The sequence below is a fragment of the Lithobates pipiens genome, unplaced genomic scaffold, assembly GCF_037356315.1.
Source record: "Lithobates pipiens isolate NorthernLeopardFrog02 unplaced genomic scaffold, aLitPip1_a1.2 Scaffold_23, whole genome shotgun sequence".
NCBI classification, from domain to species: Eukaryota; Metazoa; Chordata; class Amphibia; order Anura; family Ranidae; genus Lithobates; species Lithobates pipiens.
Genome location: NW_027507785.1, coordinates 277,748,808 through 278,325,523, shown reverse-complemented (window position 1 = coordinate 278,325,523; position 576,716 = coordinate 277,748,808). Strand labels below are relative to the sequence as shown.

The 576,716-nt window shown below is 43.4% G+C and overlaps 1 protein-coding gene and 1 pseudogene across 1 annotated transcript; both read right to left on the bottom strand.

The window, feature by feature from the left end:
• Positions 1 to 208,820: 208,820 nt before the first annotated feature.
• LOC143927144 (heterogeneous nuclear ribonucleoprotein U-like protein 2) lies at positions 208,821 to 368,178 on the bottom strand (annotated as a pseudogene).
• Positions 359,730 to 558,134, bottom strand: SHISAL2A (shisa like 2A). Its single transcript, XM_077453304.1, has 4 exons — positions 557,774 to 558,134; positions 514,393 to 514,532; positions 371,854 to 372,055; positions 359,730 to 359,850 (listed from the first exon to the last, which is right to left on the bottom strand). The coding sequence occupies exons 1-3, from the start codon at positions 557,953 to 557,955 to the stop codon at positions 371,871 to 371,873; spliced, it is 507 nt and encodes a 168-aa protein (XP_077309430.1). The 5' UTR covers positions 557,956 to 558,134; the 3' UTR covers positions 359,730 to 359,850; positions 371,854 to 371,870.
• Positions 558,135 to 576,716: the final 18,582 nt, after the last annotated feature.

Sequence of the window (576,716 nt, the reverse complement as noted above, 5' to 3'; positions counted from 1 at the left end):
TTTGCATCTCCCATAAAGGGTTTGCCCAGGCCAAGGCTCTCTTGGAAAGCAAAGATATCACAAAACCTACTTTGCTTCCGTCCGTGGGAAACGCCTGGGGCAGCATCTCAAAGTATATCTCAACCTGGTTGAGAAACCCTCTGCATTGAACTGGATTGCCCCCAAATTGCTGGGAAAGTGGAGTGAAACCAGACATACCTCTTATAGAGGTAACACTCGAGGCGGGTGCCTGCACAGAGACTGGGGCAACAGCAGGGTTGGCCTGCAACACAGGTTCTACCAGAGAAGCCACAGTGGGAGATTCCAGGTGAGCCATGCGACTCAGGAGCATCTGTAACACCATGGCAAACTGATCCATGCAGTGATCCTGGTCATCCAGTCTGGAAAAAATATTACTAACAAGTGGATTAACTGCATCTTCTGAATTTATGACATTCGCCTATTGTCAGAAACAATGAATCAGACTGAGACAGAAGTACAGTTAAATCACACATGTTTAATAATAATAAAAAAAAGTAACCAGAGTAAACATAGTCAAAACATAGCCAGAGTTCAACCAGAATGGATGATCAGACAAGCCAAAATGTCAGGAAGCCAGAGATCAGTGTAGTAGAACAGCAAGCAGGATCTGGAGCCAGAAGGAATGTCAGCCAAGCAAGTCTTTAACAGGAACACCAGAGAGCATCTCTAGAGATGTGACCAAGGAGAAGGCAGAGAAGATCTGGACTGGATGGCTTAAGTAACCAGGACTGACGAGCAGGATATCATCAACAGGTGAGTCACTGTGGAGAGATAGGGGCTGGCAATCAGCCGACAGCTGAGCAGCCAGCTCAGAGAAGGAAGGGCTGATCCCTGCCATGACATATCTCCACAGCATGATGCTGCCACTACCATGCTTCACTGTAGAGATGGTATTGGCCAGGTTATAAGCGGAGTCCTTCAGGTGTCTTTTGGCAAGCTCCAGGCGGGCTATCCTGTGCCTTTTACTGAGAAGTGGCTTCTGTCTTGCCAGTCTACCATACAGGCCTGATTGGTGGAGTACTGCAGAGATGGTTGTTCTTCTGGAAGCTTCTCCTCTCTCTACAGAGAAACGCTGGAGCTCTGTCAGAGTGACCATCTTGTTCTTGGTCACCTCCCTGACTAAGGCCCTTCTCCCCCAATTGCTCAGTTTGGCTGGGCGGCCCGCTCTAGGAAGAGTCCTGGTGCTTCCAAACTTCTTCCATTTGATAGAAGAAGCATGATAGAAGCCACTGTGCTCATTGGGACCTTCAATGCTGCAGAAAGTTTTCTGTACCCCTTCAAAGATCTGTGCCTCAATACAATCCTGTCTCTGAGGTCTACAGACAATTCCATAGACTTCATGGCTTGGTTTGTGCTCTGACATGCACTGTTAACTATGGGACCTTATATAGACAGGTGTGTGCGCCTTTCCAAATCATGTCCAATCGACTGAATTTACCACAGGTGCACTCCATTCAAGTTGTATAAACATCTCAAGGATGATCAGTGGAAACAGGATGCACCTGAGCTCAATTTTGAGTTGTGAATACATATGTATATGTGATGTGATGTTTTGGTTTTTTATTTTTAATAGATTTGCAAAGATTTCAAACAAACGTCTTTAACGCTGTCATTATGGAGTACTGTTTGTAGAATTTTGAGGGAAATAATGAATTTAATCCATTTTGGAATAAGGCTGTAACATAAAAAAATTTGGAAAAAGTGAAGCGCTGTGAATACTTTCTGGACGCACTGTAATATATTGTCAAGAAACAAACAAACAAGAAAAATGTCAGAATAAGCTATTTATAGAATACATGATATTTACTTACTATGCCATTTTCCTTTAAATTATGATTTTAACTAAATTTAAAAATAACACCTTATGCTGGACAAGATAAAGATATTAACCCATGCAAAGAAAATGTAACTCTCTCATACACCCTCAAGATTTTGTGTAAAACCAGCTCGTCCAAAAAAAGGAAAAAGAAACTGAATGTTCTAGACTTCTAGACAAAAAAGTATATTTATCAGTATACATAAAAAAAAGAACAGACAAAACATCTATACAAAAGGTGGAAAAAGAAAGGTCTCCATCATGGAGCCATAATATTATTTTTTCATTCAGTAACGTGGGTCCTGACCTCTGGATTGAAGAGAAAATAGAGCTATGGGCTTCATGTATTGAAAAACGTCCTGTTTTATCATTTTCCTGTGACAGCAAGATCACAAATGGCATATAATTCCACCTCCCAATCTGTCATTGATGATATCACAAACTTCAAATGTTGAGAAATTGCAGATCTTTTGTGCATGTGAAAAGAATTCCTGCTTCAATATGTTAGATGTTATATTTAATGAGCCTTGGATTACTGTTTCTTCTATACTGAAATGTACCTATTAAGAGTACAGTATATTGTAAGGTTCCTTTTTCAAGGTCTGATAGTGGGATGATTGCTTTGTTGAAAGCATATACAACTGCATGTGCATATAGAGAATATTATTGAATGTATCTCAATCAAATCTTGAGTGTATTGCAGTGGCGGCTGGTGCCCAAAATTCTTTGGGGGGCGCAAACAAACCGATAAATTCTGAAAAATACAGAAACAAAACCCATCAATTGTAATCATTTTGGGTAGCCCATTTAAGCGAAAAATTTCCTGAGCAAAAATGGAAGCCAGTTCCTTAGGAATGGGCAACTTCTTAAGTGGAATACAATGAGATATTTTTGAGAACCGGTCACCCACCATAAGGATATCTGTGTTCCCTGGGAGTTGGGTAACTCCACAATGAAATCCATAGACAGGTGTGTCCAGGGCCTCTCTCTATTGGGTATGGGTTCTAGGAGACCCACTGGAAGGTGTTGTGGAGTCTTACTCTGAGCACACATGGAACAGGCAGCTACGAAGGCTGTTACATCAGCACGTAGACTAGGCCACCAGAATTGTTGGGAAATGGTCCAAAAGTGTTGATTCTTCCCAGAGTGGCCAGCAGCCTTGGGAGAATGGTAAGTCTGGAGCATGGCAGTACAGAGACTCTCTGGGACAAAGCAGCGGTCACAAGGTTTCTCAGGAAGAGTATGGACCTGAGCAGAAAGAATTTTGTCACCCAAAGGAGAAGTGCGACTGGTGTGAACCATAGCCAGAATGCGATCAAGAGGAATCACAGGAACCGGAACCGACTCCATCTTGGATGTGGAGGCAAACTACCGGCTTGACGTTTGCCAAAGACATTGCTAAAATCACAGTACTCCTCCAGCAGGGAGGAGAGGGAAAAAGTGCACAGGACCTTGTCTACCTTCTGGAAGCATGTCTGACTGCATTGTGGCGACCAGGAGAGAACCTCAGCATGGATCCAATCAAAAGAGGGGTTGTGCCTCTGTAACCAAGGATAACCAATAACCAGTGGAAACTTAGGTGAGGAAATAACTTGGAATTGGATTATCTCATGGTGAAGAGCCCCTACGGCCATGGACAACGGGACAGTATCATGAGTCAAGTGCCTCAATGGCAAGTGGAGTGTCACGCAGCGGAATCAAGTGTTTTCGATACAAAGGCAGCATCAATGAACAGGCCTGCAGCCCCAGAGTAGATTAGAGCCTGTATCACGACGGACTACTCAGCCCAAGAAAGGGTAAACGAAACCAGGGGCTTATCCTTCAGGATAACTGGGAACAAAACAAAGCCACCTAAGGTTGGTCCGTGACAGGACCTCAAGGTTCAGGTGTTCCTAGACGGGTAGGACAAGACTTCAAAAAGTGACCTGCCTGGCAACAATAAAGGTGCAATCTCTCCCTCCTCCTAAGGGTTCTCTCATCTGCAGGGAGACGCGTGAAGCCCAAGTGCATGGGTTCATCCTCACTGACCGACTCGGAGGAGGCAAGGATGGGACTGCAAAGCTCGGAGACAAATGTACAGGAGGCTTCTGCAAGCGCTCCTTAACCACTTACTTACTGGGCACTTAAACCCCCCTCCTGCCCAGACCAATTTTCAGCTTTCAGCGCTGATGCACTTTGAATGACAATTGCGCGGTCATACAACACCGTACCCAAATGAAATTTTTATCATTTTTTTCCCACAAATAGAGCTTTCTTTTGGTGGTATTTAATTCCAGCTGGGAGTTTTATTTTTTGCTAAACAAACAAAAAAATATGCAAAAAAAAAAAATCAAGTTTTAATAGTTTGTTATAAAATTTAGCAATCAGGTAATTTTTCTTCTTCATTAAAATGCGCTGATGAGGCGGCGCTGGTGGGCACTGATAGGCTGCACTGTTGGACACTGATAGGCACAGTTAAGGTGGCACTAATAGGCACAGATAAGGTGGCACCAATGGGCACAGATAAGGCAGTACTGATGGGCACAGATGAGGCGGCACTGATGGGCAAAGATGGGCACAGATAAGATGGCACAGATGGGTGGCACGGATGGGTGGCACGGATGGGTGGCATAGATGAGTGGCACGGATGGGTGGCATGGATGGGGACTGATGGGCACTGATAGGTGGCACTGATAGGTGGCACTGATAGGTGGCACTGCTGGGCACTGATGGGCGGCACTGCTGGGCACTGATAGGCGGCACTGCTGGGCACTGATGGGCACTGGTAGATGACACTGATGGGCACGGATATGTGGCACTGAGATGCAGCACTGTTTTTGCGGCAGATTGTGGGCACTGATAGGTGGCACTGTGGGCACTGATAGATGGCACTAATAGGTGGCACTGTGGGCACTAATGGGTGGCACTGTGGGCACTAATGGGTGGCACTGATGTGTTTCACTTTTTCCCCTACTTAGGTGGCACTGGCAGGGGGCAGGTGGGCACTGATGATGTGGCCGGTGATCGGCTTTTTTTTTTCTCCTCGCGCTGTCAGCGCGAGGAGGAAAAATGGCCGATTACCGGCTCTGTTGCGATCACATGATCAGCTGTCATTGGCTGACAGCTGATCACGTGGTAAGGGGTCGGGATCGACCCCTTGCTCCGATCTATGATCAGGCGAGTCTCATAGACTCGCTGATCACAGAGCACGCCGCACTCGCCCCTCAGGGGGCGCGCAGGCCGCTCGTGCCCTGGACGACGTCAATAGACGTAGTCCCGGCAAAGCAGGTCCGCGCTGTAGCCGTCATTCGGCTATAGCGCGGATCTCTAGAGGTTAAAAGAGAGTCTTTCTCTGAGTCTGGAGTCAATGAGGATGGCAAACTTGATCAACTTCTCCAGCTCAGTGGGTATATCTCGGGCTGCTATCTCATCCTTGATGGTATCTGAGAGACCATGAGAAAAAGCAGCAACGAGGGCCTCATTGTTCCACACAATCTCTACTGCCAGAGTCCGGAATTCAACGGCGTAATCGGCAACGGTTCTCGTACTCTGTTTGATGGACATGAGGCACTTGCCAGCAGAAGCAGAGCATGCGGGAACATCAAATACCTTTTTGCAAAGTAGCCACAAACTCAAAACTACATCTGCATCTCCCATAGAGGGTTTGCCCAGGCCAAGGCTCTCTCAGAAAGCAAAGATATCACAAAACCTAGTTTGCTTCTATCCGTGGGAAACACCTGGGGCAGCATCTCAAAGGTTATCTCAATCCAGGAGTGAAAACAACTGAAAACCTCAAGTTGTTACACCTGAGGGGTAAATCAATTCAACAAACTGTGCATGTGTATACATGTGCAACACTAGCCAACACAAATAAGATACAACTATGTATCTCCAGTGTTCGCATCAAGGAGAAAAAAACATTTATTTGTTTCTTCATTTGTTCATTATATTATTTATGTTTATTTTGTTTTGCACCCTGTTTGAGCTTTAGTTTATCACTCATGCTTTGTAATTTTTTATTTTTATTTTAATACACACTGGTTTTTCTCCTTGATGCGAACACTGGAGATACATAGTTGTATCTTATTTGTGTTGGCTAGTGTTGCACATGTATACACATGCACAATTTGTTGAAGTAATTTACCCCTCAGGTGTAACAACTTGAGGTTTTCAGTTTTTTTCACTCCTGGATTGGTACATATACATATCTTTTGGGGTTCACACCAATCTTTGTCTATATAGGTTAGCGCAATTCCTTTTTTTCTTATCTTGATTTTGTGTATTTTTGGTGTACATTAGAGTTGCAGCTTCTGATAAATTCTGTATTTTGGGTACTCTGTAGCACAGTTTGTTCCCCCTCTTTTTCCAAAGTATATCTCAAACTGGTTGAGAAACCCTCTGCATTGGACTGGATCACCCCAAATCGCTGGGAAAGCAGAGTGGAACCAGACATACCTCTGATAGAGGTAGTACTCGAGGCAGGTGCTTGCACTGAGACTGGAGCAGCAGGAGGGATGGCCTGCAACACAGGTGATCCAGCTCATCCAATCTGGAAAAAATATTACCAATAAGTGGATTGACTGCATCTTCTGAATTCATGACCTTTGCCTACTGTCAGAAACCAGAGGTACAGTTAAACCACACTTGTTTAATAATAATAAAAACGGTAAACAGAAGAAACGTACTCAAAACAGCAGCCAAAGTTCAGGAACTGGAACAGATAGTCAGACAAGCCAAAACATCAGGGAGCCAGAGAACAGCGTAGTAGAACAACAAGCAGGATCTGGAGCCAGAAGGAATGTCAGCCAAGCAAGTCTTTAACAGGAACACAGGAGAGCGTCTCTAGAGATGTAACCAGGGCCAAGGCCGAGATCATCTGGACTGGACAGCTTTAGTAGGCAGGCCTGACGAGCAGGATATAATCAACAGGCTGAGCCCAGCCCTGACAACACCATACTGACACTGCATGCAGACACCAATTTCCCTTTTTAGTGTCACGGGATGCTTGTTTGGAGCTGTCATCTCTAGTAGTTTGCCCATTTAAATCTCTAGAGGATTACTGCTCCATGCAAGCTTGTTTAACCACATCCCGACCGACGCACGCCGATGTACGTCAGCAGAAGGGCACGGGCAGGCAAATGGGCGTACAGGTACGTCCCTTTAAATTTGCCGTCATGCCATTGCACTTCCGGCGGCAAACGCGCTCACCGGCCGGGAACTCGATCACCGTGGGCATACCCACGATCATCTCACGGGGAGGTAGAATGGGGAGATGCTAATGTAAACACACATCTCCCTGTTCTGCCTATTGACAGCGTCACTGATCTCTGCTCCCTGTGATTGGGAGCAGAGATCAGTGATGTGTCACATGTAGCCACACCCCCCACAGTTAAAAACACGCCCCAGGACACACTTAACCCTTACTCTGCCCCCTAGTGGTTAACCCCTTCACTGCCAGTGTCATTTACACAGGAATCAGTGCATTTGTATAGCACTGATTGCTGTATAAATGACAATGGTCCCAAAAATGTGTCAAAAATGTCCAACGTGTCTGCCATAATGTCGCAGTCACAATAAAAATCACAGATTGCCGCCATTACTAGTAAAAAAAATTATTAATAAAAATGCCATAAAACTATCCCCTATTTTGTAAACACTATAACTTTTGTGCAAACCAATAAATCAATAAGTGCTTATTGAGATTTTTTTACCAGAAATATGTAAAAGAATATGTATCAGCCTAAACTGAGGAAAAAAATGTTTTTATATATTTTTGGGGGATATTTATTATAGCAAAAAGTAAAAAATATATTTTTTTTCAAAATTGGTACTCTTTTTTTGTTTATAGCGCAAAAAATAAAAACTGCAGGGGCGATCAAATACCCCCAAAAGAAAGCTCTTTGTGGGAAAAAAAGGACGTCAATTTTGTTTGGGAGCCACGTCGCACGACTGCGCAATTGTCAGTTAAATCGTTGCAGTGCCGAATCGCAAAAAGTGCTCTGGTCAGGAAGGGGGTAAAATCTTCCGGGGCTGAAGCGGTTAAAGATGATGAATTATGGTGTTACATGTTCAATTAATGTTTACAGGAAAATATTAAGATACAAAAGTTAATTCAAGTTTATGACACAGGCGTTCCTGAAAAGAAAGTTGTTGGTAGAAAAGGGAAAACAGAAAATCAGATATGTTTCTCTGAGAGGTTAGATGGTTTGCAGAGTTCAATTCAAATAAAAGATATTCAGTTGTCTGAATTACAGAATAAAGTAGAGTAATGCTCTTTATACACGGTCAGACATTCCGACGACAAAACCCATTGGATTTTTTCCGACGGGTTTTGGCCTAAACTTGTCTTGCATACACACGGTCGCACAAAGTTGTCGGAAAATCCGATCGTTCGTAACAAGGTGACGCACTACACGTACGATGGGACTATAAAGAGGCCAGTAGCCAATAGCTTTTGTCTCCTAATTTATTCTGAGCATACGTGGCACTTTGTCCATCAGAATTGTTTACACACGATCGGAATTGAAACAATCAGATTTTGTTGTCGGAAAATTTTAAAGCCAGCTCTAAAACTTTGTGTGTCAGAAATTCCGACGGAAAAGGTCCGATGGAGCACACACACGATCAAATTTCCGACATGATCCGATTGCACATTTTCCATCGGAAAGTCCGACCATGTGTACAGGGCATTATAGTGTAGACTCTAAACAGAAGTCTTTTGTACAAGATGTGCAGTCTATCGAGATTGATGACCAATAACGGAAAGGTTTGTTTAAACCAAAATTATATTTTGTACAAGATAAGCAGTCTATAGGAAAATATGACCATGATGAAGATGCATTAAGCACAAGTCTAGAATATGGGGATCAGAGAGTTTCCACATGTAAGGCCACACCCAGAGATGGTGAGATACACGTCACAGGCGGAACTAATGTTTCAGAGCAGACAGGAAAAGTAGAAAATACAGAGAACATTTCTGAGCAATTTATTCTTTCTTCTCCAAACAATAGGTTGATTGATTTTCCTTATGCCTCAGAAGTCAAACAGATCAGTACATTGATTGTTAATGACAGTTCAATCAATATGACAAAATGATGAAAATTAAATAGATGGATTACTTCCATCACAATCAGAATTTAGGAAAAAATGTACGAGTCCTGTCCAACATTAAATTATGTGATTGCACTTTTAATAGATGAAGGTGGAAGGCCATGGTTACATGGTTTATTAAATGATAAGAATACTAAATAGTTAATAGATTTAGGATCTGAACTCAGTTTAGCTAAACACAAATTACCTATGAATATTGATTCTCCAAAATATCATTTCATTGGTTTCAGTGGAAAAGAAAATACAGTTGCAACTAAAGTTTCTTATGTGACTTTTGAGAGTCCAGGACTTTTGAAAACAAATATAGACATCTGGTGTTGCCAAAATACAGAGAATATTTTAGGCATGGATGTGATTAGTAAATTAGATTGGATTATTGATTTAAGTAATTCTACTATATGGAAAGACTCATCTAGGCCCAAATCTATGTTAATAGATTTTTCAATGTACAGTAATGTTGGAAGTATTTATACAGCAGTAGCTGACATGTCTTCACTTTTTAATTGGCTACATACAGGAACTATCTGTATGTGGCCAATACGAGATTGGTCCAATCTCGTATTGGAACAATCGATAAGAGCACATAAGTCTTTGGAGTAAAACCAAAATGAATACAGGTTTGTTTAAAGATATTGAAATAGAAATTGAGGAAATAGATCCTAAACCCCAAATTCAAAATAAATTGCCACAAGAATCAATATGTCCAGTTTCTCACATTGTACAATCATTTTTACAACAAGGAATATTAAAGAAAGCACAATCAGTGGTAAATAATTGTATTTGGCCTATCAAGAATGCTGATGATTCGTATTCTTTATCAGTTGATTTAAGATCACTGAATAAATGCATTACAAATAAAAACCTATTGTTCCTAATTTAAATTTAATGTCACACATAGATGCCAAGGCCAAAGTAATTTCAGTACTGGAAATCTCCAATTGTAATTTTTCAATATAATTAACAAAAAGCTGTCATTATAAACTTGCCTTCGGCTTTAATAAAGAAACATATGCATTCACTAGAATAATTCCAGAACTGGAAATTAGTGACGGCTTAGTGCATGAGTGTTTGGAGAAAGTATTATTACAAATATTCTTTTTCAATATTTTTATTGAATTTTCAAAGGTTTAACAAACATAAGGCATATCAAATATACAGTAGTTACATACAGTTCTGGAGCTAGATTTGCTTTGTTACCAATATCATAGTTATAGTTGTATATTTAACTTCAATAATAATGCTGATTGGGCAATGCATTCAAAGTAAAGTATAGTATTAGACGATTTTATATTTTTCAGTCCATAGTTTCCAGTGGTTGTCAAAGGTTTTACATGTTGAAGAATTGATAACCAGTAGGCATTTGAAGGTTTGGTTTCTGTTGACCAGAGTAATCTCCTCAGATGTGTTGATGGCTGAGTTGCTTTTCCAATTACATAGATAAGAGAATTGCAGGTTTCTAATAATGATGACCACTCAACCTTTGGGTGGAAAATTCTGTATCCCAATGTTAAGGATTGCTAGTGCAGGATTTGGTGGTGTCAAAGTCCCTGTGGTCGATGAGATTAGCCTAAAAGTTTTGTTACAGAGACTGGTTATACTCGGGCATTCCAATAATGTGTGTAGTAGGTTGCCTATTTGTCTGCACTTTCTCCAACACAGGGGGGATGCGTCTGGGAAGAAAGTGACCAGTCTATAAGGTGTATAGTTCTGTTGGTGATTTTGGGTGTCATTTCCCAGTGATTTATACAGTGTGAGGTCTTATGTATTGCCTTGAAGGCATGGGTCCACTGTTCATCAGATAATGTAGTATTCAGCTCTTTTTCCCACTTCCTAATGGCAGATGTCTTACTAAAAGTGCATTTATTTTGAAAGTAAAAATATTCTAGACCAAAATGTATTTTCCAGCATGTGGACAAAATTTTACTGTCTACACAAAATATAGCGGAACGTGTCAGTCTTTTGACGGAGTTATTTTCTCTGTTACAAACAGCAGGGTTGAAATTGAACACAGAGTCAGTACAGTTAATGAAAGATAAAATTAAATTTCTTCATATGCAAATTAGTAATGGACACAGACAGTTATCACAGGAAAAAGTTAGAAACATTTCTGCTATTCCAATTCCAACATCTTACAAGGCATTATACCAATTTTTGAGTGAAATAAATTGTTGCAGAGTTTTTACAGGAATAGGATGATAAAGTTAAGCCATTATTTGATTTCTTGAAACAAAATTATGTTGTGTTTGATCAATCAAACCCAGACAGCTGCCTTTGAAATGTTAAAAAAAGACTTGCAAAAAGCACCTTCATTGAATACAAATGAAATTGGAATATCAACACCTGTTTTATTGTCTACTGATGTATCTGAGAATTCCATCTCAGTAATTTTGTCTCAAGTAAAATATTTTTCTCCAGAGGTTTGACAAATATGACAATATTGACCATTTTTTAAAACTTTGCAATTTAAACCCATACAGGTAAATTTGGTAACAGAACATTCTCAGTTAAATGTATTCAGAAAGCCTGTATATGGTATTGTTAAAAAAAGTGCCGAGAGAGGCTTTGAGCCAGTGTTTGTTAATGCTACTAAGCATTGTTCAACAGGTCTTCCTATGTACTACCCAAAGAATGGTTATGCTATTCAGCAAAGATTCTACAGAAAATGCTGAATTGAAAAATGTCAGAAGTACAGTACAGCACACATTACTCTGAAATCTTATAGAGGAGAAGTGAATAGATACAGTTTGCTTCAGTCTTCTGGGATTGATTTGAAACCTTTCTTTGTGAAAACAAGGTTTTCAATCATGACAAAAAAGGAGTCATGCATCCTGTTATTGTTTAAATACACAGAATAATAAATTAAGGAGTATAGCTCAGTTTAAGAAAAATAGAGAAAAGTAAGGTAATTAGAAATGTTATTATTAAAATATGTTTTTCCTGTCATGATAAAATATTAGGATTATGATATATGAAATGTATTTTTTAATTTAAAAAAAATGCTGCTGCGTTATTTTACAGGATCTAACTTATAAGTCATGAAAAGAAGATACATTTAATATTTCTAGAACTTCCAGATGAAAACAAGCCCTTGAAGCTTAAGAATATAGTTTTGGGAGAAGATGACATAAGAGATTCATTCGTCATAATTATTGTTGTCTTTCTGTGTTCAATAAAGTTTTCCAACTTTACAGGAGTACAGGAGGAAGAAAAAAAAGAAGAATCTCAATATCTCTAATGAGAGATAAACGTCTAAAAACAATTGATTTTTGATTTTTGACAACTAATGATATAATTTTATCCATCAGATATATTGCAGTGTTTATCTAAACTTTTTATGTGAATGTGATATGTTTATCAAATGAGATATTTGTTACACATCAATTTTTGATAGTGTACTTGTAGTGTACTTTCAGAGTTGAAAGGGTTAAACATCCTTACAGTAGAGTCATTCAAGTTAGAGGGAACATCTGGTGTTAATTAAGATAGAGTACATTTTTATAAAGGTACATCAACAAGATAGGATTAACTTTCCATTGTAATATGTATTTCGTTTTAAAATCATCTCACATATATGAATTAATTGAAGTTAAGAACATATTTAATTTTGACAAAGATTATTTGAAAGGTTGTATGGTTTATAGATTTATTCTAAACACAATTTGGAAGGAAAATCTGAAACATAAATTTCTGAAGTGATATCTATATTTCAAAGTATTGTACAACGATGCATTTATGGATTATGAAATGAAATCGATTGATTTATTTGGTAAAAGAAAAAGAAAAGAAAAGAGTGAAAATATTTTTATGGTATATGAAATTCATTTTTCCTTATATAGATTCAAATTTGAAAATATATTCAAGTCAATTATCTTAAGATCTAGGAGTATGTGTCGATATGAATGTCATGCATTTGAGGTAAAAATGGATTTAAATAAGAGATCTAAAATGATAAGATTATTAATCAATCATTTTGAGAGAGAAATGTTAGAATATCAGAATTTATGAATGGATTGGGTCTCTGAGAATAATGGACTTGGATACATTATTATACTTTATTTATCTTCTATGTATAGAAAAAGTGAAGTTTTATATATAGATGTATATATTTATGTAAGTATGCATTTTGTTTGAAGGTTCAAAAGCTTTTCTATAAAGCTCAAGCAAGCATGTGGCAACAATTAGTCTCACCTTCCCCCCTTGCAAATGGAGGAGATAAGGTTACATCCTTTTTCAAAGACACAAAATTTCAGTATGTTAGCTAAGAATATAAGTCCTTTATATTACAATATTTCTTGATTAGGATAGTAACATGAACATTGCGTATTCAATGAAATAATTTGTATATATACTGATATTTAGTATTTGATTTCTATGTCAGAAAGGAAACTTATATTGTATATGTTTAAAATGGTTTTATACATAGCACTCTTAGCCCACACCTTGGGAATGTGGTAACTTTTTAGAAAGGTGGGAGGGAAAACTGCTCATTGAAATCCCGCGAAGTTCTGTGGAACTAGAGGACAAAAACAAACTTTTAAGCCAGCCTTTATGAGAAAAGGTCAGGGCTTATTTTAGGAGTAGAAAGCTAGTAAAAAATACAGACAGGCTGTGTTTGGGGGGCAGACATTCACTCCAGCAGACAGGAGACACACATACAGCATGAGAACTGTTGTTACATCTACACACACATATTTAATCTTCATTTTAAGAATAATCTATTTTTTATATTCTACAATTGATATTGTTCTTGTAACATTTTGCTATTTTATTATTAAATCAATTTTGGAGTTTTTACACGAGAACTGAATGGATTTTCTTGGAACTTTATTTATCAATATACATTATTGAAATATAGTTATTAACCACTTCAGCCCCAGAAGAATTTACCCCATTCCTGACCAGAGCACTTTTTGCAATTCGGCACTGCGTCGCTTTAACTGACAATTGCGTGGTCGTGCGACGTTGCAACCAAACAAAATTGACGTCCTTTTTTTCCCCACAAATAGAGCTTTCTTTTGGTGGTATTTGATCAACCCTGTGGTTTTAATTTTTGCGCTATAAACAAAAAAAGGCGTCAATTTTGAAAAAAATTCATTTTTTTAAACTTTTTGCTATAATAAATATCCCCCAAAAGTATATAGCAAAAAAATGTTTTCCTCAATTTAGGCCAATCCTTATTCTTCTACATATTTTTGGTAAAAAAAAAATGCAATAAGCGGTTATTGATTGGTTTGCGCAAAAGTTATAGCGTTTACAAAATAGGGGATAGTTTTATGGCATTTTTATTAATATTTTTTTTTTAAATGGCGGAGATCAGTGATTTTTATTGTGACTGCGACATTATGGCAGACACATCAGACAATTTTGCCACATATTTGGGACCATTGTCATTTATACAGCAATACAAATGCACTGATTCCTGTGTAAATGACACTGGCAGTGAAGAGGTTAACCACTAGGTGGCAGTGTAGGGGTAAAGTGTGTCCTAGGGGCGTGTTTTTAACTGTGGGGGGTGCTGGCTGTGTGTGACATGTCACTGATCTCTGCTCCGGAGCAGAGATCAGTGACATTGTCACTAGGCAGAATGGGGAGATGCTTGTTTACATTAGCATCTCCCCGTTCTTCCTCCCCGTGATCTGCGACCTGACTCATGGACCTGACTCATGGAGCTTGCCGCTGGTGCCCGCTGGCCTCCTCTTAAAGGGCAATGTACAGGTTCGTGGTTCTGCCTGCACGAGCCCTTCTGCCAATGTATATCGGCGTGAGGCGGTCGGCAAGCGGTTAATACAGTAATAACTCGAATTACAACAGTTATGCAATGGGGTGGTCTACTGAAGGGGCCCCTCAGATGATCCTTAAGATAAGTGGCAGCTATTCTTGCCGAGAATGCATAGAGAGACTGCGCTGACAGCTTAACATGACAAGAATGGCCACATGGCCCCCTGAGAAGACATTCAAACTGGTGCGAGACTGGTTCTATTGGCCCTGTATGCGGGCTAAAGTTGGGGGATACTGTCATACGGCGTATACAGAGGAAGACTCTGCCCCACAGAGCTGCCCCAAGGGGCCACCTTCAAAGTCAAGGACCACTGGAATTAGTGTGTATTGACTTTATGTGTCTGGAGCCTGACTCAAATGAAAAGGGAAATGTTCTGGTGGTGACCGACCACTTCACCCAAGCATTCCCAACTAAATACCTACAAGCATCTACAGTGGCCACAATTCTAGTAGAGAAGTTCTTTGCCCACTATGGCCTACCTCAGCTTATTCACTCTGACCAGGGCAGAGACGTTAAGAGTAGACTTTTTAAAAGACTGTTAGACCCTCAAAGAGGACCCCAGCCAGTACGCTTTAGTCACACTCTCCTGGATATTCTTGGGACTCTTACGGCTGAAAAGAAACAGCATTGGAGCAGGCACATTGCAGTTATTGTATATGCCTATAATATCACGGAAAACTATGGCGCTATATTCACCATATATGCTGATGTTCGGTAGGGAAGCTTGACTGTCAGTGGACTTAGCATTTGGCACCTCTTTAGATCATACCTCGATGGTGTCACACAGAGGATATGTGGACCGCCTTAGGAACAATCTGAAGACAGCATATGAGAAAGCCCAGGCTGCATCAGACACCCGGGGCCAGTGAAACAAGCGAGGCTTTGATCTAAAGATGAGAGTACATGATTTGCAGCCTGGCGACAGAGTGTTACTGGGAAACACAAAATTAGACATATCTGAAAGAACATTATTCAGGTGACTAATAACACCTCACATGTTTTTTTCCAACCTCATAGCACACATCTTCTGAAACAAAGTTAGGTTAACCACTTCAATACTGGGCACTTTCACTCCCTTCCTTCCCTGACCAATTTGTCACACTTTGAATGACAATTGCGCGGTCATGTAACACTGTACACAGATTAAATTTTTATATATTTTTTTCACACAAATAGAACTTTTTTTGGTGGTATTTAATCACTGCTTTTTTTTACGCTATATATGCAAAAAGAACGATAATTTTCCAAAAAAAATATGTTCCTGTTTCTAAAATTTGTTTCTCTTGATAAATTTTGACTAAAAATGATGCTACTACATTTTTTTGGTAAAAATAACCCAAATCAGTGTTCAGTGTTTATTTGGTGTTAGCAGTGATGAGGACAGACAGATTTTTTATTGGAACACTGAAATGTGTATAGGGACAGGTGATCTATAACAACTCAAACAACAACCGTAACGACAACTGTAACAACTCTCTGTGTAAAAACATCCTCACACAGAGAGCTGTCACAAATCTGCAGATACCCCCCCCCCCCCCCCGCTTCCTCTCACTGTGCTCAGTGGGGAGACCTGTCACAGAGACACGCGTCTCTGTTTACATTGTGACGGCTGTGATTGGTGATTGGACACAGCCGTCAGGTGATCGGGAGGGCCTATCACAGCGCCCATATCCCGATCTCTGCTCAGCTGGATCCTGTGATCAGAGGGATCACAGGATCGAGGCACAGCCTGCCTTGTGGCCAGGCTGCGAGCACCAGTTCTGAGGGACGTTCTTGAATGTCCACTCAGAATGAGGAAAGGACCACTTGGCGGTTTATATGCAGTGGCCGGGTGGGAAGTAGTTAAAGTTCAATGTTTGTTTATTACTATTATTGAAGTTGTTTACAGAAACCCCTTTATAAAAGTATCTTTTTCGTGATTGAGAGTGTGAAGTTGATATTTTGTTTTATATATTTGGCACTCTCAATTTCTTTAAAAATAAATTTGGCACACTCTGCCCAAAAGGTTGCTTACCCTTGTTGTAGTATTTATGTTAAGGTGTGGCTAGAGATCAATTTCCAAAAAAATCTATATACATAAAGGTACCAACATCCCATTTCATTTAAAGAATAATAGAGTACTGGATAGGGGATTTTAAAGGTACATATTTCAAATATACACTACAACGTATTATTATAAAAATACAAAAAATGTATGTTATACCTGTCACGTACCTGGTATAGGAGCCTAGAATGCAGGGAGCGGCCTCTCATAAGCCTCCGGCTCGAGAACCCCTGCGAGTTGGAACAGGGATTCAGGAGTTCAGAGGGCACAAGTGCCAAGCTGGTGCAGGACTGGTCCAGACCTTAGGAGTGGTGGAACCACAGGAGCGTTGGATAGTAGACACACAGGCAGTCAGGCTGGACAGCAGGTGGCAAACAGCAGACGGCAGCAGGCACAGGCAGTCAGGCTGGAACAGCTGGTGACAGGCAGCAGATGGCAGCAGGCACAGGCAGTCAGGCTGGAGCAACTGGGGACAGACAGGAGACGGCAGCAGGTACAGGCAGTCAGGCTGGGACAGCTGGTGACAGACAGCAGATGGCAGCAGGCACAGGCAGTCAGGCTGGAACAGCAGGTGGCAATAGGCAAGGTCAAAGTACAAGCCGGGTCGGTAACGGGCGGGCAGCAACGGTACACAGAAAGAAGCAGAAGCGTGGTCAGGCAGGCCGAGGGTCGGTGGCAGGCAGCAAGCAAACGTCGTCAGGAACAGGCCGGGTAACAGGAGTCAAAGACAATCAGGTAGCAGATAGCAGAATAACCGGACACGCTGTAGACTGGACAGCAAAGAGGCACAGTAACAGGTTCCTTAAGTAGCCCTTTGGGCGCCAAGAACGGTCGCACGGCGTGTCTGCGCGCGCCCGCGTGTAACCGTGCGCCCGTACGTGACCCTGCGCACCCGCGTGCGCCCGTTCGTACCATCGCGCACCCGCGTGCGCCCGTTCGTACCATCGCGCAACCGCGTGCGCCCGTTCGCACCATCGCGCACCTGCGTGCGCCCGTTCGCACCATCGTGCACCCGCGTGCGCCCGTTCGTACCAACACGCACCCATGGATACTGATTAGTCCTTAACGTGGGCATTCCGCGGGCAGGCCTCCCCTATGCCACTGGATTCCGGGGACGACCATGACATTGCTGCCCCCCCAAGGGGCAGCCTCCGGATGCCCAATTGTGCCATCTTACCCGGATGAGACCTCTCAAAGGCAAGTATCAATCTCCTGGCATGGACATTGGACTCAGGCTCCCAGGAATTTTCCTCAGGCCCGTACCCCTTCCATTTCACCAAAAATTGGATTTGGTTGCGTCTTCGCCTGCAGTCCAAGATGGATTCAACCTCGTATTCGACTTCACCGTCGGCAATCACGGGTTCAGGGGGACCGACCCTCCAATTGACAAAGGGATCTGGAACAGCTGGTTTGAGTAAGGCCTCGTGAAAGACCGGATGAATCCGAAACGATTCTGGCAACTTCAGTTCATATGCCACATCATTCACCTTCCTTACAACTGGAAAGGGACCCACAAATCCTGGACCCAACTTCTTGGATGGGCAGGCCAGTTTCAAGTTCAGAGTGGATAACCAAACCTGATCCCCGACCTTGAGATCAAGTTCCCCCCTTCTTTTCCTGTCGAACACCTCCTTGTTATAGTTCTGAGTTTTTTGTCATGGTCTCCTGCAGAAGCCTATTGTTGGACCTGAAAAAGTCGAGGTTTTCCTGAACCGCTGGTACCGGACATTCTGGAAGATTGTTGGACAGGAACAGAGGATGGAAACCGTAGTTTGCGGAAAAACAGGGATTGTTTCGTGGCAGAGTGAACAGAGTTGTTATACGCAAACTCGGCAAGGGGTAGCAGAGGAGCCCAATCATTCTGGGAGAACGAAGAAAAACAGCACAAATACTGTTCCAAAGTCTGATTTGTTCTCTCAGTTTGGCCATTGGTTTGAGGGTGATAGGCAGAGGAGAAGCAGAGGTCAATCTTCAGGGCCCCACAAAGTGCCCTCCAGAACTTGGAAGTGAATTGCACTCCCCGATCCGACGTGATATTCGCGGGAGTGCAATGAAGTCTCACTATTTCTTTAATGAACATCTTGACCGTCTCCGCAGCGGAGGGAGTGCCCTTCATTGATAAAAAGTGGGCCATTTTGGATAACCTATCCACCACCACAAAAATCGTGGAACAATCTCCTGAAGGTGGCAGCTCGACAATGAAGTCCATGGAAATCATCCGCCAGGGTCTCTCCGGGACGGGTAATGGCTTTAACAGACCTCAAGCCCTGGACTTGCTGCCCTTGTTCTGGATGCAGGTAACACATGCCTCCACATACTTCTTACAGTCCATCTTCAATTGTGGCCACCAGAACGTACGTTGAAGTAACTCGGAGGTCTTATGAACACCAAAATGGCCAGCCAGCAAGTGGTCGTGACAAGAGCTGAGAACCGGAACTCACACTTCCTGAGGAACGTAAATCTTGTCCTTGTACCAAAGGAGCTCATCCTTGGCCAGAAGAGTGATATCAGGTGGAAAAACAGCACTAGCGGAGGCTTGCTTGATCTGGGACAGCAAATCCCCTTGAAGCAGGAGGAAATTTCCCGAGGGCAGGATGGTGTCCGGGTGCGAAGGAGCTTCAGGTTCGCTGTACATACGAGACAAATCGTCAGGCTTGGTATTCTTTGACCCAGGGCGGTAGGTAATATGAAAAGAGAATCTGGAGAAAAAGAGTGCCCATCTGGCCTGTCGTGGTCTCAGTCTTTTGGCAGACTTCAGGTACTACAGATTCTTGTGGTCCGTGTAAATGTGGATCGGGTGGGCTGCTCCTTCCAGCAGATAGTGCCATTCCTCGAGAGCCGCCTTGATTGCCAATAGTTCCCGATCTCCAACATCATAATTACTCTCTGCCTCAGATAATTTGCGAGAAAAGAACGCGACTGGGTGCAGAAGAGATTTTGGTCCTTGTCTCTGAGAGAGTGCTGCCCCAACCGCTATCTCGGAGGCATCGACCTCCAGAATGTATGGCAGGCTTTAGGATTGAAGCCGAAATGAACAAGTCTTTTAAGGTAGTAAAGGCCGTCTGAGCTTCGGAAGTCCACTGGAACTTCAGGCCCTGCTTGGTCAGTCCTGTGATGGGAGAAATGATGGTGGAAAATCCCTTTATGAACTTCCTGTAGAAGTTTGTGAAGCCTACAAACCGTTGGATCCCCTTTTTGTCAGTAGGAGCAGGCCAATCCCGGATGGCAGAAACCTTCTGAGGGTCCATTTCAATACCTTCTACCGAAATGATCAGGCCAAGGAACTGAATACTTCGTTGCTCAAAGATGCATTTTTCCGGCTTGGCATATAAACCGTGAAGATGGAGTCGTGATAAAACATTTCTGACGTGTTCCCGATGTTCAGCCAGGGAGGAGGAAAAGATCAGGATATCATCTAAATAGATAATAACAAATAGGTCAAGATAGTCTTTAAAAATATCATTCACGAAGTGTTGAAATGTGGCAGGGGCATTGCACAGACCAAAAGGCATGACCAAATATTCTAAATGTCCGAAGCAAGTGCGGAAGGCAGTCTTCCACTCGTCTCCACTACGAATGCGAACGAGATTGTAGGCGCCCCGAAGATCCAACTTAGAGAATACTGCTGCTGACCCCAGTCTTTGAAACAATTCGGGCACTAAAGGCAAAGGGTAATGGTTCTTGATGGTGATCTTGTTTAGTGCCCGGTAATCAACACAAGGACGTAAGGAATGGTCCTTCTTCTCTACGAAGAAGATTCCCGCACCCGCCGGGGAGGTAGAGGGACGGATAAATCCCTTCCTTAAGTTGTCATCCAGGTAAGTCTTCAAGGCCTCTAATTCTGTTTCCGACAATGGAAAAATTCTCCCAAAAGGAATCTCTGCCCCAGGAAGCAGTTCTATCGGGCAGTCGTATGGCCTGTGAGGAGGTAGAGTCTCAGCGCCCTTTTTACTAAAAACGTCCAGAAAGCTGTGGCAGACTTGGGGAAGGCTTGACGAGTTTCAGCATCTACTTCCAGGCAGAGCAAGGAAGAAGAGGCTTCATTGATTCCCGATAAACAATATTGGAGACAGTAGGGTGAGAGGAATTCCATCTTCCCTGAAATCCAATCGATTTGGGGATTATGAGCTCTCAACCAGGGCATGCCTAATATGATGGGAAATAGAGGAGACTTGATGATGTCCAAACACAGTAACTCCCGGTGAGTCCCGGCAATGGTGGCAAGCAAAGGTAAAGTCTCCTGAGTTACTGGACCAGATTTGAGGGTTGTGCCATCGGCCAGATACACAGAAAGTCCCTTTGCCCTAGACCGAAGGGGAATGTTATATCTCGAGGCAAAGGACAGGTCCATGAAGCCACTACAAGCCCCCGAATCAATGATTGCGCTGGTTCGAATATTCCCTCCTGGGAGCTGCAAAAGAATAGGTACAGCCAGATGAGTAACACTGTTCAGTAAGTCAGGGGTAAGGGCAGGAGAAATGGAAAAGCACTTACGAAGCTTCGCAGGGCAAGTGCGCACAAAGTGTCCCGGTTCTCCACAATACAGGCAAAAGTTTCCTGCCTGACGGCGTTGGCGTTCCTCAGGTGTCAGAGAAGGTCGAAGTAAACCCAGCTGCATAGGTTCAGGAGGATCCAGGGTTGCCGTGGCGGAGTTAGAAGAAGCAGGATGAGGGGAATTAGATACCCGAGGTAACATCCACACTGGACGAGAGGTTGCAGAGGAACGTTTCCAAACGACGCTCTCTTAGGCGTCTGTCTATCTGGATCGACAGATCCACGAGGGCTTCCAAAGTCTTAGGAGTGCCCACTCGGGCCAGCTCGTCTTTCAAGGACTCCGAAAGACCCATACGGAATTGATAACGAAGAGCCGCATTATTCCAGTTTGTGTCCGCACTCCAACGTCTAAATTGCGACACATAGTCTTCCACGGGTCTGCGGCCTTGCTGCAGCATGTGCAAAGCTGCCTCCACGTGGCAGTTAGCTGAGGATCTCCATACAGCCGGGACATGGCCTGAAAGAAGGCGTTCAGGGTATCCAGAGAAGGATCCTTCTTTTCCAGAAGACGATGAGCCCAGGTCTGGGGTTCACCTGCCAGCAGAGAAATGACGAAAAGGTCATTGGTTGTAAGGCAAAGAAAAGTTCATAGGAATTGCAGAATGCCCTGAACCTCCCCCGGTTGCCAGAGAATCTTTCAGGTGTGGGAACCCTGGGTTCTGGCAGCAACATCACCACCGAAGGTGCAACAGAAGTCCCGGAAGCAGCTGGCGTGGATACAGACAGGGCCTGGACACGTTCCTCCAACTGGCTGTAGCCTTCCTGTAGATTCTTCACCGCCTGAGTGAGTCCAGCAAGGTGGCGGCAGAGCTCGTCCATAGGAGAGGCTCCTTGCGTGGGCTCGGACATGGCTGTCCAGTACTGTCACGTACCTGGTATAGGAGCCTAGAATGCAGGGAGCGGCCTCTTATAAGCCTCCGGCTTGAGAACCCCTGCGAGTGGGAACAGGGATTCAGGAGTTCAGAGGGCACAAGTGCCAAGCTGGTGCAGGACTGGTCCGGACCTTAGGAGTGGTGGAACCACAGGAGCGTTGGATAGTAGACACACAGGCGGTCAGGCTGGAAGGCAGGTGGCAAACAGCAGACGGCAGCAAGCACAGGCAGTCAGGCTGGAACAGCTGGTGACAGACAGCAGACGGCAGCAGGCACAGGCAGTCAGGCTGGAGCAGCTGGTGATCGACAGCAGATGGCAGCAGGTACAGGCAGTCAGGCTGGGACAGCTGGTGACAGACAGCAGACGGCAGCAGGCACAGGCAGTCAGGCTGGAACAGCAGGTGGCAATAGGCAAGGTCAAAGTACAAGCCGGGTCGGTAACGGGCGGGCAGCAACGGTACACAGGAAGAAGCAGAAGCGTGGTCAGGCAGGCCGAGGGTCGGTGGCAGGCAGCAAGCAAACATCGTCAGGAACAGGCCGGGTAACAGGAGTCAAAGATCAAAGACAATCAGGTAGCAGATAGCAGAATAACCGGACATGCTGTAGACTGGACAGCAAGGAGGCACGGTAGCAGGTTCCTTAAGTAGCCCTTTGGGCGCCAAGAACGGTCGCACGGCGTGTCTGCGTGCACCCGCGTGTAACCGTGCGCCCGTTCGTGACCCCGCGCACCCGTGTGCGCCCGTTCGTACCATCGCGCACCCGCGTGCGCCAGTTCGCACCATCGCACACCCACGTGCGCCCGTTCGTACCAACGCGCACCCATGGATACTAATTAGTCCTTAACGTGGGGATTCCGCGGGCAGGCCTCCCATATGCCACTGGATTCCGGGGACGACCATGACAATACCTTATATATTACTATCCAATATTCGCTGTGATAAAATTGAGATCAAGTCATCCCTCCCTACGGGTTTTAGTTTAGTTTTGTCAGATGACATTTTTGGTTGATTCCCTGTATGCTCTCACCCCTGGACCTATGTTGAGGTATGGAGTGTTTCAATATTTTTTGTTTATGGGGGGGGGGGGGGGTATGGAGGTTTTGGTGGGGGGTGGGGGGTTTTTTGGATGGGGGTGGGAGATTACATCCGACATGGATGTTCCCGATGGGGTTTCATGTGGCCATCTTGGACTGATCTAATGCTGTCTATGTTTATGTGTTCTTTATTAATTTTTTTTTTTTTTTTATATACACCTAAGGTTGAGAATATATATCAGCATTTATCTAAAAATCACTTTTTTACAACTTCGTCCATTTTCCTGATGAAGCCGCTTTTGGCGAAACATGTAGAAGTTTTTGGACGCAGTATTTTAAGTGTGAGATTACAGTATTGACGGTTTCGCTAATAGGGATTTTGTGTATATACCTATGACTCTGAATATATACCTGTATCCACTTTTTTATTTGTGTGTTGTGTATAAATAAAAAGATTTTTTGTATTTTTATAATAATACATTGTGTATATTTGAAATATGTACCTTTAAAATCCCCTATCCAGTACTCTGTTATTCTTTGTTGTAGTGTATAGTTTAATATTACTTGTTTTTGGATACATTGTGATTAACTGGATATATTAACTGTGTAATCTAGAATCCAAGCCCACTTTCAGGTTTCATGCTCTACCTCCATAGACCCCCTCCTTCATCCTTGAGGTCCCCTAGTGGTATTTTATGCATTTTTTTTACTTACCGTATATACTTGAGTATAAGCCGAGATTTTCAGCCTCTTTTTTGAGGCTGAAAGTGCCCCCCTCGGCTTATACTCGAGTCATCGCTGTCTGCCTGCTCGATCAGCGTGTCGAGCAGACAGACAGCGGCCATTCTAGGATTCAAACGCCGCGCCTCCGCCTCCGCCTGTGATAGGCGGAACACTGAATTTCCCAGCAGCCTGTGTTCCGCCTATCACGGACATCGTCTCATCCTCGTACTACGGACGAGGATGAGACGATGTCCGTGATAGGCGGAACACAGGCTGCTGGGAAATTCAGTGTTCCACCTATCACAGGCGAAGGCGGAGGCGGAGGCGCGGCTTTTGAATCCTAGAATGGCCGCCGAGGCGCCGACGAAGAGCGGCGATCCTGGCAAGGCACGGGACGGAGGCAAGGCAAGGCACGGCACGGGACGGGACGGGACGGAGGCAAGGCACGACACGGGACGGAGGCAAGGCACGGCACGGGACGGAGGCAAGGAGGCAAGGCACGGGACGGAGGCAAGGAGGCAAGGCACGGGACGGAGGCTCGGGACACAGGTAGGCTGGACACACACACACACACACACACACACACACACACACACACACACACACACACACACACACACACACACATGGACACACACACACACACACACACAGGGATGGATGGATGGATGGAGACACACACACACAGGGATGGATGGATGGAGACACACACACACAGGGATGGATGGATGGATGGAGACACACACACACAGGGATGGATGGATGGATGGACACACACACACACAGGGATGGATGGATGGATGGACACACACACACACAGGGATGGATGGATGGATGGACACACACACACACAGGGATGGATGGACGGACACACAGGGATGGACGGACACACAGGGATGGACGGACACACAGGGATGGACGGACACACACACAGGGATGGATAGGCATGTCTCACCCTCGGCTTATACACAAGTCAATAAGTTTGCCAGTTTTTTTGGGGGTAAATTGGGGGCCTCGGCTTATATTCGGGTCGGCCTATACTCGAGTATATACGGTAACTTTTTCTGATGTCTTTTATCTCGTTCCGAGTTCAATGGGTCCTCTTCCTCTAAAGCCCCATAAACACTATCAGTTTTTCTGCTGAGTTTTACCTTCAGGTTTACCAAAACCATGTAGTGCAGGGGCCTGCCTGATTACATACAAATTGAAACTCCTAAGGTTTGACCTCATATTATATGGTTTTGGTAAATCTGAAGGAAAAACTCAGTAGAAGAACTGATAGTGTGTATGGGGCTTGAGTCTTCTCTTGGTGGTGGTAGGTTCTGGATAATGCCGACATCAGTACCGCTCTCTGTGTTAATTAATTGTTCTTGCCCTCCAGGTTCCATTAATACGATAGTCCAATTTCCTGCAAAGGATGCGGCTATCATCTTCTTTGTCCCTCTAATAAAACTCCAACCCACATATTTGCACTCTTTGTCAATTAATGTTTGATGTGATGCTGACCTTTTTTTTTAAATATAGTATTTACTGTGGATATTTTATGACAACGTACATGGTAGTAACTGAAGAATAATTACAGGAACTTCCAAAGCGAGTTCAATAGCATTTCAAGAAGACATTTCAATCAAGTAATGACATGAAAAGCTGTACAATCATATCCTCTTGTTGTTGAAGAAAACAACAAGTACAATGATGGGTGAAATTAGATTATTGATAATTATATTTCTGCACTGCTTGGAACTTCTCCCTAACTTGGCCATAGAATGTGGCATGCCGCACCACCTAGCTAAGGAACTATTTATTTTCTTACAAAGAAAATATACTAACAAACAATCATAGAGATGTGGAAAAACCTCTGTTTGAGATAATGAACACTTTTAATGATGATTGTTAATGCTTTGCAGCCCAATCATCACAAGCGACATTTGATTAGGGCTTAATGCTTGCACATCATGGACCATGTATACAGACCTAACTAAAGTGGACCTTCTACAAAATACACACTGTAAGCCCTTGTACACACAGTCAGACATTCCGACAACATAATCTGTCGTATTTTTTCTGACGGATTTTGTCTGAAAGTGGTGTTGCATACACACGGTCGGACAAAGTTGACAGAAAATCCGATCGTTCGGAACGTGATGACGTTCATGCCTTGTGACGGGACTACGTTGCGGCTAGTAGCCAATAGCTTTGGTGTCGTAATTTGATCTGAGCATGCATGGCACTTTGTCCAATCGGAATTCTCTACAAACGATCGGACAAAGTCTGATCGGATCATGTTGTCAGAAAATTTTATAGCCCAGCTCTCAAACTTTGTCGATCAGATATTCCAATGGAAACAGTCCGATGGAGCCCACACAAGGTCGGATTATCCGACAACACGGTCCGATCAGACATTTTCTGTCGGAATATCCGACCGTGTGTACAAGGGCTAAGACTGGTGGTGGTTTATACATAGAAACAATTCCTGAAGGAGTTAGACCTCTGGATATTTCTTGTTGATATTCATGGAATTTTTTGATAAATCACCATATAAAACTGATTTCATGGTGTTCTACTCTGGAGGAACGAGGTGCCATGCTATTGTATGCCCCTTTGCTCTAGTTATATAGTTTGTTCTACTCAGTGACCAGCTCTGGATCAACACGAAACCATGAACATGTGTGTGCCTTCAGCATTCAGCTATTTAATAATGCATGTTGCATGATTTATGCTGCCTGGATACCATGAAAGCTCTCAGCATCCATCATCTTCTTTAGTTCAGCCTCAGGGGGCTAAGCACTCTTTTCCTGTATATCCGTAGGAAGAGTTTTTAAAGGCTGGGGAGCCCCACTGAGCATACATATTGACAGACTGAAATACAATTGATGAACAGCTCTCCATGTGTCATAATCCAACTGTCTTACTTTGCATTTTCATAAAATAACATCAACAATGCTATAAATCCATGCAATTATTGTTCCTATTTGTTTTCACAGTTTATTATTGCTACAAAGGGAAGAGATATAAGAGATAGAAGTAACGAACAATATATAACTACCAACATTATATGTCTGACAGCTGAGTTTGTTTTAAAGACAGCGTAATCAACAAAATATGTATATATTTTTTTTTAAAAGAAATCCCCAAATAACTATCTCTATTTAAAATGGCAATGTGATGCATTTTGTGGATCGATTTCAACACTGCTTAGGTTTCTCATCTGCGCAGTTAGAGTGCTAATTCCTAGACACTGACAGTTGCCTACAGTCCCAACAGTGAGATAATGGGTAGCCAAAAGATGCTACAAAACGAGAATGGAAGAACTGTATACCCAACAACAGGACAGATATGATTTACAGCAAAATGTCCCCTTTGGATTCTCTGCATGCATACTAATAACTTCAAAACACTAGCATGAGCCTATACACTAAAGCACAGGCATATACTCTGGTAGAACCAGACATTCTTGATGAGCATTTACGTAGTTGACTTGGGGCTGTCTCTCCCTTCTCATGACCTTCTCCTCCATACAATACTTATAGCCTTCCTTATTTTTTCCCCATGTACCTCCTTATTCTGCTCTCCCTTTTCCTTCTTCCCTGGGTTTCTAAATCACTGGAGTGGCACTCCAGTGAAGATACGCTTATTTCCACTAAAATTGGTAACATAATGCACCACCTTTGCCTCTTGTGACACTCATTGTGTTTATTAAATGCCCCCTCTGTCACACCACCCCCTCTGTGTAGAATGTATAGATTCATGCATAGGAATCTATCCATGGCCGTTGTAGCCACCCCCTATTCAGGCGCCTGGTCCCTTTTCATATGCCGGGCACCTGAATTACAGCAGTGGGGGTGTTTTTGAAGCACCTGATTGGAGCCATAGACTCCAATAGGCTTCAAAAAAGGTGGACTCGGAGCACAGTGCATTGCGTTTGGAGCCTACCCAGGTGTGTTAGAAAACAGAATGAATATTCGCTTTTCTAACACTGACCTGCCTCTTAACCAATCAAGAGGTGTGGGTCTAATACCCGCCATTACCCACTGTCTGATCCTCCACCAAGATGGGTTAAGTCCTGGGCAGTCAGCGAACGGGCAGGCAGGGGGGGTCACAGTGGCTGCATTTGATAGGCACAGTGACTGCATTTGATGGGCACAGTGGCTGCACTTGGCGGACACAGTGTCGGCATTTGACGGGAACAGTGGCTGCATTTGATGGGCACAGTGCCTGCATTTGATAGGGCACAGTGACTGCATTTGACGGGCACAGTGGCTGCATTTGGTGGGGTACAGTGGCTGCATTTGATGGGCACATTGTCTGCATTTGATGGGCATAGTGGTGGCATTTGACAGGTACAGTGGCTGCATTTGAGGGGCACAGTGGGTGCATTTGATAGGCAGTGGCGGCATTTGACAGGCACAGTGGTGTCATTTGACAGGCACAGTGGCTGCAATTGATGGGCACAGTGGCAGCATTTGATGGGCACAGTGGCGGAATTTGACTGGCACAGTGGTGGAATTTGAATGGCACAGTAGCTGCATTTGATGGGCACAGTGGTGTCATTTGACAGGCACAGTGGCTGCAATTGATGGGCACAGTGGCAGCATTTGATGGGCACAGTGGCGGAATTTGACTGGCACAGTGGCGGAATTTGAATGGCACAGTAGCTGCATTTGATGGGCACAATCGCTGCATTTGATGGGGCACAATCGCTGCATTTGATGGGGCACAGTCGCTGTATTTGATGGGCACAGTGTCTGTAATTGATGGGCACAGTGGCTGCAGGTGAGCTAGGTTGCAGGCTGTAAAACACGTGTTACTAAAACATACTAACATTGCTATGTGGAGCCTATTGCTGATCTGATGCTTATTTGTGATAGTACCCCCCCCCCTCTTTTTTTTCTGCACCCTAATCCTTTCTTTAATAAAAACAGATTGAGTAAAAAAAAATGTTATTGTAACAGACTGACTGTATTTCTTTACGATTTCAAACAATGTCCCTTTCTCTAATAGTACTTTTTATGCTGCTCGACTTCCTGTGTCATATATATGGACACATTTTTAATTTAAATTCTGCTTCTCCCATCATGCAACCTGTACTTTCCTTACTCTTCTCCTGTACTCTCTCTTCTGACTGATGTCAGCTCTGCTCCGTGTATTTGTGAAAGGCGGGGACACATACACATGTGAGTTTGCCCAGTGCTGGACAGCTTCTAAATTGCTCTGTGCATTGAGAAGCAATTTTTGTGATTCACAATCTTTTTTTTGACACTTCATGCGCCTTATGTTTAGTTAGAAGTATATGTTAGAAATGGTAACACTGTATATGATTTATTATTTTATAATCCAAACACAAACAGATGAACTTGAACTGCCGTAAATTCTTTTTTTCTTGAATTTGAAAGGCATTGTGCTTGTGCTTATAATATGATCCATGAATAAATTAAGATCAATTAGAAAAAAATAAGGATTTGGCGTTAGGGCTGGTTCACACTGCAGGCGAGGCGAGGCGACTCCGACTTGCCTCGCCGCGACCTGCAGCGGCCTCGGCGGCGACTTGCAAATGACTTCTGTATAGAAGTCAATGCAAGTCGCCCCGAGGTCGCCCGAAAGTAGTACAGGAACCTTTTTTCTGAGTCGGAGCGACTCGAGTCGCTCCTCTCAGAACGGTTCCATTGTACAGAACGGGGGCGACTTGCGGGAGCGAGGCGAGGCGAGTCGTGTCGCCTCGCATCGCCCGCTGTGTGAACCGGCCCTAAGTGTGGCTGTTTGTGTTTGCACTTTGTATGCAGAAAGGGGGGGGGGGGGAATTGGACAATATTTGGTCTCATTTCCTGCAACCAACCAGCGGTGAGCCAGAAGATCCCCCAAAGGGGTTGTAAAGGTTAATTTTTTATTTTCTAAATAGGTTCCTTTAAGCTGATGCATTGTTGGTTCACTTACCTTTTCCTCGATTTACCTTCTAATTGTTTTTTTTCTTTGTTTTCTTTGTCTGAATTTCTCACTTCCTGTTCCTCCTCAGTAAGCTGTTCAGTAAGCTGTTCTGGCAAACAGGAAGTGAGAAATTCAGACAAAGAAAAAAAACATTTAGAAGGGAAATCGAAGGAAAAGGTACGTGAACAAACAATGCACTAGCTAAAAGGAACCTATTTAGAAAATAAAAAACAAAGCTTTACATCCCCTTTAAGCCCCATACACACTATCAGATTTTCTGTTGATTTTTGTCTGCAGATTTACCAAAATCATGTAGTGCAAGGGCCTGCCTGATTGCATACAAGTTTAAACTCCTAAGGTTTGATCTCGTATTATATGGTTTTGGTAAATCTGAAGGAAAAAATCAGCAGAAAATCTAATAGTGTATATGGGGATTTAGAGTAGTATTATACATAACTATGCTTATAAGTTTTATACTTTGTAGGCGTATTGAATTTTTTTCATATCGCAGCCACCTATGTAGCACTAGCATAAGCAGCACAAAAGTTATCATTTATAAATTGCACATTACCTTAACAGCCAATTCAAGGAAAGTGGGTAACATTGTTAGCCATATTAAGTTATTTTTTTTTCTCAACTTTGCTTTTGGAAAGCAGATCTTCACTGTACCCCCACCCCCCAGTTTTTTTCACCCTTGCTTACTGGGATGTGGGTTCAGCACATTTCAATTACTCTTGGGTGGGACCTACGGCAGTGATGTCACCATGCATGTTTGATCCAATTGGTTAGTCGGAAATGTGTTGGTAGGAGCCCTTAGAAAAATGATAGGACATCATACAACTTTACAAAGCTGGTTTTATCTGCTACTTTCTTTATTTTATTAAAGTATATTGACAAAATACTACACTATGAAGGTCCTTCTTTTATTTGATTCCTGAGTGTGTCTGGAGAAATTTAGAATTGGCTTAGTCTGTGGAGTTGGAAAGGTCAGAGGGAGACTATAATCGCCTATGTTTTGTTTGACCATCTGTAATACAGTGGTCAATTCCTTCTGGTAAGAAGCTGCAATACTCTTTTTGGATGAGGATCACTGCACATTATTTCAGCCAATTCATACCGACTTTTTACTTTGGTGTTTTTTTTATTACTTAATGTGACAGAGACTTTAATTCCTTTTTTTTTTGTTTTATTCATGTTTTGTATCAGTTGATTTCTTAATGCAACACATCTTTTTGGTTTACAGTTTTTCACCTATATTTTTCAGTTTTATTAATTCACATTTGTTGCCATTTATTGTGTTTTCAGCGCTGCACTCTTTTTTATGCATTTATATTTGAGTTATTGTGTCTAGACTCTCAGTGCTAACAAAGGAGAATGACGGCGTGAGGACCTGAGTAATAGTAAAATAAATGACTAAAAAATACAAAGGGGGGATAATAATGAGGAAGTCTGTCTAATAGTTCCAATAAAAGTTCCAATTTACACTGGCGGCTGCAACCTTAGAAGTAGAAGCAAAACTCTGGAAGCCAAAGATAAAAAAAAAAAACAGGTGTGCAGGCTCATTGCAGTATTGTAGTATCTATTTAATAAAAATAAAAACAAGCCAGATGGCTACTCACAAGAGAGAAGTAAATACAGGCACATAATGCAGGGTCCACTGATGCATGTTTATATATATATATATATATATATATATATATATATATTTGTGGCAGCACGCAGGTAAAATCACCTGGTTGTATTCAGGATGGGAAATATGTGTGTCCTAGATTCAGGCTTTATGCAGACTTTTACAATTAGAGGGGAAGAGTTAATGAGCCCAGCTGTAGTAAGTGGGCTCATTAAGACCTCTACAAAAAACCCCAGCATGCATAGGGAGATGCTCCATCCTGGAACCAGTTTTGTGTGTATAGACTGGGGAGTCTGAGATCTGTTCTGTGCGGTGAGTTAACGCCTGTGTGGCAAACCCCTACAATAGAGACAGGGACTGGGGCAGCACAAGGCTGCACCCAGTTGTTAGACAGGGAGTCTACGTGTGTAGTTAGAGGTCAAGCTGACCAGGATTTATTTTCTTGTTTTATTTTGTTTGGCTGTTATATGTATCACTGCATGTAGCCTAAATAAACTGGATCTTTTGTTTTTTGCACCTACACCGCTGTCTGCTGTGCCTGACTTTGTGTTGTGAACCCATCCAGGGGGTCACACACACCCGCTACCGAGCGAACCCCCTCACAGTTGGTGGAGAATTTTGGCAGTTTTTTTTTTTTTTTGTTAAGGCCAGCATGGAGGAGATACTGAGACAGCTGGCTCTAGCAAATGCAAACCAGCAGCAAACAAATGCAGCTTTACAAAAGAGCCTTGCAGCTCAACAACAAGCCCAGCAGCAGGCAAATGCAAATCAGCAGCAGACAAATGCAACTTTGCAGCAGAGTTTGGAAGCCCAGCAGCAGGCAAATGGAAATCAGCAGCAGACAAATGCAACTTTGCAGCAGAGTTTGGAAGCTCAGCAACAAGCCCAGCAGCGATCTGAAGCCCGCTTCATAGACCTGTTGCAGAAGCAAGAGCAGAATTTTCAACAGCAAATAGAGACATTGATACAGCAACGTCCGCAGACCAATGAAGCAAGTGGGTACAATAATACCGCAACCTTTGGTGTGAGCCATTTACTGACAAAAATGACTGGAGAGGATGATCCGGAGGTGTTTTTGACCACATTTGAAAGGACTGCTGAAAGGGAAAAGTGGCCTAAGGAGCAATGGGCTGGACTGGTGGCCCCTCTGTTAACTGGGGAATCGCAGAAAGCTTATTATGACCTAGAGCCTGACCAAGCAAAAGACTATGTGGTGCTAAAAGCAGAAATATTGGCACGGCTGGGTGTCACCCTGGCAGTCCGGGCTCAGCGTGTGCATAACTGGACTTTTCAGCTTGGAAAACCTCCCAGGTCTCAAATGTATGATCTCATTCACCTGAGCAGGAAGTGGCTGCAGCCAGAGATTTTGACCGCACCAAACATTGTGGAACGTGTGGTTATGGATCGTTTCCTGAGAGCTCTTCCTACTGCCATCCAAAAATGGGTAAGCCATGGAGACCCAGAAAATGCAGATAAACTTGTGGATCTGGTTGAGAGGTACTTGGCTACAGAGAACTTGACCACCTCTTCCAGGGACTCACGGACTTTCCCCCCTAAGACCAGATCATCCCCAGTGGCGGGTAAGATGACTCCAAGGGGTGAGGGTGGAGAGAGTGAGAGGGTGGGAGTTCTACCTAAGCAGCCCAGGAAGCCCATGCTGCAAGAGGCAGCGAAAAAAATTATTTGCTACCGCTGCCGGCAAGAGGGACATATTGCAGCCAATTGCCCAGTTGTGGATGAACCTATGCAATGTGACTTTATAAGGGAGAGACGTCAGTCGCTGTTTGCGACAGTTGCATGCACTGCCATTCGGGGACCTGAGAAACATTTATGTAAAATGTGTATTAATGGTAGACATGTTGATGTGTTGCTAGATTCAGGTAGCCTGGTAACATTGATAAAAGCTGAATTAGTTACTACAGAGGTCTCTGGGATGAACAGGGTGGCTGTTATTTGTGTGCATGGGGACACCCGAGAGTATCCTGTAACTTCAGTGTTTTTTGAGACCCCCAAAGGTAACCTCTCTCATCAGGTGGGGTTAGTGTCTCAGTTACCACATGATGCTATTGTGGGAAGGGATTTTCCAAAATTCTGGGAACTCTGGGATTGTCCTGAGGCCCCCATTGGTGCCCCTATAAACCAGGAAGATGACCAGAATTCCTCTGGGAGTGGTGAGGACTCTCCTGAATTTCCCTTGTCGGTATTGGCGGGGGAAACTCGAGAAACTGGGGAGGAGCCAACATCCTCAGATGAAAACATGCCGTCTGTGGAGTTTTCGGATCTTGAGGTTCACAGGGAAAATTTTGCCACAGAACAGTTAAAAGACCCCACCCTAATAAAAGCACGGGAAAATGTGGTGAAAATAGATGGCGTGTTAGTGAACCCAGATAAGACTTGCCCTTATCCTTACTTCCTTATGGAAAGGGACCTGCTATATCGAGTGGCTCAAAGGGCAGAAGAAACCATTGAGCAACTTGTAGTGCCCAAACCTTACAGGAAGTTGGTGTTAGAATTGGCTCATGGACACATTCTGGGAGGTCATCTGGGGACAGAGAAAACCAGAGAGAGGGTATTGCAGAGATTCTATTGGCCTGGGGTCATGAAGGAAATAGAAAAGTATTGTTCCTCCTGCCCTGTGTGTCAGAAGTCGGCACCTATGCCACATTTCCGTAACCCACTGGTACCTCTTCCTATCATTGAGGTCCCCTTTGAGAGGATCGCAATGGATTTGGTAGGTCCGATAATGAAGTCTGCTAGGGGGCATCAGTACATTTTGGTTATATTGGACTATGCCACCCGTTATCCGGAAGCAATTCCTCTCTGAAATACCTTGGCCAAAACCATAGCCAAAGAGCTATCCCTTGTTTTTAGCCGCGTGGGTATTTGTAAGGAACTGCTTACGGACCAAGGTACACCCTTTATGTCCCGGGTTATGAAAGAATTATGCAAGTTGTACAAAGTGAAGCAATTGCGTACATCTGTGTATCACCCCCAAACAGATGGGTTGGTTGAAAGATTCAACAAAACCCTAAAACAAATGTTAAAGAAGGTGGTGGATAGAGATGGAAAGAATTGGGATTGTTTAATACCCTATCTGATGTTTGCCATTAGGGAGGTACCCCAATCCTCTACGGGTTTCTCACCCTTCGAGTTGCTCTATGGGAGACACCCAAGAGGGCTGCTGGATATCGCCAAGGAAACTTGGGAAAATGAGAGTTCTCCTCACAGGAGTGTGATTGAGCATGTCGCCCTGATGCAAGATAGAATTGCACAGGTAATGCCAATTGTAAAGGAACATTTAACCCAAGCGCAGTTAGCACAGCAGAGAGTGTACAACCGTGGGGCCAAGACACGTACTTTTTCCCCGGGGGATAGGGTCTTGGTGCTAGTCCCTACGGTTGAAAGCAAATTTCTGGCCAAATGGCAAGGTCCATATGAAGTAATTGAAAAAATTAGTGAGGTGAACTACAGGGTTAGACAGCCAGGAAGGCGAAAGCCGGAGCAGATCTATCACGTCAATCTGCTGAAAGCCTGGAGGGATAGGGAATCCCTAGTCGCAGAGACTTTGTCACAAGTACAGCCTGATTGCTTAGTTCCTGAGGTTGGAATAGCAGACACCTTATCGAAACCCCAACAACAGGAGGTTAAAGAGTTTGTACTTCGTAACAAAGAGATTTTCTCTGAGCTTCCGGGACAAACATCTGGCGTAGAGCATGACATTATCACCCCGCCAGGAGAAAGGGTAAAACTAAAACCTTATAGAATACCAGAGGTCCGACGGGAGGCAATACGTGGGGAGGTTCAAAGGATGCTGGAATTGGGTGTGATAGAGGAGTCCCAGAGTGACTGGTCCAGTCCTATTGTACTAGTGCCCAAATCTGATGGGAGCTGGCGGTTTTGTAACGATTTTAGACAATTAAATAAAGTTACAAAATTTGACACCTACCCCATGCCACGTATAGATGAGTTGGTTGACCGGCTGGGAACAGCCCGATATATGACAACTCTTGATCTCACAAAAGGGTATTGGCAAATTCCCCTGGCCGAGTCGGCCAAGGAGAAAACTGCGTTTGTAACCCCAGATGGGGCATTCCAATATAAGAGAATGCCGTTTGGGTTACAGAATGCACCGGCAACATTCCAGCGGAAAATGGATAAGATTCTGAGGTCCCATCATAAATATGCTGCAGCTTACCTGGATGATGTGATTATCCATAGCACAGACTGGGTCTCACATTTGCCAAAAGTACAAGCAGTCCTAGACTCTATCCGGGAAGCTGGGTTTACAGCCAATCCAAAGAAGTGTACCATTGGACAGGAGGAGGCCAAATATCTTGGGTACACTATTGGGAGGGGGGTGATAAAACCCCAAGTCAATAAAGTCGAGGCCATACAGAGTTGGCCACGTCCCAACAGCAAGAAACAGGTACGAGCCTTTCTGGGAATCGCTGGCTATTATCGACGATTCATTCCCCATTTTGCTTCTCAGGCTGTGCCCATCACCAACCTGACAAAAGGGAAAGAGTCGGTTATGGTTAAATGGTCCCCAGAGGCTGAAGAAGCATTTCAGTCCTTAAAAACAGCCTTATGTAGCCAGCCAGTGTTGTACTCACCAGACTTTTCTAAGGACTTCGTGGTACAAACTGATGCATCAGACGTTGGGTTAGGAGCAGTGTTATCCCAGGTCTGGAATGGGGAAGAGCACCCAGTCATTTACCTCAGCAGGAAGTTAAAGTCCCATGAGGTAAATTACTCCACGATTGAGAAGGAATGTTTAGCAGTGAAGTGGGCTCTAGATTCCCTTCGGTACTATCTGCTAGGTAGGCACTTTGACCTGGTGACTGATCACGCTCCTTTAAAGTGGATGGCTCAAAACAAGGAGACCAATAGAAGGGTAAATAGGTGGTTCCTGGCCCTACAGGAATTTAACTTTACAGTTAAGCATCGCCCTGGTGTTAAAATGGGGAATGTGGATGCTTTGTCTCGGATACATGCGTGTCTGGCTGCTTGTGTTACAACCCCAAGGTTGAAACAAGAGGGGGGGTATGTGGCAGCACGCAGGTAAAATCACCTGGTTGTATTCAGGATGGGAAATATGTGTGTCCTAGATTCAGGCTTTATGCAGACTTTTACAATTAGAGGGGAAGAGTTAATGAGCCCAGCTGTAGTAAGTGGGCTCATTAAGACCTCTACAAAAAACCCCAGCATGCATAGGGAGATGCTCCATCCTGGAACCAGTTTTGTGTGTATAGACTGGGGAGTCTGAGATCTGTTCTGTGCGGTGAGTTAACGCCTGTGTGGCAAACCCCTACAATAGAGACAGGGACTGGGGCAGCACAAGGCTGCACCCAGTTGTTAGACAGGGAGTCTACGTGTGTAGTTAGAGGTCAAGCTGACCAGGATTTATTTTCTTGTTTTATTTTGTTTGGCTGTTATATGTATCACTGCATGTAGCCTAAATTAACCGGATCTTTTGTTTTTTGCACCTACACCGCTGTCTGCTGTGCCTGACTTTGTGTTGTGAACCCATCCAGGGGGTCACACACACCCGCTACCGAGCGAACCCCCTCACAATGTATATATATATATATATATATATATATATATATATATATATATATATATATATATATATATATATATATATATATGTGTATATATATATATATATATATATATATATATATATATATTCATCCATTTATATATATTTATTATAGAAATTAGATTATTTTTTAATAATTTAATATATCCCCCAAAATATTCTGATAATAATTTGTTATACCAACCATCTTAATTTTCACTTTCCATGTTATATTGGGTATAATGGTTTTTTATCCATATTTTTAATTACTATTTGTATATATAGATGCATATCCTTAGTATATCTTTCATAGTTTTCTTTATCTGTCTTATATCTGTACGATAATCCCTGGTTTATCCATCAGTATGAACCCATGCCTATGCCTGTTTGCAGCTTTATGACAGCTAGGGACGCTTTTCTGTCCCCTCCCCTTTAGCCTATTTATACATGATCTCCCGATCAGTCAGCTGGACCTGAAGAAACCGCAGATGCGGTAAAAATGCATCATCCTATTGGTTGCCCTAATTATGTCGCTTCCGGTCCTCATTGTTTGCGTCCTAGGCTGGAGCGCACTTCCGGTTTCTGGTTACCAATCGTTGCACAGTATGCCTGTAAGCCGTACCTCCCGGCCTCCCGGATATCATCAGAGGCTACACCGCTACTCCATTCTCAATCGTCTAATGCCCTGTACACACGATCGGACATTCCGACCCCAAAACTCGTCTGATTTTTTCTGACGGATTTTGTCTGAAACTGGTGTTGCATACACACGGTCGGACAAAGTTGGCGGAAAATCCGATCGTTCGGAATGTGGTGACGTTTGTTGCGTACAAGGGGACTACGTAGCGGCTTGTAGCCAATAGCTTTGGTCTCGTAATTTGATCAGAGCATGCGTGGCACTTTGTCCATCGGAATTCTCTACAAACAATCTGGAAAAAGTCCAATCGGATTTTTTTGACCGAAAATTTTAGATCCTGCTCTCAAATTTTTTCCGTCAGAATTTCCGACTGAAAAAGTCCGATAGAGCCCACACACGACAATATAATCCAATCGGACCTTTTCTGTCGAAATTTCTGACCGTGTGTACAGGGCATTACTGTCCACAACACCTGGACCCTGTCATCTTTACACCATAAGGACAGCACCTTGGACCGCCGAACAACTTTGCCCCTTGGACCCTGCATTATGTGCCTGTATTCACTTCTCTCTTGTGAGTAGTCATTTGGCTTAATTGTATTTGTATTAAATAGATACTACAATACTGCATTGAGTCTGGCGCACCTGTTTTTTTTTTTTTTTTTTTATCTTAGACTCTCAGTGCTGGTTGTTTTATAAGATTAGTTTGTTTAAGTGTAATGTTTCTTTTTTCTTTTACATTTCAGATACTGATCCACCCAGTGGATCCAGTGCTGTCCCACTGATATCCTCTGGTCTTCCGTCAGCACTTGGTCCTGTGCCACCATGTTGTTTGTGATGTCATCAAGAGGTCTGCCAACTTTTCTGGGTTCGGCAGGCTGGCATCCTGATGACGCGTCACTAGACCCGCCCACCCATAGCTTACTATTATTGCACCATGTCCCTTGTGCTGCTTGCTTCATTAACTTTCTCCTCTGGCATTGCTCCCCCACCCGTGCTGTCATAACCTTCCATTGCAGCAGGGTTAATAGAAATGAGGGAGTTATCATTTTGCTCTTATCAAGAGTGCTCGATTATACCCTCCTTTTTGTCCCAGCTCCTCCATTCATAGAAGCTGTACTACGGGGTCATTGAATGGAGGTGAGTGAATAATTTAAAGGTCTGCCCCCTCCATTCATAGATCACGTTTCAATGTAATACCAGCTTCAATGAACAGAGTGGCTTAGTGGAAAGGGTGGGCATAGATAGGCACTCTTAAAGTGGTTGTAAACTCTGTTACACCACTTGTACCTACAGGTAGGCCTAAAATAAGGCTTACCTGTAGGTACTGTAAATATGTCCTAAACTTGCACAGTCTAGGACAGTAGTCATCAACCCTGTCCTCAGGGCCCACTAACAGGCCAGGTTTTATGTATTACCTTGGGGAGACGCAGACTAGAATACTGCAATCACTGAGCAGCAAATTATATCACCTGTGATGTATTTCAGTTATCTTGCAAACCTGGCCTGTTAGTGGGCCCTGAGGACAGGGTTGATGACCACTGGTCTAGGAGATATTCACTATATGCCCTGCTGCCGACGTCATTGGCACATGCTCACTGACAGTGATTTCATTTTGGCTCCAGACAATCACAGCGCAGGAGCCTGCAAACTCTGGAAGTTACTCCGGTGAAAGATGTTAGCCATGGAAGCAGAGTGTGGGCGGCGCTGCAGGGCATCGTTCTAAGGTAAGTATTTCATAATGAGCTAGTATGTGACGCATACTAGCTCATTATGCCTTTGTTTTGCAGGGTTTTTCTTTCGGTTTTTTGTTTTTCTGGAGGTTTACAGCCTCTTTAATGAGTGTAAGTGACAGCTCCCTCAGTTCTATTAACCCCCGCCGCACCAGAAGATTATGGAGGAGGAGATGGTAGGGGGTAATTGATGAAGGAGGATTTCAAAGATCTAGGAGCCAGAAGCAGAAGGGACACTATATCAAGTCATGTCCCTTGTACTGACTTTCGTATTTTCTAGTTTGACTACAATTAGGCTTTAATTTAGTGATGCTGATGCAGAATAAAAGCTGAATTTGAGATAAACATGTAGATGTTATACATGTAAGGAAGCTGCTGGTCCATCCAATTCTGAGATTTACACAGAGCACACCCCTGCCTGGTAGGTCAGGAAACATTAAATTCAGATACTCAAACTGTTTGCAGTACATTAAATGACATACGTATGGATACAGAACTGTAATAATTTGCATCTTTTTCATCTCCCTACTATTCAGATTCAAGACCACAACATTTCAGCTTGTCTTTAGAGAATGACAACCTTTTGTTTTGTGTTTGGCTCAGATGTGTTCTTTGCATGGATATATGATCAGAACGTTCAAAAAAGATCTTTCTATTTTATAAGGGTACCCTAATAGGCAAAACCATTTAATTTTACATGTTAATTAGAAGCTATCATCAACAAAATGTGACTTTCCCTAACTAAAAATGTATTAGCTATCAAATGAAAAAGGAACATCTTAATTAGATTTATTAATATATGTGTTAAGCTTTGTGTCTTGCAAATCAAAGAATTGCCGTCTTTTTCAATATAGAGAATATTTTGTTGGTAGTGAGGGGTCCTTGTCGTCTAAAAGGGCAGTACTGATATTTACAAGCAAAATGCCATTTCTATATATTCTGATAGCTTTCAGCATACTCACTACTTTGTGATGTCTGTGAATGCCTTACAATGAAAATAAATTCTATACAAGGACTGTAGTATTTTTATTGAAGCTATCCCTTGGCATAGCAAAATACCAATTACTTTTCCACAGTCTGAATTTTATTTCTAAAGAGGAAGGAGAAAAAAAAGAGAAGCACCAGGCCAGTCCTAGTGCAGCATTATTGTATCATAAAATAGCAATTTCCAGTAAAATAATTCATTTTTTATTGGAAATTTGCTATTTTATAATAAAATAATGCTGCACTAGGACTGGCCTGGCGCCTCTCTCTTTTTTCTCCTCTCTCTTTATTTTGCAGGTCCACAGTCCGTGCTGGAAGCAGCCTTGTCATAATTTGCAACAGTTACACCAGAAACTCATTCTAAAGGGCTCATCCCCCCTGAACATTTTTCCAATAATGACTTTGTAACTCTCAGAACTTTTGTTCATACTCCCATATATACACATTTATATTTCCTGATGGCTCCATGTCAGCACAGCTAGGTATAGGCTCCGACCCCCATGCCTCCAGGACTTAACTCATATAAATTTGAGCCCACCTACAGCCTCGGCTTTCTTCTTTTTCCTCCTATGTGCAGGACCTAGGTGTGCTCCTCTACCTGTCGGGTCTAAAGTGTTGGCCGTCCGTTCATGCGTGTGGATTAGACTGGACGCAGTCCCTGGTGTCTCGGCTAAACGACCCATAATCCAGGGAGCCCCGCTGCTGGTCCTCGGGTGGCTTTTATCAGGGCTAACAGCCTTGTCTGGGGTCCGCTGGGTCCATGTAAAGTGGGCAGCGGTGTTGGCAGAGTCTCCCCTATGCACGCGCACTCGCACTGTGCTGGTGTTTTTGAAAACTGATATTTTATTGATTTTCCAATTTTCAAGAAAGATACAGGGAAATGAAAAGACACAATAAGTGATAAGAGGTTGTCACATGCAAAGTTACTCATCGTGGTGTGCAGTTCTTAACAAACTATCCGCCTATACATCCATTCAATTGCATAGACACGTAGTCCCGCCCATAGAGGTCAGTGGGTTATGTAACAGGAACGTGGAAAAAACAAAACAAAAAACTTAAACGTTACATAACCACCTAGGCCAGTGATGGCGAACCTTGGCACTCCAGATGTTTTGGAACTACGTTTCCCATGATGCTCATGCACTCTGCAGTGTAGTGGAGCTTCATGGGAGATATAGTTCCAAAACATCTGGGGTGCCAAGGTTCGCCATCACTGACCTAGGCATATTTAAGGCGGGATTCAGGACCTGAGTAATACCGCTGATCCAAACATTAATTAATTATGTGACCTAGATTAACATGGCAGGGGGGATGGGGGGAGGTGGAAAAAGTAGGTCAAGACATGAGGACTAGCATAGACAGACATAAGACAAACGGAAGATTAAGTAATAGATAGAGAGGGAGAGAATAAGAAAAAGAAGGACACCCCCCCCCCCCCGACCCCGATCCCCCCCAACCCCCAGAAGGGATAACCCTGGATCAGCTGAGTTTGGGGGCCTCCATCCTATCCCAAAGTGCTCATATCTTGTTATGTTTGTCGAGAGTATTGTTTAGGGAGGCTGTAATATATTCCATCCGTTTGACATCCTTAATTCTGGTCTGTGCTGGTGTTTATGGTCAGATGAGGGAGGATGGGTGAGCTAAATTTGAAAAATGCTTTGCATCCAAATTAATGCTGCATTGCTGGGTATTGCTGTGTTTTGCTCCTTACAGCCACTATGCATAACCTGAGCTCCTCCACAGGGAGTACTCTGCATAACAGGTACACAAAGTAACACTTTTTCTGTTCACACATGGCAATAACCTGTTGGTGGCTTCTCATGTTCGCTTTACTGTTGTGCCATTATGCCAACCCCCTCAAAAGACCAGCATTTCCCGAGAAGTTAAAGGAGTCCCCTATAGATGACTACTGGGCCAGCCATGGCCTGTTGAGGTATGGGATATCCTTTTATATCTATCTTTTTTCTATGTGCTCTCCAGTTCTTTATCAAAAAAAAAGGAGAGAAGCAGGTTTATGAGGTCTACAATTCCTTTGGTTTGTGTACATTGCAGAATATTAGTGTAATTCTGTTGAAAATTCCTATCTTTTTGTTGCTGTTCTGAACAATTTTTTTTATTATGTTCTGATTCCTGGCAGGGCAAGGTTTAGCTCATTAACCACCTGGTGAATCAGGGCTGTAGATGGAGGCTTCAGTCTCCCTCTAGCAGTGGTTAACCCCTAAGAAATTGTTACTAAGCAAACAATGTTACTGCATTTAATTATTTTTATGGGCTGGTTTGTTAATTGGCACGCAAAACCCTGTGGAAAGGTTATCTATTGGTAATTACCAGTCTCAGAACAAACAGCCCTCTTCAGGCTCTTCAATAAATAAGACGTGGATGAACATTACTGTGTGAATCTTGCTTTGATTAAGCAACCAGAGATGAGGATGATGATATCTAACAGGTTGTCTTATTTATTAAAGTGGCCAATACACTCAAAGGAGTTATTCCCACTTACCCTGTGAAGTGGTTACATTCTTTGGCAAGGAGCAGTCTCATGGCTTTGCCAAGCAAACATCCCTCTTCAGACTTTTAGAAGAATACACAGATGGGCATGACAGCATGTATCCCACTGGCTTAAGCAGCCAAGGATAAGGATGACACCTAATAGGACAGGGGTGTCCAAACTTTTTTCAAAGTGGGCCGGATTTGATGAAGTGAACATGCGTGAGGGCCGGCCATTTTGCCTGACATTCTTTGAACCATTGAAAATTCGGTCTAAGTTTGTCCATCCGAGCATTAATACACGGCCCAACATGAATTCTCTTGCCTTTGTCGCACTCGTTCCCAACACACAAACGAATGCTCTGCACTTTAGGGGGCACCGTTAATTCTTAATGGTACCCCACACATTGGAAAATGTAGGGTGCTTTTGGTGCAGTGCAATAAAAAAAAAAAAAAAAAAAAAAAGCTCGGGAACTTCTTTCCCTGCATTTTTGTGAGTAGGGAAGTCCATTGAAATTAATGAGCTGCCCTACACACAGTACGCAGCCACACAGATGTTGCATTTACGGGCTTAAAACAGGTGGTGAGGAGGCAACATAATGCCTCTTTACCGCCATTCAAATGCCTCTGCAAAGAGATCTGTGCATGGATTGCTTTTCAGAGGAGCAGGAGTCCTGGCTAATATCACACACAAGCCCTACAAAAGCAGTTTTGATGGTATAAGAATGGGGGGAGGGGGGTCCGGATTAAAAGTAACATACACACAGACACAAGCACACAAATGCAGGCACACATACAGACAAATGCACGCCGCACACACATACAGACACATGCATACACATACATACATACAGACATACATACAGACACATGTGCACACACACACACACACACACACACACACACACACACACACACACACATACAGACATACATACAGACACATGCATACACATACACATACTTACAGACACATACAGAAATACATACAGACACACATGCACACACATACAGACATACAAACACATGTGCACACACACATACATACAGACATAAATGCACACACATACAGACATACATACAGACACATGTGCACACACACAGACAGACATACATACAGACACATGTGCACACACAGACACATGTGCATACAGACACATGTGCACACACACATACATACAGACATAAATGCACACACATACATACAGACATACATACAGACACATGTGCACACACACATACAGACATACATACAGACACATGTGCGCACACACACACAGACACATGTGCACACACAGACACATGTGCATACAGACACATGTGCACACACACACACACACACACACAGACACATGTGCGCACACACACACACAGACACATGTGCGCACACACACATACAGACACATGTGCACACACACACACATACAGACACATGTGCATACATACAGACACATGTGCACACACACATACAGACACATGTGCACACACACACATACAGACACATGTGCACACACACACAGACACATGTGCACACACACACATACAGACACATGTGCACACACACAGACACATGTGCACACACACAGACACATGTGCACACACACACATACAGACACATGTGCACACACATACAGACACATGTGCACATACACACACACATACAGACATACATGCACACAAATACAGACACATGCATACACATACATACATACATACACACACATGAATAAAGGCCTTTTTAACACTAATCTAGCTTGTAGTACAGTACCTTTGCAGCTTCCTCATTCAGCCGGGTACTGCACTGTAGGGGGAAGCAGAGAGCACAGCACAATCCTCTGCACTTTACTTTCACTTTTGAAGCTCACGGAGCTTCTCACAGTGCCAGGGATCGGCTGATCTGACAGCCCTGATCCCGCAGCACAATAAATTGACAAAGACCAGGCGGGCCGTTTAAAACCGGTCCGCGGGCCAATTGCGACTTTGGACATGCCTGTAATAGGATATCACATTCAATAAACACATTGTCAATACACTCTAAAGGAGTGGTTTCTGCTCACCCTTTGAAAGGGTTATCTGCTCTGGCAATGAGAAGCTGCCTAGCCATACCAGGCGAAACCGCCCATTTTCCAAATTTACAAATGGGCATGACTGCATAAATTCTGCTTTGTTCAAGCAACCAAGGATAAAGATGACGACATCTAAGCCCTTGTACACACGGTCGGAGATTCCGTCAGAATGTGTCCGATCGGAGCGTTTTGTCGGATATTCCGACTGTGTGTGGTATGCATCAGACTGTTTCCGTCGGAATATCTGTCGGACCAAATTTTCCAACTTGCCGGAAATATTTTCCGACAAACTGCTCCTATCGGACATACTCCGATCATGTGTAGCCTACTCCGACGGACAAGGTGCCACACATGCTCACATTCAAATTCCTAGACCAAAGCTATTGGCTACTAGCCTGAATGCAGTCCCGTCGTAAAGAAATAACGTCATCACGTTATGTACAATCGGATTTTCCGACAACTTAGTCCGACCGTGTGTATGCAAAAGTTTCTGACAAAATCCATCAGACAAAATCCGTCGGACAAAATCCAACGGATTTGGTTGTCAGAATGTCCGACCGTTTACAAGGGCTAACAGGTTGTCACATTCATTAAGCCTATGGTCTATGTTTTCACTCACCCTGTGAAAGAGTTACCGAGCTGTCTCCAAGCCTTCCCAGGCAAAAAATTCTGCTTCAGATTCTTCCAAAGAGAAGACAGATGAACATGACTGCAAGAATGTTACCTTGTTCAAGCAACCTAGGATAAAGATGACGAAAACACCTAACCGTTTGTCACATTCATTAAGTAAGTGGTCAATACACTCTAAAGGAGTCTTTTCCACTCACTCTGTGAAGGGGTCATATATGGTGCCAATGAATAGTCTCCGAACCTCCTCAGGCAAATTAACCATTATCAGCTTCTTCCCAAGTAGAGGAGAATAAACATGTGATTCCTACTTTGTTCAGGCAGACTTGTGGGATTGGCCATATACATTATTATTAATATTATTATTATTATATACAATTTATATAGTGCCAACAGTTTACGCAGCACTTTACAATGTATAGGGAGATAAAGAATGATGTGGTCCAAGGCACAAAAAAGTAGTTGGCCTCCATCCCAAATTTTAGACAAACAAAAGAGAAAGTGGTCAGCGGGACTTTAAATGAGGCCAATCACTGTATAAAGTAAACATGTAGGATATAAAACAGTGTTGCTTTGATGGGTTCCAAGAAAAAAAAGGGGGAATTTGAGTGAGAGATGTATACCAAAAGCAGTCTTGGCAAAGAACATTTTATTATACCATGTGAAATAATGTATAACATATTGAATACCACAAAATGCATTTACAGAATTGCATACACGCAGGGTATGCTGAAAACTGCATATAAATATTGACACCATGGTAATAGGCATAACATAAAGTAAAAACAAGTCCTGAACAACATGAGCGACTAGAAGGGCTGAATGATGTTAAAAAGTCTGGAGTAAAATAAAATAAGAGACATAAAATCATCTGTATGGACATCATGCATTTATGTAAGCCCGACACGTTTCGTTGGGGTATACCAACTATTCAGGGGCAAATGCAATGGTGATCTATAAAGAAACATAACCATATGGTATAATATTGTAACTGAGTAATGGGAATAAATAATGTGTAAGGGACAGGATGGACATCCCTATAGGTACTCACATCTGCTGCATAGATGTGAACAGAGGATCAGAGCCGTTTAACAGGTCTGGCATGGGAGCTGAGTTAGAGACATGTGGACAAGCAGGGAGCACTGTAGATTCACCAGGGTAAATGTGCTATTGTGGGTGATGGTGAGCCAAAACTTCTGTGAATTGAGATCAGTAATATATATTGAATGCATAGTATTTTATTGGTGGAGTGTGAAAAGCCCATACACCAGATCAGATGAAGGGAAGAACTAAGCATAGATGAAAAAACAGATATTCAAAAACCACCAAATGGGAAAGAGAAAAAAAAGTAAAGAAAGATGTAGAAAAGGAGAAGAAAATTATATCCTGAGTGAAATATTGAAGGAACTAAAGAGAAAGAAGAACAAAGTGCTGAAAGTATAGGTGAAACCTATGGTGATTTACCTTGTTGGTTCATAAGGAAATGGGGAACCAAGATCAACAGGTGAATGTTTGCATATGAGGTGTTGCCAGAAAGACAAACACCAAGTGAGGCGAATTTAAATGCTCCCAGCTGATACAGTGTGTCCCGCCCAGAGTCACATGGACGGCACTATTCCCTCCCTCCACTAATTCCCTGTTTATTATTTTCTTTGTTCCTATTTAGTGGTGGAATCGCATGGGTGCATGCGAATATGTCGTTACAGTGGCTCTAGGGTCCTCTTGCAGTCCGAGCGGAGCCAAGAGCATCTGAGTGTACTCGGCTCGGTTCACAGTCACGCCCAGTCCCTGTGTTATGTCCATCATAGGGCAGGGCTGGGCGTGACTGTGAGCGGAGCCAAGCCGAGTACACTCAGCTATGTATCTCAGCGGGGCCCGTGGGGCCCCCTATTGGGTGGGGCCCATGGGCTTGAGCCCAGTCAAGCCCAATGGTAAGTCCGGCCCTGGCTATAGGCACACATTTCGGCTACCTCTGCCTTCACAGGCATACAGTGGGCACCCAACACCTAATTATACTGTTTTTCAACATACAATTTGGTTGAAACCTTGAATTGTTTCCAAAATGGGATCTCCCATTGCTGTTGGACATTATTGCATCAGATGCCTGTGGTACCTCTTACTGAAAACTGCTTTACCAGTGGCAATAACATCAGCCAGAAGAGAGTCAGCATTGATGGCCTTGGGGTTTAAAGAACCCATACTCGCGTACTTCCCAGACAGGGTGGTGCTCATGCCAGTGCTCAAATTTTGTGCCTGAACTGACCTTCAAAGTCCATATCACACAAGAGCTTGTCTTCCTATGTTCCTTTTGTGGAGTACTCAAGAAATTAGCCCATTGGATATGGGCCAAGCTTTAAAATGTTTAATCAAGGCAACTTCTGCCATCAGGAAGTTGGAGCATCTGTTTTTCATTCCAGGTGGAACACATAATGATTTTACTTACGGCTTCCAGCAAGATTATTGCCTCTTGGTTGGTAAAGCTCATCTCCTTGGCATACAAGTTGTAAGGGTTGACCGTGCCTGAAGAATCACAGCACCCTTCACTAGAAGGGTCTCAACCTTGAGAGTGGCAGCAGGCCGAGTGCCTGAAACTTTCTGCAATCAGAACTGAGGAGTGTGTAGCATTATCCCTCCCCTGTTTTGGTTAGTTAGTCCCTAGCTGTGCTGAAATGGAGCTGTCAGCAAAACGGAAAATTGAATTCAAATACTTAATATGTAATGTAATTTTACTTTCCTGATGAGCTCCATGGCAGCACAGATCCTACCCAGCTTGGTAGGACTAGTTACAGAATGCCGAGGCTGTAGGTGGGCTCAAATTGATACGAGTTAGGCCCCTTTCACACGGGGCGGATCAGTAATGATCCGCCCCGTGATGATCCGCTTGCTCAGCGGGGATCACTCCGTTGTCTCGGCTGAGCCGGCGGCGGACAGGGCGGTCTTGGCACACTGTGCAGGGACCGCCCTGTCAGCTCTCCGCTCTCCTCTATGGGGGATCGGATGAGCACGGACCGTCTGTCCGTGTTCATCCAATCCGCTCTGCAGACGGATAGAAAAATAGGATTTTTCTCCATCTGCAGAATCGGACCATAGCGGAGGCGGACAATAGCGGGTGTCTGCGGATGTTCATCCAGAGACACCCGCTATCCCATAGGGATGCATGTATGTCCGTATTTCATCCGCAAACGGATGGATGAAATATGGACATACTTTCCGCATGTGTGAAAGGGGCCATAAGTCCTGGAGGCATGGGGGCGGGGCTAATACCCAACTGTGCTGCCATGGAGCCCGTCAGGAAAGGAAAATTATGGTAAGTGTTTGAATTAAATTTTCAGTTTTTTCTGATGTTGCTTTCCTATCACTAACCAGGCCTCCGAGTGTGTGTAGTATTCACCACTCTTTTTAACTAATAGGGTCTCTAGCGCTGAGTTTCATACCAGTTTTTATGTGTGTGTTTTTTATTTTTTATTAAATTAATTTGTGACATTTCCCAGGCCACTCTTAATTACCATAACATTTTGATATTAGTCTTAAGTTTTTACTATTTTATGATAAAGATTAGATGAGCAATGTAAAGCAGTGGTGGTGAACTGTTTTAATTTATGGGGCCTCATATGCTACCCCTGACTTCACTAAAGGGCCACTCATAATATTTAGTAAATGTACTTTTCTGCCTCCACTATCATTCTTCGTGACTTCAACATTCCTGTCAATGTTAACAGCCCAACTACAGCTCAACTTCTCAACTCCCCCTTTCCTCTCTCTGATCACAACCTCATAAGTTTCACTGTATCCTTGCCTCCAACCACCCATCCTTCCAAGTAGCAAACAATTACTTGTAGGAATCTTCGCCACTTTAACCCTTCTCTTCTCTATTCTGCTACTGACCACCTATATGACATAATTTCTCCCCTGTCCTGTCCTGACCTGGCCACCTCTGGGTACAACAGTTCACTCTTATCATCACTAGATGCACTTGCTTGTCTAACCGCACGTAGAATCAATCCCCAACCATTACAACCCTGGCAAACTGACAACACTAGAAATCTCACAAGACATTGCCGTGTTCTTGAACGACTGTGGTGTAAAACCAAATGCCTGCAGGACTTCAACCTATATAAATCTGCCCTTCTAAAATACAATTCCTGCCTCCATGCTACCAAACAAGCCTACTTTGTCTCTCTTATTAATACCTTGTCGTCCAGTCCCCATCGGCTCTTCTTAACCTTTAACTCTCTGCTTTGTCCCCCATCCCCTCTACCCACTAACTCACTCACTGTCCAAGAGATTGGCAATCACTTCAAAGACAAGATTGATGCAATTCGTGAGGACACCTCCACTGTGCGTACATCTTCCCCACCCAACAAACCTTGCCTAACAGAAGATTCAACACTCTCCTCTTTTGAATTGGTTACTGCTGAAGAGGTTACAAAACTTTTCTCAGAATCCCACCTAACCAATTGTCCCTTGGATCCTGTTCCCTCACAGCTACTATGGTCACCCTCTTCTTCTATCCTATGCTCCCTTACTCACATCTTCAATCCCCCCCTCTCTAGTGGCACCTTCCCCTCCCCTCTAAAACATGCGCAGATCACTCCCATACTTAAAAAGCCCTCACTGGACCCCACCAACCTGAACACTTTAAGACCCATCTCATTGTTCCCATTCACCTCTAAACTTCTAGAATGCTTAGTCTACAATTGTCTTAGCTCCTACATCTGTGAAAATAACCCCCTTGACCCCTAAATACAGTCTAGCTTTCGCTCGCAGCACTCCAAGGAAACTGCCTTACTAAAACTCACTAATGATTTACTAACTGCTAAAACCAACAGCAAGTACTCCATACTCCTACTACTTGACCTCTGCAGCCTTTGATACTGTTGACCACCTGCTCAATAAACTCCATTCCCTTGGCCTTCAAGATTCTGCTCTATCCTGGTTTTCTGCTTACCTATCACAGTGCTCTTTCAGTATTACCTACAACTCTGTCTCCTCCTCTCCATTGCCCCTTTCTGTGGGGGTCCCCCAACGCTCTGTGATGGGACCCCTTCTCTTATCTATCTACACCTCCTCCCGCCACTTGATAATCGCCCATGGCTTCCAATACCATGTATATGCCAATGTCCCCCAAATCTATCTGTCTACTTCTCACCTCACTCCTTCAGTCTCCTCTCACATTACTAACTTACTAACTGACATATTAGCATGGATGTCGCACCACTTCCTTAACTAGTTGCCGCCCACCCACCCACCGTCAAATGATGGTGGGGCAGTGCAGTTCTCGTTTTGGAGAAGCCATCGTATGACAGCATCCCAGAATGCCCGCTCTCGCTAGGACACGGCATGAGCCTGATCTCTGTAAACAGCCCCATATGCATCTCTTTAATCATGTGACCATCTGTGTCCAATCACAGCCAGTCACATGTAAACAGGAAGATGCCAGTAATCAGCGCTCCTCGCTCCACACTGACAGAGTGTGTGGCAAGGACAGCCGATCAGCGGCATCTCCAGGCAGGGGGACATCTACATGAGTAATCAGGGCACTCATCAGTGCGCTGATTACAATTTAGTGCCAACAGTGTCACCAATCAGTGCCCACCGTTGCCCACCAGTGCCAGCAATCAGTGCCCGCCAGTGGCTGCAATCAGTGCCCAACACTGCCCACAAGTGCCACCAATCAGTGCCCATTAGCGATGCCAGTCAGTGCTATCTATCAGTGCCGCCCATCAATGCCTATTAGTGTCACCCCTCAGTGCCACCCATCCATGCCCATCAGTACTGCCTATCAGTGCCCACCGTTGCTGTCTATTAGTGCCCACCAGTGCCACCTATCAGTGCTCATCAGTGCCACCTATCAGTACCCATAAGTGCAGCATATTAGTGCCTCCTCATCAGTGCCACCTAATCTGTGCCCATAAGTGCCGCCTCATCAGTGTCCATAAGTGCCACCTCATCAATGCCCACCAGTTCAGCCTATCAGTGCCCATCAGTGCCGCCTCATCAGTGCACAACAGGCACAACAGTGAAGGAGAAAAATTACTTCCTTACAAAATTTACTGACAGAAACTAAGTAAAAAATATATTTTTTCAAAATATTTGGTCTTTTTTTTTAAGTAAAAAAAAAACCCTGCATTGATTAAATACCACCAAAAGAAAGCTTTATTTGTGTCAAGAAAATGATAAAAAATTCTCTTCCATCCTCAGGAGCTCGCTACCTCAACCTGTCCGGGTATCACCGACTCTTGCTACCTTCAGGAGATCCCTGAAAACTGGAGGCGTGGCTGTGAGTGACAGAGCACTGGGTACACAGGTGATCGCTGCTCTATGTAATTCAGCGGCGCACGCTGCTCTTCCCTCCGAGACATCGGAGATTGGTGTATAACACGCACCCATGATTTTCTCCTGATTTTAAGGGGGAAAAAAGTGTGTGTTATATGCCGATAAATACGGTAATTGTCTCATGCATACTTGCATGTCATTAGTATATCATAGAGTGAAGTAAAGAAAATGTGAAAAGAAATACACTATTGCTTATACTACAAAAATATTCTAAAATGGCCTGGACAGATTTGTCTCACAGGTTGTGGATCAGCAGGATAATGACCATAGGTGTGTGCAGCCTATTGCATTAGGATGTGCACCCCAAAGCTCAAACACACATGCCTTTCTCTGCAGCCTCAGCTGCACTGGACAGTGAATACATCAGAAGTGCTCGGTGCTGATCGGTTTCCTGTTCATTCACAAACATAGTTTACTATGCTTCAGTTATGACTGAACATGGTGATTGTGTTCACTGTGTTCATTTAGAAAACGAAGGGGCTGGTAAATTACATATTGATTAGCCCCTTCCTCCACTCTTCATCTAGAAACATCCCCTGCAGCAGCCAGGGAAGAGGGAAGGGGGGAAGCCAGATGCACTGTGGTGGGGGAATCGGCACTGCACAGAGTGATTAGGGTATGCCCTGGCACACACCTTGTGCACACCTATGATAATGACCCAACATGCCCAGCTAAAAGTACCCGAGAATGGCTCAGAACAAAACATATTCTAAAGTGGCTTTCTATGAGCCCTGATCTGAATCCTGCCAAACAACTATTAAAACTGAAACATGCAGTATGGAGAAGACACCCTCAAATCTGAGACAGCCATAGCAGTTTCCCTAAGAAGAGTGGGCCAACTACCCGTTGGTAGGTGCAGAAGTCTCATTGAGAGCTAAACAATTTGCTTTAATGCAGTGATTGGCTCTAGAGGGTAAGCAACAAAATATTAGATTAAGGGACCCACAATTTGTGTACATGCCATTTTCATTTGCTTTATTATTTAAAATATTCTGTTGCATCAAAACTCAAAGGCAAAGTCTTATTTTGTTTCTATTGAATGTACAATTACGAATGCCAATTACGTAAGTCAATGTCAAGTTATTTCAGAGTTTGAAATAAATGAACTGAACCATTTAAATAGCAGAATGTTCTTCCTGCCTTTCAACGTTTAACCTTTCACAAAATGTACCATTTGAAATCTTGTATAAGAACTATTTTCTCTAGAGAGCTCCAAAGGCTTTTTGGGGTTTTTGTTCTTTTTAAATAGCCGGAAAGCTGCAATTTAAATCAATTTATATTTACAAATTATATTAGGAGTTGATATTTTCTAGTTTTAAAAAACATTTTAACAAAAAGAAAAGGCCTTTAGGCTAATGCATATTGCTTGTAATGTATCCCCAGCACAGCAAAATACATGTACAAGAGGTCCTCAATACTATAGTAAACAATAAAGTATTACTCTGTTTCTTCTTTCTAAGCCAAAATGTTAGCCAAAGAGCCTTCATGTCAGCATTTCCAAAGCATTTGACAAGCTTTAAAGAGGAACTGCAGTCTGAAAAAAAAAAAAAATAAATCTTTGCCTTTCTGAAGTTTCCCTCCAACCATACTATTTTATATATACTGTAATCCTGTAATTGCCAAATATGCTGCAGAAGTCTCCCTTCACTGTCTGGCTGAAACCATTTTAACTGTGGGCATCTGAAGCTGCTGCCTGTTCACTTCCTCGATTTACACAGACACACAGAGAGACACCTCTGCAGCTCTCATTGGCCCTCATATGACTCACCCCTTCCCTTCCTGGCAAACTCTCACGAGAGTGAGAGAGAGAGAGTTGATGCCATACACCAAGGCTTTTTACCAGACAAGAAACAGGAAGTGGGCTGTATAAGGGATTAACTGGCAGAAAGAAAATATTTTTCTATCCAAACTTAAAACAACAAGGGCAGAAGATTTAATAGATAGAAAGCTGAAAAATGTCTGAAGTTCCACTTTAGGCATCGTTCCTAAAGTTTTTTTTTTAATTAAAATAATAATCATCTCATATTCACCTGGGTCAGTGGCCCTGAACCTTCTCTTCTGGGGTCCACCACCTGAGATGTCAGCTCCTCCTCTTCTGTGTCTGCCCCAGCAAGCTGCTTACTATGGATTTAGATTTGCGGGCTCACTCCCAAACCGGGCTCTGTGTGCCCATAGACACACACAGTGCGGCTCGACCCCCTCCCCTGCTCTGTTCTCACAGGATTTGACAGACAGCAGCAGAGACTAGTGGCTCCCACTGCTCCACGATCCTCTTGCGAAAAGAGTAAGTACAGCAGACAGGCACAGCGCTGGACCAATAAAGGACTCGGGTAAGTCTTTAGGATGGTGGGGGGACACAGCAAGTGGCAAAACATTTGTTCCCCTGCAGGGAATGCAATAGGATAAAAAAAAATTCATACAGATATTACTATGTACCTAAATGATATAATTAAAAGTTTAAAGACACCTTGTAGCACTATGATTCCAGTAGCTCTCCATAGTAGCTGGGATATGACCATATACTGTAAATTTGTTATCTTCCAGAAGGTTGTTAAAGAGGAAATTCACTTTCCCATTTTTTTTTCCAAAATCCCTTTACCTAGTAAGCTGGATTGTCCTTAAACCACATACTCACCTGAGCAGCTACTGAAGTGTTGACTTGCTGTGATCTGCTGCCCAGGTGCTACAGCCCGAATTCTTCAGTGCCATCTTTTTTTTTGGTGCCATGGTAGCTGACTGCCTCCTCCTGGTTCAGGCAGCTGGACCCTGATAATGTGTACCAGTTCTGCCCACCTGCCGCTGTGTGTCCATGCTCCTGCAGCCTCCTGGCATATGTGACATGGTATCCCAGGAGGCTGAGGGAGCAGGGTCACACCATTCAAACAAATAAACAACACAACAAAACAAAATAAACCAAAAAAGTTAAATAGATAAATGAGGTATAACTATGGCCTATGGGTCACCCACTCAGGGCCACCTCAATCCTACAGTGTCAGCAGCAGGTAGATGTGTTGAACTATTCGATATCATATGTCGATGTCTCAGACATTAAAATCGAAAAAAAAATGTAAAAAAATATAGATAAAGCAAAAAATAAAAATATAAAATTACCAATATAAAATAGAGATGAAATCAAAACATAAAATAAGACTAAGCAGCTGTTTAGATAAATATAAATATAGTATTACAGTACTATCACCAGAGCTAAAGTCCACCTTACATCAGATAAATACTAAAACAGCGCTAAAAATAAAATAAAAATAGAAATAAAAAATTGATGGTAATGAAACCATAGGGCAATGGCAAACACCAATGCCAACAGTCTTTATGTAGCAGATGGATATGTGGACAGTTCAGATAATTCACAGACACTTTTCTCTTAGCCCTTGTACACACGGTCGGAGATTCCGTCGGAATGTGTCCGATCAGAGCGGTTTGTCGGATATTCCGACTGTGTGTGGTATGCATCGGACTGTTTCAGTCGGAATATCCATCGGACCAAATTTTCCAACTTGCTGGAAATATTTTCTGACAAACTGCTCCGATCGGACATACTCCGATCTTGTGTAGAGAATTCCGATAGGACAAAGTGCCACGCATGCTCAGATCAAATTCCTACATAAAAACTATTGGCTACTAGCCTGAACGTAGTCCCATCGTAACGAAATTATGTCATCACGTTCTGAAAGATCGGATTTTCCGACAACTTTGTCCAACCATGTGTATGCAACAGTTTAGCACAAGATCCGTCGGACAAAATCCAACGGATTTGGTTGTCGGAATCTCTGACCGTGTGTACAAGTTCTTAGCGTGCACCTTCCACCAGAGTAAGAATGCAATTATCCACCTCATGAAGCACACACCCCTCTGGGGTACAAACTCACCAGACACCACTAGAAAGAGAGCCTTGTATCAGTATACAAACACCGCTCTGTGCTGACACCCCACTTATCCAGAAGGTCCACTGGTATAGGTACTCCGATTGTATCATAAAACACAAGGATAGATGTACATAGTGTGATCCTGTTTATTATAATGCAAAATACCCATACAGCGGAAACTCCCCTTAATCCTAGCTGCTTACATCAACAAGCATAAAGAAATAAAATAGAGGGCGCTATCACCATCTCCAGCCGTCTGCTGGAAGTGTGTTGTTCCTTGCAGCGCGGTGGAGTGCACAACGTCACTTGCGGTTTTTCGTGCTGGTCAGGCCCTGACCGGTTTCGTCATTCGACTTCAACAGAGGGCATATTTCTTTATGCTCGTTGATTGCATTATAAATGTAAGCAGTTAGGATTAAGGGGGGTTTCTGCTGTATGGGTATTTTGCATTATAATAAACAGGATTACACTATGTACATCTATCCTTGTGTTTTATGATACAATCGGAATAAAACCATGAAGCTGCCATCTTTAGGCCCCTATCACACCTGAGCGTTTTGTAGCTTGAAGCCTGAAGCTACAAAAATGCTGGGGGGGGAATCTATTATTCTCAATGGAGATGGTTCACATCTCCACTCCAAGTCGCCTGAAGCCCAACGCCTGAAGCTCAAACAAGTTCTGGACCTTTTTTTATCGCTTGAATCAGGCAGATTTGGGCGTTTTTTTTTCTTTTTACATTGGTGACCTTTTGCCCTGCACAAAATCGTGGCAAAACGCATTAAAAAACACCATAAAATCCCAGTAAAATCGCACGATTTTCTGCCTGAAAAAGCTATGCTCAGGTGTGAATGGGGCCTAAAAGTGAAAACTGATATGTATAAAAAAAAATATAAATGGAAAAATATAAAAAGAAAAATATAAGGTGCTAACATTCATATAAGTTGAAGTGGATGTAAATCCAAAAATATTTTTTTAATTAAAACTTAGATCTGTTACAGCAGAGGATGTGGTTTCATCTGTGCCCAGTCTTGCCATGAAGAGTTAATCCAGCTCTGAGCAATCCTCGTATCTTTCTTCAGTAAGATAAAAACAGACATATGGAGAAATAGGTGTCTGTTTGTTCCCCCTCACTGTGAGTGACAGGTGATTTCCTTATCTCATGCACCAGTGTGAGAGAGACATTCTGTGTACTTCAAATCCCCCTTCCTTTCTTCTCCAGCTCTCCCAGGATTGGCTGCTCCACACCTCAGCATGATTGAGCATGCTGAAGTCATGCGGTGACCTTCCTGGGTTTTGACTGGATATTCAGTGTAAGAAATATCAATGCCTGGCCAAGGGGAGTGTAGAGGTGGGCGGGGAGTCTACTGGCATCACCAAGCCCTGGACAACAGACCTGCCAACAGAATCTGGAGGGCTATTGCAGGGCTCCAAACAGCTAAAGGGAAGATATTTGACAGGTAAGGATACATGCAGGAGGCATGTATATCCTTATAGATCAGCACTATGGGAGTAATTTAGAAATTATGAGAGTGGGTTTAAATCCACTTTAACCACTTGCTTACTGGGCACTTAAACCCCCCTCAGTCCCAGACCAATTTTCAGCTTTCAGCGCTGATGCACTTTGAATGACAATTGCGCGGGCATACAACACTGTACCCAAATGAAATTTTTATCATTTTTTTCCCACAAATAGAGCTTTCTTTTGGTGGTATTTAGTTACAGCTCGGAGTTTTATTTTTTGCTAAACAAACAAAAAAAGATGCAAAAAAATAAAAATAAATAAATCATGTTTTAATAGTTTGTTATAAAATTTTGCAAACGGGTCATTTTTCTCCTTCATTGAAGTGCGCTGATTAGGCGGCACTGATGGCTGCATTGGTGGGCACTGATGGGCTGCATTGGTGGGCACTGATGGGCTGCATTGGTGGGCACTGATGGGCTGCACTGGTGGGCACTGATAGGCATAGTTAAGGCGGCACTAATAGGCACAGATAAGGCGGCACCGATGGGCACAGATAAGGCGGCACTGATGGGCAAAGATGGGCACAGATAAGATGGCATGGATGGGTGGCACGGATAAGTGGCACGGATGGGTGGCACGGATGGGCACTGATAGGTACCACTGATAGATGGGACTGATGGGCACTGATAGGTGGCACTGATAGGTGGCTCTGATAGGTGGCACTGCTGGGCACTGATGGGTGGCACTGCTGGGCACTGATGGGCGGCACTGCTGGGCACTGATGGGCGGCACTGGGTCGCAGCACCTTTGAGGCAGATTGTGGGCACTGTGGGTGGCACTGTTGGTGGCACTGCTGGATGGCACTGTGGGTGGCATTGTGGGTGGCACTGTAGGTGGCACTGTGGGCACTGATGGGGGGCACTGATGGGGGGCACTTACTTTTATTCAGGATGGCACGGCGGTGGGCAGGTGGGCACTGGCAGGGGGCAGGTGGTCAGCTGTATTGCTGGCCGTGATCGGGACTGATGTCCCGATCACGGCCGCCGGTGATCGGCTTTTTTTTTCTCTCCTCGCGCTGTCAGCGCGAGGAGGAATAATAGCCGATTACCGGATCCGTTCTATCACATGATCAGCTGTCATTGGCTGACAGCTGATCACGTGATAAGGGGTCGGGATCGACCCCTTGCACGGATCGGTGATCAGGCGAGTCTCACGGACTCGCCGATCACAGAGCGCGCCGCGCGCGCCCCTCAGGGGGCGCGCAGGCCGCTCGTATCCGGGACGACGTCAATAGACGTAGTCCCGGAAATGTAGGTCCGCGCTGATGCCGTCATTTGGCAATAGCGCGGATCTGTAGTGGTTAAACCATATGTCAAACAAAGTGAAACTTAAGCCTCGTACACACGATCAGATTTTCCGCAGACAAAACCACAGACTTTTGTCTGAAGGCATGTGCTTGGATTTTGTCTTGCATACAAAGAGTAAGGAATTGTCAGCCAACAAACACAAACATAGTGACGTACTACGTGGTTTTTCAGATCTTTAGCGCAACGCTTTGGGCTCCTTCTGCTAGTTTTGTGTTAGTAGAAGTTTGGTGAATGTTGATTTGCGATTTTCATTTAGCGCTTTTCAGTTTGCGCTTTTTATTGCGTGCTTTTCAGTTAGTTTCTGAATGGTGGTTTGTCAACCAGACATGTTGCGTAATCAGAAGAGATAACATGTTATTTATTATTAGCCTTGGAGTTATAGTTTTGACCCAAGTCCAGTCCAGGAACAGGAGGAAGAGAAGTTATTGGACCAAAAATTGGTTGCTTTATTAATTGTGACCAATTATGTCATCTGCCTTTGCTGTGGGAGCTCCAGGAGAATAATCCAGATGATTTTCTGCATTATCTCTGGATGAAGGACCCCTGCTTTCACCAACTCTTGGCATTGTTGATCCCCTATATTAAGAAGCAGGACACATGCATGAGGCTTTTATTTTATTTTTTGCAGATAGCATGTCTAATTTTATTTTAATGCACAATAAAAAAAGGGGAGAATAATACTTGTGTTTTACTTCAAATTACAGTTTTGGAGTAGGCAGTTACATTTAAAAAAATACAATGTATAATTGACAAAGGGACACCAACATATTGTATCTTTGATCTTAAAAACTACGGGATAATGGTGTTGTGGTAACTTGCCCAAAAAAAAGCATAATAATATTATTCTTGATATCACTAGAAAAAAAAAGACTTTGAAAATTAGTTTGCAATAACTCCATCAGTATCACCAGCAAAGCAGCTTCATTATTATCCCATTAAAGAAGAAGAGAATGTGTGCTGCATTTCGAGATTTCATAATTTGCCATGTCACGAATGTTAATCCTCCATTACAAATGCTAGTTTACAAGACTGACCGCTTCTGTCTTGTCCTTGCCTCCGAGCATGCGTGTTTGTACTTTGGACTTTTGTCTGACAGACTTGTGTACACACGCTCGGAAAATCCGACAACAAACATTTGTCCGCGGAAAATTGAAAAACCTGCCATCCAACATTTGTCCGCGAAAAATCAGTCTGATGGAGTGTACAAACGGTTGGATTTTCCCACCAACAGCCTGTCACCACACAATTCCCATTGGAAAATTTGATCATGTGTACGAGGCTTTAGACTTCATGTACACTGCTGCTGGTAAACGGATGTTTAGGATAGGGATGAGCTTCGTGTTCGAGTCGAACGTACGTTCGACTCGAACATTGGCTGTTCGGCTGTTCGGCTAATTCCGAACGTTTGGGCCGTTCGCGTCAAAATTCGAGTGGCGCGCGTGGACCACAATGCACTGCGGTGGCGCAGTGCATTGCTGGCTCATGATTGGCCAAGCATGCACTGTGACCCCGCATGCTTGGCCAATCGTAGCGCCAGCAGCGAGGAGAGCCATGATTGGCCACAGGCATCCTGCCTGTGGCCAATCATAGCTCAGGCTGTGTAGTGCACGCCCCACACTATATAAGGCCGCCTTTGAGGCGGCCTTGTGTAGTGTGTTAGCATCTGAAGCAGTGGGTGTTCTGTGTACCTTCAACACAGTACACACCGATCGTTTTTGGCTGATTTCCTATCTTGCTGCTGTGTAGTGGTTGTTGTCTGTGCCCTGACCGCAGTATACACCACTATATTCACCTCACCTATATAGCTAGTGATCTAGCTTTAACCACTTAACAACTGCCCATTGCCGATTAACGGCTTCAGGGCAGTTGTTTAACTCTGAGAGGCCGTTAATTAACGGCCTCCCAGAATTCTGCTCTCGCGCACCCCCCTGGGGCGCGCACTCGAGAGCATCCGTGACCCATCACGGATCACGGTAAACGGCCGCTCATAGCGGCCGTTTACCACGTGATCGCTCAGTCAAATGACGGAGTGATCACTTGTAAACAAACCGGCGTCATGTTATGACGCCGGTTCCTCCCTCCCCTCTCTGTACCGATCGGTACAGCGGAGGGGAAAGAGATCGGTGTCAGCAGCGATGTGGGCTGCATCTGCAGTGCCCACATCGCTGCTCACCGAATTTAACCCCTCAATTCCCTGCCAATACTCTGCAATACCAGTGCATACTCTGCAGTACCCTGCCATTACTCTGCAGTACCCCGCCATTACTCTGCAGTACCCCGCCATTACTCTGCAGTACCCCGCCATTACTCTGCAGTGCAGTACCCTGCCATTACTCTGCAGTACCCTGCCATTACTCTGCAGTACCCCCCATTACTCTGCAGTACCCTGCCATTACTCTGCAGTACCCCCCATTACTCTGCAGTACCCCCCAATACTCTGCAGTACCCCCCAATACTCTGCAGTACCCTGCCATTACTCTGCAGTACCCCCCATTACTCTGCAGTAACCCCCATTACTCTGCAGTACCCTGCCATTACTCTGGAGTACCCCCCAATACTCTGCAGTACCCTGCTATTACTCTGTAGTACCCCGCCAATACCCCGCCAATACTCTGCAATACCCTGCCATAAATTGCCATACCCAGCCATACTCGGAGATACCCAGCCATACTCGGTGATACCCTGAAATACCCAGCCATAGACGCCCCCCACCCCTCACCGCCCTCCGGTGCTTCTACCAACTCGCCAGTACGATCAAAGCCAGAATCTTTTTTTTATTTTTTATTTCAGGCTTCCCAGCCTAGAGGTGAGATGTGGGGTCATATTGACCCCCAGATTTCACTGTAAAGAGGACCGGTCACCCCATATTCCTATTACAAGGGATGTTTACATTCCTTGTAATAGGAATAAAAGTGATCAAAAATATATTTTTGGGGAAAAAAATGTCAAACTAAAATAAATAAAGTAAAATGAACAATAAAAAAAAAAAATTTTTTAAAGCGCCCATGTCCCCATGCGCTCGCATGCAGAAGCGAACGCATGCGTAAGCCCCGCCCACATATGAAAACGGTGTTCAAACCACACATGTGAGGTATCGCCGAGAACGTTAGAGCGAGAGCAATAATTCTAGTCCTAGACCTCCTCTGCAACTCAAAACATGTAACCAGTAAAAAAAAATTTAAAGTGTCGCCTATGGGGATTTTTTAAGTAGCGACGTTTGGCGCCATTCCACGGGCATGTGCAATTTTGAAGAGTGACATGTTTGATATCTATTTACTCAGCATAACTTCATCTTTCACTTTATGCAAACATTGGGCTAACTTTACTTTTTTTTTTTTTTTGTTTTTTAAGCACAAAACTGTTTTTTCCCCCAAAAAAACGCGTTTGAAAAATTGCTGTGCAAATACCGTGTGAGATAAAAATTTGCAACGACCACCATTGTATTCTCCAGGGTCTTTGCTAAAAAAAAAAATATATATAATGTTTTGGGGTTCTCTGTAATTTTCTAGCAAATAAATGATGATTTTTACATGTAGGAGAGAAATGTCAGAATTGGCCTGGGTACTCCAGAACGCCTGATGGCGCTCCCTGCATGTTGGGCCTCTGTATGTGGCCACGCTGTGTAAAAGTCTCACACATGTGGTATCGCCGTACTCGGGAGTAATAGCAGAATGTGTTTTGGGGTGTAATTTGTGGTATGCATATGCTGTGTGTGTGAAATAACCTGATAATATGACAATTTTGTGGAAAAAAAAAAAAGGAAATAGGCCGTCAGTACTTCAGGTGTGATCAATTTTAAGATATTGGCACCATAGCTTGTGGACTCTATAACTTTCACAAAGACCAAATAATATCCACCAATTTGTACTTATTTTTACCAAAGATATGTAGTAGTATGAATTTTGGCCAAAATTTATGAAGAAAAAATTACTAATCTGCTAAATTTTATAACAGAAACGAAGAAAAATTCATTTTTTCGCAGAATTTTCGGTCTTTTTTCTTTTATAGCACAAAAAATAAAAAACTGAGAGGTGATTAAATACCACCAAAAGAAAGCTCTATTTGTGTGAAAAAAAGGACAAACATTTCCTATAGGTCCAGTGTTGCATGACTGAGTAATTGTCATTCAAAATGTGAGGGCACCGAAAGCTGAAAATTGGTCTGGTTATTAAGGGTGTTTAAGTGCCCAGTGCTCTGTACCCAGTACATACCGCTATAATATAGGGCAGGCCACTACTTTCAAACATCCAACTTACAAACATCTCCTACTTGCAAACGCAAGGAGACAGCAGCAAGTGAGATGAAAAAAGATGGACGACAAAACTAATTATACAGGGGTGATAACCCTTCCCTATGTTTTCCAAAAAGCTTAAAAATAGTTTTTTTGACTGGAGCTACACTTTAAAAATGTACCGGTTGAAAATTCCAAACAGATTCAACTTAACACAACAAACCTACACAGTCCCTGTCTTGTTTGCACCGCCTGTATACTGCTGTTCTGAGTATATAGGGCCTGGGGGCCACACGCATTTCCTTTTTTTAATATGGGTACGGGGTTCCCCTTAATATGCGTACAAGACCCAAATAGGCTGGTAATGGGCAGGGAGGGCTACCCATGCCATTTTTCTCAATGATTTTCAACCATATTGCAGGAACCAGATATAACATTAAAACCGCAAGCAGTTTTAAATGGTGTTATTTCCGTTTTGTCATTTTGTGCAGGGACTGTTCTAAACACGGGAAACACGTGGCACTTCACAGGCATACTACAGACACCCCCCAGGCACCATATTTAAAGGAATATTTCACCTTTTTTTTCACTTTAATCGTCATTAAAATCAGTGATCCCACCAAAACGGCAGTTTTTAAAACTTTTTTTTGCAGTGACCCATGTCCCCTGAGGCAGGAGGCAGGTCCCCAAACCCTTTTTAGGACACTATCTTGCATATTAGCCGTTAAAATTAGCACTTTCCATTTCGAACGTTCGAGTCCCATAGACTTCAATGGGGTTCAAACGTTCGTAACGAACGCGGGGGTATGTATGTAATGCATTAATGGTAAAAATAATCATACTGCCAGGGAGGTTAAGCCTTAATATCCTTTTTGTGTAAAATAATAATTAAAAAGTCCATTAACATACGATGAAAAACGCCATCATGTGTTTAAATCCTTAGTGTGCTCTTATGAAATCTTTCAACTGTGCTACCACAAATCCCCAGACTCTACGTAAAATGCACACTCACCATCAATCCAGCGACATTTATATTACTAAAAGTCTATAAGCGCAGTGGGTTAACTCCTCCAAATCGATTCTACCATACCTCTTCATATGTTCATATGTTACTTGCTGCATTTAGATTTGAATAAAGTGAGTAAAAACGTATTACACTGATAATGTCTTTAATGGTTTTTATATACAGTATAGCTGCATCTATTAATATTTATACAGAGTGGGAATATTTCTACAGAGTGATAATCTATATAATTTTGTATCTATAAAGATTCCAACTGAAGCTATTGATGGGAAAGATAATAAATTGAATTCAGTATTTAATTAGAGTCATAATTACCGAATCTGACCAAAAAATTTGTTTTGTACTGTTTTTTCATAAAGCAGATTTTGGAGACCAAATATCCTTATTTAGTGCGTAATATATTATGGTTTAGTTAATCACATTGGCAAATGTATTTGATATATATATGCCATTCTGGAGCTCTTGTAAATCTTGCTGTTTTATAATGTTTGTAGAGGTCCAGGAAACACAGTCTGCTTTTTAATGTCTTTCTCATTGAGACTGAGGGAAAACAGATTGCTACAACAATGTATTTAGAACATTTCCAATCAAACTGGCAACATTTACAGTGAGCTGGATATTGCAGCGACAGCTCACCATTCTTGCTAAGTAGATAGGGAAGCTTTTCCAGAATGAACTGCAGGCTCCATTTATCACTCCACCACAGCACAGGCTAACACCGGACTGAATGTCGAGATGCATTCCCATTAATTTTTTGACCACCAAAGTCTGCCCTGCGCTTACTTGCTCTGTGTCACCATTCATCCATGGCTCCATTCATCCATGGCGGTGAGCAGACCATGTCATTCAAAGCCTATCTAGCTGCTGGACAGGTGTAGAGTGGTAAGCTGCTCACTGTGTCCGTCTTAGGGGTCCCGTTGTAGAGAGAATTAAAGAATATTAGCTCCGACACTTAGTCCTTTTTCTGGATGTTTATTTAACAAAAACACACACTTTGCAATAGAGGGGTAGAGGATAATGGGAATTCAAGTAACTTTGTAGTTTTTGCGGGGTTAAGGGTATTTCCTTGATCCAGAGGACAAACAATTTCCACAAGCCGGATCTAGCAATCACCGCATAGGCCTCTCTCACTGACCTAGCAGGCAGTGAGATGCTCGAACAAAGTCTCTGCCACAGACTTGATAAGTTTAGCGGTCTTGTTATGCAATCCTCTGCCACAGGAAGGCAAATAATAAGATTCTGGTTGCAAAATTAAAGAGTTTCTGTCAGAAACCGTGAATCAGACTGAGACAGAAGTGCAATTAAATCACACTTGTTTATTAATAAAAATAAAAAGGTAAATAGAGAAAGCGTAGTCAAAGCATAGCCAGAGTCCAGTAACCGGATCGAGTAGTCAGCCAGTCCAGAGTTCAATAACCAGATCGGGTAATCAGCCAGTCCAGAAGTCAGGGATCCAAGTGGAGCAACAGCACGCAGGATAAGGAGCCAGAAGGGATGTCAGCAATCCAGTATTTAAACAGAATCGCAGGAGATGGTTTCTTGTGATGTGACCAAGGCGAAGGCAGATATAAAGTGAGCTGGACAGCTTTAAGTAAGCAGGTCAGATGAGCTGGATAAGGAACAGCTGGTAACTGTGGAGAGAGATGAGAGCTGGCAATTAGCCGACAGCTGAGCAGCCAGCCCAGAGAAGGAAGGGCTAAGCCAGCCCTGACAGTTTCCCCACAGTACCTGATTCTTTCAGCCGACCCGGCGATACTGTGTTATAGGCAACCAGGATGCATCCTTCAACTGAGTCAGCAGGCTTCTCCATGAGTCACCAGCCTTATTGCTCGGTCCTCCTCAGAAAAGTCCTCCCCTGGATCCTCCAGTTACTTGGCTTCTCCATGCAGGCAAGACAGCACAGGATCATCCCTGGATCAGTAGGCCCCAGAACCTCTGGGCTTACTCTTCATTTGCAAAGCCTCAGGCCAGCCGGCCCGAGACATTGATCAAAGCAGCACACACCCCAGGCCAGGAGGGCCACGAGGTCGGGAAAAACAAACCCCAGAAAATGGCGTCGGTACCTTAATTACCCTTATCCAAAATGCACATCGGGTAGACCACTCCCACACGGCTGTTTCTGAGCAAAGAGGTACCCAATACATTTAGCTTGTTGCATCTCCAACACTTACTGGTGGTGACAACGACACCCACGTTCAAGTGGAAATGAGCACAACCCAGCCAAACTGGTACAGAAGCCAGAATTTTTTCATAATTAGTCTGAGCCAAACTGCAGCTTCAGACAAACTTAAATTCACAAAAATAATAGCACCGGTATTAAAAATACCAGCACTACATACTGTATATATATATATATATATATATATATACTGTATATATGAAAATAAGATTTCAGTATTGCTATTCTTTACTGACTCTACCTCCCTATCAGACCTCTGTACTATGTTGCTGTGTTGTCTGCAGATCCCCCAATTTTCTAGGTTTATTTGTGGCTTTGTATCATGTGACAGTCTGATGAAGACTCAGTCTCCTCAGAAGCCACTGCCTGCTGCATCTCTAGCCTGATGGTGGGTAGGATGGAATACATCCTACTTAGCATTCAGTTCCACCCAGTCACACCTACAGGAAGAGTCCAAACCTCCCAAGCCCCGTCTCACAGATCCCAGCATTATTCAAAATCACTTAGGAACCCCCTTTATACATAGCCTGTTCTGAAAGCTAGCTATACTGCTGCTGGGCAGGATTGAATGGATCATAATTAGAATTGTCCAGTTAAATGCCATGCATAGTGCAAACACTATATATATTACAAAGCATGCCTTTAACTACTTTCTGCCTGCCCACCATAAACTGACAGAGGGTTGGTGCGGCTCTTGTTCTGGAACGCAGTCATATGATGGCTTCCCAGAACACGCAGTGGCACGCAGTACAGCGATTGTGGCCATGCCGTGTTGCTAGAACAAAGCGTGACCCCGATCTCTGTAAAGAGCCACGTCCGCAGCTCTTTAACCATGTGATCGGCTGTGTCAAATCACAGCCGATCACATGTAAAAGCGGAGATGCCGGTAATCGGTCCTCCTTGCTGACAGAGTGTGTGCCGAGGAGAGCCGATCAGCGGCATCTTCTCTCAGGGAACAACAAAACATGATCATCAGTGCCCTGATTACAATATAGTGGCACCATGCCATGAATCAGTGCCAGCAATTAGTATCCACCATTGCCCACCAGTGCCAGCAATCAGTGCCCACTAGTGCCAGCAATCAGTGTCAACCAACATCCACAAGTGCCACCAATCAGTGCCCATTAGTGATGCCAGTCAGTGCTGGCTATCAGTGCTGCCCATCAATGCCCATCACTGCTGTCCAATGCCCATCAGTGCCACCTATCTGTGCCACCTATTAGTGCCCACCAGTGCCACCTATCAGTGTCCACCAGTGCCACCTATGAGTGCCCATAAGTGCGGCATATTAGAGCCTCCTCATCATTGCCACCTAATCAGTGTCCATAAGTGCCGCCTCATCAGTGCCCATAAGTGCCACCTCATCAATGCCCACCAGTTCAGCCTATCAGTGCCCATCATTGCCATCTCATCAGTGAAGGAGAAAACAGAAACTAAGATGTCAATAATAAAAAAACAGCAGTGATTAAATACCACCAAAATAAAGCACTATTTGTGTGAAGAAAACACGAAAAAAAGCTGAATTTGGGTAGAGTGTACCCTGACCACGCAATTGTCATTCAAAGTGCAACAGCGCTGAAAGCTGAAAAATGGCCTGGGCAGGAAGGGGGTGTAAGTGCCCTGTAGGCAAGTGGTTAATAAAGGCATTTTTCTGTATCTCTGTTAAAAAGAATGAGATCAGAGCAGAAAAAAAAAACACAATCGTGTGATCAGTCTTATACCTGTGTGTCCTTCATAACTAGAAAAGCACATTTCTGGTTAACCAAATGGTTTGTAAGGTTACACTGCCTGCTGTACAGCATTCTGATCACTGCAGAGAGGAATGGAGTGTGATTGGTGAGATCAGAAATCCAATACTCTTCTTTCACCACCCACATGGAAGCCTAGAAACAGCCACAGTAACCCTAGGACCCGTCACATCAACTCCCAGAACTGCTACATGTGACTCCCATAGCCTGCCCTGAAACTACATGGCTCAAAGGATCATGGGACATGTAGTATCAGAACTGGAAAAGGAAGAAAACGGGAAGTCGGAGAACTTTAAATTTCAGCCAGGAGAAGGAGTGACATCACAGTCACAGAAAGCCGCTTTATAAAGCTAAAGTAGCTAAGTTACACACAATCTGAACAAGTTTATTTAATAAAAATAAAGCACACATATGAAATTGCAGAATCCAGTATGCTTGTACCTTACTCTTCAATGTACACAACTAAAAAGTATCAGGTAGCTTGATCATTTTATAACTAGTCATTATCAACTAATCATTATATTACATTAACCAAATATATATAGATACAAACCAGTATCAGGTAGCTTGATCATTTTATAACTAATCGGTAATCTCAACAAAGTAATTGGGATCTGACAAACTACTGCAACAGAATAAAACATTAACCAAATATATATAGATACTAAAAAGTATCAGGTAGCTTGAACATTTTATAACTAACAAGTGAGGGATCATAGGAGAGAGGCTAAGCCCAATTCTCACAGCAAATTTCCCCAGCAAAGGAACCACATAAAAGCCACATAAAAGCCTGTTGCTATCAGAACAGAGCTCTCAGTTGCATATTAGTTGGACACCATGTGATGGGAACACTACAGATTGAGGTCCCTGTTTTAATCAATGGGAGCACCAACATTGGAACATATATAGAAATATGTAGCTTACTTGAATGTGAAGCTATTGTATATCTGTGTTTTTAAAAATTCAAAATAATTTTAAGCGCCTCCTGCCCGCTGTATATATAATTGATGGCAGGTGTGATCCCCTCCTGTTCTGGGCCAACGTCATATGATGCCACCCAGTCTCACCAGGATGGGAGCATGCAGCATGGCGATCGCGGTCTCTCTGTGTCCCTGGGACACGGCGCAACCCTGATCTCGGTAAATAGCCAATGATGCGGTTCTTTACCCATGTGATCGGCTGTGTCATAGCTAATCACATGTGAAAACGGTAATCGGATCTCCTCACTTCACACCGATTGACTGTGAGGAGAGCACAGACGATCATCGGCATTTAATAGCAGGGGAAACCTATACAGATAATCAGTGCCCTGACTATCAGTGCAGCACCAACAATTCCTAGAAGTGATGCTTTTCTGTGCCCATCAGTGACACCAATCTGTGCCCATCAGCGATGCCAATTTGTGCCCATCAGTGATGCCAGTCAGTGCTGCCTTTCAGTTCCCATCAGTGTCTGCTCCTCAGTGACGCCTAACAGTGCTCATGACTGTCACCCATTAGTGCCCATTAGTGCTGCCAGTTAGTGCTGCCCATCAGTGCCCATCAGCGCCGCCTATCCCATCCAACTATCATTACACTATGCCATAAGTGCCACTTATCAGTGCTCATCAGTGCTGCATATTAGTGCCTCATCATCAGTGACCTTCAGTGCCGCCTCATAAATGCCCATCAGTGCAGCTTATCAGTGCCCATCAGCACAGCCTCATCATGGCACATCAGTGAAGGAGAAAAATTACTTATTTACCAAATTTTCTTCAAACTTTTTTTTTTTTTAGCAAAAAAAACAAAACAAAACACAGCAGTGATTAAATACCACCAAAAGAAACCTATATTGAAACCTATATTTGTGGGAAAAAGTAAAAAACTAATTTGGTACAATGTTGCATGACCACGCAATTGTCATAAGAGAACCAATACAAATAGACATAAAAAATGGAGGAGTCAATATTTATAACCTATTACTGGTGGGTCACCAACCCACAAAGACAAAACAGCAACAAAAAGAAGAAGAGCGTTTTAGGGTGGCCCACCAGTATTAGAAATATAGTAATTAACCAAACATTAATATATACACACTATATATCCTTAGCAAAATGACATATAGGGTTTTATTACAAAAATTAAAAACATAAATTTACCTGAACTTTGGGTATATGAAAACCCACCCATAGTCGTTAAGGATGATTTCTTGTATTTTTAGTCATATAGAACCATGTGGTTTGGCTCACGTCCCTCCTATTGTTGGTCCCTCTCTAAACCTCCCTGCAGCCTGGGAAGATGTGATTACCTCTCTGCACATATTTGGTTGTTTTTGAAAGTGATATTTTATTTGACTTTTGTTTTTATGGTGTTTTTTTCCCCTCTCCCTTTTTTTCTCTTTCCTTTTCTTTTTCCTTTTGAGAATGGATTTATCTGGACATTGCAAATGTATACTTATGCATGTATATTTAGTCTTTATTTTGGATATTTGTCATGTATATGAGTATAATGTCTTGAAGAAGCGGCAATAACTGTGAAACGTGTCACTGACTGTAGACATTTGGCAGCAATTCCTATGTAATGTTTGATTTTATGTACCTTTGTATTTAATCTTTGTAATAAAACTCTATGGGGAGATTTACTAAAATAGGTGCACACAGAATGTGGCACAACTGTGCATAGTAAGCAATTAGCTTACAGGTTTTAAAGTCTTTTTAATGCGTAATTGAACAAGCTCAATTTAGATGCTAATTGGGTACTATGAACAGTTGAACCAGATTCTATGTGCACAATTTTTTAAGATATATATTAGTGATCGGTTAATTACTTCTAACAATGGTGGGCCATCCTAGAACACCCCTTTTTTATTATTTTTGTTGCTAAATAAGAGAATGGGAACCTTCGCTAAGTGGAAGAGTGGGATTTATAGTAAAGTTGGTATTGCCTTCCCCCTGAACAGAGGGGATTCTCTTCCTGGATAATTAATCGGTAATCTCAACAAAGTAATTGGGATCTGACAAACTACTGCAACAGAATAAAACATTAACCAAATATATATAGATACAAACCAGTATGAAAATAATATAAGCTTTATTTATAAAAAAAAAATAATAATACATATATCTAATGTACAAACATATATTATCAGCAGATGGCCCAACAAGAGTCCTGGTGGAATTGTGCACCTATACCAGAGTATATATAGTTATTAAAGCAGTATTAAACCCAAAAATGCAATATATTGCACCTTACCAATCATTAGATGTGGTGGCTGCATTTGCTTTCTTTTTTTTAGGCTTTACTCTGTGTTTTTACCTGGTGATCCAGCCAGTAACACATCTGTGGGCATCTTTGGACAGCAGCAGTGCTAGTCTAGGTGGAGTGGAGTGTTATGCCGCATACACACGACCAGACTTTTTGACGGACAATCCGACGGACTTTGCAGCTGAGGTCCGCGGGACTTTCAAAAGAATGGACTTGGCCACACATGATCGCTCCAAAAGTCAGACGGATTTGAAAGTGATGACGTAGAATAAGGAAGTTCATAGCCAGTAGCCAATAGCTGCCCTAGAGTCGGTTTTAGTCTATCGGACTAGCACACAGACGAATGAATTGTGCGCTAAAAGCCGAGTCCGGTGGACAAATTTGAAGCCAGTTTTATTTCTAGGTCCACTGGACATTTGGGAATAAAAAGTCCGCTGGAGCCCACACACGATTGAATTGTCCTATGGACTGTGGTCCGCTAGAAAGTCCGATCATGTGTACGCGGCATTAGATGTACTAGTAGATGCACTAACTGTCATGGTTATGCAGTAATGTGTGTCTGTCAGCTCACCTTTCCTCCTGTGTTCACCTTTAGAGGCCAGCCACCCTCACCTGACTGTTTACATAATCTTCCCTTAGCATAGCTCCACCCCGGCCTCTAATTAGGAACACTATATTAACCTGGGCATTGCAAGCCAACCTTGCTGATCAACCCTCGTGTGTTTGGCTTCCTGTTTCCCATGTGCACTTTGTTTGTCTCTGTTACCGGCCTTGGCATGTTCTTGACTCTTCCTGACTGCTCGTGACCCTGACCTTTTGGCGTGTCCCTGTTTGCCTCTGATCCTGAACCTTTGGCGTGTACTCTGTTGTCCTTTTCTGATAGTCACCACGACATTTGGCTTATCCCTTTACTATCCTTGTTGTTCCAGTCTGCTGCCTCCTTCCTCTTCTCCTGTAGTCTGCCGTGAGCTGTGAGACCCTGGAGGCCACAACCTGGAGCCAGACTGCAGCGCAGTCCATCCTCACCACTAGAGGCTCTGGCTCCCAGTGGAATCTGTGTTAGTGATCCAGTAGACCTGCTTCCTGAACCTCCCAGGGTTCAATCCATAGCAGTCAGTCCTAGGGCCCACTACCTTAGTGGTGCACTCCCAACTCCCATGGAGTGCATCTGTCACCTGGTCTCAGGTGACCTGACACTAACAAATTGAAGACAAACTCCAGCCAACACTTTATAAGCTTTTACAGAAACATTTTTTTTCCTTTTGTAAACCTCCAGATAAATGTTGCAGCAAAGTTCATTTTCAAAGGTCCCTAAAGATGATGGAGATGCTGCATCTCTCTTTGTGTCAGAGACCTGGAGACAAGATCATCAGTGGTGAGAAGAGAAACACTCAGGAAGCTATGGACAAGTGCAGTTAAACTATTAGAACATAGGAATACTTACCTAACAGTCTCTGCTTCTGGCCAGGGTGAAATACAACTACAACAACAACAGCTCCTATGTGTATAAGGTCACGAGGCTCGTGGAAACTCCCATTTATATAACATCACAGTCCTCCAATTGGGGTTTATTGTCCAACTAGCAGGGGCAAGTACCTGTCTGTAACCAACTAACTCTGTGGTAATTAATAAGAAAAAGCTATTTACAAATACAGGGGCTCCCTGTTTGTCACCATACGTCACATCCTTCTCTAAAGCAAACCTTTTTTTACTGAATGGGCAGAGCACAATTTCACCTGAAGTAGTTTCCTTTGCTTGCTGCTGTGGCTGAGTACTGGAGAAACGATTGTTCTGTGAAATAAATGAAATAATGTAAAATATTGTACGATATTTCAAAGTCTTAAGTATATGTTGAAATCGATTAATCTTGTGCGACGAATTTCCTTAATTAGATCTGAGTCAGCGTAATTCAAAAATGTGTATTTATTTGTACACATTTAAAATAGAAAAGGATGCTTATAAAAATAGTACAATAATAATCATTTGTATAAAGTTATTGCATGTGTGGAATAACCCTTTGTCTGCTGTGTATAAGAGATGTATTTGCTTGCCTGCTTGGTCTTTCAAGAGCACATCTGCCTCGTTGTGTGAGCAGGAAACAACAGGAAGTCTCCCTATCTAACTTTTGTTTATATAAAACAGACTTCTAATTTCGCGCCAAAAAGACAGATCCTCCTTCACAAGGGTATGGGCTAAGGAGAACACAGCTCCACATTCTAATGACAGGATGTAAGGGGGAAGGGAGAATTTAAGTCTCTATGCAAACTTTCATTTACACTTAAGAAAAGCTTATATAAAATATACAATATTCCTCAAAATCCTGACAGGTTTTAAATATTTACTTCTTCAATTATCGCAAGTCATAACATAGAAATTATTGTCTCAAAGTTCTCTTTCATACAGTATGGAAATATTATATTCTGAATAAAGTATAATAAAGCCAATTAAAATTTAGATATTAAGAATATAACATTCCCCTCTGAAATATGAATACTAATCATATTTTTCAGATTAAAAATTCATTCATCACCATTCATGTCACATTCAAACAAACTTTGATTCAATAACTCCAAATGTTTTGTCATGCACAATTGAATTCATACCTTCAAAACCCATTTTCCTCTTCAATTTATTTTGTAACAAGTCATCTCCTTTCTTAATATCTCTTCTAATTCGATAATATAATTTTTTTCATTCTAAACATTAAACATAACTGGAATATAAGAAATAACATGATAATAATAAAAATAATTACAATAGGATGTGATAAAATATTTCCTGCTGCTGAAGTTATCGAAGTTTTTCCCCACATGGATACACTATTACTAAATCTTTTCCACCAATTACTTCCTGAAAATTCTGACCATTGATGCGATATTTCTTGCAAATTACCTTGTTCATGTTTAAACAATACTTCTGCATACTGCAATTCCTTAGCCAAAGCTATTAATAAACCTTGATCCTTTTGAATTATATTTGCCCATTTTTCCCATGGAAATTCATCTATTTGGGAAATATTATACTGTGTAGGTAGAACGCTAATATTTTTCATGAACATATTTGTTAAATTTGTTCTCAACCCATTAATACTTATTGCAACAATATCTCCTTCTATACAATACAACCCTTGATTTAGGTTTTCTGTATTTGTACAAGAAGAGAAAAAAGTTTTAACCCTTTCTGTATCTGACATAATCTGAAAACAAACCTTCTTTTTATCTACACGAGTAATTAATTCAGAATTAATTTTATTTTCAATTCTTGCTGAACATAATGTATGATTATGATAACAAGAATGAAATATGCTTTTATCTTGATTAGGTAAACATATAATTTTAGACTGGAATTGTAAACATGATGACAAATCTAATTGTTCTAATTCAGAATTTTCATTGTTAAATACAAAATCTGTATACTGTAATTTATAGTATAATAATTGTGTATTACTGACAGGTAATCCCAAAACAGTGATTGGAACCAAAATTTGTTTTTTTTCCGGCTATTGGAATCATAGAAGAACTATAACATATGTCCTGCTTGCATCCTATCCATTTATTTACCCATAAATCTGTATGATTTATCGCATATAAATATTCTTTGGGTAAATACTGTAAAATGCCAAGAGGAGTTATTCCACTCTGAAATGCTTGCACAATTATTTTAAAATTAATGGAATATTCCGTTTGAATCTCTAAGCATGCTCTGGCTATATGAGAATGTTGTTCACTTCTCATCAAATCAAGAGTAATATTTTGAAGATGTAAAATAGATGGACCCATTATATTAGCAGTTTTAATTACCATATTTTCTAAAATCTGATTTAAATGTCTTTGTATTTTAATACCGTTACTTCCCACTAAACCAGCGGTTTCTAGATCAGACTTTAAAGTATTAATATCCATACTATTTGTTATACTCCCGATTGTGCCAATCCCTCCTAAAATACCTTCAACAATACCACGCTTATTTCTGTTATGATTTCTATTATTAATTCCAAACCATCTCTCAATACCCAATTCCATATTAACCAGATGTCCTTGACATTGTGGAAACCTTGTAGAAATTTTCCATTCTGAAACATTAAAGTTCCACAAAATAATGACAAATTTTCCTTCTCTCAAAAGAGTTCTGGATTGGAAATGGTTAATCTGAAAAGGGCTTGCAGAGAAACTTTTCTTATTGACACATGGAGTTTTCCTTGGAGACATAACAATAACACTTGCCTTTGCACATTTCACCGGATAATTTTCTATTGATATGCAACATTCATAAATGCCAGTATCATTCAAAGATACTCTCATTTGTTGATAAACAAATGTATCATTGATCCAATTCACACTACCAAAAATTCCTTTATGAATTATGACAGTAGAACTATAAAGAAAACTACCCAAAAACTCATCATTCCTTTTCCAAGTCAACAATGAATTTTGAGGTAAAGATATTTTTGTATCACATATCAAATGCAAATTATCTTTATCTTCCATAATTTTCAAAGATTGTGGGAAAATATTAATTTCTGGAACAATCTTATCAACTATAAAGATATCAATTTTGACCCTTATTTCAGTAAATTTTCTTGTAACTTTAAAATCCCATGTTCTTACAACATCTCCTTTTTCATCTCCAATGACGTCTAAATATTTTGGATTTAATATCTTTACAAAACTTTGAAAAAGATAATAAAATTGATCAAAGGAATAAAGTATTTTCCCAGATCTTGTCATAATATTAGTAACATCTCCAGACCACATTGTTGACTCATTACCCTTTAAAAATATAGACCAGAAACTCCTCAACAATATGTTACACTCAAAAGTTCCGGTTTTGTTATTTAGTCTATAAGATCCCTGCATTTTAACAAACTTTGTTTTAGATTCTATTTTAACTTTGATGTCAATATCATTGCTGTGAATGAAATACAATTGTAAACAACAAAGATATCCATCTCCAATACATAAAATCCATACAAATCTTCTGCTGTATTAATATCAACATCTCTAAAATTATGATTTTTATCATATGCACTAATATCAATAACTCTATCATTTTTGTCCTTTGTAATGATATCAATGTTCTTATTTTTCAGTTCATCTGCATTGATATCAATGTCTACATCTCTCTTATTTCTGAATAACATAAGATCTTTGTTGTGTAATTCTTCATTCCTGTTAGTCTTTGCATAACTTGAGCAGTTCTTGATATATCTTATCACAAATAAAATTGTCATTAGGAAAAAGATGAATCCTGTGATGAGGATACATTTTCTCTCTTTTACACTTTTCATTTGTTGTGCTGACATCTTTTTTCTTTTGGAATACACACTTTCTTCAGGTTCGATTTTTATTTTTAATTCCTGAAAAAATAAAAGCAGCATCATTATCTTGGAATATAAAATTTGTTATACCCACATTTTTCTTTCTACATACTTGTTTCACTGAACTGAGAAAGTATTTGTACCCCTTGAACATCCCAAAATGTCCATGGACTTTCCCAATTACTTTTCCATGTTTCAACTCCTGAAACTCTGTGACGTGCATTTCTGGGTGTGACCTCACATGTAACAATTCTTTAATCATCTTTTATCTTTTCTGTCTTAGACTTGTGTCAACAATATCTAATTTTATCTTAAATAAACCTTTCTGTTCCTGGTCTACTTAATAGACCGCTTATCTTATACAAAAGATAATTTTTGGTTTAACAACAAAATAACAAAATGTTACAAAAAACAATATCAATTGTAAAATATCAAAAAATAGATTATTCTTACAATGAAGATTAAATCCGATATGTGCGTGGATTTAATAACAATCCTTCATGATATATATAAATATATGTCTTATGTGTACTGGAATGAAACTTTCACTGGAATGTGTGTACTCCATTATTGTCTGTGTCCACTCCTAAAACAAAAAACCAGCCCCCACCTTATTTTACTTTTAAAGGTTCATCTGAGCATGACAGTTCTACAAAATGAGTATTTTCCCTCCCACCTTTCTAAAACAATGGGTGTCTCATTCTAAATTCCTAAGGATTGCTATGAATAACCCTTTGTATAAAACCATTTTAAACATACACAAACCTTTTTACCTTATCAATATATATATACAAATTATTTCTTAATCTCTTAATCAAGAAACATTGTAATATAAAAACTTATATTTTTAACTAGAACAAAGACACTTTTTATCATGAATTAACTTCCTTTCTCAAACTTAGAAATATGAGGAGGAACCATTTTGTATACCTTCTTCAACCAATTATGACTCCACGAGGCAACACAAACTCCATTTTACTTTCTCAACTGAAAATTTATAGAGAAACCATTTTGTATCTCTTCTTATACAATACAAACGCCATTTTACTTTCTCTTTTAAACTCAAAAGGAGAATACTTTGTAGCATCAGAAATTGTGCTTCTTACATCCATTAAAAATAACTGGAACAACATCAACCCAAATATTTCCTTTGTCCAACAACATTTATCAATCCTAGATTTAATTATCCGATACATTCTCACAATAATACCTACAAACTGTGAATGTTATCATACATGAAATCTCTGATATATCCCAAACTAGGAAAACATGATTATTCAACATCTAAACAATAGTTAAAGCATCATCATTAGTGAATCCCACCTGTAGGTGCTGTGAACTATAAATACACAATAATCCTTTTTCGTTATGACACAAACTTATGGTCTAATGACCCAAATAATAACTTTGTGGCAACCTATGAGAACAAAAAAAAGCGTTGTGACCTTTTTTTTCCTCTGAAATTAAAGGAATATGTGTGTCCACTTTCTTCACAACATTAATTGATACCATTTCAGGTTGAACTACTAACTCTCCATGCAAAAGCTGCTTCCTTTGCCAATAAATCTGCTGTTCTGTTACCTACAGATAACTCACTATCATCTTTTTTATGTGCTGGAATTTTTACAATAGCATATGCAAGAGGATTACTCTCTGCAAGGTCAAAAACTACTTCTAATGTCTCTTTCTGCACAAGAGTCTTATTGGATGAATCCCCAAAACCTCTACGTTTCCAAATAGGTAACGTACAACATATGAACTATCACTATAAATCACTAGTGAACCTTTCTTCTCTTCCTTGTCAATACTCAATGCAGTTTTCATCAACAAATACAAGCTCATCACTTTTCTCTGTCTCTCTTTGTTGTCTATTCATTCAATTGCTAATTATGTACCATGCTGAAAATGGTCTTCAATTACTGAAAACAAAACTATTCTTACTCTTCTTTTCAAATGAACTAAACCTTTCAATGTTCAGCTTGAACAAAACAAAAATAAAAACTTAATACTCATGACAATGAAACATTGATAAAAAATAATAATCCAATGAATTATCCTTGAAAATATTAAAAATTATATCAAAGTCCTCAATAATATTCCAAACGTCAAAACCAAATCTTTTAAACTCAGATCAATCCTTATTCATAGCCATTAAACATCAACCATAAAATTCTTACCATATCTGCAGTTAATTTAAGGACTGCTGACTGTTTTCAGAGTGTTATATGCTACATAATTAAACCTTTCCTGTCTTAATGGACTATTTTCAGTTTGCAATCTTTGTCTTTGGGTCTTAGAAGAAAAATGAATTTGCTTATTATGACCTCTATACCTCAGATTACTGTGCCAACGTACAGAATAAACTTCTTGACGCCTGGGCAAAATTTTCGGATAATACAACCTATTTTGTGTATTATTATTATTCAACTTTTTATAAACTCTCCTCTGAGCATATGGCGATGAAAATCTACATTTCTGCTTACTATCAGTATTATTTAAGTCAACTGACTTCCCACTCTCATTGTCTGAGGAAATATTAACATTTGACTCATTACAGGATATGACGTTCACGTCTGCCTTTGTCACATGTTCACCATCCTCCATTTTTGAGCACTGAGCATGTGCAGGAATCTCAGCTTGCAATAATTGGGTCTTAAGCAAATTTAAAACATTTCCATGCACACAGCTTTCCAAAAAACCTATTTGATTTTCATTTTCTTTCAGAGATTGCAATAATGCATCAATTTTATGTTCCAATTCAATTTTTTCAGTCAATAATTGTTCAGTATATTTCTTCTCCTGCTTTGCTGCAATTTCTATTGCATTCTCTAAATGTTCAATATACGTGCAAAAAGTTTCACAACTTGAACATCTAGGTTCAAAAAATACATTTTCAGTTACACTTTGACTTTGTTTTCCTGGCATATCAAACACCATAGTATTATAACTTTTAACAAGTTTCATTATATTACGTACTTTTTTCTTTGTTTTAACTAATGAGAATCTATCCTTCTCAATGTCAGCATTTGCCTGAAAGCATTGATCATACATTAATTTCCATAAAACAGCATCAGAGACCTGTTTCGATAAACCTTTAAATTCTAATGTACTTTCATCAGCTAAAACATCTACAAATTCCATATTACTTTTCTACTCACCAAATAAAAACTCGTCAGTTTTTTCCCTGGAAATTCTCCGGTCTTTCACAATCAATCGATCGATTTTCCTTCTAGGTTCTTTTTCAATCTTTGCGAAGTTTAATCTCTGTTCATCTCTTCCCCTCTGATCAAAGGATGGAAGTTGAAAAAAAAACTTCCGACTTATGATTGACTGGCTGCAGTTCGCCAATGAAATAAATGAAATAATGTAAAATATTGTACGATATTTCAAAGTCTTAAGTATATGTTGAAATCGATTAATCTTGTGCGACGAATTTCCTTAATTAGATCTGAGTCAGCGTAATTCAAAAATGTGTATTTATTTGTACACATTTAAAATAGAAAAGGATGCTTACAAAAATAGTACAATAATAATCATTTGTATAAAGTTATTGCATGTGTGGAATAACCCTTTGTCTGCTGTGTATAAGAGATGTATTTGCTTGCCTGCTTGGTCTTTCAAGAGCACATCTGCCTCGTTGTGTGAGCAGGAAACAACAGGAAGTCTCCCTATCTAACTTTTGTTTATATAAAACAGACTTCTAATTTCGCGCCAAAAAGACAGATCCTCCTTCACAAGGGTATGGGCTAAGGAGAACATAGCTCCACATTCTAATGGCAGGATGTAAGGTGGAAGGGAGAATTTAAGTCTCTATGCAAACTTTCATTTACACTTAAGAAAAGCTTATATAAAATATACAATATTCCTCAAAATCCTGACAGGTTTTAAATATTTACTTCTTCAATTATCGCAAGTCATAACATAGAAATTATTGTCTCAAAGTTCTCTTTCATACAGTATGGAAATATTATATTCTGAATAAAGTATAATAAAGCCAATTAAAATTTAGATATTAAGAATATAACATTCTGCATTTGTAGTGTATTGTTCCTAATGTGTTCATCTATGTCTAAACCATGCTAGTTATAAACTGAACTGTTTGATATTTTCTTATTCTTTTTTGTACTCTACCTTTTTAAAACTGAAATCCAGTCAAAAGGGAATAGCTCTTCAACTACTTGCCAACCGACTCACGTCGATATATGTCGGCAGAAGGGCACGTACAGGTAGATTAACGTACCTGTATGTTGCCCTTTAAGAAGCTGTTTGCGGGTGCGCCACGACCTCTGTGAGTGTGATCGCGAGTCCTGCAGACTCGATGTCCTTGGGGATACCCGCGATCGTCTCACTGAGGGGAAGAATGGGGAAATACTAATGTAAACAAGCATTTCCCCATTCTGCCTAGTGATAGGACACTGATCACAGCTCCCTGTAATTGAGAGTGGTGATCAGTGTCATGTCACACGTATCCCCTCACCCCCACAGTTATAATCACTCCCTAGGACACACTTAACCCCTACAACACCACCTAGTGGTTAGCCCCTTCACTGCCAGTCACATTTACACAGTAATCAATGCATTTTTAATTGCACTGATCGCTGTAAAAATGTGAATGGTCCCAAAATCGTGCCAAAGTGTCCAATCTTATTGCGATTTTTTTTTTTACCAAAAATATGTTGAACACGTATCGGCTTAAACTGAGAAAATAAAGTTTTTTATATATTTTTGGGGGATATATATTATAGCAAAAATTTAATATAATAATAATGCGTTTTTTTTCAAAATTGTCTCTATTTTTTTGTTTATAGCGCAAAAAATAAAAACCACAGAGGTGATCAAATTCCACCAAAAGAAAGCTCTAATTGTAGGGAAAAAGGACGGCAATTTTGTTTGGGAGCCACGTCGCGCAATTGTCAGTTAAAGCGGCGCAGTGCCGAATAGCGAAAAGTGCTCTGGTCTTTGGGCAGCCAAGTGGTCCAGGGATTAAGTGGTTAAAAGATAAAATAACAAAACTAGAAAAGCACCTTTTTTTCTGCCACCAGATGTCTTTAGTCTGATAGCCGGCATCATTCATACCTCTTCCTCTGAATCCAGGTCACCCTGACCTCCTCTTCCCTTCTACCAATCCTGTGACTGAACAGTGAACAGAGAAACAGCACAGTAGTGAGCTTGTCCCTCTGTCACTCTGCTTTCTCCACCTATCAGCATGCTTTTTGTCAACACTGATTGGCTCCTTGTACTCTCAGACTCCAGCTCTGCTGTAAAGGGACACTAAGGCTGCGTACACACGGGCGGACTGTTCGCCCAACCTTGTTCGTCAAACAATCCGACAAACAGTCCGCTCAAAATTAGCATGAACGGACTTGACCACACACGATGAACGAACAGTCCGCTGAAAGCGTGCGCGATGACGTACGTCACGTACGACGGGACTAGAAATAGGAAGTCCAAGACACAGCAAAGCACCCTTTGGGCTCCTTCTGCTGACTTTGCGTTAGTAGAAGTTTGGTTAGAGACGATTCGCGCTTTTCAGACTTCAGCTTAATTTGTCCGTTCACTGCGGCGCAGTCTACCTGTGAGGTTTGTATCTGTCTTTCGGTACGCGTGGATCAGTTGTACCTGTTATTAGGCGCTTCTGGTCCGCTCGTTTCTGGGTTTCAGGTCGTTCTTCATAGGTCTGGCTGTTCTTCAGTGCGTTCAGTTGAGCTTGTCTGTCCAGCCGACCGTTTCAAAGCCATGGAGTGTGGACGTACTCGGGAACGAGTTCGTGCTATATTGGGGCTTGGTGTTGGGGTTAATACTTTGACCCGAGCCCAGTCTGTGAACAGGGTGAGGAGGAGTTCATGGACAAAGAATTGGTTGCGCCAGCGTGACCAATTCTCGCATATGCCTTTACTCCGTGAGATCCGTGAGAATAATCCTGATGATTTCAGGAATTATCTCAGGATGACGGACCCCGTTTTTCACCGTCTGCTGGCTTTGCTGACCCCTTATATCAGCAGGCAGGATACCTGCATGCGGCAAGCCATCACTCCGGAGCAGAGGCTCGTCGCCACGTTGTGCTACTTGGCGACAGGGAGAAGCCTTCAGGACCTCAAGTTCTCGACAGGCATCTCCCCCCAGGCTCTGGGGATCATTATTCCAGAGACCTGTTCTGCCATTATTCGGGTCCTGCAGAAGGAATATATGAAGGTAAGTTTGTTCTTTTAATATTGCATTATATGCATTATATGCATTGTATGTTTGTATTCATTTCATCATGACTTTTAATATCCATGACAGGAATATGATGTGAATGTCCCCTTTATATGAATGCATGCATTTTTTTTTTTTATGTTTTTTTTTTTATTTATTTATTTTTTGTGTCATTTTTTTGAGCTTTTTACCTTTTTGTGTCCCACGTGCATATTTGCTTTCATTAACGTCCTCAGCATTCAATCCTGGGCCCCATATACACCCACAGCCGAGACTGTTTTTCTCTATAATTCATATTGTCAGCTCCATTGTACTATTTTACTTGCCCCCCACCCTTTGTATACTCTTTGTATACACCCTGTGTGTGTAGATAGATAGATAGATAGATATCGATATATAGATAGATATAGATATATAGATATAGATATAGATATATAGATATAGATATAGATATATAGATATATAGATATATAGATATAGATATAGATATATAGATATAGATATATAGATATATAGATATATAGATATAGATATGGATTGTCAACTCATTAATTATTCCCCCCACTCAAATTGTTTGCAGGTGTTGGATACTCATTAATTAGTCCCCCCACCCCACTCAAATTGCTTTCAGGTGTTGGATACTTATTAATTAGTCCCCCCACCCCACTCAAATTGCTTGCAGGTGTTGGATACTTATTAATTAGTCCCCCCACCCCACTCAAATTGCTTGCAGTTGTTGGATACTTATTAATTAGTCCCCCCACCCCACTCAAATTGCTTGCAGGTGTTGGATACTCATTAATTAGTCCCCCCACCCCACTTACCCACCTAATTTATGTCCCCTGGTCCATCAGAGGGCTGATTAATCTGTGAATTGGTCCGCCTACTTTTTTTTTTTTTTTTTTTTGGCAGAAAACAAATTTGCAATATTTCTGTTTAACTGTTGTTCCAAAATGTTTTTGAGTTTTATTTGTTATGAATTGTTTTTATTTAATGACAATTTTTTTTCCTGTGTTTGACTCCCCAGTGTCCTTCCACGCCACAGGAATGGCAGACTGTGGCTTCCCAGTTCGCTGCCCGTTGGGACTTCCCCAACTGCGGAGGGGCGATCGACGGGAAACATGTGAGGATTGTGCCCCCACCCCATTCGGGGTCCTACTATTGGAATTATAAGGGGTTCCATAGTGTGGTGCTAATGGCGGTGGTGTCGGCACAATGTGACTTTCTTTATGTGGATGTGGGGAAGAATGGCCGGATGTCTGACGGAGGAGTCTTTAGGCAGACCGAGTTCTGCCACCGTCTTATCACTGGTGGCCTGGACTTGCCACCAGATGCCGAGAATGTGGAGGGGCTACCGTTTGTTTTTCTGGCTGATGAAGCGTTCGGTCTGAGTGAACATCTTATGAGACCCTTCCCCCAAAGGACCCTCACCCCGGAGAGGAGGGTTTTTAATTACCGGCTGGCCAGAGCAAGAAGGGTTGTGGAGAGTGCCTTTGGCATTATGGCCAGCCGGTTCCGTCTGTTACTGACAGCCATCAACCTTGCAGAATATAAACTGAACTATCTGATTCTGTGCTGCTGCATTCTGCACAATTTTCTACGGAAATTTTCAGGTAACCAGTACCTGCAGCCTATTGGGCCTGAGGCCGGAATAATATTTCCAGAACTGACAGGGCTGGATCATGCCCTTCCTGGCTTAGCCCCCCAAACAGCACGTGAGGTGCGTGACCGCTATGTCAGCTATTTTAATGGTAGGGGGGCTATTCCAATGCCAGCTAAGCAATAAAAATGTATTTTTCTTGAAATATGTCTTGTCTGTTCAAATTTTTAAGTTTGGTTCTTGTTTGCTTTTCACGTTGCTTGTCTCCTACATATTGTCCTAATTCAGGGATCTGCAATTGGCCAACCTCCAGCTGGTGCAAAACTACAAGTCAATCATGCCTCTGGGTCTCATGCTTGTGGCTGTCAGTCTTGCTATGCTTCATGGGACTTGTAGTTCTGCAACAGCTGGATTTCCACTAATTGCATATTCCTGTCCTAGTGCATTTGTATAGCAAAGTGGTTTTTGACAATAGGAAATAAGGCCCTTTGTGACAGAAAACACAAAATGACTTCCCAAACTGGTATTGAGTATTGAAAGAAGTAGACACACACACACACACACATCTTTTTTTTTGATTTTTTAATAGTGCACATTCCAACCAGTGCCTCTTTTTTAGATATTTTTCTTTTTGTGTTTTTTTTCTTTTTTTTTCTTTTTTCTTTTTTTCTTTTTTTGTAAACATAGAAATATATAGATATATGTAAAATACAATTATCACAATTTTTTTTAATAAAAACATATTTTTAACTATTTACATAAAACAAGGGGTAAAGCCAAATTTTGAAGATGCACACCAAAAATTGGTAATGTCAAGATGTGCTATGTACCATCATGAGTGATCAATGGACGTGTTTGGTGTGTGCAATCCCTTCCTCTCACATACTAGAATGAGGAAGGGTTTGCAAACACCAAATGCGTCCATTGCGATCCTCTAATGGCACATAGCACATGTTGACACACCGTGTGCATCTTCAAAATTTGGCCTCTAAAAACTATGTTTTTAAAACATTAAAAACGTTTTTCCAAGGGAATGAAGAACATGATCGATTGGGTTTTAGGGAAAAGGGGCTTAGATTCTCCCTAAAACATCGATCATGTTCTTCATTCCCTGCCTCATAGTAATCAGTTCTCTTTGTATGTTGAGAATCTGGTTCTCCATACGGTCAATCTGCCCATTCCAGGCCATGATGTCACCAATTAGCCTCTGGGCACTGTCCGTGGAAAATGGCTCCGCGGCTTCTCCTACCACAACCAGATCATCACCTAAAAACATGTGTAGATAAAAAATTGGTTAAAATATACAGCCATTAATTGTTTACCTTAAGCTGGGTTGTCAGACACTCACTTTGTGGGGTGTGTAACTCCACCTGCTCTTCCTCCTCCACATCTAGCCCTGGGCTCGGCTCATCCAGTGGAGCTACGGAGCTTGGTCCAGCGGAGGATACAGAGCTTGGCTGTTCCCTCTCGGACACTGGGCTGGGCAGCTCCAATACCGACGCAGGGCTGGGGCTAAGTGCCCAATCAGGCTGACGAGGTCGGGGGGTCCTGGGCTGCTCCGCCTCTTGTCTGAGTCTTTGTTCCCCTATGAGAATGAAAAAAATAAAAAATAAAAATAAATAAAAAGATACTTTTAAGCATAGTGATATTCGAGTTCAGAAATTTGAATATGAAACATTGGTTTGAAGTGGTGTACAATTATTAGCTGGTTATTACAAGATCCTAGTTTAATACATCCTTAAAATGACTTTTTTTTAGTTAGGCTGTGTTCAGACTGCTGCGATGTGTGAACGCTGCAAATCTACTGTGGTTTCACGCATCGCATGTGCAGTTCGCACTGCCCTATGTGACCTGCTGGGAGTATCAGTGTAAAGTTTTATTGACACCTCCAAATTAGTTCTCATTTCACAGTGCAATCTTTAAACTCGGACAGGAATCGGACCACATGGTGTGAACACCCATGTGATCCGATTCGGCTGTGGACTAAAAAAAGGGCCATGTACAAGTTTGGGCCAGATGTGATACGAATTCAGCCATACTATATGTATGGCTGAAATTGCATCACACAGAGATCACATGTGATTTGCACTGCAGTGCGGTGCAAATCACATTTGATCTCGTACATTGCAGCAATGTGAACCTAGCCTTTAACCAAACTGTGATACTTTATATCTTTTGTCCAAGTTTCACAGACGGACACACTCGAATCATCCCCTGGAGTACCTGTGTGTGATTATGTCAAAAAATGTTCTATGATGTCCCAAACTACACTTAAATGTTTCCCAGTCCAGATGTTGAACCAGCATTTTATCTATCTATCTATCTATCTATCTATCTATCTATCTATCTATCTCATTTTTTTTATTGAGTCTATATTGCACTGAATAAATTTATGAAACTTTATTAAAAATTTCTATCCTAGAAACTGAGCGTGACAATTCAGTTTATCATGAACAATACAAAACAATTAATAACTAATTAAAATCTAATCCAACACCAGATAAATTTACACCATATACAAATGCATGCTATTTACGCCCACATATACGAACAACCATATGCGCTCATTACATGAACTATTAACTACACGAACGATCAAATCCGCCAGATTTACATACAATACCTACACGAACGATTATGAACAAATCCGCCAGATTTACATACAATACCTACACGAACGATTACGAGCAATTCCGCCAGATTTACATACAATACCTACACGAACGATTACGAGCAATTCCGCCAGATTTACATACAATACCTACACGAACGATTACGAACAAATCCGTCAGATTTACATATAATACGTGGAGTTTACTCACTTTTTTTCAGGGCCTTTTTGATGCGATGATATTGCTCCGGCTCCCTGGACTTGATGTCGGACCATCGTTTCCGGAGCTGGTCCTTGCCTCTTCGTACCCCAAATTTGTTGTACAAAGTTGTGATGACCTCATCCAAGATGCCGCTTTTCCGGACATTGGGTTTGGGGTACGGGCCATTTTCCCCATCATAGTCCTCCCTTCTTAATATAGCCACCATCTCCACCATCTCTTCAAAGGCCATATTGGTGGCCTTATATCTCATCCTTGCTCCGGAAGCATGGGGTCCATGGCTTTCCTCCGCGCTGCTCACGCTGCTCATTGAAATTGCGTCCGCCATTTTCTCCTATCATTCACCCACAGCGGAACGAGGGTAAAAGGGGTGGGGAAATACGGTCACAAGGAACGTCAGGGGCGGGCGACGCAGGCGGAGCCTGAACGCATGCGCTGTATATAAAGCGTTACCGCGAGGCCGTACGCTTGTCCGAACGGAAGCAGCGAGTGCTACACGCGACGGTAAGATAGTTATCGTTTTTATTTTCGTTTAATTTAAAGCCTGCGTTAGGAATGTGTATATTGAAATTTAATCTTATTGATGTTTAATTGATTTTTATGTGGGTTGGTGGTTGAGTGGGGTTGGTGTTTTGTGTGGTAGTGTGGGGGTGGAGGTGGGTGTATAGGGGGGGGGGGGGTAGTGTGTGTGTGTGTGTGTGTGTGGGGGGGGGGGGTAGTGTTTGTGTGTGTGGGAGGGGTAGTGTGTGTGTGTGTGTGTGGCAGTAGTGTGTGTAGTGTGTGTGTGTGTGTGTGTGTGTGTGTGTGTGTGTGTGTGGCAGTAGTGTGTGTAGTGTGTGTGTGTGTGTGTGTGTGTGTGTGGGGGGGTAGTGTGTGTGTGTGGGGGGGTAGTGTTTGTGTGTGTGGGAGGGGTAGTGTGTGTGTGTGTGTGTGTGTGTGTGTGTGTGTGTGTATGGGGCAGTAGTGTGTGTAGTGTGTGTGTGTGTGTGTGTGTGTGGGGGGGGGTAGTGTGTGTGTGTGTGGGGGGGGGTAGTGTGTGTGTGTGTGTGTGTGGGGAGGGCGGGGGTAGTGTTTGTGTGTGTGGGAGGGGTAGTGTGTGTGTGTGGGGTAGTGTGTGTGTGGGGGGGTAGCGTGTGTGGTAGTGTGTGTCTCGCCTACATTGTCACAATATAGTGTGCATTTGGTCTGACTTTTTTTTTTTGGTATTTTTTTTTGTTTTGTTTTTTGTTTTGTTTTTTCAGAAAATGCAAAGGTATACCCCAGACCCCTTTAAGGAGGAGGCCTTCCTCTCAACATTTCTGGATTTAATTGAGTCGCACAGTAGTCTTTGGGATTCAAAACACCCCCAATATTCAAGCCGTGCTGCCCGGAAGAAGACACTGGAGACAGTTTTGACATTTGTGAAAACCCGACTCCCCCAGGCAGACACTGACTTTGTGAACGCCAAAATTAAGAACCTACGTAGCGTGTATAGGCGGGAGCGCAGAAAGATCCTAAGTCCCAAACATCAGGATCAGCAGCAGGTCAGGTCTATGTACCTAAGCTGTGGTATTATGACAGGCTGCGTTTTCTGGATGACACGTCAGAAGCCAGGCAGTCACTTTCGACTCTTCCGTCTACCCGTCCCTCCACCCTTCCCTCCGCCTCAGGTGAGCCATCCCTGGAAGATCCAGACCCTTCCTTGCTGGACGAAGTTGATGCGCCCAGCTGGAGCCAGGTATATTTTAGTTTCTAAAGTTTGGATTGCTCAAATATTAATGATGTAAAGTTCAATGTTTGAATTGCTTCCAAATCTAGGATTTCATCACAAATTAAATTAGATAGAAGGATACAGTAGTTTACACAAATGTGGCTCAAATCTTGGTGAACTGATGGAAAAACGATGGTGTCAAAATGATAGCCTTTTGTATTTCAAGACAAATGTATTTGCAAGTGAGAACTGTAAAATTGTTAGTGATTGATGATTTCAAAATATAGACATATTTTATTTATTGATTTCTTTGTTTTTTACACAGGATGAGCTCACCCAGGAGGAGGCCGGGACCAGTGGTATGGAGGAGGAGGCCGGGACCAGCCACACACAAGAGCTAGCTGGGCCCAGCAGGAGTCGGACTGAAAGCCAGGTCCCTCCCCTCCGCCTAGCCAGCAAAAGGCCCAGGAGGATGACCCGTACAGAGTAGGAGTCCTTGGCGCTTATACGCCAAGCCACACAAGTTCTGTCCAAACCCCCCAATCCGGAGGAGGCCTATGGCACTTATCTGGCTAGTAAGCTACTTGAAATGGACAAACCACAGCGCAACTTGTGTGAAGCAATATTTTTTGATGCCATCCAACGGGGTCTGAAGGGTGAGCTCACACCCACCACCAAGCTTTATAACGCAGACCCTACTGCTCCTCCTCCTCCTCCTCCTCCTCCTCCTACCACAAGTCCACCACCAGAGGCACAGCCTCCAGCGACGCGTGGAGGGAAGGCTAGACGGAAGAGTCACAAGTGACTGCCTGGCTTGAGTCTGCTCTGAAAGAAGACGCAGGCTGTTGTAGTACCACAGTCTGGGGACATAGATCTCATCTGCTGCTGTTCCTGGTCTTTGGGATTCTAGGACCTGGTTGTGCTCCCTATTTACATGCTACACAGGTTCGGAATTTTGGTGGCCACTCACTTGATGTGTGCCTGGGGGACAAAAGGCTTCACAAACGTCAAAATTGTGTCCAGTGTTGCCTCCCTCTTGATTTACTTTTGTTCTGAGGAAAAATAAAACTTTATTATTTCAAAAAAATATTGTATGTTTTTTTTTTTTTGGCTTAAAAAACAAAGTTTATTTGTGAGTAGGCAGATACATGTCAAAAGACTCTGGGTGTTATTTACAAAACACACGTTCATGTAAATATGCCAACTTCAAGTGCAATTTTTAAAGCACTGCAAGTGCACTTGGAAGTGCAGTCGCTGTAAATTTGAGGCTTAACATTTGAAATGAGGGGAAGCTCTGCTGATTTTGAACCTGCAATCATGTGTAAGCTAAAATGCTGGTTTGGGTATCTATCTATCTATCTATCTATCTATCTATCTATCTATCTATCTATCTATCTATCTCTACTTGCATAGTCCCGCTTGGCCAAAAAAAATGCAAGTCCATCTTGTTTCAACCCCCCCCCACAAAAAAAAAAAAAAAAAATGACAATAGTAGTTCCAAAAATATATAGTAATAGATAAATTCTATATATTTTTTTTAATAAATAATATATATATATATATATATATATATATATATATATATATATATATATATATATATATATATATATATATAATTTTTTTTATTTTTATTTTTTGGGGGGGGGGGGGGGGGGGTTTGAAAAAAAATTTGAATATATTTTTTCTATAATTGGAAGATTAATCATAGGATGAGGATGAATAAAAACATGTGGTATAACTCTGTGTGAATATAAGCAGCAAAGCTACTTCACTTTTCTTGCATTACGAAGAAGAAAAGAACGGGCTATATTAAAAAACCACAAAATTAGCAGCATGACGAATATGCTAGCTTCAATACTAACACTAGTTTTACAAGACCGAGCGCTTCCGCCCTGTCCGCCCTGTAAATCCTTTCTGGGCATGCGCGAAACTTAGTCTGTCGAACGAGCCTACACACGAGCGGACTGTCCGCTGAAACCAAGTTTCAGCGGACTGTCTTACGGGAATTCCGAAAAACTTTGTTCGTCAGACTGTCCGCTGAAACAGTCCGCTGAAGCCCACACACGAGCGGACTGTCCGCTGAAACACTGTTCAGCGGACAAAGTTGGGCGAACAGTCCGCCCGTGTGTACTCGGCCTAAGAGCCTGGATTCAGGTACTTACACTACTTCAATAAAAAAAAAAAACTCACACATTTAAACGGTTCCTGAACTCCCACCGCAGATATACTGCGGCAGGGGAGGCCACTCTATGCCAGATCACGTATCTAGTATGTGATTTAAAACTTCCGGATCTGGGGTGTGCACGCGTGCAGCCGGCGACCCACTCCCATTGTGATTACACACAGTGGGAGCCCAGCAGTGGGTATCGTGGACTTGATGTCAGCCGACACCTGCTGATTGTACTCCCAGAACACTGATCTGCCTATGTAAACAAGGCTGATTGCCGCTCTGTCAGTAGGGAAAGCATGGAACACTGATCTATGCCTTCCCATAGTAAATACACCTCCTACACAGTGAGAAAGCACAGGCTAGGCACACATTTAACCCTTTGATCACCCCTGATATTAACCCCTTCCCAGCCAGTGTCATTAGTACAGTGACAGTGCATATTTTTAGCGTCAAAAGTGTAATTTAGTGTTCGATTTGTCCGCTACAATATTGCAGTCCCACTATAAATCGCCGCCCTTACTAGTAACATTTTATAAAAATATCCCATAGTGTGTAGACGCTATAACTTTTGTGCAAACCAATCAACATACGCTTATTGGGATATTTATTTACCAAAAATATGTAGCAGAATACATATTGGCCTAAATTGAACAAATTCAATTTTTACTTTTTTTTTTTCATTTGATATATTTTATAGCAGAATGTAAAAAAAATATATATTTTTTTTGACAAACTTTTTGGTTTATAGTGCAAAAACTAGAAAACGCAGAGGTGATCAAATACCACCAAAAGAAAGCTCTATTCGTGGGGAAAAGGGACATAAACTGTATTTAGGTACAGAGTTGCATGATCGTGCAATTGTCAGTTAAAATAACACAGTGCCATATTGCAAAAAAAATGGCCTGGTCTGTAAGAGGGGTAAATCTTGCAGGAGGTCAAGTGGTTAATGGACCATTAATGATTACAAAGCTACATTCATTTGTGTTTTTGTATTTGTCTGGAATTCAGCTCAGACAAACTTTTTGAAAGTGTACAAACTGAACTCTGATTAAGTAGATAAACAGCATGACATTGTATAGTTGCATGCCATAAAGGGAGACCCTTTTCAGTACATGCACCAAATATTGTATACTTCAGTTAATTATATGAAAAATGGTATTGGCACCTTACGTAGAAGAATATTTGTAGTGTAGCAGGTTTCTATGATTGTACGCCACTTCTGTGATTGATAGGAGTTGAAATACGTCTTTCAGGGACATCATTAAACTTTTGTCAAGGGAATAGCTTTATCTTGTTTTTCTGCTGCTTGAAGCTGCCAACTATGACATGGCCTCGGAAATATATATTTAGTTTTTTTTTATAACTGACTGGGGGAGAGATCAGCAATTAATCTTAGCTCTCTCTGGTGTCAGATAGATGTCACTGCAATTGCATTGGGACCCTGCTCTGCACGAAATGGATAAGATATAACAACAATTGCAAAGCTGGGTGAATCTTTCAAAACTCAGTGCTTCAATAATGTAGGTACCTAGAGGAGATAGCATTCTAAGGCCACATCAGCCCCTGGGTTGCTCAGGAATAGAAGATTTAGATCTCTAGAAAAGACGAAATCATTTGTGGGATTCAGAAACACTTTACAGAAAGCATTTCAAAGGTTATAGAAAGCCTAAAAAGAATTCTGTCAATTGCACAGTGCTAATGAAATATATCTAAGTATACCTCCCAATTTTAGAACTTGCGAAAGACAGACATGCTGGTGTTGCCACCTGTCCAGGATTCACCTGAATAAGTCCAGGTTTTGGAGGTGGACTGAAACCCGGACACATTATGCAGACCAGGCTGTGGCTCCCCAAGTAACCAAGATAGTTACACACAAATCTGTTGCCATCCGGGAGCTGTAGGCGGCTGTCTGGGGGCAGGTTCGGTATCACTGGGGGGCAGGGCGATAATGTCAGAAAGAGCAATTTGTTTACACCCACTGTTCATTATGCCAACCCCATTACTACTCTCCTTGGGGAACCCAAAGATATCCCAAGCCGCTAAAGTGTTTAGGTTTGGCTTGAAGAAAAGGTGGCAACTGGGGTTGCACACATATTAGTATCGGTGCCGATACCGAGTATTTGCACAAGTATCGGTACTCATGCAAATGCACCGATACCTGAAACTGATACTTTCAGGCTCGGCTAAAGTAGAACTAAAGGCAACCCTTTTTCATTTTGGATATGGTTACATAGGTACATTACATAATTACATAGTTGTTAAAGTGGTTGTGACCTCCCCAACCTATTTTTACATATAGGTAAGCCTAGAATAAGGCTTACCTATATGTACTAAAAATATCTCCTAAACGTGCGCTGTTTAGGAGATATTTCATGCACACTGTGTCGATTATGTAATTGGTGCATGCGCAGTGAAGAAACAGCTTTTCAGCCATTTCTTCCCCCCGCGACTGACTGTCGGTAATGTGTCAAATACTGTCCCCCATCGGATAGCGTCTGCCCTGTACTTGCTTGCACAGTACAGAAGACAAGGAGACACTGAAGGTCTCTGAAGATGAACGGTGCCTGCGCGGTGAGTCCAGGTTCAAGCCTCACCATCCAAGTGGACATAGAGTTAGAATAAAAAATAGCTGAGCGAAGCAAGGCCATGCCCAAAACATGTCGAGCGAAGCAAGGCCATGCCCGAAGCATGGCGAGCGAAGCGAGGCCCTGCCCAAAGCGTGGCGAGCAAAGCGGGGCCCTGTTAATATGTGCTACAGTATGTCCACTTGGATGGTGGGGCTTGCACCTGGACTCAGTGTGCAGGCGCCGTTCTTCTTCGGAGACTATTGGAGTCTCCTTCTCCTCCGTACTGCGCAAGCGCTGCACCTGCGCAGTACGGGGCGGACACTATCCGATGGCCGGACAGTTTTTGGCAGAACACCGGCTCCCACACACATGCAGTCACAGAGTCACAGAGCCGGAGTCCGCGGCCCCAGAAAGGAAGAAGATGGAGTCTCCCCTGTTGACAGCTGAAGTGTTACAGAAGTCCGGTAATTGGAGCTGTCAAAAAAAAAGCAGCCAGCAATGTTTATTAACAACATTGCTCAGCTGCTGAAACACTAAAACAAAAAGAAACATTGTTTCTTTTTGAATCCTTCTGTTTCTTCATCTGCAGATCAAAGGCACGAACAAATGTTCCTCCAAAAAGAAAACAAAATTCTGCGAACCTCAATGTCTCCCTATGCCCAATATAAAACAATATCAAGCTGCACGCGTTGAACACATCTCATAAATTAATGGGGAAAAAACAATATGTCTTACGCTGCACTAAACCATGCTACACCATGTAAGTCTGTATCTTAGAGAATCACAAGAGAGATATACACCACCGCTCAAAAGCAGGTCCTGGGAACTCAGAGATAATTTTTCCAGGTGAAGGGAACCGGGTGCGAGCCACAGCATGCAGATAATGTGGATAATGACAGAACTGGTACCAGCTATGAATAAGCACTAGCCTTAGTGCGAAATGCATCAGCTGTTAGCATCTTTTCACTGTGATGTCATTTGCTGTGTCCTGAATATTATTTGAATAAAGCATCGTTTTAGCATTGGAGTGCGGCCATCCAGAGTTCTGTCATTATCCACATTAAGTCTGTATCTTAGTCTATTCACATAAACCCACAGACACATGTGAACATATATAAAAAAATATATAAAAATTATGTACACCCAATCGATAATAACACTATATACCAGCTGCAAATATTAAATAAAAAACATATAATAAATATAATAAAGTGTTCATGTGACTCAATGTGATTAACCACTTAAGGACCGCCGTATTGCCAATGTACGTCATTACAATGGCACCGGCAGGCACAAGCACGTACATGTACGTGCATGCCTTCCAGCGGGTGGGGGGACCGATCCCCCACCCGCTGGATACGGCGGTCCGTTTCGCTGCAGGAGCGATCCGGGATGAGGGGATGGCCGTTGGTTTCTGGAGGAAAGTGATGTCATTCTCCTCGGGGCGGTCTTTTAGACCGGACTACGAGGAGAAGACTAAAAGTAAGTGCACCAAACACTACACTAACACATAGGTACACAAACCCCCCCGATCCCCCCCGCCCCCCCCCCCCTAGTCACAGTGTCACTGATTGCAGTGATCATTTATTTACTGATCACTGCATTCAGTGTCAGTTGTAAAAGTAAAAACTGTCAGGGCAGTTAGTGTTCGGTCCAGGGTAGCCCCCTACCACCCCCCAATAAATGTTTAACCCCCTGATTGCCCCTAGAGTTAACCCTTTCACCCCCCTTTTGCAGTGTCACTAAGCGATCATTTTTCTGATCGCTGCATTAGTGTCGCTAGTGTCGCTAGGTAGCTAGTTTTTTTTTAGGTTCACCGCCAGGTTTTTATAGCGCTAGGTACCCCCATATACTACCCAATAATGGTTTTAACCCCCTGATTGCCCCTAGTTAACCCTTTCACCCCCTTTTGCCAGTGTCACTAAGAGATCATTTTTCTGATCGCTGCATTAGTGTCGCTAGTGTCGCTAGTGTCGCTAGGTAGCTAGTTTTTTTTTAGGTTCACCGCCAGGTTTTTATAGCGCTAGGTACCCACATATACTACCCAATAATGGTTTTAACCCCCTGATTGCCCCTAGTTAACCTTTTCACCAGCGATCACAGTATAAGTGTCACTGGTGACGCTGGTTAGCCAGTTAGTTATTTAGGTTCCCCGTCAGGTTTTTATATAGCGCCAGGGACCCCCATATACTACCTAATAAAAATTTGAACCCCCTGATTGCCCCTAGTTAACCCTTTCACCAGTGATCACCGTATAAGTGTTACGGGTGACTCTGGTTAGTTTGCTTTTTATAGCATCAGGGCACCCACCATTTATTACCCAATAAAGGTTTAACCCCCTGATCACCCGGCGGGTGATATCAATTAGGTTTTAGGGTCAGGATCTGTGTCGCCCCAGGCAGCGCTAGGTTAGTGCCAGTACCGCTAACACCCACGCGCAAACCATACACCTCCCGTAGTGGTATAGAATCTGAACAGATCAATATCTGATCTGATCAGATCTATACTAGCGTCCCCAGCAGTTTAGGGTTCCAAAAAAATGCTTTGTTAGTGGGATCAGCCCAGATACCTGCTGGCACCTGCATTTTGCCCCTCTGCCCAGCCCACCCAAGTGCAGTATCGATCGATCACTGTCACTTACAAAACACTAAACACATAACTGCAGCGATCGCAGAGTCAGGCCTGATCCCTGCGATCGCTAACAGTTTTTTTTGGTAGCATTTTATATTTAAATCCGGAAGGCAGTGCTTGGTTTTCGGGGTCCCGTACGTGGCTAGGCTCCCAAAAAGTCCCCCACATGTGGTATCCCCGTACTCGGGAGAAGCAGCAGAATTTATTTTGAACAATATATCATTTAGTGACAACTTTGTGCAAAAAAAAAATTTGTAAAATTCCTGCAACTTGTGGCAAAATATAAAATATTTTATGGACTCAACATGCCTCTCAGTAAATAGCTTGGGGTGTCTACTTTCCAAAATGGGGTCATTTGGGGGAGTTTTGTGCTATTTTGGCATTTTATGGCCTTCGAAACTGTGATAGGTAGTGAGGAGTGAAATCAAAAATTTGCACCCTTAGAAACCCTGAAGGCAGTGATTGGTTTTCGGGGTGCCGTACGCAGCTAGACTCCCAAAAAGTCCCACATATGTGGTATCCTCGTACTCAGGAGAAGCAGCAGAATATATTTTGGGGTGCAATTCCACATATAACTATGGCATGTGTGAGCAATATATCATTTAGTGACAACTTTTTGTAAACTTTTTTTTTTTTTTTGTCATTATTCAATCACTTGGGACAAAAAAAAAAAAATTCAATGGGCTCAACATGCCTCTCCACAACTTCCTTGGGGTGTCTACTTTCCAAAATGGGGTCATTTGGGGGGGTTTTGTGTTATTTTGACATTTTATGGCCTTCGAAACTGTGATAGGTAGTGAGGAGTGAAATCAAAAATTTGCACCCTTAGAAATCCTGAAGGCAGTGATTGGGTTTCGGGGTGCCATACGCGGCTAGACTCCCAAAAAGTCCCACATATGTGGTATCCCCGTACTCAGGAGAAGCAGCAGAATATATTTTGGGGTGCAATTCCACATATAACTATGGCATGTGTGAGCAATATATCATTTAGTGACAACTTTTTGTAAACTTTTTTTTTTTTTGTGTCATTATTCAATCACTTGGGACAAAAAAAAATATTCAATGGGCTCAACATGCCTCTCCACAACTTCCTTGGGGTGTCTACTTTCCAAAATGGGGTCATTTAGGGGGGGGGTTGTACTGCCCTGCCATTTTAGCACCTCAAGAAATGAGATAGGCAGTCGTAAATTAAAAGCTGTGTAAATTCCAGAAAATGTACTCTAGTTTGTAGACGCTATAACTTTTGCGCAAACCAATAAATATACGCTTATTGACATTTTTTTTACTAAAGACATGTGGCTGAATAAATTTTGCCCTAAATGTATGACTAAAATTGAGTTTATTCGATTTTTCTTATAACAAAAAGTAGAAAATATCATTTTTTCTCAAAATTTTCGGTCTTTTTCCATTTATATTGCAAAAAATAAAAATCGCAGAGGCAATCAAATACCATCAAAAGAAAGCTCTATTTGTGGGAAGAAAAGGACGCAAATTTCGTTTGGGTACAACATTGCATGACCGCGCAATTACCAGTTAAAGCAGTGCAGTGCGAAATTGTAAAAAGACCTCTGGTCCTTAGGCTGTTAATTGGTCCGGGGCTGAAGTGGTTAATATGCTAGTATTATCCAGTGGGGGTATATAAAAAACCTCTTTATACGTACTAGCCAAAAAAGTGCTTCTGTGACCAAATTTAATTCTGTGACACTCTTATTAAAAACGTGACAATTTCAATAGAAATGCGTGACAGTCATATTGCAAAACTGTGCCAAAAGTGTATGTGCACAAATCAGATACTGCATTGGGAATTTGGGATCCAGTAACCAGCATAGAACCCTGCCATGGTTCACACTCGTGTTCTGACTAAGTGTAACAGTTGAGTCACACTCTCTAAGGTGAGCATAATTACCTAATGCATGATTTGGAGCAGGGATGGATATAGGAGCATGTCATTAGGAGTGTCACTGGATATCACATATATGCACTTTAATATGGTTTTCAGCAGGATCTTCACAAACCATCTATAGGACTGTTTTCCAATAAGGACTGTGGTACAGAAACACGTTTGTGGAACCAATTTGCGCACATACACTTTTGGCACAGTTTTGCAATATAACCTTCACGCTTTTCTATTGAAATTGTCACGTTTTTAATAAGAGCGTCACAGAATTAAATTTGGTCACGGAAGCATCTTTTTGGCTAGTACACATAAAGAGGTTTTTTTATATACCCTCACTGGATAATACTATCTTTTGATCACATGGAGTCACATGAGCACTTTATTATATTTATCATATATTTTTTATTTAATATTTGGAGTTGGTTTATAGTGTTATTATCAATTGTGTGTACATCATTTTTATATGTTTTTTTATATATGTTTGCATGTGTCTGTGGGTTTATGTGAATCGACTAAGATACAGACATACATGGTGTAGCACAGTTTAGCGCAGCGTAAGACATATTGATTTTTCTTTTGCACAAATTTCTGAGACGTGTTCAACGCGTGCAGCTTAATAGTGTTGTATAGGAAAATACGATCGTGTGCGGACTTTTTCCGGCGGAAAAAATTTGAGAGCAGGACCTCAAATTTTCTGACAACAAAATCCGATCTCGTCACCCTACTGTACCATAAAGTCTAACCCTTCCCCTCTCTATCCAAAACTATAAATACATTTTTGTCTAGAGATCTGCAGCAGCCGGTCCATAAGGGGCACAGGGGCACCAGACGCATGGGTTTCTACAAGCTTTTTTTTTTTTGAAGCACATGATTAGAGCCTGAGGCTTTAACTGGCTTCAGAAAGGTTGGGCCACCCACTTGTGATATTAGCAAATCAACATTTGCTACTGTCTACCTGCTTTTCCTCCTGGCCAATCAGAGCAAGAAGCAGGTCTAAAAACTGGATTGGCAAGGAGGAGAAGTCAGGTGTACGTCAACTCCTTTAAGAGCCATAGCAAGCACGCCCGCTGCACGGCAGAGGACCCGATGTGTGTGGCCGGCTGCCGCGATTTCCACTGGCCACCAGCGATTGCGGGAATAAGAGCCAGAACAGGGATCTGTCAATGTAAACAGACATATCCCCATTCTGACGGGAGGAGAGAGAGATCTGCTCTTCCAGTCAGTCCCATCCCCCCACAGTTATAAACACCTCCCAGGGAACACATTTAACCCCTTGATCACCCCCTGGTGTTAACCCCTTCCCTGCCAGTGACATTTACACAGTAATCAGTGCATTTTTACAGCACTGATTGCTGTATAAATGTCAATGGCCCCAAAAAAGTGTCAAAAGTGTCTGATAAGTCTGCCGCAACGTCGCAGTCCTGCTAAAAATCGCAGATCACTGCCATTACTAGTAAAAAAAAAATGGCATAAATCTATACCATAATTTGTAAACACTATAACTTTTGTGAAAACGAATAAATATACGCTTATTCCGTTTTTTTTTTTTTTTATTATCAAAAATTTGTAGAAGAATACATGTTGATGAAGAAATATGTTTGTTTTAATTTTTTGAGGGGATATTCATTATAGCACAAAGTAAAAAATATTGTTTTTTTTTCAAAATTGTCAGTCTTTTTTGTTCATAGAGCAAAAAATTAAAACCGCAGAGGTGATCAATGACCACCAAAAGAAAGCTCTATTTGTGGGAAAAAAAGGAAATGAGTCTTGTTTGGGTACAGCGTCACACGACTACTCAATTGTCAGTTAAAGCAACACAGTGCCGTATCGCAAAAAATGGCCTGGCCATTGAGGGGAAAAATCGTCCGGTCTGTAAGTGGATAATGTAAATTGTACAGTCCGTTTTTTTTCTTGTTTTTTTTAAAGAGGGCTACATTTACAACAACTGCTGTTTATGTAGGCTGATTGTACATCTAAAGGAAACATAATATTGCCTAAAATTCTGTGAAAAACTCTACCACCTTCCTCCATTTACAATACGGTATATCATAAAACATATTGCAGCGTTGGTCTGTGGCCGGCAGATTGAATCCCCTAGGGCTGACTGTCCTTTTAAAAATAAGTTACCCAGATTTACCGGCGTTAAATAAAAAATATCACTTACTAAACAGGTACCTTTGGTGTTTTCTAGTTTCATAATTTTGATACATTTCAAAGACATCACTTTTCAAGCCCCGGCAGGCAAAGTAGTGAAATATTGCTACCGAATATTTCATTCATTTTATTCACCTGCAAGATTGTTTCTTATCAGTTTTCATTAGCTGTGGTCTAAGAAATTAAAAACTTTCCTTTGAGAGTCTTGGATTAAATGTCTGAATTTCAAACAAGTAATTATTCGCCTCTCGGTAATAATGCGATAGAGCTAGAAGGAAAGATAAAAATGACATATTGTTGTGCATTGTTGCAGAATCTTCTGGAGACCAAATTGAATTATATTGTCCCAAGAGAGAAGCTGATATAAAGAGATTCCACTACAAGCAAGGCATTCATTCTGAGCAAAAGATCAGCCATCTTGTACCAGACATTATAATGACACAACCATTACTTTTACACGCCATTGGTAAGGGATGACTGAGCTCTTCAATGATTCCCTTCATTTGCTGATATCGTAGATCTCATCCGTCAGTTGCTAAAGTTTTCAGAGCTTCAAGATATTTCTTTTTTTATATAGCATTTATTTGTTATTATATTTTGCAATGCTCCCATGATCATAAATCTCTCTAACTGCACATTTGCAAAAAGGCTATACAGTGTAACCTTGGATTACGAGCAGAATTCCATTCCAGGAGAATGCTTATAATCCACACCCATCGCATATCCCCATAGAAGTCAATGGAAGTGAAGATAATTCGTTCCTCATTGACTTCTATTATATGCAATACCACATGTGGCCAGAGGTGGGAGGGGCGCCAGAGAGCCTCCGAAATTCTCTGGAACAGCTCGGCTGAACTCGGAAAGCCTCGGAAACACTCGGGAACTGAGTATTTACAAGTATTTCCGAAGTCATTCCGAGTATTTCCGAAACGGCTCCAAACCGTTCCGAGTTTCCCCGGGGCCCCGCACCTCTGACCAAATGTGGTACTGCACCGCCCATTAGCTTGAATTCTGCTCATTTTGCGAGAAAACACTCACAAACCGAGTCAGAATTTTGCTTTTACTCGTAAACCAAGGTTCCACTGTATAAATAATGGTATTATATAACTTGACTGAAGTAAGTCTAAAATCTCATATATGTTTAACATGTTTATGTAATTTAAAGTTTTCAAAATATTTAAACCTTCAGCTTTCATTATCATCCAGTCTAGTTTAGGCATTTCCTCTTTGGTGACAACCATCTCAGTGCTCTCCTGCATTGTCACCCTGCCACATGGGCCCCTGGTTGAGGCATTGTGGAGGTTATGTCAACTTTCATCATAGGTGTGCGCAGCCTATTGCATTAGGTTGTGCCCCCCCAAAGATCAAACACACATGCCTTTCTCTGTAGCCTCAGCTGCACGGGACAGTGGATGAGTGGAAAGTGCTCTGTGCTGAGCAGCTTCCTGTTCATTCACAAACCGGAGCACAGCCAACACAATTTACTATGCTTCAGTTATGAATGAGCGAGTGTGTTCACTGTGTTCACTTAGAAAAGGAAGGGGCCTGTAAATGATGATTAGTCGCTTCAAACACTCTTGATCCTGAAACATCCCCTGCAGGAGCTGGGGAGAGGAGGGAAGCCAGCAGCAATGCAGTGGGGGGGGGGGGGGGGGCAAACATGGGGGAGGCCCAGGCAGTAGGGGGCACTGCACAGAGTGGTTAGGATGTGCCCAGGCACAGCTGGCACACTCCCTGTGCACGCCTATGGTCGTCGTTGTCAAGAAGCCATTTTATAGCAATGGTGTGCAGCGAGTGTGTTTAGACATATAGTAGTTAGAGAGACCATCAGCAATGAGATGGAAAAAAATGGGGAAAAGAGAAAACAGTGTTCTATAAAAAAAATAAAAAAAAATAAAAACATGGCAATTGTTTATGACACAAAATACTCTAGCAAAATATATCTATTTATTCCATTCATATAATCATTAAATGTTTTGTTAAAAATATATCTAATAGGAGCCCAAATCTTTCCTTATATTCTTTTCTTTAATCTCTTTCACAGGGAATGTTGTGAAATGGAGAGGCAGCACTGTGCGTAAATATCTGCCATGCATAGCGCTGTTAACCTAACAATGGGGTCATGCTGGCAGGAGCAGAGATAAGAGTATTGATCTCATTGGTATGATGATGGTTTCCATTGTCTGATCAGTAACATAAGGACAGGTTGTTGACTAAGCTGTGCTGCTTAACTCAGGGTGACCAGACATCCCTGGTTTACAGCGACAGCTCCTTGTTGAGGACACTGACCTGGGAGCCTGTCTGTCCACGGAACTGTCCCCAGATTGCAGGGGCGGCACCAGGTGCAGGCCAATCCTGGGCAGGTGCTGCAGCAGAGGGGGAGGGGGGGTGGTACGCCCCGGGTGCCACACTGGGGGGGGGGGGGTGTCGGGTCAGCGTCTCCCACGGTGCAGGCACTTTGGCAGTGGTACCCATTCATTTTAATGAGCAGGATAGGTGGAAGAGCAGTGTCTACACTGCTCCTCCACCACCCCAAAGATGCTGCTTGCAGGACATTTTTTAACGTCCTGCCAGTGCAGTGCCCCAGTGTGAAAGCACTCTGGTTTTCACACTAGGACTGCAGAGGAGGTGTTTTTCAGGCTTTACAGTCGCTATTTTTTAGCCCAAAAGCGCCTGAAAAACGCATCAGTGTGAAATTGGTCTAGTGCAGATGCACTAAGATTTAAAGCGTTTGTTACCCCAACACTTCATATTCCTGATATGTGCCTACTGTAACATGTACTTGTATGAGAAAGTATTCTGTTCACTTTGTATTGCTTCCTTTATATGAAATCCCCAGAGTCCCTCTGTTTTCCTATTAAAAACTGACCACACTATGCAGGAGAGCACACTGTGGTCAGCTCTCTAGCTACGCTGGGAACTCAGCGTGCTCTTCTCCAATGGTCAGACTAGTCCTGACATGCCCTTGCCAAACAGCCATTCACTGGGAAGCTCAGTGTACTGCTGCTTCTCCTCCCCCAGCTATTATGCAGCTGGGAACAGAGGGAACGTGATCACTTATAAAAATAAACGGGGAAAAAAATGTATAATTTTTTTTATATCTATACAAAAATGTTTTGCCTTTCATTTCTATTTTAAACTGAATGGGTTGTTTTTCAATGTAATCGTTTACAATCACTTTAAGTATTGAAGCATATATTTTTAAATAATTATTTAGACTTTTTAAAATCCTTATATTTCAGTGCTGCTGTTTATCTGCAGCCTCTTTGCAATGGCATCCTGTCTACATGGACAGTGGTTTTGCACAGAGCAGCTCCAATCCTCCTCTTCTCAGGTCCCCTGCTGCCATTTCTGGCCCCTCCCCCCTGCTGCATCACATGCTGCTTGCTCTGGGGGCACTCATGCATGCTCGTTCTTAAGCTGCCTCTGTGCTCAGCTTGGCCCCACCCCCCGCTCCCCCCTCACCTAAGTTGGGAGCCAATGGCTCCTGCTGTTGTGTCTCAGCCAAAGGGAGGCAGAGACCTAGGAGAGCTACTGCTCTTGTGCTCATCGCTGGATTGGGATCGGGCTCAGGTGAGTATAAGGGGGGGGGGGGGGGGGGCTGCAGGGGAAGCTGCACACTGAAGGTTTATTCTATGAATTCCCTGCATTCTATGCATGAAGGTAACAATCTTTCAGTCTTTAGAATCCCTTTAAAGCTTATGTACCATTTTAGTGATTGAGTTTACATATACTTTAAAGCAGAGGATCACCATGTCAGCCAGGGAAGCTAGCATTTTACAGAGGGCAGCATATTGTATTTTCCCTAATTACAGGTTTTATTTAAATAAGCCTACTGTACATAATAGGAGCAATATGAAAGACCCTTTCTGCATGTAAATAGCTTTTTTTTTTTGCCATTTGTGGGTGGTATGTGACTCAACTGGTATAAAATACACACATGCCAATCACGTCTACGTTCCTTTACGTAAAAAGCAAAAAGCTATCTGTGTGTGTGTCACTTATCATCACGTTTTATATTAATCCATGTGGAAGCTCTGGATGGGTCTGAGAGAGGGATTTCTTTATAATCTGCTTCCTGACAGCTCTGTAAGTATTCCAATTTCATCATATGGTTACAGATTGTCAAACATAAGCTTCGCCAAGCTCAGGCCGTACCAGTGACAACATAAATACATCAGAGCCAGAGACCTTCAGTGATTTATGGAGAGGACGGACTGCATCAGAGGTTCCAGGGCTTTATATGATCCAATGTTTAATTAACAGAGAATCCTGTTCATCAACTGTCAGGTATTTATCTGGATTCCATTTGTGGTGGACACGTGTTTGTTAAGGCCTGGTTTACACCTATGTATTTTCAGTGCTTTTTGCATTTTGCAGATTTGCACTACAGAACATGTTCCATAGGAAACCATGTTAAATGGACTGTAGTGCAAATCTGAAAAATGCAAAAGCAGTAAAAATGCATAGGTGTGAACCAGGCCTAATTCCCCTTGCTATTGATTTTTAGAGAAATCAAGCATAACATTGTAGTGCTACCCCCCCAGGAGCTGCTCGGTATGTTGGGTCCTCTGTTTTCTGGCACGACTCTTGAAGCTGCTTGTCCACATTAACACACCTGGTTATAGGTTACTCACACCTGTGTAACTGAAACGTTAATATTCAAGTGCTCTATTATAGTACATAAACAACTTAACAACTTGAGGATTATTAAAGCGGAGTTCCACCCAAAAGTGGAAAATTTAGCAATTTTTCCTAATTTGCTGTGTTTGCTGAGCTGTGATGTGATTTTCCAATAAAAGAAAGTGGTCTTCTGAAGAGTGCGGAGGTCCAGAGCTTGTTTTTCATTGCAGGGTAATGCTGAGGTGACTACTATGCTTAACCACTTCCCACCCGGCCAATGCACATATACGGCCGGGTGGGAGCCGTCTACTACTGATAGGACGTTCAGGAACGTCCATCAGGAGGAGCGGGATCGCGCGCGCGCGTGCCCGCGCAGCGGCGCGATCCCGATGCGCCCGTGTCACCCGGACACGGCGCATCACAGATCAGCAGGAGGGCTCTCTGATTGGCCCTCCTGATCACATGACGGCTGTGTCCAATCACGGCCGTCATGTGATGTAAACAAACAGCCGGTTGCTAGGCAATCGGCTCTCCTCTCCTCACACGGAAGTCATCGCTGAGGAGAGGAGAGCAGAACGCTGCAGCCGGCTGATGATCAGTGAGTATGAGCTGTTTTTTACAGCTTTTTACTCACTGATCATCAGTCTAGTGTCAACACACAACACACCACACAGTACAAACACAGTCCCCACATATGTCCCCAAAACACACATGTCCCCAAAACATACATGTCCTCAAATATTAAAAACACATGTCCCTAATAATAAAAACATGTCCCCCACATATGTCCCACTAAAATCACATGTCCCAATGATTATCTGCACACATATGTACGTGATCACCTGCACACATATGTACGTGATCACCTGCACACATATGTATGTACATGATCATTTGCGTACATATGTCCCTGATCACACAAACCAATTATTATACACTTAACGGAATTTTTTTTACCAAAAACATGTAGCAAAATACATTTTGGCTTAAATTTCTGACAAAATTTGATTTTATTGGATTTCTTTTCAAATAGAAAAAAGAAAATATTGTTTTTTTTCCAAATTTCCGCTTTTTTTGCGCTTATATCGCAAAAAAGAAAAAACGGAGTCGTGAATAAATAATACCAAAATAAAGCTCTATTTGTGCGAACAAAATGATAACAATTTCATTTGGGTACAGTGTAGCATGACCGCGCAATTGTCATTGAAAGCGCTAGAGCGATGAAAGCTGAAAATTGGGCTGGGAAGGAAGGGGGTGAAAGTGCCCTGTATTGTAGTGGTTAAAGAAAACCACTGATACAAGTTGTCCTATAAAGCATGCCCCCCATTAAAGGCCCCACCTGGTCCAATTCTTACATGTATAACAAAAAAAAAGACATAAAAATATGCCTTTAGATACACTTTAATCTCAGCAGGATATTAGTATCTAGACTGAAGAAGGCACTCATATTGAAATGCAGCTCTACCTTTGGTAGCGTACTCCCAGGCATGCAGCGGTGTGATCTGCGGCCACTGTGGCTAGATCAGTGGTCGTCAAGCCTGTCCTCGGGGCCCACTAACAGGCCAGGTTTGCAAGATAGCTGAAATATATCACAAATGATATAATTTGCTGCTCAGTGGTTGCAGTATTCTAGTCTGCATCTCCCCAAGGTAATACATAAAACCTGGCCTGTTAGTGGGCCCTGAGGACAGGGGTAGATGACACAGTGGAACTGAGCGATTGGTACTGGGATGATGCAGTGATCATCTCAGGTACCAAGGGATCGCTGTGACCAATCACAGCAATCACATGCTCACCAAGTAAATAATTGTTATGTATGGCAGTCATTAGTGATATTAGTTAATATTGTTATGCTGTGATTCCTCACAGTGATCACATGGTGTACAGGACCAATTACAAAAGCCCCTGCACCAAAAGATAACTGTGACCAGTCAGAGCATGACAATAGAAAACAAGTGTAAAACAAGAGTCATAAATGAAAGCCATCCATGACAGTTAAAATTAATGATTGCTGTTACAGTGATCATCACTGTAACAAGTAATCACAGTGTGAAAAAAAAAATCTGATCACCTTCCTAGAGTAGAACAGTGTCACTATGATGACACTGCACTACTTTGGTTTAAGAGTTGTGTAGCCCTAGACCAAAGGTTATAAAACAGATGAAAGCTTTATTAACAACTATATAAGGTGTAATATATTGAAAACATTTTTGAAGCTCTTCCTCCAGCAAAGCATCCTGGCTAACATAGAAGATCAAGATGTGTTGACAAGAAAGGAAGCTCAAGATAACAAATATACAGTAAGCAGGCAAGGGCTGAGGAAGTTCTAGGCGGTTTTACAAGCATTAACAGAAATCGAGTGCAGCAAAAACCGATAGCCCCCCGCCCGCAGACCCTCACAACCACCGGCCAGGGTTGTGAGGATGAGGCCCTTGTCCTCATCAACATGGGGACAAGGTGCTTTGAGGGGTCACAGACCCCCAAAGCATCCTCCCAATGTTGAGGGTATGTGGCCTGGTACGGTTCAGGAAGGAGGGGGACCGCTCTTTTCCTGCGGCCTGCCAGGTTGCGTGCTCGGATAAAGGGTCTGGTATGGATTTTTAGGGGGACCCCACGTAAAAAAAATTTTTAATTTGATGCGGGGCTCCCCTTAATATCCATAGCAGACCTGAAGGGTCTGCTATGGATATTTAGGGGGACCCCCACGTCAATTTTGTTTTAAATTTGACACGGGGTTCCCCTTAATATCCATGTCAGACCTGAAGGGCCTGGTAATTGAATTTAGGGGAACCCCCACGCTTTTTTTTTTTATCAATGAATGAATGAATTGTCGGCTAATACAGAGAACACTCATTGAGTGTTCTCTGTATTAAGGGGAGCCGACAATTTAGCCGCAAGTGATTTTAAAAGACTTTTTTTCCTGCACAAATGACACTTTGTGCAGGGACAGTTCTAAGCACCAGAAGCATGCGCCCCTTCACAGGCATACTATAGATACCCCCCAGCTACAAAATTTAAAGGAATATTACACTTTTATTGTTTCACTTTAATCATTATTAAAATCACTGCTCCTGAAAAAACGGCCATTTTTAAAACTTTTTTTTTGCATTGATCCATGTCCCCTGGGGCAGGACCCAGGTCCCCAAACACTTTTTAGGACAGTAACTTGCATATTACCCTTTAAAATTAGCACTTTAGATTGTGAACGTTCGAGTCCCATAGACTTTAATAGGGTTCTAAAGTTCACGCGAAGTTTAGGTCTGTTCGCAGGTTCTGGTGCGAACCGAACAGGGGGGTGTTGGGCTCATCCCTAACCACCACCACCGGGCATCATATAAGCTAAATTCTCCAAGTGCTGATGGATAATCGTGAAACAAAAAATGTAGCGCTAAGGAAACAAATGTACAAAAAATCTAAAAGTGATTTGTACGAACAAGTGTAAGCAACCTGTGTTGAACCACAGAGGAGTCTCACACAGATCTCTGTCGGTGGTTTTCCTGTAGCCTTAATCCTGGATCCCCAAGAGAGAATTGGTTGACTTTGCCTAAATAGTATATGAGGACTCTTGCACAGATCGATACATCATTAATTGTTTGAATTTTTTGCTACGTGACTATATTGATATCATGTTTTTTCACATATAAGCTGTATGTGCACTCTACTGGGGATTGCACATTATATATGCTGATGGATAATCGCCTGCCGCTGAATATGCTCTCCCTACTGGAACAACATATTGTTTGGTTTTGGCAATTTCAACAAATCTCTTGGAAGTGCTGCTTTCATTTACAAGCTAGAGAAATAAAACGTCAAATTGAAAGTAAAAGAGATGCCAGACAGAATAAAATTAGCACAATTCAGGGGATTACAAGATAACAGTTTTATCTGCTTTCAATCACTTTGAAAGTTGCAGTTAGAACTGCTCATGGGTTTGTAGGCAGACGCGGTCTATTTTCTCCAAAGCAGGTGGCGCTCGTCTGCAGAGGCAGTGCAGGTGGAGGTGGAAGCCAAGAGGAACCTAGTTCGGAGTTTATTTGAGACCCTGACTGGGGTCTGGTGCACATTTTGCATGTAGCTATAGAAGGGATAGGTTGCCCAGCTGGCAGGGACAGTGCTTACTGTCAGGGAGAGATTCCAGATGAGTTGGAAAAGTGCAGGAACACACCATTCTTCTTGGAAGCCAACCCACTTGGCTGTATTCTGCCCCTCGACACAGACACAGTCAGCACACCTGACACTTACTGCTGCTACTCATCATTGTATATTCTGTGAGTGTACCTGGTCAGGTTGTCTTTATGCCTGGCTTGTTGTGCATTACTGAACCTCGATTTCAATACAGTTCTGTCTTGTGCTAGTGGACTCTAAGTGTTACACCATGCTGTACCCACCCACAGGTTTTCCTCTCCTCTGCCTCTCTGTGTTAGTCTGGGATATGATAGAGGACACAGCCAACTTTTCCTCTCACTTCATGGGCTTTTCTTTTACATAAAGTAAAGGCTATATACCAATCAGCCATAAGATTATGACTATTGTTTCAATGACATCTGACAATCTGTGGGATGTATTAGGCAGCAATTAACCTTGTTGGCCATTAAGTTGATGTGCTAAAAACAGAAACATTGGAAATGGCAGTTTGTTGTATATGGGGGTGTGTAGCTGCAGACTGGTCAAGAAAGCCCATGCTGACCCATGTCCACAGCCAAAAGGTCCGCCGACGGACCGAAAAAGAAAAAAAAAAACCCCGCCACTGATCCGCCTCCATGGGAGGCTTCCGCCGTGTGACACTTCAGCATCTTTGACAGTTCTTAAATAACTGAGGGCGGGTGACCCCCGTCCCCACAGGAACTTCCCCATGGCCTCCCCCTGGTGTCAGAGGAGGGCAGGGCCACCCAGTTACATTTTCTTTTTCGGTCCATCAGCAGACTGATATAAGAAGATGAATGGACTTCATTGGACTTTGGGGGACATTTTTATTTTTTTATATTATAATAAAGGACTTGTCCCAAGCTGTGTCTTATTTTTTTTAAACATTTTGACACCTTTTTGTGAAACGTTAGGGGTACATTTGTACCCTGTTACCATTTCAAAGGGGGGGCGGGATCTGGGGGTCCCCTAGTTAAAGGGGGCTTCCAGATTCCAATAAGCCCACCACCCGCAGACCTCCACAACCACCAGGCAAGGGTTGTGGGGATTGGGGATGAGGCCCTTGTCCTCATCAACATGGGGACAAGGTGCTTTGGGGGGTTACACCAAAGCACCCTCCCCATGTTGAGGGCATGTGGCCTGGTACGGTTCAGGAGGGGGGCACTCTCTTGTCCCCCCTCTTTTCCTGCGGCCTGCCAGGTTGCATGCTCGGTTAAGGGTCTGGTATGGATTTTGGGGGGACCCCTACGCCATTAAAAAAAAAATTGGTGCAGGGTTCCCCTTAATTTCCATATTAGACCCAAAGGGCCTGGTATGGATTTTAGGGGGACCCCCACATGCAAATTTTTTTTTTTAATTTTGGTTCGGGGTTCACTTTAATATTCATACCAGACCCAAAGGGCCTGGTAATGGACTGGGATCCCATGCTCTTTTTTTCAATGAGTTTTATCCATATTGCCGAAGCCTCGACAATTCATTACAGCCGCAGTCAGTTTTAAATGACAATTTTTCCTTTAGAAATGTCATTTTGCTGTGGTATTGTTCTAAACACAGGAACAATGCACCAGTTTACAGGCATACTATAGACACACACCAGGCACGATATTTAAAGGAATATTTAATTTTTATTGTTTCACTTTAAGCATCCCACTACTCCAGCTGGACACATTGTTTCTGGGTGGACATCCTATTTCTGGATATACCATCACAGCCACACAGGGCAGCCTAACGCTGGTCTCCCTGCATGGCTCATCTTGCCCCCCACCACAGCTGGCTTTTTTCTCCACCAAAGACTACCACACGGCTCCCAGTTCATTACAATCTACTGCGAACTGTCATCCTGTCTCCCCATCAGCCGCTTGTGAGTTCTATTTGTTTTATACGGTATTTATTGCGGTGTTCCAGCCAGAATTTTTTTTTAAAAAGTCAGCAGCTACAAACACTGTAGTTACTGAATTTTAATAAGGGCACTTACCTGTCCAGCGAGACCACAATGTCGGCCCTCTGAGGCCGATCCGTCCATCGGATCAGGTGCCGGCGTCAAAATCTTAATGAAGGGAAACAGGCAGTGGAGCCTTGCGACTTCATTGCCCGTTTCCTACTGTGCATCGCTTTTTGAATGGCCCTGTTGTTTTTTTCTACACACACATGTCCCAGAAGGCAACAGGGCAGCTCACCGAAGAGGAAGAAGCTCCGCAGAATAGGAAGAGACAGATTAGGAAGACTGCCTAGCAACAAGGGTTTCTGGTAAGTAAAATTTTTAAATTTTTTTACAATTTTTTTTTCAACATTTTTTTGAGAATGTTAAGGTTATTGTCACGGTCTGGAGTCAGGCTCAGAGGCCAGTAGCTATAGCAGCAGAGCAGGTATTCACACAGGTCACCCTGGCTGATGACACGGGTTCACCTGAGGTGCGGGGTCTAAGCACTATCCGGTATTCACCAGAGCTCCTGAAGGTGGAGATGGACTTTGCTGCATGTTAATGACAGGTCGCGATCCTCAGGATAGCCCCACCAGGAGGTGAGCAAGCCGGGGTCTGGTAGCAGATATAGCAGGTAGGGATCAAGCAGAAACGTAGTTGAGAAACAAGCCAAAAGTCGGTAACAAATAGTTGCAGGTTGGAAATCAGCAGAAACGTAGTCCAGGAACAAGCCAAATGTCGGTAACGAATGGTAGCGAGAATACGGTCAGCAGCAGACGAGACAGGAGCAGGATATTGGCTGGTGAAGGCACAATATTCTGGCAACCAGGAAGTGCAGAGACGTGGCTTAAATCAGGAAGTTCATGGGAGGAGCAAAGGATTCAAGGGTCAAGGCAAACAAGATTCAAGACAATACAATTCAAGGAATTGTCCAAGGAGCTGTGCGGCATTCCAGGTGGATCAGCAAGCAGAGTCACTGCCAGACACACCAGAGGTCCCAGGTTCTAACAGTTATTTTTTATTTTAGGGTGGCCCTGTGCTTTAATAAATTGTGCTACATTATGCACTTTCTTCTCTTCCCTTCCTGATCCATGGAGACCCCACCTCACAACTCATAGGACTTAACCACTTAAGCCCGGACCAATTAGCAGCCAAAGGACCAGGCCCCTTTTTGCGATTCGCCTTGAAAATGTATTCATACCTCTTGAAATTTTCCTCATTTTGTCATGTTACAACCAAAAACTTAAATGTATTTTATTGGGATTTTATGTGATGGACCAACACAAAGTGGCACAAAATTGTGAAGTGGAAGGAAAATGATAAATGTTTTTCAAAAATGTTTACAAACAAACATCTTAAAAGTGTAGTGTGCATTTATATACAGCCTTCTTGAGACAATAATTTGTATAACCACCTTTTGCTGCAATTACGGCTGCAAGTCTTTTTGGGGATGTCTTTACCAGCTTTGACATTTGACATTTTTGCCCATTCTTCTTTGCAAAATAGCTCAAGCTCTGTCAGATTGGATGGAGAGTGTCCGTGACCAGCAATTTTTAAGTCTTGCCACAGATTCTAAATTGGATTTAAGTCTGGACTTTGACTGGGCCATTCTAATGCCGTGTACACACGACTGGACTTTTCGACAGCAAAGGTCCGACGGAACGAATCCGTTGGACAATTCGATCGTGTGTGGGCTTCCTCGGACCTTTGCTGTCTAAAAATTAGATGGACTTTAGAATTAGAACATGTTTCAAATCTTTTCGACGGACTCGAGTCCGGTCGAAAAATCTGTTTGTCTGTATGCTAGTCCGATGGACGAAAACTGATGCTAGGGCAGCTATTGGCTACTGGCTATGAACTTCCTTATTCTACGTCATCACGTTCGAGTCCGTCGGACTTTGGTATGATTGTGTGTGGCCAAGTCCGTTAGTTCGGAAAGTCAGTCCAAAGTCTGTCGAAAGTCCATGGGGAAGACCATTGGACCTAGTCTGCCGGAATGTCTGGTCGTGTGTACACGGCATTACACATGAATATGATATGATCTAAACCATTCCATTGTAGCTCTGGCTGTATGTTGTTGTCCTGCTGGAAGGTGAACCTCTGCCCCAGTCTTAAGTATTTAGCAGACTCTAACAGGTTTTCTTATAAGATTGTCCTGTATTTGGCTCCATTCAATCTGCCTATCAACTCTGACCAGCTTCCCTGTCCCTGTTGAAGAAAAGCATCCCCACAACATGGTGTGTTCAGGGTGATGTGCAGTGTTAGTTTTCTGCCACACATAGTGTTTTGCTTTTAGGCCAGTAAGTTACATTTTTGGTCTCATCTGACCAGAGCACCTTCTTCTACATGTTTGCTGTGTCCCCCACATAGCTTCTCGCAAACTGAAAACGGGACTTCCTATGGCTTTCTTTCCACAATGGCTTTCTTCTTGCCACTCTTCCATAAAGGCCAGATTTGTGGAGTGCATGACTGATAGCTGTCCTGTGGACAGATTGTCCCATCTAAGCTGTAGATCTCCATAGTTACCTTGGGCCTCTTGGCTGTTTCTCTGATTAGTGTTCTCCTTGCCTGGCCTGTAAGTTTAGGTGGACAGCCATGTCTTGATAGGTTTGCAGTTGTGCCATACTCTTTCCATTTTCAAATGGTGTATTGAACAGTGCTCCCTGTTTTAAACATCTCCCAACAACTTTACCCCTGACCTGTCTGGTGTGTTCCTTGGCCTTCATGATGCTGTTTATTTACTAAGGTTCTCTTACAAACCTCTGAGGACTTCCCAGAACAGCTGTATTTATACTGAGATTAAACTACACACACACAGGTGGAGTCTATTTACTAATTAGGTGACTTCTAAAGGCAATTGGTTCCACTCGATTTTGTTGGGGTATCAGAGTAAAGGGGGCTGAATACAAATGCACGCCACACTTTTCAGATATTTATTTGTAAAACATTTTGAAAGCCATTTATCATTTTCCTTTCACTTCACAATTATGTGCCACTTTGTGTTGGTCTATCACATAAAATCCCCAAAAAATAAATTTATGTTTTTGGTTGTAACATGAAACAATGTGGAAAATTACAAGGAATACGAAAACTTTTTCAAGGCCCTGTACCTCCAGAGGTCTAGAGAAGTATATGCCTTGATGAGTTGGGCTGCTTTGGTGGCAAAAGGGTCTGTTTTGGCAGAAACAATGGGACCTATGTATGTATATATAAATCTACCAGTGCATTATGAAATACACTGAGCAAAATTAGAAATGCAACACTTTTGTGTTTGCCCCTATTTATCATGAGCTGAACTTAAAGATCTACGACTTTTTCAATGTGCACAATCTCTGAAATATTGTTCACAAATCTGTCTAAATTTGTGCTAGTGAGCACTTCTCCTTTGCAAGATAATCCATCCACCTCACAGGTGTGGCATATCAAGATGCTGATTAGACAGCATGATTATTGCACAGGTGTGCCTTAGGCTGGCCACAATAAAAGGCCACTCTAAAATGTTGTCAGAAACCATGAATCAGACTGAGACAGAAGTACAGTTAAATCTCACTTGTTTAATAATAATAAATAAAAAGACAAACAGATTAAACATAGTCAAAACTTAGCCAGAGTTCAGGAATCGTAACGGATAGTCAGACAAGCCAATATGTCAGGAAGCCAGAGATGAGCGTAGTAGAAGAGCAAACAGGATCTGGAGCCAGAAGGAATGTCAGCCAAGCAAGTCTTTAACAGGAACACAGACAAGCGTCTCTAGAGAAGTGACGAAGGCAGAGAACATTTGGGCTGGACGGCTTAAGTAGGCAGGACTGATGAGCAGGATATACTAACCAGGTGAGTTACTGTGGAGAGAAAGGAACTGGCAATTAGCCGACAGCTGAGCGGCCAGCTCAGAGAAGGAAGGGCTGAGCCCAGTTCTAACAGTACCCCCTCTTTAATGACCCCTTTCCTTCGGAAGACCACCAGGCTTGAAGGGAAAAAGTCTATGGAAATCACAGAGGAGGACAGGGGCATGTACGTCCAAGGATGCACCAGGTACTGTATGCGCCCATGGAACCTATGAGAGTCAACAATGGACTATACTTCATACCCTTCATGGTTCTCAACCTGTGCAAGGTGAAGACAAGGCACTGAGGTGGTAAAGCTGTTTCAGACCAAAGGTTTTAATAAGGAGACATGAAATACATTTGAGATATATATATTAGAAGGAAGGTCTAATGCGTAACCCACCTGGTTAATCCTGTGAAGAATACGGAAGGGCCCAATAAACTGAGGTGCGAACTTCAGAGAGAGAAGAGGAAGTCAGAGGTTGCAAGATGACAGCCAGACCCTGTCCCCAACCTGGTAGCAAGATGCAGGCAGGCGCCTGTGGTCAGAATGGAGTCTGTACCTATCATTAGCATGTCGTAAAGCCTCCTGGACTTGTGCCCAAGTGGAACGAAGACCACGGAGATGCTCCTCTAACGCAGGAATACTCTGTGGAACAAATGAGTCAGGCAACATGGAAGGTTGGAAACAATAGTTTGCCAAAAATGGGGACAATCAGGAAACAGAATTCAAGGCACTATTGTGAGCAAACACCACCCATGGTAAGAGGTCTGACCAGTTTTTATGATTGTCAGAAAGAATGAGAACTGGCACAGTGGTCCCTTCGAGAAGATGCCTCCATTCTTTCACGGCTTAAATGATCGCAAACATCTCTCTGTCACCAGTCTCGTACTTGCACTCCGCAGGAAACAATTTCTTGGAAAAGTAGCCACAAGGATGCATAGCGCTCTCAGAGGTAGGACCTTGAGAAAGAAGGGCGTCAACTCCAGTCTCAGAAGCATCAACCTCAATGATAAAATGTGATGTAGGATCAGGATGTGCCAACACAGGAACAAAGGCAGCCTTGAGACTCTCAAAGGCCTTAAAGTGGTTGTAAACCCTTACAAACCACTTTGACCTACAGGTGAGCCTAGATTAAGGCTTACCTGTAGGTCCAAGAAATATCTGCTAAACCTAAATGGTTTAGGAGATATTTGGAAAAACACAGGCACTCAGGCACACTGTGTACAGTGAGGTGCACCTGACAGGCCAGAACCAGGCCTGGTTGGACATTTGGGTATCAGCTTCCTCGGAGCCAATCAGTGGGTGTGCCGGGCCCCACTGAGGAGTCTGGGGAGGAGTACATAAGATGCTGAGGTCACGTGTTACGGGTGGTTCGTTCGTGAGGCCCTAGCGGTCTGTTCCTGTTTCTGGACCGGGGTAGCCGGTCACGGGAGAGTTCATCGCTCCGCAACATGCTTTGGGTGACTAACCCCAATAGACCCGCCTGGTCTGGGGTAAGGATCCGTCTGTTCCAGAGTCTCGGAACCGGCTGGTCCGAGGCGCAGTAACTGAGGGAGGATTCAAGGTGTCCAGGCTTGGAGGGGCACCGCAGCTAGTGCAAGTGACTGGGGGAGGACTCTTCGGAGGAGGGCCAACCAGCTGGCATCCTGAGAAGTGCCTGGTTACTGAGTTGTGAAGGACATTGATGAATCCACGCTTTTTCCAGTACTGCCAAGGAGACAGAGAACGTTCCAAGTACTGAGGAAAAAGGTTCCTGTTCACTTTCAGTTACAACTTGTTCAAGGTCAGAGATTTCACAAGTTCTGAGGCAAAGTGCTGATTGCCATAATCTCTGGCTAGAGATTTGTTCAGCCTTAAAGTGCCCAGCTGCGAGTCGCTACTCTCTGGGTGGTACTAGAGACTTTGTTATATCTGCAGTTAAAGGTGCCTGAGTTTCTTCACCCTTGCCCTCTGTTGCCATACGAGACTGTGTTGTTGGATGTTGCCCCTGCAAATAAAAACCTTCCAAAAGGACTTTATTGGTGTCAGCATCCAAAGTTGTTGGGTATCAACCTTGGGAACCCCTAGACGTGGAAGAACAAGCCAAGCGGAGGTAACCAGTAAGCCCAAACAGTTAAGGCCGCCCTGCAAAGGGTTATGGCCGCTACATGTATATGGAAATCACCTATGAAAATACCAATTATGCCAAACCAATTTATAGTTAATTTAAAGTTAATGGAAACCAGGCTTACTTGAGAATGTAATTTCTCTTCTGTTATTTGCAGCTATGTCAGTCTTGGCTCCCATCCAGTGCATATCACGCTCTGCCTGTTAGTTGCTGATATTCACACTTTCCTAAACACAGTGTACATTCCACCTTTCAGGAAAACATAGATCATTTTCACGTTTTAAGTCCAATTATTTCTCCTTCCTCGGTTTAGGTTTTTTCCCCTCTTTTTCGGGTGTTTTTTCAGTTTGATTTTCAGTCTCTAAAATTGTTGTTTATTTATTAATTTTTTCCTCTTCAAAGCCATCCATTTCAATTACATAAGCCATCTGCTCTCTCTGTAGATTAGACTGAAGGAGCTGCAAGTCTGAAGGACCCAAAGGCGTACAAATAAACTTGTCCGATGCTGAGATTACTTATTATTTAGATTATTACATGTGGATGCTGTGAGAGGAGCATTTGCTATGAGAGTTGTCAGCAGTAGTTTTTTTGCATTATTGTTTCCTATTCTAGGCTTATTATTGCTGTATAATATTTGCAGGACTTGAGTAATATGACTTCTGCAAGCTAAATAAAAATAACAATTTACAGAGCAGTAATATTACATATAGGTGGACCAACCTGTAAGTGGAAAATCTTTGGGAGTCCAAAGTCTTTTTTGTCAAATTGGTTATAGCAAACAGATCAAAAGACATCCAAAGTGTTTCAGGGCCAGACAATCCCCCTTCATCAGTACTGGAGGAAAACGTTATAATAACACGCATAAAAATTGTGATAAAGCAGAAATGCTGCTAAAAATGTACACTCACCGCCACTTTATTAGGTACACCTTGCTAGTAGCCTAGCCTTCAGAACCGCCTTAATTCTTCATGGCATAGATTCAACAAGGTGTTGGAAACACCCCTCAGAGATTTTGGTCCATATTGACATGAAAGCATCACGCAGTTACTGCAGATTTGTCAGTTGCACATCCATGATGCGAATCTCCCGTTCCACCACATCTCAAAGGTGCTCTATTGGATTGAGATATGGTGACTGCGGAGACCATTGGAGTACAGAGAACTCATTGTTCAAGAAACCAGTGGTGAGATGGTTTGAGCTTTGTGACATGGAGCATAATGCTGCTGGAAGGAGCCATCAAAAGATGGGGACACTGTAGTCATAAAGGGATGGACATGGTCAGCAACAATACTGATGTTTAAACGATGCTCAATTGGTACTAAGGGGCCCAAAGTGTGCCAAGAAAATATTCCCCACACCATTACACCACCAGCCTGAACCATTGATACAAGGCAGGATGGATCCATTGTTTCATGTTTTTTTTTTTCTTAAATTGTATTTTTATTAGAATTTCAAAGCAAGTACAGTTTAATTATGTATTACAGTTTACATTGAACACAGATGTTTAGAAGGTATAACAAAAACTTTAAGATCTAGAGATTAAAATCCAATAATGCAGGGCACAGATGTGGACTGCATATTCTATCAGAAGAAATGACCATTCTTTCATGTTTACATCAAATTCTGACTCTATCATCTGAATGTTGCAGCTAAAATCAAGACCCATCAGACCAGACAACAATTTTCCAATCTTCTATTGTCCAATTTTGGTGAGTCTGTGCAAATTGTAGCCTAATTTTCCTGTTCTTAGCTGACAGGAGTGACACCTGGTTTGGTCTTCTGCTACTGTAGCCCATCTGCTTCAAGGTTCAATGTGTTGTGCGTTCAGAGATGGTATTCTGCATACTTATGATGTAACGAGTGGTTATTTGGATTACTGTTGCCTTTTTATCATCTCAAACCAGTGTGCCCCGTCTCCTCTGACATCTGACATCAACAAGCTATTTTCATCCACACAACTGCCACTCACTGGATATTTTCTCTTTCTTCCTCATTCTGATGCAGAAAGTCGTCTTCACCATGTATAGATGTCTAAATGCATTTAGTTGCTGCCATGTAATTGGCTGATTAGCAATTTGTGTTACCAAGCAATTGAACAGGTTAACCCAATTAAGTGGCTGGTAAGTGTATATATGTATAAAATAAAAATAAGCTAATTACATGCCATTAGCGGAAAAGTAGTTAGTTGGATAATTAATTAAAATCTATGTGCAGCACCCCTCTAATATTGTCTTTAGGAATCCAACAAAGACTGGGCTTATTGGTCAGCCTTTAGTGTATAAGTGCTGCTGTGGCTCACAATAAAAATGATTATGAAAAATATAACTGGATTGCTGTCCACCAGCATGTGTGTTATAAATTGGGCTTAAGCCCTGGTTCACATTGCATTGATTTGGCATGCGATTTGACATGACAAATCGCATACCAAACTGACGGCTATTGCCGGCAATGGCACTGTCCGAATCGGTGCGATACCGCACTGGTTCCCAAAAGTAGTTTGGACTGTCATGAATGGGTTACATTCATAAGAGCTGGGATTCCCAGTAATCTGTGCCTGGCTACAGCTAATCACATGGTACAGCATGCTGTCATCACAGTACTGAGCATGACTGTTATGAATGAAACCCATTCATAACCGTTGTGTTAGTACTGAGATCATGTGATTGCATAGCGATCAGATTACTGCGATCAGCAATCTGCTGTGTTCGGTGGAAACAGTGGTCCCAGAAGTATTGCACTGCCCAGAGGGCGCGCCAGTGCACATGTGTTAGGTGACATAAAGGTAAGTCGTCTGGCCTGCAACTGACACTTGTCTGCAGTAAAACTATTGTGGGTGGGTGGAGAGTGGTTAAATACTGTGTTAGCTAGACTTGACTGAAAAAAATTTAAAAATGGGAAATCCAGATGTTGGCAAAACATTGATTTATGTGAACAAAGCACAGGCAGGTGCTGAAGCTGCTGACTTTTAATAAAAGGGCACTAATGATCGGGAGCTGGAATTTCTGGTTTGGGTCACTTAAACTCTGTGATAAGCTGTGATTGGCTATCACAGTGAGCATTCATTTCCATACCTCCCAACATTTTGAGATGGAAATGAGGGACAACTACTAGCAAATGCGTGTAGGCATAGGACACGCCCCCTGCCACACCCCCTTAAAGGAGAATTAACCCCCCAAAAAAAGGTTAATTAAATCCACAAGTGTTTTTTTTTTTTATACCACTACTATTCCTTTATATTGGCTTTTAAAATGTACAAATGCAGCAATTTAGAAATTGGATGAAAGGTTTAGCACTGGGAAACACTTTTTGAAAGATAAAAAGTGCATTTTATATACAACTATTTAGATCAGACCAAAATGAGGGACAAATGAGGAGGAAAGAGGGACAGAGGGACATTGCTCCAAATCAGGGACAGTCCCTCGAAATCAGGGACAGTTGGGAGGTATGTATTTCCTTGGGGGATCCCGATGTACAACTTTCATTGTTTATGTGTCATGTTGGTAACAATTCATACTATGTATATTGATATTTGATATGCTTTCATGCATGTTATGCTGTTCCATTTATGCAATATTTGGTTTATTAATAAATATACAGATGCTTATATGTATGCGGATTTGCTTGGCTCCACCGCACACACCTCATTCAAAGTCCCAACCATCCCCCTTTTTTGCGAAGGGGTTAAAGTGGTTCTGCACCTAAAAAAAAAAATATTAAAAGCCAGCAGCTACGAATATTGCAGCTGCTGACTTTTAATAAAATCACACTTATCTGTCCCAGGGTCCAGCGATGTCGGCGGCAAATGACGAGCGATCGCTCGTCTCGCTGCTGCCCCTGCCGCCATCCTCTGTCAGGGAATCGGGAAGTGAAGCATTGCGGCTTCACTGCCCAGTTCCCTACTGCGCATGCGCAAGTTGCGCTGCGCGTCTCTTCTGGTCCCCCGCTGTGTCCTATGACCTGTGTGTTTCCCAGAACACAACGGGGGGGGGCGGGGCGTCTGCGGGGGTCTGTGGCGGTCTGCCCGGAAGTGGGTGCAGATACCTGGATTATCCAGGTAACTGCACCCCCCTCCCCCCTGAAAGGTGCAGATTGTGGCACCGGGGGGGGGGGGAGGGATCAGATTAGCGGAACTTCCCCTTTTAGGGTGAAGAACCGCTTTAAAGTGGTTCTAAAGGCTCAGGTGGTTCTATGCATAAAAAAGAAAAGGGGGGACCCCATTAAAGATTACCCAGGGAGAAAGCAGCTACTGAGGCAGCAAGGGGCAATAATACAGGCTGATACAAAATTACAAAACAGTTTATTCAGTTCAAAAGTTGAAAACATCTATACTCAGTATACTGAAAAATTTGATGACATCTTCAGGGGTATCGATTAATAGGTTCCCACACTACCGAAGTGGAGTGTGGTACGCAGACAATGGACATACAGACACATTATTATTATTATTATTATTATTATACAGGATTTATATAGCGCCGACAGTTTACGCAGCGCTTTACAACACATAAAAAAGATTACATACAAATAACAACAAGAAGTCCGGACGCCAAATCAGCATACACACAGGGATTGTCGGCAGGAAACCCCGCTTGCTGGGTTAGAAAAGATTAATTTTGATGGAAAATCGTATCTAGGCAATCTGTGTGTGTATGGCCCCCGGGATGGAAAGGAAATTCAATCATAGAAGTCGTGCTATACTCAATGAGAAAGGCGGCTGTTACTAGGATTCGAGTCAGGTGTAGAAAAAGCAGCTCAGCTCAGTGAAATTAGGACCCAAGTATTAGACAGACTGTGAATGTAAAGTGAATGTAAGCAGTGCCCATGCAATGCCCACTTTAGTCAGTCTCAAACAGCGGTGCTTTTGAAGGGGTGACAAGTCAAGAGCACAGCTAGAAGGTGCATTGAGTAAATGCAGCTGGATAAAGCAAAAACTGTGTCTGTCTTCATTTCAGGCTGCAAAGCAGCGACATTTTATTATTTTAAAGGGGGTGATTTTCTATTCCCCTGTAAGCTCTCTCTGTTTATATGCAATCTTCTCTCCTCCATAGCTTTGCAAAGTACACATTGAGGTTGATTTACTAAAACTGGAGAATGCAAAATCCGGTACAGCTCTACAGAGAAACCAATCAGCGTCCAGGTTTTTTTTTTGCCAAAGCTTAATTGAACAAGCTGAAGTTAGATGCTGATTGGCACAGCTGCACCAGTTTTTGCACTCTCCAGTTTTATTAAATCAACCCCAATGGCAATGGTACAGTATTTCACAGCTGCCAGAGACAGGGCATGGATTTGATGTCACACACTGTACAGTACAGAGCACATAGCTGAGTGTAATCTGAGACCCCAGTGGAGGGAAAGGACACAACACCCTCTACACACATTATCATAGGGAAACATACAAATCTGAGGCTGTCAATCAGCAACTTTGTGATTGTCTGGAAAGCTGTCAGAAGGGATTCATGCAGATAACAGAGGAAGGAGAGAACAGACAGTTCTAAGAGCTAAGTGCTTCAGACACTAAGTGCTATGGACAAAGGCAAGTATGCGCTATATGAAGATACGATTTGTTCATTTTTAATTTCACAGTTTTACAAGCAATTTAAAGTGAATTCGAGCAGTGTCTATGCGCTACTTTAAAGCAGCCTCAAACAGGGGTGCATGTGAAAGGGTGACAAGTCAGGAGGAGCACAACTAGAAGACGGGGACCACTTCAAGGAAATTTCTTTGTGTATGAACACTGTGTAAGCTAAAAAGTGCACAAAGAAAAAGACAGCAGAGCCTAATTAAGAGTAGGCAACCATCTTTAAAAATTGAAGATTTTTCCCAGTTACATTCTTCCCACAAAATGCGAAGAAATATACTGTAATGCCTCGTACACACAAAACCGTGGAAGGTTGTTGGCTCCAACTTGTCTTGCATAGACACGGTCACACAAATGTTGGCCGACAATTACAAACGTGGGAACGTGGTGACGTGCAAGACGTATGACGAGCCGAGAAAAAGAAATTTCAATAGCCAGCGTGGCTCCTTCTGCTTGATTCCGAGCATGCGTGAACTTTGCGTGAACTTTTGTGCGTCGGACACACGATCGGATATTCTGACAACAAAGTTTTGTTGGTGGAAAATTTGAGAACCTGCTAGCCAACATTTGTTGGTGGAAAGTCTACAACAAATGTTCCATAAAGCGTACACACGGTCGGAATTTTAGCCAACAAGCTCACATCCAACATTTGTTGTCGGAAAATCCGCTCGTGTGTACGGGGCATTACAGTTTATCACTCCCTTTGGACCAACAGTGAGGGCAGATGTTGTAATCTGTTTTCCGTAGCAGAATCAATGAACTTGCTGGGTTACAGGGTTCACACTTGGCATCATTTATTATTTTTCAGAGCATTAATCAGATGTACAGTCAATGGAAGTCTACGGCTAGATTGAAAGCTCTGTGCGCCTGGGACTGCTTTGTATCTTTGTGATGCATGTTTCCAATTACTATACAATTCCCTCGTGCTACATCGGCAATAACATGCCTTCAGATGGTTTGTTGATTGTTATTTGAGTCTAAGCTTTCCATTTCCGTCTCTGCATTGCCAATTCATTCTTCTGAGCGCTGCTTAAGCATCAGTTTGTCTGCTACAGTATATTCAGCTTGTGTGGATAGATTTACCAGCCTCAATTCATTAGGGATGATTAAATGTCACAATGCATACTTGCCAACTTCTGAATTCAATTTCTAGAGATGCTTTTCCACTGCCTAGGAGTACAGATTGCGAATATGTGTGTTTGCACCAGCTGTAGTATATCCAGAAGAACATGCAAAATAATATCAACTCATTAAAGCATGATGCATATGCTGTATTCATTACTATGATAGCTTTTATGAATCAAAGCAGAACTAAACACTTAATTATACAAAATAAAATACTAATGCGCACAACCCGTATGACTAAATAATAATAAATAAAAATACTAGAAAACTCACTAGTGCTAGTAACAAAATATATATGACTAAGGGGAAGCAGCCAGCATAAAAAGTGATCTCAACACCAAACTGAATAATATATACAAAAATATGCAGCGCTACCCCACTTCCTCAAAATTCAAAAATAAAACAATGACCCTGATGCAGAAAAAAAATGTGCAAATCAACAAACAATAAATTAACTATGAAGAGTGATAAATACAATAAAATTCAAAGTGCATAGTGAACAATTAAAAATATATAGATATAAAATCAGAGTGCAGTGTAGTCCTTACAGTCCACACAAATGATTAGTGCAATATAGTGTCCAAGTAGCAGCAATAATCATAAAAGTGCAAAAATGTGCAAATGGTGCAAAGACCATACAAGAAATCAGTGCAATGTAAGTCCAAAAAGCTGTGATCATATAATCAATCCATACGGTGAAAAAGAAAAGCTGCTCCAAACAAACTGCTCAAAAAAATGTGACAGTCCACCAATCCTTCAGTGCTTAAGCTTGTGCACCAACTATTTCCCCCAGCCTCTCACCTCCAATGGAGACCATTAATGGTCAATTCCAGCGTAATGTATGTATCCCACTGGCTGCTTTTTCCTCTCCTCGTAGTGTTAGCCCATCAATGTATAGGTCCACCAGACATAAACCGAGTAAATAGAGAACACAAGAAGGGGGGTTCCCATGTGTAGAATGTTTTTAAAACACTTTATTAAAAAATAGCCACACTTACAGTTAAGTTGAACAGCTAGCAAACGGTAAACACAGGAACTTCCGGTCTCGGCCACGGCCGGAAGTGACGATCGTGACACCTGGCTCCTCCCTGACGCGTTGCGTCACAGACACGTGACTTTTTTTGAAAAACAGTAAGTGTGGCTATTTTTTAATAAAGTATTGGTGCACGAGCTTAAGCACTGAAGGATTGGTGGACTGTCCCTTTTTTTTGAGCAGTTTGTTTGGAGCAGCTTTTCTTTTTCACCGTATGGATTGATTATATGATCACAGCTTTTTTGACTTATATTGCACTGATTTCTTGTATGGTCTTTGCACCATTTGCACATTTTTGCACTTTTATGATTATTGCTGCTATTTGGACACTATATTGCACTAATCATTTGTGTGGACTGTAAGGACTACACTGCACTCTGATTTTATATCTATATATTTTTAATTGTTCACTATGCACTTTGAATTTTATTGTATTTATCACTCTTCATAGTTAATTTATTGTTTGTTGATTTGCACATTTGTTTCTGCATCAGGGTCATTGTTTTATTTTTGAATTTTGAGGAAGTGGGGTAGCGCTGCATATTTTTGTATATATTAAACACTTAATTAACATTAACTATTATTAATCCTTATGGTGCTAGCCTTAGTAACTAGATAGAAGGAAGGTTGGAGTTGGCTCTCATGAAGAGGCGCTCCCTCAAAATGCATTAGCAAGTACATTAGAGGTCGGTCTTCAAATTCTTTAAATAAAGTACCAACAGATGAGTGTATTAGTTGGTCTACAAAATGTTCCTATATAAATATATTTTTATATAAATGTCTTAATGACGTTGGTTGTATGTTTGGGGCTGTTGTCCTGCCGTAGAATAAATTTGAGGCCAATCCCATGCCTCCTTGATGTTGTGGCATGATGGACAATTACCTGTCTGTATTTCTCATTTAACTCCATTTGCAGAAATGCAGCCCCAAACTTGCAAGGAACCTCCACCATGCTTCACTGTTGCCTGTAGACATTCATTATTGTCCCACTTTGGTGAACAAACTGCCTCCTGCTACAGCCAAATATTTAAAATGTTGACTCATCAGTCCAGAGCACTAGCTGATATTTTTCTGCACCGCAGTTCCTATGTTTTCGTGCATAGTTGAGTCGCTTAGCCTTGTTTCCACGTCAGAGATATGGCATTTTGGCCACAATTCTTCCATGAAGACCATTTCTAGCCAGCCTTTTTGAAATAGTAGATGGCTGCAGCTGGGTCCCACTGGTTTCTACTAGTTCTGTGCTAATGGCACTGCTGGACATTTACCAGTAGTGCCATCTTTACAAGATCTTTGCCATCTTTACGAGAGAGCACCCTCCCCTCCTTAACTGTACCAGACCACATGCCCATCAACATGGGGACAAGGTGCTTTGGGGGGCTACCCCAAAGCACCCTCCCCATGTTGAGGGCATGTGGTTTGGTTCAGTTCAGGAGGGGGGGTGCTTTCTCATCCCCCCTCTTTTCCTGCGGCCTACCGGGTTGTGTGCTCGGATAAGGGTCTGGTATGGATTTTCAGGGGGACCCCTATGCCATTTTATTTTTAAATTGGCGCAGGGTTCCCCTTACTATCCATACCAGATCTGAAGGGCCTGGTAATGGACTGTGGGGGATCCCATGCCATTTGGCCGGACTTTCCGTCAGAATAAACTCTGACGGTCCTTCCGACGGAATTCCGCTGAAACGGACTTACCTACACACGATCACACCAAGGTCGGTTCGTTTAGAACGCGATGACATATGACGGGACTAGAAAAGGAAGTTCAATAGCCAGTAGCCAATAGCTGCCCTTGCGTCGTTTTTGGTCTGTCGGAATAGTAATATAGACAAACGGTTTTCCCGATAGGAATTGATTCCGTCAGAAAGATTTAAAATATGTTCTTTTTCTAGGTCCATCAGAATTATTGGGAAAAAAAAGTCCAATGTAGCTCACACACGATCGGAATATCCGATGAAATGATTCCGTTGGACCTTTTCTGTCAGAAAGTCCGGTCATGTGTACGTGGCATTAATAACTTTTTTCCTTTAGAAATTTAATTTTGTGCAGGGATTGTTCTAAACACGAGAAAAATGCGCCACTTTACAAGCAGACACCCCCCAGGTACGAAGTTGGCAGTAGGACACCTGGAATGTGCACATGCTCTTTTACAGCGTACATTTTTTGACACACAATAAAACTACTGACAGGAACAATCAATCTTGTAATGTAACATTGGCAGAAGCATTCTTCGACAACAAGCTCCTTTTACCTGCTTACTACAACAATGATTTATTTTATTACACGTGTAGAGTGTTTTCAGTCTTGCCTTTACAAGCTGCTATTGGAGGACAATGCAACCGATCGCTACAAAATAGTTTCAATAGTGATATCTGAAGAGGACCTACCACTCGCTGAAAGGCATAATGTCTTTCCATTACTGTCACTCTTACATGTGGCTCCATAATTGCCATTCTCTCAATAAACCTCTGCTCAATTGTTTCACCTGGGACAATTGAGAGGAGTTTAGAAGGTTGTCACTATTTCTTCCAGGCTTCAGGTTACCATGGTGGCTCTATGCTAAAATTCAACAGGCCTCACTCTATTCCCGGGTGGCTATTTGTGTTGGCATAACAGCTACACAGAGCTTTTTCTTTGCTGTGGATACAAAGAAACAGGTCTACTTCTTACATAGCTGTTCATTGCTTTCAAGATCAATGAATCTCTTAGATCCTTCCTGAAGAACTCTTCTTGAAAAATTGTGCCCCAGAATATGTATACGGATGTAACAAAAAAAAAACTTACTCTTCCCCTTATGGTAATTCAGTTACCATTACTTGGGCAGAGTTACCGCAATTACATTTACTGCTCGGGAGGCCCGCGTGGCCGCGCTGCCTGGCCGTTCGTTCCGCCGCGGGGAGGGGGGCTTTCGCCCGTTAAGCTGAGAAGAGGCTGAGACTCAGAGAATGTCTGGACCGCCCCATCCTGCCCCACCTATCCAGATAGAGAGAATGTAGGGAGGCAGGGCGGACACTGAAAAATGAAGTCAGCTGACACCAATCAAATGAAGGGGAGGGTCTCACTCTCTCCCCATGAGGAAAGGCATCCCTGGAAGCATTCAAGTAAGTGACTGTCTGACGATTCTAACTGCAGTGCAATCAATCCATCCCAAGTCCTCCACCACCATTGCTTCTTACTGATCCCATCCCTACCCACCCACCCACCATCATTTCTACAACAGAGGTGATGGGGGGATACGGTAGGGATGAGATCAGTGGTGGTGGGGGATGGGATCAGTAAGAGGCAGAGGTGGTGGTGGGAGAGGATGGCACCACCACTGCTGCCACCCCTCCAAGTACCACCGCTGCCATCCCCCCCAGTACTGTAGACCACTGCCACCCCCCCAAGTACACCACCTCCACTGCCACCCCCCCAAGTACCACCGCTACCACCCCTCAAGTGCCGCCGCTGCCACCCCCTCAAGTACCACCGCTGCCACCCCTGTCACAGTTACTTTGCTGAGTAACTAATTACTTTTCCAATGTAGCAACCAAGTTATTAACGCAATTATCTTTTAGGAGAAGTAATTTGTAACTTAACTAATTACTTTTTTAAAGTAAGATGACCAACACTGGTTATGATACTGCACTGAAATTTTGAACATGATTATCTGCACTCCTCAAATCACCTCTGTGAACTACAGAACACCCCCCCCCCCCCCCACACCCACACACACACATACACACACACACACACACACACATGGAAATTAGGAGAGGGAGATGTATTTGTGGTCCTTACACACGTCCTGTCCTAGGGTGAGAATGCTGCCACTGCCCCGTAGGGACAATGGTTACAAGTACAAACCGAGGGGGTAAATCTAACCAATGGTGATATAGGCAGCACTAAAAACTTGACACAAACCCTTCCCCAGTCTATCCAGAACTGTAAAAAAAAGTTTTTCCTAGAGATTGAAAACTATCATTACATATATTTAATGTATCAGTTATCAAAATACAATATTTTTTCCACTTACTGGTTCCACAGCAGGTATTATTAAAACGATATCAGCAATATCAGATTTATCCAGCTGTGTATGTAATTTGGCAGGCAGGCAGGAACTGATGTTGGACTTGTTAAAATTACACAAACACTTATTTTCTTCTTTGTGATCTTATTGTAAAAGATTGATTGGTCTGCCTATTTACAGAGCCACCTATGTGTCTCACTCATAAGATACTGTAAAAAATCCCCACTATGGCTTACCATAACAAATGAGAGCATTTGAAAATGTAACAAGACTCAAGCCATCCAAAACTGGTAGTTTAGTTTTAGAGTAATGTAACGGTTTCTTATTATTACTGGAGATCTCCATCTTTGAGTTCTGGGTTTGCACATTTGCTGATGCTGTTACAAAGACTCCCGTGGGTTTTATGTTATTTATCGCTATTGAACATGAGAAACGGGAACACCTAGAAGTGGGAAAGAAAGAAGGGGGGGCAGAAACAGAGCCAGGAACTATAGCAGGGAGATTTGCCTGCTAAAGACTTATGTATGAAGCTAGCAGGCAACATAGTTTAGTTGACTCCTCTGAAACATCAGTTTTGGGTGAGCCAGTCTATCAAATAGAATGTACAATGGTTTCATACAAATGTTCTAGCTCTTTATTATAGTAATAAATAAAGTACAAAATGTTGTTTTTTTCATTATTATTATGCAATCTTCTAGCCAGCCAGCAGGTGGAGCTCTAGTCTCTTTTCAAATTATTAGCTAACCTATGTTTCCTCTCTGTTGAAAGAAGCACCATGTATACAAAACTAGGATAAGCTTTAAAGTAGTAGTAAAGGCTTTGTATACATACAGATAAGCCTATAATAAGGCTCACCTTTAGGTACAGTACATATCTTCTGAATGTGCACCATTAAGAAGATATTTACTTTAGCGGCGCCAGGCACACATGCACTGTGCTTGCAATGGATGGTGTGCCGTCCATAGGAAGAGCCGTGCTGTGGCCGTGACTCCTATGCACGTGCATAGGAGTAACATCCTTGTGGCTCTGCCAGTCAAATGGCAGATATCCCCAAACCTGGTAGGAAGACTGGGTAAAGATGGAAGCCCTGTCAGCGGTGATAGCGTTCTTCTGGGGGGCTTCGTTTGCAGGTAAGTCAGCTGGTGAAGTGGTCCTGGGATCTGAAATCCCTGCTATTCTCTCTGCAGGGCTTCCAAGATAGATCAGAGCGATGCTCTGTGCTGGTGCTGACCAATCAGAATTGCTCTGATCTGTCTTGGAAATGCTGCATAAAGAAAAGGGAGAGGTGCAAGGATTTCAAATTCTGCTGCACCATCTGTGTGGCCACTGACAATTGATCATCCATAGAGGTAATAATTACAACAGGAACTAGGATGTTGGGAAGGTATACAATGTTAGTTCCTCTTTTAATTTTTTTCTGAAAAGTTGAACTTCCATTGTAATCACTTTAGCCCCGGAGCATTTGGCTGGCCAAAGACCAGAGCACTTTTTGCGATTTGGCACTGCTTCGCTTTAACTGACAATTGCGCAGTCGTGCGATGTGGCTCCCAGACAAAATTGACGTCTTTTTTTCCCCACAAATAGAGCTTTCTTTTGGGGGTATTTGATCACCTCTACGGTTTTTATTTTTTGCGCTATAAACAAAAAAAGAGCAACAATTTAAAAAAAAAAAACATTATTTTTTACATTTTGCTATAATAGATATCCCCAAAAAATATATAAAAAAAAATGTTTTCCTCAGTTTAGGCCGATACGTATTCTTCTACATATTTTTGGTAAAAAAAAAATCACAATAAGCGTTTATTGATTGGTTTGCACAAAAGTTATAGTGTCTACAAAATAGGGGATAGTTTTATGGCATTTTTATAAATTTTTTTTTTTTTTACTAGTAATGGCGGCGATCAGCAATTTTTATTGTGACTGCAACATTATGGCGGACAGATTGGACACTTTTGACGCTATTTTGGGACCATTCACATTCATACAGCGATCAGTGTGTTACACAACACTGATCACCGCTCCCGATTACAGGGAGCGGTGATCTGTGACAGTGTCACTAGGCAGAATGGGGAAATGCTTGTTTACATTAGCATCTCCCCATTCTTCCTCTCCGTGAAACGATCGCGGGTGTCCCCGCGGACATTGAAACCGGGGGACCCGCGGTCAGACTCACAGGGGTTGCGATGGGTGCGCACGTCTGCTAGCCAAGCCTCGCAGGATCATGTACAGTAACGTGTTTTTGCGCAGCGGAGCCAACCTGCCGCAGTAAAACTGCAGCGCCTGGTCTGCAAGCGGTTAAAGTATATGCAAACCCCTTCGATTAACTTCTCTACTCGGATCCCTTTTTGTTTGTTACATAAACCATCAAAAGTGGTGTTTTGTTATCAATGTTCGATATAAGCACATCATTTCCTGTGTTTTCTTTATTGTAGCACCCTCTAGTGTTTTTTTTTGGTTTAGTGTAGGTAAATTTGTGCAGGCTTGTGTTTTTTCCTGAGTTTGGCAGAGACCTTACCCCTACATATAGAATGTACTGGAACCTTTTAGAAAATAGGAGGGGAAGTAAGGAGGAGCTGTCAGGAGTATTCTGAGGGCCCTGACCAATTCTCAACTTGGGTTGGCAGGGGGCTGGCCCCCACAAATACTCTAGGACAGCCCAGCTGGGGAGGAGAGTTCAAGTGGAAGCTGGAGATGGAGTGTTAGGCTCTTGTGGCCTTTGAGGGAGCTACCCAGTCTGGGGAGGGGGGGGGGGTGACCTTGGGCCTGGGCTCAAGTGCGGACAAGATCCTCTTTTAGACACACAGATATGTCTTGGCTAGGAGGCACGAGAGCAAGGAGAGGACAGCAGGAGAACACTGCCAGGCAAGTCTCCAGGAGGACAAAGAACAGCCAAGAGGGATGCTGAGTGACACACAGTCAGGAAGACTGGAAGGCACACCCGAGAGGACTGGGATGGAGCAGTCTGGGATTGGTGCAGAGCCAGTCAGGAGGACTGTGGTGGCACATGCAGTGTAAAGGGGCAACTGAAGCCAGGAGGGCTGGCAGGGCCTGAAGAAATGGTACTGGGAGCAGTAGCCACAGATAGGGCAGCTAGCAACAAATACTTCTATTATTTTTCTACACCATAGGGGCCTGTGGTCCCTGCCTGCAAAGGGCATTCTGCTAAGATCCAGCTGAGTCTGTGTTGGATCTAAGACCTGTGCTAGCTGGTTCCCGGAGTTATGCCACAATAAAAATTGTGCAGGAGTGTAGAGGAAGAGTAAGAGGAAAGTGTGTGTATATATTGGAGTGTATATAGTTTTAGTCCCTCACAAGCTCTGCTGTTTAAATGGGCATTGCATATCATCCCTTCCCTATCCAACTTCAATTCCCCTAATAAAAAAAACAAAAAACAAATAAAGCGGCAAGGACTGTTTTTTAAGTGAGTAAAAAATCGATGTGGCTGGTAGTGCAGGGTGGGAGATGACCGCATTCACCAGCTGCCCTTACAGGGGTGGAGCTATCAATTAGTATTGTTTCTAGTTCTCTCTCTGGACTATAGAATCCTCCCCCTCCTTGTTATATAGAAGGGGGAGGATGTTTTTCTGTGGCCCTAAAACAATCCCTGCCCTGAGATTACAATGCAGCTCTTCCATAGATACGTACAGTAAGCAAGTGTTGTCACCCTAGGACCAGAAGTGTGTAAAAAGCCTAAAATAAGAAAACAAATGCAACCACCACATCCAAGGAATAGTAGGCTGCAATGGGTTTAGATATAATACAAAGAAGAATTACAGCTGATTACACACAGCACAATATAAAGATAATTGTAGAATACACATGGACTAACTGGAAGTTTCATATTTGCCTCTGAATGAAAAAAAGATCAAACAAAACGACAAGAAACAAGGACCTTGATCAATAAAAAAACTCCTACACGTTTCATAAATTCATCATGAGACATTCGGAAAATAGACTATTGTAGTCTCAGACACAGACTCTCAATGACAGGCGGTTCCCTCGAATCCTTGAAAGAATTTTCTGATCCTGATAGATAATGGTGAAAAATACTTCTTGACAGTTGGAGATGTAGAAACAAAGTTTGTGAGATGAAATCTAATTAATACTACAAACATAAAAGAAATTATAACAATAAGTAACATTTCTTTGTATATACACAAGGTGCAGATTGGACAATACAAGTCTCTTGTTTGCTTTAACCTCCCTGGCGGTATGATTATTTCAGATTTTAGGTGCTGAAAGCGGTACAATTATTTTGCATGAAAATTTGGCATTTTATATTGTAGTCCTGTAATTCTTATGCCGCGTACACACGATCAAACAAGCGGGTGGAAAAGTCCGGCAAACTCAAGTCCGCCGGACAATCCCCCCGTGTGTAGCCTCCGGCATACTTTTTTGACCCGAAAGTACGGCGTACTTAGAATGTAGTTTTACACTCCAATCTTCCCGCCGGACTCGCATTTTGGCGGACAATCCGGCAGTGTGTATGCCAGTCCGCCGTACTTTTGAAATGAACAGACTTTTCCCGCCCGGAGAAAAGTCCGCTCATTTCGAGCGGGTCTCCAGGTAGGCAGGGCCCGCAAAGGATACGCCTGGTATGGACTTAAAGGGGAACCCCGGGGGGCATGTCCAAGATGGCGCTGGGAGCAGACGTGTGTTAACTGAGCTCCCGTCTCCGGCTGCTTATCCTGTCGTTACCCTGGTGTAGGAGACTCCCGACAGTGAGATCCATCAGAGGAGTGCCTGAGGGGGCTTTGGGCGATGCCCGGTGGCCGAAGAAACAGCCAGAAAAAGCCCGCTACGACTCCTGCCTCAGTCCGCTCGGCCCCGCGGCCTCCCGCACACGCGGTCAACCACATGGAGGCACAAACGGATCCCCCCTCGAACGGTGCTATCCATGCCGGCTCGGAGGCTTTTGATGCTCTGATGCTGGCTATCTCTACCTGTCAGGCTGCCCTCACTACAAAAATTGACCACGTACAGACCGAGACGGCCCTGATCAGGAGAGACATGGACAAGTTTCGCGACCGAGTGACGGAGGTTGAGCGCCGAGTATCCGGAACGGAAGATGTTCAGAGGACCCATAATGCCGACATCCAAGCCCTGAAGGTCAAGGTCCGACATCTGGAAGCGAGAGCCGAAGACGCCGAGAACCGAAACCGGCGCAACAATTTGCGGGTGATTGGTCTCCCTGAGGGAGCAGAGGGTCAGAACCCGGTGACGTTTATGGAGGGGCTCCTTCCAGCCTTGCTTCCCAAGGCCAAGTTTTCCCCGCACTTTTCCATCGAGTGGGCCCATAGGATGCCGGCGACCAGGGGCCCTCAGGGCCCCCCCCCCTGCACTCTCATCTTTAAATTGCTCCATTACCGCGACCGGGACACGGTGCTACAGGCGGCGCGGCTGCAGGGGGAACTCAAATTTGAGAATGCGAGGATCCTCATATTCCCGGATTACTCGGTCGAAACTCAACGACAGCGGAAATCCTTCGACCACGTCAGAAGCCTGCTGCGACAGCGGGGAGTGAAGTATAGTATGCTTTTCCCGGCCAGGTTGCGGGTTCAGGATGGCGAGAAGACAATCTTTTTTACATCGCCCCGGGAGGCCGCAGACTGGGCCGAAACTCTCCCGCGCTGAGCCTACCATGGTATGTGGTCCTAATTCCCCTCCTGTGTAACTTAGCCTAGCTGATTGTGTCTCCCCCCTCCTGCGGGAACACCCCCCTGCACCTCGCTCCTCACCGGTCGGATAGTGAACACCTTTCTGCAGCCCGGGGCTCTTCCGCGGTTGATATGTCATCATCTGTGAATCCTGGCGGCCCTACCGAACAGCTTTCCCCCCTTTACCTGGGATGTGACAGGACATGTTTGACTGGCGGAGGTTTGGACACGTTGTAACACTTGTACTCCTTTCAACCACTGCTGGGGTGTGGGGGGGGTTTGAGAGACAGGCAGGATGCGATGCTGCCCGCTTCGAGGGAGGCTCTACCTTGATCTGGGGGGGGGGGGTTTCCCGAGGACCTCCGAGGGCCATGGACGATGCCTCCTATTACTCCGTGGCTGGGGGGACCTGTTCTATTGAGGGGAATGGGACGTGGATCCTACTGTATGTTTTGTTTTTCTTTTTGTTTGGACTTTAAGTATGCACCCCCGGGGCTCCGGGAGATCTACACCTAATATCCTTGCTGGACTGCAGTTGAACTGTTTTTTCCACAGCACTTGTAGCAGGAGGCAAGGCTCCTCTTGCACACAGCCCTCATGGGTGGATATCTATCCACCATAGTTTTGGGAAGGGAAGCCCTCCTACCGAATTGGGGGATGGGCGGGGTGGGGGGGTTGGTGGGGTTATGTTGGTCTGCCGTTGCAGGCCCCCAGTTTTTGTTATTGTTATTATTTTCTTGTTTGGTGATTTGGTTATGCTTGACAGTATCGCTGCTGGGTCTCCTTGATCTGGCAACATGTATAGTTTGGCCCTTTGCATGCCCCTCCGGGTCTGGGTGTCTGGATGGGGGGGCGGGTGCCCCACCTTCCCATCTTATATTATTTCTTGCCCCTACTGATGTCTTCTCTTAGGGTCCTCTCCTGGAACACGAGAGGTTTAAATTCTCCTGTCAAACGCTCCCTGGTTTTTCAGTTTGTTAAATCTTACCACCCGCACATCTGCGTGTTCCAGGAGACTCACCTAGTGGGCAAGAAAACGTTCAGCCTTAAAAAACCTTGGGTGGGTCACCACTATCATGCGACCCACTCTACGTTTTCAAGAGGGGTTAGTATTTTGGTTGTGAAGTCCCTCCCGTTCAAGCTCCTCGATCTGGCCCTTGACCCGGGGGGGAGGTATATAGTGATGCATGCTTTGCTTCATAATCAACCTTGGGTGATTGCGGGCCTATATCTCCCACCTCCGGCCTCCCTACAGGTACTGAACCAGGTTAATGCCAAAATAGCGGAGTTCTCCACAGACCGGGTTTTGTTGCTGGGCGATTTTAACCTTGTCCCTGATGCGGGCCTGGATCGGCTTCTTCCTACTGGAGTGAGCCGACAGGGCCTGGCAGAATGGGCTGAGACCTATGGCCTAGTTGACGTCTGGAGATGGCGACATCCCCAGACCAGAGCTTACACATGTCACTCTGCCTCGCATAGAACGTTCTCCCGGATTGATCTGATTTATGCGGGTGCCCCTGTTCTTCCCAGAGTCCGTGACATCCTGATTCTTCTCCGAGGTATCTCGGACCATGCCCCACTTCTCATTGACCTGGACCTTTCCTTAGCCCCTTCGGACAGGTTATGGCGCCTGTCCAGGTATTGGGTCACGGACGAGGGGGGTCGAGCCGAGGTATAGGGATACGCTGGACACGTACTGGAGGTCTAATGCCGACTCGGCCTCTGCCTCCTCTGTATGGGATGTTTTTAAAGCATACTCGAGAGGCAAATATCAATCTATCATAGCGGGGGTCAGGAGAGAGCGTAGGGCAGAGCTTACGGAGTTGGAGGCAGAGGCAGCCAGGCGGGAGGCGCTCTATGTTCGATCCCCGGAACCACACCACTATGATAGACTGCAGTCGGTGTTGCGGGATGTACTCCTCCTGCGGACGAAACTGACGCAGAAAAGACTGCTCTATCAAACCCAAAGGCTGTTTGAGCAGGGGGAGCGGACTGGACGCCTTTTGGCCTGGCTTTCTAGGGAGCAGTCGGTGGGAGGAACTATCAGTCAGATTAGAGCGGCCGATGGTTCAATTTTGACCCTCCCAGTGGACATTAATCGGGAATTTGTTTCCTACTATCAGCAACTCTATAGCTCCCGCGCCGCCTATGACCTGGAGGAGTTGGAGACGTACCTCCAGGGGATTGACATCCAGACTCTCACCCCCACGTACACTAAGGCCTTAGACGCCCCTATATCGACTGAGGAGATAATTAGAGCACTGAAATCCATGCAGACAGGTAAAACGCCGGAGCCGGATGGCCTCCCGGTAGAATTCTATAAATTATATGCGGAACAACTAGCTCCGTGATTCCAGACCCTATTAGCTAGAGCCAGACTTGACGGTAATCTCCCAGATTCCATGCATGAGGCGGTGATTGTAGTCATCCACAAGCCTGGGAAGGACCCCACCCTATGCCCCTCCTACCGTCCCATTTCCCTCCTAAATGTGGACACTAAGATCCTTTCTAAAGTGTTGGCCATAAGAATCAACTCTGTTATTACGGCCTTAGTGCACAGACCAAACGGGGTTCATGCCGGGAAGGGGAACGGACATAAACATCCGGCGGCTGCACACGCATATTGCGATTGCATCGTCTGGGGAGTCGGGAGTGGTTGCCTCACTCGACGCCGAGAAGGCTTTCGACTCGGTCGAGTGGGGCTTCCTTTGGGAGGTCCTGACCAGGTTCGGATTCGGACCTGGGATCTGTGCCTGGCTTCGGATGCTCTATGAGCGGCCCAGGGCTCGTGTCCGGACCAATGGGGTCCTATCGGAGGCGTTCCGGCTGGGGAGGGGCACGCGACAGGGTTGCCCACTCTCCCCGGCTCTGTTCGCCCTAGCTCTGGAGCCTCTCGCCATCCTTCTCAGAGCGGACAGGTCGGTTAGGGGTATACGGGTGGGGGTGGTAGAAGAAAAGATTTCCATGTACGCCGACGACTCCCTACTGTATCTGGCAGATGCCGGGGATTCCCTGCGAGCAGCTCTGGAGATCTTTGACAGGTTTGGCAGATACTCGGGCATCCGCATAAACTGGAATAAGTCAGTTTTGTTTCCACTGGGCCGACCTCTCCCCCGGGAGGACACGGGCACTCCACTGGAGTGGGTGGACGAGTTTACCTATCTGGGCGTGCGGGTCGGGGCAGACTTGTCGGGATATCTAGCTAGGAATGTGTACCCGCTGCTTGCCCAGCTCCAGCAGAAATGCGCCACCTGGAGAGATCTCCCCCTCTCACCAGTGGGTAGGGGTAACCTTCTGAAAATGATCTACTTACCCAAATTTTTGTATTACTTTAGGCAGACCCCGACTCCCATTCTTAGATCCTTCTTTCGCAAACTGGATAGCGTGGTGGTAACCTTTATATGGGCGGGGAGGCCCCCTCGGGTGGCAAAGACGGTGCTTTATCTCCCGCTGTCGAGGGGTGGTCTGGCTCTCCCCAATTTTTTGGTATACTATTGGGCGGTGGTCTTGGTCATGGTGAGATGGTGGTTCTCGCAGCCCCGTCAAAACCCAGCGGTTACCCTTGAGGCTGCCCATCTCGTATCCTATGCGGCGCTGTCCAACCTCCCTTATAGGGGGGAAAGGGCCAGCCCTAAGGTGACTGGGCCTATGGCGACTGTGATCCGGGTATGGAAAGCCTCCAGGACGGCTGTCCTGAAACAGGGATGCGTCTCTCCTCACACTCCTCTCTGGGCTAACCCCTCTCTACCCCATCTGCTCACGGTCCCTGACCCGGCGGCTTGGGCTAGGAGGGGGATCCTGAAGCTCCGACAGGTAATGCCAGGAGGAAAGATAGCTACGTGCCCTCAGAGCCCAGTTCCCTTCCTGGCCTGTGCTAGAATCTGACCCAATTGAGAGCCTGCTGGTCTCGGCGGGTCTGGAGAAGCCTCTCTCCTCCCTGTATCTTCACCTGACGGTAACCCATGATGTCAAGACTTGCAGGTCCAGGCTTAAATGGCAGGGGGATATTCCCTCTTTGGGAGAGGAGGAATGGGAAGAGTGCCTGACCACCTATATCCCCTCTATGATTGCGGCCAGGGATCGCTTTATACAACTAAAATTTGTGCACAGGGCCTATTATACACCTCAGAGGATTGCGAACATTTACCCGGGACTTAGCCCCAACTGTACTAGGTGCGACTCGGTGGAGGGGACGTTTTTTCATATGGTCTGGACGTGCCTGCGGCTGCACCAGTTCTGGAGTGCGGTGGCGGACACTCTTGGAGAGGTGTGCAGGATGCCGATACCACTGGATCCCCTGACATTTTTGCTCAGTCGTTTAGATGACATAGAGGGAGACCGCTATGTCAAGCTGTGCCTGACATACGCGTTATTCTATGCGAGGAGGGAGATACTGCTCAGGTGGAAGCAGGCAGATCCGCCATCTGAAACGTTGTGGCGGAAAACGATCAATAATGTTCTGCCGCTATACCGTATGACATACGAAAGTAGAAATTGTCCGAAAAAATATGACAAGATCTGGTCAAATTGGATTGACGCATGCGGCTGACCCCTCTTGGACGGGGTGGGCCTCATGCGGATCTAATCCTCATATGGTGCCTGGTTTGTCCCCTGTTCAACCTATGCCAGAGGTGGACTTCACTCCCCCCCCCCGCTCCCCCCCCCTCATAGCAGTCATTAGGCTGTGGGGTTGGGTGTATGGCTCCCAGGTGCTGTGCCTTCTGTATCGGTAGGCTCCTATCAGCAATGATATCTGTGCGCCCCCCCCCCTTGGGTTGCTAGTGCTCATACCCTATCAGATGCGGTCAGGAGATCCTCCCGTCCCCCATGGGGGGTGGAGGGCTGTTAGGGATGGATGGTACTGTCTGTTGTTGTTAAAGAGTTGATGCCCTCTCGGGTACTCATGCTGTGATATCTATGTGCCTTACGATTTTATTACACATGACTGTCATGCTGCTATTGTCTTGCTTTGTTATCACCTTGTTAAAAACAATAAAAATCTTTCTGGTAAAAAAAAAAAAAAAGGGGAACCCCAACACCGAAAACAATCCGCGTGGGGGTCCCACAAAGTCCACAACAGACCCTTGTCCGAGCACGCTACCCGGCCGGCCAGGAAAGGAGGGGCGAGCGAGCGCCCCCCCTCTTGAGCCGTACCAGGCCGCGTGCCCTCAACATGGGGGGTGCCTTGGGGAAGGGGGGGCGCGTGGCCCCCCACCCCAAAGCACCTTGTCCCCATGTTGATGAGGACAAGGGCCTCTTCCCAACAATCCTGGCCGTTGGTTTTCGGGGTCTGCGGGCGGGGGGCTTATCGGAATCCGGGAGCCCCCTTTAATAAGGGGGCCCCCGGATACCGGCCCCCCACCCTATGTGAATGAGTATGGGGTACAATGTACCCCTACCCATTCACCTGTAAAATAAAGTACAAAAAAAAACACAACACACAAGATAAAATAATTTATTGCACAGCTCCGGGGGTCTTCCGTCTTCGGGGTCTTCTTGCCGGACTCCTCCGCTATCTTCTTGTAGCTCTTTTACTAGCGGAGGAGCCCGGCATTCTTCTTCGTCACCGCGGCCTCTTCTTCCGACTTCGGGGGTCTTGTCCCCCTCTTCGGTTCTTCTGCCGGGCCACCGCGCCTTCTTATAGCTCTTTTACAGGCGGTGGCCCGATCTTCTGTCGCCGCCGCCGCCGCCGCCTTCCGTTCTTCTTCTTCTTCTCCTGGAGATGCGGTGTCACATGGGTTGATGTCACATGGGTTGGTCACATGGGTTGATGTCACATGGCGACAGTCCCAGCATCCTCCAGGACTGTGACATCGTAAGGGGGCGGGGTCACCATGTGACACCAACCCATGTGACATCAACCCATGTGACACCGCCCCTTGTCCCTATATAAGTGGCAGCGCAGCGCGTCCCTGGCATTGCGGCCGGAGAGAACGTCGAGTCAACATCTCCAGGAGAAGAAGAAGAAGAAGAACGGAAGGCGGCGACAGAAGACCGGGCCACCGCCTGTAAAAGAGTTATAAGAAGGCGCGGTGGCCCGGCAGAAGAACCGAAGAGGGGGACAAGACCCCCGAAGTCGGAAGAAGAGGCCGCGGCGACGAAGAAGAATGCCGAGCTCCTCCGCTAGTAAAAGAGCTACAAGAAGATAGCGGAGGAGTCCGGCGAGAAGACCCCCGAAGACGGAAGACCCCCGGAGCTGTGCAATAAATTATTTTATCTTGTGTGTTGTGGTTTTTTTTGTACTTTATTTTACAGGTGAATGGGTAGGGGTACATTGTACCCCATACTCATTCACATAGGGTGGGGGGCCGGTATCCGGGGGCCCCCTTATTAAAGGGGGCTCCCGGATTCCGATAAGCCCCCCGCCCGCAAACCCTGACGACCAATGGCCAGGGTTGTCGGGAAGAGGCCCTTGTTCTCATCAACATGGGGACAAGGTGCTTTGGGGTGGGGGGGCCGCGCGGCCCCCCCCTTCCCCAAGGCACCCCCCATGTTGAGGGCACGTGGCCTGGTACGGCTCAGGAGGGGGGGGGCGCTTGCTCGCCCCTCCTTTCCTGACCGGCCAGGTAGTGTGCTTGGACAAGGGTCTGTTGTGGACTTTGGGGGGACCCCTACGCCAATTTTTTTTCGGCGTTGGGGTTCCCCTTTAAGTCCATACCAGGCGGCGGGGCCAGCGACGTATCCTTCGCGGGCCCGCCTACCTGGAGACGCGCTCGAAATGAGCGGACTTTCCTCCGCGTGTGTGGGCGAGTCCGTTCATTTCAAAAGTAGGGCGGATAGTACGGCGGACTTAGTACGCCGTATTAGTCCGCTGAAAAAGTGCCGTGTGTGGGCAAGTAGCCCGTTCGGAAAGTCCGACGGACAGTCTGGCGGGAAGTCCGCCAGACTAAGTACGTCGGACAGACGGCTACGTGTGCACGCGGCTTTAGGAATAACTCACTTAAATCTGTCCAAACCAGAGTTTAGCAGACATCCCGGGTATGATAAAGTTTGAAAAATGAAATCATAAATTATAATATAATAAATAACTATAAATAATTATACCAAATAATAATATATCAATAATAAAAATTATTCAATAATGTAATCAAATCAAAAACACTGAAATTTGCTCAGTTGCAGAATTGTCACTGTCATTACTTTTCAGTATTTGATGACGGATCTCCCCACAAATCGCTATCGCTCAATTCTGCGAGTGATTCCAATTTATTATCGCTGTTTTCTAGCTGGTCTAAAACCATTTTTGATGTAAAGGGACAGTTTTGGTTGCTATGGACAATCTCCAGTTTCCAGGCATAAAGAACAGTTTTAATATTATAAAACTGCATGCAGGGCAGAACACTAGGGACAAAGGCAGGGCCGTTTTTAGGGCAGGGCAAAAGGGGCAGCTGCCCTGGGCCCTGTCATTGTTGTGGGGCCCAAAGCAGCTGCTTCATACTTGCCAACTATCCTGGTTTAAATTCCCTTGCCCCTTGAGGCTTTAGTCCTTTGCTGTGTCCCGATATATCAGTGTGAAATGCTGCTAATAATGCTGCCAAGCTTTGCCCTATTTTTATGTACAGATGACTCCCCTGCAGACCCTATGTTTACATGTAAATTACTGGCATACATATGTAAATAGTGACTTCATTCATATGTAAATAGCGGCAGCATTTATATGTATATCATGCCCCCCTGAGGTCATATCCACAGTAATCTCTAGCAACCAATCATCAAGCAGAAATCATGTGCTGTAACCTCTAGCAACTAACCAGTGAGCTGTAACCTCTAGCAACCAGTCGGTGAGCGGTAATAATACACTGTAACCTCTGGCAACCAATTGCAATAGCTGCCTGATCTGATTCAGTCTAGCTGCTATTTATTATATGCTCAGAGCAGGTGGAGAGCAAAACTGCATGGGGGGGGGGGGGGCAAGAAGAGTTTTGCCCAGGGTTCAATCAACATTAACCACTTGCTTACTGGGCACTTAAACCCCCCTCAGTCCCAGACCAATTTTCAGCTTTCAGCGCTGATGCACTTTGAATGACAATTGCGCGGGCATACAACACTGTACCCAAATGACATTTTTATCATTTTTTTCCCACAAATAGAGCTTTCTTTTGGTGGTATTTAGTTACAGCTCGGAGTTTTATTTTTTGCTAAACAAACAAAAAAAGATGCAAAAAAAAAAAAAAAAAAAATCATGTTTTAATAGTTTGTTATAAAATTTTGCAAACGGGTCATTTTTCTCCTTCATTGAAGTGCGCTGATTAGGCGGCACTGATAGGCTGCATTGGTGGGCACTGATGGGCTGCATTGGTGGGCACTGATGGGCTGCATTGGTGGGCACTGATAGGCTGCACTGGTGGGCACTGATAGGCATAGTTAAGGCGGCACTAATAGGCACAGATAAGGCGGCACCGATGGGCACAGATAAGGCGGCACTGATGGGCAAAGATGGGCACAGATAAGATGGCACGGATGGGTGGCACGGATAAGTGGCACGGATGGGTGGCACGGATGGGCACTGATAGGTACCACAGATAGATGGGACTGATGGGCACTGATAGGTGGCACTGATAGGTGGCTCTGATAGGTGGCACTGCTGGGCACTGATGGGCGGCACTGCTGGGCACTGATGGGCGGCACTGCTGGGCACTGATGGGCGGCACTGGGGTGCAGCACCTTTGAGGCAGATTTTGGGTGGCACTGTGGGTGGCACTGCTGGGTGGCACTGTGGGTGGCACTGTGGGCACTGCTGGGTGGCACTGTGGGCACTGCTGGGTGGCACTGTGGGCACTATGGGCACTGCTGGGTGGCACTGACACGGGGGCACTTACTTTATTTCAGGATGGCACTGCGGGTGGCAGGTGGGCACTGGCAGGGGGCAGGTGTCCGTTTAAATTGCTGGCCGTGATCGGGACTGATGTCCCGAACACGGCCGCCGGCGATCGGCTTTTTTTTTTCTCCTCGCGCTGTCAGCGCGAGGAGGAATACTAGCCGATTACCGGCTCCGTTTTATCACATGATCAGCTGTCATTGGCTGACAGCTGATCACGTGATAAGGGGTCGGGATCGACCCCTTACACGGATCGGTGATCAGGCGAGTCTCACGGACTCGCCGATCACAGAGCGCGCCGCGCGCGCCCCTCAGGGGGCGCGCAGGCCGCTCGTAACCGGGACTACGTCAATAGACGTAGTCCCGAAAATGTGGGTCCGCGCTATTGCCGTCATTTTGCAATAGCGCGGTACCCAAGTGGTTAAAGACGGCCCTGGACAAGGGGGATGTGAAATAATTACATACAGCAATGTAATCTGTAAGATTACATTATACTGTATGTAATGTGTGTGTTTCACTTTTTGAATTTAGCACGGTTCGCCGTCCCCGTGCGTCGCACCACTCTCAGGGAACGGAGATCGGCTCTGTGATACATCGAGCGGAGGAGGAGCTGCTCATACAGCGGGGGGCATCGCTGGATCCACGGGAGAAGGTAAGTAAACCTCTCCCTGCATTCAGCGATGCGGTCCTGAGTCTCGCTCTGGGTTACCGCTTTTGGTACAAAATCTCCACCCCAAACCAGACTCGGGAATACCGCCAGGGGGGTTAATTATTGTGTTGAATAACAAAATATAAAATAACATAACAAGAGCCCATTTGTTGGCTGTATAATGTAACAATTGATTATTGTTGGCCCTTGTATTGCGATGATTGACCATTTGCTGCCTGATGCCGCGTACACACGACCAGACTTTCCAGCAGGCTAGGTCCGAAGGGATTAGTCCATCGGACAATACAATGGTGTGTGGGCTAGTCAGATCATTTTTTGAAAAATAAATCCGATGGACCTAGAAATAGAACATGCTTCAAATCTATCCTGATGACCTAAAATTGGGAAAACCGTTCGTCTGTGTGCTGGTCGGACGCACCAAATATGACACAAGGGAAGCTATTGGCTACTGGTTATTGAACTTCCTTGTTTACTCCCGTCTTATGTCATCACGTTCAAAACAAACAGACTTTTGAACTGACTTAGTACGTTCGTGTGTGGCCAAGTCCGTTTGTTCTGAAAGTTCATCGAGAAGACCATCGGACCTAGTCTGCCCGAAAGTCCGGTCGTGTGTAGGCGACATGTGTTTTGTAAAGAACATTCATATGAAAATTCACGGTATGTTCGATGACTTGACAAATGTAATTCAAAAGTTCTTCAAAATCGCATGTGCTTTTAACCACTTCAGCCCCGGAAAGTTTTACCCCCTTCATGACCAGGCCATTTTTTATGATAAGGCACTGCGTTGCTTTAACTGACAATTGTGTGATCGTGGGATACTGTACCCGAATAAAATTCATTTCCTTTTTTCCCACAAATTGAGCTTTCTTTTGGTGGCATTTGATCACCTCTGCAGTTTATATTTTTTGCGTTATAAACAAAAAAAGACTGACAATTTTGAAAAAGAAAACAATATTTTTTACTCTCTGCTATAAAACATATCCAATAACATTTAAAAAAAATAAAAATTTCTTCATCAATTTAGGCCAATTTGTATTCTACTACATTGTTTTGGTAAAAAAATCCTAATAAGTGTATATTGATTGGATTGTGCAAAAGTTATAGCATGTGCAAGCTATGGGATAAATGTATGGACTTTTTAAAATAGTTTTTACTAGTAATGGTGACAATCAGCGATGTTTAGTGGGACAGCGGCATTGTGGCAGACAAATCTGACAGTAAGGGGGTGATATACGAAAGACAAATCCACTTTGCACTACAAGTGCACTTGGAAGTGCAGTCGCTTTAAATCTGAGGGGTAGATCTAAAATGAGGGGAAGCTCTGCTGATTTTATCATCCAATCATGTGCAAGCTAAAATGCTGTTTTCTATTTTCCTTGCATGTCCCCTCGGATCTACAGCGACTGCATTTCCAATTCCAAGTGCACTTGCAGTGCAAAGTGGATTTGCCTTTTCGTAAATAACCCCCTAAGTGAAACTTTTTGAGAACCAGTGACACCAATACAGTGATCAGTGTTAAAAAAATGCACTGTCACTGTATAAATGACACTGGCAGGGAAGGGGTTAAAATCAGGGGCAATCAAAGGGTTGTGTGCTCCTAGGAAATGCTTTCTAACTGTGTGGTGGATGGACTGACTGGAGGACGAGAGAGATCTGTGTTCCTGATTAGCAGGAACACAAGATCTCTCTTTTCCTCTCAGACAGAAGGGCGGTCTACCTTATTTAAACAGGCCTCCTGTCAACAATCGTGGGTGGCCGACGGCCATCATGGTCCCCAGACCCGTTGATTGGCTCCTACTGTTTCCAATCGCAGCACATGTACGCACCCCATGAGCCAATCCAAGGAATCACATACAGTTATATGATTTTTCACTTAAGGGTCGCCCTGCCGCAGTATATGTACGTGGGGTGGTCCTTAAGTGGTTAAATGTTACTAAACCCAGGACTCTGCATTCACTATATCTGTTCTCCCACAGTACACAGAACATGGAAATGCAATTGTTTTAGTAAATATAAATGGCTAAACACCTTTTCTCATCAGCAGTATATAGTAGTCCTGTGACTTATATTAGTATACAGGCCATGCACTGGTTAAAGCTTGTAGGAGGATTTTTCATTCTCCTCTGACTGTCCTATGAGGCTGCATGACCCATAACTTTCTGTTTAGACAGTGCTGATTGGCCCTGTGCCATGACCAATGCATTTGGGATATCACCGACTCTCTGTACCCCTTTATCCCTTGGCTCTACCTTTACCTCTTCACACCCCTTTTACCCCTGTTACCTTTCCCTTTACCCCCCAATAAACAGGCCACACTGGAGTTTAGAGTATAAATGGCCATAGCAGCCTTTATTAATAACTCTTCAACCAAGAACTTCAATAACTTTATTAAATATTTATAAACAATATTTAGCAACGGCAATTTTAAACTCCCAGTCAGTTGGTCTTCGAAGGTACCTCGTTTCACCTTTAAACTTGACACTCTCCACCAGTACACTGCGGAACCACATTTTACCATACCAGGCCTCCGGTCGTTTATCAGCCCGGAGACAACCCCCTTTCTCGCAGTGCCACCAAATCCCGTATTCCAGCCTACCCTTCCGCTGGGATACACTAAAAGGGGGCACATACCACCTATGAGCCCCCCCACACTTCCATCATATCAGTTTCCTTGCCCCATCAAAGACCAAAAGACACCGCCATTACAGCTGCTATGACGACCCGCATCACCGATCCCTGAAAGAAAAAGCAAAACACAGACAACAAGAAAGACAACACACACATAAATACAATTATGCCCTACTAAACCAAAAAAGGCTGGATGGGTGGGCAACTCAGCATTCGCTCTGCCCCACGCTTGCCGGTTAACTCCTCCCCTTCCTTTTATAAGACTCCACCCCCTTCCATTCATTTTCCACTGCGCTCCTCCCCTTTCTCTCCCTACCTAATTAACCCACTACGTTCCTTCACCCTAGACTTCGTCATGCCCGGCCCTCCACCTAGCTTTCAGCTTGCTTTCCGTGCCTCCCTATCACATGCACCCTCCCAAGAAAAGAAATGCAGATAGATTGGGGACTGTGGAAGAAGGAGAGGATCAGAGAAGACAGGATTAAACAGCCTTTTTTTTTTACACAATGCAGAGGATTAACCCCTTAAGTTCCACGGTGAGTATAACAAGCATGCTTTGCTGCATATTCAGACTGATTTTACTGTTGTGGGTTTAGTAACACTTTAACATTTTTTAATGAATATAATTTCTCAAACACAAACTGCATTTCATTTTAAATGTGTTTAAAAATTTCCATTCTGCTCTTGCCACTACAGTTGAAATGAAACATTGATTTGCCCATTCTAACAGTTCGATAATCAAGAGAAAATTTGTAAAATAAAAATAAATAAATAAAATAATAATAAAACATTTAAAAATAAATTCTGTATGTTTCCTGCAAATTATAACAATTCCTATCACCCTGCCCCCAAGTTATCCCAATTAGGCCCCATCCACGCCTCAACATTTGGTAGCTTGAAGCTCAAAGCTCCATAACACTGGAGGAGAAAAAAATCTGCTACATCTCCACTACAAGTGGAGCTCAGAAACGTTCTGGAGATTTTTTTGTGGCTCGAATCAGGCAGATTGGTGCATTTTTTAAGTGTTTTTTGTTCCATAAAAATGCATAGAAACGCTTGAGTGTTTTAGTGCATTTTGTCATGCGTTTTTGAGTGTTTTTCTGCTCAAAAGCAGTAATTGATGAAAATAAAGAAATAAATAACCCTAACCCCAACCTTTATATTAACCTCTAATATTAACTTCTAACCCTAATCCTTAATCCTAACCCCTAGCCCTAGTATTAAACACTAACCCTGATTCTAACCCCTTACCCCTAACCTAACAAACAAACAAAATAAATAAATAAATAATAAATAAATTAACTCCTAAGTGGTTTGTCTCATCTATGTAAACTGATACATTCTTCTGGAGAGCTTGAGCTTTTGAAGATCAACTGGCTGAATCACCAGATAAAAAATAGAAGAAAGAAATTGTAAAAAAAAAGAAACCAATGCAGCCAACACATCTACAAATTGGTAAACTAATATAATAAATGTTTGTTTTTGAGTTTAATACTGCTTTCATCCATATATTTTCACTTGGGGATCCAGGCAGTAACATACTTCCAGTCTGAGGGTGCCCCCACTCTGGATAGAGAAGCAACAGAGACACCCGTGGACAGCAGCATTGTCAGTCTGGGAAGAGGGCAGTTTAGATTGACTTGATCAACAAATTAAAGCTGAACTCCAGCCAACACTTTTACAACATTGTTCTCATTTTAGATAAAGGTATTACATAAATGAATAAAAGCTGACCAATGTGAGCGACCCCTGTCAGTGGTAAATGGTCAAACATAACCTTCTAACTGGCACTTTTGCTGGACAGCTTGGGTTGTTAACGTAAGTTCAAATATAACAGACTTCCTAGCTGGATCACCAGGTGAATACAAAAAGGAAAAAGCCCTATAAAACAATGTAGCCATAACATCAAAGTATTATATTTTTACTTTTTGGTTTTGGATTTAGATACAGTTTAGGTAGATACCAAGTTTAAAGCGTTTGTTACTCCAACATTTCATATTCCTGATACGTGCCTGCTGTACCATGTATTTGTATGAATAATGATCCTGTTCTCTTTGTATTGTTTCCTTTGTGAAATCCCTGGCAAAGTAAAAATAAAAAACTAAACTAATGTGATTGCATAAGTGTGCACACCCTCTTATAACTGGGGATGTAGCTGTGTTCAGAATTAAACGATCACATTCAAATTAATGTTAAATAGGAGTCAGTACACACGTGCGATCAGTGCCTCTGATTAACCCTAAATAAAGTTCAGCTGTTTTAGTAGGTCTTTCCTGACATTTTCTTAGTCGCATCCTACAGCAAAAGCCATGGTCTGCAGAGACCTTCCAAGGCATCAGAGGGATTTCATTGTTAAAGGGTATAAGTCAGGAGAATTTAGAAAGGCATTAGATATACTATGGAACACAGTGAAGTCAGTCATCAAGTGGAGAAAATTTGGCACAACAGTGACATTACCAAGAACTGGACGTCCCTCCAAAATTGATGAAAAGACAAGAAGAAAACTGGCCAGGGAGGCCGCCAAGAGGCCTACAGCAACATTAAAGGAGCTGCAGGAATATCTGGAAAGTACTGGCTGTGTGGTACATGTGACAACAATCTCCCGTATTCTTCATATGTCTGGGCTATGGAGTAAAGATGGAAGCCTTTTCTTATGAAGAAAAACATCCAAGCCCAGTTAAATGTTGCAAAAAAACACATCTGAAGTCTCCTGAAAACAGGTGGGAAACTGTGTTATGCTCTGATAAAACCAACTTTTTGGCCATAATTACAAAATATATGTTTGGCGCAAAAACATTGCACATCACCAAAAGAACACCATATCCACTGTGAAGCATGGTGGTGGCAGCATCATGCTTTGAGGTTGTTTTTCTTCATCTGGAACAGGGGCCTTAGTTAAGGTAGAGGGAATTATGAACAGATCCCCATACCAGTCAATATTGGCCCAAAAGCTTCAGGCTTCTGTTAGAAAGCTGAACATGACGAGGAACTTCATCTTTCAGCATGACCATGACCCAAAACACACATCCAAATCAAAGGAATGGCTTCACCACAAGATTAAAGTTTTGGAATGGCCCAGCCAGAGCCCAGACCTGAATCGGATTGAAAATCTGTGGGGTGATCTGAAGAGGGCTGTGCACAGGAGATGCCCTCGCAATCAGACAGGTTTGGAGTGTTTTTGCAAAGAAGAGTGGGCAAATATTGCCAAGTCAAGATGTGCCATGCTGATAGACTCAGACCCAAAATAAGTGCTGTAATAAAATCAAAAGTTGCTTTAACACAGTATTTTTTATTTTTACTTCCTTCCACCTAAAAGATTTCAGTTTGTTGTTCAACTGAGTTGTACAGTTTATGGGTCACATTAAAGGTAGAAAAAGTTCTGGAATGATTTTGTCTCATTATTTTACATCAGAGAAATCTGACATTTTAACAAGGGTGTGCAGACTTTTTATATCCACTGTCTATATACAAAAATGTTTTGCATTTAATTTATATTTTAAACTGAATGAATTGTTTTACAAGGTGATGGTTTACAAACACTTGAAGTGCTGATCCTGACCCATGAACATAATGAATTTAGCTTGTCCTGCCATTACCTACTTGGTGTGTCCGGTGAATATAGCGTACCTGACCATGACTGCAGTACATGTTATTTTTCATACAAACGCCATGTCTTGAGTATGTAGAAAAAATGGCGTGGGGGATGGGTGATTAGCTATGTCACCTATGATCCTGCTTGTGTTCATACATATGTTAGGCTGGCGCAGGGAAGGAATAGAGATTTATCACATCGGAGCTCACACAGATCCTCTCTGTACAAACACAAAAACAAATGTAGCTAAAGATGAAGGACACATACATTAAATCAGGGGTCTCAAACTGGTGGCCCTGCAGCTGTTGCAGAACTACTAGTCCCATCATGCCTCTGCCTATGGCAGTGCATGCCTTGCAATGTCTCATGGGTAGTTCTGCAACAGCTGGAGGGCCACCAGTTTGAGACCCCTGCATAAAAGATTTAAGAAAGGCCATATGAGTAATCTGTATGCTTCAGATTCCACCATATATTTCCTTTTATGAATTGGAAAGAAATAAACAGCTCACCCTTATTGAAGCTGATTGTTGAAGTAGCTATAACACCAAAAAATCAAATAAACCATTTCTTAAAGCGGAGTTCCGGACAAAATATGACTTTTAAGATAAAAATACCCCTAGAATACTCATGCCTTGTGCAATGTAACAAAGGTATGCTGTAAACTATGCCCAGTTTTCTATTTGGGCAGCATCGTTTTCTTACTTTGTGAAGTTCCTGCACAGCGCGGTCAACTCCAGTGTGGGCATTTGAAGCCACGGTGTGCTTCTTCGTGGATTCCATGCATGCTGACTACCTAGCATGCACCTGTTGATCTTGTCTTCAATTTTGATCAGTTTGCCATGCCAAACTGACCAAGATTTCCCATAGACGCCAATGTTAAATGTTACGGAAGCAGTGCCATGCCAAGCTGACCAAGATTTTCCATAAACGCCAATATAAAATTTTACATTTTACGGAAGCAGTGCTATGCCAAGCTGACCAAGCTTTTGCAAAGACACCAAGGTTAAATGTTAAGAGAGCAGTGCCATGCCAAGCTGACCAAGATTTTCCATAGACGCCAATGTTAAATATTACGGGAGCAGTGCCATGCCAACTGACCAAGATTTTCCATAGACGCCAATGTTAAATGTTACTGGTGCCGTGTCATGCCAGGCTGACCAAGATTTTCCATAGATGCCACTGTTAGATGTTATGGGAGCAGTGCCATGCCAAGCTGACCAAGATCTTTGCGCTATAAACAAAAAAAGAGCGACCATTTTGAAAAAAGTAATATTTTTTACTTTTTGCTATAATAAATATCCCTAAAAAATATATAAAATACTAATTTCTTTCTCAGTTTAGGCCCATATGTATTCTTCTACATATTTTTGGTAAAAAAAAAAACGCAATAAGAGTATATTGATTGGTTTGCGCAAAAGATATACCGTCTACAAAATAGGGGATAGATTTATGGCATTTTTATTACAATTTTTTTTTACTAGTAATGGCAGCGATCTGCGATTTTTATCATGACTGCAACATTATGGCGGACACATCGGACACTTTTAATGCTATTTTGGAACCATTGTCATTTATACAGCAATCAGTGCTATAAAAATGCACTGATTACTGTGTAAATGACACTGGCAGGAAAGGGGTTAACCAGTTAACCATTAGGGGTTGAGGAAGGGGTTAAGTGTGTCATAGGGAGTGATTCTAACTGTGGGAGGGGGGGTGGGCTACCAGTGATATGACACTGATAACTGATCCTGATGACAGGGGGCAGTAGATCTCTGTCCTGTCACAAGGCACAACAGGGAAATGCCTTATTTACACAGGCATTTCCCTGTTCTGCAGCTCCGTGACACAATCGCGGGACACCGGGGGACATCAGGTCCGCAGGTCCCACGGGCATGGTCAGGAAGCTCGTGGCAAGGGCCTGCGTTTGCGTGCATGGCGGCCAATTGAAATTCAACGTACCTGTGTGTTGCTTTGCGCAGCCGTGCCATTCTGCCAACGTATAACTGCAGGAGGCGGTCGGCAAGCGGTTAATGAAACAGCACCTCCTTTTCCTTTATTTTCACCTGGTGATCTGGCCAGTAAACCTGTTTGTTTTTTTAACTTCCTTCAACAGACCTAGCTGTCCAGACAAAGTGGCAGTTACAGGGTTGAGATAAAGTATTTACCACTGACAGGGGTGCTTACACTGATCAGCAAAAAGAAAATAAACTGTTGCTGTAACTGCTTATAAAATGTTACTTGAAGTTTAGCTTTAATTAGTTAGTCCATCTAAATCTCCCGTCTAACACAACCCTCTCCCCAGATTGACATTGCTGTTTGTAAAAGGTGTCTCCATTGTTCCTCCATCCAGAGGCACCCTAAGAAAAGAAGAACATCCACAAGGTTACTGAAAGCCATATAGAATAAGTAAACATTTGACAAAAACTCAACCTGACAGTGTTGTGAACATAACAGAGTAATTCCATTAATTTATCGACTGTTTACCACAAAGGAACATCAGAAGGGTCAGGGCCAGGCCCGGCCTGGGACAAAAAATAGGTCCGGGCATTTTAGACCGAGCAGCCTGGGGGGGGGGGGGGGGGTTCACGGCAGCGGCGCTTCGTGCGGGCGGTTGATGATGGGATGTGGGGTTCCAGACCCCTTTACATTACACAGTGCCCTGCACCTATGGACCCCTTTACAAGCATCCTGAACCTCTGGGCCCGTTTACATTACACAGCACCCTGAACCTCCAGTTCTGGACCCCCTGCATGTTACACAGACCTCCCTACAGTGCAGATGCCCTCTCTACAGTGCGGACCCCCTCCCTACAATACAGAACCCCCTCTCACTACAGAACCCCCCTACATTACAGACCCTCCTACAATACAGACCCCCCTACAAATACAGAACCCACTTCATTACAGACCCCCCCTCCTACATTAGAGAACCCCCTACAATACAGACCCCCCTACACTACAGAACCCCCTACACTACAGAACCCCCCTACAATACAGAACCCCCCTACACTACAGAACCCCCCTACATTACAGACCCCCCTACACTACAGAATGCCCCTTACAATACAGACCCCCCCTACAATACAGACCCCCCCTACAATACAGAACTCCCCTACATTACAGACCCCCCTACATTACAGACCCCCCTACACAACAGAACCCCCCTCACATTACAGAACCCACCTACATTACAGAACCCCTACATTACAGAACCCCCCTACATTACAGACCCCCCTACACTACAGAACACCCCATACAATACAGACCCCCCTACAATACAGAACCCCCCTACATTACAGACCCCCCTACACTACAGAACTCCCCTACAATACAGAACCCCCTACATTACAGACCCCCTACACTACAGAACCCCTACAATACAGAACCCCCCTACATTACAGACCCCCCACACTACAGAACTCCCCCTACATTACAGACCCCCCCCCTACACTACAGAACCCCCTACAATACAGAACCCCCCTACAATACAGAACCCCCTACATTACAGACCCCCCTACACTACAGAACCCCCCTACATTACAGATCCCCCTACACTACAGAATGCCCCTTACAATACAGATCCCCCTACAATACAGACCCCCCCTACATTACAGACCCCCCTACATTACAGACCCCCCTACATTACAGAACCCCCCTCACATTACAGAACCCCCTACATTATAGAACCCCCTACATTACACAACCCCCCTACATTACAGACACCCCTACACTACAGAACTCCCCTACAAAACAGAACCCCCTACATTACAGACCCCCCCCCTACACTACTGAACCCCTACAATACAGAACCCCCCTACATTACAGAACCCCCCTACATTACAGACCCCCTACAATACAGAACTCCCCCTACATTACAGACCCCCCCTACACTACAGAACCCCCTACAATACAGACCGGATCCACTCATGGGGACTCACAGGAGGGGACCCATACTCTGGGATATGCTGCATTGCATTATATAACGATTTGGCCCATCTGCTCCGCCTCATCTTCAAATTCAACTTCCACTTCATCCTCAACCTCCACCTCAATTTCAACTTCCACCTCAACTTCCACTTTCATTTCTACTTCCATGTTCACCTCAACTTCAAGTTCAACTTCCACTTCTTCCACAACAGAACCCCCCTACAATACAGAACCCCTCTACATTACAGACCCCCCTACACTACAGAACCCCCTTAAATTACAGACCCCCTACAATACAGAACCCCCCTACATTACAGACCCCCTACATTACAGACCCCCCTACACTATAGAACCCCCTTACATTACAGACCCCCCTACACTACAGAACCCCCCTACACTACAGACCCCCCCTACACTACAGAACCCCCCTACATTACAGACCCCCCTACACTACAGAACCCCCTACACTACAGACCCCCCTACACTACAGAACCCCCCTACATTACAGACCCCCCTACACTACAGAACCCCCCTACATTACAGACCCCCCTACACTACAGAACCCCCCTACATTACAGACCCCCCTACACTACAGAACCCCCCCTACATTACAGAACCCCCCTACACTACAGAACCCCCCCCTACATTACAGACCCCCCCTCACATTACAGAACCCCCTACATTATAGAACCCCCTACATTACACAACCCCCCTACATTACAGACACCCCTACACTACAGAACTCCCCTACAAAACAGAACCCCCTACATTACAGACCCCCCCCCCTACACTACTGAACCCCTACAATACAGAACCCCCCTACATTACAGAACCCCCCTACATTACAGACCCCCTACAATACAGAACTCCCCCTACATTACAGACCCCCCCTACACTACAGAACCCCCTACAATACAGACCGGATCCACTCATGGGGACTCACAGGAGGGGACCCATACTCTGGGATATGCTGCATTGCATTATATAACGATTTGGCCCATCTGCTCCGCCTCATCTTCAAATTCAACTTCCACTTCATCCTCAACCTCCACCTCAATTTCAACTTCCACCTCAACTTCCACTTTCATTTCTACTTCCATGTTCACCTCAACTTCAAGTTCAACTTCCACTTCTTCCTCAACAGAACCCCCCTACAATACAGAACCCCTCTACATTACAGACCCCCCTACACTACAGAACCCCCTTAAATTACAGACCCCCTACAATACAGAACCCCCCTACATTACAGACCCCCTACATTACAGACCCCCCTACACTATAGAACCCCCTTACATTACAGACCCCCCTACACTACAGAACCCCCCTACACTACAGACCCCCCCTACACTACAGAACCCCCCTACATTACAGACCCCCCTACACTACAGAACCCCCTACACTACAGACCCCCCTACACTACAGAAGCCCCCTACATTACAGACCCCCCTACACTACAGAACCCCCCTACATTACAGACCCCCCTACACTACAGAACCCCCCTACATTACAGACCCCCCTACACTACAGAACCCCCCCTACATTACAGAACCCCCCTACACTACAGAACCCCCCCCTACATTACAGACCCCCCCTCACATTACAGAACCCCCTACATTATAGAACCCCCTACATTACACAACCCCCCTACATTACAGACACCCCTACACTACAGAACTCCCCTACAAAACAGAACCCCCTACATTACAGACCCCCCCCCTACACTACTGAACCCCTACAATACAGAACCCCCCTACATTACAGAACCCCCCTACATTACAGACCCCCTACAATACAGAACTCCCCCTACATTACAGACCCCCCCTACACTACAGAACCCCCTACAATACAGACCGGATCCACTCATGGGGACTCACAGGAGGGGACCCATACTCTGGGATATGCTGCATTGCATTATATAACGATTTGGCCCATCTGCTCCGCCTCATCTTCAAATTCAACTTCCACTTCATCCTCAACTTCCACCTCAATTTCAACTTCCACCTCAACTTCCACTTTCATTTCTACTTCCATGTTCACCTCAACTTCAAGTTCAACTTCCACTTCTTCCTCAACAGAACCCCCCTACAATACAGAACCCCTCTACATTACAGACCCCCCTACACTACAGAACCCCCTTAAATTACAGACCCCCTACAATACAGAACCCCCCTACATTACAGACCCCCTACATTACAGACCCCCCTACACTATAGAACCCCCTTACATTACAGACCCCCCTACACTACAGAACCCCCCTACACTACAGACCCCCCCTACACTACAGAACCCCCCTACATTACAGACCCCCCTACACTACAGAACCCCCTACACTACAGACCCCCCTACACTACAGAACCCCCCTACATTACAGACCCCCCTACACTACAGAACCCCCCTACATTACAGACCCCCCTACACTACAGAACCCCCCTACATTACAGACCCCCCTACACTACAGAACCCCCCCTACATTACAGAACCCCCCTACACTACAGAACCCCCCCTACATTACAGACCCCCCTACACTACAGAACCCCCCTACATTGCAGACCCCCCTGCACTACAGAACCCCCCTACATTACAGACCCCCCCTACACTACAGAACCCCCCTACATTACAGACCCCCCTACACTACAGAACCCCCCTACATTACAGAACCCCCCTACACTACAGACCCCCTACACTACAGAACCCCCCCTACATTACAGACCCCCCCTACACTACAGAACCCCCTACACTACAGAACCCCCCCTACATTACAGACCTCCCTACATTACAGAACCCCCCTACACTACAGAACCCCCCTACATTTCAGAACCCCCCTACATTTCAGAACCCCCTACACTACAGAACCCCCCCTACATTACAGACCACAATGTACCTGAGTCTCATGTCCTGAGATCAGCACAGGACTGCATGTCGAGTCCCCTCCCCCTGTGTAGACATAAAGGAGGAGGGGTAGGGGGAGGCGGCTTCACTCTGCTCGGCAGAGTGGGAGACAGCCGAACCGAGACTGATCAGAGCTGCTTCCACTGTGCTAGAGAGAAGGTGAATAGTTGCGGGTTCCGCCGCCCCCCCCCCCCCCCCCCCGTGCCTACGTGTGTCACTTGAGTGCGGCTCCGAGGCTAGAATGCACCCACCCCCACTGCAAACAGCAACTACAGCTCTCAAAGAGCCTGTCACTGGCGGCCCGCCCCCACTTATTACACCGCTGGCGGAACATCAGCGGCCGGCGTTAGAACCCGCGGCCGACTGCATGTCCCAGACATGCAGCCCAGTGGCCCCCGACCCACCGGGCAAATGCCTGGTCTGCCCTATAGCCAGTCCGGGCCTGGTCAGGACCGTCTTTAAGGCAGGGCAAAAGGGGCAGTGGTCCTGGACCCCATCATTGTTGTGGGGCCCAAAGCAGCTGCCTCATACTTGCCAACTATCCCAGTATAAATTCCCTTTTTCCTTGAAGTTTTTATGTCCCGATATCTCAGTGTGAAGTTCTGTTACTAATGCTTCCCAGCTCTGCCCTATTGCTGTGTACAGATCACTCACCTGTAGACCGCCTCTTTTACAACTTGAATGTAAAAGCGGCGGCATTAATATGTAAATAGCTGTGGACCGGCTACATTTATATGTAAATGGAGGTGGCATTCATATGCATATCATGCCCCCCTGGGGTCACATCCACCATTAATTCTCCTGAAAGCTGCCCACTAGGGAGGTAAAGGGGCATGCTTGAAAGCCCTGACTGCAACTGTGCTCATTAACCCTAACATCAGACTGTTCTGCAAAGGTAAGCAAATTGGAGGTGGAACCCTTTTTCAAAAAAACATGGTTCCACAATACCGTGAATTTTGGTGCATGTGAATCTCAGCAGGTTTGTGAGGGTGTCATTAACAATCAGTGGCACTGCTATGTATCTGCTAAAGGGCAGCATGTTTCTGTGGTGACAGGAAAGTAATTTTGCATGCATTCCCGACACACACAAATGTGAATGCAGGCTAAATGTCTCTGTAACATTGGTGGTCAGTGTGAATCTTCTCATTACATTTGGGCTTGGTGTACAATCCTTTCTTTCACACTAGTGGTCAGTGTGAATGTCCCCCTTAGCCCTTGTACACACGGTCGGACATTCCGATGGACAATGTCTGATAGGACCGTGTTGTCGGATAATCCGACAGTGTGTGGGCTCCATCGGACTGTTTCCGTCAGAGTATCCGACGGACCAAGTTTTCCAGCTGGGCTATAAAATTTTCCGACAACATGATCCGATCGGACTTTGTCCGATCATGTGTAGAGAATTCCGATCGGACAAAGTGCCACGCATGCTCAGATCAAATTTCTAGACCAAAGCTATTGGCTACTAGCCTGAACGTAGTCCCGTCCTAACGAAATAACGCCATCACGTTAAGTACGATCGGATTTTCTGACAACTTTGTCCGACTGTGTGTATGCAACAGTTTCGGACAAAATCCGTCGGACAAAATCCGACGGATTTGGTTGTTGGGATGTCCGACCGTGTGTACAAGGGCTTTGAAGTGGTGGTTACTGTGAATGCATCAGTGATCAGTGTAAATCCCCATTACATTGGTGGTCAGTGTAGAAACGCCTCTTTATATTGGTAAAAGAAAATCCAATCTTGCAATTGTGGTCAGTTGTAAATCCTCCCTTACTTTGGTGGCCCATGTAGAAACCCCTTTTAATTTGGTGGTAGTGTAGAAATCCCCCTTTATTGGTTGTTGATGTAAAATCCCCCATTACATTGGTTGTCAGTGAAAATTCTTCATTACATTGGTGATCAGTGTACATTTACTTTTACATTGGTGGTAAGTGCAGAACTGTACTTACACTAGTGGTCAGTGTAGAAATCCCCCTTTCTTAGTTGTAATCCCCTTTACCTTGGTGGTCAGTGTAGATGTGTCACCTTACATGGTGGTCATCATAAATTCTAGACATGTGCGATTCGTTTCGTACGAATCTCAAATTCGTACGAATTTCCCAAAATTCGTACGTTCGGGAGGATCCGAAATACGAATTGCCATGCGTCCGAATTCTGTACGCAATACGAACTTTTGTTTATGAATTTCGGATTTCGAATCAGTTGTGGTCATTATGCTTATGTCAGCACAGGGATGGTGGGAGCCCCTCATAATAAGCAGCCCCAGGAGGAGCAGGCGCAAACTGGACCAGCGGTGCATGGTGTATTGTCTTATTTTTCTCCCCATCATAGAATGCCCCGGAAGTGACGTTGCGGCCAGAAATTTAGCACTGCGCATGCGCAATGCATTCCAAAAACTTGCGCCATGCGTTCCAAATGATTTGCGACAATGCAGACCAGTGAAACCGTCAGATAATGTCAGAGAAGTGAGGGGAGGTAATTCCCTCCCTGAGCCACAGTTACCCGCTCTCTCTCCGCCGCTCTCTGCTCTGTCTAAAGTTAATGTCACGATTACCTCCCCTCACTCCCGTGACATTATCTGACGGTTTCACTGAACTACATTGTCGGAAATCCTCTGGAACGCATGGTGCAAGTATTTGGAACGCATCGCACATGCGCAGTGCAAAATTTCTGGCTCCAACGTCACTTCCGGAGCATTCTATGATGGGGAGCAAAATATGACACTACAATGGCAGACAACCAATCCACTTCTCTCTTTCTCATCTAATGAAACTTCGTATTTCAGATAGGAAATTCTTCAATGGAATTTCGTATTTCGGATAAAAACCAAACTTCCATCAGCATCGCACAGTCAGCATAGCACAGGGATGGTGGGAGCCCCTCATAATAAGCAGCCCCAGGAAGAAGTCAGCACAGCACAGGGATGGTGGGAGCCCCTCATAATGAGCACAGCAGAGGTACAGCCCCAGGAGGAAGTCAGCATAGCACAGGGATGGTGGGAGCCCCTCATAATAAGCATAATGACTGAGTCGTCGTTGATTCGACGACAACTGATCCGAAATCCGAAATTCGTAAACAAAAGTTCATATTCCGTACAGAATTCGGACGCACGGCAATTCGTATTTCGGATCCTCCTTTTGGGAAATTCGTACGAATTTGAGATTCGTATGAAATGAATCGCACATGTCTAGTATGCATAGCATACTAGCTCATTATGAATAACTTACCTGAGATGGAAGCCCCCGAAGCGACCCTCGTCCTCCTCCTCCGACGCCGCCATATATCCCAGAGTGACTTCCAGGTATTTCGGCTCCGGCGCTGTAACTAACTAACATTAGCAGCGGCATGCTCAGTGCGCCTGCGCGCCGCTGTCTACGACTTTGTTACAGTCTTCTGAATGTAAACACGGAAGTGACGCCACAGTGTCACTTCCGGTTTACTTGGCTGCCAATGGCGCCAGATTTAAAAAAATATACAGTATTCAGAATCGCCATTTTCAGCGATCTGACTACTTTGAAGTGCAAAGGTAGGACTGGAGGTCTTTTAGACACCCGACCCCTCCAGGTGACAGGTAAAGAGTACCTGTCACCATCTATTACTGTCACAAGGGATGTTTACAGCAATAAAAGTAATAATTTTTTTTTAAACACAATTTAATAATATAAAAAGAAATAAGATTTTTTTTTTTTTAAAGCGCCCCTGTCCCCGCGAGCTCACGCAACAAAGAAAACACATACGGAAGTCACGCCCGCATATGTAAACAGAGTTCAAATCACACATGTGAGGTATCGCTGCGATCGTCAGAGCGAGAGCAATAATTCTAGCACTAGACCACCTCTGTAACTCTAACCTCATAACCGTAAAAAAATTACCATAGTTTGTCGCCATTCCACGAGTCCGTGCAATTATAAAGCGTGACATGTTTGGTATCTATTTACTCAGCATAACATCATCTTTCACATTATACAACAAAAATTGGGCTAACTTTACTGTTTTTTTGTTTTTTTAATTCATGAAAGTGTCCCTTTTACCAAAAACTTGAGTTTAAAACACCACTGTACAAATACCATGTGACATAAAATATTGCAACAATTGCCATTTTATTCTCTAGATTCTCTGCTAAAAAAATAGATATAATGTATAGGGATTATCTATCAAAAAATACGGATTTTAATTTGTAAACACCAAATGTCAGAAATAGGATTAGGAATGAAAGTGTTGTACATATCCCCTGATTACTTGACCAAAGGGGCCCACCACATAAACCGGCCGCAACGGGGGGGGGGGGGGGGGGGGTGGCGGGGTTGGGCAGGAAGCTCTTTGTGACTCCTCTCTGGTGACTGGCATAAATTCCTGTCAGGGGGCCCCTTAAATAGACTCCAAACAAATCCTCTAGAACAGGGGTAGGGGACCTTTTTGGCTGAGAGAGCCATGAACACCACATATTTTAAAATGTAATTCCGTGAGAGCCATACAATATGTTTAAAACTAAATACAACTAATGTGTGCATTTTATGTAAGACCAACACTTTTAAAGTACACTAATGCCGCGCACACATGATCGAAATTCTGGCCAGAAAAAGACAGATGAGAGCTTTTCATCGGAAAATGCGACCCTGTGTATGCTCCATCGGAATTTAGCTGTCCGAATTTCCGCCAGCCAAAAATTGATAGCATAATAAGAATGGAAGAACCGCGCTATTCACCACCAGGAGTAGATAAACCCAAGCCTTAGCCGGATAGTTATAAATACTCTATATGTCTAGTATACCTGTATGTAAAACTTTATGTAGGCTGCTGCCCCCCGAAGAAAAGGAATCCCCTAATAGGGGTTCTTTTAAGAAAATAATATAATATAGCAACCGGGGAGAAATGGCGCTGCCTAAAACCAGGCTCTCATTCCATCTGGACTCATAAAGGGTAGATGTAGGTGAAAACCAGGGTTTTTATCCAAAGAACCCAATAGCCTCCCTAAACCTTATACTAATGGACCCAGGAATAAATGCAGAAAAAACAGCTGCACCCAGAAAATGTTATATCAAACAATATGTGTAATATGTCTCCAAAACAGCAGGAATACTGGTTTCAAGAACTGAAATTCTAATATCAGGGACTATTAGTCAAACAAATTAAATAATATGTCTCCAAATCAACGGAGATTCTGATATCAAAAACTGTTAATGCTAACTGTGATTCATCATAGAAACATAACAGTGCTGAAATAGGCCTACAGTGGGGAGTTTTTTGGCCTATTTCAGCACTGTTTTTTGGCCTATTTCAGCACTTTTATGTTTCTATGATGAATCACAGTTAGCATTAACAGTTTTTGATATCAGAATCTCCGTTGATTTGGAGACATATTATTTAATTTGTTTGACTAATAGTCCCTGATATTAGAATTTCAGTTCTTGAAACCAGTATTCCTGCTGTTTTGGAGACATATTACACATATTGTTTGATATAACATTTTCTGGGTGCAGCTGTTTTTTCTGCATTTATTCCTGGGTCCATTAGTATAAGGTTTAGGGAGGCTATTGGGTTCTTTGGATAAAAACCCTGGTTTTCACCTACATCTACCCTTTATGAGTCCAGATGGAATGAGAGCCTGGTTTTAGGCAGCGCCATTTCTCCCCGGTTGCTATATTATATTATAAAAATTGATAGCATGTTCTCAATTTTCCCGACGGAAAAACTTTCTATCGGTAATTCCTATCTATCTAAACTTTCTATCGGTAATTCCGATCGTGTGTATGCAATTCCGACATGCCAAAAATCATGTATGCTCAGATTCAACTACAAGACAGAAGCCATTGGCTACTGGCTATTGAACTTCCTTTTTCTAGTCCCGTCGTACGTGTTGTACGTCACCGCGTTATAAATGATCGGAATTTGGTGTGACCGTGTGTAGGCAAGAAAGCTTGAGCCGAATTCTGTCGGAATTCCGTCGGGAAAACCATCAGAGCTTTTTCCAAAGAGAATTCCGATCGTGTGTACGCGGCATTAGTCTCTGAATTAAACAATCTCCCCCACTGTAATATCCACATCTCCCCCACTGTAATGTCCACATCTCCCCCACGATTGTCTGCTTGCTTACCACTACACAAGCAGGCAGATCCACATACAGTTGAGGTGGGTGATGATGACGTCAGTGCACTGCTCCCCTAGGCTGACCGCCGGGTGTACCAAGATGGTCGCCACTCCGGAGCTAGCCTTTCCTATGAGTTCAATCCACGGATCGGCACACCACACGATCCACGGATTGAGAGGCGAGAGCCGGATGCAGCCATCCAAAGAGCCATATCTGTCTCGCGAGCCATAGGTTCCTGACCCCTGCTCTAGAAGGTTCTTAGGTCACCTGACCCTAACTAGCCAGTCAACCCCTTAACCTTCTGGAAGCTTCTCTATCATGTGACCTTATCCCACCTATTAGAATAAGCCCCATTTAAAACCCTGTTAATATTAATAACTCAGCCAATGCCGGAGCCCCATGAGGTAAGGGGGGCCTAAAAAGGCTATCCCCCTTTTACCTCCCATTCCAGAAGCTGCGCAGGTTTGGACAAGCCCAAAACAGGAAGTGTTTGACTGGCTGGATCACCTGGTGTAAATAAAAAAAAGCCCAAAGAGAAGACTAATGCAGCGACCCCATCTAAGTATTAGTAAGCCGAAATATATAAAAACCAGGGGCGTAACTATAGGGGGTGCAGCAGTCACGACCGCAACTGGGCCCTGTGCTGCAGGGGGCCCATGCAGCCCCCTCTACATATGGCCGGCAGCAGCATAGGCAGCTAGGGGTACCAGTGCACCATGCACACGGGTGGCTGGAGATGGAGGGTGACTAGCAGAGCTCCATGCTCGACTATCGCACGGGCTGCTCTTTAGTTGTGCATTCCCCACATGACCTGTGTCCTCGGCTGGCTCCTCAGAGTACCCCTCTCCTGCTCCATGCATTTCCGCTCAGTCCGATGTCTGTTCTCCCCAGCCAGAGTCGCCCCCCCCCCCTGAGTCCGGCCCACACTGCACTGCATACTTCTCCCAGGTAAACAAACTTTAAGCACACAGATGCAGTGCAGCCCTATGAGAGCCGAGTCCCCGGAGGACACTGCAGGCTTGTCTGCCAGCCCCCCTTCTCCCCGTCATACACAGATGATGAAAGGTCTTTCTGGGAGATATGCTGATCACCCGTCCAGCAAACTGGATGGAGCCCAGGCCAACATGGATGAGTGCGCGGCCTGCAGCTTGGTCATGGTGAGTGAGAGGACCCCATCCCCCACACACCATTACTGACCCCCTCCATCTCCCCCTGGGGACAGGAGCCCCTTCTCACGTGGGGACAGGGACCCCATCTCCCCTGGGGACAGGGACCCCTTCTCACCTGGGGGCAGTAACTTCATCTGCCCTGGAGAAAAGGACCTCATCTCTTCTGGGGATGGGGACCCCATCCTGCCTAGGGACAGTCCCCAAATGGGGCACCTAAAAATTAAAAAAAAAATAATAAAAAATAACTAATGATGCCAGTGGTGGAACTACAGGGCTCTCAAAGGTCATACCTGTGACCACGCCCTGGAGTTCCACCGCCGGACTTGGAGGGAAGGGCCCTAGATGGGGTTCAGGGGGGCCCTTCATGGTTTCTTGCATCGGGGGCCCTGAAGGTTCTAGTTACGCCACTGATAAAAACATTTGTTTTTAAGTTTAATATCGCTTTAAGGATTACTAGAAAAATTCACAAATTTACTTTATATATAAATGAACTAGAAATGTTCTTCTGATATATTGATGATTCAACAAAGCAATTGTTATTTGTATGAATTCTGCTTAGAAAAGCTGATTCTAATAAAACCCAATGGTGAATTTACTATAGCCATGTTAGAAAGGAAGGCGGCCATGACAAATGTAGCAGTTTATACAATAAAAATCAAGTATAAGAGAGGTGTCCTTCAGCCTGTGATGTGTTTGTGTAGGGAGTGAGAGGGGGAGTATAGAGAAGTTCAAGAAAGATAAAGCTCACTATTAAACTGTCATGCTATGTGCACGGCCTTTATTAGATTTGCAAGCTGTTGTAGGGCCTGCATACTTAGAATGACTTAGAACAATGAATACCTGTTCTGTTTCAGACACTTTAGATGCTATACATGCTACAAACCCACTGAAAATAGCAAGACATTTTCCAAGCCATCCATTAACTTTTAAAAAGTTAGAAGCCGATAATACTTTTTTTTTATTAGTTTACTTTAGATCTGACGTGGCTGCTGAAAACACCTGGAAGACTTTGTAAGATAGTTGCATCCCCCTTGTGGCTGCCCATTAGTGAGTGGTAAAATGTCAAGCTTGGACAAGGTCAAAAGATGGTTTTCAAGTCCAAAGAGACCTTAAAAGAGGCAACGGGTAGGGTCACCAATCTTTTTGGGGACAGCCTTTAAGCAAATTCCTACCTACCCTCAGGTTTTATGGTAAAGACAGGTGTTTAGACAAGTATATAATGTTAAAGCCCAACTCTATGAAACAAAAAAAATCAGCCCTTTCTGTGCTCATCCCCCCCCCCCCCCCCCAACTGCAAGGGTTAATTGCTCATTATGTCTAGGGGATTTTAGAACTTAACTTATATACCCCGCTCGGGCCAACTTTAGTCTGTGGATGGAGCCTTGCATGATCACGTACATTACAGGGATAATAAACTGATATTAATATGTTACTAAATCCTGCATTCACTATATCTGGTCTCCCACAGTACACAGAGCATGCAAATGCAATTATTTTAGTAAATATAAACTTCTAAATACCTTTGCTCATGAGTAGACTATATCAGTCTTATGCCTTCTATCAGCGTCTGGTTAAAGCTTGAAGGAGGAGTTTTCATTCTGCTCTGACTGCCCTATTAGGCTGCATGACCCCTGACTTTGTCTGGACAGTGCTGATTGGCCCTGTGCTGATCAAGCATGCAAAAACTCTCTAGCAATCCACACCAAACTGAGCATGTGTAGAGTTCCTCCAAGGCTCTTTTCTATTAGCGGATGGATTGGAGACAGTAAAAGAAGGGGTGGATCAGCGAAGACAGGATCAAACAGCCTTTTTACACAATGTAGAGCATTAAACCCTTAGGGCCGGTTCACACTGCAGGCGCGGCGAGGCGTCTCCGACTTGCCTCGCCGCGACCTGCGGCGAGCTCAGCGGCGACTTGCAGAGGACTTCTGTATAGAAGTCAATGCAAGTCGCCCCCGAAGTCGCCCAGAAGTAGTACAGGAACCTTTTTTCTGAGTCGGAGCGACTCGAGTCGCTCCTCTCAGAACGGTTCCATTGTACAGAACGGGGGCGACTTGCGGGAGCGAGGCGAGGCAAGTCGTGTCGCCTCGCATCGCCCGCTGTGTGAACCGGCCCTTAGGTCCCACAGTGAGTATAACAAGCATACTTTACTGCATATGAAGACTGATTTTAGTATTGTGAGTTTAGTAACACTTTAAAGGTTCCTTTTTAAAAATAAAATAATAAACATGTTAGGCCCCTTTCACATGGGGCTGTCCATTTTGACAACCTTTCTCTCTTTGGCACTGTCTGCAGGTAGCACATGCATTATGGCCCATTATGCCATTGGCGGCATGGGTGGCACTGTCTGCAGCACAATATGGCATTGGCGGCATTGGTGGCACTGTCTGCAGCACATTATGGCATTGGTGGCACAGGTGTGCTGTGCACTGTCTCTGGAGCACATTACGACAGCACCCCCTTTTTCTTACCGGCCGATTGTCCAGAGGAAAAAGTTCAACCGGCCCCTCCCAGATAAAACTGGCTCAGGGGCCTCATCGAGGTCATGAGCTGCCTCCACAGACTGATGTCTTTGTGATCCCACCGCAAAGATGGATGGATTGCCGTCACCGCCCCCATCATTGGGGCCCCCTAGACCCTCCCGCCGGTGGAACCCACGCCGCCAAACGGGCTGGCGGAAGCTGCATCCCCCTTCTCAAACCTGCTGACTAAATCCTTAAGTCCCGTCAAGAAACCCAGCAATCAGAATCCCCCACAAAAGCAGCACCGTGTGCCTCACCTGCCCTGGGAGAACCCCCCTGAGCGCCCCCCAGCACTGTAGTTACCCCATCACACATACCAGGCCCACACTCCCCACCCACCCCTACCATACCACCAGTTCATTAGTTCACCTTTCAACCTTTGACCCGGCATCTCTTCATCTCTGGAAGAAGGCGACCTTTCCCTGGATTCTGAGGGTCCAGCAACCATATGGCTCCACCTCTGCGCTCTGCACCCGCCCACGGATTTCTTTGCTGACTTCCCTGGACCTGGGGGGCTCGCATCAGCTCCATCCTCCCGCCTAGGTATCCCCATCTGCCGCTCCTGCGAAGCCTAGGAAGGTCGCTGGCTGAGGCAGTGGAAGACCTGGTGACCGCAACTGCAGCCATACCTCGCTGAGGCTCTGGACCCGCTGGCATCACGTCAGGGGCAGAGCCCACACTCTCCTTCTCAGCCATCGCACGGGCCGCACAACTGCCCAGGAGCTCCCATAACGGCCACCCATTGAGCTCTGTCCATGTGGGGGATTCCTCCCGGGACCCCCCACCGCACGCAAGGCCAAACACTTGGCAGGGGGCCCCGATTGGGACTGCAGGGGACTCCCAGCAGGCTCTGGGGGAAGTGCCAGATGAAAAGTGCTCCAGAGGCTGGGACCTCCAAGCTCGCACAGCCTCCGTCCCCCCAGTACCTGCGTCTGCAGCCGGCCTCGCCAGCATTGGCCCCAGAGTCTCCTGTAGCCAACCTGCTTCCGCCCAAAGCTGGGCCAGAATTTACTGCACCTCTGCCATGGCTCCTGCTCTCAGAACTTCCCCTCACACTTTGCTGACCTGGGGGAGGGGCCAACTCCTTTTACCAACTTCTGTGCCCTCCCACTCTACTTCTCCCACAATAACAATCCTTCTACTATACCTTTACCCTGTTTCCACTGTCATGCCTGCCCTCCGCTCATTTCTTTCTTTTTTCTTTTGCTACAGGCTTTTCTAGGCTTTTCTGCTTCATTATTACACCTCATGAACTCCAGCATCCTGTGATTATGTTTATGGAACTGAGCATGATACATTGAACTTTCATTTTCTTTTTGTATGTACAGTATATATGTATGTATGTATGTATGTATATATATGTATGTATATATATATATGTGTGTATATATGTGTGTGTGTGTGTGTGTGTGTGTGTGTGTGTGTGTGTGTGTGTGTGTGTGTGTGTAGCACTTTATACAACACTTTGATATATCTTTTGGTATGTTTCATACTTTTTCACTTTCAGGATTATTTTTTGAATGTATATGCATTTAGCCCATTATATAGTACCTCACATTGAGCACACACCCCTGGACATATATCTGGGGTACACATATACTTTGTAGAGCTGCATCTTTCCTGACCTTGAGCCCTAGCTGCCCTGAAATTGGGGGCCCCATGATGGCACTGAGAGTGATGAATACACAGGGGAGGTAGGCTGGAAGTGGTGCAACCCCACCCCATGCAGCTTGAATGCTATAGTGTAGGGGGTATCAGGGATATAGTGGGGTCAGGGACCACCAGAGCCAAATGCCAGGGACCACCAGAACCAAATGTCAGGGTTCAACACCAGAGCCAAATGCCAGGGACCATGAGAGCCGAATGTCAGGGACCACGAGAGCCGAATGTCAGGGACCACCACCAGAGCTAAATGTCAGGGACCACCAGAGCCGAATGTCAGGGACCACCAGAGCCAAATGTCAGGGACCACCAGAGCCAAATATCAGGGACCACCAGAGCTTGAATGCAATGGACCATCAGTGCCTGAATGCAATGGACTACCAGTGCCTGAATGCAATGGACTACCATTGCCTGAATGCCATGGATGACCAGTGCCTGAATGCAACGGATCACCAGTGCCTGAATGCCATGGATCACCAGTGCCTGAATGCCATGGATCACCAGTGCCTGAATGCCAGGAACCACCAGTGCCTGAATGCCAGGGACAACCAGTGCTTGAATGCCATGGACCACCAGGGACCACCAGTGCCTGAATGCCAGGGACCACTGTTGCCTTAATTCCAGGGACCACCGGTGCAGCATGTCTGTCCATATATATTCATGCGATTATTGCAATTTTGAAAACCATCTGAAAGTTTCTTGGACTTCTTTTTACTTTTATCACTCATTTAAACTATTATTGGATTATTATATTTGAACATGTGTCACTTCTTGAATACTAGTTGAAATCTCAATGCACATTCATTATTTGTCTGTTTAAAGAGGAAGTAAACCCTTCCAAACAACTTGGACCTATAGGTAAGCCTAGATTAAGGCTTACCTGTAGGTCCAAGCAATATCTCCTAAACCTATATGGTTTAGGAGATATTTGCCTGAAAATGGGCACCGCTGTCTACGGCGCATGCGCCGTAGACAGCGGCGCGCAGGCGCACTAAATGCGGCAAATCCAAGAATGGATTTGCCAAATTTGTCGACTCCCGTGCGCATGCGCGGGAGTGACGTCATCGCGGCTTCGCCGTATGACAGCGGCGGAGCTGCGAGGCGCGACTCCCGTGCGCATGCGCGGGAGTGACGTCATCGCGGTTGCGCCGCTGTGATTCGTCGGAGCTGCGAGACGCCACAAGCAACATGGATGCGGCGGACTACAGGGGACAGCGGCGGCTTCGCTGGCTCCTGTGTCAGGTAAGTGACACATAATGAGCTACTATGCGATGCATAGTAGTCCATTATGCTTTACCTTTGCAGGGAAAAAAAGAGGAAGTAAACCCATCAGGGTTTACTTCCTCTTTAATATATTGTTTTGTTTACCCACTGGGGACATCTAGTGTTTGCGTATGTTTTTTTGCACTGTGCACTTTAACCTCCATTAAAACCCAAATTAACATGTTGTTTAAATCAGCTAAATCCTGTATGTTCCAGGTGCATCATGACAAAAAGAGATGCAGTGCCATTTTGCAAAAAATTACCTGGTCATTAAGAGGGTAAATCCTCCCATGGTTAAGAATGCTTTCAGAAATAGATGTGTTAATAATTTATTTTTTATCAATTAAGTTGAGTTGCTTAGCCTTGTTTCCACATCAGAGGTATGGCTTTTTGGCTGCAATTCTTCTGATATTCAGCTCCCATCTAACAACTGTACATTTATTCCCCCCCCCCCCCACAGTTATTACCTTTGACCCTCCCTCTTAGATTGTAAGCTCTAATGAGCAGGGCTCTCTGATTCCTACTTTATCAACCACTTTAAGACTGCCCCACGCAGATATACTGCGGCAGTACGACCCTCTTGCATGATTTCGTTCACAGGGTCTGGGGCACGTGGGCACCGCCGGCGACCCACTCCTATTTGGATTGGACACAGTAGGAGCCAATCAGTGGGTCTAGTGGAAGTGATGTCTGCCAGGACCCGCTGACCGTTCTGAGCAAAGGCAGAACAGCGGTCTGCCTTTGTAAACAAGGCAGATTGCCATTCTGCCAGAGGAGAAAATAGAAAACTCTGTCTTCCCCCAGTCAAAGCACCCCCTCCCACATTTATAAAACACCCCCTAGAGACACAACCCTTTGATCTCCCCTGATGTTAACCCCTTCCCTGCCAGTGTCAATACAGTGACAGTGCATTTTTTTAGCACTGATCACTGTATTAGTGTCATTGGTCCCCAAAAAGTGTCAGTTAGTGCGATTTGCTCGCCGAAATGTCCTGCTAAAAATCGCTGATCGCCACCATTACTAGTAAAAAAAATAAATAATAATAATTCAATAAAAATACCCCATAGTTTGTAGACACTATAACTTTTGCACAGAATACATATTGGCCTAAATTGATGAAGAAATTTTCAGTTTTTTATTGAAGGTGTTTTATAGCAGAAATTAATTTTTATTTATTTTTTTCAAAATGGTCTTTTTTTGTTTATAGCGCAAAAAATTAAAACCACAGAGATGAGCAAACACCACCAAAAGAAAGCTCTATTTGTGGTAAAAAAAAAACATAAGTTTTCTTTGGGTACAGTGTTGTACGACCATGCAAATGTCAGTTAAAATAACACCATGTCGTATAGCAAAAAATGGCCTGGTCAGGTTAGGGGTTGAACCTTCCCGGGCTGAAGTGGATAAACTGTATTGTAATTGTACTTTCTGCCTTTATGTTGTAAAGCACCTCGTAAACTGTCGGTACCATGGGCGTAGCATAAGGGGTTGCAGGGGTCACAATCGCAACCCCGCCCCTAGCCCCAGGGGGACCCTGCAGCCTACCTGTCATATTATCATATCCTCCACAAAGTCCAGCTCCTATATGCCCTAGGGCCCCACAGCCATGCTCCAGTACTGGGCTTCTACTTTGCATTCCACAGTGAACACCACTCTGTTCTCATTGGCTGAGGAGAAGCTGTGAGCCATTGGAGAGGAGCACGGGGTGATAACAGCCCAGGATGGGGAAGTGTCTGTGCTGTGTGCTGGCAACGTGGAATGTAACCAAGCTCAGCGAGGCAAGAGAAGGAGAGTGCCTTTCTGTAGCCATGATGGAACCAATGTCACTGGTGAGGTAAGACACCGCTCAGTGTCTTCTAGTCACTAGCTGGGATTCTCAGTACACCCCACCCAGGGATGTTTGCTTACCCCACTTCCCTGACAACTGGGGAAAAGACACGCACCTCCAGAAAGTGACCTACCCCCAACACTTGCCAACACTGAATTTCTGAGAGAAACCTGAGGGGCTGCAGGCTCCAGATTTTGATAAGCTGCATCTGTTTTATCTGCTGCATTATGTTTCCTTGGCTGACCAAAACATCTACGGTTCTCAGCTTTGTCTGTTTCTTTGTGATTCTTCAAAAGAACTTGAACAGCACATCTTGAAACCCCAGTCTGCTTTGAAATCTTTGCTCGGAGAGACCTTGCAGATGCAATATAATATGCAGTATACCTTGTGTCTTGTTGCTGTGCTCAGTCTTACCATGCTGTATGACCTGCGACATGAAACTGTTTTTCGCAGCCTCAAATTAGTATCAGAATGTAGCTGTTCTTTACCCAGTTCTACGCCTCCTACACAGCTGTTTTTTTCAGTTAAAGACTAAGTTTCAATGAAACATTAAAAACAATTGTGCCTAGGATAAACAGTGAACTAACAAAAACTTTATGCAGAAGCTGTTTCAATAAATAGTGATAAAGGTGAAAACGGTGTCTTAGGAAAGGGTTTAATCCTACAAACAAAACAGTGCTAGCAAGGTAGTGAATGAATAAACTAAGGAATGGTAACAAATAATAGCTGCCCCTTTTGAGGTGATAAAATCACCAGTGGTATAAGTGAATAAAATGTTTAGGTGTTTATTTGTGTTCATGTGGGTGACAACAGATGAATGATCAATTAAACATTGCAGAGTAAATTACATGAGTAACAAAAAAAAACCATAAACATCATATAAAGTACATAGATCTATAAGTGGTTGAAAAAAAGAAAGCTTATAGTTCATATATGATATTAATCCCAACACCAAAACAAAATAGCTCTGAATTGAAACTTCAAGTTTTTCCACCACGAGTGCACAATGGGAAGATGGCAACTCACCAGAGGTGTTTGACCCCTTTTTACAGGATGGTCAAAATGCGCATTTGGAATACCAATTGATTCCACTGTCAGCATCACTCCACTCCAATGACCCCTCAATATTTGGCTATGGCAGGAAAACACCTCTGGTGAGTTGCCATCTTCCCATTGAGCACTCGTGGTGGAAGAACTTGAAGTTTCAATTCAGAGCCATTTTGTTTTGGTGTTGGGATTACTATCACATATAGACTATAAACTTGCTTTTTTCAACCATATATAAATCTATGTGCTTTTTATGTTTTTTTTTTTTTTTATGTTACCCATGTGATTTAATTTGCAATGTTTAATTGATCATTCATTTATTGTCACACATGAACACAAATAAGCGTCTAAATTTTATTTTAGTGCTAGCAAGGTGCCTAATAATATATAAAGGTAAATGGTGAAACAATGCTCTACAAAAAGGGAATTATCATTTAACAATCCAATAAAAAATGATATATACCATGGGTGTAAGATACGTATCCAGTGAAAAAAGCCAAACAAAAGGATGATATATAGCAAATTGCTCAGATATGAATGTGCTGTATATCCCACAGTGAAAGAAACAGCAAAGGTTAGTACTCCCAGCCAATACATAAACAGGTCAAATTCCTACTCACCAAATGGAGTTGACCCTCATTACCATGTAGCAAGAGAGGTAAAAAGCAGTTTGTGGTCTATAAGAATGTTTATACTGAAATATTAAAACAATATTATATTTATGGAATTGTGCAAAATCTGTGGTTTTAGGGAGATACACAAATACAACCAAGTAATTCAAGTTAGTTTATCCCTGCTATTTTGAAGACAAATGAGTTCAAAGAGGGGGTAAAAATATATATTAACTAAAATTTCAGTGTAAAATAATATTAGATATAATTGGTGATAATACAAAAAGATAATATGTACTTTCAAATATATGTTGTAAATACAGATAATAATATTTTACCACAAGCTCTTGTTACACAATGGGGGTTATTTACGAAAGCCAAATCCACTTTGCACTGCAAGTGCACTTGAAAGTGCACTGAAAGTCCACTTGGAAGTGCAGTCCCTCTAAATGTAAGGGGTAGAGCTGAAATGAGTGGAAGCTCTGCTGATTTTATCATCCAATCATGTGCAAGCTAAAATGCTGATTTTTATTTTCCTTGCATATTCCCCTTGGATCTACAGCGACTTTACATTCAAGTGCATCTGCAGTGCAAAGTAGATTTTCCTTTAGTAAATAACACCCAATGTCATATTTCAACACTTTGGGGGTTATTTACTAAAGGCAAATCCACTTTGCACTACAGGTGCACTTCAAATACATTTGAAAGTGCACTTGTAAGTGCAGTCGCTGTAGATTGCTGTAGATATTAGGGGAAGCTCTGAAATGAAGGGAAGCTCAGCTGATTTTGTCATCCAGTCATGTGCAAGCTAAAATGCTATTTTTTATTTTCCTTGCATTTCCCCCTCAGATCTACAGCGACTGCACTTCCAAGTGCACTTGTATTGCAAAGTGGATTTGCCTTTAGTAAATCAACCCCTTTATGTTTTAGTAAACTTAAACTTAGTAAATAGCTTTCCGTGGCTCTACGGATTTATGTAAACAGGCTAGGTGTTGACTTTTACACTTTTGATTCTTCTCAAAACAAACAGACCTTAAAGCTTAAACCTCTTTTACAGTATATGGACAATTTTGTTAACCATATACAAACTTGGTAATTTGGTGCAAAAAACTATAAAACGAATCAATCAGCGCTGAACACAACACATAAGTGAAAAATTAAACAATTAATTAAAAAATGCAGCTCGAATACTATAGGTCAAAATACCAAATCCCACATTACAAAGTAAAAGCAACAGTACAGCGCATAAATAAATAATCTAAGTGAAATGAAAAAGTGACACTCTATTAGTGCATCAAAATACAAAAGTCCATAAATTTAAAGAACAATAAATGGAGATGTCAGAAAAAGAGATCCGCTGGTGCAATGTGCCTTCAATCGACAAAAATAAGTGATGATGTGATTCCTTCACCAATAATCAAGATGGACTCTCACCTCAAAATATGGACCCCTGATTTAACAGACAGGTCAGAAAACGCATGTTCCCATCATGGGTAACTCACAGCATTCAGTAGATATAGCGGTAGTGCTCAAAGATTGAATCCTTTTCAGTATCCTCAATTTAATATGATTCCATAAAAAACATAAGAAAACAAAATCTAGTGCTCTCTGTTTCCACAAATGTATTTAAAACAGAAGTAAAAGAGATACACTCACATTCTGGTGCACTGATCTCCAGTGCTGAGTGCTGGGCATGAAAACAAATGTATCACAACGTCCATGCATGGATCAGTATAGCAGCCCGCGGGTGACGTCACGGCTTAGGTCACGTGGTCCGTACGCGTTGCGTCCCCGAAAGTAGGCGGGACTTCATCAGCGGCGACGGCGTGACGTCGAACGCCCGCTTTTAAGCTGGTATACTGATACTGAGCCAATGAAAAAGAAGATAGTGCGCAAGGCAATTTCACAGAGATAACACACATCGAGCGTGACTCCGGAAGCCAAATTAACACTTAGATAATTACCAGAGAGAGAGGAAGAGTTATAAAAACTATTGAAACTAATAACACAGAGGAGTGCATATGAATTGAGCCACATCAATGGCAACTAACATACGCACCAATCTGGTGCCCTCAAATGGGGCTTATTAGATAACAAAAAGAAAAATTTCTAATTACCTTTAAAAGAGCAGTGTTATAGCACAAATGCGGGGACACATAAATGTATCTCAAACCATCATTGCACCACTAAAAAAATATAAATAAAAAATAATAAATAAAACCACAATGCCGCCGACGCCATCAGCAAGCAATACTGATCCATGCATGGAGACAACAATTTAATACAAATAAGTTACATAATAAAAAGAAATGCCAAAATAAATGACAGAAAATGAGATATAGATAGAAGATATAATAAATATAAAAATAAAAATAAAAATAAAAATAAAAATAAAAATAAATAACACATACATAAGTGAAATTAGCAAAACTATCTATCCGAAATGAAGCAATTTAAATCAAAGTCAACGTTCAAGCCACTTGGGGCAAGAACCTTTGTTTCATGTATCCAATGCGACTCACGTCTGCTCAGTTGGCGTATGAAGTTGCCTCCACGCCAATGTTTCGTAACCTTCTCTATCCCCCAGAAACTCAAACTCTTGGGATTCTGAGCATGTACCAATTTAAAATGACGAGACACATTGTGTGTCCTCAGACCCTTCTTAATATTATTCACATGCTCACCAAGCCTCACATGAAGAGGCCTAGACGTCCTGCCAATATATTGGAGGCCACATCCACATTGTAACATATATACCACCCCTACCGTGGAGCAAGTGATCAGTTGATCAATCATGTACTCCCTGTTGTTACTAGTAGCAACGAAGGATTTCCTCTTTTTTATATTACATCTGGAGTGTTTGCAAGCAGTACACCTACCACAAGCATAAAAACCAGACAAAAAAGAAAAAAGCCTGCTTTCAGTTTGTACGGGAGGATCAATGACACTGGGGGCTATCTGATCACGTAACGAGGGAGCCTTTTTATATATAAAAGAGGGACGTGCGGGTAACAAAGGTCCTAATACCCGATCCTGTTTCAATATAAACCAGTTTTTGGCAACTAATTTTTCGAATTTCTTGTACTGGACATTATAGTCCAGAACCATTCTGAAGTTAGCACCTCCATCTGCTGGTTCTTTTATTTTATCTCCTAATAAAAGAGATCTATCTAACTGTTGGACTCGAGCTACTTCATGATCTAGACTAGATCTATCATAGCCTTTTTCCTGAAATTTAGAGGATAGAATTTGAGCCTGAAGGGCAAAATCGTCCACTTTGGAACAATTACGTCTCAATCTTACATACTGTCCTCTGGGGATGTTGCACAGCCAAGACTTAGGGTGGCAGCTCCCCAGAGGAATGTATGAATTACGATCGGTAGGTTTAAAATAATTCTTCAAAGACAACCCATCAACATCTTTAACGATCTCCAAATCAAGGAATACCATACGTTCCTGACTAATGTTCCAAGAGAGCTGGATGTTCTTATCATTCGTGTTCATGGTCCCAATGAAATTATCCAGACTAACTCGGTCACCGTCCCATATCATAATCAGGTCGTCAATAAATCTTTTGTAGCAGATTAATTCATGGGGGCGATTGCGAAAGACAACGTCCTCCTCCCAGTGGGCCATAAACAAATTGGCCACACTGGGAGCGAACTTAGCCCCCATGGCGACACCCCTGATCTGTAAATAGAACTGATGATTAAACCAAAAATAATTTCTGGTCAAACAAAACTTTAAACATTTAAGGAGGAATTTTTTATGGCACTCAGAAAGATCAGAAAATGTGGACATAGCCCACTGGACTGAAGCCTGCGCGTCATTGTGCCCAATAATAGTATATAAGGAGCCAACATCAGCAGTCACCAGGAAACAGGAAGCTGAACATTCTAATGATTCAAGGATTTGTATGATATGTTTGGTGTCTTTAAGAAATGCCTTTGTTTTCAACACTAAAGGCTGCAAAAAGGTATCGATATATTGGCCCACTCTAGATGAAATAGAATCAATGCCATTAACTATAGGCCTGCCGGGAGGATTAACACAATCCTTATGTATCTTCGGCAGGCTATATATAATGGGGGTTCTACAGAACAGCGGATCAAGATAGAGTCCCTCTTTTTTATTTAAAACATTCTTATTTTTCCCTTCCTCTATTAGCCAGTGTAATTCATCCTTGTATTGTAACATAGGATCTTTGTTTAGCACTTGATAAGTATCTATGTCACTCACAAGTCGATTCATTTCGGACATATAATAATTTTTATTTAGGATGACCAACCCACCACCCTTGTCGGCGGGGCGTATAATGATGTCATCCCTATTTTTTAAAGACTCCACACCCAGTTTGATATACTGGGGATCTTTCACTTTACGTATTTTTAATGTATCTAAATCCTTTGTTACGACATTTTTAAAAACCTCCAGGAACTTGTTATCAGTATTGAGAGGGTTAAACGTAGATTTGTTACGGAGATTAGAATGTTGAGTTTCAAAAGTTCTAACCTGTTTAGTCGGATTAGACAAAAAATACTTTTTCATATTCAGATTCCTAATGAACTTCTGAATATTAACATAAGTATGAAATTTATTAAAATTTCGAACGGGAGCAAATTTTAAACCCCTATCTAAAACCTTCAGTTCATTATCACTTAATGTGCATCCACTAAGGTTATAGACACCAGCTCCTACTGGGGTTTTTGTTTTTTGAATTCTCCTACCCCCTCTCCTTCCTCTCTCTCTTTTCTTTTTCGAACCTGACTGCCTGACCGGGGGGTTTTTTCTTGGAAAAAGGTCTGGAACTGATGGATTTTTTGCTGAAACGAAAGCAAAGGAAAATGACTATTTTAGAAACTCAGATTAATGATATCAGGAGCTCTATTGAACCATTTAAAGATACTCCTGACTTCACCAGACTCTCTGTTGAATTGAGGGATAAGGTCACTAAATGGGATGTTGAGGTCCAAAATAAGAAAAAGAAAAAGTTCTTGAGGGATTCTGATGATTTTAATGGGGGGAATGTGTTTAAATGGCAGAAGATGAATCAGTCTGAGGGAGATAGTCCTAATAATGTTCCTATTGAGGTTGATGTGATAACCTCCTTACCCCCTCCAGGCTCCCAAGCCATTCCCGCACCACAATACCTTCAAACTGGATCAATTGGTAATGGAAGTAACTCCCCTAGAGGAGGTACGTATGGGAGGGGTGCCCGTAATAATCGCGGGAAAAATAGGGGGAGAGGTAACAGCAATTTTAATAGGAATTGGGGTCCTAGGGATGGCCCTGGGAATGATTCCCAATACTATTATAGCTATCACTCCCCAAATAGACAGGGAGGTTACCAGCATGAACACATTGCCCATCAGGGGGCTTCGCATGGGGGTCCTGTGAGGTACCCTATACCTGTGTCCAACAGATTTGCGCCACTACAATATGGCTCATCAAATGAGGGAGGGGATTTTTTGGGTGCGCTGGGTGGACCAGGGGGGGGGCCCCTATGTGCAACCACCTATTCATCAACCCATCAACCCACCCCATGTACAACCACCTACCCATCAGGAGTGGTGGAAACAGCAACCCCACGTAACCCCCCGGTCAGGCAGTCAGGTTCGAAAAAGAAAAGAGAGAGAGGAAGGAGAGGGGGTAGGAGAATTCAAAAAACAAAAACCCCAGTAGGAGCTGGTATCTATAACCTTAGTGGAAGCACATTAAGTGATAATGAACTGAAGGTTTTAGATAGGGGTTTAAAATTTGCTCCCGTTCGAAATTTAAATAAATTTCATACTTATGTTAATATTCAGAAGTTCATTAGGAATCTGAATATGAAAAAGTATTTTTTGTCTAATCCGACTAAACAGGTTAGAACTTTTGAAACTCAACATTCTAATCTCCGTAACAAATCTACGTTTAACCCTCTCAATACTGATAACAAGTTCCTGGAGGTTTTTAAAAATGTCGTAACAAAGGATTTAGATACATTAAAAATACGTAAAGTGAAAGATCCCCAGTATATCAAACTGGGTGTGGAGTCTTTAAAAAAATAGGGATGACATCATTATACGCCCCGCCGACAAGGGTGGTGGGTTGGTCATCCTAAATAAAAATTATTATATGTCCGAAATGAATCGACTTGTGAGTGACATAGATACTTATCAAGTGCTAAACAAAGATCCTATGTTACAATACATGGATGAATTACACTGGCTAATAGAGGAAGGGAAAAATAAGAATGTTTTAAATAAAAAAGAGGGACTCTATCTTGATCCGCTGTTCTGTAGAACCCCCATTATATATAGCCTGCCGAAGATACATAAGGATTGTGTTAATCCTCCCGGCAGGCCTATAGTTAATGGCATTGATTCTATTTCATCTAGAGTGGGCCAATATATCGATACCTTTTTGCAACCTTTAGTGTTGAAAACAAAGGCATTTCTTAAAGACACCAAACATATCATACAAATCCTTGAATCATTAGAATGTTCAGCTTCCTGTTTCCTGGTGACTGCTGATGTTGGCTCCTTATATACTATTATTGGGCACAATGACGCGCAGGCTTCAGTCCAGTGGGCTATGTCCACATTTTCTGATCTTTCTGAGTGCCATAAAAAATTCCTCCTTAAATGTTTAAAGTTTTGTTTGACCAGAAATTATTTTTGGTTTAATCATCAGTTCTATTTACAGATCAGGGGTGTCGCCATGGGGGCTAAGTTCGCTCCCAGTGTGGCCAATTTGTTTATGGCCCACTGGGAGGAGGACGTTGTCTTTCGCAATCGCCCCCATGAATTAATCTGCTACAAAAGATTTATTGACGACCTGATTATGATATGGGACGGTGACCGAGTTAGTCTGGATAATTTCATTGGGACCATGAACACGAATGATAAGAACATCCAGCTCTCTTGGAACATTAGTCAGGAACGTATGGTATTCCTTGATTTGGAGATCGTTAAAGATGTTGATGGGTTGTCTTTGAAGAATTATTTTAAACCTACCGATCGTAATTCATACATTCCTCTGGGGAGCTGCCACCATAAGTCTTGGCTGTGCAACATCCCCAGAGGACAGTATGTAAGATTGAGACGTAATTGTTCCAAAGTGGACGATTTTGCCCTTCAGGCTCAAATTCTATCCTCTAAATTTCAGGAAAAAGGCTATGATAGATCTAGTCTAGATCATGAAGTAGCTCGAGTCCAACAGTTAGATAGATCTCTTTTATTAGGAGATAAAATAAAAGAACCAGCAGATGGAGGTGCTAACTTCAGAATGGTTCTGGACTATAATGTCCAGTACAAGAAATTCGAAAAATTAGTTGCCAAAAACTGGTTTATATTGAAACAGGATCGGGTATTAGGACCTTTGTTACCCGCACGTCCCTCTTTTATATATAAAAAGGCTCCCTCGTTACGTGATCAGATAGCCCCCAGTGTCATTGATCCTCCCGTACAAACTGAAAGCAGGCTTTTTTCTTTTTTGTCTGGTTTTTATGCTTGTGGTAGGTGTACTGCTTGCAAACACTCCAGATGTAATATAAAAAAGAGGAAATCCTTCGTTGCTACTAGTAACAACAGGGAGTACATGATTGATCAACTGATCACTTGCTCCACGGTAGGGGTGGTATATATGTTACAATGTGGATGTGGCCTCCAATATATTGGCAGGACGTCTAGGCCTCTTCATGTGAGGCTTGGTGAGCATGTGAATAATATTAAGAAGGGTCTGAGGACACACAATGTGTCTCGTCATTTTAAATTGGTACATGCTCAGAATCCCAAGAGTTTGAGTTTCTGGGGGATAGAGAAGGTTACGAAACATTGGCGTGGAGGCAACTTCATACGCCAACTGAGCAGACGTGAGTCGCATTGGATACATGAAACAAAGGTTCTTGCCCCAAGTGGCTTGAACGTTGACTTTGATTTAAATTGCTTCATTTCGGATAGATAGTTTTGCTAATTTCACTTATGTATGTGTTATTTATTTTTATTTTTATTTTTATTTTTATTTTTATATTTATTATATCTTCTATCTATATCTCATTTTCTGTCATTTATTTTGGCATTTCTTTTTATTATGTAACTTATTTGTATTAAATTGTTGTCTCCATGCATGGATCAGTATTGCTTGCTGATGGCGTCGGCGGCATTGTGGTTTTATTTATTATTTTTTATTTATATTTTTTTAGTGGTGCAATGATGGTTTGAGATACATTTATGTGTCCCCGCATTTGTGCTATAACACTGCTCTTTTAAAGGTAATTAGAAATTTTTCTTTTTGTTATCTAATAAGCCCCATTTGAGGGCACCAGGTTGGTGCGTATGTTAGTTGCCATTGATGTGGCTCAATTCATATGCACTCCTCTGTGTTATTAGTTTCAATAGTTTTTATAACTCTTCCTCTCTCTCTGGTAATTATCTAAGTGTTAATTTGGCTTCCGGAGTCACGCTCGATGTGTGTTATCTCTGTGAAATTGCCTTGCGCACTATCTTCTTTTTCATTGGCTCAGTATCAGTATACCAGCTTAAAAGCGGCCGTTCGACGTCACGCCGTCGCCGCTGATGAAGTCCCGCCTACTTTCGGGGACGCAACGCGTACGGACCACGTGACCTAAGCCGTGACGTCACCCGCGGGCTGCTATACTGATCCATGCATGGACGTTGTGATACATTTGTTTTCATGCCCAGCACTCAGCACTGGACATCAGTGCACCAGAATGTGAGTGTATCTCTTTTACTTCTGTTTTAAATAAATTTGTGGAAACAGAGAGCACTAGATTTTGTTTTCTTATGTTTTTTATGGAATCATATTAAATTGAGGATACTGAAAAGGATTCAATCTTTGAGCACTACCGCTATATCTACTGAATGCTGTGAGTTACCCATGATGGGAACATGCGTTTTCTGACCTGTCTGTTAAATCAGGGGTCCATATTTTGAGGTGAGAGTCCATCTTGATTATTGGTGAAGGAATCACATCATCACTTATTTTTGTCGATTGAAGGCACATTGCACCAGCGGATCTCTTTTTCTGACATCTCCATTTATTGTTCTTTAAATTTATGGACTTTTGTATTTTGATGCACTAATAGAGTGTCACTTTTTCATTTCACTTAGATTATTTATTTATGCGCTGTACTGTTGCTTTTACTAAACTTGGTAATTTACCCAAGATTCATTTTTTAAATTTAGAATGAATCTATGGATAGATGTAAATATGGATGTAGGTAAAAGTGGTTGTAAAGGGTTTACAACCACTTTAAGGCTCTTTTGTTTTGAGAAGTATCGAAAGTGTCCAAAGGACTTCTTTGATCCTTCTTCTTACATTCTTCCGTACTGAAGATCTCAACATCCTCTTGCCATTCAAGATTCTTTATGTCTCCAATATTATTTCAGTCCCCCCTTCCAGCTATGTATAACCAGTCTATATTGCTCTTAGAATGTGGGTGTGGAAATGTCTTTCACCTAAAAAACATATTATTTCCTCCCTAACCCTTATAGCGAAATTGTAGTTTCCTACAAATAGTTTCCAGTAGGGGCGATATAGAATTAGAAATTTATTTTAATTTGTCAGAAATGAATTTTCATGTAATCTTTAACTTTAGATTTAGCAGAAAACCATAAACAATTATACATTTAAACATTTAAAGCTGACATTTATATGTCAATTTCCTAGACATTGCGTCTACAACTCAAATATATCTATACTATACTATACTATACTATACTATGTATCGCATACCTTGAGGCTGGGTTCACACCGCTGCGGGTGGGAGACCCGGATGTGATTCGCACCGCACTGCAGTGCAAATCACATCCGATCTGTCTGTGCGATGCGAGTTCAGCCATACAGATAGTATGGCTGAATTCGCATCGCACCCGCCGCAAACTCGCACAGGACCCTTTTTTTGGTCCGCAGCAGAATCGGATCGCATGGGTGTTCACACCATGCGATCCGATTCCTGTCCGAGTTTGCAGATCGCACTGCGATATGCGGACTGGTCTGGGGGTGTCATTAAGATTTCATTGACACTCCCAGCAGTCCGCATAGGGCAGTGTGAACTGCCGGCGGGAGGCATGCGATGCGGGAAACGCTGCGGATTCGCGGCGTTCCCGCATCGCTATGGTGTGAACCTAGCCTAAACGTGAAGTCATGGCAACTGGAAAACTCCTAGTTATTCAAAATACAAGGATTTTATTTCAGTATAATTTCTATACTCTTATGCCCTGTACACACGGCCGGACATTCCGACCACAAAATTCATCGTTTTTTTCCCGGTGCATTTTGTCCAAAACTTGTGCTGCATAAACACGGTCAGACAAAGTTGTCAGAAAATCCGTTCATTCGGAATGAGGTGACGTTCATTGCGTAGGATGGGACTACGTAAAGGCTAGTAGCCAATACCTTTGGTCTTGTAATTTAATCTGGGCATGCTTGGCATTTTGTCCGTCGGAATTCTCTACAAACGATCGGAAAAAGAGTGGATTTTGTTGTCGGAAAATTTTAGATCCAGTACCATATATTTGGGATTATATGATTGTTTTTGCAGTATAATACAAAATGTTTCAAATGGTCGTATTTGAATAAGCCCCTTCTCTCATTCCGGGAAACAAAAATTAGGTCTGTGAGCTCATTTGAAATATGAGTCTAAACATCGGGCAGTCTTAGTCTAAACACTGCCCGTGGACCCTCTTCTTATCTTTACAGGCTGACAGAAAGAGAATTTACAATCTTAAAAAAATAATTTAAGAATAGTTTGAGGATAGGGTTGCCACCTTTTCTATAAGTCAAACCTGAACACTTTAGCAGCGCACAGCAATTTGTTTTTATACATATATTTTGCTATTAAATAACATTTCTAATCATATGAGGTTAATAACAAGGGTCCCCCTTTACATCAGAGTCCACAGAGTTCTCCTTTTACATCTGACCTCGCAGAGTTCCCTTTCACTGTAAGGGAGGACTCTGCAGACTCTGATGTAAGGGAGAACTCTGGGGAGTAAGGGATGCTCTGGGAACCATGATTTAAGGGGTAACACCGAGAACTCTGAAGTACAGGGAGGACTCTGATGTAAGGGGAAACACTGTGACCTCTGGTGTAAAGGGGAACTCTGATGTAAGGGGTGACCTGAGAACCCTGACACTCTCAGCTTAGACAACTGCATGCAGCAACCCTGCTGGGAAGCCATAGCCCAGTCTAAATAATGTGTCCGGGTGTCAGGCAGTCTGAAACACGGACACATGATTCCAAACCTGAACTGTCCGGGTGAATCCTGGACAGGTGGCAACCATATTTGAAGAAGTTTGAGATGTTGACTAGGCCTCCAAATTTTCCAGATCTCAATCCAATCAGGCATATGTGGGATGTGATGTAAAAATAAGTCCAATCCATAAAGAACCTACCTCGCAACTTACAGAATGTAAAGGATCTGCTACTGGCGGCTTGATGACAAATACCGCACCATACCTTCAGAAGTCTAGTGGAGTCCATGCCTCAACGGGTTATGGTGGGTGGTTATAATGTTATGGCTGAGAGGTATACAGTGCCTTGCGAAAGTATTCGGCCCCCTTGAACTTTTCAACCTTTTGCCACATTTCAGGCTTCAAACATAAAGATATACAATTTTAATTTTTTGTGAAGAATCACCAACAAGTGGGACACAATTGTGAAGTGGAACGAAATCTATTTGATAATTTAAACTTTTTTAGCAAATAAAAAACTGACAAGTGGTGCGTGCAAAATTATTCGCCCCCTTTACTTTCAGTGCAGCAAACTCACTCCAGAAGTTCAGCGAGGATCTCTGAATGATCCAATGTTGTCCTAAGGCTGGGTTCACACTGCAGCGGTTTATGAGAACGGATGTGATTTGCACCGCACTGCAGTGCAAATCACATCCGATCTCTGTGCGATGCGAGTTCAGCCATACAGATAGTATGGCTGAATTCGCATCGCACACGGCCCAAACTCGCACAGGACCCTTTTTTTGGTCCGCAGCAGAATCGGATCGCATGGGTGTTCACACCATGCGATCTGATTCCTGTCCGAGTTTGCAGATCGCACTGCGATATGCGAACTGATCTGGGGGTGTCATTAACGTTTCACTGACACTCCCAGCAGTTCGCATAGGGTATGCGATACGGGAACCCGCCGCGGATTCGCGGCGTTCCCGCATTGCTGCAATGTGCACCTAGCCTAAATGACTGATGGTGATAAATAGAATCCACCTGTGTGTAATCAAGTCTCTGTATAAATGCACCTGCTCTGTGATAGTCTCAGGGTTCTGTTGAAAGCGCAGAGAGCATCATGAAGACCAAGGAACACACCAGGCAGGTCCGTAATACTGTTGTGGAGAAGTTTAAAGCCGGATTTGGATACAAAAAGATTTCCCAAGCTTTAAACATCCCAAGGAGCACTGTGCAAGCGATCATTTTGAAATGGAAGGAGTATCAGACCACTGCAAATCTACCAAGACTTGGCCGTCCCTCTAAACTTTCAGCTCAGACAAGGAGAAGACTGATCAGAGATACAGCCAAGAGGCCCATGATCACTCTGGATGAACTGCAGAGAACTACAGCTGAGGTGGGAGAGTCTGTCCATAGGATAACAATCAGTCGTACACTGCACAAATCTGGCCTTTATGGAAGAGTGGCAAGAAGAAAGCCATTTCTCAAAGATATCCATAAAAAGTCTGGTCTAAAGTTTGCCACAAGCCACCTGGGAGACACACCAAACATGTGGAAGAAGGTGCTCTGGTCAGATGAAACCAAAATCAAACTTTTTGCCCACAATGCAAAACGATATGTTTGGCGTAAAAGCAACACAGCTCATCACCCTCAACACACCATCCCCACTGTCAAACATGGTGGTGGCAGCATTATGGTTTGGGCCTGCTTTTCTTCAGCAGGGACAGGGAAGATGGTTAAAATTGAGGGGAAGATGGATGCAGCCAAATACAGGACCATTCTGGATGAAAACCTGTTGGAGTCTACAAAAGACCTGAAACTGGGACGGAGATTTATCTTCCAACAAGACAATGATCCCAAACATACGGCAAAATCTACAAAGGAATGGTTCACAAATAAATGTATCCAGGTGTTAGAATGGCCAAGTTAAAGTCCAGACCTGAATCCAATCGAGAATCTGTGGAAAGAGCTGAAAACTGCTGTTCACAAACGCTCTCCATCCAACCTCACTGAGCTCGAGCTGTTTTGCAAGGAAGAATGGGCAAGAATTTCAGTCTCTCGATGTGCAAAACTGATAGAGACATACCCCAAGCGACTTGCAGCTGTAATCGCAGCAAAAGGTGGCTCTACAAAGTATTAACGCAAGGGGGCCGAATAATTTTGCACGCCCCACTTTTAATTTTTTTATTAGTTAACCACTTTCAGACCGGACCATTTTGCTGGTCAATGACCAGAGGTCTTTTTACAATTTGGCACTGCGCTGCTTTAACTGGTAATTGCGCGGTCATGCAATGTTGTACCCAAACAAAATTTGCGTCCTTTTCTTCCCACAAATAGAGCTTTCTTTTGATGGTATTTGATTGCCTCTGCGATCTTTATTTTTTGCGATATAAACGTAAAAAGACCGCAAATTTTGAAAAAAAATGATATTTTCTACTTTTTGTTATTAGAAAAATCCAATAAACTCAATTTTAGTCATACATTTAGGCCAAAATGTATTCAGCCACATGTCTTTGGTAAAAAAAAAAGTCAATAACTGTATATTTATTGGTTTGCGCAAAAGTTGTCACATCTACAAACTAAGGTACGTTTTCTGGAATTTACACAGTTTTTAGTTTACGACTGCCTATCTCATTTCTTGAGGTGCTAAAATGGCAGGGCAGTACAAAACCCCCCCAAATGACCCCATTTTGGAAAGTAGACCCCCTAAGGAAATTGATAAGTGGCATGTTGAGCCCATTGAATATTTTATTTTTTTGCCTCAAGCGATTGAATAATGACAAAAAAAAATTTTTTTTTTTTTTTTTTTACACAAAGTTGTCACTAAATGATATATTGCTCACACATGCTATGGGCATATGTGAAATGACACCCCAAAATAAATTCTGCTGCTTCTCCTGAGTACGGGGATACCACATATGTGGTACTTTTTGGGAGCCTAGCCGCGTACGGGGCCCCGAAAACCAAGCACCGCCTTCAGGCTTTCTAAGGGCGTAAATTTTTGATTTGACTTCTCACTACCTATTACAGTTTTGAAGGCCATAAAATGCCAAGATGGCACAAAACCCCCACAAATGACCCCATTTTAGAAAGTAGACACCCCAAGCTATTTGCTGAGAGGCATGTTGAGTCCATGGAATATTTTATATTTTGCCACAAGTTGCGGGAAAATTACAAACTTTTTTTTTTTTTTTTACACAAAGTTGTCACTAAATGATATATTGCTCACACATGCTATGGGCATATGTGAAATGACACCCCAAAATAAATTCTGCTGCTTCTCCTGAGTACGGGGATACCACATATGTGGGACTTTTTGGGAGCCTAGCCGCGTACGGAGCCCTGAAAACCAAGCACCACCATCAGGCTTTCTAAGGGCGTAAATTTTTGATTTCACTTCTCACTACCTATTACAGTTTTGAAGGCCATAAAATGCCAAGATGGCACAAAACCCCCACAAATGACCCCATTTTAGAAAGTAGACACCCCAAGCTATTTGCTGAGAGGCATGTTGAGTCCATGGAATATTTTATATTTTGCCACAAGTTGCGGGAAAATTACAAACTTTTTTATTTTATTTTATTTTTTCACAAAGTTGTCACTAAATGATATATTGCTCACGCATGCCATGGGCATATGTGAAATGACACCCCAAAATAAATTCTGCTGCTTCTCCTGAGTATGGGGATACCACATATGTGGGACTTTTTGGGAGCCTAGCCGCGTACGGGGCCCCGAAAACCAAGCACCGCCTTCAGGCTTTCTAAGGGCGTAAATTTTTGATTTCACTTCTCACTACCTATTACAGTTTTGAAGGCCATAAAATGCCAAGATGGCACAAAACCCCCACAAATGACCCCATTTTAGAAAGTAGACACCCCAAGCTATTTGCTGAGAGGCATGTTGAGTCCATGGAATATTTTATATTTTGCCATAAGTTGCGGGAAAATTACAAACTTTTTTTTTTTTTTACACAAAGTTGTCACTAAATGATATATTGCTCACACATGCTATGGGCATATGTGAAATGACACCCCAAAATAAATTCTGCTGCTTCTCCTGAGTACGGGGATACCACAAATGTGGGACTTTTGGGGAGCCTAGCCGCGTACGGGGCCCCGAAAACCAAGCACCGCCATCAGGCTTTCTAAGGGCGTAAATTTTTGATTTCACTTCTCACTACCTATTACAGTTTTGAAGGCCATAAAATGCCAAGATGGCACAAAACCCCCACAAATGACCCCATTTTAGAAAGTAGACACCCCAAGCTATTTGCTGAGAGGCATCTTGAGTCCATGGAATATTTTATATTTTGCCACAAGTTGCGGGAAAATTACAAACTTTTTTTTTTAATTTTATTTTTTCACAAAGTTGTCACTAAATGATATATTGCTCACGCATGCCATGGGCATATGTGAAATGACACCCCAAAATAAATTCTGCTGCTTCTCCTGAGTACGGGGATACCACATATGTGGGACTTTTTGGGAGCCTAGCTGCGTACGGGGCCCCGAAAACCAAGCACCGCCTTCAGGCTTTCTAAGGACGTTACAGTTTTGAAGGCCATAAAATGCCAAGATGGCACAAACCCCCCCCCCCCAAATGACCCCATTTTGGAAAGTAGACACCCCTAAATTTAGGGGTACACTAGTGAGACTAGGTAATAAATGGCGGGTGCCCTGAAACTATAAAAAAACAACTAACCAACCAGCATCACCTGTAACAGTTATATGGTGATCACTGGTGAAAGGGTTAACTAGGGGGCAATCAGGGGGCTTTATGCGGTAGTATATGGGGGTCCCTGGCGCTATAAAAAGCTGCGGCGAACCTAAATACCTACCTGCTTAACTAGCGTCACCTGTGACACTAATACAGCGATCAGAAAAACGATCGCTTATTAGGCTGGGTTCACACTGGAGCGATGCGGGAACGCCACGAATCCGCGGCGGGTTCCCGCATCGCATGCCTCCCGGCGGCAGTTCACACTGCCCTATGCGAACTGCTGGGAGTGTCAGTGAAATGTTAATGACACCCCCAGATCAGTTCGCATATCGCAGTGCGATCTGCAAACTTAGATCGCATGGTGTGAACACCCATGCGATCCGATTCTGCTGCGGACCAAAAAAGGGTCCCGTGCGAGTTTGCGGCGGGTGCGGCGCGAATTCAGCCATACTATCTGTATGGCTGAACTCGAATCGCACAGAGATCGGATGTGATTTGCACTGCAGTGCGGTGCGAATCACATCCGTTCTCATAAACCGCTGCAATGTGAACCCAGCCTTAGTGACACTGGCGACGGGGGGTGATCACGGGGTTAAACCTTTATTGGGGGGGTTAGGGGGGTACCTTAGAACTAAAGGGGGCTAACCCTAACTGCCCTAACAGTTGTTACAGTCACAAATGACATGGGTGATCAGGGGGTTAAACCTTTATTAGGTAATAAATGGTGGGTGCCCTGAAACTATAAAAAAATAACTAACCAACCAGCGTCACCTGTAACAGTTATATGGTGATCACTGGTGAAAGGGTTAACTAGAGGGCAATCAGGGGGCTTTATGCGGTAGTATATGGGGGTCCCTGGCGCTATAAAAAGCTGCGGCGAACCTAAATACCTACCTGCCTAACTAGCGTCACCTGTGACACTAATACAGCGATCAGAAAAATGATCGCTTATTAGGCTGGGTTCACACTGGAGTGATGCGGGAACGCCACGAATCCGCGGCGGGTTCCCGCATCGCATGCCTCCCGGCGGCAGTTCACACTGCCCTATGCGAACTGCTGGGAGTGTCAGTGAAATGTTAATGACACCCCCAGATCAGTTCGCATATCGCAGTGCGATCTGCAAACTCGGATCGCATGATGTGAACACCCATGCGATCCGATTCTGCTGCGGACCAAAAAAAGGGTCCCGTGCGAATTTGCGGCGGGTGCGGCGGGTGCGGCGAATGGCTGAACTCGAATCGCACAGAGATCGGATGTGATTTGCACTGCAGTGCGGTGCGAATCACATCCGTTCTCATAAACCGCTGCAATGTGAACCCAGCCTTAGTGACACTGGCGACGGGGGGTGATCACGGGGTTAAACCTTTATTGGGGGGGTTAGGGGGGTACATTAGAACTAAAGGGGGCTAACCCTAACTGCCCTAACAGTTATTACAGTCACAAATGACACCAATGCAAAAAAAAAAAATGCAATTGGTGTCACTGTAAACTGGGGGGGCAGGGGTAATTGGGGGGGTGATCGGGGGGTAAAGGGGGGGTGTGAGTGTGCCTGGCATGTTCTACTGTGAAGTGTCGTGTTGGTGCAACTCACCGATCCTCTCTCCTCGGTGCTGGAACGAAAAATACCGACACGGAGGAGAGATTACATCACTTCCTCTCCTGTGTTTACATTACAGGAGAGGAAGTGATGCAATGCTTCACTCCCATTCGTCAGGAGCGATCGCGAGGGGGTGGCCATGAATGAATGGCCACCCCCTCATCCCGGATCGCTCCTGCACGGATACCGATCGGGCCCCCCACCCGCGGGAAGGCAGGGACGTACATGTACGCCCATATGCCTGCCCGTGCCATTCTGTCGACGTACATCGTCGTGCGGCGGTCGGCAAGTGGTTAAAAAAGTTTCAAAAATACAACAGATTTTGTTCCACTTCACAATTGTGTCCCACTTGTTGGTGATTCTTCACAAAAAATAAAAATTTTATATCTTTATGTTTGAAGCCTGAAATGTGGCAAAAGGTTGAAAAGTTCAAGGGGGCCGAATACTTTCGCAAGGCACTGTATATACAGTAGGGATGAGCTTGGTGTTCGAGTCGAACATCGGCTGTTCGCACGTTTGGCGAATACTGAACGTTATGGGCTGTTTGCGCCAAATTCTTGTGGCGCTCATGGCCCACAATGCACTGCGCCATCGCAGTGCATTGCTGGCTCATGATTGGCCAAGCATGCACTGTGACCCCGCATGCTTGGCCAATCACAGCGCCGACAGCGAGGAGAGCCATGATTGGCCACAGGCATCCTGTACACGCCCCACACTATATAAGGCCGCCAGCGCAGCGACCTTGTGTAGTGTTCCGGCATCTGCAGGAGTTAGTGGGTGTTGTCTGTGTGCCTTCAGCGCAGTATACACCCGTATCTACATATATTGCTCTTCTCTAATTGAGCCATCAGCCATCTGCAGGAGTTAGTGGGTGTTGTCTGTGTGCCTTTAGTGCAGTATACACCCGTATCTACCCTTTATTGCTGTTGTCTAATTGGGCCATCAGCCATCTGCAGGAGTTAGTGTGTGTTATCTGTGTGCCTTCAGCGCAGTATACACCTGTATCTACCCTTTATTGCTGTTGTCTAATTGAGCCATCAGCCATCTGCAGGAGTTAGTGGGTGTTGTCTGCGTGCCTTCAGCGCAGTATACACCTGTATCTACTCTTTATTGCTGTTGTCTAATTGAGCCATCTGCCATCTGCAGGAGTTAGTTGGTGTTGTGTGCCTCCAGCGCAGTATACACCTGTAGCTACCTATATTGCTCTTCTCTAATTGAGCCATCTGCCATCTGCAGGAGTTAGTGGGTGTTGTATGTGTGCCTTCAGCGCGGTATACACCTGTATCTAACTATATTGCTCTTCTCTAATTGAGCCATCTGCAGGAGTTAGTGGGTGTTGTCTGTGTGCCTTCAGCGCAGTATACACCTGTAGATACCTATATTGCTCTTCTTTAATTGAGCCACCTGCCATCTGCAGGAGTTAGTGGGTGTTGTGTGCCTCCAGCACAGCACAATATACACCTGTATCTACCCTTTATTGCTGGTGTTCTATAATAAAGGCATCTGCAGGAGTTAGTTGGTGTTGTGTGCCTCCAGCACAGCACAGTATACACCGCCGGTATCTACCCTTTAATTGCTGGAATTCTATAATAAAGGCTTCTGCAGGAGTTAGTGGGTGTTGTGTGCCTCCAGCACAGCACAATGTACACCTGTATCTGCCCTTTATTGCTGGTGTTCTATAATAAAGGCATCTGCAGGAGTTAGTGGGTGTTTTGTGCCTCCAGCACAATATACACTACCCAATTGCTGGTTTTCCCATCTCCCTGCAGGCCATTACCATGTCTGGAAGGCCAACAAGGAGAGGCAGACAGGCATGAGCCAATAAAAGAGGGCAAGCAGGCTCTGTGTCTAGAGACAACAGTGCTGGTCATGGACGCGCTGCATCATCATCAGCACGTGGCCATGGGACACGCTTGTCCTTATTTTCAGCAGCTGGACGTGTTGAGCCGCATCATGCCGAAGACTTGGTAGAGTGGATGACCAAGCCCTCTTCATCCTCCTCATCCTCTCTCACCCAGGCTCAGGGTACTAGCAAAGCAGCTGCCAACGCATCAACTTGTCTCAATGTCATCATCAGTGACTCCTTCCCTAGACCCACCACGTCCTCCTGAGGATTCCCCCGAACTGTTTGAGCACAGTGCTGGGTACATGCTCCAGGAGGATGCCCAGTGTTTTGTAGGCTCTGATGATGATACTCAGCTAGAGGAAGGCAGTACCTCGAGCGCAGAGAGAGGGGATGCTCAAGAAGGACAGCAATTTAGCAGTCATGTTCCACAAGCTGCAGCATACTGCCAGATTTGCTCCAGTGATGAAGAGGTAGGGGATGATGAGGGCACTGACTCCACGTGGGTGCCTGGTAGGAGAGAGGAGGAGGAGAAGGAGGCACATCTCCAATGAGGCAGGATGCCCTCCGGGGCCAGCTTAGGGGCAGCGCACCGACTGAATCACACCGCAGAGCTTTGCCTGTGCAGGGCGCTGCCCCTGCGCGTTATTCTAAAAGTTCTTTGGTGTGGACCTTTTTTGAGACGAGTGCATCAGATCGCACCGCTGCTATTTGCAACATATGTCTCAAGCGTATCTCGCGGTGCCAAAACATCAGCTGCTTGGGCACCACATGCTTGACCAGACATATGTTGACCTGCCATGCAGCTCGTTGGCAAGCTTACCTCAAAGACCCACACCAAAGAACAAAGCGGACCTCTCCTTGCTCCTCATCAGCTGGGATCTCCAACCCCACTAGACCTTCAGTCCTCTATGAAACCTGCACTGAGAGGAATGAAGGTGTAGAATTAAGTGTGTCACAGCCAAGTGCTTGCGGGCACTCTGCTAGCAGTACACCCACGTCCAATTGTAGCAGGCAAATTTCCCTGCCCCAGCTGCTGGACCGTAGAAAGAAGTTCACTCCCAGCCATCCACATGCCCAGCAGTTGAATGCTAGCTTGGCTAAATTGCTAGCACTTCAACTGCTACCTTTTCAGTTGGTAGACTCGGCCCCTTTTCTGTGAGTTTGTGCAATGTGCGGTTCCTCAGTGGCAGGTCCCCAAATGCCACTTTTTCTCACGGAAGGCGATTCCGGCTCTCTACCGGCATGTTGAAGGCAATGTCCTTGCTTCGTTGGACAGGGCAGTCAGCAGTAAGGTGCATATTACCGCTGACTCATGGTCCAGCAGGCATGGACAGGGACGTTACCTGTCTTTCACGGCCCATTGGGTCACTCTTCTGGCAGCTGGGAAGGATGCAGGACAAGGTGCAGTAGTGTTGGAGGTTGTTCTGCCATCACGCCTCCAAAATGCTACTACTGGTTGTGACACACCTCTCTCCTCCACCCCTTTCCTCTACTTCTTCATCCATGGCCTCTTCCAGTGCTCTGTCCTCGGAGCCAGCGGTGCTCCATAGGCGTTCAAGGGACTACGCAAGTACGCAGGCAAAAACGATGCCATGCCATGCTTGCGCTGGTTTGTTTGGGGGACAGGAGCACACTGGGGCAGATATTTTGTCAGCTCTGCAGGGACAGGCCGAGAGGTGGTTGACGCCACGCCACCTTAAGCCAGGATTGGTGGTTTGTGACAATGGCACCAACCTCCTCTCTGCCCTCCGACAGGGACAACTGACCCATGTGCCCTGTGTGGCTCACGTCCTTAACCTGGTGGTGCAGCGGTTCTTGGGCAGGTACCCGGGCTTACAGGATGTCCTGAAGCAGGCAAGGTAAGTCTGTGTGCATTTCCACAGATCATTTAATGCCTGTGCTCGGCTGGCTGAGCTCCAAAAGGAGTTGAACCTGCCCAAGAACGGCTTTATATGTGACATGCCCACCAGGTGGAACTCAATGTTGGTCATGCTGCAGCGGCTGCACACGCAGCAGAGGGCCATCAATGAGTACCTGTGTGACTACGGCACCAGTACAGGGTCAGGGGAGCTAGTTTTTTTCTCACCGCGCCAGTGGGGCATGATCAGGGATGCATGCACTGTCCTGTCACCGTCTGAGGAGGCCAAAAGGATGGGGAGCAGTGACAGTGCATGCATCAGTGACATTGTACCTCTTGTCCACCTGTTGGAGCATACACTGCGTAGAATAATGGACAGGGCACTCGAGGCAGAACAGAGGCGGGAAGAGGAGGACTTCCTTGCCTCTTAAGGCCCCCTTTATCCAGACAGTGTTCCTGCTGTGCCACCCATCACACAGGAAGAGGATGAGGAGGAGGAAGAGGAGGAGGAGGATGATTGTGTCAGCATGGAGGTGGAGCCTGGCACTCAGCATCAGCAGCAGCAGCAGCAGCAGTCTTGTAGGGAGGATTTACAGTCCCAAGAAACCCGTGGACTTGTACGTGGCTGGGAGGCGGTAGCTGCAGATCATGTTGTCCTTAGTGACCCAGAGGATTCCGGACCGAATGCCTCAGCTAACCTACGGTGCATGGCCTCCCTGGTTCTGCAAAGTCTGCGGAAGGAGCCTCGTATTCTTCAGATCAAGGAGAGGGACCATTACTGGCTGGCCACTCTCCTTAATCCTCGGTACAAGGGTAAGGTTGCGGACCTTATCTTGCAATCACAGAGGGAGCAGAGGATGAGACATCTCCAGGAGGCCTGGCAGAAAGGTCTGTGCAACGCGTTCCCAGAGACTGGGAGGTTACAAACTCCTGGTCCTGAACAACGTGTTGCTGAGGCATCGGTCAGAAGGAGCGGTGGAGAAGGTGGCCGTCTGACCGATGCGTTCAGACAATATTTTAGTCCACAGCTCCAAGGTATGATCGGTTCCAGCAACCATCGCCAGCGTCTGATTTACATGGTGCAGGAATACCTAGGGGCAAGGTCAGACTTGGACACCTTTCCCACCGAAAATCATCTGGCTTACTGGGTCTTGAGGATGGATCACTGGCCAGAGCTTACACAGTATGCAATTGAGCTACTGGCCTGTCCTGCATCCAGCGTTCTTTCGGAACGCACCTTCAGTGCTGCTGGTGGCTTTGTAACCGATCACAGGGTCCTGTCCACCAACTTGATCGACTGATCTTCATAAAGATGAACCAGTCTTGGATCACCACCAGCTACCAAGCACCTGAAACTGATGTAACCGAATATTTTTTTTTTAAATATCACATCCCTTCAAGACTGCCTATGCTGATGCTGAGTGACTGTCCTGTTATGTTGACTGTCTATCCTCTTGCTCCTCCGCTGATATCTTGGAAGCACATTTTTGGTTCTGGGTGATGCCACCAGCCCAATTTTTCAGCCCCTGTTTAACAGGGGCGTGTAATTAAAATTTTTGATGCAATGCTTTGCAGCAGGGCTCATTCCTGCACTACAACTAGAGTATATGGGAGAGGTTGCAGTGTATAGGCCCAATTTTTCAGCCCCTTTTTAACAGGGCATATATTACAATTTTTGATGCAATGCTTTGCAGCAGGGCTCATTCCTGCACTCCAACTAGAGTATCTGGGAGAGGTTGCAGTGTTGTGGCACCAGCACCAGTGCCAGCAGCCCAATTTTTCAGCCCCTGTTTAACAGGAGCATTTAATTACAATTTTTGATGCAATGCTTTGCAGCAGGGCTCATTCCTAAGGCCCATTTTTTCAGCCCCTGTTTAACAGGGGCATGTAATTACAATTCTGGATATAATATTTCACAGCAGGGCCTGTTCCTGCGCCCACCGAGAGTAACTGTGAGGACTTACAGTGTTGTGGCACCAGCACCATTACCACCACCACAACCACCAAAGGCCCTATTTTTCTACCACTGTTCAGCAATGGCATGTAATTACAAACAGATTCTACTTAACACAACCAACCTGTCCCTGTCTTGTTTGCACCGCCTGTATACTCCTGTTCTGAGTATATAGGGCCTGGGGGCCCCATGCCTTTCCTTTTTTTAATATGGGTACAGGGTTCCCCTTAATATCCATACAATACCCAAAGGGGCTGGTAATGGGAAGGGGGGGGGCTACCTATGTCATTTTTCTCATTGATTTCCATCCATATTGCTGGAACCAGATATTACATTAAAACCGCAAGCAGTTTTAAATGACTTTTTTTAAATGACAGTTTAAATGACAGTTTTAAATTACTTTTTTTCCGTTAAATGTCATTTTGTGCAGGGACTGTTCTAAACACGGGAAACACGTGTCACTTCACAGGCGTACTATAGACACTCCTCAGGCATGATATTTAAAGGAATATTTCACCTTTTTTTCACTTTAATCATCCTTAAAATCAGTGCTCCCAAAAAAACTGTAGTTTTTAAAAACATTTTAGGCATTGACCCATGTCCCCTGGGGCAGGAGCCAGGTCCCCAAACCCTTTTTAGGACAATATCTTGCATATTAGCCATTAAAATTAGCACTTTTTTATTTTGAACATTCGAGTCTGATAGACTTCAATGGGGTTCTAAAGTTCACACGAATTTTAGGCCCGTTCGAAAGTTCTGGTGCAAACCGATCTGGGGGGTGTTTGGCTCATCCCTAATATACAGTATATACATATACTGTAGATGTAAAGGCAATAATAATAATTAACTCAGTTTGTCTTTCTCTGATCTCTATATATTCAGGTCTCTACAGTACAATTGACTATATTCTAAAATTAAGTAACCTTCACATATTCTAATATCTACAAATGCATATACAGTATACGGTAATAATAAATACTGAGAGATGTCTCATAAAAGAAAGTTATGACTATATAATGAACATGGAAGAATAAACTCTACTTTCCATAATACTCCCATAGGGGTACTACAGAAGGGTCCTTTTGGATTAGAGCACAATAGAAATAATCGAATAAATAACCATACTGAGATCAAGACCTTCATTTAGCCTGTGAGGAGTCCGACTATTAAGCACATATATCTGGCATGTCTTTTGCTTACATAACCTTTTGTGTTTAACTCCAAGATTCCTAGCTTCAGTTCCAGATATCCCAAATAGCTTCAATCCCAATGGGTTAGATCCATGATATTCAGAAAAATGTCTAGGAAATAAGTTGTTGGCAACTTTATTAAAAAATTGATTTTATTTATCTCCAGAAACACAAAAACAGAAAGGGAGAAACAAATACATCCCAAAACATCCTTCATCTTGGTCAAACCTTTCTTAATATTACGACCTATATTTACATAATAACTGTTTCAAACAGTTAAAAATAGATTTTATTGAGTTGACCAGATGGAGAAATCATTTCTCAAACATACTTTAAGGCCTCTTTCACACGGGGCGGATCAGTAATGATCCGCCCCGTGATGATCCGCTCGCTCAGCGGGGATCGCTCCGTTGTCCCCGCTGACCCGGCGGCGGACAGGGCGGTCTCCGCACACTGTGCAGGGACCGCCCTGTCAGATCTCCGCTTTCCTCTATGGGGATCGGATGAGCACGGACCGTCTGTCCGTGTTCATCCGATCCGCTCTGCAGACGGATAGAAAAATAGGATTTTCCTCCGTCTGCAGGATCGGACAGTAGCGGAGGCGGACGATATCGGGTGTCTGCGGATGCTCATCCGCAGACACCCGCTATCCCATAGGGATGAATGTATGCCCGTATTTCATCCGCAAATGGATGGATGAAATACGGACATACCATCCGCATGTGTGAAAGGGGCCTTAACCAGTGGCGGTTGGTGCTCAACATTTTTGGGGGGCACAAACAAACTAAAAAGAAAAACATCAATTGCCATCATATGCAGCCACTGTGCCCATCATATGCAGCCAACTGTGCCCATCATATGCAGCCAACTGTGCCCATCATATGCAACCAACTGCGCCCATCATATGCAACCAACTACGCCCATCATATGCAGCCAACTGCGTCCATAATATGCAGCCAACTGTGCCCATCACATGAAGCCAACTGTGCCCATCATGTGCAGCCAACTGTGCCCAACAATTGCAGCCTCTGTGCTCATAATATGCAGAAATTGTGCCCTGCAAATGCAGGCAACTCTGGTCCATGAATTTCAGCCTTTTTACCCCTAAAATGCAGCCACTGTGCATACCCCACCCGCCCTCTGTCTGCTCTGCACTTAACCAATAGTGGTGATGGGTCAGGCAGTGGGACAAGCGGCGAGCTGTGGGACGAGTAGCATGGCGATGGTGTGTGCATGTCTTCTTCCTGTTCTACACATCAGCCAATGGGATAGCCTTTAACTTCAGCCAATCAGGTGCCCGATATGACCTCCGGGCATCCTGATTGGCTGTAACGCAGTTCTGTGTTAGCAAAGCAAATATTAGTTTGCTTTGCTAACACACCACTGCACTCGCAGTGCACCTTTTTTTGAAGCCTATTACTATGGCTCTAATCAGGTGCTTTTAAAAAAAGCAGTGGGACTGCGTTAGGTGGCTATTCCAGTGCAGACCCACCACACCCCCACCGCAGGACACTGCAAAATGCCTTGTCCCTGGTGTATCTGGTTCACATCACTGCATTGCGGTGGTGTGGGGTTTGTGTGTGCTGAAAAAAAGTGAGCAGTACTTTATTTGCAGGGAAGCACGGGATAGAACTCTGATAGAAAACTTTGAGACTTTTCAATAAAGTTAATAGTGCATTGTGCTGGTATTGGCACATCAACACTGCGCTGGTCTGGCCACAACACACCACACACTGTGTTGTAATGCTGGTGTGAATGAACACTAAAACAGCTGCATTCCATTTCTGATGCCTCATTCACCTGTCCAATACACCTTTTTACAAACACACTGAGATGCTCTATTTGCATATTCTTTCAGCAGCAGCAAAAATCACTCTGCAGGTCTAGCATAAATAATATATTGTCTTCATTTATTATGATCAGATCTAAAAAAATATTAATAATTATTAATAATTTATGACTGAAAATGATGACATATTGTAGATTTTAGCCAGCATTTGGAGCTGTTGTAAAAAGCTTATGGCTTACACAATTCGATAGCGCACGCTTAAAAATACACATAAGTAAATAAGCCAGAGAAGTGAATTCACCCCTATTTAAATGGTTACTATGGAAGTTTCAATTGAACATATAGAAAATGAAGACAGGCAGCTTCTGCTATGTTCATGGTAGAAAAACAAGAAAACATAAAAACAATAGTACAAATGGTTGGTCCCTTGGGGAACGCATGTGAGGTGACGAAACGCGTTGAAGCAGAGCCTATGACGTCATCATGCAAACCCAGAAGTAGGAGAGTGGTGTCCTTGGGGAGCTGATGCTGAGCCAAAGCTCTTAAGGGGGCAACATAGATTTAATTTTTAAAGTGGATTTACTGTTCTGCACTAGGGATGAGCCTGATGTTCCAGTCGAAAGTAAGTTCCACTCAAACATCGGGTGTTCTCCAAATAGCGAACAATTTGGGGTGTTAGCGGTAAATTTGAAACACCCTTTAAAAGTCTATGGGAGAAATCAAAAGTGCTAATTTTAAAGGCTTATATGCATGGTATTGCCATAAAATCTGTTTGGGGACCTGGGTCCTGCCCCAGGGGACATGTATCAATGCAAAAAAAAGTTTTATTTTTTGGGAGCAGTGATTTTAATAATGCTTAAAGTGAAACAATAAAAGTAAAATATTCCTTTAAATTTTGTACCTGGGGGTGTCTATAGTATGCCTGTAAAGTGGCGCATGTTTCCCGTGTTTATAACAATCTGAGAGCGGCTATAATTAAATAAACCAAATAAAAAAATAAAAATGTCCCATGAAGTCTCTTGCTCCGCCGACGGACCGAAAAAGAAAAAAAAAACGCGACAGACCATGGGAGGCACCCGCCCTATTGACTATCCTCTCAGGTGGGTGACAGCTCTTTTATAACTGAGGGTGGGGCCACACGGCGGCGTCGCCAGGTGACCCCGCCCCCATCTGATGCATGGGGACATCCCTATGGCTTTTCCATAGCATCAGAGGGGGGCGGGGCCAGCCAGTTACGTAACTTACAAAGGGTCTGGTAATTGATTGTGGGGGAATCCCATGCGGTTTTTTCAATGACTTTTATGTGTATTGCTGGGACCAACAATTAATTATAGCCACAAGTACTTTTAAATTACTTTTTTCCCTTTAGAAATGTGATTTTGCTCTCAAACTGTTCTAAACACGGGACGCATGCGCCACTTTATAGGCATACTATAGACACCCCCCAGGTACGAAAGTTAAAGGACTGATTCACTTTAAACATTATTAAAATCACTGCTCCCGAAAAAACAGCAGTTTTTAAAACTTTTTTTTTTGCATTCATACATGTCCCCTGGGGCAGGACCCAGGTCTCCAAACACTTTTTATGACAATAACTTGCATATAAGGCTTTAAAATTAGCACTTTTGATTTTTCATGTTCGTGTCCCATAGACTTTAACGGTGTTCGCGTGTTCGAGCAAATTTTTTGCCTGTTCACATGTTCTGCTGCGAACCGAATCGAGTGGGTGTTCGGCTCATCCCTATTCTGCACTATTCAATGTGAGTAGGTTTTTTTTTTTTTTTTTTTTTAATAAAGTATGTTTTAATGAGATAGAAAGCACAGTGATGGTTTTATTTTCTTTGAGCTGAGGAGCATGTCACCTGGCAAAGGTGTAACTGAGTCTACTGTACTTGGCTGGAGGATCCTTAAAGAGAGAATTTTGGTGGTACGGTATATCCGGAGATATCCTATGGAGGTATTGTGAAGTCTCACAACTCCAGCACAACATACAGAGGGCAAAGTGGTGGAGCACATAACAGGAGCAGTGGATATCAAAAGCACACTCACATAATTTTCATTCAAACAACGAAAAACTGAAGACAGGCAGCTTCTGCTATGTTTTCATGTTAGAAAAACAGCAAACATAAAAACAATGGTACAAACGGTTGTTCCCTTGACAAAGAAATGTAATGTTGTGACAAAACACTGATCCTTAAAGAGAGAGGTCTGGAGGCATCCTATGGAGGTGTTGTAAAGCGCCCTAAAGGAGAAGGAGCATCTTGACCTATTGATGTGTATAAGTCCACATCTCCAGCACAGAGCACAGAGTGCAAGGCAGTGGAGCCCATCACTGGAGTAGTGGATAACAAAAACATAAACACATATTAAATAGTTTGTTTACTGTGATGGCAAGGGACTATAAATATTGTTTGGTGTTTGCACAATTATTATTTTGGGACTATACACAAATTATTATTATTATTATTATTAATAATTTCAGCATGTATTTACACATATATATTTATTTATATTTTGAGTTGATTTATACAAAATAGTGGTGTTTTTGTAAACAACATTTGGCTAAGGCCTCTTTCAGACGAACGATCCGTTCAGGTCCCCCTATCAGTTTTTTAGGCGGTCCTGAACGGATGCTCCATAGACCTCTATGGAACGTCAGATGTCAGTGGTGACATGTCCGCTGATATCCGACCTGCTCTGATCCAAAAAGTGTGACAGAGGAAAAACCTACTTTTCCATCCGTCTGCGGATCGGATCGGGGGGCGGCGGACTCTGCGATCCGTTGTCATCCGATCTCCCATAGGGGAGAGCGGCGCTCTGACAGGTCCGTCCCTGCACAGTGTGCAGAGACAGACCTGTCATCTTCCTGCTCAGCGAGGATCGACGGAGCGATCCCCGCTGAGCAAGAGGATGTTCACGGGGAGAATCATCACGGATCCATCCCATGTGAAAGAGGCCTTATGTTCAGATTGTGATTATAACAGCAAACTTAGGCCCCTTTCACACAAGTGGACGGATCAGGTCCGCCTGTCCGTTTTTGAGGCGGAACCGATCAAACCACCTGCTGTTTTCTATGGAGAGGAGGCTTTAAACAGGCATGTGTCCGTGTACCCCCACTTGCATCCAATCTCATTCAATCTGCCAAAAACAGAAAGAAGGGGAACTATTCCCCATCCATCTAGCACAAACAAAACTGCCAAAGCCATTTGCTTTTGTCACACAACTGGATGGGCTCAGGAAACAGTGCTCTGCCCTCCGAGCCCACCCTTTTTTTTAAACCAATTAGAGCCTCAGGCTCTAATCAAGTGCTTAAAAAAACCCCATTGAAATCCATGCGTCTCACGCTCTGCATAAAGATTAGGGTTCAGAGGCATGGATGGGTGGTGCACTAAACTGCAGTACTCACAGGTGCTGTCCCTTTTAAAGCTCAGCTCCATCATGTTGCCTCCACTGGTCTTAGCCCATACTTCTCTCAGTTGATACACAGCATTCCATAATCTTAAAGAGGAAGTAAACCCTGATGAGTTTACTTCCTCTTTCATTCCCTGCAAAGGCAAAGCATAATGGACTACTATGCATCGCATAGTAGTCCATTATGTGTCACTAACCTGACACAGGAGCCAGCGAAGTCACTGCTGTCCCCTCTAATCCATCTTCTTGGTGGGGTCTCGCAGCTCCGCTGCTGTCATTCGGCGAAGCCGCGATGACGTCACTCCCGCGCATGCACACGGGAGCCGACAAGCGCGGCAGCTCCGTCATTGAGAATGGCGCGCTCAGTGCGCCTGCGCGCCGCTGTCTACGGCGCATGCGCCGTAAACAGCGGTGCCTGTTTTTGGGCAAATGTCCTAAACCTATATTTCTTGGACCTACAGGTAAGCCTTAATCTAGGCTTACCTGTAGGTCAAAGTGGTTTGTAAGGCCGCGTACACACGGGCGGACTGTTCGCCCAACTTAGTCCGCTGAACAGTGTTTCAGCAGACAATCCGCTCGTGTGTGGGCTTCAGCGGACTGTTTCAGCGGACAGTCTGACGAACAAAGTCTTACGGAATTTCCGTAAGACAGTCCGTCCAAACTTGGTTTCAGCGGACAGTCCGCTCGTGTGTAGGTTAGTTCGACAGACTAAGTTTGGCGCATGCTCAGAAAGGATTTACACGGCGAAGGTTGCATTGCAGTGTATTGGACGTCGAATTTCTCGTCCCGTCGTACGTGCCGTTCACGTCATCGCGCACGCTTTCAGCGGACTGTCTGCTCATCGTGTGTGGTCAAGTCCGTTCATGCAAATTTTGAACGGACTGTTTGTCGGATTGTTTGACGAACTTAGTTGGGGCGAACAGTCCGCCCATGTGTACGCGGCCTAAGGGTTTACAACCACTTTAATTCTAATTAAAACAGAGTTTTAGGATAACTGAACACATCTAAACATACTAAATGTGCAAATTGCAGTTACAAAGTGCAAGTGCCTACAACAAATAGCCTTGCATTAACTTTGGGACAAATAAAGTGAAACTTGCATGGTGGATTTAAGTTACTACAAATTGCACAAAGTGATTGCACTTTGCTCAGCCTTATAAAATATTTATTGGAGATACTTTGGATCTTTGTATAAATTGCTAGATTTACGTGTTTCATTATTTGAATTGTTATTGTGGCTATTATACAGGATAATGGTGTTACATTTATGTTTTGTTTTGCCATATTGTCATTGCTTTCATCCACTGAGTCCAGCATCTCCATGGTAATGTAAAGTGTGTGATCCTTTATACTACGCGGGGGATAGAGCTGCCGTTGACTATATTCATCATACAGCACAGAACAATGAGGCCCATGGGGGATGTTTCATTCTGCAGCTGAACATGATTGGTCCAGAAAGATGAAGCCATAGAACCAGTAAACAAGCCAGCTGCTTTTGTAAAAGTATTAAATAATTGATATTTGCATAAATATGTAAATAAGAAACACTAAAGTCGAAGATAGATAAAATACATAAATTATAGTGTGAACATTTTCTTGCATATTTCCTATAATCAAGGTGTAGTTAGCTCTTTTCTGTTCTCCTTTCCTTCCTATGGGCTACAAAATGCATTCTCTGGGAATTCTTTTTCATGCATTAAATGTTTGTAAAACAAAGATTGTGTGTATGGAAAAAAGCAAATATAAAACATCAGTTTACAAACTTTAGCGAAAATATTTTTTCTTTAAAGAGGAAGTAAACCCTGATGGGTTTTACTTCCTCTTCATTTCCCTGCAAAGGAAAAGCATAATGGGCTACTATGCATCGCATAGTAGCCCATTATGTGTCACTTACCTGAAACCGAAGCCTGCTATGTCACTGCTGTCCACACTAGCAGCGAGCGACCATCTTCACCCCTCTTCCTTCCGAGGCCATGAACTCCGGCTCCGTGACTGGCCGAAGTCGCATGCGCGTGAGCCGCCAGTCACAGCATGACCCCCTTAGAAATGGCACAATCGCCATTTTTCTACAGTGCGCTGCACCGTAGACATTGGCACATGTGTTGTAGACATCGGTGCATGGCTCTATTGTAAATATCTCAGTGAAGAAACCATTGTAGGAAATATTTCCAGCACCTACAGGTAAGCCTTAATATAGGCTTACCTGTAGGTAAAAGTAGTTGTACAAGGTGTACAACCACTTTAAGGGTCATTTCACACAGGCTTGTCCATGTAGGGAGTCCGCTTTGCTGGATCAGTTGATTGCTGCTGAGCAGATGGATGACAGGTCCGTCTCTGCTCGCTGTGTAGAGACAGACTTGTCAGAGCCCCGCTGTCCACTATGGAGATCGGGTGAAAATGGACCGCCTGTCCGTTTTCATCTGATCTTATCCCATCCGTATAGATTTCACGGACAGGATTGGATCGGATCGGCAGATGCCAGCGCCAACAGTTTGCGCAGCGCTTTACAATATGAGGGCAGAAAGTACACTTACAATACAAATCAATATAGGAGTGATCAGAGGGCCCTGCTCGTTAGAGCTTATAGTCTAGGAGGGAGGGTCAAGTTGAAACAAAAGGTAATAACTATGGGGGATGGGCTGATGGAGAAAATGAAAATACAGTTAGGTGTGGGTGGGGTAGGCTTCTCTGAAGAGAAGGGTTTTAAGGGAATCGTCTAAAAGCTAATAAAGTAGGAGATAGGCGGACAGATTAGGGTAAGGCATTCCATAGGATTGGAGAGGCTTTGGAAAAGTCCTGGAGGCAAATATGGGAGGAGGTGATGAGGGAGCTAGAGAGCAGGAGGTCTTGAGAGGAACGAAGAGAAGGAGTTGGTTGGTATTTAGAGACTAAGCTAGTGATGTAGCTGGGGGCAGAGTTGTGGATTATTGAAATAGACTTCAATAAGTACAATATTGCATACAGTACAGCATACATTACAGAAACAACGATCTACAATATAGGATTAGATAGTAAAAACATAAATTTTACGTTCTCTAAGGGGTGATGGCGGAGAACCTGCTGAAACGGTGGGTTTTAAACTGGTTAAGAGAAGTTGTTGTGACTGCGGTAGAAACCTGAGGGTGAATTACCTGATCCTTGTCTGCATCTATTAGATCAAATATGGTGAGGTCTTTAGTATTACAGTCGGTACTGTGTAGAAATGTGGGATGTGAACCAAAAAGTAATTTTGAGGCGGCTGACCGCCACAGATCTGGTCGTAGACGTAGAAATGCCTAGTTTCATTATGGATGTAACCCAGAACTACATTACTGTCTGTGTAAAACTCAGCCTTTAGAATTTCTAGGTTTGTCTCTGTTGTAATTAGTTCAGCTAGCTCTGTAGCCAATACTGCAGCACAAAGTTCCAACCTGGGTATGGTGTGTTCAGGAAGTGGTGCAAGTTTTGCTTTCCCCATTACAAACCCTATGTGGCATTGTCCTTTAGTATCTATGGTTTTCAGGTAAGCTACAGAAGCAATTGCTTTAACAGAAGCATCCAAAAACACACAAAGTCTTTGCATCTGAACATCTGCAGATGGCAGAGGAGCATATGGGCGTGGAATTTTAAGGTTGGCTAGAGCTGTTAGTGAGTCCTTCCACTCTAGCCATAAGTTCTTCCTGTCGGTGGGGAGAGGGTGGTCCCAATCTAGTGACTTACAGGTTAAGTCTCTAAGTAGTGCCTTACCCTGGATGGTGACAGGTGCTGCAAAGCCTAAGAGATCATACAGCCTGTTTATGGTAGACAGGACACCTCTACGGGGTAAAGGGTTTTTCTTCTGTGTTTACCTGGAAAGTAAACATGTCAGATCTTATGTCCCAAAGCAAACCAAGGCTGCATTGCATAGGAAGTGAGTCTGTGCCAAGATCTAAGTCCTTTAACTTGTTAGAATGATCTTGGACAGGAAAGGCTTCTAAAACTTCTCTACTGTTGGAAGCAATCTTGTGGAATCTTAAAGAGGAGGGTCGGTTATACGAAAAAAAAAAAAAAGTCAGCAGCTGCAAACACTGCAGCTGCTGACTTAATCAACACACTCACCTGTCCAGGGCGCCCGCGATGTCGGCCGCCCGAGGCCGACCCGTCCCTCGGCTCTCGGGTCCCGGCGCCGCCATTCCTTGTAAGGGAAACAGGCAGTGGAGTCTTACGGCTTCACTGCCCGTTTCCTACTGCGCATGCGCGAGTCCCGCAGCTACTGCGCATGCGCGAGTCCCGCAGCGCTTTCTGAATGGGACGCGCTGTGTTCTGGAACACACAGTTCCCAGAACACAGCGCGACCCATTACCCAGAAGACGCCGCGACGAAGACAGAAGACAGAAGATCTCCGCGGAGGAGGAAGAGGAAGATTAGGAGAAAGTGCCTAGCAACAGGCATTTCTGGTAAGTAAAAAAAAAAAATTTTTTTTCATTTTTTGTTTTTTATATTTTTTTGTAATTTTTAATATTTTTTTGTTTTCAGGGTGGCCCTCCACTTTAAGTTGGAACAAGCAAGCATCGTCTGAGTTCTTTTGAGGAGACTGATTGCAGCTTCATTTGTGGGTAGTGATTTCAAGCAATCGTCTACATAGAAATCCTTGTCCACACACTGTCTGGCATCTGACCAATACTCTAAGGCCGCGTACACACGCGGGGACTGTTCGCCCAACTTTGTCCGTCAAACAGTTTCAGCAAACAGTCCGCTCAAAATTAGCATGGACGGACATGGCCACACACGACGAACGAACAGTTTGCTGAAACCGTGCGCGATGACGTGAACGGCACGTACGACGGGACGAAAAATACGACGTCCTATACACTGCATTATAACTTTCGGCGTGTAAATCCTTTCTGAGCATGCGCGGAACTTAGTTTGACGAACAAGCCTACACACGAGGGGACTGTTCGCTGAAACAAAGTTTCAGCGGACAGTTTTTCGGAATTTCCGAAAAACCTTGTTCAGCGGACTGTTCGCTGAAACTGTCCGCTGAAAGCCCACACACGGGCGGACTGTCCGCCGAAACACTGTTCAGCGGACAAAGTTGGGCGAACAGTCCCCGCGTGTGTACGCGGCCTAACTCTCCCACTCTAGCAGAGTGTCTGAGGCCATATATAGCAACTGCAGGGGAAGGACTGTTGCCAAATATGTGCACCCTAATGCAGTATTCTGTGATGTCTCCAGAAGGGTTGTTTTCCCTGAACCAGAGAAACCTCAGAAAGTTTTGGTGTTCTTCTTTAACAAGAAAGCAATAGAACATTTGCTGTATGTCTGCCATGAATGCAACTGAATCCTTGCGAAAGCGGAGAAGTACTCTTAATAGTCTGTTGTTCAGGTCAGGGCCAGAGAGAAGGACATCATTTACAGAGACACCCTCATGCTTGGCGCTGGAATTGAACACCACTCTAATCTGCCCTGGCTTCTTAGGGTGATAGACCCCAAATATGGGTACCAACATTCCTCTGAGTCTTTGAGGTTTGGGGCTATCTCAGCATGACCATTCTGGAATATTTTCTCCATGAAGGAAAGAAATGTTCTCCCCTCTCTGGTTTCCTTTTAAGATTGTGTCTTAGGGAAGTGAGGCATTCATATGCTAGTTCTCTGTTGTTAGGAAAACATTGTCTTTGTGGCCTAAAGGGAAGAGGTGCAACCCAGCTATTAGTCACCTCTTTCTCCATACTCTTTTGCATGACCTCTAGGAAGAGCTTATCCTCAATGGACATTGCTACCTGGTTGTCTTCCTTTGTTCTCCTGAACACTGTGCATCCTGAGTCGCTTTGGTCACTGTCATAGGTATTGCTGTCACAGAGGGGACTTAGGAAAGGAAGAGGTACAGAGTTGTTGTGTGGTAGTTCCTTTATGAGGATGTGATTTTGATAAGGTTGGAAAAGAGAAGGATGGGCATTTTTGAGGGTACTAGTGAGCAGGGTATTAGCGGATGTCGGTTTGTATGCACCACCCAGGCAAACATAACCTATAATGACCCACCTGAGATCCACTTTTTGGGCATATGGGGCATTTTGAGGACCATTGATCAGTTTTCTTATCTTTAGATGCACTGGGTTCAAACTTGCATAAGGTTGGCAGTTCATACCGGCTCGTTGCATACACCTTTGGAGTGAAGATTAGTGTATGATGTTTGTATGAAGGCTGGGTACCTTGTGGAGTAGAAGGTTTGGTTGGAACTGGAATGTCTGGAACTCTGTCAGATTTTTCTTGCTTGTAGCACTGGGGTCCACGGTTGTCTTGTTGCTGCTTTATTTGATGTGACTCGCTGACGTCATGTTTAATTTCTTGTTGTGGGATGCTGCTTGGGTCACAGTGCTGGTAGACATAATCTGACATGCATTGCAAAGAATTTTGTTGGTCCTCCTCTAGACCCGGTATGCTGCTGCCTACTCTTGGCTCATCAAGGGGCTGCTTCTAAAGCTTTTGCTTCTGTAATGGCGGCGGCAGTTTCTGGGTCCACTGCCAGCTTCTCCATGTTAGCTTCTAAGATAGCTTGTTGCAATTTCAGAGATGCTTCCTGCTGGGCTAGCACTTCCTCCAGGCGTATTCTTTCCTTCTCTCTCTCTTGTTCCTGTCTCAACCTTTCTGCTTCAAGGTGGGTCTTTTCTTTTTTCATCTGCAGCTCATGGTCTGCGAATGAGGCCCTGGCTCTTGCTGCTTCAACTTTTGAATGGGCGATAGCTGCAGTATTACAGATGACCTAGATGAGCTTATACGTGAATGTGTTTTGCAAGAAGATGTCCCACTGTGAGACATGGCTGCAGGGAAGAAGCTGTCTTGCTGTATAGAGACCGTTCTAGTGTCGATGCTGCTTGACAGAGCGCATCTCTGTGTAGAGTGGCTGCTTGCTTTGCCTGCCACAGGCCTGTTTCTTTAAGGCTTCTGACTGTATGGATACGGCATAGTCCTGGGCTTTACAGACTTCCGAAGTCAGCTTATCTTCCCTTCGGAGGTCAGCTTAAAAATGTCACTGTTCTGTCTCAAGGATATATAGCTAAATCTTCTTGTTCCATAAACTTCAGATACCATATTTCTTTGATCTCAGCTTTATTAGAACTTGCCAGATGAAACTACGAAATAACAGAAAGAGACCTCAATAAGTACAATATTGCACATGTTACAGCATACATTACAGAAACAACGATCTACAATATAGGATGAGATAGTAAAAACGTACATTTAAGTTCTCTAAGGGGTGATGGCAATAGATTGAGAAATACATGTATTGCTTCCTGAGTATCTTCTCAAAGAATGATGGCTGCTACACTTCCTGTGAAGATTCTACCCAGAATTCCCTGCTTACTAACAACTTCTTTAGCTACACATACAGTAAATCAAATAAACAGAACAACTGCAGCAATACCAAAAAAGAATGCTAGATGGAGCCTGCACACCACATATGATTGTTTTATATAAATTACACACCTTACAAGTAAATTTAACAACACAGGTACAGACACTCAGTATAGACATCTGGTGGACAGAACAACCTCACCTACTATGTAGCTTTCCCCTCCAGCCAGCAGGGAGTGAGCTCTAGTAGGAAAGTATATGGACTTCTATACAGAACGCTGAGAGTCGAGAGAGTTTAGGTCTAAGATAGCGCAGGAGAATGGACTCTTTGCACTGCAACTCCCAGGAGACTTTAAGGAGGAGAAGTGGTGCGTTGGCTTTAACCAAACTGCTCAGGAAACCTCTTTCTCTTGGTGTTGAGGGAACCAACGAGAGCCCATCTGATGCATACTGACCCAACTGCTAGAGGCCACAACAGCAGAGGCAGTGCAACACAAACTGCAGTGACTGCCTATGCACTGTTGCCACAGGGGGAGACCAGAGCATCCTCTCACCCTCTAATTCTCCCTGCCGAATCTCTGGAGATATCCTGTTGAGCGACTCAGGGGCCCTTCTACAGCAAGAGTCCACTGCCGCCCCACAGGGACTGGTGAGTGGTTCACTGCCCATTGTTCACAATGTTGGCAGGGACTGAGTTACGGGAGGCAGAACGTCAAGTGTACTGCACCTATGTTGCACCTACACTGCACGTATACTGCACCATTACTGCACCATTGCTGTACCTATTCTGCATGCTGGTTTATGAAGACTGTAGTTAATTGCACCAAATCTTCCTGAAGGACTGCAAAGATATTTGGCAGGACAAAAACAAAAAGCAATGCCCCTTCTGTAAACCACTCTGCAAGTCCCTTTTGTTCCCTTTGCCCCTTTCTTTCATTTCTACCAACAGTACACATCCAGTCGGTCTAGGCCTAGCATAGAGGACGCATTCTATCCAGTAGCTCCTACAATGGTAGCACGACACACAAGTGTAACACGTGTCTTGATGAGGAGAGTGTGATGAATCCATGCAACATAGTGTCCTATATACACATGTTTAGATTTAGGGCTATCCAGAAGTGTGCCGACAACCACACTGACTTAACAGGAAAGGCAGACAAGCTCAGAAGATGAATGTGAGGCAAAATTTAAGATACATTCAGTGGGTAGGGAAAATGTATTCATCAATGACAGCAGAGTACGTATAGAGTATAAATTCATCTGCATCCTAGGCTAGCTATATCTTAAAGTGGCACTAAACAATATCCTTGTGGGACAACAGACAGGAAGGAAGCTTACCAAAAAAATAATACACCTGACACAGAGTTTGGATAATAACTGGCCACTGACATTTATTGTTGGTTTAAAAAATAATATATTTTGAATAAATAAATAATTTTGCAAGAATTTACATACTCAAAAACAGCTTAGCCACTACAGCTCAAGCTGTACCATAAACAATTAAAAACTTTAAACTTCCCAAATAAACTCAACTTCACTTAAACACTTTCCAGGTCCAGTCATTAAAACTCAGGTCCACCTTCATAATATTCACACTGTGCCCCTTGACTTCAAGGTCACACCACCACACAATATTGGCATCGACAAAAAGAAAAAAATGTTGTTATTATTTTTGGGTGGGAGAACGGGGAGCACCCCAGCTGTCTTCTGAGGTAAATGAGCTCTCCTTCACGGAACCCCATATTTATAGGCAGGCTCATATGGCCTAAACCTAGTCTGCCAGGTGACCTTACCTCAAATCAACAAACCCTAGCCCGGCTCCCTGCATGCCCGTATAAACCATGGCAAGACTCACATGGCCTAACCCCTATAGGTCATGTGACCTCACCTCAGGTCACTAAACTTAAACAAAGCCCCGGTGCGCCTCAGGCAGACAAGGGGGAGCCTTGAAACGGCCTCCTGTCGTAATCCCATGAGGAAAAGGGGGTTCCTAGAATCCGCTTCCCCTTTCCTTTCATTCTTTCAAGAGAACCAATACACATACATCACTTAATGGTCCTGGAATCTATTTATCATGAAATTATTTCTTACTGTGTTTTCTGTGTAATGTCTTTGGTGAGCTCCCAAACATCTCTCACTTCCATTTGTTTGGAACGAGCCCTGCATGTTAGTTGCTGTCATGTGAGGTCTATGCACGCTGCAAATTCCATAGTCCTTACTCCTTAGTCCATCCTGGGAGTGAGCAGGAGATGGTGGTTATGTTCCTACATACAGTGGAACCATGGAGAACGAATGTAGCCCCCCTCTAACAGGAAGTCAGGTCACAGCAGCCACAAAAATGGCAGTAGAGGAGGCGCAGAAGCTACTTTTTTGAGTTAAGAATACACACTTGAAAATATTTTTTTTAAACCAGAGTTTATTGTCTCTTTAGGCTTTACTGGTCGTAAGAAGAAGGAAAATGTTCCCATGCCAACACAAGAAAAAGGTGAGATAATTACACACTAAAAATAGTGATACTTCAGCTCAAAGAATCACATCTCTGGCTGGTAAATTCCTAGAAATTCTTGGGATTGTAGTACTATTTTCATGTCTGAAAATGACAGAAAGCTATATAGTGGAATACAGTGCTTGTCAAATATTTGTAACAAGCTGAACTTAGAGCACTGGTATATTGGGCATATAGGGGACTCAGTAATAGAGCAGTATCTGGTATCCTGCTAAGATGACAATTTTAAAGCTGAGTTCAAGGAAAAGCGGTAAACAAACAGATGTTTGCCTGCCAACATAGGCATGTGCACAGGATATGGAGGGTGTGCCTGGGCACATCCTAATCACCTCGTGTGCACAAGGCTGATCCTAGGGTCACAGACGCCTGGATGCAGAAATATTTCTGGTGCCCCCACATGGGCGTGGTCATCTTACCAACTCTTCCCCTTTACAAATGTTTTGATGGCAACGACTCAAACACATAGATGCTCCCCTAAGAAGTCTTTGTTACCCTGGGATCCTCCCATGATCTTTTAACAATAAAGAAAATAAAGGAAGAGCGTACACTAATGAGACCTGGAGGGGAGTCTCTCAGATGCATACAGAGAGGGCTTCTGTTAGAGAGTCTGTTAGAAAGAACAATCGAAGAAGATCATAGTACATAGGAGATGGTCAGAGACTGCAGACATGATACAAGAGATGGTCAGAGACTGCATACACGATACAAGAGATGGTCAGAGACAGCAGACATAATACAGAAGATGGTCAGAGACAGCAGACATAATACAGAAGATGGTCAGAGACTGCAGACATGATACAGAAGATGGTCAGAGACTGCAGACATGATACAAGAGATGGTCAGAGACTGCAGACATGATACAAGAGATGGTCAGAGACTGCATACACAATACAAGAGATGGTTAGAGACAGCAGACATAATACAGAAGATGGTCAGAGACAGCAGACATAATACAGAAGATGGTCAGAAACTGCAGACATAATACAGAAGATGGTCAGAGACTGCAGACATGATACAAGAGATGGTCAGAGACTGCAGACATGATACAGAAGATGGTCAGAGACTGCAGACATGATACAAAAGATGGTCAGAGACTGCAGACATGGTACAGGCCATTAGTACAGACCCCCCAGGACAAACCACCCCCCTGCATTAGTACAGACCCCCCTCCATTAGTACAGACCCCCCCAGGACAAACCACCCCCTCCATTAGTACATACCTCCCTCCATTAGTACAGACCCCCCTGGACAAACCACCCCCTCCATTAGTACAGACCCCCCTCCATTAGTACAGAATACCCTGGACAAATCACCCCCTCCATTAGTACAGACCTCCCAGGACAAACCGCCCCCTCTCCATTAGCACAGACACCCCCAGAAAAAGCCACATCCCCCTTACATTAGTATAGACCCCCCTCCATTAGTACAGATCCCCCCAGGGCAACCCTCCCTCCATTAGTATAGATCCCCCTAGAACAACCCCCCAGGGCAAACCACCCATTAGTACAGACCCCCTAAGAAAAAAACCACCCCCTCCATTAGTACAGACCCCCCAGGAAAAGCCACGCCCCCTCTATTAGTACAGACCCCCCTCCATTAGTACAGACCCCCCCAGGGCAAACCCCCTCCATTAGTACAGACCCCCCAGGAAACACCACCCTTCCTCCATTAGTACTGACCCCCCAAGGACAAAACACCCCCCCTCCATTAGTACAGACCCCCCAGGGCAAACCACCCCTCTCCCTTATTACAGACCCCCCCAGAAAAAGCCACACCCCTTCGTTAGTATAGACCCCCCTCCATTTGTACAGACCCCCCAGGGGAACCCCCCTCCATTAGTACAGATCCCCCCAGGACAACCCCCCAGGACAAACCACCCCCCTCCATTAGTACAGACCCCCCAAGAACAAACCACCCCCTCCATTAGTACAGACCCCCCCAGGAAAAGCTACACCCACTCCATTAGTACAGACACCCTAGAACAAACCCCCCTCCATTAGTAAAACCCCCCCAGGAAAAGCCACACCCCCTCCACTAGTACAGACCCCCCAGGACAAACCCCCCTCCATTAGTACAGACCCCCAGGACAAACCCCCCTCCATTAGTACAGACCCCCCAGGACAAATCCCCTCCATCAGTACAGACCCCCCCAGGAAAAGCCACACCCCCTCCATTAGTACAAACTCTCCCTCCATTAGTACTGACCCCCCCCAGGACAAACCCCCCTCCATTAGTGCAAACCCCCCTCCATTAGTACAGACCCCCCCAGGACAAACCCCCCTCTATTACCACAGACCCCCCAGGACAAACCCCCCCATTAGTGCAGACTCCCCCAAGACAAACCCCCATTAGTACAGACCCCCCCCCCCAATGTCAGGGAAACCCTATGCACAGAGTTCAGGGGTGTGCTGTGTAAAGAGTGCAGGGTTGAGGAGTGCTCTACATGCAGGATTTAGGGGTGTGCTATGCATAGTGTGCAGAGTTTATGAGTGTACAAGCTTCAACTTTATTTCACAGGCTATCCATATCTTACTTCCATCCCTCTTCAGCTCTGACCTCTGTACCTCTTTCCCCCATCCCCCAACTCTGCACACATCTCCCTCCACAAACCTCATCCCTCCCTCCATCCCAAAAAGCTTCCTCTCTTATTACCTACCTGGCCTGGCTCTAGTACCTTCCAGCAGTGTAGGTGGCTTTGTCTCTCTCTCTCTCTCACTCTCTTACTTGCAGGGAGATCATTGGCCAGCAACTGTGTACCCGGGCACAGTTGGGGATCACAGTGTAGCTTACCATGTGATGCCCCATTCCATACTGCACCTGCATCTCCCTTTTCCCCGCTGTGAGTGCAAGGCAGGCAGGGAACTGTGAGAGCAGGAGAGAGGAAAGCTGTTCTTGTAAACACAGAAAGCTTCTTTGTTTACAAGTGGCAGTGGTGATTGGTCAGCAGAGGGCAAGAGTCAGAGGTTGTGGAACTCCATTTCGCCACACTTCAGCTTAAAGAAATTTGGGTGACAGGGCCACGTGACATGGCCTGGCGTGCGTTATGTTTAACATATGTGCTGTAAAGCATTGCACTCACAATTGGCAGATCATGGATGCAAAGCCATGATCCTGAAGACTCTCAGTTAGCCGTTTGCCCATACCTACCGTATGGGCAGAAAGTTGCTGAAGTACAGGAAGAATTAATGAACTATGAGAGAGCTCACCAGCACCCTCGCAGTTAATTGAGAACTGAATGCCAGGGTGGTCTGTCTCAAGGAGGAGGGACATACGATCTCAGCGTTTTTCTGTTTTCTGTAGAGTGGTGCACTGAAGAGCCTGTAACATGTGTGTACCCTGGAGAGGGGCTTTTGGTTAATACATTTTTAAACTGTATCACATTATCCAGTCTCAGGCTACTTTCACACTGAGGCACTTTACATGTGCTATAGCGCTAAAAATAGCACCTGTAAAGCGCCTCTCCTGTCACTCCAGTGTGAAAGTCCAAGTGCTTTCACACTGGAGTGGTGCACTGGCAGGACGTTAAAAAAAGTCCTGCAAGCAGCATCTTTGAGGCACTTTAGAAACGGTGTATACATCGCTCCCAAAGCACATGGAAATCAACGGGTAGCGCCGCTGAAGCACCAGCAAAGCTCCTCTGTAGTGGGTGCTTTTAACCCTTTTTCGGCCGCTAGCAGAGGTTAAAAGCGCCCCGCTAGCAGTCAAAAAGCTCAGCCAAAACTACTGTGAAGCACCGTGCTTTACCGCCGATGCCCAAGCACCTCAGTATGAAAGTGCTCTTATATATTTTATATGTATGCAGAGGCAGCACTACTGGACAGCTCAGAATACCACAACTTTACTGTCACAGAACCCAGGGATGGTTCATACGTGTGTATAGACCAAACTTAATTGTGAGGTCACACGATCTGAGGTGAGCGGATTCACATAGGGGGGAGCACCAGTGTGTTGACACGTGAACATGTGTGGATCACCATGACAAGATTTAATTATGTTTGAAAAGGACTTTATGATTTGAATATGTTGTTTTGATTCATGAGATTTAATATCAGTGTATTATGATATATGCACTTTATTTTACTGTCACTTTATCATTGTATTTTTTACAGATATTAGGTTAGCGCGACATTTATATATATATAATATAGATGTGATCAATGCCAGCAGCTGTTCATATAGTAGTTTAAGGTATCTAGTAGTAGTAGCTGGCAAGGTTTTAATTTAGGTTGATGGTACTTGTAGTTTACTCACTATCTGAAAACTGTGCATGACTGATGCAGCCATATGGGGGGAGCTCCGCATGGCCGCTCTGTTTTTGAATTGTGACAGTGGGTGTGGGGAGAAGATCTCTTGCACACTTTCACAATAAGGGATCAGAGGGTTCAGGCAGGTGCTATTTGGTAACATGTTACACCCTAAATATGGACGTAACATGTAACACGTTACTAAAGGTGAACTTAGCCTTTAGGAGTGGATATGATCACCCTGTATGGACATGTATATAAATGGCCCTTAGGCTCTGTTCACATTCAGCGTTTTGGGATCTCAGGCAGAATTACAGTGGATCTCAAATCACACTGTAATTAAAAAATGCATGTTTGGGTGCTATTCATTTTCAATGGGCAGCGCAGACGCACTGAGCAGGCCGCAGATCACTGCGATATGCCGCTTGTGTCGGCTCCCGTGCGCATGCGCGGGAGTGACATCATCGCGGCTCCGGCGAATCACAGTGCCGAAGCAGCGAGACCCAGAAGTCGTCTGGGATACATGGCAGTGGCGAAGATGAAGACGGAGGACCGCTTCGGGGGCTTCGTTCTCAGGTAACTTATTCATAATGAGCTAGTATGCTATGCATACTAGCTCATTATGCCTTTGCCTTGCAGGTTGCATTTTTTTTTATTGCATTTACTTCCTCTTTAATTACAAATTACAGGAACATCAAAAACATGCAATGCAATTATTTATTTGGAGTTTTACATGGGATGTGTCAGATTTGGTTTTTTATGTGAAACCAATACAAACAAAATAAATAAACATGAGAATGCCGAAGTATTAAACAATTTTCTGGGCAATATGGTGCATTATCTGACACAAATGCAGGGGTGCCAATATTTTTGGCCATCACAATATGTTAATCCAGAGAGGTATCTATTTACCTTTCAGTATCAGGAAAACATGTTTTTTTCCAGTAGCAATGCTTTGGATGATACTTTATAAGGGTTTGTGTGCCTTTGTCTGGATTAAATATGGGAATACAGTTGTGAGAAAACAAGTTTTTCCCCTTGGTTGAAATTGAAGGGCATCTATTTTGGTTGGTATTACACCAACATTATGGAACAGAGCTTGCTGTACCTGAACATTCCACAGGATTTTTTTTTAAATAAATCATATATTGACAAGCAGATTTTATTATTTTCTCCAGCAGGCTTAATGAACCAGCAGGAAATCATTGCTTCTGTTTGGGAAGAGGAAATGAATACTGCTGTGCCGTATAGGGAATATGTTGTAGCAGACACAATTTTGATGGTATAAGGTGTTCGGTGCTAGAATGATATAGCGGAGACAGTTAAGAAAATAAATTAACATTTAGGCTGAATTCGCACTGCCATGGTGTGTTACTGCATACATGTAAATACAATTTGCAGTATTTTGTGCAATAATGTGCAATGCGTTAAGGCAACCAATTCAAAGGTCTATACAAAAGATTTTTTTTTTTTAAACATTAAAGCGGGAGTAAACCCGCAGAAATGTATTTATTTTTTTCATACCTGCAAGAGAAAAGGCATAATGAGCTAGTATGCACTGCATACTAGCTCATTATGAAATACTTACCTGAGAACGAGGCCCCGACATCTCGCCTGATACACAGCGAGGGAGCTGACATGTTCCCTTGGCGTGTGTTCCGGATATTGCGGCAAGTGGCCAGAGCTGCGATATTGTCACATGCGCGTGGGAGATTTCTTTCCGGCAGGTTTAGGAGATTTTTTTTTACCTACAGATAAGCCTTATTATAGGCTTACCTGTAAGTAAAAGTGAAAAAGGAGTATACAACAGCTTTAAAACAATAGGTACAAGCAATCACTCTTTTACATCTTTTAAATGTGACCAAATCCTGCATTCCCCTTCACTGGAGGGAAAACAATTCCCCTCCTATCAGAGTCCAGCTTTCCAAAGTTAAAGAGATCAGCATTATGGAAGAGGTGATGGCTTCCTTGGATCACAGGGAGGACCAATTTTGTAAGACTTGGTTTTACTGGCAGGACTCTACTGGATCTCCAGAATACAGAGCTTTGATGGAGAACCTATGAAAGCCTAACTTTCTCTCCTTACCCTGCCCTCGACCCCTTTTCCCCACCCTCACCTACATTAAATGCCCCCCCCCCCCCCACTTTCCTCCTTTTTTTATTTGCCATGTCTTCCTGTCCTCTCTTTCAAGATTTTTTTTCAGTCTTCTTCTCTTTCTTCTATGCTCTGGGACTTTCTCTCATGGACCTCTTGTTGATGTCCTGAGGAGGCCCAATAGCTCCTTCTCCTCATGGCAGTGGCCTACAGGCAATAAGCGTGAAACCTAACTTCATTTTGGAGTATCTGTTAAGCTAGATGTTCCATTGTTAGCAATAAGTTGACACCGCTTTCAGCAGGGAGAACTGAGCGGGTACTCAGTTCTCAGCCTTATAGCCAGCGTGGGACAGATCCAGCGTTGGATCAATGCTGAAACCATTGGGTGAGACAAGTCCCCAAGCTGGTTAGAAGGATCAGTAACTCAATTTACTCATGCTCCACAATTTTATAGAAGACCCCTTGGCATGAGACTAGGGTTTTCCATTCTCCTGTCGCTAGTAGGCCCTCTTACTTTCCCCTAACATAAAATGTTGACATTATCTGAAAAAGTTTAACATTGTATTTAAATAGAAGGAATCCGAATAACTGATTTTTGATTTATAAATAGCCTTCTGTCTATATTTGGACAGTAAATCCAGCTTTGGCTGTAACTCTTGGGGTATACTGTTTTCTAATGTAAGGTAGGTTATGACATGACTGCAGTCTCTCCTTCATCCCAAAACAAGACTTAAACCTGATTGCCTTGCCTAAGGTTAAAAGTCCAACCTTCACCTTTATATGTTCTTTGCCAGCAGTGCTATTTTGCAACGTGATGATCCTCTGGCTTATTTCTTAGGCTGTCAGTTGCAAGGACAGCAAGTAAAAAGAGTTCCTGCTTTTCCATTAGGCCAGAATTATATTTATTATTTCCCGACACTGAGCAATATTGATGTTTAAATGGAATAAGCCTTTTTCTGCAATTTCATTTCATTACAATTTACTCAGTTCATGAGTTTTGACATTAGGTTTTTGTTCTATGCATTTTTCCATAAAACAACCAATTCAAAGTCTAATATTTTTGTTTTGCCTCTTTATCTTTCCATATTGTTCCTGCATCTACCAAATGAGTAAACAGAAATAAGTAATCTATATTATTATTTTGTATACTGTTATCAATCATTATTTTGGAGCATGCAAATCCTTGTTAAAATGTTTTTCTAAACAGGCTATTATCTTCCCATCTGCAGGAGAAGAATTTCTCGCTGACATTTTGTAGTTATCACCAGTTGTGATAATAAAGAAGGTAGAGCAGTGAATGACAAATGACAGGCTCTTAGTTGATGGGTTTTATTGCTGTGGGCATGCTAGTGTGCCAGATTAATCTATGGCACCTCCGGTCTCTGCTGATGCACCTGACATTCCCAGTGAGAAGACTGCCAAGGGGCACCCCATTCCTAGAATACAGGGCACACTAGACTGTCAGAATGATAAATGTGGAGGTGTTTTCACTGCGGAAACATGCTCTCAGTTCAGCGACTGGGTGTCTTTTTCCTAGGCATCAAAAGTATATTTAACTAGAGAGCAAGGATTTTGCTAGACATAGCCATTCTCTTTTAACCACTTCAGTGATGCTTTATACGATTGTGCTTAGAAGCATGAAATCTATAATAGATAACGTTGTCCGTTCAGCACCATGGACAGGGCTAACCACTTTACAGCTGACTGAGGCATATGAAGCTCTGATACAAAATATATGGGAATAAATACCAACTAACATAAACTATAAGCACAGTAAGTCCTTGCAGATATGTTAGGCTGTAAATGCAAGTAGTATATGTAGCAAGCAGATGCAAACCAAGGGATTTGTTAATGGTTTTTTGGTCAATTTTTTGTATACTAAAAAATGTATTTTAAATATACTGCAGCTTACTAGTCTTTAGATATGTTGGTTTTATTACTTTATTTTTTTGCAGGTTCCTTTTGGATTCTCTAGATTATTCAGCTCCAAGACCAAGTATTCTTTTTGCACTTTCTGAACAGATAAAACAATGGTATATTTAACACTTTAAAGTGGTTGTGAAGCTTTGATTTTTTTGTTTCTAAAATATAAAACATACTACCGTATTTATCGGCGTATAACACGCACCTTTTTCCCCTTAAAATCAGGGGAAAATCGTGGCTGCGTGTTATACGCCAATCCCCTTCTATCCCCGTCGATCTCCGCTGACTGTGAGCGGAGCAGAGCGATCGCAACCGTGATACACATAGCTGAGTTTACTTGGCTCTTCTCGGCTTCGCTCACAGTCACGCCCAGTCCCGCCATTGGACCTGTGTTATGTCCATCATAGGGTGGGACTGGGCGTGACTGTGAGCGGAGCCAAGAAGAGCCAAGTACACTCGGCTATGTGTATCTCGGCTCTGCCCGGTCCCTGTGATTTCGGCGGCATTCGCTCTGCTCCGGCGAGTCTCGGCAGCGCCAATTTTAAATTCATCCAAGCGATGGACACTGGGGGCAAGGCTGCACTGGGGCAAGGCTGCACTGACAAGGCTGCACAGGGGAAAGGCTGCACTGGCAAGTCTGTACTGGGGCAAGTTTGCACTGGGGCAAGGCTGCACTGGCAAGTCTGCACTGGGGCAAGTCTGCACTGGGGCAAGGCTGCACTGACAAGGATGCACTGACAAGGCTGCACTGGCAAGGCTGCAATGGACATTGATGGGCATTTAAATGTAAGTTTTTTTTCCTTAAACTTCCCTCTTAAAAGTTTTTTTCCTTAAAATTCCCTCCTAAACTTGGTGTTATACGCCGATAAATATGGTACTTACTTATCTGCTCTGTGTAGTTTTGCACACACCCCTAAAACGTCCTCTTCTGGGGTCCCCCATTGGCACTGTCTACTCCTCCTCCTCTGTGTCTGCCAATATAGCAAACTGCTTGCTGTGGGGGTAGACATGTGGCTTACTCCTGGGCTGGGCTGTGTGAATCCTTAGACCCATCTCACACCATTTGATTGATGACAGCATGGGGGAATGGTTCCCGCTGTGGCCTCCGAGTCCTATTTAGGAAAGGAACCAGCGCCGCTGCAGACGGAAACAGAGCTGGATGGAGATAGGACTCAAGTAAGTATTTAGAGGGATGCGGGCCAGTGACAGGTTTATAAGGGCAACATTTCCCATGCCCCCCTGCCAGAGGGGGCCTCGGACTTCATTTATGATTTTATTTAATAATTATAACATTTGTTTTAATATTTAAAAATAATAAAGTGTGTGGGTGTCAGGACATGTAGCAATTAAGCCTGACTTAAGAGGCAAAGAAAGGAATGAGGGCTTCTGGCCGATGTTTCATTTTAACGTCTCATATAATTTTACTAATTGAGATGTTTGTTTTAACATTATTGTGTTGTAGAATTGATTGCCTTGTTTAAGAGGGACAAGTGAGTGGGACAAGAGAAAAGTTCAAAAAAGATTGGAAAGTGCCAGGCAACAACCCTGTCCCCATCATGTGAGAGTGGAGTTAATGACCAGCATTGATTTATTGCAGTGAGAAACAAGAGAGAAGCCCATTCCCCCACTTAATCCTGATTGGTACTAGGGAATGAAAGGATGGGGAAGAGGGGAGAGAAAGGAGAGATGTCAGGGGGAGACAAAAGGTATCTGGCCAGGACACTGAGCAAGTTAAAGTGGTTGTAAACCCTTACAAACCACTTTGACCTACAGGTAAGCCTAGATTAGGGCTTACCTGTAGGTCCAAGAAATATCTCCTAAATGCGGTTTAGGAGATATTTGCCCGAAGACAGGCACCGCTGTCTATGGCGCATGCGCCGTAGACGGAGGCGCGCAGGCGCACTGAGCGCGGCATTTCCAACAACGGAGCTGCCGCGCGTGTCGGCTCCCGTGCGCATGCTCGGGCGTGACGTCATCGCGGCTCCACCGAATGACAGCTGAAAGACCCCACCGAAAAGATGGATGCGCCGGACTACAGGGGACAGCAGTGACATCGCTGGCTCCTGTGTCAGGTAAGTGACACATAATGGGCTACTATGTGATGCATAGTAGTCCATTATGCTTTGCCTTTGCAGGGAATGAAAGAGGAAGTAAACCCATCAGGGTTTACTTCCTCTTTAAAGCGGTTGTATACCCGCTGAATTTTTTATTTTTTTTGCTCACCTGCAAAGCAAAAGGCATAATGAGCTAGTATGCACCGCATACTAGCTCATTATGAAATACTTACCTTAGAACGAAGCCCCGGCATCTGTCCCGATCCACGCCGAGGGAGCTGACATGTTCCCTCTGCGTTTCTTCCAGGTATCGCGGCTCCGGCGCTGTGAGTGGCCGGGGTGGCGATATTGTCACTCCCGCGCATTCGCGGAGGAGATTTCCAGCCGGGAATCCCCTGTGTGTATGCACCGCTGCAGTCAGCGGCACATTGCGAGGGGAATATCTCCTAAACAATACAGGTTTAGGAGATATTATTTTACCTACAGGTAAGCCTTATTATAGGCTTTCCTGTAGGTAAAAGTCCCCAATTTTACTATACAAGCTGGGATAGCCAGCTAAAACTATATGGCAACAGAGAGAGAGCAGAGAGTGTTCTAAACACTTAATAATAAATATGTTTTGAATTGATGTTCTTCAACTTTTTTACCAAAACTGAACTGAACCTATACTGCCTCAAGAGAATGCACTGATTAGGGGATATGATCACCTATAATGAATATAAATGATCCATATAATGAATTAAGTACAAAGATAATCACCTTAAGGTTGGGTCGAAAACACAAGGACACGTGGTGCTGCTAAATAATAAAAGGGGCTTATTCTCTGCATACAGAGGGGGTTCTTTACTTCAAGAACTTTGAGAATGTAATGCGTCTTGCCCAAGAACTGGGCAATTCAGCTGGCCCGGTAGTGAAAGGCCAAATTTTGATTGGTGTGTGTGGCTGTCCTTGATTGAAAGAAGACTTCTGTAGAAGGGACATGTTGGAAAATGTTTGATTGGTGGCTACAGCCAATCAGAGGGAGCTGCAGTCAGAATGCAATGTCCCAGGATAGGGGATTTTTCCACCTCCTGGTGTGTGAATGGAGGAGTTTGGCTGAATGAAAACAAAAAAGACTAAAAGTGTATGGCCAGCTTTATTTAGTAGATTCAGAAAAGGGGTGCGTCTCTCTAAATGCAGAAAATACTAATATCTGAAATAAGGCTAATAAATGTTGAACCAGGTAGTATATAATTGCCTTCGGGAATTAGTATTTTTTTTTTTTTTTTTTGCTGCTAGAACAATTTTTTTTTTTAATTGAACTGGATGGACATATTTTTCTTTCAGGCAATACAAGTAACTTTGTAACAAGCTCCTAATCCATAGTGGCAAAGGTATAAATGTCTAGATCATTTGCCACACAAGGAATCTTTCTTCAATTAATGGAAGTTGCTATCACAGCTTTTCCAGAGAAATTAAAAGTGAGAAATGGAGATGTTGCATGACACGTGCAACGAGTGGATAATAAAAGAGCACCATGCGGCAAATTATCACTCTTTACAACATATAGAAGGAATGTACAATTATGTTACATTTACTATATACTGTAATAATTACATTCTGAAAATATTATGTGTTTATAAAGGGAGATTTCTAGGAAAACTGCATATTCTGAGTTTGATCAGGGCTCCTGGTTCTGGTGAAATCTGAAACTTGGGGTTATTTACTAAAGGTAACTCCACTTTGCACTGAAAGTGCACTTGGAGGTGCAGTCACTCTAAATCTAAGGGGTAGATCTGAAATGAGGGGAAGGTCTGCTGATTTTATCATCCAATCATGTGCAAGTTAAATGCTGTTTTTTATTTTCCTTGCATGTCCCCCTCGGATCTACAGCGACTTTACTTCCACTTTACTTCTACGTGCACTTACAGTACATAGTGGATTCTCCTTTAGTAAATAACCCCCTTGGTGTTGATTTACTAGACCTATTTCCCGAAAGTCTGACGGACTGTCCAAGGATTTTAGAAAAATCCTCAAGTCCATGGATCTTGGCTTTATCCTGTTACAGCTAACCCTTTCACGAAACGTGTATTCCTGCACCCAGCTTTACTTCAGCTTCTTTGTTGCTCCTTTGGTCAAGACGATCTGCTGCTCAATATGATGTTTTTGCATTGAGAGGCAATGAGGCAGGATGCAGTCTGTGGACAAGGAAGTAACCCTTCCTTGGCTGAAACCTGCAGCCTAGGGAGCAAGGAGTGGGTGCCTGCCTGTCATATGTTCCCTCTCACACAATCAATCTAAGGACAATGTGTTGTATCACGGTTACATGATCGTTTATATATATATATATATATATATATATATATATATATATATATATATATATATATATATTGTGACAGAGCGAGGCTCTGTCCCTATGAAATTAGAGGTAAAGGAGACACAGAGTTTGCATATCTGCGGACTTCAGGACTACAGAGTGTAGAGTTTAAATGGAGAAAACTGCTCTGTCAGTTTTCTCCAGGTTTTGCTAGCTCCAGATGGGATTCTGTAGTTTGGAGATCCCTGAGAGTTATGGGTGGGACGGGATCTCCAACCCTGTGTCCGGGTCTTGAGGCTAGCGAGCAGGGTGTGTGCCCAGCTGCACACAGCCCATATAACGAGGGGATTTGTGTAGGATGGTGGTGTGTGAGCAGCTTGCTGCTGCTGTTTGAAGCTGTGCATGTCCAAAGCTGTGTGTTGAAGGGCTTGAAGCTGTGTGCGTCCAAGGAGCTGTGTGCTGTGTGTCGAAAGGCTTGAAGCTGTGTGCGTCCAAGCAGTTTGTTGGACGGGGCAAGTACCTATAGCAGCACGACTGCTGAAGAGTAGCCAGGTGGGCTAGCATTTTTGTTTGGATGTTTCTGTATTTAATTTAAGCTTGGACCCCTGCGTGGGATTTCTAGATGGACTAATATTTTGTTTTTCTTATAATAAACGTGGGCTACCAGGCCCTTAACCATAAACGCCTGCCTGATATGGACTAAAAAATGCATCTACCAATTGAGCTAAACACCCCAATATCACAAGTGGTGCTCGAATGCGGGCATGTAGACGGTGGAGTCCGGGTCCTTGCTCCATGGTGAGTCGCATCAGGAACTACTGCTAGCTGTGTGTGGCAGCCAGGCGAACAGCATTGCGTATACGTTTATTTGATGGACTGTGTTGCATGCGGGTTGTGTACCTGTGAAGGAAGAATCAAACATCAGATTTTTTTTTTCTTTCTCTGCTGAGAACTGTTACAAGCTGCTGTGTGCATGTGATTGCAAGGATGAGGCAGTCAAAAAGCAAGAAGTTCATGTTTAATCAAGTTAAAGAGGACGTGAGCTCAGCATGGCCTGAGAAGATGTCTCCACCTTGTAGGGCCAGTCAAAAGGGGCCAGTGACGTGTGAGACAGCAAATGAATGGTTCAAGCGGAATCGCAAAGAGTGGGGTGCACTGCAAGGGGCTGAGATCTTGGCCTCTGACTATGTGCAACCCATGCTGCCTACAGAGGAGGTGGGAGACTTCCTTGTAAGATTTGAAAAAGTTGCTGTAAAGAGAAAATGGCCTAGGGACCGGTGGCCAAAACTGCTGCAAACCTTATTGCGGATAGAGTTCCGGTCGGTTTACCATTTGATGGATGGGGACCAGGATGACTACAGCAAGTTTAAAGAGGAAATCCTTCTTAGAGGAGAGTTCCATCGTATCACGGGCCGCCAGCAATGCTCCAGGATGGGAGAAGTGTCGCCGGAAGACCTAGGATTTGGAAATCCAGAGAAACGTAAAGTTTTCTGTCATGGCCGCTTAGGCAAAGGGGTCAGTCCAGAAAGGAGTGTACATCAGCTTGAATCCTGCATGAGGTATAGCCAACCAGCTTTGGAGCGCAAGTCTGCAGTTACCCCTATCAACAAGGATCTTGTGTTACCTACAGGGGGCGTCAGTGGGTCCAGAAAGGCTGCAGTTTTGCTCCATGGCCACATGGGGGAGTCAGCCTATGGAGACACCACACCAGTGAGACAACGCACTCAAGTGAAGGCTATGACATCAGCTGCAGGAACTGGTAAGACTGTTTCAGTTTATGATGCTGAACCCAGTGAAGTGGGAGTATGTCCAGTGGGGAGATCCGCAGTACAAATGGACATAGACTTTCTGCATTGTGCTACCCAGAGCAGTGGGGAGGCGCAGCGTAAAGCCCAACTAGATGCAGGGCTAAAGACTGAAAAGGACATGGGGACTCTGCATATGCCTGCTATGATCCAGCAGATGGCTGGGAAAATTGAGCTAGGGGTGACCAAAACAGTGCTGGTACCATGTTCCCTAGTGACAGCTGCTGCAGGGTTGCCCAGGGAAACTTCCAAGGAGCTTGCAGTGTTGGAGCAGAGAGTTTCCCAGGTCAGCTATGGAGCTGCCCAAATAGGCAAAAGTGCCCCTTTACAAAGAGCGGGTGCTGTGAAGAGTCGCTCAGAGGTTATGGTGGCTCATAAACAAACCACAAAAACGGCAGTTGTGTCTACATGTAATGAGAATGCTAATGATCGTACTAACAAAAGTGATACTATTGCTAAACGTGATGAGTGTAATGACATTGAAACATGTATTTCTTGTAATGTCATATCTGAGAGTGAGGTTGGTAATGTGTTCACTACCAGTGATGAGAGTAGGAGATCTCCCATGACAGGCAGAGGCACAGGATTGTCCATGGAAGTCTCATGGGGTCTCCATGTGTTGGAGTCAGAGGCTGTCCAGGATGGCTCTGGTGCTATGCTGGTGGAACAAGGGGGGACTAATTCACACAGTGAGAGCGTGTGGGCACAGCCCCACAACCCTACGTGTAGCCCAATGGGCAAGGGGTTAATTCAGCCTGCAAAAGCTGAGTGTACAAAGCTGGATGTGTCTGTAGTGCCACCAGAAAAAGGTGTTCAGAATGGTGTGCTGCACCAAGTTTTAGGTGACGAAGCATCACCCCAATGCAACATTGGTAAAAGTATGGTGTTGCAAAATGATCTGTATAGAAGTGACGAATGTGCAGTTGAAGCTAATGAATCCCAGGTTTCTGTGCGGCCTTCTACAGCAGGTGATGCAACTCTGTGGAACACCCATGGTGGAACCACAATGGACTGGGACAGCTGGGCCAAACAATTGCTAGCCATGCTGGGTAAGGCTAGTTTAAGTAACAAGGGTGTGGACACAACCGCTATGCCAGACAGGGGGATCGCAGAGCCGCCGGTGGTTGAGGGCGTCTTGGTCCCTGCAAAGGTTGCTGCCCTCCACTCTGAAGAAACAGTTCAGGGCACTGGCATCGCAGATGTGTTGTCCACAGCCCCACAGCTAAATGATATTGAGTATCAAAGTGATAGTGTGACTTGTAATGACCTGCAGAGGCTCACCAACACTGGTGCAGAAGGGATAAGTGTGAGACAGGTGTCTGACAGCTCTCCAGGGGAGAAACAAGCTGTGATGATGGGTACCTCCAAGGAGGATGAGGTCTCTTCAAATGTCTCACCCTCTCAACCTGCAGTCGCTGAGCCCCTCCATGTCTTGGACAGGGTAAAAGACCCTAGAAAGTTCTGGTGTTTAGACATGGGATGTTTAGAGATGACAGAAACCTTACTGGAAATGCTAGAGTTGGTAAAGATGAACTTGCTGTATACTTGGGTATCTCCACCGCAGTTGGACCAGGTGGTGCTGCGTAGCACCAATGGGTGGAGCCAGGTGGTACAGGCTGTGCTGGGAAACCTTGAACAACAGTGGAATTGGTGGGACCAATGGTTACCCATTTGGCACAGGATCTCCAGATTCTCTGTGAGCGTACTTCTAGTTATTGATTGGTATGGAAGGCACGCAAGAGAACTGCTTGAGATATCAGAGGTCTCTCCGTCTGATGCGGTGACTAGAAACATCTCTGCTAGTGTGGTCCGAGGTGCGGCGGAGCAGTTGTCAGTAGAGGGCGCAGATACTGCCTTACCCGCTAGGCCTCATGAGAAGGAACGGCCCAGAATGGACTCCGCAGTAGCAGAGATGCTTTCTGTCACTGGCCCCGAGGTACAAGTTAAGGTGCCCGGAGACAAAGTGGAAGAAAGTGTTAATATTGGTTGCCATAACAATGTAATGTGTACACCTGGAAAAAATGGTTTATGCTTAGGTCAGGGTAGTTTGTTAGAACAGGTACCCATGGAGTGTTGGACAACGGGTGAGGTGGAGCTGTGCTATGGTCCCGTCGGATGTAGTCCCTCCTCGGGTCTTCTTCTAACAAACACTGATTTGGAAAGCACTGATGATACGGAAAGCTGTGATCTGTTAAGAGTGCGTTCTGTAAACAATGATTTGGTTGCAATGGGTACCAAGAAAAACAGTTTTGAACCTGAAATACCGATGGTGAAGGGTAAAATGGGTATTTGTAAGTTGAAAGGAGGGCTCAAGGAAGGCAGAGTTCCCCCAAGAAAAGTGAATAAGCCCAGGGACCCCAAAAGTAGAGGAAGGCTGAGTATAGGACAATATAGGAACCTGTTAAGATCCAGGGGAGAATGTTCCTGGAAGCGCACCCGGAAAAAGGGTTGGGCCTACGTGGCTGACAGCCAGCACAGAGGTGTCCCAACCATCATGATGGGTGCTGGTGTTCCTCCCTCCGGATCCAAACAAAGGGGGGGGATATGTGACAGAGCGAGGCTCTGTCCCTATGAAATTAGAGGTAAAGGAGACACAGAGTTTGCATATCTGCGGACTGCAGGACTACAGAGTGTAGAGTTTAAATGGAGAAAACTGCTCTGTCAGTTTTCTCCAGGTTTTGCTAGCTCCAGATGGGATTCTGTAGTTTGGAGATCCCTGAGAGTTATGGGTGGGACGGGATCTCCAACCCTGTGTCCGGGTCTTGAGGCTAGCGAGCAGGGTGTGTGCCCAGCTGCACACAGCCCATATAACGAGGGGATTTGTGTAGGATGGTGGTGTGTGAGCAGCTTGCTGCTGCTGTTTGAAGCTGTGCATGTCCAAAGCTGTGTGTTGAAGGGCTTGAAGCTGTGTGCGTCCAAGGAGCTATGTGCTGTGTGTCGAAAGGCTTGAAGCTGTGTGCGTCCAAGCAGTTTGTTGGACGGGGCAAGTACCTATAGCAGCACGACTGCTGAAGAGTAGCCAGGTGGGCTAGCATTTTTGTTTGGATGTTTCTGTATTTAATTTAAGCTTGGACCCCTGCGTGGGATTTCTAGATGGACTAATATTTTGTTTTTCTTATAATAAACGTGGGCTACCAGGCCCTTAACCATAAACGCCTGCCTGATATGGACTAAAAAATGCATCTACCAATTGAGCTAAACACCCCAATATCACTATATATATATATATATATATATATATATATATATATATATATATATATATATATTATTATTATTATTTTTTCAAAATGTGCAAAGAGAGATCAGATAAACATTTGCAGGTAAAATCAAACAGATAATAACAGATTAAGATAACAAATGTAATAATTGAAAAAATTTAACAAGAAACTTAGCTATAGATGCCTTTTGCTAAGGAGTCCAACGCATTGTGCGGCTTGGCAAGTGATCAAACCAGACATGTGCTTCTAGCAGCCCCGGTGAGAGGCAAACTTATTCCAGTTTTGGCTGTAGTATATATTTATTATAATTGGTATTAATGACCATTCATAACCCTTGGAAAGGTAGAATTAACTTGAACTCGGGTTAATAAAGAATAGATTAATCGGCTGCCTGATCCAGTATATATTGTATGGTAAAAGATCTATTGGCTGCCAGATCTGGTATATAGAGGGAGAGTGGTGATTCATTGAGTGGGTACAAGGTATGGACTCACCAACCACCAATGTCAAAAAGTACCAGTGACCCTTCTCCCTCCACAGTTCATCTCCCTCACGCTTTCTTCCACAGAACATCAGTGCCCCCTCTCCTCCACAGAGTACCAGTGCCCCATCCCCCTGCTAAGCACCAGTGATCCCCCCTTCCTCCGTAGCACATCACAGTACATCACCCTGCCTCCTTCCTCTGCAGAACATCAATGCTCCCTCTCTTTCACAGAGTGCCCGTGCCTCCTCCCTTTGCCTTTGCAGAGCATCAGTGTCTCCCTCTCCTCCACAGTGTACAACCCCCCCCCCCCCTTGAAAAGCATCAGTCCCCCCTCTCCTCCACAGAATACCAGTGCTCCCCAATGCCTTTGAAGAACATCAGAGCCCCCTCTCCTCCAAAGAGTACCAATGCCTCTCCCTTCAAAAAGCCTCAGTGCACTTCTCTCCTTCACAGATAACCAGTGCCTCCCATCCCCTTCAAAGAGCTTCAGTCCCCCCCCCCTTTGAAGGACATCAGTGCTCCCCTTGCCTCCACAGAGTATCAGTGCCCCCCTTCAAAGAGCATCAGTGGCCCCCTCTGCTCCACTGAGTACCAGTGCTCCCCTCTCCCTTCAAATTGCATCAGTGCCCCTCCCTCCACAGAGTACCAGTCTCCACCTCTTTCCCTTCAAATAGCATCAGTGCCCCCTCTCCCTTTAAAGAATATCAGTGCTCCCTATCGCCCACAGACTACCAGTACTCCCATGTACCTTTGAGGAGCATCAGTGCTCAACTTACCCTCCATAAAGTACCAGTGCCCCTCTTTCCCCCCACAGAGTACTTGTAGACCTCTCCTTTCCACTACTGGGGCCTTTTTGTTTTCTTGTTTACCACCAATGCCAAGCATTTTCTTCCACTGATCACAGACTCCATCAATCACCAACGCCAAGTGTTTTCTCTTCACACTGACCACTGACACTGGCCTTTTTTTTCTCCGGCTGAACACCAATGCTGGATGTTTTTCATCCCCCTAACCACTAACACTGGACAGTGGGCATTTTTTTCCCACTGACCATTGATGCCAGACATTTTCTTCCCTCTAACCTTCAATGCTGGGCACTTCGTTCTCCTGCTGACCACTCATGGCAGACATTTTTTTCATCCCACTGACACTCACCATCTTTGCTTTTGCTTACTGGCAACATAAGGTGCATTATGACTGGTGACTATGTTTAGTGTTCTGGAGTATCCTGCAGCTCCCTTATCCCCATCCAGGTTAATCCTCAATAAACCATTAAAATGATAACCACTAGACAGAGGAGTGGAAATTGTTGTATACCTGGCTGCTACACTATAGAGAGGAAGGACTCAGGGACACAAGCCAGCAGCCCTTACGGTGTAGCTCTATAATTTTTTGCAGTGAGACGCTACATAAGCCATGTGTCCTTGTTCCAGGTTGTATTTCTTTCTCAATGTCTAATGTTGGGAGGTATGACATAAGAGCTACTGGCTGCTGTAATTATTAGCTGTCAAAAGTTATATTACAACACTTAGGAAAGACATCAACATGTCACAGTTTTAAAATACAGTATAAGTACATGAATTTGCAGAAGTAAGCAGCGAAAATCTCTATTTTTATTGTTGGCTAGAAACACATTCAGAAGGTTTCTCAATTTTGAGTTGAGTAAATTGGCCATCTCATTGTGCACCTGCCTAGTTAGTTATATGTTGAATAAGTGCCCGGTGTCTGAAATGTAACATATGAGTTTTTTTAGGTTACTGCAATTAAGTATTTTTTTAGAGCAATAAATTGAAAGCATTCAGTAAGCGAATAATGCAACCTAGTAAACACATTAAGGGCCCTTATACACTTGGGATTGGGAGGTGGTAAAAATGTGCCTGAGCCGTGTTCTTAATGCCATCCCTTTCTGCCGGCCAGGGTGTTCACATCCAGTGGCCACAGCAAAAATTATCCTCCTTGTCGCATTTAGCGGGCAGCAGTGGCGGCTTCCCTCCTCCTAGGTGTCCAATAGAAACGCCTGACCTTTCAGCCAATAAGAAAATGGTTATCAGACCCTCACCTCCTGATTGGCAGAGAAGCTATTCAGCGTTAGAAAAGTGAATATTTGTTTGCTTTTCTAACACACCTGGATGGGCTCCAAGTTCAATGCTTTGTACTCCGAGTCCCCCCTATTTTGAAGCCTATTAGAGCCTGTGTGTCAGGGAAATAGGCGTTACCTCGGAAGATACGATCGTGTTGACGCGCGTCAGCGCTCACGAAGACGCAATGTGATTCCCAGACGAACGCCTGACGTAGCTTCTGTTCAAGTGCGAGTACGCGGGGTAGGACGAACGCATAACGTTACACGTCGTAGGCGTACGAACGCGATGGCGCGCTCACGACGTAACCCAAGCGCCGTGCCTATTTAAACGTTCACCTGACAGTGCCGCATTGCTGGTTTATCGTCAGCTTCTCCTGAGTACCTGTGCCTGTTATCCCTGCTGTCTGATCTCCTGTTTACCGACCCGGCTTGTTTGACCTGCTTCTGCTACTCTCCTGGCTCCGACTTCTGGCTTGTCCCTGATACCCCTTGTCTGCTCCCGGCACCCGACCTCGGCTTGGCTTGGCTCCCGTTTCCTGGTCTCCAGCTCAGGATCCATTGCTCTCACCTCCGGATTGATCTCCCGTGTTTGACCTTCGGCTTGACCCTGACCCTGCCTTGGACTTCCTTGCACAGTTGCCTCCAGAGACTGTCTACTCAGCTTCCCACCTGCTGCTGCTACCCGGCAACCTGTGCTACTGTGAGCACTGCATCCCTGTGTCACCTTCAGGGTTGTACTGCACTCGGCCGCAAGGGGAGCCCTCTCAGCATCTCGGCCTCCTTACCTCGATATTGACAGTATAAACCAGCCATATGTCAGAGGCCGACAGAGGTAACTCCCCGATAGAGGCCATCCTACGGGAAGTCATGGCCTTTACCCCAGCGATTCAGGGACTCCAAGAGAAATATCTCCGGCTGGAGGAACGTCTGCAGCACCCTCCTGAGTCACCTATCCTCTCTGGCCAAGGTTCTACCACTATAATCTCAACCTCTCCAGAGCCACGAGTCCCTGCACCAGAGTATTTTCATGGGAACCGACGAAAATTTAGGTCCTTCAGGAACTCATGCTATTTGTACTTCTCCCTGCAGCCTCAGACTTTTTCTTCTGAAGTGACCAAGGTGGGTTTTACCATCTCACTACTAAGGGACGATCCCCAGACATGGGCTCACGGCCTACTGGAGCAACGCAGCTCCTTCATTAGTACTCTGGATCAGTTTTTTCAAGCCATGGCTCGCTTATATGATGATCCCTTTCGGACAGCTACAGCCGAAGCAACCTTGTACTCCCTTCGCCAGGGTGAGCGGCCTGCAGAGGACTATACAGTAGAGTTCCGTACTTGGTCTACAGATGCTGGCTGGAATGAGGCAGCTCTAAAATATCAATACCGGATGGGGTTGTCCGAAGCCCTCAAGGATGAGCTAGCCAGATTGGAGGTTCCCTCAACACTTGAGGAACTTATCCAACTTACCATTCAGCTTGATAGGCGCCTACGTGAACGCCAGTCTGAACGCACTTGGACTCTTAATCCTATCCAGGCTCCATCCCCGGTCTGCCCGGTGGCAACCTCTGTTCCGAATGGCCCGTTCCGCTCCCCCTTGACCATTGAGGAAAGGCTTCACCGCCGTCAGGCACACCTCTGCTTCTATTGTGGGGAGTCAGGACATCGTATTAACAACTGTCCCACAAGACCAAGTAAACCGACCCTCTGTGCTCCATTTCACCTCCAAGTAACGAAGCCCGCTTCAGCCCACATCACCCTTCCTGTCACACTGATGGTGGCAGGTCAGGAGGTCCACTTACAGGCAATACTTGACTCTGGGGCCTGCAGCTGCTTTTTGGATTTAACCTTGGCTGAAAGTCTTGCTCTCCCGCTTCTCTTAAAGAAACAAAGACTGACTGTCCGTCTGGCCGATGGCTCCCTACCTAGCTCTGGCCATGTCACCAGGGAAACAAGACCCATTCTAACGACCACAGGTTCAGGGCATCGGGAGTTTCTTAAATTTGACGTCCTGTGTTCTCCCATGTTTCCTGTCATCCTAGGAATCCCGTGGCTTCAGGCACACAACCCTCGGATTGATTGGTTCAAGAAAGAAATAACCTTCACTTCTGCCTACTGCCAACAATACTGCCTGGATCCCGAGTCAAGAAACTTGTCCAGCTGTTTGACCGTTCAACCCGTACCCAGTCCTGCTCCCAACATACCAGCAGCTTACCAGGAATTCAGAGATGTGTTCGACAAGAAAAAGGCGGACATCTTACCCCCGCATCGTCCCTATGACTGCCCCATCGAATTATTGCCAGGAGCTCCCATTCCCTTTGGCCGGATTTTCCCTCTTTCTGAGACTGAACTTGGGGCCTTGAGACAGTATATAGACGAGAATCTGGCAAAGGGATTCATCCGTCCTTCCTCATCCCCTGCTGGTGCAGGCATCTTTTTCGTAGAAAAAAAAGACAAGACTTTAAGACCATGTGTGGACTACAGGGAATTAAATAATATCACCCTCAAGAACCGCTACCCACTTCCGCTCATCCCAGAACTTTTCCAAAGGTTCCACACTTCCCGCGTTTTTACCAAACTTGATCTACGTGGAGCCTACAACCTTGTCCGTATTCGGGAGGGGGACGAGTGGAAGACGGCATTCAGAACAAGATTTGGGCATTTCGAATATTTAGTCATGCCCTTCGGATTGTGCAATGCCCCAGCAACTTTCCAGCACTTTATTAATGACATTTTCCGGGAGTACTTGGACCACTTCGTCGTCGCCTACTTGGACGACATTCTTATCTTCTCGACCACTCTGGAACTCCATAGAATACATGTTAAGAAAGTGCTAGGTATTCTCAGGACCCATGGACTATTCGTTAAAGCCGAGAAGTGTGACTTTGAAAAAGAATCCATTCAATTCCTGGGACTCATCATCACCACAGGTGGAATCGCCATGGACCCCCAGAAAGTGAAATACATCCTAGACTGGCCCGCTCCTTCTGACAAGAAGGGCGTTCAGAGGTTTATCGGGTTTGCAAACTTCTACCGAAGATTCATAAGGAACTTCTCCACCATCGTAGCACCCATCACGCAGACCACTCGTCAGCATACCAAGTTCCTCTGGTCCCCAGCAGCACAGTCCGCCTTTGACCAGCTCAAAACCCTCTTCACTACCGCACCTATCCTGCAGCATCCAGACCCTGCCTTACCCTACGTACTGGAGGTTGATGCCTCAGAGGTGGCCACAGGGGCAATTCTATCCCAGCGTCAAGGTCCCAAGGCATTATTGCACCCCGTAGCTTTCTTTTCACGGAAGATGAGCTCCCCAGAAAGAAACTACGATGTAGGTGACCGGGAGCTTCTGGCGATCAAGACCGCCCTTGAAGAGTGGAGGTACCTCTTGGAAGGTGCCGCTCACCCCATTCTGGTTTTCACTGATCATAAAAACTTAGAATATCTCCGCACGGCCAAACGTCTAAGACCCCGACAAGCCCGATGGGCCTTATTCTTCTCGAGGTTCAATTTCCATGTGACCTATCGTCCAGGATCAAAAAATGGCAAGGCAGATGCCTTGTCTCGGATGTTCCCAGATTCCTCAGAAAAAATTACACCCAGTACTATCCTGTCTCCTCAGAATTTCCTATTAATCCAACCGGATCTAAGAGCTTCGTTAGTACAGGCCTCTAGCCAGTGTACAGAAATAGAAGCTTCTTCCCTGAGAAGCCAAGAAGGGCTTCTATGGCATCAGAATAAAATTTTTGTTCCTCAGCAAGCCAGGTTACCCGTATTAAGGACCTTCCACGACCATCAGCTAGCCGGCCACTTCGGAGTTCGGAAGACGATTGACCTTGTGCAGCGGTCCTTATGGTGGCCTACCCTAAGATCTGACTGTAAAAAGTACGTTGACTCCTGTACAACCTGCCAACGAAACAAGGGGTCTAATGCTAGATCCTGGGGCCTGCTAAGGCCGCTACCAGTCCCAGAACAACCTTGGAAGGAAATCTCTTTGGACTTCATTGTGGAGTTGCCCCCTTCTGAAGAGTACACTACCATCTTGGTGGTGGTGGACTGTTTATCTAAGATGGCGCACTTTTTGCCGATGAAAGGGACCCCCTCCGCCTTGGATACCGCAAAAATCTTCATTAGGGAAATTGTCCGATTACATGGTGTACCCGACAGCATTGTATCAGATAGAGGGGTACAATTTACCTCCAGGTTCTGGAAGGAGCTCTGTAAGTTGTTGTCAATTAGAATATGCCTATCCTCGGCCTATCATCCACAGAGTAATGGACAAACGGAAAGGACCAATCAGACGCTTGAACAATATCTACGATGCTTCTGTTCCTTTTCCCAGGATGATTGGGTTTCCTTGCTTCCCTGTGCGGAATTCGCGTACAACAACTCAGTACACGCCTCTACCAACCAATCACCCTTTTGGGCAAATTACGGGTTCCACCCTTCATTCTTACCCAATACCATTCCTGAATCCACGGTCCCAGCAGTTCAGGACAGAGTAAACCTTATCCAAGCTAACTATCAGATGCTCCAGGATACTATGAAGAAGGCTCAGGAGGAATACAAGAAACATTATGATAAGAAGAAGAGAATTAACCCTGCCTTTAAGATAGGGGACAAAGTGTGGCTCTCTGCAGTGAATCTAAAATTGTCATGTCCATCTCGGAAGTTGGGACCCAAGTTCCTGGGCCCTTTTGAGATCAGACGTGAAATTAACCCTGTAGCATTTGAACTTGCTTTACCTAAATCTTTCAGAATTCATCCCGTTTTCCATGTCTCTCTTCTCAAACGTGTCATCTCCAGTCCTTTTTCAGGAAGAGAAGAAGTGCCCCCGCCTCCGGTTCAGGTTGGTGACGAAACCGAATTTGAAGTCGAATCTATCCTTGACTGTCGTCGGAGAGGTAGGACAATCCAATTTCTAATTAAATGGAAGGGGTATTCTGCTGAAGAGAATTCTTGGGAACCTGCAAGTTTTGTACATGCACCTAGGCTCATACACAGGTTTCGTAGTCTTCATCCCGAAAAATGGGCTCGTTTAGGCATCCGGAGGCTGCCCCTTGGGGGGGGGGCACTGTCAGGGAAATAGGCGTTACCTCGGAAGATACGATCGTGTTGACGCGCGTCAGCGCTCACGAAGACGCAATGTGATTCCCAGACGAACGCCTGACGTAGCTTCTGTTCAAGTGCGAGTACGCGGGGTAGGACGAACGCATAACGTTACACGTCGTAGGCGTACGAACGCGATGGCGCGCTCACGACGTAACCCAAGCGCCGTGCCTATTTAAACGTTCACCTGACAGTGCCGCATTGCTGGTTTATCGTCAGCTTCTCCTGAGTACCTGTGCCTGTTATCCCTGCTGTCTGATCTCCTGTTTACCGACCCGGCTTGTTTGACCTGCTTCTGCTACTCTCCTGGCTCCGACTTCTGGCTTGTCCCTGATACCCCTTGTCTGCTCCCGGCACCCGACCTCGGCTTGGCTTGGCTCCCGTTTCCTGGTCTCCAGCTCAGGATCCATTGCTCTCACCTCCGGATTGATCTCCCGTGTTTGACCTTCGGCTTGACCCTGACCCTGCCTTGGACTTCCTTGCACAGTTGCCTCCAGAGACTGTCTACTCAGCTTCCCACCTGCTGCTGCTACCCGGCAACCTGTGCTACTGTGGGCACTGCATCCCTGTGTCACCTTCAGGGTTGTACTGCACTCGGCCGCAAGGGGAGCCCTCTCAGCATCTCGGCCTCCTTACCTCGATATTGACACTGTGACTCTAATCAGGTGCTTCAAAAAACACCCCCGGAGTCCGGGCGCATGAATAGGGGGTGGCTGCGGCGGCCGTAGATAGATTCATGATTTGCGTGAATCTATCCATTAACCACATAGGGAGTGGCATGGATATAGGGGGCGTCACCTGTGCGCCCTTAATGGACCCCCGGTAGGCAGTGCAGCTGCCAGTAGTGGTTGCAACAATTATAAGGTTAAACAGGTGGCGAAGAGGTAACTTATCCTCTACTCGTCGCCTGTCAAATGCTTCTGAAAAGTGATAAACTGCAGATCACATTTGAGAGGAGTGGCAAGCTCTGCCGCTAGTTTAAACAAAGCCATCTGTGATAGAAATCAAGATGTTCACTAAACACGCCTTAACCCGCATCGCGTGTAATCCATAGATGAAAATTTCATAGAAAGTGAGGGAATGTAGAGGTATACTTCCTGAAGCTTTTGATGTAAAAAAACAAATATATGTATAAGGTATCCATTTTTGTTGTTTCCCCTGCCTTTAACTTTAACTGTAGCGTATGCAATTGTAGTCTGCGCCAGTTAATATTTGTGATCAGGCTAAAGTTCACACTTATGAATGGGGTAGTTGAACAGTAAAAAAATAGGTGGTTGAGCAATGTTTTTAACCCCCCCCCCCCCCCCCCCTTAACTGCAATGGAGATAAGGCCAAAGCCAGACAGGGTTGTATATTTGCTGCGGCCGCTATGAGAATAGAGTTGTGCCACACTGCTCCATTGCAGTGCAGTGGTGTGGGCCATTAGCAGATGAAACAGGCAGTGAGGAGTGTGAGGAGTTGACATATTGACTCTTCACCACCTGTCAAATGCCTACTGAAAATCAATTAACTGTGAATCGCTCTTTAGAGACAATGTATGTGTAAATGAGCCTGAGCAGAAAAGCTTGTCCCCTACCAACATGCTGCAGAGAAGTACTCTTGCTTGCTGTGTGAAAGCAGGGGTCTCTCTGCAGAAATCTGAACAACCCCCAGCTGAGTTAGACCTGTAAATGTGAAATCAGCAAATGTCATGCTTCCTGCTGACTGGAGAACTCAGCAGGGGCATGTTGGAATTTTGCAGAGAGACCACTGCTTCCACACAGAAAGCAAGGATCCTTCTGTGCAGCATTCTGGCAGGAGACAGGCTTTTCTACTCAGAATGTGGGTTCTTTCTAAAGAAAGAAACTGTAAAGACTCATACACACGATCGGATTTTCTGTCGGGAATTGTGTGTTGACAGACTGTTGGCCTAAAATCCGACCGTTTGTACGCTCCATCGGAAAATTGTTGTCGGATTTTCTGCAGACAAATGTTGGATGGCAGACTCATATATTTTCCACGGACAGCAGTCTGTTGTCAGATTTTCCAATCGTGTGTACACAAGTCCAACAGACAAAAGTCTAAAGTACAAACACGCATGCTCGCAATCAATGCTCACCAAACACAACATTAGTAGAAGGTGCCCAAATGGTGGCGCTAAAAAGCTGAAAAGCCACATAGTACGTCACTAAGTTTGTGTTTGTTGGCCGACAATTGTGTGCTGTTTGTATGCAGGACAGGTTCATGGCCAACACCCTTCAGACAAAAGTCTGATGTTTTGTTTGCGGAAAACCCGATCGTGCGTACGAGGCTCTAGACTTTACACGCCTTTAGGTTCAATGCACTTGAAATGTATTAATTAATGTACGCTGAAAGTTAATTTGGGCTTTAATAAAATCCCTCTTGGTCCATCTTTGGTGCTGATTCCAGCAAAGCAAACAGTATCTCCCACAGGGATGAATAATGTATGTAAAAGGAAAAGGAATTGCATTTCAACCACATCACATGAAAAACACAAAGATGTGAATGGAGCTTTTGTCTACTGTGGAGATCGCTTTATTTCAGTGGTCAGATTTCAGTTTTTCAAAAATTTTGAGTTATAGGCAGTAGAGAAAACTGATTGCGCTTTACAAAGGTGTTGTGGGTGCACAATACAACGGCCTTTAAAGTAGAACTTTGGCCATTATAATGATATTCAAGCATTTGCACATTCCTAAAATGCAGTAAATGAACTTTAACACAAGTCCTTAATGACCTCTGTAGCTGCGGGCACTGTGGGGCAATTGATCCTCAAAGTTTGCCGCCTAGAACATTTTCTTTTTCCTTTCAGGAGCTCCCCTCTCCCAGCAGTGACTTACCAATCCGACAAACTTGTAATTTGGAATGTAAACACAGAGCAGTTGCACAGGAAGAGTGGAGAGGGCTAGAGATGGGAAGGCCTGAAAAAATGGTAACATTTTAAAAAAAAGGTTTTTGTTCCTGTGTGTTTTTTTTTTAGCTTTCTCTTTTTTTTCCCCTGCAAAATCAAAAACATAAAGTGTGGAACATGTTTTTTTTTTACAATGATAAATAATATATCTATGACATGGTATTTAAACTATTTGACATGAAGACCTAAATGAACATATCTGAGACTTTATGTAAAGTCTTAAATTATCTCAACTGACAAGTCAAGCAAATTCTGGAATACAGTTCAAGTAGCACTGTACTTCTCAACGCAGTTCTCAAACAGGAGAAATATGCAGTTCTACCACTAGGGGGGCACTGCAGGGGAAAGGCTTCAGTTTAGTTTGCGTTTGGACTCTATCTTGTATCTCCTACAGTTAAGTGATTGTTGGGATACAGTAGATGATAGTTTCTGTCCTCGCAGGCCTTAATTGACAGGTAAGATGGTACATTTGTCTTACAAATGTGTCTAATTTTAGAACCCTTAAATGATTTGTATTAATGTTCTCCTCCATCACAGCATGAATGTTTATCTAGAGTCTGCTCAGTGAATTGGTTTCTCTTTTCCTTATCTCACTAAAATGAGAGTCCAACATCTAGAGTTTGGAAACTTCTTCTGAGAGCAAAGCTGCAATTTGCAAATATTGTGAGAAGAAAGACTCTTTTTTGAATGCTACAAGGATGACAAAACACTTTCTTGTGACATTAAAAAATACTTAATTGACTAAAATGATGAGAACCACAATGAAAGTGGGAGTAGCTGCCATTTACCTGGTGAAGACTGGAATGTCATGAAGGCCTCACTTGCACCTCTTGCCTAACACTCCTGAAGGTGGAGACAGAGTGTAAAGGCAAGGAGGGGGGAATGAGTGCCATGGCAGCTATCTGGTGATGTCCACTCTGTAGGCGGGTAGAGCTGGTAGTCGCAGTCCTCAGAACAGGCTACAGGAGCAGCTTGGCAACAGAGCGTGGGATGGAAGCAGAACCAGGAGACAAGCAGCAGTCAGTGACAACCAGTGAGGCAGCAGGTAAAGCAAGTCTAGGATTTAGTCCAAGATAGTTAACAGCTGGACAATGCGATACAGAGTCAGCAGGCAGATCAGATCCAGTAAACAAGCCAAGGTCAGAGTAGTGGTTAACATACTGAGAGCAGAGACGAAGTCCAAAGGCAAACCGGGTCAAACACCAGTAAGCATGTACAGCAGATCAGAGATGAAGACAATTCAGCAACTGTTCACAGTGATAGACCAGTTTAAATAGCCCACTGGGTGCCAACTGCTAATTGGTATGTGCTTGCGCACGAATATGTGTGCGATGAACGGGCACTGCATAAATGGCATTGGTCCTTTGCTCATTAATATTAGCATGTGTGCACTTGTACGAGCATGAGCATGAATCTGTACTGGCCTTTTGGTGCTAGAAATCTGGTTTACCTTACAGTAGCTTTTCCCTCCAGAGCTCTCATTCCTGAAACACTTTTTTGCTGTTTTTTGTTTCGTCACAAAGTATTTCTTTACCAGCAGCATCTTCAAGTTAGGAATTGTTACAAACCACGGCCTCCCAAAAATACACAATCCCTTTATTTATAGAGAAAATGACACCAGAATATCAGAAGAACATTTATCAACATTGAACAATTAATGCTTCTGGATCAGCATTGTAACTGAAAATGTATATTGACAGGAAGCTTTTAAATTATTATGGGGGAAAAGGGGGTGTCTACCCGTTCTCATGCGTAGATGAAATGTCCACCCTAACACTAAAATCTCTACATCCACAGACGTCCATGATCTAACACTAACCTATCTAACCCTGTGAAGAAGAAATCAGCATAATACCTTTTTTTTAAGCCGCTCTGATCCCACGCTGAGCTGTCTTCTGCGGCTTTGCTGTAGAGGCGGGTGCAGAGAACACAGCTGACAACGGAAGCATCATAATAACTCTATGTGTGATGTCACTACCCATTCATTTCACAGCCGTTGACGGCTGTGCCCTCTGCAGAGCTTCCACCATTGGAGACCAGACCAGATTGGCTTCAAAAATAATAGGTATACTGATTTTTTTCGGCGCTAGATAGGTTAGTGTTAGATCGTGGATGTCTGTAGACGTATAGATTTTAGTGTCAGGGTGGACTTATCCTTTAACATATACAGTCCTTGTCAGTGGCTGGTGGGGTTTTTTTTGGGGGGGGGGGGAGTGCAAACAACCACCCCTACCCACTCGGTCGGGTCACCCACAATATCTGAATTCCCATAGCCTGGACACAGTTTACTTTGAATATATACTTAGTTACATATACAGATAATAATATGCATAACAAATACATAGACAATACTGAAAAGATGACTGGGTTTCATCATCATCTAAACATTACAAGCAGTCATTGAATCCAACTGTGAGCCCTTCGACAGGCTGGTTTTTGCAGATATGCCCAGCTGGTAGAGATGATTTTTAAACGCATTACTTCTGAAGCTCATAAAAACAGAATCACCAACATTCAGATATTTACAGGGAGCTGGCAGCCTGTTCCTAATTCTCTATTCCGCAAACTAGACTATGCCTGTATAATGTGGTAATGTGGGATCTTTTTTGTTGCCTCTTCTTTTATATCCTTTTGAACTCCACTTGCAAAGGTAGAAAAAAAAAATCCTGGGAAAATAAAGCTAAGCCATGCGGGCGGTCTTGTGACAAGAATGATGAAAAAGCTTTTGCCTAGGCGTAGAAGACCATCTGAATTATAAATAGTTTTACAATACTGTATCCAATGCAACTGTATTAAAAATTATTTGGACAGTGTTCTAAATCTCCGAAATAGCTGTCTACAGGCTTATTCACATCTGCAGTGCTCCCTTGTATGATTTTTATCTATAGGTAAGCCCAGGGTTTTTTTTTCTCAAAGAATAGGTGCAGGAACTCCCCCGTTCTGAGTTCTACCTTGTCTCTGTGACCTACCCTCCACTGACACCGTCTCCCTACCCACCTCCCAGTACTGCCCCAAGTATCATTTTGTGGTGCTAAATAATTTGTATGGAATTTGTTCTTGTCTAATACTGGGAAAAGCAGTAAAATAAATCCCCTGGAGCCAGCAACAATAGCTCCCAATAGACCCAACCCCAGCAACAATAAATGACTCCCCCAGCACCAATGGACCCCACCCCAGCAACAATAGATCCTTTACACAACAAATGACTCCCCCAGCACCAATAGACCCCACCCCAGAAACAAAAGTTCCGATACATAACAATAGACCTTGCTCCCAGAAACACGCAGCAATGGACCACCAACAACAAAATACCACCCCAGACACAAAAGATTCATCCCAGCAACATTGGACCCCCAGCAGCAACAACGGATATCCCAGCAACCAGCATCACTAGACCCTCCAGCAGCCAGTAACAATAGATCTCTCCCTCAACAGTAAATCCCTGCCAACAACAGAAGACCCCCCAGCAATAATAGACTGCCCCCCCCCCACCAGAAACATTATACCCTCACACAAAAACAGATCCCCACCAGTGAAATAAATCTCTGGGCAGCCAGAATCAATAGACTCTACAGCACACCCCGGAACCCCTTGCTATTACATACATTTAGTGCTTGAGGTGCCGGAACTGCATTCCCCCATGTTCCCGCTGAAAAGAATACTTGAGTAAGCCTATAATAAGCCGTGCCTATAGGTACAGTAAATATCTCCTAAACGTGCACCATTTTGGAGATATCTACTGTAAATTTAGCCAATGATATCACCGGGACATGCGCTCTGAAGGTTCAGTTTAAAGTGGTTGTAAACCCTTACAAACCACTTTGACAGGTAAGCCTAGATTAAGGCTTACCTGTAGGTCCAAAAAATATCTCCTAAACCTATACGGTTTAAGAGATATTTACAAAAAGACAGCCACTGGCACACTGGGCAGGCCGCAGATCGCGGCGATATGCCGCTCGTGTCGGCTCCCGTGCGCATGCGCGGCAGTGACGTCATCGCGGCTTCGGCAAATCACAGCGCCGGAGCAGCAAGACCCAGAAGTCACTCCGGGATACATGGCAGCGGCGAACATGAAGACGAAGGACCGCTTCGGGGGCTTCGTTCTCAGGTACGTTATTCATAATGAGCTAGTAGGCTATGCATACTAGCTCATTATGCCTTTGCCTTGCAGGTTGCATTTTTTTTTTAAGTGCCTTTACTTCCTCTTTAAAGGCTCTTTTCCTGTACTGCTGTCTACCTTATCTCACCTATTTTTGTCTGAGGAGTGTGCCAATCCGCCTGTTGCTGATCGTTACTAAGGGTGTCCTGAAATTTGTGTCGGGGTGGGTGGTATAAATAGATTAGCGGAGAGTTGGTCTATTCACAACACAGCCCTGCACATTCCTTCCTTCCTCTGCCTATGTGGAGTGGGGATGTGTGCCTTTCCTCCAATCAGCTGTCACACAGTGTATGTCAAGACTTCACTTCCAGTACTGAACAGGAAGAAAAAATTCAAACACGATGTGCACTTTCTTAAGAATATATCAAGATGTAGACAGCAGATATACATGTAAAACATATGTAGGGAGATTTGTTTCATATGTTTGTATCACCTGAAACGTTTCATTACACTGGGTATATGTGAGGGTTTACAGGGGTTTTATGGCCATATTGGGTCAATGATGTCACGAGAATCTCCACCCCTTTGTGTGTCTGCAGCTGCAGAGAAGGAAATCCCCCACCTCTAGCTCAGGCCCAGCACTAACAGCTGCCTTCTGGGTATGGATGAGCCCAAGCTCACCATTAGTCACTAGAACAGTAGGGAAGGGAAATCATACAAGCTTCACCACAGTCACTTAGCTAAGTAAACATTGTCTAGTCTTTTATTAAACCAGCTCTTCAGTGTGATGAAATTGCCATTGTGACCCAGCCCCATGCTCCAGGGGGCCCATGCCCCCCCCCCGTACGCCTGGTCCTGCCGCCGGGGCTCCTATGTACTCCCCCCGTGCAGCGATGTCCGACTTTCCCTTCCCACATCCCGTTGGCTGCTGCAGGGATCTGTCAGGAAGATGGAAAGAGGAGAAAGAGCCAGTAAATGTGTAGTTTGAGCCGATGAGGATGGAGAGACCCGAGAGAGCTGCTGCTCTCCTTTACAACCACTTTAAATAATTGAAGCAAGTATTCACAAATTTTACCCCTTTAGTAAATCAGCCCATGTACAGCGTTTGTCTTTTGTGTAACCACAGCATTGGGGACAGCACTAACTATTTACAATTGTTAATTTTGACCCACCAGTGGAACCACCCAATTTAAAGTGGTTCTAAAGGTTCAATCACAGCTGTCAATCACAGCCAGTGAGCCAATGAGGAGAGAGGGGGTGGGTCCGAGCCAAAGCTCTGTGTGCGAATAGACGAGCAGAGCAGTGGCTTGGAAGTGAGCTTGCTTGGGTGCCCCCACAGCAAGCTGCTTGATGTGAGTGCACTCAGCTGGAGAGAGAGGTCAGGAGCACTGGTGGGAGGAGCTGAGAAGAGGAGGATCTGGGCTGCTCAAAACCCTTGCGCAGAGCAGGTTAATATGACATGTTTGTTATTAAAAAAACAAGCTTTTAATATCACTTTAACTTTAGCCAATTTTATTTTAGTTTTTATATATATATATATTGTTTTTTAGTTTTGAATAAAGTGGGGAAATGTTATTTTTGTATGTGACTCCACTGGGCAATACTCTCACACTTAAAGGATAAGTCCACCCTAAAAAAAAAAAAAAATGCATAGAAATAAAAATGTTCCACTTACCAGAAATGGCTGTTGCTAGGCAGATCATCCTAATCTGCTTCTTCCTATTCCACGGTGATCTTCTGTCTTCTCCTCCTCGTGTTGTCTTCTGGGGAATGTCCCACAACACAGCGCGCCCTATTCACAAAGTGACTGCGTGACTTGCGCATGTGCAGTAGGAAACGGGCAGTGAAGCCGCAAGGCTCCACTGCCTGTTTCCCTTACTTTGAATGGCGGCGCCAGGGCCCGAGGGACGGGTCGGCCTCGGGCGACCGACATCGCGGACACCCTAGAAAGGTAAGTGCTTATTAAAGTCAGCAGCTACAGTGTTTGTAGCTGTTGACTTTTAATTTTTTTTTCCGCTGCCCCACCCCTTTAATATCTCTGAGATCAACACATAAGATAAGATGAATTGGGATCAACAGGACATGAAAGTGGCTGTAAACCCTTACAAACCACTTTGACCTACAGGTAAGCCTAGATTAAGGCTTACCTGTAGGTCCAAGAAATATCTCCTAAACCTATACAGTTTAGGAGATATTTGCCCGAAGACAGGCACCGCTGTCTACAGCGCATGCGCCGTAAACAGCGGCGCGCAGGCGCACTGAGCGCGGCATTTCCAACAACGGAGCTGCCGCGCGTGTCAGCTCCCGTGCGCATGCGCGGGAGTGACGTCATCGCGGCGGAGCTGCGAGACCCCACCGAAAAGATGGATGCGCCGGACTACAGGGGACAGCGGTGACATCGCTGGCTCCTGTGTCAGGTAAGTGACACATAATGGACTACTATGCAATGCATAGTAGTCCATTATGCTTTGCCTTTGCAGGGAATGAAAGAGGAAGTAAACCCATCAGGGTTTACTTCCTCTTGAAGACAGCAATTGAAACCTGGCAGACCATTTCATTTTTTTCTGTAAGAAAAGAAGCTATTTGTTTAGCAAAAAAGCAGATCCATGTTATTGAAAGCAGCCATTTAAAGCTCATTAAACCCCACCAAAAACACCATAAATTCACCTTCTCCGTTGATTATCTGTAGATTTTCTATGGTTAGATGGAAAAAGTGGGAGATTCCTCCATTCACACAGTTTAGTGAACATGGAGAAATCTGTTGCACTTTTTCCATCTAACCATAGAAAATCTGCAGATAATCTATAGGTGTATGGCCAGCTTAATGCTTTTCCCAGAACTTTTTAGGGAAGAGAGAGTCCCGGAGCTAGCAGCCGTAGGGGGTGGGCGTAGGGACGGCATTACATGTGCTGGACTGCACAGTCGCCGTCTTTAGGGAAGATCAGGGCCGCTTTAAGGAGGCCAGGTGGGCGGAGCCAGGGGCGTAGCTCCGTGATTCAGGGCGTGCTGCGCTCAGTCACAGAGCAGAGGAGGAAGTGATCCCCACCCACCCTCCCTAGTTGTGGAGTGAGGGTCGTTTGTTGGGAGGTTTTCAGTGCTCCAAGGGGAGCCAGGCGGTTCTTTGGCAGTTTTAAAGTAATAATGGGAGGTACGGGTAGTAAACTGTTGTACCCATCCATGGATGGGGGTGGTTTATTGGTACTTCCAGGTTACGAGGGGTTAACCTGGAAGGGTTAAAAGGGGTAGGTCACTGCGACGATTTAGGTATAGCCTCCGAGACAGGGGTTTCCGTCTGGAGGTCAAGAGGTCAAAGTTCAAAAGTCGTTCGCAGTGACCAGTATGTTATTATGCTAGTACCCATGACCCGTTTAACCGCTTCCTGCCCGCCCTATAGCCGAATGCCGGCCTTCGGGCGGGCGGCTTCCCTCACCTGGCCGTCCCTGGACGGCCAGGTGTTTACTTCCGCAATGCGCGCCGCCGGGGGCGCGCATCGCGGAAGTTTTGCACTCGCCGTGTCTCCCGGAGACAGGCGAATACAGATCGCCGTGAACGGCCAATCAAAGCGGCCGTTCACAAAGCGATCTAAGCTGCCAATAGGAGATGATCTCAAATGTAAACATATGAGATCATCTCCCATTGCCGTGTCTCTCTCTCCTCACACAGAGACAGCGTGTGAGGAGAGAGAGGATCTGTGAGTGAAACATTGTATCCGTATTGAGTACCAGTGCAAATTGTCAGTCCCAGTGCCAATTGTCAGCCCCAGTGCCAATTGTCAGCCCCAGTGCCAGTGCCATTTGTCAACCCAGTGCCATTTGTCAGCCCAGTGCCATTTGTCAGCCCAGTGCCATCTGTCAGCCCAGTGCCATCTGTCAGCCCAGTGCCAGTGCCGCCAGTGCCACCTGCCAGCGCCACCTGTCAGCGACAGTGCCAGCGACAGTGCCATCCGTCAGCCCCAGTGCCGTCAGCGCCAGTGCCGTCAGCCCCAGTGCCGTCAGCCCCAGTGCCGTCAGCGCCAGTGCCGCCAGTGCCAGTGCCGCCAGTGCCACCTACCAGCGCCAGTGCCAGCGCCACCTGCCAGCGCCAGTGCCACCTGCCAGTGCCATCCGTCAGCCCCAGTGCCATCACCCCAGTGCCGTCACCCCAGTGCCGTCACCCCAGTGCCGTCACCCCAGCGCCACCTGCCAGTGCCAGCGCCACCTGCCAGTGCCAGTGCCAGTGCCACCTGCCAGTGCCACCTGCCAACGCCAGTGCCATCCTTCAGCCGAAGTGCCGTCAGCCCCAGTGCCGTCAGCCCCAGTGCCGTCAGCGCCAGTACCGTCAGCGCCAGTGCCGCCAGTGCCACCAGCGCCAGTGCCAGTGCCGCCAGTGCCACCTGCCAGCGCCATCTGCCAGCCGCACTGCCATCTGCCAGCCCCATTTGCCAGAGCAAATAGCCAGCACCATCTGCCAGTGCCATCTGTCAGCGACATCTGTCAGCGACATCTGCCAGCGACATCTGTCAGCGACATCTGTCAGCCCCATCTGCCTCCAGTGCCATCTGCCTCCAGTGCCATTTGTCAGTGCCACGTGTTGTCAGTGCCACCTGCCACGTCAGTGTCACCTGTAATCAGCGTCACCTGTCAGTGTCACCTGCCACATCAGCGTCACCTGTCAGTGTCACCTGCCACATCAGCGTCACCTGTCAGTGTCATCTGCCAAATCAGCGTCACCTGTCAGTGTCATCTGCCAAATCAGCGTCACCTGTCAGTGTCACCTGCCACATCAGCGTCACCTGTCAGTGTCACCTGCCAAATCAGCGTCACCTGTCAGTGTCACCTGCCACATCAGCGTCTCCTGTCAGTGTCATCTGCCAAATCAGCGTCACCTGTCAGTGCCATTTGTGGTCAATAAAAATGTCACAAAGATTGTATTCAGCTGAGGAGGCATATGATATCCTTGCAGCCGACGAGAGCAACGGGGAGGTTTCCGCTTCGGATTCCTCCTCCTATTCAGATTCTGAGTCTGACGTGGACTACGAGCCTGTCCTCAGCAGCGGTACCATGACAGCCTCAGAGGAGGAAGATGATAGTCCGCCCGTCAGACGAAGGCGCACTGGTGAGGAGGCGGTACCATCCACCAGCACCGCAGAGCCATCCACCGGCAACCCAGTGCCATCCACCAGCACCACAGTACCTCGGCAAAGGCCACGTACAAGTGGGGTGTCAACTCGGCCCCAAAGGGTTAGGTCCCATGCCAGCCTTCCCTATTCCCTCCAGAACCCCTTGTGGCTTCCTCCTAACTCAGGAGAAGCCAACGTTCCCCCTTTCACTGCCAACCCAGGAGTCCAGGTGGACACACAAAATTTTTCCCTGATGGACTTTTTCCACCTAATTTTTACAGAGGACATGCTTGAATCCATTGTTGTCCAGTCCAACCTATATGCCCAACAATTTATTGAAAGCAACCCAACGTCCTCTTATGCCCATCCCTACAAGTGGAGAGCCCTAACAGTGGAGGAGTTTAAAATTTTTTTGGGCCTCACATTTTGTATTGGACTAAACAATAAAAATGAAATACATGCATATTGGTCATCCCGCCCCATCTATCACATGCCCATCTTTTCCTCAATAATGTCCCGGAACAGATATCTAACGATAATGAGATTCCTACACTTTAATGACAATACCCAATGCCTTCCCCGGAATGACCCAAATTTTGATAAACTTTACAAAATTCGGCCGCTAATAAATTATTTTTCTCAGATGTTCCCCCAGTTGTTTACCCCAGACCAACACATATGTGTGGATGAGTCCCTGATCAAATTTTCTGGCAGGCTGGGCCTAAAGCAATTTATTCCCTCCAAAAGGGCCCGCTATGGGGTGAAAATGTATAAGTTGTGTGATCGAGCCACAGCGTATACATATTCCTTCATGGTATACGAAGGGAAGGACACCCAGCTACATCCCCCTAATTGCCCCGAATACATCGGATCGAGTGGAAAAGTTGTTTGGGAACTCATAAACCCACTCCTTGAGAAAGGCTACCATCTGTATGTGGACAATTTTTATACCAGTTTACCCCTGTTCCGCAACCTCCATAGAATGCAAACTCCAGCATGTGGCACCGTACGAACGAACCGGAAGGGCTTTCCTCAAAGCCTCGTCAACAAAAGGCTAAGAAAAGGCGAAGCGGCGAGCTTACGGAACGAGGAAATTTTGGCTGTGAAGTGGAGGGACAGAAGGGATGTCTACATGCTTTCTTCGATCCACAACAACACTTTTGTTGAGATCACCAGGAGGGATGGCCCAATACTAAAACCCACTTGTATCCATGAATACAACATGTTCATGGGGGGTGTCGACATGAACGACCAGATGCTCGAACCCTATCTTGCCACGAGAAGAACATACAAGTGGTATAAAAAAATTGCAATTTATTTCTTTAATTTGGCCATATACAACACGTATGTCATTTATCGTAAGTCCACAGAAAGACCCATACCCTTCCTTGGCTACCAGGAGGAAATCACCACTGCCCTTATTTACCCCAACGGCCCACCACAAAACATTCGATCCGATGTAATTAGCAGACTCTCTGAACGCCACTTTCCTGACAAAATCCCTCCCAAACCAACAGGCCGAAGATGTCAGAAAAAATGTCGGGTGTGCAGCAAACGAAGAGTGAGAAGAGACACCACTTATCACTGTGCCCAATGCCCTTCCCAACCAGGCCTCTGCATAGGTGACTGTTTCCGCCGTTACCATACTTTAGTGAATTATTAGTGAAGTATGGTAACCATAACCCTCACTTCCTGCCATTTACCTTCAAACCCCTTATGCCTCTGCTTGCTCTGTAACTGACCCTGGCTTGTTATTCGACCACGCTTCTGCCTACTGATTTTGTACATACCTCTGCCTGATCTGGAACTGACCCTGGCTTGTTATTCGACCACGCTTCTGCCTACTGATTCTGTTTACGCCTCTGCCTGATCTGGAACTGACCCTGGACTGTTATTCGACCACGCTTCTGCCTACTGATTCTGTACATACCTCTGCCTGATCTGGAACTGACCCTGGACTGTTTGACCATGCCTTTTGCCTGCCTCTTGGACTGATCTTGTACCCTCTGTGGACTAGTGGGATTCATAACAGGGGTCTCACATATGTGAGGGGCTCCAGAATAGTTTTTTTGGATGAAGAAGACAATTTCCCTTGTTTTCTCATTCCTAGATTAGGGTCTGGAGACTCGGAGGCTTCAAAGAGATTTGGGTGGGAGAAGCCTCTACCCCTATCCCCATTCTGTCCTGAAAAAGGCCCTACTTCTGCCTGCTGCCTGTAGGACCTATACCATCATGCCTCTGCCTGTCGCATGAACTGACCACAGCACATGGATGGACCATGTTCCTGCCTACTACCAGGACCAATATTTTGGCAATGCTGACGATCTCTGCCTGCACTGACCTTGGACTGTATATGGACAGTATCCCTGCCTGCTGCCAATAATGACTATGGACAGTATACCTGCCTGTTGCCTGGAAAATTGTGTTCACTTTTGTTGACCAAGTCCCTGCCTGCTGCCTGGACCAGTGCTATCATCCTGTGGACAACTGCGCTGCTAAAACCACAGGTAATCTTTTGTTTACTCTTTTCTCAGTAGAATGTATTTTGGGGTGTAATTCTTGGTATGTGCATGCTATGTGTCCCTGGAACACCTGATGGTGTTCCTTGCATGTTGGGCCTCTGTATGTGGCCAAGCTGTGTAAAAGTCTCACATATTTGGTATCGTTAAACTCAGGAGGAGTAGTAGAACGTATTTTGGGGTGTCATTTTTGCTATGTACATGCTATGTGTTGGAAATATCTTATAAATGGACAACTTTGTGTAAAAAAATGCGTTTTCATTTTTTTTCCAGATTTTCCCAAAACTTCTGGAAAAAAAATGAACCATTCAAACGACTCAATATGCCTCATAGATTATACGTTGGGGTGTTAGCTTTCCAAAATGGGGTCACTTTGTGGGCATTTCCATTGTCCTGGTGCTCCAGGGCCTTCAAAAATGTAATAGGTGGTTGAGAAATGAGATGTGTAATTTATGCCCCTAGAACGCCTAATGGTGCTATTTCAATATTGGGCCTCTGTATGTGGCCAGGCTGTGTAAAAGTCTCACACATTTGGTATCGTTATACTCAGGAGGAGTAGTAGAACGTATTTTGGGGTGTCATTTTTGCTATGTACATGCTATGTGTTGGAAATATCTTATAAATGGACAACTTTGCGTAAAAAAAATGCGTTTTCATTTTTTTTCCACATTTTCCCAAAACTTCTGGAAAAAAATTAACCATTCAAACGACTCAATATGCCTCATAGATTATACGTTGGGGTGTTAGCTTTCCAAAATGGGGTCACTTTGTGGGCATTTCCATTGTCCTGGTGCTCCAGGTCCTTCAAAACTGTAATAGGTGGTTGAGAAATGAAATGTGTAATTTATGCTCCTAGAACGCTTGATGGTGCTATTTCAATATTGGGCCTCTGTATGTGGCCAGGCTGTGTAAAAGTCTCACACATTTGGTATCGTTATACTCAGGAGGAGTAGTAGAATGTATTTTGGGGTGTCATTTTTGCTGTATACATGCTATGTGTTGGAAATATCTTATAAATGGACAACTTTGCGTAAAAAAAATGCGTTTTCATTTTTTTTCCACATTTTCCCAAAACTTCTGGAAAAAAATGAACCATTCAAACGACTCAATATGCCTCATAGATTATACGTTTGGGTGTTAGCTTTCCAAAATGGGGTCACTTTGTGGGCATTTCCATTGTCCTGGTGTTCCAGGTCCTTCAAAACTGTAATAGGTGGTTGAGAAATGAAATGTGTAATTTATGCTCCTAGAACGCCTGATGGTGCTATTTCAATATTGGGCCTCTGTATGTGGCCAGGCTGTGTAAAAGTCTCACACATTTGGTATCGTTATACTCAGGAGGAGTAGTAGAACGTATTTTGGGGTGTCATTTTTGCTATGTACATGCTATGTGTTGGAAATATCTTATAAATGGACAACTTTGCGTAAAAAAAATGCGTTTTCATTTTTTTTCCACATTTTCCCAAAACTTCTGGAAAAAAAATGAACCATTCAAACGACTCAATATGCCTCATAGATTATACGTTGGGGTGTTAGCTTTCCAAAATGGGGTCACTTTGTGGGCATTTCCATTGTCCTGTTGCTCCAGGTCCTTCAAAACTGTAATAGGTGGTTGAGAAATGAAATGTGTAATTTATGCTCCTAGAACGCTTGATGGTGCTATTTCAATATTGGGCCTCTGTATGTGGCCAGGCTGTGTAAAAGTCTCACACATTTGGTATCGTTATACTCAGGAGGAGTAGTAGAATGTATTTTGGGGTGTCATTTTTGCTGTGTACATGCTATGTGTTGGAAATATCTTATAAATGGACAACTTTGCGTAAAAAAAATGCGTTTTCATTTTTTTTCCACATTTTCCCAAAACTTCTGGAAAAAAATGAACCATTCAAACGACTCAATATGCCTCATAGATTATACGTTGGGGTGTTAGCTTTCCAAAATGGGGTCACTTTGTGGGCATTTCCATTGTCCTGGTGTTCCAGGTCCTTCAAAACTGTAATAGGTGGTTGAGAAATGAAATGTGTAATTTATGCTCCTAGAACGCCTGATGGTGCTATTTCAATATTGGGCCTCTGTATGTGGCCAGGCTGTGTAAAAGTCTCACACATTTGGTATCGTTATACTCAGGAGGAGTAGTAGAACGTATTTTGGGGTGTCATTTTTGCTATGTACATGCTATGTGTTGGAAATATCTTATAAATGGACAACTTTGCGTAAAAAAAATGCGTTTTCATTTTTTTTCCACATTTTCCCAAAACTTCTGGAAAAAAAATGAACCATTCAAACGACTCAATATTCCTCATTGATTATACGTTGGGGTGTTAGCTTTCCAAAATGGGGTCACTTTGTGGGCATTTCCATTGTCCTGGTGCTCCAGGGCCTTCAAAACTGTAATAGGTGGTTGAGAAATGAAATGTGTAATTTATGCTCCTAGAACGCCTGATGGTGCTATTTCAATATTGGGCCTCTGTATGTGGCCAGGCTGTGTAAAAGTCTCACACATTTGGTATCGTAATACTCAGAAGGAGTAGCAGAACGTATTTTGGGGTGTCATTTGTGGTATACACATGCCATGTGAGAGAAATAACCTATTACATTAAAAATTTTGTGAGAAAAAAAAAAAAAAAAAAAAATCTTCATTTTGCAAAGAATTGTGGGAAAAAGATGACAACATCAAAAACCTCACCATGCATCTTAGTAAATACCTTGGAATGTCTACTTTCAAAAAAGGGGTCATTTGGGGGGTATTTGTACTTTCCTGACTTGTTCGGGTCACAAGAAATGAGATAGGCCACCAGTACATCAGATGTGATCAATTTTGTGCGATTCGCACCACAGCTTGTAGACTCTCTAACTTTCACAAAGACCAAATAATATCCAATAATTTGGGTTATTTTTACCAAAGATATGTAGCAGTATAAATTGTGGCCAAAATTTATGAAAAAAAAATTATAATTTGCAAAATTTTATCACAGAAACAAAGAAATATGTGTTTTTTTTCAAAATTTTCGGTCTTTTTTCATTTATAGCGCAAAAAATAAAAACCCCAGAGGTGATCAAATACCACCAAAAGAAAGCTCTATTTGTGGGAAAAAAAGGACACAAAATTCATTTGGGTAGAGTGTTGCATGACTGAGTAATTGTCATTCAAAGTGTGAGAGCACCAAAAGCTGAAAATTGGTCTGGGCAGGAAGGGTGTTTAAGTGCCCAGTAAGCAAGTGGTTAAAGGCTGGGAAGGTTTACGGTTATTTTAAAGTTATTTATGTTATTTATGAAACAGATTTGTTAAATAAAATACGGCCGGATGGCCATTTAATCCATATGTAGTCCAGTCGTTTGTTTAAGGTGGGTTACGGGAAGTGGTTAAGGGTATTTGGAGGAGTAAAAGGTTTATAATACACTGGGCTTAGAGTCCTACAGATGTCATGAAAGCTCTCAATATCACACATTACTATTTACAAGTGTTTGGTCCCCTCTTCACTAGAAGAGGCAGGGGAGGTGTCTGCAATACATTCCTTAGGTCTGTTTCACAGCACAGCTCAGCAGCTGTACAATAAGTTGGAGTTCACTGGCTAGCTTTAAAGCAGAATCAAACTCAAAAGCATACATTTATTATATCGCAGCTTATCGTTTCTTAGATGTGATGGTTGCATTCATTTTCTTTTTTAGGTTTTCTTTCTTCTATTTCTGCTTGGTGATCCTGCCAGTATGTCTGTTGTTTTTCATCATACCAAGCTCTCTTGCAGACTATATCAGTTACAGGGATGATACAAATCATTTACCGATGAGAGGGGTAGTTACAATGATCAGTTTTTCTTCTTTCATAAAGATTTTATTACATATTTCAAAAAATATACAACATAGCGTAGCAATACAACAATGTGACAAATTGGGGAACAGGTTCCCTTTGAAGTGTACCAAGCAACAGTTTACATGTTTGGAGTATTGTAAATATCTGGAGGATACACCCGTTCCATACGTATCCTATTTGTATCCAAAATGAAAAAAAAAGGGGAGGGGTGAATTTGGTCAATGCTCTAAGGTGTATGGGCTCATCGGTATAGTATGGCTCTTCATAGGTTGGTTTATTACTGTTTTAGGATTTTATCGGAACCACCTGCTAAAGTATAGATATAGTAGCTCATCTTTACCCAATTGTCCTCCTCTGTGGCTAGGGACCTGGGCTCAAGGTCAGACACTACCGTCCGCTCCAGGCACCAAGTCCATCTTGTTACGGGGCTCAGATAATGTCAAGGGCAAGAGAAGAAGACAGAAGAGTAAGGAGAGAAAAAAAGCAGGGGAATAGAGAGGGAAGAAGGGGGGTGAGGGAGGAATGTGGAGAGGGGGTGGAATCCCACCTGCTACCCTCTCCGTCCACTATACACATGCCATGCTCACTGGGTCTCCCGGATCCCTGGAGGGGACCATCTACGATAAATTTGCTTTACATATTTTGTTTCAATAATTCCTGATATCACTAGGAAGTTTTGTACGTGATCCATGCCTCCCAGATCGCAGAGAAGCTCCAGATTTTATCTTGCGAAGTGAAGATCAGTTTCTCCATTGTTGCTATGCGATCAACGCGTAGGGCCCATTCTTTTAGTGAAGGCGGCCGCATGGACCTCCAATGTACCGTATACAGAGCCTGGCAGCATTGAAGCATTTCGTTTTTATTTCTTTATGTAAAATATTTATCCCAAAAGGAACAAAATTATTTGGTGTAGCTGGATATAAAGTGTGATCTACAGTTTGGCATCAATTTGTTAGTGTATATAAATCTGCTAGTGTCGGAAGAACAACAGCAAGTAATGTAAAGTTGCTTTGTGCTGTGAACTATATAAGTATTATAGCTATCTGTGCAGCAGGTGGCGCTGCAGTATTATAGTGTGTATCTATGATATGATGTAATGGGAGGTAGTACTGTTTTTCCTCTGTGTCTCTGTGTGTACTTGTTTGTGTTCACTGCCTGTTCCTGTCTCCATGCTGTAAGACTCAATCTAATATCCTCCATTAAAGTAAAGTATTCTCTGCATCCGAGCAGCCTCCAGCACATAATTACAATACTCAGCTAACAGCTAGTTCATCTGTCCAATCCAGAGTGTAGTAACTCTAATACAGGAGGAGTGTTACATCTAAGGATTGAATGGCAGCAATTTGTTAAATTATTGGTTTTGGGTTTAGTACCACTTTAAGATGTAAACAAATATTCATATCCAATAGTAAGCTGTTACTTGACAGAAGAAAAAATAAAATGTAGCAATAAATGATTAATTAACATCATTTGTGACGTGATTGTCAGTGCTTTTTTTTTTTTTTATATTCAAAGCATATGCATACCCAATCACCAAACTCTTATAAAATCTTTAACATTTTAGTGTAATTTTAAAAGTCAGTTTCAATCTTTTAAAATTTGCTGATTTCATTAAAATAATACCTGGTGAGACTTCCATTCCTGCTATGGATGGATAACGCTCTGCCTCTGCCTTCCAATTGCTCTCCTGCATTGTCAAACTGTCACTTCCAGACGTGACTATAATCTCCCTTGCCAACTCTCATGACATATTTTGCTCTTATGTTCCATCAGAAAGCCCTCCACGGCATGCAGCCATCGATGAAGATTATGCATGTGTAGCAGGGAGCTGACTACTTACCTGCAGTATCAGAAGTCACTCTGCAATTTTTTTTTTTTTTTTGAAATTCCTTTATTTTATTTTAAGAAAGATGCATTTAACTGTCATGACAGATGACATAGATATAATAAAAACAGACATAGGGAACAAAAAGGGTCAAATATTATGTGTAGCAAGTCAGTTTTCATTCCCCTGGCTATGTGCACTGTAGTAGGCATGGGGAAACAGAACTGTAAGGTGAAATTGTCAGTGTGCTATGCTGGGGAGCTTCTAACCAACTACCTGAGTGACCCAGTACATGTAGTGTTGCAATCAGAGCAGCTAAACAGTAGGACAAACACTCCCTGCTGTTCGGGAGGCAATCCTCTTGGGTACCAGCTGGGCCCAGCCATGGGACATAATGACATTGATGATTCAAAACCAGGATATTCACATTATCTGACTAAACCAGCCCATGACTGGGTAAGGAATAAGGAAGGGGGCACTAAACGAAAAGGTGGGGAGCAGGGGGGTAGGGGGTCAGGTCACTTTAGACAAGATAAGAGCGAAGTAGAGGGCATGGTGATAGGGTTGAAATAATGACTTATGCCCCGTACACACGAGCGGACTTTTCAACATCCAAACTCCGACGGACTGAGTCCGTCAGACTATTCGATCGTGTGTGGGCTGCAACGGACTTTTGATTCGCCAAAGTCTGACGGACTTTAGAAATGAAGCATGCTTCAAATTTTCCCGACGGAACTCCGCCGGACCCGGTCCCCTTCGAAAAATCCACTCGTGTGTATGCTACTCCGACGGACTAAAACCGACGCTAGGGCAGCTATTGGCTACTGGCTATGAACTTCCTTATTCGAATCCAGTCGTACGTCATCACGTTCGACTCCGTCGGAGTTTGGTGTGATGGTGTGTGTCCAAGTCCGTTCGGTCGAAAAGTCCGCCAGAACTCCGCCAGAACTCCGTCGGAACTCCGGCGGAACTCCTTTGGAGGTCTGTCGGACATAAGTCCTCTCGTGTGTACGGGGCATTAGAGTTCTACTTAAATTGTTTCTGCTTTTTCTTACCTGTATATGTATCAATCTGTATCTAGATGGAATTTGGAACTGCTGAATAATCATTACGTGTTTACTGATGAGAAACTCTTTGTACCTTAACCTCATTTGGTAATGCCGATAAAATTACTGCTGCCTATAAAAGGCCTTTGAAAGAAGGTCCTTGATTTGCTCCGGACTGTGACACAGATATATCTGACTCCGTGTCATCATTCTTATAGAAGCATTAATTTGACAAAGCAATATAAACCTAAGAGCAACTTATTTAAGAGTTGCACCTAACAATGGGAAAAGGGGGGAGGTGTGGTGGGAGGAAACAATAGGGGAAAAATGGTAAAGGTAGTGTGGTGTACAGGAGGAAAGGTTAAGGGGTAGAGGGGTAGAAGAGTAGAAGTGCATTTCCCCCCGACTAGGGTGCACAACGGGCCCGAAGGGTCATCCAGACTGCGCTACCTCCCAGAGGTATGCATCTGTGTATATCTAGTGTTGCCAAGGTCTCTAGGTCTCTTGAAAGGTCTCCTCCCTACCGTGCAGGGTGGCAGTGAGATCCTCCATGTTTCTTAGTTCATTCACTTTGGAAAACCACAGGGATTTCGTTGGCGGAGTCTCTGATCTCCAACAGAGGGGTGTGCATGCCTTGGCAGAATTTAGTAGCTGGACAAGCCCCGGGGTCCCCCTCTAGAGTAACATTATTTAGGTGCTTGATCGTGCGAGTCACCTACAGTCAGAAAGGACTGGGTTTGGGGCAATCCCAGAAGATGTGTAGCATCATTCCCTCCACAGTGCCACATCGCCAGTACAGACTGGGGACTTGCAGGAAAAAGCGGTACAAAGTAGTGGGCACTCTATACCATCGGGTCATAATCTTGTAATGGGTCTCTTGGACTCTGGTAGCTATGGAAGACTTCTGGGAAAAGTGGAGGATCTTCTCCCTCTGAGAATCAGTGAATCGGGCTCCTAGATCCATTTCCCACTAATGCCGTGTAAACACGAATGGAATTTCAGCCTGCAAAAGACCGATGAGAGTTTTCGTCGGAAAATGTGACCATGTGTATGCTCAATCGGTCTTTTTATGGCGGAATTCCAGCCAGCAAAAGATTGAGAGCATGTTTAAATTTTTCAGTCTGGAAAAGTTCCTATCTGAAAATGCGAATGTGGCAATTCTGACATGCAAAATTCCTACGCATGATCGGAAACAATTCGATGCATGCTCGGAAGCATTGAACTTCATTTTCTCAGTTCGTCATAGTGTTGTACGTCACTGCATTCTTGACAGTTGTAATTTCAGCAAACTTTTGCATGACCGTGCGTATGCAAGGCAAACTTGAGAGGAATCCCGTCGGAAAACCCGTCATATCTTTTTCCGGCGAGAAATACGATTGTGTGTATGTGGCATAAGAGAGGAACTCTGCAACATTGTTTTCCATCCTGTCAGCAGAGTGATTACCACCAGGGAGCAAAGAATAAAGGGAAGTGTAGTTCCAGGACTCAAGTTTCACATTCAGATTGAACTGTATGAAACTACAAGAGCCAGCATGCTCTGAAGAAGAGGAACTAAAGACTCCATCTTGCTTTGCTGAGGGATTGTCAGAAAACACAAGGCAAGGGAAGAGATTAGACCCAGGGGAGAGGTGCTGCTCCCATCACTGTGTGATTTCAGGCATCCCCAGCCAGTTGGGACATCCAGCCTGGGATCCCAGGTACATATCCAGACACACCAGCACCAACAGTGTGAAGCGTCCCAGTGTGAGGTGACCAGTTGGGTCCCTAGAAGAGCCTGCCTGTTCCAGGACATTCGTAGGGGCCTTGGCTGCAGAGTTGCTTATTTTAAGGAAACAAGGACACTGCACACAGACAGCATTAAATGGGCACTGTATACAGACATCATTGCTGTTAGTCATCTTGCTGACACTTGTAGTGCCACAGGGCTAAAGGATGAGGCCATCCTTTCACAGAGACATTGTACACAGACACCATTATTCTTTCACCTTGCTGAGGAAGATCTTGCATTCTTTACTTGATAATCCGGGCCAGTGTGTTGTTTGGCATTGCTTTTCAGGAGTTTAAGTGCACCAACAAGAGTGGCTAACTGAAGATACAAAGCCTCATCTTTCTTCAAAAGGACTGAAGCTACTAGTGCCATATGGACCCACACACACACATAGTGGGGGCTCTTTATATGCAGTGGGTATGCGGGACAGTTTATCTGGGAAGTTAAGCCATTAAATAGTGGATTGAATACAGTGTTTGTAGTTGGGCCTGTGGTGGTAGGAGACAGAAGACAGAGGTTCGACATAAAGAGGGTCAGTCTTTTGCTATCCTCCGGCCTGGACTCATAGAGCAAAATTTGAGTAGAGGTAACTAATCCAATATAAAGTGTCATATTGTCATTTATTTGCCATGTAAAGTAACACTAAAGCTATGTTAAAAAAACAAAAAAAAAACATGTCATACTTACCTTCACTGTGCAGTTTGTTTTTCACAGAGTGGCCCTGAATATCCTTTTCTGGGGTCCCTCAGTGGCTCTTAAAGCTCCTCCCTGCATTAGATAACCCCCTAGGAGAAGCGCCCTCCCAGGGGGTTACATTGTTGGGCGTGCTCCTGAGTCATTCATTCGGCGTCCATAGATGCCGAATGTATGACTCGGCGCGTCCCCGACAACCAGGTCATTGGATTGGATTGACAGCAGCGGGAGCCAATGGCCGCGCTCTTATCAATCCATCCAATCAGGACCCGAGACACCAGCTTTTGCTGGTGTGCTTGTCCCAGGGTCATGATAGAGGGGTTACAGGTAAGTAAAACGGGAGCTCGGGGTGGCTGCAGCTTTACAGGAGGTTTTTCCCCTCAATGCATAGAATCCATTGAGGTGAAAAACCTCAAAGATTTACAACCCCTTTAAGTGTGCCTCTGCTCTTGGGGACATTCTCAGGTTTCCCTGAAAGCAGCCTGAATATAGTATTGCGCTATATTGCTCTAAATTTCATTTATTGCTCCCCAGTTGATTACTTGAATATACACTGTTACTGTCTGTTATTTTTCCACAGAAACATTGCAGTAAAGACAATTTCTGTGTTTTATCATAACACGTGTTTCTCTTTGGTTATTGCACTTACACTATTGCCAGGTGTGCCAGAGGGGGCTTAGACTGTTAGACCCCTTTCACACTGTGCCGCCCATAGCATTGGCGGTAAAACACTGCTATTTTTAGCAGCGTTTTACCGTCGGATTTGCAGTGCATTTCGGCCGCGGCCCTCAGTGTGAAAGGGGTCTTACTGGGGTTGAGAGGCAGAGTAGCAGACTGAACAAAGTTAAGCGGCTCCTCCGGGGGTAGCGCTCCACATGTAGATAGGAAGTAGCTGAAAAGAGGCAGGAGATCAGAAACCCTGAGATGCAAAATATGATGAAAAAAATTGAGAAAATTGTTTTGTTTTGTTTTTACCGGAAAAGAACACGTCAATAAGTTAGAGATACTGTGCTTTTTCAACATAAATGGGGTTTACATCTACTTAAAGCGGATCTTCACCCTAAAATGAAAGTTAAAAATTTCTCAGCACACTTACCAGCCAGTCTGTAAAACAACCAAATTGTCCTGTCTACCAGTCTATGTTAAAAGCAGATGGTTTTGTTTGCACACATTTCCAAATATATGCGTAAGCCACAGTACCCACGCCAAAGGACCTCTGTATACTGCTATCCTAACTCTAAATTTCCAGAGGCTCCACTAAATGGGGAAACCTATACTGTACTACCATGCCTCCAAAGGAAATATTTAGTTAAATGTTTGGACTTTTGTCTGAAAAACTGTTATTTTTGGTATAATCTCAATTATTATCACCAAAAAAACTGGAGTTGCGATGGGTGCTAAATTTGAGCCAAGTGTAGCCAGTTTATTCATGGCTAAGTGGGAAGACGAGACGTTTTTCTCAGATACACCCACAGAGCTTGTTATTTTCAAAAGGTATATAGATGATATTTTTATACTATGGAAAGGAGAATAAACAAGATTGGTACAATTTCTGGAAAACCTGAACAAGAATGATAGGAACATCAGGCTGGCCTGGGATATAAGCAAAAACAATGTGACATTTCTGGATTTGTAAATATCACAAGAAGACAACACATTAAGTACCAAAACACATTTCAAAAATGTTGATAAGAATAGATATTTACCATTGGAGCGCTGCCATCATTAGAATTGGCTCTGTAATATCCCTAAAGGACAACTGATGTGTAGGGATGAGCTTCGAGTTAGACTCGAACATTGCCTGTTCGCCTGTTCAGCGAACAGTGAACAATTTGGGCTGTTCGCGGCAAATTCGAAAAGCCGGAACACCCTGTACAAGTCTAAAGGAGAAATCTAAAATGCTAATTTTAAAGGCTAATATGCAAGTTACTGTCCTAAAAAGTGTTTGGGGACCTGGGTCCTGCCCCAGGGGACATGGATCAATGCAAAAAAGTTTTAAAAACTGCAGTTTTTTTTATGATAATGATTAAAGTGAAACAATAAAAGTGTAATATTCCTTTAAATTTCGTACCTGGGGGGTGTCTATAGTATGACTGTGAAGGGGCGCATGTTTCCCGTGCTTAGAACTGTCCCTGCACAAAGTGTCATTTCGCAAGGAAAAAAAGTATTTTAAAATCACTTTCAATTGTCGGCTCCCGTAATACAGAGAACACTCAATGACTGTTCTCTGTATTACGGAGCACAATTCATTCATTGATAAAAAAAAAGCGTGGGGGTTCCTCTAAATTCAATTACCAGGCCCTTCAGGTCTGGTATGGATATTAAGGGGAACCCCGTATCAAATTTTAAAACAAATTGGATGTGGGGGTCCCCCTAAAAATCCATACCAGGCCCTTTATCCGAGCACGCAACCTGGCAGACCGCAGGAAAAGAGGGGGGACGAGAGAGCGGCCACATGCCCTCAACATTGGGAGTATGCTTTGGGAGTCTGTGACCCCTCAAAGCACCATGTCCCCATGTTGATGGGGACAAGGGCCTCATCCCCACAACCCTGGCCGGTGGTTGTGGGGGTCTGCGGGCGGGGGGCTTATCAGAATCTGGAAGCCCCCTTTAACAAGGGACCACCAGATCCCAGCCCCCTCCCTGAATGTACCCCTACCATTTCACAAAGAAAGTGTAAAAATGGTTAAATAAGACAAACACACTTTTGAAAAATTCCTTTACTAAAAAAAAAAAAAAAAAAAGATTCCAGCGCTGGTAATCCACTCTTGCTATCCAGCGATGGATGATCATCTCTCCGGGGTCCAGCGATGGCTGATCTGCTCCAGCGACAGGTAATTTTCAGTCCAGCGCTGTCCATACATGCATCCGTCTTCTTTCTCCACTGCGGAGACACTGCAGGGATCCCAGCACTGACGTTTCTTATATTAGGAGGGCCGGGGCCACCTGTCACCTGACCCCGCCCCCTCTGACGCTGGTGAGGGAAGCCATGGGATTCCCCAGTGACGTATGGGTGACCGCGCCCCCCTCTGATGTAATGCAGGACCCAGGTCCCCAAACACTTTTTAGGACAGTAACTTGCATATTAGCTTTTAAACCGAACAGGGGGGTGTTTGGCCCATCCTCACTGATGTGTCTACGAAAGACATTCCACTGCAATATGACTTATGTAGCAATTATACGCTATATTATTAAACTACATATATATATAGTATATATGTATATTACTGTGATCACTCAGTGGATGGTGGTGTGTAGATGTTGACGCGAGAGGAGAGGAACAACTGGTCAGACATCCGTCTCGGAGCCAGAATGGAACGCACTCAGAGTCGCATTGAAAATGACATCAGAACATGGAGATAATGTTTCAAAGCATCCACTTCCTCGTTAGATCTAAATGGCTCCTTCTTGTGACCCGACGAGGTGTCTCTGCCAAACGGTGCCTCCTGCCCTCCAAACTCTTTCAGCAGATCGGGAGCTAATACAAGCCCTTTACCCCAAGCATTGTACACAGACTAGATTTTGAAGTAAAAACCAAAGGGATAACTGTTTATTGAACAGAAATACAGTTTTTTTTTTATGCTTAAAAAATAGGGGTAGTCCTAGCATGAACAATGCAAACTTCAAACAGCAATTCAATTAACAGCTAACAGTGATTTACAGTAATTGAATTAACAGCTAACTAATTAACCAGTAAGCTAATTAACAGCTAGACACCTAGATAAGCCTTGATTAGTCAGGGAGTGCCCATCCTAGACAGTCCGGCACCAGTTCCAAAAGACCCAGGGCTGTCCAAATCTCATTAACCAGCTTTCTTTTCATATCCATCTTCTCACTGAGTTTGAAGTTGGCAGAGACCATCTTGGCTTCCTTGACTGTTAAATGTGGCAATAACATGGCATCTAGCATTATATAACAAGACATCTTCCTAAATGCTTATAGCTCCTTCAAATGCCAGGGCCCATAGGTAAGAGGCTACCCTGCAGTCCCCTCCAAAAGCCCCTGCCCAGTTAGGTCTGTCACACTTCTTCTTATTAGAATATGTGAAAAAAAAAAAAAAGATATAAGAATTTTGAATGGGGTTCCCCTTTAACTGCTTCCCAACCACCTCACGCAGATATACTGCGGCAGAAGGGCACGTACAGGCAGATTAATGTACCTGTACATTGCCCTTTAAGAAACGGCTTGCGGGCGTGCACCCGCCGGGAGCACCGCCACTGTGATTGCGGGTCCCGCGGACTTGATGTCCATGAGAATACCCACGATTGTCTCATGGTGAGGAAGAACGGGGAGATGCTAATGTAAACAAGCATCTCCCTGTTCTGCCTAATGACACTGTCACTGATCACAGCTCCCTGTATTCAGGAGTAGTGATCGGCGATGTGTCACACACAGCCCCCCCCACAGTTAGAATCACTCCATAGGACACACTTAACCTCTACAGCGCCACCTAGTGGTTAACCCATTCACTGCCAGTGACATTTACACAGTAATCAATGCATTTTTAATTGCACTGATCGCTGTATAAATGTGAATGGTCCCAAAATCGTGCAAAGGTGTCCGATGTGTCTGCCATTATGTCGCAGTCAAAATAAAAATCGCTGATCACCGCCATTACTAAATTTTTTGCAAACCAATCAATAAATGCTTATTACGATTTTTTTTACCAAAAATATGTAGAATACGTATCGGCCTAAACTGAGTAAAAAAACATTTTTTATATATTTTTTGGGGATATTTGTTATAGCAAAAAGTAAAAAATAATGCGTTTTCTTCAAAATTGACGCTTTTTTTGTTTAGCGCAAAAAATAAAAACCGCAGAGGTGATCAAATACCACCAAAAGAAAGCTCTATTTATGGGAAAAAAAGGATGTCAATTTTGTTTGGGAGCCACGTCACACGACCGTTCAATTGTCAGTTAAATCGACGCAGTGCCGAAACGCAAAAAGTGCTCTGGTCTTTGGCCAGCAAAATGGTCCGGGGCTGAAGTGATTCATAGATGAATTATTAAATATAGTATAAATTCTAAGTGCAGTCATTAAGCACACATGCAGTTTTTTTCATTAATGTGATGCTAAAGATTTACATCTCATTACCAGATATGATAAATTAGATAAATTCATCGGGTTTTTGCTTTGTTGGTTTCAGATCCCCACTTAGGAATAGAAATGGCAGTGGCGGCTTTAGGTCAGCCCTGCTAATTGGCACTTACGGCTATTTATAGATTGAATGGCAGAGAGGAGACAAAGTTCAGAGAAAATGCTTCAACAGGTTATTTTTTTTCCTCTTTTGACTGCGTAAATACTTTGATCGGCGATCACGGTGAGAATTGAGATGAAGAGGTGGTTTCATCTTTGAGTGACAGACTTAGAAGTGTAAGACTAGCACGATTTTCTATAATCCGTACAATGGTCTAGAACATTTCCACGGCACCAATTTTATAATTAGTGTGCCTAGAGGGGTGATCTACAGATAATGGGACCATGCAGAAACATTTTGATGGGGTCCCCTAGGCAAGCTCATTACTGTCACTGATCTTAACAAAAAGTATGTTTAAATCAAGGACAGGTAACAGAAGAGCTGTCAGCAAAATCAGTATATTATTGGACACCAGAGCTGTGGGCAGAAAGTGTCATCTGGAATTAAACATTTATCTTTCAGCTAACTAGTCTGTCCCCAATAACTTACCTGTATTTTATCAGAATTTCAGATCTCAGACCTGTGGTGGAGATTTTGAATTCCATATTTATATCAAGGAGCTCCAAGGAAACCATTGCAAGGACTCAAGCTGATCACAGAATGGTAAAGGGCCAATCACAGCAGCCCTTTACCACACAATTAGATTTCAGCTAATGACAGCTGATTAAGGAAGTAAACAGAAGCCAGTTATCCTTTTTTTCTCCTCACGCTGACAGCACAAGAAGAAAAGAAGAAAGCTGGTAACCGGCTTCTGTTACAGGAACATTGGTCCCACACAGTGCCCATCAGTGCTGCTAAATAGTGTTAACCAGTGCCACCTATTAGTGCCTACCAGTGCCACCGATTAGTGCCCACTAATATTGCTAATCAGTGCCCACCAAACACGCCAATCAGAGCCAACCGGTACTGCCAATCAGTGTCCACCAGTGCCACCTATCAGTGCCCATCAGTGCTGCCTATAAGTGCCCATCAGTGCAGCCTCATCAGTGCTCACCAATGACGCCTCAACTGTGCCCATCAGTGCAGCCACATCAGTGCCTCCTCATCAGTGCCCATCAGAGCAGCCTCATCAGTGCCTCCTCCTCAGTGCCCACCAGTGCCGCCTCATCAGTGCCCATCAGAGCAGCCACATCAGTGCTCATCAGTGCCACCTAACAGTGCCCATCAGTGCCACCCCATCACTGCCTATCAGTGCAGCCTCATCAGCGCACCTAAGTGAAGGAGAAAAATTGCCTGTTTGTAAAATTTTATAACAAAAATTTTCGGTCTTTTTTGTTTCTTTAGCAAAAAATAAAACAACCCAGTGATTAAATACTACCAAAAGAAAGCTCTATTTGTATGAATAAAATGATAAAAATTTTGTTTGGGTACAGTGTTGTATAACCACGCAATTGTCATGCAAAGTGTGACGGCTCTGAAAGCTGAAAATTGGTCTGGGCAGGAAAGGAGTATAAGTGGCCGGTAAGCACGTGGTTAAAAAAGAATTGTAGATGCAAGAACAATAACCATCTTTATGTTATATATTATGATATAAATGTTAATGCTCCTGTACACAATTACTCTATAACCCTTTTGCCAAAATTCCTACGTTTCTGGCTTTGTTTGCAGAACTACAGACTGCTGTCTTTACAGTCTAATGCCCCATACACATGATCAGACTTTTCTGGCGGACTTAGTCTGCTGGACAATTTGACTGTGTGTGGGCTCCGGTGGACTTTCTCTTCCCAAACGTCCGGCGGACTTTGAAAGAAGTTTTGACTCAAAATTGTCCGCCGGACTCAGCTTTCCGGTGGACAATACGCTCTTCCGTGTGCTAGTCCGCCGGACTTTCCAAATGAACGAACTAGCCCACACACGGACTAAAGTCCGTTCATTTTGAAAGTGACTTCAGGTACGACGGGACTAGCGGGATTGAAACCTCACGAACCCCGTTGCCTGGTATGGGTTTTAAGGGTAACCCCTATGCCGAAAATGGCAAAAAGTCAATACCAGACCCTTATCCAAGCACGCAGCCCGGCCGGTCAGGAGCGGCAAGCGCCCCCCTCCTGAGCTGTACCAGGCCACTTGCCCCCGACATGGGGGGGTGGGTGATTTGGGGAAGGGGGGCGCCCTGCTGGCCCCCCACCCCAAAGCACCTTGTCCCCTTGTTGATGAGGACAAGGGCCTCTTCCCGACAACCCTGGCCGTTGGTTGTCGGGGTCTGCGGGTGGGGGGCTTATCGGAATCTGGGAGCCCCCTTTAATAAGGGGGCCCCCAGATTCCGGCCCCCCACCCTATGTGAATGAGTATGGGGTACATACTCTTCCTGGGGGAAAAAAGTTTAAATAAAAAACACACAACACAGGTTTTTAAAGTAGTTTATTAGGCAGCTCCGGAGGTCTTCTTCCGACTTCGGGGGCTTCTCACCAGGCTCCTCCGCTATCTTCTGCTCTTTTGCCACTCTTTTGCTAGCAGAGGAGCCCAGCTTTCTCCTTTGGCGTCGTCGCCACCCAGGGCTTTTCTTCTGACTTCGGGGGTCTTTCCGGCCTCTTCTCCCTCTCTTTGGTTCTTCTGCCGGGCTCTTCCGCTATCTTCTTCCAGCTCTTTTACTAGTGTTGGCCCGGTCTTATCGTCCGCAGCTTTCTTCTTCTTCTTCCTTCTTCTTTCGTCTCTTTTTTCGATGTTGACACAATGCTCTCTCCAGCTGTAATTTACTCTGTGTGTGGGCAAGTCCGTTCATTTGGAAAGTCTGGTGGACCTCCACCAAAAGTCCAGTGGAAAAGTCAGTTCGTGTGTGGGGGCATTTGTGGGCAAGTGCGCTCGTTCGGAAAGTCCGGTGGACCTCCGCCGGAAAGTCCGGCGGATTGCCTGCTGGATAGTCTGATCATGTGTACGCGACATTAGGAAAACTGCATTAGGCATACAGTACAAGGTTCATTTCAGTGCTGGCCGGGATGACATCTACATTAGCATAACAACAAATTCTCCTTACTGTACAGCCTACACAGGAGATCTTTGACCAATGTCCGTTTCTGCTTAGAAACTTTACAAGGATTACAGGGTTAGTTTCGGCACCAACTTCCCCAACCCTTAATTATACAGTACTGAATTTGTATTACCTTCACATTCTAACAGATTTTCCATATTCATTTGTCTGAAAACCCCTCTAAGGGGGCTCCCTCCTTCCATCCAGCCCCATAGCAGCTGCATGGGCTGCTATGGCTATTGTTACACCCCTGAGTGTCCCCTTATGCATGAACCACACAAGTCAGCTCATAAAATACATCTAGGGAACAATATGGGATATACACTCACTGGTCTCTTTATTAGGTACACCTTGCTAGTACAGGGTTGGACCCCCTTTTGGCTTCAGAACTGCCTTCATTCTTCGTGGCATAGATTCAACAAGGTGTTGGAAACATTCCTCAGAGATTTTTCTCTATATTGACATGACATAGCATCACTCAGTTGCTGTAGATTTGTCAACTGCACATCCATAATTGGAATCTCCCATTCCACCACATCCAAAAGGTGCTCTATTGGATTGAGATCTGGTGACTGTGGAGACCATTGGAGTACAGAGACCTCATTGTCATGTTGAAGAAGCCAGTGGTGAGATGATTTGAGCTTTGTGACATGGTGAATTATCCTGCTGGAAGGAGCCATCAGAAGATGGGTACACTGTAATCATAAAGGGATGGACATCGTCAGCAACAATGCACAGGTAGGCCATGGCATTTAAACAATTCTTATTTGGTACCCCCACACCATTACACCACCACCGTCAGCCTGAACCATTGATACAAGGCAGGATGGAACCATGCTTTCATGATCTTTACACCAAATTCTGACCCTACCATCTGAATGTCCCAGCTGAACTCGAAACTCATCAGACCAGACAATGTTTTTCAAATCTTCTATTGTGTAATTTTGGTGTGAAAATTGTAGCCTCAGTTTCCTGTTCTTAGTTGGCAGGAGTGGCACCCGGTGTTGTCTTCTGCTGCTGTAGCCCATCTGCTTCAAGTTTCAATGTCTTGTGCATTCAGAGATGGAATTCTGCATACTTTGGTTCTAAATAGTGGTTATTTGAGTTACTGTTGCCTTTCTATCATCTTAAACCAGTCTGCCCCTTCTCCTCTGACCTCTGACATCAACAACGCATTTTCGACCACACAACTGCCACTCACTGGATATTTTCTCTTTTTCAGGCCATTCTCTGTAAACCCCAGTGATGATTATGCATAAAAATCCCAGTAGATCATCAGTTTTTGAAATACTCAGACCAGCTCGTCTGGTACCAACAACCACGCCACACTTAAAGTCACTTAAATCCCCTTTCCTACCCATTGTGATGCACAATTTAAACTTTAGCAAGTCATCTTCACCATGTCTAGAGGTCTAAATGCATTGAGCTGCTGTCATGTGATTGGCTGATTAGCAATGTGTGTTACCAAGGGTTGGAACTTCTATCAGCATTTTTTTTTCTCTTTCTTCCTGCCAATTTAGGGGAGGGGTTTATTGTTTACAGGTGTATAAAGGTAGTTATACAAACTCCTCCAGGAGCTTGCTCCCTGATGGTGGCTTGCATGTGGATTTTGTGAACACAAGTGGAGAGTTAATAACCAGGAGTTGAAAACAGGAGTTAAGACAGGAGTCTCTAACCTCTATCCTACCTCCATCCTCCCCTCCATTTTAAAGATCCCACTGCAAGGGGCGACCAGACAGCTCTCCGGAAACGTCAGGCTGACAGCAAGCCAGATTCACCGGAACCAGAGTGTTTAACGGGGACCACCGCAGCCAGGTAAGCTCGCACCCCCACTCCCCCCCCCCCCCCCAGTGATTGTTCCAGGGACTCCGTCCGACCGCCTACAGGGTCAGGAAGGAATTTTTGCCCCACTGGTGCGTTTGGCTGCTACTGTCAGGGGGTTTTTCGCCTTCCTCTGGAACAATCAGGAACAACCGTAGGTTAGCATACCCCTACCTCCGGCCTCCATTCCATTTTTCACGCTATCCTAGGACGACTATTCCAGATCACAGCCAGACTTTTTTCTGAGCGGTGACCTTCACCTTAAGTAAAGGTAGCCGGAACAGCCAGCAACCGAATACAACAACTCCTTCCGCATCCATATAGGCATCCCCTGATCGCGCTAATAGCCTCAAGCACGGCGGCAAGTCTGATACCTAGCCCCTCCTCAGGATCAATACCCTGATCAGGATCATCATCTTAGGCCCATAGTACCATTAACAGCATCCACAAACCATGTGCTACTTGAAATACTCAGCTGAAGTTCTGCACAGACTAAGGAACATCAACACCACATTGCCATCTTCCATACAAAAAATACTTCAAAGAGAACAACTATTAAAAACCGGACGACAAGCAGCTCCCAACCACAGGAAGACATCTACTCGACCACTACAATTAGATTGCGCCTTGATTAACGCCAGGTCTGCAGTCAAACATAGATTGGAAGTACACGACTTCATCATCGAGAACAATGTAGACTGCCTCTTCATCACCGAAAGCTGGTTAACCTCTGACTGCAACACCATCCTCGCCGAATTGGTGCCGGAAAACTACAGGATCCTAACCGAACACCGGATAGGGAAAGAAGGAGGAGGCCTAGCAGTGATCTTTAAAGGTCACCTGGATCTCACTAAACCATCATCTCAGAACCCAGTGCCTTTTATGGAAACCCTGATGCTACATCTTCAACCAAGACCCCATGACACCACTCATATTCTACTGTGCTACAGACCACCGGGACCAAAGTCCAATCTTCTTTCACCCCTCACGGAATCCTTTGCAATGCACACCCTAAAATTCAAAAATTTCCTGGCACTCAGAGATTTCAACCTTTGGACAAATGAGCCTAAAGACCTCATTGCGACTGCCTGCATCAATCAACTAGAAGAACTGGTTCTCCAGCAACTGATAAAGACTCCCACGCATGGGTCAGGACACAACCTGGACCTCATTTTCAAACACAACACGTCAACATACTCGACAACATAACTCTACCATGGACGGATCACCACGCCATCAAATTCAAAATAGCTACCAACATCACCAACGAAAAACAGAAACCTGTAACAATAATGCAATGGACCAGATCGCATAAAAAACTGTACTCCGAATCCTTCAAATCCACTCTGTCCAACAAGATAACTCCAATAACCTTAAACCACTCTACGGAGGAAACACTCAACTCCCTGAACAAGGCATTGCTGCAATCAGCAGACTCGGTAGCACCAAAACGCAGGGCTCTCATCAGGAAGAAAAACTCTGGATGGTTTAATAGCTCCCTCGCCGTACTAAAGCAAGAACGCAGAAGAGCGGAGAGAACATGGAGAAGAAATACCACAGAGGAAAAACACTTTAACTACAAAGGTCTCACAGAGAATTATCGGAAAGCAATCTTCAAAGCCAAAAAGGACCACTTCTCATATACAATCTCAACGGCCGCAAACCAACCACGGGAACTGTTTAAACTGGTTAATTAATCAATGAATCCGGTGTGCCTAGAACCCCCAGAAAGCGAATCCCAGGATTACTGTGACAAACTGTCGGATTTTTTCATCGATAAAGTCAAAACCATCAGGGAAACAATTTGTCAGAAGAAAACATCCAACCTCAGCCAGCAAATACATAAAGAGGATGTCTGCACCAACATACCACAACCGCAACCGCCGAAATTTTCACTATCCCCAATTACCGTAGACACCACAAAAAACATCATTAATAAACTGCGTGACAGTACCTCACCTATTGACATCATCCCCACAAAACTACTGAAAGAATGCTCCGACATCGTGGCTCCAACCATAACCCACCTCATAAACCGATCATTCCACGAAGGGATTGTTCCCAGCATCCTCAAACAAGGCATCGTCAAACCTCTACTCAAGAAACCAAACCTGGACCCTCAGGATCCAAACAACCGTAGGCCAATTACAAGCCTCAACACCATTTCTAAGATCATGGAGAAAGCTGTAGTACATCAGCTACAACTTCACCTGGATACTCACAAACTCCTGGACCCGCTGCAATCAGGCTTCCGCCCGGGTCATGGAACAGAAACAGCTCTCCTCAAGATTTGGGATGACGCCCTCGAAGCAGCAGATGACGGAGAGCCGTGTCTCCTCGTACTGCTAGACCTAAGTGCAGCATTTGATACAGTGGATCACAATACTCTACTCGTCCGCCTCACAGAAGTAGCCGGAGTCCAAGACATAGATCTCCAATGGTTCGCGTCCTTCCTAGGAAATCGGTCACAGACAGTGAAACTAGGAAAATTCCTCTCCGAAACTCGGGCAGTCACCTGCGGAGTCCCTCAAGGCTCTCCTTTATCACCCGTTCTCTTCAACATTTACATTCGCCCACTTCTCCAAATCATCAGATGCTCAGATCTCTGCTTCCACTCTTACGCTGACGACACGCAACTTTATTTCCGGATCAATGGAAAAAAAGATCACCAACAACAACTTGAAAACTGCCTCAAATCAATAGAGGACTGGATGACCACTAACTCCCTCCAGCTGAACGAATCAAAGACAGAGCTTCTTATCTTACACCCAAATCATAAGCCCGCAACCAAAACCTCCTGGTCTCCACCAACCATCTTTGGGCAGACTATCTCCCCAAAGACCAAAGCGAAGAGTCTCGGGGTTATTTTAGACGCACAAATGTCAATGGGTGCGCAAATAGGATGTGTAGTATAGTAGTGTAGTGTATGGATCTCACCATCTGCTACGCATGCTTCGCAGACTCATCCCTTTTATCCCAAAGAATGACAAAGCAGTGATAGTTGGAACAATCATTAATTCACGACTGGACTACGCAAACTCGCTTTACATAGGATTACCACAATATCAACTTGCGTGATTACAACTGATCCAAAACACGGCGGCAAGGCTGATAACAGGAAAAAAAACCTGGGAATCCATCTCTCCTTCGCTGAGGAGCTTACATTGGCTAACCGTAAAAAATCGGATCACGTTCAAGACGCTCTGCCTCACCCACAAATGCATGCATAGAGAAGCTCCGCAATACCTAATGGAGAAAATAAATCATTACACACCAAACCGCAGTCTTCGATCAGCCAACAAAAACCTCCTCCTCGTGCCCAAAGCCTGGTATAAATCCAAGGGGGATCGGAGATTCACTGTCCAAGGGCCTCGGCTATGGAATGCTCTACCAATCAACATCCGCCTGGAAGAAAATCACCTGGCTTTTAGGAAAAAACTCAAGACCTTCCTCTTTTAGCAGATGATCAAAGCTCGCCACAGCGCCTAGAGGCGATTCAGTTCGCATTGTGCGCTATACATTTCATTCATTCATTCATTCATCTGGTATTTATCTTTCTTTGTCCCCATTTAGGAGATTTGAAATTGCAAGCGCCCATAGACATACACTGTTTTACTACATTTTCAGCATTGGGAAGATTTTACATGTTCCTCCCTAAAAATGGGTGAAACATGTAACATGTTCCCAAAGGTGAACTTATCCATTAAAAGAGTTTCTAATTGTTCTCTACTCTTTCACAAACTGGAATTCTACTTTAAAAGAGACCCTGCCACCAAATACATTTTAATGTGTGATATTCCTGCAAAGAAGAAAGTAAATACCTCTCCTGCTGCCTGCGCTGCTGTGATAAGAAGAAATAGAAAGTCTCCTTAGAAACCAACACTTCTGGGAGTTTCAATTTTCCCTTTGTGTTCAATGGTTCCTTTCACCATCCTTATTTTGTTACAAAATCCTCTATTGATGTAACAGTCCAGGCTGCTGACACTCCTGGAAGTGTCAGATACCAATTATTTTGTGAATAGCCACAGCATTGATTTAAGGAGTACTAACACGACACGATAATATAGCTTAAAGCGGGAGTCCGCCGGGACTCCACGTTTTTTTTTTTTTTAAAAAGCCAGCAGCTACAAATACTGCAGCTGCTGACTTTTAAAATAGTGACACTTACCTGTCCAGCGCACCCGCGATGTCGGCACCCGAAGCCGATCTGTAGATCGTCTCTCGGGTGCTGCCGCCACCATCTTGGGTATGGGAATCAGGAAATGGAGCCTTTCGGCTTCATTTCCCGGTTCCCTACTGCGCATGCGCGAGCCGCGCTGCGCAATAAGGACGGTCCCCGCTGCCTCTGGGATCTGTGTGTTTTCCCAGCAGGCAGCGGGGCACTTGTGGAAAGGGGCGGGTAATCTACGCCCCTTTCCGCAGAGAGCTATCCCGGTACAGTACAGTACAGGTATCTGCACCCCCCTCCCCCCTCCCCCCTGAAAGGTGCCAATTGTGGCGCCGGGGGGGGGAGGGTTCCGATGAGCGGAAGGTCCACTTTAGCCTTACCGCACACTGATTGGCTGCTAGAGGTTACTGCACACTATTACTGCTCACCCATTGCTTGCTGGAGGTTACTGCACATCCTTGCCACACACTGGTTGCTGGAGGTTACTGCCCATCATTACTGCTCACTGACTGGTTGTTAGATAGATTATGCTACAAACACACATCAAACACACAACAATCCCCTTGCCAGAGTATAAGTGTTCTCTTGCGTTGCAACAGAATTTACCAGGTAGCAGAAAAGATAGGGTAAGGCTGCTTTCACACTGGGGCGGTATTCAGGCGTTACAGCGCTAAAAATAGCGCCTGTGTAACGCCTGAAAAAAACCGGCCCCTTTAACTCCAGTGTGAAAGCCGGAGGGCTTTCACACTGGAGCGATGCGCTGGCAGGACGGTGAAAAAAGTCCTGCTAGCCGCATCTTTGCAGCGGTGAAGGAGCGGTGTATTCACCGCTCCTAAACTGCTCCTACCCATTGAAATCAATGGGACACCGCGGCAATACCGCCGGCAAAGCGCCGCTGGAGCGGCGCTTTGCGGGCGGGTTTAACCCCTTTTCGGCCGCTAGCGGGGGTTAAAACCACCCCGCTAGCGCCCGCACACCGCCGCTAAAACGACGGTAAAGCGCCGCTAAAAATAGCGGCACTTTACCGCCGACGCCGCTCCCGCTGCAGTGTGAAACCAGCCTTAATGAAGCCGATTAGGATTGCATTCAAAATCAGTACTGTCCATGATCATAGCAAGCAGAGAGGCAGAGAGGAGTGACAGTGTAGAGGGTAAAGCAGTAAAAGTTCAACTCAGTAGGGCAAATTAGCTCATTTAAATTGTTAATCACAGGACATAACAGCTGTTTGCTCATAAATGCTGACGAGTGTTATATACAGGCAGTGCTGGTAATGTTGTTAACAAGCAGAGAGGTAGAAAAGGGCGATAACAGATTAATGGCTGAAACAGCCAAGCACATGTTCTTATTCAGACTGTAAGTAACTCTCACTGCCCACTGGCTTTTTCACTCATCCATGCCACGGCATCATAAACTCCTCACTGTGATCCTCTCTCACTCCTCCTACATCCCCTGTCACTGCATGTCAGTACATCTCCCCACGCTGGGCCACTTAGTGCATCCCTTTCCCTATGTGACAGGGAGAGAAGATTCTTAGGATGTTGGGCCCCTCAACAATGACAAGGCCCTGGGCAGGTGCCCCTGTTGCACCGCCTTAAAGATGGTTCTGAGTGGGCTGTATAAGGAATTTACTGACAGAAAAAAATATATATATTTTACTATCCAAAGTTAAAACAACAAGGGCAGAAGACTTAACAGATGTAAAGTTGAAAAAATGACTGAAGGTCCACTTTAAAAAGCCACTTTAGCAAGCCTTGAATGTTATTGTATTATAAAATAGAAAACCAACTTTACAATAGTGAGGCTGCTTTAACACTGGGGCGGTATTCAGGCGTTACAGCGCTAAAAATAGCGCCTGTTTAACGCCTGAAAAAAAACGGTCCCTTTAACTCCAGTGTGAAAGCCGGAGGGCTTTCACACTGGAGCGATGCGCTGGCAGGACAGTGAAAAAAGTCCTGCTAGCCGCATCTTTGCAGCGGTGAAGGAGCGGTGTATTCACCGCTCCTAAACCGCTCCTACCCATTGAAATCAATGGGACACCGCGGCAATACCGCCCGCAAAGCGCCGCTACAGCGGCGCTTTGCGGGCGGGTTTAACCCCTTTTCGGCCGCTAGCGGGGGTTAAAACCACCCCGCTAGCGCCCGCACACCGCCGCTAAAACGACGGTAAAGCGCCGCTAAAAATAGCGGCACTTTACCGTCGACGCCGCTCCCGCTGCAGTGTGAAAGCAGCCTAAGGGAGCTCAGCGATGCCAGTACAGAATGGAGATAGCAGCCTCGGTATAAACCTTCCTTCACAGGCAGCTGCACCCAAAGAATTCCATCAAATAACATCATTTGACAAGTGAAAAGAGTACCTCTAAGTTCAGCTATATTACAGGGTATATTAACCCCAAATGTGTCTGTTGTGCCATGCACTTGTATTACAAAGTATCCTGTTCTTTTTTATCTCTTCCTTTGTGAGAGAATACCTGATGTTCCTATTAACCTCCCTGGCGGTACGATTATTTCGGATTTTAGGTGCTAAAAGCGGTACCATTATTTTGCATGAAAATTTGGCGTTTTATATTGTAGTCCTGTAATTCTTAGGAATAACTCTCTTAAATCTGTCCAAACCAGAGTCTAGTAGACATCCCGGGTATGATAAAGTTTGAAAAATGAAATCATAAATTATAATATAATAAAGAACTATAAATAATTGTACCAAATAATAATATAACAATAATAAAAATTATTCAATAATGTAAGCATTATTGTCACTGTCATTACTTTTCAGAATTTGATGACGGATCTCCCCACAAATCGCTATCCCTCAATTCTGCGAGTGATTCCAATTTATTATCGCTGTTTTCTAGCTGGTCTAAAACCATTTTTGATGTAAAGTGACAGTTTGGTTGCTATGGACAATCTCCAGTTTCCAGGCAGAAAGAACAGTTTTTATTATATAAAACTGCATGCAGGACACTGGGCAGAACACTAGGGACAAAGGGGATGTGAAATATTTACATACAGCAATGTAATCTGTAAGATTACATTATACTGTATGTTTACTGTGTGTTTCACTTTTTGAATTTGGCGCCGATCTCCGTCCCCGTGCGTCGCAAAACGCTCGCAGGGAACGGATATCGGGTCCGTGATAGATCGAGCGAGACACGGCTCGCTCGTACAGCGGGGAGACCACGCTGGATCTAAAGGAGAAGGTAAGTAAACCTCCTCCTGGATCCAGCAATGCAGTCCCGAGTCTGGCTCGGGGATACCGCTTTTGGTATAAAAATTCCACCCCGAGCCAGACTCGGGAATACCGTCAGGGGGGTTAACCCTCCTGCTTTTCTATTTCAAACTGACCACAATAGGCATGGGAGCCCATTAATCCCAGTGTAGTCAGTTTTTCTTACTGTCCTCCAATGTACAAGCCTTGTGCTGACACCCCCCCTCCCATGCACAGCTGTTCACTGGTCGATCAATGTATTGCTTACTCCTTGCCTCCTGCTGACACTTCCCCCAGTAGTCTCCATCCGCAGCTCTCTAAGGCCCCTTTGCAGCTGAAAACAACGTGGTCACGTGATCACTTATTATTTATTTGTAAAAATGATCTATAGACAAATGTTTTGCCGTGCATTTCTATTTTAAAATGAACGGGATGCTTTTACAAGGTGAGGGTTAACGTATACTTTATCCAAATAGAAAAATAACTAAAGGGATCTTCTCATGTGATTTGGTGGCAGTTACAAAGTATGTAAGCCTTAAAGTGGTTGTAAACCCATCTGGAAAAAAAAAAAAAGCAACCTGCAAGGCAAAGGCATAATGAGCTAGTATGCATAGCCAAGGATCGCGGAGTGACTTCCGGGTCTCGCTGCTCCGGCGTTGTAATTCGCCGGAGCAGCGATGACGTAACTCCCGCGCATGCGCACGGGAGCCGACACTCGCAGCTTTGATTTCAATGGGCAGCAGCGGTGAAAGAAGCGGTAAGCACACTGCTCCTTCACCGCTCCAAAGAAGCTGCTGGCAGGACTTTTTTCTGACGTCCTGCCAGCGCACCGCTGTAGTGTGAAAGCCCTCGGGGCTTTCACACTACACACAATGGTGCAGCTTCTTTAGGGCGTTTTGCAGGCGCTATTTCTAACGCTATAGCGCCTGCAAAATGCCCTGGTGTGAAAGGGGTCTAAGATAAGTTCCCACTGACACCAATGATCTTTTTAGCTATCTGTAGGGGAGGAAATTGTTCCCCAAGACCACAGATGTAAGTAACACACTTCCACTGACCATCAGACCGATGTATCATGAGTTGTAGATATAGCCATTTTTAACAGGGGTTCCCTGAGACCGAAAGATTATTTCAAGGGTTCCTCCGTGTTGAAAAGGTTGAGAAAGTCTGCCTTAAAGTGTTACTAAACCCAGGACCCTGCCTTCACTATATCTGGTCTCCTACAGTACACAGAACATGGAAATGCAATTATTTTAGTAAATATACATTTCTCAATACCTTTTCTTATCGGCTGTATATAGCAGTCTTGTGACTTCTATTAGTGTCTGGTTAAAGCTTGTTGGAAGAGTTTTCATTCTCCTCTGACTGTCCTAGGAGGCTGAATGGCCCTCTGACTGGACAGTGCTTATTAGCCCTGTATTGATCACATGAACTTTCCCAAAAAAATAAATAAATAAAACCTCTCTAGGAATAAACACCAAATTGAGCCTGTGCAGAGCATGGGCGGATCCAGAGCCTAGTCTCGGGCAGGGCACTGTCAGAAAATTTTGCGGCAATTTGTTGGGGCAATGGCTGGTGTTGGCGCTTCAATCATCACAGCACCATGATTAATATAGTGTCAGGATGATTGAAGCGCATTATTTCTATTATTACATTGTAATATAAAATTAAATAGTTCAGCTCACCATAATGTAGAGTCAGGCCGCGTACACACGGGCGGACTGTTCGCCCAACTTTGTCCGCTGAACAGTGTTTGGGCGGACAGTCCGCTCGTGTGTGGGCTTTCAGCGGACAGTTTCAGCGGACAGTTGGACGGACTAGGTTTTTCGGAATTTCCGAAAAACTGTCCGCTGAAACCTTGTTTCAGCGAACAGCCCGCTCGTGTGTAGGCTTGTTCGTCAAACAAAGTTGCGCGCATGCTCAGAAAGTAGTAGCAGTGTATAGGACGTCGTATTTTTCGTCCCGTCGTACGTGCCGTTCACGTCATCGCGCACGGTTTCAGCAAACTGTTCGTCCGTCGTGTGTGGCCATGTCCGTCCATGCTAAGTTTGAGCGGACTGTTTGCCGAAACTGTTGGACGGACAAAGTTGGGCGAACAGTCCGCGCGTGTGTACGCGGCCTCAGTGGGAGCCTTGAGCGTGTCACATTTCACGTCGCCTGCCACCAGATGCAGTGTGTCACTTGCCACGTTGCCTGCCACCAGATGCAGCGTGTCACCTGCCATGTCTCCTGCCACCAGATGAAGTGTGCCACTTTCTACCATCACCTGCCACCAGATGCAGCATGTCACTTGCCACCATTGGCTGCCCCCAAATTCAGATTGTCACTTGCCATGTCACTTGCCACATCCCCTGCCACCAGATGTGAATTGTCACTTGCCAACGTCACCTGCAACAATATGCAGATTGTCACAAAGTGATGTTGCATTGTGGCCATCTTGGTACACCCCCACTTGTCTGCAGTAAGTCTAGAGTTAGATGTCAGCAAGCGGACATCTTTATACACCCACCGGAGTCTTGCTTTTCACAGTTATTTTTAACAGTAAACTCAGTTGATTTAGTGAAATATAAGTTGAGTTTACTTTTAAAAATACCTGGGAAAAGCAATACTCCGGTGGGTGTATAAAGATGTCCGTTTGCCGACTTACAACACTAGGCTTACTGTCGACGAGTGCGGGAGTACCAAGATGGCTGCGATGCAACGTCCCTTCAGTCACATATTCAGATGAGCAGCGGCTTCCTGACAACACCTGCCTGCTTGCTCAGTCACACGCCAGCCCGCCGGCATGATTGCCCATCCGCTCGCTCACCCGCTGGCCTGTTCAGTCACCCGCCAGCTCACCCGCTCATTATTTTCTCGGGGGGTGCAATTGCCCCGTTGCCCCCCTGGATCCGCCCCTGGTGCAGAGTGCCTCCAAGGCTCAGCAGATAGGACTGTGGAAGAGGGGGAGGATCAAACAGCTTTTTTTACACAATGCGAAGGATTAACCCCCTAGGTTCCACAGTGAATATAACAAGCATGCTTTACTGCATATACAGACTGATTTTACTGTTGTGAGTTTAATAACACTTTGATACATGGCAGCTGTATGGTCCATTTCAGGCTGTCAGCTGCTGGATCTGTAATAGATTCCTCTGGGCAGTTGCCATTCGGCAGTAGTCAGACTTCAGGTTCATTTATTGCGGCTGCAGCACTGTGCTCTCTGGGTAACGGGCTGAGAGCTCCATTGTGGGTCCCCATCACAGCTGGCAGCACATGATGGGTTATCCAAAATTAACACAGTTATGTCATATTTTCTCACATTCACATCACTAAGTGAAGAATATTTATGCCATTAGTAAATCAACCCCAATATTAGGAAATATATGGCAGAAAATTGATGACCACACTAGAGATTAAAAGCCTATATCTTATCCTTTAAAAGCAAATCCTTTATTAAAAGATTGTGCAAAAATGATTAGTGAAGATGGACAACACACAAGAAAGGTGCATGTTATATAAGAATAAAATAATGTCTTCTGATTCAAGTGCCAAGTGGACATTTCAAGTGCTCCCATTTTTCTCTTGTCAATACTGAAAAGTCAAAGATTTTTTTCTCATGTACGTTGATGGGGCTCGAAAGCCTTTGTGCAGATCAATAGTGTACTAGAAATACAAACAGTGATCAATACTATGGAGGTCTTAATTTGCCATAGACACAACTTGCTGAAAACATTCTACGGGAAAGCACACGTGTCTTTGTAGACCAGTCTAGTATCATACAAAACATAAACTGAAAAATGAAATGTGTATAAAAGAAAGCAGAATATACAGTTTAAATATATAAATAGGAATATATATATATAGAGAGAGAGAGAGAGAGAGAGAGAGAGAGAGAGAGAGAGAGAGAGAGAGAGAGAGAGAGAGAGAGAGAGAGAGAGAGAGAGAGAGAGAGGCATACTCCGCTTTTACGTACACAATGGGGTTTATTTACTAAAGCTGGAAAGTGCAAAATCAGGCTCACTTCTGCATAGAAACCAATGAGCTTCTAACCCTAGCTTGTACAATTAAGCTTTGGTAATAAAAACCTGGAAGCTCATTGGTTTCTATGCAGAAGTGAGCCTGATTTTGCACTTTCCAGCTTTAGTAAATAAACCCCATTGTGTACTTAAAAGTGGGGTATGCCTGTACAACACATGTTGTATGCTGTAATACATACCCTGGAATTTGTAAATGTGTTTTTTTAGTCTTGTGTTTCAGGTATGCCGCTGGAAAACATAGGAAGGTCAGTGAATTTTTCTCTAGTGCCACACCCAAAAAGGGAATTTCTTTGGGGGGAGCAGGTACCTGGTTTTGACAGGTACCCGGTTTTGACAGGTACCCAATACCACTTCCACTCTGTTTACCTATGTGATCTAAGTGGAAGTTATCCTCGCCTCCTCCCTTCCAGTGACATGTCCTAGTTAACTGCGGGACCACTGCGGGATCACCCATGCGCAGCGGGCACTTGCCTGCGAAGCTGCAAGCTGAGCCCACAATTGAGATGCTGGTGCCAGGGGGAGAAGATGGAGGGAACGGACGGCTCAGGTGAGCACATCGCTGGATCCTGGGACAGGTTAAGGTGTGTTTTTCTTAAAAGTTAGCAACTACAGTTTTTGTAGCTGCTGACCTTTAATAAACACAAAAATGACTAGGGCTCCTCCTTAAAGGATAAGTTCACTATTCATAAAATGTTACACCCATATTCAGGGTGTAACATGTTAGGAACGGACCGACCCCCACACCGCCTCAATCATCAGCCTGGCCGCATCACTGATTGATAGCGCTCTGTGCATGGAACACAAGGTTCGGCAGCCTTTGCGGCTGTCGGCTTGTAGTTTTCAATGAACTATCATAGTGCTGTGGAGCGCTGTGGAAGTTCATTCATGCTTCCTGTCAGATTGAATCTGCTTACCTGTATGGAATGTACAGGCAAGCAGATAAACTGGCAGATCTGCTGGAGATCTGCATGGCACCAGCAATCTCCTGATCGCTGGTGCAATACTTTACAGACTCCAAAACGTATCCTTTAAGGAAAAGAGCATGGTCATGAGCCTTGTCCTGACTGGCTATAGAAAAAGAAGCAGCACACTTACGAGACCATTATTCTACTCTTGTGCTTTGTAAGCATGCCTAAACTGTTGGTTAACAGCAACATGCAAAGTACTACAGGGGATGATTTACTAAAAATTTGTGAGTGCAAAATCTGGTGCAGCTCTGCATAGAAACCAATCAGCTTCCAGGTTTTTTTGTCATAGCTTAATTGAACAAGCTGAAGTTAGAAGCCGATTGGCTACCATGCACAGCTGCATCCGATTTAGCACTCTCCAGTTTTAGTAAATTAACCCCAGTGGGGTTCCCTTTCATTGTATGAATGAATGACTTGTATAGTGCTGCAAATGCAAACTGAATCGCCTTAAGGCGCTTGATCCGACCTGCGTTGACTTCCTTCTTAAAAGAGGTGGGTCTTGAGTTTTTTCCTGAGAGCCTGATGGTTTCCTTCCAAGCGGATGTTCGTGGGTAGAGCGTTCTATAGACGTGGTCCTTGGACTGCGAATCTTCGCTCTCCCCTTGATTTGTACCGGGACTTGAGGATGAGGAGAAGGTTTTGGTTAGTTGTATGAGTGTTGCTGTGTAGGGAACGACATTTGGCGGATAAAAACTATAGATTTAGTAACTTGTGCGTGTGTGTGTGTCTAAAACCTAAATCTAAAAATCAGCTCTGTTGCTAAAAAAAAAAAAAAAAAGTAAATAAAAAAGTAATCCTATATAAACAGTATTAATACTTACTGTTCTGTAAGCTATGCCTTTGAACTTTGCTCTAATAACACTCAGATCATGACATCATCTATTCCGAGCTTGATCATTAATATAACAACGTGATCCATTTTACATTGATTTCTATCAGATGTTCATAAGAACTGTACTTTAACTCAGAAATAAAATACATTAACCTCCCTGGCGGTACGATTATTTCGGATTCTAGGTGCTAAAAGCGGTACAATTATTTTGCATGAAAATTTGATGTTTTATATTGTAGGCCTGTAATTCTTAGGAATAACTCACTTAAATCTGTCCAAACCAGAGTCTAGCAGACATCCCGGGTATGATAAAGTTTGAAAAATGAAATCATAAATGATAATATAATAAATAACTATAAATAATTATACCAAATAATAATATAACAATAATAAAAATTATTCAATAATGTAATCAAATCAAAAACACTGAAATTTGCTCAGTTGCAGAATTGTCACTGGCATTACTTTTCAATATTTGATGACGGATCTCCCCACAAATCGCTATCGCTCAATTCTGTGAGTGATTCCAATTTATTATCGCTGTTTTCTAGCTGGTCTAAAATCATTTTTGATGTAAAGGGACAGTTTTGGTTGCTATGGACAATCTCCAGTTTCCAGGCATAAAAAACAGTTTTTAAAATATACAACTGCATGCAGGACACTGGGCAGACCACTAGGGACAAAGGGGATGTGAAATAATATATATATATGTAATGTCTGTGTTTTACTTTTTGAATTTGGCGCCGATCTCCGTCCCAGTGCATCGCAACGCTCACAGGGAACGGAGATCGGCTCCGTGATTAATCGAGCGGAGGACGAGCCGCTCGTACAGCGGGGGGACATCCAGCGATGCGGTCCCGAGTCTGGCTCGGGGTTACCGCTTTTGGTACTGCTTTTGGTACAAAACTTCCACCCCGAGCCAGACTCGGGAACACTGCCAGGGGGTTAATAAAGGATGTAGCCGAGCCTACTTTCTTCTCTAAGTTTGGCTATTTCCTTACATCTAAGTTCACTATTACCACAGCCAAAACTGGTAAGCTCTAAAGCGTGCGATGGATCTATTTGTATTGATTTTGCCTTTGATCAATACTCGTTTGTGAGTAGCCATTTTGCTATTTGATTTATTATTTTTAAATAAAGCTGTTTTTTGGTAATGCACTAGGTCAGTGCGCCTTCCCCTCTTTTGTATTGTTTCTCTCTAGTATTCGAACACCCAATGTTCTAAAGGAGGGCTGCAAGACTTAGTGACAACACCATTTCAAACTGTCTATATCACATTTCAAAGACCAAGAAACCAGAGCGCAGGAGAATTTTCTGATTATTATCTGGCCACACCTTTATGGGGAGACGCCATGATGAAACAGCATCTTGTAGTTAAGTATTCTTGTCATATTTTCTTTATCTGTAATTACTTTTAATAAATGTTGTTCAAGTATTTGTGTAATGTTTCTTTGCACATATTGAATACAACCCCAAAGATGTGACAAAACAGTGACGTCACGTGGTTTATACAGTTTTTATGCGACCTTACCTATACTTTTTCAGCCCATTCGATTTTGTATTTGTATGTTCACTATTTTAATGGGATTGTTCCGGTAAAATATGAAATCCCAGGAGATCGCTTTGGGTTTAGTGTGCAGGAACAGATGGAGGTTTAATTAATTACTGCTGGCTGTGTCACACCTGTGAGTCCCAGGGCTTGTCTTCTGCTAGTCTTTCTGCATGCAGCGACACACTGGTGTTTATTATTACTAAATTACTATTATATTATTACTATTATTACTAAAGCTGGAGAGTGCAAAATCAGGCTAACATCTGCATATAAACCAATCAGCTTCTAACTTCAGCTTGTTCAATTAAAGTGAAGCTCCAGACGTTTTTGTGTTTATTACAAATCAGCAGCTACAAAAATTGGAACTACTGAATTTTAATAAACACACACTCACCTGTCCCACGATTCAGCCATGTGACCACCCAAACCCTCGATTCTCTCCCTCTCCTCTCTCCGGCTCTGACAGTACAAATGTGAGCACCCGGCTATGACAGCTTGCTGCTTCACAGCCAGATGCACACTGAGCATGTGTGAGTCGTGCTGCGCTTCCCGAATGGTCTGGCAATCTTCTGGGACATGTCACAGGTCCCACAATCCAGTGATATGACCACCCAAACCCTTGATTCTTTCCCTCTCCTCTCGCCGGCTCTGGCAGTACAACTGTGGGCACCCGGCTGTGACAGCTTGCGGCTTCACAGCTGGATGCGCACTGAGCATGCGCGAGCCACGCTGCGCTTCTTGAATGGTCGGGCAATCTTCTGGGACCTGTGACGTGGCCCAGAAGATTTCAGGGAGGGAGCGGGAGTGGATACCTGTCAAAACTAGGTACCCGCTCCCCCTGAAAAAAAGTTTCATGCCAAATGAGGCATAAGAAGGGGGGAGGAATGCTTAAAGCAGAATTTCCCCTTTTGGATGGAGCTCCGCTTTAAGCTTTGGCCATAATACCTGGAAGCTGATTGGTATCTATTCAGAAGTGAGCCTTATTTTGCACTCTGCAGCTTTAGTAAATAAATCCCACAGAAACATTTTGTAGGGGAATAATTGGTGTGCTGCTGAAGGCTATTTCAATAAGGAAAATACATGGAGGGTAGCAAAAAGGCCAGTCTGGATCAGAGTGCTTAAAGCGGAACTTCAGTCATTTTTTTTTATCTTTCCATCTATTAAATCTGCCCTTGTTGTTTTAACTTTGAACAGTAAAACAGCCACTAAATATCTTATACAGCCCACTTCCTTTCTTGTCTGGAAAAAAGCCTAGGCTTATGACATTATTCACAGATCTGAACAGAACTTATGACATCATGCATCGGGCATAGACTCCCACAGGAGTCTACGCCTCTTCTCCTCCCCCGCGCTGTCTGCTGGGAAACAAACGGGTCCCAGGAGATAGCAGGGACCAGTTAGAACACGCAGCGCGACTCGTGCATGCGCAGTAGGGAACCAGGAAATGAAGCCGATTCCCTCACCGAGGATGGCGACAGCAGCTGCTGAGAGCCCAGCAATTGATCGGCTTCGGCTGCCGTCATCGCTGGACCCTGGGACAGGTAAGTGTCCATTTATTAAAACATAAACAAAAAATGTGTAGCGCTAAGGCTTGTAATAACCATAAAAATCAAAAGATGAACAATACAGTGCAAGGGTGGGGCGCCTTGTGATTTGATTAGGTCAGGTGTAATCCCAGCTTTACACCTACGTTGTCTTTTTGCGGAAAGCGGTTTTCCTGGCAAACAGTGGGTAAGCGCTATTCCATCAGATCACACCTCCTTAAGTGTATTACCTTTCAAAGTGTTTCTCCGTGTGCGGCTACTATCTGATATTACTATTAATGCATTATGAATTTAGTGATTGTTATTATTATTATTAATTACTATTATTGTTTGTTATTAGTGGCTTAATTCCCCTGATGAAGCAACCTGCGAAACATGTTGGGAATAAGTGCCGACAGCTTGTCCACCAGTAATTTTGGGATCTCATCCGCTTAGTAACATTGCGTAGTTTGTTCTTAACAAATTTCATACATTGTATGTGCTGCTGTTATGCTTCTTTTTAATGCATATCAATAAATACTTTTTTATGAATTTTTACTCTATTGTAATAAGATCTTCTGTTATATCCAGCACCGCATAAAAATCCCCAGTTCTTTTCCCCCCTTTCTCCCCTGCCCCTTTTTTACGTATGAAATAATTTTCTTTGGGGATGAGGTGTCTACTTGTGTAGGTGTCACTAGGCAGTTTGGACCATACCTTTACTAATACAGTGCAATGTGCATGTAAAAGTCCAAAGACTATTAAAAACTAGAAAATATAAGTCAATGTGAGGTACTGAATACCAGATGTGAATCAACCATGGTGTTTCAGAAGTGATGACTGCACAATGGAGTGGTGCATATGACACGGAGAACATCAATAATGTGGATACTTAATAAGGTACTCTTACCAGCAGAGGTGGACACACATACCATCTGACAGTGGGTCAAATGCGCATTAAAAGGTGGTCTTTTGGGTATGGTGCCGAGTGGTTGTCTTTGAATCCAATGACACAGTCCTGATCCCAGGGATATATTCACGGCCACAAGTGGTTTCAACACACGTCCAAAACTTCAGAATCCACCTCGACAGTGCTCACCTAGTGTTGCTGATATAGGCATAAAGGCCAGCGATGTCTGGTGCAGACTGCACAAGATATATGTCAGTCAGAGAACTGTCCAAGTGTCCATTTATTAAAAGTCAGCAGCTGCAGTATTTATAGCTGCTGGCTTTTAATTTATATTTTTTTTTTAGGTGGACCTCCTCTTTTATATAAGGTGTTTAATGATTCCTGATTTGACCTAATAGTAGTACCTGTGCTACTGGGATGATTTTGATTCAGCCTGTTTTGTAGATGATCAGTTAGAGCACAGTGAATCTCTGAAAGCATGGGGAATAATGTAACATTGTCCACAGTTCATGCTGAAGACGCATGTAATAGTATGAAATGTGACAGTCCTGGCTCCTTCAAGAAATTGGAGGTTATAAATAGCAATGATTTATCATGGCCTGAATAATGAATAAATTGGCAATTTTATATGATATAGAAGAAATGGAATAAACCTCTGACAATAGGCCAAACTGATCAATGCCTTAATCAACGATGCCTTTTTAAATCGGTAAAGCATTACATTGCAGATAGATACTAAGCAGTATTTCTGATGTCAGTTCATTACAAAGGATGTTCTCTTATGCTCATTTCCAGGCATTGGAATCATTGGCTTTCTGTCATGTCCAGTAATAAAAACCTCTGCCCTCTAATTAGTAACAGTAATACAATTTTTATAGACCATATCTTATGGTGATTAACACAGAGCATTGCTCCATGTAAAGTCCACAAATAGAAATGACCTCCCCTCTGATATCTAATGTCAGTGTAATATGACATTAGGGATGCCGTTTGTTCGAAAAAGAACCGAACATATGAGGCGTTCACCGAAAATGTGAGCGCCGTGGAACGCCCCATAATGTATGATGATTGGCCAAAGCATGCACCTGACCTGCATGCTTTGGCCAATCACAGTATGTTCTGCAGAGAGAGCCATAATTGGCCAAAGGCACCATGGCTCAGGGGGACTAAGTCCACTCCCCAAACTATATAAGGCAGCTTACACGGCAGTGTTGCTGGCGTGGACAGAGAGATAGCTTGAGTTAGATTAACCACGTAACGACCAGAGCATGCGGATGTACGTCCTATTTTTGAAGAGGGATATCTCGGTAACGGCAGCTGCTACTGCCACAACCGAGATATCCATCTCTTCAGGTGATGGTCGTCTGTACGATAACGGTGGTCTCCGTGAGGGGTTTGCCGTGAGATCACCGTTATCGGCGGTGGGAGAGGTGCCACCCCCCCTCCCGCCGCCCTCCCTGCCGCTTACCAGAGCCGTCGGTAGTGGGGGAGGCGATCGGGTCCTTTTCCTAGCTGGGTATAGAGACGAGTGAGGCTAAGATGGACCCCACTCGTCTCTATACCATAGGAGGGCGGAAGCGACGTCAAAACGTCACTTCCACCCTTAACTCTTAATGGTATATTTTTTTTAATGTAATTTTTTCAAATAACTTTTTTTTTTTTATTGCATTTAAGTCCAAATATGAGATCTGAGTACTTTTTGACCCCAGATCTCATATTTAAGAGGACCTGTCATGCTTTTTTCTATTACAAGGAATGTTTACATTCCTTGTAATAGGAATAAAAGTGAACCATTTTTTTTTTTTAAAACAGTGTAAAAATAAATAAAATCAATTAAAATAAATAAGAAAAAAAAAGGATTTTAAAAACACCCCGTCACGACAAGCTCGCGTGCAGAAGCGAACGCATACATGAGTAGTGCCCGCATATGAAAACGGCGGTCAAACCACACATGTGAGGTATCGCCGCGATTGGTAGAGCGAGAGCAATAATTCTAGCCCTAGACCTCCTCTGTAATGCAAAAAATGCAACCTGTAGAATTTTTTAAATGCCACTTATGGAGATTTTTGAGGCTAAAAGTTTGACACCATTCCACGAGCGGGCGCAATTTTGAAGTGTGACATGTTGGGTATCAATTTACTTGGCGTAACATTATCTTTCACAATATTAAAAAAAAAATTGGTCTAAAAATTTGGTCTAAAAAAAAAAAATACGGTGTGAAAAAAAGTATTGCAATGACCGCCATTTTATTCTCTAGGGTGTTAGAAAAAAAATATATAAAATGTTTGGGGGTTCTAAGTAATTTTCTAGCAAAAAAACTGTTTTAAACATGTAAACACTGAGTCTGAAAAAGAGGCCTGGTCCTTAAGTGGTTAACCATTTCAGCCCCAGAAGATTTGGCTGCTGCGTGGCCAGGCCATTTTTTGCAATACATTACTTTAACTGACAATTGCGAGGTCGTGCGACGCTGTACCCAAACAAAATTGACATCCTTTTTTCCCACAAATAGAGTTTTTTTTTGGTGGTATTTGATCCCCTCTGCGGTTTTTATTTTTTGCGCTATAAACAAAAAAGAGCGACAATTTTGAAAAACACAATATTTTGTACTTTTTGTTATAATAAATATCACCATTCTACATACTTTTGGTAAAAAATTGCAATAAGCGTAGATTGATTCATTTGCGCAAACGTTATAGCATATACAAAATAGGGGATAGATTTATCGCATTTTTATTATTTTTATTTTTAATTAGTAATGCCGGCTATCTGCACATTTTTCATCCATGCGATGCTTTCCCTCCAATCTGCCCTGTGTGGGGTTTCTTCTGGCTCTGCCTCCTCAGCTCCCTGGCAATACACTTGCTGCCACTGTCTGGAGGCTTCACATACGTTGGCTTGGCTATGTGTAGTGGTGAGTATGGGGCCTCTACTTATTAGGCCCCTCTTACCCTCTGCCTTAAAACACCAAGTATCATGCCATATACCAAACTGTATTCTTTCACCTTAGGTACAATTCATACACATCTACCTCTGAAGAGCGAGCTGGGACTCGCGAAACATGTCGGGTACACCTGATGTTTGTATGTTATGTTATGTAATTGTTTATACACAATTGTACTACTACTACCAATTTTATTCAACCCAGTTGTATGTACCTTGTACTATGTGGCTTTCTTTGATGAAAATAATGCTTGTAATACTTTTACTGAATAAAAACATATACTGTACTTACTCTTGTTACTTTTATTGGCTTAGTGGTGCTCACCTCATCTAAAGTCCCAGGGCGAAATTTTCTCTTTTTTTAAACAAAAAAAGAGCGACAATTTTGAAAAACACAATATTTTGTACTTTTTATTATAATAAATATCATCATTTTTTTTTTAAATGCAATTTTTTTCAGTTTAGGCCAATATGTATTCTTCTACATACTTTTGGTAAAAAAAATTGCAATAAGCGTAGATTGATTCGTTTGCGCAAACGTTATAGCATATACAAAATAGGGGATAGATTTATCGCATTTTTATAATTTTTATTTTTAATGAGTAATGCCGGCTATCTGCTAATTTTTATCGGGACTGCGACATTATGGTGCACACATCGGACATTTTTGGGACCATTGGCATTTATACAGCAATCAGTGCTATAAAAATACACTGATTACTGTAAAAATGGCAGGGAAAGGGTTAACACTAGGGGGCGATCAAGGGGTTAACTGTGTTCCCTAGTGTGTGTTTCAAACTGAAGGAGGAGGGGACTGACTAGACGAAGTGACGGATCGTGGTTCCTAGTTAATAGGAACACATGATCTGTCCCTCCTCTCAGAACAGAACAGGGAAGTGTGTGTTTTCTCTCTGTTACAGAGGGTTCTGTGTCTCGCGCTCGCGATCGTGATCGCTCGTATATTCAGCCAGTGCAGGCAGTGTATTAATATATATATATATATATATATATATATATACTGTATATATAAGTATATATATATATATATATATATATATATATATATATATATATATATATATATATATATATACTACTCCTCATTCAGTGTAGCCTATATCTACAGTGCATTCCATGGTGTACTGATTCTAATACACTTCAGGCAGTGTACACAGTATCTAATACAGTGTGTACAGTTTCTACTACACTTCTGGTGGTCTACACAGTGCAGTCGTTGTACACTTTCTAATACACTTCTTGTGGTGTACACAGTATCTAATACAGTGTAGTGTGGTGTTGAAAAAAAAAAACACATCATGTCCGGAAGGCCACCAAGAAGAGGCTGACACAGGCCACTAAAAGAGGGAAAGCTGTCTCTCTGTCTACAGTCAACTGTGGTGGTCTTGGACATGGCATCCTCTGCAGGTGTCCGTGGGGTACACTTGTCCTTTTTTGCTGCTGATGGCCATGTTATTGAGCCACAAAATGCAGAAGAGTTGGTGGAGTGGATAACCCATCCTCATAATCCTCATTGTCTGTCACCCAGGCTCAGAGTATGTGTATTACTAAATAGAACTTGCGCTAGATGGGATAGTGAATAACAAATAATAAATGCTAAACTGCAGTAGCTATTAGATTTTATGGCATTGATGTTAGCCTCCAATAATTAGAGTTTTCTCTCTTTCCTGGCTATTAGCATTTCCAATAACTTTTTTCAGTATAGTTGAAAAAAGAGAACCAGTCATCCTCCAGATCCTTATCAACCAAACCATCGCTGGGGGCAACATTCCACCTCAATCTTCTGGGGGTGATGTTGTCCTTGATATATTTACCAAGAATAAAAAAATACCACCAGGTTTTAACCTGTTTATCCAAAGCACCCCTAAGATGCTTTAAATCCTTATTAATATCCAAATTACCACTTGTTTGTGAGAAAATATCATCTACGTGGAGATTCCTATTATTAACAAACGTGAAAATTTCCATAGCTGCTGAGTGCACTCCAAAGGAGAAGATATGTGTATTACTAAATAGAACTCGTGTTAGATGGAATAGTGAATAACAAATAATAAATGATAAACCGCAGCAGCTCTTACAAAGGTGCTAGAACCTTAAAAAAGGAATACATAAATTAACAGCGCTAGCAGAATATAAAACATAAAGGTTATAATGTGCTTGTAAATTATTGACCGTGACAATATTGACAATACATATACATATATAATGAATAAAGTTCTAAGTGCTCCAAATGCAAATTCTATTGCTTCGTGGTTCAGGATAGGATTTTTCAAGTGCCACGCTCTCCGCACCAGAGTTAATGGACCCTCAGCTTTGCAGTCTAAGCCCTTGTACACATGGTCGGAGAATCCGTCGGAATGCGTCCTATCGGACCGTGTCGTCGGATAATCCGACTGTGTGTGGTATGCATCGGACTGATTCCGTCCGAATATCCGTCGGACCCAATTTTCCAACATGTTGGAAATATTTCCCGACCAACTGGTTCGATCGGACATACTCCGGTCATGTGTAGCGAATTTTGATCGGACCAAGTGCCACGCATGCTCAGATCAAATTCCTACATCAAAGCTATTGGCTACTAGCCTGAATGTAGTCCCATCGTAACGAAATTACGTCATCCCGTTCTGAAAGATCAGATTTTTCGACAACTTAGTCCGACCGTGTGTATGCAACAGTTTCAGACACAATCCGACGGACAAAATCCGACGGATTTGGTTGGCAGAATCTCCGACCGTGTGTACAGGGGCTAAGGGTCAGTAGGGCTGTGATCTAAAAGATCTGATGTGTAAAAACTGGATTCTCAGAGAAGCTTCATGTGCGTTCCACGGATAGCGGAAGTTGCATCACTGATTAGTGAAACCCCAAATATATTGACGCGTTTTGCCCCTCCTCCAGGGCATCATCAAGGACATCATTTATATACAAAGGAGCAGTCACCGCCTCTCCAATTAGCCAATAGTAGAAAACAAAGACCATTTGGTGTAATCAAACACCAACTTCCTTTTAAAAACATCACATCCTGTTATTGCCAAGCGATAACAAACAACGTTATTCCCAAATACAAATACTTTAAAAACAACATACATAAATCCATTATTTTAGAATTCATGAAGCGGGAAAACAATTATATGATTCATTAATTCTATACGAGTTCATTGTTTACAAAAAAGATAAATAATAAAGATAAAATATATAAATAAATAAATAAATAAAATAATAAATAAAAATAGAAAAAGATAAAATAATTTTTTTTTTAATGAAAATAAAGTAAAATTAAATAAAAATTAAAAATTCTATAAAAATAAAATAAAATAAAAATACATATAAAAAACATTTAAAAATTTAATAAAAAATAAAAATAAAAATTGGAATGAAACAAAAATTAAAATAAATATAAATATATTTATGTATGCAATGAACACAGTTACCAATTAGACAAGAAACAGTTCAAATCCAATTCAATATTTAAGCCAAAAGGACTCATAGTACCCAGCGTGTGTATCCATTGGGTCTCGTTTTGTGAGATAGCTTTCTTGAGATTGGAACCTCTCCAGTGAGCCTCTACTCTATCTAGTCCACAAAACGTCAGACCCCTGGGATCACTGTTGTGAAACAATCTAAAATGATTGGACAAGCTGTGATGCTTAAAAAAGTCTATTCACATGCTCCATCATCCTAATGCCCAACTTATTTGTGGTCATACCCACATATTGGAGGCCACAGGGACAGGACAGAAGGTAAGTGACATGTGTAGTTCCACACGCGATTAATTTTTTAATCTCACAAGATTTCCCCTGAGAATGGGAACTAAAATGAGTGGTCTTCTTAATCCTATGTCTAGAAGTTCGACAAATTACACGTTTGCCACAATTAAAGAAATCAGTTTGATCTAGAAAAGTAAAAGATTTCTTTGGGGGATTAATCTTGTGCTAATTTCAACTGTTGGAGGTTTGGTATAGATAAACTGAGGCTGAGCAGGTAAAACACTTCTAAGCTCTCTATCTTTAAGTAACAAAGGCCAATGTTCTTTTATTATTTTTTAGAATTGTTTATGTTGTCTGGTAAAACCTGTTAGAAATGCAACATCATAATTTTTCTTCTTATGAAATTTTTTCTTAAAGACAGATTCCCTATCTATATCTCTTATATTTTCTTTAGTTCTCTTCAAATCTCTGATATCATACCCCTTTTCATAGAACCTATTTGGAATAGCTTGTGACTGAATATTATAGTCTTCTATTTTATTACAGTTTCTTCTTACCCTCAACATCTGACTTTTGGGAATGCCACCCAACCATCTTGGTGGTGGCAGATGCCCAATGGTATATATATATATATCCATTACTGTTAACTTCCTTAAAGAAGGTACGAGTGAGTAGCTTTCCATTTGTTTTATATATAACTAGATCCAAAAAAATACTGACTCAAAGTCATATGTCTCAGAAAAAGAGATACCATATGGATTACTTCCCATCTTTCTTAGGAAATTGAGAAATGATTCCAGTGATCCTGCCCAAATTATCAAAATGTTGTCTATGTGTCGTTTGTAAAAATTAAATTGTGGTATATTTCTGTCATAAATGGCTTTTCTCTCCCACCAACTCATAAAGTGGTTTGCCACTGATGGGGCATACTTAGCCCCCATAGCAAATCCTCTTTTCTGCCTATAGTACTTCTTTTTGTGCCAGAAGAAAGTATGACTCCTTGCCAAATCTAGGGCCTGTAATAAGAAATCTTTTTGTTTAGGCTTGATATTAGTGTTATCCAGGGCCCACTTAACTGCCTCCAAAGCATGATGTTTTTGTATGTTAGTGTACAGTGAATTAACATCCATACTGGCAAGAATACAATGATCATCCACTGTCAAAAGTTCTATAAGTTCTATTAGATCTTTGCTGTATTTTAAATACACTGGACATTTTTGGGTAAGTGGCTGCAAGAAACAATCCAGGTATTCCCCCAGTCTGGAGAACAGTGAGTCAACTCCACTGTCTATGGGTCTCCCTGGGGGCTTAAGTGGATTCTTGTGCACCTTTGGTAACTAATAAATGACTGGAACCTTGGGAGGCATCAGGAATAAGATATCTCACTTATTTTTTGTTGACTATTCCAACATTGTGTTCTTCTTTAACCAAGCTTTTAAGTTTGGCCTTAAATTTATTGCTAGGATGTCCTTTAAGTTCCTCATATGTTGCTTTATCTCCTACCAATCTATTTAGTTCCTCCAAATAATCACTTTTGATAAAAATTACTACCCCCCCCCCCCCCCCCCCGGTCAGCTGATCTGATAACTTTCTACATATTTTTTTATGTCTAATAGGGTGAACTGTTAATTTCTCTAAATCATGTTCTACCACTGATTTAAATACTTCCACAAAATGATTGTTAGTCAATTTTGGATTGAAAACTGAATTATTTTTCAAAGTAGTATAAACAAATGCCTCTGTTGCCTGTCTCACTACTGTATTGTTCCTAACATAAAATTATTTAATAATACTTTTCCTAATAAACTTATGAATATCAATAAAATCATAAAACTTATTAAAATTTCTGTCCAAGGCAAATTTAAGGCCCAATTCTAAAACCTTGAGTTCATCTACTGAAAAAATGGCATTGCTTAAATTGAAAATTCCTTCAGTTAGGTTTTTCTTTTCCTTTCTACATCCTCTGGTCCTTCTGTTCTTGTTCCCTCCTGATGTGTTGGAGGAGGTGCCATGGGAGACCATGGTCTCCATTCCTCCTCCCTCCCATTCGGAGGATATTGGTGTCTCTCATGACCCCTGGGATTGAGCCCCCCTCTCCATGGGGGGCCACCATATCCCCTCCTCTGAAAATCCCCTCTGTAATTATTTTGGCCTGGATAACCCCCTCTACCCCTAGGGGGATAGTGATTTTATTGATAGGATGTCCCAGATGGGCTGCCATATCCACCCCTATGATCATAACCTCTAGGGTTATGGGAACCTCTGGTGGGTTGATGTGGACAATCATAATTGTGTGGTTCAAATCTTTTATATATAGGGACTCCAGATTGTGGAGTTGCAGGATGAGGTGTAACTCTCCCCCCACCATAATATTCACCCCTCTCAGAATCTCTTTGCTGACCCTCATTTCTGTTAGTGGGGGTTTTTGGATAAACTGGACCAATCTCCCTTTCCTCCGTGGAGTCTCTAGATATGGTGACCTGTTCTTCAATAGTTTCTTGTCACATTAATACTTTATTGGATTTGTAGTCATCATTAGTATCTATTATAATATATTTTTTCATTTTTTTTTCTTTTTTTTCTTTATCGAATTTTTCTACAAAATCCTGAAGCTGTTTCATTTTATCCTTATACTCCCCTGTGGCTATAGATGGTCCTAGTATAGATTTTATGGCATTGATGTTAGCCTCCAATTATTTGAGTTTCCTCTCTTTCCTGGCTATTAGCATTTCCAATAACTTTTTCCAGTACGGTTGAAAAAGGATAACCAGTCATCCTCCAGATCTTTAACAACCAAACCATCGTTTGAGGCAACATTCCACCTCAATCTTCTGGGGGTGATGTTATCCTTGATATATTTACCAAACATAAAAAAATACCAACAGGTTTTAACCGGTTTATCCAAAACACTCCTAAGATGCTTTAAATCCTTATTAATATCCAAATTACCACTTGTTTGTGAGAAAATATCATCTGCATGGAGATTCTTATTATTAAAGTGGGGTACCCCCTAAAAAAAAAAAAATTAAAAGTCAGCAGCTACAAATACTGCAGCTGCTGGCTTTTAATAATCGGACACTTACCTGTCCCGGGTTCCAGCGATGCGGGGGAACGAAGCCCCCCCCTCGCTCCCCGCTCCGCTCGCGGCGCCGTCATGCATACTGTGGGCACCCGGCTGTGGCTTCACAGCCGGGCACCCACTGCGCATGCGCGAGCGGCGCAGGGCGCCGTGATACGCCGTACAGTCACCTGGGACACGTGACAGGTCCCAGGTGAATGTGCGGCGCGAGGGGAAGTGATGTCACCAGCCCGGGCAATGAAGAAGGCAGACTACGAGGGACCCCCTAGCAACCGGTATTTAGAGGTGAGTAAAAATTTTTTTTTTTGCCAATTATTTTTTTTTGATTTTTTTTAAGAATTTTAAGTAGTTTTATTTTTTGGGGGGCAACTCCACTTTAACAAACGTGAAAATTTCCATAGCTGCTGAGTGCACTCCATAGGAGGAGAAATGTGTATTACTAAATAGAACTCGTGTTAGATGGAATAGTGAATAACAAATAATAAATGATAAACCGCAGCAGCTATTACAAAGGTGCTAGAACCTTAAAAAATGAATACATAAATTAACAGTGCTTGCAGAATATAAAACATCAATGTGATAATGTGGTTGTAAATTATCGACCGTGACAATATTGACATGTTCTATACATATGTAATGAATAGAGTGCTAAGTGCTCCAAATGCAAATTCTAGTGCTTTGTGGTTCAGGATAGGATTTTTCAAGTGCCATACTCCCCTCTTGTGACCCCACTCACCAGAGTTAATTGACCCTCAGCTTTGCAGTCTAGGGGTCAATAGGGCTGTGATCTTAAAGATCTGATGTGTAAAAACTGGACTCTCAGAGAAGCTTACATACAGATATTCATGTGGATGGACAAAAATAGATCGTTGATAATGGGAAAAAGAGATAAAAAAAGCCGATAGTGAAGTACTGCTAATACTAGATCAAATACGCAATCAAACAAACACCACTCACGAGAGGGTTCTGTAAAACAGGCATCAGTAAGTTCCAGGTTCATGTGTGTTTCACGGATAGCGGAAGTTGCGTCACTGGTTAGTGAAATCGGAAATACGTTGACGCGTTTTAGCCAATAGTAGAAAACAAAGACCATCTGGTGTAATCAAACACCAACTTCCTTTTAATAACATCACTTCCTGTTATTGCCAACTTTGCCAAGTGATAACAAAAAACATTATTGCCAAATACAAATACTTTAAAAACAACATACATACGAGTTCATTGTTTACATAAAAAAGATAAAATAAAAATAAAATAAAATAACATAAAAATAAAATTTAAAATTTAAATAAAAATTTAAATGAAACAAAAATGAAAATAAATGTATGCAATGAACACAGTTACCAATTAGACAAGAAACTGTTCAAATCCAATTTAATATTTAGGCCAAAGGGACTCATAGTACCCAGCCTATATATTCATTGGGTCTCTATTCTACAAAATGTCAGACCCCTGGGATCACTGTTGTGAAACAATCTAAAATGATTGGATAGGCTTTGATGCTTAAAACCTTCCCTGATTCTATTCACATGCTCCCTCAACCTAACGCCCTATTTCCTTTTGGTCCTCCCCACCTATTGGAGGCCTCAGGGACAGGACAGAAGGTAAGTGACATGTGTAGTTCCACATGTGATGAACTTTTTAATCTCATAGGATTTCCCTTGAGAATGGGAACTAAAATGAGTGGTCTTCCTAATCCTATGTTTAGACGTTCAACAAATTACACATTTGCCACAACTAAAGAAATCGGTTTTAATCTGGAAAAGTAAAAGATTTCTTTGGGGGATTAGTCACGTTATGTGCTAATTTCAACCTAATTGTTGGAGGTTTGGTATTGGTAAACTGAGGCTGAGCAGAGAAAACACTTCTGAGCTCTCTATTATTAAGTAACAAAGGCCAATGTTCTTTTATTTAAATTTTTTTCAAATTGTTTATGTTGCTTGGTGAAACCTGTTAGAAATGCAACACCATCATTTTTCTTCTTATGCAATTTTTTCTTAAAGAGAGATTCCCTATCTATATCTCTTAGATTTCCTTTAGTTCTCTTCAGATCTCTTCAACAGAGGAATTTTTTCATACTATTTTGAAAAACAATTCAGTTTTCATTCCAAAATTGACTAACAATCATTTTGTGGAAGTATTTAAATTGGTGGTAGAACATGATTTAGAGAAATTAAAAGTTCACCTTAGTAGACGCAGAAAGATATAGAAAGGGGTCTGCAACAACTAGAGAAAAAGAAGAATATAGTTATCAGATCAGCTGACAAGTGGGTGAGGGGGGTTAGTAATTTTAAACAAAAGTGATTATTTAGAGGAACTATATAGTCAACAAAAAAGAAGCAAGATATCATATTCCTGATGCCCTCAAGGTTCCAGTCATTATCACTTACCAAAGGTGCATGTCAGAGACCATGAATCAGACTGAGACAGAAGTACAGTTAAATCACACTTTAATAATAACAAAAAAAGATAAACATAGTCAAAACATAGCCAGAGTTCAGGAACCAGAACGGATAGTCAGACAAGCCAAAACGTCAGGGAGCTAGTGATGAGCATAGTAGAACAACAAGCAGGATCTGGAGGGACCCCCACGCCATTATTTTTTTAATTTGGGTGCAGGGTTCCCCTTAAAATCCCTACCAGACCTGAAGGGCGTGGTATGGATTTTGGGGGGGACATCCACGCCGATTTTTTTTTTGGTATTTTTATCTATATTGCCGGGTTCCGACAATACATTACAGCCACAAGCAGTTTTGAATGGCATTTTTTCCTTTAGAAATGCAAGTTTGCTGTGGCACTGTTATAAACATGGCAAAGATGCACTACTTTACAGGCATACTAAGGACACCCCCCCAGGCATGATATTTAACCACTTCAGCCCTGGAAGGATTTACTCCCTTCCTGACCAAGCCCTTTTTTGCGGTATGGCACTGCATCGCTTTAACTGACAATTGCACTGTCATGCAACGTTGTACAGAAACAAAATTGACGTCCTTTTTTTCCCCACAAATAGAGCTTTCTTTTGGTGATATTTGATCGGGGATAGATTTATGGCATTTTTATTATTATTTTGTTTTTTTATTAGTAATGGCGGTGATCTGCAATTTTTATCATGTCTGTGACATTGCGGCAGACAGATCGGACACTTTTGACACTATTTTGGGACCATTGGCATTTATACAGTGATTAGTTTTATAATAATTCCCTGATTACTGTGTAAATGTCACTAGCAGGGAAGGGGTTAAACACTAGGGGACGATCAAGGGGTTAACTGTGTTCCCTCAGCATGTTCTAACTGTAGAGGGGGTGGCCTAGCTAGAACATGACAGACATTACTGCGCCCGATCACTGGGAGCAGTAGATTACTGTTATGTTGATAGGCCAAACAGGGAAATGCCTTGTTTACATAGGAATTTCCCCGTTCTGCCTTTCCGTGCCAAGATCGTGGACCACCGGCGCACATCGAGTCTGCGGGACCCGCAGGCATGTTCTCACGGTGCGCGCCCATTAGCCGCGGATGATGCAGCGACGTACGGATACGTCACTTTGTGCACCCGTGCCACCTTGCCTACGTATATCTGCATGGGCCGGTCTGCAAGCGGTTAAAGGAATATTTAATTTTTATTGTTTTACTTTAAACACTTTCAGACCGGACCATTTTGCTGGTCAAAGACCAGACCACTTTTTGCGATTCGGCACTGCGTTGCTTTAACTGACAATTGCGCGGTCGTGCGACGTGGCTCCCAAACAAAATTGACGTCCTTTTTTTCCCACAAATAGAGCTTTCTTTTGGTGGTATTTGATCACCCCTGTGGTTTTTATTTTTTGCGCTATAAACAAAAATAGAGCGACAATTTTGAAAAAAACGCATTATTTTTTACTTTTTGTTATAATAAATATCCCCCAAAAATATATAAAAAAAACATTTTTTTCCCTCAGTTTAAGCCGATACATATTCTTACATATTTTTGGTAAAGAAAATCACAATAAGCGATTATTGATTGGTTTGCGCAAAAGTTATAGCGTTTACAAAATAGGGATAGTATAGTATAATAGCATTTCCTCCATTCGGCCGCTCCGTGAGACGATCGTGGGATGCCCGCGTCGATCGAGTCCGCGGGTCCCGCGACCAGACTCACGGGGGTCGCCCACCAGCGCGGGAGCGCGCCGCGGGCGGTGCGCTCCCGATGGCATGGCGGCATTGAATATTGGACGTACCTGTACGCCAATATGCCTGCCCGTGCCATTCTGTCGACGTACATCGTCGTGCGCTGGTCGGAAAGTGGTTAAGGACTACAGAGTTGCATTAACTTGAATCTTCTATACCTCTCTGGATTTTAGCCTTAGGCCCCTTGCACACAGGGCAGTCCACCTGCTCAGTGGGGAATCTGTGTACTGATCCACACTGAGCAGGCAGATGGCTGGTCTGTGTCTGCTGAATATATCCATTGATACTCATCACTCTATAGAGGAGACTGGAGGGTCCGATCGGGTCGGCCTGAAAAACTGACAGGTGGACCCAATCAGTCTGCCCGTGTAAAAGGGCCCTTAATTAAAAGATAAACCAAGTTAAACAAAACACTCACTTTCCAGAAAGCAAACAAAACAGTATTTTCATACACAATAAATAAGTCCTCATGTTGTACAAGCTATGACTATGAAATCTTTAAAACGAATGTTTGGGTTATAACCAGTCAATACTTAACAAGTCAGTTGGGTATGTCTGCAATTTTCTAATACATTGTACAATGTGGGCTGCATTGAGGTTACATATCCTAATAAAATATTAACAGTCTCAAGCAATCTAATAAAAGTAAATAGCTCCTAGAGATCTAACATGGCTAGAAAACTGAACTATGCACCTTATGTTTTGTGAAATTTATTGGGATGCCTCCAATACTTTATATACAGTTTTTAACCTAAGAAATTATCTGCAGAATTCTTTAATGAAATATAACGTGGGTGGCCTTCAGTACATCTTGTGTTGAGATAGCTTATTTACCACAGCAGAGATCAGTGTATGTGAAACAACCCAGGGCCAGGTCATACCAGAATCTTTGTAGCGGAAATCCATAGTAGTTCAAAATTTTTCTAATCTTTGGGGACTTGTTGCTGACTACAGAACTGCTGCTGTAGTTGCCTTGAAGCTGTCTATGCACCACTGTGAAATGATCATCTGCATTTGCATGGGCCCTTCAGTTGCATGGGATAATATTAGCAGCTACTAACACTGGAACTTCTTTAGCTGGCTCAGAACACTGCAAAACGTCTGTTGCTTAGATAAAAATGGTTTAATGTGTTGGAATGTAATTATTCCTACCAACAAATCTCTATAGAGAGCAATTATGTATCATGGGTGTGACATAACCTTAAATCTACCCAATTATTAACTCTTAGTGATTGTATCCTTGTGACAGAGTTTATTTGCAGCTCCCATTAATTTAGTGGTCTAAAGCCAGGTTAGGTATCCGAAGGCCAATTTTAGTAGTTAGAGGTCTGGTTGCATGACAGATTAAAAGCTATTAGGGAGGGACTAAAGCTCAGAGTAGATAGGCTGACTCTGAGTTCCAGTGCCACACCATGGTTTCTGCATGTGAGAAGCTGCTTTCCAGGCTGGTTTGACAATGGCTTGAAAATCTCCCCATCACTGCAGATCTTGTCTTCAGATCTACACCAGGACACCAAGACGATACATTGTGATCATGCTTCGGGGCCCCTGAAACTGAACTTTGCTGCAACATTCTTCTGGAATTAGCTCTATTAATAACTACAGTATACAGTATATACCAGAGTATATGTACACATTTCCACCAGGACTCCTATCAGAGCCTTATTCTGATAAATCTTGTCAGTACATTGAATGTGTGTACTGTTAATATTATTTTCTTTTATAAAGCTTGTATTAGTTCTATCACAGTATGCATCTACAATATATGCTTATGGTTAATGTTATATGCTAGGTGAAGTAGTTCTTCTTCTCCCAATTGCCTTGATTAAATAACTGGCAGCCCATACTAGCTAATGTTCTTGGTTGCTTAAACACAGATGGCCCCTGTCACCTAGCATCCCAGGTTGCTGGGAACCAGGCAGCTGATACTGCCTAGCATCCTTGGTTGCTAGGGTGCAGGCTGCTCCTGCTGCCTAACTTCCTTGATTGCTATGATGTAGGAGGCCATTCCACACTGGCATATCAACTCAACAGTGTGTAAAAAAGCTGATTACACATTGCTGATATTTACATGTCGGCCCTGAGCAAGCCAATAGCGTACATTTGCACTGTATGCATTTAAACTTTAGCACAAACATTTACATGCATTCAGCATAAAACATGATCCATTCACAGGACTGTGGATGCGAGTGTTTCTACAAACTTTATATTTTACATATCTGATTGCAACGCACATTTACTCATCTTTATGCAGCTGTGTGCATGAGACTATATAAAATAATACACATGTGTTATGTTAAAAAAAAAAAAAAGACTCACTGATGAAAACTAGCTCTGGTGGGTTTTACACTGTACTCTTGACAAAGTGCTTAGTTCAGTGGGAACTGCTTGGAACCTTTATCTTGTGTCTTCTGCTTCCACTCAATTCAGATCTACCCCTTAGATTTAGAGCGACTGCACTTCCAAGTGCACTTTCAGTGCAAAGTGGATTTGCCTTTCGTAGATAACCCCCATTGTGTGCATTTTTCCTTTTTTTCTTTATTTACATGTTGTTCAGGCTAAGAAAGAACCTTGATCTTCACCTAAGTTCTGCTGGGTGGGCCAATATGGACCAAACTGGAGCAGATGTTATATCATGTACCTAAGCCCAGTCCCTACCACAGGCAGCAATAAAAACCTGACAGGTATTTTATCCCCTCGGACACAAATCAGGAGAACCTGTTGATTTGCTTTCAATGAAAAACTGAATCTTTGTTATATAAGGAATTTTACAGAACAATGTTCATATTGTTCAGGACATTTGGACATTTGTTTTTATATAATGCTGCAAGTAAATAGTTTGATTGTTTTTCAAAGGAAGCCCCTGCCCCTATAACTGGCCATTGCAGCAAGTAGCATTGGAAGGCAATGTATGTTAGAAAAAAAGCCAAGGAAAAATCCAAGGAAAACTCCAAGCTCACTTACTGACCAGCCCACTTACCAACCAGCCCACAGACAACCAAATTAACCTGTCTAACAGTATGCGTTAAAACAGGGGTTAAAAACATTTGCAAATAAATGCATAAGCTACAGGCCCACCAAGGCACTCTGGTATTTCTAATCCTATCACTAGCTTATGACTCCACAATGGAAGCACGTGCATTCTGATGGATAGATGGAGGGCAGATGGACTGAAGGGAGCCCACTTCTTAACCACTTCCCACCCAGCCTATAGCAGAATGACAGCCAGGATAACAGCCATCGTGCGCCTGTGGGGGTGCACATCGCGGTCATCGGTGGTGCGGTGTGTCAGTCTGACACACCGATACACCGATCTCGATGGAGTCTCTTTACCATGTGATCAGCCATGTCCAATCACGGATGATCGCAATGTAGTCAGGAAGAGCCGTTGATCAGCTTTTTCTCAGTCTCTCCTGACAGGGGGGGGGGTCTGTGCTGATTGTTTATTAGCATAGCCCCCCTCGGATCCCACCAAGGACCACCATCATGCCGCCCAGGACCACCAGGATGGCCATCCACACTGGACCACCAGGTATGCCCCCCTAGACCACCAGGGAAATGCCAATCAGTGCCAAGGCAGCTGCCAATCAGTGCCCACTCACAAAGCTTACCACTGCCAGTGCCAACAGGGATGCCCATCAGTGCTGCATATCAGTGTCGCGTATCAGTGCTTATCAGTGCCCATCAGTGCCCAGCAGTGCCGCCTATCAGTGCCCAGCAGTGCTGCCTATCAGTGCCACCCATAAGTACTCATCTTTGCACAATGCTTACCACTGCCAGTGCCAACAGGGATGCCTATCAGTGCTGCATATCAGTACCGCGTATCAGTGCTCATCAGTACCCATCGTGCCACGTATCGATGCCCATCAGTGCCCATCAGTGTCCCCTATCAGTGCCCATCAGTACCCACCAGTGCCACGATGAGTGTCCATCAGTGCCGCCTACCAATGCCCATCAATGCTGCATATCAGTGCCACCCATCAGTGCCGCCTACCAGTGCCCATCATCGGTGCCTGTTAGCGCCCATCATTGCCCGCTCATTGGTGCCACCTCATTGGTGCCACCTCATTGGTTCCGCCCGTCTGTGCCACTTTATCAGTGCCCATCAGTTAAGGAGAAAACTTACTTATTTGCAAAATTTTATAACAGAAACAATAGCAAAACTTTTATTTTTTTTCAAAATTTTCTGTGTTTTTTTATTTGTTTAGCAAAAAATAAAAACCGCAGAGGTGATTAAATACCACCAAAAGAAAGCTCTATTTGTGGGAACAAAATGATAAAAGTTCTGTTTGTGTACAGTGTAGCATGACCACGCAATTATCATTTAAACAGAGCACAAAGCTGAAAATTGGTTTGGGCAGGAAGGTGTATAAGTGCCTGGTATTGAAGTGGTTAAAGGTACAGGAGCACACTGAACACCCAGCAAATAGCACAATGGCTGCAAAGGTGTTAGTGCATTGCCTGACCAATATAACAGTAATACAAAATTGATTGATTCTTTTTTTCAGCATAGTTTATCAATTTTAACTGGGCCTGCTATGTGATTTCAACATTTTAGACATTAATGCTCAGTTTATATTTGATATTTCTACAGCTGTCTCCAGGGTTTCTTAACCAGTGGTAAGATCCTTGCCGGGGCTGTGCCATTAATGAGTCCATTTGGGGTGGACTACTCAAGCAGCATGGTGGGGGTGACACTGAAGATGGAGTGGCTATGCAAGACACCACATCCTCAATGTATGTTCAGTCCTTTGTGTGTCCAGTTTTCAGGCTGCACAGCGTTATTAGATGGTGCAAGCCACTGCCTGCACCATAACAACCAGTGACATTGGTTGCCAGTGCTCTAGCAACCCACAATACTGTGCAGCTTGGCCTCCAACTTCCTAAAAACCAAACATGGGAGATGGCAAAAATAGCCTTTTAGGTGTAATCAGCCCCCTTAAAATTACAATCCAAGATAGAGAGGTCAGCGGGGATATCTGAATGATGCCTTTAGCTACAGACATCATTCAGATATTGCCGTTTTCAGCCGGCGATTCCCTACACCATAAGAATGATCATAGTGGCTGTTCCGCTGCTTGATCGTTCTTACGAGAGGCAAGAGCGGACTCCCTCCCCCCTCCCACGACCCTTCAATGCTTCTACCGACTCACCGATACAATCGGTGAGTCAAATAGAGGTTCCACTGGCCCCAGATGTTGATCATAGAAATTTCCTGTGGACTAGAGTCTCTATGATCGTCGCAATGTTATGACGTCACGCCCGGCCTCTGCATTTAAAAAAACAGCGCCGCCTCGGCTGGGAAGCCGTGATCGGTTTATTTATTTTTTTATTTCAGGCTTCCCAGCCTAGCAGTGAGATGCGGGGTCTTATTGACCCCATATCTCACGATAAAGAGGACCTGTCATGTCATATTCCTATTACAAGGGATGTTTACATTCCTTGTAATAGGAATAAAAGTGATTAAAATTTATTTTATTTTTTTCAAAAAAGTGTCAAAATAAAAAAAAAGAAAGAATAATTAACAATAAAAAAAATATTTTTTTAAAGCGCCCCTGTACCCGTGTGCTCGCACATGGAAGCGAGCGCATTCATAAGTCCCGCCCACATATGAAAACGGTGTTCAAACCATACATGTGAGATATCGACACGAACGCTGGAGCGAGAGCAATCATTTTGTCCCTAGACCTTCTCTGTAACTTAAAACATGTAACCAATAAAAAAAATTCAAGCGTCGCCTACGGGGATTTTTAAGTAACGAAATTTGGCGCCATTCCACGAGCTTATGCAATTTTGAAGTGTGACATGTTAGGTATCTAGTTACTCAGTGTAACTTAATCTTTCGCAAAATGCAAAAACATTGGGCTAACTTTAATGTTTTGTTTTTTTTTAAAGCGCAAAACTGTTGATTTCCCCAAAAAATGTTTTCGAAAAATTGCTGCGCAAATACCGTGCAAGATAAAAAGTTGCAACAACTGCCATTGTATTCTCTAGGGTCTTTGCTAAAGAAACATATATAATGTTTGGTGGTTCTATGTAATTTTCTATCAACAAAATATGATTTTTACATGTAGGAGAGAAATGTTAGAATTGGCCTGGGTGGCAAGTGGTATTAATACATGTGATATTGTAAGTAGAACATCTTCTTTCCTTTCATTTCAGAAATTTACATTTGAAAACCTTTTTGTGGAATATGTAGCAGTCACTGATTTGGGTTGAGGTCCTTAGGGTATTGTAGGTAGCACCTTATTTCTCTGAATGTATTTAGCCCCTGTGGTCACTATTTGTCCAAATGTATTTATCCAAACCAATGTATGAATCGCCAAAAAAATAAAACACACAACTCGTTGTAAATTCCCCCCCAATGAATGCTTGTCCCTGACTGTTACCTTGACAACTAATTACACCCCTATCAACGTTTACAAAGCTGTATTTCAGCAAATTGTTTTAGAAATAAATATATATATATATATATATATATACCATTATGGAGGATAATGTAATTATTATGTAAATACAAATACTTTTCCTCAAATTTCCATTAGTCTTAATGCAGTGTTTGGGTAATTTCTGTATTAGAGTTCTATATAATTTATTCTTTTCGTCTATGGTTTGTTAAGTCAGATAATGCTTTTTTTTTTTTTTTTAGACCATGTCCTTTTATTGTTCATATAATCCATTGGGTTCCACTGGGTCATGTTTTTTAAAGATATTTCTGTTGTTATGCTAATTTCATTTTACTACACATCTCACCAAAGTACTTTTCCCCTAGTGACTGAAATAGATTTTCCACATTTTAGTATTGTTCCGTGTGACTGGTCTGCATCCTCTGACTGTTTCCCATCTAAGCTGCACTTTTTCACAGCTGTAGTTTTCCAGCTGAAGGTTCTAAAATTCCTAAAGGAAGCCTGAGAAAAACATGGAAGCTGCCACTGCTGATCTTTCTTCCTGAAAATGCTAGTTGCCTGGACTGGTCATGCTGACTGCCTGGCTTCAATACTTTGTGTCACCAAGCCAGAACGAGCAAATAATTCTTATTTTACCCTTACTTTGCTGATCTTCATATTTGTTAGGGGTCCAAAACTGTAAGCATTTAAGCCAGAGAATTAATGTAACAGCCAGGTCAGCCCTATATTTCTCTTTTGATAGGTTTAATTTGAAGCTGAAATCTAGGCAGACATGAAAAGCAATGAATGTAATTATGCATTTATTAAAAACAAGCATGAATTTGCAGCCTCTTGTAATTCCTTCTACAGCAGCACTCAGACTAGAAGCCTGTATGCACATTGAGAATATCGGGTGAAAAATAATGCATTTGGAGCGATCGTCCGATAATAATTATCTAAATATATAATAATAATTTGTTAGAGCTTTCAAGAGCTGAACAGGCCAGTTCCTGTGAAAATATCCGAAGGGACAAGCATGAAAATTTTTCTTGTAAGGTAACAGAACTAATGTTTTTGTGTAACTTGTATAGTATTTGCATGGAAAAAAAAAACAACTGAAGTTCGCATCTCGGTTTATTGGGCCTTTCCTTTTTCTTCGCAGGATTAACCCAGTGGCTTGTGCATTAGACCTTCCTTCTAATAATTTCGAATGTATTTCATGTCTTCTTATTAAAACCTTTGGTCTGCAACTGCTTTACCACCTCAGTGCCATGTCCTCATCCTATACAGGTTGAGAACCATGAGGAGTATAAAGTACAGTCCATTGTTGACTAGCTTAGGTTCCGTGGGCACATACAGTACCTGGTGCATTGGAAAGGGTACGGTCCGGAGGAACGCTTTTGAGTCTCATCCTCGGACGTAGAGTACCCTATCCTCCTCCGTGATTTCCATAGATTTTTCCCCTCAAGCTTGGTGGTCCTCCGAGGGGGAGGGGTCACTAAGGAGGGGCTGGGCTCAGCCCTTCCTTCTCTGAGCTGGCTGCTCAGCTGTCGGCTAATTGACAGCTCCTATCTCTCCACAGTGACTCACCTGTTGATGATATCCTGCTTGTCAGTCCTGCCTACTTAAGCCATCCAGTCCAGATGATCTCTGCCTTTGCCTTGGTCACATCTCCTGTGTTCCTGTTAAAGACTTGCTTGGCTTACATTCCTTCTGATTCCAGATCCTGCTTGCTGTTCTACTACGCTGTTCTCTGGCTCCCTGAATTTTTTACTTGTCTGGCTATCTGTTCCGATTCCTGAACTCTGACTATGTTTTGACTATGTTACTCTGTTTACCTTTTTTATTATGATTAAACAAGTGTGATTTAACTGTTATTCTGCCACAGTCTGATTCGTGGTTTATGACAATTAGTCGCCATTCCCAACCAAGTATGGTGCAGCACTCCTTTAAGACTGCATCTCCCTGGATCCTTGGCATCTTGGCAGCAAGTTTTCTCTGAGGTTCCCATGGGCTCCTACTCCTCTGCCCTCTAATTGGATCTGATGTGCACTGGATGGAGGAAGGGTGGGGAGAGAGGACAGGAGCCAGGGGATTTTACACAGAGCCCACTACTAAGCTGTAAGATGAAAGGCACTGGACCCCCTCACACACTGCTCAGTCCTCCTCTGAACATGTGGTGTCCCAGCGGGGGGGGGGGGGGGGGTGGGGTTGGGAGGGTTTAGGGCAGTACTTGGCTACAATGTATTTTTTTGTTTGGAGTTCAGCTTTAAGTTCAGTGTTAAACCCATTGTACAGTTAATATTTTGTAGCAATCAGTCTTAGTATATCTGACACCTGGGTAGTCCCCATGGTTGATGTCTGGACATTGTTAAATGTCCGAATGACCACATACATATCAGACTGCTGTAACAGAAGCCTGTACACCAGAATGCAATACAGCCGACCAGTGAGATTGATGCTGCCTCTTTTAAATTGCTACACTATTTGTGCTATCATTCCATCATGCTTGCCTTGATTGCCACAACTGGAAAACGACTCTAAGAGGCAGCGGCTGTATGTGTTGCAGGAGACGGTAAGTATGTATGACTGTTAACAGACAGTACGGGACACAGTGGCTGGGGAGAAGATGCAATGGCCACATGGAAGCGGGTAGGCGGAGCCTTCGCCGGTGGAATAACGTGTAGGCAGTCACCTACCACATTATGGGGGCACCAGACGCTCCCCCCTCGGCCAAGTACGCCCATACCAACAGCAAGTGGCGACCTTCGGGAACAATATAAATCCAGGAGGTGGCTGGGAGGACAGGTAGGGGGCTTTTTTGCTGCCCCACTCCCCCCACAAAGTGCCGGCCTAGACCAAAACAAAGCACTGACGGGACACCCAAGAACCATCCATGCATCCGGCCCCCATGCAGGACACCGGATTCATGGATTCCAATGGGGGGTGTGAAGCATATGATTATAGCCAGAGACTCTAATAGGCTTCAAAATAGGGTAGGCTCTGAGTGCAGAGCACTGCGAACCGAGCACACCCAGGTATGTTACAATAGTGAATGAAACAATAGTGAATGAAACATTGATCCTCTTCCCAGCCAATCTGGAAGCTGGTCCTGAGACATGTCACCTGATTGGCTGAAAGGACAGGCAATCGGTTTGGACGCCTAGGAGAAAGTCGTTATGCAGAGGAGGAGAAGACCCAATGGAAGTCTCAAGCCGCCGCCTGTCACCCATCCACAACCTAGATGGAGTAAGTGTGAGGCTGGACGACTGACTGACACCGCCCGCTGGGGGTGGGATGGGTAGTGCTGTTGACCCGTCAGATTGACTGACAGCGGGGAGTAGGGAGGTGCTTCCGGCCGGGGGGGCGGGGGTGGATGTTTTCTGCCTTCCCCCAAAAAAAAACACCAGCCGCCACTGCCATCCAACCAGATTTTTACTGTATTTGTATTCACCAAGGCAGCAAATAAACACAATTAAGTACAGGAGGGCTTTGTTCAGCAACTTCACAGGACAAAAACAAAATTTCTGTCCATGAGAGCCACAAACACAGTGCCTTCTATGGGATCCCAAAATAGATAGGCGGCATCTATACTGTTTTAGTGTTCTGTGGGCACTCAGCCTTTTCACCCAGCAGCAGGCTCTCACAGCTGAAAGTGTAAGAGAGAAAGCCTCTACAATTAATCAGCTCAGAAAAAAAAACCACCTGAGGAACAGCTTTCTAATTAGTGAGGTCTGAAAACCGGTAAAAAGGACTCAAGGCTTTATCCCACCCAAAGTTCCACAAAGCCTTCAGGCTCAAACCAGAGCTTATTGATATCTAAAAAAGCAACAAAGTTTAGTTCCTCCATAGCAGACACAAACCCTGGATCCCCTCCTCAGGTGTAGGTGGAAAACCTAGGAGGAGCATTTATACAACCAAACTGTCCTGGCTTTGCTGCCTCGGTTCTGCTGTTTGTTCAGTTGCTCCACCATGGCTGTGCCCCGGGGAATATGAGACAATATTTGCATATGAATGAATCTTGACTAATTTATATAGAAATGCTGCCTCTCATTCATTTGCAAATTTTATTTCAGTCATAGTCTTTTACGTGGCATGGGTCAGCACAGTGTCTTTTTAGCGGCAAGGAAGCTACGGTATGTCCTAGTGATCTGTAGGCAAGCTGTAAACAAGGGGTGCAGGAGATGTAGGTGATTTCTATTCAGCTAAGATGTAAACAAGGGGTTCAGGGGTGCAGGTGAGCTTTAGAGGGGTGCAGATAAGCTGGGTGCTGGTGAGCTGTAGACAAGGGGTTCAGGAGGTGCTGGTGAGCTGCGAAAAAAGGGTTCAGGGGTGTTGGTGAGCTGTATAGCAGATACAGGTAATCTGGGTACTGTTGAGCTGCATGTATATTAGCTGTGGGCAAGAGGTTTAGGGGTGCAGGTGAGCTGTGGACAAGGGACTCAGGGGTTTTGGGTGAGCTATGGACAAGGGGTGTAAGTGAGCTGTAGATGAGGGGTAAAGGTGAGCTGTGAATGAGGAGTGCAGAGGAGCTGTGGATAAGGAGTGAGAATGGTGAAACGAACATGAAGTGGGCTCTGGTTGAGGGTGCAGAAGGACAGTGAAAGAGTAGTGCTGAGGTGGAAGGTGAAAAAGCACTAGGGTTTTTTTCACATCCACTGACATATACTGGGGGTTATTACTGCACCTGCTGACACCAATACTGGGAGTTATTATTGTTCTGGAGCTGTGGATAAAGGATTCAGGGGTGCATGTGAGCTTTAGAGGGATGTGCAAGTTTGCTGGGTGCTGGTGAGCTGTGCGTAGGTGAGCTGTGGGCAAGAGGTTAAGGAGTGCAGGTGAGCTGGGGGTTTATTACTGCACCCACTGACATTAATGCTAGAGGTTATTGCACTGACAATTATGGGTCTTATTTTATTCCCATTTCCCTTTTGTGTTCCCCCCCCACATTTTGCATAAATAATTGGCAAAATGCCACAACACAAGGCGAACACTATGAAGTGTTGCCCACTTTATTCACAATGCCCACTTTTTGGCCTCACCCTATATCGTCGGAGGTCAGCACTCTACACATTCTGCATTTTTTTTTCTTGATCCCTTTAAGGTATTCCTCCAAATTGTTTTCAAATGTTGGAAAATATACACAAATACACCATTCACAATCCTGCCAGCCAGTGCCTCAGAATATCTATCAAAACATATCTAATTTACATTTCTTCTGTGCATGTCCTTGTGTTATATAAAAATATATTGCAACAAAAATAAAACATCAGTAAGGGTGATAAAGCCAACTGAAATAAATTACAATAAACAAACCTATTAGGTAATAGAGTATAAAGTACATGTGACATATAATAGTGTTATTATCCATAATGTACAAAGCTGAGAGGGGTATCATGTACACTATAATTATAGGACATTAGATGAAGGAGAGGAAAGAAGTTCACTGACCAGGCAATGTTACTCACTAAATAAATTGTTCATACTCAGTGTAATATTCTATAGTCACATTTCATAGCCTTATATAGCCTTTCAGGGAAAGGCTTTGATCTACTAAATGTGCCTTCTTATAGTAATTAGAGCACATTACAGACATCTATACACAGAACATTGTACAGAACATTGTGTAGAAAAAAATATATATATGTGGGGGAGGGGGGGGGGGGGCACATTGCATTTCAAAAATGCTTCTGGAACAATGTTTGAAATGCTGGGATGTGCCCAAACATATCAGAGCCTCCTGCCACATCAATAAAGGCCTGCTGAAGGTTATATAACAGCAAAATATAACACAAGTCCACACCAGGTAAGATGTTAATAGTCAGTAACTTTGTGACATTTAGAGTATGTGGCTGACAAATATGGATTTATAATAATAATAATAATACACTTTATATATCACCTTTGAAGGTGGCTTCTCAAAGTGCTTAACAAGAAAAACACAAGAAATACACAGGATAACATAACATCAGGGGAAAAAAGGACAGTTAAGTGAAAGCTTCTCTAAAGAAAAGTGTTTTTAGATTTGATTTGAATGTTTAGAGAAGACGACTCTCTGATGTTCTTAGGAAGTGAATTCCAGAGTTTTGGAGCATAGCAGGAGATGGCCCTGTCCCCCATTGTGTAGATGAGTAGGGGGGACAGACAGTAAACCAGAATTTGAGGAGCGGAGGTTACGAGGGGGGAAGTAAGTTGAAAAAAATTCAGAGAAATAATAGGGCACCAAGCCATGAAGAGACTTGTAGGTGAACAAGAGGATCTTAAAGTTTATGCAAAACCTGATGGCTAGCCAATGCAAGGACTCTAGGATAGGAGAAATATGATCAATTGTACCAGACCTAGGCAGGATTCTGGCTGCAGAATTCTGAACATATTGAAGTCAATTTATAGTGGATTTAGGTACACCAGCGAGTAGAGCATTGCAGTAGTCAAGTCTGGAGAAAACATATATATTGATCAGACTTTCAGCTACAGTGTATGATAGCATAGGATGCAGACGACCTAGATTTTTTTATTTAGATTGTAGCACAAGTACAGTGCCATCTAAAGATAAGTTATTAGGACTGGCCTTACATAATTGAAGGGGGGTGCCAATAAGCATGACTTCAGTCTTGTCACAGTTTAACCGCTTGAGATCCGCGCTATAGCCGAATGACGGCTACAGCGCGGACCTGCTTTGCCAGGACCACGTCTATTGACGTTGTCCCGTGTGCACGAGCGGCACGCTCTGTGATCAGCGAGTCTATGAGACTCGCTTGATCACGGATCGGAGCAAGGGGTCGATCCCGACCCCTTACCATGTGATCAGCTGCCAGCCAATGACAGCTGATCATGTGACACAACAGAGCCGGTAATCAGCTATTTTTCCTCCTCGCGCTGTTAGTGTGAGGAGAAAAAAAAAAGCCGATCACCAGCGGCCGTGATCGGGACATCAGTCCCGATCACGGCCAGCTTATCAGTGCCCACCTGCCAGTGCCACCCAAATAATAAAAAAAGTGCCCCCATCAGTGCCACCCATCAGTGCCCATAGTGCCACCCATCAGTGCCCACAGTGCCACCCATCAGTGCCCACAGTGCCACCTATCAGTGCCCACAATCTGCCTCAATAACAGTGTTGCACCCCAGTGCCACATATCCATGCCCATCAGTGTCATCTACCAGTGCCCATCAGTGCCGCCCATCAGTGCTCAGCAGTGCCACCTATCAGAGCCTCCTATCAGTGCCACCTATCAGTGCCCATCAGTCCCATCTATCAGTGGTACCTATCAGTGCCCCTTAGTGCCACCCATCCGTGCCACCCATCAGTGCCATCTTATCTGTGCCCATCTTTGCCCATCAGTGCCGCCTTATCTGTGCCCATCAGTACTGCCTTATCTGTGCCTATCGGTGCCACCTTATCTGTGCCTATTAGTGCCGCCTTAACTGTGCCTATCAGTGCCCACCAGTGCAGCCTATCAGTGCCCACCAGTGCCTCCTTATCAGCGCATTTCAATGAAGGAGAAAAATGACCTGTTTGCTAAATTTTATAACAAACTATTAAACATGATTTTTTATTTATTTTTTATTTTGCATATTTTTTGTTTGTTGAGCAAAAAATAAAACTCCCAGCTGTAATTAAATACCACCAAAAGAAAGCTCTATTTGTGGGGAAAAAAATGATAAAAAAATTAATTTGGGTACAGTGTTGTATGGCCGCGCAATTGTCATTCAAAGTGCATCAACGCTGAAAGCTGAAAATTGGTCTGGGCAGGAGGGGGGTTTAAGTGCCCAGTAAGCAAGTGGTTAATTGCAGAGAATTATGGGCCATCCAAGTTTTATATCACAAATACAGTTCGATAGGAAAGAAGCAGCCAAGTAGAATCCAGTTTAGTGTGGATGTATATCTGAGTGTCATCAGCATAGTAGTGATAATTGAGCCCGTGTGATATAAGCAGTTGGCCAAGTGGAAACATGTACATGCTAAAATTATACAAACAAATCATCTTCGTGCTTAGGAATCAGTTGTGAAAGAATTAAGCTGCTGGCACTATACTTTGGTGGAGTATATCAAGAAATTATTATAAAAATGTGTAGCGCTATAATAAAACTAAAGGTGCATACAAATACAATATTTTTTAGCACAGCATATGCAGTGTGAAATATACAATCATGAACATTCCACATATGATATAACGTTCGCAAATAAAATGCAAAGTGCATAAATCATGGCAGTGTGGTAAAAACTCATTCTAAGTAAAAACAACAACTAACTCCCCAAAAATTGGGATCATATGACAGTCCTTAAGGTAATAAAGAAAATGGCATTTCCAGTTAGCCAATGCTTCATAGTCCTTCAATAGATGGAAGCATCACCCAGGAGAAGTGTGTGAGAAGATAGCTTGGAAAGCCCTCTAAGGAAAAAACACTCCACCACATGCTATAAAATGAAAGGCTTGCCTTACCAGATCATTCTGACCCCGATTTAGGTGGTCAAAAAAAGCACATGTAGGAACACAAAAGGACCCCTAATGTACTATAGTAAGTAATCCCAGCTTCAAATATGTCCTCAGAGCGAGAAAGAAAAGGAGGGCGCACCAGCCTTGTGCATTATCCCAAGAAAATGTATGAATAAAACTAGAATAAAATACTACTCACGAACATATTGAGATTAGGCGCTTAGCATAGCCACCTGATCGTGGCGATCAGTCCAGGACCAATAGTCTCCAGATAGCTATGGAAAAGACATCAGGGCTGCTGCTAGCCCCCCTCAGAGAGGTTATCAAACCTGCTTTTGATAACATTGCACACCTATGACGAAACATGTCAAGCTGATACTCTCAAACGTCACTTCCGGCCAGAAGAGTGGAGCGCGAGCTATAAGCTGCATGGACACCACGTCTCCACAACAGTAGGGCTGATGACTTTTCATTGATGCTGGATCTGTCAGTAGACAGTTTTAACACTTTTACATTTATTTTAAGTTGTTTTTACAATAAACCTGAGGATATTACTCTATGAGGATTTTTTTTCCCTATCCGTTACATGCTGCACACCACTCACCCTGGAAGCTCTGGAGCCATAATTGAAGGATATCCACCACAGAGGAGCTAGTGGAGGACAACAGAGGACAACAGAGGAAATTACCTAAAAGCACAGAAGACTAAGGCAAAGGAGTCCAACACATTTGGTAAGTTTGGATCTTTACACCACCATATTGACACAAGGAGCACTGCAGCAACTTTTTTTTCCAATTTTTTGCACCAACAGGGGCTTTACTGCACTTATATCACTATATTCACTGTAAATATTGTCACTTTATAAATATATGTAATATACAGTATTTACACTGATGTATCCTTAACTTGATTTATAACTAGTATGCACGAATGCAAATAACATAAATACAATGGGAATTAATCCATCCAAGGTTATAGACACACACTGGAATCCAACAAGGGTATAGCCTAAAGAGGAATTAGTATAACAGAGGAGCAAGCACTGTCTATTTACCATTTAAATAAATGTTGCCCCATCATTGGGGACAACATTGGACAGCAGCAGCCCAACCCTACGGATATAAAACACCAAGGCACGAGTGTTATTCTATATCGATAAGGGTGTATGTTTCATTGGGGACTGTTATGAAGTTTATACAAGTACTCTATGTAATATAATATCTCTCAGTGAATGTTCCTGGGGATATTGTTAGCATACTGTACGTGTGAATATAAAGTTACCAGAGGATATGTTCTTATATATTCTTTTATTGTGATTTTGTAAAATAAAGTTTAGTACTTTTTATTTATATGGTATTGTTCACTGCCCATTAAAATCCCAAGGGTAATTATGTCTCTCTGTGATAGCTGGGTAGCAAAGGTCCTTTCCTCCAAATGGCACTTGGTTGCATAAAATGCCGACTGTCCTTGTTGGTTAAAGGTCATTCTACTAAGGAGAGGAAGAAGAAAACCTCATGATGTACGAAGTTAGAGATTTCATTTTCTATAGCATAGTAGTGTTGAAAAAGAAAGCTTGATAATTGTAGAATGACATGTAATATGTATACTTCATTATTCTAACATATAATTTAAATCTTACTTACTCAGCAGTAAACAATATCCTTGAAGTGGGTCCTCCTTGTACTACAAGGTATAAATCATCATTTAGACTAGGGGTATAAGAATAGGCAGTCATACTAACCTTATTTGTAGCTCCCTATGGGGACACAGACACTTGTACTAATTTGACAGGTGCACAAAAGTGTAGGCGAGGGGCCCCAAAGGCAAACAATGTACGATCAGGAGCTGCTCACCTGCATGCCTCTCAAATTAGAATGAGCGACTGTGTCCATGCAGCGGCTGAGTCCCCGTAGACTTACATTGTACATGTAAAAAAATGAAATGTTCACTTGCACAAAGTGTACAAAAAATATATTAATAACAAACTGCTACAGAAAGTTGGTTGCTGCAACTAAATGGCATATGTAAACCATAGGCACAGTGGCTTATAATGGAAGCTGCGCTACCCTATAAAATATACAGTGGATCGATATATACAATATAAAGTGCTATTTGTGCATTAAAATTATTAAATTGATTAGAGCGCATTCAGTGATATTAGACATGTGCACTGCCGAAAAATTCATCCATTTTTGTTTTCTTTTAATTTTTTTTTTCCGTTTTTCGGGTTTTTCGTTATGATCGCAATTCGTAAATTCAAATATTCGTAAATTAAAAAATCTGAAAATAAGAAAGAAAATCTGAAAATTGAAAAAGAATAAGGAACTAACTATCTGATAAAGACTAACTATTAAATTATAGATATTGGATTTTCCTTTAAAATTTGGCTGTTAGTGAATGTAAGGAATACGAATGTATCTGAAGTTACGAATGCCGCATCTAAACAAATGGAAGAGAACAAATTAATAATAAATAATAATAATAATACTTTTTTATTATTGTTACTTTTTTTTGTTATTATTCATTTGTTACGTTCCATTCATTTAGATGCGGCATTTGTTATTTCGGATAATTCATAATGTTGGATAAATTCGTATTTGTTCTGTTCACTAACAGCAAAATTTGAAAGTAAATTCCAATACCTATAATTTAGTAGGTAGTAATAGTAAAGTTATTATTAGTTATTATTTCAGATTTTCCAATTTTCGGGTTTTCGGATTTTCGAATTTATGAATTTACGAATTTACGAACGTACGAATATTCAAAAAAATTATTTAACCACCTCAATACCAAGCACTTACACCCCGTTCCTGCCAAGGCAATTTTTCAGCTTTTAGTGCTGTCACACTTTGAATGGCAATTGTGTAGTCATACAACACTGTAACTATGTGAAATTGTTATAATTTTCTTCACACAAATAGAGATTTATTTTGGTGGTATTTAATCACTCCTGAAAAAAATGCTGAAAAAAAAAAAGGTTTTCTTAGTTTCTGTCAGTAAATTTTGTAAATAAGTAATTTTTTCCTTCACTGATGGGCGCTGATGAGGCAGCACTGATGGGCACTGATAGGCTGCACTGATGGGTACTGATGAGGCGGCACTTATAGGCACTGATTAGGTGGCACTGATGAGGAGGCACAAATATGCCACACTTATGGGCACTGATAGGCGGCACTGATGGGTGGCACTGGTGGGCACTGGGCACATATATCAAGCACTGGTAGGCACAGATAGGCGGCACTGGTGGGCACAGATAGGCAGCACTGGTGAGCACAGATAAGTGGCACTGATCGGCAGCAGTGATGAGCAGTTATGGGCAGCAGTTATGGGCATTGATGGGCAGCACTGATAGCCAGCACTGACTGGCATCACTAATGGCCATCGATTGCTGGCACTTGTGGGCACTGATTGCTGGCACTTGTGGGCACTGATTGCTGGCAATTGTGAGCACAGGTTGGTGGCAATTGTGGGCACCGGTTGGCAATAATTGCAGGCAATGGTGGGCAATCATTGCTAGCACTGGTGGGCGCTTAATTGTAATCAGGGCACTGATAATCAGTACCCTGATTACATACCTAGCTTTCCACTGTGAGGAGATGCCGCTGATAGGCTCTCCTCTCCTCACACTCTGTCAGTGTGAGGCGAGGAGCGCCGATTACCGGCATCTCCGTGTTTACATGTGACTGGCTGTGATTGGACACAGCCGATCAAATGTTTAAAGAACCACTGCCATGGCTCTGTACACAGAGGGGTCGCGCCGTGTTGCTAGGAGTGTGAGGAGAGGAGAGCCTATCAGCATCTTCTCCCAACAGTGGACAGCTAGGTATGTAATAAGGGCCACGATCGCCAAGCTGCACGCCACCCGGGGGCAAGAGCACTCATTCTGGGAGGCCGTCATATGATGTCCACCCAGAATGAGAGCCGCACATGGTTAAATGGGGTTGTGTAATGCTGTGTCACCCAGAAATATGGAGGCCACATTGCTGCATCCAACTCAGAAGGAAAATAGAACCATGAGAGATAACATAGCACCTGGAATTTCCTGCTGATTATTCAAGTTAAACTGACGCTGCTCCTCAATACCCTGGAGCCAGCGTGCCTTCCACTAGATGGAAGTGATGTAGTGCGTGACCAATGTGCCCGCCCATATGCATTTCAGCTCTCTTGATGAAGTCTTGATGATGAAACGTGTAGGGGAAGGCACATTGGTCATGTACTACATCACTCACTGGGAGCATACTTGATTTCATGTTTATGGACTTTTTAATTCATTCTCCTTGATGGTTTTTCACAACTTATAAAGTCACTTATTATATGAATAACACTGCATACACACTAAACAGCACTTTATTCATGTGTCTATTTTTCTGTAAACATACTGCAATTTCATCATTTTAATGAACGCATAGCACTTTATATTGTATATATTGATCCACGGTATATTTCATAGGGTAGCACAACTTACATTATAAGTCATTACATTGTACATGGGCTGCCTACATACAGCATCTGGTGGCTTTAGGTGCAAAAAACAAAAAAAAGGCCTATTTACTGTGTGCGGCCTCATCGCCCATTTGAATGAGCCCTAAAGATCTTGTTGTGTTTTAGCTTTTAAACATTGAGCAAAGAGAGATGTGTGTATATCAAATCAAAGACAATCATTTAAATGAAACAATTCCCTGCCAGCATTAAATAACCACTATGGTTAAATGGTGGGGGAAAAAAACTTTTTTAAAGCCTTGCCTGTGCTGCATTTTATTTAAATTTCACATCCTGGAAAGCATTTCCAATGTAAATTAACAGGCCAAGAAATTATAAATCAGGTGCAAGAAGGTCCTGTGTGGGTTTATAAAATTGCAATTTATTTAGTTGAGAAATTGGTGTATTATAAGATAGGAAGTTGGCCGGCTGAAGTGCTCAGGCAATATGGTTTAGATTGCATTACTTTTATTTCAGAATCTCCAGTGGATAGGCTTTGCAGAATAGTATATGGTTTGATTAGAAGCACATAGAAAACAATTCCTCTCAGAATCGTGGATATTGTGTGAAAAAGATTTTTTTTTAACATAAAAGGATTTAGTTCAAAGATGTAGAACAAAGCAGAACATTTATTTTTTACGTTTACTCTGTACTAAGAGAAGCATGCAGGCTGCCATTGCTGGCATTTTACAAATACGCTAGTTGTTTTATCTCCAATGCTGATCCAGTGGCTTTATCATTTTAGTCACTGACCTGAATCATTAAGGTTCTGATCTTACACTGATCTCACTTGCTGCATGCTTGTCCCGACTCAGTACATTTAACGGTATTAAAGGATAAATGTACTTTTAAACACTTATTCTTCCAACCCCACCTCCATTATGCTATGCCTCTTACCCCCCCAATATGTACTTACGAGTTAGAATGCCAGCTTTTTTGCTCATTCAGTGGTGCTAAACATCATACAGTGGGTATAAAAAATAATCACCCCCTTTAAAATAATCACATTTTGTTGCTTTGCAGCCTGAAATGAAGACAGACTCAATTTTTTTGCTTCATCCAGCTGTATTTACTAGTGCAACTTATAACATCCAAGTGAAAGATAAAACACCAACATGTCAGAATTATTTTTTTTAACAAAATTCGAAAAACAGAATCACTGAGTTGGAAAAAGGATCACCCCCTTGTGTTAGTATTTTGTTGAACCACCTTTTTCTTTAATTATGGCCTTTAGTCTGTTGGGATATATATCGCTACTAACTTTGCACATCTAAACTTTGCAATATTTGCCCACTCTTCTTTGTAGAATTGCTCAAGTTCAGATAAATTTGATGGTGACCGTTTGTGGGCTGCAGTCTTCAAGTCAAATTCCACAGATTTTCAATAGGGTTTAAGCCTGGGCTCTGACTAGGCCATGCAAGCCACACGAGCCAACATTCACATTTTTCGCCTTCAACCACTGTGTGGTCATTTTTGGGTCATTGGAATGTAAATCTTCTTCCCATTGACAACTTTCTGTCAGAGAGCAGCAGATTTACCTAAAGAATTTGTTGGAATTTTGCAAAGTGCTCCAGTCTCTGCTGCAGAGAAACACCCCCATAACTGGATATTACCACCTCCATGCTTTACTATAGGAATAGTGTTATTTGGCTGGTAAGCTGTATTGCATTTCCACACACACACAAAACTAGCAGGTGTGCTGTAGGGGTGTGCATCTTCACTAGTCTCACGATTCGATTTGATTACGAATATCCTGTCCATGATTTGATTCGAGTCCACAATGCATCACGATGCATCATGATTACTGCGCAAATGTGCATGATTTAAAACTTTTTATTCAAAAATTTAAACAGTCAGAAAAACTCAATATATCTACAGTGGCAGATGGATGGCTGGGATCAGATGCAGAGGGATGGCTGGGATAAGAGGCAGAGGGATGGCTGGGATCAGAGGCAGAGGGATGGCTGGGATTAGAGGCAGAGGGGTGGTTGGGATCAGAGGCATGGTTAGGATCAGAGGCTGAGGGATGGCTGGGATCAGAGGCAGAGGAATGGCTGGGATCAGAGGCAGAGGAGTGGCTGAGATCAGTGGCAGAGGGATGGCTGGGATCAGAGGCATGACTGGGATCAGAGGCAGAGGGATGGATGGGTTTAGGCAAAGGGATGGATGGGATCAGTGGCAGAGGGATAGATGGGATCAAGCAGAGAGGTGGTGGGATCAGTGGCAGAGGGATAGAAGGGATTAGGCAGAGGGGTGGTGGGATCAGTGGCAGAGGGATAGATGGGATCAGGCAGAGGGGTGGTGGGATTAGTGGCAGAGGGATGGATGGGATCAGCCAGAGGGATGGGTGGAATCAGTGGCAGAGGGGTTGCGGGATTAGCCAGAGGGATGGATGGGATCAGCGGCAGAAGGGTGGTAGGATCAGGCAGAGGGGTGGTTGGGTCAGAGTAAGAGGGGTGGTGGGATCAGTGGCAAAGGGATGGATGGGATAAGGAGCAGAGGAATAGATGGGATCAGGCAGAGGGGTGGTGGGATCAGAGGCGGACGTAAGGTGGGATCATGCAGACAGATGGTGGGATCAGAGGGATAGATGGGATTAGGCAGACAAATGGTGGTTTCAGACAGACAGATGGTGGGATCAGAGGCAGAGGGATAGATGGGATCAGACAGACGGATGGTGGGATCAGGCAGCCAATGGTGGGAGCAGAGGGATGGATGGGATCAGGCAGATGGATGGTGGGATAAGAGGCACAGGGATCAGGCAGACAGATGGTGGGATCAGGGGCAGAGGGATAGATGGGATCAGGCAGAGGGGTGGTGGGATCAGGCAGACGGATGGTGGGATCAGAGGCAGAGGGATCAGGCAGAGGGGTGGTGGGATCAGGCAGATGGATGGTGGGATCAGAGGGATCAGGCAGAGGGATAGAGGGGATCAGGCAGAGGGGTGATGGTGATGGATGGATGGAATCAGTGTCCCTGGCACTTACCTGCTCTCAGTGTCAGTTGATTGCCCCTCCTCCATGCTGCTCACTGTGTTTTCTCCTTCCGGTGCCTGCAGTGAAGTCTTTACTCATATCAGGTCTCCTCGAGCCTCTACCTCTGTACTGTACTGCTCATCAGCTGACTTTCTTCTTCCGTGAAGGGGAGGGGGCTTTAACCACCATGCAGGCTCTGTCTCTGTGTTTCTCCTGGAGAGGCAGAGTACTGGATGACATCAACAATCGCAGCATTGTTTCAGCATCGTAAACGTCTGAATCGAGATGCACTGATGCTGCGATTATATTCAACACCCATAGTGCGCTGATCAACAGTTTGGTATAGCCCTCCAGCTGGCTATTGGAGATAATTAGACAAGTCAAAGGGTGCCGCTGCTCTCTATGGATCCTCTGGGTGGCAGGAACACATAGACAAAACACAAAAGAAGAGAGTGCAAAGCCACTCTAGTGTAACTCGGCTTTAATATGCTAAAGTTAAAAACACTACAATGGTCAAGGTCACATTGTGAGAAGATAGATACAGCATAAGGATTCCACTGTGGCCGCACTCCTTTAACCATCTCAAGATCCTGACAGGGGAAGGGGGAGCCATGGACGTTCAACCTACCTGCCCAGATCCTGGCAGCACATCCGCTGCTATTCATGCAGATCCTAATGCGCACGTACCCAATGTTTCTCTTCGAGGGCACACGAACAGGATACAGAGGGGAAGAGAGTGAGGATGTCACACAGTTGCCATGACAACATGTTGCAGAGGCATGGCCTCCTTCTTCAGGTCTGCTCAATAACTTGCTGGTACCTCACCAATTTATAGGGGAAGAGAGACGCGCTCACGGTGATGCCTTCCCTGTCTCATATCTTAAAGGGACATGGGGGTAGGGAAGGCAAAAAATACTTATAGGCATTGTTTACAGCAGTGGGACTATAGCAACTTAACTGCTTAAGGACCGCCTCCTGCATATATACGTCGGCAGAATGGCACAGCTGGGCACAATCACGTACCTGTATGTGGCTCTTTAAGTGCCTAGCCGTGGGCCTGAGCTCCGTGACCATGGGCACGGGACCAGTGGAGCCCATCGCCACTGGTGTCCCACGATTGGGTCACAGAGCTGAAGAAGGAGGAGAAGTCTGTAAACAAACCTCTCCCCATGCTTCCTACTGTGGCTGTCACCGATCGTTTGTTCCCTGTTATAGGGAAAGACGATCAGTGATGTCACATGCCAAGCCACACCCCCTACAATAAAAAAATATAACGTCACACATAACCCCTCCTTGCCCCCTAGTGGTTAACTCCTTCACTGCCAGTGTCATTTACACAGGAATCAGTACATTTAAATAGCACTGATTGCTCTATAAATGACAATGGTCCCAAAAATGTGTCAAAAATGTCCAATGTGTCTGCCATAATGCCGCAGTCACAATAAAAATCGCTGATTGCCGCCATTACTAGTAAAAAAATATATATTAATAAAAATGCTATAAAACTATCCCATATATTGTAAACGCTATAACTTTTGCGCAAACCAATGAATAATCGCTAATTGCGATTTTTTTCTACCAAAAATATGTAGAAGAATACGTATCGGCCCAAACTGAGGAAAAAAAATGTGTTTTTATATATTTTTTGGGGAGTTTTATTATAAAAAAAGTAAAAAATATTGAATTTTTTTCAAAATTGTCGCTCTATTTTTGTTTATAGCGCAAAAAATAAAAACCGCAAAGGTGATAAAATACCACCAAAAGAAAGCTCTATTTGTGGGAAAAAAAGGACGCCAATTCTGTTTCGGAGCCACGTCACACAACCGCGGATCAGTTAAAGCAACGCAGTGCCGAATCGCAAAAAGAGGCTTGGTCCTTTGGCTGCAAATTGGTCCGGAGCTTAAGTGGTTAATAGATAAAACATCATAATAAATTCCTTGACAGATGGCAATAAAAGCAATTAAACAATTTATATAGAGGTATCTGCTTCAAGCGAACACTAATATGTTAAAAAAGTTAATTTGAATATGCTTAATTATGTTTATTAAGGGATCGACCATGAGACATAGAGCATTCTACTCCCATTAGGAAAGGGAATTATTATTTTGGTGCAATATTATATATACAATTAGGGATGGCCTTGCGGTTCGCAGCAAATTTTGCGTGTTCACGATTTGCCAAATCGGCGGACTTCTGGCGCTGTTCGCACGGCGGACATATGCGTTTACATTGTGAAAGAACTTTGACCCATGATGACACATCCATCATGGAGTACAGGGCAGCCAATTTAAACATATCAGCACATGGACAATTGGACATTCCCCCTACCTTATAAATAGACCTGATCTGGCGGCCATTTTACATTCTGTCTTTTGTCATTGTAGGGAGAGGTTGCTGTGTGGAGCAGGGACAGACTGTAATGACACAAATCACTAGCTATTAGGTCCACAAAAGTCCTTTTAAGGACTGGTATAGGTATACAGTATATAGGGTTCTGGTGCACTGCTGCTGACTGCTGTGCTGCTGATTGCTGAGTGCACTGCTGACCGATTCTGCAGCTTTCTTTTGTCAGTGTAGGAACAGGACGCTGTGTGGATCAGGGACAGTCAGTTTAATCACTAGCTATTACTATTAGGTCCACAAAGGTCCTTTTAAGGACTGGTATAGGTGTACTATTTGGTGTGCAGTATATAGGGGTGTAATACACGTATGAAATACTTGTACATATAGAAAGCATAGTATAGTGCATTTCCACTGTGCAGCATTGTGACTGCTGAGTGGTTCTGCAGCGATACTACAAAGAGTGACAAACTCAATTTAAAAAAAAAGTATTATAACTGGTGTGATAGACCACTGGCCCCCAAAAACAACAGATTGAAGCGGGGTGTTATATACCTTCTTCCACATACATACTGCACTTCTCTAGAGACTTTTGTCACAGGGTCATTTAAAAAATGACAGGCAGAGGAAGAGGCAGGCCCTTCTGCAGGGGTGGTAGGGGTAGGGCAGGAGCAACAGACTTGAGCCAAAGTGGCAAATTGCAGAAGGTGCGTGCGATTAAGTCAAAGGACGCACCAGACTTGGTTGAGTGGCTCACTCAGCCTTACTCTTCTGCACCCTCCTCATCCTCTCGATCTGCAGCCTCTTCACTCTCTGCTGTGTGCACCCCCAAAAACACTACCACCAACAGTGCTCTCTATCACGGTGCTGGTGTCAGTGCTCTCTATCACTGTGCTGGTGTGGTGTCAGTGCTCTCTATCTCGGTGGCAGTGTCAGTGCTCTCTATTACGGTGCTGGTGTCAGTGCTCTCTATCACGGTGCTGGTGTCAGTGCTCTCTTTCTCAGTGCTGGTGTCAGTGCTCTTTATCACGGTGCTGGTGTCAGTGCTCTCTATCACGGTGCTGGTGTGGTGTCAGTGTTCTCTATCTTGGTGCTGGTGTCAGTGCTCTCTATCACGGTGCTGGTGTCAGTGCTCTCTATCACGGGGCTGGTGTCAGTGCTCTCTATCACAGTGCTGGTGTCAGTGCTCTCTATCATGGTGCTGGTGTGGTGTCAGTGCTCTCTATCTTGGCGCTGGTGTCAGTGCTCTCTATCATGGTGCTGGTATCAGTGCTCTCTATCACGGTGCTGGTATCAGTGCTCTCTGTCACGGTGCTGGTGTCAGGGCTCTGTATCTCGGTGCTGGTGTCAGTGCTCTCTATCTTGGTGCTGGTGTCAGTGCTCTCTATCTCGGTGCTGGTGTCAGTGCTCTCTATCACGGTGCTGGTGTCAATGCTCAGTCTCTATCGCGGTGCTGGTTTCAGACAGTGAGGGAGATAGCAGTGGAGAAGCCAATCAGCGGGTAGTACCAGCACCATGGCTGAGGATCAGCACTGGACTGGCACCTCCGGACCACCGCAGTGGAGCCCTGCATAGGTGGGGGTAAGGGCCGGGCAGAGGGAGGAGTTCAAGCACAGGTTGGCACACTGGGACACTGGCACAGGACCGCGCTGCCCTGACTGTGGCACAGATCATCTCCTGCACCTTTATAGCCTGCCCTGACCTTGCCTCTCCTCCATGGCCTTCATGCGCACTTTGTCAATTGTCAAAATTTCACAGATAAAAACAGAATGCTTGTCGTTGTCAATCCCAGATTCACTTAATACTTTTGTTATGTCAGTGTCCATGTTGTGGGACTATGTGTGCACAGCTAATAAGTATTTTGTGGCTGAAAATATGACCTGTAGGTTTTTAAGGTTCGCCTGCCATTAAAGTCAATGGGGTCTGCCGCAAACTTTGCGGTTCGCAAACTTTTGGCCACGTTTACGGTTCGCGGACGTGGTTCGCATTCGTGAAACGTCCCGTCGGAAGTTCGTCCATCACTATATACAATATACACGTATTCTCTTCCCTCTCCCATAAATTGTACATACGTGTTTCATATTGAGATATGTAGAAAAATAAACTTAAATATCTCATCTATCTCTCTGTGTATAACCATCTTCCCTACTCCAATAGAGGCAATATGGATGACAAAAATATTTTTTGAACATATATGCATATACAAAGGATTAGTATACATACAAATATACAGTTAGTATTTTTTGCCTTCCCTACCCCTGTGTCCCTTTAAGATCTGAGACAGGGAAGGCATCACCGTCAGCGCCTCTCTTTTCCATTATAAATTGACAAGTCATGGTCCCCCCCCCATATCCTGCTTGTGTGGGTTTGTTTGTCCTCGAAGAGCAGTGCTGGCTGGACCAGGCACAGTGTGTGTGGTGGTGGTGGATAGTCTTAGATGTGCTGCCAGGATACGGGCAGTTAGGTTGAATGTCCAGGGCTTCCAATTTTAGTGTCATCTGAACATAACACCATGTGGCCTCACAGGTGTGTTTTGGCAAAGCTCAGGCGTGACTGAATGTGGTCTTTCTTGAGGAGTGCCTTTTTTCTTGCAACCCTCCCACACAAGCCACATTTGTGAAGAATTTGTCATATTGTTGTCACATGCACACAATGATCACTCTTTTGTCATAAACTCCTGGGACTGCTTCAGAGTGGCTGTAGGCTTCTTTGTAGCCTCTCTGACCAGTTTCCTCCTGACTCTTTCATCCAGTTTGGAGCGATGTCCTGATCCAGGGAGGGTCTGTGTTATACCAAATACCTTCCACTTCTTAATAACAGACTTCACTGTGCTTCTAGGCATTGATAAAGCCTTTGATTTTTTTTGTATCCATATCCTGACTTGTGTCTGTCCACAACTTTATCCTGGAAATCTGTTGACAGTTCCTTGCCACCCATAGTTGATTGTTTGCTTCAGTTGCACTACTATGGACTGAAATGCTCCAGGAAAGCCCTTTTCATGCTGAGCTAATCAAAATGACCACAGCTTATCACAGTTGAGAGTCAAATGGCTTTGCATGCAATTGAGAAGATGATTAGCTACACATGATTGAGTTTACAAATAATTTTTAGGATGGCTGATCCTTTTTCCAACTCAGTGATTCTATTTTTGAATTTATTTATTTATTTCTGACATATTGGTGTTATATCTTTCACTTGGATGTTTTAAGTTGCACTAAGTAAATACAACTGGATAAAACAAAAACTGTGTCTGTCTTCTTTTCAGGCTGCAAAGCAATAAACTGATTATTTTAAAGGGGGTGATTCTTTTCTATACCCATTGTATGACAACTTCCTTCCTGTCGGTAGTTGTTAGGGATGCTATCTCACTACATCCCTAGCACCCTGTGGCATTACCCGCCCCATTCATTTACTGGCCAGAATTTCCTGGCTAGATAAACAAAGTGGGGATAGCACTGCCATTACTTGCCAAATATGGCCAGATGACATTACCTAGCAGACCCTGCCCCTTGGTTTACATTTAGAGGGAGATTTACTTCAGATTATATTAAACACATTCGACATACACCCCCATTCCCAAAGATAAGATAAAAGTCAGGCATACACCAGTTAGGCCTATTATCAATTATTAAAACTGTCATGCTGCTTGACAATTTTACACTGCTTTTTTCATTGAAATATCTTAATTCTTGTAGTAAAGCCCTGGTCTATGTTTTTTGTCCCTAGTATTTAAAGTATTGAAATTGTCACGCTGCTACCCAATGTTACACTGCTGTCTCATATGCAGTTCTTAATTTTTGTGGTAAAAAAACATCTGTATGCTTTCTCTAAAACATTTATGAATTAATGAATAACTTGTATAGCGCTACATATGCAAACTAAATCGCCTCAGGGCGCTTTTGCTGCCAGTGTCCGTCTGGATTTTCAGAAGAGATGGGTCTTGAGCTTCAACCTGAAGGCCAGATAGTATTCCTCAGAGTGGATGACCGCGGGTAGAGCATTCCATAGCCGTGGTCCTTGTACTGCGAACCTTCGTTCACCTTTTAAGTTGTATGGGGATGTGGAGGAGATTCTGGTTAGTTGACCGGAGAGGGCGACCTCGGGTGTAGTGCTTTATTTTGTCACAGAGGTATTGCGGGGCTTTTCCTTGTGCACATTTGTGAGTGAGGCATAGGGTCTTGATCCTCCACGGCTAGCCAATGGAGGGTCCTCAGGGACGGGGTGATTGATTCCCATGTTTTTTTTTCCAGTTACCAGTTTGGCTGCTGTGCTATGGATGGTTTGTAGACGTGAAATTTGGTATTTTGGAAGTCCTAGGTAGAGGGAATTTGCATAGTCGAGTCGGGAATTGATGATTGTTCCAACTACTGCTGCTGTATCGCCTTCCGGGATGAAGGGGATGAGTCTACACAGTAGGCAAAGAGGGTAGTGGCATCTGCTGACTACTGATTGCATTTTTTGCATCCATCGACATGTTTGAGTCAAAGATGACTCCGAGGCTTTTGGCTTTAGTGCTGGGGGTGATGGGTTATTCGAGGATGGTGAGTGGTGTGGGCATGGTGCCGGGTTTTGTTTCGGTTTGTGTGGAGGAAGAGGAGTTCTGTTTTGGATCCGTTGAGTTTAAGGGAGCTCTCCGTCATCCAATTGTCGATCAATGAGAAACAGTTTTCCAGTGCCTGGTATTGGTCTTTTTTGTCATATAGTGTAATTCCATTAAAAAACAAAATTTATTAAAAAAAATAAAAATTGGCGGCAGTGGAGTCCTCCCAGGGAGGGAGGACTCCACTGCCGCCAATTTTTATTTGAAAGCGCTTGATAAACTTCATAAATGTGAGTTTGTTATTATTTTTTTAATAAATTTAGTTTTTTTATGGAATTACGCTATATGGCCCTATCTTTCCATTTTATGTGTCCATCACTCTGAGTTGGGCCTCTATGTGATTGGAGAAAACTTATTGCTACTATTTGTGTTGGCGAAAGACTGCTTTGACGTTTTTTGGCATCCCAGCACCTGCGAGTTTGAATTCCGGCAGATATTGTAAAAGCGTGTATGACCCTTGGAATATACATTCTTTTGGGTCAGATACATCTGGTAAGCCCGTAACCGCAGAGGTGGTGGGATTGGCACATGGGTGTTTGCATGTTAACCTTCTAAGATTGGATGGTGTATTTGAAACTTAACTACACACGTGGGACTTGAATATCTTCTTCTAAACAAAGAGACTTTATATTTAAAATATTTTGTTTAATATTGATTGTTTTGTTTTTTTTTGGATACACATAAGCACAATTTTATATAGCAAATGCTTTATTAATATGTTTTTGGTGTCTATTAGTATAAGTATTCACTATTGATAACACAAAAATCTACGTGGTTATACACAGGGATGTTATATATATTTTTTCACTAAGTTCGTATATTATTTTTTTAGCGCTACACTTTTTTACAAACTGTACACTTCTTATCTAAAATGGATAGTTAGCAGCTTTTGTTATTTTGATAGCGCAGTGTTTTTGTTTAAATAGTTTTTTGTATTAATAAAAAAAATGTAATAATAATAAAAATGCCATAAATCTATCCCCTATTTTGTAGACGCTATAACTTCTGCGCGAACCAATCAGTTTTCATATATATTTTTTGGGGATATTTATTATAGCAAACGTAAAAAAATATAGATTTTTTTTTCAAAATTGTCGCTCTTTTTTTGTTTATAGCGCAAAAAATAAAAACCACAGAGGTGATCAGATACCACCAAAAGAAAGCTCTATTTGCAGGAAAAAAATAAACGTCAATTTTGTTTTGGTGTAATGCCGCACGGCCGCTTTATCCATGTCTGCATTCTTTAATTTGTTGAGAAATCACTTTGAAAAACACAACCTTAACATTTCTAACCACAGCCATCTTGAGAAAGGGCAGATGATTCATGTAGCATTTACTTCCTGGAAAACATCTGCCCCTATCAGTTTTGCCTATTTAAGAAACCATAAAGAAATGTAAACAAATTCTGACAAATGCTATAGAAGTTTTGCTGGATTTGATTGAAATAACTATACAGATACACTCCCATTGCATGCAATGTAAGATGCAAATCTAGCCATTTAAAGACTAACTCTAATACAGCACAACATAGAAACCAGTAGTGGGGGAACTCTCTGCTCATCTCTCTGCTTTACTGTCAGGGATATAAGGCATGCCTAGACCAGAAAGGTCATGTGACCTGAGACCTCTGTAGAGTGAGGTGAGCTTGGTATTGATGGTGACAAAAAAATCCACCTTCTCCTATTTCCCATGTAAGGGATCTCTCTGTATACAGCACAAAACATGGTTCTCTCTGTATACAGCACAATGAATGGTTCTCCCTGTATACAGTACAGTACATGGATCTGAAGAAAACCATCTCACAACATGATGCTGCCACCACGTTTCATGGTGGGGATAGTGTGTTCAGGGTGATGTGCAGTGTTAGTTTTCTGCATTTTTCTTTTAGGCCAAAAAGTTAAATTTTGAGCCTATATGACCAGAGCACCTTTCACATGTTTGCTGTGTCCCCAAATGACTTCACCCAAACTGCAAACTGAACTACTTATGGCTTTCTTTCAACAATGGCATTTTTTTAAAAAGGTCAGATTTGTGGAGTTTACGACTAATAGTTGTCCTGTGGACAGATTCTCCCCCCTGAGCTGTGGATCTCTGCAGCTCCTCCAGAATTACAATGGGCCTCTTGGCTGCTTCTCTGATTATTGCTCTCCTTGCCCGGCCTGGTCAGGTGGACGTCTTGGCAGGTTTGCAGTTGTGCCATACTCTTTCCATTTTCAGATGACGGATTGAACAGTGCTCCGTGAGATGTTTAAAGCTTGGGATATTTTTTTATAACCTAACCCTGCTTTAAACGTTTCCACAACTTTATCCCTGACCTGTCTGATGTGTTCCTTGGCCTTCATGATCCTGTTTGTTCACTAAGGTTCTCTAAAAAACCTCTGAGGGCTCACGGAACAGCTGTATTTATACTAAGATTAAATTACACACAAATTACCGTATATACTCGAGTATAAGCCGAGATTTTCAGCCTCTTTTTTGAGGCTGAAAGTGCCCCCCTCGGCTTATACTCGAGTCATCGCTGTCTGCCCGCTCGATCAGCGTGTCGAGCAGACAGACAGCGGCCATTCTATAATTCAAAAGCCGCGCCTCCGGCTCCGCCTTCGCCTGTGATAGGCGGAACACTGAATTTCCCAGCAGCCTGTGTTCCGCCTATCACGGACATCGTATCATCCTCGTACTACGGACGAGGATGATACGATGTACGTGATAGGCGGAACACAGGCTGCTGGGAAATTCAGTGTTCCGCCTATCACAGGCGAAGGCGGCGGCGCAGCTTTTGAATTTTACAATGGCCGCCGAGGCGCAGACGAAGAGGGCACGGGACGGAGGCAAGGCAAGGCACGGCACGGGACGGGACGGGACGGGACGGAGGCAAGGCACGGCGGCAAGGCACGGAGGCAAGGAGGCAAGGCACGGGACGGAGGCTCGGGACAAAGGCTCGGGACACAGGTAGGCTGGACACACACACACACACACACACACACACACACACACACACACACACACACACGGATGGATACACACACACACAGGGATGGATGGATGGATGGAGACACACACACACAGGGATGGATGGATGGATGGATGGAGACACACACACACAGGGATGGATGGATGGATGGACACACACACACACAGGGATGGATGGACGGACACACAGGGATGGACGGACACACAGGGATGGACGGACACACAGGGATGGACGGACACACACACAGGGATGGACAGGCATGTCTTACCCTCGGCTTATACACGAGTCAATAAGTTTGCCAGTTTTTTGGGGGGTAAATTGGGGGCCTCGGCTTATATTCGGGTCGGCCTATACTCGAGTATATACGGTAGGTGACTTCTGAATGCAATTAGTTCCACTAGATTTTAGTTAGGGGTATCAGCGTAAAGAGGTCTGAATACAAATGCACGCTACACTTTTAGATTTTTATTTATAAAAAATTTTTAAAACCATTTATCATTTTCCTTTCACTTCACAATTATGTGCAACTTTGTATTGGTCTATCGCATAAAATCCCAATAAAATACATCTACATTTTTGGTAGTAACATGACAACACGTGGAACATTTCAAGGGGTATGAATACTTTTTCAAGGCACTGTATATATACATACATATATATACTCACCAGCCACTTTATTAGGTACACCTGTTCAATTGCTTGGTAACACAAATTGATAATCAGCCAATCACATGGCATCAACTCAGTTGGTTGTTGGTGCCAGAAGTATACAAGCTGGTCTGAGTATTTCAAAGACTGCTGATCTACCGGCATTTTCACACACAATCATCTCAAGGGTTTACAGAGAATGGTCAAAAAAAAAGAAAATATCCAGTGAGCGGAAGTTGTATGAACAAAAATGCCTGGGTGATGTCAAAGATCAGAGGTAAATGGACAGACTGGTAGAGATGATAGAAAGGCAACAGTAACTCAAATAACCACTTGTTACAAGCAAGGTATGCAGAATACCATATCTGAACGCACAACGCATCACACCTTGAGGTAGATGGGCTACAGCAACAGAAGACCACACAGGGTGCCACTTGTGTCAGATTAGAACAGGAAACTGAGGCTACAATTCGCACAGTCTCATCAAAATTGGACAATAGAAAATTGGAAAAATGTTGCCTGGTCTGACGAGGCTCGATTTTTGCTGTGACATTCAGATGGTAGGGTCAGAATTTGGCGTAAATAACATGAAAGCATAGATCTATCCTGCCTTGTATCAACGGTTCAGGCTGCTGGTGGTCTAGCGGTGCAGAGGATCATTTCTTGGCACACTTTAGGCCTTTTGTTGCTGACGATGTCCATCACTTTATGACTACAGTGTCCCCATCTTCTGATGGCTCCTTCAGCAGGATAATGCACCATGTCACAAAGTTCAAATCATCTCACCACTGGTTTCTTGAACATGACAATGAGTTCACTGTACACCAATGGCCTCCACAGTCATCAGATCTCAATCCAATAGAGCAGGCATGTCCAAAGTCCGGCCCGCGGGCCAGTTGCGGCCCGCGGTCCAGTTTTGAACGGCCCGCCTGGTCTTTCTCAATTTATTGTGCTGCGGGATCAGGGCTGTCAGATCAGCCGATCCCCGGCACTATGAGAAGCTCTGTGAGCTTCAAAAGTGAAAGTAAAGTGCAGAGGATTGTGCTGTGCTCTCTGCTTCCCCCTACAGTGCAGTACCCGGCTGAATGAGGAAGCTGCAAAGGTACTGTACTACAAGCTAGATTAGTGTTAAAAAGGCCTTTATTCATGTGTGTGTATGTATGTATGTATGTGTATGCATGTGTCTGTATTTGTGTGCATGTATGTCTGTATGTGTGTGTGTATGTGCACATGTGTCTGTATGTGTGTGTGCACATGTGTCTGTATGTGTGTGTGTGCACATGTGTCTGTGTGAGTGCACATGTGTCTGTATGTGTGTGTGCACATGTGTCTGTATGTGTGTGTGCACATGTGTCTGTATGTGTGTGTGTGTGTGTGCACACATGTGTCTGTATGTGTGTGTGTGCACATGTGTCTGTATGTGTGTGTGTGCACATGTGTCTGTATGTGTGTGTGTGTGCACATGTGTCTGTGTGTGTGCACATGTGTCTGTATGTGTGTGTGTGCACATGTGTCTGTATGTGTGTGTGTGCACATGTGTCTGTATGTGTGTGTGTGCACATGTGTCTGTATATGTGTGTGCACGTGTCTGTATGTGTGTGTGCACATGTGTCTGTATGTGTGTGTGCACATGTGTCTGTATGTGTGTGTGGGTGTGTGTGTGTGTGTGCACATGTGTCTGTATGTGTGTGTGTGTGTGCACATGTGTCTGTATGTGTGTGTGTGTGCACATGTGTCTGTATGTGTGTGTGTGTGTGTGTGTGTGTGTGTGTGTGTGTGTGTGTGTGTGTGTGTGCACATGTGTCTGTATGTGTGTGTGTGCACATGTGTGTGTGTGCACATGTGTCTGTATGTGTGTGTGCGCGTGTGCGCACATGTGTCTGTGTGTGTGTGTGGGAGTGGTAGAATGGGAGTGTTGCACCATGGATGTGCAGCCGACAAACCTGCAGCAACGGCATGATGCTATCATGTCAATATGGATCAAAATCTCTGAGGAATGTTTTCAACACCTTATTGAATCTATGCCACGAAGAATTAGGCAGTTAGGCAAAAGGGGGTCTAATGCAGAACTAGCATGGTGTACCTAATAAAGTGGCCGGCGAGTGTGTGTATATATATATATATCTTTTATTTTTTCCCAGACATATCCTGTAAAGCAGGTCATTGCCTCTCTCTTATTATCTCCTTATTGGCATTAGCTTTCCCAGGAGTTTAGGACACTCTATATAATCAATCATTTATTTGTCTTGTGTACCGGTTTCACAAAATGATAACTGGAAATAAGTGACATTTTAAACTGTGATCAATAATTCTATACAAGAGAGGCAATTTTTAAGCTGTGACTTTTATTGTGATTGGATTCTGTGTCTCTAAATATATTGAGTTTAACTTAACTGCTTGTCCAGTGGTTATTTAAAGCAATTATTAATCCACTGAGGTGCATGAACGGTTTAGAATCTTCTATTGAAAGCAATGGGAGGCTGACATCTCCTGTCTGTGTCCAGGACCTATCATTTGGAGGTAGTCACTGCTTGTTTGGTTACATGTGAACGGCCATGAACTGCTGCGAAAGCTGTCAGACTCCCATTGCTTTCAATGGGGCTTCCACCGGCAGCAAATCACAGGGAACCACCATTGGGTCTCTTGCATGTAATCACTAATTTAAAAAACAAAATTGCATTGATACATGTCCCCTGGTGCAGGACCCAGATCCCCAAACACTTTTTAAGACAATAACTTGCATATAAACCTTTAAAATGAGCACTTTTGATTTTTCATGTTAGCGTCCCATAGACTTTAACAGTGTTCCGACGGCTTTCGAATTTGCCCCGAACACCACATATTGTTCGGTGTTCGCAGAACATCCGAACAACCAAAGTTTGGCCTGAACTTATGCTTGGGCCGAACCATTCACCCACCCCTACTGACCTCCAATGTAAGGGGCATTCTTCCCAATGATCACCAATGTACTGAGCATTCTTCCTACTGGGCATTCTTGCCACCGACCAACAATCTAAGAAGAAGAAGAGAATGGGATGGGGAAATGGGGGTATCTGCTGTGGTTTTTGGTGTATAACAGATTTAGGGTTTCAGATCTGCTGATCCACAGAATTTTTGCAGTTCTTAGTGAATATGGCAGAAAATATGGCAGATGATAGTCAATAGGTAGCTGGCAGGTTTTTGATACAGAATCATAGGTTATAGTCAATAGTCAATAGTTATAAGGATAGCCATAAGAAAAGGAGGATTTCTTAGCACAAGCAGGTAGGCAGCATGTTCAAGGGTAGAAGGCACCTTTAAAAGATATACAAACAGAAGAAAAACAGCGCCAACCTAAGTGCAGTATTTTAGATCACAGGTATTTATTTGAAAAGTAGTACACTCACTCTCTATCGGAATGTTTCAGGCACATCACGTTTTACGTGTAGGAAAAGCTTTTGGGGGACATCACAGGGCTCCCGGGGAGAAGCGGTTCCTCTTTCAGCTGTTTCTTTCGTCCGGGGGCGCCGGTGGTTCCCAGCATCTCACGGCCCGGTGTCGCAGCGTCAGGGAGGTCCGTTCGTTGGTCGTGCGGGGTCGCGCTGTGATGACGTTCGTTGCACGCGTTCGGAGCATGCGTGCTCCTTCCTCAGGCATATCGACCACCATATTGGAAGTGGTCAAATAGGGAGAAGGCAGTTCTGATTGGTCCATCAGGTTTGGGTGCCACCCTCTGTGGGGCGGGGTTATTTCAGCCAGGTCCTAGTGTTAGTAGGCTATGTGTTGCAGGCTGGCTGCATATCATTGTGCGTGTACCTATGTAGAGGACTTGGTCATTGTGAAAAAACCTTTTTAGGAGTGGTATATTTGTGAAATAAAAAAGTTTTATTTATGAATATATGGGTAAAAAATAATATGGGTAAAAAATAAAAATAATAGTAAAAAATGATAAAAGATGGAATTTTTATTATTAAAAGCAAGGGGATTTTTGCAAAGAAAAAAAATAAAAATAAAAATAAAATAAATATAAAAATTGGAAGTAAAAATAAAAATAAAAATAAACAGATGAAAATTATATGAGTAAAAATAAAAATAAAAACAAGAACAAAAATAAAACTGAGTATACGCCTTATTGAATAAAAAAAGGGGCAAAAAATAGTCACCAAGGAGGTATTTCTTTAAGGGATATTTGGACGTTAATTCTTTTAAAAAATATAGAGAATTCGATAATATAAGAATATAACTCATATAATTTTCATCTGTTTATTTTTATTTTTATTTTTATTTTGACTTCCAATTTTTATATTTATTTTTATTTTTATTTTATTTTTATTTTTATTTTTCTTTGCAAAAATCCCCTTGCTTTTAATAATAAAAATTCCATCTTTTATCATTTTTTACTATTATTTTTATTTTTTACCCATATTATTTTTTACCCATATATTCATAAATAAAACTTTTTTATTTCACAAATATACCACTCCTAAAAAGGTTTTTTCACAATGACCAAGTCCTCTACATAGGTACACACACAATGATATGCAGCCAGCCTGCAACACATAGCCTACTAACACTAGGACCTGGCTGAAATAACCCCGCCCCACAGAGGGTGGCACCCAAACCTGATGGACCAATCAGAACTGCCTTCTCCCTATTTGACCACTTCCAATATGGTGGTCGATATGCCTGAGGAAGGAGCACGCATGCTCCGAACGCGTGCAACGAACGTCATCACAGCGCGACCCCGCACGACCAACGAACGGACCTCCCTGACGCTGCGACACCGGGCCGTGAGACGCTGGGAACCACCGGCGCCACCGGACGAAAGAAACAGCTGAAAGAGGAACCGCTTCTCCCCGGGAGCCCTGTGATGTCCCCCAAAAGCTTTTCCTACACGTAAAACGTGATGTGCCTGAAACATTCCGATAGAGAGTGAGTGTACTACTTTTCAAATAAATACCTGTGATCTAAAATACTGCACTTAGGTTGGCGCTGTTTTTCTTCTGTTGGCATTCTTCCCACTGACCACCAATGAGGGGGCATTTTTCCCACTGACCTTATGGGCATTTTTTTTAATGGCCCCTGATTATTAAAATTTTGCAGGGGTTCCCTGAGACTTAAAATTATTTCAAGGGTTCCTCTGGGATAACAAGTTTGAGAAAAGCTGCTATGGAATGTCACTTCAGTGCCAGCTCTGAGTCTGTTGGGATCACATCCAAGCAGTCTCAGGGCTTTTCGATTTTTAATAATCGAATAGTTTTCACAGGTAAATAATATGTCTTAAATAATTTAAACTCGCATATAATCTTTGTGATGGATCCAATCAGGACAAAAGCTTTTGGAGGGGACTAGGGGCTAACCTTCCACCCACTGATTATGACCCATGGAAGAGACCAGGGATTTTGTCTGCTTTTCCTGGTAAAAGTATAAAAAGAGCTCAGTTCAGCCTCTGATCCCATGTAGAGACAGGGTCATCTTTAATATTGATTCGACCCTGGGCAAACATTTTCTTGCCCCCCCCCCCCCCCCATGCAATAACTAGCAGCTAGACTTAAAATCAGCTTACTGTATCAGATCAGGCAGAAATTATGATTGGTTACCAGCAGTTACAGCATATCATTACTGCTTACTGACTGGTTGCTAGAGGTTACAGAACAGATTACGGCTCACTGATTAGTTGCTAAACATTATAGCACATCATCTCCTCACTGCAGGGGAGCATGATATACATATGAATGCTGCCTTTATTTACATATCATTGCTGCCGGCCGCAACTATTTACTTAGTAATGTCGCCACTATTTACATATGAATGCTGGTTATTTACATGTAAACACAGGGTCTGCAGGTGAGTCATCTGTACACAACAATAGGGCAGAGCTGGGCAGCATTAGTACCAGCACTTCACACTGAGATATTGGGACACAGCACAGGACTAAAACTTCAAGGGACAAGGGAATTTAAACTAAGATAGTTGGCAAGTATGAGGCAGCGGCTTTGGGCCCCACAACAATGTCAGGGCCCAGGGCAGCTGCCTCTTTTGCCCTGCCTTAAAGACGGCCCTGTGTAGAGAGCAGATAATTAGATTAATAGATTAATTAAGACAATAAAGCTTCCCTTCTAGAGTGAATGGAAAGGTGTAATATTAATTTGTACAGGGGAAGAAATATGGTGGCCCTCCTGCAGACAGGGTTGGATAAGTTCCTACACTTGGGACAGAAATATTTATCAATATTATCCCTCAAGAAATATATGAAGATAAATTAATTCCACTTTTTCAGACTGCTGGAACATTGCATGAGTTTTGACTTATGATGACTTTTCTAGTGGACAGATTACACAATTGAAAGCTAAACACCTGAAAGACAGCATTTGTAATGTACTTTGTCTGTCAGACTGTCTGGGTGGGCTCATTGACTAATGAAAGGTGTCTGTGTGCCTGGCTGCTTATTATCTTACTGTTAATTAGATCACAGTTGCAGTAGGTTACTGGTAGATGCTAGCTGTTCATTAGATGTGCTGTTAGATGTACTGATGATATTACTGTTAACATTTTGCATTGTTTAGGATAACGTGATCAAGTTCTTATGTGATTTTGTGTGGTATAAATTCTGTGTGAATTCTCAATAAAGAGAGTTCCAATTTGCACCTAAGCTAGTGCTGTCTAGTTCTTGGGTGCAGTTCTCAGCTATATAACCTGGTTCCTTGTTCCAGTGTGGAAAAGCTGTATCTTGGCTGAGACACCCAGGCGGGATGCCAGGCAATCCGTCATAATCTTACATGAAGATTTTTGTTGAAGTAAATGGTCTGACAACACGTTCTCTTTTATAAGAAGGTTTAAAGTGTAAGTAAAAGTATCGTTTTCAGCCAAGGAAGCTGCCATCTTTGCCTCTGTTTAATCTACAACTGCCATGATGCTGCACATGTGATCAGTTATGACACCAGCCGATGGATGGTTTGATAGTTTTTTTGAGAGCACAACCAATGGGAGTGTTACATTTCCAGCACGTGCCGTAAATGAAACTTTTATGGATGGGTTTACTTCTGCATTAAGTCTCTCTGCTTTGACCTTCCTCTTTTTCATAAAAAATAAATAAATAAAATATTAAATTGTTCCTCGTAGTGCGCACCACACTATGTATTTTTTAAAGTAGTAATCTGACAGGTGTTTCAATATAAAAAAAAATGTTTACAGGTCACCTGTAGTATGGCGGAGCCCTTCCTTGACACAGGTTAACTGAATATTTTAAAACTTTAGGGCTCATTGTGAACGAATACATTTTCACCGCATTCACTAAGCTCTGGGGAAAATTCCTTTGAAAAGTGAACAGCCTATTCGCCTTCAACCCTATTGTGTTTTTGATTACCTCATTCAGCCGAGGTGAAGGCAATGCACCAGAAAAGCAGCATGCAAAATGTTGCTGGTGTTTTATGATTGTTGATATTATTATTAATATTATTTATATTTTTACTCTTTTATCCTAGATTATTTTACATTTGATATTATGTTTGTCTTTTTAGTTTGGGAGAAAGATGTTTTGAAACTTCAGTGGAAAGGTCATGGAAAGGTTCCAAAGATATTGATATTTAACATCAGCCTGCAATCAGACTTAATGGCATTGATCACTAATTATATAGATTAAGAACTACAGTAGTATTGTTAACATTTAAATTGCACAGATGATACTTGATTTAAAAGGAACAGCAGAGAGTAATGAAAGGTCATGTAATTATGTTGACACTCTATAGGTTGGCTTTTATGGCTTAATTCCTATAAACCATCAATTCAGGGTGGGGAGGGGGGCAGTCACGTTTTTCAGTATTACTACAGGCTATTATAGGCTGCCAGGGACAGCAAATTATGTGCATAAAAAAACAAGATAGATGGCAACAAATCTACCAGTATGATAATATCATGAGATTAACTTAATCTTTCTTCCATATTCTTTCTATCTCTCCTTCTCTCTACCAGCATTACAAGTATAGTAATATCATGAGATTAACTTAATCTTTCTTTCATTCTCTCTCTCTCCCTCTCTTTCTTCTGCTCTCTCCCTCTCTCTTCTTTTCCTCTTTCCCCCTCATTCTTTTTCTCTCTCTCTCCCTCTCTCTTTTTCTCTCCCTCTCTCTTATTCTCTCTCTCTCTCTTTTTCTCTCTCCCTCCGTCTCTCTCTCTATCTCCCTCACTCTCTCCTTTTCTCTCTCTCTCTGTCTCCCTCTCTGTTTTTCTCTCTCCCCCTCTCTCTCTCCCCCTCTCTCTCTCCCTACCCTCTCTCCCCCTCTCTCTCTCCCTTTCTCTCCCCCTCTCTCTCTCTCCCCCTCTCTCTCTCGCCCTCTCTCTCTCGCCCTCTCTGTCTCCCTCTCTCTCCCCCTCCCCCTGCTCTCTCTCTCTCTCTGTCTCCCTCTCTCTCCCCCTCCCCCCTCTCTCTCCCCACTTCTCTCTCTCCCCCCTAGCTCTCTCTCTCCCCTCCCTCTCTCGCTCTCTCTCCCCACCACTCGCTCTCCCTCCCTCTCTCTCTCCTTCCTTTCTTCCTTTTTTCTTCCTCTCTTCATTTTCTCCCTTCCTTCCTTCCTCTTTCTCTCTTCCCTTACTCCTCTTTCCTCCTCCTTTCTCTCTTCCTTCCTTTTTTCTTTATTTCTCCTTTCTTTTATTAATGCAACTCTGTATTCATTAATCTGTCACCAAATGTATTTTTTTAAATGCAGGCAGTACAAGTACCTGAATATTGTTGTCTGAGTAGCTTTACTTTCATGGAGAAATATCAGAACAAGTCTTTTCATGGAACAGGAACAAGGAGCATACAAGTACACTGAGCATAGACAGAACATACATCCTGTGACTGCATTACCATAGAATACACATTATAACACTGCAGTGTCACCTGCTGGATAGAAAGGTATAATGCATATATATAGTTCACAATATAAAAAGCTACTTGACATTACATGTTGTTGTCCTGCCAACAAATATGATCTGATGTCTGCAGGCTAATATACAGCAGAGTTCAGAGAGGGGCAGGAAAAAGCAACACAAGTAGCCAATCAGGGGTGCTGCAGTGGAAGCAGCATTCTGATAGGAGAGGCCAAAGAGATGAGATTATCAGTGTGCTGCTTCTCCTTTCACTGTCCAAGGTAAGGGTGGGTGGGAGACATGTAAGTGAAAGTGAGACTCTAAAAGCAGAGAATGATCTGGTCCCCTCCTTTGTCAAACAATGCTGTTCTGCATGACAGAGCCATGTAAATCTAAGCACTGGATAGACAGAAATATAAAAACTTTTGAGGGTAAAATGGCTCTTATGTATTTATTTAATCTGTGTATTTAGCTATTTGCTTGGATCTCAGCTTTTAAGATAAAATGCAAAACCTATTATGAAGGTCAGTTTTATAAACCTTAACCAATTGCCGACCGGCTGCTGTACATATAAGTCGGCACTTTGGAGATGGATATCTCAGTAATGGCAGCAGCTGCTGCCACAACCGAGGTATCCATCTCTTCAGGAGCCGGTCATGTTTACAATAATGGTGGTCTCTGTGGCGAATTCGCTGCAAGATCACCATTATCGGCGGCGGGAGACGGGCCACCCCCCTCCCGTGCTCTCCCGCGCGCTCCGCCACTTACCGGAGTATGTCACTTCCACCCATGCGTCTTAAAGGGACATTTTTTCAATGTAATTTTTTCAAATGACAACATTTATGTATTTATTTTTTTATTGCATTTTAGCCCAAATATGAGATCTGAGGACTTTATGATCCCAGATTTCATATTTAAGAGGTCCTGTCATGCTTTTTTCTATTACAAGGGATGTTTACCCAAAAAAAAAACTTTTTTTTTTTTTTTTAAGTGAAAAAATAAATAGAATCAAGTAAAATAAATAAGAAAAAAGAAGCGAACGCATACGTGAGTAGTGCCCACGTATGAGAACGGTGGTCAAACCACAGATGTGAGGTATCGCCGCAATCGTTAGAGCGAGAGCAATAATTCTAGCCCTAGACTTCCTCAAAATACGCAACCTTTAAAAAATTTTAAACATCGCCTTTTAAAGGTAATAGTTTGACGCCATTCCACAAGCGCAATTTTGAAGCATGACATGTTGGGTATCAATTTACTTGGCATAATATTAGCTTTCACAGTATAAAAAAAAAATTGGGCTAACTTTACTGTCGTCTTATTTTTTTTATTCAAAAATGTGTTTTTTTTTTTTCAAAAAAAATGTGCTTGTAAGACTGCTGCACAAATACGGTGTGAAAAAAAGTATTGCAATGACCGCTTTGCAGGCGCTATTATTAGCTCTGTAGTGCCTGAAAATCGACCCAGTGTGAAAGGGGTCTAAGTGGAAAAATGTATCTTTTTAAAATCCTGATGTTTATGGACACTGCACACTGAGAGGCATAGATTTATAAATGTTCACCTAATAATGTATAATGCTTTCTAAAATATCTCTTGTGGTTTTAAGCCAAAAAATGCTTTTTCTAATCTGGTTTATGCATTATTTATTCACTAACACTTAAAAGTGATTTAATTAATTTCCTTTAACAAGGGAAGTATCCCATGAGATGCTCTGGCTAATAGAAACTCTGAAGAGGGGACATAGGGCTTGTTTCCGCTTGTGTTGTCTGTGAAAAGCGATGCACGGTGGATCACTCTTTACAAAGCAGCAAGGTAACAGTTAACAAGCGTTCAGGAGGCTATACTGCTGCCTCCTTAAAGTGGTTGTATACCCACTTTTTTAACTTTTACCTACAGGAAAGCCTATAATAAGGCTTACCTGTAGGTAAAAAAAATATCTCCTAAACCTGTACGGTTTAGGAGATATTCCCCTCGGTATGCGCCGCTGACTGCAGCGGCGCATGCGCACAAGGGGGTTCTCTCCGTGAAAATCCGGCAGCGCTTGCCCGGCCGGATTGAAATCTCCCGCGCGCATGCGCGGGAGTGACGATATCGCGGCTCCGGCCACTCACAGCGCCGGAGCCGCGATACCCGGAAGAGACGAGTGGATCGGGCGAGATGTCGGGGCCTCGTTCTAAGGTAAGTATTTCATAATGAGCTAGTATGCGGTGCATACTAACTCATTATGCCTTTTGCTTTGCAGGTTTAAAAAAATAAAAAAATAAATTGCGGGTTTACTACCGCTTTAAGTGATTGCTGTGAAATGCAGAACTTTTTCTAGTGGTGAATCTTCAGATCTCTATATTTTATATAGTAAGCAATTCCAGATCAGCAATGTAAAAAATGAAAGTCACAACAAAGATGACTTTAGGGTAAACGCTACAGTAATAACTGGAATACTGATTATGTACTGAAAATATGTCACAATTTCCCTATAAGTGGCTGCATAATAATCAGCAATGATTGTAGAAATTGGATTTTAAGCGCCTTTGGTATGCACCTTATAACTACTGCTAGCAGAAGACGCATTTTATATGCATTGGATTTAATCATGTTTGCATATAGACGGTTATGGGATGATTTGTTTTGCACAGAGGATTAACTAATGGCATTTTTATATAACCATGTTTAACTTAGTTAACTGATCCATGGCAGTGATCTACTGTGATGTGTAATTTAATCATGAGCTGTATTTATTATTCTCTGGATCAAGGACACAGTGACTGCCATCTTTAAAGGGAAACTATCTAAAAATGCAAGTAGTAAAAATGCATATATACTGTATATATTTTGATAATCATTTGTAAATGTTTTTGGATATAATATTTTGTGTTTAGTGCTTTGAGATGTATTTTTCATGTAGCTATGCACATTTGATGAGCCCAAGAATAGTCCTGTTTTAGTTCTTTTCCTAAAGCTGAGCTGTATGCAGGTATAAAAGCCAGGAATTAATGCTTCTTTGTAATTAAAGTGGTTGTGAAGCCTTAAGGTTTTTCACCTTAAAGGGGTTGTAAAGGTTTGTTTTTTATTTTCTAGATAGGTTCCTTTAAGCTAGTGCATTGTTGGTTCACTTACCCTTTTCCTTCGATTCCCCTTCTAAATGTTTTTTTTCTTTGTTTTCTTTGTCTGAATTTCTCACTTCCTGTTCCTCCTCAGTAAGCTGTTCAGTAAGCTGTTCTGGCTGACTAAACACCGCTCGGATGATGGTGTGAAGTTTACTGAGGAGAAACAGGAAGTGAGAAATTCAGACAAAGAAAAAAAAACATTTAGAAGGGAAATCGAAGGAAAAGCTAAGTGAACCAACAATGCACTAGCTTAACCACTTTCAGACCGGACCATTTTGCTGGTAAATGACCAGAGGTCTTTTTACACTTTGGCACTGCGCTGCTTTAACTGGTAATTGCGCGGTCATGCAATGTTGTACCCAAACAAAATTTGCGTCCTTTTAATTAATAATAATAAATAATTGTATATTTATTGGTTTGCGCAAAAGTTGTCACATCTACAAACTAAGGTACGTTTTCTGGAATTTACACAGCTTTTAGTTTACGACTGCCTATCTCATTTCTTGAGGTGCTAAATTGGCAGGGCAGTACAAAACCCCCCCAAATGACCCCATTTTGGAAAGTAGACCCCCTAAGGAAATTGATAAGAGGCATGTTGAGCCCATTGAATATTTTATTTTTTTGCCTCAAGCGATTGAATAATGACAAAAAAAAATTTTTTTTTTTTTTTACACAAAGTTGTCACTAAATGATATATTGCTCTCACATGCTATGGGCATATGTGAAATGACACCCCAAAATAAATTCTGCTGCTTCTCCTGAGTACGGGGATACCACATATGTGGGACTTTTTGGGAGCCTAGCCGCGTACGGGGCCCCGAAAACCAAGCACCGCCTTCAGGCTTTCTAAGGGCGTAAATTTTTGAGTTCACTTCTCACTACCTATTACAGTTTTGAAGGCCATAAAATGCCAAGATGGCACAAAACCCCCACAAATGACCCCATTTTAGAAAGTAGACACCCCAAGCTATTTGCTGAGAGGCATGTAGTGAGACTAGGTAATAAATGGCGGGTGCCCTGAAACTATAAAAAAATAACTAACCAACCAGCGTCACCTGTAACAGTTATATGGGGATCACTGGTGAAAGGGTTAACTAGGGGGCAATCAGGGGGCTTTATGCGGTAGTATATGGGGGTCCCTGGCGCTATAAAAAGCTGCGGCGAACCTAAATACCTACCTGCCTAACTAGCGTCACCTGTGACACTAATACGGCGATCAGAAAAATGATCGCTTATTAGGCAGGGTTCACACTGGAGCGATGCGGAAACGCCGCGAATCCGCGGCGGGTTCCCGCATCGCATGCCTCCCGGCGGCAGTTCACACTGCCCTATGCGGACTGCTGGGAGTGTCAGTGAAATGTTACTGACACCCCCAGATCAGTTCGCATATCGCAGTGCGATCTGCAAACTCGGATCGCATGGTGTGAACACCCATGCGATCCGATTCTGCTGCGGGCCAAAAAAAGGGTCCCGTGCGAATTTGCGGCGGGTGCGGCGGGTGTGGCGGGTGCGGCGAATGGCTGAACTCGAATCGCACAGAGATCGGATGTGATTTGCACTGCAGTGCGGTGCGAATCACATTCGTTCTCATAAACCGCTGCAATGTGAACCCAGCCTTAGTGACACTGGCGACGGGGGGTGATCACGGGGTTAAACCTTTATTGGGGGGGTTAGGGGGGTACATTAGAACTAAAGGGGGCTAACCCTAACTGCCCTAACAGTTATTACAGTCACAAATGACACCAATGCAAAAAAAAAAAAAAAAAATGACATTGGTGTCACTGTGACTGGGGGGCAGGGGTAATTGGGGGGGGTGATCGGGGGGGTGTGAGTGTGCCTGGCATGTTCTACTGTGTGTGTAGAGTGTTGGTGCAACTCACCGATCCGCTCTCCTCCGTGTCGGAACGAAAAATACCGACACGGAGGAGAGAATACATCACTTCCTCTCCTGTGTTTACATTACAGGAGAGGAAGTGATGTCACGGGGGATTCCTGTTCGTCGGGAGCGATCGCGTGGGGGTGGCCATGAATGAATGGCTGCCCCCTCGTCCCGGATCGCTCCCGGACAAAAACCGCCCGCCGCAGGCACCGGGCGGGGGCCCGATCGGGCCCCCGACCCGCGGGAGGCAAGGGACGTACATGTACGCCAATATGCCTGCCCGTGCCATGCTGTCGACGTACATCGTCGTGCGGCGGTCGGCAACTGGTTAAAGGAACCTATTTAGAAAATAAAAAACAAACCTTTACAACCCCTTTAATGCATTCTATGCATTAAGATGAAAACCTTCTTTGCTGCAGCACCCCCCAGACCCTCCCATTTTCTTACCTAAGCCCAATCCGGTCCAGCATCGTGCACAAGCGCAACGGCTCCAGCCGCTGTCTCACTCCTTATTGGATAGATAAGTAGAAGCCCAGTACTGAAGCGTGGATGTGGGGCCCTAGGGAAGATCGAAGCTGGATTTTGTGGAGGATATGATAATATGACAGAGAGGCTGCAGGGGCCCCCTGGAGGTAGAGGCAGGTTTGCGATTGTGACCCCTGCAACCCCTTATGCTACGCCCATGCACATGTGGTGGAATTGTTCTATTATATATAAAAAAATCTGGAAAAAGGGTTTTTTACTTGCTTCAGAAATTTCTGAAATAACAATAATACCAGATGCAGAAATTGCACTTTTAAATATAAAACCTGATTACATGACTTGTAAACAATTGAAGCTAGTCATACAATTTATGACGGCCACGAAACAGACAATAACTAAAGCATGGAAAACTCCTTTACTAAACGTAGCAGAAACCAAGCACAGAATGAATCGGTCATTGTTGCATTCAAAAATGGAAGCCCTAGATAAAGAAAATCTGAAAGGATATGAAGGTCTATGGAAACCATGGATCACACATTGTTCACCTATAAACTTTGACCACCAGGTACTCCAGTCATGGAAACTAACATTTTTATATGCAACAATGATAAAACTATAAGAATAGATTATGCCTCAGAAAATCACCCCATGTCCTCTGTCCCCCCACCATTCCTTACCCTTATTTTCTTTCTTTCTTTTTTCTCCTCTTCCTTATTTCTCTCTTATTATCATTTCATAAGGCACCTAACAGCAACAGGTGATATTGAATATATTTAAAATATCACACTCAGTAGTTTGATACATATACATTATTCAAATGTTTAACACACATAAGAACTCAGACAGAAATAGACCTAATTTTCTTTCATTAACTGATAATGATCCGCTAAATATTAATGTAAGCTAATATTGAAACAGTCTGAAAACTCTATCATTTAAAAAAAAAATGGAACTTATCCAACATTCATTTTACCATCTGTGTGTTATATTAATACAATGCTATAACCTGCTTCTTTACTTTAACTGTAATGTAACTACTAAAATACCTTTAATTGATACATTATACTTGTTACCATATGTTGATCTTTCAATAAAAACCTTTCAACGAGAAAAAATTAATAATGCCCTATCATTGGTACTGGTTGGAGAATTAGTGACCCATCATTGGTGGCAGTGGAAGGAATAGTGCCCCATTCATAGTTTCATAGTTAGTAAGGTTGAATAAAGGCGCTAGTCCATCCAATTCAACCTGTGTGACTGCATGTGTGTGTCAATGTCGATATTTATTCCCATATCCCTGTATGTTGTGTTCACTAAGATGCAAGTTTAAGGATCTTTTAAAACTATAAATATTCTACGCTGACACCACCAATCGTGGAAGAGAGTTCCACATCCTTATTGCCCTGACAGTGAAAGACCCCCTATGCAGCTTAGGGTTTAAACCCCTTCTCCTTCAATCTCACTGTGTGGCCCTGTGTCTTCTTACGCTCCCTGAAATTGAACAGTTTTGTCCCTTCGGTGGGATCACCATTGATGTATTTGTATATCGCTATCATATCATCTCTCAAGCATCTTTTTTCCAGAGAGATTAAAGAGGAAGTAAACTCTCCCACTCTGATGCCTCTTTTCATTTAGTCCATTATAATAAGTAATTATCAGACTATAGCCACTGTAATCCAGCTCAAATCGCATATTACTTACTGTTTAAAGAAACTTTAAAAAACTTGTATCCAAGGGTAAGGCAGCACCATCTTAAGTATTGTTTTCTGAGTCCACAGTGGAGTGTATTTCCACCCTTACATTGAGCACTTCCAGTACTGTTAACCAAGCCTCCTTCTCAATCCAACGTTTCTATGGCAACCCTGCTTCCTTGTTCATAGCTTACTTGTTTAATTCATAGTATTTACTTGTGCCGATGTCTAATGTTTAACTTTGTCAGACTTATCAGCTTCAGCTGATAAAACTGCAGTAATGGGCAAGTATAGACTGTATGTGAGGTCACATGGTCACATGGTGTGTAGGAGGAAGCTCTGAGTGATTAGCAGAGTTCAGTGCTGTGCCTAGGACGTCCTGATAACAGATAGATAAGACATAGAGAGTGTGCCTTAAATCAGGGGAGATCTGGGCATGCTCAGTGACTTCATTCTACAGAACAACAAGGATTACAACAATACTAAGCAAGTAAGGAGATATCTACAAGCAGTGTTCATTAGGGTTTTTTATGCTGATTTACATGGGACAAAGTTGTGGGGGAGGGTTTACAACCACTTTAGGTTTAGTGCTTGTAATCGTTCCTTGTAATTGAGGTCCTACAGTCCCCTTATTCAGTTTGTTGCCCTTCTCTGGACTCTTTCCAGTTCCAGCACATCCTTCCTGAGGATTGACTAGAACTCGACAGAATACCCTAGATGTGGCCAAACCAGAGTTTTGCAAAGTGGTAGGATTATAGTTTAGTCTCTGGAGTAAATCCCCTTTATTATGCATGTTAATATTCTGCTGGCTTTGCTTGCTGCAGCTTGACATTGCATGCTATTGCTCAGTCTGTGTTCTACCAGCACCCCCAGGTCTTTCTCTATCCTGGATTCCCCCAGAAGTTTTACCCCTAGAGAGTAATTTGCATTTATAATATTTTTAGTCCCCAAGTGCATTACTGTACATTTTTCAACATTAAACCTTATTTGCCATGTAGTTGTCCACCCCATTATTCTAGTCAGGTCTTCTATATCCTGATGTGAAGTTATTGTCCTACTTATTTTTGTGTCATCAGCAAAAACTGAATTTGAGCTATTTCTATCATTTATGAATAAATTGAACAGAATTGATCCCAGGACAGAACCTTAGGGTACCCCACTTACCACTCCAGACCAGTCTGATTACAAGTTATTTATCATCATACTTTGGACACGCCCTCATAACCAGTTTTCTATCCATGAACAAACTCTATGTTCCATGCCTACAAACTTCAGTTTGTAGATTAAGCATTTGTGGGGTACTGTATCAAATGCTTTTGCAAAATCCAGATACACCACATCCACCGGCCTTCCCTGATCTAGATAGTAGCTCACTTCCTTGTAAAATATTAATAGTTTGGTCTGTCAGTCACCCATGCTGATTACTGCTAATGATACTGTTTTCATCAGCAAATTCTTGGATATAGTCCCTTATCATCCTGTCCAATAGTTTACATTCTACTGATGTTAAACTTACAGGCCTGTAGTTTCCAGGTATATGCCTGCCCTTTTTTGAATATTGGTACCATGTGGGCTTTTCTCCAATCAGCTGGTACCATTACTGTCAATATACTTTTTATAAATATTAGGAATAATGGTCTGGTTATAACTTGATTGAGCTCTTTGAAGAATCTAGGGTGTCAGCCATCTGGTTCTGGTGATTTATTTATGTTAAGCTTTTGTAGTCTTTTCTGGACCGGCATCTGTAAGCCACATATACGTGATGTACTACATGACATTACTATCAATGTAGTCATGGTTGTTATACCCCTGAGGAGAAGAAAGCATTTAGTACAGTTGTTAGATGTTCCAGGAACTGCTCTCATCGACACAATGGGGGTTATTTACGAAAGGCAAATCCGCTTTGCACTACAAGTGCACTTGAAAGTGCACTTGGAAGTGCACTTGGAAGTGCAGTTGCTCTAAATCTGAGGGGTAGATCTGAAATGAGGGGAAGCTCTGCTGATTTCATCATCCAATCATGTGCAAGCAAAAATGCTGTTTTTTATTTTCCTTGCATGTCCCCCTTGGATCTACAGCGACTTTACTTCCAAGTGCACTTTCAGTGCAATTTCAAGTGCACTTGCAGTGCAAATTGACTTTGCCTTTAGTAAATAACCCCCAATGTGTCCCCACATGTAACATAAAGATAATAATAGAGATTTGATGTGGAGCTTTGCTACTAATGTGCAATATGAAAATATAAATAAAAAGTGTTTCAACTGTAGCAAACAATTATTAACCACTTGCCGCCTGTGCTATAGCCGAAAGACTGCTACGGCGCAGGCTTAAAGTGGTTGTAAACCCTTACAAACCACTTTGACCTACAGGTAAGCCTAGATTAAGGTTTACCTGTAGGTCCAAGAAATATCTCATAAACCTACACGGTTTAGGAGATATTTACTAAAAAACAGTGACTGCTGTCTATGGCGCATGCGCCGTAGACAGAGACGCGCAGGCGCACTATCGCCGTTAGCAGCATTCCGCTTAGTGGTGGCTCCCGTGCGCATGTGCGGGAGTTACGTCATCGCTGCTCCGGCGCTGTGAGTGGCACCCAGAAGAAGATGGATGCTCTGGATTACAGGGGACAGCAGTGATATTGCTGGCTCCTGTGTCAGGTAAGTGACACATAATGGGCTACTATGCGATGCATAGTAGCCCATTATGCTTTACCTTTGCAGGGAGACAAAGAGGAAGTAAACCCATCAGGGTTTTAAATTGCCGGGAGGATGTCATACCATTCTCGTGCTTCCCCAGCACCCCCTGGGGCACGCGGCGGCAAGCTCTGTGTTTGCCAAGTCCGTGAGACTCGGCTGATCATTGATCAGGGGAAAGGTCAATCACAGCAGGCCCTTTACCATGTGATCAGCTGTCAGCCAATGACAGCTGATCACAGAAATAAACAGATGCCAGTTGTAGTTTGTTTTTGTTCTTCATGTTGTCAGCGTGAAACCATGCATGTCCTCTGGTTTGCCCCTTCGGGATCCCGTTTGGCTCCGCCTCCTCATCCCCCGGGTAAGACACTTGCTGCTGCCTCTGGGAACCGCACACCTGTCGTTTAGCTCTCATATAGTGGTGAGTATGGGCTCCTACATCATGGCTCCCACACTGTGCAACTATTTTATCAATGCCAAAACCACTTACCCATTTATATATTCTTGCATCTTTGGTACAGCCATACACGCATCAACCCCTAAAGAGCGAGCTGGATCTCGCGAAACACATCGGGTACATTAGATGCCCAGGTATCACATGTATTTTACTCTTAGGGTACACCAGATGCCCATTTATTAATTGTTTATTACCCAATTATGTACCCATTGTTCATTTTATATGTAAGTTGTTTTACAACTGACCATTGCTGATGATATCAATGTTTGCATGACTTTTACCTGAATAACCGCATATACTTTATACTTCAATTACTGGTATGATGCTCTTTGTTCGGCTCATCACTATACAACACCCATTCAGATGAATAGCATTGCTCTGCAGGGTTAAAATAGGTGGTGAGGAGGCAATATGCCTCTTCACCACTGGTCAAATGCTCTCTGAAGCTGACTGCTCTTCAGAGAGCAAAGCCCATTTGAACGAGTCCTTACAAATAGTTTTTTAATTAAATTTATTTATTTTTTTACATTTTTTAAACTGCACTGCTGGGGGCCTTTGGTGAAATATCAGTGGTCTAAACAGACCACTGATCTCTCACATTTGAAACAGAGAAATGGACTGAGGACAGAGATTGCCCATTCCCTTTCTCTGCAGCCTCAGCTCCACTAGACAGTGAATGATTTGGAAGCACTCCTGTTCATTCACAAACTGAAGCATATAATAAAGACAGCTTACTATGCGTTTGTGATAAATGGACTCAGGAGCAATCAGTACCTATTACTCAATAGGTAGGTTAATTCAGGAAAGAAAGGGGCTGGTAAATAGGATATTTTTGCCAGTCTCTGCTCTCCATCCTGAAACATTCCCTCTGTATGGCTGCAGTGCTGTAGGTGAGGGGGAGCACAGAAGGGGAGCTGGACAGAAGGGAGGTGGGTGGCAAATATTGACACCCCCTGCAGCACACCTGGAAGGAGAAAAGGCCGGAGAAGCTGGCAGTACAGCAGGGAGAGCCACAAGAGTCAGCAATGAGACAGTAAAGCCGGCACTCCTGCTCAGTAGGTGCCAGGCCCCCCTTTTGAACTGATGGGGCCTGGGCCCGGTACAAGAGGGGCAGGCTGTACTGTCAGCAGCCCTGATCTTATTTGCAGCTTGGGCCAATGTAAATATGCATATTTCATACCTGGGGGACTGCTGTGGAAGCTGATAACCACTGTGTAAGTCAGCACTACAACAGTGATCGTTGCTATCTTCTGGTTCCTGTGTCTTCTGTTCGGTTCCACTGGGGTTATGAGCTTCCCTCTTGTTGTTCCCCTCTGAGTGGTATTATTAGACTTTCAACACCAAGCAAAGCTAATATAAGAAGTACTGGATTTAAAGGGGACATGCCCCACAAGTGCATCCGACCATATTAGAGATAGTTGGTCATATCCATCAGGTGAGTGCATATCTTTTGGGGCACTATATGTACAAGTGGAATTAAGCACCAACTTTAAATGTAAAGAGCACTTACACATTGAGAATTTATGTTTTGGACTTTACTTATTTTTACAAATTTTGCTTATATTTGTTTTACAAGATGTAAAGCACATTTTATGGTATACATTTGTTTATCACATGGAACAGTATTTGTGACAAGCACGATTTATTAAGTATTGACTTTGTATTTTTTTGTAACATCACCACTCCTCTTCTCCTCCTTGTCCACTCAGGAAATGCATTGTATTCATTGAAAAAAATACAAGGCATTTGAATGAATACAAGGCAGTGACATCACAATCTCCAGCACTTCCAATCAGAGAATACCCTTTTTTTTGTAATAACAGGCATTCTGAGAATGGTGTTGGTGTTGAGGGAATGACCCTCTGTGGTCAGTATGTAGTGTGGCAGCTAATGTAACTAAGCAATTAAGATCATACCTGGAATTCAGCTTTGAGCAAAAAAACACATTTTCCACTGAGCCCAATCAGATTTGAAACTGTGAATGTAGCCTATTGCAAGGATTTTAGTAAATGTCATTCAATGCACAGTCTTAGCTTCTGCTGTCTATTGAAATTCACTCATAGATTTGACTCCCTCACTACTAAGTCATAGCTCCCAACTGTCCCTGATTTTGAGGGACTGTCCCTGATTTGGAATATTGTCCCTCTGTCCCCCTTTCCTCCTCATTTGTCCCTCATTGTGGTCTGATCTATATAGTTGTATATAAAATGCACAATTTATCTTTCAAAAAGTGCTTCCCAGTGCTAAGCCTTTCATCCAATATCTAGATTGCTGCTTTTGTAAATGTCAAAAGCCAGTATAAAGGAATAAAGGAATTCTTTGCTATGGTTTATTTTAATCAGACTTATAAAGCTATGATGATTCTTCTATATTAAAAAGAGGAACTTGTGCTTAACTACTTCAATACCGGGCATTTTCACTCCCTTCCTGCCCAGACCAATTTTCTGCTTTTAGCACTGTAACAATTTGAATGACAATTGCGCGGTCATACAACACTGTACCCATATGAAATTTTGATCATTTTATTCCCCACAAATTGAGCTTTCCTTTGGTGATATTTGATCACCTCTGCAGTCTTTATTTGTAGCGCTATAAACAAAAAAAGAGTGACCATTTTGAAAAAAACACTATGGAGGTTTTTTTTACGAAAGGCAAATCCACTTTGCACTTGAAATAGCACTGAAAGTGCACTTGGAAGTGCAGTCGCTGTAAATCTGAGGGGTAGAGCTGAAATGAGGGGAAGCTCTGCTGATTTTATCATCCAATCACATACAAGCTAAAATGCTGTTTTTTTATTTTCCTTGCATGTCCCCCTCTGATTTACAGCGACTGCACTTCCAAATGCATTTGTAGTGCAAAGTGGATTTGCCTTTCGTAAATAACCCCCTATATGTTTTACTTTATGCTATAATAAATACGAAACACAAAGTGTAGCACTAAATATGAAACAATACAACAGCAGTGAACTGAAATTGCTACTATAGGAAACATGTAGACATGTAATGCAAACATGCAAAGTGCAAATCCAATATTCATATGTAAAAAAAGAAAATCAGTGAAGATAAAGTTTACATAAAAAATTAATAAAATCAACTTCCTAAGAAGTGTGTCCATCAAACATGTGACTTGTGAGTCCTCAATAGAGGTGGTGATATTGCAACAACGTAACTCTGGCTGTGAGACTGTTGAAACAGGAAGGCCTTCTGTTAAAAAGATGTCGATAGGTACTCTTACCAGATAAGATGGACCCAATTGCCAGCGGGCAAGCACTGCGCATGCGTGAGCCGCACTGCGTGTTATGAATGGCTGGGCAATCTTCTGAGACCTGTAACATGTCCCAGAAGATTGCAGGGAGGGAGGGGGAGAGGTGAACTTCCGCTCGGCGCCGCAGCGCCAGGAGATGAAGTGGGATCTGGGTACCTGTGAAAACTAGATACCCACTCACCCCTCAAAAAAATGGCATGTCAAATGACGAATGTATGATGAATGATGAATATATCTGGGGTACATAGACCACACTCATGAAAATGGGACTGTCCCCTATTGGTGGTAAACTATAGGTGGATATTTTCTATTGGTTTAATGGAAATATTGCCCAGTCATATCCTGCTTTGTATACTGTATTGAAGATGCTGAAAAGGGGAACTAAAATGAGTAATGCTTTCATGACATTCTGTGTTTGCTGTCTGACTGCACTACTTTCAAAGCTTCAAATGGTAACATATGGAACGGAGGGGGTGCCGGCACAGGTTAGTATATCTAAGATAGATAGGTAATATAGAAAGGAATAAATCCCTTAGATAGGTACCGCTAACTCGTTACAGATCTGGAATAACCTTTTAGCTAGTGTAGAAGTAATATATTAGGGAGTACATCCTTTGGATGGATATGTGCTCTGGATCGGCGTCAGCCCTCCAAGTACAGCACGGACATCTTCCACCGGAGTTACTTCCAAGTTTGTGGCTCCGGTGCTGTGATTGGCTGGAGCAGCTATGATGTCACTCCCGTGCATGAGCATGAGAGCTGCCGGCCACGGCATGACATGACTCCTGAAGAGACAGCACAGTGGCCCGTTTCTTCAATGCGCATGTGCCGATGAAGTCGACAGCAGTGCATATACTGAATATCTCCTAAACTGTTGAAAATGACTGTTGATTTACTAAAAGAAAATAGGCAGTTAACTTTGCAAGGGAATTTATCCTTCGCTTAGTTAATGCTGTCAAAATACACTTTGCAAAAAATACCTGATCAAGGTATGTAAATAAATAAAACAAAAATCTGTACATGATTGGATGACGTAAGTCAGAAGAGCTTCACATAATTCACTAATGGAAAATTCCCATACAAACTGAACAGCCTATTTGCATTTAGTAAATCTACCTCATTGTGTACATCAGTTATTCTCTACCTTATTAACCCCAAGGAACCCTTGAAAACCCTTTTTAGATCTAGGGGAACCCTACTAAAATCAATGTACTGGGGATAAGCGGGTAGAATGTCCCCCCTTACTTTGGTGGCCATCGGGAACAATGCCCCCCCCCCCTTACAGTGGTAGCCAGTGGAAATAATGTCCCCCTTACTTTTGTGGTCAGTGAGAAGAATACCCCCTTTACAATGGTAGTCACAATGCTAACCTTACAGACAGCCAAAAAAAAAAAACATTGATGTCTTGCTACTGGCTCTGCCAAGTGGTGTTGGCCCTAGGACTTATGCAGCTTAAGGAAACCCTAGCAACCTCTGGAGGGACCCTGGTTGAGAATGTCTGGTATGCACAGTTGGTGTATAAAATCACCCCAAATGCACCCATATAAAAAAGCCATATTGATTTTTTTTCTGATTTAATAAAATCATAACTGGCCACAAATTTGTACTAGAAAAGTTAATTTTATTAACACTAAATGACAAAAAGGCTTGTATAGCAATTATCTATGTTATATCAACATATTTAACAAAAGTAGAATTGCCCTTTAACTTTTCTTTTGTTTTTTTCAACATACATTATAGAAATGAATGCTAGGGCCCCCGTAACACTTATAGTCTATATGTACCTTTAAATATGGTTATCCTCCATTTTTACCACTTTTCCTAATCTCTGGCCTCCCGTCTTTAATTCCAGTTTTGATTTGAAAACTAGCAGCTGATATAAATCACAGGAGGTAATATTTTGCTTTGACATGAAGTCTCTGAGTGGAAATTCCTAATTTAATAAACTGGTATGCAGAGAGAAGTTTAAATTGTAACAGTTGAAAGTCGGTTTGAGACTCCTGCCATTCATTTACTCCAAGCTGTTTTTTTAATTGGCACCCTTTCACAGCATAGAGAACAATTTCCAATCCGTTCCACTGCGTTCCTAGAAAAAGCGAGTAATAATACAAAAGCCACACAAAGACAGGCAATGGAAAAGAGCCGATATAAATGTTTATTGATGGACTGCGGAGCATTTCTGTACAGAGTACCAGATACAGGAGATCAAAGCCAAAGTGGTTGTTTGAAAATGCTGGATCCTAACACAATGACCTGTGCAAAGAAAACAGAAAACACAAAAAACATATATTGAGCACAATAAAACAAACATTCACCAGTAAATCATTTGTTAAAATTATTACCCCAAAATTTACAGTTTACAACTTTTAATGCTGCTATTTTTGTTTTTTTTTAGCGCTGCTTCCCTGAACTTCCTGTCTTTACAGGGAAGACCTAAAGCAATAATAATAAACTCAGTTTTAATCACTTACTATGTATGCAGCTTCTTTATCTTTTAATTCTTTCTTTTGTTCCACTATAAGCTGCTGCCATAACTGTTGCCTCTGGTTTCCTGTTCCAGGGTGGCTCCTTTCTCTTGCAGCATCTTATAATGCCAATCTTGCATACAGGGACTAGAGTTGTCTCTCTCTATGCTGTGTGCATCAATAGAAACACACAACCTAGTAGCCTAAGATGCCAAGGGACTCCCCTCCTCCTTTTCCCCAAACAAACAAACAAACTGGCTGGAGACTGCACTCCATTTGCTGGCATAGTTCTGACATTGTGTTTACACCATAGGTGTGTGCAGCCTATTGCTTTAGGATGTGCACCCCAAAGCTCAAACACATGTCTTTCTCTGCAGCCTCAGCTGGGCAGTAGGGGAATCGGCATTACACATCGTGATTAGGGTGTGCCCAGGCTCACCTGGCACACACCCTATGGTTTACACAGTTTTAAAATATAATTTAACTAACAAAAAAAAACCTGGGACCCCAAAGATAACCAGCCCAGCACACCATGTATGAGGGCTGGAATACCCATAGCAAGGGAGGCAGTGAGCATGCAGCCATTGTGGATACATACTCTTATCATATGCTTTGAGAGGTCATCAGAGACAAAAGGGGGTACCCCACCGAAAGCATTTGTAACAGATATTGGCTGCTAGCATGGGGGGCTTATATGTCACCTACATCAAAGTAGTGGGTTGTCCCCTTCTGGAGAACTGATTTTATGGATTGTGTGAACCCTTAAAGGGGTTGTAAAGGTTCATGTTTTTTCACCGTAATGCATCCTATGTTCATTTTATTTCTGTTATGCTGAAAACTAGCTGAACCCATTATAAAGAATTTAAATTACATAATACTATATAAGGTGTTATACTGTATATACACATCTGTGTACACATAGTCAGTGTGGGTGCAGGAGTGTGTGCGTGCATGTCCCCAAACACAGACAGTGTGGGTTTGGGGGACATGCAACTGCACCCACATAGATGTCAAATTGGGAGTTCACACTGGCATTAAAAGCAGGCGTTTGAGGAGTGATAAAAATGTAAACATTTTGCCGTGGGGTTCTCCCTTCCCCAGTCCATACCAGACTCAATGGGCCTAGTATGGACTGGGGGGGCATGCCCTTTTTTTTCTTTCAGCTGTCAGCGGACAACCTGCTGACAGCTGATGACACATCGGTTGTTAAAGCGGTTTGGTACCTAAAAATTAAACTTCATATTATTAAAATCACAAGATAGAATACTTACCTAAATGAACCCTGAAAAAAAAAAATATTCTTTACTTACCTTTTATTTCAGATGTTTCTGCTGACTTCCTGGTTGTCCTCCCGTGGGAGTAGGCGTGGTTATCGTCCTCGCAATGGTCCCTGGGAAATTTCCCAAGAATCCATGGGGGGACAATGAAATTGCGAAATCTCGTGAGATTTCGTTAGGATGCCGGTCACGTGACGAGGGCGTGTCCGAATTTGCCATTTTTAAAGTGGGCAGGCAGCTGTATCTGCCATTACCACCATTGCACACTGAGCATGTGCGAGATAGAGCGGAGCATGCTGGGAGCCGAGCGCCATCGATATACAGGAAGTAAATGCCTGTGGGCTTCAGACGCCCACACTTAAAATGGAAAATGCCAGAGCACTTTTTTAAAAGTCATCCCGAGGAAAAGAATCGTCGTGCCGGGGGTCAAAAAAACGCCGGACGTGGATGCTAAGCGAAGGTAGCAGTCGCCCACCTGTAACACAGGTAAGAAAAAAAAAAAAAGAGCGGAATCCCGCTTTAAGGACGGGAGGGCCGGCTTCGCGGCCCGCTCCTTAGCAACCAGCTATTGCAAGCGTTTGTGGTGCAGTAAACGTAAATAGGGCGTTTGGAGGGAGCGTTTTTAATGCTCATTAAAAGCTTATCAACCGCACCTATTATTGCTACAGGAGCGTTTCATAAGCGTCAGTATTTTGAGCAAGTGTGAACGAGCCCTAACAGTTATGTCTGTGCAACTGCTGCATTCCAGTTGACAATCTGTGCATTCCTGCAGGCAAACATGGCCCTCACATGGGTGTACACTTAAAGAGGAAGTAAACCCTGATGAGTTTACTTCCTCTTTTTTTCCCTGCAAAGGTAAAGCATAATGGACTACTATGCATCACATAGTAGCCCATTATGTGTCACTTACCTGACACAGGAGCCAGCGAAGTCGCCGCTGTCCCCTGTAGTCCGCCGCATCCATCTTGCTGGTGGCATCTCGCAGCTCCGCCGCTGTCATTCGGCGAAGCCGCGATGACGTCACTCCCGCGCATGCGCACGGGAGTCGACAAATGCGGCAGCTCCATTCTTGGAACTGCCGCGCTCACAATCACTTTAGGTATGCTCGTGTGAACAAGGCCTATGGATCTAGATGTTTCAAATATTCAAATAATTTGACAAAGTATTAAATTTAACAATAATTATGAATGAATGGTTGTTTAAAAAAAATATATTCTGCAACTATTTAATGCTACACAAACATATTTTAAAAATGATTTAAAACCAAAAATTGCAGGGGGTAGACCTTTTTTGATACAAAGAAAGACTACTTTGCATGTCTCTTCTGCTAAAAAAAAAAAAAAAACCCTGCAATGTACAGTAACTGAACTATTAAAACTTCCTCACTCTGCCCTCATTGAGGCGTCTCAATCAAATTATATATATATATATATATATATATATATTTATTTGGGAAGAACACTTACTCACACAATCTCAATGTAAAAAAAAATATATCAATCAGTGTACAATCTCTATTAAACATACAATTATTGCTCTGCTGCTGTGCTTAACCACCTCAATACCATGCACTTACATTCCCTTCCTGCCCAAGCCAATTTTCAGCTTTCATCGCTGTCGTTGTTTAACCACTACAATACAGGGCACTTTTGCCCCCTTCCTTCCCAGCCCAATTTTCAGGTTTCATCGCTCTCGGCAATTTCAGTGACAATTGCGCGGTCATGCTACACTGTACCCAAATGAAATTCTTATCATTTTGTTAACACAAATAGAGCTTTATTTTGGTGGTATTTATTCACGACTTTGTTTTTAATTTTTTGCGATGTAAGCTCAAAAAAAGCAGAAATTTGAAAAAAAAACAATATTTTCCTTTTTCTATTTTAAAAGAAATCCAATAAAATCGAATTTTGTCATAAATGTAAGCCAAAATGTATTCTGCTACATGTTTTTGGTAAAAAAAATTCCGTTAAGTGTATAATAATTGGTTTGTGTGATCACGGACATATGTACGCAAATGATCATGTACATATGTGTGCAGATAATCATTGGAACATGTGATTTTAGTGGGACATATGTGGGGGACATGTGTTTTTTTATTTGGGGACATGTCTTTTTATTATTTGGGGACATGTGTGTTTTGGGGACATGTGTGGTGACGTGTATTGTGGTGACATGTGTGTTTACACTGTAGGTTTATACTAGACTAGTGATCAGTGAGTAAAAATCTGTGAAAACAGCTCATACTCACTGATCACCAGCCAGCTGCAGCGATCTGCCCTCCTCTCCTCAGCGATGACTTCCGTGTGAGGAGAGGAGAGCCGATTGCCTAGCAACCGGCTGTTTGTTTACATCACATGACGGCCGTGATTGGACACGGCCGTCATGTGATCAGGAGAGCTAATCACAGAGCCCTCCTGCCGATCCGAGATGCGCCGTGTCCGGGTGACACGAGCGCATCGGGATCGCGCCGCTGCGCGGGCACACATGCACGCGATCCTCCTCCTTCTGATGGACGTTTAGGAACGTCCAGTCAGAAGGAGGCGGCTCCCACCCGGCCAATGTACATATACAAGTGGTTAAATCACAATTGTGCGGTCATGCTACAAACAACATTTTTATTTGCATTTTGCACCCACAAATAGAACTTTCTTTTGGTGGTATTTGATCACCTGCACTGGTAAGCGGCACTGATGGGTGGCACTGATATGCAGCACTGATGGGCACTCATGGGTGGCACTGGTAGGCACTGATGGGCACTAATAGGCAACACTGATGGGCACTGAAAGGCCACACTGATGGGTACTTATGGGTTGCACTGATAGGCGGCACTGCTGGGCACTGATACATGGCACTGATATGCAGCACTGCTAGATGGCAGTGATAGGCATCACTGATGGTACTGAGAGGCATTAGGGATGGGCACTGATTGGCAGCTGCCTGGGCACTGATTGGCATTTTCCTGGTGTCTATGATGGCATACCTGGTGGTCCAGCATGGTGCCAATCCCTTGTGGTCCTGGTGGCATCCTGGTGGTCCGGGGTGGGCATCCGAGGGGGGGGGGCTGTGCTGATAAACAATCAGCAAAGACTCCCCTGTCAGGAGAGCAGTTGATCGGCTCTCCTCTACTTGTGTCTGTCAGACCGATCAACGGCTCTTCCTGTTTACATCGTGATCAGCCATGATTGGACACGGCTGATCACGTAGTAAAGATCCTCCATCATGCTCTTTACTGAGATCAGTGTAGCGGTGTGTCTGACTGACACACTGCACCACCGATCGCTGCGATGTGCTCCCCCATGGGCGAGCATTCTGGGAGGCCATCATGTGACGTCCACCCAGAACGAGAGCCACACAGCTCAGCTGTCATTTGACGGCCAGCGGGCTGCAACCGATTAAAGTGGTTGTAAACCCACAAAAAAACCTGCAAGACAAAGGCATAATTAGCTAGTATGCATAGCATACTAGCCCATTATGAAATAATCATCTTAAATTGAAGCCCCCGCAGTGGTCACACTGCTCTGCCCGGTGACATGTCTCCTGGAGTTATTTCTGGGTATTGCAGGCTCCGTCACTGTGATTGACCGGAGCTGCAGTGACATCACTCCCACAAATGGCATTTCAGTGGCACTTCAGCTGAAACAAGGGCGCAAACCAGCCGTTGCTTCAGAACACATGTGCCAATGACCAGGGCCGGTGCTACCACTAGGTGGACTAGGGCGCAACCACGGCCCCTGGAAGGGAGAAGGTGGGGAAGAAAAAGTGAGGGGTGCAGAAATTAGTTCTCCCTCCTCCGATGGCCGCTCCGTCCTCTGCTCTCTGTCTGTCTCTGTGTGCGGACAGTGCAGGTGACGGCTCAGGAAGTGTAGCTGTCCTACGTGGAGGGGATCCATTCCTCACACTGCTTCATCCAACTCTGCCTCCAGCATGCCTGCAGCCTGTCCCGACCGAGCAGCTTCACACATACATCCCTTCTCTCGCCCGTCCCTCTCTGCTACAAAGTAAGCCCCCAGGAGCATTCCACGTGTGTGCACCTTCACTGACCCTTCCTCTCTCTTCCTAACCCCAGCTCAGCATACAGAATATCTTATGAAAAAATCCTCCTTTGCAGTGAGAATGCTTCTCATTTCCAGGACCACATATTCAGGGACAATCTCCTTCCTTCTCTTTGCAAATTTCTAACCTTTTCCTCCACATTTTTACCTTGAAATCCTTTGAAACAATGCATTTTCCTGTGCTGTGCAGAGCTGTACAGAGTACACCGATCAATGGTTTATAATTTCTCTTCCTGCAGGCAGCCACTGACTACCTTTGCAGCAAAGTGGACTGTGTTTTTAATTTAATTAAATTGTATTTCTTTTCAGTACATACAACTAAGAAATTTGTCTCACAATCATCCAGAAAAGGCAAAAGAGTCTTTTCACAGCTAAAGCTACTTTTTACATACACAACGATCAATGATTTCGAATTTCTCTTCCTGCAGGCAGCCAGTGACTATCTTTGCAGCAAAGTGGACTGTGTTTTTAATTTTATTTTATTTGTATCGCTTTTCATTTTTTTTTTTTTATCCCTTTTGGGTTCATTTTGTGTGTTGGTCACAGCATCATATAGGTGCAATTTTATGTATTTTGATAAAATGTTATTGATCTGAAAATATTTTTAGATAACCTTTATGCATAGTACGTGTGTTGTATACACATATCTTTTCAGCACTTCACATTGCAACTAATTTTTTACAAGAAAAAGTGGGTTACAGAAACCACATTTTCATAAGCTTTTTTTGGAAGGATTCACAATTTAGGTGGATAAAAATTAAATATATATATAGCGCTGGCTCCTGATGAGCCCGTGCTATATGGTTTTTGAAAATTAATATTCCTAAAACCACAGTTGGGTTTTACGGCTAATTTTGCCAAATTATGGTTTCAGTGCCAGTGTAGCTGGATTGCACTGAGTTCTCCTTGGCTGCAGGTGTCACTGCCAGCAAGTGGTAGGCATCATTGTCTCGGAACCAACCTAGTGGGAGTGTTTTCCTGCTGTGCATTCTGGGAGGCGGTATTTAAGGTACTGCGATCATATGCTTGGGGTTCTGGTCCAGAAGAGATTTCTATCTTTTTGGTCCTGGTCCTCCTGACCAGCCCTGTTGGCCCTCCTGGCATGGGGTGGGGATCCATGCAATTCCGAGCCTCCTGGCTGGATAGCCCGAGGCGAAGCAGCTGCAGGGGCAGGCCTGAATGGATATGAGGCCATAATGATTCAAAGGTGGTTCGGTGCCGTCTCATCTAGGGAGAGGCCCAGCAACTGGAGAAGCATCCAGGGGAGGACTCTTCAGGAGAAGGCCATGCGTAAGGCTGGTTTTTCAGAAGGAGCCTGGAAGCTCAGTTGAAGGACACTTTGTGGATCTATATTCATACTGTATCGCCAGACCGGCTGAGAGATACTGGTGCCGTATGATAGTTCTCTAAATTTGTCTACGTTCCTCAGTTACATCCAAGTCTGTGGCAGAGACTTTACTTAACACCTTGCCAGCTGCTAGGCCTAATGAGAGGAGGTCTATCCAGAGGTTGTGAGAATCCAGCTGTGAAACGTTTATTCTCTGGATTTTACATTTCCAAAAGTACCGTAACTTCCTTTCTAACCCTCTACCCTTCATTAAGAAACTGTGTTATCTTCTAAAATAAATAACCCAAAAGAGAATTAAGTGTCAATTTCTGCATTTATTTGGGCCATCTACCACGGGAACCCCTAGACGGAGGCGAGGTCAAGAAGGTAACAGTAAGCCCAACAAAACCAGCAGCTCCTTCGGGGGTCAGTGCTACATATATATATATAATTTTATGGTAATATAACAGCACCTCACTTTATTGATGCCAAAAACTAATTGATAGTGTGATCCACACTTAAAGGGGCAATAGTTATATGTTAACCATTTACAGGTTGGCGCATTCTTCATTTTGATCATTTAATCCAGTGGCACCAGCCTGATCAAACACTGAGTTGCTACCTGGACAAGATGATCCTTTGGCTTTCTCATCTTCTTCAGGGGCATTGGGTCCTCCTGCCTTCAGTTGTGGCAGGAGAGCATCTGTACAAAGATGCTGGAATTGTTTGGGTTTTCCTTAATGTGTTTTTCAGCCCATGTTTTTTTTCCAGTTCCCGAAACTATAAGCAACACCACAAACTCCTAATTTTTTTGTTGGTGGTGATGGTACCTTGAAAGATCCTCATCTGCCCACTCTTTTAGGAATGTGAAGTTATCAGGTTGAACATACCAGAGCTCCTCCCTCTGTCCAACGTTCACTTGGAAAGTGCAGCCTTTGCACAAAATATAGGGCAGAAATGCCTGCTCTCCCAGTGTACTTTTCTCTATATCAAGTGCCTGCCCAAATTCAGTGCCATCTTTAGAGAAATATATTTCCTTAGAGTCACCAATAAGGTTAGCAGGCCAGCCAACCACATCGTTTTCACTAAAGGATTCCCTGTAAGTTTCAAAATGTGCACTGGTAACCTTCAAATCTTGGCTGTAATAAGCAAAGGATAAGTCATCTTCACCCAGCTGAGGAGCTAACAGTTAAACAGACCAACCCACATGGAGCAAAGAAACCTCTATACAGCCTTCTTTCAAAGGCAGGTTCTCCGGCACATTGACTTCATTGTAAAACTTTGCCCTCAGTTACCCCATGAGTGGCTCGAGAGCCTGATCACAAAGATGAGAACTTGTCAGAAAAGAGAGGTCTTCCTCCAAAGCTCCCCTCTCTCCCGCTCCCTGACCCTTCTCTCTCCCTTGTCAGCACTGGAAATAGCTTTACCCCTTTCTGTTTGTTAAACTCCTTCCTTCCCATCATCTACCTATACATTGATGTATAACAGAATCACTTTATTCTCTTAAAGTGGTATTAAAGCAAAGAAAAATGTTTATTATACTGCAGCTTAACTATTCTTAGATGGGTAGCTGCATTAGTTTTGTGTTTTGTTTTTAGGTTTTCTCTTTTATTTTCAGCTGGTGATCCTGCTAGTGTTGTTTTTCAAAAGAACAAGCTGTCTTGCAGATGTAGCAGTTAGAGGGTTGAATCAAACCATTTAACACTGGCAAAGAGGGTGGAGTCAGGGACGGAGCAAAATGACATTTTGCCTAGGGTGTCAAAAATCCTTGCACCGGCCCTGCCAATGACATGAGCACATGCTGATGCAGGGGATATCTCCTAAACCATGCAGGCTTAGGAGATAATCTGTAAAAAGTGGTTTGTAAGGGTTCACAACCACTTTAATAATCCCCTCGGTAATCTATATAAACCAGGTAGCTAACCTGGTTAATAACCTATTATGCGAAAATCACAGACAACTATTTAAACGGATATAGCCATGCCCCCATAGGGGTTGTTGAATGTCATGGTTCCCCTGTCCCCTGCCAGCCAGACATCCATCTCTCAGTCACTCAGAGACATAGAACAGTCCATAAGCTTTGTTTTTGTTTCATTTTTTTATTTGAGGGAATTAAACTTGGATGAGAAATGGGGAATATGGAATGATCCAGAATATGCAGTGCGAAATTGCTTGGGACTTCTATAAACACTTTAGTATACACACTTTAACCTTCTCTCCAGCACAAACACTTGCTACACACTGTTCCTCCTCCAGAACTTCACTTGCTGCAAACTGTTACTCTACCTGCACTTCCCTTGCTGCATGCTGTTACTCTTCCTGACTAGCTAGCACCGCATAGTAGGCCTGACACTACTTCAGCCAGGCCTCAATGAACTGCCTTTTGCGGGCAGGGACTTCGGGCCCCTGTAGTGTAGAAATAATTCAGGTGCTATCTTCCATTCAGCTACCACTCCCAGATAGCTCTCTTCAGGTCTTGCCAGCCAGCCTGGCTGCAATGACCTTGTTCCACTGCCCTTCCCACAGTCTTCACTCTTGGTTCTGCACCCATCTCTCAAACGGCAATCTCCCAGTTCTCTCAGGTGTGCCTCCCCAGTCCTCCAGACTGTGCTCACTTACCAGCCCCCCTGGCTGCGACCAGTAATCCTCCCTGGAGACTCTTAAAAGTGTTCTCTCAAGCCGTCCTTTACTTGCTCTCTCATGTGCTTCTACTTCCAGGATCTTATCACTCCTGGATGCACCCGAACCCCAGTCCAGGTTCACCCACCAGACTGGGGAGCTCCCCGTGGGCCCCGACAGCCTCCACACTCTCTCACTCCAGCTCTTCCACCCGACAACTCCTCCCCAGCTGGGCTGACCCTAGGCATTTAAGGAGGCCTGCCCCTTGCCAATCCAAGTTGGGAATTGGTCGAAGCTCTTTAGAATGCCCCAGGAAGCCCCCCTCTTTTCCCTTCCTCTCCTTCTAGCACGTTCTAGAAGGAAGAGGGCGCTAACAGTAAAGTGATGCGGCCTATGAGTCACCAGCTGCTACCCTGAACCACTCCCAGCCCAGAATGAAAACAAACAGGCCTAGCAACCAGCTAGGCCTGCCTAAATTTACCTCCTCTGCCAACAAAAAATCCTCATGAATAAATGAATGACAACAGTTTCAACATAAAAAAAAATGAATGTCCATTCAAAACACAAAAAAAAAGATGGTGTCCCTGGTCATTTTTGTTTATCTTTTTGTGTGTGTTTTGCATGTTTCTTTTATTGTGAAACTGTTGCGATTCATTTATTCACATTGTTACTTGTCCATATGAATAGTTATCAGTGGTTTTTCACATACAGTAATACCTTGAATTACAAGCATAATTCGTTCCAGAAGAATGCTTGTAATCCAAAGCACACGTATATCAAAGCGAGTTTCTCCATAAGAAATAATGGAAACTCAGATAATCTGTTCCACAGTCACTGCTTGTCTATGCAGTAGTGCATGTAGCCAGAGGGGTGGGGGTGCTGGAGACACTGGGAAACACTCAGAGACCCTCAGAGACGCACGGAGATGCTCGGAGACACTCTGGAACTGAGTGTCTCTGAGCGTCACTGCACAGTCCAGCAGCTTGAATCCTGCTTGTCTTGCGAGACAACGCACGCAAAGCGAGTCGGGTGTTTTTTTTAATTGCTTGCATTGCAAAATGCTTGCAAACTGAGCTACTCGCAATCCAAGGTTCCACTGTATTGAGTTATTAAGGCAGCTCAACGCTGGGCTTTCAGAGGTGTTAGCTACTTGGTTTATGCAGATTACAGTATCTGACCTGACAATTGTTTTATTTTCTTAGCAAAAGTTAAATGTTGAAGTCCACCTTTCTGATCTGATATTTTGCAAGGTGGATTTAGCCTTTAAAGGCACTTGAAGCAAAATATCTTCTGTCAGAAGTATTACATGCAACAAGCTATTTTCCCTTGCTGTGCATCCAGCAGAGCAGAGGGAGACTGGGTAAGGGGGCATTAGCCCCCTGGGTCAATCTTAAAAAGGTATGCTGGTGGGTTGATGGCACTGAGATTGTAAGCTCCCACAAGCAGGGCACTCCTAAGCTTTGTATAATGAATTGCATTGTAGCTGAACTGTATTTATTTTTTAAAGCGCTATGCAAACTGTTGGCACTATAAAAGTTCTGTATTATTATAATAATAATAATAATAATATATTAAATGCTGGGCATTGTTTAGCTACATGCTCCCTGTTTAGACCTGCAATTACAGTGTTTGGTAGAAGGAAGTCCTCCAGCTCCAACTTTCTTTGGGGCTCTGAGATTTTGTGCAAAGGAATGCTAAGAGATGTAAAAAAGCCAATGGTGAAGCATGTCAAGGTGAGTCACATAAAAAAATGTGTGTCGTCCACATGCCCACTAGTCACTGTGGCACCATGGCACACTGGATGTTGTATTTTTTTTGCCAAAGGGAATCTCTCCCTACCGTGAAAGAGTTTGTTGATTGTTTTTGCTTCCCAGGTCACAGGGTCCCAGTCCTCCCCCCTGCACCATAGCCTTCCCACGCAGGTATTTTGCTTAGTTTTCAAAGAGTTCTTTGAACTTTATGTACATTTTACGGGCAGTATTTCCTTTGTGGGCTTCTTGAAATAAGGCTTGTTATTTCTTCCTCCAAGCTAGCAATCTATAAAACATTGATGAGTCTTCTCTTTGCAGTAGGACCTGGTTTCCAATTTACACTTTTATCAACACCTCTCCATCCTCCTTTACTTGTTATTGTTTGTTTCATAGCATGATTTCTTTTATTGTGGAGCAAGGTAATTGATCTTTTGACGCAAAACTCACTTTAAAGAACAATGTAAATTTCCCTACAGAGACTTTTTATTAACTTCCAGCCTTCTGCCTTCACTTGTACATTTTCTCCTACTGATTTGTCACTGCCGAAAGCCTATACAAAATTGTTTACTGTGAGATTGTATCAAGATCTAAACGAGACCGAACAATTTATTCCCTTACAAAACATAAAAATGATGTACTTGCAAGTGCCTCAGGGAATCATTATAAGGGCAAAAACCATTGAAAAATGTTGTAGATCATAGTGTCATCAAAGAGTAATGAAACTGTCAGAATTCATACTGAGTGTGTGAAATAATTGTTACGTACATGAGTGATCAAAGAGTTCAGGAGGGTCCTTGGACATTAATTGTTGTCACAGTGGCAAGGAAACATCTCTGAAACAATCTGTCTGGGTCTTGGGGCTGGTTATCACAGTCCAGTTTATGGCTCAGAAAATGACGCTTGAATCCCTCGGGGGCTGTTGACTGGGTGGATCTGCTGGGACCTTCCAATGAGTTCTGTTCTGTACCTAGAATAAAATGTGGAGATGTGAGTGTTAGACACAATACAATAACAATTCCCAAATTCTTTCATAAATTAGTGCTTATTAAAGTAGATGTAAACCCTATTACTAAAATCTCATATAAGCTTTTACATTTTAATAAGTAATTTTTACCTCCACCGCTTTCATTAAAGTAACACCTGATGATCCTGCCTGAAGGTCTTTGTTTGGGAAATTCCTGTTATAGGGTGATAATGTCCCCCCCTCCAACCCCACAGGCTTCTAGTAGCCATTTCTAAACATCTTACACAGGCATGAACCACTATTGTCACCACCAGCAAATCAGCAATCGCTGGAGTAAATGCATGTAGACAGAAAGTAAAAGAAACACAGCGCCTCTAAGTGCAGTATTGGTAAACCATTTAATGATAAGTCAAAAGTGAAACTACTCACAAAGGGAGCATAAACACAACCGTAATCCAGCAGAAAAATCCGGGGGTGGTTTTCTCCTAAACGTTCGTGTCTCTGAAGTGCAGCTGACAGTTCATGCAGGTAGATTCCAGCATTTGCAGCATGCTTGCTCCCTCCAGGTGGTCTGAGGAAGGAGCAAGCATGCTCCGAACACGAAGTCACCTCCTCTCACCCTGCACCCAGAAGTGACATCATCTCCGATTGCCCCTGTGTTCCCCGCTGTTCTCATAGGCTACAAATGCTGGAATCCACCTGCACCAGCTGTCAGCTGCACTTCAGAGACACAAACGTTTAGGAGAAAACCACCCCCGGATTTTTCTGCTGGATTACGGTTTTGTTTATGCTCCCTTTGTGAGTAGTTTCACTTTTGACTTATTAAATGGTTTACCAATACTGCACTGTTCTCATAGGCTGCAAATGCTGGAATCCACCTTCACGAGCTGTCAACTGAACTTCGGAGACACAGAAGTTTAGGATAACCCCCCCAGATTTTGCTGCAGAATTACTATGATGCTTGTGTTTAACCACCTAAATACAGTGCACTTACACCCCCTTCCTGACCAGACCAATTTTCAGCTTTCAGTGCTCTCACAGTTTGAATGACAATTACTCAGTCATGCAACACTGTACCCATATGAAACTTGCATCCTTTTTTCCACACAAATAGAGCTTTCTTTTAGTGGTATTTAATAACTAGTGGGTTTTTTATTTTTTGTGCTATAAATAAAAAAATATGTAAATTTTGTGAAAAAAAATGCCTTTCTTTGTTTCTGTCATAAATTTTTGCTAATTATTAATTTTTCTTCATAAATTTTGTCCAAAATGTATACTGCTACGTATCTTTGGTAAAAAATAACCCACATTAGTGTAAATTATTTGGTCTTTGTGAAAGTTATAGAGTCTACAAAGTATGGTGCCAATCACTGAAAATTTATCACATCTGATCAGGCCTTCAGTACATCAGGTGTATCTCATTTCTTGAGACACTAACAAGCCAGGAAAGTACAAATACCCCCCAAATGACCCCTTTTTAGAAATTAGACATTCCAAGGTATTAAGTAAGTAGCATAGTGAGTTTTTTTAAGTTGTAATTTTTTCCCACAATTCTTTGCAAAATGAAGATTTTTTTTTATTATTATTTTTTTTTTTACAAAATTGTCATATTATCAGGTTATTTCTCACACACAGCATATGCATACAACACATTACACCCCAAAATACATTCTGCTACTCTTCCCGAGTATGGCGATACCACATGTGTGAGACTTTTACACAGCCTGGCCACATACAGAACACCAACATTGAAGTAGTACCTTCAGACGTTCTACAAGCAAAAATTACGCATCTCATTTCACAGCCACCTATTACACTTTTGAAGGCCCTGGAGCACCAGGACAATGGAATTTCCCATAAAATGACCCCATTTTGGAAAGCAAACACTCCAACGTATAATCTGTGAGGCATGATGAGTCTTTTGAACGGTTCATTTTTTTCCAGAAGTTTTTGGAATATGTGAAAAAAAACACATAGCATGTATATAGCAAAAATTAAACCCCAAAACACATTCTACTACTCCTCCTGAGTATGGTGATACCACATGTGTAGCACTTTTACACAGCTTGGTCACATAGAGAGGCCAATCATTGAAGTAGTACCTTCAGGAGTTCTAGGAGCATAAATGACACATCTCATTTCATTCCTACCTATTACACTTCTGAAGGTCCTGGAGCACCAGGACAATGAAATTACCCACAAAATGACCCCATTTTGGAAAGCAAACACCCCAACGTATATTCTATGGGGCATGGGCTGCAAATAGGTACTCAGGTACTCTGATGGGCTGGTGACAGGTACTTGAGTACTCTGATGGCCTAGTGACAGGTACTCGGGTACTTTGATGGCCTGGTGACAGGTACTCAGATACTCTGATGGCCTGATGACAGGTACTCGGGTACTCTGATGGCCTGGTGACAGGTTCTCTGATGGCCTGGTGACTGGTATTTTGGTACTCTGAAGGGCGGTGATAGGTACTCAGGTACTCATATGGACTGTGACAGGTACTTGGGTACTCAGATGGGCTGTGACAGGTACTTGGGTATTCTGATGGGCTATGACAGGTACTCGGGTACTCTCTTGGGCTGTGACAGTTACTCGGGTACTCTGATGGGCTGTGACAGGTACTCGGGTACTCAGATGAACTATGACAGGTACTCGGGTATTTAGATGAACTGTGACAGGTACTCAGGTACTCAGATGAACTGTGACAGGTACTCAGATGAACTGTGACAGGTACTCGGGTACTCAGATGGACTGGGACAGGTACTCGGGTACTCTGATGGGCTGTGACAGGTACTCGGGTACTCTGATGGGCCGTGACAGGTACTTGGGTACTCTGATGGGCCGTGACAGGTACTCGGGTACTCTGACGGGCCGTGACAGGTACTTGGGTACTCTGATGGGCCGTGACAGGTACTCGGGTACTCAGATGGACCGGGACAGGTACTCGGGTACTCTGATGGACCGGGACAGGTACTCGGGTACTCTGATGGACCGGGACAGGTACTTGGGTACTCTGATGGGCTGTGACAGGTACTCTGGTGCTCTGATGGGCCGTGACAGGTACTCGGGTACTCTGATGGGCTATGACAGGTACTCGGGTACTCTCTTGGGCTGTGACAGTTACTCGGGTACTTTGATGGGCTGTGACAGGTATTCAGGTACTCATATGGACTGTGACAGGTACTCGGGTACTCAGATGAACTATGACAGGTACTCAGGTATTTAGATGAACTGTGACAGGTACTCAGGTACTCAGATGAACTGTGACAGGTACTCAGGTACTCAGATGAACTGTGACAGGTACTCGGGTACTCAGATGGACTGGGACAGGTACTCGGGTACTCAGATGGGCTGGGACAGGTACTCTGGTACTCTGATGGGCTGTGACAGGTACTTCGGGTACTCTCATGGGCTGTGACAGGTACTCGGGTACTCTGATGGGCCGTGACAGGTACTTGGGTACTCTGATGGGCCGTGACAGGTACTCGGGTACTCTGACGGGCCGTGACAGGTACTTGGGTACTCTGATGGGCCGTGACAGGTACTCGGGTACTCAGATGGACCGGGACAGGTACTCGGGTACTCTGATGGGCCGTGACAGGTACTCGGGTACTCTGATGAGCTGTGACAGGTACTTGGGTACTCTGATAGGCTGTGGCAGGTACTCGGGTACTCTGATGGGCTGTGGCAGGTACTCGGGTACTCTGATGAACTGTGACAGGTACTCAGGAACTCTGATGGACTGTGACAGGTACTCGGGTACTCTGATGGACTGTGACAGGTACTCTGATGGACTGTGAGTGACATATACTATGAGGGGTGGTCCTCTTTATTGGGGGGGTCAATCAGTGTGATTGGTGTATACTGTAAGTGGTAACGAGATGTTACCGCAATTTACTCCTCACACACGATCGGTGTGTGAGGAAGAGAACCCGGTAACATCTCTTTACCGTGATTTGTTTACATTTTAGTGATCGGCTGTGAAAAGATCACAGCCGATCACGTGGGTAAACAGCCGGCCAATGGCTGTTTACCAGCGTCGGTGACGAGCAGTGTTCCCAGGGAACACGCCGCCACCGACGTGCACGTGCAGCGCGCTCGCGATCGCGAGCATGTGCCGTGCACAGTGGGGGTGTGATCACGTGGTAAACAGCCATGCGCAATGGCTGTTCACCCCCTTCGGTGGGGAGCGGTGTCTCCGTGCGCATTCCCTGTTTAAACGGGAGGATGTCATATGACACCCTCCTGCCACAATAGGTCTGCTGCCTGCCCGTCATTTGACGGCTGGCGGTCGGGAAGTAGTTAAGCATCCTTTGTGAGTAGTTTCACTTCTGACTTATTAAATGGTTTACCAATACTGCACTCAGAGGTGCTGTGTTTCTTTTCCTTTGTTGCATTGCAGAGACTCACACTGGCTGCCTATGGTGCTGGTACATGGATTCCTCTCCCTCTTCATCTTAGATACTGTTGCTATGGACTTTTTCCCTCCTATTGAGAGACTCTTTTAATCACATTTATTTGATCTGTGTAAACCTCCAGGGTCTCTCCTCAAATGAGCGCTGAGTTTATTTTTTGTCTGTATGTAGACAGAAAGTGATTGCAAAGAAGGTCCGCAGCACTGAGATGTATCAAAGGATAAAATAAGACAAGAAACCACAAAACAAAAAAGAATAGAATGGCAGTTGTTTAGCATATAAACTCTTTAGCAAACCACATGTCATTATGTTAGACTTTACAGGTATGTTGAGGTCCTATATGAGATATTACAAGACATTCGTATGGAACTTTTCAGGTGCCAATAAATATAGTAGACAATGCATTCTAAAAAAAAAAAGTTATATTTGTATTTGTACATAAATATTAAAATGATCACGTGTGTAGTAATCAATATATACTGTATAAAGTATATTTTTGGGGACCAGAATTAAGATATTAACATGCTTTTGATAGTCTTCACACTTGTGTGAATTCTCTAAGACAGAACAACATGTTCTCATGTCTCCGCATTCATCTGAAAATATATAATATTAGATGCTCACATCTCCCAGGTAGCCAGCATAATAACGTTTTGATTGCATTTTGTTCTTCTCCTAGAGAAACTTCAAGCAATGCTCCATGGGAAATGGATAGAAAAAAAAACATATCGACAAAGAGAACATTATTGGTGGTAGATGTCATTTTTCATTGACGGCCTTTCGTTAAGTGCCACGCCTAATAGGTTTATAAAGCTTCCAATGGCCATTTCACTCTATTATATAATGACATAAAAGTAGTAAGGGTGGCCAAAACTACCATATTGCCTAAGACCATTTGGTCAGGATTGAAGCTGAACTCCAGCTTTTGCTACACTTTACATTTACAGTTTATTTCGGGCAAACTGAATGTCCCTTACTAACATGTGAGCCCGCTGAATGTGCTGTATTAACCACTTTCAGACCGGACCATTTTGCTGGCTTAAGACCAGACCACTTTTTGCGTTTCGGCACTGCGTCGCTTTAACTGACAACGTGTGATGTGATTTCCAAACAAAATTGACGTCCTTTTTTTCCCACAAATAGAGCTTTCTTTTGGTGGTATTTGACCACCCCTGCGATTTTTATTTTTTGCGTTATAAACAAAAAAAGAGTGACAATTTAAAAAAAACACATTATTTTTAACTTTTTGCTATGATAAATATCCCCCCAAAATATATTAAAAAAATGTTTTTTTCCTCAGTTTAGGCCGATATGTATTCTTCTACATATTTCTGGTAAAAAAAAATCGCAATAAGCCATTATAATAAGCCATTATTGATTGGTTTGCGCAAAATTTATAGCGTTTACAAAATAGGGGATAGTTTTATGGCATTTTTATTAAAAAAAATTTTTTTTGCTAGTAATGGCGGCGATCAGCAATTTTTATTGTGACTGCGACATTATGGCGGAAACATCGGACATTTTTGACACATTTTTGGGACCATTGTCATTTACACAGCAATCAGTGCTATAAAAATGCACTGATTCCTTTGTAAATGACACTGGAAGTGAAGGGGTTAACCAGGGGGTGGCAGTGTAGGGGTTAAGTGTGTCCTAGGGGCGTGTTACTAACTGTGGGGGGCTGGGCTGTGTGTTAGGGAACATTATCTCTGCTCCAATCACAGGGAGCAGAGATCAGTGTCACTTGTTGCTAGGCAGAATGGGGAGATGCTGTTTACATCTGCATCTCTCTGTTCAGCCATCCCGTGAGACCATCACGGCTATCCCAGCGGCGATCGAGTCCACGGGACCCACGACCGGCACGCACGTGCCGCTGGCGGCGTGCACGCGATGATAGGGTGGCAATTTCAAATGGATGTACCTGTACGCCAATTTGCCTGCCCGTGCCATTCTGCCGACATACATCATTGTGCGCCGGTCGGGAAGTGGTTAAGTGTATGTAGCTAAGGCAACATACAGCATACCGCACTGTGTTCCAGGTTTGCGCAGAGGCTTTGTGTCTCATACCTGGAACACTATAGAGTCACTCAGCCAATCAGAGAATGCCATGTATTCTACCAATAAATATAAAGCTTTCTTTGATTGGCTGAGTCAGAGAGGCAGGCTAATGATGTCACATCTTCTGACTCAGCCAAACAGAGGAAGCTTTGTATTCATTGATACAATACATTGATTTCTCTGATTGGCTTAGCGCCAATCAGATAGACTCTATTGTGTTCCGGGTATGAGACAAGAAGGCTGCTCTGGCCAATCACAGCGCCAGAGCCCGCAAACCCTGAAGTAACTCTGGTGAAAGATGTCGGCCGTGGGAGTGGAGTGCGGTGGCAATGCAGGGCATCTTTCAAAGGTAATATTTCATAATAAGCTAATATGCGATGCATACTAGCTCATTATGCCTTTGTCCTGCAGGTTTTTTTAATGGGGGGGGGGGGGGTTTGGAGGTTTATAGCTTGCACTATAGATGCCTAAAAGGACACCTGACTCGGGGGAACACGATGAGATCAGAAAAGCGTAGAAGTTGTATGCCAAAACACATTGTTGTGACCAATATGGCTTTGGAAATCAACTTTCCAGAAGCAGTGCCTTCTCTGTTTTGTAATGCAATGTAAAATATGTAACTTGCAAATACCAATGGGAGATGTGCAACGCAAAAAGTTTCACTGATAAACTGACATGCATCCCACTAAGATACCAGAGACTGACAACACTAAAACAAAAAACATGACAATTGTTTATGATATATACTGTTCTAGGAAACTGACATCCAGTCAGGATTTAGATCTACTTTAAAGTGGTTGTAAACCCTTACAACACACTTTGACCTACAGGTAAGCCTAGATTAAGGCTTACCTGTAGGTCCAAGAAATATCTCCTAAACCTATACGGTTTAGGAGATATTTGCCCGAAGACAGCGGCGCGCAGGCACACTGAGCGCGGCATTTTCAACGACGGAGCTGCCGCGCGTGTCAGCTCCCGTGCGCATGCGCGGGAGTGACGTCATTGCGGCTTCGCCAAATGACAGCGGCGGAGCTGCAAGACCCCACGAGAAGATGGATGCGCCGGACTACAGGGGACAGCGGTGACTTCGCTGGCTCCTGTGTCAGGTAAGTGACACATAATGGACTACTATGCGATGCATAGTGGTCCATTATGCTTTGCCTTTGCAGGGAATGAAAGAGGAAGTAAACTCATCAGGGTTTACTTCCTCTTTAAGAGTCCATCTTCAAGAAGAACTCTAGAAGGCAATGGATTGGCATGAGTGTCTTTTTAATGGGTCACCCCAAGCAGGTGGTGGGGGAACTGATCACAACCTTGTCATTGTAATATGTGTAATTGATTTAGAGGTAGTGAATTTAAATCTAATTGTAAAAAATGTCATCAAACTTTATACTCCTTACCTTCCGCCATAATACTATTGCTTTACATATTAGCATTTTGCTTGTTCCAATTCACCTACCAGAAGCAAAAGAAATAACAAAGTTCTTCCTTCTATGGGAGAGCATGTTTATCACTAAAAAGCACTATTCAGGATATGGATTTAGGAAGACATGCCCCATCCACTTAGTAATGCTCTTTTTCATAATATGCAAATACATACACTGTTGTAATACTATGGATGAGAGAAGGGTATGGTGGGCATCCTGGTAGTTGCACTGTTCTAACTCATAGGGATGTCTGCACACAGTGGTCACAGATATTCACATGCTGCCCTGTAAGGGGCTGTCCTAATATTACAGTGACATCAAACACAATGGGGTTGATTTACTAAAATGGAAGATAGCAAAATCTTGTGTAGTTGTGCATGGCCAATCAGCTTCAAACTTCAGTTTGTCCAATTAAGCTTGGTTCACACTAGTGCAGGCCATGCATCCCGCATTTGCTTGGGCACGGCAGCCCATTCTTTTGAATTGGCTGCTGTGCCCTGTGAAATGCACAAAATAGGCACATGCACCTTTTTAAAAAACGGGGAAACCACATGGTCTTTTTGACCATGCGGTTTTCACTTCTGTTTCCGCACCATCGATCGTGTTATGGACTGAGATGTGTAGGGGTGACATTCAAAATGAATGGCAGGCCTGCACGTAACGCAAAAGCAGTGTGATTTGGCTGTGGGTGGTTGGATGAATTAGAGTGGAGATTGCGAGCCAGGCCTTCTTGACCCTATCAGTGCTTAATCTCACAAATGTACTTCTGGAAGAATGGTCAAACATTCCCATAGACACATTACTAAACCTTGTGGACAGCCTTCCCAGAAGAGTTGAAGCTGTTATAGCTGCAAAGGGTGGGCCAACTCCATATTGAACCCTACGGACTAAGACTGGGATGTCATTAAAGTTCATGTGCGTGTATGGGCACGAGTCCCAATACTTTTGGTAATATAGTGTAGTTAGGCATCAGAATTGTAAATGTAACTTTATTGGTATGACTAAAGATCAGTTTTACATTTTTCATTGATAAACTATTGATGTCTGGCATTAGTCTTTGATGAATGAAGATCAAACCTAGATTTTATCACTGAAAATGATCAGCAATGAAGGACCAAAGATGAATCATCAAAACATGGCACATTGCTTGCAAATTTGGTGCAGCTGGTCAGTATTATCTGGCTCATCGATTATTCTGCCTCTCCTTTCCTGTTCTCGGTATTTCATATTTTATGATATCCTGATCCTCATCAACCTTTCTTTCAGTCTTCTATGTTCTCTTCATCTTACTTTACTGAATGCTTGAAAACCTAACATGCATTTTTAATCTGCTTTCAGAATGTTCAAGGGGCACTGAGGATATATTGTATTCGTACAGAAAAAGTATTCACACCCCTTGAAATTTTCCACATTTTGGCATGTTACAATCAAACATGTGAATGTATTTTATTGGGATTTTATGTGATAGACCAACACAAAGTGGCACATAATTGTGAAGAAGAAGGAAAATGATAAATGGTTTTCAAAATGTTGTACAAATAAATATCTTAAAAATATGGTGTGCATTTGTATTCAGCCCCCTTTACTCTGATACCCCTAACTAAAATCTAATAGAACCAATTGCCTTCAGAGGTCACCTAATTAGTAAAGTCCACCTGTGTGGATTGTAATCTCAGTATAAATACAGATATTCTGTGAAGCCCTCAGAGGTTTTTTAGAGAACCTTAGTGAACAAACAGCATCATGAAGGCCAAGGAACATACCAGACAGGTCAAGGATAAATTTATGAAGACGTTTAAAGCAGGATTAGGTTATAAAAAACATCCCAAGCTTTGAACATCTGACAGAGCACTGTTGAATCCATCATCCAAAAATTTAAAGAGTATGACACAACTGCAAACCTATCAAGACATGGCCGCCCACCTAAACTGACAAGCAAGGCAAGGAGAGCATTAATTAGAGAAGCAGCAAAGAGGCACGTGGTAACTCTGGAGGAGCTGCAGAGATCCACAGCTCAGGTGAGAGAATCTGTCCACAGGACAACTATTAGTCGTGCACTCCACAAATCTGGGCTTTATGGAATAGTGGCAAGAAGAAAGCCATTGTTGAAAGAAAGCCATAAGAAGTCCCTTTTGCAGTTTGGGAGAAGCCACCTGGAGGACTCAGCAAACATGTGGATGAAGGTGCTCTGGTCATATAAGACCAAAATTGTACTTTTTGGCCTTAAATCAAAACGCTGTGTGTGGCAGAAAACTAACACTGCACATCACCCTGAACACACCATACCCACTGTAAAACATGGTGGTGGCAGCATCATGTTGTCGGGATGCTTATCTTCAGCAGGGCCAGGGAAGCTGGTCAGAGTTGATAGGAGGATGGATGGAGCCAAATACATAGCAATCTTAGAAGCAAACCTGCTATGCTGCGTATAGACAATCAGACATTCCGACAACAAAATCCTGGATTTATTTCCGATAGATGTTGGCTTAAACTTGTCTTGTATACACACAATGTTGTCAGATATTCCGATCGCCAAGAATGCACTGACGTACAACACGTACGACGGGACTAGAAAAAGTAAGTTGAGTACCCAGTGTGCCACCCCTTGGGCTCCTTCTGCTAATCTTGTGTTAGTAGAAGTTTGGTGAGAGCCGATTCATGCTTTTCCGTTCATTACTGCTCTTCAGTTTGTGCTTGTGGGTTTGTATCTGTTCTTCAGTGCATGTAGTCAGTTCATATCTGGTTTTCAGTGTGTTCTTGTTTGCTTATTTCTGGTTTTCAGCTCGCTCTTCTCAGGCCTTTCTGATTTTCAGTGTGTTCTGTTAGTTCGTTCTGACCAGCCGACCGTTTTGAAGCCATGTTGCAGGTACGTACTCATCGTAGAGTTCATTCTATGCGGGGGCTTGGTGTTGGGGTTCTTACTTTGACTCAAGCCCAGTCCATGAACGGGGGAGGAGGAGTTCATGGACCAAGAATTCGTTGCTCCAGTGTGACCAATTCTCACACAGGCCTTTATTGCGGGAGATCCGTGAGAATAATCCTGATGATTTCAGGAATTATTTCCAGATGAAGGACCCCGTTTTTCACCATCTGTTGGCTTTGCTGTCCCCTTATATTATGAAGCAGGACACCTGCATGTGGCAAGTCATCACTCCTGAACAGAGGCTAGTCACCACATTGCGGTACTTGGCGACGGGGAGAAGTCTGCAGGACATCAAGTTCTCAACGGGCATCTCCTCCCAGGCTCTGAGGATCATTATTCCAGAGACCTGTTCTGCCATCATTCAGGTCCTGCAGAAGGACTATATTAAGGTAATTTTTATCCTTTACCATCACATTCTATGTATTTAATGTTTGCTAATATATTGTATTTCTTTCATCATTCCCTAATTACCATGATTGTAATATGCTGTGAATGTCTCTTTATCCTCATGCATGCTGGAAGTTTTTAAAGTTTTTTTTGTCCTTCATGCATATTTGCCTTCACTAACCTCCCCAGCATGCTATCCTGGGCCCATACACGCCTAGCCTAGTCACTTAACAATGTATTTTGTTAGTGCTTTACCCTAAACACCCCCTAAAATATGTTTAAATGTTATTGTTGTCCTTAAATTCAGGCATTTTTTCAGGAGCAGTGATTTTAATAATGCTTAAAGTAAAAAAATAAAAGTGAAATATTCCTTTAAGGGGGTGTGTATAGTATGCCTGTAAAGTTTCCCGTGTCATTTCTGAAGGAAAGTGTAATTTTTGAAGGAAAAAAAAAAATATTTAAAAGCACTCACGGCTATAATAAATTGTCGGCTCCTGTTAATACAGAGAAGAGTCAATGAAAGTCATTGATTAAAAAAATAAAATAAATGCGTGGGGGTCCCCCCAAATTCAATTACCAGGCCCTCCAGGTCTTGTATGGATATTAAGGGGAACCCTGCGTCAAATTTAAAAAAAAAAGACATTGGGTTCCCCCCAAATATCCATACCAGACCCTTCAGGTCTGGTGTGGATTTTAAGGGGAACTCCATGCCAAATTTAAAAAAAAAATGGCGTGGATTTCCCCCCATAAATCCATACCAGACCCTTTATCCGAGTACACAACCTGGCAGGCTGCAGGAAAAAAGAGGAGGGGACGAGAGAGCGCAAACCCCTCGTGAACTGTACCAGGCCACATGCCCTCAACATTGGGAGGGTTCTTTGGGGGTAGATGGGGACAAGGGCCTCATCCCCACAACCCTTGCCTGGTGGTCATGGGGGTCTGCGGGCAGGGGGCTTATTGGAATATAAAAAGCACCCTTTAACAAGGGAACCCCCAGATCCCGGCTCCCCCCTGTTTGAAATGGTAATGGGTACATTGTACCTCTACCATTTCACAAAGAAAGTGTAAAAAATTGTAAAAAAAACACACAGACACCGTTGGGATAAGTCCTTTACTAAAAATAAAAAAAATGTAAAAAAGATTCCAGCGATGGTAATCCACTCTTGGTATCCTGCGATGGGTGATCATCTCTCCGGGGGCCAACGATGGATGATCTCTCCTCTCCAAGTCCAGGGTCCAATGATGATGTCCAGCGCAGCATCCTGTCTCCCCCGGAGACACCGCAGGAATCCCAGCAGCCTGACAGGTCTCTTAGCTAAGGATGGGGCCTATGATGCAAGGGGAAACCCGGGCTTCCCTAGTGACATGCGGGTGACCCTGCCCCCCTCTGATGTAACGGAAACCTGCGTTACATCAGAGGGGGGCGGGGTCACCTGCACATCACTGGGGAAGCCCGGGTTTCCCCTTGCGTCAGAGGGGGACGTGGGTCACGTGACCGTTGGCCCTGTCCTCAGCTAAGAGACCTGTCAGGCTGCCGGGATTCCCATAGTGTCTCCGGTGGAGACAGGATGTACTGCGCTGGACATCATCGTTGGACCCTGGACCTGGAGAGGAGAGATCATCCATCACTACCCCCAAAGCACCCTCCCAATGTTGAGGGCATGTGGCCTGGTATGGTTCAGGGGGGGCGCTCTCTCATCCCCCCCTTTTCCTGCGGCCTATCAGGTTGCGTGCTCAGATAAAGGGTCTGGTATGGATTTTTGGGGGAACTCCACGTCATTTTTTTTTTTTAATTTGGCGTAGAGTTCCCCTTAAAAACCATACCAGACCCTCCAGATATTTGGAGGGAACCCCACGTCATTTTGAAAAAAAATTTGATGCAGGGTTCCTCTTAATATCCATACCAGACCTGAAGGGCCTGGTAATTGAATTTGGGGGGACCCCCACGCATTTTTCTTTTTTTTATCAATGACTTTTAATGACTATTCTCTGTATTACCGGGAGCTGACAATTCATTTAGCTATGAGTGCTTTTAAATTACTTTTTTTCCTTCAGAAATGACACTTTGTGCAGGGACAGGTTCTAAGCACGGGAAACAAGCGCTACTTTACAGGCATACTATACACTCCCCCTAGGTATGAAGTTTAAAGGAATATTTCACTTTTATTGTTTCACTTTAAGCATTATTAAAATCACTGTTCCCGAAAAAACTGCAGTTTTAAAAAAAAAATTGTATTGATACATGTCCCCTGGGGCAGGATCCAGGTCCCCAAATACTTTTTATGACAATAACTTGCATATAATCCTTTAAAATTAGCACTTTAGATTTTTCATGTTCGAATCCCATAGACTTTAACGGTGTTCGAACGTTCGAACAAATTTATTGCATGTTCTGATGCGAATCGACCTGGGGGGGTGTTCGGGTCATCCCTACACACTATACTCTTTTTTGTTCATATTTATGGATGAATTCACCAAAGCATGTAGTGCGAGGGCCTGCCTGAATACTTTCAAATGGTTCTGTTTCAAGTTTTATTCTCCTGTTATCTTGATAGGTAATTGCAGAATGTAAAAACGTGCTTCAATTTGTAAAGTGTGTATTCATATTTTTATATTATGACACTTCTTACCTGTGCAGTGGGCTGCCAATAGTGTAAGTAAGGAGGGGCTAGCCAGAGTAACACACATTATGAATGCATTCAGCTCTCAGTGAAGTGGAGGCAGTTACCTGTCCAAAACATACCCCCCTCCCCCCAAAAGTGAAATGATTGTGTCTAATCTGCTTGCAATATGTGCAAAAGTACTATTTTTTTTTTCTTGTTTCACTCCAGTTTCCTTCAACGCCATGGCAGACTGTGGCTTCCCAATTTGCCTAGTGGTGGGACTTTCCCAACTGCGGAGGAGCAATTGATGGGAAACATCAAACACATTGTCCCACCCTCCAACTCTGGGTTATACTATTATAATTACAAGGAGTTTAATAGTATAGTGATGTTGGCGGTGGTGTCGCGACATACGAGTGTTTGTATGTGGATGTGGGGAAGAATGACTGGATGTTGGATGGTGGAGTCATCGCCCAGACCGAGTTCTACGGATGGTTCCAGAGTGGTGGCATGGGATCGCCACCCCAGAAGACAATGTGGCTGGTCTACTGCTCGTCTTTGAAGTATTTGGGCTTGGTGAACACCTGATGCGGCCATTCCCCATGAGGACCCTCACCCCGGACCAGAGGGTTTTTAACTATTGGCTGGCCAGAGCCAGAAGAGTGGTGGAGAATGCTTTCATTATAATGACCAGCCGGTTCCTCCTATTCCTGACACCAATCAACATGGCGGAATATAAACTAAACAACATAATACTTTCATGCTGCATTCTACAGAACTTTCTAAGGAGAAATGCCATAATCTATGTGGCCTCAGTTGGGCCTGAGGCTGGATTTCATGAACCCTGACGGCACTTGAAGCTGGTCGTCCTGGCTTACCCTCCCAAAGCGCCCAGGAGGTCCATCAAAAATATATGGAATACTTTGTAGGTAGGGGGGCCATTGATATGCCAACCAGTGTTTGAGAAACATTTAAAAAATATATATATATTTTTTTAACCATTTCAATACAGGACATTTATACACCCTTCCTTCTCAGACCAATTTTTAGCTTTCAGTGCTCTCACACTTTGAATGTCAATTACTCAGTCATGCAACACTGTATCCAAATAAAATGTTTATCATTTTTTCATATAAATAGAGCTTTCTTTTGGTGGTATTTAATCACCACTGGGTTTTTTATTTTTTGCGACATAACTGAAAAAAGAGCGAAAATTTCGAAAAAAAAACACCTTTTTTAAGTTTCTATGATAAAATTTTGCAAATAAGTAATTTTTGTTCATAAATTTGGGCCAAAATGTATACGGCTACATCTCTTTGGTAAAAATAACCCAAATTAGTGGATATTATTTTGTCTCTGTGAGGCTGGGTTCACACTGCTGCAATGCGGGAACGCTGAGAATCCGCTGCGGGTTCCCACATCGCATGCCTCCCGGCGGCAGTTCACACTGCCCTATGCAAACTGCTGGGAGTGTCAGTGAAAAGTTAATGACACCCCCAGATCAGTTCGCAAATCGCAGTGCGATCTGCAAACTTGAACAGGAATCGGATCGCATGGTGTGAACACCCATGCAATCCGATTCTGCTGCGGACCATGGTGAGTTTGGGCCGGATGCGATACGAATTCAGCCATACTATCTGTATGGCTGAACTCGCATCGCACAGAGATCGGATGTGATTTGCACTGCAGTGTGGTGCGAATCAAATCCGATCTTGTCACCGCAGCAGTGTGAACTCAGCCTTAAAGTTATAGAGTCTACAATCACTGAAAATTGACCACACCTGATCACACCTGATGCACTGACAGCCTATCTCATTTATTGCAAATCACTGAAAATTGATCACACCTGATCACACCTGATGCACTGACAGCCATCTCATTTCTTGAGGCCCTGAAATGTCAGGAAAGTACAAATACCCCCCAAATGACCCCTTTTTGAAAAGTAGTCAGTCAAAGGTATTGAGCAAGAGGCATGGTGAGTTTTTTGAAGTTGTAATTTTTCCCACAATTCTTGGAAAATTTAAGAATTTTTATTTTTATTTTTAATTTTCTCACAAAATTGTCATAATAACAAGTTATTTCTCACACACAGCATATGCATATTTCCAATTACACCCTAAAATACATTCTGCTATTCCTCCCGAGTATGGCAATACCACATAGTTACATAGTTAGTAAGGTTGAATAAAGACACAAGTCCATCCAGTTCAACGTGAGTGAGTGTCCACAACTATCCCCATCCCTTTACATTGCACACTCACATTGGTCCCTACCCTCAAGCCAAGGTCCCCATTCATATACTAGGGCCAATTTTAGACAGAAGCCAATTAACCTACCTGCATTTCTTTGGAGTGTGGGAGGAAACCAGAGTACCCGGACGAAACCCACGCAAACACATGCAAACTCCAGGCAGGTAGTGTTGTGGTTGGGATTTGAACCAGCGACCTGTTTTACTGCTAGGTGAGTGTGCTAACCACTACACCACTGTGCCGCCCGTGTCTGACTTTTACATAGCTTGGCCACACAGAGAGGTCCAACATGCAAGGAGCACCATTCTAAGAGCATAAAATGACACCTCTAATTTCCTAACCACCTATTACATTTGTGAAGGCACTAGAGCTCCAGGACAGTGGAATTACCCACAAAATTACCCCATTTTGGAAAGGAGACACCCCAATGTCTATTCTATGAGGCATAATGAGAATTTTCAATGTTTCATTTTTTTCTACAAGTCTTCGGAAAACGTGGAAAGAAAAGGAAAACATTTTTTTTTTTACACAAAGTGGTCAGTTTATAAGATATTTCTAACACATAGCATGTATATAGCAAAAACGACACCCCAAAGCACATTCTGCTACTCATCCTGAGTATGGCAATACCATGTGTGAGGTCTAGGAGCATAAATTACACATCTCATTTCATTCCTACCCATCACACTTTTGAAGGTCCTGGTGCACCAGGACAGTGGAATTACCCATTTTGGAAAGCAAACACCCCAACGTATATTCTATGAGGTATGGGCTACAGATAGGTACTCAGGTACTTTGTTGGGCTGGAGACAAGTACTCAGGTACTCTGATAGGCTGGTGACAGCTACTTGGGTATTCTGATCGGCTGGAGATAGATACTCGGGTATTCTGATGGCCTGGTGACAGGTACTCGGGTACTCTGATGGCCTGGTGACAGGCACTCGGGTACTCTGATGGCCTGGTGACAGGTACTCGGGTACTCTGATGGCCTGATGACAGGTACTTGGGTACTCTGATGGCCTGGTGACAGGTACTCAGGTAATCTGATGGGCTACAGATCGGTACTCGGGTACTCTGATGGGCTGGTGACTGGTACTCAGGTACTCTGATGGATGCTGACAGGTACTTAGATGGGCAGTGACAGGTACTCAGATGGAGGGTGACAGGTACTTAGATGGGCTATGACAGGTACTCGTGTACTCAGATGAACTATGACAGGTACTTAGGTACTCAGATGGACTGTGACAGGTACTCGAGAACTTGGGTACTCAGAAACTGTGGCAGGTACTCGGGTACTCAGATGGACTGTGACAGGTACTTGGGTACTCAGATGAACTGTAACAGGCACTCGGGTACTCAGATGGACTGCGACAGGTACCTGGGTACTCAGATCGACTGTGACAGGTACTCAGGTACTGGGGTACTCAGATGACCTGTGACAGGTACTCAGGTACTCGGGTACTCAGATATACTGTGGCAGGTACTCAGATGGGCTGTGACAGGTACTCAGGTACTCAGATATACTGTGACAGGTACTCGGGTGCTCAGATTGGCTGTGACAGGTACTCAGGTACTCAGATGGGCTGTGACAGGTACTCAGGTACTCAGATATACTGTGACAGGTACTCAGATACTCGGGTACTCAGATGGGCTGTGATAGGTACTCAGGTACTTGGATAGTCAGATGGGCTGTGACAGGTACTCAGCTACTCGGGTACTTGGGTACTCAGATACACTGTGACAGGTACTCGGGTATTCAGATGGACTGTGAAAGGTACTCGGGTACTCAGATATACTGTGACAAGTACTTGGGTACTCAGATGGACTGTGACAGGTACTCGGTACTCAGATGGGCTGTGATTGGAACTTGGGTACTCAGATGGGCTGTGACAGGTACTCGGGTACTCAGATGGGCTGTGACAGGTACTCAGGTACTTTGATGGGTGGTGACAGGTACTCCGATGGGTGGTGGCAGGTACTCTGATGGGTGGTGACAGGTACTTTGATGGCTGGTGACAGGTACTTTGATGGGTGATGACAGGTACTCTTTATTGGGGGGGAATCAGTGTGTGTTGATGTGTACTGTAAGCGGTGACGATATGTCACTGCAATCTTCTTCTCACACGTGATTCGTGTGTGAGGAGGAGAACCCGGTAACATCTCGTTACCGCGGTTTGTTTACATTCTGTGGCTGGCTGTGATTGTACACAGCCAGTCATGTGGTAGAGAACCAATTTCATTGGCTCTTTACTGCGATCGGGGTTGGGCTGTGTCAGGGTATCAGCAATGAGGTACTCACCGAGGCCAAGATGCAGAGAGCGGTGGCTGTTGCGACTCAGCGCACACCACCCCTGGAGGTGATACAGGGAATGGGTTGCACCAAGAGGCACAAGCCTCCAGCGGGATACCTGACTTGAGTGAAGGTCTGGAGGAAGGCTTGTGCAGGATGGACCGGACCAGAAGGTAAGCAGCCAGCAGGTCTGTAAAACAAGTAAAGAAAGTGCAGAAACAGGCCGAGGGTCAAACACCAGTAATCAGTCCTGGAGCCAGCAAGGCTGAGTGCAGAGGATAATCCGGAGGCAGGCCGAGGGTCAAACACAGGTGATCAGTCCTGGAGCCAGCAAGGCTAAGTGCAGCAGACAGAGAATAATCCAGAGGCAGGCCGAGGGTCAAACACAAGTATCCGTCCAGTGCGCAGCAAGGTTAAGAGTAGGAAGTCCGTTTAAACAAGCCAGGGGTCAGGTCAGGAGAGAATCAGCAAAGTCTTCAGGCAATCCGGGTCAAAGCAGGAAGTGTCAAACAGGAACAGGAAGCGGCAAACAGGAACAGGAAGCAGGGAAACACAGGTGAGCTGAGACAAACCAGCAACTTGTCTGTGTGCTAAGGATCCTTTTATAGGCTGGTCAGGGAGTTCACGTTATGCGTGTGCTTGAGCGCACTCGCGCACGCCTCTCAGTAGGGCTGCGAATGTGCGTGCGCCGGAGCGCCGATCCATGGCAAATTTGTGTGCGTCTATGCGCAGGTAGGTGGTGAGTTTGATTCAAATTACTTCCCTGATAGTGCCCCCCCCCAAGGGGCGGCCTCCGGACGCCCAAGCTGGCCATCAACTCCGGATGTTCCTGATGAAAAGCTCTAATCAATCTTGGAGCATGAAGATTACCAGAAGGTTCCCAGGAGTTGTCTTCTGATGGGTACCCTTTCCATTTTACTAGGTACTGAAGTTGTCTGCCCGACTTTCTGCAGCTAAGTATGGCTTCCACTTCAAATTCGTCCTCCCCATCTATTACAACTGGAGGCGGGGGAGGCTCCTCTCTTCCGGGAAATGGACTAGGAACTACTGGCTTTAAGAGAGATACATGAAAAACTGGATGTATTCTGTATGATCTGGGTAAGTCTAACTCAAAGGCCACAGGATTCACCATTCTCTTGATTGTGAATGGGCCTATGAACCTAGGACCTAACTTACGTGAAGGGCAGGGTAGTTTGAGATGAGTAGAGGCTAGCCAGACCTTCTCGCCAATTCCAAAAGCTGGATTCTCCTTTCTCCCTTTGTCGTAGTACTTCCTGTAGTCGTCTTGAGCTCTTTGCATGGTTGCTCGAATCTTTTGAAAATTTGATTGGATAGAGACTATCCGATCCTGAACAGCAGGGACTGACGTTTCAGGGATGGAGTTGGGGAGGAAGGAGGGATGGAATCCAAAATTCGACCAAAACGGTGTTTGGTTAGTAGCCGTGTGTACAGAATTGTTGTATGCAAATTCTGCATAAGACAGAAGGGAAGACCAGTCATCCTGGGAGCCGGAACAGAAACAGCGGAGATATTGTTCTAGAGATTGGTTTGTCCTTTCTGTCTGACCGTTGCTCTGAGGATGGTAAGCGGACGAGAGACAGACCTTGATTTCCAAGGCCTTACAGAGTTCTTTCCAGAATTTAGAAGTAAACTGAGCGCCCCTATCTGAGACGATGCTGTTAGGTACTCCATGGAGTCTGACTATTTCCTTAATAAAAGTATTGGCAGTGTCCAAGGCAGAGGGAGTACCAATCATGGGCAAGAAGTGGGCCATTTTTGAAAGACGGTCAACCACGACCAAGATGGTGGTAAACCCTTCTGAGGGTGGCAGATCCACAATAAAGTCCATAGAAATGTCTGCCCATGGTCGTTCAGGGATAGGTAGGGGTCTCAGTAATCCCCAGGGTTTGGCTTTAAATCCTTTGTTACGTTGGCACGGAATGCATGAGGAGACAAATTTCTGACAGTCCCGCCTCCAACCAGGCCACCAGAAGGAACGGGAAATCAATTCTGACGTCTTCCGTATTCCGAAGTGGCCGGCCAACTTGTGGTCATGAAAAGTCTTTAAGATTGCTGGCCTTACTTCCTGAGGGACAAAGATCTTATCATGTGCCCAAAGTAGATCATTGCGTTTCTTCAAGGAAGACACTACGGGATCAGTACAGTGGCTTGAGGCTGTTTTAATGGCGGTTACCAGGTCGGATTGTGTAAGCAGGAGAAAATTTTGCGGTGACAGAATGGTGCTGGGTTCAGTAAACTGGGGGGATTCAGGGAACATCCGGGAGAGTGCATCCGCTTTGCCATTTTTGGACCCGGGACGGTAGGAAATGTGGAAGTTGAACCTAGAAAAAAAAAGTGCCCAACGGGCTTGTCGTGGTCTTAAGCGCTTGGCTGTTCTGAGATATTCCAGGTTCTTATGGTCCGTAAAAATTGTAATAGGATGAGTTGCACCCTCTAAGAGATACCTCCATTCTTCTAAGGCAAACTTAATGGCCAATAGCTCTCGGTCACCGACATCATAATTCTTTTCCGGAGGATTTAGCTTTCGGGAGGCAAAAGCTACTGGATGCAAAAGGGCCTTGGGGCCCCGTCTTTGTGAAAGAATGGCTCCAGTGGCGGTTTCAGAAGCGTCAACTTCCAACACAAATGGCAAAAGTGGGTCTGGATGCTGTAGAATGGGTGCTGAAGTGAACAAAGATTTCAGTTTAATGAAGGCTTCCTGAGCTTCCTGGGACCACTGGAAGCGACCATGTTGACGGGTCAGCTGCGTAATCGGAGAAACAATGGATGAGAAGCCGGCAATGAATCTTCGATAGAAGTTAGCAAAGCCTATGAATCTTTGCACAGCTTTTTGTCCCCTGGAGCGGGCCAATCAAGAATCGCCTTGACCTTTTGGGGGTCCATGGCGATCCCCTGAGTGGAAATGATGAATCCAAGAAATTGGACAACGGTCTTCTCGAATTCGCATTTTTCTGCCTTAAGGTATAGTTTATGTTTCCTCAGAATGGTAAGGACCTTTCTTACATGGTCTCGGTGTAGTTCAATGGTGGCAGAAAAAATGAGAATGTCGTCTAAATATACGACTACAAAGTCGTCAAGGTATTCTCTGAAAATGTCATTCACCAGGTGTTGAAAGGTGGCCGGGGCGTTGCACAGGCCGAAGGGCATCACTAAATACTCAAAATGCCCAAACCTGGACCTGAAGGCTGTTTTCCATTCGTCATTGGTACGAATCCGAACAAGGTTATAAGCGCCTCGTAGGTCAAGTTTGGAGAAGATCTTGGCAGTCCGAAAGCGCTGAAATAGTTCTGGGATGAGCGGGAGTGGGTATCGGTTTTTAACAGTTATTTTATTGAGTTCCCTATAATCAATACAGGGTCTGAGGGAGCCATCTTTTTTCTCAACGAAGAAAATACCCGCCCCGGCTGGAGATGAAGAGGGCCGAATGAAGCCTTTTTCCAAGTTCTCATCGATGTAGGCTTTGAGAGCCTTTAGCTCAGTCTCGGATAGAGGGAATATGCGCCCGAACGGAATTTCAGATCCAGGTAACAATTCGATGGGGCAGTCATAAGACCGATGAGGTGGTAGACAATCGGCCTTCTTCTTATCAAAAACATCCTTAAACTCGAGGTATACTGGAGGGACATGCTGAAGACTGTCGGATGCAGGAACGACTGCCATACAGGTAGCTGGAACTGGAGGAAAACAGTGTTGAGAACAGTAAGAGGATGTAAAAGAGACCTTCTTTTTGCTCCAGTTAACGTGGGGGTCGTGGGCCTGCAACCAAGGGAGTCCTAAAATAATAGGGAACATGGGAGAAGAAATCAAATCAAAGCGTAGGAGCTCCTTGTGGCCTGAGTCCGTGATGGTGAGAATCGGCTGGGTCTCTTGTGTAACTGGTCCGGAGCGAGGTAAAGACCCATCAGCCAAGTGGACAAGAAGATTTTGTTTTTTGTCTTGGAGAGGAAGGTGAAGTTTTTGAGCCACAGAGATGTCCAGGAAACAACTGCACGCTCCGGAGTCAATTACGGCCGGTAGTTGAATCCTCTCTTCCGCCAGCTGCAGAGAAACAGAAAGAGTAACATAAGACTGGGTGAGGTTTGTGGCTTGATAGTTCATAACAAATTGCGGAGGTGGCTTACAAGGTCTCACTGGGCAGTTGCGAAGGTAATGGCCAACCCCTCCGCAGTACAGACATAGGTTGGCCTGTCGTCTTCGTTGCCTTTCATCTGGGGTGAGACGAGGGCGAACAAGTCCTAGCTGCATGGGTTCCCCTTCCGTGGCCATGGGGCCAGCAGGGACTGGAATTGGAGGGTAAGGAGTGGTCGACTTAGGGAGCATCCAGCTGGGCCGAGGGGTCTGAAGGCGCTCAGAGCGACGCTCCCGCATGCGCCTGTCCAACTTGGTGGCTAATTGAATCAGGTCCTCCAAAGAGGCGGGGGTCTCCACTCTAGCTAATTCGTCCTTCAAAGTTTCGGAAAGGCCTTGTCGATATTGGTACCTGAGGGCGGCCTCATTCCAGCCGGTGTCAGCTGACCACTTACGGAACTCGACGGTATAGTCCTCCACTGGTCTCTTTCCTTGTGTTAAGGTGTGCAGAGTGGCTTCAGCTGTAGCAGTACGTTGTGGGTCATCATATAACTGACCCATAGAGTTAATGAAGGTTTCCACTGAGTTCAGGAGAGGACTTCTTTGTTCCATAAGGCTATGTGCCCATGCCTGGGGTTCTTCAGATAGTAAGGAGATGATAAATCCAACTTTCACTATTTCAGAAGAAAAAGTCCTTGGTTGCAGGGCCAGATATAAGGAGCAGGCATTTTTAAATGCCCTGAATTTTTTTCGGTCGCCCGAAAATCGCTCAGGCATAGGTACCCTTGGTTCAGGAGTCGCCATCACCAGGGCAGGCGGTGAATGGGCCTGTGGTAGGGAGGCCCCGCCAGGGGGCGCTGGTGCTGCGTTAACTGGTGAAGGTGTTCCTGCTAATTGCTGAAGACGGCTGTCGATTTGGGTGTACCCATCTTGCAATTTCTGCACAGCGTCTGCAAGGGCTGTAACTTGCTGGCACAACATCTCCAAAGGTGAACCCGCTCTGTTGGCCTCTGTCATGGCTGGTTTGTACTATCAGCAATGAGGTACTCACCGAGGCCAAGATGCAGAGAGCGGTGGCTGTTGCGACTCAGCGCACACCACCCCTGGAGGTGATACAGGGAATGGGTTGCACCAAGAGGCACAAGCCTCCAGCGGGATACCTGACTTGAGTGAAGGTCTGGAGGAAGGCTTGTGCAGGATGGACCGGACCAGAAGGTAAGCAGCCAGCAGGTCTGTAAAACAAGTAAAGAAAGTGCAGAAACAGGCCGAGGGTCAAACACCAGTAATCAGTCCTGGAGCCAGCAAGGCTGAGTGCAGAGGATAATCCGGAGGCAGGCCGAGGGTCAAACACAGGTGATCAGTCCTGGAGCCAGCAAGGCTAAGTGCAGCAGACAGAGAATAATCCAGAGGCAGGCCGAGGGTCAAACACAAGTATCCGTCCAGTGCGCAGCAAGGTTAAGAGTAGGAAGTCCGTTTAAACAAGCCAGGGGTCAGGTCAGGAGAGAATCAGCAAAGTCTTCAGGCAATCCGGGTCAAAGCAGGAAGTGTCAAACAGGAACAGGAAGCGGCAAACAGGAACAGGAAGCAGGGAAACACAGGTGAGCTGAGACAAACCAGCAACTTGTCTGTGTGCTAAGGATCCTTTTATAGGCTGGTCAGGGAGTTCACGTTATGCGTGTGCTTGAGCGCACTCGCGCACGCCTCTCAGTAGGGCTGCGAATGTGCGTGCGCCGGAGCGCCGATCCATGGCAAATTTGTGTGCGTCTATGCGCAGGTAGGTGGTGAGTTTGATTCAAATTACTTCCCTGATACAGGGTGACAAGCTGCATCCCCGATCCCTGCACTGTGCGTGCCCTAGGGGCGTGCATGAGCGTCATGCACGTGGGCAATACATGTGACTGGCTGTGATTGGATACAGCCGGTCACGTGGTAAAGAGACATTTTTTATTAGCTCTTTACCCCGATCTGGGATGGGCTGTGTGCGAGGGACACACCCAGGCATTTGCTGGCCTTCAGGACTCCTGGGAGTTTCCCGGTGGGCCAATGGCTCAGTGGGCCAGTCAGGGGCGGTCCAGGAGCCACTTCTCTCTGACAGTGAGTAATCGTGATTTCACTCCTGTCAGGAGGAGCTGCTTCCGTCACTTGCTGGAGAGAGCATTAGGCTTTCTGCTCCCTTCAGCCTGCAGGGGGAGATAGACAGCCATCAGACTTTCCTTTCTCTCTCCCCTTATCACTTGTTATCACATGACTGGAGAGAGGAACAAGAAGCTGCCTTCAAAACTGTGAGTCCATGTGGGAGGGGGAGAAGAGGGAGGACACACTTATGTGAAGGGGACTGCTGTCGGAGACTCTCTGATGTGAAGGGGGCTGCTGGTGGGGGCTCTCTGATGTGAAGGGGGCTGCTTGTGGGGACTCTGATGTGAAGGGGGCTGCTGGTGAGGGCTCTCTGATGTGAAGGGGGCTGCTGGTGCAGACTCTGATGTGAATGGGGCTTCTGGTGGGGACTCTGATGTGAAGGGTGCTTCTGGTGGGGACTCTGATGTGAAGGGTGCTTCTGGTTTGGGACTCTGATGTGAAGGGGGCTGCTGGTGAGGGATCTCTGATGTGAAGGGGGCTGCTGGTGGGGACACTGATGTGAAGGGGACTGCTGGCGGGGACTCTCATGTGAAGGGGGCTGCTGGTGGGGACTCTGATGTGAAGGGTGCTTCTGGTGGGGACACTGATGTGAATGGGGTTGCTGGTGGGGACTCTGATGTGAAGGGGCTTCTGATTGGGACATTGATGTGAAGGGGCTTCTGGTGGGGACTCTGATGTGAAGGGGGCTTCTGGTGGGGATTTTCTGATGTGAAGGGGACTGCTGGTGGGGACTTTCTGATGTGATGGGGACACTGATGTTAAGGGAGCTGCTGATGGGGACTCTCTGATGTGAAGGGGGCTGCTGGTGGGGACTCTGATGTGAAGAGAACTGCTGATGGGAACTCTCTGATGTGAAGGGGGCATGTGATGGGGACACTGATGTTAAGGGGGCTGCTGGTGGGGACTCTGATGTGAAGGGGGCTGCTGGTGGGGACTCTGATGTGAATGGGGTTGCTGGTGGGGACTCTGATGTGAAGGGGCTTCTGATTGGGACATTGATGTGAAGGGGCTTCTGGTGGGGACTCTGATGTGAAGGGGGCTTCTGGTGGGGATTTTCTGATGTGAAGGGGACTGCTGGTGGGGACTTTCTGATGTGATGGGGACACTGATGTTAAGGGAGCTGCTGATGGGGACTCTCTGATGTGAAGGGGGCTGCTGGTGGGGACTCTGATGTGAACGGGGCTGCTGGTGGGGACTCTGATGTGAAGGGGCTGCTGGTGGGGACTCTGCTGTGATGGGGGCTTCTGGTGGAGACTCTGATGTGAAGGGGGCTGCTGGTGGGGACTCTGATGTGATGGGGGCTGCTTGTGGAGACTCTGATGTGAATGGGGCTGCTGGTGGGGACTCTGATGTGAAGGGGGCTGCTGGTGGGGACTCGGATGTGAAGGGGCTTCTGATGCGGACTCTCTGATGTGAAGGGGACTTCTGATGGGAACACTGATGTTAAGGGGGCTGCTGGTGGAGACTCTGATGTGAAGGGGGCTGCTGGTGGGTACTCTGATGTGAAGGGGCTGCTGGTGGGGACTCTGATGTGAAAGGGGCTTCTGATGGGGACTCTGATGTGAAGGGGGCTTCTCATGGGGACTCTGATGGGAAGGCGGCTGCTGGTGGGGGCTCTGATGTGAAGGGGGCTGCTGCTGGGGACTCGGATGTGAAGGGGCCTCTGATGCGGACTCTCTGATGTGAAGGGGGCTTCTCATGGGGACTCTGATCGGAAAGCGGCTGCTGGTGGGGGCTCTGATGTGAAGGGGGCTGCTGCTGGGGACTCGTATGTGACGGGGCTGCTGGTGGGGACTCTGATGTGAAGGGGGCTGCTGGTGGGGACTCTGATGTGAAGGGTGCTTCTGATGGGGACTCTGATGTAAAGGGGGCTGCTGGTGGGGACTTTCTGCTGTGAAGGGGACTGCTGGTGGGGACTTTCTGATGTGATGGGGAAACTGATGTTAAGGGGGGTGCTGATGGGGACTCTCTGATGTGAAGGGGGCCTGTGATGGGTACACTGATGTTAAGGGGCTTCTGGTGGGGACTCTGATGTAAAGGGGGCTGCTGGTGTGGACTCTGATGTGAACGGGGCTGCTGGTGGGGACTCTGATGTGAGGGGGGCTGCTGGTGGGGACTCTGATGTGATGGAGGCTGCTGGTGGAGACTCTGATGTGAATGGGGCTGCTGGTGGGGACTCTGATGTGAAGGGGGCTGCTGGTGGGGACTCTGATGTGATGGGGGCTGCTGGTGGAGACTCTAATGTGAATGGGGCTGCTGGTGGGGACTCGGATGTGAAGGAGCTTCTGATGCGGACTCTCTGATGTGAAGGGGACTTCTGATGGGAACACTGATGTTAAGGGGGCTGCTGGTGGAGACTCTGATGTGAAGGGGCTGCTGGTGGGTACTCTGATGTGAAGGGGGCTGCTGGTGGGGACTCTGATGTGAAGGGGCTGCTGGTGGGGACTCTGATGTGAAGGGGGCTTCTGATGGGGACTCTGATGTGAAGGGGGCTTCTGATGGGGACTCTGATGGGAAGGCGGCTGCTGGTGGGGGCTCTGATGTGAAGGGGGCTGCTGGTGGGGACTCGTATGTGACAGGGCTGCTGGTGGGAACTCTGATGTGAAGGGGGCTGCTGGTGGGGACTCTGATGTGAAGGGTGCTTCTGGTGGGGACTCTGATGTGAAGGGGGCTGCTGGTGGGGACTTTATGCTGTGAAGGGGACTGCTGATGGGGATTCTCTGATGTGAAGGAGGCCTATGATGGGGACACTGATGTTAAGGGGGCTGATGGTGGGGACTCTGATGTGAAGGGGGCTGCTGGTGGGGACTCTGATGTGAATGGGGGCTGCTGGTGGGGTCTCTGATGTGAAGGGGGTGGCTGGTGAGGACTCTCATGTGAAGGGGCTCCTGATGGGGACTCTGATGTGAAGGGGGCTTCTGATGGGGACTGTGATGGGAAGGGGGCTGCTGGTGGGGACTCTCTGATGTAAGGGAGAGGCTGTTGGGGGACACTCAAAATTAAAGTGGGCTGATCATGATGAAGTCCAGGGCCAATTTTTTGTCCCAGTCCAGCCCTGGACACACCTCATCCACGATCGCCGCTATGCAGGCCCCCGGGGGCCTGCAGGAGCGGCAAGTTACAGAGGATGTCATATGATGCCCAACCAGGATTGGAGATCCCATCTGCGGATGTCATATGACTATAGCCTGGTATTGAATTGGTTAAACTGCATAAAATACCAGGACAGGTCAAATCCCCTCCAAATTACCCCTTTTTGGAAAGTAGACACCCCAAGCTATTTGCTGAGAGGCATGGTGAGTATTTTGCAGCTCTCATTTGTTTTGGAAAATGAAGAAAGAAAAGGAAACATTTTTTTTTCCTATTTTAAATTTTCAAAACTTTGTGACAAAAAGAGAGATTTGCAAAATACTCAACATGCCTCTCAGAAAATAGCTTGGGGTGTCTACTTTCCAAGATGGGGTAATTTGGGGGGGGGGGGGTGTGCTATCTGGGCATTTCATGGCCTCCCAAACAGTGAAAGGTAGTGAGGAATGAAATCAAGAATTTACGCCCTTAAAAAGCCTGAAGGTGGTAATTGTTTTTTGGGGTCCTGTACGTGGCTAGACTGCCAAAAAGTCCTACACATGTGGTATCCCCGTACTCAGGAGAAGCAGCAGAATGTATTTTGGGGTGTAATTTCACATATGCCCATGGCATATTTGAGCAATATATAATTTATTGACTACTTTCTGAAAAAAGAAAAAAATATTGGAATTTTCCCGAAACTTGTGACAAAATATAAAACTTTCCATGGCCTCCACATGCCTCTCAGCAAATAGCTTAGGGTGTCTACTTTCCAAAATAAGGTCATATGGGGGGTGGGGGGGGGATTGTTGTATCTGGGCATTTCATGACCTCCAAAACTGTTATAGGTACTGAGGAGTGAAATCAAAAATCTTGAAGGCGGTGCTTGGTTTTCGGGGTCCTGTACGTGGCTAGACTGCCCAAAATTCCTACAGATGTGGTATGTCCATACTCAGGAGAAGCAGCAGAATGTATTTTGGGGTGTAATTTCACATATAATTTGGCATATTTGAGCAATATATCATTTCAGTGACAACTTTGTGTAATAAAAATGTTTTTTTCACATTCAATCACTTGTGAAAAAAAAAATATTCAATGTGCTCAACAAGCCTCTCAGCAAATTCCTTTGGGTGTCTACTTTCCAAAATTGAATTGAACCAGGTGCTAAACATCACAAATCTAGAAAGGCCTTAACATTGCCCCATCCTAATATACCAAATGATTTGAAAAAAAAATTATCTTTAACATTGATATCAATTTTCCTGTATTTTTGTCTTTAGATATCCTGTTCTTTATGTGATGCAATTTTTATATACCCCTGATGAAGAGACTTTATTGATGTAAGATCTCGAAACGCGTTGGGTTTGTTGCCCTCCGTCCACTGCAGGGTCTTCCACAGATGGATCGGGGAAGCACACAATACAACAGGATATGTACAATCATTTGTTGATGCCTGTAAACAGATGTTATGTATATTGTATTTTGTCAAATTTAATGTTTCTATACTATTAAATTACGTATTGCTATTTCTATTTAATCTTGTATATTTTGTATGGCCACTTGCCCATGTCAAAGTCCTTCAAATCACTTTCCAAAATTGGGTCTTTGGAGGGGGGGGGTTGTACTGTTCTGCTGTTTTAGCACCTCAAGAAATGAGATGGGCAGTCATAAACTAAAAGCTGTGTAAATTCCAGAAAATGTACTCTAGTTTGTAGACGCTATAACTTTTGTGCAAACCAATAAATATACGCTTATTGAATTTTTTTTTTACCCAAGACATGTGGCTGAACGTTTTTTGGCCTAAATTTATGACTAAAATTGAGTTTATTGTACTTTTTAAAGCAAAAAATAGAAAATATAATTTTTTTTTCAAAATTTTCAGTCTTTTTTCGTTTATATTGCAAAAAATAAAAATCACAGAGGTGATCAAATACCACCAAAAGAAAGCTCTATTTGTGGGGAAAAAAGTACACAAATTTCGTTCGGGTACAGCATTGCATATAGTGCAATAACCAGTTAAAGCAGTGCAGTGCCAAATTGTAAAAAGTGCTCTGGTCAGGAAGGGGGTAAATCCTTCTGGGCCTGAAGTGATTAAGGCACTGTATACTTCTTGATTTCTTAGCTTTATAGGGAATAGGTTCTTTTCAATATATTTTCTTGGTCAAAACAGTATGTATTATTAAACAATATTTACAAAAATAGGTGAAGACCCTAAATTGCATATGATTTTTTTTTTTTTTTTTAATAGAAGGAGCATATGTTTTTTTATAAGCAGGAAATGAATACGGGTTTAAACTCCATTTCAAATCTTTTCAAGGATATATTTATATAGGCTATATTTGGCTACTCTGCTGAAAAAAAGCCTGTTTACCTAGTTCAACTTCTCAGTCAGAGCAACGACTCTGTGTCCCCTCTCCTTTACTCCATTCAAGTGGCTCCATTTCAATCAGAGATGGTGGTGTCTGAAAGCACTTTCAGGTATAGACATATGATTCATTTCCCAGATTTTATGGGACAGCCCTGGTGATTGGTCCACTGCTGTCACATGTAGTCAGGGAGAGAGTTCTTAGCCCCTGTGTAAGCTCCAAGTGCTCCCAAGCAGGGCTGTCTTAATAGCATCTTGGGCTCCCGGGTAAAATAATGCACTGGGACCCCATGAGCCTGCCCAAATTTACGCACCTACTCTCAAAAATTTAAGTATATATAGTTGATAGAATTAAACATATATTCATTAGTACTGCCAATAAAATCGATTTTAAACAATAAGAAAACATGACATAAATCAAAGACTAATTAACACAAAGGGGGAAAGCAGATAGGCATAGTACAGGAGGGAGGGTCAGGAGGGCACAATACTGAGGTCAGGCAGTGCCCAAGGGTACTCATGCATTAAAGTGGTTGTAAACCCTTACAACACACTTTTTGCTACAGGTAAGCCTATAATAAGGCTTACCTGTAGCTACCCTGGTTATCTCCTAAACCTGAATGGTTTAGGAGATATCCCCAGTGCGTCATCGGCACATGCGCACTGAAGCAAACTGAAGCAATGGCGCGTACGTGCCATTGCTTCAGTTAAACTGTGCCCTTACAGGCGGCATGCGCAAGAGTAACGTCATCCCGGTTCTGGCCAATCACAGCGCCGGAGCCTGCGATAACCGTAAGTAACTCCAGGAGCAATGTCGCTGGCCGGAGTGGTGAACAAGGACTTCTGTGGGGGCTTCGATCTATGGTAAGTAATTCATAATGAGCTAGTATACTATGCAATACTGCCAATCAGTGCCCATAGGTGCTGCCAATCAGAGCCCATCGGTGCTGCCTATCAGTACCCATCAGTGCTCAACAATGCTGCCAATCAGTGGCCATAGGTGCTGCCAATCAGTGCCCATCAATGCTGTCAATCAGTGCCCATTGATTCTGCCAATTATTGCCATTAAGTGCTGCCTATCAGTGCCCATCAGTGCTGCCAGTCAGTGTCCTCTATCAGTGCCAATCAACACTGCCAATCAATGCTGCCAATCAGTGCAGCTTATCAGTGCCCATCAGTGCTGCCAATCAGTGCCACCTATCAGTGCCAATAAGGGCCCATCAGTGCGGCCTATCAGTGCTGCCTATCAGTGCCCATCAGTGCTCTCTATCCATGCCCATAAGTGCTGCCAATCATTGCCCATCAGTTCTGCCTGTCAGTGCTGACAATTAGTGCCCATCAGTGCTGCCTATCAGTGCCAATCAGTGCTTCAGTCAGTTCTACCTATCAGTGCCAATCAGTGCAGCCTATTAGTGCAACCTATAAGTGCCCTTTAGTGCTGCCAATCAGTGACCATCAGTGCTGCCTATCAGTGCCAGACAGTGCTGCCAATCAGGGTCACCTATCAGTGCCAATCATGACCCATCAGTGTGGCCTGCCTATCAGTGCCAATCAGAGTCACCTATTATTGCCAATCAGGGCCCATCAGTGCCCATAAGTGTTGCCTATCAGTGCTCATCAGTGACGCCTATCAGTGCTGACAATCAGTGCCCATCAGTGCCCATCAGTGCTGCCTATCAGTGCCCTCTATCAGTGCTGCCAATTAGTGCCCACCAATGCTGACAATCATTCCTGCCTAACAGTGCAGCCTATCAGTGCCAATCAGTGCTGCCAATCAATGCCACCTATCAGTGCCAATCAGGTCCCATCAGTGTCCATTGGTGCGGGCTATCAGTGCTGTCAATTGGTGCTGCCTATTAGTGCCAATCAGTGTGCTTATCAGTGCTGCCAATCAGTGCCCATCTGTGCACTTAGTGCAGCGATGGGGAGATGAACGCTGAAGCCAGGCACATTGTCCATAGGGAGGGGGAGGCCTGGTAGGGCACAACTGAAATCCGTTGATATTTAATAATGCTACATGCCAATCTTTAGTATAATAGGTAAACACTACACTACTATTTACAATAAACTACTGGAGGTAAAATATAAAAAGTTTCAGTAAAAGGCCTGCCATTAAGCACTGTTATGTGTTCCCACGCCAGATTTAAAAAAAAAAGGTGCAGCGCTAACTTACTAATCGATAAATTAAAGCGGGGTTCCACCCTAAAGTGGAACTTCCACGGATCGGAACCCTCCCCCCCTCCGGTGTCACAATTGGCACCTTACAGGGGGGAGGGGGGTGGAGATACTTGTCAAAGACAGGTATTTACACCCACTTCCGGGCCTTGTCATTTCCTGCCCTGCCGCGCTGTCTGCTGGGACACACACGGGTCCCAGTGACAGCGTGGAGAATTCCTATTGTGCTGCGCGACTCGCGCATGCGCAGTAGGGAACCGAGAAGTGAAGCCGATTCGCTTCACTTCCTGATTCCCTCACCTAGAATGGTGACTACAGCAGCCGAGAGCCGAGCGATCCCGGGACAGGTGAGTGTCCATTTATTAAAAGTCAGCAGCTGTAGTATTTATAGCTGCTGGCTTTTAATATTTTTTTTTAGGTGGAATCCCTCTTTAACAAAAATGGTGGAAATCTCAATAGACTTCAATATCACCACAATACCGGTCTCTGTGATAAGTAACATCACATATAACAAACATCAAACTGAAAACAAGACATAACAAATGAAACTTAGCAGGGATGTTGGAAACCCCTCTACAGATAATTGCAATACAAAGTAACTTCAAGTGCAAAAACCTTTTAGTTGGGAGGTTCACACCATTATATAGCACTTTAACATTTTTATTTTAATAGATTGTTATATTTAATTTTATACATTTTAGTTACTGTTATAATGTGAATTATTGCACTTAAAGTTAATTTTCCACCACCCCTGCTGAGTCCAAGTCTTTATGGATGAGCGTGTTTGGGGTGGAGGAAATTGACTGGCCTGCCCTCAACCCGATAGAAAACACTTTTGGGATGAGTTAGAGCAGAGACTGCGAGCCAGGCCTTCACTTTCAACATCAGTGTCTGACCTCACAAATGCACTTCTGGAAGAATGGTCATACATTCCCATAGACACACTCCTAAACTTTGTGGACAGCCTCCCCAGAAGAGTTGAAGCTGTTATAGCTGCAAAGGGTGGGCCAACTCCATATTGAACCCCATGTGCGTGTAAAGGCAGACGTCCCAATATTTTTGATAATATTATATGGATATATATATATATATATATATGCATATGTGTGTTTGAGCATTAATAGCATTAATAGTTAATGTAACAATAAAACCATGCGCTGAGCTTGACAATTTATTTAATGTAGCCATACTGACATGTTTACAAGGTTCGGCTCATTATGACAGAATATTTTGCTTCATAATGTGTCGCTGTGATGCACAGACCTTCATTATTATAAGCTCCACATGAATGCACTGAGTGCCCAGGGGTAGAATTAAAGAAATTCACAGTCTCCGATAAAGAATTCACAACATTCTAACTAGCATCACTAATTCTGAATAACATCAAGATTAGGATGAAAGGAGCCCCAGCCTGATACATTTGCTACAAGAAAAAGGTCAGCTATTGAAATGAATTGTGTGGATTCTGATCAGACTGTAGAGAAAATAAACTGTTCTTCTCCTACTTTTTATGTGTTATGCAGTGTATTGTTTACAGTAACTGGCATAAAGGTTTAAGGGCCCTTTCACATCTATATTTGTGACTATCATATGCTGCAATACACATTAACATATTTTGTTGAACCTGCACATTTATTTTCTATGGACTCTTTCACACTGGGGCTGCCCGTGCGTTAGTGGTAAAGCACCACTCATTTTAGGGGTGCTTTACCGCTATTCAAGGGGCACTTTTCTGCCACTAGCGGGGCGCTTTTAACCCCAAAAAGGAGTTCAAAATTCCTGTGTTGCGGAGCTTCCGCAGTGCTTTTCAGCTGCTTCAGAAGCACTGCCCATTCATTCCAATGGGCAGGGCATTTTGGAAGCCCTAAATACAGTGCTCCCAACCCGCCCCCAAAGATGCTGCTTGCAGGATTTTTCGGAGCGCCCCGCCAGCGCACCTCCTGAGTATGAAAAGTCACACTTGAATCAATGGGAGGCGGTTTTCAGGTGCTTAGCAGAGTCTATTTCCAGTGCTAAAGTGCCTGAAAACCGCCCTGGTGTGAAAGGGGGTCTTAATGAGATTCATCAACCAAAATAAGGATGGGACACATTTTTGGGCAATGCAGTGCACCAAAACACATGTTGCACTGTAGAACAACGAGAGGTCAAGTGCATTGTTTTACTGTATTGACACAGGTTAAGAGCCCATTAGAGATCAAAAGGATGTTCCCAAAATGCATATACAATGTGCATGAAGATGTATTTCAAGGCATATGCAACTCATAACTAACGAATAAAGTGGAAATAGGAGACTTCGTCTTTCATACACCACTCCATATCCTTGAGGATGATGCATAAATGTCCATTTTATCTGATTTAGCCAGAATTTTTTTTATTGGAAAGTCACAGTAAACACTAGTAAGAACCAGAAGGCTCAACTACTGGCACAACAACGTTGATTTATATATATTCCTCAGTGGGGACAGAGAATAAAAATCCACGTTGTGGCACCAAATGTCTTTACAAACCCACCCATATTTTGCTATGTAAATGTAGCAATCACTGTGCGGTACATAACCTGTGCAGAGAGCAGAGCTAAGGGAGGAACCCAGCCCTCATCCACTACAGGATGCCTGCAAAGAACTACAGAAGGAGGGGGGATACAAGACCAGTCACCCTGGTCAAGGAGAGATAGCGGGAGTCACCGGTCTATATTACAGGAAATCCTGCACAGAGGCATAGGAGTTGCCTAAGCCCTTGTACACACGGTCGGAGAATCTGTCGGAATGAGTCTTATCGGACCGCGTCTTCAGATAATCCGACTGTGTGTGGTATGCATCGGACTAATTCCGTCCGAATCTCCGTCCGACCCAATTTTCCAACATGTTGGAAATATTTCCCGACCAACTGGGCCGGACGGACCTAATCCGATCATGTGTAGAGCATTTTCATCGGACCAAGTGCCACGCATGCTCAGATCAAATTCCTACATCAAAGCTATTGGCTACTAGCCTGAATGTAGTCCCATCGTAACGAAATTACGTCATCACGTTCTGAAAGATCGGATTTTTCGCCAACTTGGCCCGACCGTGTGTATGCAACAGTTTCGGACACAATCCGTCGGACTAAATCCGACGGGCAAAATTTGACGGATTTGGTTGGCAAAATCTCCGACCGTGTGTACGTGGGCTTACTAAAAGCAAATAGACTGTGCAATTTGCAAAGTACAGTTACTCTCTGCAAGTGCAGTCACAGAGTTTAGTAAATGAGGTAAAGCTTCACTTTGCAAAGAATACCCAATCATATGCAAGGAAAATAAATTAAAAAACTGCATTTCTGCTTGCACATGATTGTATGATGGAAGTCAGCAGAGCTTCTGCTCATTTACTAAGCTCTGGAGCAACTGCGCCCTGCAGAGTGGAACTGCAGTTTGCAAAGTGCACAGTCTATTTGCCTTTAGTAAATCAACCCCAAAGTTTCACACTAGATGTTTGCAAATACCTGGAAGAAATACACTAAGTACATCAAGATTCAAGTAAGAATACACGTCTCATATTAAGACAATATCTCCTTATCCTGGAGTTCAGTTTAAATTTGAACTCCAGACAAACTTTTTTTCCAGATTTTATGTAAAAGAAGGAAGCGTTAGATCCTTGTTAGATTTTTATGGCACAACAAGGGGACGGGAAAGGAAAACTTCCCAACATTTTGACAGTTGTTAAAGGAAAAGGGGTTCAATAGAGAGGTTTTCCTTCTAAACCCTAAAATTGTAAAACTCTAAAATAGTTTATAATTTTAGTTTCTCATTCCTGTTTCTGTCTCTGCAATAATGATCAATAGCATAGAAAGTGTTAGCCCTTGTACACACGGTCGGAGATTCTGACAACCAAATCCGTCGGATTTTGTCCGACGGATTTTGTCCGAAACTGTTGCATACACACGGTCAGACAAAGTTGTCGGAAAATCTGACATGATTCCGTTATTTCATTACGACGGGACTACGTTCACACTAGTAGCCAATAGCTTTGGTGTAGGAATTTGATCTGAGCATGCGTGGCACTTTGTCCGATCGGAATTCTCTACACATGATCGGAGTATGTCCGATCGGAGCATTTTGTCAGAAAATTTTACCGGCAAGTTGGAAAAGTTGGTCCGTCGGATACCCAGACGGAAACAGTCCGATGCAGACCACACACAGTCGGAATATCCAAAAAAACGGTCCGATCGGACACATTCCGTCAGAATCTCCAACCGTGTGTACAAGGGCTAAGAAGTCTCTAAATCTGGGATAAAGAGAGAAAGAAATACCTTGCAGCGATTCTAATCCTTTTCCACTGTATCCAAAACTAGCAAACATTTGGATTACTTGATTTGATACTTTACCGCAGGTATCTAGATTCAGAGTATGAATCTAGATGTTACCTGCATATTCAGGGGAAAGTGACAGTACCTCCTGATAGTTCATGCCACACATCCATGTTCCCTCGCCCCCTCCTCCTTGCATGGGTCCACCCTTAGTAAGCTCTGATGTCTAATGATGAGGAACCGCATGGATGAAATCGCAAACCCACATATGGGACAACATTCAGGATTGGCAGGCCATACTAAGAAATCCCACTGTGCTGCATCAGTAGAGCCAGGGCTCCAAAGGGGCAAAGAAGCTGTGAGGGAGTTTGAATAGGTAAATATAACTTTCTGGGGAGGGTAGGCTATCAACAGTGTCTCTTTAACTCTGTTATGAAGAGGTTTTTTTTTCTTCTTTCTGTGCACAAACAATGTTCAGCATAAGCCCAGCCATCTACTAAATATCTTTATTTGGCCATGCACAAAGATTATCTTTCAAAGTATAGCCTGAAATAGTCTATACTGAAGAAAGGATCAATCCTATTGAGAGCAGAAGACCTTTTGTTCTCTAGCCATGTTCTTAATGCATTTCAACTCTGCCAACAAGTTGCAACAAAATAACCATTGATTTTTGGATCTCCTACCAGCTAATATATTGACAATAAAGCCATTTTTACATCTCATCCTACATGCCACTAGGCGAATCAATGCCAAGGAGACGTGAGGCACCATCTAACTGAAACACTGCACCACTTTCTGAGCTGAAAGGGATTTAAATTTAAATCACAGAAAGCATTACTGCTATATGTATCCAATCCAGCAGAAGCATAATGAGGTTCCAGTTTGCAGCTACCATAGATGAAAAAAACCCTGCATGTTAGAGTTTTACAGTTATGGAAATTGATGGTGAATTTTACCATTCTGAAATCTTTATATTTATAATGCACTGCCTAGACTTTGAACCTAGGTCTTCTGGCATAGAAGGGACAATTTTAGGGGATTTTTTAGTGTGCCAGCCCCTTACTATAAAGGGTGGGTTCCTAGCAGCTATGTGTCACTGTGTTGGAGTAGATTAGTAAGAGACAGTCTGTGTAAGAACATATAACTAACCTGCTAGTGACTTTATGCCAGGGAAAATTTACATTTATATTTTGCCAGGTACATGTCTTTAACCTGGTGGTGAAGTGGTTCATCATGATGTACCTGACTTCCAGGAGATCCTTTGTCCGGCCAGAATAATTTTTTGCCACTTTAGTCAGTTATGCCCGCCCTGTGGATGTCTGGCTGAAATGTATTGCCACCATCAGTCAGCTGTCAACCAGTTATTAAGCACTTTTGCAATTATGGCAAAGAAAGGATCTGAGGAGCAGTGGTTCAGTGACACCAAGGTCCTCTGTTGCAGGAAATTTGTGGCGATTGTGGTCTTTTATGCTCAAATTCTTGTGCAAGGACTCCAGTATTAAGGTGTTCAAAGAGAGGGACCACTATTGGGTCGCCATGCTATTTATCCCTAGTGCAAGGGTAAAATGCTTGAGATATTGCTACCATACCAAAGAAGGTCCCAAATATTTCACCTTGAGGAGGTTCTGCGTGAGAACCTCTTTGCTGCATTTCCTTATGGTAGCAGGGTTCCCACTGATGACCAACATGCCTCTGTATTTAATTGTTATCTGGCACCAAAAATCAAAATGATTCCTGCTATAATTACCAACTCCTGCTACCTCTTCTGGCTTATTCTTGTGCTCCGGCATGGTAAAGCTGTCATACAATATTTTTGCAGCTAGATCTCAGCTGCCAAGTTCCTACTGTCTGCGGCAGGGTCAATTCTGCAATCCGGCTTGAAGTTTGTGCCCTGCATTCAAAAATGTTTATGGCTATTGTCTTTTAGATATATAACTCTAATTGCACTCTAGTGTCTATTGCAAGATATCACCTTACCCCCCCCCCCCCTATAACCTAGCTACTAACATGCTGTCATACTGTTTTACATCACAACATGAAGAAACGCATACATTTCCACTCCACTTTAACCACTTCAATACCGGGCCCTTTCACGCCCTTCCTAACCAGGCCAATTTTCAGCTTTCAGTGCTGTTGCACTTTGAATGACAATTGCGTGGTCATGCAACACTGTATCCAAATTACAAATCTTTATTAATTTGGTGGTGTTTAATCACCACTAGAGGTTTTTATGTTTAGCAAAACAAATCAACAAAGATGAGCAGTGGAAAGATATAGATTTGAGAATAAGTGTGGGAAAATGTTTGCTGATATACTACACCCACGTCCATCACAGACTTTCATACCAAGTATAAAGAAATCATCGGGAGAATTGACATCAGATCTACATGTGCTTCAACAAACCTTTAGGGAATATTTTTCGGCCCTTTATAACCTGACTCCTCCATCAATATTGGAGGATAAGGGAGCTGGAAAAAATATTATAAAGGAATATGTGTGGGAAAATGCAATTCCGACAATAGATGATGTTACTAAGGAATCTTTGGATTCTCCATTTTTGCTTGAAGAATTATTGGAAGTAATCGCTAATATTCTGACAAATAAGAGTCCAGGACCAGACGGATTGACATCAAAATGTTATAAAACTTTTAAGGAACATATAGCCCTGTTTATGCTTCAATTGTTTAATTCAATCTCTTCTAATAATCAATTTCCAAAAAAGACTTTAGAAACTCATATCACTTTGATTCCTAAACCAGAAAAAGATTTAACACTCTGCTCTAGTTACTGACCTATATCTTTGATTGGGGTAGAATTAAAGATATATGCTAAACTGATTGCGCTTCGTTTCCAATCACTTCTCTCAAGCTTAATACATATGGACCAGGTAGGATTTGTTCAAAGTAGAGAAGCACGTGATAACACGATTAAAACTTTCCTATTAATGAATTATGCAAAAAGGGCTAAAGTATCACTATGCCTTCTCTCAGTTGATGCGGAAAAGGCATTTGACCGGGTGGGATGGCTCTTTCTCAAACATTCCCTAATGCAAATAGGACTAGGACCAAATATACTCCATAAGATCATGGCACTATACACTAAACCGACAGCAAGAATAAAGATTAATGGCTCACTGACAACAAGTTTTAATACACAAAATGGTACCCGGCAGGGATGTCCGCTATCCCCTATGCTTTATGTTATAGTAATGGAATACTTAGCAACAGCTATTAGAAGGAATCCTTCCATTACTGGTATACAGATAAAATAAAATTGGCCTTGTTTGCTGATGATTTATTACTTTATATCACTAATCCACATATTGCACTACCTTCTATACTATCTGAATTTCAGTGGTTCAGGACATTGAGCAACTTCAAAGTAAACGTAGCAAAATCAGAAATCCTTAATGTGTCGCTTATACCCGAACAAGTTGCAACGCTGAGAGCTAATTTGCTAAGATTTGCTCTGCAGCATTAAAATATTTAGGTGTTAAAATTCCCCCAGACCCAAACCACCTATATACAATGAATTATGTTCCTCTCTTGCAACGTACTTTACAAGACTTTAAAAAATATGATGTCAAGCAATATTCATGGTTTGGGAGGATTAATATATTAAAAATTTATAGAATACCTTGATTTTTGTATTTTTTTCAAACTATCCCAGTCTGTGTCCCTAGATCATTTTTTTCCACTTTACAATCGGCTTTTACAAAATTTATCTGGGGCCATAAAAAACCAAGATTACAAAAGAAATTATTATCATTACCAAAAACGAAAAGGAGGTGCGGGTGCACCTGACTTGTATTATTATTATGTTTCGGCAGTCTTGACTAGACTGGTGGATTGGTTTTATTGTTCGGAAACTAAACAGTGGGTAAAATTAGGACAAGGGTTGAACCAACTAGATATAAATGTGTTGCCATGGTTAGATTTATCTGGTAGCAATTTACATCGAGAGTTAGTAGAGAATATGCCCTCTCTTACATCCCATTTGTTGAACGTATGGGTTAAACAGTTATACAATTTAAACTTTCTTCCTACGAAGGACCTATGACACCCTTGTTTGGCAACCCTTTTTTCCCCCCGGCATTAAATAGGACAAGCTTTCTTATATGGAATAGAGAATCTCATTATAGACTGAGCAATATTTTATGCCAGGGAACAGTTCCGTCTTTACTAAACCTAAAATTTTCTATACAGCGACCATCATTCATGCAAATGCTGGAATACTGGCAGTTACTGTCGTTTTGGTTTTCTATTCGTTCGAGTAAGTCCCTGGGTAAAGATTTAACTCAACTTGAAATTCTCCTGACACAAGAACCAAAACCAAAACACATTCTATCAGCGCTTTACAAGATGTTTATAATTAAAAATCACCGGAGCCCCCGGAATATATAAATAAATGGGCTAATGAGATTTATGTTCAAATTGAGGTTGGGGAATGGGAGAAGGCATTTAAGCTATCCCACTGTTTATCACCAACAATTAAAGCACAAGAGACAAACTATAATTTGCTCTCAAGATGGTATTGGAGCCCAGTGACACTAAATCGTATATACCCAGAAAAACTAGATATATGTTGACGGTGCCATACAGATAAGGACTCATTGCTCCATATTTGGTGGGAATGTCCCCTAATTTTTTGTTTCTGGGAAAAGATTATGCAACTATACACAATAGTTACTGGGGAGATAATCCCAAATATGCCGCAAATTACCCTCCTCTCTATGTTACCAGGAACATATAAAAACATCAAAAATAAGCTACTTGGGTATTGGTTGACTGCAGCAAGAACTGTGATACCGTGCCATTGGCGATCAACTCAGTCTCCTTCGATAAACGAATGGGCCTTAGAAATGGATAATATAGAGAGAATGGAGATACTTATAGCACAAGAATTAGATACGTACGAAAGGTGCCTTCTGGTTTGGAACCCATGGAGGCAGTATAGGAAATTTGTAAAAAGCTGAAGGAAGAAGAAGGAAAGTAATGGTAGGAAAGACTCTGCTGGAGAGAGAAAAAGGGAAAGGATAGAGGGGAGAGAAAGAAGGGAGAGGAAGGGGAGGGCTTTTTTTTTCCCGTGTTAAAGTACTTAAGATATGTATTCACTATGTATGTAAGTAATGTATATGTTTGAAATTGTTTAAGTACAGTGCCTTGCGAAAGTATTCGGCCCCCTTGAACTTTTCAACCTTTTGCCACATTTCAGGCTTCAAACATAAAGATATAACATTTTTATTTTTTGTGAAGAATCAACAACAAGTGGGACACAATTGTGAAGTGGAACGAAATCTATTGGATTTTTGAAACTTTTTTAACTAATAAAAAAATGAAAAGTGGGGCGTGCAAAATTATTCGGCCCCCTTGCGTTAATACTTTGTAGAGCCACCTTTTGCTGCGATTACAGCTGCAAGTCGCTTGGGGTATGTCTCTATCAGTTTTGCACATTGAGAGACTGAAATTCTTGCCCATTCTTCCTTGCAAAACAGCTCGAGCTCAGTGAGGTTGGATGGAGAGCGTTTGTGAACAGTAGTTTTCAGCTCTTTCCACAGATTCTCAATTGGATTCAGGTCTGGACTTTGACTTGGCCATTCTAACACCTGGATATGTTTATTTGTGAACCATTCCTTTGTAGATTTTGCTGTATGTTTGGGATCATTGTCTTGTTGGAAGATAAATCTCTGTCCCAGTTTCAGGTCTTTTGCAGACTCCAACAGGTTTTCATCCAGAATGGTCCTGTATTTGGCTGCATCCATCTTCCCCTCAATTTTAACCATCTTCCCTGTCCCTGCTGAAGAAAAGCAGGCCCAAACCATGATGCTGCCACCACCATGCTTGACAGTGGGGATGGTGTGTTGAGGGTGATGAGCTGTGTTGCTTTTACACCAAACATATCGTTTTGCATTGTGGGCAAAAAGTTGAATTTTGGTTTCATCTGACAAGAGCCCCTTCTTCCACATGTTTGGTGTGTCTCCCAGGTGGCTTGTGGCAAACTTTAGACGAGACTTTTTATGGATATCTTTGAGAAATGTCTTTCTTCTTGCCACTCTTCCATAAAGGCCAGATTTGTGCAGTGTACGACTGATTGTTGTCCTATGGACAGACTCTACCACCTCAGCTGTAGTTCTCTGCAGTTCATCCAGAGTGATCATGGGCCTCTTGGCTGCACCTCTGATCAGTCTTCTCCTTGTCTGAGCTGAAAGTTTAGAGGAACGGCCAGGTCTTGGTAGATTTGCAGTGGTCTGATACTCCTTCCATTTCAAAATGATCGCTTGCACAGTGCTTCTTGGGATGTTTAAAGCTTGGGAAATCTTTTTGTATCCAAATCCGGCTTTAAACTTCTCCACAACAGTATTACGGACCTGCCTGGTGTGTTCCTTGATCTTCATGATGCTCTCTGCGCTTTCAACAGAACCCTGAGACTATCACAGAGCAGGTGCATTTATACAGAGACTTGATTACACACAGGTGGATTCTATTTATCACCATCAGTCATTTAGGACAACATTGGATCATTCAGAGATCCTTGCTGAACTTCTGGAGTGAGTTTGCTGCACTGAAAGTAAAGGGGCCGAATCATTTTGCACGCACCACTTTTCAGTTTTTTATTTGCTAAAAAAGTTTAAAATATCCAATAGATTTCGTTCCACTTCACAATTGTGTCCCACTTGTTGGTGATTCTTCACAAAAAATTTAAAATTTTATATCTTTATGTTTGAAGCCTGAAATGTGGAAAATACCATAAGTAATTTTTCTTCTTCACTGATGTGCACTGATGATGCTGCACTGATGGGCACTAATGAGGCGGCATTGATGGGCATTGATGAGGAGGGAAGAAAAAAAAGGGTATGGAAACCAACCTATTAAGTGAACACCAGACACTCATCTACTCACCCTAATTAAAGGTGGGGCTCATTGGCTGACGGCATGTGGAAAAAGCACAAATCTTTACCAAGGAAAGATAGGCATAGAGAAAGATGCCCCATATAGAGTCACATAGATATATTATCTAAATGAATGCAAATCATATATCCAAAAAAATATTAAAAATGTATTAAATGTTTGATAAAAATATACAAATAAACAAAAGCATAAAATCATTACAACCTCCACCATTTACCATCTACTGACAACATTGTCGTTAGACAGACAAATACAAACAGACTAACAAACAAATGCAAGAACTTCTCTATTACATATGTACCATAGTGTGAGCCATAAAAATCACTATGAAATAAATGTGCAGTGTGGCAGCAAACACCGTGGGACCAGGCAGTTCCTATAGGAAAATATTGCGGAGGTACAAGAGCCTGCACATGTCAGGATCAAAAAAACTAATCAAGAGAATCCAAAAATCAAAGGGTCATTTACTAAAGCGCTGCGTCGCTAATCAGTGTGAATTAGCGCTAAATCACGCTAATTAGCACTAATTAGCACTAAAATGGAAGCGCTGGTAAAAAAAAAATACTCTCAAAATCAAATTTACTATAGTTCCCTGAAACAAATAGTGCCCAAACCCTTACTCTGCTAAAACCTGGAGTAGTCTACATGGAAATAATGTTTAGAGCATGATATAATTGCCTAAATGGTACTAAAATACGCGGTCTCTGTACAACTAGGTCCAAAAAACAACTGAGCATGCTCAGACCTGCAAACCTGCTCTCATTTTAGCTCCCATGGCTTTTTTACAAGACACTAGTAAATACCAAAATTAGCGCTGGGCTAAAATTCGTTTTTGTGAATGAAAATCGGCACTATTATAGTCCAATGCCAGTTTCAGCCATTGATTCTAATGGTACAATTGTAACTTCCCCAAATAAATACTTTTAATGTTGAGATAAAATGTATATTTCTCTGAAATAAATGTTGCTTGCAACAATGTTGCTGCTTCTATATTGTTTTTCTCATCTATTTTGTTTTTAAGAATGCTATAATGTGGAATGTTTTGATGTTTTGGTCATATATATTTTTCTCTGTCACTTTCACTTGTTACTCTCCATCTCACAAAAATCTTTACCCAAACTCACACAGGTGTCTTTACAAACCACAAACAATAGCATTGCTGATGCAAATTTAAAATGGATCACAATTTTGTGTGTTTTTTATTATTTCCAAATAATCATAACTTAAGTCCACAAAATGTGATATGTGTACCAACATCAGAAATCAAAATGTAATTCCCAAAAATTAGAGGGTAACATCACTATTCTACACTCACCCACCAAATATCACAAAATAAATCAAAAAAGAATAACTCTTGAGTAATGTAATTCCACCACCTATATGTCCAAAGAAATGCAGTATATGTGTATTTATGTGTAGGAGGTTTCCACATGTGTCGGGTCTCTGGTTAATGCGTTAACACGATCGGTATTTCAGCCAGCAAAAGACTGATGAGAGCTTATCATCGGAAAATGCGACCGTGTTTATGCTCCATTGGAATTTAGCTGCTGAATTCCCGCCAGCAAATATTTGAGAGCATGTTCTCAATTTTGCTGATGGAAAAACTTTTTATCGGAAATTCCGATTGTGTGTATGCAATTCCTTTTTCTAATCCCGTCGTACATTTTGTACGTCACCGTGTTCTTGACGGTCAGAATTTGATGTGACCGTGTGTATGCAAGACAGCTTGAGGGAAATCCTGTTGGAATTCAGTCAGGAAAACCATCAGAGCTTTTTCCGACCAAAATTCTGATTATGTGTACGCATTAGGTTATAACTTCTGATTAGCATCTCTAAGGGTTTGAGTTTGAATCCCAAGCATGCTGCTTCATGTAGAGAAGTTGTTTCATCTCCCTATGTTGTTGGGTTGCATTTGTTAAAATATGATTTTTTTATTTTAATCAGACATAACATTACATGGGACAATATTACAATACTAGTTGGTCATAGAAATTAGAGATTACTGTCAGGTTTTGGCTTGAGTAGATACTTCTCAAACAAATGCTGTTGCCTACAATGGGTACGTAGATGCCATTGTTGTATTCAATTGACAGTTTAAATAGGCTATTGTCTCTATAGCTACAGTAAACAAGTAAAAAAGGGTCTCTCAAACTGAAAGAATGACTGTTAGTTGGTTGTTATGGAAACAAGCTTGTAACCATTGTCAACAAACTTGTACTAATAAAAGGATCAGTAGAGACTATAAGAAGGGGCTCATCATGCTTTAAGATCAGAAGCCACTCATCATACAAGAAGGTGCCTGATCTTGAGTCTCTGTCAGAAGACATGAAGGAGTCAGCGTGGTTCACTGATGGTTCAGCCATAGTCGCCTCATCTGGGCGTGATTGGACAGCAGCAGCCTACAACCCAAGTACAGACGCAGTCCTGCAGGAGACCGGAATTGTAGGGTCCAGTCAGTATGCAGAGTTGAAAGATGTGGTGCTGACACTTCAGGAGGATCCTTCTTCCCATGTCACTATCTACACTGACAGGTGGGCGGTTTTTAAAGGACTGACAACTTGGATGCCCACATGGAAGTCCAATGAATGGATGATTCATGGAAAGGTGGTGTGGGGAGGCAAGGAAGTCTGGGACTAAATCTGTAAGGAAGCTCACTCCCGCACCATAAAAGGGGGGAATGTTGATGCACATGTGCCCCTAGTCCCAGACTTTGAGAACTATAACAGAGTTGAAATCGCCAAAATGAAGGCAGTTGTGCCAATTGATCCTGTCTTGATGAACTTGGCCAACTGAGCCCACAAGAAATCTGGACATTTGGGGCAGAAAGCAACATATGAATGGGCACAGCGGAGAGGATTGCCTATGTCCATGGACATGATAAAGACTGTAATAGGGAACTGTACAGTGTGTGGAGAAGTGTGACAATGACCATTGCAAAAGTACTCCACCGGGTCGATTAAGAGGGGTGAGAGGTCTGCAGAGATCTGGCAGATTGACTTTATCGGTCCCCTGCCCCGGGGAAACAACTGAAACAACTGAGGACACCTATTCAGGACTTATGCTTGTTCATCCTTGCAAATGTTCAGCTCAAGCCGCAACACTTCAACTGCTCCAGAAACTTGTCGTTGCTTATGGTTGTCCTAAACAAGTCCAAAGTGATAGCGGCTCACACTTCACCAGATCAACAGTACAGCAGTGGACCAAAGATTCTGGAGTGTACTGGTTGTGCCACATCCCATACCATCCACAGGCGGCTGGTTTGATTGAAAGATACAACGGGCTATTGAAGGACCAAATACGCAAACTTATACCCACACATACACTAAGAGGGTGGGATCGGGTCCTCACACAGGCAGTCATGTTGTTAAATTCTAGGCCAATAGCCAAAAGCACACCATATGAGAGGATGGTAGGGGCTGGGGCACAGATTGCACAACTGGAGTGTAGAGTTCAGTATTTATGTAAGGTTCCTGAAAGAACAGGGCTTAACAGATACCATGTTACTGCTTCCCATGACATAGAAACCAAGAGTGACATATCTGAAGCTGAAGCCTATCTAGGAATGAGAGGGAATCTGGCAGGAAGGTTTGAACTTATATTTGCATTGGCAGATGAGCTTCAAGACAGTGGCTGGGACTCTGACTGGTTAGTGGATACTTCTCAGCAAGAGTGGAAAGTGAGGCTACATAACATCAAACCTTTCAAAATAAACAGCAGTGATCTTCTGGGAAATATCAGTATATTTCCTCTCCTCCCCATTGATGTTCGTTGGGAGGGTCAGAAGTGGGTAAAGGCAGGGGGCAAAGTGTTAGTCAGATAGTCCAGGCAAGAAGCCATTTAGAGGAGAGATTGTAGCTGAAGGGCCGGGATCTACTGTTTATATATTATTAAAAGGAACAACTAATCCGCTTTGGTTTCCACTCCGCAGGCTGTCTCCAATTTGATCCATAGGAAGACCAGAGAAAAGTGGTTACATGATTGAAAGAATGACGGAAGATTGCAAGAACTATGGAGAGCAAGGCCTTTGATGTATTACAAGCCTGGACTTGTTTCTAAAGAACTTTAGAATGGATTTTCTAATGAACTCTTAATTAAAGATTGAAACACCTTCTCAATAACAGAAATATGGGAGGTGTTGCATCCAAGCAAAATGAATGTTTAGAATGAGTTTTCTTAGTAATGAAGTGATTTTCTGTATGGAGTCTGAAAGAAAAAAATCTAGGGCGGAATGTGTTGCCTTTGTTAAAATATGATTTTTTATATTAATCAGACATAACATTACATGGGGCAATATTACAATAGTAGTTGGTCATAGAAATCAGATTACTGACTGTCAGATTTTGGCTTGAGTAGATATTTCTCAAACAAATGCTGTTACATACAATGGGTACGTAGATACCATTGTTGTATTCAATCGACAGTTTGAATAGGCTATTGTGTTTATAGCTACAGTAAACAAGTAAGAGATTGTCTCTCAAACTGATAAAATGACTGTTAGTCAGTTGGTATGGGTGTTCTAGTTAGAATATGTGCTTTTTTTAATATTATGTTGCAATGCTTTGTAAGAATAATAACTGTTAAATATGTTTCTATAATCTTGCAGATAAAAATGTGATGTGGGTTGGTGTGTGAGTAGTTGTATGTGAAATGTTATACACTGGAAGTAAAGCTGCGTTCACTCCAAGGTTTAGCTGCATTCACTCCAAGGTATAGACACATTTTAGATTGTAAGCTCCTATGAGCAGGGCCGTTAAAACCCAATTGCTAACTGTTTTGCTAAATGTAGCTCCAAATATCCTGTAGAATTTTTTTTTATGCTAGTAACTGTACATAATTTTGTTCCTGCTGGCAAAATAAAAGAACATTATTACGCTTGTTGTTTTTCTTTCTTCTTTTTAATTAGTTTTGGGGTGGAGGTTTTGGGGAAGTGCAATATCTTATACCCATAGAAATCATAAGGTATAATTGTGCACCAAAAAATCTAATCTCTTCAGCACACCTGCAAGTAAACGATAAAGGTGTTTAGGTGGAGTCTTTGTATATAATAGCTGTGGAAAATTGCAGGTAATAAATTCAGCTGGGGGATAGGCAGTGTTGTATGTGTCAGCACTGGTTCACATGTCAAATCAACGGCAATTGCACTGTCCTTATCGGTGCGGTGCTGCAATTTCCAAAAGTAGTTTCTGTACTACTTTTGGCGACTCCAGGGTGCGATTTCCATTTACATTTGTGCAGAAACCTGCACAGATGTCTCTGAATTCCCCCCCCCCCCCCCCGCAGTCGGGAATAAAATCGCGTGAGTTCAGCTGTCCCAGGGACACCATTTCTTATCAAACTTCATTAAGTTTGCCATCAAATATCATTATATGTAGAAATAGATTTGTATATCTGCAAATAAACGAAAGTAAAAAAATACTAATCGTGGTTGCTATCAAAAGAGAGTGGTTTCACCTTCTGACCCAGAAATGAGTCATTGTAATCACCCAGAAGTTCCTGTGCTGGTCAGAATCTCCATCTAGGTGGATATGGCGAGGTCCCTCTTTAGCAAATAGGAGGTGCTGCTTATTTGCTGGGTAAGTGTAGGATATGTACTTGTGCTTACTCAATGTGGGGGTGGATGTGGTAGTTAGATTTAGTGTGAGTGGGGTTAACTGATTTGTTTGGCATCACCACACATTTGCTTCCGACCTATGTGCACACATTACTTCCTGCATTTGTTCTGCTGATATAAATCAGTAAGGACTATGCAAATATAAATGAAAGCTCCTTTTATTAAACAATATATATATATATATATATATATATATATATATATATATATATATATATATATATATATATATATGTATATGTATATGTATATGTATATATATATATATATATATATATATATATATATATATATATATATATATATATATATATATTAATTAGGGCTGGGAAAATGAAAGATTAATTCCTTGATTAATGGTTATTTATTTGATCAATCAAAATTCTTTTGATCGGTACTCACGTGTCCGCTGGCTTCCGGGTCTTCAGGGAGTTCCGTCGGAGATCCAGTGACATCACTGACATCGACATCACCGGACTCCTTCCCCTTCCACAAGTGCCTTTGTCTGCTAACGAAGGGAAGGGTGGAGGAGTCCGGTGACGTCGATGTCCGAGACGTCACCAGGCAGCCTGGACAGTGATGGTAAATATGGATGTGGTTAACTGGGATCATTCAGTGAGCTAAGTTTAAGCAAATTTGATAATCTCCATTTTTAACATTGTTGTAAAAAAAAAAAAATGTAAACACTCTGGCATGTCTGCGTGACTGGCTAAAGTGATGCCTACTTGCCTACTCTAAAGCGACTGACAGTCAATATATTAGATACGTTTTATAATTAAAGTTAAACTAACTTTCTACGTTTTTCTTAAAGTTTAATTAAAAAAATTACTTACGTCAGTGCTACAATTTGAATTTAAAACGTATTTGTGTGAACTGTGAAGTTAAGTCATGGATTGTGGAAACTAACTAGTGTCGTTTATATAGTGTATACCACATTTACCACTGACTAATGCAGAGTTGCAATGCAAGGAGATCAGCTAAAAGTAGTTGGATCTGTATGCGCGTTAAAATTAATCAAAATTAGTTGATTAATCAATTTTAAAAAAAAACTATTAATCAAACACGAACATTTTAATCAGTAACAGCCATAGTACCCCATGATTTTCAATGATAACCATTCATATCTGTGCTACTTCATGTCGCACCAACTTCAAAGTAGTCTCTGTAATACTTTAGTGTGACTTTCATGCGACTTAAGGTACAGAGAGTGCTATATTACACAGGCATTCCCAGAAGTTGGGGCCAAGTTGCAGCAGCAAAGTGGCAGAAAAATAGTGTGACTTTCAGGTTGCAGCAGTGTGACTGAGATTCATGGATGACACCTTTGAATTTGGCCCTATTGTCACTTGTGCATCCTGAAAGTGGGGCAAATTCATCCCTGCACTACCTTGGTTTGACTTTGATGCAATTTGAGGTCCATACACCACAAGATTACACAGACATTTCTTCAAGTCACAGCAAAGCTGTGCAATTTTAAGATCGCACAAGTGCAAACAGGGCCTAATTCAAAGGTATTATCAATTAATTTCATTAGGTTACTGTAATGGAAATTTGTAAGTTCTGTATATGATTGTATTCTATTTTAAATGTATTGCACAATGCCCCCACTGTGCACACTGCACTAATAATGTTTTCAGTACATGTTTTGCATTCTTTTGAGTGTTGATTAGAATTAGCCTGCCTATGTAACGCCCCTTGTTATCATAAATGTACAATTGTAATATTAATGTGATACCTACGTAATCATGTGTATAAAAACATTCAATTGCATCATAATAAAGCAGAACAGTTATTTGGAAAGATGCTGAGTGTATCTTTTGTGTCTGTTCCCTACTTCAGTAGTTATTATTAATTTGGAACCACTAATCAATATGAGGATAAGAGTTGCCTATCTATAAAATGTCCAGCTCTGGTAATTTCACACTTGAGTGACTTTTCATGCAGCTTTGGACCTCAGAGTCGCATGAAAAGTTGCCCACACCAAAATCGCTGCAAAATTGCGTCATTTTTCCTGCGCCTCCTGCATCCATAGACCTCAATATTACACAGGCATTGCTTAAAGTCGCATCAAAATAGGGAGGATTTCAGGTTGCCCAAGTGTGAAACGGGCCTAAGTCACTGTTCTGAGTACTATTATATCTAGAATATAAAGTAGTCCCACCATGAAACACTAGTAAACTTGTGGTATCACCTACTGAAAGCTTGCATTGTACTTGCCAGCATATGCTGAAAAGAGTACTAGCCAATGCTGCATCAGCATGAGCATGGTTGTTACTATAATTTTAATGCCTGAAATGCAAAACATTATTGTATAGAATCAAACATTGGTAAATGTATTTTCTATGGTGGTATGTGCATAGCTCTGTACCATAGTGGTATGTCCTGCTACCTTCAAAGGTTCAAGCCTTGAGTTCAAATCCCACTGATGGTGTGACCTCCTGATAATGTGCATGGTGCTCAGCAGCATAATTAGCCTATGCACATCAGTTTGGTTTAGTCCATATTTTAACTCTTCAAATGCATGCAATGGTATGTACTTATTCAATAATATTATGGTGTGGAATTCTAAACATCAAGGAAAAAAATGTTGTAGGGTCCTCCCCAGTACATGCCAGGCCCTTTGGATCTGGTATGGATTTAAGGGGAACCCCACACCAAAATTTTTTGAAAATTGACGTGAGGGCCCCACAAAATCCATACCAGACCCTTATTCGAGCAAGCAGCCTGGAGGTCAGGATAGGGGGGACGAGCGAGCACCCTCCCCTTCTGAACCATACCAGGCCACATGCCCTCAACATGGAGAGGGTGCTTTGGGGTCCTGTTTTGCCTAGTGGCAGTATACTGATCCCCAATCCCTGTAATTGGGAGCGGCGATCAGTGTTGTGTCACAGCTAGCCCACCCCCCTCAATTATACTCACTCCCTAGGACACACTTAACCCCTGCAGCGCACCATCCTAGTTAACCCCTTCACTGCCAGTCACATTTTTACAGTAATCAATGTAATTTTATAGCATTGATCACTGTATTAATGCCAATGGTCCCAAAAATGTGTCAAAATTGTCTGATGTGTCCGCCATGTCGTAGTCACGATAAAAATCGCTGATCGTCATTATTACTAGTAAAAAAAAAATTAATAAAAATGCCATAAAAATATCCCCTATTTTGTAGATGCAATAATGTTCATGCAAACCAATCAATAAATGCTTATTGTGATCTTTTTTACCAAAAATATGTATACGTATCGGCCTAAACTGAGGAAAAAAACATTTTTTTATATATTTTTGGGGGATATTTGTTATAGAGTAAATAATATTGCTTTTTTTTCAAAATTGTCACTCTTTTTTTGTTTATAGCGCAAAAAATAAATATTGCAGAGGTGATCAAATACCACCAAAAGAAAGCTCTATTTGTGGGGAAAAAAAGACGTCAATTTTGTTTGGGAGCCACATCGCACAACCGCGCAATTGTTAGTTAAAACGATTCAGTGGCGAATCGCAAAAAGTGCTCTGGTCTTTGGCCAGCCAAATCCTCCAGGGCTGAAGCTATTAAAAAAGATCAGCTAATGTTTTATAAACACTGTGCATAGTTTGTAATTATGAACACAAAAAGAAAAAAAAATGAAATCCCATTTTGGATAAGTGTTTTGCTTATAATTTTTATCTGATTGCCTTACGGCACATGGAGTGGTCTGCAAGAGTTTAATACCAGACACAATAATCACAAACAAAGAAGGATGGCCTTGGCACACACAGATAGATGCTAATTGCCCTATAAATGCAGTGTATTGTGTTGTATGTTTTGCACGCATTTAAACTCCATCAATTGCTCGTCTTCTGTGGTACAAAAGCCAAGCACACAAAAGCTCAAGACGAGAATAAGCAAATATAATTGCTCTGCAACTGGCGAGTAGCAGTTAGATTGGTATCGTTTTGGTAGGTTAAAGCTGATGCAGACTTGGTTGTATTGAGGCAATTTACCTTTCGTTTAATGAATAGTGATTTATGTTTAACTGTGTGCTCAGAATAATGGTAATATCTTGATAACTTAAAAGCATCTTCATCAGGGTATTGGCAGGCATTACCCAAATTTAACCACAAACCTCCCTTCCAGCTTTGTTTTTGTTTTTTACCTTGCTCATGTACCAAGAAACAGATCCATTACTGCTTTGTGAAGTCATTGCTGCCCATGAACTACATTTACTAAAAGCCTTTTCCCTACACATCTAAATTTGTTCTGTATAAATGGGGCTAAATTGAAAAAATTATCTGCCTGCATGTCACTCATTGAAAAAATAATGCAGAAAATATCGCACTATAGCCACTATATGGCTCTGAGTATAATGGGAAATAGGCATGCTCCTTATCTCTATCTAGTGGCCATATTATGGTATTTTATTCATTCACACTGTTTTTTCAATGACTAAGATTCGATCTGCAGAGAATATAGTCATATAGTCTGAGAACATTTGATTTTGACGTTTCAATGGAGAAATGGCTATGCTAATTTTTTTTTTTAAGATACACCCACATTGTGTGGGCAAGTGCTTGGGAATCAGTATTGTTTTTCTGCAAATTAAATCAATGTATGCATGTGAGATGGGACAGAGAGGTAGGAGGTAGGCAAAATTCTGTAGTTCAGCAGGCAGGGCTGACAATGCCATTTAGGATTTTAGTGCAGCAAGGGCACTGTGCCACCAGCTTAAGCATTAAGTTAGAAGTAGAATGGATTTTTGTAACGTAAAAAGGTATTTTTCTGTACTGGCAGCAATTTCAAAGAAATAAAACATTGCACAGTTTGCACATATCGTAGAGATGCATTGAATATACAGTATGTTTTCTCATTTTGCCATTACATATAGTTTTATGCACTGCCCATACATTTGTGCTGCTTCTGAAACAAGCAAAAATGGACGCAGGACATGCAGCGGTTGCCAGAACCACCATTAGGACCCAGCTCCATGCTCCATTGGGCTTGTGCGGCCGCCATGTACACCTGGACAGGAGGGCAGCCGGCTCAGTGGTATGTAGAGGAAGCAATCCCTCTATGTACCCGCTGAATGCCCAGCTCTCTTCATTCAGACATTCAGCGGCTGCAGGAGGAAAATAAAGGGTATCAGTTCCTCCACATGCCAGTCCTGCCACCTCCCTATTGCTGTCCTGCTGCCCCTGGCTATTTTGTGCTTCCCTGTACCCCCTACATCACTGCCAGTTTTCCCCTCCCACCTCCTGCCAGCTGCTGCACAGAATGTGTCAGGATGGAGAGCAGGGAAGGAGTTGGTAAATGTGTCGTTTATCGGCCCTTTCCTTGTCTAAATGAACAGTCAGGGATCTTTTTTTTTTTTATTTCTTCATAGTGAACTATGTTTACTATGTCTCAGTTTATGGATTAATGGGAAGCTCTGTACAGAGCTATTCCTGTTCATTCATTCTGTGCAGCTGAGGCTGCAGAGAAAGGGACTGATAAATATGTCCTCAGTCTCTTTCTCTGTCTCAAAAGTGAGGAATTAGGGGTTTGTTTTGACACCTATTTCACCAAAGACCCCCCAATGGGGGTCCTAAAAAATATGTAAAAAATAAAAAATTAATTTGCAAAAAAAAAAATATGGTATAAAAAAACTAAAATAAAAAACTGCTGACACCAGTGGAGGAACTACCAGGTTTGCAAAGGTCGCACTTGCGACTGGGCTCTGGTATTCTGCCACTGTGGGGTGACCCCAAGATGGCAGGAAGGTGGCCCACCGTGGGATTTTAATAAATGCTCCCACAATAGGAGTAAAGGGCCCAAGGGATCGGTGGAAAGGGCCCCTGCCTTGCCCTTCATTGTTACTTGAACCGGGGGCCCTGAAGGTTCTAGTTACGCCCCTGGATTCACGTACTGTGCATTATGGAGTTATGGTGCTATTATTTTTTTTCATGGCACTCCAATGCAACTTGCCGATGCATTTGAATTTTAGAACACCACAATGTACAGTACTGCATACAGAGCATTGTGATGCTTTTTATTGCACTAGGAAGTTCTTTCAGAAAATTGGGCATTAATGCACTGAAAAGGCTTGAAAGTAGGGTAACAGAAGCCCATGTTGCTGTTGCAAAAAAAATGCAAACCCTCCCAAATTTATGTGACTACTATATTCTATTTAACTGTAAATAAATATATGACTGGAAACTGAACGCCATACACATAAAATGAATATTTGTTGCTTCACAATAAAATTGTTGAACATATACCTTTGCCAAAGCCAATAAAGTAGATGCCTAAAGCTGGCCCTACATGGTTTGAAATTCAGCAGGGTTCTCAGCAGGGACTTGCCGAGATTCGATCCATCTATGGGAAGTCTGATCGTACCCAAGATGATCCATTGATCGATAGTAAGAGGAAAGGGGGGAGCAGAAAGAATGGAAAGGAGAGGTGGAAATAAAACCACAAAAATGGGGAAGGAGGGACAGGGGGCTTTAAATATTGCAGTCCCCTTGCCAAATGATGGTGGATTTCCACAGCAAGTACAAAGTGGTAAATCAGCAAAGGAGAAAGCTAAAGAAGCTGCTACCAGCAGAATTCCCATTGATATCAAAAGATGATGAAAATAAAGTTGTACAGCATGATACCAGTGAGGAATCTGAAGACCCGTGCACTGGAACAGAAATAACTATACTACATAAATAAACGGATCAACCAATATGTGATGCAGAAGAAAGGGATAAAAGTGGGAGACAGTACATTGATAAACAGCTAAATGGCTAGCATATATTAGCAACAGCACCACTGCCACTAGAACCTACACTACCAGATGTCCTAAAAGCAGTACTCTATATGTAATTTAACAAGGCAAGTGCAGGGTCTTAACCTCCCTGGCGAGATGATTATGTCAGATTTTTTGCTTAGGAATAACTCACCTAAATCTGTCCAAACAAGAGTCTAGTAGACAACCCGGGTATGAAAAGTTTGAAACACAAAATCATAAATCATAATATAATAAATAACTATAAATAATTATAACAAATAATAATAACATTTATTCAATAATGTATTCAAATCAAAAACACTGAAATGTTCTCAGTTGTCACTGTCGTTACTTTCAGTGTTTGATGACGAATTTGTCCACTAATCACTTTCGCTCAATTATGCAAGTGATTCTAATTTATTATCTCTGTTTTCTAGCTGGTCTAAAACTGCTTTTGATGTAAAGGGACACTTTTTGGTTGCCATGGACATTCTCAAGTTTCCAGGCAGAAAGAACAGTATATATAATGTAAAATGGCAGGCAGGGCACTGGACAAAGCACTAGGACAAAAGGGAGGTGAAATGATTTGATACAGCAATGTAATCTGTAAGATTACAGTGTACTGTATGTGTTATGCTTTTTCACTTTTTTTAAATTCCCACCGGCTTCATCCCCATGCGTCACAATGCTCGCAGGGAACGGAGCCAGGAACACAGTGCATTGGTCGGAGGATCCAGCTGCTGGACACAACGGGGATACATCACAGGATCCTGGGGACAAGGTAAGTAACCTGTATCAAGATACTGAGATGCAGTCCCAAGAGTGTCTCAGGGTTACCGCTAATGGTACTGAGATTTACCCCGTGACACTCTCAGGATTACCGTTGGGGAGGTTAAAGAAGAATTCACCTTTCTCCATCAGAGATATACAGAAATATACAGAAAATAAGGGAAAGAATGTCAGCTTTGGAAAGATGTGTTAAAAATTAGAGGTTGCTTCACAGCCATTGGTTAAAAATGTTGAAGAAGCAATGAAAAAATCAGAAACTAATGCTCGTAAGCTGGAAGACCTTGAAAATCGGTTTTGACGTAATATTAGGCTGGTAAATCTCCCAGAGCATTCTGAGGGAGTACACCCTACAGAATTTGCAGAAACATGGTTATGGGAGACAATTGGGAAAGAGCACCTTTCCATGTCCTTTTCAGTTGACAGAGCATATTGAGTACCTAGCAGCTACTGTTACAGCTTAAAAGAGTGGAAAAGAGGGTCAACAATGCCCATCTGCAGCTGCATACCTCCCTGTGTCCATGCCTGTGTCCATCCCTGTGTCCCGTCCATCCCTGTGTCCATCCCTGTGTCCCGTCCATCCCTGTGTCCCGTCCATCCCTGTGTCCCGTCCATCCCTGTGTCCCGTCCCTCCCTGTGTCCATCCATGTGTCCCGTCCCTCCCTGTGTCCATCTCTGTGTCCCGTCCATCCCTGTGTCCATCGCAGCCTACCTGTGCCAATCTGCAGCCTCTTTGCCTTCTGCAGCCTCTGTGTGCCATGCCGCACCTCTGCTCCTCGTCTGACAGACGGCGGCCATTCCACTGTTCAAAAGCCGCGCCTCTCTGTCTGTGATAGGCGGAACACTCAATTTCCCAACAGTCAGTGTTCCGCCTATCACGGACATCCTCTCATCCTCGTCCGTAGTATGAGAATGAGCGGATGTCCGTGATAGGCGGAACACTGACTCCTGGGAAATTGAGTGTTCCGCCTATCACAGACAGGGAGGCGCGGCTTTTGAATAGTGGAATGGTCGCCGTCTGCCTACCTGATCTGCGTGACTCGAGTATAAGCCGAGGGGGGCACTTTCAGCCTAAAAAAAGGGGCTGAAAATCTCGGCTTATACTCGAGTACGGTATATACAGTATATTGTGAAGTTATTTTTCTTTATAAGACCCTACAGTAAAAAATGGTTATTGAAGAGGATGAAAATTTTCCAGGGATTTATGTGAGATCTGTGCATGCTTTGGGATTTTTCATTCTCCTTTTTTTTTCTTTTATTATTATTACTTTTTTTTTCTTGCTTTTTTCTTTGGTGGTATTGTTGGTACATATTTTATACATTTTTTGTAAGGGCTCACCAGATAGCTAAAATGAATTGTGGCAGCACGCAGGTAAAATCACCTGGTTGTATCCAGGATGGGAAATATGTGTGTCCTAGATTCAGGCTTTATGCAGACTTTTACAATTAGAGGGGAAGAGTTAATGAGCCCAGCTGTAGTAAGTGGGCTCATTAAGACCTCTACAAAAAACCCCAGCATGCATAGGGAGATGCTCCATCCTGGAACCAGTTTTGTGTTGTATAGACTGGGGAGTGTGACACCTGTTCTGTGCGGTGAGTTAACGCCTGTGTGGCAAAACCTTTACAACAAAGGCAGGGACTGGTACAGCACAAGGCTGCACCCAGTTGTTAGACAGGGAATCTACGTGTGTAGTTAGAGGTCAAGCTGACCAGGATTTATTTTCTTGTTTTATTTTGTTTGGCTGTTATATGTATCACTGCATGTAGCATAAATAAGCCGGATCTTTTGTTTTTTTAACCTACACCGCTGTCTGCTGTGCCTGACTTTGTGTTGTGAACCCATCCAGGGGGTCACACACACCCGCTGCCGAGCTAACCCCTCACAGTTGGTGGGGAATGCGGGCACTTTTTTTTTTTTGTTAAGGCCAGCATGGAGGAGATACTGAGACAGCTGGCTCTATCAAATGCAAACCAGCAACAAACAAATACAGGTTTACAAAAGAGCCTTGCAGCCCAGCAGCAGATAAATGCAACTTTGCAGCAGAGTTTGGAAAATCAGCAGAAGGCTCACCAGCAGAGTTTGGAAGCTCAGCAACAAGCCCAGCAGCGATCTGAAGCCCGCTTCATAGACCTGTTGCAGAAGCAAGAGCAGAATTTTCAACAGAAAATAGAGACATTAATACAGCAACGTCCGCAGACCAATGAAGCAAGTGGTTACAATAATACCGCATCCTTTGGTGTGAGCCGTTTACTGACAAAAATGACTGGAGAGGATGATCCGGAGGTGTTTTTGACCACATTTGAAAGGACTGCTGAAAGGGAAAAGTGGCCTAAGGAGCAATGGGCTGGACTGGTGGCCCCTCTGTTAACTGGGGAATCGCAGAAAGCTTATTATGACCTAGAGCCTGACCAAGCAAAAGACTTTGTGGTGCTAAAAGCAGAAATATTGGCACGACTGGGTGTCACCCTGGCCGTCCGGGCTCAGCGTGTGCATAACTGGACTTTTCAAGTTGGAAAACCTCCCAGGTCTCAAATGTATGATCTCATTCACCTGAGCAGGAAGTGGCTGCAGCCAGAGACTTTGACTGCACCAAACATTGTGGAACGTGTTGTTATGGATCGTTTCCTGAGAGCTCTTCCTACTGCCATCCAAAAATGGGTAAGCCATGGAGACCCAGAAAATGCAGATAAACTTGTGGATCTGGTTGAGAGGTACTTGGCTACAGAGAACCTGACCACATCTTCCAGGGACTCACGGACTTTCCCCCCTAAGACCAGATCATCCCCAGTGGCGGGTAAGATGACTCCAAGGGGTGAGGGTGGAGAGAGTGAGAGGGTGGGAGTTCTACCTAAGGTCTGGCGGGAGCAGCCCAGGAAGCCCATGCTGCAAGAGGCAGCGAAAAAGATTATTTGCAACCGCTGCCGGCAAGAGGGACATATTGCAGCCAATTGCCCAGTTGTGGATGAGCCTATGCAATGTGACTTTATAAGGGAGAGACGTCAGTCGCTGTTTGCGACAGTTGCATGCACTGCCATTCGGGCACCTGAGAGACATTTATGTAAAATGTGTATTAATGGTAGACATGTTGATGTGTTGCTAGATTCAGGTAGCCTGGTAACATTGATAAAAGCTGAATTAGTTACTACAGAGGTCTCTGGGAAGAACAGGGTGGCTGTTATTTGTGTGCATGGGGACACCCGAGAGTATCCTGTAACTTCAGTGTTTTTTGAGACCCCCAAAGGTAACCTCTCTCATCAGGTGGGGTTAGTGTCTCACTTACCACATGATGCTATTGTGGGAAGGGATTTTCCAAAATTCTGGGAACTCTGGGATTGTCCTGAGCCCCCCACTGGTGCCCCTATAAACCAGGAAGATGACCAGAATTCCTCTGGGGGGTGGTGAGGACTCTCCTGAATTTCCCTTGTCGGTATTGGCGGGGGAAACTCGAGAAACTGGGGAGGAGCCAACATCCTCAGTTGAAAACATGCCGTCTGTGGAGTTTTCGGATCTTGAGGTTCACAGGGAAAATTTTGCCACAGAACAGTTAAAAGACCCCACCCTAATAAAGGCACGGGAAAATGTGGTGAAAATAGATGGCGAGTTAGTGAACCCATATAAGACTTGCACTTACCCGTACTTCACTGTGGAAAGGGACCTGCTGTATCGAGTGGCTCAAAGGGCAGAAGAAACCATTGAGCAACTTGTGGTGCCCAAACCTTACAGGAAGTTGGTGTTAGAATTGGCCCATGGGCACATTCTGGGAGGTCATCTGGGGACCGAAAAAACCAGAGAGAGGGTATTGCAGAGATTCTATTGGCCTGGGGTCATGAAGGAAACAGAAAATTATTGTTCCTCCTGCCCTGTGTGTCAGAAGTCGGCACCTATGCCACATTTCCGTAACCCGCTGGTACCTCTTCCTATCATTGAGGTCCCCTTTGAAAGGATCGCAATGGATTTGGTAGGTCCGATAATGAAGTCCACTAGGGGGCATCAGTACATTTTGGTTATATTGGACTATGCCACCCGATATCCGGAAGCAATTCCTCTTCGAAATACCTCGGCCAAAACCATAGCCAAAGAGCTATCTCTTGTTTTTAGCCGCGTGGGTATTTGTAAGGAACTGCTTACGGACCAAGGTACACCCTTTATGTCCCGGGTTATGAAAGAATTATGCAAGTTGTACAAAGTGAAGCAATTGCGTACATCTGTGTATCACCCCCAAACAGATGGGTTGGTTGAAAGATTCAACAAAACCCTAAAACAAATGTTAAAGAAGGTGGTGGATAGAGATGGAAAGAATTGGGATTGTCTAATACCCTATCTGATGTTTGCCATTAGGGAGGTACCCCAATCCTCTACGGGTTTCTCACCCTTCGAGTTGCTCTATGGGAGACACCCAAGAGGGCTGCTGGATATCGCCAAGGAAACTTGGGAAAATGAGAGTTCTCCTCACAGGAGTGTGATTGAGCATGTCGCCCTGATGCAAGATAGAATTGCACAGGTAATGCCAATTGTAAAGGAACATTTAACCCAAGCGCAGTTAGCACAGCAGAGAGTGTACAACCGTGGGGCCAAGACACGTACTTTTTCCCCGGGGGATAGGGTCTTGGTGCTAGTCCCTACGGTTGAAAGCAAATTTCTGGCCAAATGGCAAGGTCCATATGAAGTAATTGAAAAAATTAGTGAGGTGAACTACAGGGTTAGACAGCCAGGAAGGCGAAAGCCGGAGCAGATCTATCACGTCAATCTGCTGAAAGCCTGGAGGGATAGGGAATCCCTAGTCGCAGAGACTTTGTCACAAGTACAGCCTGATTGCTTAGTTCCTGAGGTTGGAATAGCAGACACCTTATCGAAAGCCCAACAACAGGAGGTTAAAGAGTTTGTACTTCGTAACAAAGAGATTTTCTCTGAGCTGCCGGGACAAACATCTGGCGTAGAGCATGACATTATCACCCCGCCAGGAGAAAGGGTAAAACTAAAACCTTATAGAATACCAGAGGCCTGACGGGAGGCAATACCTGGGGAGGTTCAAAGGATGCTGGAATTGGGTGTGATAGAGGAGTCCCAGAGTGACTGATCTAGTCCTATCGTACTAGTGCCCAAACCTGATGGGAGCTGGCGGTTTTGTAACGATTTTCGACAATTAAATAAAGTTACAAAATTTGACACCTACCCCATGCCGCGTATAGATGAGTTGATTGACCGGCTGGGAACAGCCCGATATATGACAACTCTTGATCTCACCAAAGGGTATTGGCAAATTCCCCTGGCCGAGTCGGCCAAGGAGAAAACTGCGTTTGTAACCCCAGATGGGGCATTCTAATATAAGAGAATGCCGTTTGGGTTACAGAATGCACCGGCAACATTCCAGCGGAAAATGGATAAGATTCTGAGGCCCCATCAGAAATATGCTGCAGCTTACCTGGATGATGTGATTATTCATAGCACAGACTGGGTCTCACATTTACCAAAAGTACAAGCAGTCCTAGACTCTATCCGGGAAGCTGGGTTTACGGCCAATCCAAAGAAGTGTACCATTGGACAGGAGGAGGCCAAATATCTTGGGTACACTATTGGGAGGGGGGTGATAAAACCCCAAGTCAATAAAGTCGAGGCCATACAGAGTTGGCCATGTCCCAACAGCAAGAAACAGGTACGAGCCTTTCTGGGAATCGCTGGCTATTATCGACGATTCATTCCCCATTTTGCTTCTCAGGCTGTGCCCCTCACCAACGAAAGGGAAAGAGTCGGTCATGGTTAAATGGTCCCCAGAGGCTGAAGAAGCATTTCAGTCCTTAAAAACAGCCTTATGTAGCCAGCCAGTGTTGTACTCACCAGACTTCTCTAAGGAGTTTGTTGTACAAACTGATGCATCAGACGTTGGGTTAGGAGCAGTGTTATCCCAGGTCTGGAACGGGGAAGAGCACCCAGTCATTTACCTCAGCAGGAAGTTGAAGTCCCATGAGGTAAATTACTCCACGATTGAGAAGGAATGTTTAGCAGTGAAGTGGGCTCTAGATTCCCTTCGGTACTATCTGCTAGGTAGGCACTTTGACCTGGTGACTGATCACGCTCCTTTAAAGTGGATGGCTCAAAACAAGGAGACCAATAGAAGGGTAAATAGGTGGTTCCTGGCCCTACAGGAATTTAACTTTACAGTTAAGCATCGCCCTGGTGTTAAAATGGGGAATGTGGATGCTTTGTCTCGGATACATGCGTGTCTGGCTGCTTGTGTTACAACCCCAAGGTTGAAACAAGAGGGGGGGGGTATGTGGCAGCACGCAGGTAAAATCACCTGGTTGTATCCAGGATGGGAAATATGTGTGTCCTAGATTCAGGCTTTATGCAGACTTTTACAATTAGAGGGGAAGAGTTAATGAGCCCAGCTGTAGTAAGTGGGCTCATTAAGACCTCTACAAAAAACCCCAGCATGCATAGGGAGATGCTCCATCCTGGAACCAGTTTTGTGTTGTATAGACTGGGGAGTGTGACACCTGTTCTGTGCGGTGAGTTAACGCCTGTGTGGCAAAACCTTTACAACAAAGGCAGGGACTGGTACAGCACAAGGCTGCACCCAGTTGTTAGACAGGGAGTCTACGTGTGTAGTTAGAGGTCAAGCTGACCAGGATTTATTTTCTTGTTTTATTTTGTTTGGCTGTTATATGTATCACTGCATGTAGCATAAATAAACCGGATCTTTTGTTTTTTTAACCTACACCGCTGTCTGCTGTGCCTGACTTTGTGTTGTGAACCCATCCAGGGGGTCACACACACCCGCTGCCGAGCTAACCCCTCACAGAATATAGAAATGTTCTCCGTACAAAGAAGGGAATTATTTCCATTCTTAGAAATGATTATTTGATTCTAAGATACGCTTTTTCAAGAAAGCGTATCTTAGGATACTGTATCTGCCCAACTCTCTTCTCGAGGGTACGGACCCTCTATTTTTGAGGATCTCTTTCCCCACCCTCTGCTGATTCTGAATCCTTTATTGGTCCTTATTGGTTAACTCCATCCTCACTTTGGATGAGTAAAAACTCCTACCATTGACCTGGCCAGTTCACACTTTGGCCAAAGGGTCCATGTCCTTTCCCTGATCCCCTTTCCCTTTTTTGGCACCTGCACCCACACATTTTCCAACTTAGGACCTGCAGATGTGTTCATACAGCCACTGTGTCCTCACAGTGTAACATAGGCTGCCTGCATACAACTCCAGATGGCTCGAGCCTCATAAACAATCCACTGATTCAAACTGTACAGGTCACATGGCCCATGTGAATATTACCAACACCTCATTCACACATAAATCTTTATTTATCACCTCAATGTTATATTTTAGATTTCGCAGAAATTGTGTAGGTTTTGTTGTGTTTTGTGTCAGCTAATAATGATTTGAGTGTATTTTTAGCAAACTATCCTTTTGATATTTTTGGAGGGGGGGAGGGGGGGTTGTCAGGTAGAATCTACGGGATACTTGCTATAGGGGCTCTCTATACTATACTTTGCAATTTGCTATTGGGGCACTCTGAGGGCAGGAGGAGGAGCTAGAAGGTGGGGGACCCTAGAGGAGAATCAGGGCTGCTCTGTTAAAAAGCATTCGAGGGATGAATGTCATTCATAAATGTCTCTTGCTTTTAATATTCAATTTTAAAATGAAGGTAATTTCTGAACAAAAATGAGAATCTTAGACAGAAGAATGTGTTTGTGTATGGCTTATATCAAGCTACCTGCCTATGACAAGGGAGTCTGTCATGCATTTATTTTATTACAATCCTGTCTGAAAATCTGCAAAACAGCATTTTTAGGTCTTTTTAATTTTTTTTTCTTTAGATAAAAATGTTGATCTCTGAATCTGATGATATGTACCAGATTCAACATATAATAATATATATAGTATAGCTCTTAAATTTTAATTAATATAGCTGGTTATTTATATTTACCACTACAAATAGATACTCAACAATAAATTGTCTTTTTTAAAACTTTACATACTCACTATACACTAAACTTTTGTAGGTTTTTATCTGATGAATTGATTACTTGAAACAATAATCAGCCAACTAATCGATTATGAAAACAATCGTTAGTTGCAGCCCTAAATTTAGCTTTAGAGACAGTGAGGGTAAGCAATATCAAAAGTTCTGTCTCAAATGTAAAGAAGATAGAGAACTCTAATAGCAAAGTAAAATACCGTAGAAACCTTTAAAAAAACAAAACTTTTTATATCATAAACAGAATAGCCTTTTTTATTCAATATGCATGCTTTCATACATGCATATAATACGCTAGACATGTGCAATTTGTTTAGTTCCAAATTCGTTCTTCAACAAAATTCAACAAATTTGTTAAATCGGAAATATTCGAATTAATGAAAACCCATTTAACTATTTTTTTCTGAAATTCGGAAATGAAAAAATTCAAAAATCTGAAAGTTCGTAAATATGAAAATTCGAATATACAAAAATAAGAATGAAAATCCAACAATTCAAAAGAACGAAAATCTGAAAATTCGAAAATCCAAAATAATAACTAACTAATAATAATAATTACTATTACTAACTATTAAATTATAGGTATTTTAAATTTCTTTTAAATTTAGCTGTTAAGAGGGAAGTTTCAGAGAAAATTTACTTATTTTTTTAAATAAACCACTTTGAAGCAAAATAATGGTCAGTGAGAATCAATGCAGCCTGATTAGTGGCAAAAGCAGCTTCAATGCAGCCTAATCTGTGCCCATCAGCAGCTTCATTGCAGCCTGTTCTGTGCCCATCTGCAGCCTGTTCTGTGACCATCTCCCCCATCAATGCAGCTCACCATCTCTCATAGGAAATCACTGATCCATCATCTGTTTCCTCGGCTCTCAGTCAGCAGTCACATACACAGTCCCGCCTCTGCCATCGGCATTGGACCAGCTCCTGTGATAGACAGAACACTGGTCCAATGCCAGTGGCGGATGCGGGACTGTGTGTGTGACATGCAAGCCAAGTTAGAGCCAAGTGAGAGCCAAGCGGAGAGCCGAATGGAGAGGATATGACAGCTTGGTGATTTCTGGCGGCACTCGTCCCCCTCCTTCCCCTCCGAGGTACGCTGTCGGGGTAAAACACTCACCCGTGATTTTCCCCCTATTTTCAGGGGAAAAAAGTGAGTGTTATAAATACGATAAATATGGTAATAATACGGTATTAGTAATAAAAACGTATTATTATTATCATGGGCGCCCCCAGGTAAGGGCAAGGGGGGGCAAGTGCCCCCCCTCCGAATCAGGGATCAGATCAGGAGTTCCCCACTCTGTCTTTATCCTAGCGCCAACAGGTGCGAGGAGCGGGACAGTGAAAGCCTCAAGGGGTGAGCAGGATGACATCACCCGGTCTACATAGTGAGAACGAGCATCCCAAGAGATGGAAGCCGGGGAGAAGAGAGCAGCAAGACGCCAGGAATAGTGGGCACAACGCCTCCCAGAGGCTGGAACCCCTGGACCCCTTAAACCTTCTCACTGCTCCCAGGCCTGGAGGACAGACTGGCCGGGAGGTTTAGAGAACAAGGACGGGCAGGAAATGCAAGCAGCCAGGGACAACTCCATGTCACATCCTAGATCAGGTGGAAAGAACAGAGCACCTCCTGTCCTCACCCAGAATGAAAATGAGTCTTGCCAGCTGCTGGCCATCATAGACATCCTACTGGCATGCAAAGTACCGTACTGAGCACTAGACACACCACTGGGACATAGGAGCACTTGAGGGACTGCAGACAGGGCTAGGGGGTCCCTCTCTCTGATCCCCCATCACCCCCTCTCTCTCCCTCTCTGTCACTCCTCTGTCTTTTTCACCCCACTCTCTCTCTGTCACCCCACCCCATCACACTCCTCTCTCTCTGTCAACCCCTCTGTCTCTTTATGTCACCCCATTTCTCTCTGTCAACCCCTCTGTCTCTCTCTGTCACCCCCCACATGTATGCATTCTCTTGTGTCTGCAGTCTCTTGGGGCATGTATGCAGTCTCTTGAGCCATGTATGCAGTCTCTGACAGTTTCTTGTGCCTTGTCTGCAGTCTCTGGCCGTCTCTTATGCCATGTCTGCAGTCTCTGACCATCTCCTGTACTACATCTGCAGTCTCTGACCATGATAACGTGATAATGACATTGTTGAAAAGGGTCAGAGCATGGGTGACCTTAAAATTATGGCCCCCTGCCCCCCTCTCTTGAGCCATGTATGAAGTTTCTGACAGTTTCTTGTGCCTTGTCTGCAGTCTCTGGCCGTCTCTTGTGCCATGTCTGCAGTCTCTGACCATCTCATATACTATGTCTGCAGTCTCTGACCATGATAATGACATTATCAAAAAGGGTCAGAGCATGGGTGACCTTAAAATTATGGCCCCCTGCCCCCCAAAAAAAGTTCTGCGTATGACCATGATTATTATTATTAATTATTATTAGTTCATTATGTTCCATTCATTTATTTATGGCATTCTTTTTTTGGAAAATTCGTAACTTCGGATAAATTTGTATACATTGCATTCAACAGCCAAATACATATACGTTACGTTCAACAGTCAAAGGAAATTCCAATACCTATAAGTTAATAGTTAGTTAGTTATTATTTCGAATTATGGGATTTTCGTTCCGACTTTCAGATTTTCGAGTTTTTCGAATTGCCACATTTTCAAATTTCCGGTTTTCAAATTTGATATTTTTCCAAATTATCGAAATAACGAATACCGCATCTAAACAAATGGAACATTACTAATTAAAATGTTTCCGAAATTACAAAAATCATTAGAAATAACAAATTTTGATCATATCGAATGTCCCGAAAAAATAAAAACATTAAAAAAACAAATGAAACGAAAATTAACACATTTTTCGGCAGTGCACATATCTATAATACGCTACCCCATTATGGTCAATGCCAGCTTACACTGCTATAATATTTCACACAATCCAAATCCCAGTCTTCACAGTGTACAATAAAATGAAGTTCTACAATGGAGAACATTTCTAAACTTTCATTTTTCACCATTTCAGAGACATAATCGTTTTGCACTTGTTCTGTAAGAACACTGTTGAATGTTTTTTTCTGAAGACAGTTAAAGTCTCTTATTCTGATTTACTGTATGAGCCCTTCGTGTTCATACATCAGATTTGACTTAAATTAGACTTAAATTAATTCTACACATCTGCTGAACAAAGCTTATGTCAGGATCAAAACAGAAACATAAAAGCTCCTGATAAGGCTGTGTGAATGCAAAATTGGCTCAGAATCAGCTTTTTAATGGCTTTTCTCAGTTGGTTCTCACTTCTGAAAACCATTATGGCCAATGTAGGTGGTCAGTTATGTAGCCATGATAGAGATAAACAGATAAATACTTTGCCCTGCAGGATCACCATCTGCTGCAGGGAGCACCAGGTTTCGTACATGTTTTCCTTTGTTGTGCAAATTGCTTGCGATTTCTCTGTATTGTTTTTTTTTTAAAAAACATAAAGTAAAGTACAATACGTGCTTTGTTCTATTCTATCTATTAGTTAACCAGGAACGATAGTGAAATCAAAGTGATTTATTGCATAATATGGAATACAATAGACTTGTCTTTAACCAGTTCTGCTCTGGCACTTTTAAAACCTCTATGGACCACAGTGATTTTTACAATTTCTATGGACCTACTGATTCAGTGACAACTTTGTCCTTGCATAAAATAACAAAGTATGATACACACTATATTACCAAAAGTATTGGGATGCCTGCCTTTATACACACATGAATTTTAATAGCATCCCAATCTTAGTCCGTAGGGTTCTATATTGAGTTGGCCCACCCTTTGCAGCTAAAAAAGCTTTAACTTTTCTTAGAAGGCTGTCCACAAGGTTTAGGAGTGTGTCTATGGGAATGTTTGACCATTCTTCCAGAAGCGCATTTGTGAGGTCAGACACTGATGTTGGACAAAAAGACCTGGCTTGCAGTCTCCGCTCTAATTCATCCCAAAGGTGTTCTGTTGGGTTGATGTCAGGACAATGTGCAGGCCAGTCAAGTTCCTCCACCCCAAACTTGCTCATCAATGTCTTTATGGACCTTGCTTTGTGCACTGGTAAAAATCATTTGGTGGAGGGGGGATTATGGTGTGGGGTTGTTTTTCAGGGGTTGGGCTTGACCCCTTAGTTCCAGTGAAGGGAACTCTTAAGGCATCAGCATACCAAGACATGTTGGACAATTTCCTGCTCCCAACTTTGTGGGAATAGTTTGGGGATGGCCCCTTCTTGTTCCAACATGACTGCGCACCAGTGCACAAAGGTCCATAAAGACATGGATGAGCAATTCATTGATTATAAATGTATTATCTGGAGTTCACCTTCAGTTTGTTAGTGTATATAAATTTGGTACTACATCACTTCCCTCTAGACTGACAATTCTGCTGTCCAAATGTGCCCCTATGCTCATTCATCCGGAGTACATAGTTACATAGTTGCATAGTTAGTCAGGTTGAAAAAAGACACAAGTCCATCCAGTTCAACCACAGTAGTAGTGTAGTAGGTAGTAGGTAATGTCTTCCTAATATAGAAAGTGTGTTACTGGCCAGATTACAAGGGGAAAACAGAGTGAAAGAGCTTAAAAGAAAATGAATACAGTCACCACAATCTATTGATTGGTAAGCTGCAATTATACCACATTTTTGGCTTTAGGTTTAAGGGCCAGCTCCCACTGCTTCGATGTCCGAGATCGGATGTGATTCGCAACGCACTGCAGTCCAATATGATTTCAGCCATACAGATAGTATGGCTAAAATTCGTATTGCATTTGGACCACACTCATACAGGACCCTTTTTTTGGTTCGCAGCAGAATCAGATCGCATGGGTGTTCACACCATGTGATCCGATTCCTGTCCGAGTTTGCAGATCACACTGCGATATGCAAACAGATTTGGGGGTGTCATTAACTTTTAACTGACACTCTCAGCAGTTCGTATAGGGCAGTGTGAACTGCCACCGGGAGACATGCGATGCAGGAACCCGCAGTAGATTTGCAGCGCTCCCGCATTGCAGCAGTGGGAACAGGCCCTAATACTAGAAACAAATGAATAAAAGTTTAAATTGTAAACATGGGGGGGAAAAAGGGAAAGCTTAAAAAAGGAGGGGAGAAAGGAGTTAAGTGTGTCTTATTAGTGCTAACTAAGGGGTTTAACCACTTGCCGCCCGCCCTATAGCAGATACACGGCGGCAAAGTGGTTTCAAAATCCTGACCGGACGTCATATGTCGTGATCAGGATTTTGAGCCACTGCGCGCCCCCGGGGGCACGCATCGCGCCGATCGTTGTTGCGGGGTGTCAGTCTGACACCCTGCAACTACAATCTCGGTAAAGAGTCTCTGACGGAGACTCTTTACCACGTGATCAGCCGTGTCCAATCATGGCTGATCACAGTGTAAATAGGAAAAGCCGGTGATCAGCTTTTCCTCACTCGCGTCTGTCAGACGCAAGTAGAGGAGAGCCAATCGGCTGCTCCTTTGACAGGGGGGGTCTGTGCTGATCGATTATCAGCGCAGCCCCCCCCCCCCCGAGGATGTCCACACTGGACCACCAGGGACGCCACCAGACCACCAGGGATGCCCAGCACAAGATAATCCTCCCTAGACCACCAGGGATGCCAGTCAGTGCCCACAATAGATGCCAATCAGTGCCCATAATAGATGCCAATCAGTGCCCACAATGGGCATCACTGATTGGCATGCATTATTGTTTGGCACTGATTGGCATCCATTAGTAAAGTATAATGTAATATAATGCCGCCTATCAGTGCCCACCTGTGCCGCCTATCAGTGCCCACCTGTGCCGCCTATCAGTGCCCATCCTTGCCGCCTATCAGTGACCATCCGTGCCACCTATCAGTGCCCATCCGTGCCGCCTATCATTGCCCATCTGTGCCGTCTATCCATGCCCATCTGTGCCGCCTATCCATGCCCATCTGTACCGCCTATACATGCCGCCCATCCATGCCAATCCGTGCCAGCTATCAATGCCAATTTGTGCCACCTATCAGTGCCCATCCGTGTCACCCATCAGTGCCACCAATCAGTGCCGCCTATCAGTGCCCATCAGTGCCACATATCAGTGCCACTTCATTGGTGCCCATCAGTGCCGCCTTATCAGTGCCCATCAGTGTAGCCCCATCAGTGCCCATCAGTGAAGGAGAAAACTTACTTATTTACAAAGTTTTGAAACTGAAACAAAAAAAAACATATTTTTTTTCAACATTTTCTGTATTTTTTTATTTGTTTAGCAAAAAATAAAAACTGTAGAGGTGATCAAATACCACCAAAAGAAAGCTCTATTTGTGGGGAAAAAAATGATAAAAAATTTATTTGGCTACAGTGTAGCATGACTGCGCAATTGTCATTCAAATTGCGACAGCGCTGAAAGCTCAAAATTGGTCTGGGCAGGAAGGTGTTTAAGTGCCCTGTATTGAAGTGGTTAAATAAGAACACAGTTCATTTAAATTTTTTACCTTGCTAGGTTGCTTATCTGACATTATCTGCAGATAATGTTGGTTCGGTGACCGTACAGTGCATGGCCACCCTGAACCCCTTGTGGACCAGCCACCACTGATGGCCACTTAAAGGAGCTAAGGAGCAGACTTATTTGCTATGATTGTCAGCACCATTTAGTGTCCATAACCTGGTATTTTTTTTATTTTGCCCCATTAGCACAGGATTGATTTCATGATTGATTTGTTATTTTAAGTTGAATTTTTTAATCTTATTATTTAAATGTATATTTATTGTTTTTTTGTACAGTATGTGTTTAACTGTAAGGATGTAGTATTCACATCCTTTTTAGATAGTGTATGAGGGTTTTAAATGTATATTCCTGTACACAATGATATGTATATCGCACAGACTAGAGATGAGTTTGGATGTGATAAGTAATGATAGTTCATTCAGACCTTCCACTGACATTAGGCAGTATTTGACACTGAGGCTGCAATTGCAGCGATATACAGAAATACAGATGCATGGTGATGATGGGAAAGACCGGAGTCAGTGGAGTGTCCATACGAACGGAGAGGGGAGGGCGGAGAGCGGGTGACGCCGCTGATCACGTGACGTCGCCGGCCTTGCCTTCCACCTATATTTAAGTAACCAGCGTGTATAGCATGGCCACGCCCTCTGAAGACCACGCGAGCTTTACAGTCCGTCACAGCGAACAATTCCCGGGACTCATCCAGCGGATCGTATAGAGGAAAAACCAATCGTTGGTGAGATTGTCGTTGTGCTGAGCTGACACACTTTTTATGCTGATTTTATCTTAACGTTGATGTAAGCGCAATTTGTAAGGGGGGAAGGTGAAAGTGTAATAAAGGGTATAACACTATATCAGATCCCTTGTATATCCTTGCATGTTGATGCTTAATGAGGAGATTTTGTCGGTGTGTGGATGAGTAAGAGATCAGGAGGAGCAGAGAAATTTAAAGATCTACCATACAAAGCCTGTTTGCAGTGCCGTTCTGGTAAGCAGCCACCCATGGGGGGATTGCACAAAGGTGGATATGGTGACGGTGAAGGACTGTTAAACCGTGTTGCTGAAATTGATCTCTACGGTGGATTGCACTTCTCTGCTGACACTTCTACCGCTATCACTTCTAATTACGGACTATTTCTAGCATGTGATAAGTGTAATGCTTATAACGTGATCAGTGGTGTTTTAACACAGATCGTTTATTTTGATAAGTACTAAAATAGATTTTTATGTTATTCTTGATGACCTACAGGTGAGGTCTGCGAAGTGTTGTAGATTTATACATTTAGCGATCTTAGTGTCTGATTTTTTAATTAGTCACATTGTATATTCTGCAAATTTATTTATAATAGCTGCTGTAGGTGTATGAGGAGTAATCTCTTCATGGTAATTTTTGAAAGGAACACTCCATAGAGCGCTGGGATCAGGTGTATTTTTAGTATTCCTGAATTTTGTTTAGTAGATCAAAGACTGATCAGTTGGGCCGCAGGAATATTGTTGAGCTCGGATGAGTTCCCTATTCTTCTCCTTGCCCGGTCACTGTTGTGATCAGTTGGTTGAAGCTCAAGCCGATTGGGCCTGGATATTTTCTGACACATGCTGATGGTTCGGCGTTGTCAAGGTTTCAGTTTGTCTCAGTTTTCAGGAAGTGATTACCGTCTGCCTAGTTTCCCCCGACGGACTTCGCTTCCCATTCTATCGGGACTGCCACGGAGGCTGCAAGATGGGACCTGGGTGATCAGGTTTTTTTACGCATTGGGCGCTGGGAATCCCAGCGTTTTAGTTTATATGTTCGTCCTCATCTCTTATAAGCTTGCTAGTTGTTGCATTCTTTCTGTGTTCTGGTCTGTCATTGTTCTGGCAATTCTTCTTTGTCTCTGTCTGTTTTTTGTTCTGGCCGTTAAGTGTTACTTGTGTGAATTTTATGTTTTTTAGACAGAGAATGTTTGGTGTGCATACTCATCCACTCCTACATTTTTTGGGGTGCCAAGAGGGCTGCAGTCAGACCAGAGGGCAGGCAGATGGGGTCTCTATGGAGTACAGCCAGTGTGAGGTGGATCGGTGTCCTAGGCATGCTGTGGTCTTGGGTGTTGCCGGAAGTCCATTGCTATGCCAGATTGGATAGACCCCCGGATATCCTGTTGTTGCATGTCGGGGGCAATGATCTCGGGCTCCATTCTGCCCGGGTATTGATCTAGGACATAAAATTTGATTTTCATCAATTAAGATCCTTTTTCTCCAGACACCATCTTGGTTTGGTCTGCATTGTGAGCAGATCCGCCTAACGCCTGGCCTGCTCTGTGGATAAGATCAATAAGGTGAGGATTAAGGTAAATAAAAAGGCAACATTTTTTGTCAGAAACGCGGCCTAGCAGTGCAGCATTTGGAGTTGGAGGGAGATAACTAGAAGCCTGAAATGTGGCAAAAGGTTGAAAAGTTCAAGGGGGCCAAATACTTTCGCAAGGCACTGTAGGTTAATATAGCAGTGTATACTGCGGTCAGGGCATGCAGACAACAACCACTACAGAAGAGCAAGAACGAAAAATCAGCCGATAACGATCGGTGTGTACTGTGTTGAAGGTACACAGAACACCCACTAACTGCTACAGATGCCAACACACTACACAAGGCCGCCGCGCTGGCAGCCTTATATAGTGTGGGGTGTGTACTACACAGCCTGAACTATGATTGGCCACAGGCATCCTCGCTGCCGGCGCTGTGATTGGCCAAGCATGCGGGGTCACAGTGCATGCTTGGCCAATCATGAGCCAGCAATGCACTGCGCCATCGCAGTGCATTGTGGGCCGTGAGCGCCACACGAATTTCCCGCGAACGGCCCATAATGTTCGAAATTCGCCGAACGGGCGAACAGCCGATGTTCGAGTCGAACATATGTTCGACTCGAACACGAAGCTCATCCCTAGTCAAGAATATATTTGATCTTTAGCCAAATTTATATGCAAGCCTCCCTCTCTGTACGCTACTGTATGCCTTGTTTAGCTAGCTCCATATGATCTTTTTGTCCAATCAGTTTAGCGATCAATCACTAGTGAATAATTGGTAGCAATTTATGTAGTAAAAGTAAGCTGCTAAGAATCTCCTATGTAATTTTAGTCTAATGAGTTGACTACCTGCAAATTAGTATATCTCCTGGTAGCAAAATCGTCCATATAATTTAGCCTTTGGCAATTGGCCGTGGCACATACACTGTGCTAAAGAGCTCTGCTACTGGCAATGGGAGAAAAGATTGTGTAAGATCAGGACATATGGCTTTTTCTGACATATTCCCTTCTTCCTGCACTTCTTGTACCGGTAATTGAAAATATTTAGACCATGCAGAGGCCAAGATCATTCTTCAGACAATTATTTTTTTTTATTGAATCTAAATGACATCAAAAAATATCGGCTTTTTGAAAATGTCATTTTTAGGTTTCAGTTAGTGATTCAAGGTAAATGTCAGTCTAGTAGCATTGCATGAATCACTGCTTGCATCCATCTTTGCAAGGTTCCTGGCCACTACTAATGAGCGCTGGTTAGAAATGCACCTAATATGGTCCGTCTCAGCAGGATAGACTCACAGCAATGTCAACCTGGGAGAACAGTTTATATGGTGATAGGGACGTTTCAAAATCTATGAGTCTTAATTGGGTCAGGGTTCATGGAAGTTCAGGGCTGGATGACTCCTCCTGGCAGCTCTCGGGTGCCTCTCCCTGGTTTGGAAGGTTGGAGAACCTTCTAGTATTAGAGGGTGGGGGTTAAGAGGAGCTGCCCTGAATATATATGGGGCCTCTGCCAATCCCCAGACATGGGCTGGCAGGGAGAGTCGGTGGAAGATGGAGATGCAGTGACGAGGAGGCTGTCAGTGGCCCTAAGGGGTACCCCTTAGTCTGGGAAGGGGGTGTCCTGCCTTGGGTCGGGCCTTGGGTGCTGGAATGATCCAGCCAAAAACACATGGGAGAAGGCCTTTCTGGAGGCAAGAGAGCAAGAGAGGACAGAGGGAGTAGTTCAACACTGTGGGGATTAACAAAGGGGGGAGATTGCTGCATGTAGCCAGTCTCCCTTAAAGTCAGCGGTGTGCTTAAGTCTTCTATTCTTTCCCTGGGAGATCACCTGAGAGTCAGCTGGGTGGGCTGAGGAAGAGTCTGTTGGGTGGACTGGCGTAAAGAGGCAGCTGCAGCCAGGTGGGCTAGCACTGCCTGAAGAAGTGGTGCTTGGATTAGTGGCCACAGAAGAAGCAGGAGGAAATGTTACATGCCGTATCATTTCATATGTGCTACACTTAAGGGACTTAAGTGTCCCTGAAGTTTTCTGAAGTCAAGTGGGCATCCCATAACCTCCCATCCCTATCCAAGTTGTAAACCCCTAATAAACAACAACAAAGCTAAGTCTTCTGACTGTGTGCCTGTGAGGAATCGGGGTGCCTGGCTGTGCAGGATTGGGGGATCAAAGTTCATTTGCAGCTCCTATGGGGGGTATGCTATACTTACTACTTTATATACAGTATATTGCATGTTTATATTCACATAGCATAATGTAAAAATTAAAAATGACAGCTTACCTTTTTAGATCTTCTATTCCGGACCCTCTAGCAAGAAAATATGCTACATAGTTCACTTTGCTTATGAGGGGGCTGGACAGCTGTGTTTACATTAATACTGCCTGTACTGTACATACATATCTTCATTATCAAGTATAACTAAATTTGAACACCATCTGTCCCAACAAAAGGTTAAAGGTTTAGGGGCTGGGCTTCTTGCATTGTATGTTAATGAGGACAGACTTAGGACATATTCACTCTAACATTGTTCAAAAAAACCTTGAAGTCAGCCATGACACCTCCTCCTGAGAAACATCAACAAGGTAAGAAATATTTATTTTAAAATGTAGGTTTAATGTGTGAATGGGAACATAATGCATAACACATAGCGTGTTTTTTTCAAAGTTGACTGCAAAAGTGTAAATTTGCTTTAAGGTTTCCCTCTTATTCAGTGGTTTCATTTGTTGCAATAAATCACGGCATGGTGCTTTAGCATCTACTATATATGTGTGTTGGAGTGCCATTCTAAATAAACACCACCACAATGAATATACAGTATATCATGGGTTAACGTGCAATGCAGTAAGCAATGCAAAATCCACAATCCACCATGTTCTCTGCATCTCTCACTGGTAAGTTCAGTGTGTGGAGTGATGCCCTCCTGTAAGGGGCGGGGCCAGGATGCCCCGCACTGCAGGAAATTAGTTGAATTATGTTGGCCATCGTTCAGCCCAAAAGTCAGCTTTAGAAAGGAAATGAACAAGAGCTGAATTTTTAAAGGGGTTGTAAAGGTTCAGGGTTTTAAAAAACAAAACAAAAAAAAGTCATACTTACCTCTACTGTTTAGTTGGTTTTGCACAGAGCAGCCCCAATCCTCCTCTTCTGGGGTCCCTCAGCGGCGCTCCTGGCTCCTCCTCTTCTCGAGTGCCCCGTAGGAGAAGTGATCTCCTTCGTTGACACCCATGCAGGCATGCTCCTGGGTTCTGCTTCTTTGTCTATTGACACAGCAAGCAGGACCCAGCCCCGCCCCCCACGTCATTGGATTTGATTGACAGCAGTGGGAGACAATGGCTTCGCTGCTATCAATCTATCCAATCAGGACAGGAGACACCGGCCAGAGCTGGTGTACTCATTCCCGGCGTGGCAAAGAGAGGACTCAGTTAAGTATAACGGGGTCTTGAGGGCGGGCTGATGAGTGACAGAAGGTTTTTCACGTTACTGCATAAAGAATGCATTAAGGTGAAAAAACACGAGGGTTTACAACCCCTTTAACTTTTATTTTCTTCCTTAGCTAATTATTTAAAAATAAAAACTTGTGCTTTACATATTTCTTCTGTGACACTCCCCCCCCCCCCCCCCCCCAGCTCTAATATTTTGAATCACTCTCCCAGAACAAGTATGCAGATAAGGGCTTCTGAATTTCCTGATCTGCATACTTCATGCAGGCTCAAAACTTTGCAAAAACAGCCAAGCAGCTAGCATTTTCAGAAGTATAGTAGGTCAGTAATGGAAACCCCTTTTACTCTCTCTCATGGCAGGTTTCTCTTAAGAATAAGTGTACATTAGCTTCGGGCTGAGAAAAGAGCCAAACAGAGAATGCTTTCATGGAATAGTGTACAGATGATATGTGGTATGTGTCCACATTACTCTCAGTGACCTTTAGAGAGAAATAAAAGCAGCTTTGTAAATGGATTTTGCAGATCCTCCAAGGTAAAACTTTAGGATCTATAAAAGCCTTTTGTTCCTGATCCATCCTTCGGATTGCACTCACCTTACAGCATACATAAGCAAACCCTTCACAAGAGTTCATTGACCAAGCTCAGGAGACTAATCAGGATGGTAGAGGGATGATCTGGAGTGTTTTGCAACAACTAGAGTGGGTCATGTTGGCGGGTCTGATTTTATGGCAAAACCAGCATAAGTACATCTTGTTTAGTATGATTCACTTGAATATTTCACTGCATTTCATATCCTTCAAAGCACTTCACAAATGAACCTCAGCTGAACAACACGAACACGATCATAATTTGGGTCAAATGGGCATTTCTGTTTTGAAAGGATGTTGCTGGGCTACATTTTAACTAGCTTCCTCTATATTCCCGTGACTGCAGTAGTGAGATTCTTTTACTGTATCCAATCAACACCAACACAATGGTTGCACAATTGCCATCGGGGACATTCAGGATAATTTATAAAGTGTCGAGTTTAGAATTTCGACCTGCCTCCACACAGCAAATGTTGGTACAGGCAAGAGATTCATGTACCTTTTTGTATCCAAGTATCTGGAACATGCACCATATGTGGCGGTGCATTAGGGCCAGAATTTCCAAATGCGCAGTGTCCACCGCTCTTCCTCCTGCCATTGCAGCTGTCATGCCAACAACACAGCAGTGGGAGTTTTGGATCTGGGTGATACACTAGTAGTCACAGAGACTAGTTCCCCATCAGGTCTCCTCTTCTTGTGATTTCAAAACCAAACCAAAGTAATTTCCAGCTCAACTTACCAAGCCTGCAAACAACCAAATTATCCTGTCCAACATCATGCGTTAAAAACAGGGGTTTAGTTTGCACACAATTGCAAATGCATACATAAGCTAAAGAGCCCTGTCACTGCACCCCAGTATTTTCTGTAGTGCTAGCTCAAAATTTTGAGAGCCTCCACAGTGGAAGCACATGCATTATAATGGATAGGCAGAGGGCAGATGAGTCTGGAGGGAGCCCATCCCTCCTTAAAGGCACAGGGGCACACTGGATACCCAGCTTAGAAACCCATGGCAGCAAATGTGTCCAGTGCGTCCCCTCACCAATATTTCAACAGTACAAACAAACTGCTCTCACCTATAACTGACCTTTGCAGCAAGGAGCACATGGAATGGCGACGCGTTTTTCAGGAATGTACCATTTTCCTTAGAATGACATTTTGCTCCAGTGGGGGTGGGTTGGCCATTCTTTATACACAAGTCCTATATTACCACAGCCAGAACTTGTAAGATCTCAGTCCCACACCAGAGCTGCCATTAGGCATGTGTCTGAACATGGTTGGCCACACCGCAAAAACGTACGGGGACTCCGTGGCAAAACAGCGTCTTTAGTATAAGTATTCTTGTTATATTTTATATTATCTGTATCTGTCATTATTTTAATAAATGTTATACTTTTAAGTATTTGTGTGATCTCTCTTTGCTCATATCAAATACAACCCCAAAAACATGACCATGACAAAATATTATGGTACCAGAAGTGGGGTATGTTGGACCTGTGTAAACTAGAGATACAAATAATGATACAGTATTGTGCTAGACAATTTGTGCTGGGTTTAATGTTGTGTTTTTGTATTGTAAGCCATAGTACATTCAGAAAGAGTAGAAAATGTATCAGATACTTAGCTGGCTTAGTTGAGATGCATAGGTTATCAAATGCAAGCCCATTTCTGTGTTGGGTGAACCCCAAAGTGGGCAAGAGTCTGGTGTACAAGGGAATGTTTGTATTGTCAGGAAGCTTTAATTTGTAAAAGTTAAAAAAGTGTTGGATTGCAAGCAGTTTCAGAGCAATCAGCTTTTTAGAGGTTTGGAAATGATAAGCTGATTCTCATATTGTGATTATTGCAGTAACGTAAGATATGTGTGTATGTCTGAATCTAAACGTTGAGTTCTTTGTGTTTTTGTTTGTAGCTAGCTAGGGTTGAGGAAATTTTACTTGTATGAAGACATGATAAATGCATGTTGTTTGTTGTTTGTAGATGTCTGTAGTAAATGTGACAGTGTTACCTGAATTAAGACAGAAAGTAATCATAAGTACAGCTGAATTGTAAAATAAGTTTTTCTACTTATGTCTGAGGGTCTAAGTAAGTTCAAAATTAGAAGGATTAAACTGTAGGTCAGGGGTAGACAACCTCCAGCATACAAAGCCTCTTTTTCCAGCACTCAACTCCCTCCCCATCAGCAGAGCAGTGCAAGGAAGTGTTAGTGAGACACTAATACATTCCAGTTTCAGAACTCCCCAAACCCCACCTGCACTGAGGGGAAGGCACCACATTATGAAAGATGGGAAAACATTGTTTGGTTCTCTAACTTTGCTGTAGCGGCGATCGTCAGCTTTTGTGATGGGGAAGAGATTGGGTGCAGGTCTGCTGGGGGGGGGGGGTCCCTGTTTCCAGGAGGAGGGGAACTGTCTTGGCCACTGCTAAAGCCAATTACAGTCCTGCTAGCCCCATCTACCATCTGGAAGAAGATGACTCACTTGGTTGCCCCTACCAATCTCAGAAAGAAGGGATTTTACTGTGATTGAGAAAACCACAATCAGATGACCATTTTTGGAATTACTGTTGAGCTTCTGGGAAATTTGTTAAAATTATTCCTGAACCTTTGTGTCACTTACTACTGAACCACAGCACTCTGTGTCCCATTAAGCCACAGCCAGTATTCAGTGCAATGAAAATCACACCCAACCACTTTTTCTCAGCTGCTGGGGCCCAATTTATGATCCTGAACACAGGCCCACTGTTTTCAGAACATGCCCCTTGCCTGAGCTCATCATTGCGCATCCATTCCATATGCTGGTATGTGACATCACATACAAACATGTGGGCTGGATGCAAGAGGTGGATCAGCAGCATGAGTGTGCCAGGACAGGTAGATCAAGTAGATAGGTGTCTCATCTCTGTTTTCCTGCATATCACACATTTCATAGAAGAGAAACGGGTACAGCGGTGGAGCAGATGAGCAGGAGGGTACACTGGTGGGGCAGATGTGCAAGGAGGTACAGTGGTGGAAGAGATGAGAAGGTGGTTCAGCAGTGGGACAGAAGAGCAGGGGGGTACAGTGATGGGCCAGATGAGCAGGGGGTTCAGTGTTGGGCCAGATGAGCAGGGGGATCTGTGTTGGGCCAGATGAGCAGGGGGTTTAGTGTTGGGGCAGAAAAGCAGTGGAACAGATGTTAAAGGAGATGTATTGGTGGGGCAGATGAGCAGGGGGTTACAGTGGTGGGGCAGAAGAGCAGGGGAACCAATGTAGGGCAGAATGGCAGGGGGGTACAGAGGTGAGACAGATGTGCAGGAGGTACAGTGGTGGGGCAGACGAGAAATTGGGTTTCAGTGAGTGGTGAGGGGTCTGTGGATACTAGTGATGACTATCCCTTTTTGTGCCACAGATGTAGTGCTGCAACTGTTAATGGGGAGGAGTTTGATAGGAGAGACAATTTTTGTCCATATCCCCATAGCAAGGCCCAGAGGTCGGGGTGGAGAGATCTTGTTCTATTCTGGTGGATGCCTTGGGGAAGGGTCGGGGGAACCACTCCAGGATCCTGGAGAGTATGGAAGCCCTGTGGTACATTTTAAAGTCTGGGAGACCTGCTCCTCCTCGTATTTTGGGATATGTTAGCAAGGTATGGCAGATACGGGACATCCCTTGTTGCCAGATGAGAGCGTATGGACATGGATCTTAGGGAGTTAAAAAATTGTTTATAGACGTTTATAGGGAATGTCTGAAATAAGTAGAGTAATTTGGGAAGGGTGTCCATTTTGAGTGTGTTAATGTGACCATAACAGTGTAGTTGTGTTGTGTTCCAGGTATCTAGTTCCTTCCGGAGACAAGATAGTAAGGGGAGATAGTTGATGTTATAAAGATCTGATAAGTTGGATGGGATTGTAATCCCAAGGTAGAAAATGCCCTTTGATCCCTACTGGAATGACAAATTGGTCTGTACTTGAATAAGAGTGGAGGGTGGTAGGGATATATTAAAGGCCTCTGTCTTGGACATGTTCAGTTTAAAATTACTAAATTCTCAAATCTGTGGAATTCCTGCACCAAAGAAGGTAGGGACGTGTGGGGTTGGTTGTTGAACATAAACAAGTAGATCATCTGAATGGAGTGAGAGTTTTGTGCTTGGATGATGGTGTCTGTATCCCCATTATATTATTATTTTGTCTGATGGCTGTTGACAGGTGTGCTATCACCTATACAAAAAGTAGGGGGGATAAAGGGCATCCCTGACGGGTTCCGTTTGAGATTTGGAACGAGGCAGATGAGGAGAGGCTTACGGGGCGGGAGTATAGTGCCATTATCCTGGACACAAATGTGGGACCCAGGCCTATCTGTTCCAGGGAAAGGTGCAAAAACTGCCAGTTGACTCAGTCAAATGCCTTCTCTGCATCAAATGAAAGGATGCATGCCTTTAGATTGTGTCGACAGATGTAAGAAATTAGGTGGATTGTTTTAGTGGTATTGTCCCTGGCCTCCCTGCCAGGGACAAATCCCACCTGAGCTTTGTGTATGATGGAGGGTAGAAGGGGTGAGAGGTGGTTCGCTAAGATCTTTGCAAAAAGGTTAAGAAGGGAAATAGGTCTATAGCTACTGCATAGGGAGGGTCTTTTCCTGGTTTGGGTATGACTGAGATATTGGCAGAGAGAAGGACCCTAGAGGGAGGGTGGGTGTCATCTTTACCATTGAACACTGCTGTGGGGCTAGGGAAGGGGCTAGGGAAGGGGCAAATGATTTATAGAATATGAGAGAGAAGCCATCTGTCCCTGGGTATTTACCAGGTTTCAGTCCTTTAATTGCAAATAGAAAGTCTGACGCCATCAGGGGGTTATCTAGATCTATGGAATCAGAAGGACTCGGCTGTGTAAGGAGATTGCTGAAAAGCATCTGCGATGCCTCAGAGATTTCCAATTTTTTGTTGGTTGGCGGGGCAAATGTGCAGTATTGGGCATCGTGGGGGACGGGGATGGAGAACCCTAGCCAGGTGTTGCCCATATTTGTTTGCTAGCATATAATGTCGGTTCCGTCCTTTATATCTTGCTATGAGAGAATTTGCGTCTAAGATGCGGAGTAACTCTCTACGGGCATTGGAAAGGTCCACAAAGATAACGGGGTCAAGGTCCTTCTTGTGTGCTATTTATAAGATATGGATGGAGGATAACAGTCTGGTGATATTGGCTGACCTGGCTTTATTAGGCGGAAGCCGTGTTGGATGAAAATCCCCCGGAGCACACATTTCAGTGCTTCCCATTTAGTAAGCAGGTTAGTGGTGGTCCTATATAAAGTCCAGAATTTACTGCTCAATAGCTGCCACGCAAGGGGTGTCCTTTAGTAGGTTGTCATTTAAGGGCCAGGAAAATGTCCTGTGAGATTTAGGTTGGTGGGCCAAATTTAAGTGTGCGAGGGCGTGGTCTGACCAGAGTATATTACCAAGGGACGCCTGTAGGGGGACATCAAGTAGGGATTGGGAAACAAGAAAATAGTCAATACGACTATAGGAGTTATTGTCAACCGAGGGACAGCTCTCTCAAATGGGTGTTGCACCAGCCAAATATCCACTAATTGGGTAGAGTGCAACAGAAAAGGAAAATGTTAAATGCTTTAGCAAAAAATTTTATATTTGAAATTGTAGTTTTTATTATGTAACTCTAGGATTATTTGAAGCAAAGAAAAGAAATTGGCTTATTGAGGTTAACACCCTTTAAATTCCTGAAAAGTAAGACATAATTATTATAATTACTGTATATAGCCAGGCATTGGCTGTGTTACTATCTTCCTTCAGAGACACGTCTTCTAATGCTATACATGGAGCACTTTTACTCTAGTGCTCAACCAGGAGATAATCACATCACTTCCTGAATGCAGAGGAAAAGCTATTAACATCAGAGATTTGTGGGACGTGTAGTCTGGTGATCTGAAGTTACCATAGACTTTATACTTTTTGAAACTACAAGTTCCAGAGTGTATAAAGGAATTTTGGGCAGGCAGATAAATTTAACTGTTCTGGATGGGCTCGCTCTCCCAAGACACAGACTTTAGAGCTGTAAGAGCTGGAGGTTATCACGCCAGGTGCTGTTGGCAGGCACAGCGGTCTAGGCAGTTTGATCGGCACAGGGCCAATCAGCACTGTCCAGACAGAGGGTCAGGAGTCTTGCAACCTCATAAGACAATCGAGAAGAATGAAAGTTCCTCCACAAGCTTTAACCAGTGCTCAGCCAGACACTGATAGAAGTCTCAAGACTGTTATATACTGCTAATGAGAAAGGTTATTTAGCAGTTTATATTTGCTAAAATATAACCACTGGCCAGGGTTGTGGGGATGAGGCCCTTGTCCTCGTCAACATGGAGACAAGGTGCTTTGAAGGGTCACAGACCCCCAAAGCATCCTCCCAATGTTGAGGGCATGTGGCCTGGTATGGTTCAGGAGGGGGGTGCTCTCTCACCCCCCCTCTTTGCCTGCGGCCTGCCAGGTTGCGTGCTCGGATGAAGGGTCTGGTATGGATATTTTGGGGGAACCCCACGTCATTTTTTTTTGACGTGGGGTTCCCCTTAATATCCATACCAGACCTGAAGGGCCTGGTAATTGAACTTGGGGGAACCCCACACTTTTTTTTTTATCAATGACTTTCAATGACTTCTCTGTATTATGGGGAGCCGACAATTCATTATAGCTGCGAGTGATTTTAAATGACTTTTTTTCCTGCAGAAATGACACTTTGTGCAGGGACAGTTCTAAGCACAGGAAACATGTGCCCGTTTACAGGCATACTATACACACCCCCCATGTACGAAATTTAAAGGAACATTACACTTTTATTGTTTCACTTTAAGCATTATTAAAATCCCTGCTCCCGAAAAAACTGCAGTTTTTAAAACTTTTTTTTGCATTGATACATGTCCCCTGGGGCAGGACCCAGGTCCCCAAACACTTTTTAGGACAATAACTTGCATATTAGCCTTTACAAATTAGCACTTTCGATTTTGAACGTTCGAGTCCCATAGACTTTAATAGGGTTCTAAAGTTCACATGAAGTTTAGGTCTGTTCGCAGGTTCTGGTGCAAACCGAACCGGGGGGTGTTCGGCTCATCCTTACTTGGGTGTTGAATTGGCATGTAGAGTATGGTGACACTTATGCATGGATTTGCTCACATACTGGGGTCAGTGTAGACAAGAGCCAGTTAGCCTGCCAGAATGTCTTTAAAGTGTGGGAGGAGACCGGGGGAAACACACATTAAGTAGTTTGAAGTTGGGCCTACAGTTGAACACAGTTTAGTTTAGATACAGAGTGGTGTAGTGTTCATATGGTGGATGGGTGGTGTTCCTGTACCAATAATTTACCCTTAACAAAAAATGCTGAGTTTTTCTTTTACTGTTAGGCCAGGTCACTAGGTATCATTGATTTGCCTGTTCAGAAACCTATAATGGGCTATATGGGCATTGTTGTTAGTTATGGAATGTTGAACTGACAATTGTGGTAACACCTGCCTTGACGTCAACCAAAACCATATTGGAGAAAGAAGACAAATGCTTTTGACAGCAGCAAGCATCTATAAAGACTTTGCCACTTATCAACAGCTGAACTGTTTGTGCAAGTTCCGCCCGCTATGATGGTCAATTACCTGAACTGTTCTATCCACTCTGATGGTCAAGTACCTGAACTGTCTGTACAAATAAGAAAAAGTTTAATCTACCATGGTTGTAAAGTACCTGCACATCTATGACTTGTGAATTGCAAAAACCCAGAGGATGAAATGGTCTTTGTATTCTACAGTTCTTTGAGTTCTACAGCATTGCAATTGCTGTGTTACAGCTGCGATCTGAACTATTGGATGCCTTATCTGCTGTCCATCACTAGATATGGAGAACTTTGACAAGCTTCTATGCTTCTAAACTCTTGGAAAGGAAAGTTTGGTATTCATATTTGCTCCTGTGCTTTCAAATTGTTGAAAGTAAAAGTTTGTTGTTCTTTTGTTAATTCAACATGTCGTTTTTATACTTTTAGAATTTTGGATATTCTTATATTTACCCTAACATAGCCAAATTAAATTTATGTGTAGGTAAATCAGACAGAATGTAGATATCTACACTTTAGATAGATAGCCTTACACCCTTCAATGGCTCAAAACAGAATCCTGACATGGGAGGCCCTATCCTTAGTCAAATTAAGCTAGCCCAGTAACAGTAGCTCCATTAAGGACAGTCCCACTGAGTAGAAGGTGGGAGGAGCTATGAATTATATTCCCTGCGTGTGTCCAGGGTATGATGGGATCCAAGAGGATTGTGGGTAATGTAGTTAAAAGGGCCCTGCGCTCACCACTGGGGAAAGCAAGTAAAGGGGCACTTTGCAACAAAGGCACGATCACCCTGTCCATTCAGGGCTTTGTAAATAGTCCACATACTCCAGGTATACTCCCCTTACCAGTACTCCCTTGCCCCACTTTCCACTGCTGGAAAAATGCCTGTTGCTTCCAGAAACAGGGAGGTTTGTGACCTCCTCCCACTTGACAGTATTTGGGTCTAGAGAAAAGGGATTCATTGATCCAGGTGTGTGCAATACCTCAACTGTAACCAAGTAGGGGTGCTAGAACTGGCCCGCCTCCGTGAAAACGTCAGAAAAAGAAGAAATGGCTGCACATCCAAAGGTTCCAAAACAAAATGCCTTTTTTGAAAATGACCAGGATACACCAGGGACACCAGGTATTAGTCAGGTAGATGCGTTTCACACATATGACTTGTGCTTAATCATTACCATATAATTTGGTAATGATTAAGCACCGATCAGATGTGTGAAATGCGTCTACGTGACTAATACCAGGTTTCCTTGGTGTATCCTGGTCATTTTCAATAAAAGGCATTTTGTTTTGGAACCTTTGGATGTGCAACCATTTCTTCTTTTTCTCAGTGTTTGGGTCTAGCAGCCTGTGGCTAGGCTTGAGCCCTGTCACATGATGGAGAAAGTGATTTCACCACCACTTCTATCTTTCAACACAGGTGGCTCCTCAGATTTCAAAGCAAGCTGCAGCAGAATCAGGAGCTATGAGGAACCTCTGGTAAGGCAAACATAATATACCTTTATAAACACACTATCACTTTTGCCCCATTTCTGTCTCATATCATCTTATTGTCCCTCAAAATTCATCCAAAGGCTGAGTCCACCGATATATCTTTTTCCCCCTTTTCATCTTTACCTCCCTTTACCTAGTGTTTTGCTTCACTGTAGTAAGTGGAGCAGTGATTAATTGTTATTGTCTGTTCATGGTTTCCTGAGGTGAGTGTTTGATTTCTCCCACCTACCTCTGGAAAAAAGTTTCCAGAGTATAAGGCAGGAATATTCAAATGACCAGTATGAATATATATAATGCTCCAGCCAATCCTTGAAAGGAGGCACCCAAAAGTTGGCTGGGGAGGTGATAAATGTTTGGGATGCCTGAGCAGAATGTTCTTTCCCTCCAAGTAGAGTTTTGGTTCTCCTGGGGCTGCTGTCCCTGGAGGCAGCGTTACTGACATAATAAATAGCAGTCTGGGCCTCAGCAGCTGCTCGGCTGAGGGTCTGGAGAAGATTGCCACTAGATGTTTGTTGGTGGGCACTGTTCTGAAGTTCTGGTTTAGAAGGGTCTTGTAATCTCCTTATTGAGGAACTTGCTGTGAATTCTTGGTGGCAGACAGACCCTAGGACAGTGTAAGTAAAAGACCTTGAGTGGATTACTAGTTTTACAAGTGCCAAAAAGGAACTAAGTGCCAAGAGTGGCTATATGAACCCTACAGTGTCTGCTGTAGGGTTCTAGATATATTGGCCATTCCAGAAAAAGCTGCTATTAGAAGATCAGTGAGAAGTTTGTCCCTTGATTATTGCTATTGATCATTTTAGAGTATCCTGCGACTCTTATCCCCTCTCCTGTTAAAGTTCAGCAAGTTCTTCAGCAATAAATACTAAAAAGACATCCCCTAGATGGAGCCAGCATTGTCAGTGTGCATAGTGCTGAGCTTCTGTAACTGGCTGCTTTTGTACTACTTTGGGAGAACCTGTCTATTTCCAGTAGCCCCACTGGGGGTAAGTTCTGCACATCTTACCCTCCCCTCTCACCCTAACTATTCCTCCCTATTTTCACCATTCTCCCCACCCCCAACTTGCTCTGTATACTCTGCTCATTTCTCTTCTGCTGAGCGTGAAATGCTGTTTATTCATATTGAGACCTAATATTACATATTTAACGGCACATGTGCATGCTTCAGAATTGTCCAGATGCTTTCCCTTTTGTTACCTCTATATTATACTAGATACACATTATAGTATGTAAACTGTGATAATGTAATTGAAATATTAGTTTAAAAAAATGTATATTCAATTACAAACTGTACTGTACAAGCACAAAGAAGTACAAACTGACAGACAATGAGCGATGAAAGGATACAATTGTGCTGTAGAGGAAATGTATTCCTCTTTTGTAGTCATTAGTGATATTTAGGGCTTTTTAGCTCCCCCATGACTGGTAATATTTCCAATACACTACAGGACAAAGAGAATGTGCCAGCATTGTGTGAAATGTTCATTAAAATTGTAATAACTAGTATTTGCTCATGCTCCCAAAAGTGCTCCAGAAATAAAAAACTTTCCCTCCCAATAAAGGTATGACTGACGCAGGGGACAGGGGCACCAGCAAAACACTTTGGAGTAGGTAAATTGTGTATGAAGAATTGCCTGTACATTTATTATACTTAAATAACTTTTAGTAAAGAACATTGCTGTTACATAACTTTGCCTGGTCTGAAGTCACTTAAGGATAAGTTTAAAGGAGTGCATGCCTGCTTAGTATATCACAGAGCAAGGATTATATCTGGGAACAAGACAAGACGGAGAAAATGCAGTACCAATGTCTAAGGTGCAGTGAAGCCTAATATAGTAGGTTGTATTGCCAATGCCAATGACTACTGTACTAGTGTTGAGTGCATAACCAGCCAGCCAGTCGGGACACAGTGTGCTTTTCAAAGGTGATGAAAAGCCCTGGTAAAGAAGTAGCTTGTGTCCTTAGGTTCCTTACCTAATGTTCAGAACTCAAATATTGGGTCAGACACATGGAGCGTGCTAGGGACCAAGTCTGTATGTCTCGGAAGATGACTGAGGCCTGAGAAAGAAAAAGCGGGGGTTATGTAGAAAGCTGAGCTTCCTAGGATTCAAGTGTAATATGTGGATTGATGCCACTAAATGAATGAATGAATGAATGAAATATTTGTATGAGGGGATGATGGCACAGGTAACTGGGCTGGTGGAATCGGGTGCTCTCTGGCATGGTCTCAAAAATGCTGCACAAAACAGAGAGAGAACAATTATGAGGTTTAATGAGGAACTGTTGCCTGTAGTGTAAAAGGTTAATAGTTACAGAAGTTAGGCCATGGACTACAAGGGGTAAGCTATGTCTGTGTGGAAAAATTTCACTTTTATGGTGGAGTGCCTTAAAAGCCACATATGTGTAAAGCAACAGCCTCTACCCGCCTCTGGGGGCACTAGCGAACACCCTCTCCCCATCCCCATTTGGGCACTGCCTGGATGCCCTCAGAGAAATGTCTTTTCACTTCCTGTTCTACTGACATTGGTTTACCAGACAGGAAGGGAGTAAAAATCTTCAACAGGGACACAGACAGAAATAAAAAATAATAATATTTATTTATTTATTTACATTAAAGCTTTACCAAACTCATACCTCCCAACTGAGATGGGAAAGAGAGACACATTTTAGCAAAAAGTATATAGACAAAAGACTCACAAGCCCTGCCATGCTGGCTTTCCCAAATAACAAAATAGCAAAGGCAATAATTTAGAAGTTGGATGAAAGGTCATAATGCATGCTAAAAAAAACCTTGGTGGACCCCACCTGTTTGAATAACTTAAGACCCATTTCCCTGCTCCCATTTGCCTCCAAGCTTCTTGAATGTCATGTCCACAACTGTATGAGTTGCTACCTCACTCAACCTTCTCAATCTCCTCCAGTCCAGCTACAGCTCACAACATTCCATTGAAACTGCCCTACTAAAACCCACCAACAACCTACTAACTGCTAAAATCAATGGGTAAATACTCCATTCTCATACTCTTAGACCTTTCTGCTGCCTTTGACACAGTTGACCACCCACTCCTCCCCAAAAAACTGCACTCCCTTGGCCTCCGTGACTCTGCTCTTTCCTGGTTCTCCTTCTACATATCTCAGCGCACTTTCAGCTCCACATACAACAACATCTCCTCCGCTCCTCTTGGGTACTCCCAAGGCTCTGTCCTTGGGCATCTCCTATTTTCTCTCTCTATACCTCTTCCCTGGGCCAGTTGATCACCTCCCATGGCTTCCACTACCAAGTCCATGCTGACAAGACCCAGATCTCGCTCAACTCCTCAACTCACCCACTCAATCTCCTGACGTATCACAAACTTACTGAGCAACATATCAGTATGGATGTCACACCACTTCCTCAATCTCAATCTTTCTAAAACTGAGCTTGTAATATTTCCTCCTCCCCGATCCTCTCCCCATTACTTTACCATTGAGATCAACGGCATAACCATTACCTCCACAAGCCAGGGTTCTAGGTGTAATCCTAGACTCTGACCTCTCCTTCAGCCCCCACATCCAATCACTGGCTAAATCTTGCTACCTTAACCTCTGCAACATTGCCAGAATTCGCCCCTTCCAAACTAATGACACCACAAGACAACTTATTCACTCCTTGGTTATTTCCTATCATGACTACTTTAACTCCCTCCTCACTGGCCTACCTTTTCACAGGCTATCCTCCCTTCAGTCTATTATGAATGCTGCTGCCAGACTAATACACATTGCTAACTGATCTGTGACTGCTGCCCCTCCCTACCAATCTCTTCACTGGCTTCCCCTACCCCATTGCATAAAATTCTAAATACTAACCACAACATACAAGGCAATCCACAACATCGTCCCAGCTACATCCCTAACGTCATCTGTAGATATCACCCAAATCAACCTCTCTGCTCCTTCCAGGACCTCTTGCTCCCCTCCCATGCTCACCTCAAGGACTCATTCAGAGCCTCTCCCAACCTCTGGAAATCCCTGCCCCAGTAGGTCCATTCAGCCCCTACCCTGTTCACCTGTGGGCGATCCTTGAAAACTCACTTATTCAGGGAAGCCTACACAATCTCCACCTAACCTTTATGCCGCGTACACACAACTGGACTTTCCGGCAGATAAGGTCAGATGGAATTATTTCATCAGATATTCTGATCGTGTTTGAGCTTCAGCGGACTTCTTTTTTCAAAAAGTCTGCCGGACCTAGAAATAGAACATGTTTTAAATATTTCCGATGGAATCAATTCCTATCGGGAAAACCGTTTGTCTGTATGTATGCTAGTCCGACAGACAAAATACAATGCAAGGGCAGCTATTGGCTACTGGCTATTGAAATTCCTTTTCTAATCCCGTCGTACATCATTGCGTTTGAAACAAACAGATTTTGGTGTGATCGTGTGCAGGCACATCTGTTCGGTCAGAACTCTGCCGGAAACTCAGTCAGAAAGACCGGCAGAGTTTATTCTGATGGAAAGTCCGGTCATGTGTACGCGGCATTAGATTTGAAGCTCCATGAGCAGGACCCTTCTTGTCCTTCTGTATTGAACTGTATTGTAGTTGTACTGTCACCCTTTATATTGTACAGTGATGCGTAAACTGTTGGCGTTATATAAATCCTGTTTTATAATAGTAATAACACTTTTAGTAGTTAGGTAGTGCACTTTTATAGAGGTCTATATCTATATATCCCTGCGGCCAGAGGGTTGATGTGTGCCCGATGCCTGGGAGCTGCGATGCGCGCTGTGGTCCCTCCCTCTCCCCCTCTCTTCACACCCATTGGGTGTGGGGGAGTGGGCGGATGTCCCCACCTAGCATCGACGCCAAGCCTCAGGCATTGTGCATGTGACGCCCTATGAGTCGGTCGGTCACACACGTGTCTGGCTTATCATCGCGGTTGACACGTGGAGAGCTACTCCAGCGTTCTGCCGGGATGCCTCTCCTCTTTGTGCCGCAATTGCGTGACGCTGAGGGGAGAACAGTCCGGTTTTGATGGGTCTGCATTCCTCTCCACCTTCTACCATCCTTTTACCACCGTGTCAGTATAATGGTTGAATTTGGAGATTCCTGTCCTTTTTTCCATATGGCTCTCTACCCAATTTGGATCACCTAAGGTAAATACTTGGTAACTATTTTTTCCCTAAGGTCATGGGCATTGTCTGGCTCTAGATTACTTTATTGTAGAGTGCCATATTGTAGAGTATTGTAGAGAGAGATTCTAGAGTGCCATGGATATATACTATTTTCATATTGTACTCCCTAGAAGTCCCAGTTATATATGGGGGATGGAGTGTGGTTCCCTAATTTCTGGCTACCTCTCCTTCTCAGCCTCCGGGCAGGGCTCAGTGTTTGACCCCCAGCATGTGGTTTTGTACGGTTTTAGCTATGGCTTCATGTGAGTACAATTTGGCATGGCCATTTATCTTTCTACTTTTTTGTCCTACCCTGTATGGGTATACTAATTAGATTATATGGGTTATCTACATCTTTCTTTTTTATATAGAACTTGGATACATTTGGCTCCTGACGAATGGATGGAAGTCCATGAAACGCGTAGAGCCTACCTCTTTGCATCCAAGACACAGTTACTGTTTTTAGATGACTCCATTTTGTATTTTTTAATTTGTAATGATATACTCTGGTATATGGAGGATTAGGATTTATTATTCTTATTTTAGCTGCTCATGCCATTTTGTTATACGCTGTTCAGTATAGATCTGAAGCGACAATTGTTTACAATGTTACGTGTGCTGTAAGGTTTTCTATGCTATGTTGATCATTGGTCTTAATAAACATACATATGTTTGGACTTTTGTGAATTTGATTGATCCCACCATGCACACCTCATCTAAAGTCCCGACCTTCCCCCTGGTAATATATCTCAGACAAAGAAGAATGCAACGGAATAGTAATGGAGGCAGAGGGATTTGTTTCCAATATAAGGATGGTTCCTCCAAATCAAGGACAGTTGGGAGTTATGTCTTCCTGTCTGGTGAAGTTGTTGTCAGCAGAACAGGAAATGAGGGGAAATCCTGGAAAGCCGTAAACCTTGGCAGGTATTCAAGATCTTCCCCCATTGTATCAAAAAATAAGAAAAAACTTTCTGGCTGGATATACTCTTACCCAATTAGGGTCATCCTGTTACCAGTGTTGAGTTTAAAAAAATAGGTGTAATGTATCTCGGGCTCTGTTATAATAATAATAATAATAATAATAATAAGTCAATACAGCTCCAATTTAGCCACTAAATCCCTATGTGGGAAGTGAAGAACCTGTTGATAGAACACCTACTCCATCTTTTGAAAACAAGTCTAAACAGAACTGACATAAACCTGCTTTCGCTTCAGTGGCTCAGAGTACAGGAACACCTCTGCTTTCTTAGAACCACTTGACCTGACAGACTTGACCTACGAAAATACCAGATGTACATGATGAGATGGTTGGTAAAGTGGCAATTTGGCCTGACCTTGGAAAATTGTATCAAGCAGCAGCTTTGTTTTCTACTACATCATCGATTTTCCTTGTTTTTTTACCTTTTTTGAAATGTAATCTAATCAAAATAAGAGCAGTCAGCAAGCTTTGCATTTTTTCTCTATGAGGTTAGGGGAAATTAATTCAGTTATTCTGTTTAGCTGCTGCATCAACTTAGGCCCTACAGTCCTATACACCACTGCTCACCAAAGTGCTGACAGTGTCATAAAAACTAAAAAAGAAATTGCATTATAGAATTTTTAAAATACAGTCAATTATTTTGTCTGCTTTGCTGGTAATACATATGGGTGACAGAAAAGACTACGGTAATTGTTTTGGATTAGTTCAAAAGTAATAATGTCACCAAATATAGAGTACAATTCTAATGGCTTTTTATGGTGTTGGTTTCTTGTCATAGATTTGATATCTATATTAAACAAAACATTTACATGCTGAGCTTAGAAACTAGATGTGTATTGTGTCCTCATTATCCCTGTTACAGAGAGAATGAACTGCTCTTTATAGGAATTTATTTTTAAACTGATAATTATTAGGATTCCGGGTGAGTCCATTAAAGCTACATGACCAAGAAGTTTAAAATACATAAATTGTTTGAAATACATAGCACAGTGTCACTTAACCAAATTTGGATGTCAGCTTTAAAAATAACATATAGTATACAGTATTTCCTGTAAATCTTTTACATAGCTCTAAATGTGAACATTCAATGCCTACTGCCAGTAGCATAGCATGGCGGGGGGCAGCTAGTACGCTTGCCTCGGGAGCAACATTCAGAAGGGCACAGAATTATTGCCATGCCATCCTGAGTGTGCTAGGAGCCTCCCCCAGACCGAAGTGTTACTGCTATCCTCTGCATTTTTCTGCTGCGGCCTATTGCCTCCCCCTACACCTCCAGTGAGGCATATCCCAGCCTTTCCTCCATAGCAGCCTATTCCCTTCTCTCTCCACCTCGGGACCCCTCCGATGCTCCCCAAAGTGCTGACAGTGTCATGAAAGCTAAAAAGAAATTGCAGTATAGAATTTTTAATATACAGTCAATTATGTTTCTTCAATTATCCCATTACTTTTGTGTGCTTTGCGGGTAATACGTATCGGTGACAGAAAAAACGAATTGTTCTGGATTAGTTCAAAAGTAACAATGTTGCCAAATATAGTTGTACAATTCTAAAGGCTTTTTATGGTGTTGTTTTCTGGTCATAGGTTTGATATCTATATCAAACAGAACTTTGACATGCTGAGCTTAGAAGGTAGACATGTATTGTGTGTGCATTATCCCTGTTGCTGAGAGAATGAACTGCTCTTTATAGGAATTTATTTTTAAACTAATAATTATTAGGATTCCAGGTGAGTCCATTAAAGCAGCAGGACCACATAGTTAAAATACATAAAACAGTATGGAACTATAAAAACTGCATGAAATACATAGCACAGTGTCACTTAACCAAATTTAGATGTCAGTTTTAAAAATAACATATACAGTATTTCCTGGAATAACTTTTACTTAGCTCTAAACATGAACATTCAATGCCTACATAATACAATTTTCCTTTAATCCCATGCAACATAATCTCACTGCAGGGCCCCCAATGTTTCCTATTCCTGACACTTGTCTGCGTCACCATGTACTTATGTGAAAAAGTATCCTGTTCTCTTTGTATTTCTTCTTTTGCGTGAAATAACTGGTATTCCTGCCATTCCCCCTGCTTTCCTGTTTCAAACTGGCCATGCTGGACATAGAAGCACATCCTTCCCAGCATAGTCAGTTTTGTGGCTGTGCTGGGATAACAGCCTGTCTATTGTCCAATGGCCAGGATTTGTCCTATCACTCTCACCTGCAAAGCCATTTACTGGCAAGATCAGTGTACTACTCTTTTTCTGCCTCCTGCTGACATGCCCCCCCAACCGCTTGCAGTCTCCACCCCCACCACTCTAATCCTTTTATGCAACTAAGAACAGATGCGGCACAGTGGTGTAGTGGGTAGCACTCTCACCTAGCAGTAAAAAGGGTCACTGGTTCAAATCCCAACCATGACACTACCTGCCTGGAGTTTGCATGTTCTCCCTGTGCCTGCGTGGGTTTCCTCCAGGTACTCTGGTTTCCTTCCACACTCCAAAGACATGCATGTAGGTTAATTGGCTTCTGTCCAAAATTGGCCCTAGTATGTGAATGGGGACCTTAGATTGTGGGCTCCTTGAGGGTAGACACTTACTCAGGTTGAACGGGATGGACTAGTGTCTTTATTCAACCTTACTAACAATGAAACTATGACATTTCTAAAAAAAGGTATTGGTTATGTCTTTTTAATTTACACATTTTGCCTTGCATTTCTGTTTTTAACTGAATAGTTGTTTTACAACCATTCGGGGGGGGGGGGTGTCGGTCACTCAGAGAAGGCTTATACAGGTATACCCCACTTTTAAGTACACAATGAGGTTTACTGTATTTAGCTGGAAAGTGCAAAATCAGGCTTACTTCTGCATATAAACCAATGAGCATCAAGGTTTTATAACCAAAGCTTCATTGAACAAGCTGGGGTTAGAAGCTCATTGGTTTCTATGCAGAAGTGAGCCTGATTTTGCACTTTCCAGCATTAGTAAATAAACCCCATTGTGTACTTAAAAGTGGGGTATGCCTATATTCCCTTCAACTACACATTCCCTTCAAATAAGAAATCTATAGTATAACATTTGATGTACTTTCATGTAGTGCCCTTGACAATCCTCCATGTAATGTACCACCTCCACACACCCTTCTGACATACGCTTTTCTCATACTTAGAATTGGGAAGATTAAATAAATAATAAAAAACATATTTCAGAAGAACAGATGCCCTTCAGGTCTGGATATGGAACAGTTTGTTTCAGTCAAAGCTGAAAACCAAACAGAAGGTATACAAGAGAAACAGTCTATGAACCCAGGGGTTCTATTTTATCCATGCATTTCTATAATACACAAGGCCACCCTGCTGCTGAAGTCGTGTTATTCGAAATAACACAACATTCAGAGATCACCATTTTGTAAGACTTTGTTGATACTCAAAATAATGTAAACCTAGTGGATATTCTGACTTTAACGACATTCCCCAACTTTCTGAGATGAAGAAGAGAGACTCCTTGCAGTACAATGATCATAAGCAGAGGACACATCTCCAGTTATACTGACTATGCAGAAGTGATATGCAGAAAATGATTGGTTAAACCCATAAGGGCTTTTTCACCATTGTTTTATCAAGTGGCCTTTAAAATGACATATACATAAAAGTTAGAAGTTAAATTAAATATTTTGGGATGCATTTATATATTATTTGCAGAGCTATTCATATTGAAACTGCATGTACATTTATTCTGTGTAAATGGGGGAAAAGTATTGTTATTAGGGTATGTTCTCCCCAGATCAAATGTAATTCTTCATGCAGAGTGATTTAGGAAAATACCACATTATGGCTATGTTTTTGTACTTGAACAGGAGCTTCATTACCATCTACAGGGCACAGCATATTTCTGAGTTCCTGGACAGGAGTTCCTGGACAGGAGTTGCTGGACAGGAGTTCCTGGACAGCCATTTCCATCTGGCACCCTAAATACACAGCGTTAGCAAAGTAAGCGTATCAGGTTCCATAAACTGCCTTTCCGTCGGTTTTCAGCAAGCTGGTCACTAATCATTTTATAATGTAAAAGTCTAAATCAGTAGGACACTCCTAAATGTCTCAGCTCAGCAACATAGTGGTGAATAGATTCTCCCTCATCCTGACATTGTCTGCAAAAATTACCTCTGGCCACAAAAGCATTTGTGGCTAGTTAAAAATACTGTTCCAGGACTTGCACTGTATCTTGCACTGAATCTGCTCCCAGAGTTGAGAAAACCCTACAGCCTTCTGAACCTAATGAGTTAAGCAGCAAGGCCCTCTGTCTCTCTGGTGAGGCCCCATCCAGACCCGATGCTAGTAAGTAGATTGAAAATTATTCATACCAGAGATCCCTGAGCACTTCAGGTTCGCGAACATGCTGCATACATTTCTCTAGAAGCTGCACACAGGCATCAAGTTGTGTCTCAGCAGTGCAGTCAGATCACCAAGTGACCATGACAGGTCACCAACTTCCTGCTCCAACGATCCTACTATCTATTAAAGTGGTAGTAAACCATACGGGCGTCCTTCGTTCCGGCATGATCCGCCAGATCTTCAGCGCGCGTTGCAGGTACAGGTTTAGGAGATATTAATTTTACCTACAGGTAAGCCTTATTACAGGCTTACCTATAGGTAAAAATGACCAAGCAGGGTATGCATCCGCTTTATATATCTTAAAGCAGAAATGCCATAACATTTTCTTAAAATAGCAACACAGAACTTAACAAATACACAACATTCTCCTCCCACCACCAGGCTTCAAGGTGTATTCAAACCTACTGACTATAATCTAAAAGCGTTAAAATGTAATGGCATTTCAAAAGTAAAGTTTAATATTTATAAATCTGCAACTTTCATTAAAAGATGACCTGGTGACCCTGCCTTAAAGGTCCTTGATACTTTGCCTTCTGTTATAAGGTAGCAACACTCTGTCCTTGTCTACCAATTGTGATTCTGTGTGGTCATCCTGTCACATGGGCATCTAAAGGAGACTGCAAGTGGCTTTTTCAAATGACATGGTCAATTGCGGTCAACATCAGGAAACTGATCTGTGAAATGTCATGCAGCCATTACTGGAGGGCATGTAGACTAGAGCTTGCCATAAACAGCCGGTTAAGCCGGATTCAAACTGTTAATGGGCAGGCTGAATGCACCAAGTAGATAAATCAACTTGGGTACAAGCAACCAGCCTAGCAGATTCTCTTGCGATTATGGCTAGCGATAATCACTGTCTTCTCTCGGCAGGAATGACGTCCCCCTACCGCTAACACCCCCCCCCCCCCGGGAGAAGAAGACAAGTGCCGATTCCTCTGTCAGCACAGCTATGTATGGTAGGCTTAGGAGTGGCTACAAAGAGACAGGAGAAAGAGCAGGAACAAAGAATGAAAAAAGTGAAGACAAATCTTTTTTATGGCAGTTGTTTACGATACAGGGTCCTTTAGTGAACTGCAAATCATTACATTAACCTGGCCATACACAAGTAGAATTTAGTTTGAAATTTTTTGTTTTAATCATTTTCGATTTTCTAATTGTTAGTGTTCAATTTTGACTGCAGTGATGAGAAAATTTGAAGAAGCAAAATGTAAAATTTTCTTGAATGATCCTTGTGAGAAAACCAAGAATGGTGAAATGCATCAAGTAACATTGGTATTCATAGTTAATCAAAAAGCCTCCAAAATCAACAGGATACCATCGTCCCAATACGTATATAAGAAAAAACTGGGCATATAGCTCAGAACAACCAAGAGGAAACAACCTCAAAGAGATGAGTTTCCTATTGGTTCAGTGGGAACAGGGACTATTGCGGTATCAGAAATTAATGTGAAACAATCATTAAAACACAATTACATTTTATTATAATTTGATCCATATAAAAGATAATACAAAGACATTGCTGTAGCAGAACCACATTATTAAATCCAGTCACAGGACCCAATTGGTTCAAGTTCTAAACAATTAAATGTTTTACGGAGATACAGAGATGACGCATAAGTTCCGACCGGTTTCGCGGTACTAAGAACACCGCTTCCTCAGGGAACGTCACTTTTATAAATCTAGTATGAAAAATATATATATAAGTATACAATAATACCATACAAAGTATCAATAACATTTTTTTACACAAAAGAAAGAGGTAACAATAACAGCAGTATTAAATAGACAATACATCAAAATTGCATTAGGAAAAACAGTATTGGATCATAACTCACCCCTGGAGCTCCCAACCCACAGCAAACGAGCGACCTACTTCGAGACACCCTCAAAACAGGGTGCCCCCCCTAAGGGCGGACACGGGGGGCAAGGTGGAGAGACTCTGAACAGCGCATACAAGGACTGAAAAAAAATATATAAATAGATGCAATGGTCCATTTAGACGATGTTCAATAGAAAGAAATAAATGTATCAGAGACCATGGGCTGATAAAATAAAGCAGTATAAAAGAATGAGTATAGAGATAAACAGGTAAGATCTCTCATGCCGACAAAAGGCACCCAGTGAGCCATGGTCAATAAAGCAGTGTGCACCTCAGAGGATTGTTATTATTTAAGCAGAAGACATACCCCCAATAAATTGGATAGTTAAATCAAATGCTTCTAAGATGTCACCAAGTTTTCTATAAGGGATGTCCAGAATTTCAATTACAGATTTTTCCTGATTCAGAATAGAGGGTAAGCATAGTCAGTCAGTGACAAATCATTTAGACGGACCAAGAAAAGAGATACATGTGACTAAAACATATGTGGAGTCAGAACGAGGGGACAATACCTGAAGCTCAGAGGTCCTACGCATTGCTCGTCTCCACACAGGCAGCGCTCTGAAGATTCAAATCTCGAGCGCGCCATTTAAACCCCCAACCCGGAAATGTTCAGAGCGCAGTGGTGCGCTCCTTAATCCTGTCCCTGCATCACGGCGCATGCGCGGATACACTCGTGCGCACGGCCAACATATTCCCCATGAACGGAGGACCAGGGGGAATGTCTAGGGGCGTGGCTGGGCGGGGATTTGTGTAACACATGATCCCCGTTCACCATCGCCTCAACCAAGCAGGGATCAGTCCGGGTCAGGCAGCCTGCGCATTGTATTGCGCTCCCATATAAAGCTGCAGAAAATGTCTGCAGCGAAATGGGAGGTGTGAAAGTCACACCAGGGTGCCACACGTCCGCCCAAGGGGGGGAGAACAAACTCCTCAGGTCTGTCCAACTGCGAGACAGGGAAGAACCAATAGGGGAAAACATAGAGTCATGATCCAAGACTGTGTAGATACAAAATTTATTGCTATGAATGGACTGGGGAGTGTCACAGTGCCGCGAACATTGGTATTCAGGTGGAGACAAGATTGTATGCAGTCTTTTCTGATACTCAATAAATAGAGAAAGAGGAGCTAAGTTTGGAGTGTGGATAATATTCTTCCATGCATCCTCCCCCACGCAGGATTCCGGATGCATGGATTCCAATGGGGGGTGTTTTTTTGAAGCATGCGATTAGAGCCAGAGGCTCTAATAGGCTTCAAAATAGGGTGGGCTCAGAGTGCAGAGCACTGCGAACCAGCCCACCCAGGTGTGTTACAATAGAGAATGAATATTCGCTATTGTTACACTGATCCTCCTCCCAGCCAATTAGGAAGTGGATCATAAGACCTGTCACCCGATTGTTTGAAAGGACAGGCAAATCGGATTGGACGCCTAAGAGGAGGAGGGAGGAGATGCACGATGGAACCCGCCATGATGCGGAGGAGAAGACCAGGTGAAAGCCGCAAGCCACTACCCGTCATCCGTACGCATCCTAGTTGGGGAAAGTGTGGGGATGGATGACCGACACCGCCTGGGTAGTGAGTAGTGCGGGTGACCCAACTGACTGACTGACAGCAGGGAGCAGGGGGGATGTACCGCCGGCTGACCATTCCGGGGTGGTGGTTGTTTGCCGACCCCCCAAAAAGAAACACCAGCCGCCACTGTATTCTTTATATCTTTTATTTCAATCTGTTTATTGGTTTTCCTAGTATAGTACAAAACTATAGCAGGTATGTAAACAATTATCATACTGTTAGACATAAGGCACATAAAGAGAGAAAACATAGCAATGATATAAACAAACGGTGTCAAATTGCACATCAATATGACTGATGATGAGCAATATCCCTACAAGATGCAGGGAAATTTGTAGTATCAAAGAGACCTATGTATACATGCAAATGATATTGAGAAAATGACTTCACAAACAGGCTTGTTTTCTCGTCCGAGTGAGACTGTAAGTGAACCGCTCCCTAAAAGACAGGCACTGCGTAATATATTAATGCCGCGTACACACGACCGGACTTTCGGGCAGGCTAGGTCTGACAAAATCAGTCCGTTGGATATTCCAAACATGTGTGGGCTAATCCGATTGTTTTTCATTTAAAAAATCAGACGGACCTAGAAATAGAACATGTTTCAAATCTGTCCGACGGACTCAATTCCTATCGGGAAAACCGTTCGTCTGTATGCTGGTCCGGTGGACCAAATACGACGCAAGGGAAGCTATTGGCTACTTTTAGTCCCGTCTTACATCATCACGTTCAAAACTAATGGACTTTTGAAAGGACTTAGTCCGTTTGTGTGTGGGCAAGTCCGTTCGTGCGGAAGTCCGTCGGAACTCTGATGAAAGTCCGTCGGGAAGACCATCGGACCTAGTCTGCCAGAAAGTCCGGTCGTGCGTACGTGGCATTAGACTCCTTCAAGGAACCATATAAATAGGGTTCTCAAAATCTGGTCAATATAGAATTTGAACCAGAAAGAAAAGAAAGGAGAAAAGGGAAAAAAGAGGAGAGGGAAAATTGGGGGCAGTCAGGAACCATATAAATAGGGTTCTCAAAATCTGGTCAATACAGAATTTGAACCAGAAAGAAAAGAAAGGAGAAAAGGGAAAAAAGAGGAGAGGAAAAATTGGGGGCAGTCAGGGCCACGTTGTCTCAGACCTCAGGCATCCGTAAACAAATATAGTATCCAGGGTTATCAAATTTAGCTTGGTTGTTATGGAGGGTGCTAGTCATCGTATCATTAATCATGAACCAGTTTAACCTCTGTTTGATATAGTCAAATGTTACTACTGACTGGTTCCAAGAACATACAATGGCTATCTGGAAGAATTAGAAAACCACTCCAAAAGCCACATCCATATTAGGGGGTACATTTTAGAGAAAAGGAGGACCAAAGATGGCCCTAGATCGGACTTTAGAGGCAAAAAGGGGCGAGAGTATATAAAATATATATTTTATTGATAACAATTAATCATACATAGGGCAAGTATCGAAGGAATTAAAAAAACACAAACAATTAACACACAATTAACATGAATGAATGGCGTAACAGAGATGCTGATATCATATAGACAACAGTGAGCCCCTGTGAGTACAATGGCTTTCTTAGCAGCCAGGATCATGTATGAAATCAATTGTGTGTTGTGTTTAGAAAGACCCTAATCAGATTTCTGAAAGAGAGCAATCTCTGGGGGTCTAACACATTTTAACTGAATGGATAAAATGAAACACTCTGATCCAAAACCTGGTCACCTTGGGACTGCCACCAAATATGTGCCATAGTGCCTTACTGACCACAGTGTCTAAAACACCTGGAGGTGGCTTGTGAATTTGTCTTGGCAATCCTTGATGGAACCATATACCATCTCAATCGCATCTAATAGTTGGAATCCATAAAGGCTCTCTAAATCGAAATTTTAGAAAGATTATTGATTGTGCCATGCCATTTTGGGAATTTCCAAGAAATGTTGAGGTTTTTTTCCCCAGTGTTCCCTGTAGGGGAGTTTGCATTCTTCATATGTTTGATGGAAAGTGAAGAGAGGCTGTGGTTGTCCATGTATTTATCATACAAGCAAGCTTTAAAGTGTAATTCTGGTCAAAAGCTAGACTAAAATGTATTCTCACTCCCATTCTTAGTCTATTCTTTCTACCATTTAAAAGGAAAGATGTCTTTACTTATGTATTTTGAAGTCGCTCTGGTCCAGTCACGTGATCGAATTTTAGTTCAGGTTTTGACTTGAATTACACTTTAAGCAAGACTATGAATTTGAGAATTTCTACCAGTGCTTGTACAATGTAGTTTTTGGTAAAGTATGAATTAAGCTGTGGCGCTAAAACCTTTTCTAACAAATATCCTGGTGTCAAAAAGGTGTGTAGAGATCTAATCAGTGTAATAAATAGATGGCCCTGTTTATTGCCCCGGAAAATAATATAAATAAATACTGTGAATTGATGTGAAATGTGTGGTCTCCTGAGGACCACCTTATAGGTGGTACCTACCAAATATTATATATATACTTCTTATAAATGCGTGTTGTGTAGAAAGGACAATTTTTCTTGTTGGCATGCAACTCAAAAAGTACACATGTGTTATAACCAAAGAATAGTGAAAATATTTCATAAAAATGTAAATAAATAAACCATATATGCTAAGTGAGAGAGATCATATGCAAACCACAAGCCACTATATTAGTGGTCTGTAAACTGTGCTCTATATTATGAGTCCCAAGAGTGACAGTCCAAGAACAGCAAAAACAAAAAGAATTCTTTCAATGCCCAAACAAACTTTTTCAAATCGCATCACACAGTTGCTCGAAAAAACGCATAAAGTCTCTTCAAGTAAAAAGGGTAGACCAAAGTGACTAGTGCAGAAAGGTTAGGAACAATCTTCTCCGGTGCGCCACTCAGTGTCAGAGAAATAATTGCGCTCACCAGACAGAGAACCCTGAAAGGGTTAGCCGAGCAGTCACAGTATAAGCCACTGTGCAGCTTTCCTTGGGCTCTGCTCCTGCTGTGCTGGGGGAATGTTCGCCCTTTTACTTCCGCAAATAGTCCGTTTAGCAAGTGCATGAGGGAGGAAACAGAAGTACAACCATAGTGCAACACTGTTTGTTAACGATTTATTTATCTAAAATCCAAACTACTCACAATATTTCATAAAACAATTCGCCTTTGAAATGGCTGCGCTGGCGTTGCTGCCTGTATAGCAGTATGAGGTGCACGTCCTAGGCCACGCCCTACGCGTTTCGTCAGAGCGACGTCATCTGGAGCGGCCATGTTGGTGCACCTTATCGCTTATGTAGGGTGCAGCGCTCCACTGCGCTTGCGCGAAGGATCCGCGCCATTTTAACTGTGGGAATGCCCTGACTGTGCCGCTACGGATCCTACTGCGTGCTGTGTGTTCCCTCATAACAGCACAGACACGGAGAAAAAGTCCGTATTTTCATCTCCCCTGCGGGCATAGGGCATGATAAACTGTTGTATTGTTATATTAAACTATGGAGCACTGCAACCCACATATTTAATCCAGGCACTTAGAACAAAAACAGGCAATAAAAGAAACTAATAAAATACAAAATACACACAAATATATAAATAAAAACGGTATGTATGTAATCTACTAACAGACTATCCCATACTTATGACACTTTCAGAACTCCTAAAATACCTGATTTGTTCTATTTTTAAAAACATTAAAATTAAGAATTAATCTGTTGCAGACACTTTCCTAGGAAATGAATATAATTATAGCATTTTAGTGGACACAGAATCAGGAAGAAGGAAAATTAAATGAAACAAACTAAAAACCTGTGTGTGTGTGTATATATACACACACATCTTTACACTCACCTATGTGTATAAGGTTGCAAACAATAATGAAAATATATTATATAAAAAATTATAAAAATTATTATGAGAAATTTATAATGCAAACTCATTCAGTCAATCAATTAACTGAAATCAATGGGAATGGGATAAGGTAATATGTAACCACGGTTGGAAATAGGTTTATGTGGGAAGCATATTGTAAAAGAGTACCGGTATGTTTCCTTTTTTTTGGGAAATGCTTACTCCCAAGGGTGAAGAAAAGGACAAAGGAATATATGCATATAAATCCCTCATTGGGGGGTGATGCGTCATAATCAATCTATTGTAGGCTCAACATTTTTTGTATTTTTGTATTTTTTTCGTATTTTTTTTGTATATATATGTATACTGCCCCCAATAGGGGATATGTGTATAATCCATTATTTAGGCCCCCAATTATACTATTAGGCGCCAAAGCTTTAGGTGGATCTTTTTTATGTAATACTACAAATTATTATTCAATAGATTAGAAGGAGCCTCGTATAATGCTTAATATGATGTTTGATTTCTATTGTATTTAATCCTATCTCAAAAGGTGTATGGTCAAACTATAAAGAAGGGGAAATTGAACACATTCAGAAATTGGTCAGAAAGCAATTCAGATCCAGCTCCACATTCATTCCCTGTGGTTGAAGGGTGTCTAAGTCATATATCCATTTGGTCTCATTTTTAGATATTTTAATTGTTTTGTCCTCTCCTCTCCAGTGGGCCCTTATTTTATCAATTCCATAGAACACCATCTGCCCTGGATCACGGTTATGGAAGTCCCTAAAGTGTCTGGAGACACTATGTTTGGGATACCCTTTTTTGATGTTCCTAATGTGTTCTCCGATTCTGGTTTGGAGTTCTCTCGTGGTTCGCCCTACATATTGCTTGGAACAGGGGCACTCAATAATATAGGTGACATGAGTGCTTTTACACGTGATGAGCTCATTTATTCTGTATTCTCTTTTGTTTGAGGATGACTGGAAAGTAGTTCTCTTTTTTTCTCTTTTTTTAGAAAAGGTTTTAGCGCCACAGCTTAATTCATACTTTATCTCTGACCTACTCCTTTATTTTAAGGGGTAGATTCTAAGCACAGGCAGCTTCAACCTCTCGAGTTTACTTTTTATCTTATTCTTATTTTCACCTGTTTTTCTTTCAGTTTTGCAGTGTATAGGCATTATATCTGTCCATAGCGCAATCTTATTTACCTATTTTCAATGTAGTTTTTGCATGAGAAAAATTCTTCCAAAATTCAATGTTACAATTCAATTCAATTTTGAAGCATTTTCTGTAGTAAATTGTGGAGTATTGATATTACCAAAACAAAATTTTAAGTCATTGAATAAACTGAAAAGTTTCCTAGGTTTCTTACGAACGTTCAATCGAAAAGCTACTAGTGTACTGTATGGCCAGTTTTAAGGTTTACACTTTCAAACTAAATTTTAGGTAGCGGTCCAACCACTTACCCTCCAGAAGATTTTACCTCCTTCGTGAACATTTTTTGCTTTTTGGCACCACATTACTTTACGTGGTAATTGTGTGGTCACGCAATGCTGTACTCAAACAAAATTTATATAATTAATTTTTTCACACAAATAGAGCTTTCTTTTGGTGGTATTTAACAACCCTTGTTTTTCTTATTGTTTAAATGACAAAAAATGCCATAAATCTTAAAAACATTTTGAAAAAACAAATTTTTTTGCTTTCTGTTATAAAAAATATCCAATAAAAAAAACAAATTTATTCATAAATGTAGGCCAGAATGTATTCTGCTACATGGCTTTGGTAAACAAAATCTCAATAAGTGTATATTGATTGGCTTGCATGAAAATTATAGCATCTACATTCTATGGGATATATACTGGAATTTTTTTTTCATAATATGTTTTATTGAACAGATTTTTTTATACTTGTACAAAGTACAAATGTTAAGACACATTAAAACAAAAATGTTTTTTATTTTTATTTGTTTATACTGGTAACGGCTGTGATCAGCGACTTATAGTGGGATTGATATAGTGTGGTGAGCAATCTGACACTAACTGACACTTTGTGGGAACTGGCTAACTGCCCCTGCATCTCCAGTGACACCAATACGATGATCAGTGCTAATAATATACACACTGACACTATACTAATGACACTGGCTGGGAAGGGGTTAACATCTGGGGCAATCAAAGAGTTAAATGTGTGCCTGTGTGCAGTGTTTACTGTGTGGTGCTTTTACTAAAGGATGTGCTGTTTTTTATTCCTTTACAGTGAAATAAAAAAGGACACATCACTACTGTCAGTAGAGAGCTTTGTGTTGTTTACATGCACAAAGCTCTCTCCTGTCACTCGCTCTGACGATCAGGAGGGTCCTGGGCATAAATCATTGTCCGGGAACTAGTGACCGGCATGTAATGGAGCCAGTAACAGCACAGCTGGGTGGGAATGCTGAATCACATATATATACGTGGTAAAAAAAAAAAAAAAAAGAAGAGGATTAATGCTGCGCTAAAAGTAAACTATCATTAAATATGATGAAAAGAGCAGCTAGTACTGGAGTCAGGATACAATAACTCAAATTCCTAAAGTGCAAAAAAGTGCAGCGCTAATAATAAAAATACCAAACTGAATCAAATATCAATACGACATAAAATAAATAAATTAAATAGATAAATAAATAAAAAATATTGATTAATTAACCGCTTCCCGCCCGCCCTATAGCCGAATGACGGCTTTAGAGCGGACGCTTTCGTCCGGGAGGCCATCCCTGGACGTCCTCGTGTTTACTTACGCAATGCGCGCCGCCGCGGGCGCGCATCGGGGAAGTTTTGTGTTTGCCGTGTCCCCCGGAGACAGGCAAACACAGATCGCTGTAAACGGCCAATCACAGCGGCCGTTTACAGCGCGATCAGCGTGTCCAATTTGAGATGATCTCATATGTAAACATATGAGATCATCTCTCAGCGCCGCTCTCCCTCCTCACACAGACAGCATGTGAGAGGGGAGAGATGAACGGCTGCAGCGGCCGTAAGTGGGAAAAAAAAAAGTGCCATCCGCCCCAGTGCCATGCTCCCCCAGTGCCATCCTCCCCCAGTGCCATCCTCCCCCAGTGCCATCCACCCCAGTGCTACCTGCCCCCAGTGCCACCTGTTAGTGCTATCTGTCCCCAGTGCTACCTGTTGTCAGTGCCAATTGTCCCCATTGCCATCTGTCATCAGTGCCTGGTATAAGTGCCATCTGTCATCAGTGCCACGTGTCATCAGTGCCACATAGTGCCATCTGTCATCAGTGCCACATATTAGTGGCATCTGTCATCAGTGCCACGTATCAGTGCCATTTGTCATCAGTGCCACCTGTCAGTGTCACGTGTCATCAATGCCACTTATCAGTGCCATCTGTCATCAGTGTCACGCGTCATCGGTGCCACGTATTAGTGCCACGTATTAGTGCCATCTGTCATCAGTGCCACATATTAGTGCCATCTGTCATCAGTGCCACATATTAGTGCCACGTGTCATCAGTGCCACGTATAAGTGCCACGTGTCATCAGTGCCACGTATAAGTGCCATCTGTCATCAGTGCCACGTATTAGTGCCATCTGTCATCAGTGCCACGTGTCATCAGTGCCACGTATAAGTGTCCTCATTGCAACATATCAGTGCCATCTGTCATCAGTGTCACGTGTCATTGTCCTGGTGCTCCAGGGCCTGCAAAAGTGTAAGAGGTAGTCAACAAGTTAGATGTGTAATTTATGCTCCTAGAACACCTGATGGCGCTCCCTGCATGTTGGGCCTCTCTATGTGGCCAGGCTGTGAAAAAGTCCCACACATGTGGTATTGTAATACTCAGGAGGAGTAGAAAAAAATTTTGGGGGGTGTCATTTGTGGTATACACATGCCATGTGAGAGAAGTAACCTATTACAATGACAATTTTGTGGAAATTAAAAAAATGAAAAATCTTAATTTTTCAAAGAATTGTGGGGAAAAAAATGACAACATCAAAAAGCTCACCATGCCTCTTACTAAATACCTTGGAATGTCTACTTTCCAAAAAGGGGTCATTTGGGGAGTATTTGTACTTTCCTGGCTTGTTCGGGTCACAAGAAGTGAGATAGGCCACCAGTACATCAGATGTGATCAATTTTGTATGATTCGCACCACAGCTTGTAGACTCTCTAACTTTCACAAAGACCAAATAATATCCACTAATTTGGGTTATTTTTACCAAAGATATCTAGCAGTATAAATTGTGGCCAAAATTTATGAAGAAAAATTAATAATTTGCATAATTTTGTCACAGAAACAAAGAAATATGCGTTTTTTTTTCTAAATTTTCTGTCTTTTTTTTCATTTATAGCGCAAAAAATAAAAACCCCAGAGGTGATCAAATACCACCAAAAGAAAGCTCTATTTGTGGGAAAAAAAGGACAAAAAATTCATTTGGGTACAGTGTTGCATGACTGAGTAATTGTCATTCAAAGTGTGAGAGGCGAGCACCGAAAGCTGAAAATTGGTCTGGGCAGGAAGGGTGTTTAAGTGCCCAGTAAGCAAGTGGTTAATCAAATAACTATATCAATATTTTTTATTTATTTATTTAATTTATTTAGTTTATGTCATATTGATATTTGATTCAGTTTGGTATTTTTATTATTACTGCTGCACTTTTTTGCACTTTACATATATATACGTGATTCTGCGCAGCTGGCCCGTGCTGTAGTAGTAAAACTACAGTGCACAGTCGGCAAGTGGTTAAACTAAGCTTTTTCATGTAACCTGGACCCCATAATTAGGAATTAGGGACCTATTATCACTTTAGTACGAAAAATGTGAAGGTATGTACCTTGATTTTGCTGCTTTATTGGTCCCTCCAGTTTATTTTCCTTCCTTTGTTTTAATGTTATATCTTGCTTACTTATTTATGATTTTTTTTTTTTTTTATGTGTGGTACAACATGTTTGTGCACAGAGAATAATAATAGCTATATAAATGAAGCCATCGTATTTTCAAGATCTCACTTTTTTGCTTTTCTAACTCCCCAAGGTTTGTTGACCAAGTAACGTAATTAGCAATTGTAGCAAAGACTGTATGCCAGACATAATATTTAATTAGCATTGCCAACAAAAGAATACCAATTCCCTTTTTAAATGTTAATGTCGTGTTTCAGTAAGTAGCACTTGAGATGATATTTAAGAAGGTAAAAAAATGAGCAGAAAAATCCCGGGGCTGAGATACAAAGGAGTGATATAAAGAAGCCTGATTACAGAAAACAGGACACCAAAGGGAAGCAGTTTCCTATAACAATAGATCTGATTTTATCCTTACTTGCTGTGGTTTTAATAGCAGCTGATATCCTGCCCCTGTGACCCCCATATAAGAAATGGGGTTGTCACTGAGATGAGAAGGCACAGAAAGCAGTAATAGAAAAAACTGTCAGAAGTTCTAACTCCTGATGACTAAATGTGTTTTTGCAATTCTCTTCTGAGCAACAAAATCTCTCCAAAAGTGGCAGAGACAGTAATGAAAGGCTGACCAAAGTTCTAAAACTTGTCAGTTCCAGCCAAAATGAAATAAAATGTTTTTCTCTGGAGTTGGGCTTTAAAGAAAACACACCAGGAAAGAAGTATGTCAGATGACATTATTGACCTTCTTAAAGTGGTTGTAAAGGCACAAGGTTTTTTACCTTCCTGCATTCTATGCATAAAGGTGAAAATCTCCTGTGTGCACCAGCCCCCCGACACTTACCTGAGCCTCCTCTCGATCCGGCAATGTCCACGAGAGCCTTGCCTCTCGGAGGACTCACACTCCTGATTGGCCATTGGCTCCCGCTGCTGTCAATCACAGCTAGTGAGCCAATCAGGAGACAAAGGGGGTGGGGTCGAGCCGTGGCTCTGCATGTGAAAGGACACACATAGCCGTGGCTGGGGAGTACACATGCTTGGGTGCCCCCACAGCAAGCTGCTTGCTGTGGAGGCACCCGGCAGAAGGGAGGAGCTAACAGCACCAGTGTAGGGCCTGAGAAGAGGAGGATCCGGACTGCTCTGTGCAAAACCATTGCACAGAGCAGGTAAGTATAGAATGTTTGTTATAAAAAAAAAAAAAACCCCAAGGCTTTAATATCGCTTTGCTGCCTGTCTGGCTTCAATATTTGAAGTCATTGACCTAAACCAAGCATGCAACCAGTGAAGTCATTACTTTTTAATTGCATACTTATTCCAAGTAAGAGCCTAAAGGTAGGAAAGCCAGAGGATGAGTACTGTCCAGGAAGCTAAATTAAATTTTCAGAAGGACAGGTCAGCTGGTCAGGCTTTATAGGCATAATGATATATTCCATTTAAATAGAATTTCTCTTCTTTTGTAGTAACAGTTTTGATGTTTAGGCTCCATTCACACTTATGCGACTTGTCATGCAACTTTGGACATCAAAGTCACATGACAAGTCCTTCCCCATTCATATATCTGCGACTTAAAATTGCAGCGACTTCAAAGCAGTTCATGCACTACTTTGGTCTGACTTTCGCGCAACTTGAGGGCCATAGACTTCAATGTTAACCCTCAAAAGTCAACTGAGCTTGAGCCGCACATCCAAGTAGTCATATATTTTGTAAGAAACCTGTACTGCTGACCTCTAATTCTAAAAATTCAATATGCCTGTCTCAGTCATGCTGATCCAATCGTTTCAGTAATTTCTAAGACATTGACCTAGACATCAACCAAGGTTCAGTGGAAAGCTGGGCCTCCTCCTGAGGCCGCTAAGGTTTTCTTTCGAGCAATGAGAAATGTCAGCCTTTCAAATTTGTAACCACTAACAGTAATCAGCAATTAACTTTTAGTCATCTGTAAGAAGGGCATTACCACCAACCACCCAATGTAAAGAACTTTCTCCCGATTGACCATCAATGTAAGAAGCCTTTTTTTTCCAGTGACCACGAATGTAAGGAGCATTCTTTCCGTTGACTGACAATGTAAAGGATATTCTTTTCACTGACGACCAATGTAAGGAGTGTTCTTCAAATGACCATCAATGTAAGGATCATTCTTCCCAATGGCCAACAATGTAATGATCATTCTTCCCACTGACCAAAAATGTAAGGACCATTCTTTCCACTGATCACCTATGTAAAGACCATTCTTCCAACTGACTAGCAATGTAAGGATCATTCTTCCCATTGACCACCTTTGTAAAGACCATTCTTCCCACTGACTACCAATGTAAAGGACATTCTTTCACTGACCGCCAATGTAAGGAGCGTTCTTACCGCTGACCTTCAATGTAAGGAGTGTTCTTCCAAATGACCATCAATGTAAGGATCATTCTTCCCATTGGCCAACAATGTAAGGATCATTCTTCCCACTCACCAACAATGTAAGGATCGTTCTTCCAGCTCACCATCAATAAAAGGATCATTCTTCCCATTGACCAAAAATGTAAGGACCATTCTTTCCACTGATCATCTATGTAAGGACCATTCTTCCAACTGACTAGCAATGTAAGGATCATTCTTCCCATTGATCACCTATGTAAAGACCATTCTTCCCACTGACTACCAATGTAAAGACATTCTTTTCACTGACCGCCAATGTAAGGAGCATTCTTACCGCTGACCTCCAATGTAAGGAGTGTTCTTCCAAATGACCATCAATGTAAGGATCATCCCATTGACCTACAATGTAAGAATCGTTCTTCCCACTGACAATCAATGTAGGGATCATTCTTCTCATTGACCAACAATATAAGGATCATTCTTCCCATTGATCAACAATGTAAGGACCATTCTTCCCACTGACCATCCACGTGAGGATCATTCTTCCCATTGACCAACAATGTAAAAAACATTCTTCCCACTGACCATCAATGTAAGGACCATTCTTCCCATTGACCATCAATGTAAGGATCATTCTTTCCATTGACCAACAATGTAAAAAACATTCTTCCCACTGACCATCAACATAAGGACCATTCTTCCCATTGACCATCAATGTAAGGATCATTCTTTCCATTGACCAACAATGTAAGGGTCATTCTTCCCACTGACTACCAATATAAAGGGCATTATTCCCATTGACCACCAATGTAAAAAACCTTCAGCCTTGACAACCACTTTAAGTGCTTGTTCACATGGGCAGAACAAAAATTGCATGTTTAGATGTACACAATGCAAAGTTTTGCAAGCATCTAATCACAGCACTATAGTAATCAATGAGCCCATACACACAGCTACAGAACTGCAAAATTGTACATCCAAGGACACACAGATCTGCAGGTTTAACCACTTAAGGACCGCCGTATTGCCAATGTACGTCATTGCAATGGCACGTACAGGCACAAGCACGTACATGTACGTGCTTGTCTTCCAGCGGATGGGGGGTCCGATCGGACCCCCTCCCGCTGGATACGGCGGTCCGTTTCGCTTCAGGAGCGATCCGGGATGAGGGGATGGCCGTTGGTTTCTGGCCACCCCCTCTCGATCGCTCCTGGCGAATGAGAAGCTTCCTCCAACTGTGTATTGTATACACAGGCAGGGAGGAAGTGATGTCATTCTCCTCGGGGCGGTCTTTTTGACCGGACTTCGAGGAGAAGACTAAAAGTAAGTGCACTAAACACTACTTTAACACATAGGTACACATAGGTACACAAACCCCCCCCCCCCCCGATCGCCCCCGATCCCCCCCTCCCCCCCAGTCACAGTGTCACTGATTGCAGTGATCATTTATTTACTGATCACTGCATTCAGTGTCAGTTGTATAAGTAAAAACTGTCAGGGCAGTTAGTGTTAGGTCCAGGGTAGCCCCCTACCACCCCCCAATAAAGATTTAACCCCCTGATTGCCCCTAGAGTTAACCCTTTCACCCCCTTTTAACAGTGTCACTAAGCGATCATTTTTCTGATCGCTGCATTAGTGTCGCTAGGTAGCTTGTTATTTTTTTAGGTTCACCGCCAGGTTTTTATAGCGCTAGGTACCGCAATATACTAACCAATAATGGTTTTAACCCCCTGATTGCCCCTAGTTAACCCTTTCACCCCCTTTTGCCAGTATCACTAAGCGATCGCTTTTCTGATCGCTGCATTAGTGTCACTGATGTCGCTAGGTAGCTAGTTATTTTTTTAGGTTCACCGCCAGGTTTTTATAGCGCTAGGTACCCCGATATACTACCCAATAATGGTTTTAACTCCCTGATTGCCCCTAGTTAACCCTTTCACCCCCTTTTGCCAGTGTCACTAAGCGATCATTTTTCTGATCGCTGCATTAGTGTCACTAGTGTCGCTAGGTAGCTAGTTATTTTTTTAGGTTCACCGCCAGGTTTTTATAGCGCTAGGTACCCCCATATACTACCCAATAATGGTTTTAACCCCCTGATTGCCCCTAGTTAACCCTTTCACCAGCGATCACAGTATAAGTGTCACTGGTGACGCTGGTTAGCCAGTTAGTTATTTAGGTTCCCCGTCAGGTTTTTATATAGCGCCAGGGACCCCCATATACTACCTAATAAAAATTTGAACCCCCTGATTGCCCCTAGTTAACCCTTTCACCAGTGATCACCGTATAAGTGTTACGGGTGACTCTGGTTAGTTTGCTTTTTATAGCATCAGGGCACCCACCATTTATTACCCAATAAAGGTTTAACCCCCTGATCACCCGGCAGGTGATATCGATTAGGTTTTAGGGTCAGGGTCTGCGTCGCCCCAGGCAGCGCTAGGTTAGTGCCAGTACCGCTAACACCCACGTGCAAAGCATAAACCTCCCGTAGTGGTATAGAATCTGAACAGATCAATATCTGATCTGATCAGATCTATACTAGTATCCCCAGCAGTTTAGGGTTCCAAAAGAACGCATTGTTAGTGGGATCCGCCCAGATACCTGCTAGCACCTGCGTTTTGCCCCTCTGCCCAGCCCACCCAAGTGCAGTATCGATCGATCACTGTCGCTTACAAAACACTAAACACATAACTGCAGCGATCGCAGAGTCAGGCCTGATCCCTGCGATCGCTAACAGTTTTTTTTGGTAGCATTTTATATTTAAATCCGGAAGGCAGTGCTTGGTTTTCGGGGTCCCGTACGTGACTAGGCTCCCAAAAAGTCCCCCACATGTGGTATCCCCGTACTCGGGAGAAGCAGCAGAATTTATTTTGGGGTGTAATTTGACTTATGCCCATAGCATGTGTGAGCAATATATCATTTAGTGACAACTTTGTGCAAAAATAATTTTTTTTTAATATTCCTGCAACTTGTGGCAAAATATAAAATATTTCATGGACTCAACATGCCTCTCAGTAAATAGCTTGGGGTGTCTACTTTCCAAAATGGGGTCATTTGGGGGGGGTTTTGTGCTATTTTGGCATTTTATGGCCTTCAAAACTGTGATAGGTAGTGAGGAGTGAAATCAAAAATTTTCACCCTTAGAAACCCTGAAGGCAGTGATTGGTTTTCGGGGTGCCGTACGCAGCTAGACTCCCAAAAAGTCCCACATATGTGGTATCCCTGTACTCAGGAGAAGCAGCAGAATATATTTTGGGGTGCAATTCCACATATAACTATGGCATGTGTGAGCAATATATAATTTAGTGACAACTTTTTGTAAACTTTTTATTTTTATTTTTATTTTTGTGTCATTATTCAATCACTTGGGACAAAAAAAAAAATATTCAATGAGCTTAACATGCCTCTCTACAACTTCCTTGGGGTGTCTACTTTCCAAAATGGGGTCATTTGGGGGGGGGGGGGGTTGTACTGCCCTGCCATTTTAGCACCTCAAGAAATGAGATAGGCAGTCGTAAATTAAAAGCTGTGTAAATTTCAGAAAATGTACTCTAGTTTGTAGACGCTATAACTTTTGCGCAAACCAATAAATATACACTTATTGACATTTTTTTTACTAAAGACATGTGGCTGAATAAATTTTGCCCTAAATGTATGACTAAAATTGAGTTTATTCGATTTTTCTTATAACAAAAAGTAGAAAATATCATTTTTTCTCCAAATTTTCGGTCTTTCCATTTATATCGCAAAAAATAAAAATCGCAGAGGCAATCAAATAGCATCAAAAGAAAGCTCTATTTGTGGGAAGAAAAGGACGCAAATTTCGTTTGGGTACAACATTGCATGACCGCGCAATTACCAGTTAAAGCAGTGCAGTGCGAAATTGTAAAAAGACCTCTGGTCCTTAGGCTGTTAATTGGTCCGGGGGTGAAGTGGTTAATGTGCAACATGCATAAACATGCCTAAACGCGTACACGTGCAAATGTGTAGCCATTCATTTGAATGAAAGAAGAATTGTACATGTCTCAATGCTGTACACATTTAAACATGTCTCAACACAAGTACTTTAGATGGGTATTTTCTTCTTCCAGCAATAACCTGCATTCATCCAGAAATTATGCTTGTGTGAATAGACCCTGCCTGGAGTTCAGTTTTTTTTTATCTATTTAGCTGCTTGCCCCAAGTTCAATGTTGTTATTATTGTTGAGGCTTGTTTTCTGTGTAGAATTTTACTTTACTTTGCTGTAACATTATTTTTAATTTTTTTAGTAGGCGAGAGATGAGAGAAATTGAACTCTGCGGAGTGCAGAAACCATCGAACTCCAAGACACTGATTGCATTTGCATGTAAAATAAACAAGACGCCGCAGTTCCCGCAAAAGATGTACTTAGGGAAAATAGTAACAAAGTACAGCAGCTGGCGGCAAGCCTGATCTCTCCGGTATACAAGCAACATGATATCAGAAGTCTCAAAGCCTGAATTAAAGTTCATCTGTGGCAGGAAGGATTATTACAGAGCAATTCTTAGTGATGTGGGGATGATGTAAGTTTTTTGGCTTTGTAGTTTATACAAACAAAAACATCTGATAACTCATTCAGTGAGATTTTTTTTGGGGAAACAAAAATATGAATTTCTTATCAAGAGTTTATATTTAATTATTTTGAAGCTAAAGAACAGATAGGCTTAAAGCCAGTGGCGGCTGGTGCTCAAAATTTTTGGGGGGCCACAAACAAACTGAAAAATTCTGACAAAAAAAACATAAATTGCAGGCTCACTGTACCATCAATTGCAGCCACTGTGCCATCAAACGCAGCCACTGTGCCATCAAACGCAGCCACTGTGCTCATCAATTGCTGCCACTGTGCCATCAAACGCAGCCACTGTGCCATCAAACGCAGCCACTGTGTTCATCAATTGCCGCCACTGTGCCATCAAACGCAGCCACTGTACTATCAAACGCAGCCACTGTACCATCAAACGCAACCACTGTGCCCATCAATTTCCACCACTGTGCCAACAAACGCACCCACTGTGCCCATCAAACGCAGTCACTGTGCCATCAAACGCAGCCACTGTGCCCATCAATTGCTGCCACTGTGCCATCAAATGCAGCCACTGTGCCCATCAATTGCTGCCACTGTGCTACTAAACGCAGCCACTGTGCCCATCAAACGCAGCCGCTGTGTCATATCAAATGCTCCCACTGTGCCATCAAGCACTGCCACTGTGCCATATCAAATGCTGCCGCTGTGCCCCATCAAATGCTCCCACTGCGCCCCATCAAATGCTCCCACTATGCCCCATCAAATGCCCCCACTGTGCCATATCAAATGCTGTCAGTGCACCATATCAAATGCTGCCAGTGTGCCCCCTACCCGCCGTCTGCATTTACCTTGTCTCGGTGGGACAGCTCCTTGATGCTCCTCAATGTCTTTTCACATCCTCTCTTCCTGTCCTCTGCTAAGATTGGACACCTGATAGGCATCCAATCACAGTGCTTGTCGTTTCAGCCAATCAGGTGACGGGTAACAGATCCAAGCACCTGATTGGCAGAGAGGCAGTTTAGTGTTAGGAAAGCGAATATACATTCGCTTTGCCAACACAGTGACCTGCGAGCACCCAGCATGGCGTCCTTCAAGAGCAAAGTCGATGGAACTGCTATGCTTGCCCCTCCCCTCCTTCTGCCCAATCACAAACGGCCTTAGTATTAGGTGAATTAATTCTCAAAATACACAGGCTTCTGTGAATGGGCAACAGAGGGGAGTGGTAGGCATAGCTGCTGTGTGTGCTTCTCTCTTCTTAAAGACTCAATGTATCCTCCGAGAGTACAATAAATCTTATCCGTTGTAAATAATAGAGTAAGTCCATGAAGCGACAAGCATCTAAATGGAATTAAAGGGTAAGTCCCCCTTTGTACGCTTTTTTTAAAAATTCCAGCTCCTCTATGCACCAATATAGCATTCATGTACTTTTTTTACAAAAATATCAAAGCTTTCCATTAAATTTAGAGTCACTTACTATTCTTGTCTAAATCCCCATTTCCAGACATTTCCATTAGGCTGCTTTCACACTGGGGCATTGGCGGCGTCGGGTGTAAAGCGTTACTATTTTTACTGGCGATTTACCGTCGTTTTTTCTGAGGTTTTCACCCGCTAGCATGGCACTTTTAACCCTCGCTAGCGGCTGAAAAAGGCATAAAATGACCCACAAGGAGCATAATTATAGGATGCCAAAAGTAAATTTTACTGTCTTGGACAAAGTACACATTCTGACCCGTGGAGGTGACTGGAAAAAGATACTACTCCTGCAAGAAATGCACTGGATTAGATCTCTTAAGGCAACGACACCCCTGGGTCTCAACGAATGTGAAAGTTTTAGACCTTTCCTGGATGGCTTCTTCTCTGGATAAACTGATTAATATTGATATACCATAAAATATACCTCTCTATGTCTCTCTGCCTCCTTATTATCATGATAATAAACTATAGATGTATGTGGATACAATCTGTTCTCCTCTTTTTCCCCCCTTCTGTTTTGCATTCAATTATAATTCAGTGTTATTTGGTCAAAATGATCGGTGACTTATGGATTTTGAGGATTTGTGTTTCTTTCCTTTTCTCTTTTGCTTGTTTGGACTTTCCAGACAGTGGGTTGTGTATTTTGAATGAGGTGATTCATCTCTTTGGGTTTTTCAAATGTTATTTTCTTATACGATTTGGTAGTCTATACTACTGTAATATATTGCATATAAATTGTAATAGCAGAGGCACTTTTCTCCATTAAAGTATGGATGTGTCTTTTTCTGATGGGTGTCTCGCTGGAATTTTGCTGTTCTGATCCCCGGATGTTGTTTCCGAGGGACCGGATGCAGTGCGGTGTTGTTCTAGGCGGAGGTGACGTGGCCATGACGCTTACGCACACGCATTCCCCATTCCAAACTGCACAGAAGTGGAAGTGATAGTGACGCAGTTGCGCAGTATGACGGGCAGTATGACACGTTCCTCTGTGGTTTGCCATTGTGGCTCCATGCTGTCTCCTTCTCCCTGACTGCTGACCTTGGGAACTTTGTTTTATGGCAAATTTGACATCTAAATATGGGACTCTTGGACTATGTTTGTTTGATCTAAAGGATATTTCAAGTAAGCAATTTTTTAATAAGTACTGGGTCAGCCACATGGGGAATAACACTTCAGGCTGACCCTATCCCCTGGAATTGAGACTTATTTTCATCCTGGGGATTTATCATCATTTTTTTTTTTTTTTGGCTTTTTCCACAGTGCCCATTTCTTTGTGCCATCCAGGGCAACTTATATCTAGCAGTTTTTGGATGTGCACATCTGGTATCCATTTGGGGTAGGCCTTCAATTGCCGACATATGGCCCCCATATCTTTTGGAGGAGTGCTTCTGCTAAACATGCATATATTTTTTGTAAGCTCATATCAATGATAATTTGGATGCATACTTATATAAATTTGTATCAAGGTTTTACTAAGTCAAGCAGTTTTTTCAGAAGAAGAAGATTCATAACAGTATTTTTGAAATGCGTTGGTTATCCCCCTCTGCAATATTCCTTGTCACAATCAATGACTAAAGGGAGCAGCAAGTAGATGAGGATCAGCACTTTATGGCTAACAGCCAAATGTGCAATGTTGATAACATAATTTATACAATGTGCAATGTTGATAGTACTATTTTCACAATGTTTTGTATTATTAATATGAGACTTTTTTATCCAATTTTTCATAATAAATTTAATTTTTCTATATGTGAAATTCTTTATATATTTTTTTTCAATTGCCCATAAAATCCAATTTTTTGAGGTTTATTTTATGTATTGCCAAGGAATGGTGGCAATTTACATGTGTGGTCCGGTGAGTCATTTAATTCTATGTTTATACACCTAAAATTACTAGTTAATTACTTAACGGCACAACAAACACAGAAGCAACACATTTTGCCATGTGAAAAAACGAGTGGCAAATACTGCAAAACGCACAGTAAAAAACACACAACCTAAAACATGCCAAAATATCCCATTAGCCAAATGTAGTCAAGCCAATTTAAAATCAACAGGCTGACCTATGCGTGTCACAGGAAAAAGAGGCACAAAATGTGCGCTCCCACTATGCTAGATTTGCATGGGGACTGAAAGTGAATTTGGTGCAATAACACAAGAGCAAGGCTCTGTTGTGCGTTTCCTTGAATTTCAGAAATGCACTGCACCAAAAATCACAGTAAAAAACACATCAAGCTGCACTCGCTGCACTGAGTGTTTCTTTCCACTCCCTCCTATGTACTTGTATAAAGTTGGCCATACACTATGCAATCTGATTGTATATTTAGTGAGAAGGGTGATCACTGATTGATTGCATTTCATTGAATAAATGTGCACCTGGGAATGGGAGGTTGGGTGATGCAGGGTGTGTGCTAATGAGGTCAGCTGGTCAACTCCTTCCTGTGTCATTACCTACAGTTTGATCAGGATGAAGACATTATTAATGGAAATGTCTGGAAACCTGGATTTAGACAAGAAAAGTAAGCAACTCCAGATTTAATGGAAAGCTTTGATATTTTTGCTAAAAATGTACATGAATGCTATATTGGTGCATAGGGGAGCTGGAATTTAAAAGAAAAAAGTGTACAAAGGTGAACTTACCCTTTAAGGAGGAAGTAAACGCTGCCTCTTTTTTATTTCTTTTTTCTGACCTGCAAAGTAAAGGCATAATGTGCTAGTATGCATCACTTACTAGCACATTATGTGAAACTTACCTGCAAACTGCCCTCATCACTGCTGGAGGCCACATCATCTTTTCCCGTCTTCCTTCCAGGTCCGCAGACTCCGACTGTGTGACTGGAGCCGCCAGTCATGGCACAGGGCTCTAAAGAAACGACATGGATGGCACGGCCATGTTGCCTTCAGAGCGCATGTGCAAATTATGTCATTGGCAGCATATACAGTAAATATCTGCTAAACAGTGCACGCTTAGGATATATATATATATATATATATATATATATATATATATATATATATAACCATATAGAAATAGACATATATACAAACACCACACACATATCGCATGCACATACACGTGTGTATACATACAAACATACACATTATACACATTATATATTAATAGTATAGACAGATCAGATGAACATCACTAGACAGAGTCTTCCCTGGCCATGCACCTAGAGGCCAGAGGTGACATACCCAAGTGGCAATGAAAGAGCAATACCCCCTGGTGAACTCATCCCTTGGGGGCCATATTTCAATCCCCAAAAGGCCAAAGAGGGGGTAACTTATATGGAATGGGTTCAAAGGGGTGCAAGATTTATGAGATTTATACCAATGAAGGATTAATTATGGGAATATCGGGATGAAGTGGACTAACAAGATTGCCATGGGATCCTAGCGGGAATTATACTACATTATGTAGTTTGATTCCCTCATTCCCTAGCGGGATTTATACTACATGATGTAGTTTGAGTCCCTCATTTAGACCTTGAGGGGCCAGGGAGCCTAAAGTGAATCTCCAGAAGGCCTCTCTTGTGCATAATATTTGGTATTTCTTGCCAATATCCAGATCCTTCAATATAGCCTCTATCCCAAAGACTCTTAGGCCATTCAAAGAACTACCATGTGCCTCCTTGAAATGTCTAGGTACGGAATAGTTCTCTTTTTCAGTCATAAAGTTGCTCCTATGTTCCCCCATCCTTGTTCTCATAGGTCGTGAAGTGCGGCAAACAAGGACAAAGGAGACCTTATATCACAAAAGAAGTCCAACAGTTCATAAACTGTTTGACCCTGTGACCCTTCGTATCGGCTCCAGTCACCTCCTTTTTTCGATGGCTGATGTATGCACAATTGCCACATTTACTAGCCCCCCACCTGTAGCTACCCTTTTGATCGAACAAGGAAGTCCTGGGTTTGTTCAAACCATTATTCTTGGTTTTCTTCACCCTACTTGGGGCGATAATACTTCTCAGGTCTTGTGGTCTCCTAAAGACCAAGTTTGGGTGTGGAGACAGACTAGTTATCAAGATTGGATCGGATTTTAGTATTTTCCGAATATCTTTTGTATGATGGTGTCAGTGCTAGAATCCCTTTAGGACCCAGCACAACTCACCTGACACAGCCTGTGTCTGGGAAACAACAGTGATTGGCCAGCTCACGTTTAAATCACCTGTATCAGCATTCAGTCAGCGCTCGTGTTAGAGTTCACTTGTGTTTGATCCAGCTGATATTTGCTCTGTGACTTTCGTGTTTGACCCGGCTTGTTTGACCTTCCTTGCTTGCTTCTGATTCTGTACCATTTGGATTCTGATCTACCTGTGTATGACCCAGCTTGCCTAGACTACGCTTTGCCTGATTCTACTAGTACCCACATCTGCAGCAGTGAACCACATGGTCCAGCAATCATCTATCCTCATCTACAACAGTGAACTACAAGGTCCAGCACTCATCTATCCTCATCTACAGCAGTGAACTACAAGGTCCAGCAATCACCTACCTTCGTCTACAGCGGTGTACTACAAGTCCCAGCTGACCTGCTCTGCTTAGACCTGCTCATGGTATGTGCTTTGAACTCTTTGTATAATCAGCACACCTGAACTGTTACTTGTTATCTGCACCTAGCCTGACATTAACACGAGCCAATACATAAAGGGAAACCTATCATGAATCCTGAACAGGCTCAGTTGTTTGCACAAGAACTTTGCCGTTTATCGCATCAAGTTCAGGAAATGGCCACAGAGCTCACCAAGGTGCAATCTCCTTCTACTACCACCATTACTAAAACTCCATCTGAACCAAAAATTCCTTTGCCCGACCGGTTTTCTGGTGACCGTAAAGCGTTTTGCAACTTTAAAAACAGCTGCAAATTATATTTCAAGTTGGGGCCATCCTCGTCTGGCCCTGAAACTCAGAGGGTTCAAATCATTATCTCTCTACTACAGGGTGACCCCCAGGCTTGGGCCTTTAACCTGGAACCTAACCATCCAGCCTTACTAACAGTAGATGCCTTCTTTGAAGCCCTTGGGTTGCTATATGATGATCCAGATCGTGCTGCTACTGCAGAATCGACCCTGCGTAACTTAAAACAAGGAACTACCACAGCTGAAATGTATTGCTCAGAGTTTGGCAGGTGGGCCCCGGAATCTGGCTGGAATGATGCAGCTCTCCGCAGCCAGTTTAGAATTGGCCTTTCAGATGCGATTAAAGACGCTCTGGTCAACTTCTCCTATCCAGCCTCACTGGAGGAGGCTATGTGTCTAGCTATTAGAATTGACCGCCGCCAGCGAGAGAGGAGGCGAGAACAAACGATGGCTGTGGCAAACTGTATACCTTCCTTACCACCTGATTATTCCATCTCCAGTGCCAAATCTGAGGAAGAACCTATGCAGTTAGGCTCCACCCGGTTATCTGCCCAGGAACACAAACGCAGGCGTAATATGGGACTCTGCTTATACTGTGGCCTCAAGGGTCATATGCTCCGTTCGTGCCCTACACGTCCGGGAAACGCCAGGACCTAGGTGATTGCGGGGAGGTCACCTTAGGTCTACTCTCATCTCCCCAGGGGGACAATCGTATACTTTTACCCGCTGTCATTCACTTTGGGACAGGGGCTCATGAACTGCTGGCCTTGGTGGATTATGGAGCAGCTGAGAATTTTATTGATAAAACTCTGATCACCTCTTTGTCCCTGGAAACTCATGCTCTAGATTGTCCAGTCCGCCTGATCTCTGTGGATAATCGGCCTCTCTCACAAGACCTAGTGCTCCAATCCACCAACCCTTTCCAGTTACAATTAGGGGCTTTTCATTGGGAGAAGATTTCTTGTCTTGTCATTGACTCTCCATCCACTCCTTTGATCCTAGGCCTTCCTTGGCTTCAGAAGCACAATCCTGTAATTGACTGGCCAACAAGAGATATTCTGGCTTGGTCCAATCAGTGTAAAAAGAGCTGCATCCAGCACCCTGTTCGACTTGATACCTGTCAAGTGGGAATAGAACAGATTCCACTTTGTTATAAGGACTTTCGGGATGTGTTTTCTAAAGGAATTGCTGACACTTTACCTCCTCATCGCAGTTATGATTGTCCCATTGACCTCTTGCCTGACACTACACCTCCTCGAGGGAGAGTCTTTCCACTGTCTGAACCAGAGAATCTTGCTTTGCAAGAATACATCCAGGAAAACCTAGCTAAGGGTTTCATCCGTCCCTCCACTTCTCCCGCAGGAGCAGGATGCTTCTTTGTCCCGAAGAAGGATGGAGGACTGCGACTTTGTGTTGATTACAGAGGCCTAAATAAAATAACCATTCCCAATCGGTATCCTCTCCCTCTCATCACAGAGTTGTTCTCTCAAATCCAGGGAGCCAAAATCTTCTCCAAACTGGATTTAAGGGGAGCCTATAATCTGGTGCGAATCCGTGCAGGCGATGAATGGAAGACGGCCTTTAACACCAAGGATGGTCATTATGAATGTCTTGTCATGCCTTTCGGCCTCAGGAATGCACCAGCCGTCTTTCAGAACTTCATGAATGACATTTTCCGTGACATGATGGGTCGCTTCATGCTTGTTTATTTAGACGATATTTTGATTTACTCTCCCAATCTTGAAACACATCAGAAGCATGTCTGCTCGGTATTAGCCCGACTAAAGACTCACTCCCTTTTTGTAAAGCCTGAAAAATGTCTTTTCCATGTTAAACAGGTACCTTTCCTGGGTTATCTAATTTCTGACACAGGTCTCACCATGGACCCAGCCAAGGTTCAAGCCATTCTAGACTGGGCACCACCTTCAGACCTGAAGGCAGTTCAACGCTTCCTGGGCTTTGCAAATTTCTATCGAAAATTCATTAAGAACTTTGCCACCATTGCACATCCCATCACCTCTCTCACCAGGAAGACTCCTAGTACATTTAAATGGACTACTGAAGCCCAGGCAGCCTTCACCCAGTTAAAGAAAGCCTTTACCTCTGCACCAATTCTACGCCATCCTGTTCCTGAGCTACCTTTTATTGTAGAGGTAGATGCATCTGAAGTAGGAGTGGGGGCGCTTTTGTCACAAAAAGATCCTGTAAGTGCTGCCATCCACCCTTGTGCCTTCTTGTCCCGTAAATATTCCCCAGCAGAACGCAATTACGATATAGGCAACAGAGAACTTTTAGCCATAAAGCTAGCTTTAGAGGAATGGAGACATTGGCTGGAGGGAGCTCGCTATCCATTCATAGTTCTGACTGACCACAAAAACCTTGAATATATCCGTTCTGCTAAAAGACTGAACTCGCGTCAAGCCAGGTGGTCATTGTTCTTCTCCAGATTTGACTTTACAATTTCTTATTTACCAGGTCCAAAAAACATTAAGGCCGATGCCTTGTCTCGCAGTTTTTTATCAGAGTCTCCTCCTCCGCTTCCTCCTCAACCCATTATCTCTGAGGATAGGATTTTGGCTTTTACCCAGACTGACATCTCTGAGGCCTTGTTACCAGCACAGGCTGAAGCCCCTCCCTCCACTCCCCCTGGTATGCTCTTTGTGCCCCTGGCTCTTCGTTTGCAGGTATTGCAACAAGTACATGCATCAAAACCTGCAGCACATCCAGGGTTTAGACAAACTTTTGAAATTGTCTCTCGCAACCTCTGGTGGCCATCGCTTAGGCAGGATGTGTTAGCCTTCGTCCAGGCCTGTGAAGTTTGCGCCAGAAGCAAGAGCAGTACCTCTAAGCCCCCCGGTCTCCTTCGTCCTCTACCAATACCTACCTGTCCCTGGACCCATTTATCTATGGACTTTATCACAGACTTGCCTCTGTCCCAGGGATGTTCCACGATCTGGGTGGTGGTAGACAGGTTCAGTAAAATGGCCCACTTTGTTCCGCTTCCGAAGCTTCCATCTGCTAAAGAACTGGCATCTTTATTCATTAAGCACATTTTCAGGCTCCATGGGGCACCAGTTAACATTGTCTCTGACCGTGGCTCTCAGTTTATAGCTCAGTTTTGGAAGGCCCTTTGCTCTCAGCTGGGGATTAAATTATCATATTCTTCAGCATATCATCCTGAGACTAATGGCCAAACAGAAAGGACTAATCAGACTCTAGAGAAGATGGTACGTTGTCTGATGGCCAAAGATGAGGTGGAGTGGGTCAACATCCTTCCATGGGCAGAGTTTGCCTTTAATAATTGTGCCAGCACATCTACAGGGACCTCTCCTTTCTTTTGTGTTTACGGGTTGCATCCTCGTGTGTGCTCCTTTGATCTTCCGCCCTCTGATGTTCCAGATGCCAACACCACGATTGAACATTTCTCCAAAATCTGGTCCGATGTAAATCATGCTATTTCCCGCTCTGTGCAGGCTTTTAAGAAAACTGCTGACAAGAAGCGCTCAAAGGCACCAGAATATAAAGTTGGTGACAAAGTGTGGTTATCATCTCGGAATCTGTCCCTGCATGTTCCATCTAAAAAGCTTGGCCCAAAATTCATCGGGCCTTATGAAATCTCGGAGATTGTTAATCCTGTGTCCTACAGATTAAAACTGCCCCCATCCATGCGCATTCCAAATGTCTTTCATGTTTCATTGTTGAAACCTGTTCATTCCAGCCTCCTAGTAAATGAACCAGAACCTGTGGATGTGTTGGACAGTCAAGAATATGAAGTGGCATTTATTCTTGATTCCAGACAAGTGCGCAATTCCTTACAATATCTTGTTCATTGGAAAGGGTTCGGCCCAGAGGATCGATCTTGGGTACCAGCTCGTGATCTTCATGCTGATCGACTTAAGAAGAAGTTCCATCTCCGTTATCCAAGTAAGCCTGGGGGTGCAGGAGCAACCCCTCGAGAAAGGGGGGGTACTGTCAGTGCTAGAATCCCTTTAGGACCCAGCACAACTCACCTGACACAGCCTGTGTCTGGGAAACAACAGTGATTGGCCAGCTCACGTTTAAATCACCTGTATCAGCATTCAGTCAGCGCTCGTGTTAGAGTTCACTTGTGTTTGATCCAGCTGATATTTGCTCTGTGACTTTCGTGTTTGACCCGGCTTGTTTGACCTTCCTTGCTTGCTTCTGATTCTGTACCGTTTGGATTCTGATCTACCTGTGTATGACCCAGCTTGCCTAGACTACGCTTTGCCTGATTCTACTAGTACCCACATCTGCAGCAGTGAACCACATGGTCCAGCAATCATCTATCCTCATCTACAACAGTGAACTACAAGGTCCAGCACTCATCTATCCTCATCTACAGCAGTGAACTACAAGGTCCAGCAATCACCTACCTTCGTCTACAGCGGTGTACTACAAGTCCCAGCTGACCTGCTCTGCTTAGACCTGCTCATGGTATGTGCTTTGAACTCTTTGTATAATCAGCACACCTGAACTGTTACTTGTTATCTGCACCTAGCCTGACAGATGGGGACTTTATTATTGTACCTTGTACAAAATCTCACCTGTGGTCCTTCCTCATTGGCACACTGTTTCGCCGGTTTTTCTATATCAATAGAGGTATTGTCATATTCTTCTAGGTACTTCTGAAAGGCCTCATCGATATGCTTGTCATCGTACCCTTTTTCTCTGCATTTGTTTCTCAGAATCAGTCCCTGTACCTGATAGTCCTGTTTAAAAGTGCACGTCCGTCTAAGTCTGCAGAATTGCCCCAAAGGGGACATTCCTTATCCACCTCGGATGATGGTGACTGCGGGCATGGAGGTAGGAATTCCCCGCACTCAGTTTAAAGTGCATCCTTGAGTAGATCACTCCATTAGCATCCGCCTGCAATTCTAGGTCAAGAAATATCAGAGATTTCTCGTCTATCACGTGGGTGAGATATATTCCAAATGGATTATCAGAGCAATGGACCAAAAAGCCATCCAATTCTTCACTGGTGCCATTCCAAATTATAAAGATAGCATTGATATACCGTGCGTAAAGAAAAAGGTTGCTCCCATAGGGGTTGTTAGCCCAGATGTATTTGAGCTCCCAATACCCCATAAAGAGGTTAGCGTAACTGGGGGCAATACCTCTGACTTGTCTGTAGTAACTACCCATAAATGAAAAATAGTTGTGGGTCAATCTAAACTCTATAGAAATGATGCTTGTGCCGGGTTGAACACATGGGCCTCTGCCATGTAGTATTCCACTGCTCTAATGCCAAATTCATGTTGGATCGATGTGTAGAGCGATGCTACATCTAATGATAGCCATCTGTAGCCTTTTGACCCCAATCTCTGTGGCCGGAACAGCGACCTCCTCTACTGATTCTTGACCCCCTTCCACATACAATTCTTCCAGTATCTCCAACATTTCATTCTCGAGTGTATCGGGAGGGGGCTTAATCCCCTGATTTCCATTCTCTACTCCATTGATCTCTTTGAGTATATAGTGGCGCTTAACTGTAAGATTCTGCACAAACCTATTAAGGTCAATAAAGAGCTCAAAGAGATTTGGGTGGCTCTCGGGCGTATAATTTATGCCCTTCCTGAGCAACCCTAATTCTGTTTCTGAGAACACGCTTTTGGATAGGTTGTAGATTTTTATAGTAGATGTATGTCCATCGGCTACTTCTGTTCTCTCCTTATTTTTCTTCCTTCCCCTTCACCCTCTTCTCATTGGCTTTTTAGTCGCTTGGGAGTCTGGATGCTAGGCTCTTCTGCGCTGCAGGTTTTGTCTTCCCCGCAGCTCCTTCCACAAAAAAGAATTCTCATCTTTTGATTTTGTAGTTTTTGTGGTGGTGACTTAGCGGGTTATTCTCTCTTGGAGCAGGATTCGATTCTAGAGGGGGCTCAGGTTGTTTCTCTAGCACATATACATTTTTTCGTATTGTCATAGGGAGAACCGTCTTCTCCTCGTGTAATAGTGTCTCTCTTTGTGGTGGCATAAGATTACTTGAGCCTTGATTTTGGCCTTGGCTCCTTTTTCCAGAGTATTTTGCTGGCCTCTGTCTCTGGACTGTACGAGCCCATCTCCTAATCCTTTTGGGGGTGGGAAATCATCCTGTATCCTAAAGCTGAAATGTTCCTTATCCTGCCTATCTTGGCGGTTGGCATTTTTATGTGAATCTCTACCTTTATTTTTATACTTCTTATTTTTGTTTTTATTTTTAATTTTTATTCCAGTATTTGTTTTTCCTCTTCCAATTCCCATTGTCATCTTCATTGAAACCTCTACTCTCTCCTTTCTAATGCATATCAGAGAAGGAGGTTTTTCAATTTGTCACCATCCAATTGGTGAGCATGATCAGTGTATCTGACATGATTACTCCTTGTCCCTTTTTGGTCCTCCGCAGGAGGTCTAAATGATCTCTCACCCCTCCAATTAAACTCATAGACTAAAGTGTAGTCTTGCCTATCCCTCTTGAATTTCCTGATTTTCTAGTTGTCTAGTTTTTCATTTCTGCCGCAAATTCTGTTGTCTGCTCATTAATTTTGGCATCCCATCCAATAAAAGATTCTAAGTCTGTGAATGCTGCCAATTCTCCTTGTACATTTAAAATGTCAGTTTTAATGGTTAGTATGTTTCTTTGTCTCAGCCTAAAAATAAGCTATATCCAAGACCTATTGAATGCCCTCATCTCTCTAATCCATTCTGTATTCATATCCTCATCTTAAAAGCTACATAGTTTGGTGATCCTCAAACCTCTTGGGATTTTATTCACTTCAAGAAATTTTTCAAATAATATAATATCCCACCATTGAGTCATCTCATTTTCTAGTAAGTGCTTAAGTTTATAAAAAGCTGACACCATCATATCCTCTATTTGGTATATCACAAGTGTTCTCGGTAGTATTCAATCAAGCAGGTTGCTGTTCATAATTATCAATACTATTCAAAAAGCCTTTTATCAGGGAGGCTCTTCTTAGCTGCCTTTCTTCAATAGACAATACCATTCTCAATAGTTATTAAGCAGTTCTTTACACCATGTCTGACTCGGAGCAGCAGCATCACTTCCGCCTCCTGGGGGGGTGGAAGTGATGTCAGCCGTGACCAGAAGTGGTGGATCGAACGCAAATCCACTCGCACTACCTGGTGGCAACTGAGTAGCTTGTCCCTCATGAGCTTCCTGTCTCCCGGAGGGAGGAAGTGATGTTGGCCGTCACCGGAAGTGATGGGTGGAGCCCAAATCCACCCGCACGTCCTTGTTTCTTGTTTTTGTGGATGAATGGAAACATGATTCCATCTACACGGTGGTCAAGGTGAAATAGATTCATCTCCAAAACCTCCCCCCAGCTCTTTATGTCTCTTCCAAGTGTCCCCTAGCCTTCCTTACAACACAGCTAGTATCAATATCCGAAGGGAGGCCACACTACTTTCTGTGAATGTGGTGAGTGCACTCCCTCTGTATTTATTTAAATATACAGTATGGCAATAAAATTCTGGTGTAGTATGGGGACACGGCGGATGGCTTGTCTTGCATAAGATGGTGGTCTTGTGCATTCCATGCCAGGTTGTGATGTCATGCCCTGCGTGGGGGAGGTGGTGGAATGTTGGATTGCTCCATGTGGTGGGAGTGGTTGAGGATTATATGGCATGGCGATAGCAGCACCCTGTCTGCATCATGTGATACATGGATAAGGTAGCTGGAGCCTACTCGTGTAGGTGTGGCAGGCCCTGGTGGGAGTTTACTCATGCATGTGACTGTAGGTGCATAAAAGGGGAATAGAGGAGGTCAAACCACCATCGCTATGGCTCTGAGGAAAAGGGTTCGCCCTCCTAACACGTAAGCCGCTTGCAATGCCATCTAGATCCTATAAACATCTGGTCCAGGCTGTAGGCATCTAGAGATACTACTAGCTATTGCTGTGTATAAATAAGCCTTATTTTAAGCTCGTTTGTGAGTATATTTCTTGTTATTTTAAGAATACATTTTATCTTTTTTTTGTATATTTCAGAAAGAACTTTAGCCATTGGGTCAGCATGGCACCCTTGCAACAAGGAGAGGTCAGCAATGGCAGTCTACATATTTCTCTTATGCCACGTACACATGATCAAAATTTTGGTCGGAAAAGGCTCTGATGGTTTTCCCGACGGAATTCTGATGAGATTTCGCTCAAGCTGTCCTGCATACACGCGGTCACACTAAGTTCCGACCTTCAAGAACGCTGTGATGTACAACACGTACGATGGCACTAGAAAAAGGAAGTTATACCCAGTAGCCAATAGCTTCCATCTCGTAGTGGAATCTGAGCATGCGTGAGTTTTTGCTAGCATACACACAGTCGTATTTTCTGATGAAAAGCTCTCATCTGTCTTTTGCTTGCAAAAATTCTGATCGTGTGTAGGGCACATCAGGCCATGTTTACTTTGAAGGAAATGTATAATCTTGTTTACATTTTTCTTTATATTTTTACAGTTTTCTTTACTATTTTTTCATCAGGTAACTATAAATTATAAAAAATGAAAAATCCCACTTGCAGACAGCAGACTTTTGTCAAGTGAGCTAGCCTATCTACATTCCTGCTGAAATGGGAAAGAAATTTGAGCGTTATAAACCAGTGATAACGACTAGAAATTAATATTTCTGATGCAGTGAATTGCAGAGGCAGCATTGAAGGGGGCTCAACGTATCTCCAAGGCCACAATTTTGGCCTCTCAGTTCTAGGAGGGCAGAGCAGAACACAAAGTTATTGTCAAGAGCTGGAAAAAAGCACCAGCTCTCAGCCTTGGAAAGTATTATAATTTCAAAAGGAGAGAAGAAACACAGAAATAGGTCAGTACCACTTCTGTCTTTATAATGGCTTAATAAAAATGACATTTGTTTCTTGTTCTCACTTTAGAACACTTTGTCACGGCTCATTTTGACTGCAATGTTAAATTGACACTTGATCTCATTAATGGTTTCTCCAGCGGTGAAAATCTATGGCAGATGGCCAAACTGCCTTATGTAAACAGCTTAGCTCTCTAATTGACTTCATAACACTAATATATCTGAGTTAAGAGACATCAGATTTTTTTTTAATTGCAGTTTATAATAATTATTGCCTGTTTTTTCACCTGTTAATTGAAGTTTAAGTATATATGTTATCTTTACCTAATAAAGGACAAGTGCACTTTAAAAGTGTGTTTAGCATTTTTTTTGCCCCTTTCCCGACCTAGCTTAACACATCCTCTCCCTCCACAGATGCGCACTTACCTACAGTAGATCTGATGACCGCCATTCTGCTGTTTGTTTATATTCAGTGGTGAAAATCTTTACTGTACTGGCCCAACCTGCACACAAATGCCCAAAAGACTTCTATAGGGTTGAGTCCCGGAGACTGTGCAGGCCCGGTTAAAACAGTGACGATTTTCACTACCGGATATAAGCAAACAGAGAAGCCGCACTCTTTGGATTGAGTTAAGAGTGATCTGTGGAGGAGAGAGAGTTAGGTTAGGTCAGGGAAAGGTCAAAAAGGAGACTATATTCTGACTCTGATTGTCGTGAAGCAACTATCCCTTGTGAGACCTCTATGGCTGGCCTGTATAAGATATAATCACTGAGGACAATCCTCATCAGATAGTTTGAACTGACCAAATACAGATTCCATCCACAAGATGCTTTTATTCTGAACATCAGGTTACAGCAGTTGAGAGGATACAAACAGATGAATAGGTTGTAGTATTTATGTGGTTATGATATTGTCTGTAGCTTAAAATGCAGAATACCTGTGCCCTGCTAAATGTGGCTTGTAGCTGCATCCATGACACAGGAAGTACAATAACAGGAAGAAGGGTGGAGCATTACATATAAAGGAAGTGTATCATAACATAAGGGAAAAATAAACTTGCAAAAACAAGTGCATTAACACAAAAGGTCACTAGATGGCAGCATGTGAACTAAATATAAACGTCCATAGAAAATGGTTAAGAAAACAATCTATACAAATTCTATGGCAGCACAGACTAAGTGCACTTATTCTTTACCCACTTGAGTACCACCCTTGAATTACCTCTTTATTGCCAGGCTAGTTTTCATTACTGTGATGGTTTGACTAACAATTACTTGGTCATGTAACACTGTACCTAAATTATTTTTAAACTATTTTTTGGGGGACAGATAGAACTTTCTTTTGGTGGTATTTAAGAACCACTGGATCTTTGGATTGTTTTACTATAGAAAGTGAAAAATAAAACTTTAAAAAAGTTTCCTTACTCTGTGTTAAAATAAAACTGCCAGGGCAGTCTGAAGATCCCCAAAATTACCCCATTGAATTTGATTGAAGGTGATTGAATTGTTTTGCTACTTTTTGGCACACTATGAAATGTGCTGGTATTGAGGGTGTTAAAACATGAAGCTTGATAATGATGTACTAGATACAGCATGCACAGGTCTTAGCCCTTGTACACACGGTCGGAGAATCTGTCGGAATAAGTCTTATCGGACCGTGTCGTCAGATAATCCGACTGTGTGTGATATGCATCGGACTGATTCCGTCCGAATCTCCGTCCGACCCAATTTTCCAACATGTTGGAAATATTTCCCGACCAACTGGGCCGGACGGACCTAATCCGATCATGTGTAGAGCATTTTCATCGGACCAAGTGCCATGCATGCTCAGATCAAATTCCTACATCAAAGCTATTGGCTACTAGCCTGAATGTAGTCCCATCGTAACGAAATTACGTCATCACGTTCTGAAAGATCTAATTTTTCGCCAACTTGGCCCGGCCGTGTGTATGCAACAGTTTCGGACACAATCTGTCGGACTAAATCCGACGGGCAAAATCCGACGGATTTGGCTGGCAAAATCTCCGACCGTGTGTACGTGGGCTTACACAGAGGGAGATGGAGGTGAAGCAGTTAGTGTACAGGTCACATTTATATTGATGGGATGGAGATGAAGGGGTTAATGTGTTAATGCAATGTGTTAATGTAATGTGTTATTAGGCCAGCAGATAAGGGTGGGGCAATAGTGGTGCTGGACCATGAAAATTATTTGACTTAAATGAGTAGGATTTTGAACGATAACACCTATATTGTGTTGCCTTCTGACCCTAAGATGCAATATAGGAGGGAACTTGAAAAAATAGTTGCTGTAGGTCGTGAGGCTGGTATCCTTAGTATTAAGGAAAGTTTATTTCTAATTCCTAAGGCCCCGCATACTCCGGTCCTATATTATTTACCTAAATTGCATAAGAATCCAATCTGCCCCCCCCGGGACGACCCATTGTGAGTGGGATTGATTCCATCATGTCCCGGGTGGGCAGATATATAGATTCTTATTTACAGCCTCTGGTCTGCAGAATGCCCTCCTATGTTAAAGATTTGAGGCATATCATCAACTTGCTGGCCAATATCTCTGCTAAACCCGGTATTTGGATGGTAACGGCTGATGTTACCTCCTTATACATGATCATTCCGCATAATTTGGGGTTTGAAGCAGTTCAGACCTATTTAGAAAGAGATTCTGGCCTTTCTAATGAACAGGTGACCTTTCTTATGACCTTACTTAAATTTGCGGCCTCCCATAACTATTTTTGGTTTAATAACCAATTTTTCAGACAGATTGTGGGAGTGGCTATGGGGGCTAAGTATGCCCCCAGTCTGGCCAATTTATTTATGGCCAGGTGGGAGGAGGATGTAATCTATTACCAGGACATGCCACAACTAGCCCTCTGGGCTAGGTATATAGATGATGTCCTCCTCCTATGGGATGGTCAAGGCCATGATTTGCAAAACTTTTTGGAGTCCCTCAATAACAACCAAAAGGGTAGACAACTCAATTACGAGATGAGCCAAGTGATGATCAATTTCTTAGATCTTAATATTTCAGTGAGGGATGGTCGGTTCCTTACTTCTACGTTTTTTAAGGAGGCGGATAGGAACTCTTTCATCCCCGATGATAGTTGCCATCACACTCCCTGGCTCAGGTTGATCCCTAAAAGTCAACATATCAGATTGAGGCGTAATTGTTCAGATGTAGGGGAGTTTCTCACACAGGCTAAGGTTCTTACCTCAAGGTTCCTTGAAAAGGGATACCAACAGGATTTTTTGTCTGATACTTTGGACATTGTGACTAATATGAATAGGGACGAACTGTTGGTTGAGAGAGGCCCACGTGAAAACGATATTCAGGGAAGTGTCCCCTTTGTAACTACGTACTCATTGCAACAAAGAGTATAAAAAAGTTAGTAAACAAACATTGGCATATAGTCAGCAGTGATGCTGTACTAAAAAATGTGGTGTCTGAAAGACCAAGAGTAGTGTTTAGGGGTGCCCCTTCTCTAAGAAACCGATTGGCACCCAACGTCATTTATCCTCCTATGAGGAGTAGTGTTTTTTTTTTACCAGCTATCAGGATTTTAGGAGATGTAGGGTATGTTCCCTCAATTCATGTTCTCGTAGACGTACCACCACGTTTACCTGTACAGCTACAGGGGTGAATTATGTCATTAAGCCGTGTGTCACGTGTTCTACAACTGGGGTAGTCTACATGTTGCAGTGCCTGTGTGGGCTGCAATATGTGGGGCGGACTAAACACCCATTGCAGGTAAGGCTTAATGAACATATCACTAACATACTGATAGGATTCCCAAAACATTCTGTATCTAAACACTACTTGTTAGTACACAATAAGGATCCCTCAAAAACGTTGTTTCTTGGAATAGATAAGTTCAAGCCACACTGGCGAGGAAGCTCGTTAGTGAGGGAAATCTCAAAGCTTGAAATGGCTTGGATTCACCATTTGAAATTGCATGCCCTGTACGGATTAAATATAGACGCTGATGTTAATGCTTTTATAGACAATTCTTAATTTTTATTGTAACTTTTGTTTTTGATTTTTGTATTCATGTAAACTCAATCTGTGATGAAGGAAAGGCTTATTTATGGTGACCATATAATTATGAACATATGTGGGTCCACCCCTTTTCTTCCCCCTACCCTTTTTTTCCACAAAATACGTGAGGTTAAATATATTATCTTCACAGGTCTGTATAGTAAATATTTAATTTTGTATATAATCATATTTTATTTATTTGCGGCACATTACCCCAATTCTGGTGCTGACCACTTTGGGGTGTATATTTATTAGGTGATCAAATATCAATTGGCAATTATTAATCTATCATTTATTTGGGGTATAATTAATACATTCATTTGTTATATTTAGAATCGCACATAATTTATGTAATTGTTGGCATACCGTAATACAACATCTAATTCTTTGATACAATATTTTTTTAATCATGTGAGAATCTGTGATTAGATATTTCACTATTGCAATTTGTAATTTATATCTTTATATTTTTTATTTTTATATTTTTATTTTTATATTTTATTTATTTATTTATTTTTTCATTCTGATTTATTTTTATTTTTTATTTTTATTCTTATTTTTATTTTAAAATATTTTTGTCAATGGTAATTATTAGAATTTTTGGTAGCTATTTAGTTGGGAGATCTATGCAATATTTGTGATTTCCGTTATTATAATACCTTTTGCCGATTATCTACTAATAACCTTTATTGGTTTTAGGTGGGCATATTGCTGCTCTGTTTCTATTTTGGCTTATAAATGGTGATGCGTCGCTGCGCTGCCCCCATTGACAATGTCATGTATGACGAAACGTGTGTGGAAAGAGACGCAGTGACGCCACAACGCTACATGAGGGGAGGACAGGCTACCGAACGAACGCCGGCTGGCTTTTTGACTGTTTGTTACATGCGTTTTGATGCAAGTTTTTTGTAAGTGCAATTATTTATTTATTTTAATAAATGTCCAATCGGTTTTACACTATGAGGGTCTCCCCCTCTTTTTGAGTTACCAATAGTGCAACATCTGTTTTGGATTGCTGACTTTGGGGGATCTAAGTGACGTCGTAGAGGTCCTGTTTAAGGCTGATCCCTAAGTTCTGGTGTATGATTAATGATACGGATGGTTCACATTTAAAAGCCTCATTTGTTTTGCTGTCTGGTAAGGGCATTCACTTCTCGGTGACGGGCACTTGCTTGCTATTTTTGTGTGGAATCACCGTGGTGTCCTGATAAGAACTACTAGTAAGGACTATATTCCTGCAACCTTTTTTTCCTTTCTCGTGGATGAACTGTTGCCTTATAAAAGTCACTTTTAGTAAATCAATTTTGATTGATGGGAATATTATGATGATTCATATTCATTGATCACATTTTTCTGATTTATTAAAAAAAAAAAAAAAAATTATGCAATTTATTCAATTTTGATATGTAGGGAATTTTTTATGATTATATGAAATAATATTAATCTAGTCGCTAATCATTGTATGTGGCGCAGCTCTTTAGTCTTTTCCATTAAGGTGCAGAGGTGCAGAATAAGCCCCTGTACACACGGTCGGAGATTCTGCCAACCAAATCCGTCGGATTTTGTCCGTCAGATTTAGTCTGACGGATTGTGTCCGAAACTGTTGTGTTGCATACACACGGTCGGACTAAGTTGTCGAAAAATCCGATCTTTCAGAACGTGATGACGTAATTTCGTTACGATGGGACTAGATTCAGGCTAGTAGCCAATAGCTTTGATGTAGGAATTTGATCTGAGGATGCGTGGCACTTGGTCCGATCAAAATTCTTTACACATGATCGGATTACGTCTGACCGGCGCAGTTGGTCGGGAAATATTTCCAACATGTTGGAAAATTGGGTCCGACAGAGATTCGGACGGAATCAGTCCGATGCATACCATACATACAGGAATATGTACATTCCCTAGAGCCAATGTGACGCCATTGTAAGATTAGTATCCATTTTGTCAGTATGCATATACCGTATATACTTGAGTATAGGCCGACCCAAGTATAAGCCGAGGCCCCCAATTTACCCCCAAAAAACTGGGAAACTTATTGACTCGTGTATAAGCCGAGGGTGAGACATCCCTGTGTCCCGTCCATCCCTGTGTCCATTCCTGTGTCCCGTCCGTCCCTGTGTCCCGTCCGTCCCTGTGTCCCGTCCGTCCCTGTGTCCCGTCCGTCCCTGTGTCCATCCCTGTGTCCCGTCCATCCCTGTGTCCATCCCTGTGTCCCGTCCGTCGCTGTGTCCCGTCCGTCGCTGTGTCCCGTCCGTCGCTGTGTCCCGTCCGTCGCTGTGTCCCTGTGTCCCGTCCGTCGCTGTGCTGTGCTGTCCGTCCATCCCTGCCTACCTGTGCCAATCTGCAGCCTCTGTGTGCCACGCTCTCCTCCTGGCAGACGGCGGCCATTCCTCTGTTCAAAAGCCGCGCCTCCCTCTCTGTGATAGGCGGAACACTCAATTTCCCACCAGTCAGTGTTCCGCCTATCACGGACATCCTCTCATCCTCGTCCATAGTATGAGAATGAGCGGATGTCCGTGATAGGCGGAACACTGACTGCTGGGAAATTGAGTGTTCCGCCTATCACAGAAAGGGAGGCGCGGCTTTTGAATAGTAGAATGACCGCCGTCTGTCTGCTCGACACGCTGATCGGGCAGGCAGACAGCGATGACTCGAGTATAAGCCGAGGGGGGCACTTTCAGCCTCAAAAAAGAGGCTGAAAAGCTCGGCTTATACTCGAGTATATACGGTAGTTAAATATTGCTTGTTTAAGTCTTAGGTATTCGCCCACACAGATTCCAATGACACTGTTCCTCTTTATCAGTTTGTTCTGTGATTTCTTATGCCGTGTACACACGTAGCGGAATATCCGACGGACTTAGTCTGGCGGACTTCCCACCAGACTGTCCGTCTGACTTTCTGAACGGGCTACTTGCCCACACACTGCACTTTTTCAGCGGACTAATATGGCGTACTATGTCTGCCGTACTATCCGCCCTACTTTTGAAATGAACGGACTCGCCCACACACGCGGAGGAAAGTGCGCTCATTTCGAGCGGGTCTCCAGGTATGTGGGGCCCGCGAAGGAGACATCGCTGGCCCCGCCACCTGGTATGGACTTCAAGGGGAAGCCCAACGCCGAAAAAATCGGCGTGGGGGTTCCCCCCGGGTCCACATACCCGGCCGGCCAGGAAAGGGGGGGACGAGCTAGCGCCCCCCCCCTCCTGAGCCGTACCAGGCCGCGTGTCCTCAACATGGGGGTGCCTTGGGGAAGGGGGGGCTGCGCGGGGGGCTTATCGGAATCCGGGAGCCCCCTTTAATAAGGGGGCCCCCGGATACCGGTCCCCCACCCTATGTGAATGAGTATGGGGTACAATGTACCCCTACCCATTCATCTGTGAAAAAAAGTACAAAAAAGAACACAACACAGGGTACCAATGTAGGGTCTCTAAAGCTCCACACTCTTCCAGCACACAGCTTGAGATCACTTTGCTTTCTCTACTGTGCAATTCTGGATTCCTGTCATTGTCAGCACATGGTTAGGCCTCACTCTGAATAAGTCCCAACCGTTCACTAATAACCATTTGCTGGCAGGGGTCTGCAGTCCCCTTTGGTGTAGCAACCAATAGCAATGAAAAAGGAAAGTCTGATGCAAATCCTGCCAACCCTCCTGGCTGCAGCAACTTAACTTCAAGAGTCTCTCCTTCTGGCTTCACATCCATTCCTGACATATCCCTCCCAGAGCTTCTCACTGTGCTTCTCACTCACCGACCCCTGAATGGATCCCTCCTGAATGACTTTCCCGGCAGTGCTCCCTGCTGTCTTACTTGTGCTCCTCCTCTCAATGACCCTGTAGAGAGAGGCTACCTCCCAGCTCTGAACACCAGGCCCAAGGTCAACCCCCCCCCCCCCAGAAAGGGGGCTCCCTCAAGGGCCCCCACAGCCTAATACTCCTTCATTCAGTTCTTCCACCCAACTCCTCCCACAGAAGGATGACTATGAGTATATATAGGAGGCCTGCCCCCTGCCAATCTTAGTTGAGGAATGGTCAGGGCTCCCAGATACACTTCATGCCACTCCTATCCTCTGCGCTGCCTCTTTTCCAGAATCCTCTAGAAACAAACAACTGTTTACAAAGAGTTTGCTGCAAGGGACAGGGGTCTATACTGTAGGCTGAGAATCTTTTCCTGCCTCTGACTGGGTATCTGGGGGATGGGAACCCAGGCTATCAATGACATACCTGCTCGGGGTGCATCATTACGCAGCCCAGTAAGCTCACATTGTGGAGATTATGGAGTCCCTTATGGCTTGCCTCACCAACACAGTTGAGTGGTATAATGAGGTCTGGGAGCCTTGACATTCGTGAGAAGAACCCATGTGAAGCTCTAATATTCCTAACTGACCATGGTACCAGCATACTCTACCCCCCAAGGAATGATGAATGCAGGATCATCTTCACTTTTCGTTCTCTTTCTTTTTTCTTTTGTTGATATTTTTGGAAGTTATTTAAGGGCATTGAGTAGTGCATTGGGCTTCATCCCTGGGTCCTGTTAGACTTTAAGTGGTAGCTCTTGAGATTGGGTATAATTGCTAATGTTTATAAAGCTAGAATGTACAACACATATTTTTTGTCAAATACTGTTACTACTACTTGAAGATGTCTTGCTGATACAATCTCTACATTACCTTCAGACCTCTGTTTTAATGTGTATCAGTCTGTTGTGGACCTTCAATGATGTCCTTTCATTGATGTTTATTTTCCCTGTTTGCTTTGAAAAAGAAAAATGTAATAAAAATTGCCAATTGAAAATAAGCGCACATTACTTCTGGACATGTCATTATGTCTACCATCAAGGAAGAAATGAAAGGAATGGCAATCACTGGACTTTCCTGAACACCATAGAAAAAGGGTATGATCTAAAAATCTGTGAAGGTTCTCATTTATCCAGATCATGGTATAGCTGTTAATCACATTCAATTGGACTTGTCCTATAATGTTCAAGATGTTTTGTAGTTTATCCAAGCCACTTCTTCAGTTCCTAGAAGTTCCAGTATGACCTAAAACAGGGATGTCAAACTCAATTTCATTGCAAGCCGCATCAGCATTATGGTCTCCCTCTAAGAGCCAGTTGTATCTGTAAGACTACTGTAGATGTCCAGAGCACCCCATTCCCCCTTACTTCAGAAGTCAAGAGTCTCCCCACCCTCTTTACATCACAGCGCACCCCCCCTTACCTTGTGCTGCTGCCAGAAAGAAGCAGAAGGTGTAGAGTCTGGAGAAGGACCAGAGTAGGGCTGGAGCCTTCTGAATGCTGAGATAAGGGGGAGGCAGAGACTGGGTGGGGGGGTTTTGGCTGCACAGAGAGGAACAGGATATGTAGAAGGAGTTCTGTCCTCCTCTCTGCTGCCGACTGTTGGGACAGGAAATGGGGTGGGGGCAGAGATGAGCCTCTCTGGGGCTGCGAAGAAAAGCACAGGATCTGGCAGAGGGGTTCTGTCCTTCTCTCTGCTGTTGACTGCTGAGACTAGGCAGGGCAAAGACAAGGGTATTGCAGGAGAGGTGAGAGGGCCACATAAAATGGCCTGGAGGGCCGAATTCGATCAGTGGGCCTTTGACACATGTGACCTAGAATGTCAGATGTTCTACACTTTATGTTCTGGAATGAATGAGAAAATGTGAAAATAGAATAAAAAATACTTTCATGTGATCATTACAACTTGCATGGCTAGAGCAGGGAGTCAGAGCCAAGAGCTCCTGGAGAGCAGATTTTGCTGCTGGAAGGTTCTACAGTTCTAAAAAGCCAGTTAGTCCTTTATTCCTCTAAAATCCAGCAAAAATAGAGTTACCTAAACCTAAATAGAGAACCTAAAACGAATCTCGAGGCAAACAGCTAAATACAGCTAAAAACAGCTAAATATGGAGTTGAATTATATACACATATCATGAGCTGCTCTAACCTGCTAATATATTTGTATTTCTGTTAAGCATATTCTGAGATGTATGTAGCCTGCCAAACATCGTAACCAGGTTGGTGACCTGACTTATTTCTGAGCTATACAGCTTGGTCACCTCCCTGTAACAAGCCTGTGATTGGACAGTGAAGGAGCAACAACAAATATTCTGATCCATCTGCCTTCCTCTGCTGTCAACATGGTCCTTGTCAGCACATACATGCAGCAGGGCCTGATTGACTCAGAGTACTGCATCCTTTGCTCTCACTCTGATTTTCAGTTGCTGACTCTAGCTACATTTAAATATATATTAAAGTGTTACTAAACCCACAACAGTTAAAGCAGTCTGTATATGCTGTAAAGCATGCTTGTTATACTCAATGGGGAACCTAGGGGTTAATTTGATCCCGTCTTCTCTGATCCTCCCCAGAATCCATCTCCTGATAGTACAGAGCCTTGGGGGTACTCTGCACACGCTCAGTTTGGTGTGTATTGTTTTTTATTTTCTTGGGGGGAGGGGGGGATGCATGTAATCAGCACAGGGCCAATCAGCACTGTTCAGACAGAAGGTCAGGGGGTCAGGGTTCCTGCAGCCTCATGGGACAGTCAGAATAGAATGAAGACTCCTCCTACAAGCTTTAACCAGACACTGATAGAAGTCACAAGGCTAATATATACTGCTGATGAGAAAAGGTATTTAGCAGTTTATATTTACTAAAATAATTGCATTTCCATGTTCTGCGTACTGTAGGAGGCCAGATATAATGAATGCAGGGTCCTGGTTTTAGTAACACTTTAAATGATCTCTCAGTCCTAAAATAATTGCACTCGCTTTTGTTTTATATCTGCCTGAAGTTCCGGTTGAAAGCACAAAAATTGAAATGCAAGCTGAAGCCACACACTGGGTTCATGTACTTTGCAGTGACAATGCTACTGATCATTGTAAAGCAGGGGACAAGTGTTGTTGCACTGAAAAGGAAGCGACAGCAATACAATTTTAAACAGTTGCCAAAGAAAAAGAAAAGCATTACACTATCAAGGTTACAGGAGCAAATTGTAATATATACATTTGTAGCTTTAGGTTTACAAAAAGTTTAACCCTTAGGAAGCCTCTTTGTTAGTGCCGATGTTCAAGTTTCTCTTTCTTGCCCATTGGGTACACATTTTCTAAATGACAAATTCAATTCTCTGTCCCCCCTTCTCTACCCAAACAGAAATAAAGTATAAAGATAGCTCATCACCCAGAGTTGGAATCTTTCCCCTCTCACCTGCTGATTGTAGGCTCAGCCCTGTGTCCAGCTTGTTGTGCGGCTTGTTGCTGATGAACAGATAGCAGAGGACACAAACTGTGATGATAAATGCCAATAGGACCACAGCAGCTATGGATAAACCCACCAGTGCTCCCACGCTGCGGAGACAAAAAGCACACAATGCGTGACTAGCAGTCTAATAAATAAACATATTTCCATTATAAATAGCCAAATCTAGAACTACCAAAATGAATAAGTGCTAGGTATTAGTGTATACCATCAATATCCATACTACATATTTAAAAACTGTATAAAACCAAAGAAAACGTTTTTATAATGTGCTATCAAAAAAGCTTTAAGTCTTCATAAACGTCCATAAAGAATAGTCCAATTTTAGTGCCAACAGTAATCTATGCTAAACTAGATCCTGGAATTAATATACAAGCGCATATACAGTAGACTCATTCACTGTTTGGGTTTAAAAGTCTGGTGAGTCTAATTCCGCGTACACATGACCAGACTTTCTGGCAGACTAGGTCTGACGGAATCAGTACGTCAGACAATCCGATCTAACGGACTTAGTCGGGAAGACTGTCAGACCTAGTCTGCCGGAAAGTCCGGTCGTGTGTACGCGGCATTAGGAGGATGGAGTGGAACCACTGAAGAGCATCATTTGGAGAGATCTTGTTTTGCATAAGATGTGTGGAGCACATTTAAGAGTTTTGCATAAATCACTGTTTTCACTATAACTGGATTATTGATTATGGATGTTTTTGAACACGTAAAGCTTTTTTGATGGCACATTATTTAACGTGTTTATTTTGGTACAATAATAGACATTTTCTTTAATTTTATAAGTTTTACAATTATGTAGTATGGATATTGATGGTATACACTGATACCTAGCACTCATCATTTTGGTGTGTCTATCACAGGATATTCAGAAGAGCAGCAGGGGTATTATAAGTGTATAGGGTGAAATCTGTGGCACGGTGATTTGGCCCCCAGATCCCACCCACGCCCTTATGTGAATGAGTATGAGGTATATAGTACACCTACTCATTCACCAAAAAAAATAAAAAAATAGTGTAGTGTAAAAACTGACAGTTTTTGACAATTCCTTTATTAAAACCAAAAACAATGTCCCCGAATTGAATCCATTGTCAATCACAACACCGCCACCACCGCCGACCCAAAAAATGAAATAAAATAAAAACAGGTCCATTCCTGCTGAAGGCTCCTGCCATCTTCCAACTCCGCCGTCTGACAGTTCTTAAATAAGTCAGCAGGAACTGGCCGAGATTCGAAACGTGTATGGGCAGGCTGAATGTACCAAGTTGATTGATTGATCAACTTGTGTACAACCAGCCTGTCGGAAATACTTGCAGTTATTGCTAGCGGCTGCTATAGCCACTAGCAATATTCACAGTTTTCTCCCAGTGGGGACTGCTTCCCCCCACCCCCACCCTGCCTTATTTCAATGTCTCGGGAGGAGGGATTCCCCTGTCAGCACTGTCTGTGTTAAAGGGGATTTGTGCAAATTTCTATCCTGCAACCCATGGTGCCTTATTGCCTGCCTTAGTGGGTTGTTTCATGTAGATGTTATAGTGTTATCACTATTCATCATCAGTCGTTTCAGGGTAAGTGCAGAGGAGGCTTCAGAAGTCTAATAGACCCCTGACTGATGAGCAAGACAGATAAGTAAAGCTGGTAACACATCTGAAAGGGTTCCGCAAAGGCCCCACTTTCTTGAAAATGAGAATGCAAAATGTTAATATACAATAATTCCTAATATGTCACTAAAATCAGTACTAAACAGGAGCAGTATTGCAGACTATGATACAGATTTACAATTAGGTTACAGTTTAATTCACTACTCTGATGTAGCTGACCCGTTCCATTTTTATTGTATTTTTATTCAATGAAAATCTGTCTCAACTTCAGTGATACTTCTGTTGCAGACCTGTGCAAAATGCCCAAGGTTTGGGGTGCACATGTAGGCAGGTGCAGTCTGCTGTCTCCACTGCAGGTGGCGCTCAAATGGAATGCAGTGGGAGAGGAAGTCATCCGGAACAGGGTTCCTCTATGATTTTCTGAGTCACGGGGGCAGTGATCTGAGTGGATGCTGGCCACCCCAGCTGACTATGGTGACCATCTTCGGTGTGGCAGAGTCTATTTAAGTCCCTGGCCCCCGAGTTTGGTATGTTTCATGCAAGTGGGTAGAGTATGTAAAAGGTACCCCATCTCAGTGTTGACAGCCTACCAGATTGAAATTTACTGACATGACACCCAAAATTTACTGACACAGCCACATTTTTAAAGTTCCAGTATTTAGGCTACAAATAAGTACAATATTAGCATTGTGATTTAAGGTAGATATTAAGGCAAAAGAGCATATTTCTTATTTTATTTTCGATATAGTAAGTAGGTAGCTCAGGGACAGGACTCAGGAGGCCAACAAATTAGAATGGGTGATGCACACATGAAACCGACTCTCACAGTGATACTGACAGCAGTGTTCTGCAGCACAGATCACCATCATGACATGTCCCCTCCTGAGTCACAGTGACAGTCTCTCTCCATGCCAAGTGGTCCCTTTAGTCCATTCCAGTCCAAACAGCACTGACAGTCCTGGCTTGCCTTAATCCCATCCTGCAGACCTGCACATCTGCTCCGAGCGCTCCATTCCCTTGCACCATGACATCACATGACATGCTCAGACACTGCCTATATCAGACCTGCCCCTCAAACACACTGTAGCAGGCACTTGGGTGGTTTCGGACAGCTCCAGGCCCGAGCTACGCATGAGCAGTTTTTACTGGCATATTTTTTACTGGCAATCTTTTCTCTTACTGGCATTTACTGGCAGGAGAAAAGTGCCCATTTTTTACTGGCTGCCATTAAAAATACTGACAGTTGGCAAGACCGCCCCATCTGTGAGGGACAGTACTAACGATAGTGAAAGGTTCCTGCTGAGGAGGAAAAACTGCATTTTTTTCGATACCTTCCTGATTGGGCGCGAAATGGACTAGCTGCATTCTGTCCCCTCCCAGGAGAACCTGGTTATTGGAACTGCGAGTGTGCCTGGCTAGGTAGCTATCCCACTGGGTTTGTTGTAAACTTTTGCTATATTACTTCAATACAAGTTTTCCATTGCACCTGACTGTGTGAATTATTGCCTAGTGCCTACACACAGGTCACAAATATGCAGAAAAACTGTGGCACAGACATTGGGAGGCAGCCTGCTTTGTGTCTAATTATGTTGCTAATTTGCTTGATAAATGTTCCCCAATATGTACATTAATACCCACCTAGTTGTATTCTCGATGACAGAAACTATGCAATTAAAATAAAATAAAAGAACAATCTATTAGGGAGAGCAGCATCATGTCTTATCTGTCAAATGAGAATTAATAAACCATTAAGATGTTTAAATCTCTAGCATCCACCAAAAATTTAAATATACCTTTTGATTGGTAGACCCTTAACCACTTAAGCCCCGTACCATTTGGCTGGCTAAAGACCAGAGCGCTTTTGCGATTCAGCACTGCTCCCAAACCAAATTGACGTCCTTTTTTTCCCACAAATAGAGCTTTCTTTTGGTGGTATTTGATCACCTCTGCGGTTTTTATTTTTTGCGCTATAAACAAAAAAATAGCGGCAATTTTGAAAAAAACACATTCTTTTTTTTACTTTTTACTATAAAAAATATCCCCAAAAAATATATAATTTTTTTTTCCTCAGTTTAGGACGATACATTTTCTTCTACATATTTTTGGTAAATAAAATCCCAATAAGCGTTTATTGATTGGTTTGCGCAAAAGTTACAGTGTTTACAAGATAGGTGATAGTTTTATGGCATTTTTTTTTTATTAGTAACGGTGGCAATCAGCCATTTTTATTGTGACTATGACATTATGGCAGACAGATCAGACACTTTTGCCATGATTTTGGGATCATTCACATTTATACAGGGATCAGTGCAATTAAAAATGAATTGGTTACTGTGTAAATGTGACTGGCAGTGAAGGGGTTAACCACTAGGTGGTGCTGTGGGGGTTAAGTGTGTTCTAGGGAGTGATTCTAACTGTGGAGGGGGGGGCTGTGTGTGACACAACACTGATCACCGCTCCCGATCACAGGGAGCTGTGATCAGTGACAGTATCACTAGGCAGAATGGGGAAATGCTTGTTTACATTAGCATTTCCCTGTTCTTCCTCTCCGTGAGATGATCGCAGGTATCCCCGCGGACATCGAGTCTGCGGAACCCGCAAATGTGCTCACGAAGCTCCCAGCGGCCGTGTGCCCACAACCCGCTTCTTAAGGGCCCACGTACAGGTACGTTAATTTGCCTGTACGTTCCCTTCTAACGTAGTATATCTGCGTGAGGTGGTCGGGAAGTGGTTAAAAGCAACTCTAAATATATCATATAAAACCCTTGATGTAAAGAAGATAATTAATACTCAACTTTTTTGTTGCCTGCCCCTATTGATCTTTGTTGATGATGAGAATCAGCCACCCGAAGAATCTTTAAAATCTGACTCTTCCAGTAGTGTCAGATTCTTGATCTTCTGCTGCAGGTTACAGCCCTTCCCACATTATCTATTAGAACAGTTTTTACATTTTAGAATGGGGTACTTCGAGACTATAATGTAATAATTTTTAAAGGGTGCCTCGAGACTGTCCATAAGTTTAAAGGGTGCATTATCTGAAGAAAGGTTGAGAAACACTGGTCTAGGGGATGTCTTTTTGTGAATTTAGGGCTGCCTAACTTAAAGTGGAGTGCCACCCAAAAATGGAACTTCCGCTTAAAGTACTTGTGACCCCCTGACATACCACATTTGGCATGTCATTTTTTTGGGTAGGGAGCGAGTACCTAGTTTTGCACAGGTACCCAGCTCCCACTTCCTCGCCTGGTGCCGTGGCTCACGCATGCGCAGTGCACACCCGGCTTTGAAGCCACAGCCGAGAGCCCCACACTTGCAATGCCGGAGCCGCAGAGAGGAGACGGAGAGAAGTGAGGCTTCGTGCGACCGCATTGCTGGACTGTGGGACAGGTGAGTGTCTGTTTATTAAAAGTGAGCAGCTACACTTTTTGTAGCTGTTGACTTTTAAATGAGTGGAACTCCGCTTTAAACAGGAGAAGTTCTCACAGTGCAAGTTACTTAAAATCCATCAGGAGAATTTAACAGGAGGAGAAGCTTCTTAGCACAAATCCTGCAGCAGTATCCTTGGCTGTAATAGGAAATATCTAGTCTCTATAAGAGCTGACCCAGTCCATACTTTAACCCCTGGCATTCACTTTCCTCTAGCACATGCACACCAGGGATCTCAAGCAAGGGCATATTCAAAATATCCTTGGAGAGCTGTCTGCCACCCAACTTACACTTGACTCCTTTCAGTGAGGGAAACACAAATCCTTCTCCAGACCAGAATCCCAGGAAATGTCCTCCAGCAGAAATCTTTTAGCTAATCTTTTCTAGGCCCTCAACCAAGCAGCTGCTGAGGCCAGCTGTCTCCTCTAACACTAGTTACCTCTCAGGGGCAGCAGACCCAGGAAAACTGAAACCCTCTCTGAAGAGGAAAAAACACTCTAACCAGGCCTCCCAAACATTTATCACCTCTCCTGTCACCTTCTGTGCACCCCATCCCCAGGGATTGGCAGGAGTCTGATAAATATTCATAAACCAGTGGTTAACCCTCCTATTCTATTTTCTAGAAGCTTCCTCCAGAAACAGACAAAAACAATCAACCACTGACCTTGGTGGAATCCTGACCAGACAAAAAAGCAAATCATTGTTCCACTGAGTACAGTAAAGCCAAAAACAAACTTTATTCTAGCTTTTTGTCAGGGTGCTACATTATCTTAAGCAAATCAATACTTATTTACACTAACTGCTGGAAATCAAAACTGGCAATCAATGAGCCTTGACTGTGTATTGAAGAGATATTTAAATAGGCAACAAAATGCTATAATATAATGGAAAATTTTCCATTGTGCCTTTTCCTGAAATTTAATGGTCATTCTCTACTTTCAAATACTTTAGGTTCTTTAGTCCCATATATGTATTTTAGGATAATGTGTAGAAATCAGACAATGCAGGAAAGAGACACACTTTTACACATTGTTCCCAATCTATTTCTTGGGGCCCCAGGTCAAGACTAGGGATGAGCCGAACACCCCTCGGGTTAAGTTCGCAGCAGAACATGCGAAGCAGGCAAAAAATTGGTGTGTACATCCAAACCCTGAATTTGGTACACGAATGTGAAAAATCACAAGTGCTCATTTTAAAAGCTTATATGCAAGTTATTGCCATAGAAAGTGTTTGGGGACCCGGGTCCTGCCTCATTGGGCATGTACCCATGCAAAAAAAGTTTTAAAAATGTCAATTTTTTTCGGGAGCAGTGGTTTTAATAATGCTTAAAGTGAAACAATAAAAATGAAATATTCCTTTAAATATCATGCCTGGGGGTGTCCCTGGTATGCCTCTAAAGTAAAGCATTTTTACTGTGTTTAGAAAAATACCACTGCAAATGATATTAAAGGAAAAAATGTCCTTTAAAACTACTCAAAGCTGTAATTTATTGTAGGATCTCGGCAATATAGATAAAAATCATTGAAAAAAATGGCGTGGGTTTATCCCCCAGACCATTACCAGGCCTTTTGGGTCTGGTATGAATATTAAGGGAACCCCGTGCCAAAATGACCCAACAAAAATGGTGTGGATGCCCCCCCAAATCCATACCAGGCCCTTCAGGTCTGGTATGGATATTAAGGGGAACCCTGCACCAAAAGAAATGGCGTGGGAGCCCCCAGGACCCCAGGCACTATATACTTTAAACAGTAGTATATTTACTATATATTTTATTATATAAAAAATTTTTTAATTACATGGCCCTGTTAAACAGGGGCAGAAAATTGGGCCTTGGGTGGTGGTGCCCTAATCCAAAAATATTGTTGGAAGCTGGCATCATTAAGATTGAGGACGAATAGGATATTCAGCATAGGCAGTCTTCAAGGGATCCCACATCCATAGCAAATTCAATCAGTTACATCAGCATCAGGTGCTTGTTAGCTACTGATCCAAGACTGATTAATTTTTATGAATGTGAGACTATCAACGGTGTCTGTGGACAGGCGCACTCTTTGATGCATTACAAACCCTGCAGCAGCACTGAATGTGCGTTCAGAAAGCATGCTGGATGCAGGACAGGCCAGTAACTCAATTGCATATTGAGCAAGTTCTGGCCAGTGGTCCATCCTCAAGATCCAGTAACCCAGTGGATGCTCTGTTGGAAAGGTCTCCAAAGTCTGCTCTTGCCCCTAGATATTCCTAAACCATGTAATGCAGATGCTGGTAATGGTTGCTTGAACCAATCAGACCTTCGCGCTGAGGACTAAAAAATAGTTTAAAGTCATCGTTCAGCCAGCCACTTTCCCCACCACTCTTCCTCTGAACGAAGCCTCAGCAACACGTTGTCCAGCATGAGGAAATGGTAACCTCCCAGGGTCTGGAAATGCATTACACAAACCTTTCTTCAAGGCCTTCTGAAGATGTTTCATCCTCTGCTCCCTCTGCAAAGGCAGGATGAGTTCTGTAACTTTACCATTGTAATGAGGATCAAAAAGGGTTGCCAGCCAGTAATGATTATTGATGGACGAACTTCCGACGGGACGTTTCGCGAGCGCGATCCGCGAACGTGCCCAAATGTTGGACCCCATTCACTTTAATGGCAGGCAAACCTTAAAAACCTCCAGGTCATATTTTCAGCCACAAAATACTTACTAGCTGTGCACACATAGTCCCACAACATGGACACTGACATGCCAGAAGTATTAAGTGAATCTGGGATCGACAACGACAAGCATTCTTTTTTTATCTGTGAAATTTTGACAATTCAGGAGCGCCATGAGAGGCCATGGAGGAGAGGCAAGGTCAGGCCAGGCTATGAAGGGGGTGCAGGAAATTATCAGTGCCACAGTCAGGGCAGCGCAGTCCTGTGCCAGTATCCCAGTGTGCCAACCTGTGCTTGAGCCCCTCCCTCTGCCCGGCCCTTACCCTCACCTATGCAGGGCTCCACTGCGGTGGTCCGGAGGTGCCAGTCCAGTGCTGATCCTCAGCCATGGTGCTGGCACTGCCTGCTGATTGGCTTCTCCGCTGCTATCTCCCTCACTGTCTGAAACCAGCACCGCGATAGAGACTGAGCGCTGACACCAGCACCCTGATAGAGAGCACTGACACCAGCACTGAGATAGAGAGCACTGACACCAGCACCGTGATAGAGAGCACTGACACCAGCACTGTGATAGAGAGCACTGAGACCACACCAGCACTGAGATAGAGAGCACTGACACCACACCAGCACCGAGATAGAGAGAGAGCACTGACACCAGCACTGAGATAGAGAGAGAGCACTGACACCAGCACCGTGATAAAGAGCACTGACACCAGCACCGTGATAGAGAGCACTGACACCACACCAGCACCATGATAGAGAGCACTGACACCAGCACCGAGATAGAGAGCACTGACACCACACCAGCACCATGATAGAGAGCACTGACACCAGCACCGAGATAGAGAGCACTGACACCACACCAGCACCGTGATAGAGAGTACTGACACCACACCAGCACTGAGATAGAGAGCACTGACACCAGCACTGTGATAGAGAGCACCGACACCAGCACCGTGATAGAGAGCACTGACACCAGCACCATGATAGAGAGCACTGACACCAGCGCCGAGATAGAGAGCACTGACACTACACCAGCACCGTGATAAAGAGCTCTGACACCACACCAGCACCGTGATAGAGAGCACTGACACCAGCCCCGTGATAGAGAGCACTGACACCAGCACCGTGATAGAGAGCACTGACACCACACCAGCACCGAGATAGAGAGCACTGACACCAGCACCGTGATAGAGAGCACTGACACCAGCACAGAGATAGAGAGCACTGGCACCACACCCGCACCGAGATAGAGAGAGAGCACTGACACCAGCACTGTGATAGAGAGCACTGACACCAGCACCATGATAGAGAGCACTGACACCACACCAGCACCGAGATAGAGAGAGAGCACTGACACCAGCACCGTGATAGAGAGCACTGACACCAGCATCGTGATAGAGAGCACTGAAACCACACCAGCACCGTGATAGAGAGCACTGACACCAGCACCGAGATAGAGAGCACTGACACCAGCACAGAGATAGAGAGCACTGACACCACACCAGCACCGAGATAGAGAGAGAGCACTGACACCAGCACTGTGATAGAGAGCACTGACACCAGCACCAGCACCGTAATAGAGAGCACTGACACCACACCAGCATCGAGATAGAGAGCACTGACACCACACCAGCACCGAGATAGAGAGAGAGCACTGACACCAGCACCGTGATAGAGAGCACTGACACCAGCACCGAGATAGAGAGCACTGACACCACCCCAGCACCGTGATAGAGAGCACTGACGCCAGCACCGAGATAGAGAGCACTGACACCACACCAGCATCGTGATAGAGAGAACTGACACCAGCACCGTGATAGAGAGCACTGACACCAGCACCAAGATAGAGAGAGAGCACTGACACCAGCACCGTGATAGAGAGCACTGACACCAGCACCGTGATAGAGAGCACTGAGACCACACCAGCACCGAGATAGAGAGAGCTGACACCACACCAGCACCGAGATAGAGAGAGAGCACTGACACCAGCACCGTGACAGAGAGCACTGACACCAGCACCGTGATAGAGAGCACTAAAACCACACCAGCACCGTGATAGAGAGCACTGACACCAGCACCAAGATAGAAAGCACTGACACCACCCCAGCACCGTGACAGAGAGCACTGACACCAGCACCGAGATAGAGAGCACTGACACCACACCAGCACCATGATAGAGAGCACTGACAACACACCAGCACCGAGATAGAGAGCACTGACACCACACCAGCACCGTGATAGAGAGCACTGACACCACACCAGCACCGAGATAGAGAGCACTGACACTAGCACTGATACCAGCAACTGGCTGTGGGACCCAAAAATATGACACCGCTCAACCTCTTCAAACAGGAGGGTACGGGCATATAGTACTGTGTTATTTTTTTGTACAAGTGAGCCAAAGGTAGAAAAAATGTCCGTGCGCTAGATTATATAAATCGTTTATAGAGTTATCCATATACATGATCTACTGGTCACATGTGTTGAATTCCACAGAGATCCATGCCTCATTAATTTTTATAAATGTGTGGTAGTCAACACTGTCGTGAGCTAGGCGAGTACGCTTATCGGTCACAATCCCCCCTGCTGCACTGAACGTCCTTCCAGACAGGACACTGGATGAGGGGCAAGCCAACAGTTCCATTGCAAATTGTGCAAGCTCTGGCCAGAGGTCAAGCCTGCCCACCCAGTAGTCCAGGGGTTCATCACTTCTCAGAGCGTGCACATTGGCCGTTAACCCGATGTAGTCGTTCTAGGCGTTCCCTGATGCTGGATCCAGGTGACACCTGTCGATGGGTCGGCTGAAAGAATGATCTCATATCAGGAGTGACCAACACATCTTCAAACCGCCCTCTTTTTGCAGGAGCTGTTGGATTGGTACCCGCAACTCTTTCTCTGGGAGTGGGAATTCTTCTGCCAGCGCACGCAAAAGCAGAATGCAGCATTTCTCTAAGCAAGGCCTGGAAGTGCTCCATTCTGACAGCCCTCTGTGATGGTGGTAACATTTCCGCCATTTTGTGTTTGTACCGGGGGTCTAAGTACGTTGCCACCCAGTACTGGTCCTTGACCTTTATGCTTTTTATAAGGGGGTCCCTGTTAAAACATTGGAGCATGAAGGCACTAAACTGGAAGTGGTGTGGTGGCCTGGCTCCTGCTCATCATCCAGGATAATGTTGTCCTCCTCGTTCTCCTCTCCCCATCCACGCACAACAACAGGGATCCCAGAAAGGTTTAAAGCATGCTCTTCTTGCTCCTCCTCATCTGCCCCGGCACCATCCTCCTCTGACTCCTCTTCAGACTCCTGTTGTTGACTTGTCTCAGATAGAGTAGCCCCCCCTGAGAATTCATCCAGCATTGCAACTTCCTCATCTTCCTGCTCCTGCTCCTCCATGGCTTGATCAATGACACGACGCAATGCACGCTCCATAAAGAAGGCATAAGGTACGATGTCACTGGTGGCGCCATGGCTGCGACTGACCAGTTTGGTGATCTCATCAAATGGTCGCAGAAGTCTGAATGCGTCGCTCATGAGCAGCCACTGGTGCGGTAAAAAAAACAAGCTCCCCAGAACCTGTTCTGCCGCAGAGTTCGTACAGGTAGTCATTAACTGCACGTTTCTGCTGAAGCAGCCTATCAAGCATATTGAAGGTTGAGTTCCATCATGTCGGGCAATCGCAAATAAGACGTCTGACCGGCAGATTGTGTCGCTGCTGAATGTCAGCAAGGCGAGCCATGGGCGTGTAAGATCTTTTGAAATGGGCCGAGATTTTCGTTGCCTGCCGCAAGATGTCCTGGACCCCAGGGCATTTGACAACGAATCGCTGCACGACCAAGTTTAAGACGTGTGCCATGCATGGCACATGTGTAATTTTGCCCTGTTTCAATGCCCTAAGCAGATTGGCACCGTTGTCACACACCACTTTACTAACTGTCAAATTGAGCAGTGTTAGCCACTGATCTGCCTGTGAACGTAAAGCTGAAAGGAGTGCCGGGCCAGTGTGGCTCTTGGCTTCCGGGCACAACAGACGCAGCATGGCAACGTCTCACCTGGCATGTCGAATAGGTTCTGGGGATCTTGGGAGGCGCAGCGGAAGAGATGCTAGCAGCGGAAAAGGAGGAGTCAGTCCGAGGAGGAGAGGAAGGATGGAGTAGGAAGAGGAGAAGAAGAGCCATGCCTGCATGCAATCCATGGCGGTAAAACCAAATCTACACGGGTGCCACAGGTTACATGCTTGACGGCCGTCAGAAGGTTCACCCAGTGGGCAGTAAAAGTTATATACCTTCCCTGCTCGTGTTTGCTAGACCACGTGTCTGTGGTCAGATGTATCTTGGCACCGACACTATGTGCCAGAGATACATTCACTTGCTGCTGAACATGGCCATATAGCTCTGGGATGCCCTTCTGTGAGAAATACTTCCTTCCTGGGACCTTCCATTGGGGTGTTCCAATGGCCACAAATTTTCGAAAGGCCTCAGAGTCCACCAGTTTATATGGCAGTAGTTGGCGGGCTAACAGTTCTGACAAGCCAGCCGTCAACCGTTGGGCAAGAGGGATATACAGCGTCATCATTTTTTTATGCTCGAACATTGGGCCCACGGAAGCCTGCCTTTTTCCAGAAAAACGTGAGGACAGCATGATGGAAAGTGGAGTGGAGGACAATTCTGAGGAGAGAGGAGAAGTAGAAGAGGCTGGACGGTGAGAGCCTGGAGTGTGGCTTTTGTGTGTTCCGTTGCTCTCACTGGGCTCGGTGATGGCAGCTCATGTGCCTTCTTAAGGTGAGTCCCTAGGTGAGTTTTAGGCTTACCGCGACTTATGTGTTGACTGCAAAGGCTGCAGATGGCAACACTATTATCAGCAGCGGACACGTTAAAAAAAGCCCACACTGTGGAGCCATGTGCCGGTGTCCTGGGAGCGCCAGATGTGACCGTACATGGTTGATGACTCGCTCCTGATACATTAGCAGTCTGGTTTGTCCCTCCTGTGCAATGTAAGTTCCGCCTGCTTCTCCTCCCTATCTGCTTTTCCATATCTCCCTCTGAACTCCCCTCCTCTTCCTCTCTTGTGGGCACCCACGTGACATCACTAGACACGTCATCATCGACGTCACCTTCCACACCGATATAATTAGAGATCTCAGAGTAGGCAGCAACAACGAGGACCAACCTCCTCCTTGGGCTGATCTGGGTACTGTTGTCAGACTGCTGAGTGGCGGTTGTTGCTACCTCCTCTTCCTGATCCAATGCCAAGAATGGCTGCGCATCGGTAATGTCTTGTGATGGATCAGAAAATAATTCCTGTGACTCAAGCGGAGGGTATATGGTGGTGGTGGTGGTGGTGTTGGTGGTAGTGTCTTTGGGGGTGCACACAGCAGAGAGTGAAGAGGGTGCAGATCGAGAGGATGAGGAGGGTGCAGAAGAGTAAGGTTGAGTGAGCCACTCAACCAAGTCTGGTGCATCCTTTGATGTAATCGAACGCACCTTCTGCAATTTGCCACTTTGGCTCAAGCCTGTTGCTCCTGTCCTACCCCTACCACCCCTGCGGAAGGGCCTGCCTCTTCCTCTTCCTGTCATTTTTTAAATGACCCTGTGACAAAAGTCTCTAGAGAAGTGCAGTATATGTGGAAGAAGGTATATAACACCGCACTTCAATCTGTCGTTTTGGGGGGCCATTGGTCTATCACACCAGTTATAATACTTTTTTCTAATTGCGTTTGTCACTCTTTGTAGTATCGCTGCAGAACCGCTCAGCAGTCACAATGCTGCACAGTGGAAATGCACTATACTATGCTTTCTATATTTGAAAGTATTTTATATGTGTATTACACCCTTATATACTGCACACCAAAGAGTACACCTATACCAGTCCTTAAAGGGACCTTTGTGGACCTAATAGAAGCTAGCTACCCTGTTTCCCCTAAAATAAGACCTAGCGTGATTGTCGACGATGGCTGCAATATAAGCCCTACCCCCCAAATAAGCCCTAGTTAAAGTCCTTCTATGTCTTATTCTCAGGGTAGGGCTTATTTTCGGGGAAAGAGGGTGGGGCTTATTTGGGGGGTAGGGCTTATATTGCAGCCATCACCGACACTCATGCTAGGTCTTATTTTAGGGGAAACAGGGTAGTAGCTAGTGAATTGCAGACTGTCCCTGCTCCAAACACCAAACTGTCCCTACACTGAGAAATGACAGCTGCAGAATCGGTCACCAGCACTGCATGCAGTGCATTATAATATGCTTTCTATATATGAAAGAATGTATATTATACGTGTATTAAAACCATATATACTGTACACCTATAAAAGGACCTTTGTGGACCTAATAGTTATAGCTAGTGATTAGACTGACTGCCCCTGCTCCACACAGCGTCCTTTCCCTACACTCACAAAAGACAGAATATAAAATGGCCACCAGATCAGGTCTATTTAAAAGGTAGGGGGTATGTCCATGTGCTGAAATGTCTCAATTGGCTGTCCTGTACCCCATGATGGATGTGTCATGGGTCAAAGTTCTTCACAATGTAAACAAATATGTCTGCCACGAACAGCACCAGAAGTCCGCCGGTTTGGGGAATTGCGAAAGACCAAAGTTCGCCGTGAACCGACCGCCGGGCGAACCACAAGGCCATCTCTAGTAATGATCCCTCTCCTTGATATCACGAATCCTAGAGTTCTTTCACAGGCTTTGAGAAATCAGGGAGGCCATGCAGCGTAAGTTTGCAGAGGCATTCAATTCTGAATCCTCTGGGTCACTAAGGATCACATTATCTGTACCTACCTCCTCCCAGCCACATACAACTCCTTGGGTTTCTGGGGACTGAAAGCCATCCCTTGAAGACTGCTGCTGAGTGTTATCCTCTACATCCATGCTGACACAATCCTCCTCCTCTTCTTCCAGTGTGTTTGAATAAAGGGGGCCTCCTCTTCCTCCCGCTGTTCTGCCTCAAGTACGCTGTTCTGCCCCAACAACACTGAACTCTGTCCTGCATCCTTCCCAACTGCCAGCAGAGTTAACCAGTGCTCCATGAAGGAAAGGTAATGTCCCTGCCCATGCCTGCTGGACCATGAGTCAGCGGTAATATATACCTTACTGCTGACCGTCCTGTCCAACATTGCCTTCCACATGCCGGTAGAGAGTCGGAATGGCATTCCATGAAAAGAAATGGTGTTTTTGAACCTGCCACTGAGGTACAGCACATTCCACAAATTCATGAAAGAGTCTACCAGCTGAAAAGGCAGCAGTTGCAGTGTGAGCAATTTAGCCAAGCTAGCATTTAGATGCTGAGTATGTGGATAGCTAGGACCGAATTTATTTTTATGGTTCAGCTACTAGGGTAGGGAAATTTTCCTGTTAAAATCAATTGGTGGTGTACTGCAGATTGGCTGCAAGTACTTGGGACACCTATTGCTATACCTTCATTCCTCTCAGCGCAGGTTTTTGAGAGGACTGGATGTATAGTAGGGTTGGAGATCCCAGATGAGGAGCAAGGGGAAGTCTGCCTTTTTCTATGATGCTGTTGTCATATGTCCGGTCAAGCATGTGGTGCCCAAGCAGCTGCTGTTTTGGCCACGCTTGATCCGCTTCAGACATAGTTTGCAAACAGCAACGGTGCTATCTGCAAAAAAGGCCCTCACCAAGGAACTTTTAAAAGTTAGTGGGGAGTCAACAGCGCCCTGCACCTGTGGAGCTCTGTGGTGTGATGCAATAGGGTGGCTGCCCTTAAGCTGCCCCCTAGAGGACAGCCTGCATTGTTGGAGTTGTTCCTCCTCCTCCTGTCTTCCCTCAGGCACCCAAGTAAAGTCAGTGACCTCCTCATCCCCTTCTTCCTCATCACTGGAGCAAACTTGGCAGTATGCTGCAGCTGGGGGAACATGACTGCCAGTTACTTGCCCTTCTGTGGCACCCCCTCTCTCGGCTCATGTCACTCCCTTCCTCAACCTGTGAACCAACATCAGGGCCTTCAATACCTTGCACCATGTCCGTGGCCACCACTGTTGACTGTAGACACAGAGGCTTCTTGCCCTCTTTTAGTGACCTGTGAGCTTATGCTTCTCCTTTGTGGCCTTCCAGACATGAAATATTTTTTGTTTGCAACACCACACTATACTGTATTAGATACAGTTGCTGGCACTGTTACATTCCCATATAGTTGTGCTAAATAAATCTAATAAACCAATGTGCTGTGCTATACTCTGCAAACCAAGTAAATCCTGTAAACCAAGTGCAAAGTTATATATCCAGTAATCAGGATCCTATTCCATGTAAACAAAGAGTGCTAATTAAACCCACATGTGCAATGAATTGTGCTGTCCATAAGGTGCACTAAAGTGCTCAATATTGTCCAGCAATGAACATCCTTGAATTATTTTATTTGAAGCAAATCCATGTGAAAAGTGCTCCAAACTTATTATTATTATACAGGATTTATATAGCGCCGACAGTGTACTTATCGCTTTACAACTTATCTGAAGCGTCACCCCCTCTTGTGGTCCCCACCTAAGTAATTATACTCACCTCAGGGCGCGTGACAGCACAGTTTACTTTGGTCAGAAATGCTGTTGAACCATTCCTGGGTTCTGTTATATCTTGACTCTGCAGGTTCCTGCATCAGTTCTATGGGTATATCCTTGGTGCATATGCAGAAAGACAAGCTACATAGTGCTTTATCATTTAAAAAGCATATTTATTTAAAAAACTACTCACACATGGAAGGTGCTTGTAGCACACCACACTGCATCAAGGAGATCTGTATATAATCCAGTTGAGACCGCATGTCCGTCCTTTTGCCCATGACTGCTCGTTTCAGTGAAGCTGACACTGCCTACACTGTCCAGTTTTCTTCCCAACGCGTGTCGACACAGGGATCACATGTCTTCCTCAGGGGGATTGCTATTGGACGATTAGTTAAGGCAAAATAAATAGTGTATCGGTGCCCATTTTTGTGTGGTTCAGATTCACGATCCTTTTTGTGTAGTGCATACGCAAGGAATCTGTTTGTAGTAATTTCTATCACTACATTAACTAAATACATTGTGCCCGCTGCTTTGCAGAATTATACTATTTAATAATGTGTGGGCTAATAATATAGTAATTTAAGGACAGTGTAGTAAACAGAGATTCATCTGCTTGGATTATAAACAGAACATATAAATACTTAAACATAATTGTGATTTTATACACAAAAAATTTCTGTCAGCAACCAATATATTAAAACCTAGATGTTATATGTAAAAAAAGCGTACATATGTGGGTGGGTTATATATCCAATATGACAATGAATCACAATATATCCATTGACTGGTTCAATATTTCGATGTTTTAATTTCTATTATTTGTATTATAAGATCTAATATATTAATGTATTATATATTTTATATTTGAGTTTATATTTGATTTATTACATTATCGCGTAACACGTCGCTCATCATAAATGACCAAATCATAAAATAATAAGGAATAAGGAATTGAATAAGGAATTGACAGTGTTTGTTATACTATATAAAATAGTAAATATTTAAAGCCAAGGAGGTTAAATGCAACCAACACCACATATATTTATCTGGAGAAATTGTTGAGTGATGGTTATATAGGTGTATAATATTAATGGTACTCAACAAGGGTCACCCTTTAATCTTATATGTAGGGAATATATCTTATAATTGGTAGGAAGTGCAGGACGCTTTCCCTTTTGCCTGTATTGCACTTATTACATGTGAGCTTTATATGTAGCTTTTAATGGAATAAATTTGCTCTTCTGTTGGATGTATGCGCAATGAGAGTGTTTCTTTCATTCCCTATACATGTGACCAGCACCGTGCTATACCTCTGCAGCATACTTTTTAGCCAAGGTGTTGCCAAGATTAAGTTGTTTACATCTGGTGGGTCAGTGGAAGAAGGATCTCTTGCTTAACTAGTGGATCGTTTGATGAATAGAGTAACCGTGGATCTGACCATTTAGTGATTTGTACATTGTGTATATCCCATACACTGAAGGTAATTGTCAGTTATATCGGGTGTTGGTGACGGTTCTCTCTCTCTTCATCTTATTGAATTCTCCAGATTGCATTTTGATCAATAGACCATATTTATATTATTGAATTTATTCTATATGAACTCTTCATTTATCTACCACCATTTTTTTAGTGCTTCACCTTTTATCCCCAAACCAATCTATTAACCTTCTATGAGGAGATTAATTGCCATCTAGATAAAGGAAGGCCAGTAGACATGGTGTATCTGGATTTTGCAAAAGCATTTGACACAGTTCCCCATAAACATTTACCGTACAAAATAAGGTCCGTTGGCATGGACCATAGGGTGAGTACAGGGATTGAAAACTGGCTACAAGGGTGAGTTCAGAGGGTGGTGATAAATGGGGAGTACTCTGAATGGTAAGAGGTGGGTAGTGGGGTCCCCCAGGGCTCTGTGCTGAGACCAATCCTATTTATTTTGTTCATAAACAACCTGAAGGATGGGGTTCAATCTCTGTATTTGCGGACAATACTAAACTAAGCAGGGCAATAACTTCTCCGCAGGATGTGGAAACCTTGCAAAAAAGATCTGAACAAATTAATGGGGTGGGCAATTACATGGCAAATGAGGTTTAACATAGAAAAATTAAAAATAATGCATTTGGGTGGCAAAAATATGAATGTAATCTATACACTGGGGGGAGAACCTCTGGGAATCTAGGATGGAAAAGGACCTGGGGGTCCTAGTAGATGATAGGCTCAGCAATGGCATGCAATGCCAAGCTGCTGCTAACAAAGCAAACAGAATTATGCCATGCATTAAAAAGGGGATCAACTCCAGAGATAAAACGATAATTCTCCCGCACTACAAGACTCTGGTCCGGCCGCACCTAAAGTATGCTGTCCAGTTCTGGGCACCAGTCCTCACCAGTCCTCAGGAAGGATGTGCTGGAAATGGAGCGAGTACAAAGAAGAGCAACTAAGCTAATTCTAAAAGGTCTGGAGTATATTAGTTATGAGGAAAGGTTGTGAACACTGAACTTATTCTCTCTAGAGAAGAGACGTTTGAGAGGGGATATGATTTAAATTTATAAATACCGTACTGGTGACCCCACAATAGGGTTAAATCTTTTTTGCAGAAGAGAGTATAACAAGACACGTTGCCACTCTTTAAAATTAGAAGAAAAGAGGTTTACCCTTAAACTGCGTAGAGAGTTCTATACTGTAAGAGCAGCAAGGATGTCGAATTCCCTTCAACAGGCGGTGGTCTCAGCAGGGGGCATTGATAGTTTCAAAAAACTATTAGATCAGCACCTGAATGACCGCAACACACAGGGACAATGTAATACCGACATATAATCACACACACAAGTTGGAGATGATGGACTTGTGTCTTTTTTCAACCTCACCTACTATGTAACAATATAATTGTATCTGTCCCTATCTGTGTTATAAAATTGGGAAAATTCAAAATATTATTATTTTTTTTAAATAGGAGGGGGGCAATCAGTGCACATGTGCTAGACGGGGAAGTTAGGGAGGGGTGACCTAAGCAAGACAGGTCCCCATTATAATTGTGCTACAGGGCCCCCCGTGATCTGAGAGTAAATGTTGTAGATGGTAAATAAGGACTAGCAAGAAAAACATTGCAAATGTTTCTACCATTCTTTAAACCATACTGCTGTTCCTGAGACTGATAGCTCCCATCTATTTTTCCATCTTAAGAAAATAAGTGGAAGTTTCAAATCCCCCAAGGCAATATATTTGATATTATCTGGCTCTATTTCTTATGCATTTTCCAACAAACAAACATTTGGAAATGTCTCATGAATACAAAATTGTTCATATTAATTAAATTCTGTACAAGCGGGAATAACCCACCAGTTGGGCAAACATTGTCTCATGTCTACAAACAGCCTAAAGTAGACTTTATAAAGAAAAAAGTACTGTGTGTGTGTGTATATATATATATATATATATATATATATATATATATATATATATATATATACAGTATCTCACAAAAGTGAGTACACCCCTCACATTTTTGTAAATATTTTATTACATCTTTTCATGTGACAACACTGAAGAAATGACACTTTGCTGCAATGGAAAGTAGTGGGTGTACAGCTTGTATAACAGTGTAAATTTGCTGTCCCCTCAAAATCACTCAACACACAGCCATTAATGTCTAAACCGCTGGCAAGAAAAGTGAGTACACCCCTAAGTGAGAATGTCCAAATTGGGCCCAATTAGCCATTTTCCCTCCCCTGTGTCATGTGACTCATTAGTGTTACAAGGTCTTAAGTGTGAATGGGGAGCAAGTGTGGTAAATTTGGTGTTATCGCTCTCACTCTCTCATACTGGTCACTGGAAGTACAACATGCCACCTCATGGCAAAGAATTCTCTGAGGATATGAAAAAGAATTGTTGCTCTACAAAAAGATGTCCTAGACTATAAGAAGATTGCTAAACCCTGAAACTGAGCTGCAGCACGGTGGCCAAGACCATACAGCGATTTAACAGGACGGGTTCCACTCAGAACAGGCCTAGCCATGGTCGACCAAAGAAGTTGAGTGCATGTGCTCAGGATCATATGCAGAGGTTGTCTTTGGGAAATAGACATATGAGTGCTGCCAGCATTGCTGCAGAGGTTGAAGGTGGGGGGGGTCAGCCTATCAGTGCTCAGACCATACGCCGCACACTGCATCAAATTGGTCTGCATGGCTGTCACCCCAGAAGGAAGCCTCTTCGTAAAGATGATGCACAAAAAAAGCCCCCAAACAGTTTGCTGAAGACAAGCAGACTAAGGACATGGATTACTGGAACCATGTCCTGTGGTCTGATGAGACCAAGATAAACGTATTTGGTTCAGATGGTGTCAAGCGTGTGTGGTGGAAACCAGGTGAAGACTACAAAGACCAGTGCCTACAATCAAGCATGGTGGTTGAAGTGTCATAGTCTGGGGCTGCCGGCACTGAGAGGGACTACAGTTCATTGAGGGAACTATGAACTCAAACATGTACTTTGACATACTGAAGCAGAGTATGATCCCCTCCCTTCAGAGACTGGGCCACAGGGCAGTATTCCAACATAATGACCCAAACACACCTCCAAGATGGCCACTGCCTTGCTAAAGAAGCTGAGGGTAAATGTGATGGACTGGCCAAGCATGTCTCCAGACCTAAACCCTATCAAGCATCTGTGGGGCATCCCTAAATGGAAGGGGGAGAAGCGCAAGGTCTCTAACATCCACCAGCTCCATCATGTCGTCATGGAGGAGTGGAAGAGGACTCCAGTGGCAACCTGTGAAGCTCTGGTGAACTCCATGACCAAGAGGCTTAAGGCAGTGCTGAAAAATAATGGTGGCCACACAATATATTGACATTTTGGGCCCAATTTGGACATTTTCACTTAGGGGTGTACTCACTTTTGTTGCCAGCAGTTTAGACATTAAATGCTGTGTGTTGAGTTATTTTGAGGGGCCAGCAAATTCACACAGTTATACAAGCTGTACACTCATTACTTTACGTTGTAGCAAAGTGTAATTTTTTCAATGCTGTCAGATGAAAAGATATAATAAAATATTTACAAAATTGTGAGTGGTGTACTCACTTGAGATACTGTGTGTGGGTATATATATATATATATATATATATATACATACATCTTTCTGCTGCCTTTGATATAGTGGACCACCCCTCCTCCTCAAAAAACTCAATTTGCTTGGTCTCCATGGCTGCACTCTCTGTTGGTTTGAATCTTACCTATCTCATCGCACCTTTAGTGTCACTTACAACTCCACTTCCTCTTCTCCAACTCCCCTTTCCGTTGGGGTCCCCCAAGGTTCTGTCCTTGGACCTCTACTATTCTCGATCTACACGTCCTCTTGGATCAGCTGATAGCCTCCCATGGCTTTCACTACCATTTATATGCTGATGACACCCAAATCTATCTCTCTGCCCCTCAGCTCACCCCATCAATCTCCTCACACATCACTGATCTACTAACAGACATATCAGCCTGGATGTCACACCACTTCCTCAAACTTAATCTATCTAAAACTGAGCTCTTAATATTTCCTCCCCCACGTGCCCCTTCGCCTGACTTCTCTGTCAAGATCAATGGCACATCTATCAGTGTGCCAGGGTGCTAGGGGTAACCTTAGACTCCGAACTGTCCTTTCAGGCCCACATACAAGCCCTGTCCAAATCATGCCGCCTTAGTCGCCGCAACATTTCCAGAATACGCCACTTTTTAACTAATGACACCACCAAGCTTCCAATTCACTCCCTGGTCATCTCTCGCCTCGACTACTGCAACTCCCTCCTCGTTGGACTACCTGTACATAGACTATCCCCCCTTCAGTCCATAATGAATGCAGCTGCCAGACTCATCCACCTTACCAACCAGTGTCCTCCACCCCTCTCTGCCAATCCCTGCACTGGCTTCCACTCACCCAACGAATAAAATTCAAAGTACTAACAATAATTTACAAAGCCATCCATAACTCTGCCCCTAGTTATATCACTAACCTAGCCCCAAAATACCAACCAAGCCGCTCTCTTCGGTCATCCAAAGACCTCCTGCTCCTAGCTCCCTTGTCACCTCCTCCCATGCTGGCCTCCAGGATTTCTCCAGAGCTTCTCCGATCCTTTGGAACTCCCTACCCCAATCTGTCCGACTGTCCCCTAATCTATCCATCTTTAGACAATCCCTGAAAATCCTTCTCTTTAAAGAAGCCTATCCTGTTTCTAACTACGGTAACACTGTTTTACTTCCTCTATCAGCTCATCCCCCCACAGCTATTACCTTTTGTATCAATTGCTCCTTCCTTTTTAGATTGTAAGCTCTAACGAGCAGGGCCCTCTGATTCCTCTTGTACCAAATTGTAATGTAACTGTAATGTCTGCCATCATGTTGTAAAGCGCTGAGCAAACTGTTGGCGCTATATAAAACCTGTATAATAATAATAAATATATATATATATATATATATATATATATATATATATATATATATATATACTGTGAGGGGTTAGCTCGGCAGCGGGTGTGTGTGACCCCCTGGATGGGTTCACAACACAAAATCAGGCACAGCAGACAGCGTTGTAGGTGCAAAAAAACAAAAGATGCGGTTTATTTATGCTACATGCAGTGAAACATATAACAGCCAAACAAAAATAAAACATGAAAATAAATCCTGGTCAGCTTGACCTCTAATTACACACTTAGATTCCCTGTCTAACAACTGAATGCAGCCTTGTGCTGCACCAGTCCCTGTCTCTGTTGTAGAGGTTTGCCACACAGGCGTTAACTCACCGCACAGAACAGGTGTCACACTCCCCAGTCTATACAACACAAAACTGGTTCCAGGATGGAGCATCTCCCTAAGCATGCTGGGGTTTTTTGTAGAGGTCTTAATGAGCCCACTTACTTCAGCTGGGCTCATTAACTCTTCCCCTCTAGTTGTACAAGTCTGCATAAAGCCTGAATCTAGGGCACACATATTTCCCATCCTGGATACAACCAGGTGACTTTACCTGCCTGCTGCCACAATATATATATATATATATATATATATATATATATATACACACACACACGTAAACCATTTACATATATATTCCCATGCTTATGGTGTAACTTAAGTGAAAAAAATATATAATAAATTTACTAATGTTGGTTGCTGCTCTAGAAGGTGCTGTGCCTTTAAAGTGATAGTGATAAAGTCTATATATACAGAGCGATATCCTATATGAGTTCTTTCTATTACCTCGTGTTTAAATATAAACAAAAATAGTATCAATCAGCCATGAATGATTACCAATTGCTTACTGAGCACTTATACCCCCTTCTTGCCCAGGCCGATTTTCAGCTCTGTCACACTTTGAATGACAATTGCGCAGTCATGCAACGCTGTACCCAGGGCGGGAGGGGCGACTGCCCTGGGCAGTGTCTTAATCTGTGGGGGGGGCGGACTGGGAGCTTCAGTCACTGCTCCTGTCTCACTGACAGGTGTAAATGTATATTCACCTCGGATTCCTCCGCTCATCCAATTCTGCCTTATCTCTGCTATTTACTGCAGCTAATAATCACTCTCTCCTCCAGCAAGCTATATACTTTTGCCCTCAACTTGCTCTCCTTCCTGGGACACTCTACCTTCTTCTCTGCTACCCTCACTATGGTCCGGCTCATCTTCACTCCATCTGCACCTCTCTCTACCTTTCCTGCATGATCATCAAAGTAAGTCAGCATCCATCCTCCTTGCTCCTCTACCTTGTTCATTTATTCCCTTCTCCTTCTCTTATCTGCTGTCCCCTCCATAAATCTCCACTACACATATCTTGCAGCCTCTGATCTCAACTCAGCATTCCACACACAGATCTTACACCCTTTCCATCCCAGCTCTTGTAATTGTCCTGTCCCCTCCATGCAGCCTAGCACAGTCTCTGCACTCCATCACTTTGATCTTCATTAGCACATGCTATTACCACCCTAACTTCCTCACCAATTCACTTTTTTCTCATCTCTTAGCCCCCATTTACATTGGAGCGATTTGTCATGTCACATCCTATTGCTGTTGTTCTGTAAATTTTTGGCCTCTGTCGAAAAGTGGTCACGCATGGAACGGAAGGGCACTCCAGATGATTTTCCAATCAGCTGGCGTGACTTCACCATAGTGCATGCGCACATTGCAGGAGGCTTTTTTAGACAGGAGATACCATTTTGAGGGGCACAATTGAATGAAATGCAAACAGTGGAGAGACACCATATTTGTCATATTTTGCCTCGTTGTTGCCCCGCGGGTTTACAGTGTGCTTTAGGTCCGGTTTTGTCTGTGTTGCGGGGCAGGTTGTGGCTGTGTTGAATGGCGGGCTTTGCCTCTATCTAAGGGCGGGTTTTGCCCATGTCTAAGAGAGGGTTGCAACACAGGCAAATCCCACCCTGCAACAGCGAGACTCAATCTGACAACTACGGTGTCCCTCCGCTCTTTGCATAGTTTTCCATTGTGCCCGTGAAATGTTATCTCCCATCAAAAAAAGCCTCCTATGATCTGCGCATGCGCTCTGGTGACGTCACTCCAGCTGATCGGGAAATCAGCTGGAGTCCCTTTCCATTCTGCACATGCCAGGGCACTTTTCGACAAAGGGCACAAATCGATGAACCCCGGCAATGGCAGTGTTCAAATCAATGAGGTGTCGCATCAATTTGAAAAAGTAGTACATGCACTACTTTTGTGATTTCAGGTGCGACTTCAATAGACAGGAAGACGGATCTGTGTGTTGTCCCAAGAAGCCCATCCCCCCACATGGTTAGAAACATACTGAGAGAACATATTTAACCCTTTGATCGCCCCTGATGTTAACCCCTTCCCTGCCAGTGTCATTAGTACAATGTCAGTGCATATTTTTAGCACTGATCATTGTAATAATGTGACTGGTTCCCAAAAAAGTGTCAAAATTGTGAGCTAGGTGTCCGATCTGTCCGCTCCAATGTCGCATTCCCACTAAAAATCACTGATCGCTGCCATTACTAGTAAAAAAAATAAAATAAAACTGGCATAAATCTTTCCCCTATTTTGTAGACGCTATAACTTTTGCACAAACCAATCAATATACGCTTATTTGTGTTTTTTGTTTTTTTTGTTTTACCAAAAATATGTAGCAGAATACATATTGGTCTAAATTATAAAGAAATTCGATTTTAAAAAATTTTGTATTGGAAGTGTCTTATAGCAGAAAGTAAAAAATATTGTTTTTTTTTCAAAATTGTGGGTCTTTTTTTGGTTATAGCGGAAAAAATATCAAATACCACCAAAAGAAAGCTCTATCTGTGGGAAAAAAACCGACATACATTTTATTTGGGTACAGCGTTGCACGACCACACAATTATTAGTTTAAATAACACAGTGCCATATCACAAAAAATAGACTGGTCAGGAAGACGGTAAATCCCTCTGCCGCTGAAGTGGTTAAAGAGTGATGGAGGACTACAAAGCTCAGCTGACCCTGGATAATGCATGAATAAATATGGCGTTGTTCTTCTGGTGAGAAAAGCAGATAAAGGCATTGTCAGGAGTATGCATGCAAATAACAAGAAAGAATATATCTGATGCTAAGTCTGCACTTTCACCTTTTATAATTATGGATCGGATGCACTTCTAAGCACTTTTTTCTTGTTTCTTTTAACTGATGAGACTTCAGTTAATGGATAATTTAGGTGGTTGGTGTGGGTTACTGTACTTTTTCACATCATGATTGCTCCCTACACTGCCTCTTTAAATATGGCGGATAATAATATATAATATATAAAGTATGGTGTGCATTACAAACACACCTTGTCATCTGCTCATCCGTGTGATACAGAGGTGCAAACCTTGCCTCCTGCCACAGCGGAGATCTCAGTGCAGATTAAACAGACTTAATTAAGCATAGCTAATAAAGGATCATCACTCTACAACTGTCCCTGCGCACAGGGCGAGACACAGAAACCCAATAAAAAAGCTGCACAAACCCCTCTATACATTGTCCATTAATCATTTAAGCTGATGCAGTGACCCCAAGTGACTGCTCCAGTCAGGAGCCACTAAATTATATATTAGTCAGTATAGAAATGTTGTAGAATTCTACCAATGGAGCAATGTGTTTATAAAACTCATACAACATCAGTTTTCCTTATATTAACCACTTGCAGACCAGGCTTTTTCTGGCACTTTTTGTTTACAAGTTTAAATCAGTATTTTTTTTTTTTTGCTAGAAAATTACTTATAACCCACCCAAACATTTTACAACTTTTTTTTAGCAACGACCCTAGGGAATAAAATGGCGATGGTTGCAATGTCTTAAAGAGGAAGTAAACCCTGATGAGTTTACTTCCTCTTTTTTTCCCTGCAAAGGTAAAGCATAATGGACTACTATGCATCACATAGTAGCCCATTATGTGTCACTTACCTGACACAGGAGCCAGCGAAGTCGCCGCTGTCCCCTGTAGTCCGCCGCATCCATCTTGCTGGTGGCGTCTCGCAGCTCCACCGCTGTCATTCGGCGAAGCCGCAATGACGTCACTCCCGCACATGCGCGCGGGAGTCGACAAATGCGGCAGCTCCATTCTTGGAACTGCCGCGTTCAGTGCGCCCGCACGCTGCTGTCTACGGCGCATGCGCCGTAGACAGCGGTGCCCGTTTTCGGGCAAATATCTCCTAAACCATATAGGTTTAGGAGATATTGCTTGGACCTACAGGTAAGCCTTAATCTAGGCTTACCTGTAGGTCAAAGTGGTTTGTAAGGGTTTACAACCACTTTAAGTCAAAGTATTTGCATAGAGGTTTTGCAAACACAATTTTTTTTGAAAAAATACACTTTAACAAATAAAAAAGAAAACACACTATTTACTCCAATTAAAATGTGAAAGATGATGTTATGCCATGGCAATAGATACCTAATATGTTTTGCTTCCAGAATGGTGACAAACTACGGTACTTAAAAATATCAATAGGTGACGCTTTAAACGTCTTTACAGGTTTCCTGTTTAGAGTTACAGAGGAAGTCTAGTGCTAGAATTATTGTTCTCGCTCTAACGTTGGCGGCGATGCCTCACATGTGTGGTGTGAATACCGATTACATATGCGTGCATGACTTAAAGCGTTTGTTACCCTAAAAAAAATAAAAATGGGTCCTGTTTCCTTAAAGCATGTTATGCAGCACAGTGCTGTGTTGTGTAATTTGGCCCCATGTACCACCTAAAATACCTGGCTGATCCTGCCTGGTTCTGCCCTCCCCCTGTAAACTGATCACGTTTCTCATCAGTCCATTAGGGGTGCCGGAGCACCGCCTCCTCTATCCACAGCCACCACCCCCATGCTCTAGCCATGGCTATTCTGACAGGACACCACCACCCCCCTTCATGCGTCTGGCCCCTTTTGGGATGCCTGGCACGTGAATTACAGCTGCGGGGGTGTATTTTTGAAGCACCTGATTAGAGCTATAGGGTCTAATAGGCTTCAAAAATGGGGGGGCTTGTGGCGCAGAGCAGTGCACCAGGAGCCCACCCAGGTGTTACAACAGTAAACAAATATTTGCTATTGAAACACTGATCCTCAATCTGACCAATCAGAAGCAGATCTGATGTCCCAATTGACCGCATAGGAGGAGGGAGGAAACGGAAGCCGCCACAATGCACGTGGAGAGCAGGGGAAGGGAAAGCTGCCGCGGCCGAGCAAGGGAAGCTGCTGGTGAACCCCGGGAGAAACGTTGCCCACCATAGATTGGGTAAGTACACCAGACCCACCCGACTGACCACCCCAAAAAATTACCACTGGCTGCCACTGTTTATCATGGCTGCTGAGCACTGACACCGTGGTCAGTTTACGGGACTCCGTCATCCGCAGCACTCCTCTCTGCTCTCCTCTGTCCTCTCTGCCCCCTCCCTCCCTGCTGCTAAAAAAACTATGATGTGAACATACAGTCCCCTCTGTTAAATAAGGACATGTGCCCCAGTGTATCGGTTTAAAAAAAAAAAAACATGCCCATTTCTACCTTATTTCACAGCACCTCCTGGCACTCACGTGACTGCTCGCTGCTCTCCCTCTCCCCTCCCCTCCTCCCCGGCTGATGTCAGTGGGAGTTCTCAGCTCCTCTCACTATAGTTGTTAGCCTGGGAGGGAGGCAAGGAGTCATGTGAATGCTGGAAGTCACTGTAAAATAAGGTAGAAATCTGCATATTTTTTATGAAACACATAAAGTGGTACACATGTCCTTATTTAACAGAGGGGATTGTATGTTCATATCATAGTGGCTGTACAACCACTTTAAGTATGCGTTGCTTCTGCAAGTAAGGGTGGCGCTTTACTTTTTTTTTTTTTTTTACACTGTCCCTTTAATTTCTTTTTTAGGACTTTTATTCCTCTTACAAGGGATGTAAACATCCCTTGTAATAGAAATAAGGATGACAGGACCTTTTTATAGAGTGATCTGGAGTCAAAAAGACCCCAATTCTCTCCTTTACCTTAAAAATAAAAATTTTGATCTTTTGCTTTAAAAAAAAAAACTTGTTTACTTCGGTCCTCCAAGGCCATAGAGGTGATCAAAGCGGTTCTACACTTTGATCACCTGTGTGGCCAGCCGGCGACAATGTTGGATCGTTTCTCGGGTGAACCGGAGGAAACACTAAGCCAGAGAAACTAAGGGACATCCCCTCCCGCCGCTTCAGAAAGCATTCCAGCAGCTCATAAGCCGCTAGGACCACTTTCATGAGAAAGCCAGTCGCCGGCTGTAAAAAAACAATACCAGGGTTATGACTGATATCGTCAGCCATAATCCCAGTGAACCAATTGCAACCCACAACGTATATATACGTACTGCAATCAGTCTGCGAGTGGTAAATAATTCAGAGAGTTCCTATGGATGGTATTTGAAACCGTGACATTGATAGCAAAATATGTTACACACAAATCATTTAGCTTGGATACCAGTATCCTGGCACTAAAAGGATTAAGCGCAGATGGTGTAAAGATTGAGTATACATGGTGGGAAGATTTGCTGCCAACAAGTATTAGTTAAGAAGATCATTTAGGGGTAAAAATTGTTTGAAGTTGACTTTATCAGTTGGGTTTATAAGTTAAAGCAGTATTAAACCCAAAAAGCAAATATTTATTATTTTGCATCTTACCAATTCTTAGATGTGATGGCTGTGTAAGTTTTATTTTTTTAGCCTTTCTTTATTTCATTTTATTTTCACTTGGTGATCTGGCCAGTAAGTCTGTTGTTTTTCAAAAGAACAAGCTGTCCTGCAAATGTACCAGTTAGAATGTTGAGACCAACCATTTTCCCAATAGAAAAAAATAATTGCTGTAACTACTTATAGAGTCTGAGCTGGAGTCTGGCTTCTATTTATTTAGTGTATTTATATCTGCTATTATATTTGCTCCCCCCCCCCCGACTCACAATGCTGCTGTACAAAGGTGCCCCTGTGCTCCTTCATCCAGAGTGGGGGCACTCTAATACAGGAGCTAAAGGGGTTGTAAAGCTTCGTGTTTTTTCACCTTAATGCATCCTATGCATTAAGGTGAAAAAACATCTTGCACTCTCCGGCCCCCCCGAGCCCCGGTTTTACTTATCTGAGCCCCCGAATCTCCATGGGCGTGATCCCACATTGCTTCCCCCCAGCTCCTGTGGCCTTTTTATTGGATGATTGATGGCTCAGCCATTGGCTCCCGCTGCTGTCAATCAAATCTCTCACCTTGACTATTGCAACGCTCTTCTCATTGGCCTGCCTCTCCATAGGCTATCCCCTCTTCAGTCTATCATGAATGCTGCTGCCAGACTTATCCACCTTACCAACCGCTCAGTGTCTGCCAGTCTCCTCCAATCCCTACATTGGCTCCCAATCAACCAGCGAATTAAATTCAAAATACTAATCACAACATACAAAGCCATTCACAACTCTGCCCCAAGCTACATCACCAATCTTGTCTCCAAATATCACCCAAATCGTCCCCTCCGCTCTTCTCAAGGCCTCCTGCTCTCAAGCTCTCTCGTCTCCTCCCATGCTCATCTCCAGGATTTCTCCAGAGCCTCTCCCATCCTCTGGAACTCGCTACCTCCACTGGTCTGGCTATCCCCTACTCTTACTACCTTCAGACGATCCCTGAAAACTCATCTCTTCAGGGAAGCCTATTATGTCTCCAACTTATCTCCTACCACTTCCATCAGCTCATTCCCCACAGTTACAACCTTTTTTCCCACCTGCCCCACCCTATTAGATTGTAAGCTCTTCTGAGCAGGGCCCTCTTAATCCTCTTGTATTTTATTTATTGTAACTGTATTGTCTCATTTTCCATTGTAAAGCGCTGCATAAACTGTTGGCGGTATATAAATCCTGCATTATAATAATAATAATAATGACATGGCGCACCGGGGGGCGAGGCCAAGTGTATGGTACGGTAGCGTGCCCGCAAGCTAACCCCCTTGGGAGAAAGCTTCCCAGAGGGGGGTTAGCTCTTGCGGGGAGGAGTCGAGACAGCCGCGGAGGGACTCCAGAAGATGAGGATCGGGGCCACTCTTTGCAAAACGAAATGCACAGTGGAGGTAAGTATGATACGTTTGTTTTTTTTTTGTTTGTTTTTTAGAACAAACCTATACAACCCATTTAATGATTGGTAAGCTGCAATATGGTTTTGGGTTTATTACCCCTTTGAGACAGTTGTGTAGAGGTAAGTGTTGGGGGGGGGGGCTAACTGGATGGTTGGTCAGGGCAGGTTTAAGCAGGGCTGGACTGGGACAGAAATTTGGCCCTGGACTTCATCCAGACTGGCCCACTTACATCAGAGTATCCCATCCCCAGCCCCCTTACAACAGAGTGTCCCATTACCAGCCCCCTTACATCAGAGTGTCCCATCAGCACCCCCTTACATCAGAGTGTCCAATGATCAGCCCCCATACATCAGAGTGTCCCATCAGCACCCCCTTACATCACAGTGTCCCATCAGCAGACCCTTTACATCAGAGTGGCCCACTGAGCCATCGGCCCACCGGGAAACTCCCGGTAGTCCCAATGGCCAGTACATGCCTGGGTTTAAGCTTAACAACAGAAATACCACTCTTGCGCATAAGTGTGATGGCCTAGCTCAGGTGGAAGTCATAATCCACTTCATTAGGGCTATTATTTGAGGCTTTGCTGCCCTCTGGGACTAGGGATGTCTTTGACATGTCTAAAAAAATGGAAAGGAAAAAGGGTGCACCAGCCTAGTGAATTATCCTACAATAATTTATTGTAGATAAAAAATATATACAGTAAATCTACTCACAAACATGAGATGCGAGTATGCTAGAAACAGATAATCTTCCATGGCTTTGAAGTCCTGCAATGTAGGATAATGCACTAGGCTGGTGCGACATCTTTCCATTTTTTTAGACAAGTTTAAGCTTAACTCCCAGCATGATCTTGCATATATACTATATTGTCAAAAGTATTGGGACACCTGCCTTTACACACACATGAACTTTAATGGCCTCCCAGTCTTAGTCCGTAGGGGTCAATATTGAGTTGGCCCACGCTTTGCAGCTATAACAGCTTCAACTCTTCTGGGAAGGCTGTCCACAAGGTTTAGGAGTGTGTCTATGGAAATGTTTGATCATTTTTCCAGAAGCGCATTTGTAAGGTCAAGCACTGATGTTGGACAAGAAGGCCTGACTTGCAGTCTCCGCTCTAAGTCATCCTAAAGGTGTTCTATTGGGCAGGCGTCCCAGTATTTTTGACAATATAGTGTATCTCTCAGGTGCCTTGACTTCAACCAAGATTTGTTAACCAGAATTGTCCTATCCTGTGTTATAAATTGAAAAAAACTGCGCCAAAAAATATATAAAGAACTAGAAAATGTATTAATACATTAAAGGGGTTGTAAAGGTAAATGTTTTTTCACCTTAATGCATTCTATGCATTAAGGTGAAAAAACATCTGATAGTCCCGGCGCCCCCAGCCCCCCCGTTTTACTTACCTCACCCCTCAAAGTCCCGCGCTCGTCCCCCGACGTCCTTTCCACCGTTCAGCCTTGCTGCTGATTGGCTGGAGTGGATGAATGGAAAGCAGCGCAGCCATTGGCTCGCGCTGCTGTCAATCACATAAACTGACGCGGAGCGCCGGGGGGCGGAGCCGTGTGATACAGCGAGCGGTTATAGCCACTGGCTGTATCACGGGAGCGCGCCTGCAGATGCTTCTCACCATGCGAGGGAGCTCGCATGAACGTGAGAAGCACCTGCGGGAGGAAGCCGAGACAGCCACCGAGGGACCCCAGAAGAGCAGGTTCGGGGCCACTCTGTGCAAAACGAGCTGCACAGTGGAGGTAAGTATAACATGTTTGTTATTTAAAAAAAAAAAAATAATCACTTTACAATCCCTTTAATGCTGCTACCTTGAAAAAGAGAATACAATAGTACACTTCACAATTCAGATTTTGGATAATGTGTAGGGGGTGCTAATTAGCAAAAAATGAATCATCAACGTGAATAATAACCCTCTCATTAACAATCAATAATTTACCACTTTTTAACAAATATCATATGTGCAACTACTCATAGTACATTCACCATAATATGTACCTAAAATGAATTTAAACAACAATTCACACATTCATGTGATAACACCCCAGTGACAGCAATTACTGCAACAACTAGAGTGTAAAAGTCCTTGAAATTTTAACTATTCCAAATAAAAGTTCCTCTATAGCGTGATGTGATTGTCACATACAAAACGATGACAGATCTTTCATGTAGAGAGATGTAGACACTATCCTGTGTTATGTCTGTGAGATTATTCTAATGATGTCAATATTGAATTGGATTTCATCCTTTTTTTTTTTTTTGTATGTCACTGACTACTCTTAACCACTTTCAGGCCGGACCAATTTGCTGGTCAAAGACCAGACCACTTTTTGCGATTCGGCACTGCGTCGCTTTAACCACTTAAGGACCGCCGTATTGCCAATGTACGTCATTACAATGGCACAGGCAGGCACAAACACGTACATGTACGTGCCTGCCTTCCAGTGGGTGAAGGGTCCAATCGGACCCCCTCCCGCTGGATACGACGGTCCGGTTCGCTCCAGGAGCGTTCCGTGATGAGGGGATGGCCGTTGGTTTTCGGCCACCCCCTCTGGATCGCTCCTGGCCAATGAGAAGCTTCCTCCCACTGTGTATTGTTTACACAGGAAGGAGGAAGTGATGTCATTCTCCTCAGGGCGGTCTTTTTGACCGGACTACGAGGAGAAGACACAAAGTAAGTGTGCACCAACACTACACTGACATGTAGGTACACACAGGCACACAAACCCCCCCCCCCCCCGATCGCCCCCCCCCCCCCCCCCCCCAGTCACAGTGTCACTGATTGCATTGATCATTTCTTTACTGATCACTGCATTCAGTGTCAGTTGTGACAGTAAAAACTGTCAGGACAGTTAGTGTTAGGTCCAGGGTAGCCCCCTATCACCCCCCAATAAAGATTTAACCCCCTGATTGCCCCTAGAGTTAGCCCTTTCACCCCCTTTTGCCAGTGTCACTAAGCGATCATTTTTCTGATCGCTGCATGTGTCGCTAGTGTCGCTAGGTAGCTAGTTATTTTTTTAGGTTCACCGCCAGGTTTTTATATCGCTAGGTACCCCGATATACTACCCAATAATGGTTTTAACCCCCTGATTGCCGCTAGTTAACCCTTTCACCCCCTTTTGCAGTGTCACTAAGCGATCGTTTTTCTGGTCGCTGCATTAGTGTCGCTACAGTCGCTAGGTCGCTAGTTATTTTTTTAGGTTCACCGCCAGGTTTTTATAGCGCTAGGTACCCCGATATACTACCCAATAATGGTTTTAACCCCCTGATTGCCGCTAGTTCACCCTTTCACCCCCTTTTGCCAATGTCACTAAGCGATCATTTTTCTGATAGCTGCATCAGTGTCGCTAGTGTCGCTAGGTAGCTAGTTATTTTTTTAGGTTCACCGCCAGGTTTTTATATCGCTAGGTACCCCGATATACTACCCAATAATGGTTTTAACCCCCTGATTGCCGCTAGTTAACCCTTTCACCCCCTTTTGCCAGTGTCACTAAGCGATCGTTTTTCTGATCGCTGCATTAGTGTTGCTACAGTCGCTAGGTAGCTAGTTATTTTTTTAGGTTCACCGCCAGGTTTTTATAGCGCTAGGTACCCCGATATACTACCCAATAATGGTTTTAACCCCCTGATTGCCGCTAGTTAACCCTTTCACCCCCTTTTGCCAGTGTCACTAAGCGATCATTTTTCTGATCGCTGCATCAGTGTCGCTAGTGTCGCTAGGTAGCTAGTTATTTTTTTAGGTTCACCGCCAGGTTTTTATAGCGCTAGGTACCCCGATATACTACCCAATTATGGTTTTAACCCCCTGATTGCCGCTAGTTAACCCTTTCACCCCCTTTTGCCAGTGTCACTAAGCGATCATTTTTCTGATCGCTGCATTAGTGTCGCTACTGTCGCTAGGTCGCTAGTTATTTTTTTAGGTTCACCGCCAGGTTTTTATAGTGCTAGGTACCCCCATATACTACCCTTTTGCCCCTAGTTAACCCTTTCACCAGCAATCACAGTATAAGTGTCACTGGTGACGCTGGTTAGCCAGTTAGTTATTTAGGTTCCCCGTCAGGTTTTTATATAGAGCCAGGGACCCCCATATACTACCTAATAAAAATTTGAACCCCCTGATTGCCCCTAGTTAAACCTTTCACCACTGATCACCATATAAGTGTTACGGATGACTCTGGTTAGTTTGTTTTTTATAGCATCAGGGCACCCACCATTTATTACCCAATAAAGGTTTAACCCCCTGATCACCCGGCGGGTGATATCAATTAGGTTTTAGGGTCAGGGTCTGCGTCGCCCCAGGCAGCGCTAGGTTAGTGCCAGTACCGCTAACACCCACGCGCAAAGCATAAGCCTCCCGTAGTGGTATAGAATCTGAACAGATCAATATCTGATCTGATCAGATCTATACTAGCGTCCCCAGCAGTTTAGGGTTCCAAAAAAACGCATTGTTAGCGGGATCAGCCCAGATACCTGCTAGCACCTGCGTTTTGCCCCTCTGCCCAGCCCACCCAAGTGCAGTATCGATCGATCACTGTCACTTACAAAACACTAAACACATAACTGCAGCGATCGCAGAGTCAGGCCTGATCCCTGCCATCGCTAACAGGTTTTTTGGTAGCATTTTATATTTAAATCCGGAAGGCAGTGCTTGGTTTCGGGGGCCCGTACGTGGCTAGGCTCCCAAAAAGTCCCCCACATGTGGTATCCCCGTACTCGGGAGAAGCAGCAGAATTTATTTTGGGGTGTAATTTGACTTATGCCCATAGCATGTGTGAGCAATATATCATTTAGTGACAACTTTGTGCAAAAAAAAAAAAAGTTTGTAATATTCCCGCAACTTGTGGCAAAATATAAAATATTCCATGGACTCAACATGCCTCTCAGTAAATAGCTTGGGGTGTCTACTTTCCAAAATGGGGTCATTTTGGGGGGTTTTGTGCTAGGTAGTGAGGAGTAAAATCAAAAATTTACACCCTTAGAAATAATGAAGGTGGTGATTGGTTTTCGGGGTGCCGTGCGCGACTAGACTCCCAAAAAGTCCCACACATGTGGTATCCCCATACTCGGGAGAAGTAGCGGAATATATTTTGGGGTGCAATTCCACATATAACCATGGCATGTGTGAGCAATATATCATTTAGTGACAACTTTTTGTAAAAAAATAAAAAAAAATTATTTTTTGTCATTATTCAATCCCTTGGGACAAAAAAAAAAATATTCAATGGTCTCAACATGTCCATCAGAAAATAGCTTGGGGTGTCTACTTTCCAAAATGGGGTCATTTGGGGGGGTTTTGTGCCATCTTGGCATTTTATGGCCTTCAAAACTGTGATAGGTAGTGAGGAGTAAAATAAAAAAATGTATGCCCTTAGAAATCCTGAAGGCGGTGCTTGGATTTCAGGGGTCCCGTACGCGGCTAGGCTCCCAAAAAGTCCCATACATGTGGTATCCCCATACTCAGGAGAAGCAGCAGAATGTATTTTGGGGTGTCATTTCACATATGCCCATGGCATGTGTGAGCAATATATCATTTAGTTTTTTTTTTGTCATTATTCAATCCCTTAGGATAAAAAAAATTAATATTAAATGGGCTCAACATACCCATCAGCAATTTCCTTGGGGTGTCTACTTTCCAAAATGGGGTCATTTGGGGTTTGTACTGCCCTGCCATTTTAGCACCTCAAGAAATGAGATAGGCAGTCATAAATTAAAAGCTGTGTAAATTCCAGAAAATGTACTCTAGTTTGTAGACGCTATAACTTTTGCGCAAACCAAAAAATATACGCTTATTGACATTTTTTTTACTAAAGACATGTGGCTGAATAAATTTTGCCCTCAATGTATGACTAAAATTTAGTTTATTCGATTTTTCTTATAACAAAAAGAAGAAAATATCTTTTTTTTTCAAAATTTTCGCTCTTTTTCCATTTATATCGCAAAAAAAAAAAATCGCAGAGGCAATCAAATACCATCAAAAGAAAGCTCTATTTGTGGGAAGAAAAGGACGCAAATTTCGTTTGGGTGCAATATTGCATGACCGCGCAATTACCAGTTAAAGCAGCGCAGTGCGAAATTGGAAAAAGACCTCTGGTCCTTAAGGTGTTTATTGGTCCGGGGCTGAAGTGGTTAACTGACAATTGCGCGGTCGTGCGACGTGGCTCCCAAACAAAATTGATGTCCTTTTTTTCCCACAAATAGAGCTTTCTTTTGGTGGTATTCGATCACCCCTGCGGTTTTTATTTTTTGCGCTATAAACAAAAATAGAGCAACAATTTTGAAAAAAACGCATTATTTTTTACTTTTTGTTATTATAAATATCCCCCAAAAATATATAAAAAAACATTTTTTTCCCTCAGTTTAGGCCGATACGTATTCTTCTACATATTTTTGGTAAAAAAAATCGCAATAAGCGATTATTGATTGGTTTGCGCAAAAGTTATAGCGTTTACAAAATAGGGATAGTTTTATAGCATTTTTATTAATAATTTTTTATTATTTTTTTTTACTAGTAATGGCGGCGATCAGCGACATTGTGGGGGACCCATCGGACATTTTTGACACATTTTTGGGACCATTGTCATTTATACAGTAATCACTGCTATATAAATGCAGTGATTCCTGTGTAAATGACACTGGCAGTGAAGGGGTTAACCAGTGGGTGGCAGTGTAGGGGTTAAGTGTTCCTAGGGGCGTGTTACTAACTGTGGGGGGGTTGGGCTTTCATTTAGTGAACACTGATCTCTGCTCCAATCACATGGAGCAGAGATCAGCGTCACTAGTTGCTAGGCAGAATGGAGAAATGTTGTTTACAACAGCACTTCTCCATTCGGCTGCTCCGTGAGACGATCGCGGGGATGCCCGCGGCGATCGAGTCCGCGGGTCCCGCGACCGGACTCACGGGGTCCCGACCAGCGCGGGAGCGCGCCGCCAGCGGTGCGCTCCCGATGGCAGGGCGGCAAACTTAAAGGGACGTACATGTACGCCCATTTGCCTGCCCGTGCCATTCTGTCGACGTACATCGTCGTGCGCTGGTCAGCAAGTGGTTAAAGTGGGGTGCCCCCTAAAAAAAATTTTTTAAAAGTCAGCAGCTACAAATACTGCAGCTGTTGACTTTTAATAATCGGACACTTACCTGTCCCAGGATCCAGCGATGCGGGGAACGAAGCCCCCCCTTGTTCCCCGCTCCGCTCGCGGCGCCGGTATTCTTACTGTGGGCACCTGGCTTTGGCTTCACAGCCGGGCACCCACTGCGCATGCACGAGCGGTGATACGCCACACAGTCATCTGGGACACGTGACAGGTCCCAGATGACTGTGCAGCGCGAGGGGAAGTGATGTCACCAGCCTGGGCATTGAAGAAGGCAGACTACGAGGGACCCCCTAGCAACGGGCATTTAGAGGTGAGTAAAAAAAAAATCCAATAATGATTTTTTTGGGTGGCAACACCACTTTAAATAAAGAATTATTTATAATTCTTTTTATTATAAAAAAAGAGATCATACCTGGAGTTCAGCTTTTAGGTTACATACACATCTGCATCTTTCATGCTGTGTCCTTTAAAAATAATTTACCGGTATATGTGCTGACATGTATTTTTATGGAAGAGGCATTTGCTGAAAACTGGACCAGATGCAGACTAGACCCCACACTATAGCACAGAGGTTTTTGGGGAGAGCTTTAGGCTGCATTCACATCTGAGCATTTTCAGCTCATAAAACACTTGTAAAACACCTGAAAAAAATGCTTGAAAAACACCCAACATGCAAAATCCCATTCATTTCAATGGCACCTGTTCACATCTGAGCATTTTGTCACCTGAAGCAAAACGCCTGAAAAATGCCCTAAGCTCAAAAAAGAACACAAGCTTCTTTGGGGCAGATTACAGGCATTTTTCTGCTGTTTACATTGGTGACCTAAACAAAATCGCAGCAAAATTGCGGTAAAGAATCGCTGCAAGCTTGCGGTAAAAACACCCAACTTTGAAACGCTCAAGTGTGAATGCAGCCTTAGGGCTTTGGCCAGTAAAGGGTTAATTGTCTTGCAAATAAGCAGTCTTCACCGCAGCGGCAAAGTCAACTGATTTGGAGCACACCGCTGGTCTGTATATCATACCTTCCAACTATCTGAGATAAGAAAGTGGGACATAAGAAAAGATATCTGAGATAAGAAAAGTACAAATGACCCGCCCCCAGCCACGTCCTCTGTTATGCTGACCACAACAAATGCAATCAGTAAGAGGTGGAGAAAATGTTTAGTGCAGTCAAATGCCCTGTACAAACAGTCGGAAAAGGTCTGATCGGATTATATTGCCAATCGTGTGTGGGCTCTATCTGACTTTTTCAGACGGAAACAAATTTGAGAGCAGGATCTCAAATTTTCCGACAAAAAAATCCGATCTGACTTTTTTCCAATTGTTTGTAGAGAATTCCGATCGGACAAAGTGCCACGCATGCTCAGATCAAATTACAAGACCAAAGCTATTGACTACTAGCCGCAACGTAATCCCATCCTAACGAACGAACGTCACCACGTTCCGAACGATCAGATTTTCCGACAACTTTGTCCGACCGTATGTATGTAACACAAGTTTAGGACAAAATCCGTCGGAAAAAAATCAGACGGATTTTGTGGTTGGAATGTCCGACCGTGTGTACAAGGCATAACACTTTTAGTAGTATATTTTTCTAAACACATTTTATATATCAGACCAAAATCAGGGACAATTGTGGAGAAGAAAAGATGGATTTGGTTCCTAAAGAGGGACTGTCCCTTTAAATGAAGGAGGACATTGCTGTCTGGTATATATATAGTACAGATGTAACACAAATTGAGATGGGAGCTAAGCAAACTTATTAGAAGTTGGAATGCCAGGACTAGGGATGAGCCCGATGTTCGTGTCGAATGTAATTACGACTCGAACATCGGGTGTTCGCCAAACAGCAAACATTACGCAGTGTTCGTGGCATATTTGAAAGCCGTGGAACACCAATAAAGTCTATGGGACATTAACATGTAAAACCAAAAGTGCTCAGTCTAAAGGCTTATATGCAATTTATTTCCATAAAAAGTGTTTGGGGACCCGCTTCCTGCCCCAGGGGACGTGTTTCATGCAAAAACAAAAAGGTTTAAAAACTGATGTTTTTTCGGGAACAGTGATTTTTTTTTAAAGGGGTTGTAAAAGTTTGTGTTTTTTTCACTTTAATGCATCCTATGCAGTAAGATGAAAAAACACCTGGCTGTCACGGGCCCCCCAGCCCCCTGTTTTACTTACCTGAGCCTGTTCACCTGCTGTGCGCGTCCTCCAGAGTCCTCTTCTCAACTGCTTCTCAGCGTTGATTGGATAGATTGATAGGAACACAGCCATTGGCTCCCGCTGCTCTCAATCAAATCTAATGATGCGGCCACCAGGTGGCGGGACCGAGTCATATACTCTGTGTCTCGGGAGAGAGCTTCCCAGAGGGGGCTATCTATTGCGGGGAGGAGCCAAGACAGCCGCCGAGGGACCCCAGAACAGTAGGATTGGGGCCCCTCTGCGCAAAACAACCTGCACAATGGAGGTAAGTATGATATGCTTGTTATTTTTATTTTAATTAAACCTTTACAACCACTTTAAAGTGCAACAATAAAAATGAAATATTCCTTTAAATATCGTGCTTGGGGGGTGTCTATAATATGCCTGTAAAGTGGCACAATTTTCCTGTTTTTAAAACAGTACAACAGCAAAATTATATTTCTAAAGGAAAAAAAGTAATTTAAAACTGATCACAGCTATAATGAATTGTTGAGTCTTGGCAATATGGATAAAACTCATTGAAAAAAACTGTATGGGTTCCCTCCCAGTCCATTACCAGGCCCTTTGGGTCTGGTATGAATATCAAGGGGAACCCCGAACCAAAAATTAAAAAAAAATTGCGTGGGGGTCCCCCCAAAATCCATACCAGGCTCTTCAGGTCTGGTATGGAAATTAAGGAGAACCCTGCGCCAAATTACATTTTTACATTTTTTGCCCCTTAGGCCGCGTACACACGCGGGGACTGTTCGCCCAACTTTGTCCGCTGAACAGTGTTTCGGCGGACAGTCCGCCCGTGTGTGGGCTTTCAGCGGACAGTTTCAGCGAACAGTTTGCTGAACAAGGTTTTTCGGAATTTCCGAAAAACTGTCCGCTGAAACTTGGTTTCAGCGAACAGTCCCCTCGTGTGTAGGCTTGTTCGTCAAACTAAGTTCCGCGCATGCTCAGAAAGGATTTACACGCCGAAAGTTGTAATGCAGTGTATAGGACGTTGTATTTTCCGTCCCGTCGTACGTGCCATTCACGTCATCGCGCACGGTTTCAGCAAACTGTTCGTTCGTCGTGTGTGGGCAAGTCCGTCCATGCTAATTTTGAGCGGACTGTTTGCTGAAACTGTTTGACGGACAAAATTGAGCGAACAGTGCCCGCGTGTGTACGCGGCCTTAATATTAATACCAGACCCAAAGGGCCTGGTAATGTACTGGGGGGGAACAACCCATGCCATTATTTTCAATTAATTTTATCTATATTGCCGAGACAATTCATCACAGCCGCAATCAGTTTTAAATTACTTTTTTTCCTGTAGAAATGTCATTTTGCGGTGGTATTGTTCTAAACACGGGAAAACTGCGCCACTTTACAGGCATACTATAGACATCCCCCAGGCACAATATTTAAAGGAATATTTCACTTTTATTGTTTCACTTTAAGCATTATTAAAATCAGTGCTTCTGAAAAAACATCAGTTTTTAACACTTTTATTGCACTGATATATGTCCCCTGGGGCATTACCCAGGTCCCCAAACACTTTTTATGACAATAACTTGCATATAAACCTTTAAAATTAGCACTTTAGATTTTTCATGTTCGTGTCCCATAGACTTTAATGGTGCTCGCCTGTTCGCATGTTCTGCTGCAAACCAAACCGGGGGGGGGGGGGGGGGTGTGTTCAGCATAACTTTGCCATACAACCCATAAGAAAGAATGGTCAACTCTGGGCAGACATCCGTATGAAAAACATACAGGAGCTGGTTTACCTGCCAAAGGATCTTTATTTCTGTCTATCCAGCCATGAGATTCACACAGCTCTGTTACAGAGTACAGTCCTGTCTGCAGTACAGGTCTTGCCCCTCCCCCTGCCTGTGACTGGACAGTGAAGAAGCAGACTAGTAAGCTCATCTCACTGTCGCTCTGCTCATTCCTCCTATCAGCATGTGCGCTGCACTGCAGCAGGACCGTTTGGCTCCTTGTGCTGCTCCTCCTTCACCTAGTCCGAGCTCTGCTGTACAGAGGCTGATGCCATATCAAATTCAGGTACTTGCATAAGAAAAAACATAAATTTAAAGCGTTTGTTACCTCAACACTTAATATTACCAATATGTGCCCGGTGTAAAATGTACTTGACTGAGAAAGTATCCTTTTTACTTTGTATTGCTTCCTTTGTGTGAAATTCCTGATGTTCCTGTCAGTCCCACTGCTTTCCTATTAAAAAATGACCACAGTAAGCAGGAGAGCACACTGTGGTCAGTTCTCTAGCTATGCTATGAACTCAGTGTGCTCTCCTCCAATAATCAGACCCCCCCCCCCCCCCCCCGCACAGCCATTCACTGGAAAGCTCAGTGTACTGCTGTTTCTCCTCCCCCCAGCTCTTATGCAGCTGTGAACATAGGGAATATGATCATTTATTTAAAAAAAAGGAGAAAAAGATATCTATGTATTTTTTGTATATCTTACGGAAATGTTTTGCCTTTCCTTTCTATTTTGAACTGAATGGATTGTTTTACAAGGTGATTGTTTACAATCACATTAAGTCTGTATTAATACATACAGAGCTGCAACAACGTGGGGATGAGTTACTAGAACTGGAGAATGCAACATCTGGTGCAGCTGTGCATGGCAGCCAATCAGCATCTAACTTTTGCTTGTTAAATTAAGCTTTGACAAAAAACCTGGAAGCTGATTGGTTTCTATGCAGAGCTGCACTCGATTTTGCACTCTCCAGTTTTTTTAAATCAGCCCCTGTGAGACTTTTGCAGCAGTTAGAATTCGTTGTTGAAACTGAAATAAACAACCACTAAAATGTTTTTTTTTTAATAATTAAATAGCAAAAGTCCAAGCTATAGTAACTCACAGCAATCAGAAATAGAAGTCCTCATTTAATATAACTTTATAAATCTTGTATTAAAATAATAATAATAATAATATAATAATGCTACTGAGTTTTCCCACATCATCTGCTCATTGCTCTGGCTAACTGAATAACCTTGGATGGCTTATTTAAATAGTATATAATATAAAACAAAATACTATCAATAAGGAACGTTTAAGTGAATCTGCCACACGTGGAGCAAGAACACAGCCAAAGTTTGCACTGATTAAATTCATACTGCCATTGCTGAGTAATCAACAGAGTAAAATGTCCAAACACTCAGCAAGAAGCTGAATACGTCCACAGAATTTAGTATTCTATCAGGACATGAAATTAGATTGTTTTAGATCTCATTTGTAAGTTGCTTCATGGCCAAAGGCTCTTTGTTGGTGACAGATTCTTCACTCTTAACACAATGAAGTTTAATCGGACTTACCTCAACCACCACATGTAACTGTGCTCGTATGGGAAAAAACTGTTAGGGTCATCACAGCAGTATTTGAAGTCCTTAAATCCACAGCAGTATATAGCCCCCAGGTCACTGTCCACTCTGGGACAGCTAAAAGCCCCTACTAACACCTTCTCCACAGTGGTGTAGCTGGAGCACTCAGCGCTCATAGTCCTGGATACTTCACCCAGCAAACAACTCCGAAAAGACCCTGGAACTGCCAGTGTGTGGCTGGGGGGGGGATCCTGTCACCACCATCCCATGCTGTATAAGAGAAATGGTAGAGTCTATAGGAGAAACAAGACATGAGACCCTCACAGCAGCATCTTCAGCATCACTCTGCTCTCATCAGGACCACAGCTGCTGCCTTCATCCCTGTTTGATGGCTGATGGTGTATCTCTGTCTCCCTCTGCTGGGGATGAGAAGAAGCGTACTATAATATTGCTTTAACACTCAACGCAACCTCCTGAAACCACAGTCCTGGGACATAGTCCTTTAGCACCCAGCGCAAAAAGGCCAACGTGCAACTCAAAGTGAAGCCTGTAATCAAAAAAAGTGAGGATTTACACTCTGACCATAGGTATGCATATTAGGGTGTGCACTCCAAAGCTCAAACACACATGCGTGTGTTTTTATATAATATATATATATATATATATATATATATATATATATATATATATATATATATATATATATATTATACATATAGAGAGAGATAAATAGATAGATAGATAGATAGATAGATAGATAGATAGATAGATAGCTATTGGGACAGTGTGAAGCCTTGCCATGGTATGAGGTTAGCATATTGCTATAAAAAGGACACAGGATTCTATAGGTACAGTTTGAATGGTGGCAGTAGAGCATTTTTATTATTTTATTATTGTTCACAATTTAATATATTTTTTATTTTTTTACAATATCATTTTTTTTTTTTTTTTTAGGAGACCCGTTGGGGGGCTTTGGTGAAATATCAGGGGTCCAAACAGACCTCTGATGTCTCACTTTTGAGAAAGAAAAAGGGACTGAGGACAGAGGTTCACCAGTCCCATTCTCTGCAACCTCACCTTCACTGGACAGTGAATGAATGGGAAGTGCTCTATGCTGAGTGGAGTGCCTTCTTGTTTATTCACAAATGAATGCATAGGAAACACAGTTTATTATGCTTCTGTGAAGAATGAACACCATGAGTGATCCCCCTGTGTGCCTGCAGCAGCATCTGGGAGAAGAAGAGGGGGACATGGGGGGGGGGCCTGAACAGCAGGGGCAATCTACACCGCTCAGGGGGATTAGTATGTGCCCAGGCACATCTGGCACACCTACAGTATCTCACAAAAGTGAGTACACCCCTCACATTTTTTTAAATATTTTGTTATATATTTCCATGTGACAACACTGAAGAAATGACACTTTGCTACAATGTAAAGTAGTGAGTATACAGCTTGTATAACAGTGTAAATTTGCTGCCCCCTTAAAATAACTCAACACAGCCATTAATGTCTAAACCGCTGGCAACAAAAGTGAGTACACCCCTAAGTGAAAATGTTCAAATTGGGCCCAACTAACCATTTTCCCTTCCCGGTGTCATGTGACTCGTTAGTGTTACAAGGTCTCAGGTGTGAATGGGGAGCAGGTGTGTTAAATTTCTCTGAAGATCTGAAAAAAAAGAATTGTTCCTCTACAAAAAGATGGCCTAGGCTATAGCAAGATTGCCAAGACCCTGAAACTGAGCTGCAGCATGGTGGCCAAGACCATACAGTGGTTTAACAGGACAGGTTCCACTCAGAACAGGCCTCACCATGGTCAACCAAAGAAGTTGAGTGCACATGCTCAGTGTCATATCCAGAGATTGTCTTTGGGAAATAGACATATGAGTGCTGCCAGCATTGCTGCAGAGGTTAAAGGTCGGGGGTCACCCTGTCAGTGCTCAGACCATACACCGCACACTGCATCAAATTGGTCTGCATGACTGTCATCCCAGAAAGGAGCCTCTTATAAAGATGATGCACAAGAAAGCCTGCAAACATTTTGCTGAAGACAAGCAGACTAAGGACATGGATTACTGGAACCATGTCCTGTGGTCTGATGAGACCAAGATAAACTTATTTGGTTCAAATGGCAACCTATGAAGCTCTGGTGAACTCCATGCCCAAGAGAGTTAAGGCAGTGCTGAAAAATAATGGTGGCCACACAAAAAATTTACACTTTGGGCCCAATTTGGACATTTTCATGTAAGGGTGTACTCACTTTTGTTGCCAGCGGTTTAGACATTAATGGCTGTGTGTTGAGTTATTTTGAGGGGACAGCAAATTTACACAGTTATACAAGCTGTACACTCACTACTTTATATTGTAGCAAAGTGACATCTCTTCAGTGTTGTCACATGAAAAGATATAATAAAATATTTACAAAAACTTTTGTGATTCTGTATGTCAGTGACCACTTTGTTATGGTGGCCATACACGCTTCAATAAATGATTGATTTCTTTTCCTACCAATCTCTTTCAATCAGAATATGCCCCAAAGTTATCTTATTTTTGGACAGTTTCTAGAAAATGAAGAAACATGCTAATATTTATGGGGGTTAAAACATGGAGCTTGGTAAAGATGCATTAGAGACATTGATGTACAGGGGGAGGTGAAAGCATTTATGTAAAGGTCACATACAGCGGGAAGAAGGAAATGAAAAGGTTAATGTGCAGAATTGCCAGATAAGGGATGTGAAGGGTTAATATAATATACAGGTTTACTTACAGACACAATGGATATCAGATGTATTGGGGGGGGGGGGGGCATGAAAATATGGCCCCAGAGTCAGTGGAATTGAATGAATGGACCGGCAGTTGATGCTGCAGATCCATTCATTAATTTCCCATCACTAACCTATGATTCCTCTCATTCGTTAATTATTTTTGCAGTGTACTGTATATCCCACCTAACACAAATTGTAAAGTTGCCATGCAAGTTAATCTAAGCCCTTGTACACACGGTCGGACATTCTGACAACCAAATCCGTTGGATTTTGTCCGACGGATTTTGTCCGAAACTGTTGCATACACACGGTCGGACAAAGTTGTCGGAAAATCCTATTGCACATAACATGATGACGTTATTTCGTTACGACGGGACTACGTTCAGGTTAGTAGCCAATAGCTTTGGTCTAGGAATTTGATCTGAGCATGCGTGGCACTTTGTCCATCGGAGTAGGCTACACATGATCGGAGTATGTCCGATCGGAGCATTTTGACGGAAAATTTTAAGGACAAGTTGGAAAACTTGGTCCATCGGATACTCTGACGGAAACAGTCCGATGGAGATCACACACAGTCGGATTATCCGACAAAACGGTCCGATAGGACACACTCCATCGGAATCTCCGACCGTGTGTACAAGGGCTAAGAGTCTGTGAGTGCTCAGACGGCAAAGTACCCTGATGGAGTTTGCATAGGAGAAAGGGACTTTGAAGCAGTATTAAACCTAAACGCAAATATTTATTTTATTGCAGCTTACCAATTCTTAGATGGGATGGCTGTATTCGTTTTCTCATTTAGGCTTTTTTTTTCTTTTATTTTCACCTGGTGACCTGGCCAGTAAGTCTGTTGTTTTTAAAAAGAACAAACTCTCCAGCAGAATGTAGTTACAGGGATGAGACAAATCATTCAGCACTGGCAGGGGTGCAAACAATGATCAGTTTTATTTAATTATGTAAAACCTTTATCCCAAAAGAAAAAAACTGTTTGCTGTAACTGCTTACAAAGTGTTAGCTGGAGTTTGGCTTTAATTTGTTAGGCTACTTTCAAACTGAGGCGCTGGGCACACTGGCGGTAAAGCAGCGCTATATTTAGCGGCGCTTTACCGTCATTTTAGCTGCGCTTTTTGGCCGCTAGCGGGCAGTTTTAACCCCCGCTAGCTGCCGAAAAAGGGTTAAAACCGCCTGCAAAGTGCCACTGCAGCGGCGCTTTGCAGGCGGGTTTGAAGTGCTGCCCCATTGTTTTCAATGGGAAGGGGCGCTTTAGGAGCGGTAAATACACGCTCCTACAGTGCTCCAAAGATGCGGCTTGCAGGACATTTTTCAGCATCCTGCAAGCGCACCGCTCTAGTGTGAAAGCCCTCAGGCTTTCACACTGGAGAGACAGCAGCTGCTGCTTGAGGGTGATTTGCAGGCGCTATTTTTAGCACTCTAGCGCCTGCAAAGCACCTCAGTGAGAAAGAGGCCTTAGTGTATCTAAGGCTCGATTCACATCTATGCATGAAAGAAGTACGCAAGGGGAAAGAGGTAACTAACCTCTGGGACTTTTAACGGTATCAAATATGATAATGAATTACAAAGCAATTAATGATCAAAAGGATAGACCAAGAAATTAAAAACAAATATTTATTAACACAAATATTCTAAATTGTCTAAAAACAACCACATGGGTGTAGGTACATCCAAAAACAGCAGAATTTGTACAATTCATTAAATTTGAGTCGAAATAACTTCTATCACACTCGACATGTTTCACTCAATTCGAGTTTCCTCAGGAGCTTTTGTGGTACAAGTTGCTTGTATACTGTATTGGATAGAAATAGATACAGGATTTTTTTTAAATATAGTTGAAACATTACAAAACATATGGTATATATAAATGGGGATCAACATAAACAAATATGCAAAGCACAATCTACAAAAAACAGGACATCTATAGCATGTGGTCATGAATACGGAAAACCCAGGTCTCACCTCCAAAAGTTGTATTGAGTTTTCCAAATCCACAAATTGAAAACAAAAAATAATGTAGCTAAATCAATCATAAAAGACAGCCTCATGTAGATGGGAGCACCAGGATACTTCGTGCTTGCAGAGAGACCTTCCAAATGTTGAGGTCTAAAAAATGACACAAAAGAAAAAATATATATTTATGTATATGTGAGTATCGCAAAATTGACGACCACTCAAAAAGAAAAAAGAACAAAGAAAAATGTTGTTTGTATAGTTGATAACCTCAAAAAATATATATACCTGTAGAATCAATAGAAAAATGAAGGGCTCCTTGGCCAATCAATGGCGTACTGATGCTGCTAGTGAGTGTCAGCAATCTGACAACAAACCAAGCTGTGATTTAGTCACCAATCTATAATAAAACACAAAGGGAAATTGTTTTTGTTTACAAAAAAAAATAAATTACTATTATACAGTATATAGGAAAAATTATAGGGCTATAAACATATTGCCCAATAATGTAAATGGATATCTTACCCCGATAGGATGATGCTGGGACCTACACAAGGAGGGCAGCCACTAGGCTGTCCCTCATTGACCGTCTCCACAGAGGGTCTAAGTCACGAGGAAACTGCCTTATAAAGGATCCCTCCGATTCTTACATAGTTTCACTGATCCAGCTTGGACAGATGTAAGTATGTATGTGACATACACGTGGGATCCCCTAGAAGCTGAAAGTTGTTGTTGTAGGCACCACTACAACAGTGATATCTACATGCTTCCGGGTCCCGTGCTGAGCGGCTGCCTTGCTGCATTATGTGCATGGGAGGTTGCCGCTCATCTTATGTAGCACCTTCTAGTGTGCTAGGGTTGTTAGTATAGAAAAAATATTTTAGTTTAGGACTAAGTCTGAGCTGTGAATCTGGGTCAGGGTTCATTGACTCACGGTGGATGACTCATTCTAGCAGTCTCTCCCTGTTTTCTGGGATATTGGAGAATGTTCTAAACATAGTGGGTGGATACCATGAGGAGCTACTTGGAATATTTATGAGGACCTCAGCCTATCTCCAGTAAAGGGCTGGCAGGGGGAATGCCACCTCATAAATAGGCATGAGTCATGCCAGCAGGGGGCAGTTATACAAGCTGGACATGAGTTCCTGCCTATAATGATAAAGAGAGAAAACCACCACTCCAGGATAGCCCTCCAAGGTGGATGTCCTTCTTCCTAACGAGGAGCCCCAGGTGCTGGCTAATACATATGCAATAGGCAGGCAATGGCAAAAAACTCTGGATAGCCGCACACTGGAAAAAGGTTTAAAATCCTGTGTATTTATTAAAAATTGGGGGTCACATCACATCAAATGATCCACAGCAAGAAAAAGGGTACATAAATTCGAACGCGTTTCGCACTGGAATCAGTGCTTACTCATAGCCATTTGCCATTTCCTGCCTGTAATGCACTTAAAATTTGAATGTCAGAACTTTGCAATGATCTAGCTGGGTTCTGCAAGAAAGTAAATGCTGGAGGAAGAAGTGGAGCTGTATATAGAGACTGTATATACGAAGAGCTGTCCCTGAAGTTTGTTCTTGAAGTCAGTGGGCTAACCATAATCTCCCATCCCTATCCACATTATTATCCCTCAATAAATAACAAAAACAAAATCATGGACTGTTCTCTGTCTCAAGAGTGCCTGTGAAAATTCAGTGTTCCTGGCTGTGTAGGGTGGGGGATTCCATTTCATCTGCGGTTCCTTAAGGGGTGCACTACACATAGAACACAGAACACTTTGCAATCTTTTTCAATGAATGAAAAGCATTTCCTAAGGTGAAGTGAAGAGGAGGAGCAGTGATGTCAAAATCTCCACCTTGTCCAATCAGAAAACACTTTGCATTCATTGAGAAAATGCAAAGTGTTATCTAAATGGTGCCAGTGCCAAGGTGCCTCCTGTGTTCACTAAGGTGCCATTCACATATGGGCAATTTGGAACCTCGTGGCATTCTTTCCAACTTACAGCAAAACACACAACGTGCGTTGTTACGGCAAAACACAACATTGTGAATGGCACTCCAAATGAAGCGCTAAAATGTGCAAGAATTGCAGCAAAACGCAAGTGCAAAATCTTTCCTGTCTCAGGGCCAAAATTTGATCCCTAAACTTCTATGGAGCAAGAGTCGGGCACAGGGCAGCCCATTCAAGTGAAATGAATGAGCTACGCAAAGTGTGAAGGAGGCCTAAGTGGCAATGCAACCACTAGGACCAGAAGCTAGTGGAGATCACTGTATTGACTGTGCCTACTACAGTGATTTCTATTTTATAGAGGGAACGCACAGCTATCGTACATACTGGATCAATGTAACTGCATTAAAAAAATTAAAAAAAACATTCCTGGAATTCAACTTTATTAAATGGTACAGGCAACAATGAGGCTGGTTTACGAGCATTGACCTGACCATCCTCCACAATGACCCAACATTTACAGAATGCAATAGAGACTGTAAAATTTCCTTGACCTAGCTCATTTGCTCAGTTTATTATGCCCTATGGTCATGGAGTTGGCTGTGCAGCCCGTCAATACTGCATCTAGCAGATGTAAATGATAGAACATACAGTGCTGTGAAAAAGTATTTCCCCCCTTCCTGTTTAGTTTTGTTTTTTTGCATGTTTCTCACACTTAAATGATTCAGATCATCAAACAAATTTTAATATTACACAAAGATAACCCAAGTAAATCCAAGATGCAATTTTTTAATTATTATTTCATTTATTAAGGGAAAAAGCTGTTCAAACCTGCCTGGTTCTATGTGAAAAAGTAATACCCCCATGCTCAATCATGAATGAACTGTGATTAACCACAATTTTTTGGAAATTAGTTCAATTTCACTTGCCACACCCAGGCCTGATTACTGCGAGACCTGTTGAATCAAGAAATCACATAAATAAAAGCTGTCTGACAAAGTGATGCATGTTAACAGATCACAAAAAGCCACACAGCATACCACAATCTAAAAAAATTCAAGAACAGATTAAAAACAAAGTAATGTACATGTATCGGTCTAGGAAGGCTTTGGAACTCCAGTGAACCACAGTGAGAGCCATTATCCACAAAAAGAGATACCTTGGAATAGTGGTGAACCTTCCCAGGAGTGGGCAGCCTTCAAAATTACTCCAAAATTATGATAACTCCTCATCTAGGAGGTCATAAAAGAACCCAGAACACCATCTAAAGAACTGCAGACCTCACTTGCCTCAGGTAAGATCAGTGTTCATGATTCAACAAGAGACTGGGCAAAAATGCCATCCATGGGAGTCTCCAAGACCAAAGCCACTGCTGACCAAAAAGAACACATGAAAGGCTCATCTCACATTTACCAAAAACATTTTGATTATCCCCAAGACTTTTAGGCAAATATTCTGTGGACTGATGAGACAAAAATTTTACTTTATGGAAAGTGTGCGTCCTGGCATAAAATGAATAAAGCATTTCCTAACAAGAACATCATACCAAAAGTCAGATATGGTGGTTGCAGCGTGATGGTCTGGGGCTGCTTTGCAGCTTCAGGACCTGGACAACTTACCATAATTGATGGAACCATGAATTCTGAGCTCTGCCAGAAAATCCTAAAGGAGAATGTCCGGCCATCAGTTCGTGACCTCAAGCTCAAGTGCACTTGGGTTATGCAGCAGGACAATGATCCCAAACACAGCAGCAAGTCCACCTCCAAATAGTTCAAACATTGCAAAATGTAGGTTTTGGGGTGGACTAGTCAAAGCCCAGACTTAAATCCAATGGGGATGCTTTATCATGACCTTACACAGGCTGTTCATCCTGGAAACCCCACCAATGTGGCTGAATTAAAACCATTCTGCAAAGAAGAGTGGGCCAAAATTGCTCCACATCAATGTGAAAGACTCATTGCCTGTTATCGCGAACACTTGATTGCTGTTGTTGCAGCCAAGGGTGGCACAACCAGTTATTAGGTTTTGGGGGCAATTACTTTTTCACATAAAGCCAGGCAGGTTTGGACAGCTTTTTTTCCTTAACAAATGAAACCATAATTTTTGTATTTACTCGGGTTATCTTTGTGTAATAATGAAATTTGTGTGATGATCTGAGTCATTTAGGTGTAACAAATATGCAAAAAAAAAAAAAGTCAGAAAGGGGGCAAATACTTTTTCACAACATTGTATATGGGTTCTAGCCTACTGACAATCAGATTACTTTTTTAAAATAGAGAATAGAAGTATTTTTATGTACTGTGTAGACTCCTGAAGGGCTTTTATCTGGATTTTAATATATGCTGAATTTTAAGAATGATTTGTAGCAAAGTTTCGGGCCTCTTTAAGCCTAATAGTTATCTCCACAGTTAGGGAGCGCTGACATCCTTCAGTGTAGAGTGGGTTACAAGGCATGGTGGGTGTAATGCAAGATGAAAAGGTGGGCGCCAGTCGATTTTTGGATGCAAAGAGATTCCTTGTATCTTAAACAGAACTGTGGGAGAGAGGGTTAGGACCAGGACAACCCTAGGTAGATGAAATGTTAATGGGCAGACTCTGAGACTTCTATAGGTAGACAGCTATACAGGTGAAGGCTTCCAGCTGGACAATACTTCTGTATAGGTAGGACCACTGTCTCCTGTCCCAACAATCTTGTAGATGTTACTAACTGTAAAGGTATTCAACTATCTGCAACACGAACAGTTCTCTTTACCCCACACTCACTCACTGTGGGTCTTTACTCAACGAGCTCCCGGTCTCTCTCACTAAACTTCAGATCCACTAGCCACTGGATCCCCTGAACTCTTTCACTGTAGCACTCAGTATCTTCCTTAAGCATCACCCCCACCTCACTGCTGGGTCCCTGGCTAGGCACTCACAGATACTCTTCAAACTTCACCCCTGCTGACACGTTAGGTCCCTGGCTTGGCACTCCACAAGCATCACCTTTACTGTCCCGCTAGGTCCCTGAGTTAGCACTTGCTGAAGTTTTCTCACTTCTTCACCGTCCCTGGCTGGCGAGAAGTCTGCTCTGGTACTGGCCTCAGCTCACTTACTGTGATCTCTGGTAGCAAGGTGGACGGGCCCTTAGTGGAGACAGCTTCCCCTCTACCTCCGACCATGACTGGTACCCCAGCCGACAGAACCATTACTTCTAGTTGGACTACAAGCCCGCAGTCCCAACCCTATGCTGCTTTCCTGCTTCTGGATAGGTCCTCAGACAGCCTAGCAGTCAGATGTCCCCGGGATAGGACTTAGGTTTCTGGCCTAGCAGCCCGGCGCAATACAACACACGTCCACCCAGACAGCCGTCCAGATGGCACAGAACCCACCGATCACCCGACTCCACCCAAATAAATAGGTTCTCCCAGCAGGCCAAGGGAGCCAAGAAAATCCCTGTCCATTGGCTGAGATACTCCATTCATTTCTAGTCTGTCCTTGCAATGCCCTTGTCTTATCTAATGTGCAGCAATTCCAGAATTAGGGCAAAATCAATTGACCTCCTAACAATTGACCAAGGCAACTATCACTTGGCAAATAAATTTATTAGCAACCTGCCTAAACATCAGGGTGCTACAGATGCATGACTGACAGCCATTACCTTCCTTCATAATACATCATTTTAATGTATCTCAACACTGTCACCAGAAAACAATCAATGAGAAAAAGAATGGACATAACTGGAAGATAATCCTTTACTCTTTGACCCAGACAATGGGATAAGGTCAGTTTAGTCCATATAAAGGAGGCTGTCACCATGTCCTGCTCATCCTTTGTTACATGGTTTGGACAGATGTACTTTATCTGAATAAAAGTTTCCTAAATAGAAGCCCTTAGCTTTTCAAATACAGGGTCTGTATCTAGCAAAAAGACATTTTATCACCAGTTACCATGCACCATGCCTGTTGCCAACTTCCCACAGCATTTTTTACTGACAAAACATGGAAAATTTGCTGACAGAGCACAATTTTTTACTGACGACCTGAAAAAGACTGAACTATTAAAAACCAAGACAACCAATATTTAAACAGTGTCAACAAAATATAGAAACACTGACAATACCCATAACAAGTAATCTGCCTGGTTTACACCTAATAAGTCAACACAACGACAAATTATCAGCCCATGATATTTACAGTTGTAAAAATCACTGATTTTTACAAACTGTCCATAAATGTACTGATGGCTGGCGACCCTGCCTTGCACAAATACAGGGAGTAAAAAAAAAAACTAGTAGTGAGAGATTTCATTAATGAAGCTTTTAGCCTGTTTTTGTTTTTAGTGCTTTTATCATTTACTGTTCCCCCTCCCCCAGCAGTCTGGCCATTTTTTATTCACTTAGGGCCCAATTACATTCACTACATAACATGCATTAATGGGTTCTGATGCTATTCGTTATAGGCAGCAGAACTGCAACGTAAAATGATGGACATCCGTGCAATTTCCTCCATGCAGTGTTTACCAAGCACTTGTAGACCTTTGTAAATTACGCTTTCATTTTGATTTTTTAAGGGTGGCAGTGTACAAGGTTCTGCTTAAAGTTTCCTCTTTGGAGATTTGCTCTCCCTGATTACTGTGATGACCATTGCCCCTATCCATTGGAACTGAACATCCCACATTTTAGGCTGCAACCAAAAGAAGAAGAGAGGGGAAATCTTAAAATAGAAGGAGGTCCTGATCTTCAGATATCACTAGAAGGATTACCAGCAGAAGGAAGGAGGTCCTGATTCCCCTATATAGATCTTTATTTACCATTAGAAAGATCACCAAGAGGAGGAAGAAGGTTCTGATTTCCCTAAATGTATCTTTAGCTATCACTACAGGGATCACCAGCTGGACGAAGGAGGTCCTGTTTACTCTATGTAGGTCTTTAGTTATCACTAGAGGGATCATAAGAGGGATCATAAGCAGGGGGAAGGAGGTCTTGATTCCCCCATATAGAGCTTTAGATTCCATTAGAAGGATCACTAGGAGGAGAAATAAGTTTCAGATTCCCCTAAATAGATCTTTAGCTATCACTATAGAGATCGCCATCAGGAGGGAGGAGGTCCTGATTTCCCTATATAGATCTTTAGCCATCATTAGAGAAATCCCCATCAGGAGGAAGGAGGTCTTAAAGCGGAGGTCCACCCTAAAGTGGACCTTCCGCTCATTGGAATCCTCCCCCCCTCCGGCGCCACAATTGGCACCTTTCAGGGGGGAGGGGGGTGCAGGTACCTGTACAGGTATCTGCACCCACTTCCGGCGTAGATTCTGCAGAAGGTACGCCCCTTTCCGAAAGTCCCCCGCTGCCTGCTGGGAAACACACGGATCCCAGAGACAGCGGGGACCACCCGTTATTGCGCAGCACGACTCACGCATGCGCAGTAGGGAAACGGGAAATGAAGCCCAAAGGCTCCACTTCCTGATTCCCATACCCAAGATGGTGGCGGCAGCACCTGAGAGACGATCGAGAGATCGGCTTCGAGTGCTGACATCGCGGGCGCGCTGGGCGAGTAAGTGTCACTATTTTAAAAGTCAGCAGCTGCAGTATTTGTAGCTGCTGGCTTTTAAAAAAAAAAAACGGCGGAACACCCGGCGGACTCCCGCTTTAATTTCCCTATTTACATCTTTAGTAATTACTAGAGGGTTCACCAGCTGTAAGAAGGAGGTCCCGATTGCCCTATATATATTTTTAGTTATCACTAGAGCGATCACCAGCAGGGGGAAGAAGCTCCTGATTCCCCTATATAAACCATAAGTCGAATACTGTGTTTGTTCCAGAGACTTCACGTAAACAAAGATGTTGATGAGATGAAGCGAAACAGACATGGGCAACAAAAATGGTAAACGTTCTGAGGGATAAAACATATCAGGAGAGACTGAAAGAACTTAATATGTACTTTCTTGTGGAAAGAATGAAAATAAGGCAAACTATTAAAATCTATAATTATATTAATCTGAAATAATGTTCAGGAGAGCAGTATTTTTCAACATGAAACAGAGGTCAAGAACAGGGAGGCAGACCTCAAACTTATGGAGGAAATTTCTAGACTAACGGTTGAAAGTATTATTTTACCGAAAGAGTAATTGGCGCTTGGAACAAATTTTCAGCACTATGCACCACTATGCATTGCAGTGCACTAGGAAGGAAAAAAAATGCTGCTTGTTCATATTTTTGGGCAGTTCCTGTGGTCATTTTGAATGGGCTGCCTTAGCACAGCACATGTTAATGCTTGACACAATGCACAATAGCATACAGGAACGAAGAATGCTTCCATATGTGGTAACTTTTTATCCTAAAAGGTATACATTTTTTTATATTCACCTTTGATTCTTAGCCAGATTCTTATACAGGACCTCAAAAGTAGTAACTGTGGTTATGTCTTAAAGAGGAAGTAAACCCTCCTATCATTTTCAGCCATCTTAGCCTCTGTTTGATCTTCAACTGCCATGATACTGCACATGTGATCAGTTATGACACAGTCATTGGATGGTTTGACGATTTAGTTGAGAGCACATTCAATGCATTCAAAGTGACAGTTGCATTCCCGGCGCGTGCCGGAAATGTAACCATTTTATTTTTAAATGGTTAAATCCATGTGTTTACTTCCGCTTTAAGCTAAAGTAAACCTAAGCCCAAACTTTTTTTTTTCCTTTTAGTTTTGGATAGTACAGGAGACGTGATTTTTCTCTAATGTAGTTATGTAACATTTACAAGTCTTTTCACACACCACCAGATTGTGACTAGTGATAGGATGAGCTTATCTCTTCGTCACTTTGCTCTATTCTATCAGTATGTGTCTTGCAGTGCAGTATTATTTACTTGCTTCTTGTGCTGTTTTCCTCTCTCAGTCAGATCTCTGTTGTATATGAGATTGCAAGAGGCTGATACCAGGTTAAATTTAGGTACTTATGCTGCTTACATTAAAAAATGTATTTAGTGATGATTCATGCAATACGGAGCAGCATTGATTTGGGTCTTTTATATTTGCCTGGTGTTCAGATTTATGGATTGTAAATAGAAAGATATTTGTGCTCCTCAGAAATATTCATTTAATGGTATTTGAGTGTACTAGGTCTATTTTCACTATCATCCCATCTTCTTATCAATATCCACTTAGAGATATCCACTTTTCAATTTAGAAAAAAATTGCTGTATATCTCTTATTAAATGGCATGACAATTCTTTGCACTCTCTGATATCAGACCTTGACCAGGAACCAAGGATTTAATGGTTGTTCAACACACTTCTATCCTTCCAGTTAGAACAAGATGCACCTGGTGCATCCCATGAATCAGATTGGTTACACTCTAGTCAGGGCTGCTGTTAGAAATCATGGGGCCCCATAGAGCCTAAATGGCAGGGCCCCCACCCAAAATATATCAAAACAATATTTTCACAAAAAAATACACTAAAATTATTTTTAGCGGACACAAACATAATAGAGAACCTGTGTAAATTAGCCCTTTTTTAAATAGTTTTTCACAATCTTTAAACTTTTATTCATAATTTTGTAAAACACGTTTACATTTTTTTAAATTCTTTTATTTTACAATTTTTAAAAATGATTTTTTTTACAATTTGTTATTTTTTTAAGAAACAGGTAAGCCTGCAGCACCAGTGTGGGTGGGGGGGGGGGGGGGGGCAGTACAGTGACACATCAGAAGCAGGCAGAACAGGGAGGGTGATCGGTGCGGGGGAATCAATTACAGCAACAATGCCTTCTGTCTGTGTCTCTCCCTGCAGCAGGTGAAAGCTGGCAGGAGGGAGAGAAATCAACTTTCAGCTGCTGCAGAAAGCCACACGGGGCATCCTTCTGTAATTGCCCCTCTGTCTGATCACACCAATTCCTTCTGCTGTCTGGGCCCCCATGTGTGCCTGGGCCCCCTACAGGAGGACTGGTGGCCCCCCTATCAGCAGCCCTGATGGTAGTGAAATAAACATTAGTTTCAGCTGGTTGCACAGTGGCTCCCCGTAGAATACCTGTATATGCCAAATGTCATTGCCAGCATAACAGCAAGCAACTAACATGTTTTATGTATTCTATATGAAGCATGGTTTTATCTATGCTACTTTCCAACAGATATAAGAAAATAAATGTATAATATTCTCTGATTTTAACCGACGTGTTAACCTAATTAGTGCAACGTCACAAATTTACCCCAGAACCTAATGGATTGTGGCTATTGGATTATGAACCATTTGAATACTCCCCTCCTGAACACTGCTCTGCAATCCAGCAGTGCTCTTCTTCTGGGTTGATGACCAACATCCCAACACTGGAGAAGAAGAAAACACACTTGGTGTCATGTGACCAGACTGAAGTCATCTGGAACAACAAAAAACATAAAAAATACATGCAGGGGGACCAAGGGGATTAGGTGTATGGGGAGGCCAAAATATGTCTATCTCCCTTTACATATGGCTGTAAAGTCCTCTTTATATTTCTGGGTTACAGTACCATGGAGGGGCAAAGTGAGAGTGTCTTACGAAAAGACTCCCTGACCCCCTTATGTTCCCCTTGTAGACAGGGCTCCAGTGCAGGTACCCACACAGGAGGAATCCAAGCCACACAACAGCTCCTATTACCTATAACTTTTATATGCATGGTTGGCAATGAAATAGAAGCACCTACTGTTCAAAGCACTTAATAAGACCATCCAGTTTATCGCAGCCCCATAGTAGGTTTGAGACAGGTGGTACAGGAGGATGACACTCAGGAAAAACAGCCACAACCAAAAGCACTGAATGGGAACTCCTATAGCAAGAGAATCTCTGATGATGCCAATATGGTTGAAAGCACAAAAAAGTTTAGTAAAACAATTAAGTAAAATGGTGAAAGCCAAAATGTGTAAAACAGATGGAAATGTTAAACAGAGTGGGAAACACTGTGTAAGTACCTTGGCAAGCGAAAGGGTGTAGTCCAGCCCTATGGAACGGTTCCCTATCGCTTGCCAAGGTACTCACACAGTGTTTCCCACTCTGTTTAGCATTTCCATCTGTTTGAAGAGAGTTTTGCACATTTTGGCTTTCACCATTTTACATCATTGTTTTAATACACTTTCTTGTTCTTTCAAACACATTGACATCATCAGAGAGTGTTTTAAGTGACATAGCGATCATTCGCTCTCTTCCTATTGGAGTTCCCATTCAGCGCTTTTGGTTGTGGCTGGTTTTTCGGATTGTTGTACTTGTTCCTTTCCGACACCGCTCCTGGTGTGGAAGCTCCACACAGCTGCTTTTTGGTCTCCCACAGGGCACAACACATTGTGGTTAAAGGGGTTGTAAAGCTTTGTTTTTTATTTTATAAATAGGTTCCTTTAAGCTAGTGCATTGTTGGTTCACTTACCTTTTCCTTCCATTTCCCTTCTAAATGTTTTTTTTCTTTGTCTGAATTTCTCACTTCCTGTTTCTCAGTAAACTTCACACCATCATCCGAGCGGTGTTTTGTCAGCCAGAACAGCTTACTGAGGAGGAAGTGAGAAATTTAGACAAAGAAAACAAAGAAAAAAAACATTTAGAAGGGAAATCGAAGGAAAGGGTCAATGAACCAACAATTCACTAGCTTAATGGAACCTATTTAGAAAATATAAAACAAACCTTTACAACCCCTTTAAGGGAATTTGTGTCCTGGTTCCCCAGTGCCAGACTAATTGTTGTTTCATTGTTACGGGAGGATGGCTTCTGCTGGAGGGGTGGTGGAACAGTACAATTCCCACTGCACTCACCACTAAAGAGATTTTAGAGATTTCAGGATCTGCAGCACCAGTGTCCTTCATCCTGTCCCTACTTTTCGGAAACCTTTCCCTGAGCTAAGCACTATCCCTATCCACTAGGTTCCTTTATTTAACCTGCCAGTGACTTGGTATTCCCTATTTAAAGCCTCCCATGTTAAGATGGCTTCCTCAACTCAGAATAAAATCGGATGCTTACTGTCCTAGGGAGAACTAGGAAGACTTTTAGCAGTAAACTTCCCTTATAGACTCAACTTCCCCTGTACAGGGCACAGTGGCACCAACAGGCCGCAAGAGTAACTGCACTTGCCTGCAACCTTTACCAGCACTCCTTCACTGCAGTTATCGACAATACTTTGCAATTATGGGTATGAAGGAGCATGTGACCTCCTCACCTTTGACAGTCCTAGGCCTCAGCACTGTCATGATGGGGGGGGCGATGTTACTATTTTTTTGGACTGTGGGCACCAGGCATTTTAATGCTGGTTGCAGAAAAGGAAGAAGTGGGAAGGTATAGGGGGTTGAAGGATAATTTTTTTAAGGGTGCCCATTAATTTTCAACGGGCTGTCTAAATGCAGGTAACTGTAACCCACATTAACACATTGTGTTAAAGTGGTTGTAAACCCTTACAAACCACTTTGACCTACAGGTAAGCCTAGATTAAGGCTTACCTGTAGGTCCAAGAAATATCTCCTAAACCTATATGGTTTAGGAGATATTTGCCCGAAAACAGGCACCGCTGTCTACGGCGCATGCGCCGTAGACAGCGGCGCGCAGGCGCACTGAGCGCGGCATTTTCAACGACGGAGCTGATGATGCCGCATGCGCGGCATGCGCACAGGAGCCGACACGCGCGGGAGTGACATCATCGTGGCTTCGCCGAATGACAGCGGCGGAGCTGCGAGACCCCACCAAGAAGGTGGATGCGGCGGACTACAGGGGACAGCGGCGACTTCGCTAGCTCCTGTGTCAGGTAAGTGACACATAATGGACTACTATGCGATGCATAGTAGTCCATTATGCTTTGCCTTTGCAGGGAATGAAAGAGGAAGTAAACTCATCAGGGTTTACTTCCTCTTTAATACATAGTGTGGAGGGGGTTTAGATGAAGCAATGTAACCTATTACAGTTAATTTAGGCAAACATCTGCAGAGGACTGCAGCAGCTTATTGGATGATCCTGTGATGTGTAATTTTCCACTCTTTCTCTGAAATTGGTGTGTTTATTTAATTTCATATAAAACTGTCAGAATAATAAAATCAGATTAATGGTTAGCTACTAAGTATACATTTCTCTTTGTTCTTTGCCTTAATCTGTTTGCACTAAAGTATAAAAAAAGCTTCTTGAGAATCTAATTAAACCCTTAATTTAAGAAAATTCGGATGCGTGATAAAGCTGTGCGCTAAAATCTCACATCTGCAGCTTGAGCAACAAAACACCCTTTCATTTTACATTAACAAAGTCATCATATCCTTTTAAACTTTAAACAAACATCTTTGCTGGAACAGATTTTATTCTAATTCTACATCCACAGAGGAATGTTCTTCTCCCTGTATACTGCTTATAAAGCAGACAACAATCACAAAGCAGATGAGAATGTTCAAGCTTGTTCTAGAATTAAAACAAATTATTAAGTGCATAAAATATTAATCAAGTCCTGGGCAATGGGGAACAGCGACATTCATCAAGCTTTACACTACTTTAACTTAGCTTTCCAGGGTAGTAAAATTGCTTTGTATTGATTCAAGCTGTGGGCCACTGATGGAAAGGACAAGGCTGAGAAGCATTTTGGTGCTGATCAGCCTTCCGTGAGATTAAAGAGAATCTTCAGCCTGTGTGCAAAAAAGTCAACAGCTACAAATACTGTAGTTGTGGATTTTTAATAAAAAGACCCTCGCCTGTCCAAGGATCCCTGGCGTCCTCATCTGAGACGGTCCTGCACTGGACTTTGGGTCCCCAGCACCGGCATGCCGGCATGCTTTACAGGCGACTTCCCACTGCCCGTGCCTGAGCTGCGCTTTGCTGTGTTAATGGTCCCGTGGCCTCATGGGACCAGTGACGTGTCCCAAAAGGTTGCGGGCAGGGAGGCAAACTTACAGTGGAAATACTTAAGCCAAGAGTCTCCAAACATTCTAAACAAAGGGACAGTTTTTCTGTTCTTCAGACTTTAGAGGGCGGGACTGTGGCCATTGGGAGTAGAAAATGCCCCAACGTCAGTGAGAAAAAAAACGCCCCATCGTTTGTTTCAGTGGAAGTAATTGTGCCTCTTCGTTGGTGTCACAGGGAGGAATTGTTCCCCATCATTGGTGTCATTGGGCCCCAATTGTGGTGTCATTGGGAGGAATAGTGCCCCATCGTTGGTGTAATTGGGCGGAATTGTGTCTCTTCAATGATGTGGGGGGGATTATGTCCCATTGTTGGTATCAGTGGATGAAACAGTGCCCAAAGCGCCAGTTAAAGCAAGTAAAAGGCTGCATCTGGCCCCCGGGGCCATAGTTTGACGACCTCTGA

Excerpts from the sequence above, each read along its gene's own strand:
- SHISAL2A (XM_077453304.1), bottom strand. The coding sequence starts at position 557,955 with ATGAGCGCTGAGTGCTCCAGCTACACCACTGTGGAGAAGGTGTTAGTA. Across the intron at positions 514,533-557,773 it reads AGTTACATGTGGTGGTTGAG|CGTGGGAGCACTGGTGGGTT; the intron begins GTAAGTCCGATT and ends TTGTCTCCGCAG. Across the intron at positions 372,056-514,392 it reads GCTGAGCCTACAATCAGCAG|GTACAGAACAGAACTCATTG; the intron begins GTGAGAGGGGAA and ends ATTTTATTCTAG.